This window comes from Sturnira hondurensis, unplaced genomic scaffold (genome assembly GCF_014824575.4).
Source record: "Sturnira hondurensis isolate 20B ecotype Veracruz unplaced genomic scaffold, ASM1482457v3 Scaffold0015659, whole genome shotgun sequence".
NCBI classification, from domain to species: Eukaryota; Metazoa; Chordata; class Mammalia; order Chiroptera; family Phyllostomidae; genus Sturnira; species Sturnira hondurensis.
In genome coordinates, this window is record NW_028088290.1 from 1,565,681 (window position 1) to 2,091,613 (window position 525,933).

At 37.3% G+C, this 525,933-nt stretch overlaps 3 protein-coding genes across 4 annotated transcripts; 1 reads left to right on the forward strand and 2 right to left on the reverse strand.

Moving 5' to 3' along the window:
* Positions 1-14,349: 14,349 nt before the first annotated feature.
* Positions 14,350-360,926, reverse strand: DYNC2H1 (dynein cytoplasmic 2 heavy chain 1). Of its 2 annotated transcripts, XM_037065337.1 has the most exons (90): positions 360,603-360,926; positions 347,771-347,941; positions 347,274-347,409; positions 345,087-345,205; positions 343,923-344,067; positions 342,993-343,225; positions 338,805-338,933; positions 338,594-338,707; positions 338,372-338,483; positions 337,915-338,039; positions 336,782-336,957; positions 334,409-334,604; positions 331,750-331,845; positions 328,792-328,944; positions 322,804-322,902; positions 321,654-321,793; positions 321,342-321,570; positions 320,104-320,231; positions 310,773-310,888; positions 309,750-309,877; positions 306,004-306,153; positions 304,916-305,121; positions 304,029-304,184; positions 303,822-303,936; positions 303,150-303,320; positions 301,744-302,126; positions 300,041-300,173; positions 299,819-299,936; positions 298,116-298,228; positions 296,354-296,473; positions 293,301-293,451; positions 291,429-291,634; positions 289,933-290,115; positions 289,165-289,347; positions 287,335-287,558; positions 286,512-286,627; positions 280,832-281,031; positions 278,119-278,383; positions 276,628-276,835; positions 273,879-274,008; positions 270,615-270,770; positions 267,936-268,195; positions 266,890-267,136; positions 265,881-266,032; positions 264,770-264,914; positions 263,069-263,171; positions 262,309-262,476; positions 256,065-256,195; positions 254,696-254,944; positions 254,085-254,193; positions 250,801-250,914; positions 247,610-247,752; positions 245,367-245,451; positions 241,544-241,698; positions 239,418-239,555; positions 233,127-233,240; positions 232,117-232,277; positions 231,076-231,199; positions 230,201-230,322; positions 221,168-221,254; positions 217,070-217,196; positions 214,893-215,034; positions 214,194-214,303; positions 209,225-209,245; positions 207,037-207,135; positions 205,174-205,297; positions 196,491-196,654; positions 194,408-194,527; positions 193,734-193,868; positions 183,859-184,002; positions 177,726-177,815; positions 171,314-171,379; positions 169,500-169,550; positions 168,032-168,109; positions 162,913-163,044; positions 161,867-161,939; positions 143,725-143,885; positions 140,086-140,211; positions 135,452-135,562; positions 131,346-131,501; positions 126,755-126,830; positions 120,160-120,368; positions 116,836-116,940; positions 98,215-98,331; positions 82,148-82,357; positions 66,802-66,891; positions 49,543-49,652; positions 48,462-48,543; positions 23,440-23,556; positions 14,350-14,563 (listed from the first exon to the last, which is right to left on the reverse strand). In XM_037065337.1, exons 1-90 carry the CDS (start codon positions 360,795-360,797, stop codon positions 14,405-14,407), a joined length of 12,939 nt encoding a protein of 4,312 aa, XP_036921232.1. In that variant the 5' UTR covers positions 360,798-360,926; the 3' UTR covers positions 14,350-14,404. The 2 variants fall into 2 exon arrangements, with proteins under 2 accessions (XP_036921232.1, XP_036921233.1); XM_037065338.1 differs by lacking the exon at positions 209,225-209,245.
* LOC119000405 (poly(rC)-binding protein 2-like) lies at positions 102,314-103,872 on the forward strand. Its single transcript, XM_037065339.1, is given in 2 exon segments — positions 102,314-102,910; positions 102,913-103,872. Coding segments are annotated over 2 exon segments (1,116 nt in total). The 5' UTR covers positions 102,314-102,438; the 3' UTR covers positions 103,557-103,872.
* Positions 360,927-469,186: 108,260 nt separating the features above from the next.
* Positions 469,187-495,294, reverse strand: LOC119000397 (transmembrane 4 L6 family member 1-like). The gene is made up of 7 exons (XM_037065319.1): positions 495,281-495,294; positions 489,770-489,930; positions 486,950-487,143; positions 483,264-483,329; positions 481,592-481,737; positions 469,516-469,702; positions 469,187-469,350 (listed from the first exon to the last, which is right to left on the reverse strand). Exons 1-7 carry the CDS (start codon positions 495,292-495,294, stop codon positions 469,330-469,332), a joined length of 789 nt encoding a protein of 262 aa, XP_036921214.1. The 3' UTR covers positions 469,187-469,329.
* Positions 495,295-525,933: the final 30,639 nt, after the last annotated feature.

Here is a 525,933-nt window from a genome sequence, read left to right on the forward strand (position 1 = left end):
GCAAAAGAAAATAACAAAACAACAGTTCAAGAGTAGATGACAAAGTTATAGAAGATAGGACATAAAGAAGCAACCCAAGATTAATTGAATTTCCTAAAGCAGAATACAGAACAAATGGGAGAAATTTATCACAAGTGTAATTGAAGAAAACTTTCCAGAACTTTAAAATACTCTGAAAACTTGAAATTGATATCTAGGTTCCAGAAGAACAAATAATAAGCAGACTCTAGCATTAGAACACATTTTAATGTCGTTCTTAATCTTTAAATAAAAAATTCTTATCTTTGAAACGAAAATATGGAAAAAATTGCAAAAGTGATTTCTTTAAAAAAGTTACTTTAACATGTCTACATGACCAGAGGAAATAGGTTTCACGTTTCTTGGGGGAGAGGTGACATGATGCTATAGAAATTAAGAGGTGTGAAACTTTTAAAAAGTAACAGAAAAGCATAGATTTTAAGTCTCAAAAAATTTACCATCTATTTTTTTCTTCAAAAATAAAAAAGAGAGTTACAATCTAGAAAGTAATGTAGCATTTACCACCACTGTTGTGCAAAATTTGTTCTCATTAAGGACACCAGAAATCAACTAATTGCAAAATCTAGTGGTCAGTTTTCAATGCATATTTTATTAGATTTTTCTATGAAATTTGGCTTTTGTATAAAACTTGAAATTATTAGCCACTTGTTCCTTGAAAAAGGTTTCTGCCTAGACTCTGTAACACCTCTCTCTATGACAGTGGCTGTCATACCCTGAGGAGCTCATTAAAGATTAGACTCCCAGGTCTCACTCCCAGCATTTCTGATTCTGAAGATCTGACCTGGGCCCAGGAATCCCATCTTTTAAATAAGTACCCAGGTACCTTTGAGCCTGCAGACAACTTTGAAACACATGCTCTTAGTCCTCTTCTCCACCGTTGCTCTTCCCTCTGTCTCTCTAGTTCCCCTGATACCAGCCTTCTGAGAACAGGCTGTACTTAGGGCTCAGTGCTTGCCTGTGGAGGCGCCCCTTCTCTGGTGGCACTTCACACTCCGCCAAGCTGTTAGCTGTCACTGATTTGTCAATAACATCCAAGCTCTTTCCTGAGCCCCAGGTCCGTGATCCCACTTGTGTTTTGGACTTTTACCCACAAATATCCCACTGCCACCTCAAAATCAAAATGTCCAAAGCCAGTTTAATCTCACATCCTCAAACCTGTTCCCACTCCTAAAAGCTCTCGGACAGAAACAGCACGCATCAGCCAAGCTAGAAACCTCAGCTTCCTCCATACCCAGCAAAGCTGTCATCAAATACATTATAACTTACCATTACAAGTACTACAACAAATTATGGATGTAGGAGAATATATAACATAAGGAATCTAAGTAAGATTGAGAAGCTATCAGAAAATATTTCACAAAGAAAGGGACAATGAGTACAACTCTCATGCCTCTAGTTCTGCAGGAGCTGGAATGGCCACACACCAGGACTCCCTTCATCACCTCCCACCCCGCCCAGGACACTGCCTATCCAGGTGGCAGGCTTTCACTAACTCGAATGTCACCTCCTCAGCAATGTGTCTCACACCTGTACACAGATAGCCTGCCACTCCCTACCTTTCAGATTCTTCTTTCTTGCTCTCCTTGGCACATGGCTAACTTTGGTGTCTGTCTACACCCTAAAATGGTTTTTATTCTGATATGGTCTGGACACACTTGTTTGATTTTGGTTTTCTGTGAATCACTCCTCCTTTCTCCCTTAGCATTCCTGCTGTGATCCTCATTGTTTTTCATATGCAAAATCTCATTAACAAACTGAACGAACAAATAAATAGAGACAGACTCATAGATGGAGAATGGAATGACGGCTCTGGGGGAAGGCCGTTAGGGGATGGAGGGATTGAGCAAACAGGAAAAGGACTCAATGGACCACATAGACCACAGTGTGGTAGTTGTGGCAGGGGGCAGTATAAATGGGATAATTGGTAATGGAAAAAATACAAGAAAAAATAAAAAAAAAAAAAACATTTAAACTTTACTGTTATGGCATAAAAATGATTAAGTAGTATAGATAATAAAGATTCTTTGATATTTATTTGCAAAATACAAAACAAAGAGCTAATCTGAATATTGCTTGGTGACATAAACAGAACCAGTGTAAACAGAACCAACCACATTAGATATAAAAGAATCAATCATGTTATTTTGCTTTATATCTCATCAGAGCTTCTCCCTAAAGCTGAACCGAGGAAAGCTGACATTCCAGTTGAGAAAATTACATTAAGTATTATTGTAACATTGATTTTAATTTGACCTTGACTGACATTTTTCCTACCTCAGCTAATGCTGAAATAAATTTCTGTTTTTTAAAATCTTTCTTTCTTCTGAGACAAAAACTTAAAACATTTTATTTTTTTATTGTTTTAACTGTGTAACATTTCCAAACTTTGTATTTACAACCCAAAAGTCTTCTTGAGCTTGGCTGTTCATTGATATTTGAATAAGAAATGCTTCCCCAGCAGTGTTCTCTCTGCTCCCAGAGACAGAGGAAGGCTCTGTGAAGGGCACTGAGATTTCACGGCTCTTCTCTCCTCCAAATTCCTGTTTCTTCAACTGCTGCTCCTGTGATTGGTGTCTGTTTCTTACACCTTGTCATCCTACTGGACTGGCCTTTGATCTTCTCTCCCTTAAAAGTACACCTACTCAAGGATGTGCAGCTAACTTTGCAAATGTTTTGGGTCCACAGATTTAAATTACATAACACTACAACTCATGGGGAAAAAAAAACCCTTACAAATTAATCTCATACATGCCCCTTCCTAAAATGCCCTCAGTCTTTTCAGTTCAGGGATACAGGCCTGTCCTATGTTCTACTCAGTCTTCTTAGCATGATGTAAATATAAATTTCCTTACCACTTACTTTTAAACAAGTTAATTTTTAGCACCTGTTACACTCCTAACTGTGACCCTTACTTATCCAATACTCTAGTGATTCTCAGTCTTGGGTGCAGAGTGGAAGAACTCACTGAGTTTATTTAAATATACCAATGCCTGGGCACCATCCTCCCCAGTCATCCAAAATGGAAACAGGGCACTGGCTTAGGGCTTTTTAGAAGAGCATTGCAAGTAATTCTAATGTGACTCAAAGTTTAGAGCCACTGTCATACTCCTTGATTTCTGAATGTATTTCAAATTCCTGTTTCTAGGTCTTGGTGTTGGTCAGCAGTAGGTGCCAATACTCATGGAATGCATGGGGCCTCAAAAGTCACTTGGGATTAGATAGTAACAAAAAGACACAGTCACTGTAAGTTGCAAAATTAATACAATAGGTCCAAAGTCTAACAGGTCTCTCATCCTTACCCTTCGTGCAGGAGGAGTGAGCTTGATTAAACAAGGACGTCTCGTAGATGAAAGAGAAGAGAATGTACACTCTGGAGAGTGAAGGGTCTTTGTGGAGGGAGGCTGAAGGGACCAGGGAGCAACCAGGATGGAGCAGAGGGTACCACACACTGTGGTCAAACAGAACCAGGAGGCACTCCCCTCTACCTTGTTCAGAACTCATTCCTCAACCTTTATCCCCATCCGGTAGGTGTGAAAAAACCAAAAAGCTATGGAAATGTTAGTAGTGCCTGCCTTCATGGAGAAATCCCTGTGGAGTCCAGAAGCTCAATAGCTCGTGTCAGGAATAGCCAACATGAGTCCTTCAAGACTGCCCAGATTCGGGCACTCATGCAGTGTTGCTATGGTTTGGACTTGGATTTTTAATTCAAATCTTCATTCAGCAATTTAATTTGTTTAGAAATCTTCACAAACAAGCTCTTTGTTTCTTATCTGCTACTTTCTTGGAGCTCCAACTAATTCACACTTGTCATCACTTCCTGATTATGACCTCATTCTCTTTTACCACGAAATCATCACCAGAACATGACTGGATGTTGTTGGTCCTAATGAATGGCTCCTGTACCATATTAGATGCTCAGTGAAACTTCATTGAGTCAAAATACGATGCAAAATTGTATAGGATATTTACTTCCAACCAAGATGGAACAATGATGCATTTACCCTCCTACCTAAAACAACCAAAAAATGAGCAAAACATACAAAGTGAACCCTATGATTGTCCCATCCTACTGCCTTGAGAAAATTTCTAGGTGGAAGCACAGAGAAAGAAAACTCAGGCAGAGCTTGGCCAACTCTGTAATTGCAGAATTGCTGCTGAGAGTTCAGGGTAGTTAGTATTCCTGGGAAAGAGTACTAGAGAGAAAAGGGTTGCACAGACAGAAAACTCCAGAGATATGCAGAGTTGAGTACTCAGGTAAGTAATGAGCAGCTCATATATGTGAGGCAACTACTTGAAGTCATGGAAGAAAGCACTTAAAATTTTTGATTAGAGCTATCAGTGCCCAGAACAGTGCCTGATCCACCAGCAAAACTAGAAAACTGGAAGATTCACAGAGCATTGGGTAGAATACACAGCATGCACTTGGCTTCAGTAGTGAGCAGTGGTTATCCTTAGAGTGAGCAGTACAGTGGCCAAGGGTAGCAAATATTAAAAGCATCAAACTGTTTCCAAGTAATTTAACTGAATCCCAGAACAAAGTCTAAAAATATTTATATGCTTTACCCAGATTCATCTATTATTAATAATTATGTCCTATTTGCTTTCTTCATAACACATTATTCTTTTTCCTGAACATCTGAAAATATGTTGTGCACATCGTGGCTCTTTACTCCTAAGCAATCCAGTGTCTATTTCCTGAGAAAAAAAAATACCCCCTTACACACCAAGAGTACAGTTACCAACTTCAGTAAATTTAACATGAAAATAGGACTTTAATCTATTGTCTGCATTTCAGTTTTGTCAATTTACCTGCCCAGAAAACTCCTTTCCTGCGTGGTTTTCCCTCAGCACAGGGTGCAGAGCATGTACTGCATCTATTCACAGCAGCTCCACAGTCTCCTCAGATCTGGCACAGTCCCCCAGCTTGTTTTTGTCTGGTATGACACTAATATTTTTGAAGACTACAGTCAATGGGCTATTTTTTTATAGGCCCTTTGTTCCACATGAAAAATCTTTGTCAGAGGTTATCTTTGCACAGACTTTGAAACTGTTTTCACATCTGGCCAGTCAGAGCTAGAATCAAGCCATGCATAGCAATGCTAGAGACGCTGTGATGTACAGAGAAATTTTTGGAACAGAAAGATCTGATAGTAAAGGGAGAGTGAAAGGGGATGAGTGACAAATTGAAGAGTAACTGTTGGGAACTGCCCTGCCTGGTTTCAAAAGCTGTAATCCCCCCATGGCTAAGGCTGAGTAAAAGACCGTGAAACCATAAACCACTAAGGAGACAAAGCTTATCTTCCTGGAAGCCTCTGTCCTCTTTTACTTCACCCTGCATGGCCCCGGGGCAGAAGACTGGTTAACCATGAAGGGTAAGATTCCTCAAGGGAGGGATGACCTAAGACAGGCACAGCTGTGAAGGGGCCCTCAAGGAAGGACTTGGGGGGCTACAGAAAAAAGAGGTGATGGACCCTTGCCCCTCAGCTTTGACATAGCCTGAGTTCTCATTCTGTCTCCAAGAAGTCTCCTAATCTCTTGGCTGCCTTACTTCCTCAGCCTGACTTAAGCCTGAAACAATGCCAGAGGGTGGTGCAGCCTTGGGCAGAAATGGGCGGTTCTCTGGGGTAATCTGGCCAAAGAAAGAATGCATAAAATCCCGTGAAAATTGCTTCTCTAATACCCTCAATTTAAATGATAAGGGTCTAAGCACAGAATGAGTTTGTTTCCCCAAAGTTTTATGGCCCTTTAGCTATTTGACCCTGACTCAAAATAGGCCCTCATAGTTCTTTGAATGTTATGAGCTTTCCATATACCCCTGTATTCCTATGCAAATTAAAGCCAATAAAAGTGTGTCCAGGCAAGGGTTGTGGCTCTCTCTCACTCAGAGTGGCCATGCTGCCCCTTTTCTCCACAGGACTTCTGCAGTCTGTGTGAATTTGTTCGTTGCATCCACAACACTGCAGACACCGCTGGCCGGAGTCCACATCAAGTAAGTTCTTTGAAAGTAGTATTTGTGTGTATGTATGTATATATATATATATATATATATATATATATATATACATACATACACACACACACACACACAGAGACAACCTTACATGAATATATGGTATACATGCACACAGGGTAGGCGAAAGTAGGTTTACAGTTGTGAGTACGTGAGACAGTTTATTATTTTATTATTTGTTACTGTATTATTTTCCATACAAACTGTAAACCTACTTTTCTCCCATCCTGTGTGTGTGCATACATACATATTTTCATACATAGATAAAGATATAGGTATAGGTATAGATATGGATATAGGTATATAATCTTTAAGACAAGGCTTAAAAGTAGCAAAGGAATGAGAACTTGCTCTGCCCATCAACGGGAAGCAAAGAAGATGGAACCAGGCAAGAGGTCCTTCCCACTGGCTAACAGTGTGAGATATAAGTATTGTCAGTTGATTTTAAAGATGGAACTTGGTATTTGTCTTCCACTGCCTGGCTTATTTCATTTAGCATAATGCTCTCCACCCACGCAGTCACGAAGCGTAGAGCTCCTACTTTCTCTCTGCTGCATAGTATTCCATTGTGTAAATGTACCGGTCTTTTGATTCACTCATTTACTGATGGGCACTTAGGCTGTTTCCAGCACTTGGCTATTATAAATAATGCTGCTATGAACATTGGGGTGCATGGGTTCTTTTGAATTGGTGATTCAGGATCCTTCGAGTATAATCCAAGCAGTGGGACTGCTGGATCAAAAGGTTGTTCCATCTTTAGGCTTTTGAGGAAATTCCATACTGTTTTCCACAGTGGCTGTATCAGTCTGCATTCCCACCAACAGTGCACTAGGGTTCCCTTTTTTCCGCAGCCTCACCAGCACTTGTTGTTTATTGATTTGTTTGTCATGGCCACTCCAACTGGTGTGAAATGGTTTCTCATTGTGGTTTTCATTGCGTCTCTCCAATAGCTAGTGATGTCAAGCATTTTTTTCACGTGTCTATGGACCCTCTCTATGTCCTCCTTGGAGAAGGATCTGTTCAGCTCCTTTGCCCATGTTTTAATTGGATTGTTTGTCTTCCTGATGTGAAGTCTTGTGAGTTATTTCTTTATTTTGGAGATTAAACCCTTGTCTGAGGTATAATTGGCAAATATGTTTTCCCATATAGTTGGTTCCCCTTCCATTTTGTTGATGTTTTCTTTAGCAGGGCAAGCCAAGGAACATGAATAGAGGACTCGTGGGCAGGGGCAATGTGGGGATTGACTGTGGCGGGGGGGAGGGACAGGGCAATGGAAAGCAATGGAGAAAATGCTGGGACAACTGTAACTGAACAACAATATAAAATAAAATATACACATCTAAGTAATAAAACAGTATAAAACTTAATAGTAAAAGTAAGTAATGTTTTAAGAAAAGAAAAAGATGGAACTTGGGTTCCTGAATTTGAACAAGCTGTTTAACCTCCTAAGTCTCAGATTACTCCTCCCGTCTAATACTACCTGGCCTGTGGCCCTCACAGGGTTATTGTGGTGCATGCAAGACCACTTCATAAGTCATAAAGCACTATATACATGTGGTCCTTACTATTGTTATCATGGACTATTTGACCTTGAAAAAGAATTCCTGAGTCTAATCTTGCACAATCTCTCCTTGAAGAGCCACTCTACCCAGTCTCCTATAACATTCCTCTACTTCTCCACATGTAACTAAGTATACTGTTTTCTCAGCTTGGAGACATTGCCCCAAAGAAGTGACCAGCTTGCTCATAGGAAAAGATGACTGATCTCTTCCTCCTTCTTTCCTAGTGCCCTAGTTTTCCCACGGGCTGTGCAATTCCAGGGGCCCAAGAATAGCCTGAATTCACATGGAAAGAGAAACCCACAGGGAAGAGGATGTGAAGGGAAGTCTTGCAGTGAGGGATAAAAGTAGTAAGGTAGAGACAGCAGGTGTGGGGCATGTGACTATCAGCAAGCCTGCCAGGCCCTCTTTCCCCGTTTTTCTCCTGGCTGTAGCTTGTCCCTCCTGTCCCTACAGCTTCCTGGGCAAGCAGCCCATCTACAGCAGCTTTCCACACAGTTTCACTTTCAGTGAAAGTCTAGACTGTAAGCACCCAGAAAGGTCTTCTCATTGTCCTGGCTATCATGCTAAGTCTTTTTTTCATTGTCACTGAATCATGAGCTACAAAATTTAACTTTTATACAGGAAGCCCTCATTCATGAATGTAAGTTAGGCACATTACCTACTTTACTCTCTACTCACACAATTCTGCAAATCAACTCTCAGACTCAATTAGATTTTTCATTTGTTTGGCGCTGAGATAGTGACGTGTTTTTTCAGTATAACTCTAAAGACATGTGATATCTTAAGACATGTAAATTTTCTATCTGATGATGACTGGTCTAAATTGGTGGACCTATAATGTGCAAGTTTGCTCTATCGATAACAATAAGATCTCAAACTGACAAATCTTGTACTTAACAAAAAGAAAAAGCATATACAGACACCTAAGTGTAGATGAGACTTGGCAAGATAGCCAAAGGTCAGGAAAACAAGTGACTGAAATTAGCAACAAAACAGACTGTTAGTGAATTTATGATTACACAAACCTTGTTATTTTATGTATCTTCTAGACACAACCCATATTTTTCTAAGATAAATTTGAGCCCAAAGCAATTTGGAGTTTCAGCTTTAAAACACTGTACCAGTGACTTCCGGCCAAGGTAGAGGCATAGGTGGAAACACCGTGCCTCCTCGCACAACTAAATTTAAAAACAACAAAGTTTTAGTGACAAAAACACAGCCAAAACACAGAAAATTGAACTGTACAGAAATCCAACAATGAACCATTCAGCCAGACCGGTAAGATGGGTGGAGTTGAGTAGGACCGACCCAGGAGCCTAGGTGGTGGCAGTTGGCAGATCCCAGGTGTGGGGTGGCAATGGGCGGACCCAGTGAGGGTGTAGGGCGGCTGGATGACCTCGGCCACACATTCGCGCCCAGATAAACCAAGCAAAGGAGTGAATGGTGAGACAGGCCGCTCAGGCTAGGGCCCCAGAGATGGGAATTAGAGCATGAAAGCACCAATTGGAAAGACTTTTGAGGTCAAGGTGCCGGGAGAGGCTCCAGGGCTCACGGAGAGTTCGTTGAAGAGACCCACAGGGTCCTGGAGGGTACACAAGCCTACACACCCGGAACCAGCACCAGAAAGGCCCGATTTGCTTGTGGGAAGCCAGAGGGGACAGAAATCTGAGAGAGAGTAGAGTGGAGCTAAGTGCCATTTTTCTCCTCTCTGACCCCACCCCCACATACAGCATGGCAATCCAGCAACTGGGTCACCCCGCCCTGGTGAACACCTAAGGCTCCATCCCTCATACATAACAGGTGCAAACAAACCAAAATATGACTCAAGAACAGCTCAAAGCACCAGAACCTATAATTCTAAGTCACCAAGAAATAGCCAGTCTTTCAGATGCACAGTTCAAAACACTGGTGATCAGGATGCTCACAGAATTGGTTGATTTTAGTCACAAATTAGAGGTACATATGAAGGCTAAACTGATTAAAATGAAGGGAAATGCACAAGAAACCAATAGTGATGGAAAAGAAACTGGGACTCAAATGAAGGGAGTGGACCAGAAAGAAGAAAAAAATGACCAAACAGAAAAGAGTGAAGAAACAAGAATTTTAAAAAAATGATGAGAGGCTTAGGAACCTCCAGGACATCTTTAAATGTTTCAACATCCAAATTATAGAGGTACCAGAAGGGGAAGAGGAACAGCCACGAGTGGAAAATTTATTTGAACAAATAATAAAGGAGAACTTCCCCAATCTGGCAAAGGAAATAGACTTCCAGGAAGTCCAGGAAGCTCACAGAGTCTCAAAGAAGTTGGACCCAAGAAGGAACACACCAAGGTACATCATGATTACATTAGCGAAGACTAAAATGAAGGAGAGAATTCTAGAAGCAGCAAGAGATAAGGGGACAGTCACCTACAAAGGAGCTCCCATCACACTGTCAGTGGGTTTCTCAAAAGAGACCTTACAGGCAAGAAGGGGATGGAAAGAAGTATTCCAAGTCATGAAATCCAAATGCCTACATCCAAGATTACTCTATCCAGCAAAGCTTCTATTTAGAATGGAATGGCAGATAAAGTACTTCTCAGATAAGGTTAAATTCAAGGAGTTCATCATCACCAAGCCCTTATTATATGAAATGTTTAAGGGACGTATCTAAGAAAAAGAAGATAAAAAATATGAACAGTGAAAGAACAGCAAACTCAGTTATTAACAACCACACCTAAAACAAAAGCAAACTAAGAAGACAGCTAGATGGGGAGCAGAACCATAGAAATGAAGATCACATGGAGGGTTAGCAACAGGGGAGTGGGAGGAGAAGGGGGGAGAAGGCACAGAGAATAAGTAGCATAGGCAGTGGGTAGAAAATAGACAGGGGGGAGGGCAAGAATACTATGGGAAATACAGAATCTAAAGAACTTGTGAAACATGGACATAAACTAAAGGGGGAGGGGAATGATGGGGGAGGGGTGTGCAGGGTGGAGGGGAATGAATGGGGGGAATAGGACAACTGTAATGGCATAATCAATAAAATATAATAAAAATTTATAAAACAAACAAACCCTGTACCAGCAATCTTCCCCCAAAGTCTATCTACATAGAGACATTCTCAGTGTGTTTGCATGAAGCTCAGTTAAACTGCTTAGAACTCACTTGTCTCAGAGTTTTCAAATCTCCTCTAACAAAAATGCATAGACTCTTATATTGTTTCCTTTTCTTAGCAGGTAACTGCTACAGAAATGACTTGCAGCTGAATTTCTGATGTGCACATGGCTCCATCCGATTTCTGATTTAAGGTTACTATTTGGAGACATTCTACTAACAAAAACCAAAACTTTAAAATGCAGGAGAAAAAATGTCATTTTAATGACCTTAGGAAAATAAACCAAAGAGAAGTCTGAAAAATTCTACTACATTTGAGTAAAACAAAAGTACTCATCAAAATAAAACATAAAAATGACAATTCAACAGGAAAAATTGGGCAAAAGATAAAAATGGCATTTCACAGAAGTCTCAAATGGACAATAAAAAACAAAGAAATTGCTTTACTTTATTTGTAAGTTGGAAAGTGTAAATTAAAACTACTGCATAATACCATTTTATATCTACCAAGTTTTCAGAAATGGTACATATTGATAAAGACTCAGAATGACAAGAGCTCATATGCACTGTTGGTGGGACTGTAAATTTGTTCAACTACATTAATAATCATAATTACAATGAAACTAACGCTAGGTACTCTTTCAAGAGCTTCACATATGTTAAGGCACTTAATGAGATAATGGCAAATGATTTCCCAAATGATTAAGTCGATAATATTCTCAACAATTCCCCTGCATGGTGTATGTGCTACAGGGAGCCTTGTAAGTCAGGACACTCACCGAGGACGTTTACAGCAGTATCGTCTGTAGTAGTAAAAAGCCAGAAAAATTCAAATGTTCCTCAAGAGAAGACCAGCTAGGTAAATTGTAGTCAATTCATATATTCATACTGTATGAACAAGAAAGGTTACAAAACCTACAAGGTCTGTCCAGAGAGGGTTTCCAGCCATGTAATATGAAAAATGGAGACATTTATTGAAGATACAAAAAACATTGTACATAGGACAATGATACCTCTGTCCCCTTCAAGTAGGCACCTTGGAACCTCACACAGTTCTCCCACTTTCCATTTGCTGCCCTGTCATATTTTCTTGAATCTCACTGAAGGTCTGAAATCTCTTCCTTTTCAAAAGTGATTGTAGTTTTGGGAAAAGCCAGAAGTCACTGGGTGCCCAATCTGGGCTGTAGGGGAGCTGAGTCACCTGGGTGATTTGATGTTTTGCCAAAAAACTCTGCATGGGACAGGATGCATGAGTGGGCATGTTCTCCTGATGAAGCAGCCAATCAGCAGTTCCCCATAGCTGCAGCCTTCTGAATCATCTGAACAGCTTCTGTGGAGAAGTGTTCAAGCTGAATGGTAAATTTGATGCAGATTTGCTGCTGTACTTGCTCAGTCATTTTTAATGTGTTGGCCACACAGTCCATACGCTCACTCGACAGTGTCTACCACCCCCACTGACTAGTTCAGTGAAGTCCTCATTGTTCACACATGTGCCTTCCAGTCCACTCTCCTCTTGATGCCAGGTTACATGGATGTCACCCAAACCATTCTCATTATATTAACAATGGCTGGGATTTTTCCAGACAGACCTTGTTGTATACCATTTATGTAACAATGAAAACTGTATAAAAGTGACAGGGCTAAAAAGAAGGTACAGTGGTCTGAGGAGGGTGGCCCAGAGTGGGAGGGAGCAAAGCAGTGGGGCAACAGTGAAATGCAGCACCCAGGTTTCCTCCACTCGCCCTGTTCACCCGGATGGCACTCTCCTCTTCACTGGCCAAGAGGAAAGACAAAGTGAAGGGTGGCCCCACGCCAGGAGCAAGTGCATGGAGCGGACCTGCATCCCTAGCAGCAGCACTGCTGCAGAGTGGGTTTCAGCAAAGGTTCCTGTGAAGCGCAGCCACAATGCATCCTGTGCAGGGTGCCACATACCTGGAAGAAGGAATTTGAATCCCACCGCAAGTACAGGTTTGGGAGCTGGGGATCATGTGATGGGGGCTTGGGCACCAAAAACCACCAAGGCACCCTGAAGATGCGGTATAATTCCCAGTGCCAGAAGACTATCTGCATAACCATGCCCTGCAACCCCCAAGACCAAGGGCTAGTGGCCAGGCCTGAGTGCCAGAGAGCCCCTGGCCTGTCCTCCCTCCCACAGGCCCAAGATAGAACCCGCTGTGCCTTCTGTTAATCAGTCACGCCCTGCCTCGCCCCTTCTCCCCCACGCCCCAAGGGCCCAAAGTGGGGACAGGGATTCTGGGCCACTTGAGCATCTCCCAAAAGGATCTGATTCCCATGCCCTTTTTGTTGTTACCCACAATGATGCCATCACTGAGAAAGGAATCAACTCACTTTTTCCTAATAAACGTTTTTAAATAAATAACCTGATGAGAAAAGGCTAGAAATAAACTATGTTATTCTCATTTAGAAAAAATATGAAGAAACCCAAGGGAATTATAAAGACAAAAATTAGCGGAATCATTGTCTTGGGTGGAAGGTGAGAAATGAAACAGTGACTGAAAATATATTAAGGAGCTTAGGTGGAGTTAGGGATGTTCTTTTTCTGAAGCTGTGTGTTGGGCACAGGTATTTATTCTGTTCTTATTTATACTGTATGTATATATATGTATACACACATACACATAACATAAACAAGCATATATGCTTGAAATATTACAGTGTTCTTCCTAAGTCAATAAATAAAAGTGGTTTTGATTTTATTTCCTTAATATAGTGATGAAGACAGAAGACCCTCAAGCCCTAGAACAGGACTGTGCACACAGAGGGCACTTGAGGTAAAGGGCTGTTTGAGGTAAAGGAAGCTCGGTTGCTCATTCTGAGAACTAACTTCCCAACTCATAACATTCCTCTGCCCCTCGACATTCTTTTCCTTAGTTTTACAGAGGTAAGTTTTCAGTGAACGTGGACTCTAACAAGTGTTTTGACTGGCACTGCCAGCGCATTTTATCTTCTTGTCAGAAACCCTGCTGCAGCAAACATTTGTCAAGACGAGGAACTGACCAACATGTGGTGCTGAGCCATCTCTGCTCATTTCTGTTCGCACACTCGGTTCCAGGAAGAGACATGCAGGAGTTGAAAGAGTAGTTTTCCCCCTTGTCACTTAACCAGTGTGTCATTTTTCTCATTAGTAAAGTGAACATTAGTAAATGAATATAGTGTCTGTGCATCTATGTATCTATCTATATACTTACCTATGTATTTATTTACCTCCCTACCTATAAATCAATCACTTGGAGCACTGCCTAGCATCATATAGTCAGTGCTACCTAAGCCTCAGTTATTATTATTATGTATTGGTCATATATGGTCCATTAGTTTTGAACAAAATTCTACAAATGAAAGCTATTTGATTAAACTGTGGTTTGTCCTCTGAAAACAACATGGATCTTCAACACTTTAGATATAAGAAATTGTAAGATTATCTTATATTTTATTAAATAATTACCATGCAAACATAGTAGAGACAACATTAGTGGTAGTACATAGAAAATATACTATTTTAAACATCTTACCTAAAACATTAAATTACTATGCTGTTACTGCCCATTAAAATAAAAACCCAGTGAGATCAACAACACAGAGTAAATGTACGCTAATATTTTGAATTAACATTTCCAACGTAGATTCAACATGTATTTTATTTAAAGCTTAAACAAGAAATGTTTCTTTTTGCTGGATTCTACTGATTTTTGAGGAACAGAGCTGCTCCACACTGGACCCACTGGTCTTGGTCGCCTCCACACGGAACGTCGATGTTGGTCACCACACGGTCCCTTTCAGCACTTGTGTAAACAGGCAAAGACACGCACTCTTCGGGGGGATGTGGGCCATATGCACCCTGTTTAAAAATATTATTTCTGCTTTAAAATACACCAATATACTGTTTTGAAGCTGATCATTAGGTAACCAAACAGACAAACACAATATCCTTCCAAATAAGTTTTATTTTAAATTTTAGTATGAAATAGTTAAAAATAAAGATTACCATAACCAACTGCCATCATCCAGCTGTGGTTCAGAAAATTTTACCTATAAATATATAAGTATGTGTAGAAATAAAGCAAATACCACAACAGTACTATAACATCTGAAAATATTAACAAGATCATATATCTATTATCTCAGAATTTAAAAAACATTTTATTAGAACCATAATTCAAATAAAGCCCATACTAGCATTTTCTTGATATATCTCTTATGTCTTTTGAATTTATAGGACTTTCCTTTCTCGCTTTTCAGTTTGCTGAAGAAACTATACCGAAGCACTTCCCACATTCTGAATTTTATTGGCTGCTTCCCACGGTACCCCCTTCACCTATCCCCTGTATTCTCACGAACTGGGTCTGGAGGCAAACTCAGGTTCAGAGTCAATTGTTGGCAAAAACGCTGCACAGGTGGTGTCGTGTATTTCTCTCAAAAGGCATATATGTCTGGTTTCTCGCTCTTTAGATATTAAGAGTCATGGTGATCACGATTACATTCAAGATTATAAAAGGGTAATTTAATTCTGCTTTTCCTTTTTTATCTCCAGGCAGGAGTATATCTACGGAGAGAAATTTTTACTTATCAATTTTTTGATTACCAAGACAATTCACAAAGTCTAGATAAACGTTGTTTGCTTAGTTTGTTTTTATTTTTTATTAGGTTCAGTTGTTGACAGTTGTGAAGTTTGTTGTCATTTTACTCTTCATAGTTTTTGATTTTCTTTTTCTTAGGTAAGTCCCTTTAACATTTCATATAATAAGGGTTTGGTGATGAAGAACTCCTTTAACTTGACCTTATCTGGGAAGCCCTTTATCTGCCCTCCCATTCTAAATGAAAGCTTTGTTGGATAGAGTCATCTTGGATGTAGGTCCTTGCCTTTCATTAGTTTAAACACTTTCACGGATCATTTCTATAGTTCATTTCTACTACCTTTTCCAATCCCTCTCTCCTCCCTATCTCATATACTGACTCTTTGTCCTCGATATGCATATCGGTTAAGTCCTTCAGACTACTCATTTATTCCTGAATCTTATCCTGATTTACATATAACAAAATTCACTCTTTAATGGAGAATCATTGCCCAAATATATAAAAACACCATCTGCCCTGTATCTTTCTAATTTTCCTTGGTTGTAGTAAAGATTCTGTCAGTCATTCATCCCTCACTTAACAATATGTGTCTAGAATTATAAAGGCTAAACATTTCAGTGTATATTTAATGTAAAGAAAATAGTAATCTTCTTTGAAGCTTAAAATTTATTTTAGAAAAAATATGTGCGTGAAATATATATATAATTTTTGAAAAAAATGATTAGTTTAGAAAACAAAATACTACCCTGGGATATGTTAACCTAAGAAGGATTAATGGAGAGAATCCTGGTTGGGCCTGACAAAAATACAGGATATGAAGTAAAGAGAATTTTCAGATGTTATTAGTCACTGCCTAATCTCTTCCCTCTCCTCCAATTCTACTTATATGGTAAAGCTTTAGGATTAGAAATTTCTGTAATTTTCATAATCCCTTAGCCATTCCTAGAGTTAATAACCTAGTACAGGCTCTCTTTTGTTGGTTAGCAAGCAGCAGATAAATATCATATATTTGCTGGACTGAAATGATCTGAATCTACGAATGCCTAGTTACAATCCCAGGAAAGGTCTTCAATTACCTTTCTCTGCCACCTGATATTTGCTTTGCTTCCTGCAGCTTCCAAAATAGAAACATTATATTGAAATGTTTTACAGTGCTATTCCTTCCTATTCAGGAGATTTTATCTATATTTCTTCATTTTAATGTCAAGCAATTTCCCCTTTAAATTAGGAACAGTAATGCAAAGTTGATTCTTTGCATATTCAAAATCAATTTACTAGTTCCATATATATTTCCAAGTACTTCCAAACCTGCTTTGGTTACAGGCTTTTTGTTTGTTTTAAAGTGAGGGTATAAATATTTATATCAAGACCTATAGTGATTTAAAAGTAAAACACTGGTTACTTCTTAAAATTTTGTTTGTCACTTCTCAAAATCTCTTAAATGTTATAGTCTGTAAAAAACAGTTGAACAAACTGGCTCTAAGGTCCCCAATAAATACATTATCAAAGTAGTGAGCTAATTACTTCGACATTCTCATTATTAGCACAAGACCTCACGTGCTAGAACTTCCATGAATGCTGTCCAACTAAATTCAATCCCTGTGACACATGTCCTTCTTTGATACGTTTACTGAAGATACCACAGACCAAGAGCTGGGCTCTGCTGGACTAAAACACTTGGATGAAACTGCGACTTTTAATAACTATTAACACATTAAGTGCTCGATTAATGCAAAATGGGAGATATTCTAGGAAGAATTCAAAGAATTCATATATGACATATAAACAAGTTATTGTGATGTAAATAAAGTATAATAATTACAAACCTATATATTGTGATTACTCTAAATGGTTAATGTGTTCATATCCTACTTCATTAAAATAGAAAGTGGTCCAGTTAGCTCAGTCAATAATGAGGCTAAACTGTGAAGCTTCACACTCATGCCCATAGGAAGTAACTTAAAGGTACACATGTATTACAGGTAGCAGGTGAGAGGCTAACACTTGAAAGAAGACGATGCATCTGACAAAGGTAAATGGTGGTATTAAGTACCATTTAGCCAAAATCCAAAGAAAATAACAAAATAAAACAACAAAAACAAACAAAATCTCCCAAAGAGAAAACAAAATTACCTAGATTATCTTAACTATTTTAGTGAGTTTAACTCAGTTTCATTACAATAAAACATATATGAAGGCAAGCCAAAATATATCTCTCATCACATTCTGCATAAAGTTGAACTAACTTATTTTAACACATGCTTTCTCAATGTTTATGAATCAAGTGGATGAACAGCCCTTTTTTATAAAAGATGTTAAAAAATCAGAGTTTTAATCGACATAAAAATGGCATAATTTATTAATGCAATTCTAAAAAAATAGACATCTCAAAACAGAAAACAAAACAATTTTCCAACAATAAACATTTTGAGAATTGGTTCTGTCAAGAATGTCTAAGTACTCTTTAAAATGTATTTTGGTAGCAAAATATGTCTCATATATTTTTCAACAACATGGTGCTAACAACAATGCTTTCTTAAGTCTTTAAGGAAAAATACTGTCATACAGAAAGGATATTAATTTAATACTTATTTTTAACTACAGTGCATATTAGGCAGAGCTTTTGGTATTTATCTTCTGAAATACATGCTGATAATATATATAATACATGCAAAAGTAATGTAAATGTTACATTTTTGAGTACCTTATGGAATAATTTTACAGTATTATTTTCCCTGGGAATGCAATTGTTTCTGAAATTGAATTGTCAATTGTGGTGCCTCTATGGAGGTCTGGGCCATGGGGATCAGGCTGGCCAATGGACCCCAAAAAGCTTTTACTAAAGAAACAGAACACAGGCAAACTGACATCCTGTGGACTGTCAAACAGGGCATCGTCTCGGACTTCTCTATCACGTAAAGCAGTGTTTCCCAAACGGCATCGTGTCTCCTAATAGATCCAGATGAAGGATGGGATGTAGGTGCAGGAAAAAGTTGTGTTAGGGAATCTTTGGAACTTCTTGGAGTTTTTATTATTCTCAAATACATCATGAATTTCCAAGGCCAGAGAATATTCTGGTTATTAAAACTGTTCACTGAGCAATTCACAAAGAACCATTATGAAATAATGCATAGAATACTTTTTGGGAAATGCTTTGGAGAAAGGCAGTGGTTTTTTGGGCAAAATCCCCTAAGGAAACCTTGGTTTAGACCTATATTAATTTAGCCACCAAAATTGAGCTGAAACTACAACTTTCTGTATAATGAGAAACAAATACATGAATAAATGAGTGTGAGAGTAGGTTATATTATCTTGATGTAAATAGATAAACAGAAACACTAGGAATATATGACTTTTAATTATCCTTGAGAATTCATAATTCTAATTTTGTTAAGTGGCAAAGTACATTACATTTATAATAGAAGCAATGGTACAGCTCCCCTCTCCCCAGAGAAAGTCTTAGAATTTGTTGCTCACTCCTTAATGCACCATCACATATTACAACAATGTCAAAGAAGTTCTTCAGTTTCTGCAATCTGAAATGCTCTTTAAAAAATGGAGGTGCTATCTACCTCAAAGGAATATTGTATAAATGATGGGTTTGTTTGCCATGTTTCTGCTGAAATCAGGACTATTAGGTGTCAGATAATATTGCAGAAATAATTTGTAAAAAACAAACAGACAAGCAAAAAACCCCAAACAAATAAACAAACAAACAAACAAAACACCTTCCTTCTGGCCTACAAGGAATTAGTCACTAAAGTTCTGAACTACATTACTTCATCCAGGCTCATAAAAGGATTCTATCCTTTCTGCAATAAGGCAGGCACAGAGTAATGACAAAACTCACTCTCTTTACTGGCTTACATAATTGGGGGCTGATGCTTCCTTCTGGTTTACGCTGGTTCCTTCCCCTCCACTAAGGATGCATCAGAATGTTGATGTTCACTCATCTTTTCTGTAAAACTCACTAAAAAATAAATATGGCTGCCCTTAAAAAACTCCAGCAGAAGTTGGAGAGTTTAATAGTTTGTACAGAGTTGTAAACTTTTTTGTAAGAGATGTGACAGTATACATATTAGGGTTTGTGGGCTCTCTAGTCCCTGACGTACACTCAACTCTGCTGTTACCATCTGAATGGACTCATAGACAATATCTACATCAATGGAATGATCTTTTCCAAACAAAACTTTATTTGGGGACACTGAAATTTGCATTTCTTATGATTTTCACATGTCATGAAATATTATTTTTCTGAGTTTTTCAACTATTTTAAAATGTAAAAACCATTCATAGCTCACATGGTTATGGGCTCTATGGACGGCACAAAGGCAGCTCGCTGGATTTGGCCTGTGGGCTTTCATTTTCCAAACTCTGGTTTATATCATTAGGTTGGTTCAACATTAGGCCGAAGACATAAGAGCCATTACCTGAATTTGAATCTTATTTGCCTACCTATTAATATGTTATCTTGGTCAAGTTTTAAGCTTTAGTTTTCTTAGTTTAAAAACAGAGATGATAGTTTCTATTCAAAACATTTTCAAAAGCCTAAATATCTTGTATTTTAAATACTCTGCACAGTGCTCAACACATACACAATAGAAATAAATGCTAGTTACTGCACAATGCTAGTGCTGTTATTGTGGGGACCATAATCAATCACTAAACTCACCTAATTCTCAGTTTCTTCAATAAACCTGCTTCACCAAACTCAAAGGATCACTGTGAAAAGTAGGTATAACTGTATTTCACCCTGTGCCAGTCAAGCATCCTCTCACTGTCAGACTGGTTTTCCAAAACTGAAAGTCAGGTCTTACCACACTGTTGTTCTAAATTCTTTATGGCATCCTACTGACCAGACAATGTTGTCAACTCCTTGGCATGGCTATGTGGCCTGTCATACTTGGTTCCTGGCCTCCCTTCCCACCCATAGCCCCTACCACTCTACCATATGAACCATACACTTCCAGATGCACTATACTTGCAGTTGTCAGAATAACTTAAGTTTTTTCATATCCCTATGCATTTAAATATGCTACCTCTCTATCTGGAATGACTTGTTCCTACCTTGTTTGAATTCGTCCTCTCTTTCTGAGGTCATCTGACTTTCCCTCATATGCTCACATGTGATTGAGTTGAGGCCTCCCTCATCTGCCAAAATACTTTATGTAAACCTCCATAAGTGTACATACAACCTTGAACTATAACAGTTTCTTTACCTGTTTGCTTCCCCATTCAACAGAAGACTCGGAATCAATCAATGGTTAATGCAGCCACTTTAAAATGGATCTGGAGCTGTCATGCCAGGGGAACTGCCCCGTACATTGTATGCCTCTTTGGGATATTAGAACAGGGCAAAAATACCTTTGGACTGGGCCTAGGGCAAAACCGTGCCCTCTACAACAGTGTGCAACGATAACAAGAAAGCAGTTATTATTACTTGGCTGATGACCACTGGACTGAGCACTAAAAACACACTGTTTACAAGGAACATAAATGTCTCCCTTCTTTTGATGGGACTGTGCCCCTTCTCATAAACACCCCTTGCCTTTATCTTCTAATCAGAACATGACTTGGGCTTCTGCCTGAATCAGTGCTTCCCGAATAGCTCTTCTCATTGATCTCAAGTATAAACACTTGTTGCCTCTCACTTAAAAGAAAAGGCCTCTTTTCCCTGGAAAAACACATGGAAACAGTTTCTTTATCTTTGTAACCCCAGTATTCAGCAGAATATATGGTATATAGGAACTTAAGAAGTGAGGTAATGAAATTGGATAGAAATGATACATGAAGTAAATACTGTGGAGGGATAAATTACTAGCTTTGCAATGTCATGTTGCTGTTTACCCAACCCACTAACCAGGCTTTGTCCCTAACATTCCTGATTTGCAGTCAGTCTGTAGCCAAGTATGTGGGTATTGCTCCAGAACATTTTCTTCTGCATTTATGCCTACTCAGTTATTCCTCATCACCTATTTTTATTGCTGGGATTTCTCCTTAAGTAAACCAGTTTATATGTGCCCTACTTTTTCTCTCCCTATGTGGCTTTTAATATGGTTTGCCAGAGAATTAACATTTCACATAATTTAGATTCACTTAAGTTCCTCTGTTATCATATATAACCTTCAACCATTGGCAAATTCCAACCTTAACTCTTGTATATAACTTTCAATTTGGTTCACATACATAATGTTTGTAATCTATAATTTACCAGCCTTTTGAAAGAAATTTCTTATGTAAAACAACAGCCAGATTGAAATAAAAATAAAGACTAAAACCACAATGAGATAGCACTTTACACCAGTCAGAATGGCCATCATAAACAAAGAAACAAACAACAAATGTTGGAGAAGTTGTGGGGAAAAGGGGACCCTGATTCACTGTTGGTAGGATTGTAGACTGGCACAACCACTATGGAAAACAGTATGGAATTTTCTAAGAAAACTAAAAATGGACCTGCCTTTTGACCCAGCAATTCTACTGTTAGGAGTATATCCTAAGAACCCTGAAACACCAATCCAAAAGAACCTAATGCACACCAATGTTCATAGCAGCACAATTTACAATAACCAAGAGTTGGAAGCAACCTAGATATCCATCAGTAAATGAATGGATCAAAAAACTATGGTACATTTACACAATGGAATTCTATGCAGCAGAAAGAAGGAGCTACTACCCTTTGCAACAGCATGGATGGAACTGGAAAGCATTATGCTGAGTGAAATAAGCCAGGCGGTGAAGGACAAATACCATATGATCTCACCTTTAACAGGGATCTAAACAACAAAACAAACAAGCAAGCAAAATATGACCAAAGACACTGAAATTCAGAACAGGCTGACAGGGACCAGAGGGGAGAGGGGAGAGAATCACAGGGGAAAAGGGGAAGGATTCACAGAAACTAGTATAAAGGACACATGGAGAACAACTAAGGGGGATGGAAATGGGAGGGAGGTGGGGAACACAGGGGGGGTGGGCTGGGATGGGAGTTGGGCACGGAAAATTGTACTTGAACAATAATTAAATAAAAAACAGAAAGATTACTCCAACTTCTCCCCCCTCTATCTGATACATCACTCTAGTATTAGAGACAGTGAAGCTAATGGGGGGGCGGATAAGGGGCGTCACAGGAATGTGCACTCCTTTGGGTCAGAGTATAGCTCTCTGAGTAATGACTGCTGATTACTGATGGTTTTATTGGTTGTATTTTTGAAATTATTCTGATGCTTTAGATTTTTATTTTAAAAAGAGAATTACAATGAGCAGATGATTCAAGGTAGTATAATTGGAAAACTCAAGGTGTTATTTCCCAGTGAGAAAACTCATTTTCTTGTAGTAAAGGCAGACTATAAAATAGTTTTGTTAGTCCTTAGATACAGAACCAGAACTGTAAAGTTTTTTTCACATATTCATACTTACATTTTAAAATTATATTAAGTAAAAGCTATGTGCTTTGTCTACAATTATGTTCTATTTTAAAAGGTAAATATCTCCCAAGTTCTATTGTTGAAAATTTTAATAACTGAAGATTTTAAAAGGGGAAAAGTTAATTGAACAAGTAGTTCTATTGTTGAAAATTTTAATAACTGAAGATTTTAAAAGGGGAAAAGTTAATTGAACAAGTCTTTGTCAAGACTCTTCATCGGCCTCTCGGCAGCACAGCGACAGGGTGTGACAGAAAGACCAGGTGTGCATTACCACCTTGCACTGTCCATTTCTGCACGTCTAACTACAGAGAAGTCATCTAATATGTGTGACCATGCATTTCCCCATTTGAAAGTGGGAATAATGACACCCATCTTGCAGGGCTGCTCTGAAGAGTATATGAGGTTAAGTTTGTAAAGCATTTAGCACAGTGCTGAAAATAGTAAGAATATAGTCATGGTAGTTCACATAGTCATTAAAGGCTACAGAATAATTAGAAATTAAAAATCATAAAGCTATTCTTTCTATTACAAATTAAAGATTTAAAAATGTCCCATACATCTTAAACATTATAAAGGACACAATATTTTGACTGTCAAATGCAGGTGAGATTAGAAAGTAAAAATGTATAGGATAACTATATCTTATTAAAAAGATAAAAATCTAAGAATGAACTGATTTAATCAAAACTTTTACCAGTTAAAAGTGTATTACCTGTGGAATCCAGCCCATAAAACAAGGGAGAACTGATGATACACTGGGAGAATCGTGCTGATTTTCAGAAAGTCGATTTCCATCAAAACTGCATCCTTCCAGTAATAAGCCACTAACCTGTCATGGAAGCACATAAACCATTAAACTCCATACTAAAGTTTGAAACATCAGGAGTTACTGTATTATACCCTAAAGCTAACACTGTGACTATGTATTCCAAATAATATAAAACAAAGATTATACTATTTTATCCAAGAATAAAGAAGGTGAAGACCTGGACCAGTGGGTAACTGGTCTGAATTCTCACTTGTAGCAAAAATTTTAGGAAAAAAATACAAGTGCCATCATTTATATAGCTGCAGGTGCCTTTGCATTGTATCAATGGAAATATAATGGTAAAGGCCAAAAATGCATTCTTTCTCCAGGAGAGGGAAAGAAAAGCATAATTACAAATCAAGAACACGAGTTCCCTGATTGAAATTTTAACATCATTTTTTAAGGAACAGAAATATGTTCACATAATTTAATGCAAAAAATTCTTGACATGAGATGCAGAGCTGAAAGAAGAATTAAAAAGAAAAAAAGAATTAATCTTTTTCTCTAAATTAATCTGTACTCAAATAATGTTAGTCACAAGTGAACCTCTGATTAAAATATTTGACTATTTACAAGAAAGTTTGGTTTTGTGTACAGTTTTAAAACAACATTTAAAGAGATAGTGCAGATCAGGCTGATCCGCACTTTATATGTATATATAAAATATATATATATTACATGGTACCTAAATTTTAACATGATAAATGAAAGTACTTTGCAACAGCAAGGATGGAACTGGAAAGCATTATGCTAAGCGAAATAAGCCAGACTTATTTCACTTGTCTTTCTTGTTGAAAGACAAATACCATATGATCTCACCTTTAACAGGAACCTAAACAATCAAACAAACAAACAAACAAGCAAAATATAACCAAAGACACTGAAATAGAGAACAGGCTTATAGTGACCACATGGGAGAGGGGAGGGAATTTCAGGGAAAAGGGGAAAGATTCACAGGAACAAGTATAAAGGACACATGGGACAAAAACTAAGAGGGGTGGAAATGGGAGGGAGGTGGGAAGCACTGGAGGGGGTGGGCTGGAATGGGAGTAAAAGAGAAAACTGTACTTGAACAATAATTAAATTAAAAATTTAAAAAACAAGCAAGGAAGAAAGACATAAAAAAGGTGGGGACCTGGATGCAAAACATTATTCCCTACATAGTGTTCCACATTCCTTCTCTACTCAGCTGTCTAGCTGCTCAACAGGATGCAAAAAGAAAAAAAAGAAAGAAAGGACCATACAGTTTAGAGTCAAGGTAATACTTTTTGTTGGAAGAATTAAAATCATTTTTAGCTGTACTATAAGTTTGGGAATGGTTTAGGCACAAGGATGTACTAGGGGAGAGTATGCCTTGACAAATAGTTTTGAATAGCAAATTTTACAGTTGGATTGCTCTACATGGACAAGATAAACAACAGTTTTTAGTGAAAGAGGTGAGATAAAAATATAATTATTTAAACCCTAAATTCAATATTCGTTCTCTATACCACTGACATGATGATATACACACCACTTCAATAGTTGCTCAAGTATTTTGGCCTTCAAAACATGTAAATTAAAATTCAGAGAAAGCCTACTAATTTCAATGCTAGAAACTCTTTAGGTAAGATAGCTCTTCCACGGCCTCTTCTAGAAATGTTATTAAGTTTTAAGCTCAATTACTTTGCATAGTAATTTATAAAAGTAGTTCCTACTGACAGTGCCACAACTCGACAATGTACAATGCACAGATACTGAGATATAAACCTATAATTTTCTTCTTCTAACCAGGAAGTGGGAAGGGTGAGGAATACTATTCTTGGAGCCTTGTTTCAGTCACTGGTGCTACTGGCCATGTAGTTGCTTAATCAGACCACCTGGGAAACATTCTTGCTTCCTTCTCCCAAACTTCCCACATGGCCATCAACTACCATGCCCTGCCACTTCAAATAAACATTTTCTAAATGTCCTTTTCTTTCTATATCCTCTCTACATCCTCTGTCACTACCCTATTTTGAAATGTAATTTGCAGAATTTAAAGACATTCTTGCTGCTGGAAATAAAGTGAAAACATAAGGAGGACAAAAAGCAATACTCTATTGTTTATATACTAAAATGGTAATAAATCAGGAATTGGAGTAGGATCAACAAATAATAAACTGGAGTTCTGCACTAAAAGGAGTAAAAGCAGATAGGCCCTACATATTACCTTTAATACTGAAAAAAAAAATGGTTTGGAGGATACAGCAGGTCTCCAGGCAAATGAGCTTTCTAATACCAAACTCAAGAATTTGGTGGGCTTAACTTTACTAAGTGCAGAGACTCCCCTGAAGGAGCAGAGCAGAACGCGTACACCCAAGACAAAAGCGTAAGGAAGGTGTGGTATTCAGCCCTGGGTCCCTGACTCAGACTCATAATCAGATATAGTGACTTCTCTCCTGGGAAGGGAGGAGTGAGGTAGAAGGCAGAGGAATCTACCAAAATTCACATTAGTAACTATCTCTCCACACAGAAGAAAGCAGGAGTGGGAAATAAGAAATCCTTTCTAAAAATACTTGGAAAATTGCCTGATACAGAGTAAATGCTCATAAGTATTAGCTATTATTGTTCATTAATCTAATCCAACTCCTAACTACTAGACATTTAGAATTATTTTATATAGCATATCCATTTAAGTGAGGCAAAATAAAAGATTGAGTGGAAATTATTTGAATAATTTCAGTCAAAAAAAACTTTTGCCTATAATATTTAACATGCAAAATATTTCCTAAAATTATTTTGGGTCATTGAGTCTACTCTATCACTTCATTTATACATCAAGGAGCTAGGGGATATATAAGAGCACACTTTCTGATTTTATCAGTGGTGTACTTCCACTTTCTTTTTCACTCCCATCAAATAACAAACATTTAAAAATGCTACTTATACTTATGAATATATTTATGGGGCATACTACATACTTTTTACTAAGTTTTTAAAAGTCATGTTAGTCATTAATGCCTTACTGTGTATGACACATATCCCGTGGATGCAAAGAAATAATTATTGAAATGACAGCTTATTTGTTTACATGATATTAAAAGAACCACATTATTCAGGCTACCTTTTGACATCTGTACAAATGTACTATTTGCGTCAAATGCAAATAATTAAGTGAAAGGCATCTAAATGCCCATCTCTTGTCATAATATAATTTCTTCTAGTTACTCTTATTTTGCTTATAAATGCACAGTTTTCAACTTAGCAGAATACAAACAGTAAAATCATTAAACCAAAAAGAAAAAACCTGTACTCCAATAATGTTAGTCACAAGTGAACCTCTGATTAAAATATTCAACTATTTACAAGAAAATTTGGTTTTGTGTACAGTTTTAAAACAACATCTAAAGAGATAGTGCGGATCAGGCTGACCACAATTGCATAACTATATTCCAAATAACTAATTACCATGATTCAATCAACTTTGATAGAAATATTTATAAGACCTTATCCAACTTTTAGTTTCTCACCTCAAAAAGGGTTAGCAATAGCAATTACTGTGTTCACTAAAAACAATTAAAGCTACTCATTTATTTCATATATAATGTTGAATTTTTTTTAAAATTTACTTTTAATTCTTATTTATTCTATTACAGTTGTCCCAATTTTCCCCCCTTTGCCCTCCTCTGTCCAACCCACCCCCCACCGTACCACAGTCCATCCCCACACCATTGTCCATGTCCATGGGTCACTCAGCCATGTTCTTTGACTAATCCCTTCTTCTTCTCTCCACCACTCTCCTTCTACCCTTTCCTCTGGCAGCTGTCAGTCTGTTCCCTGTTTCCATGTCTCTGGTCCTGTTTTGCTCATTAGTTTATTTTGTTCATTACTTTCCACTTACAGAGACCATATGGTATTTGTTTTTCACGGATTGTCTTATTTCACTTAGTATAATAGTCAACAGTTTCATTCATGCTGTTGCAAAGGATAGGGATTCTTTTTTCTGCTGCATAGTATTCTTTGCTGCATAGTATTTCTGCTGCATAGTAGCCTTTGCATAGTATTGCAAAGGATAGGGATTCTTTTTTCTGCTGCACAATGGAATCATTGTGTAAATGTACCGGTCTTTTGATCCATTCATTTACTGATGGGCACTTAGGCTGTTTCCTGCATTCAGCTATTATACATAATGCTATGAACATTGGGGTGCATAGGTTCTTTTGAACTGGTGAGTCAGAATTCTTAGGGTACAGTCCCAGCAGTGGGATCATTGGATCAAAAGGCAGTTCCATCTTTAGTTTTTTGAGGACATTCCATACTGTTTCCCACAATGCCTGCACCACTCTGCATTCTGTCAACAGTGCACTAGGGCTCCCTTTGCTCCACAACCTCACCAGCACGTGTTTGTTGATTTGTTTATGATGGCCATTCTGACCAGTGTGAAGTGGTATGTCAATGTAGTTTTAATTTGCATCTTAGTGGCTAGTGACGTTGAGCATTTTTTCATGTGTCTATGGGCTCTCTGTATGTCTTCCCTGGAAAAGTGTCTATTTAGATCCTTTGCCCATTTTTTAATTGGATTTCTTGTCTTTCTGGTGTAAAGTCACATGAATTCTTTATATATTTTGGAGATCAAACCCCTGTCCAATGGTATCATTGGCAAACATACTTTCCCATATAATTGGTTTCCTTTTCATTTGGTTGATGTTTTCTTTAGCTGGCAGAAGCTTTTTATTTTGATGAGGTCCCATTTGTTTATTCTTTCCTTAATACCCTTTGCCCTAGAGGATATATTGGTGAAAATATTTCTGCATGGGATATCTGAAACTTTCCTGCCTATGTTTTCCTCAGAACTTTTATGGTGTTACAACCTGTTTTTTTTTTATCAATCTTGAGTTTATTTTGATGTATATGGTATAAGTTGGTGGTCTAGTTTCATTTTTTTGCATGTACTTGTCCAGATCTCCCAACACCATTTATCGAAGAGGCTATTTTTATTCCATTTTATATTCCTGGACACTTTGTCAAATAATTTTAAATATATTTTATTGATTATGCCATTACAGTTGGCCTATTCCCCCCACAATTCATTCCCCTGCACCCCGCTTTGTCAAATATTAACTGACTGTATTGACATGGGTTTATTTCTGGGCTCTCTATTCTGTTCCATTGATCCATGTGTCTGTTCTTATGCCAGCACCAGGCTGTTTTGATCACAGTGGCCTTGTAATACAGTTTGATACCAGGTATTGTAATCCTGTCTGCTTTACTCTTCTCTCTCAAAATTTCTGAGTGTACTACAGTTTTTTAACCCATCCCTCCACTGATGGGCACTTAGGCTGTTTCCACCACTTGGCTATTGTAAACAGCACTGCTATGAACATAGGGGTGAATTTCTTACATACTTTGGGTTTTAACTTGAATTTAAAAATCAGTTTTAACTCAGTCTCAAGTTAAACTCAGTTTTATTTTGATAAGTTATTATATAGCTCCATTTGCCAGAACCCTTGTTTTAAATGTAAAAAATATTTCAAACACACGTAAGATCATAAAAATACATTTTAACCTATATGTTCTTACCACTTGTTTTCATTGGACTTTCACATACAGCCATGTTTGTTCCATACTTCTAAGCAAATAAACCATAACAGTATAGTTGAAATCCTCTGGATATACCTTGCTTTTCCTGTTTCTCTTCTGTTCTCACCTTATTCAGTCATTATACTGAATTTAGTTCTACATGATTGTTTATGAGGTCTATCTGGAAAGTATCCAGCCATGCAATATGAAAAACAGAGACATTTATTGAAGAAGATACAAGGAACATTGTACAGAGGACAATGACACTTCAGTCCTCTCCAAAGTAGGCATGTTAGCACCTCACACAGTTCTCCCAATTGCTATCATCTGCCCTGTCGTATTTTCCTGAATCTCATCAAAGGTCTGAAATCCCTTCACTTTCAAAGGTGATTTTAGTTTTGGGAAAAGCCAGAAGTTGTAGGGCACCAAATCTGGGCTGTAGTGGGGCTGAGTCACCTGAGTGATTTAATGATTCACCAAAGAACTCTGCACCACATGTGATGCTCGCACAGGGCCATTGTCACGATGAAGCAGCCAATCACCAGCTGCCCATAGCTGCAGCCTTCTGAATCATCTAAATAGTTTCCATAGAGGAATGTTCTAGCTTAACGCACCATTTGATGCAGCTTTGTTTCTCTACTCACTCAGTCATTTTGAGTGTGATGGCCACACAGTACACATGCTCACTCAATGGCACCTACCGCCCCCCTTGACCAGTACAGTGAAGTCGTCATTGCTCATGAATGAATATTCCAGTCCCCTCTCCTTGGCTGCCCATTGTTATTGTGCAAACTGTTCTTGTTATATTAACAATGGTTGGACTTTTCCCTGGACAGAAACAATAAACAGTATTGTTTTTCTTTTTTCCAAATTGTGTATAAAGGGTAACAATACTTTACTATACTATTTTGTTACCTAGTCTTTTCTTTCTTCATTGGTCTAGGTGCATTAATTTTATTCTTTCATTTTTAACAGATGCAAAATATTTTGCTGTACTATATACAACATATTACTTCCCCTTTCTTCTATCTCGAACACCTAGTTCATGCATTGCTTACTATGAAAACACTAAAATAAATATCAACTGTCTCCTTATACACCTCTTCATGGACTTCTCTGGATAGAGATGGAATTGCTAGATTGAATTATACTCTCATTTTCCATGATACTGGCAAATCATCCCCAAAAGTAACTCTATCAATCTACATGCTCACTTACCATATGTAAGAATTTACATCATGCCACAGCATTGACAGTACTTGGTCTGCTGAGTTTCTTATGTTTTCAGTCCATGCCTTAATCTCAAAAATTTAAGAGTTTTTTGTTTAGTTCTGTTTGTGTGTGTGTGTGTGTGTATGTGTGTATTTTAGAAGTTTTTCCACTGCTGGGCTGACAGCTACAACTGGCAGCTGACACTCATTCACAGAGGATGTTATCTAAATCTCGTAACTCCCACTTCTTACGAGCACATTTTACTCATGAAACTTCAAATGTTTAAGTGTCTAATTTCTTCACTCCTTTAACATCTGTGTCTTAATAAACTCCATAAGAAGGGGAACTGAAATATGAACAGTAATATAATAACTTTGTGCAAGGGCAGTTTTTAGCCTGACATGAAGAAACCGAGGTCACCTGGCAAGCACAGTGGCTCTATGACTCTACCGTGTCCCAAAGAAGTGGCCTCTTTCAGGTACTCTAGGGAATCGTGCCTAGGACACAGGAGGAATACACCTGACTTACCAAGGCAGAAGAGTCGTTTTGTCTTTTGTGTGTGATGTCATCAGTAGGAAAGCCCATAGCTGAGAGCTCCCTAGGCTTGCCAGGGCAATCCTGTCTCAGCTGAGGGCAAGACCTATCATGCAAGCTGAATAGGGGCTTGATTTCTGCATTTTCCAGTACCAAGTTTTAAACCTTCTGTTTAACAAATAATACATCTATCTAGCTATATACATTTTTCCTTAAGTGGATCTACAGGGTTTGATATATTGATTGACTGGGGAACTATAGCCTTGCTCAAACATTTTACTGATTTAATTCAATCTTGCATGGTAGATACTCAAAAATTCAAAACTGATTAAATTGTAGAGTCACAGTAGAATTCAAATATAATTCAAATCCAAAGTTCTCCCATTGAAATAATGATTTGATTAATAAGAACGTAAGTGGATTATTTAACTTACTGGGTTTACCAAGTACAAACATTAAGAAGCTTACAAACACTTCTCATCTGACAAATATTCCTACAAACTATAGGTGAGAAAGTTAGAAAATGTGCTTTTATGGCTGACATAAATAAGGAGCCAAGAGATGAAAATGCCTGTGGGACTACCTTACATCTCATGTGCAGGGGTGGCCTTTCTTACTTCACGTTGTAGATACATTAAACTTACAATGTTCCTAAACATAAACATATTTACATACCAGTGAGTGTTTTAGCTTTTAACAATAAAATATCCTGTGAATGCTAAATGAAAAAAACATAAGAATTCTGGTTTACTAAATAAAAGTATAGAACTTTTTATTAAAACACTCTTGTTTCTAATGAAAAACAAATATTGCCTAATAAAACATAATCCAAATTGCATTAAGAGAAATAATAAAAATTAGACACACACATCTTTTCAGAGATCCTCGTAATAAATGTGTTAAGGAAGTTATTCAAATCCATTGGTAAATGAATAACAGAGGCTCAAACTGCTCCATTAATTGCTTTAAAAAGTCACATGGCTCTTTTTTTAAGCACTAAAATTAGAATCTTGTTTTACTGTCAGCCTTTTTTCACCATCTACAAAACAACATATAAGCTGAAGATTTTCTTGTTGTAGATTATTTTATTCCCAATTTGTAAGCATAGGGGCATCATAGTTCTGGAAGTATTAACAACCTTGACACAGAATAAATCTAGTTTCCCATGCTTTTTATACCACCATATCTGAATAATGACACTACATACCATCTGTGTGCTCCAGAGCTACCGGAGATGACAAATCAGGCAAAATAAGCGGTTCCTAGATTACATGTTGTGTGCGCCCTTCCTTTACTTAACATCTGGGCAACAGTGTATAACCACCAGTAATAGCTAAGGTAGCTTGCTGCATTTCCTAGAAGTTTAAAATAAAATGCAACAAGATGAAAGAGAACCTTTCTAAGCCTTTTAGCTTCCATGGAAAATTTTGTAGCAATCTACACAGCTAAAAAAAGACAGCTCTACCTTATTATTAATGGCCAATTCTGGCATACTATTCCATTGTAGCTGTTGCTAATAAAGCCTTCTATAGTGCCTCATCTATTTACTATATGCCTTCAAGTAACAATTCAATAAGGGTTTAATTGAGTGCTATTGTTTGAGAAATCTGACATACAACAAAATAGGGGAAAAAATCCTACTCCCATGGGACTTATATTCTAGTGAAGTGAGATAGACAACAAAGAACAAATACAATATATTATATAGTATGTTAAATTGTAGTAGTGATATGAAAATAAATTGTTCAACTGGGATTTAGAACTATTTAAGCAGAATTTCTGAAAAGCTTGTTGCCCTAGATTAAATTAAAAAACTACTGTCTTAACATTTAATTTATTTAAAAAAATTTAATTACATATAATACACAGGACTAGATACTGGGGATCTGAAGATAGATCAGGCAGTCTTTGTCTTTAATAACATTAGAGTCTCGTAGGACAGACCAATATAAATGTGCAGAGATAATTGTACCACAACATGCAATGTATGAGCAGTGGGAAAAGATGATATGAGGACACTGCTATGTGTGGGGACAGGAAAGAAGAAGCATAGAGCATGCTACTGATGTGAAAGAAGGTTGGAGTTATCAGGGAATTCCAATTACAGAATCTTTTAATTAGCTTCGTTACTGACATTTGAATGATCATTTGTTATTATCTATTTAAAACTAATGAATTTTTAACAAGAAAGTTAGCTAGGAAAACTTATACTGCAAAAGATGATCTTTTTAAAATATAGATGGCTTGCTTTTAACAGTAAATCAATGTACTCATAAAACTACAAATAGTTCAAGGATGAGATTTGGTCTATTTAAAAAATTTTATTGATGTTATAGAAGTAACCCTGGTTAAAAACTTATATAGATTTCAAGTGTACAATTCTATAATACATCATCTGTACACTGGACGTATGTTCACCACTCAAAGTTGTCTCTTACTGTCACAGTGACCCCTTTACCCTCTTCTGGCTCCCCTCCCCTCACCCCTCTGACAATCACCATGCTGTTGTCTGTGTCTATGAGTTGTTTTGCTTCTACTTAATCCCTTCACCTTTTTCATCCAGGCCCCAAACTTCTTCTTTTCTGACAGCTGGCAGTCTGTTCTCTGTATCTATGAGCCTGTTTCTATTTTGTTTATTTATTTTCTTCACTAAATTCCACACATAAGTGAAATCATGTGGTATTTATCTCTGAGTCACTTATTTCACTTAGCATAATACTCTTCAGATCCATCCATGCTGTCAAAAAAAGTAAGATTCCCTTATTTTTTTAAAGCTGAGTAATAATCCATTGTGTAAATATACCAGAGCTTCTTCATCCACTTAACTACTGATGAGCATCTGGGCTTTTTCTAAATCTTGGCTATTGTAAATAACACTGCAATGAACATAGGGTGCATGTAATGTCTCAAATTAGTGTTTCAGGTTTATTTGAATATGTTTCCAGAGTGGAAGTGCTGGGTCATAAGGCAGTTCTGTTTAGGCAGTTGTTGTTTTTTTAAGGAAACTCCATACTGTTTTCCACAATGGGTGCACCAGTCTGCATTCCCACCAACAGTGCATGAGGGTTCTGTTTTCTCCACATCTTTGCCAATACTTGCTGTTTGTTGGTTTGCTGATGATGGCCATTCTGACAGGCATGAATTGCTATCTCATTATGATTTTAACTTGCATTTTTCTGATGATTAGTGACATTGAGCATCTTTTCATCTATCTATGTGGGCTATTTGTATGTCCTGTTTGGGGATATGTCTATTCAGATCATTCATCCTTTTTACAATTGGATTTTTTGGGGGAGGGTGTTGAGTTATATCAGTTCTTTATACATGTTGGATATTAACCCTATATCAAATGTAACACTGATTAATATGTTCTCCCATTCAGTAGGATGCCTTTTCATTTTGTGGATGGTTTCCTTTGATGTGCAAAAACTTATTAGTTTGATGTAGTCCCATTTATGTTTTTTGCTTCCCTTGCCTGAGATAACATCAGAAAAAATACTGCTATTAGCAATGTCTAACATTTTACTTCCTATGTTATTTTCTAGAATTGTTATGGTTTTGAGCCTTACATTTAAGTCTTCAACACATTTTAAGTTTATTGTGAATTATGTAAGAGGGTGGACTAGTTATCTGTCCAATTTTCCCAGCACCATTTATAGACTGTCTTTGCCCTATTGTATTATGTTCTTGCCCCCTTTGTCAAATATTAATTGACCATAAAGACATGGGTTTATTTTAGGGCTGTCTACTCTGTTCCACTGATTTGTATGTCTGTTTTTATGACAGCACCATAATATTTTGATTACTATGGCCTTGTAGTATAGTCTGATATCAGGTAGCATGACTCATCCAACTTTTTTCTTTCTTTCTCAAGATCGCTGTGTCTATTCAGGGTCTTTATGGTTACATATAAATTTTTGTAATATTTCTTCTTATTCTGTGAAACATACCATTGGTATCTTGATAGAGACTGTACTGAATATACAAATTGCTCAGATTGCTTTGGGTAGTAAGAACATTTAACATTAACATGATGTTAATTCTTCCTATCCATGAGTACAGTATATGCTTCTAGTTATTTGTATCTTCAATTTCTTTCTTCAGTCTTATAATTTTTCTGAGTACATGTCTTTTACATCCTTAGATACACTTATATCTAGGTATTTTTTTTCTGCTGGAAGTGCAAATGGGCCATTTTCTTCATTTCTCCATGTATTAATATGATTATATATGATTTTTATCATTCATGTTGTTTATATAGTATGTCACATTTATTGATCTGCAGATACCATACCTACTTTGCATCCCTGGAATAAATCCCACCTGATCATGGTGTATAATCTTTTTTAGTCTGTTGCTGGATATGGTTTACTAGTATTTGGCTGAAAATGTTAGCATCCATGTTCCAGAGATATTGGCCTATAATTTTCTTTCTTTGTAGTGTCCTGGCCTAAGTGTCCATGTTAAGATAACGCTGGCCGGGTAAAATGTGCTTTTAGTTCTTCCCTCTTCTTGAATTTTGGAATAGTTTGACAGGGATATGTGTCAGTTCTTTAGAGAAAGTTTAATAAAATTCACCTGTTAAACCATCCAGGCCATGACCTTTGTTTGTGGGGAGTTTTTAAATTAATGCTTCAATTTCATTAGTTGTAATCAATCTAATCAGGTTTTTAAATTCTTCCTGACTCAGTTTTGTAAGATTTTATGTTTCCAGACATTTATCCATTTCTTCCAAATTGTCCAACTTTTGTCATGTAGTGATTTGTAATATTTTGTTATAATCATTTGAACTTCTTTGGTGTCAGCTGTTATTTTTCCTCTTCATTTCTGGTTTTATTTATTTGGGTCTCTCTCTTTTTTCATGATGTATTTGGTTAAAGGTTTAATATTATTCATGTTTCCAAAGAACTAGTTCTTGGTTTTATCAATCTTTTCTACTGATTTTTAGACTCCATTCTGTTTTGATCTTTATAATTTCCTTTCTTCTACTTACTTAATTTTTTTATTGTTGTTCTTTTTCAAGTCCTTTTACATGTAAGTTAGATTGTTTGAGATTTTCTTTTATTATTATACTTTTACATTTTATTTATTTATTTATTTTTACATATAATTTTTATTTAATTCTTGTTCAAGTACAGGTTTCTGTCTTATATTCCCAACCCTGCCCGCCCCCCACCCCATGCTCCCCGCCTCCCTCCCCTTTCCAACCCCCACCCTTAGTTATTGTCCATGTGTCCTTTATACTTGTTCATGTGAGTCCATTCCCTTTTCCCCTATGATTCTCTCCCCTCTCCCCTCTGGACCCTGTCAGCCTGTTCCATATTTGAGTGTCATTGGTCGTATTTTGCTTGCTTGTTTGGTTTGTTTAGAATCCTGTTAACGGTGAGATCATATGATATTTGTCTTTCACCGCCCGGCTTATTTCGCTCAGCATAACGCTTTCCAGTTCCATCCATGATGTTGCAAAGGGTAGTAGTTCCTTCTTCCTTTCTGCGGCATAGAATTCCATTGTGTAAATGTACCATAGTTTTGTGATCCAGTCATTGACCGATGGGCATCTAGGTTGCTTCCAACTCTTGGCTATTGTGAATTGTGCTGCTATGAACATTGGTGTGCATAGGTTCTTTTGGATTGGTGTTTCAGGATTCTTAGGATATACTCCTAAGAGTGGNTCAAAAAACTCCCATCACACAAAAGCCCTGGACCAGATGGTTTCACAGGAGAATTCTACAAAGCTTTTAAGGAAGAGCTAACCCCTATTCTTCACAGACTATTCCAAAAAATCCAAAAGGAGGGAAAACTCCCCAACTCTTTTTATGAAGCCAGCATCACCCTAATTCCAAAGCCAGATAGAGACACAACAAAGAAAGAAAATTACAGGCCAATATCACTGATGAACATAGATGCTAAAATCCTCAATAAAATATTGGCAAATCGCATCCAACAATTCATCAAAAAGATCATACACCACGACCAAGTGGGATTCATCCCAGGGATGCAAGGATGGTTCAATATACGCAAATCAATAAATGTAATACACCAAATAAACAAAAGCAAAGACAAAAATCACATGGTCATATCAATAGATGCGGAAAAAGCTTTTGATGAGATTCAACACCCATTTATGATAAAGGTACTCAGAAAAATGGGAATAGAGGGAGCATTCCTCAACATAATAGAGATTTTCTTTTTTTTTTTTGAGGAAGGCCAATAATGCTAAGAATCTCCCTATCAGGAGTGCTTTTGCTATGTCCCACAGATTATGGATTTTTGTGTTCTTTTTTTCATTTGTGTGAAGGTACCTTTCCATTTCTTCCTTGATTTCATTGTTAACACATTGTTTAGTAACATGTTATTTCACCTCCATGTGTTGGTGTGTTTTCTGTTTTTCTTTTACTTGATTTCTCCTTTAACACCATTATTGTCAAAGATGATGCTTGATGTGATTGCAATCTTCTTAAACTTCCTGAGACTTCTTTTGTGTGCTAATATATGATGTACCCTAGAAAATGTTCCATGTCTACTTGAAAGGGATGTTTATTTTGCATTTTTGTGATGTAATTTTCCAAAGATATAAGTAAATCTACTTGCTGCACTGTGTTATTTCACATATTGCTTCTTTGCAGGTTTTCTGTCTGGGCTATCCATTCTTTGATGTCACTGGGGTACTGAAACCTCTACTATGACTGTTTTTGATCTCTCCCCTTCATCCATCAAGATTTGCTTTAAATATTTAGGTGTTCCTATGTTGGGGACATGAATCTTTACAAAGGTTATTATATCCTCTTGTTGGATTGATCCTTTTATCATTATATAGTGTCCTTCTTTGTTTCTTATTATGGCTTTGGTTTTACAGTCCATGTTGTCTGATACAAGTGTTGCTACCTCAGTTTTTTTCATCTCTATTTGCATAAAATATCTTTTACATGCCTTTATATTTAGTCTGTTTGTGTCATTCATTCTGACATGGGTCTTTTGTAGGCAGCATGTATATGGATCATGTTTTTTTCCATTCAGCTACCCTGTGTCTTTTTTTCTTTTTTAAGAAAGGGAGAGGAGAGAGACACCAATGTGTGATTACCTCTCTCATGTCCCCCAGAGGAGACCCAGGCACATGCCCTGACTGGGAATCAAACCAGCAAGCCCCTGGTTCACAGGCCACCACTCAATCCATGGAGGTACACCAGCCAGGGATACCCTATGTCTTTTTACTGAAGACTTTAAGCCATTTACATTTAAAGTGATTATCGGTAGACATGTGGTTATTACTAATATTTTTTATTATGTTCTTCTGTGTTTTTTTTCCTTTAAGGATGACCCTTTAACAGTTCCTTTAATACTGTTTGGTGGTAATGAACTGCCTTAACTTTTTATTGTCTTAAAAGTTCTTTATTCCTCCCTCAATTTTAAGTGGTAGACTTGCTGGGTAAAGTAGTCATGGTGGTAGGTCCCTGCTTTTCAACTTTGGATATTTCATGCCAGTCCCTTCTGGCCTGAAATGTTTCTGTTGAATAATCAGCTGACAATCTTATGGGAGCTCCCTTGTAGGTAACTGTCTTTTTCTTGCTGCTTTTGAAATTCTCTATTTGTCTTTATCCTTTGCCATTTTAAATTTTAAGTATTACATATCTTGGTGTGGGTATCTTCAGGTTCATCTTGTTTGTCACTGTCTGGGTTTCCCATACTTGTGTGACATATTTTCCTTTACAATGTTAAGGAAGTTTTCAGTCATTATTTCTTCAAACATATTCTCAATCCCTCTCCTTCTGTCTTCTCTTTCTGGTAACCCTGTGATGTGGGGGGTGTTACTCTTCATGTTGTCCTAAAGGTCACTTAAACTATTTTTACTTTCTCAAAATTTGTTTTTCTTTTTGCTGCTCTGAATGGGTGTTTTCTGTTACCTTGTCTTCTAAATCACTGATTTGATCCTCTGTTTTATGTAACTTAGTTTATTTCTTCTTGGGTATTCTTCATTTCTGACCAGTTCTTTTTCCTGGTTTCTACATCCCTTTTCATGCTGTTGTAGTTCTAAGCTCCCTGAGCATCATTATAACCATTTTTTAAAATCCACTGTCTGATAAATTGCTTGCCCCATTTAATTTACCTCTATTAATCTGTTATAAGAAATTTCTCCTGTTCTTTCATGTGGGGCATGTTTGTTTGTCTCCCCATTTTGGCTGCTGCTTTGTATTTGTTTCTTTGTATTAGGTAGATGTGCTCCACCACTGATTCTTGGTAGGACGGCCTCATATAGTAGGTGGTGCAGTCTCCCTAGTCACCTGAGCTGGGTGCTCCAGAAAGGTCCCTTGTGTAGGTTATGTGAGCCCTCCTGAAGTAATTGAGTCTTGATTACTATTGGCTCATTCCTGAGTGGGATCAACTCTCAATCAAGTTGGCTGACTCTGAGGACTGACTCTTATCACAGTGTAAAAACTCCTTTGCAGGTGCAAACCATAAGAAGTGAAATGTGGGGGGAGATTAAGGTGGTGACAGAGTAGCATGGAGGGAACCCAGCTCCCATGCACCTGGAAGAAAATCCAGGTGGATCTACCGAAGAACAGCATAATCAACCAACAATTCCCCAGCATTTATGAAAATAAGAGACCACAGAGTGTGACTGAGGAACCAGACAGCTGCAGGTCGGCGAGGACTCTGGGAGGCGAGTGAGAACAAAAGCGGCTGCACCTGTGGCCTCCTCAGTGGTGGGCTTTGCCCACAGCCTGATAGTTGAGTGCAGACAATAGGAGGCGGCAGGCGACCTGGGCCAGTGTGTGAGTACAGACAAGTACACATTCTTTTCAAATGCACATGGAACATTTTCAAAGACAGACCACATGATAGGACACAAAACGAGTATCAACAAATTCAGGAAAATAGAAATCGCCCCCCGTCGGGCCATCTCTGCCGGTGCCTGGCAGCATAGATGCCACAGCCACAGCCGGGAGGCAGAGGCCCCAGTCTGGGTTCAGTGCCGGGGCGTCTGTGGCAGAGGGAACTCTGGAAGCCCGGCACTGGATGGGTCTACAAAAGACTCCATGGGAGCCATGGGCCTGCTACAGGGTCCATGGGAGAGAACTGACTCACTCCCTCCCCCTCTCGGCAAGCTGGGCAATACCAGGCAGAGACCTGTGGGCTTAAGTTTATGTAAAGGGTGGCAGGGGTGGGGGGCCCTGTTCAACTGCAGAGTCTGTGGTTGCCAGCCCACCAGCCCGCCAGCCCAGGGGATTTGAGAAGGAAACTGTCATTGCCGGTCTTTTGGGGATTGGGCGGGGCTGAGAGGCAGGCTTTGTGGAGAAGTCTCTATTGGAAAGTAAAGCGAGATATTCTGCAACAGCAACTTGCCTCATGGCCGAAAGGCCCAGCAGCCATTCAGGGGAGGGGCAGGAACACCTGGGTCCCGCCACGGGACTGGGAAGGACAGTGCCAGATACCAGGGGACACAGACAGCCTGCGGAAGGTGCAGGCGCCCACATCCCAATCCAGTAGCCTGGCGCCCATGCAAGGGTGTGCGCCTGCATACCCGCCCACAGAGAGGTTCTGCTGCAACCAGAAAATCCAGTTTGGACAGTTTGAAACCAACAGAGGAAGGTTTCCGCCCCCCCCGCCCCAATTTTTTTCTAAGTAATCTTGTATTTTATAAACTGTATTATTGCTCTATCTTTCAATACTTTGTCCCTAACTTTTCTTTTTGTCCGGTTTTAGTGCTTCTTCCTTTCTACCCAAACTTTTCCTTTTTCCTCCTTTCTCCTGATGTGTGTGTGTGTGTGTGTGTGTGTGTTGGATACTTTGTTTGTTTGTTGCTTAGTTTTCTTTTAGGTGTATTATTTTTTTGCATTATTCTCACTTCTTTTTTTATTTTAATAATATCTTTGTATTCCTCCTCTTTCTGTTCAGGTTTCTTAGTCCAGGCTGGTTATGTTGTACTATTTGACAGGTTTACACTGCTCTTTCCTCCACAGTGTATTGCTAATTTTCTATTCTTCATGCCACTTGCTTTCCTTTGGCATACTACACAAGCTCTATAACCCCATTCAGACAGACCACATAGAGTCTGTCACGTGAATGTTGCTCTAATATTGTAAATACTGTATAGGACAGCTATTATTGTAAATAATAGCTGTTCTATACAACGGTAAATGCTTCAAAACACATCTCTCAGACCTTAGACCACCTTACAGGTTCCTGAATTCTATTACTGTAGTGATTAGCTCTATTTGCTCACATGCTACACCTAGTAACTAACCTGTACTCTCACCTTACCTCAAAATCTGACCACCCACAAGCACACTGCTTTCTAGATCCAACTCACAAGCCTCTCCTTCCCAACAAGAGACTTACCTTCTGTCCATCCTTTCTTAAAAGTGGCAAGCTGGGTCGAAAAGCATGGTTAATACTATACATAGCCTAAAGATTGTCTATTTCATCTCTACCGACTGTGACTGTAAATAACATAAAATACTCTTCTGCTCTCATAAACCATTTTGCCTCCCTGTCCAACTGATCACACATGCACAAAAAAAGAAAGGAGTAGGTGGAAACGGAGAACACCAAGATACCTGCAGGAGATTGCGCCACTGAATTCCATAGGTATCCTACCACAGAACTTCACACCATAAACCCAGGGAACCAGAGCAGATCAATTTAAGAAGCTGAGGCCAACAAGAAGAGCATCACAAACAATGGGAAGACAAAGAAACAATCCCCAAATGAAAGAAAAGGAGGAAGTCTCAGAAAGAATGTTAGATGAAATAGAGGCAAGTCAACAATCAGATATTGAAGTCAAAGCACTGCTTATCAGGAAATTCAAAGAGCTTACAATGAGCTACCAGAAACTACAGAGGAGCTACAATGAACTCTCCGCAAACGATACCAACGTGAAAAAAGAAATAGAAACCATCAGGAAAGGCCAAGAGGAAATGAAGAATACAATTTCTGAACTGAAGAACACAGTACAAGGAATGAAAAGTAGGATCGATGAGGCGGAAGACTGCATAAATGAGCTAGAGGACAGAGTAGAAAGAATATCCCAGACTAAGCAAGTAAAAGAAAAGAGAATCAGAAAAAATGAGGAGGGTTTAAGAGAAATGCAAGACAATATGAAATGTAATAATATCCGAATAATAGGAATACCAGAAGGAGAAGAAGAACAAGGGATAGAAAACCTATTTGAAAGAGTAATAACGAAAAATTTTCCTAATTTGATGAGAGAAAAACTGACACAAATCCAGGAATCACAGAGAGTCCCAATCAGGTGGAACCCAAAGAGGCCTACTGCAAGACACATCATCATTAAAATGGCAAAACACCAAGACAAAGACAGAATCCTAAAGGCAGAAAGGGACAAAAAGGAAGTAACATACAAGGGAGTACCAATAAGGTTGGCTACTGACTTCTCAATGGAAACATTCCAAGCATGAAGAGAATGGCAAGAAATATTCCAAGTAATGAGAACCAGAGGCCTACAACCAAGGCTACTTTACCCAGCAAGGCTCTCAATTAAGATAGAAGGCCAAATAAAGAGCTTCCAAGACAAAAGAAGTCTAAAAGAATATGCCTCCACCAGACCAGCTCTACAAGAATTACTAAAAGGGCTGCTTTAAGGAAAGGAAGGAAAAGAGAGAGACGGAGGGGAACACAGGTACACAAATGGCAATGAATAAGTATCTTTCAATAATAACCTTAAACATAAATGGATTAAATAAACCAATTAAAATACATAGAATAGCTGAATGGATAAGAAAGCATGACCCACACATATACTGCCTACAAGAGACCCACCTCAGGTCAAAAGACCATCACAGACTAAAAGTGAAAGGCTGGAAACAAATTTTCCAAGCAAATGGACAAGAGAAAAAAGCTGGGGTAGTAATTCTCATATCAGACAAAATAGACTTCAAAAAAAGGGCCATAAAGAGACACCCAGAAGGTCACTTCATAATACTCAAGGGAAGAATCCACCAAGAAGACATTAACATTGTAAATATATATATATATATATGCACCCAACATAGGAGCACCGAAATATATAAAGAAAATCCTAGAGGACCTCAAGAAAGATATTGACAGCAACACAATTATAGTAGGGGATTTTAACAACCCACTGTCAAAAATGGACAGATCTTCCAAACAAAATATCAACAAAGATATTACAGCATTAAGTGACACCCTAGATGAAACGGACCTAACTGATATATATATACAGCCCTTCATCCCAAAGAAGCTAAATACACATTCTTTTCAAATGCACATGGAATATTTTCAAAGATAGACCACATGATAGGACACAAAATGAGTCTCAACAAATTCAGGAAAATAGAAATCATACCAAGCATTTTCTCTGATCACAAGGGACTGAAATTGGAAACCAACCCCACAGGAAAAAACCCAAAACACCCAAAAGCATGGAGACTGAATGGTATGCTATTAAACAACGAATGGGTCAAGATTGAAATTAGGGAAGAAATCAAAAAGTTTCTGGAAACAAATGAAAATGAACTCACAACAACCCAAAACTTATGGGACACGGCCAAGGCAGTCCTGAGAGGGAAGTTCATAGCAATACAGGCTTACCTAAAGAAAATAGAAACATTTCAAACAAACAACCTAACCCGACGCCTGCAAGAACTCGAAGAACAACAACAAAGACAGCCCAGAGCAAGTAGAAGGAAGGAAATAACCAAGATCAGAGCAGAATTAAATGACATAGAGACTAAAAGCACAATTCTAAAGATCAATGAATCCAGGAGTTGGTTTTTTGAAAAGATAAACAAAATAGACAAGCCTTTAAGTAGGCTCATCAAGAAAAGGAGAGAGAGGACCCAAATAAACACAATCAGAAATGCAAGAGGAGAGATTACAACTGATACCACAGAAATAGAAAGGATTGTAAATAATTACTATGCAGAACTGTATGCCAAAAAATATGAAAACCTAGGTGAAATGGACAAATTTCTAGAAAAATATAATCTTCCAAAACTCAATGAAAAAGAAGCAGAAAACCTGAATGGGCCAATAACAGCAGATGAAATTGAAGAAGTAATCAAAAAACTCCCATCACACAAAAGCCCTGGACCAGATGGTTTCACAGGAGAAATCTACAAAGCTTTTGAGGAAGAGCTAACCTCTATTCTTCACAAACTATTCCAGAAAATCCAAAAGGAGGGAACACTCCCCAACTCTTTTTATGAAGCCAGCATCATCCTAATTCCAAAGCCAGACAGAGACACAACAAACAAAGAAAACTTGACGCCAATATTGCTGATGAACATAGACGCCAAAATCCTCAATAAAATATTGGCAAATCGCATCCAACAATACATCAAAAAGATCATACACCATGACCAAGTGGGATTCATCCCAGGGATGCAAGTTCAATATTCGTAAATCAGGAAATGTAATACATCACATAAACAAAAGCAAAGACAAAAACCACATGGTCATATCAATAGATTCAGAAAAAGCTTTTGATAAGGTACGACACCCATTTATGATAAAAGCACTCAGAAAAATGGGAATAGAGGGAGCATTCCTCAATATAATAAAGGCCACATATGAAACCCCTACAGCCAACATCATACTCAATGGGCAAAAACTAAAATCTTTTCCACTAAGATCAGGAACAAGACAAGGTTGTCCACTTTCACCACTTCTATTCAATATAGTACTGGAAGTTCTAGCCACAGTGATCAGACAAGAAAAGGAAATAAAAGGCATTCAAATCGGAAAGGAGGAAACAAAACTGGCATTGTCACAGATGACATGATGGTGTACATGGAAAATCCTATAGCCTCTACCAAAAAACTGCTCGAACTAATAAATGAATTTGGCAAAACACTGGGTTACAGAGTCAATATCCAGAAATCAAAGGCATTTTTGTATATCAACAATGAAATAGCAGAAGCAGAAATCAAGAAAAAAATCCCATTCGATATAGCAAAAATAAAAATAAAATATCTGGGAATAAACCTAACCAAGGAGGTAAAAAACCTGTTGCAGAAAACTACACAACACTGAAGAAAGAAATCAAGGAAGACACAAACAAATGGAAACATATACCGTGTTCATGGATTAGAAGAATTAACATCATCGAAATGTCCATACTACCCAAAGCAATTTACAGATTCAATGCAATACCTATTAAAGTACCAATGGCATATTTCACAGACATAGAAAAAACACTTCAAAAATTTATATGGAACCATAAAAGACCCCGAATAGCAGCTGCAATTTTGAGAAAGAAGAACAAAGTAGGAGGGATCACTGTACCTGATATCAAAGTGTATTACAGGGCCACTGTAATCAAAACAGCCTGGTACCAGCATAAAAACAGGCACATAGACCAATAGAATAGAACAGAGAGCCTAGAAACAAACCCAAATCTGTACAGTCAATTAATATTCGACAAAGGGGGCAGTAACATGAAATGGAATCAAGATAGCATCTTCAACAAATGCTATTTGGAGAACTGGACAGCTATATGCAAAAAAATGAAACTCGAGCACCAACTTACACCAGACACCAAAATAAATTCAAGGTGGATAAAAGACTTAAATATAAGCCAGGAAACCATTAAAGTCCTAGAGGAGAGCATTGGCAGGAAAATCTCAGATATTTCACGCAGCAAGATTTTTAGTGATACGTCCCCTAGAACAAGGGACATAAAGAAAAGAATAAACAAATGGGATCTCATCAAAATTAAAATCTTCTGCATGGCTCAGGAAAACAGTATCAAGATAAAAAGAAGCAACTGTTTGAGAAAACATATTTGCCAATGGTACCTCAGACAAAGGTTTAATCTCCAAAATATACAAAGAACTCACACGACTCTACTCAAAGAAGACAAGCAACCCAATTAAAAAATGGGCAAAGGACTTGAACAGACATTTCTCCAAGGAGGACATACAGAGGATACAGAGACACATGAAAAGATGCTCAATATCGATAGCTGTCAGAGAAATGCAAATTAAAACCACAATGAGATACCACTTTACACCAGTCAGAATGTCCATCATAAACAAAGAAACAAACAACAAGTGCTGGAGAGGTTGTGGGGGAAAAGGGGTCCCTAGCTCACTGTTGGTGGGATTGCAGACTGGTACACCCACTATGGAAAACAGTATGGAATTTTCTAAGAAAACTAAAAATGAACCTGCCTTTTGACCCAGCAATTCCACTGTTAGGAGTATATCCTAAGAATCCTGAAACACCAATCCAAAAGAACCTATGCACACCAATGTTTATAGCAGCACAATTTACAATAGCCAAGAGCTGGAAGCAACCCAGATGCCCATCGGTAAATGACTGGATCAAAAGACTATGGTACATTTACACAATGGAATTCTATCCAGCAGAAAGAAAGAAGGAGCTACTACCCTTTGCCACATCATGGATGGAACTGGAAAGCATTATGCTGAGTGAAATAAGCCAGGTGGTGAAAGACAAATACCTTATGATATCACCTTTAACAGGAATCTAAACAACAAAACAAACAAGCAAGCAAAATATGACCAAAGACACTGGAATACAGATCAGGCTGACAGGGACTAGAGGGGATAGTGGAGAGAATCACAGGGGAAAAGGGGAAGGACTCACATGAACAAGTATAAAGGATACATGGACAAGAACTAAGGCAGGGGGTGGAAATGGGAGGGAAGTTGGGAGCACTGGGGGGTGGGTGGGCAGGGCTGGGAATGTAAGACAGAAAACTGTACTTGAACAAGAATTAAATAAAAAAAAAAGAAGTGAAATTTGGCTCAGCAGGGCTTAGTGCTTGCTGAGATCTTTCTTTGGATATGCCACTTGTGAAAGTATTTGGGTACTGTTCTGATGTTTCCTCAAGCGGCAAATGGGTATGTTTGTTCTCGCACCTCTTGCAAGGGACTCTATTGCAGGTCAACATCAGATGCTGCCTATGACTGGCCCCAGGGAACCTGTTGGGTGATACAAAGTGATCCAAAGTTTGTGGCTTCCTCTGCTGGACGTGTGTGTGTATGAGAAGGTCCAAGCTGTGTACCAAGTACAAAGCCAGTACCAAGCCTGCGGGCAGGTAAGCAATAGGCACAAGGCACTCCAAGATATGCCTCTACCTGACTCGGCCTGCTAACTGCCTGTTGGGCTCAGACACTGATAGAACCTCTGGCAATAGTCAAGTTGCATGAGGTAGGTTCTCAGTGAGTCACCAGGTTGGGGCAAGTTTAATACGGGTTCAAATTTAGTGCCAGTACTGGGTCTGAAGAAACTCAGCGAAAGTCCCACTGAGTGCCCATAGACCTTCGTGGAGGGGCAGGGTCTTAAGGAGTCATTAGGGTGAGGCCTGCAGAGTTTGGTTCAAACAGACCAAGACTGGGCCTTGTGAAGGGAGGGCTCTACACAGTCAGGTTGCAAGGGATAAATCAGTCCCTCTTAGAGCCACTTGAAAGAGTCTGTCTCAGATTCTGCTAGGAACTTCGAGAGAGCCCAAGCTCCACAATGTGAGGCCACCAGGAGTCAGGAGGGTGGGGCTGGTGGATTGCCTATGATGGGGAGGTGAGGTGGCCAGAATGATAAGAAGGTAAGCTAATGGGCTTCACCTCAGAGCCACACAAGTTATCACTGACACCCCCTAATCTGCCTGGACCGCCACACCTTGGCCCAGGTGTGAGCTGTGTGGCGCTACAGGGAGCCCAGAGGGTAAAATTACTGGAGTTCCCCAGGCAAAATACAGTATCTGCAGTGTGTGAAAGAGACTCTGTGAAGAGATCCTGGCAGCTGTCCCTTCAGCAATTCACTGGAGCCACAAATCCATCTCTTCACACAGCTCTAGTCTGCCCCACCTTTCCTCTTTTGGAACCTAGGGTAAGCGGCTGTGAAAGAGATTTTGTGCACTAGATCTTTAACAAGGTACTTTGGTTTCTAGCAGACTTCCATCTCTCCCTGGTAGACAGAATCCCCACTGATTTTCATAGTCAGATGTCATATGGGCACCTCTTCCTGGCTCAGGTGCTCTGGGCTGGGAAGCCTGGCTTGGGGTTGAGGCCCCATGCTCCTCTTGGAGTCCTCTGTAGCTGAAATATCCCTGCAGAATCTCAGCCACCATGTACAAGAGCAGGGCTAGCCCTTTTCATGTCTCCATCCTTCCAACCACTCTTAATGTAGATTCTTCTGTAAATCCTTGGTGATTAAGACTTTTCAGCTAGTCTTTGGTTGGTTATTCACATGATCACTCTATTATTTTAGTTTTAATACCAGTTTAGTCTTGGAAGGAGGTCAGTAACTTCCACATACTTCACCACCATCTCCTGGATCTCCTAGTCTATTTTTATATGTTATATTTCCACATCCTTTATTTATAGTAAATATTTATTGAATTTTAGAAAAGGTAATCTAACATAACTTCGAGGTTTGCATCATCTTTTGTCATTATTTTCAAATATGTTGTATCTCTAAGGTTCTTATTTTTGCCTTAGAAAAAGTATTTTGTACAAGTCCTCATGCTAAATCTTAACTTACGTGATTTCTCACGTAGGTAATACAATCTATCTCGGTGAATCTTACATTATAAAAATAGATGACTTTGAGATTGGAATTACAGAATATTTTCATCATAGTTGGTAAAAATGTAATTTTAAGAATCAGAAAAACATTTAAAATTAGTATAATACCTTAATCTGCAGCTTTGCTTCTTGCAGTCGACCTTTCCAAGAGGCTACAAATTTAAGGCTATCCACAGAACAGCCCACTGCCCTGTAAAAATAAAGCATCAAATGTTAGAAAGAAGTAATTCTCGGGAAGGACAATATAAAGAGTAATAGAGGATAGATATACTTATTTATTTAAAATTAAAGTGTTTACAATGTATGAGCAATAAAAATCTCCTAAGGCAGAATTCTCCCTACATTTTAAGTTAACTGATGTTATGTCAGTCTCCTCTTCAAGAATGTACATGTTCCTTGCACGTAGGGCCTTTATTTCACACCTTCCATTTTGACCATCATCCTCAAATTCAGACATTTGAAGGGTGTGGAATAAATGTTTATTAGCTGAACTGAAATATTAATATTTATAATATGATCCTCAGGCATTATAAATTAAAATGTCCCTGAATCACTGAACAACTAAATTTTATCCACTATATTTTTGGAAGTGTCCCTTTTTTCCCATTCTATCTTTGTTAAAAATTATAGACTATACATGCAATTATGTCAAAATTTGTCAAAAAATTTTGACACTATGCAAATGTGTCAAAAAATAACTTAATCATCACCTACTGTTCCCTATGAAAAAGCCTGGCTACCACCATCCAACAGAATTTTCTACAAAGATAAAAACGTTTTCAAGCAGTCCAATAGCCACTAGCCACATGTAGCTTTTTGAGCAATTCAAATGTGAACAGTATGAAAAATTATATTCAAAATTTTACTTAACTTTATTTCATTTATCTTTAATTAGCTCCATTTGACTTTGCCCTACCATACTGTTTACAAAAGGTCTAGATAAATAAATAACCAAATTTTAAAAGTTCAATTTTACCTTTTCCATTCTAGTAAAAAACACATCATAATTAAAGCAATACCTTTTAAACTAAAAGTCAACTCTATAATTAAAACTCACATATTAGGAAATAACACAACTATCTGGATTCAACAATAATTTATTTCTTGACAATTAAAGGGATGTAATGAGAAGTGAATAAAGTGAAGTATAATTACCCTCACAGGTAAATAAACATTTCCTTTTAATTACCTTGCAGTTTCTTGGCGAAGAGCATTGAGAAATGTGTCTGGGTGAAAGAGTTCTGAGAGGTCAAGTGTATCAGTGAGAAGAGCCTGTTTTTCCGCTTTCTCTACCCAGCTCTAAAGGAGAAAAACACAAACATACATACATTTTAAAACTTTGTATGTTTGAAAGATAAAAATATCTATTAAAGGATTATTATGCTGAAGTCATTTTCATTTAGAAAGTTATGCTGTTTCTAAATGTTTTCAAAGGGTGTCTATAGAAAAAAAAGATATCCACTATACATTGTGAAACCAGTTATAGTTTTTGATATCCATTCATCACAAAAAAAGCTTCCTTTTTATTGGAAAAATCTACTCAAAATGAAAAGTATAAAATATGAAAATTAATCTAATATGTGCTGTTTCAGTTGGGTTGGCACTTTTCGTGGTGACTCGCCTCTCAAAGCATGCTTAGCAGACACTGAGCCTCTGGGTCTGACTCCAGAGGCCCCAGGGCCCCCCAGTCTTGGCAATGCAAACCGAATGAGGGTTCCAGCTTTAGATCTGACAGTGAGTCTGCCAGTTTGCTGAATCAAGTATTACAGTGGAGGTTAATGTCCAGGAAAAAATAGTTTCTTGTTAAGTGATGTTTTTAAATAGTCTTTTCTACTTATCTGCCATTTGGTAGAGCAAATTATACTCCATTTAGAAAAATAATACATAATGATAAAGAATGCTTAATGAGTACAATTAAATTGCCATTTGGAACAAAAACAAAAATAACATGCAATTTTGTGCAACTTTTACTATATATTTTCCATGTATTGACTAAATTATGCTTACCACAACCCTGAAAGTCAGTATTAATATCCCATTTCACAATGATGAAATAGAGATATGGTGAGCTTAAAGTCAGGCCCAAGGTTACAGAGTTAGTAAGTGCTGGAGTCGGGTAATAAACTCAGGCAGCATTATGTGATTTGTTTCTCTGTAATATTTGCTGAGGGTGCTATGTGCCTTAAGAGGAAGATAGCTTACTGATGACTTTTGAATCAGTCTGTTATTTCATCTGGTGTATAGAGATGATACCATAGTAATGTCAGCTATGAAAAACATGCAGAATTCTCATTTACTGAGTAATTTATTATGCATGCTTTATAAACAGTGTAAGAAAAAACTGTGTTAACTTATTACAGTGCAGAAAGGCTGTGTCTCATGTACTGTAACACCCTGTTAACTACCCAAGCATTTACACTTGTCAGCCAGGTCTAGAATGAGAGAAGTTAAAATTGCCACAGCTAGTGTGTTTGTATTTTATATTAATGCACTTGACTACTACTCCTACATTGTAACAAAAGTGTTCCTATGTTCTCTGACCAACTGAAAATATGTTGATTTTATGTGTAAAACTAGAGATCATTTAACAAAGTATAATATTGCTTCTTGGATATATTATCCTTTATGATAATACCACTTCATAAAGTATCTACTTTCAGCCCTGGCTGGTGTAGCTCAGTGGATTGAGCACGGGCCTGCGAACCAGAGGATCACGGTTCGATTCCCAGTCAGGGCACATGCTTGGGTTGCAGACCGGTTCCCTGCAGGCCAACTCCCAGCAGGGGACCCATGAAAGGCAACCATACATTGATGTTTCTTTCCCTCTCCTTCCCCTCTAAAGATAAATAAATAAATAAATAAATCTTTAAAAAAATATATCCTCATTTAAAAGTATCTACTTTCAATCAAATAATTTAAAATTATGCACAGTACATATTATTTACTACCTATCAAATATGTTCATTCTATTATCTGCCTTCTATTTCTATTACCTAAACAGTCAAGAAAGATGCTTACATGATAATATTTATTTCTGTTATTTTTAAAAAAGATTTTTAAATCTTTAAAAAAAAGATTTTATTTATTTTTAGAGGGGAAGGGAAGGAGAGAAGGAGAGAAATATCAATGTATGGTTGCTTCTCGTGCATCCGCTGCTGGGAACTGGCCTGCAACCCAGGCATGTGCCCTGACTGGGAATCAAACCGCGATCCTTTGGTTCGCAGGACTGCACTCAATCCACTGAGCTACACCAGCCAGGGCAATTTCTGTTATTTTAAAACAGTTGTTTTTAAAAATATTTACAGAGATTTCAAATTATACCATTATCTCATTAAAGTCTTTAAAATTAATTTTGAATTTAAAAACCCCAAAAGAGCCCCGCCTGGTGTAGCTCACTGGATTGAGCAACAGACTGCGAACCAAACGGTTGCAGGTTTGATTCCCAGTCAGGGCACATGCCTGGGATGTAGGCCAGGTCCCCAGTATGGAACGTGAAAGAGGTAACCACACATCGATGTTTTTCTCCCTCTCTTTCTCCTTCCCTTCCCCTCTCTCTAGAAGCAAATAAACAAAATCTTAAAAAAAAAACCCTCCAGAAGTTTTTGCCATAAATGGGTGTGCACATGTTCAAACTAATTAAAAATTAGAGTGTGGCTGATGGATTTTTATACTTCATTAATGTTTAATTAATATAGTTATTTTCCACAAATAAGAAAACGAATTAATAATGTTAACACAATGATAGATGATTTACATGTTTATTAAAACATGTAAGATAGATCATCCTTAATAATTATGCAAATTTTAAAACTAAGTTATATTTTTAAGGCTATCAGGATGAGGAATGATAATACTGAAATGTTAGTAAGTATGCAAGATGAATAAAATTTTAGTGGAAATGTATACTGGTACAATATTTCTATAAAACAATTTGGTAAAATGTGCCAATGCTTTAAACATATTCAAGTTATTTTACTCATTTCTTGAAATGTATTTCATTTCAAGAAAATACATTTCTTGAAATGTATTTTAAGGTAATAATCTAGAGATGATCACATACGGTTTGCTCTCTTAAAATTATTTATCATATTAGGAAATTGGAAGCATAATTATAACAAACTAGAATAATTTATAAAAAATAAAAATCAGCTATTAATAAGTATTAGCTAATTAAATTATGGTACATAAATACAATAAAAATTGTGTAACAATAGAAAGTCACCTTTGAAGAATATTTAATGACACTGGTATATGCTCATGTCCTAATGAATTTACCAGAATCTAAAAATGTATGCATAGTGTATTTATGTAACCTACTTATGTAAAAACAGTATTTGAATACATAGAACAAACATTGAAGGAATAATATCATAATACATTATTTCAGCTGGGACTGGCCTACAACCTATCTGTCTGCTTGCCCTGGGCTGGGTAGCTCAGTTGGTTAGAGTATCGCCCCAATACACCAAGGTTAAGGGTTCAATCCCCAGTCAGGGTACATAAAGGAATCAAACCAATAAATGCATAAATAAGTGGAACATAAATAGACACTTCTTGTTTCCTTCTCTCTCTCTTCTCTCTCTCTCTCTCTCTCTCTCAAATCAGTCAATAAAAATAATTTAAAAAGAAAAATCTGCCTGGAGTTCAAGAGAACAAGATTGAGTTGAAACAGCTTCCTGGACTTCTAATCATTTTCATTACGTGATCTTTAAAAAACAATTTCTTGCTTTACATACTTCATTAATAAGGTAACCTTGCCTACCAATTTTAGAGAACTGTTTTAAAACATGTATTGAATAAACTGTAGTTAAGAATATATCCACACAAAAAAAGAATCTACCCATTAATGTTTGGCTATCCATTTACACTGACTTTAATTCTTTACATCTCCCAATTTTGATGTGTTGTGGTTTGACATTTATTTAGCTAAATTAATTTCTAAGTTTCTGTTATATCTTCTTTGACCCATGAGTTATTTAAAAGTAGGTATTTAATTTCCAAATATTTGGAAATTTTCTACAAACCTGTTATTAATTTCTACCTTAATTTTATTTCTGAAAGCAAACTTTATGTGGATTAAATACACTTAGATTATTCCAGACTAGTTTGATCTATGTATATATCTATCTTGGTAAAATTCTGTGTGTACTTGAAAAGAACATATATTCTGTTGTTATTGGTTGGAATGGTCTCTAAGTGTCAGTTAAATTAGTTAATAATGTTGTTCAAGAATTCTATATCCTTACCGATTTTCTGTTTACTTATTCTGTCAATTATTGGAAGAGGTATGTTGAAATCTCCAACTTCGTCGATTTACCTATTCCTCCTCACAGAAGTATCAATTTTTCTGTTTTTGCATGTGAAACTATTATTAGATATGTGAAAGTTTGGTATTATGTTCTCTTGATGACTTAATCACTTTATAATGATAAAATAACCATCAATATCCTTCATTATAGTCTTTACTTTGAAAACTGTTTGGTATTAATACAGTTGCACAAGCTTTGCTTTGATTAGTGCTATCGTAGTATATCTTTATTCACCATTCTACATTTAAAGTACAATGCCTTGATGCCTAATGCCATTAAATTTTATTTTATCCAATCTGACAACTTTTACCTTTCAGTTGGTTGCTTTGAAAATTGTCAATTTCTGAAAATTGATGATTTATTTTAATATTATTCAGTGAAAAATTAGCTTATAAATTGCCATATCTTGCTGAGGACAATTTTAGAGTTTAGGCTGAGAAAAATCAAATTCAATGAGTAAAATTATGGCCTTAATAGTAATTATTATGACATCAGTAACATAACATAACTACATAATAATTATAACATATACTTCCCTAAAAGTAAAAAAAGGTGTCCTTATATCAGCATACAGGGTCCTCATTGCCTGCTCCTGCCCCAATTCCAATCTCCCTCTCCCAACTCATAACATTCTAACCTTTGCCTTCTCTGACTGCCTTTTTGAAAAAAAATAAAAATGAAAATAAAATAAAACAACTCTCTGCCTCAGAGTATTTGCTATTCCCTCAGCTTGAAACATTCTTTAGCAGGTGCAATTTCCTTACTTTCTTCAAGACTCTGTTCAAATACCACCACATCAAAAGATATCGTCTGTAATTCTACCATTTCAACACAACAAATTTTCTATATGTTTTACCTTTATGTATAAAACTGCACACTACTAATAGGAATGAGGAAAGAAAGAGAGAATCTAAGGTCAGGTTGGTCAAGTTAATTCAAAAGCTCTCCCCACCCCACCATGAAACTGGTTAAAGTTTTCATAAAGTAAGCACTTTACTGATGTTGCTTTTTTGTCAGTGTTTTAAAGCAAATCATCTAAAAAAATCTAAAATTTCATTTTCCCATTTTCATATTTTTAGGCAATTTATTTCAATCAACTTTGAAAGGAAGAGGTGTGCTGGCTTTTGAGTCTTCAATATTACATGAATGCATTCTATATTCTTATAAATACATTCTGATGTTCTGGGCCACTCTCATCCCCACCAAATTTAGAGACATGCTGAAAGCTGCCTAAACCACAAGAAATCTCTCTGTGCCCTACCATTCTTCAATGTGGATCTAGATGCCTAGTAGGCTGGGGAAGATTTCTTAATCACTTACATTTCTCCTCCTAATGCAGGGAAATCATGTTTGAAAATAAGACCTTTTTTGTGGCAATTTAACCTTTATTCATTTTTAAACTCCTTATGAAGATGCTAGCCATTCTGTAAAATGTGAATGCCAGGATTAGTGAGTAGATTTGGAGCCATAGTAAAATAGGTGGTATTTTCTTATAAGATATCTGTTTAGAAACAATATTAACTAGACTAGGAAATTCCTCCACCCAATGATTTATAAATAGAACTTGACATTGCTAAATGGTATTGTAGAAAAAAATATACACAACCTGAACACCCACATTTATTTCAGTGCAAAAACCTACAGATAATATAGTAATCTCTTCCCTTTGCTTACTATTTCTTTAAACTTAATATCTTAATTTTTCCACATGATGTTAATGCTTTCTTCCTGGTTTTTTTAATACATTTATTGATTTTAGAGAGAAAAGGAGGGAGAGAAGGAAGGAAATATTGATGTGAGAAACACTGATTGGTTGCCTCCCACATGCACCCCGACCTGGGACTGAGGTGCAATCTAGGTATGTGCCCTGACCAGGAACCGAAACAGCAAGTTTTTGGTGTGTGGGATGATGCTCCAACTGAGTCACATGGGCAAGGGCTATTTTCTTTCTGTTGTAACCCCTGGCATACTGAGTACAATATCTGCCTCCATGGGGTTGAAAAAGGACACTTTTGAAGGATTTTCAAACTATTTGCAATTTATTGTTAGGCATTCTTTATAAGTATTTCTGGTATTTTAAAAAATGACTAAGGTATATTATCAATTATTTATTAGGCAAATTGCAAATAATATAAAAAAAGAAAAACAAAAATTTCCAGTACTTTGGGTCCCACTTTAATAGCTATTAATATCTGGATTGTCAAAAATATCTGGCAAAATATTTGTCAAAAATATTTTTTAAAAACCCTCCCAAACAAACAAAAAACAACCCACATTTTTAACAAAATAAGGAAAGAACCAAAAAATCTCACTCAAATTAGTGAGATATGCAAAATAAATAAAACAGTAGTAATAAACCTAGGTACTTATGAAATTGAAAGCTTATTACATAATTCTCATTGCCTTAAATAAAAAATAGCTAAGATAAACTTTTTAAGAAGAACAAATTATGACCATGTGGCTTAGTAATGAATACAGATTCTGGAACAAATTAACATCTAGGATGAATTTGGTAAGAGCATGATAGATACCTAGAGGCTTACATCTTCTAACTCAATAGTTGACTGGTCTAATTTTTAAAATGTAAACTACTGTCTAGTCGGGTTCTGCTAACTGGATCCCGCCCATGGTACAGATGACTGACCCAGCAGCAGCAGCGGCAACAACAAACCCCAAACCTCAAAGGGTGTGTACAAAGGGCGCGAGGAAAACTTTAGCCTCTACAACTGTCTTGATTAGATGATTTTTGCTAGCTTGTTTACAATATTAACTTAACAGACATGGACTTGACTGATTAGGAACAAACCAGATACCCATTTATCTTACCTTTAGAACAGGAAACCTTTACTATTCTTCTACCCTCAATATATACACCTATTAGAATACCAGAAAGTCTAGCTAAACAGGATATTTTTTAATTTGAAAAAACTAAAAACCATAAATCTGTGTTTCCATGCTCAATATTCGACACAAGGGAGTGTTATTTTACAATAGAATCCCGTGATTTTCTTTCATGACCTTATAGAGAAAACTTTGGAGAACAAATTTTTATTATCTTTGCTGTTTTATTGACTTTTCCAAAGACATGCATGAGTTAAGTTGCATGCGTTAAACCCAAACAGGCTTCATGAAGAACCTGAACACGGAGAATCTTGTGAGAAACTGTAAGATTATCAGTAATGCCTTTTGCATGGTACTTAATTTTTAGTGTGGCAAACCAGAAATTGAGAGGCTACCCTATTTGCAGGCCATTTCCTGTAAATAGGGTAGCCTCTATTTGATAAGTTATAAATTACAACTTATCATTTCCTAATGATAAGTTATAATTTATGATTAGACCAAGTTCCCATTCAAGACCAATCCTTCCCATGTGTACAAGAACCTATTTTTAATTCTTTCCAAGAATTTCACTCCTAAAATTAATTCCTTTTTTCTTGCATTGTTAGTTTTTTATCTTTATTGGATACAGAATGGTGAAATATCTCTCATACTAAAAATCAGGCATACGCAATACTAAAGAAAAACTTCTTCCTGGGTCCTTCACCCCACCAGCTACCATCTTATATGTACCTGTGACAGACACCTCATAACAAAATTCCTTTAAAAACTGTCTATGGTCTCAGTTGATGACTGTGACCCTTCAAAACACTTTCTTCTCTTGGGTTCTTGATCACCATTGTCTCCAAGTCTTTCATCTGTTTTCCTGACTAGTACTACTTGGTCTTCATTATTGGCTCCTCCTCCTTATCTGGATTTCTCAGTACTGCAGTGTGTCAGGGCCCACTATTTGGTCAGCCCAATGCTTTTAAAGACCATCTTTATATGCTGATGACTCTCAATTTTAAATCTCTTACTCCAACCTCTATCATTTACCTACTTCTCTGACATTTTCACCTTGATGTCTAAAAGGTATCTAGGCTTAACATGTTCAAATCAGAACTCTTAATTTGTAAAACCATCTCCCTCTTCCCTGAGAAACCTGCTCTATCACTGTATCCTTCAACTCAGTGAAAAACCCAACCAATTGCTTGGGCCGAAACCCTGAAATCATTCTTCCCATCTCTCTCCCATGCCCCATGGCCAAATCCACAGGTCTAACAACAAAACTTACCATTTCTTCACTGCCACATTTTCCACTCTAATCCATAACACCATCATAACCTCAGTTGCATTAGCTTGCTCCCATTTTTCTTTCCTACAGTCTGTTCTTCACACACCAATAGAATAGCCTTTTAATCCTCTAATCTCAGCCATCCACTGACTTCTCATCACTCAGACTAAATTTAAAGCCTCTTGCCAAAGCCTTCATGAACCTATGTCAGGGACCTTGGTGACCCAGTTAGCCATGTTCCAGCCACCCTGGCTTCCTTCTTATTCCTTAAGCAAGAAAGTACATTCCTTTCTCAAAGATTTTGCATGTGCTTGTCTTTCTGCCTAGATTCCCCCCACCCCCAGCAAGATGTTCATGGTTTGCTTTCTTACTCACTTACTTACTTTCTCACTTTGCTTTCTTACTAAAGTCTCTGTTTAGATATCGCCCATTAAGAGCGGACTTAACCTGACCACTCATTCTAAGGTGTTAACCTCTCCACACTCACTTTCCAGCTACTTTAATCTATATTTTTCTTTATAGTATCTTGATGTTTACTAGAAATAAAACTCAGTTTAACTTCAGTGTTTGACCAAGATCTATTATTTGCCTTCACTTTCTTGTTGGCCCAATAAAAAATAAGTGCCTACCTTAAAATTGTTCTGACAGCCTAGAAATGGGCAATATATGTATTTGTATGAGCACAAATATTACTACCCTATTTAATAAGTGTAACAAAGTTCTTAATGTCAATAAGGCATTCCATTTAGATTTATTTTAAATATTAGATTACTTACTATCATATTTAGATGGCCATTTTATATGCCACTTAGAGTGAAAATAATCCCTTATGTGCTTATAGGTTAAATTATTTTAGTCTAAACTTTGATATGTATTCATTATTGCAAGAGTGAAATTTAAAAAATGATTGTAAAAACTGTTAGTTTTATATAAAAAATTAAAAACTTTAGAGTTCAATAAGTAGAAAAATATGAATAATAATACAAGTATTAAAAGAATATAGATATATTTTAGGAATACTGTTAGAAACATTTTAGCTAAGGAACAGTAATAAGAATTTAACTAATACGAACAATAATATACTTATCTGGCTATGCTGATCCAGATCTTTGTGAAATTGCTTGGCATACTTTGAAAACACTAAATAAAATTACTTTTAAGAGCAAAATTCAGTGGTAGGTGATTTAATTCTATATAATGAGGAATATTTCAATGGTTAGCCCCAGCTGGGCACACTTGCTACCTTGTGAGGATGAAACAACAATGAAATACTTCAAAATGAATTATCTCTGACACCTCAAAATTTCAAGGAGAAAATGCCCCCTAATATCATCTACAAATATATCCAGTATAAACCATCTTCAATCCAGATATAAAAAATTTAAAAAGGAATTAAGTAGATCAAATATTTATTTTCTCACAAAATTTCAAACCAAAAGACATCTAAAAGAATAATTACTTAGGAACAATGTCTAAATTCAGGTTTTTGCATCCATGAAGGTTTAGGAAAAAAAAGCTTGACAACATCATCGATATAGATTACAAATCATTTTCAGGCTATGACATACAAGGAATTTTGAGATTTCTTTAACCTGTGGATCTTAGGTTCAAGATTCTTCCTAGCAAACATATTATTGAAATATAGTTTACTAAACTATTTTACTATATACAAAAAATATTATTGGTGGTATTAAATATCCTACCTCAAAATTATGTGCAATAGACAATTAGATAAGCATATATATTGCAAAATCCTTTTAAAGTAACAACATGTAACTTAATAATAAAACCTATCACCATTTTCCTTGTTTGTGAAGTTTTCCAGTTTGCAAATATATGTCAATAAAGTGAATCTGATAGAAGATATATTATAGAATAGAAAATCAGTATTCAATTATCATTGACAATGGAAGAAATTTTGCAAAACCTACAATTGATTTGGAAATTAAAAGCACACAGTGTTTTCTTTATAGCTTTATCCTATATTTTCAGAAATATTAACAGTATTTGATAGGACAGACTCACTAACTATAACAGAAAAACTGTCAATCACCATTATTGTTGTTCTTTAGCCAAAGATAAAACTGTAAGACATAAAAGAAATTTTGCAATTGTCTTGTTAGATACAAATAGATTATGTTCAAATAATATGTAATAGAAGCTTTTAACTGGTAAAAGTGGCTGCGTGAACCAAGGAAAGCCTACTGAAAACATCTGAAGCACTATTTTAAAAATAAGGGCAACAACACAGCAGGAATTACTAACAGAATCTCTCCTTACTTGCAGGGAAAGTAGTTTGTTGCTAGAATCTGCTCATTCTTTAAGAAACCAAATTTGTCATAAGAGTTTAAGTATGCTCTGCATGTTCTCTGCTGTAAAGATCCTTATTATGCTACTCCAGGGAGATGATGAAATTAGTATGCATGTGATGAAAGCTGAGATGCAGATAAAAATTCAGGGAGAATTTTGCTATGCTGAAAGCCAATTATGTTGCTCTACTGTCATATTTCTAGAACCAAGATTTATCTTCTGCAAGCAGCACCAACAGCATGGCTTATGGGGTTGCTTCTATCACACTGCATATCATCACAGACCATGGCCTACTGTTTAGTATTCTAAATGTGCCAGATAGTTGACCACAGGCAGAATTTATCAGTTGACAGTGTTGAGAAATTACTGTCTCTGTATAAAATTTGACTCCTAAAATTTTATAATACTCCCGCTACATCAATACCTGCATTTTGGATAGAATTTCAGATATATACCATAAGTTTATTTTATGATGATGGTAATCCAATTTACAGTTTGGCTGTATATTAATCTTAAATCTCAGGTTTTGGGCCAAGATACATTTTTCTATGCAATTCCAATACTAATATATTTATTTGTTTATATTTCTATCACCTTCACTAACTACAGAGTTTCTGTTGGCAAGAATTTCTTATTTTCTTCTCTGCTGTGAATTTCCAGCACTTAGGTAGATAGCACATCATAAAAGCTCAATAAATATTCACTGAATGAATGAAAAAATTAATGAATGCATATAAATAAAAATAGCCATAAGGCAACTATTCTACCTGAGTATAGTATATAAGGGATGCTGGAGGTCTTAGACCAGACACAGACCACTTTTACAATTTTGTTTATGTAAGTATTCTTATAAACGATACTGTGGAGTACCTACTATGTGTAAAATACTGTGAGAGTTAACTAGGATAAGTTAGGATATAGACTTCACTTTTTTAGGAATGTAAAGTACTGAAGAATCTTAAAAAATAAAGTAAAACACCTCAGAAAATGGTTAAAAAATAAACATTGTAATTTTAATAAAAAGTACTTTTAAACTTTGGAATCTCAAGACAAAATAAAAACAGTCTTTAAATGTTAGACTGTAGAGGAGGGTAAAAACAAGAATTTTGCCCTGGCTGGTATAGCTCAGTTGATTGAGCACAGGCCTGTGAAGCAAGGGGTCGCCCGTTTGATTCCCACTTAGGTCACGTGCCTGGGCTGCAGGCCAAGGCCCCAGTAGGAAACACATGAGAGGCAACTACACATTGATGTTTCTCTCCCACTCTTTCTCCTTCCCTTCCCCTCTCTCTAACAATAAATAAATAAAAATTAAAAAAATCTTCACTGGACAGATTTAGACAGAAGCTAAAATCTCAAATAAATGATGGGTATTGTAGAATGCAGCTTGGGAGGCTAGATCATGATGACTGGGAAACATGAAAAAGATATATGTCAGTTTGCTAGAGAATAACCCTAAGATTGACTAAATCATTCATGTATTCAACGGAAATTTATTGAAAAGCCTACTTGTGCAAACCACTGTTCTACATTTTTTGGATAGAAGAGTGAATAAGCATAAATTTCTCTCCTCACGAAGCTTCCATTTCAGTGGAGGAATACAGAGAAAATAAATAAATAAGTAACTCTATTTATTGTTTCAATCTCCCCAGACTTCAAGGTCCCTAGTGGCTGCTACAAACAATAAGATTCTTTTATAAGATTGAAAGATGACAGGATGCAGTAGTATGTAAATGTACTAGTCACTGACTGGCTTGAGTTATACCAAGAAAAAAAAATGAGGGGAGTGTAAGAAGTCATTATAAATTTAATTAATTTTTAAAAATCTCATGTTTTCTTGTAACTTTCTGGCTTTTTGTAAAAAAAATTATTTATTTTTAGAGAGAGGGGAAGGGAAGGATAAAGAGAGGGAGAGAAGCATAAACATGTGGTTGCCACTTGCACGCCCCCTACTGGGGACCTGGCCTACAACCCAGGCATGTGCCATGACTGGGATTCGAACCAGTGAACCTTTGGTTCCCAGGCTGGTGCTCAATCCACTGAGCTACACCAGCTAGGGAAGAAGTCATTATAAATTTTAAAATGAAAGATATAGGCCCTAAGCAGAAGCTCAGTTCTAAAAAAATGAGCATGTGAAAGCTTGCCATTGGCACATGGCACTCCAAGTCTGGTAAGCAGAAGTATAATGGGGAAATATTCAAAAGTCCATTTCACATGTCTAGAATAGTGGGTCTGTTTAGCATATTCAGATCTAAGTGGGTATTGGAGATGAAAGTCTGTGAATCCTAACTTACAGTCAGTTCTTGAGTTAGGTTGGAATAAAAGTTGCAGGTGCAGAGTCAAGGGCTCTAACTGTGACAAGCTGAACACATGAAGACAGAGAACAGTGGCAAATGCTGGCAGCATAAGATTTATAAACTGGATAGAGAACATGCTAGAATTTAAAGTGATCAACACAGAAGAATCAGAGTATATGGGGGAGATGGGCTATGGGGACTTATTCTGTAGCCCAACAGAAAAACGAGAGTGTGGAAATCAGGAACCAAAGAAAGTCTCATAAGATGTTATCTCTAAAGAAAAGGCAAAAGAATTTGAAGATAGGAAAATAATTGTAGGTTCCCAAAGAGAATAACCTATCTAGTCCATTTATTTATTCATTCATTAGTCCATTTATTTATTCATTCATTGTTCAGTGGACAATATACTAGGCATAGGAAATACAGTGGAATTAAAAAAAATCCTTGCTCTAATAATCTTAGAGTGGAGAACAGAGAATGAATACCAGGTTGCCTGCAAGACTCCCTTTGGCCGAGATTGCCTGAGTACCTAAGGGTTCCCTGGCTTCTTTAAATTACCAGCATTCAGGAGCGTCCTAAACCTCATACCACCTTTGACTCTATCCATATTGGAAAAGGATCACTCTAAAACTTAATCTGATTCCCCTCATTGATAGCTTGAAATGGTGCCCTTTTTGGCCTTTCGATCAAATATAATTCCTTAATATAGTGACATGACTCGGCCCTTCCTGCCCCTCCAGCTTCATCTCTCAATACCTGCCTTTCTCACACTCTACTTTTAGGCTGCTTTTAGTTACTTGAAAACACAAGGCTTATTCTTAACTCTGGCCCTCCTCTTGTCTGACACATTCTTCTCTCTCCTCTTCACTTGGTCTATTCCTACTAAGTTCTCCACTTGAACATCACTTCCCTGTTCCCATGTAGGTTAGGTACTCAGGCTATTTGCTTTCAAAACACTGCACTCTCATTTCACTCTTACTGTTGTCATTCAGTTGCCTGCCTCTTCTGATAAACTGTAAGAATAGCTTCTTGGGATACAGTGTACGTCTAGTTCACTTATCATCCCACATTCAGCAGCTACAGCATAGTGTTTAGCACCAAGATAGGAACGATATGTACTTATTAACCATTGCATTTCCAGTACTTTATTGAGAGCCTAGCATAAAGTTGCTGTTTATAATATTTTGACTCAATAAATAAATACATAAATAGATAGATAACACCACCCTTGATCCACCCTTATTTGTACAAAACCCTGGTACTGAACAGGCACTATGCATAATACTCAGAGCAGCTTGTTCTGCTTCTCCACATTATGCTCTGAAACAAGAGGATCTGGGATATCAACTAATTTAAACTTCACCTGAGGATACATTTATTGATTTTGGAGACAAAAGAAAGGGGGGGAGAGAGGGCAAGAGAGAAGAGGAGCGAGGGGAAGCGAGGGGAAGAGAGGGGGAGAGAGGGGGAGAGAGGAGAAGAGAGGGAGAGGGAGGGAGGGAGGGAGGGAGGGGGGAGAGAGAGAGAGAGAGAGAGAGAGAGAGAGAGAGAGAGAGAGAGAGAGAGAGAGAGAAAGAAGTATCAATGTGAGAGAAGAACATTGACTAGTTACCTCCCTATGTACCCTGACCAGGGATCAAACCCACAAGTATGGGCCCTGACTAGGAATCAAACCTACAATCTTTTGGTGTATGAAATGGCGCTCCAACTAAATGCACCATCCACCCAGGACTTTTTTAAAAAATTATTTTATTTTATTTATGTTTTTTGGAGGGGTTAAACTATGGCTGGGGCAGGGCTCAAGCAGCTCTGTGCTTCTTTGGGTTCAGTCTGATCATTATACTTTCATAAGAAAGCAAAAGCTGCTGTTTTCCTTTGCAAGTAGGATTTCCAGTTCTCTGTGTCTATCCTTCCCTCCCCTCATCCCTTTCTTCCACACTTGTGTAGCTACATTGCTCTTCTAAACGTCACAGCTGCTCTGGGTATGGATCTGTGACATAGAGCAAGCATATGTGAAAACAAAGCTCCTAACAGACCCTGCAATAGATGGAAACTGATTCCCAAATATTAAAGCCTTGGAGGGGTGTGGATCTCTTTGTGCATCTATAACTGAAAAAAATATTAAGGCAGGAAAACAAAATAAAAAAGTCTCTAAGTTGTGATAGAAATAATGAATATTACATAATCCCTGGTTGGAAGGGATACAAGATAAGCTACTGTTAAGCCTGAAAGTTATTTGAGGGTTAGGGGGTATGTTAGCATTTCAATAAAGGCTAAATGGCTATAAAACTTTTAAGAAAATTACATAGTAGAAAAGTTTTCAGTTTTGATGACCAGTATTTGATACACTCAGTACAAATCATGCCAGAAAAATGTGACGATTTACATAAAATTTTAAAAATATTAATTTCAGTACCAACAATACATCATTACATGCACACAGCATACTACTGTTTATTTATACATATAGTATAATATAGGATACCACTGCAACAAATAAATTTTCTGCCCTTTATAAAAGTAATCAAAAACAAAGAACACTGACAAGTATATGAAGTGGTGAATTATCACAGCCATGCAATTATAATATACCAAGACCTTCAGAGCATTTTGTATTCTTTTAAGAACACTGATAAACTATTTGTCCTTCTCTGCCTTCTCCAATCTTCTCCCCCTTCTCCCTTCCATTCTTTTGGCTTTTACTGATAGTATATGCCTGTGTATATGTCCAGGCATATACACAGCAGTAGATGATTAAATCAGAGTTCCTGGTTCTTCTCTACCTGCTCATTTTAACCTCACTTTTATAGTCAGTAAGTTTTCCTTCAATAATCAATAACCTAAAGCTTGTTAAGTCTAACAAACATTCAGATGAGTCCTGGTCCCTTTAAAGGAGTGCCATTTGTAGGCTGGCAGGATACAGTATGAAGAGAGGAAAAGACATAAATATAGAAGAACAACCCATCTCTTGGAGGAAGCACCTAAAGACATGAGAGCAGAGGGAATGAAGTTCTAAGGACGAACCTTAAACAGCAGGAGTCAATGTCTTTTGTATTAGAGCAAAAATGAGGAGGGTGGGTTCACACAGATGGTAGCTGGGAAAGAAGGGTAGGAATTTTCAAGTGGTCATGTTTCATAGCTTGCATTTTCTCTGTAAAGAAAAGGTGGTCTGCTAAGAAAGAGGGGAACCAGTGACAGAATGGAGGTCTTCACAAAAGTAACAAAGGTTTCAAATAGTCGCTGCAGAACACAGGAGCAGTGCTCAGGGTAGCTCAAATACTGAATGTTCTACATCTGAGATTTCACTGTCAGAGCCTGTGTACGGACAGAGACTGATCCAAGTCGAATGGTTTTGCAGGAAGATAAAACATGAAGGAAAAATCAGTTAGGATACTGAAGACGCTGGACAGAGAATGGTTCAAGTTATGAGCCATGGATTCCATGCTGGACTAGGCAGGATAAGGAAAGAAGGACACAGACTGGGAGAACACTGAGGAAGAGTCTGGAAAGTCTAAGTGAGTGAGAAATTAAGAGGGAAATGCAGTTGCAGTACAAGAGGGATATGTCTATTTTAGGGATTCAAAGGTGTAACAGTTATGAGTGATGACAAGGTTGCAGATGTTGACATGAGTGGGCATTACCAACACAAGCATGGATGAAGACTGCTGCACCTAGAAGGTCACTGATCAAGTCACCGTATGATATTAGAAGTTGATGTGGTAAAGAAGGTTGTTTGTGAGCAGGGGCAACAGCAGAGATCAACGACAGAGCAACATCACAGGAAAAGGGATGCACTGCCTCCACCAACTATCTGCACCATTACACATATGCATATATGCACAGCCCACGGACACAGGCAACACTGTGTGCAGGCTGAGGGGAGGGTGGGAGCTGGGGGGAGGGGAATGCAGATGGTAAAATAGGGGACATCTATAAGAGGGTCAACAATAAAATAAATAAAATAAATAAAGTAAAATAAAACCACTTTTTTCTTCTCTATGTCATTCCTTATTCTATTCAATTTTCCTACATTTACCTAATTTTATCACTCTGAAAAACACTTGATCAATTGGAAAAAAAAATTTTTTAAGCAGCTTTCTATGGGGGGAGTTGGTGAGGGATGGTAGAAGCTCTAACACAAATTAGTCACAGAGCTATGAATCGGTTTCAGTTCATATATAATCCATCTATATTGTAGACTTTTCTCTAAATTCTTAAAAATTATAAAAAGATACACTAAGCAAAAAATACAATCAAAATTTATAGAAAATAACATGACAAAATGGGAAATAGACAAATGGTGCTTTAGGTACAAAATCATGGTATTTTCAGTAGTTGCTAGCAAAAAGGCTATCTTGATATGCATGTGTATAATATAATAACCATACAGTCAGACAATGCAATATTAAATAATTCAGTCATACCTGTATTGCAAGGGCACGAGATACGAGACCCCTGAGGTACTGTAAAGGATCCTCTGGGCCTTCCCACTTGCTCTGCCATATGAGAGGACACTGCAATTGAAAAAGGGTCCATATTAAGCTTATATATACCGTATCACATATCTGCAATACCCAAGATGTGGAAGCAACCCCATACTGACAGATGGATAAGTAATGAAACTGAATATCATTCAGTCATAAAAATAAAATCTTGTCATTTGCCACAACATGGATAGTTGCATTATGCTAAATGAAAAATTTAGACATGGGACAACAAATACGATACATGTGGTGTAAACTTACATGGGGAATCTAGAAAAAAAAACATACATACAAACAAAAAAACAGAAATAGACTTATAGATTCGGAGAATAAAACTGATGGTTTTCAGAGGAGAGGAAGGTGGACAAATGTATGAGAAAAGGTGTAGGAAAATAAGAGGTACAAACTTCCAGTTATAAAATAAGTAAATCATGAAGATATAATGTATGGGACAGGAAATACAGTAAAAAATACAATAAATTTACAGTGACAGATGGTTACTAGATATAAACTGGTGATCACATTGTAAGGTATATAAATGTTAAATCACTATGTTGTACACCCGAAATTAATATAACATTGTATGGCAGTTATATTGTAATAGAAAATAATTTTAAAGGCTGAGATACCATTTTTCACATTAGATTACAAAGTCCTATCTTTGTAATCTAGCTCACTCTCTGCTACTCTCTCCCTTCCTCGCTCTAAGCAAAAAAGTTACCAAGTCAGGAGCTGCCTCAAGAAGAGACCCATGTAGTAAGGAACTGATTGGTTCAGTCAGCAATCAGTGAGGGCCTGAGGCCTGCCAGCAGCCAACTCCTCTGTGCTCCTAGAAGCTGCGACCATTGCAGCCCTGACTGACTCCTGATTGTAGACTTGAGGAAAACTGTGAAACAGAACACCTACCTAAGCCTTGCCCAGCTTCTCAACCCACAGAAGGTGTCACATGATACATTTTTGTTGTTTTGTGCCACTAAGTTTTAGGGCAATTTATTATGCAGCAATAGGTAGGTAACTAAGAGAGTTAATGATATTAGTGGCAGGTGTAATACATTAGTTCAATTAATGGTTAAGTCCTTATTGTTCATCCATTTAGCAGTTATGTACTGAGTGCCTAAAATGTAATGTCACTATAAGATCCTTAATATCAAAGAGCTTGTATTTTACTGGTGGATAAAGGCAAAGATATATCACTCATTATAAGAATATTACATAGTGTTAAATTCTATGTAGAGAATTACAATGTAATATGTGATACAATAAAAGTAGTATGACATTATAGTGATATGATAGAAGACTATGGGGAATAAAAGGATAAATGCAGTCTTTACTCTAAAGAGCAATAGAACAAAGGTAGAAAGGACCGCTAAAGGAGATACACAGCTAAAATCCCTTGCAGTGCTTTAATAATAGGTTATATTGGGGTGGCCAAAAAGTTTGTTTGGTTTTTTCTGTAAAATGGTTCCAGTAGCACTTAGTTGTCTTTATCTTCTTTTTTTTTAAGATTTATATTTATTTATCTTTAGAGGGGAAGGGAAGGAGTAAGGGAGAGAAACATCAATGTATGGTTGCTTCTCATGCGTCCCCCACTGGGAACTGGCCTGCAACCCAGGCATGTGCCCTGACTGGGAATTGAACCACGATCCTCTGGTTTGCAGGCCCGCGCTCAGTCCACTGAGCTACACCAGCCAGGGCTTGTCTTTCACTTCTTTCAAAACAGTTTTATTAGATTGTATTGTGACAGCTGTTACATCAGCATGCATTTAAAAAAGCTTTTCAAAATTGATGAATTTTTGTGTAGTCATTTTAATATTGAAGATGGAAGAAAATATGCAATGATTTCAGCATATGTTTTATTGTTTCAAGAAAGGTAAAAACATAGTTGAAATGCAACAAAACAAAACAAACATCATGCAGTGTATGGAGAAGGTGCTGTAATTGGACTGAATGTGTCAAAAGTGGTTTGAGAAGTTTCCTGCTGGAGTTGTCTTGCTGGATGATGCTCCACAGCTGGGCAGCCAGTTGAAGGTGATAGCAATCAAATCAAGGCAACTAATTGAGAATAATAAATGTTATACCACACAGAAGATGCCCGATATATTAAAAACATCCAAATCAATAAAGTTATTGGCGAAAATGACAAATGTGTCTTTTATGAAAAAAAACACAGGGATTTTTTTTGGCCAACCCAATATACCATATCTAAAGTTTCAATGGAAAAAATTATTTAATTAAGAAAGTCCTTATGGGGGAGATAGCTGTTAAGCTTTGAAAGTTTATTGGATTTTGACAAAAATAGAAAACACTGGGTGCTTACTACGTGTGAGTTACTGTGCTAAGTGCTTGATATACACCATCTCATACGGTGCTCACAATAATCCTCAGAAGCAGGTAGTACTACATCTTCCACTTTACAGAGGAGACAACGGAGATATACAGAGAATAGCCTGCCCCAAAATCACAGAACAGAGAAATGGCAAGTCCAGAATGTGATCCCACACAACCTGGCTCTAGAGTCTATTTGTCAGCATCAATACTGCCTTCAACGTATTTCAAATTTTTATAGTGCTCTACATATACTACACAATTTGAAATTAAATTAGATGATACATATATTCAGAATTAAAGTTATGATGATGGTGAAATTAAGGATTTAGAATATATTTATTTAACTAAGCAAAAATTTTTAAAAAATGTCAAAGGACTTGAACCAGGTCTAACACTAAATGTGATATATTTCTGCTATCCCATTCTTTTTGTGAGAGATATCAAAGGAACAGAACAGGATATGAGCAGTTGTTCATTTGTCCATTTTCTCTTTGAAGTATCGATTAATTGATTATTCAGTAGGCATCTGTTCAATAGCTGCTATTTGGAAATCATTTGTTAGGTTCTGGGGATACAAAGTTATAAAACAATTCCTGTCTATAAAAGCTTGTGCTAGAGGGGGAAACAGAATAAAAGACACAACTACAGACAATACAGTAAGTTCCCTGGTCGTGGCAAGAACTGTTTTTGTAAAACACAAATATGAGCTACACAAAGTCCAAACCAAGTATAAGGGCAAGGCTTATACTTGGAGGAAAGGCTTCTGTTGGAGATCATGGTTGAGGTGAGTTTCAGAAGATAAAGAGCCTACAGTCAAGTAAAGAAAGTCAGCAGGGAAAGGTAGGCACATCAATAAACACAGGAGAACTGGGCTGAAAGTTAAGGACCAGACTAGGACGTGTTTGAATGTTTATCCTAAGGAGTTTAACCTGGAAAGCAATGCTAACACGAAATCAAGCTTTACCCAGTGAGGTGACACAACTAGAAAGATTACTCTAGTGAAATAGGCAGAGCAGGCACTGTGGGGATGAAACTGCAATCAGGGAAGTCTGGAAGCTACTTCAATATAGATGTGAATCATTGAGGACCTGTGAGAAGGAGAACAAGAGCAAACATGTCTGCAGCATGTATGTGTGCAGGCACTGTTCTAAGCACTTATATCAACACAATGACACTTCCCAACAACTCTCTGACATGGATACAACTATTATTCCCATTACAAACATTTAGAAACAGAAGGTGTCAGTTACTTGCAAAAGGTTAAGTTACTTGCAAAAGAAAATATTCAGGTACAATCTTGAAGGTTTAAATTCCATTATACAATCTTATGTTTATTATATAAACTTAAAAAAAAAGGGCTACTTTAGGAACTCTTCCTTTTTCATTTAATAATGTATTTATCTATACTATGGTAATTTTTAGTGTAAATATATATACTAATTATTCTACTGACAGACACCACTATCCCACTAAAAAATATAATGCACTATTCCTCAAGGATGAGTATGATCCCAGTAACCCACTACCAGCAGCCTGCTGAAGGTAAACCAACACCTGAGTTAAGGTCTGTGACGCATGCTTACTGCAGTGCCTGAAACAGGAGACAGCACTGTCACGGCTGCTTATTGCAAACACTAGAGGATGCCCTGGGCTTCAAGTGTATGGGGGGAAAAGGACTCAGTTAATATTTTTTAAAAAAGAAGAAGTAAACACAGTGAGTTAATTTTAATGTCAATTTTACATGAAAAAATTAATGATATAGTTTACAAATTATCACTAACTTCTACACTAGCCATAATTTAAAACTTTATACAAACTAATTAAATTGACCAACTCTATTTCAAAAACATATACATAAAAAGAAAATTATATTTCCAAAGAATAAAGATAGATTCAAGTAAAATGATTTCACAGTAAGAGGCCTTTACTGTTTATACATAAAAGGAAGCACAACTCAAAAGATCAATGATATGTGATAAAAGTTAGAATAGATTCCGATTTAATCTTACTAAGGCCTTTGCTTAGCTCCAAAGCTTTCAATCTTCTTATTAGTATAGAAGAAAGATTTATAAAACAGCACCAGAACAAAATAAAGACTTTTAAATCCAAGATATATATTTAATCAATTTATTCTCTTCTTAGATGTGAATCTAATTATAATTTTTTAAATTTTGTGTCTTCCCTTCTTAAAGAAACTTACTTGTTTTCTCAGAACATTTAACTTTTAGTTTCAGTTAAAAAATTATAAAATACTTAGTAAGAGGTTACACTAAGTTATAAAAAGGGAGAAAGATGAAAGCAAACCAAGTGTTCATCAATAATGAATGGGTAAACAGCATATGGTATATGTCCATAAATGGAATATGACTCAGAATTTAAAAGAAAAGAAATACCAACACATGTTATAACATGGATGAACTTCAAGGATATTATGCTAGTGATACAAGCCAGTCATGAAAATATAAATGATTTCACCTACACAAGGTGCCCAGAGTAGTCAAGTCAAATTCGGAGAGAGAGAACGGTGGTTGCTGAGGGATGGATCGTGAGAGGAATGAGGAACTGCTGTTTTCATGAGTTAAAGTTTCAGTTTTCCAAGATGAAAAAAGTTCTAGAGATTGACTATATGTTACTGTGAATGTACTTAACACTATTTAACACTATACTTAAAAATGTTTAAGCTGGCAAAATTTATGTGTATTTTGCCACAATTAAAAAACAGCATTGGAAAATGTTTTAAAATTTAAATTGTATTTAAAATAAAGTTAAGAAGGACCCCAAACTCATTAATTCTTCATTATATTATGACATTATCATCATCTATGTATTTCTGATTATTTATGCAAATTGTATCTGTAAGGTGAGAATACCATTTTCAGTGTGCTAACAGGCATCTCTTCCCAACTCCATTCAGTGATCTGGCACTGGTAATTTGCAATCGGCCATGGTAGGAATATTTACACCACAGGAATTAGTACATGCTACAGATCAGGGCTTCTTTTTGGGAAAGAGCCAGTTAAATATTTGCCAGCACAATATTGGATTTATCCATATTGTTGCATAAATCAATGCTGATTTTTTTATTGCTAATTAACTTCCCATTTTATAGAGACATCACAATTTGTTCACCATTTCATTTGTTGAAACTTTAGTTGTTTCCAGTTTTGATTATTAAAACTAAAGCTGCTATGAACATTCATAAACATTTGCATATGCTTTTTCTCTTGGGTGAGCACCCATGAATTAGTGAGGTCATATGCCACATGTATGTTTAACATTTTAAGGAAAAGTCAAGCTATCAGCAGTATGAGTTCCTGTTGTTCCAACTGCTGTTCCACGGTACAATTTGTCATTTCAATTTAAGCCATTCTAGTGGAGATACAGTATTGTCTCATTGTGATTTTTAAAAATCAATTGAGATATAGTTCACATGACATAACATTCACCCTTTTAAAGCATACATTTTAGTAGGTTTTAGTTGTTTCATAAGGATGTGCAACCATAACCACTATCTAATTCCTGAAAAGTTTCATCACCCTCTAAAACACTCTGTATCCATGGAGTCACTTTTCTATTTCCTATGAACAAAAGATTGCTTTCATTTATTTGAGTCTTCTTTAAGTTCTTTCTTTATAAAGATTTTATTTATTTACTTTTAGAGAGAGGAAGGGAGGAAGAAAGAAAGGGAGAGAAACATAGATATGTGAAACATTAATCAGTTGCCTCTTGCATGCCCCCATCCTGGGACCTAGCCCTCGACCCAGGTATGTGCCCTAACTGGGAATCAAACCAGAGACCTTTCAGTTTGAGGGACAACACCCAACCCACTGAGCCACACCAATCAGAACTTCTTTATTTTTTTTCAAGGCTGGTTTGCAGCTTTCAATGTAAAAATCTCGATATTTTCTGTTAAATTTATTCACATTGATTTATTCTTTTCTGTAATATCATACTTAGAATTATTTTTCTTAATTTCATTTTGGATACTATAAGTGCTTTATAAACTAGCATTTATTCCTATTTGTATAGAAATACAACTGATTTCTATATACTGATATTCTCATTGTAATTTTAATTTTCATTTCCCTAATAACTGAGTATACTGAGCATTTTTTTCATGTGCTTCTTTGCCATCATATATAATCTTGATTAAATGTCTATTCAAATCTTTTTCCCTCTTTTAAATTGGGATATTTGTCTTCTCATTATTGACTTGTGATTTAATTAAACATTTCTAGATACATGTTCCTCTGTTGGATATATGTATTGCAAATCTTTTCTCCTAAGACTGTGGCTTACACTTCACTTTCATAACTGTGTGATCAACTTGGGGATAATTTTTGTGTATGTTTTGAGATACAGGGGTAGACTAACTTTTGAGGGGGGATGAACTTGGCTATTCAATTGTTCCAGTAGCACTTGTCAGAGAGATTTTCCTTTCTCCGTGCAATTGCCTTAGTATATTTGGTGGAAATCAATTAATCGTATACCTGTAGGTCTGTTTTGAGATTATTTATTGTGTTCCATTAAGCTATGTATGTATCTTTATGCCAGTATCGCACCATTTTGAATATCTTCATAATGAAGAAGAGTAAGACCTCCCATTTTATTATTGTTTTTAAAAATCATTCAGACTAAACTAGGCCCTTTGCAATTTTATAAAAAAAAGAAAAACATTAGAATCAAATAGCCAATCCCTACAAAAAAATCCTGCAGAGGTTTTGATTGGGATTGTGTTAAATTTCTACATTGATTTGGAAAAAGATAACATCTAAACCACATTGGGCCTCCTGAGTCATGAATACAACTTTCAGTGCATCTTTCTACTTACTTAGGTCTTTAATTTCACTTCGTAGTTTTCAGTCTATAGAAAAGTTTTATATATTTTTTCAATTTTATCTCAAGATATGATCTTCCTGATATTTTTAATTTCAATTTTTAATAGTTTGTTTCCAGGATATATATAATTTTTATGTATTTACCTCGTATCCCACAACTTTACTGAATTTAAAATTTCTTACTAGCTCTAGAGCTTTTGTGTAGATTCCTTAGGATTTTGTGAATGATCATACCTTCTGCAATAAAGGTAAGGTTTCTGTCCTCCTTTCCAATCTGTATGCCTTTTCTCTTTCTCAAGTTGCTCCACTAGCTAGACTTCATTACAGGGCTGAATATTAGTGGTGAGAGTGGACCTCAATGCCTTATTCCTGATTTTAGGGAGAAAGCATTTAGTGTGTTACTATTATAATACTGGTAGCTTTTTCATGTGTGCCCTTTATCTGGTTGAGAAGCTTCCCTTCTAATCCTGATCTTATAAAAATTTATATCATAACTGGGCATTGACTTTTGTCTAATGCCTTTTCTGTTTAGTAAAATAATAATATAAATTTTCTTTATTAGTTCATTAAAATGGTAAATAACATTGGTTATTTTTACTAACCCAAATCTGTATTCTTAAGATAAATCCCAGTTGATCACAATGCAATATGCATTTTTATATTTTGTTGAATTCAATTTTCTAATATCTCAAGAAGTTTGGCATCCACATTCATTAAAGAAATTGGTCTGTAGATTTATTGTGATGTCTTTGTTAAGTTTCACTACCCTCACAGAAAAAAACAGAGAAGTACTTCTGCCTCCTCTACTCTCTGGAAGAGTTACATAGTTGGTATTATTGTTTCCATTTTGTTAGAAGCTCTCTTTGTGGGTAAGTTTTTAATAACAAATCCAACTTCTTTAACAGATATAGGGTATATCTTATCTATTTTTAATAAGCTTTGGTATATTTGGTCTTTCAAGGAATTTGTACATTTCATCTAAGTTGTTAAATTTACAACTATAAATTTATTAATATATTATTCCCTTATTATCCTCTTAATGACTGTAAGGGCTGTGTGACATTCTTTCTTTTCTGAACTCTCTGTTTCCTGATTTAACTTTTACATTGATAAAACTTACGTTTCTATTGTATGTCTTATGCAGGCTCATTATGCATACCTCTGTGGTATTTTCATTTTATTTTTATTAGTTCCTTTAGAGTTTATAGTATACACACTTTAATTTATCACACTCTACCTTTAAGAAATATTATTAAAAATTCAAGTAATAGTAATAAAACTTCAAATATTATATCAGTAAAACTTCATGTATAACATGTAAGCCTTACAACTGTGAACTTCCAATTCTATTTACTCTTGAATAAAGGCAGAGAAGTAAAAGAATAAACTCCGGAATTAAAAGTTGCTGCTAAAAAGAGAAAGTATACTCACTTCTTTTGGCACAAAAACAGTATTAAGTTAGAGATACTGAATGGAGATTTCAGATATGTACAGGCCCCTACGTTCTTACTTGCGTAGATAGGAATAGATGATGAGAGTAGTAAATTGGACAAGGGCTACAAAAGTGCCCTATAACTGGTCAAATGTCATACAAAACACAAGCTGTTACTTTATTCTAATGGAAAAACACAAATTAGTTAACGGTAATAATTACCTTTTGGTAAAATGGTTTGGGCATGACTTTCCTAATTAAGAAAGGTTTGCAGGAAGGTTAGATAATTTCTTAAAAGGGGGCCTTTAAAAAAAGGTGTGGCCCTCAACCATTTTAAAAGAACTATTCTCTTTTTTCTCCCAAAGATCTGAAGTTAAATGACAGAGGTCACAGATGTTGATAAAGTGTAGTCAAAGTGGACAGAAAGGTGATGCCATTTTTGATGGGAGTTCTCAGTACAGATCAGTATTTGTCAAACCTACCATACACTGAACCATTTCACAGACTTGATAAAACACAGATTGCAGGATACCACAGAGTTTCTGATTCAATAGTCTAGGGTGAGTCCTAAGAATTTATACTTCTACGAAGTTCTCAGGTGATGCTGATGCTCTTGATTTAGTGACTGTACTTTGAGAACACTGCCATAGAAAAGGCCACGGCAGAGAAAGGAATGAAAAGTAATACCTCTCTAGCAGATATTTAAACCTTAGATGTCCTGAAGTCATACAAGCTCTGTACACATCGTGTAGGTACACATATTTTAAGACAGTTCATCTTTTTCAATTTTCAAAGGTACCAGTGATCCAAAAAAGGTTAAAAACCAGCTGTTTGCAAACTTATTTTTTTAAATAGGCTTTATTAGCAATTTTGCTATATTATTGAGAAACTGATATAAAAACTTAAACAACCATTTAGTGTTAATATTAAAAATGTTAGGATAAATTGAAATGTATAGCCAATACAAACATTGGCTTTACAAGGCATACTATTAAAATAATTTGTAAAGAAGCAATACAGTCTATTAATTTCTACAAAACAATAATTCAGTTAGTGATTATTCAGAAGATGAAATAATTTGACATTGTACCTTCTCAAATTTTGTTGTACATTTTAAATTATTAAAGCTTTAATTTGAATATGTAAAAAATTAATAATATTTTACAATATAAGCTATCTCTAATAACAAATTGTAAGCACTGTGACTTTTTAGAAAAAAAAAAATGTTCAGTAGATCACCAGAAACCATCACTGAAATAAGTCATAATTCTCTCTATGAAAATTTCTACTTTAATCATGTCAAAAACAGTCAAGAAAATAAAAGCTTCTGAGTAGCTAAAAAAACCCCAGCATTAAAATGAAAAGAGAATCAATCATAAGGGAAAACATTATTTGCCAATGATACCTCAGACAAGAGTTTGATCTCCAAAATATATAAAGAATTCAGATGATTCCAGTCCAGGAAGACAAAAAACCCAATTAAAAAATGGGCAGAGGACTTGAACAGGCACTTCTCCAAGGAGGACATACAAAGGGGTCAAGAGACATATGAAAAGATGCTCAGCTTCACTAGCCATCAGAGAGATGCACATTAAAAACAGAATGAGATACCATTTCATACCAGTCAGAACAAACAAGAGTTGGAGAGGATGCAGAGAAAAGGGAATCCTAGTGCACTGTTGGTAGGAATGCAGACTGGTATAGCCACTGTGGAGAACAGTATGGAATTTCCTCAGAAAACTAAAAATGGAACTGCCTCTTGACCCAGCAATTCCACTGTTGGGATTATATCCTAAGAATCCTGAAACTCCAATTCAAAAGAACCTATGTACCCCAAAGTGCATAGAAGCACAATTTACAATAGCCAAGTGCTGGAAGCAACCTAATTGCCCATCAGTAAATGAATGAATAAAAAAACTGTGATACCATTACACAATGGGATACTACTCAGCAGAAAGAAAAAGAGCTCCTACCCTTTGTGAAAGCATGGATGGAACTGGAGAGTATTATGCTAAATGAAATAAGCCAGACAGTGAAAGACAAATACCATATGATCTCACCTATAAGTGGAACCTAATCAACAAAACAAACAAGCAAGCAAAATATAACCAGAGACAGTAACCAGAGGGGAGGTAGGAGAAGATAATGGTGGAAGGAAGTGGGAAGAGTTTTCAGGAACATGTACAAAGGGCACAAGGACAGAACCAAAGAGGGGAAGGATCAAGGGTGGGGATGGGGAATAGGAATGGCTGGGGTAGTGGGTAGTAGGTAGTGGTGGGGGAAAAATGGAGACAACTATGGTTGAACAACAATGAAATTAAAAACAATTGTTGGGGGGAAAAAGTCTTAAATTTGACCATAAAAAACCACCAAACAAAAAAGAAAATATCAGGTACTGATGTATTTCCTAAATATGTTAATAATATCATATAACATTTGCCACATTCAAATGTAATAAAAACATTAAATTTTTATCCTGAAATAAATAGTACAGTACTAGAGTCACACTTTTTGGTAAAACTCTTTAGAAAGTAAATGTCAGAAAGTATTGTAATGATCGTCTCTTAGTGAAAGTCAGCCTAATCTAATTTGAGTTTCACCAAATACCCCAAAATATTTCCCAAAACACTCCATAATATAAATTAAATGTGCACTGAAAAACACATTTTATATCTTTTGAGAGAAATGTAACAAATTCATGAAAATAATAAAAATGTTTTTAAAATAATGATATTTTCATGAAATATAAAATACACACATTTATTAATATTATATAATAAACATTATAGTTATATTAATAAATATTATGTTTATTGATAAAAATATATTGTTTGTGTTTATGTTGATAAAATATATTATTTTATATAAAATAATAACAATGTTTTTAAAATAGTGATATTTCAGAGGCTGCATTTTTATGTATTTTTTAAAATTTATTTAATTATTTTTCAAGTACAGTTTTCTGTCCATTACTCTCATCCCATCCCACCCCCCTTTGCTCCCCCCATCCCTCCCATTTCCACCCTTCTTAGTTGTTGTCCATGTATCCCTTATATTTGTTCCTCTAAATCCCTGCCGTATTTCCCCTGAAATTCCCTCCCCTCTCCCCTCTGGTCGCTGTCCCCCTGTTCTCTATTTTCAGTGTCTTTGGTTATATTTTGCTTGCTTGCTTGTTTGTTGGTTAGCTTCCTGTTAAAGGTGAGATCATATGGCATTTGTCCTTCAACACCTGGCTTATTTCACTCAGCATAAAGCTTTCCAGTTCCATCCATGCTGTTGCAAAAGGTAGAAGTTCCATCTTTCTTTCTGCTGCATAGAATTCCATTGTGTATATGTACCATAGTTTTTTGATCCATTCATTTACTGACAGGCACCTAGGTTGCTTCCAACTCTTGGCTATTGTAAATTGTGCTGCTATGCACATTGGGGTGCATATGTTCTTTGGGATTGGTGTTTTAGGGTTCTTAGGATACAGTCCTAGCAGTGGAATTGCTGGGTCAAAAGGCAGGTCCAATTTTAGTTTTCTTAGAAAATTCCATACTGTTTTCCATAATGGTTGTACCAGTCTGCAATCCCACCAACAGTGAACTAGATTCCCCTTTTCCCCCACACCCTCTCCAACATTTGTTGTTTATTGCTTTGTTTATGATAGCCATTCTCACCGGTGTAAAGTGCATTTTCAATTCAAAGTGTAATATATGGCATTTAATTTAATAAATTAGTAATGAGATTGTCTAAATCTTACATTAACACATTTTAATTAAGAAATAGGTAATCAGGCCCTGTTGCTAAACAAATATGTTAAAGGGTCAAGGTAAGAGAAAGAAAAGTTATAAAGAACTAAATATCTATAACCTGTTTCTAAAACATAATCCTTTGGTTTAATCAAGAAAAGTATTTCTTATGACAAAGCCTATTTAGTTCTTTATTTTTCAATATGATCTAATATAAGCCACATTACATTGCAATCATAGAAAATAATTTAAGTTATTAATTTTTCAAATGTTTATACTACAGGTTACCAGATAGTTAACAGTAAAAGCATTTAAAAAAACAGGTTTATCAATTACCTTTTATATTCTTCATTAATATAATAGAGAACCCTCTTGAATTTCTACTCTATTCCATGCCCTAACCACCTCTTGAGATGAATAGAGAGTAACCTACATGATATCTCTACATCTATAAAATAATTTTGCACAATGCTACCAGACAGATTCTCCAAAAGCTGTCTCATTTTATTTTACATAATAAAATCCCCTAATGTAACAATAACAAAACCAAGTAATATTTATAGGGTATTGGCTACAAGCTAAGCACTTTACCCATGATTTAATTTAATTCTCACAACAATCCCATGACGTAGGTACCTTGACTATTCCAATTTACAAATAAGAAAAGTAAATTTTAGAGAGGTTTAAGTGACCTGGCCAAAGTCACACAGCTGTTAAGTGATAGAACAGGACTCAAACAGGCAGACCTATTTTTGAGGCCACAATAATGTAGTCCTTCTGCTACATTATTTCTACATAAAAACATTCTTATTGCCTATTACTTATTGACAAAAATTAATAAAAACTTTCTTCTTTGGAACAAAGAAGACAAAAAGATTAGTCAAAAACTAATCTAACCTTAATTTTACTACACTTCATTTTATACCAGTTCTACTTGACTTACTGTTCTCTTCTACTCATTATGTTCTTATATTATTGTTAGGTTCCTAAATTATTGTACTCCTATAAAGCATATTGTTCATTTTAAAGAAATAGACTCTCATGAGTAATAACCTTTTATATAAATTTCAAATAATTTACATTTATTATGGCAAACAGACCTGCCCTGGTCCCAATCCCAGCTCTGCAACCATTCTCTACATGAGTCTGGTTACATGACTTAACACCCCTCTGCCTCAGGTTTCACACAATAAAATGGGGACAATACTAATACCATCTACTGGTTTCAATGTGGTGATTAAATTAGTTCAAGTTCTTCAAAGCCCTTGGTCTTCTTTAGTTTTTTCACTGTGTCAAGGAGTTTTCATGACTAATAATATGCCTATTTCAAATTAAAAGTTAGTTATAATTTGTAGTAAAATACAGTACTGTATTATTTTGATAACCACAGTTGATTAACAGCAATAGTAATCTATATCTAAAGCAAAAACTATGGAACAATGTAAAACAGATTTTTTCAAGGTAAAGGAAAAAGGAACACAAGCTTCTTTGAGTGGGTCTTTTGTGTACGTGGAAAAGAACTGGATATCACGATGGACTGAGTTTCTGTACCCCAAAATTCATATATTGAAGCGCTAATGCCTTATATAATGATGTTTGTAGACAAGTATTTCAGACACAATTAGGTCATCAGGGTGGGGCTCTCATGATGAGGTCAGTGCACTCATAAGAAGGTACAGGAGAGAGCTTGGTTCCTTCTCTTTCCTCTCTGCTATGTTGGGACACAGCAAGAAGATGGCCAGCTGCCAGCAAACCAGCAGGTGCTAGATCTACTGGCAACTTGATCTTGGACTTCCTAGTCTCCAGAACTGTGAGAAATAAACTTTTGTTGTTCAAGCCACCCAGTCTATGGTAATTTACTATAGCAATCTAAACTGACCCAAATAGAAAACATTTTTATATTAGTGACTAAGATAGAGAAAGTTCTAGGAAGGCTATGTTTTATATTTAAACAGAGAAGACTTTCAGGTTGACTATCTGAGATTTCTCTATATTAAAGTAAACAGCTTTTTTTCTTTTCTTTTTTTAAATTTTAATTGTTGTTCACATACAGTTTTCTGCCCTTTACCCCCATCCCAGCCCTCCCCCAGCCCTCTCCGCCTCCTTCCCATTTGCTTTTTTCTTCCTAAATTCCTATCAAGTACTAGTGAAATCTTTTCCAGGTACTAAGTTCTGTAAACTTTATATTCTTCAAACAGCTAGTCAATCTACTCTATAGTTTCTACTCAATACATCTGAAACACATGGATTTTACTATCATTTAAAATGGTCTAATTATTCAGCAAGAGACCTGGTGATTTCCCTTTTTTCTGCTAAAAGGATTCTGGTTTTCTCCTGGGTACCCAAACTTCCTTTTCATGCACATATGTGTTACAGATGGAGCTGAGTCTGTCTTCCGCTTCTGGGAGAGGAATCTGGCTGAAGTCCTAGCTAATGAGAGCTGTGCACACACTGTCCACAGAATTAGTATGGGACTAGGCATAAAACACAAGCCAAGCAGACTGGATCAAAGCTAATGCCAAGATTTTTACTTGAGTCATGAGGAGACAGTTATTCTTTCTGTTCACTTGGAATTTAGAGGATGTAAAGCTCAGGCTGCTAGAATACCATCATGTATACAGGACCTGCCCCAAAGTGAAATCAACATGGATTTTACACACACACACACACACACACACACACACACACACAATATGACTAGATGGGTAGATAAATAATACAAGCTGAGATCTTTATGACAACCTTAATTTCCCATATTAACCTGACTTAATGGACTTAATGAGAGATACCTTGGATTTTTCAGTTACATCAGCCAATTAATTCCAATATGGCTTAAGCTAGTTTAACTTTCATTTTCTGTTACTATTAATTATAAGATTTCTGACAAATGTATACACAATGGAAAAATCACTTATAAAATGAAGTAAAAACACATATATTTAGTACAGGCTTACCTTTTGGTTTAACAAAGCACTTGCCAATTTCTGTACTTCTGAACTCAGTAAGGTAGTTCCTCTGATGACTTTGCTCAGAGCAGCAAGAGACTGATGGACACTTTGGACTAAGCGAATGGCATTGAACTGTTCAAGAGTGATGAACGACAATATTGGAGATCCTTGTCGATCACTAGGAGGAGACACCTTCTGATGAATCAGGTTTGAATTCTAAAAGAATAACATACCATATTTATTGAAAAGCAACAGAAATCACAGATATATTAAAATACTTAAAAGGTTATTCACACTTTTTGTTCTTCTAACCTGTTTTGATATACTCTTCTTTAATGGCCAAATTTATGAAATCTGGAAATACACAGAAAGGGAATTCTGAAGTTCGCCAATGTTTAAGTGATAAGGGAGTGAGAACTGAGAACAGAAGGTGGGAATTTAGAAAGGAGAGCTACACTGAGAAGCAGTAGTCAACACAGTAGAAAAGATGAACGAATGGCACCTTGTAATAATCCAATGCAAAGAGAACAAATTAGTTACAATACTAGTCTACCACTATGAAGAGAGAAGAATAGCCTTGACATAAAACATAAATAGACATTTAATTTGAAAATTACCTGCATACAAGAGTGGGCAAAAATGGGTTCACTGTTGTGAGTACACAGAACAGAGCTTATTCTTGTATTATTTATAAACTATTACATTATTTATTTGTATGACAACTGTAAACCTACTTTTCCCCACCTTTGTATATATTGAAAAACCACATTAAATATCTTGTACTTAAGACCTGTACAGATTAGTATTTATTTTTACCTCTATACATTAATAGAAGTTCTGACATATGGAATTTCTATGGCGTCTCAAATTAAAAAAAAAATCAAGGAATCCCAATAGTTTCTAAACAGTGTCTAAAAGGGGGAAATATCACTTTTAATAGTTTTCCAAAATTGTCAAAAAACTCCCAAGAGACAAAATTGGGAAGTCCTGTTATCTTACCTATTATCCATTACCCCAATTTTCTCTATAGCCTGCTTACAATCCAAGTTAAAGTTCCCTTCACTTTGTTCTGATAGCTATCATATTCTTAGGTTCTATGAAGCACTGTCTCTTTTTCATCTATTTAGCATAATAAATAATATGATGATCTATGGCTATGGTCATTAAATAAATCATCATTAAAGAAACTTTATTGGCATAAGATAACTTGTGTAGTCTGATTATTTTAGACTGTAAGATCAAATTTAGGCATTTTTATTTTCATTACTGCTATATTTGAAATATTAATGCTATTGAAATCATTTTTGAGATACACACATAAATATACACACTAAGTAAATAATTGGTGGTAAACTCAAAATTAAATCTGGAATAAAACTATACTATCAAAATTAATTAGATAATCCCTTAGATTGAAACTGAATTATTTGAATATGAGCATGCAATAAATAATACTGAACACACTGCTGACCCAAATCAACTAAGAAATAAAACTGACATAAAATATGGTTTATAGACTTTCCATAATTCCTTACATTAAGACAATATCCCTGGAAGTGAGTATCTAAAAGTAGACTTTGTGGATTTTTATCCATTCTACTAAATTGCTGTGAATAATCTGCACTGTCTGCACTGTTACATTATAGAACAAGACCACCCAAACTTATATTGTGTAAAAGCAAGATTCTATTTATCTGCAGTCTAAGGAAAGTATCCAACTTTTTAAAAAGTTTATTTGGAAGGGTAATGATCAAGAATATTTAATATGCAAATAGAGTTCCAGTAAGCTTAATGGTCTAGAGAATTATAGTAAGTGTAAAATAGAAGCTGAATTCCAAAGACTTAAAACAAAAAAAAGACAGTAAAATATCAAATTAATATTTTATGTGAATTATATGTTGAAGTGATAACATTCAGGATATATCAGGTTAAAGAAAATGTATTAAAATCAGCTTCACGTCTTCCTTTGTACTTATTAAATGTGGCTATTAGAACATGAAAAATATATATAAGGGTCTCATTTGTGTTTCACATTACACTTCTATGAAGAGTGGTCTAGAGACAACCAGGTAAAGGGCTGCAAGTTCTGCAATAACAACAGAACAGAGTAAAAAGGAGAATACAGCTGCGTCTCAACAAGTAAATGACTAATAAAAGATGACAGATTTGTAAAGAAAGAATTAAAAATAGTAAAGAAAACTATAGTATAACCTGTAATAAATTTATAAGTGGGAAAAGTATAACAGCAGAAGACAGTAAAGTACTGTAATATTTTTATAACAAAATCCACTGCCTATAGACTTTCACAGAATTTTAATAAAGTCATGTAAAATGACCCTAAGTATAAAAATAAATAGATATTATACATATTCTAAAAGGATGAAGATTTATAGCAGTAGTTAACATGTCAATGTTACATAATTTTAAGAAAAATATCAAATTGTTATTTATGATTCAAATATAGCTACAATCACAAGCAAATTACAACATCTAAACTGTAGAACTTTAGTGAAACTACCAAGGCTGTACAGTCATATTTTAGTCAATTAATTATTTTAAGAAAGCTCTTTTTTCTTTAATGAGTTATTAATACAATTGACTGAATCATGCACTTTCAAAGGATGGCTGTGACACATCATAGCTCATCTTGTCAATAAAAAACTAAGTCTATTCAGAGACAATCTTATCTGATTATAAAGCTGCTAGAGGAAAAGATTATAGGATATTTTTAAATTTAACTTTTATGCAAGGAATACCTTTCAGACCAGAAGAACTAGTCCGTCCAATAGGGTGCAATTTAGGAGTGAATCCAGAAATTTTGAGTTTTAACTGAAATAGTTTTCAAGTGGGATGCTATTTCAGGCACGTAAAATGGATGACACATGAAAGTATATATATATTTGGATCTTTTAGAAAATGGTCCCCTCTCAGAAAGAATTCTTGCCACCAAAGGAAATTCAAGCAATGGCTAGATCAGAAGTTAGCAAGCTTTTCTGTAAAGGTGCAGACAGCAAATATGTCAGGCTTTGCGGGCCATAAGGTCTCTGTCACAGCTATTCAACTCTGCTGCTGTTGTGCAACCTATTTCCCAGTAATTCTCTGGAGCAGAAATAACCTTTCCTAATTCTTAGTTTGCATGTTGGGGTGGAGTTGACTCAACTCAATTCCAGAAATTAGTATGAAATATAGAGCATAACTAATTAGAGCATTCCATTTTCCTGACCACAGAGATTAGCTCAAGGAAGTCCACATGATGAAACAGAGATAACAAAATGCAATAGAATTTTGTAATCATTTTGTGACAATACAGAGTGTGAAAAATAGTGCGAACAGAAGAGCAGGGCATGTGTGTATGTATACATATGTACACAACTATGTATATACAAGGTCTGTCCAGAGTATGCAGCCACATAATATGAAAAATAGAGACATTTACTGAGGAAGATAAAGATACAAGAAACATTGTACATAGGACAATGACACCTCAGTCCCCTTCAAAGTGGTACCTTGGGACCTCACAGTTCTCCCAGTCACCATCAGCTGCCCTGTTGTATTTTCCTGAGTCTCACTGATAGTCTGAAATCTCTTCCCTTTCGAAGGCGGTATCAGTTTTGGGAAAAGCCAGAAGTTGCAGGGGGCCATATCTGGGCTGTAGTGGGGCTGAGTCCCCTGGGTGATTTGATGTTTCACCAATAAACTGCACAAGACATGACACCTGAGCAGATGTGTTGTTGTGATGAGGCTGCCAATTACCAGTTGCCCACAGCTGCAGCCATTTTCATTGTACTGCATCTCCCAACCAACAAAAAACACTGAGGTGTTACTGATAGGAGAGAGACCCAAAGAGGTTCCCTCCATTCCCCTAGTTCTTGTCCGCAAGAAAATATTTCAACTGAGAGACAAACACGTATAGTGAAAATGAGATAGCAACTTTATTTATGAAATATGCATGAGCACAAAACTGCAAGTAGGCACCCAGCTAGTCTAAATGTCCCCCACACAGAGGGAAGAACGTTGTTATTTAAGTTAGTGAGTTTGTTCTATACAAGTAGGTATTTAACTAATCTAAATGAGGTTTGGGGTTAAATGAAGTCTGTCTGGAAAAAGTCCCACCATTTTTCATTTAACAAGAGTGGTTTTCATGACATCAATGTAACCTGGCAGTCAGGGAGAGGGGCTGGAATGCACATGTGTGAACAATGAAGACTTTACTGTACTAGTCAGTGGGGACGGTGGATGCCATTGATTGAGCATGTGTACTGTGTGGCCAACACATTTAAATAACTGAGCAAGTAGAGCAAGGAATCAGCAAAATATTTTATGTTAAGCTTGAATAGTCCTCCACAAAAACTATTCAGGTGATTGAGAAAACCGCAGCTATAGGCAATTGGTGACTGGCAGCTTCATCGTGATTTGCCCACTCATGCATCGCATCTTGTGAAGTTTTTTGGTGAAACATCAAATCACACAGGATTCAGCCTCCCTACAGCCTAGATTTGGAGCCCTGTTACTTCTGGCTTTTCCCCAAATTAAAATCACCTTCGAAAGCGAAGAGGTTTCAGACCACTAATGAGATTCAGGAAAATACAAAGGGACAGCTGATAGCAATTGGGAGAACTGTGTGAGGTCCCAAGGTACCTACTTTGAAGGTGTCTGGGGTGTTATTGTCCTATGTACAATGTTTCTTGTAGCATATACTGTACCTTCTTCTGTAAATGTCTCTAGTTTTCATATTATATGGCTGGATATCTTCCGGACATACCTCATATGCCTTAGCCGGCTTTTAGGTTCACCTCCTTCTTCCGTTTGGAAATAATGTACAGCTAAAAAGGCTTTCTTTCTCAGTTAGTAAAGGCTCTGTATCTTTGTGAAATTATTACAGAGGCCCTCTTTCCCAGCATAGGACCCCTCTTCCTCCTGTGCAATTCCCACTTGTGACATTCAGAACACCACTAATCTTAGTGAGATTGTTACGGAAGTCCCCTTTTTCTCAGCACAGTCTCTAGGACTCTCCCCTCCCCCTGTGCTATTTTGCTTGTGATGCTCAGGACACCTGGAAGTCTTAACAAACTGAGCTCAGGCTCTGAATTAACTGATGAGACATGTCTTCCTTTTGCTTCTAGCCTCCTGTATAAAGTTCTTTGTTAGACTGTAATGGCAAGAGCCCTGAATTTATTTCTTCTCTGGCTGCTCATTCCTAGCTGCTACCTAACCTCTGTTAGTATTCCTTATTAATTGTTTGGACTGGAGGGGTGTGCACATGATGGACAAAACCTTCCCAATAAAAATATACAGCTAAGGTCCTGATCTTGCTGTGACTTTGCCGTGTCTTCTGGAGTGGAGAACCAGGCGACTTCTATTGGAATAACTGGGCTTTTGTTTTCATATCATAGCCAAAGACCACACTTCATCTCTGGTTATGTATGACCTTCTTGTGGAAATCTGGTTCACTGGTAGCAGTTTGAATCAAGTCATTAGTAACTGTAGCACGATGTCCCTTCTACTGTGGTAGCAGAAGCTGCAAAACAAATTTTGCCTCATTGTCAAAATCTTGGACACAATAGTTTTGGGAATCCCCAGATCAGCTTCTAGTTCTCGCACCATGAGTTGCCAATCTTTGTTGATTGTGGCTCTTACACATTCAGCATTCTCAGGTGTTCTGCTTGTTGCAGGCCTTCCAGAACATGGATCACTCTCAACGGACTCTTGACCATCTTTGAAGCATTTATGCCACACATTTGCATTGCACTCACTGCATCATCTCAGAAAGCCTCCCGAATCATATGAATAGTCTCCACAGATGAGTGTTTCAGCTTAACACAACATTTGACACAGATTCCTTGCTTGATTCAGTCAGTCATTTTGAATGTGACGGCCACACAGTACACATGCTCATTCAACAGCGTCTACCACCTCCACTGACAAGTATAGTGAAGCCACCATTGTTTACACATGCACATTCCAGTCCACTCTCCTTAGCTGCCAGATTACATCAATGTCCTGCAAACTTTTTTTGTTACATTAATAATGGCTGGACTTTTTCCAGACAGGCAGGATACCGCATCGGTTTCAGTAAATCAGATTTTTCAGAATATGTATAATAATTGTATATATAACACATATAATATTACTGGGTCCTGATTACACCCTTTCAAGTTTCTTGAAAGAAGCTGTGACTGAAACCAATTAACCCCCTTTTCAGTTATGTGAGCCAAAAGTTTGTGTTTTGGCCTCAGGCAGTCTGAACTGGGTTTTCAATCACTTGAAATCCAAAGAGTCCTGATTAATTTAAGTTCAACATCTCCTGTCCCAAGCATTCATAATCAGAATGGTCAAAAATCTGACATAGCTGCATTAAATCATGCCTATCCAGAAGTAGATTTCTGACAGGACTGTGGAAAAGAGAGAGCAGGGAAGGGAACAGAAAAAGGAAAGAAAATAGTTCTGCAAGTTGAGTGAATTGAAGGATTTGGAAGAACTGTATAGCATTTCTGGAAGCCATTGTCCAAGATAGCTGTCTGTTTTCTTGCTTTGTTTTACTGTCCCAAAGCCAGTTAGTAGCAAAAAATAAAAAAATAAAACAGAGCTAAGATTCTAAACCTGGTAATAACTATTCATTTTCATACCAAATTGTCATGTGAATCAAAGGCAACCAAAGCTATCACATTTTAACACTCATTTCATTTAGTTTAGTTCCAATTAAAGGTATTTAACTTAAAGAAGAGGTCAACCAGAACAAGTGTATGTTTATTACCCAATAAAGTGGTTAAATGGGAAATGCTGAAGCACTAAAACAGAAAGCAAAATTGCTAGTGACCAGTAGAGCAAGTAAAGGCAAAGCTGTGAAAGAGAGAGGAGGGAATGTTTGAGTTGTACTGAAGCTAATATTGGAAGCTATCACACCTTTCTCAAAGTAAAATCAAGAGAAAGCTAGCACGTAAATAGAAAGAAACTTGTGTTTTAAGTGTCCTTATTTGCTCATATTATATGTCTTGACAATTTCACAGCTTTTTAAAAAAACACTACAATATTAATTAACACCAAACTCAGTAGGGAGAGAGGTACAGGATTCGCAGGCATCATGGTGAAGAGGACTTTCAGCCTGGACTATAACCCTTGTTTCTTGGATAGAAAGCTATTATTCACACATAACTTAGACATGTAAAACAAAGTGGCAAAACAAAGTTTTTAAAACTAGGTGATTAATTTTAAAATGGCATATTAATAAGAGCATACTTATTTTCTAGGGAAGTGAATTTAATAGGCTATCTGCTCCGTAACCTGGCCAGAGGAACGATTCTGCTGTTCTGTGAAGCTATCAAAGCAGGAGATATTCCAGTGGAATGATGGATAGTGAGACAGTCTCACGTTAAAGAGACCTACTGCAGGCAAGGCCATCTAAGCAGAAGAATGACTGACATTCTTAAGTACTGACTGTGTCACAGGAGCACCATGAATTTCCATGTTATTTTGTTACATTTTAACAATTACAGCCATATAAGAGAGAGAAGAGTGGGTTATGAAGAAGGCTAAGGATGTCATAGAATTTCAGCACTTCTATCTGTTTAGAGCAGTGATTTTCAATTTTTTTCATCTCACGGCACATACCAATTAATTACTAATATTACATGGCACACCAAAGAATATATTTTTGCTGACCTGACAAATAATACAGATATAATTCTGATTTGCTCACAGCTATTGTTGTGTTGACTCTAGACATTTTTTTAGTTTACAATCTAAGAGAAAAGAGGTCGGTGTACCTGACTAAATAGGTACTGCATGTTTTAAAAACTCTTGTGGCACGCCAGTGTGCCATGGCACACCAGGTGAAAATTGCTAGTATAGAGCAAACAATAGTAGAACGTTCTATTCAACATAGGCCTACAATGAATAGTTCTATATCTTCTTCCATGCCCTCCTATCAAGCAATGCATTTTTTCATGACTGTGTTATCCTTCTTGGTGTGTGTATGTGTCCAACTGACTCACAGAAGGACAGTAAGACAACATAAAGCATGTGCACTGTCTGAGAAGATTCCAACTCTTCGAATATTAAGAAAACTGGTTCACAACCTTAAGGCTGAAAGGAAGAGTCAGCATTTCAATAGTCAGTGCATAGATTCAGTGAGAAATAATTTTTTNTAGAACGTTCTATTCAACATAGGCCTACAATGAATAGTTTTATATCTTCCATGCTCTCCTATCAAGCAATGCATTTTTTTCATGACTGTGTTATCCTTCTTGGTGTGTGTATGTGTCCAACTGACTCACAGAAGGACAGTAAGACAACATAAAGCATATGCACTGTCTGAGAAGATTCCAACTCTTCGAATATTAAGAAAACTGGTTCACAACCTTAAGGCTGAAAGGAAGAGTCAGCATTTCAATAGTCAGTGCATAGATTCAGTGAGAAATAATTTTTTTCTAAAGTCCAACACTGCATAGTATCATTAATTAACAGAAAAAGAAAGTCTACAAACAAAGCATAATTACTTAAGAGATACACACAGATTATTTTTAAATTGCTCAAAATACAAAACAGAGAATTTCAGCCTCTGTCCTTAGCAGAGGTAGATACTGCTAAAAGCAGCTAATACGTTGACTAAAAAATAAAACCACCTTCTTAACAATACAACTATAATAATTACCTGAGGAGAAAGTAAGGAACAACACACAACCAAGTGTGGGGATTTTCATCGCATCCTGAATGTGAACCCAAGATATTCTGGATTAGAGGGAGACGGTGAATTACCTCAGTAAATAATAAGTATGTTGTCTCTACACCTTTGGGGCGACAGGTGAGAGCCAGACCAATGATCTTATACAAGAAGCCAGACGCACAGCAAGTACAAGGTTGTGAGAAGTGGTTATTCTCTACTTTTAAAGAGGAAGGTGGCAGCTGTCCTCTTCCCATCCAAAGAGAACTGTTCTAGGAAAAACATGGGCTGGAATTCTAATCAACACTGTGGTGTGTAAAGAACATTCTCCAGGAGTCAAATGCTCTAGAGATGTTTTCAAGTTTGGGGTTTATCTCTTTTGACATGTAGATACCCAGGGAGATAAATGCTCTGGTCTCTCTACTCTCTGGGCTTAAGAATTTAGGGTTGTAACCTTGGACCCTGTTGGAGAGAGAATAGATGTTTTATTATCCATTCTGATCAGAGCAATTAACTAGATAAAATGGTTACAAAGCTAATTCTCATGGTATGTGAAGAGTTACCTAACAAGGCAGGAACTTTTTAAGAGAATACGGAAAAACCCAGAAATGTTTTTATATCTCCACAGGAAGGGTGACAGAGTTGGCAAGCAAGCTCCTGAAGTTTATGGATGCCAGTAAACCTGACCTTCAGTATTCAGGGACATGAGCTTGGAGGCCAGAGATAAATTCAGTATTTTTTCAAGTTGAAGATGTTTAAAAAAAGTCCTTCAAAAAAACAAAAACTCCAAATGACTACAGCCTCAGTAGAAGGTCAAATAGAAATAAACTGATTTCTAACCATCACCTCTGTCTCTAGAACTTCAAGAAAAATTTCTCATTACAATTTGTTACTATTTACAGAGGGGAGAGAACGTGTAAGAATTTCTCCTCAAAACCAATCGCCACAATTGGAACTTTAATGCTAGTTTGTATACACTAACTTGGAGGTTACAATAAGCTTCAAGAAGATAATTTAATTTATATGGCCATAGAGTAATGGTATGTCAAAGTATTTGAAAAGAGCATAATCCTGACCCTGACCCAAACCAACCCTAATCTTACACTCTAAATTAGGTATAGAACCTGTTTAAATTCTAAGCCAAAAACAATTCTTATAAGTTACCAATATAATTTAGCAGTTCATATTATTTTTTAATAAAAATACTATACAGGTAAACAAGGCACTACTATGAAGTTATCGGGTACTATGTAAAAAAAATCAAATATACTTAAAACAAAAACAAAAGCCAACTAAGCAAACAACTAGAACAGGAACAGAACCACAAAAATGGAGATCACATGAGGATTATCAACAGGGGAGTGGGAAGCGGAAAAGGTACAGAGAATAAGTAGCATAAACGGTAGGTAGAATAGACAGGGGGAGGCTAAGAACAGTATAGGAAATGTAGAAGCCAAAGAACTTATATGTATGACATACAGACATGAACTAAAAGGAAGGAATGTGGGTGGGAGGGGGTGTGCAGGACGGAGGGGAATAAAGGAGGAAAATGGGATAATTGTAATAGCATAATCAATAAAATATATTAAAAAATAAATTATACTAAGAATTCCTGGAATAATCACACATAAAACATAAAAACATTTATGTTAAACATTTCAAAAATGATAAAAACATTGAAATAAAAAACAAGCAGATTTGGAAAAGAAACAAAGAATTTTAAAAAACAAAACTATTAAAATGCAAAACTTCAATACCTGAGTAAGCTTAGCTGAAGAGAATGAATGAACTGGAAGAAAGATCTGTAGAATTTATTCAGAATGCATCACATAGGAAAAAAGGGAAATATGAGAAATAAGACAAAAGATGAGGAGAGAAAAATCTAACATATACCTAATCAGAGTTCAAGAAGAGGGAAAGAAGCCCTGGCTGGTGTAGCTCAGTGGATTGAGCGCAGGCCTGGGAACCAGAGGATCGCGGTTCGATTCCCAGTCAGGGCACATGCCTGGGTTGCAGGCCAAGTTCCAGGCAGGGGACACACCAGAGGCAACCATACATTGATGTTTCTCTCCTTCTCTCCTTCCCTTCCCCTCTAAAGATAAATAAATAAAATCTTAATAAAAAAAAAAAGAAGAGGGAAAGAGTAAAGCAGAGTCAATATTTAAATAAAAAAGGAATAGACTTGGAATGTGTTCAAATTTATGTTGCTATCAACTTAAACTGCTATTTACATAGCATTTATACGTGAACCTCATGGTGACCACCAGGAAAAAATAGTAAATACAAAAATAAAATAAAATGAGCAAGGAATCTACATATAACACAAAAGAAAGCCATCAAAACACAGAGAAAAGGAAAAAGGAGCAGAGAAGAACTACAATACGGAAAACACTTAAAAATGACATTAAACACATACTTATCATTAATTATTTGAAATGTAAATGGAGTAAACACTGCAATCAAGACAAACCACTGCTAAATGGATAAAAAGGAAGACACATCCATATGGCGACTACAAGCAATTCACTTCAGAGGTAAGGAGGACACACAAACTGAAAACTGAAGACATGGAAAAAGATATTCCATGCAAGTAAATGGAAAAAACAACCTGGAGTAGCTATACTTATATATGACAAAATAGATTTTAAAACAAAAACTGTATTAAAAAAAGAAGGGAATTACATAATGATAAAAGAGTCAATTAATCAAGAATATGTAATACTTATGAAGATACATGTACCCAACAGAGTAATACGAAAATATATAAAGCAAATATTAACAGGTCTAAAGGTGTAAATTGGAAGCAATACATTAATAAAACGAAACTTTAACACCTCACTTAGATTAATGGATAGATTTTCCAGACAGAATATCACTAGGAAACACCACCCTTAAGTGACACATTAAATCACATACAAACAACATTCCATCAAAGAGCAGCAGAACAATTCTTCTCAAGTACACATGGAACATTCTCCAGAGAGACTGCTTTAGGCTGCAAAACAAGTCTCAATAAATTTAAGAATACTGAAACCATATCAAGCACAAATATTTTCCAGCCCCAATGGTATAAAGTAGAAATAAATTACAGATGACAGCAAGTAGAGCTACATGCTACTGAACAATCAATGGGATAGCAAAGAAGCCAAAGGCAAAACTAAAAGATACCTAGAGAAAAATGAACACAGAAATATAACATACTAAAATCTATGGGGTACAGCAAACACAGTGCTAAGAGAAAATTTCATAGCAATATAGGTCACATCGATAAGAAAAGAAAATTTCAAATAAACAATTTACACCTAAAGGACCTGGAAAAGAAAAAAAGCAAAGCCCCAAATTAGTAGAAGGTAAGAAATAGTAAAGATCCAAACAAAAAATAAATAAATGAAACAGAGACTTAAGAACAAAATAACAGTGATCAGACAGGAGGTGGGAAGGGATATTCGGGGGACCAGGGGGAAGGGTCATCAAGGAACATGTACAAAGGGCACATGGACAAAGCCAAACAGGGGTAGGATTGAGGGTGGGAAGTGGGGATGGTTGAGGTGGGGGAAATTGTGGAGGGGAAATGGAAACAAGTGTACTTGAACAACAATAAAAAAATTAAGAATTAAAAAAAAGAAATATAAAAAAATTGAAAAGATCAATGAAATTAAGAGCTGGTTCTTTAAAAGGATATTTAAAAAAATAAACAAAACTTTAGCTAGCATAACCAAGGAAAAAAAAAGAGAGGACTCAAATAAAATCATAAATCAGAGAGAAGTTAGAGCTGACATCACAGAATACCAAGGAACATAATAGATTAATATATACAATTATATGCCAACAAATTGGATAACCAAGAAGAAATTGATACATTCCTAGAAAAACAAGAAATATACTATCTTCCAAGACTAAATCATGAAGAAATTAAAAAATTTGAATTGACTGATTACCAGTAATGAAATTAAATCATTAATAAAAAAATCTTCCAACCAAAGTTCACAAATAGATAGTTCAGTGAATTCTACCAACTATTCAAACATTTTTAAAAAAAATTTGAAAAAGAGGGAATGTTTTCAAACGCATTTTACTAACCCATCATTACCCTGATACCAGAACCACACAATAACACAACACACAAATAATAAAACTAGAGGCCAATATCCATGATGCATGTAGATGCAAAAATTCTCAACAAAACATTAGCAAACCCAATGCAATAATACATTACAAGACTGTACTCATATGCCATCATTAATGGGATTTATTCTAGGAATGCAAGGATGGTTCAATACTCACAAATCGATCAACATAATGTATCACATCAACAAAATAAAGAATAAAGTCATATGATCATCTCAATAGCTGCAGAAAAAGCATCTGACAAAATTCAATATATGTTAAAACCTTTCAACAAAGTGGGTATAAAGGGATGTACCTCAACATAATAAAAGCTGTATAGGACAAACCCACAGCTAGTATCATACTCAAAACTTTAGCATCAAGAAAAGAATGTGTCATATTATTCAACATAGTACTGGAGGTCCTAACCACAGCAATCGGACATCCAAAGAAAGAAGTAAAACTCATTATTCATAGACTGCTCACATTCCTTCTCTTGCTGCTGGAACATCAGATTGAGTTCCAGGTGGCTATTTCAGCAGATTAGTTTAGCCAGGCACCTTCTGCCTCTAGGGCTCTACACCTGTTGTTTACACCTCTAGGGCTTCCTGGACTGCTACTCACTGCTGATCTATAGGAGTAGATATTTCTTTATGAAAATCTATACCCTGCTTCACCTTGTCCCACCTCTTTGCCTACAGCTCATGTACATTTTACTACCGTTTTTCCCCTTTCACCTACTTGATATATAAAAATCCTGGCAAAATTCTGGAACAATGGATATGTTGTCTTTTCTATCTAGCCATGTTACTAGTGGTTTAGACTCTGTGTCCCAATATGGGTCTTCCTTGTGGCTAGCATTTTGGCTCAATAAAATCTTACTTACAAAAAGTCTTTCAGGTGTGGAAGTTAAAGGTTTTTTGTTTGTTTAATATTGTGTTCATACCTATTTTCTATTAGATCCATACAACAGCCATGCAAATACTGATTCTACTTTCAAAATATCTGACTCTTACTCCGTAAACAGACTGGCACAATACTCAATAAAATTCCCACCATCTGGCTCTTAGAACAGTGTAACTCCCTCATAATTGGTTTTCAGACCTCTAGTATCTCAATGTAACCTGGTGTTTCCATCATTATCAATTCTGCCTTTATAAAACATAGATCTTTACCTATTATTTTCATACTCCCTTATTAGATTTGTTTCAACTTCACTGCCTACAGGGGGTTGAACACAGTCCAAGGAAAGTGAGTTAGCAGACGAGCACACACTCAGCAATGGGAAGGTGTCTCTTGCAACTTCACAAGTGCTCATTCAGAAGGATCCTTCCTCATGGACCGAGGAAGGAATTCTTTTCTCTGAAGATAGAGGGATGTGCTGAGAGGAATATAAACAACTGGGCCTTGCTAAACTCTCCCCAGTTTTTCTCCCTTTAGCCTTCATGTTTTTCCACAACTTTGCATGCTTCATCAAACCAGGCATAAAAATGCTCAGGTTTAANGCCTACAGGGGGTTGAACACAGTCCAAGGAAAGTGAGTTAGCAGAGGAGCACACACTCAGCAATGGGAAGGTGTCTCTTGCAACTTCACAAGTGCTCATTGAAAAGGCAAGATTCAGCACAGGACACTTTGGTATACTGAATATTTTAAATGGAAGGAATATGAGAAACTACAGGTGCGGAAAGAAGTCTCTTGACCTTTCTGTGAGGCACATCACAAGACCCTGCTCTGTGAGATGTGCCCACTCTATGGACCGAGGAAGGAATTCTTTTCTCTGAAGATAGAGGGATGTGCTGAGAGGAATATAAACAACTGGGCCTTGCTAAACTCTCCCCAGTTTTTCTCCCTTTAGTCTTCATGTTTTTCCACAACTTTGCATGCTTCATCAAACCAGGCATAAAAATGCTCAGGTTTAACCACTTGTTCGGGTCTTCATTTCCTTATGAAAGCTCTTATGTAACATAAAATTTGTATTAAATAAATCGGTATGCTTTTCTCTTGTTAATCTGTCTTTTGTAACAGAGAACCAGCTGGGAATCTAAATGTGTAGAAGAAAAAGACACTGCTCCTCCTTCACAGTACAAAATAGTATCTCTAGATTTGTTGTCTCTAGAAATACATAGACAGAAGTTTCATCTTAAAGCCTAATGTGATATAAAAACAACCAATGAAAATTCAGAAGTAATGACAGAAAAAACTACAAGAAATTAAAGTGACAAAATCATGCAGTACACTTCAACCTTGTAATTCAGAAGGATCAAGTTATCAACAGATTCCTGGCCTGTGTCTCTAAAACATAAGATGAGATCCATGCGATGATTAGGATTACTTTTATAATGGGCTTGTTATTTAGTAAGGGATAAACGCAGCCAATTATTGAAATCATTCCAGTTCAATCTCTATTCTCCAAATGAAGACTTTGAAAATTTCATATTATTATTCTCAGAATAGCTGTATTTTATAATATGTATACATATATGTAAACACATTTTAAGAATTCCATGGAAAATCATCAGAAAATTAAAAACAGCCAATGTCATATTAAAAAAAATTTGCTGTTATAAGAAGTTGATTCCTGACAAAGAGAATAGTATCCAAATATCAAGATAAAAATAAACTGCTAAAGGAGAAAAATGAACAGTTGTGTAAATTTGGTTATTACTTGAAGATAAGCAAAGGTTGGTTTATAAAAAGAGAGAAGAGAGATTAAAGAATAATAACTTTAATATGAACTGGTGTGAAGAATTGAAATCAGAGCCATGACTTCACGGTCAGAAATCTGACAGAAGCATTTTTATAATATCATTAAACATATAAATTATAAAGTTATATTTTCTAATTCCAGAGAATAACAATAGAAACAGTAACCATAATACCCTAATGGCTTTACCTACTGAGCAAACAACTATTCTTTATCTACAAAATACCTATTGTACAATATAAAAGCAAGTTGAATCCAGTTGATAAATTGTTTTTTTCCTTAGCACTTCACTCCATGGACACATTCCACCTTGAATCAGTCACTGACTTTATAGAAAGAAGGCCAGGCATGAGCAAAATCGACAGCAGGCACCGGAGAAGACACGGCACACGCCAGAACAAGACAAACTGCACGGGTGACACTGCTTCATGGACTGATCTACTTCTGTTACTGTTACTTCCTCTATCTCATTCCAGGACCTTGTGTATATTCTGAACAGATCAATGCAAAGTGCAACCAACATGGACAATTTGTAGATGAAACTGTAAAAAAAGGATAGGGAGCAAAAAGGGAAAAAATAAGAAGGATATTCCACTACTAACCTGGTTTAGTTTCTTCCAGAGATTGAGGACAGGAGAAAGCTCATTAGACCAGATTTCTCTATCAAATTTGCAACCAGCTGTTACTGATCTGCCCAAGATTCTCAACTGTGAAATAACCTGAATGAATAAAGGAAATAAATGAAAATGGCTTCATTCAAATAGAAATAGCACAGGTACAAAAAGAGCTATATTTATTTTCTAAAAATAAAGATGAAATATAAATTTTAACTCCATTATCTCTGCTCAATTGGTTTAATATTTTAATGATTTATTTAAGCAGTTAAAAAACAAAATAACCTAAAAACAGTACAGAGGCTCCTCAAAAAATTAAGAATAAAGTTACCATATGATGACCCAGCAACCCTTTGGATTGCTGGGTTATTACCCCAAAATTTTGAAAACATTTATTTGCAGATATATGCACCCCTCTGTTCACTGCAGCATTACTCAAGGTGGCCAAGACATGGACAAAACCATAGCATCCTTCGACAAATGACTGGATAAGAAAAGATGAAATACTGCCAACTGAGACAACATGAATGGATCTTGAGAATATCAGCTCAGCAAAATAAGTCAGACAGAAAAAGACAAGAACCATATAATCTCATTCATATGCAGGATATAAAACTAAAAGCAACAAACAAACAAAACAAACAAAAACTCACAGACACAGACAACAGCATGGTGGTGATCAGAGGAAAGAGGGACAAGGGCAGTGCAGGGAAAGGGTTCCAATACACGGTGTGGGAAGTTTCTTTGACTTTGTGGGGCAGGCACACAATGCAATAGACAGGTGACGTGTCGCACAATTGTCCTCTTGGAACGTGGACGATTAACTAATGTCACTCCAATAAATTTAATTTATATATATATATATATTATAATGGCTCTTATTTGAAATGCTGTTTCTTTAGCCAGAAGCTCTAATTATCCATTAACAACCTCTTAGTGTCTTCATTTATTTATGAAATCCAATTGTTTTTCAGTTCGGTTTAAATTTCATAATTTCAAAATGTTGGTAAATTAAAGACAGTTTTTGTAAAAGACAAAATGACAGGAAGGATAGTAAATATCATAACAAACTGTATAAAATAGTGAAAATTTCAAATAATAACTGGTTGGATAAAATATCAAAAACTGTAAGTTTTAAAGCTCTATATTAATTTGGTATAGTCATCTTCATATTTCCCCTACATTTAAGACTTAAATGAAAGAAGTATAGATCAATTAGTTAAAAGGAGGCAAGGTAAATAATTATTCCCTAATTAGGGCTTTATTTTCTGTGACTTCCTTGTCATTGGCTATTTTTATCATTATACTCAAAATCAATTCACTCCCACTTTCTTTTCTAAAATAGTGTTTGATTTCCATTTCAATACCATTAATAAACCTTCTTAATCCTTTATTAAGAATGATCCTGAATATTACCAAGTATGCCAAATATTTCATTGTAGATACTGGGGAATGTATATAAAAAGCAGTGAGGTGTCCACTGTTTATCTTCATAACTATGTCAACTAAATATTAAAACCGTGCTCTTGCCAGGCTTATCTGACATAAAATAAACCCCCCAAACTATGGACATATGTTTTTCTAAACTGGTATTTGAAACACCAACGTTTGTAGCACATTGACTAGCTCTTTTCTACTGTACTTTTTCAAAGATGTTGGTTGTTTTTCTTCTTTAACAGATTAAACTATATTTCATATTTTGTTGGGTTCTCGTATTATTAAAGTTTGTAATAAAATAAGGGCCATAAATCTTTCTAAATGAATGCACTACTTAACTGTTAAAAAACCACAATCATGCTGTTAAACTCAGATACTTCTAGTTTTTGATTGATTCTCTAATCTTGAAAAAACTGTGCTGGTGAGACAGTGTTTCATTTTCTTTGTTTTTCTGATGAATTATTTTCATTTGCTCTAGCTGAACCCTAAAACAGCACCTAATTCATCAGTTTTGCTAGACCACAAATATCACTGGTTGGTAGTCAGAAGTAGTGCTGTTTTAACTCTAGCAACATTTTCTATCGCTTGTATTTTAAATTTGTCAAACATGACAGAAGAAATTAAGAATGCAAAAGATGTCTGCAGGAAAAAAGTTTTAAATACTTTTTATATATGATGTTAAAAACTGTTGTAAAAATAAAATGTTTGCCAGCCCAAGAAAGGTCTCATGCTTTCTGATTTAGAAAAATAACATGTGAGGCTGCTTTTCTTAATAACAGTATTATAAATAACAAATATAAGTAAATAATAAAAACATTTTTATAATGAGGATAGGACTATTAACATAACAGTGGATCATCTTTTGTTTTTAAAAACCTTATACGTTTATCTTTTTTACAAAGCACAGACAATAAAATGTTTTTTCCATTATCCACGTACTTAACAACAGGGATATTTTCTGAGAAATGAATTGTAAAGTAATTTGCCCTTGTGTGAACATTATGAAGGGTATTTACATAAATCTAAATGGAACATGACACCTGTCTAGAAAATGTCCAGCCATTGCTAATATAACAAGAATGGTTTGTGCGACATCGATGTAATCTGGCAGCCAAGAGAGTGGACTGGAATGAACATCCATGCACAATGATGACTTCATTGTACTAGTCAGTGGGGGCAGTAGACGCCACTGAGTGAGCATGTGTTCTGTGTGGCCATCACATTCAAAATGAGTGAGTAGAGCAACAAATCTGCATGAAGTTTTGTGTTATGTTCAGACATTTCTCTGCAGAAACTATTTCAATGATTCAGAAGACCACAACTATGGGCAAGAGGTGATTGGCAGCTTCATCATGACAACACACCCACTCATGCATCATGCCTTATGCAGAGTTTTTTAATGAAACAGCAAATCACCCAGGTGACTCAGTCCCTACAGCCCGTATTTGGTACCCTGTGACTTCTGGCTTTTCCCAAAACTAAAAATCACCTTTGAAAGAGAAGAGATTTTAGACTATCAATGAAATTCAGGAAATTAGGATGGGACAGTTGATGGTAATTGGGAGAACTGTGTGAAGTTCCAAACTACCTACTTTGAAGGTGACTGAGGTATCACTGTCCTATGTACAGTGTTTCTTGTATCTTCTTCATTAAATGTCTATAGTGGTCATTGCATGGCTGGATACTTTCTGGACAGACCTTAGTATGTATACATGTATATATGTATGTTTGTATATGTCAAACTTTAACAACTCACATACTCTAAACATGTGCAACTCACTGAATGTCAATTAACTTCAACAAAGCTGTAAAAACTGAGTAAAATTATTAAAACAATGTAGTTTACAGAAGAACCATGAAAACGGAAAAGTGGGCTTTAGGGCTAATAAAAACACTGGTTATTCTGCTGAAAAAAGTAAAGAAAATCTGGTATGGCTACTGAACATACAGGCGATGGTTTTTGTCGCTCTCATCACTGGTGTTGGCGCAGGGTGCCATCCAGAAACCAGAACTTGCCCCAGATGCTTCTGCCTCCAAAACAAGCAAGGAAACCAACTTCTCTGACTCACTAAGTCCCCATTCACAGGCTGGTGCTGGTGTCTGTCATGGCTGTGTTGTAACTGTGACGATGGTCCCAGTGTGTCCGTCATTTTCAACACAATATTTTCACATGCCCCTCCCCCCAGGAATGTTTTTGAGGGAAGTACTAAAAGGGCTCTGTGTTTTGAGTGACAAAGTCAAGAAAATACCTAAGTATCTATCACATTTAATTAAAGTTTGTAAAATTAATTTTACTACATTTTCAAAAATAAACAAAATTTTTATTAGAATACTTTCAAAGATACATGAAGACATTCCAGGTTCCACCATAGTCAAGATTTTCCCATATTTGCTTCTTCCACCCTTAACTTACTTTTATTTCATTACTCCTTAAATCTTTTAAGACAAATCCCAGACCACATGTGATTTCACTCTTACATACTATGTATCTCAAAAAAAGACCTGTACTGAACTGTCTCTTTCCCCCTTTCTCCTCCTCCTTTTCCTCCACACCCCCCTTCCTCCTCCACCCTCCCGAGGGGGCTCCCTCTTCTTCCCACCCGCCCCTATTGTTCCGCCCAGGGCCTCCTGCCCTTCCCCTTCCCGCCCCTTCCCCTTTTCCCCTCAGTTGCCTCCAGCTGCAGTTTTTGACTTTCACCCTCCCCCACCCCCCACCCCCACCAGTGACCAAAGATTTGACCAATCAAAGTCCTGCTCCCTAGAACACTGCTCAACATGGACACCGGTGTGACTGAAGGTGGATTAAACGTCACACTCACTATCCGGCCACTTATGCATGGAAAGGAAGTTCGCAATACCATCGGAAAGAAAGGAGAGTCAGTTAAGAAGATGCTTGAGGACAGTGGTGCACGCATCAACACCTCAGAAGGGAATTGTCCTGAGAGAATTATCACTCTGGCTGGACCCGCCAATGCCGTCTTCAAAGCCTTTGCTATGAGCATGGACAAAGTGGAAGAGGATATCAGCAGCTCTACGACCAATAGCACAGCTGCCAGTAGACTTCCAGTCACACTGAGGCTGGTGGTCCCTGCTAGTCAGTGTGGCTCCCTCACTGGGAAGGGTGGTTGCAAGATCAAGGAAATATGACAGAGTACAGGGGCTCAGGTCCGAGTGGCAGGGGATATGCTCCCCAACTCAACCGTGCGGGCCATCACTATTGCTGGCATTCTGCAATCCATCATTGAGTGTGACAGATCTATGTGGTCATGTTGGAGTCCCCCCAGAAGGGCGTGACCATCCCGTACCGGCCCAAGCCGTCCAGTTCTCCAGTCATCTTTGCAGGTGGTCAGGACAGGTACAGCACAGGCAGCGACAGTGAGAGCTTTCCCCATACCACCCCGTCCATGTGCCTCAACCCTGACCTGGAGAGCCCACCTCTAGAAGCCTATTCCATTCAAGGACAGTATGCCATACCACAGCCAGATTTGACCAAGCTGCACCAGTTGAAAATGCAACAGTCTCATTTTCCCATGACGCATGGCAACACCGGATTCAGTGCAGGTTTGGATGTATCTGCTCAGACTACTTCACATGAACTCACCATTGCAAATGATTTGATTGGCTGCATAATCGGGCATCAAAGCGCCAAAATCAATGAGATCCGTCAGATGTCTGGGGCGCAGACCAAAATTGCGAACACAGTGGAAGGATCTACTGATAGGCAGGTTACCATCACTGGATCTGCTGCCAGCATTAGCCTGGCTCAGTATCTAATCAATGTCAGGCTTTCTTCGGAGACGGGTGGCATGCGGAGCAGCTGGAACAATGCAGATTCCTTCATAATCTCTTTCTGCTGTTCACCACCACCCATGATCCATCTGTGTAGCTTCTGAACAGTCAGCGATTCCAGGATTTAAATAGTTTGTAAATTTTCAGTTTCTACAGGCTTTATCATCCACTCATGATTTTTTAATTAAAGCATTTTAATTCCTCTCTATGTTCAGCTGTTAATGCTGAAATCCATATTTAGTTTTATAAGCTTCTCCCTCTTTTTTGGGGGGGGGGTTGCTCATGAAATTTTTTTCTGTTTGTCATGGAAATGTAAGAGTGGAATATTAATACATTTCAGTTTAGTTCTGTAATGTCAGGAATTTTTCAAAAAAAAATTAAAAGATGGACTGGAACTTTTTCTTTTTGAATAGAAACTGGGTGCCACAGTGATTCACGTGGGTTTTTTAAAAAATCTGAAGAGAATTATTACAACTAATGAAATTGAAGCAGTAATCAAAACACTTCCCACTAACCAAGGTCCTGGACCTGATAGCTTCATAAGTAAATTTTACTAAACTTTCAAAAAAGAACTAATATATATCCTTCTCAAACGATACCCCAAAATTCAAGAGGATGGAAGACTTTCAAGCTCACTTTATGAAGCCAGCTTTATCCTAATTCCCAAACCAGATAAAGACACTAGAAAGAAAATTATAAGCCAATATCCCCAATGAACATACATGCAAAAATCCTCAACACAGTATTAGCAAACAAAATTCAGCAATGAGTGAAAAAGATCATCCACCATGATCAGGTAGGATTTATTCCTGGGATACAATGTGGGTACTATATCCACAAATCAATTAATGTGATAAACAAATTCAAGAATAAAATCATATGATCATATCAATAGTTGTAGGAAAAGCATCTGACAAAATCAATCACCCAATTTTGATAAAAACTCTCAGCAAAATGGAAATAGAGGGAACATACCTCAACATAATAAGGGTCATAATGTGACAAACCCACAGCTAACACCATACTCAAGGAGAAAAATGAAAAGTGTTTCCCCTTACATCAGGAACAAAATAGGGATACCCACTCTCGCCACTCTAATTCAACACAGTGCTAGAAGCCCTAGCCACAGCAATCAGACAGGGGGAAAAAGAAAAAAAGAGACAGTCTATTGAAAAGGAAGAAGTAAAACTGTCATCATTTGTAGATGACATGATAACTCTATATAGAGAACATAAGGATGCTATGAAAAATATAATAAAATAATTCAGTTAAGTAGCAAGATACAAAATAAATATTCAAAAATTGGTTGTATTTTTCACACCAATAATGAACTATCAGAAAGGGAAATTTTTTACAATATCCTATTTACAATCACAACAAAAAAGACATACAACCCCTAGGAATAAATTTAACGAAGGAGGTAAAAGACCTGTACTGAAAAAATGTAAGATACTGAGGAAAGAAACGAAGATACAGATAATTATAATTATATACCATGTTTATGGACAGGAAGAATTAACATCATAAAATGTCCCTACTACCCAAAGCAATCACCATTAAACACAATTCCTATCAAATTACCAATGGAATATTTCACAGAGCAAGAACAAATAATCCAAAAATTTACAGGAACCACAAGTCTCCAAATAGCTACAGCAATCTTACAAAGAAGAAGAAAAGTTGAAGGTATACTGCTACCTGATGTCAAAATATACTACAAAGCCATATTCATCAACACAGCATGGTACTGGCTAAAAACAGACATATACATCAATGGAACAGAATACAGCCCAGAAATAAACCCATTCCTATATGGACAACTAATATTTCACAGAGGATGGAAGAACGTACAACGGGGTAAAAACAATCTATCCAATAAATGGTGTTGTAAAAATTGGACAGATTTGTGCAAAAAATAAGAGTAGACCACCTTCTTATACTATATACAAGAATAAACTCAAAAATGGATTAAAGACTTAAGTGTAAAACTTGAAACCATAAAACTGTTAGAAGAAAGAAAACATAGGCAGTAAAATCTCTGACATTTCTCTTAGCAACATTTTTCTCATCAGGCAAGGGAGACAAAGGAAAAAAAATAAACAAATGGAATTACCTCAGATAAAGATGTTTTCCCACAGCAAAGGAAACCATCAACAAAACAAAAAGACAACTTACTTAATGGAAGAACATATTTGCCATTGATACATCTGATAAGGTGTCAAAATTTATAAAGAACATACACAAGTCAACACCAAAAATACAAACAATGCCATTAAGAAATGTGCAGATGACCTAAACAGACACTTCTCCAAAGAGGACATACAGATGGCCAATAGACATATGAAAAGATGCTCAATGTACTAACCTTCAGAGAAATGGAAATTAAAATCACAATGAGATAGCTCCTCATTCCTGTCAGAATGGCTGTCATCAATAACTCCACAAACAAGTGCTGGTGAGGATGTGGGGAAAGGGGAACCCCCATGCACTGCTGTGGGAATGCAGATTGGTGCAGACACTATGGAAAACAGTATGGAGTTTTGGGGGCTTTTTTTAAATTAAAAGTGGAATTGCCTTATGACCTAGTGATTTCAATTCTAGGTATATATCCAAAAAAATACAAGGCACTCAGTTGAAAGAATATATGCACCCCTATGTTCATTGCAGTGTTATTTACAATAGCCAGATATAGAAGTAACCCAAGGGCTCATAAATAGAAAAATTGATTAAAAGTGGTGGTATACACACACATACACGACTATTACTCAGGCATAAAAAAAAGAAATTTTTACCATTTGCAACAGCACAGATAGACCTAGAGGGTACTATGCCAAGTAAAATAAGTCAGTCAGAAAAAGACAAATACCATATGATTTCACTCATGTGGAATCTAAAGAACAAAATAAATGAACAAACAAAACTGAAACAGACTCATAGATATAGAAGACAAAAAAGATGTCAGAGGAGGAGTGGGTCTGAATGCAAAAGATGAAAGAATTAAGAAGTTCAAATTGTTAGTTACAAAATAGTCACTGGGATATAAAGTACAACACAGGGAATATAGTCAGTAATACCCTAGTAACTATGGATGGTGTCAGTTGGGCACTGGAAATATTAAAGGAAACACTTTACACTTTGTAAAGTGTATGATCATCTAACCACTATGCTGTATACCTGAAACTAATGCAAAATAGTACTGAATATAAACTGCAATTGAAAAAGAAAACTAAAAATAAAGTAACTTTAATCAGCTCTCCTTTCACTACCATGAAATGTAATTTATAACAGTAAAATAGATGCTTCATTCTTTCCCTTTAATTGCCATTTTTCAAACTAGGAAACACTTATTTCTTACTAAATGATAATCCTTAAAATTAAAAACTCAAGTTTATAACATTAGGAAACTTAGTATTTCCTTGTAAAGATTTAAAAGTAATTAAAATCATTGTGCAAGTTACAAAATTAAATAGGCTGATTATGTTTCCCAATTCACTTTTTATTGTGTGAATGGTCACGGAACTCAAAATACGACAACTATTCAAATGTATATTTGCCTACAGTTACAAGTCAGAAATTAATACACTGTGCATAAAAGTACATATATACTACCTCCTTTTGTTAATGGTGCTATCCATAAAGCTACAGTTAATGAATATGTTCCTGAAATATGAGTTCATATATTCAAATAGAAAAATCTAAGAGAAAAGAGTATCTTAACCTGCCAGATAACAAAAAAATGATTTTACCAGGACTTTGTAACTTCTCTAATATCTAATCAAAGCCCATTTGAGTCATGGTAACTGCAGGTGCAGAGCACAAGTAACCACGTCTGCTGAGCTCCTAATTGCATCCATTCAATGCAATGCTACTAAATTATTACACTAAAAATTAATCCTCAAATCTTTGGTAATAAAAACCACCATTACATTTTTAAAGTAAATATACCATTATTTTAAGATTTTTGCTTTTGCCCTAGCTGGTGTGGCTCAGTGGACTGAGCAATGGCCTGCAAACTGAAAGGTCCCTGGTTCAATTCCCAGTCAGGGCACATGCCTGGGTTGTGTGCCAGGTCACCAGTTGGGGGCATGTGAGAGGCAGCCAATTGATGTTTCTCTCCCTCTCCTTCTCCCCTCCCCTTCTCCTCTCTCTGAAAATAAATAAAGATACCAGCAGAGTGATCTAGTCATTACCATGGCTCACCCACAAGGCTCAACATTATAAATTCCCCTTTACCTCCACAACCTCCTCACATCCCCTTACTCTCTCCATTGTGCTTCAGCCACATTGGTTACATTGCTGTCCCCCCAATTAAACAGCAGGGATGGCTCATAAATACAGCAAAAGATATTCTACATTATTAACAACTAAAATGCAAATTAATATCACAATGCAGTATAATTTTAACCCACTACACTGGTAAATATGAATGCATGCCAAAATATCAAGTACTGGTGGGAATAAAAGGGTATAGATATTATATACCTCTTGTGAGAGAGTAAATTAATAAAATCACTAAAAACAATTTGACATAATTCTATTCTTAAAAACATACCCTAGAGAAAATTGTGCACAAACATACCAGGAAACATGTACGGGATGTTCATACTAGCACTGTTTCTAATAGCCCCCAAAACCAAATAAATAAATTGTGTCATATTTATACAGTGAAATATTATACAGTAATAATAATAAATGAAACTACAGCCTAATCAGTGACATAATAAATTTTAGAAAAATAATTATGGAATGACATAAGCAAGTCCTAGAATGACACATGCAGTACATTGTTTATAAACTTTAAAAATAAGCAAAATGAAACAATGTATTTTAGGCACCTGTGTGTGTGTGTGTGTGTGTGTGTGTGTGTGAGGATGCATGCATTCACTGTAACTATTTTTTAAAGTATCAAACTATAAAAATGTTATAAACAAAACAGGGAATGGTGGCTCCCTCAGCAGAAAGCCAGCAGGATGAAATAGTAGAGACTCACAGTTGTTGAAATAAGTTGGCAATATCCTAGGTTCTTGGGTTGTTACTGGTTCATGGGGTTCATTATATCATCATGCTCTTAATGTTGTATTTATGTATTAGCGTTACATACACAGTCTTTTGTATGTATCAAAATGGTGTTTTGAAAAGACAGTAAATTTTAAAATTAAAGAAATATATTCAGGTTCTGTAGAAACAAATCATATGTACATAAATCCTAAGAAAGAATACAAAACAGATTAATGGGAATAATCAATGCTAAGTGTAGAGAGAAGTCGCTATTTTATACAAGTGGTAAAGAAAGGACTTTTGATAAAGTAACATTTAGAGACCTGAAGGAAGTAAAACAATAAGCCACGCAGGCATCTAGGGGATGGATGCTCCAGGCAACAGAGGAAACAGAAAACCCACAGGCTCTCAGGCAGGAACTTAAGGTAAGTGTGGCCAGTGTGGCTACCCCAGACTGAGCACGGAAAAGGGAATTAAATGACAAGAGCAGAGGGAATAGGCCTCAGCACAGGTGCTTATAAACTTTTGTTATGAGTGTTTTTCTGAGTTAGATGTTGAGTGATTGGAAGAAAATGACTGTTGCTCTCACCATCTAGAGAACATGAAAACCTCCATCCTTTAGTTAGAAGACCTTATTTCTTGGAAGTCGAGGGAAAGTTTTATCTGACTCTATTTAAACTCCATGGAAAGATTTAAATGCTTGTTTAATGTGGACTGAAACAACTAAGACCTTTCTTTTTCCAAGCCATGGTGGGTATTGAGTAGATGCACAAAAGTAAGAAGTATTTGCACCAAAATTGTACAGCAATTACCTCAGATTGCTCTCTCTAGAGACTCACTTGTTTCTGAAGAAAGGGACAGAGTAGTTTTGTTGAAGACTATTTTGAGAATCATGCTTTATCATTTGTCCAAACTTATTAATTCCAAAAAGTATAGCTCAAAAGTATTAAAATGTAAATTCTTAAATATGACACTCAATTACAATTACATAACATTTTTTCTTATGCTATGGAACCAAATCACAAACTCAGTACAAAGAAAACACTTCTTTTCATTATTTGTTTGTTTTTGCTTGGTTTTAAGTAGAAAAGCAAAACATGCAGTTACCAAATTCAGGAAATGTCTAGATTTAAAACTGTAACCTGAAAAAGAAAATTCTTAAAAATCTGAATTCTTGGAAAAATTTTTATGGGGGTATTTAATAATTCAAGAAAGTGGGTTTATAGTGCTGGGCCTATGCTTACCAGTTCATGAAAATAGGAACTCAGTTCCCTCTTAATAAAGTTTTAAATAGGTTATTTCTAAAGCCTATTCCAGTAGTTTTTGTTTGTTTGTTTGTTATTAATTCTGTACCTGTAGTCAAGTAAGAAATGTGACTTTGTTTTGACCAGACTGTAAAACAAACAAACAAAAAATCTGATATGCAGATTTCATGTCATTTAAAATCCAAAATGAGAAATTCTCTGCAGTTTTTTTAAAGATTTTATTTATTTATCTTTAGAGGGGAAGGGAAGGAGAGAAATGTTAATGTATGGTTGCCTCTCGTGAGCCCCCTGCTGGGAACTGGCCTGCAACCCAGGCATGTGCACTGACTGGGAATCGAACCTCGATTGTGTGGTTCGCTGGCCCGCTCTCAATCCATTGAGCTACACCAGCCAGGGCTCTCTGCAGTTTTTAATAATTCTAATACAAATGCTTTCAAAAGTTAGAAAGCCTGTAAATCACCCAAAAAGACTGATTCCAAAGCCCCACTTTCAAATAGCCTAATTTTAAAGATCTTGGATGGAATTCAAGAAGCTACCTTTTTAAAAAAAAACAACAAAAACTTGCCAGATAACTCATGTGTATGGCCAACACTACCACCCTGAGAGATCATTTCTAGCATTTAACTTAGAAAGACAATTGTGTCAGTTTGATGATTACATTAAGTAATTGACATCTGTGATCGTGGGTTACATGTTAAATTCAAAAAGGAAAAGAAAAGCACTAAGATTTGAGTCTGTGGCTTTTACAATATCCTGGGATATATCTGGGGAAAACAAACAGAAAATACAGAATTACTTGGTTAGTTTACAGCTTATAGATCTACTGCCAAGATATTGGATGAAATGTTTCCGTAAGAGATGTAGTGTACAGATGGCAGCTGGGTGTTAGTGGAGCAGATGAGCACATATGGTTACTGAATAAAGCAGCTTTCAAAACAATCAAGTAGATAATCTTGTTGCTTCTTTGACTGTTGCACTCCAGCATTAAGATTTCACAAAGAAGATGAAAAATATGAACAGTGAAAGGTTAGCAAACTCATAGTTATTAACAACCACACCTAAAACAAAAGCAAACCAAGAGGACAGCTAGATCAGGAGTGGAACCATAGAAATGGGGATCACATGGAGGGTTAGCAACAGGGGAGTGAGAGGAGGAGAAGGGGGGAGAAGGTACAGAAAATAAGTAGCATAGACGGTAGGTAGAAAATAGACAGGGGGAGGGCGAGAATAGTGGGGGAAATATAGAATCTAAAGAACTTGAGACAGGTAGTCATAAACTAAAGGGGGGAATGGTGGGGGAGGGGGTGTGCAGGGTGGAGGGGAATGAAGGGGGGAATAGAACAGCTGTAATGGTATAATCAATAAAATATATTTAAAAAAAGATTTCACAAATATGGTTAAAGCTTTGAACTCCTTATTAATTTACATACCTAATATCCAAATTCTGGTTGGAATTTAAATCTCCAATCTTTACAAATATTATGAGATATTTTTCATCTTTCATATGATCATATTCACTTGCTTTACAACCATAATTTGTTTTTTAGGATAATTTTGTTCTTTACAAAGTGAATCAACAGTTCAAGCAAATGTTGGAGCATCAGCACTAGCGGAGCTGCTACGTACTTAAAATACTCCAGCTAGGCAGCAGTGACAGTCGCTGCCCTTACGCACAGCCTCACCATCTAAGAGTTTAAGACACAGTTATGAGTTTTAGAGATCCAGGTACCATGGTGCTGAGGTCAGTAATGAATACAAATCCTACTTAGTCCTTTAAAGAATATTTAACATAGAATCATGACGATATGTTTGAATAATACTGAAGAAGTGGTATACCCTTCATGAAACTTAAATTACTTTTGCACAAAATTTTACTTGCCCCCAAAGGCTCTTTCAATCAAGCTGTGAAGCAATTTCACTGCTCTAAAAAATATGAATACACAGGCTAAAAATAATATTTCATGGGAAGTTAGTTGCAAAATATTTATTTTAATGTCAAAATCCTCTAATAAATTTTCTTAATTTTTGAAGTATTTTATTTCTTTATCTGCCAAGTTGCCCTATGTGTATACATATACATTATAATACATATTTGTAATTAAGATTTAACCTTAGTCTCTATGTCAACAGGTACTAAAATGCAAAAAAGGGAAAAATTTACCAATTATTTTTGTATAGCAAAAAAAATTCCTCATAAAAGGAGGCTTGTGAAAATTGCAACTTCTCTGGAGAAAAGCTATCGACTTTCAAAATTAAAAAAGCTCAGATTCAGTGACTTACTCCTGCTCTAGGAGTGTGTCCTAACTGCATGAACTGGTGGTATTCACTGACATGTTTAAGTCCCAGTTTTATTAACTTACTAAAAGTGTGATCTTGGATAAAATAATAACCTCCCTTGGGCTCAATTTCCTCAACTATAAGATGAGTTCAATAATAACACCTATATCATAGAATTATTTTGAGAGTGAAATAAGATAATGCATGTAAAGTGCCTACCACAAGGCCTATTACAGGAGGCCAATGAAATATAAAAATTATCAGTTACTGCCATTGTCATCACCAACATCGATTGACAGGATGACCACTGATGAGCAGTGAAGACTAGAATCACAATTCTAAAATGGATCTAAGTAAGGCTACCTGACTGGCACAGCTTAGTCTGTAACAGGACAGCTAGAATGGTGTGTCACACTTCCAATAACTTAGGCAATAAAAATTACGTAACTGTTTTGAGACAAGAGGCATTCTAAAAACAAATTTTCATTTCATATTTTCCTTCTTGTTGTTAAATGTCTATTGACCAGAGCTGGTTTTTATCCCCTCGAAGCACTGTATTTTTCTCCTTTCCTCCAATATCATAATTTCCATATAACTACCTTTTTTTTTTTTTTTACTTTTGAACCTAACAGAAGCCTCTAATTAAAAATTTTCATATAAACAAGGGCAGGCAGTTCTGTGATTCAAAAACCTAAAGAATCAAAGTTGTATGGCATTTAAATGATCAGGACACATGTTACTAGCCTCCTATAAACTTGTAAGTTGATTATTCCTTCTATTTCCTCATTTCTTCTCTCTATAAAAAATGTCAACACTGGTCTATAGAAATAAATCATACAATGCTGGAAGATGCTCTAATAATGCACTATTGGATATTAAATCAAAGAAATGCCATGACAAAAATAAGCGACATTGAAAAATGCCTCTTTTTAAGTCATTTCCCAAAAAGATATTTTAATCTTTTAAAGTCCTAAAGTATTAGAATATATGAATTCAGTAAGTTTCAGGATACAAAATTAATAGAGGAATCAGTGGTGTTTCTATCCATTAATAATGAGTTATCGGAAAGAGGAATTAAGAGAACAACCTCACTCACAATTGCATTAGAAAAATACCTAAGAATAAACTCCATCAACTAGACAAAATACCTATACTTTGAAAACTAAATTACAATGATGATAAAAACTGAAGACAACAAAAATAAATGGAAGGATATGATAAGCACATGAATTTAAAAACTTAATCATTAAAATGTCCCAAAGCAAGCTACAGATTCTTTGCAATCTTTATCAAAATACCAATATATATTTTATAGAACTAGAACAAATACTCTAAAATGTATATGGAACCACAAAAGACCCAGAATAGCCAAAGCAACTTGGAGAAAGAAGAACAAAGCTGAAAGTATCATATTCCTTGACTTCAAATTATACTACAAAGCCAGAGTAATCAAAATAGTATGGAACTGGCATAAAAAGAGATACATATATCAACAAAACACATTAGAATAGAAGGCTCAGAAATAATTCCACAGCTTTACGGTCAATTAATCTATGACAAAGGAGGCAGGAATATACAGTGGAGAACAATCTTTAGTAAATGGTATTGAAAAAACTAGACAAATACATCCCAAAGAGTAAAATTAGACCACTGTTTTATACCATGTGCATAGATAAACTCAAAATCATTTAAAGAGTTAAATGTAACACATTAATCACAAAACTTCCAGAAGAAAATGTAGGCAGTAAACTCTTTGACATTGGTCTTAGCCATAGGTTCTGGATATCTTTCAGGCAAGGGCAACAAAAGCAAAAATAAACAAATGGAACTACATGAAACGAATAAGCTTTTGGACAGTGAAGGAAACCATCAACAAAATGAAAAAGTCTACTGAATGGGAGACTACATTTGCAAATAATCTAACCAATACATAGTTAATATCTAACACATATAAAAAACTCTTACTATTCAACATTTTAAAAACCCAATTAAAAATGACCAGAAAACACACCCTCCAAAGAAGACACATGGCCGACAGACATATTAGAAAAATGCATCAACAACATGGAAATACAAATCAAAATCACAATGAGATTCATACCTGTCAGAATGCCCATTTTCAAAAAGAACAAATAACTAGCTCTGATTTAGATGTGGGGAAAAAAAGAATCCCTGTGCACTGCACTGTTGGTGGAACTAAAGATCAGTGCATCCTTTAAGGAAAACATATGGAGGTTCCTCAAAATTTAAAAACAGAACTATCATATGATCCAGGTAGTCCACTTCAGGGGGGTGAGGGGGCATGGAAAATGGAGACAACTGTACTGTATTTTTTATTTTATTATTATTTTTTATTTTATTGAACAACAATAAAATAAAAAGAAAAGGGAAACATTAAAAAAGATCTTTGTACCTTTCTGTTCATTGCAACATTGTTTATAATAGCCAAGATATGAAAGCAACTTAGTGTCCATCAATAGATGAATGGGTAGAGATGTGGTACACACTTACACACACAGGAATATTACTCAATCTTTAAAAAGAATGAAATCTTGCCATAATGGCAACATAGGTGCACCTAGAGGGTATTATTCTAAGTGAAACAAGCCATACAGAGAAAAATCTGTATGACTTCACTTATATGTGGACTTGAAAAAAGAAACAGACTCACAGATACAGAGAACAAACTGATGGTTACCAGAGAAGGATGGAGGATGGATGAAAAGAGTGAAGCGGATTAAGAGGTATCAACTTTGAGCTATTAAAAAAAGTCATGGGATGTAATGTACAGCACAGGGAAAATAATAATTCCATAATTACTTTGTATAGGGACAGATGATTCCTAGAATTATTGTGGTGATCATAAGGAATATAAATGTTATATAACTATGCTGTACACCTGAAACTAATATAATGTTTTATGTAATAAAACATAAATTTTATAATAAAATTTAAAAATAGTGTTTTTCATATAAGCAAACTCTCTTAAAGGCAAAAATTCTGTACATTTAAAAATTATCTTCTAATTCACTACATATTGATAACTTTTTAGAAGAGAGAGTATATACATTCATAGAGATATAAACTCACAGTATATACATTTAAATAACTAGGATACATGCTTCTACTTTACCCCTTATATTTCAGAGCTACATTTTCTTACGTTTTTCCTCTACTAGACTGGGTTTCTTCAGAACAAGAACCATTTTTATTCATCTCAACAAAATAAAAAGGGAACCCTCTGAATGGGAGAACATAGTCTCCCATTATCATTGTCAATGATACATCTGATAACAGGTTATTAATTCCCAAAATATGTAAAAAAGTTATTCAGCTCTGGCTGGTGTGGCTCACTTGGTTGGAGCATTGTCTAATAAAGCAAAAGGTTGTGGATTCAATCCCCAATCAGGGCATATATCTAGGTTGAGGGTTCGATCCCTCTGGTCAAGGTGCACATAAGAGAAACAATTGATGTTTCTCTCACATTGGTTTCTTTTTTCTCCCTCCCCCTTGCTCTCTTTCTAAAAGCAATGAAAATAAATGTCCTTGGGTGGATAAAGAGAAATAAAAAAGAGTTTATTCAGCTCAATACCAGAAAGGCAAACAACCCAGTTAAGAAATGGGCAAAGGACATGAACAGACATATTCCAAAGAGAACATACATACGAAAACATGCTGAACTTCACTAATTATCAGAGAAATTCATATTAAAACCACAATGAGATAATCACCTCACACCTGTGAGAATGGCCACCATCAACAAACAACAAGTGTTGGCAGGATATAAAGAAAAGAAAACCCTTGTGCACTGCTGGTGGGAATGCAGACTGGTACAGTCACTGTCAAAAACAGTGTGGAGTTTCCTGAAAATATTTAAATGTAGAACTGTCTTTGACACAGCAATCCCACTTCTGGGAATATATCCTAAGAACCCTGAAACACTAATTTGAAAGAATAAAGGCACTCCTGATGTTGATCGCAGCATTATTTACAATAGCCAAGATCTAGAAAAAGCCCTAGCCCCCATAAGTAGATGAGTGGATGAAAAAGCTGTGGTACGTTTACACAATAAAATACTACTCATGCATAAAACAAACAAAAAAAACAAACAAAAAACTTATTATATGTGACAGTATGGATGGACCTGGAGATTATAATGCTAAGTGAAATAAGCCAGTCAGAGAGAAAAAAATAACCCATGATCTCACTTGTATGTATAATCTAATGAAAAACATAAACTGGTGAAAGAATAGAAACAGAGGTGTGGATACATGGAAGAGACAGACAGCTATCACAAAGGAGGGGGCTGGCGGACTGGATGAAAGACAATAAAGAAATTAACCAGAAAACATATATGCAAAACACAGACAACAGTGTGGTGATAGCCAGAGGGAAGGGGAATGGGGGCTAGGCAGAGCTGGGCAAAGGAGGGGAAAATGGGGACAGAAAAGAGACTTGCTTGGGGTGACAGACACACAACACAGTGTGCAGATGATATTTTACTGGGGTGTACACCTGAAACCTGTATGGTTTTGCAAACCAGCTGTCACCCTTGTAAATTCTATTTAAGAATTTATTAGTAAATTTGATTTGAACTTCTATGGCTATTTGAAATATAAGAATTACTTAGTTTTATATCTGAACAAACACACTTAAATATCCTTTTAACAGTAATTTAAATCCAAAGGAAAAAAAGGTTAACAGTGGAATATACTATGTTAAATAAAATAAAATTTTTAAATAGAAGCCGATGGGGCCCATAGCATTAAATCCAGTTTAATGCTATTTCTGTTAGGCTCAGTAGCAATAATGTTTTCTAAAAGTTCATTTTGCCCTAGGTCACCTGAGAACTGATCATGCGCTGGGAGGAGCGAGCGATGTTGGCGGGCAGACCAAAGAAACTGGGTTTGTCGTCCTCTGGAAGTTTTTCAATGACAGCACGATAGTCCTGTGTATAAAAAAAGTGAAAAATGATTTTTCAAAGGATTAAACTTACAACCTGGAATCACAGCCAAAAAATGTTGTGAAGTATTAAGTTATTAGTTATCGGTACATTACATTTTCTAGACACATCTTACTTTCAGTCTTACAATCAGTTATGTATGAGAAATAATATTCTTTGCCTTACTACTTCCTCACACTTAAATTATTTGATACTATATTTTCCTATCCTAACTTCCCTGAATTGCTTAAAACCAACATATTTGAGTGGCTACACCTAGTATGTGTAAAATATTACATTAGTTGTCTTTGTGAAAGTCCTGTTAATTATTTTTCTTGTGACCTACCAGAGTACAGTTGGGCTTTTATCAAAATAAATATTCCAGCAATGTTTTTTTAATTTATAGAAATTCTTGTATGAAAGTACTGCTTTGTAAACCATTTTGTCATAAAGCAATTCCACTGTCTGTCTTCAGTTAGCTGATGACGTGTGATGAAATGATTGACAATCCAATCCTACCCTTTCACCCCAGGAATCACTATAAGCATTGCAAAGCCATGATTTGCCAAGAATGCATCTGAACAGTTAGTTACTCATGACTCTACATGGATAACTAAGTGACCAACAGGCTGTATCCAGTGTGGCCCAAAGATGTAAAATGTTTTGTTTACTTTCATGAACAGATAAGTTATTGCATATGCATCTAAACTGTTCTTGCTTAAGTAGGGGCGACTACTCTTTGTGAAGACACTCATCATCTGCTCCCTCCATATCACCATCTTTTCTATCCTTGGCAGCTGCCTCTGAAGTATTTTCAAATAAACAATTGGATAGAAGTCCAGGACCTATAGATATGTCAAATTTGGGAGGATGTGCTATGCAGAGTCTTTGAAAGTTTTCCTTTCCCACAGTTCAACATTTGGAAACTTCCATAAGGTGGTCAAACACAATGTGTAATGTGTAAATATATATGCTTGTATATGTGAGTATAAGCTTATAGATGAGATCCGTCTACAAGGTACCTAGCCATGTAATGTGAAAAAGAGACACTTATTGAAGAGGATACAAGGTAGAAGAAACATTGTACATAGGACAATAATGCCTCTGTGCCCTTCAAAGCAGGCAGCCTGGGACCTCACACAGTTCTCCCAATCACCATTAGCTGCCCCCTTGTATTTTCCTGAATCTCACTGAGGTCTGAAACCTCTTTCCCTTCAAAGGTGATTTTAGTTTTGGGTAAAGCCAAAAGTCACGGACACCAAATCTGGACTGTAAGGGGACTGTGCCACATAGGTGATTTGATGTTTCACTGAAAAACTCTGCATAAGGCGTGATGCATGAGTGGGTGTGTTGTTGTGATGAAGCTGCCAATCACCTGTTGCCCATAGCTGATGCCTTATGCATCATCTGAATAGTTTCCACGGAGGAAATATTCAAGCTTAACAAAAATTTGATACAGATTTGTTGCTCTACTTGCTCAGTCATTTTGAATGTGATAACCACACAGTACACATTCTTTTTCAAGTGTCCACTGCCCCCACTGACAAGTACAGTCAAGTTGTCATTGTTCACACATGTGCATTCCAGTCTACTCTCCTTGGCTGCTGGGTTACATCAAAGTCATGCAAACAGTTCTCCTTTTAGTAACAATGGCTGGATTTTTTTCTGGACAGACCTCTTTTATGAATGCATTTGTAAATGTGTATGTGAAGGGGTGTTTGTGATCCCGTCTCCCTGGAAAACTTCTGAATTCTTCTTTCTAGCTCAATCAGATAGAAAGCTATTCTATAAATTTAAGAGTATTACTTTTTAATATACTTTGTTAATTTCAAAATGGTTGTGAAATTTTCTCATCTAGACTGGCTAGAGTATTTTCTCTACTTCGGACTATACACTAACATGTTTTCGAAATAGAAACTTCATATCCAAACTGAATTATCCTCAAATAGACACAAAAGAATATGTAATAAATGAGATCATTTACATAAAACACAAAAACAGAAAAAAATAGCCCGTTGAATGGAAAAAAGGGGAACAAAGAGGACTCTGGGGAGCCGATAACTGTTTCTTGATCCTGGTGCTGGTTACATTAATGTGTTCAATGTATAAAAATTCATTGTTATGCTCATTTATGATATACTTTTCTGTATAAATTTTTATTTTTCAATTTAAATCTCAAATAATAGAGATGAAAAACTTTTCAGGACATGCTTTCTGAAATAAATATGCAATAACTATATGGTACATCTGTTTGCTCATTCACGCTAAGATTCTCCTAATAGAAAGTGAACTCCACACATGCATCACAGGATCCACAATGTCTGGGACAAGGCTAACATTGACCAGATGTTCAAGGCATATTATTGAATAAATAAATAAATGAAAGACTAAAAAAAAACCCAGATGGCATACTTAATAACATAATATGTAAAATGTAAAAATAATATACTATTGATTTTAACCTTTTATTTTTTGACAAAGGAACTTTCTTAAAAAAATACCTAAGAGAAAAATGCACAATACTAAGAAAAAACCTATAACTATGTGTATATATTTGTAATCCATGAAGAAATATAAAATCACAATACTATGTCATAAAAATATTATTTGGGCATTTACACAAATATAAGTTTGTGGTAAAATACTCTTGAATTAATGTATTTGGACTACGTTTTGTGCTATTTTCTGCAAAAGGAGACTACATTCTAGGAGGTTTTCATAGGATGACACAAAGCAGAAAGCTACAGCTGGTTAAAATAAATACACATAAGTAAATATGTTGCTATAAAAGTCAGATAAAGTGATTCCCTGTTATTTTCTTTGAACTATTTTAAATTTATAAGCCTGTAAGTGATGATAAAAATTTGTTAAATATATTTGATTTCCTTTATATTATTGAATATATCAGAACACTCATGCCTGCTAGGAAACACCATATTCTTCCATTCCAGATGTTCACAGTCCTACATTTAAAAACTTTTCCTTGGCTACTCCCTTCAAGATTTACTCACACACACTACATCCTATTATCATCAGCCCACCATTAGTAAGTATCCAAATGCATATAGAAAACATAGCTAAGCTGTATACTGATGTAACAAATAATCCATATATGCAAATAGTAACTACTTGTGCATTTAAAAAGAAACAATACATATTCAACAATGTAAAAAGTGACTCAAGTATCCACCTGGTAATAGAATGAAAATGATTAATTTTACCTACCAAAATACTGCAGGATTTTGGTAGAGATAAGGAATATGGAAAAACGCTTTTCTTGTTCCTTTGGTTTAATACATCAATAATTGAAGAATTAAAAAACTGTTTCAGGTATGATTGAAGAACTCTAAGGTCAAAATAGTTATCTATACGTCCTCCATAAATAGCATTTTCAAGTAAACCATGCACAAATTCCCACTGTACATCTTTGGTACCTATAATTTAAAAATATTTGAATTAGTTTCATTTCTAAGCTATTAAAAATATTCTAAAAATATTCTAAAATTTTATAAAATATCAACTAACTTCCAGCTTCAATTATATTTATAGAATATAATAATAGATATTTAATTTAACTAAATCACTTCTTCAAGTGCTCACTAATATTAATAATTAATGTAAAATAATCACAAACAACTCCACACCAGGAAGACAAACAATCCAATTAAAAAATGGTCAAAAAACCTGAACAGACACTTCCCCAAAGAGGACATACAGAGGGCCCACAGACACATGAAAAAACACTCAGCATCACTAACCATCAGAGAGATTAAAATTAAAAGCACAATGAGATACCACTTCACACCAGTCAGAAATGCCATCATTAGCAAATTAAAAAACAAGTGCTAGTGTGGTTGTGTACAAAAGGATAACCTAGTGCATTGTTGGTGAGAATGCAGGCTGCTGCAGCTACTGTGGAAACAGAATGGGATTTCCTTAAAAAACTACAGATAGAACTTCCTTTTGATCCAGTCATCCCACCACTGGGATTATACCCTAAGAATCCTGAATCACCAATTCAAAAGAACCCATGCACCCCAATGTTTACAGCAGCATTATTTACAACAGCCCACGTGCCCATCAGTAAACCAGTGGGTCAAAAAACTGTGGTACATTTACACAGTGGAATTCTATGCAGCACAAAGAAAGAAGAAGCTTCTACCCTTTGCTACACAGCATGGGCAGAACCGAAGAGTATCATGCTAAGTGAAATAAGCTAGGAGGTGAAAGACAAACATCATATGATTTCACCTATAAATGGAACCTAATCAGTAAAACAAACAAATGAGCAAACTACAACCAAAGACATGGAAATAAAGAACAAACTGACAGTGACCAGTATGGAGGGGGGAGCGGAATAACAGTGGAAAGAAAGGGAAGGGGCAAGTCAAGGAACATGAATAGAGGACCCATGGGGATGGACAAGGGTGGGGGGATTGAATGTGGGGGGTATGGGGCAGGGGGAAGGAGTGAGGAGATGGCCAGGACAACTTTAACTGAGCAACAATAAAAATATATTTTTAAGATTTTATTTATTTATCTTTAGAGAGGAAGGGAAGGAGAGAAGGAGAGAAATATCAATGTATGGTTGCCTCTCATGAGCCCCCTGCTGGGAACTGGCCTGCAACCCAGGCATGTGCCCTGACTGGGAATCGAACTGCGATTGTGTGGTTCACAGGCCCAAGCTCAATCCACTGAGCTACACCAGCCAGGGGTAAAAATATTTAATAAATCACTTAGCTAATATTTACTGAGATTATTTAATCAAGTAAAATTTCCCAAACATTTTATATTTATAAATTCAAGCCTCAAAACATAGAATTATTAATATTGTCCAATTACCCAGATGGAGAAATTGAGGCATAAGGAGGTTAAGTCACCAAAATCAGAAAATCACACACTCCCACCAATCTGGACTGAAATGAGGTACAGTTAACTAGCACCACATTTTTATCTGCCACACAATACTGCCTCCTTAAATTGAAAATTTCTTAGAAGAACATATTCAAAAGGTAATTTTATACAATGCTGAACTCAGTTCATAAAATAATCTAACTAATAGGGAAATTACTAAATACATTCACACAATAGTCTTCTCAACATCACAATTTTTATAGTAAACTGTCCATTTTCTATTCTAATAGAAAAGTAAAATGTAGTGTAAAAAACCAGATGGGACTTTCATATAAACTTGCACTTTGCAATACAGACATCTTAATCACAGTTCATTGGAAATGTTAAAATGTAAGAATTATACCTCAGGTTTGCAGTAAATGAGAGAACCACAATTATATTTAAACGAGCTAGTTAACAACACTACTAGCACCACTAGTTTATTTGTATTTCATTAAAAACTTTAAAATTCGGAGAGTCACAAAGCCTGGTGGCAGTATCACCATTCACCTTTGGGCACAGGCGATTTACTGTCCCTGCAGAACCGGGGTCCCCAAGGGTATGTCCAGGACCAGTGCAAATTGTTTGCCGTTTATAGCTTACTGTCCACAGTTGCTAAGTAGCGATAACAAGGGATTTTACCAGGATCTGCCCATTTTCTAGTTCCGATGTTCAATAAATAATATACCAGAACTGTGTATATCACTCACTCATTCATAAGCCTCTAGGACATACCAAAACATTAACATGCCTTTCAACTTAAAAATACAAATAGCCCGACTGCCAGCCAAGATGGAGGTGGAGGTAGACACACTGTGCCTCCTCACACAATGAAAATAAGGACAAGAACAATTTAGAAACAAAGTAACAAGCAGAACTGACAGAAAATTTAACAATATGGAAGTCCAACACCCAAGGAGTCAGCCACGCTCATCCAGACTGGTAGGAGGGGTGGAGCTGGGCAGCCAGGCAGAGAGGGGTGGCAGCAGAAAAAAAGCAGCAGTATGGGCCCGAGGCAGCAGCTGACAAACCCTGGGCATGGAAGGCGGCAATGGGCGGACCCTGGGCATGCAGGCAGCCACTGGCAGACCCATGGTGCGGGTGGCAACAGGCAGACCCAGCAAGGCCGCGATTGTGAAGTGGGGCACAGCGCACAAGGCACTGGCTGACCAGGCCAGTCCCACATTTGCACCCTGATAAACCAGGTAAAACTGGGGAGCAAGTCAGGCTGCACAACCCAGGGTCCCAGCACGGGGAAATAAAGCCTCAAAACACCAATCAAAAACACCTGTGGGGGTTGAGGTGCCTGGACAGACTCCCAGCCTCACAGGAGAGTTCATTGGAGAGATCCACAGGGTCCTAGAATGTACACAAACCCACCCACCCAAGAACCAGGGCCAGAAGGGCCCAGTTTGCTTGGGGGAAGGGGTGGAAGCGACTGAAACCCAACAGAGAGCAGAGCAAGCACTATTGTTCCCTCTTAGACCCCTGCCCCACATTACAGCATCACAACCCAGACACTGGCCTGGTGAATACCTAAGGCTCCACCCCTCATATATAACAGGCACATCAAGATTAAAAAAATGGCCCAAATGAAAGAACAGATCAAAGCTCCACAGCAAATACAACTAAGCAACAAAGACATAGCCAACCTATCACATGCACAGTTCAAAACACTGGTGAGATCATGATGCTCACAGAATTGGTTGAAGTTGGTCACAAATTAGATGAAAAAATGAAGGCTGTGCCAAGTGAAGTGAAGGAAAATGCACAGGGATCCAATAGTGATGGGAAGGAAACTGGGACTCAAATCAAGGGAGTGGACCAGAAGGAAGAAAGAAACAACCAAACAGAAAAGAATGAAGAAACAAGAATTCAAAAATGAGGAGAGGCTTAGGAACCTCCAGAACATCTTTGAACAGTCCAACATGCAAATTATAAGGATACCAGAAGAAGAAGAAGAGCAACAAGTGAAAAACTTATTTGAACAAATAATAAAGGAGAACTTCCCCAATCAGGCAAAGGAAATAGGCTTCCAGGAAGTCCAGGAAGCTCAGAGAGTCTCAAAGAAGTTGGACCCAAGGAGGAGCATGCCAAGGCACACCATAATTACATCAGTCAAGATTAAAATGAAGGAGAGAATCCTAGAAGCAGCAAGAGATAAGGGGACAGTCACCTACAAAGGAGTGCCCATCAGACTGTCAGGTGATTTCTCAAAAGAGACCTTACAGGCAAGAAGGGGCTGGAAAGAAGTATTCCAAGTCATGAAAGGCAAGGACATACATCTAAGATTGCTCTATCCAGGAAAGCTTTCATTTAGAATGGAAGGGCAGATAAAGGTCAAGTTCAAGGAGTTCATCATCACCAAGCCCGTATTTTATGAAATGTTAAAAGGACTTATCTGAGAAAAAGAAGATAAAAAACATGTAGAGTAAAATGACAGCAAACTCACAGATATTAACAACCAGGAACAGAACCACAGAAATGGAGATCACATGGAAGGTTAGCAGCAGGGGAGTGGGAGGAGGAGAGAGGGGGGAAAAGGTACAGAGAATAAGTAGCATATATGGTAGGTAGAAAATAGACAGGGGGAGGAGGGCAAGAATAGTATGGGAAATGAATGTAGAAGCTAAAGAACTTAATGACACATGGACATGAACTAAAGGGGGGGAATGTGGGGAAGACTGTATGTGGGAGAGGGTGTGCAGGGTAGAGGGGAGTGAAGGGGGAAATGGGACAACTGTAATAGCATAATCAATAAAATATATTTAAAAAATACAAACAGCCATCATAGAAAATGTTTTATGAAATTTTTATAAGAAAATATTATTATTTTTCTTATATCCATTGTTCTCAAGACAAGTTTTATTTTAAGATAAAAAATAAACAAAATAAATTATAACAGCAATATTAATAATAGTCAATAATTACTGACAGCTTATTCAATATATTAAATATTCAAAGTGTTTCAAGGCTTATGTATCTTTTTTCATTTAGCTGTCTCACAAATTTAATCAGTTGAACTAGTGCCTATTAATATTCTTACTCTACAGACCAGGAAACTCAATCTGAAAGGTTAAGAAATCTGTTCCAGGTTCCAAAGCTACACAATCTCTGTAACAACAACCCCTATAATTAGAGCTTTTTCTCTGTTTTTGCATTTAATTCTATGTATGTGCAGGTCTCTTAATACCAGGAAATTTTTAATCATAACATTATACAGTTAAAATTTTTACCATGAGATTTAATTTAATTTTTACCATGGAAATAAAAAGCATCTGCCTCTTATTTCCAACAATTCCATGGTGTTAACAGATGTAAAAAACCATGTGATGCTATTAATTCCATCACAGCCTTGACATACAAAGATAAATCATTTAAACCTCATGTGCTTTGGTTTCCTCATCTTAACAGGGCTATAATAATTTATGACTCACTGTGGCATTATAAAAATCAAATAAATGTTTAAAAACTTTTGGAAACTTACCAAGTTTCCATGTAAGGTAAAGTATTAGTCTATATCCTCCAAAAAAGTCTTTTGCCAAGTTAAATACAACAGCTCATGGAAATTAGGAAACTGGTAACCCTCAGCATAGATTAGGAAAAGGATGAGTCAAGTGCAGAAAGGAATCAGGGTGGTGCTTTGGAATGTTGGTAATACTTTAATTGATTTGAGGCTTAATTTATAAAAATTTATTGAACATTTTTGTGTACTTTTCTGATGTATAATTCAGAAAGGTTTTTAAATAAACAAAAACTCAGAATACTATTTGGCATTAACCAATAGCGGTTACTTGATGAAGTGGAAAGAAGTGAACAGAACAATGATGTGATTTGGACATGAAAGGAACAGAAATTGTCAAAGCACTGGGTGTTTGAGGATGAGAAAAACAAAAGAATCCATGGTGATTTCATAGGCTTTGAACTTCAATAACTACAGGAATGGTGGTGCCATTGACTAAAATGGGGCAGACTCGGGAAACAGCGGTTTCACAGGGTTGCAGGATGTAATGGGGTGGGGGACAGGAATCAAGAGTTCTGTTTAGGACATTTTTCTAAGCTGGAGATTCCTACCAGCATATTTTCTTTTCTAATCCATCATTGTCTCAATTCTAGTGTCCCTTTGCCTTGGTTCTGCATGGTAAACTTCAGGGACTGTTTCTGTGTTCAGGAGGCAGAGAGCTGGTGCCCTCAGGGCATCGGATTATATGGTCTTGTTCGCTGCCTTATTTCAATCTATTCTTTGTACTTTGATTCCTGATTCCTGCTTAATCCCACAGTTATGTTTCTAGAGATCCTTGTTACTGACCTCAGTGTACCATACCCCTGAATTGAAACAGTTCCCTTAAAGGAGAACTGAGTGATTCAGCTGAAGTCCAAAACTTCTGATGCTCACAAAGTACAGTCTTTCTAGCTGTCTGCCTCCTAAGGGCTATAGAACAGTAAGAAATCTTAAGGGTTTTATCAAAAACAATGACCGTGCCCTGGCAGGTATGGCTCAAATGGTTGGTGCATCATCCAATAAACCATAAACTGAAGGGTTGTGGGTCTGATTCCTTGTCAGGGCATGTGGCTAGGTTGCAGGTTCTGTTTCCAGCCAGGACACTTACAAGAGGCAGCCCATCAATGCTTCTCTCTCACATTGATGTTTCTCTCACTCTCTTCCTCCCTTCCCCTCTCTCTACAATCAATGAGCATGTCCTCAGGTGAGAATTGAAAGAAAATAAACAAACAAACAAACAATGAACACAATAGATAAGAGCTCTTAGAGAACACAGCAAGGCAGTCAGGACAGAAATCACAAAATAAAAGGCAAAAAGCAAATTTTATGAAAGAAAGTCATTTTTGAAAAAGCCATGTAGTTAATATGACCTCAATATTTTTTACACTAACACTAGGGATAAAAATTTTCATCAATAAAACTTACCATCAAAGAGCCTGTCAATAATGTTGTACCCAGCCCGAAGATCTGACAAAGAAAACTCATAAAATTTGGTCCAACCCTATCAAAACAAATGTTAAAAAATTAAAGAATTATACATAGTTCAAAGATATATATATGTATACATTACTTCCCTTAGTATCTTTAAAACAATGTTTATCACATGCTAAAAATTATCTTGAGAATGTTTAATAAAAATAATTAATCTATAGTAATAGTAATATTTGAAGAATTTATTTACCTCCACAGGATGCAAAAAAAACATTATAGTACCATAAAAGATTTTATCATTGAAGTATGTAGAAATACAGTCAGAGAGATAATAAAATGGTACAGTAAATTTGGAGTCTACATACTATATATACATTGAGATAGTTTCCAGAATTTTATAATTCAGAACTGTGGATTCTCTCCAAAAACATGAAAACGGAAAGGCGACAAAATTTTTTTAAAGGCTCAAAGGCATATAGCATCACTTCCTGTACATTTGACCCACAAAGCATTTGTATTGGAACTATATAAAATATAAACCTACAGCTAATAATTACAATGCCTGAATAAAAAGAACACTCATAGAAATCTACATTTTGTCAAAAATATACAAAACATTTAAAAATAATTTCTCTGAGGCTCCCATTAACTGAAACTAATTACTTTTATGTAATTAAAATTTTATGAAATGAACATTTTTATTGCATAAAATATTGTCTGTCATGCTTTAGGGTAAAAGAATGAACAAAACATAAATAATCCTGCTCCTCATGAAGCTTCCAGTCCAATGTGGGAGGGGAAGAGTGGGATGGATACAATCAATTACTTGAATACTATATGATTATAAACTGTAACATGTGTGATGGAAAGAAACATAGTTGGTATCTGTAAGAAAGAGATCTGACATAACCTAAGAGGTCGGGGAAGGACACCCTAATGGGGACAAGACTAGAACAGATAGAAAGACAAAAGCTGATAGTAGGACAACAAATTTAATACTTTTTGTACTGGACTGTAGTAGAGGCAAAGATACAAAAATAGTGTTAATAATGACTTCTAAATTTATGTGTTATTTTAATTGATGGTGGTGCCATCGTTGATAAGTGGAACACTGGAAAAACACAAAGTTTGGAAAGGAGTATCATGAGATCATTGAACAAAACTATTCAACCAAAACTTACTGCATGCCTGCTGCATACCAAGTACTGTTTTGGTCAATGCGAAACCAACAATGAACAAGGCAAAATCTGTGCTTTTGAGAAGCTTGTGTCCTAGTGTTTGTATCTAGAACATGTGGGATTTTCAGTACTCTGTAGACCACAGTCACTGACACAGTGTTGGATAATTAATGATTCTTAAAATTATGATACAAAAATTTGAGAGATAATTTCTGTTTTTCATGTCACATCTTCTGATAGGAATAATGTAAATTGTAGAGGGGTTCTCTATACAGCCAATCAACTCCTGTTTAGCCCAGTTGGTTACCCAGGCACTGTGCTAAGTGCTCTTACAAAGATGAATGCGTTGGAGGCTGTTATCAAGGGCTCACAATCCAGTAAGAATAACAAGTGTCGAATACAACCATGAAACAAAGTAATATTACATGAAGTACTACATTAGAAGTACAATATACATGTATAAAATAGAGGACATTATTTCTGTAACCAAATATAGGACTTCAATAAAAAATATAAAAACATAATCTTTTACTAACATGAGAAACAAAAACTGAATGTAATTAATAGATTTTTACTTCTGACAGTTGGTGCTTAAGGAAAAAAGAAGAGGAAAATGGGTAAAATAGAGAGTTAGTAGAAGTACATATTCATATAACATGGTCTCTAGTAATTAATGGTATCCTCAATTTTGTATGCTTTTACCTCCAATTTTATGGTTTTCATAAGAGCAAACTAAGAATGTTAATAAATAACATTTTTAATGTTTTTGTGTGTATGAAAGTGAATTTCTGTATTCTCTATGAAGAGCATTTTGACAATGTTTATGAACTTTTAAAAATACACATTAAAAATACATATATAACAGTGTGGTGATTGCCAGAGGGAGGGAGGTGTAAGTAGACTAAATGATAATAGAAAAAAATACAATAAAGATTAAATAAAAAAGTAAAATGAATAATGTGAACAAAATAAAAGATCTACAAGCATAAAAAAGTAAAAATAAAAATAAATATATTTTTTGACTCAAACATTTCACATTTAGAAAATGGCCACCATAAATAAGTGCCCAAAGAGGCAAGTATATGCAAATGAATATTTTGTAACAGTAAAGACTGAAAAAAATATGCATACCCATGCAGCAATATAAAACTACTTAAAAATAGGTATATTGATATAATGAACACAAATAATATTTTTAAATTAAATATTAAATGGGTATTGATATTCTATATCTAAAATGTACTAGTTATTAAAGCAATTTATGGGACAATGTAATGTGCTGCCATTTGAGTTAAAAAGTATATATGAGTGCATTAAAATACATAAAATATGTTTGCATGTTAATATACTATCTCTGAAGGGCACCCCAGAAATGGTGAAGAGTTGATGCCCTGACAATAGATGGCAGAAGGATAGAAGGGAGGAGACCAAATTATGACTACAAACCTTTTCATAGCTTTTTAAATTATAATTGCAAACCTTTTCATAGCTTTTTAATTTATGTTGTGTGAATATATCATTTAATAAAAAATAAAATCTAATTTCATTAAAAATATTTTTTTTCTTTTCTCAATAAAAGTGTATCATTATTACTATTCTTCAGATATCCATCAAGATTAACTGATCCATTAGGGTGAGGATGAATGTCAGAAAAAAACAGCAGCAAAGGCTTTAGAGAAAAGTGGGGCTGGCCATTTCCAATTTCTCATAGTTTTTTGGGTATAATTCCTTCAGCAAGTTAATTACCATTGAGATCCATTGTCCTAATTTGTAAAATGAGAAAATTAAGAATATTTCCCCATAAAGGTAGTATGCAAATTCTATGAAACACTACTTTGCTATTATTATTAACTATTTTATGACTGACATATATTTATTGACAGACTATGCACCAGGCATTGTGTTAAGCACTTCTGAACATACTCTATTTTCATTTTATCATCATGACAAAGGTATGCATGATTATTTTCCCCATTCTGCAGCTGAGGAAACTGTTGCTTATTGGGGTTAAAGTGATTTACCCAAGGTCACATAGCTAGGAAATTCTAGAGTCAGGGTTCAAACCCAAGTCTGTAACTCCATAATCTATACTCTTATTTAGACATGTAACTGAAATAGAGAGAGGCTAAAAGGGAGGCAGGTAGAGAGAGAAGTTTGAGGAGAGATTATCCCAACAGAACTAGAAGAAGTTGAAAAAAGAGGATGGGAAAAATGTAAAGATGAGAGAATAATGGAATTGTTAGCTAAAACACACATCTGGCAAGAACAGATTACTGGTACCAGGAGGGCTGCCATGGAATGTGGTCTATTATTGCTTGTAACAACAGTGACAGCTAGGGCCTATGGTGAGAAAGAGCTTGATGAATCCAAAGTCTATGTGACTATACTTCTTGATGAATCCAAAAGTCTAGTGTGACTGAGGTGTAGGGAACAAGTGGGAAGAGAGGGCTAAGAGGATGGTGAAGACATAGGCAAATCTTTTCTTCTGGACCATGGTAAGGAATCTGCATATTTTTTATTCAGATACAACAGAAAGCCACTAGATGGCTTTTAAGGAGAACAATAAAATAATTAAATTTATATAATAAAAAATAATTCTGGATACTAAATGCAAGACATGAAAGGCTATCTCAGAAAGTGGTACAGGTGAACCCTGACCCATGTGGCTCAGTAGATTGGGTTCCTACTGAGGGAAAGGGCAACCTTCCCTCAAAGAGAAAGGTTGCCAGTTCAATTCCCACTCAGGACACATGCCTGGGTTGCAGGTTTGGTTCCCAGTTGGGGTGTGTATGAGAGGCAACCAATCCAGGTTTCTCTCTCACATCAATGCTTCTCTCCCTCTCCTTCTCCCTCCCTCCCCGTCTCTCTAAAATTCAATAAATGAAATCTTTAAAACAAAAAAGTAATACAGGTTAGAGGTAATACAGCTTACCAAAAATGGTAAAGAGAAATGACAAATTTGAATTATGTTTTGGAAGTAGAATCAATAGGACTTGATAATGGATTGGGTAGGAAGGCTAAAAAAGAAACTAAGAACTCCTAAGTTTCTAATTTGAAGAAGTAAATGGAAATCAATACCTTTTATTGAAAGGAATACACTAAAGGAAAAACAGGTATGGGGAATTCAGTAGTTGAACACTGAGATGTCAGTTAGATATAAACCTATAAAAATGATGCCTAACAAAAATTGAGGGCGTAAGATGGTTTTACACATTGTTTTGAACACTTTAAAGAGATATGAACTAGACAACTATATACAATTCAGGAGATTATCAGAAAAGGTTGAATTAGAAATATAGTTATGAATTATGAGCCAAATTACAAAGTAATGCCTGCCACTTCTACTAAATCATAAAAATATTCTATTATAAAAAATATGTACAACTTGTATGAAAGACTAATCTTACCTGTGGAATATAATTTCTTCTTTCTTGACATGCAGCATGAAACCAAGCAAAACTGAAGAGAGCATGAGCTCGATGTATGTTACCATTTTTGCTAATTTGCTCAGGAGACCAAGATTCGTAAGTACGCATTAAATTCTTCTTTAAACCTGGAGGTGACTAAAGAAAAAAATTAACAGACATATTATTTAATAATAAAATGAATCAGTCAATAAATGAGCAGCAATAAAATGAGCAACAGCCACACATTGATGTTTCTCTCCCTCTCTTTCTCCCTCCCTTTCCCTTTCTCTAAAAAGAGAATTGTAGAGTAGAATTAAGAATTGTAGAATTCTTAATTGTAGAATTAAGCCACTTGCCACTTCTCTAAAAGTAAATAAATGAAATCTTTTTTTAGAATAAGAAATTAATTCCATTTTATTTTGCTTTTTAAAAACATTTTTTGTTGTTTTTTCCATTTTATTTCTACTGCCCCATCTTATCTTTCTAAGAAAACACATGTTGACAACTTAAAACATCTCACGCTAACCAATATGTGAAACATGTTATAAAATGACAAAAAGAAAATTAGAATCATACATAAAAAAATAAATGAAGTCAGACCAAACCTGTAGCTTATGATAAATATGGCCATTTAACAGATAAAATGAAAAATAAAAGGTTCAACATATAAATAAAGCTAACAGTTAACTGCAAAGTTCCTACTTTTATTTGAAAGTCAATTTAATAATTTAAGAGCCACATCAAATCTTTACAGTCATATCCTAATAGTTCAAATTCTATCCTGGAAACACATACCAGTTACAAGATTTCTCTTGATACCTTTATAAGTGAAATCTTAAAAAAAAAAGAACAAAGCAGCTAATTCAGTGAACAGAGAAGACCAGTATGGCAACAGTTATCTGGAATAAATTTTTAAAATGTTCTTACAACTAAACAAAAAAAAGAAATTGATAATAGAATAGAAATTTAACCATTTTTTTATATCAAAGTTTTTTGTTTTTTTTTTAAATTTATTTATTTATCTTTAGAGGGGAAGGAGAGAGGGAGAGAAACATCAATGTATGGTTGCCTTTCATGCGTCCCCTGCTGGGAGTTGGCCTGCAGGGAACCAGCCTGCAACCCTGGTATGTGCCCTGCCTGACTTGGAATCGAACCACGATCCTCTNTTATTTGAAAGTCAATTTAATAATTTAAGAGCCACATCAAATCTTAACAGTCATATCCTAATAGTTCAAATTCTATCCTGGAAACACATACCAGTTACAAGATTTCTCTTGATACCTTTATAAATGAAATCTTAAAAAAAAAAAAAGAACAAAACAGCTAATTCAGTGAACAGAGAAGACAAGTATGGCAACAGTTATCTGGAATAAATTTTTAAAATGTTCTTACAACTAACTAAAAAAAAAGAAATTGATAATATAATAGAAATTTAACCAAAGATAATAATGTATAATTATGTGTGTACATATATGCATATATAGTCATCATTTTGTATAGACATAGTAATAACAATGCACTATGCTATTTCCTAGCAGAAAATTATCTACATTGATATAAGAAATAGCAAACAAATTCACCAAACATTTAAATAAAACTAAAAATTTATGTGGAAATATCATAAAATGGCCTCCTTAGGAATCCTGGATAAGACTGAGCTTTCAGTTCAACATTCAAGGAATAACTAGTTCCCCTGATATATTAACCCTTCATTAATTGAAGTATTTACTGTGTTCTTGCTATATTCCAAGTATTATATGACAAGAAAAAAAAAGCAAAACAAAACCTCCCAAGCTATGACTTGCTCATGTAATCCAGTTCTAGAACACAGTTTAGTAAAAGAGTATACTGGGAGAGTGGCTAAAGAAGATTTGTAAAGGTTATTTCTTACTAGACACTATAATCACACTCATTCAATTAACATATTTCCAAATATTAAATCATCTTTGTATTCCCTAGATTAATCTCATCCCTCTTTCTCCTTAAACAAGACTAATAACTTCTGATGAAAAAGACATATTGATCTAAAACAAACGATAGGTATAAACACTAATACAATTTTTATTATTATTATTTTTTAAAGATTTCCTTTATTTATCTTTAGAGGGGAAGGGAAGGAGAGAGGGAGAGAAATATCAATGTATGGTTGCTTCTCGTGTGTCCCCTGATGGGAACTGGCCTGCAACCCAGACATGTGCCCTGACTGGGAATCAAACCGAGCCTTTGGTTCGCAGGCCTGTGCTCAATCCACTGAGCTACATCAGCCAGGGCTAATAAAACATTCTTATTAAGAAAAAATATTTTATACAAAGAAGTTTCTACAAAATGAGAGAAAATGAATGCAGAACCCCTGTTTTACGAATTTTAAGAAGTTTTAATTCATTTAATTATTTATGACTTTGACCAGTTATATATCATTATAAACACATATAGTTTTGGATATATTAGGTTTAAGAAAGATCTGCCAAGCATTACTTATTTTAAGGATGTATAAATTGATGGATGAAATCAAGGAAGGAAGGATGAAAACAAACAATGGAAATCTAGCTTAAAAAAAACTACTATGTCAAAAAAACACATGAAGTAAAAACTGGATATCCATGTGCAAAAGAATACAGTTAGACCCTTACCTTATACCATATATAAAAATAAAACAAATCTCTAAGTGAATTAAAAATCTAAACGTTTAATCTAAACCTACTTTTGCCCCACCTTGTAAGGAACTTCTACAACCGTACAACAAAAATACTTATTAAAAATGGGCAGATGACTCAAATTAGACATTTCTCGAAAGCAAATATACAAATGGCCAACAAGCATGTAAAAAGATGTTCAACATCACTAACATCAAGGAAATGTGGATGAAAACCACAGTGAGCTATCACCTCACAGCATTAGAATGGCTGTTATTAAAAACACACACACACAGAAAAAGAATAACTGTTGTCAAGGATGCTGATACAATGTGCATTGTTGGTAGGAATGCAAAATGGTGCACTACAATGGAAAACAATATGGAGGTTCTGAAAACAATTAAAATTAGAATTAGCGCATGATCCCACAATCCCACTTCTGGGTACATATCCATAAATAATCGAAAACAGGATCATGAAGAGTTATCTGCCCATGAACATTCACTGCAGCATGATTCACAATAGCAAAGAGGTAGACGGCCTAAATGTGCATGGACTAAAGAATGGATAAAGAAAGCATGCAATATACATACAGTGGGATATGATTCATCCTTTAAAAAAGTATGGAGGGGAAGAGGGGTGGGTGGAGGTGGAAGAGGATAAAAGAGGGATGAGTGATAAGCATAAAAATACATTAAAAATAAATTTAAAAATTAAAAAGAAAAAAAGGAGGAAATCCTGTCATATGCTACCCATGGACAAACCTTGCAGACATAATGTCACATAAAGTAAGCCACTTGCCAAAAACACGATGAATCAGCTTATATACAATGTCTTAAGCCCTGGCTGGTGTAGCCCAGTGGATTAAGCGCAAACCTGCAAACCAAAGGATTGTGGTTCGATTCCCAGTCAGTGCACATGCCTGGGTTGCAGGCCAGTTCCCAGCAGGGGACCCATGAGAGGCAACCATACATTGATACTTCTCTCCCTCTCTCCTTCTTTTCCCCTCTAAAATAAATAAATAAAATCTTCAAAAAAAAGATATCTTAAGTAGGAAAACTCATAGAAATGGCAAGCAGAATGGTGGTTGCCAGGGGTGAAGACAGAGGGAAATGGCAAGTTGTTTTCAATGGATACAATCTCAGTTTTGCGAGATAAAAACTTTTGTAGATCCATTGGATACCTTTTAATAAGGTACCTATACTTAACACTACTGTACCAAACACTTAAAAACTGTTAAAATGGTAAATTTCATGTTATGTGTCTTCTACTAAGATAAAATCATCAAAAAATATAAAATGTGACAGAAAAATTGAATGTATTTTTATAAATGCCATCTTATACTATTATTTATTTGTATTAACCAGATCAAAATGTAAAGTTTTGCATAATAAACATTTGTTTACAGAGCTTTATAACCCATGTAGAGATCACTGCACATATACAACTAGTGGTTCAAGTTTTAAATCTTACCTCATATGTTATCTTCAAACTTGACTGTAATAAAATAGGAGTAAAGTTGGGATGAACTTCTGCAGTGAGCCAAAGACGAAAGGTATCTTTAGGCTGAAGAGTATTCAACTCCTTGTTTATAAAAACAACAATAAAAATCTACTTAAATGCGCACACAAATTTTCATTTTATAAATATACTATTACTAAGTAATTTTTCTTACTAAAATCTTTCTGTGACTTTTGATGTATTACTTAATGTGCTGATTATATTTACCTTAAATACACATCTTTTCTATTATTAGCTTAGTCTAATAGATAAGAACTTGACCTGGAGTTTGACCATAGGCTTGAACTCCAAATTCTGCCACTTATTTACTATGTGAACTTGAGTTTTATGACTTACACCATTGATGAGCAAGAATAATAATAGTAACTACCTCATAGTATTGTCTAAAACACTTAAAACTGCCTGATACATATTAAGTACAAAATAAGTGATAGCTATAATTGCTATTGCAAGTCACCTTTAGGCCTCCAGGTTCCCACTGCTTCAATTCATGTTTCCACAAAAGTTACATAGTACTGTTTCTTTATTAACAATTTTTAGTGTATCCTATTGCATATGATATAAACTGAAAAGTTTAACATACAAATTCATCTGTCCCTGCTATATGCTTTGTCACTTATTCAAATTCTTATGCCTCTGTCTTTACTCATATTTTTTCTGCTCATTATTCTCTTTATAACCTGAAGAATTCTTTATAAAATGAATAGGTGAAAGAATATTAGGAAGAAATGTTAATAACTAAAAAATCTTGATAGCTCCAAAAGTGAAGTCTAAAAATCATTTAAATAAATATAATCTATATCTAATACTAACATTCATTATCAATGTGAACTGTTAGAGTTAAGATGACCAAAAAATAGCAAAAGAATTGAGCATAAAAATATGCTTGCTTAATGTCCTCAGTTATAAAATGTATTTATACCTAATAATGATTTTAAAATGTAAATTTTCAAAATGTAAAGTTTTACCTTTGGTTAGCAAGTTTTGCTAAAAGTTAACAGAGCCAATATATTGTTGATATCGTTGTATTTAAAATAAATTTGTAAACTTATGTTCAAATAATTCATCTAAACTTTTCAGAAGAAAAGCAAAATTTAAAAAATAATCTTTGCATGATAACATAATTTTGTTTTATTTTAAAATGTATTTATGTGTGCAACATTTTCTTTATAATGTATACCATAAGTCAATCTAAGTTGAAAAACAATGGCATAAAACATGCTAATATTTCTGAAACACCAACTTTGTGCCAATAACTGTATGGGTAGCATTACAAATGTCATCTCATTACAAGCCAGACTTTATCTCCTTGTTCAACATAAGAAAACTGGCGGTCAGAAAAGTGAAGTAAAAAGAGGTGGAAATGAACTGAGGTCTATATGATTTTGTAGTTCAAGTTCCTGCCACCATGTTTTGCCACCTCCCTAAAACATTTAAGTCCCTAGATCTCTTTCATTTAAATATTAAAAATTTTTTAAACTTGTAATTCAATCTATTCTATATGCTTCAAATGTTAAGACTATTAACTGCCATTATACTTTGCATAAATGAATAGCTATCAACATACTATTTAAAACAGAAAGCAAGATTCAAGTATTCATAGGTCTTGTTTATATATTTTAAACATGATTCCTCAGATATAAAATTCATAGTTTTTAAAAATATATTTCATTGATTATGCTATTACAGTTGTTCTATTCCCCACTTCATTCCTCTCCACCCTCCACCCCCTCCCCCACCATTCCTCCCCCTTTAGTTTATGTCCACTTGTCTCAAGTTCTTTAAATTATATATTTCCCACACTATTCTTACCCTCCCTTGTATCTATTTTCTACCTACCATCTATGCTACTTATTCTCTGTACCTTCTCCCCCCTTCTCCTCCCACACCTCTGTTGCTAACCCTCCATGTGATCTCCATTTCTATGGTTCCACTCCTGATCTATCTGTTCTCTTAGTTTGCTTTTGTTTTATGTGCAGTTGTTAATAACTGTGAGTTTGCTGTCCTTTCACTGTTCATATTTTTTATCTTCTTTTTCTTAGATAAGTCCCTCTTGGTGATGATGAACTCTTTGAACTTGACCTTATCTGAGAAGCGCTTTATCTGTCCTTCCATTCTAAATGAAAGCTTTGCTGGATAGAGCAATCTTGGTTGTAAGTCCTTGCCTTTCATGACTTAAAATACTTCTTTCCAGCCCCTTCTTGCCTGTAAGGTCTCTTTTGAGAAATCAGCTGACAGTCTGATAGGAACTCTTTTGTAGGTGACTGTCCCCTTATGTCTTGCTGCTTCTAGAATTCTCTCCTTTATTTTAATCTTGGCTAAATAATTATGATGTGCCTTGGTGTGTTCCTCCTTGCATCCATCTTCTTTGGAACTCTGGGAGCTTCCTGGACTTCCTGGAAGTTTATTTCCCTTGTCAGACTGGGGAAGTTCTTCTTTATTATTTGTTCAAATAAGTTTTCCACTTGTTGCCCTTCCTCTTCCCCTTCTGGTACCCCTATAATTCGGATGTTGGAACGTTTAAAGATGTCCTGCAGGTTCCTAAGCCTCTCCTCATTTCTTTGAATTCTTGTTACTTCATACTTTTCTGTTTGGTCATTTTTTTCTTCCTTCTGGTCCACTCAATTGATTTGAGACCCAGTTTCCTTTCCATCACTATTAGCTTCCTGTGCATTTCCCTTCATTTCAATTAGTTTAGCCTTCATTTGTTCTGTGAGCATCAACCAGTTCTGTGAGCATCCTGATCACCAGTGTTTTGAACTGTGCATCCGATAGGTTGGCTATTTCTTGGTCGCTTAGAGTTACTGGCTCTGGGGCTTTGAGTTCTTCTTGAATGTTTTGGTCTGTTTGTGCCTGTTACGTCTGAGGGGCAGAACCTTAGGTGTTCACCAGGGTAGGGTGACCCAGTCGCTGGGTTGTGACACTGTATGTGGGGGCAGAGTCAAAGAGGGGCAATGGTGGTCCCCTTGCTGCGTCCCGCCACTGGGGCCTGTGCGGTCTGTCTCACTGCTTGCTTCTTTGCCTGGTTTATCTGCACGCGAATGTGTGACCACATAAACCTGCCACCTTATGCCCTCACTGGGTCTGCCTGTTGCAACCCCAAATCTGGGATCTGTCAATGGCTGCCTTCGCACCTGGGTCAGTCCAGCCACTTTTTCCTGCACAACCCCTATCCACCAGCTGCTGGCTCCGCGTCTCTTACCAGTCTGGCTGAACAGTTCATTGTTGTTGGACTTCCATATAGTTCAATTTTCTGTGTTTTGGTTGTGTTTTTGTTACTAAAACTTTGTTATCTTTAAACTTGGTTGTGCAAGGAGGCACAGTGTTTCTTCCACCTATGCCTCCATCTTGGCCAGAAGTCTGTATAAAATTTATACTTTTACATATCAGTTATTTTTACATTATGATGTAGTAATAATGAATATTTAAATATTTATATATACCTCAGTTACAAAATCTATATATTTTGTTGATTAGAAGTTAAGAATCATCATGGGCCATAATTCATTCACTCAGTCATTAAGTCAAAGACTTACTATTTTGTGTAAGGTGCTATGGCTGCAGCTTATTAGGACGGCACAAATTTTTAACACTTCACAACTAGGCTAGGGCTTCCCTCAAACCACTCTATTCTGTTTGAATCTATTCCAAATAATACTTTTGTCAGACGAATTAAATTATTAATTCTCCACCTAAAGACCTCCTTTGACTCTCTATGTCCAAGGACAAAAATTCCAAATTCTTCTGCATGGTTCTCAGCATATTTCATAACCTAATCCCTTCATAGACATCTAACTCCATTTCCCAACACTGCCCTGCCAGGCCCTTCTAGCATATGCAAGGGCACCTTCATTCCTTATACTAGGCATGAACATCTCCACCACTATGACTCTACTTGCATTGTTGAAATTAATCAGGATGTCAATCCCCGCTCTCAACAGTGAGCTCAACCACACAGAGCCTTAAAAAACAATTGTCTTCAGAGCCACCTCTAACTACCCAAGGCCAAGGTCATCTTTGTTAAATCAACACTGGCCTTTAATCCAGGCTTGCATTTATTATCTACCTAGCAATTAGTTCCATTTTAAGATTATTTTCATGCTGGGGCCACTGAGTTAAATGAAATCATTGCTTCAGTTTACATTCTAGTTGTCTTAGCAACTATGATGTTTGTTCTACAGTTCCCTTTGACTTGTCTACATTTTTTCTCACCATAAACAACAAAACAAGAGCATAAAGAGAAAATAATGTTATAAACAGATCTACAATCTTTTAAATAACTTCCCTATTTTTTTCTGAAAAAAAAATTGTCTAAGTGTCCCTTTAATCATGATTAATAATTTTTTGACTTTCATAAAATGACTTTAAAAAACAGAGTTTTATAAACTTTCTACTAAAAGAACCACCTTGGTTTGTAAAAGGTACATATTTATTAAAAACACCTAAATTTTAATGACTTCTCAAATACTAATTTTTAAAAAATATCACTGTAAACAACACATGACATATTTTAATACTGATGTCCCTTTAAGAGTACTGAATTGAGTCAAGTTGGTGTTATTTGTACCACATCTATCTGAATCTACCTTTTCCAGAACTGGGAGCCAAGATACCACAAGATGTAAATTCTTCAAACAGAGCCAATCTCCATTGTGGGCACATTCTTTCAGCATTTGAATTGCTAAATCAGCTTGACCTTGACCCATGGCAACCTGCAAAACAAAAACAAACAAAAAACTAAAAAAGTAAATATGATAACATGTTATAACATGTAATGAAGATTCTCAATTTTTAAAAAAAATTTAATTGTTGTTCAAGTACAGTTCTCTGCCATTTACCCCAATCCCAGCCAACCCTCACAGCCCTCCCCACCTCCCCCCCATTTCCACCCTCCCCCTAGTTGTTATCCATGTGTCCTTTATATTTGTTCCTGCAAACTTCATCTCACCACTTTCCCTTGAAATTCCCTCCCCTCTCCCCTCTGGTCACTGTCAGCCTGTTCTCTATTTCAGTGTCTCTGGTTTATTTTGCTTGTTTGTTTGTTTCATTGATTAGGTTCCATTTTATAGGTGTGATCATATGGTATTTGTCTATCACAGCCTGGCTTATTTCAGTTAGCATAATATTCTCCAGTTCTATCCATGCTGTTGCAAAGGGTAGGAGCTCCTTCTTTCTTTCTGCTGCATAGAATTCCACTGTGTAAATGTACCATAGTTTAAGATCCTCAATTTTTAATAAATATCAGATTCTATATTTTTCTATTCATTAAAATGTATTATCCTTACATATATGCAAGTAATAGAACAGTATAAAATTATTTAATAGTTTTTTGTTCCTCATTCCACAATTTCCTGTAATTCTTCCTCTCTCAAACACAGACCATTAAAAATGTTTTTTTTAATAACTACAGTCTCATTGAATACTTTGAAATTTTCTTCTCTTAATGTCTCCAACATTGCACATATTTTGCTCTTAAGTTACTGGTCTAACTATTTAACTGTATCATTCATTCCCTGGCCCGTCAACATCTAGCAAATCCTAACATGTTGGTGAGCCTAAGACTTTACACCCAGCCTTCTGCTCCTCCATTACTTCTCAGAGAGAGGAAGTAGGCAGGAGAAAGAGGAATGAGGAAGGGAGGAAGTAAAAGGGGAGAGGGGAAAAAATCCTGATGTCACTGGAATTCTGTTCCAATGTTTTCAATTCCTGAAGTGCATCAGTACCAGGACAGGCCACTTTATACCATAGAAAACTTCCAAGCATTAAAAGCATTCAAGCAGAAGTGGGAAGACCCTAGATACTACATGCAGTACATAATACTTCTCTGTTATTTAAATGCTTGGCCTAGGTGACTACTTAAGTCTAAGATTCTTTAAAAGTTTTAGTCAAGAATCTGAAATAGGTACATGCCACTCATTATATCAAGTCTAAACTCCTCCATGTTCTTAAGGACAATTTGTACCATACTTATATATGAATACAACTATATCTGTATATATGTTATACATATATATAATTTGTAAGTATACATATATAAGGAGTCCTAGCTTAAACTTTTACTAGGTACTTAGCTGAAACATTTTTAAAAAGTGCTTTATAGATTACTTAAAACAAGAGTGATTTCGTTTTTATAGTGAATACAAAATATCATCTCATTGAATTTTTAGTTGACTTTTACAAGTATTGGTTTTTTGTTCAATAAAGTCTTCAAGAATGGAAATAATGTCTAATTAATTGCATGCTAAAGCATACACTAAAATGGGTAATAAAACTTATATATTATATTTTTAATTTTCAAGGTCTAACCTGGAACTAAGCAAATAGAGGAATGAAACAAATAATAATTGAACTGTTTTGATGTACAAATTAATTTCCCATTAATTAAAATAAAAAAGTAAAATGAAGGAATGTACAACATAATTAGAATTTTAAAAAAGAATAAATATTTTGCAGAACTGAAATGTAGCTAGACAATCAAAATTTTCTATAAGGCATAAATTGTGTGAAAACAACTTAAAGATTCCTGGAATCTTAGAACATATTGCTATATGAAATTTTATATACACAACAAAAAAAAAATGGTTGGCCCCTCCCCCCCAAAACACTAGTTTCTTAAATTAAAAATTAATTTTTGCATTAACATATTATCCTTAGCATATATATTCAGCATACCAACATTTTAAAATAACAGAACTATAAATAATTATGTCCATATTTAAAGGTTTTACTACATTAAACAATTTTGCAAGTTTAGTACATACAACTCCCAAAGTTTACAGTGAAACCTACCATGAATGCAAAATGTTTTATCTTTCTGCCAGAATCACTGCTAACAGATACAACCTATAGAAAAGGGCTTCCCAGCCCTGGCCTTGTTGCTCAGTCAGCTGGAGTGTCGTCCATACCCCCTGGCCTTGTTGCTCAGTCGGCTGGAGTGTCGTCCATACCCCCAAAGTTGAGGCTTCAATCCCAGCTCAAGACACATACTTGGGTTGCAGGTTGGATCCCCAGTAAGAGTAAGTATGGAGGCAACCAATTGACATTCTCTTTCACATGTTTCTTTCTCTCTCCCCTACCTCCCTCTCCGCCCAGAGTTTCTGTCTCTAAAATCAATAAATATATATCTTCAGAAGACAATAAAAAATAAAAAAGGCTCCCCTTTCTCAAGACACTTTATTGATAATTGAATACTACCCTAATAAATACATTAATATACTATAACTAGGATTAAATGAAATTCCCTAAAGTCAAGCTGTACAAAATCTGCACAATTGACCCCAACTCTGCTTTTTTGTTATCTTCTATTTATGTTCCTCACAACACCTAACTTTTCATTTTTGCTTGTTGTGAAATATTTGCTTTTTAGTCATTATTATTTTCCCAATAGAAAGGTTTATTTATTCACCTGTTAAAAATTGAAAGTAAGTAAATTATCATCAAACTTGCATGCAAAGTGAATTAAATAAAAGAGGTCATCTGAACAAACTAATGCTTCCAAATTTATTTGAAAAAAGATAAATTTTTTTAACTTATGTATTTCTTTCATTTCAGTTTTTGAAGGTAAATGTTGATTTATTGTAAAAGCATCCAAGTAAAACTTTGAAAATTATTCTTAAAATATAAGTAAATATACTCATTTCTTAAAATTGTTATAAAAATTACCATAATTTAAAACCTTAAAACTAGGTGAATTTATTATCTTATGGCTTCTGGAGGTCAGAAGTCCCACTGGTCTAAAACCAAGGTGCTTGGTTTGACAATAAAAGCAGCACTAACAGGGTATGTTATTTCTGGAAGCTTGAGGGGAGAATCCTTCCCTTGCCTTCTCCAGCTCTAAACGCCACCAAAATTTCTTTCCTCGTGGCCCTTTCCTCTGTCTTCCAAACCAGCAGCATAAAATCTTCATCTCTGACATCTGCTGCTATCATCACATCCCCTTCCTTTTACTTGACCTCTTCTGCCTCCCTTTTCTAAAGATCCTTGTGATTGTATTGGGTCCACCTTGATACCCAGGATAACTTCTCCAAATTAACTTCATTAAGTATGCAAAGTTCCTATTACCATGGAGGGCAATAAATTCACAGGTCCTGAGGATCAGGACATGGACACTTTTGGGGAACATTATTTGGTTTACTACAACAACAAATATTTGTTTCACTAATAGGATCAAGTATGGCAGGAAGAAAAATAGCTGTTGTAAAAACAGCGGGGCAGTATGTACTGACCTGGTGATAACACTCTCCACTTCTTTCAGCATTAGCAAGTTCTTGAAGTTCCTGAGAAGGATCAGCACCCGGAGAAATGATTATCAAGATGGGCTCAATTTCTAATGTCTCCTTGTATAAACGTTTGAGATTTAGAGGAGGCGGGGACAACTCTTTCAGTCCTAAAAGATATAGTAAAGAAATTAAAAATATAAAGTAAAACGAATCAGAAATATCTACTAAAACTAATTACATAATACATAATAGACAATAATTATGTGAAGTATAACCCCATGCATATTAAAGTTTCACACTCTAAAATCCTTTACATACTCGTAATAACTAAGATTAACTGAATGCTTAGGATGCTAGGCATTTTTCTGAATGCTTTAGCTCTATACCCTCTAATCATTACACCATTATGAGGTTAAGTCCTGATGACCACATTTAACACAGGAAGAACAATACAATCAGCATTGTGGTCTTAACATACAATTTTCTCCCCACAAGACTGACCCAATGGCCCATCTCTCTCTCTCTCTCTCTCTCTCTCTCTCTCTCTCTCTCTCTCTCTCTATATATATATATATATATATATATATATATATATGGCCTTTCCTTCCTGTAAGTGATAACAGAGAACTTACTCTGCACAATGAATGTGAGGTATCAGATTTCCAAACTGACCTGATTGACAATTTAACTGTTATGGTATAGCATAGAATTATTTATCATGTCCATGCATTAAGAGAAGGAAAAATGATATAGATGAGAAGAATGCTTAGTTTGGAGACAGAAATACATAGCTCTCAGTTTACATCTGTTAGATGCATGATGATGTCACTATATAAAGATAGTACCAAAATTGGGAAGGGAACCCAAAGAACCAAGTATCATTTAAAATGACTACTGACTAAAACGTGTTTTATTTGGAAAACATATGCAAATATAGAAACTACCTTTCAAATTTGAACTTCAGATGACCTTATCACTTCTTTTAAAATTAATTAATTATTTTTTAATTTAATTATTTTTCAAGTACAGTTTTCTCTTACTCCCATCCCAACCCATCCCCCCATGCTCCCCCCCTCCCATTTCCACCCTTCTTAGTTGTTGTCCATGTACCCTTTATATTTGTTCCTCTAAATCTCTCCCCTATTTCCGCTGAAATTTCCTCCCCTCTCCCCTCTGGTCACTGTCCCCGCTTTCTATTTCAGTGTCTTTGGTTATATTTTGCTTGCTTGTTTGTTTTGTTGTTTAGCTTCCTGTTAAAGGTGAGATTATATGGTATTTGTCCTTCAACACCTGGCTTATTTCACTCAGCATAATGCTTTCCAGTTCCATCCATGCTGTTGCAAAAGGTAGGAGCTCCTTCTTTCTTTCTGCTGCATAGCATTCCATTGTGTATATGTACCATAGTTTTTTGAGAAATGACCCTATCCCTTCTTAATTTAACAAATATAAACTGTAAACTCCATGAGGGCAGAAATCATATCTGTTTGGTTCAACATTTTATATCCAGGGTCTACCATAAATTCACTTATTACTCCCTAGTCAAAGTTCCATAGAAGATAAATATATGTTCAGTTCATTTTACACACTATTTGAAATTACTGAAACATTCTGGAATAGCAAAACATCATACAAAATATCATATATCATATCAAAATAGTTTAATATCATTTAAGATAACACAGGGGTCACATAACATGTTATTTGGAATTCTTTGTTAGACATTCTGCTGACAAACCTCCAATAAAAATCTCCATTTCATTATAAGTGAACTGAGTCTGTATATAATTGTTGGTTTTATAAACACAAGTAATTCTGACTCATGATAGATACCATCAGAACTGCAGTGTGAATCATTCAAAACTATTCAACAAGGTTAAAGGTCTCAAAATTGTCATAGTGTAGAACTACTTGTAAATCACTGGGATAGTACAACCTGACCATGAATCTGTCAGATATATCATTTCTTTTAAAATAACAATAAAGAACTAAAAATAAGTTAAATAACTTAAAACTTTTCTATACCTTGCTTTATTAGGATAAAATCCTGAGGTAATAAAAAATAAATAATTTTCAGTTTAAAAAGAAAAGAATATAACTCCTGCACTTTTCTGGTATCTAGGTAACTAAAGAAAGTAGAATATTAATATCAAACTATTACAGGTGGTAAGTGTAATCGATTCATTCTTCCTCATTCAGCTCATCTTCCCCAACAAAGAGAATAATAAGCATAAATATACAAAAAATTACTCTTCCTTTACTGGAGAAAAAAGAAAACTCTAAAGCTGTAACATAAACATCAATAAAAGAAAGGCAATCAGCAATAAATGTCTAACTGACTACACATTAACCAAGTGAGATGATATACTCTTTAAAAATGGAATAAAAGGAGATCCAAGATGGTGGAGGAATAAGTGGAAGCTACACTAACCACCATCCAGGACCAATCTGGAATTACTAAACTGTAGAGAAATCACTCAAAATGATCAATTGAACAGTAGCTGGAGAGACACCTTATAACCACAGATGCAGAATACGCCATTTCACCATAACAAGACTGGTAGGGAGTTCAGAGGAAGGGCAAGAGGGGGTGGCTGGGCTCCCATGGGTGGCAGCTTAAGTTCTGGAGGGATATATTGGTGGATGGCAGGTTCTCCCTGAGAAGTGGGGTCTAAACCCCAAGGTGGGCTCCCTAGCCTACAGCACCAAAACCAGGAAAGGAACACAAATACCATAGGGCTGTAAAAAGCAGCTGGGATCTTGTCTGCCAGTGAGAGAGAGCTGGAGACTCAGAGAGACTCTTAAAGGGCTAATGAACAAGACTTGCAGCCACTTATCCTGGACTTCAGCAGAGTAGACAAGACACTTGAGGAGAATCAAGGGTTGGAGGCTCTGGGGATAGAACTGAAGGGACAGCTACCAGGATACCTGTGCTGAGTCATTCCCCATTGTGCAGAGGCCATCTCTCTTTGGCAGAGCACTGTTTGCTCTCTGAATAGCACCAGCCTGAGGGGAAGTAATAGCCACACCCACAGGACTTACTCTGCCCAACCTTGTGGTGGTACATCAGCCAGGAAGCAGATTACAGCTTGAGGCTATATCATTGATTCTTTAAAAACTAAGGCAGATCTCCCTGAGCTCTTTGAGACTTTAGATGTCCTTACCAGGGTATGGTGTTAATAAAAGCCTGTTTCATCCTGCACACACTGAGGCTTAGCAGAGGGAGTCACAAGCCATGGACAGTGATAGCTTCAAACAGGTTAACCAGGGCCAGTCAAAAGCAGCATCTAACAAAGGCCTACAATGGAGTCTTTGCAGATCTACCTAATACATAGAAACAAATACAATGAAGCAGCCAAAATGGGAAGACAAAGAAACAGACCCCAAATGAGAGAAAAAGAGAATTCTACAGAAGAACTAGATGAAATGGAGGCAAGCAATTTATCAGACAGAGAGTTTAGAGTAATGATTATAAGGATATTTAAGAGAATGAAAAAAGAAACCATAAAAAAGGACCAGTCAGAAATAATGTAATATCTAAAATAAATAATATGCAGAAAGAAATAAACAGTATGTTAGATGAAGCAGAGGATCAAATTGACAGTTTGAATACAAAGCATGAAAAAAAAAACACCCAGGCAGAACAGCAAAAAGAAAAAAATTTAAAAATGAGGGGAGCTTAAGAAATCTTCATGATAACATGAAGTGTAACAAGATCTGCATCATGGGGTTACCAGAAGGAGAAGAGAGCTAGCGAGGAATCAAAAACCTATTTGAAGAAATAATGACTGAAAATTTCCCTATTCTGGCAAAGGAAAAAGACACACAAGTCCAGGAAGCTCAGAGAGCCCCAAAGAAATTAGACCCAAACAGGCCTACATCAAGTTGCATAACAACAGAAATGACAATGATATGATAAAGGGAGAATCTTAAAAGCCACAACAGAAAAGCAGGTACCATATTTTTCAGACCACAAGACGCACCTAGGTTTTAGAGGAGGAAAATAGGGGAAAACATTTTGAAGCAAAAAATGTGATAAAATATTTAATACATAAATAACATAGTATTTCACCAATGTAAATGTAAACAGAAATCAACAGCAGCATTAATAACCATTATTCCTCCCAAATTTGGGGGGGGTATGTCTTCTAGTCCAAAAAATACGGTAGTTACATAAAAGAGAGCACCTATTAGACTGTCATCTGATTTCTCAAAATAAACATTCCAGGCCACAGTGGAGTGGCATGAAATATTCAAGGTGATGAAAAGTGAGGACCTACAACCAAGGCTACTTTGACCACCAAGGCTATCATTTAAAATCAAAGGAGAAATAAGGAGCTTCCCAGACAAGAAAAACCTAAAGGCATTTGTTAACACCAAACCTAACTGCAACAAATGTTAAAGGGCTTGCATTAAGAAGAAAAGAAAGAATAAAATAATAAAAAGGAACATAGTCTAACAATAAAATGTCACTGAATACATGTCTATCAATAATCACCTTAAATGTAAAGAGCTTCAATTCTCTAACCACAAGACATAATTATAGGTGAGTGGATAAGGAAACAAGACCCATATATATGCTGCATCCAAGAGACACATCTCAGGTTGAAAGACACACACAGACTCCAAGTAAAGTATTGGAAAAAAGATATTTCATGCAAATGGAAAAAAAAGTTGGGGCTGCAGTACTTATAGCTCACAAAATAAAGTATAAAATCAAGGCTATAAAAGACACAAAGAAAGACAGTACAAAATGATAAAGAGAACAATCCAACAAGAGGACATATCCTAGGAAACATTTATACAGCTAACATAAAAGCAGCTAAATATGTGAAGCAAATCTTGATGGACATAAGGGAGAGATCGACAGAAATAGAGTCATACTTGGGGATTTTAACAACCCATTGACTTCAGTGGATAGATCTTCCATTCAAACAATCAATGAGATAGTGGCCTTAAACAACACATTAGCTCAAATGGATTTAATTGATATCTACAGAGCATTTCACCACAAAGCAGCAGGATATACATACTTTTCAAGTGCACATAGAATGTTTTCTAGGATAGACCACATGTTAGGACACAAAACAAGACTGAATAAATTTAAGCAGATTGAAATCATATCACACATCTTCTCTGACCACAATGCTATGGAACTAGAAATCAACCACAAACACTAAAGAATACACAAAGACATGGGAGCTAAATAACATGTTATTAAACAATGAAAGGCTAAACAAAGAAACTGAGGAAGGAATCAAAAGATACCTTGAAACAAATAAAAATGAGGATACAACAATCCAAAATCTTCTGGGCACTTGGAAAGCAATCCTAAGAGGGAAATTCATAGCATTACAGGCCTATATCAAAAAACAAGAAAAAGCTAAAAAAAAATTTAACTTTATACTTAAGGGAACTTGAAAAAGAACACAAGGACCAAAATGAGTAAAATGGAGGAAATAATAAAGATCAGAGTACAAATAAACAAAATAGAATCTAAAAAGTAATACAAGATAAATAAATCCAAGAGCTGAGTTTTTGAAAAGATAAAAAATATTGAGAAACCATTAATCAGACTCATCAAAAAACAACGAAAGAGGCCCTGGCTGGTGTGGCTCAGTGGACTGAGAACTGGCCTCCAACCCAAAGGGTCACCAGCTCGATTCCCAGTAAGTGCACATGCCTGGGTTGTGAACCAGGTCCCCAGTAGGGGGCACTTGAGAGGCAACCACACACTAATGTTTCTCTCCTCATTGTCCCTCCCTTCCCCTCTCTAAAAATAAATAAATAAAAATCTTAAAAAAAGATTAAAGAGGACCCAACTGAAAGAGGACTCAAATGAATAATATCAGAAATGAAAGAGGAGCTATAACAATTGACACTAAAGAAATGTAAAGAATTGTAAGAAAATATTAGGAACAACTATATGCCAGTGAACAGGACAACCAGGATGAAATTGACAAACACCTTGAAACATACAATCTTCTAAAACTAAATAAGAAAGAATCAGATAATCTGAATAGACATATTACACCTTCTGAAATTGAAGCAGTAATCAAAAAACACCCAACAAACAAAAGCCCTGGACTGGATGATTTCAAAGGTGAATTTTTATCAAACATTCAGGGAAGAACTAACACCTTTCCTTCTCAAACTATTTCCTAAAATCCAAGAGGATGGAAGGCTTCCAAACATTTGACAAGGCCAGAATTATCCTAACCACAAAACCAGGTAAAGACACTACAAACAAAGAAAATTACAGGACAATACCCCTGATGAAAATGGATGGAGGCATTTTTAAGAAAGTATTAGCAACCAGAAAGAGCAATGCATCAAACAGATCATACATTGAACTTCCAGACAACATGGAGGTGTAGGTAGACACACTGTGCCTCCTCACACAACCAAAAATAAGGACAACAAATTAGAAACAAAATAACAACCAGAACTGACAGAAAATTGAACTGTATGCAAGTTGGAAAACCAAGGACTTAAAATAGACACATTCAGTCAAGACCAGTAGGCGGGGCAGAGTCAGGCAGCCAAGCAAAGAAGGGTCAAGGCACAAAAAGCCGTAGCACCGGGTATGCAAGGCACCCTGGGCGTGCAAGATGGCAGTGGGCAGACCCGTGGTGCAATTGGCAACAGGCAGACTCAGTGCGGCAGCGGTTGTGAAGCAAGGCACTGCGCACAAGGCAGCTGGCTGACTGGGCCAGTCCCACATTCCTGCGCAGATAAACCAGGCAAAACTGGGGAGTGAGACAAACCATGCAACCCAGGGTCCCAGCACAGGGAAACAAAGTCTCGAAACACCGATTGAAAACACCTGCCAGGGGTGAGGCCCAGGGAAAGACTCCCAGACTCATAGGAGAGTTTGTTGGAGAGACCCACAGGGTTCTAGAATATACACAAGCCCACCCACACAAGAATCAGCACCAAAAAGACCAAGTTTGCTTGGGGGAAGCCCAGAAAGGACTGAAATCCAACAGAGAGCAGAGCAAGCACCATGTTGTTCCCTCTCGAACCCTGCCCCCACATACGGCATCGCAACCCAGCAACTGGATTGCCTCGTCCTGGTGAACACCTAGGGCTCTGCCATTCATTATACAACAGGTACAACCAGACTGAAAAAATGGCTCAAAAGGAAGAACAGATCAAAGCCCCAGAGCCAATACTTTTAAGCGATCATAAGATACCCAACCTACCAGGTGCAAAGTTCAAAACACTGGTGATCTGGATGCTCATAAAAGTAATTGATTTGGGTTGCAAATTAGATGAAAAAATGAAGGCTACACTAAGTGAAATGAAAGAAAATGCACAGGGAACCAATAGTGGAAAGAAAACTGGGACTCAAATCAATGGAGTGGACCAGAAGGAAGAAAGAAAAAACTGAACAGAAAAGAATGAAGAAACAAGAATTTAAAAAAATGAAGAGACGCTTAGGAACATCCAGGACATCTTTAAACGTTCCAATATCTGAATTATAGGGGTACCAGAAGGAGAAGAGGAAGAGCAACAAGTGGAAAACTCATTTGAACAAATAATAAAGAAGAACTTTCCCAATCTGGCAAAGAAAATAGGCTTCCAGGAGGTCCGGGAAGCTCAGAGAGTCCCAAAGAAGATGGACACAAGGAGGAACACACCAACGCACATCATAATTACATTAGCCAAAATTAAAATGAAGGAGAGAATTCTAGAAGCAGCAGGAGATAAGGGGACAATCACCTACAAAGGAGTTCCCATCAGACTGTCAGCGGATTTCTCAAAAGAGACCTTACAGGCAAGAAGGGGCTGGAAAGAAGTATTTCAAGTCATTAAAGGCAAGGACATACATCTAAGATTGCTCTATCCAGCAAAGCTTTCATTTAGAAAGGAAGGGCAGATAAAGCGCTTCTCAGCTAAGGTCAAATTCAAGGAATTCATTATCACCAAGCCCTTATTATATAAAATGTTAAGGGGACTTACCTAGAAAAAGAAGATAAAAAATATGAACAGTGAAAAGACAGCAAACTCACAGATATTAACAACCACACCTAACAAAAGCAAACTAAGCGAACAACTAGAACAGAAACAGAACCACAGAAATGGAGATCACATGGAGGGTTAGCAACAGGGGAGTGGGAGGAGGAGAGAGGGGGGAAAAGGTACAGAGAATAAGTAGCACAGATAGTAGGTAGAAAATAGGGGGAGGGTGAGAATAGCATGGTAAATGTAGAAACTAAAGAGCTTAAGACACATGGACATTAACTAAAGGGGGATAATGTGGGTGGGAGAGGGTGTGCAGGGTGGAGGGGAGTGAAGGGGGGAAATGGGACAACTGTAATAGCATAATCAATAAAATATATTTTTTAAAAAATCATATATCAAGTGGTATTAGTCTAGGAATGCAAAGCTGGTTCAACATTTGCAAATCAATACATGTGATTCACCACATTAAAAAATGAAGGTTAAAACCCTATGGTTTTAATATCAATACATGCAGAAAAAGCATTCCATTTAAACCAGCACCCATTTATGATAAAAATGCTCCGCAAAGGAGGAATAGATGGAACATACCTACATATAATAAAGTCCATATATGGACAAACCCACCACCAGCAGCATCATACTCAACAGGCAAAAACTATAAGCATTCCCCTTAAGATTGGGAACAAGACTGGGACATCGTCTTTCACCTCTCTTGTTCAACGTAGTACTGGAAGTCCTAGCCACAGCAATGAGTCAAGAAGAAGAAATAGAAAGCGTCCGAGTTAGACCAGAAGAAGTAAAATTGCCTTTATTTCCAGATGACGTGGTACCATACACAGAGAACCCCAAAATGTACACCAATAAATACTAGAACTGATATATGAATTGAGCAAAGTAGCAGGGCACAAAATTAGTATCAGATATCAATTGCATTTCTATACACCAATAACAATGTAACAGAGAGGGAAATTAAGAAAAGAGTCCCATTCATAATTGCTACTAAATGAATAAATTACCTAGGGGTAAACCTACCCATGGATGTACAAGACCTGTATTCAGAAAATTATAACACACAAAAGAAGGAAACTGAAAAAGATACAAATAAGTGGAAGCACATATCATGTCCATGGATAGGAAGAATTGACATCATTATAATATCCATGCTACCCAAAGTAATCTATAGATTCAATGCAATTTCTATCAATATTCCAATGACATATTTCACAGAACTAGCCTTAATATTTACAAAATTTATATAAAACCACAGAAGGCCCCAAATACTAACATGATCCTGAGAAAGAATAACAAAGTTGGAGGAATCACACTACCTAATATGAAACTGTACTGTAAGACCATAGTAATCAATACAGCAGGGTACTGGCATAAAAACAGACACACAGATCAATGGAACAGAATAGAGGGCCCAGAAATAAACCAACACCTTTACTGTCCATTAATTTTAACAGAGGAAGGAAGCACATACAATGAGCTAAAGAAAGTTTATTCAATAAATGGTGTTGGGGAAATTGAACAGGTATGTGTAGAAAAATGAAACTAAACCACCTTCTTATACCACACATAAGAATAAATTCAAAATGGATCAAAGACTTAAATGTTAGACCCGAAATCATAAAAGTCACAGAAGAATACATAGGTGACAAAATCTCAGACATTGCTTATAGCAGTATTTTATTAGACATATCTCCACAGGCAAGGGAAATGAAGAAAAAATAAATAAACGGGACTACATCAAACTAAAAAGTTCTTGCACAGCAAAGTAAATCATCAACAAAATAAAAAGACAATGCACAAAATTGAAGAGCATATTTGCCAATATATATGATAAGGAGTTAATATCCAAAATTTATAAAGTTCTTACAAAATTCAACCCCCCCAAAAGCAAAACAACCCAATTAACAAATGGACAAAGGACCTGAATAGATACTTCTCCAGAAAGGATATGCAGATGGCAAATAGACATACGAAAGCATGTTCAAAGTTATTAATCATCAGAGAAATACAAATTAAAACTACAATGAGATACCATCTCACACCTGTCCGAATGGCTATCATAAATAAATCAAAAAACAACAAGTGCTGGTAAGGATGTGGAGAAAGGGGAACACTTTTGCCCTGTTGGTGGGAATGCAGGCTGCTGCACCCACTGTGGAGAGAAGTATGGAGATACCTCAAAAAATTAAAAATGAATCTGCATTTTGACCCAGTGATCCCACTTCTGGGAATATATCCAAAGGAACCCAAAACATTAATTTGCAAGAACATACATACCAGTATGTTCATCACTGAGGTATTTATAATCTCCAAGATACGGAGGCAACCTAAGTGCCTATCAGTAGATGAGTGGATAAAACAACTATCGGACATTTACACAATGGAATATTACTCTGCCATGAAGTAGAAGAAAATTTTACCCCTTGTGACAGTATGAATGGACCTGGAGAATGTTATGCTAAGTGAAATAAGCCAGTCAGAGAATGATACATACCATATGATTCCATATGTGGAATCATATGATTTCATATGTGGAATCTAATGAATAAACTGAACTAACATGGAAAATAGAGTCAGACTCATAGATGGAGAGCAGATGAGAGCTATTGGGGGGAAGGTCAGGGAGTGGAGGGATAGAAGAAACAGGAAAAGGACTCATGGACATGGAAACAATGTGGTGATTGCTCAAGTGATTGTAAGAGTATAAAATTGTAAAAGAAAAAAAATACAATAAAGATCAATTTTTTAAATACATAAATAAAAAGTTATATTTTAAAAGAATTTTAAAAATGGGATTATAAATAATACTCAAGCTTGGGAAAAAACATAAAAGTCAAATATTTTGTGGTATGCAGAATTCTAAAGATACTTCTTTCAAGATTCCCATCCCTTGGTTGTGAAGGGACACTGCAGATGTAACTAAGGTTCTAAACTTAAAATAAGGTTGTCCTGGATTATCCAACTGGGCTAATTTAATCACTTGAGCCATTAAATGCAGAAAAGTTTTTCCAGCTAAAGTCAAAGTGATGAACAGAAGCAAGAAGCAAGACATTGAAGCAGAGGAAGAGATAAGAGAGATGTGAAACATGAGAAGAAATCAATCTGCTACTTCTGGCTTTAAAGACGGTGAAGAGGCAGATAGACAAAAGAATTCAACTAGTCTCCAAAAGCTGAGGACTCCAAACAACAGAAATGGAAATAGGGACCTCAATCTGCTTGCTGCTCAATTCTGTAAGGAACCTGATCAAGTTTGGAAATGGTTTCTTCCCTGAGTCTCCCAATAAGAGTCTGGATGGCCAACACCTTGGAGGACTTAGAGCAAAGAAACCAGGGGAGCCCACCAGACTTCTCACATACAGAACTGCAAGATATGGATACTGTTTTAAGCTAATTTGTGACAATTTATTACAGATGCAATAGAAAATGAATACACATTTCTTTATGTCCTTTCTTTCCCCCTATATGCAAACTCTGCAAGGTGGATTGAGCAGCTATGGATTCAAGGTGCACGGGATTGGGATGGGTTGCTAGCATGAATAAGAGAAGTAGAAGGTTGTAAAGATAGGAAACAACAAGGCTCACAAAAACTTTTTGGTGAAGAATTTCTAAGAAGTTCTGATTCCGTAGCTACTGTAGCACCTTCCATGAATATGTCTTGTAATACTCCAGTACACAGCATTTCTTGCTCAGAACAGCCAATATAGAAAGTCAAATATATCAGAATTATAAAAGTCAGAATATTTTCATCTGGTAACTATTTTCAAAAAGTACTCTAGCAGATTTTGCTAGTTCATAAGGGCGGATTTGTATATTAAAGTGGCATGACTGAAAGTTTTGACGATTATTTTACTAACTTCAATCTGCAAATCAAAACTGCTTTCATTAACACATTTCTAAGTAGCTACAATTTACAGATTATAAAAAGGATTGCTAAAACTTAATAAAAATCTTTCTGTATGAATGACATGCAAGAAATTACATTTAAAATCAAATCTCTAAAATTTTATTAAAAAGAAATAGTGCTTGTCATTCTCCAGCAATTTGAAGTTTTAAAACTTCTTCACACAGTAAAAACTCCAATTTTACATAAAACTGTATTAATAAAATTACTTGACCAAATAAATTCATCTAGCCATATACCAGTATCGTATATATCTTTTGCTTAGAAATAGGTAGAATATGGTTTTAGAAATACATTAAACTTTCAAAGCGTTTGAATATGTGATTATCATGAGGTTTTTACTTAATGCTATTAAACCATAAATGTCATTTAACCTGAAAGTTAAATAGTACCATAACAGAATTACTCCAAAGAGATAGCAGACGTTCAAACTACAAAGTCAGTGAAATAGGTCATGTGCAATGTGCAACAAAAGAATACATTTAAAGACTAAGTGGTTGAAAAAATTAACTCTTTAAAAACTCTATGAAAATTGCTTTATTTAACTTAAACGTGCATCTAGTTACATAAGCAGACAAGAAATACACAGATATGCCAGAAGTACACCAGATAGTGTTTTTATGCAGGGAATTAAAACAGGCTGGCACTGTTTTAAACAGTACCAATGTATTAAAACAATACATTGGTACTGACTAGCCATCCATGAAAAAAAGAAGAACTGAGCAAACAGTGCAAAGGTCCTAAGGCTGTTTTGCCCACTAATGCAGCACACAGGGCAAGCAAGAGGGTTACAGAAGGAGGTCAGAGAAGTAAGCAGAGGCCAGATTTATGGGGCTTTTAAAACTTATATAAGAAGTATAATTTTACTCTAAGCATTTTCAGATGATTTTGAAGATTTCATGCAGAAAACAAGGGTGATTTGGTTTAAGATTTTAAAAGACTGCACAGCTTTTTAGAGAGTACAGATGGTGGAAGAAACAAAGTAGGGAGACAAATTAGGAAGGTAGTCATTGATTCAACAAACATTTATGGTGCCTCTATAGTCTTTCCAAAAGCTGTGTAAGGCACTGGGGCATAACTGTGAACAAAACAAAGTCTGTTCCCTCATGTGGCTTATGCTCTAGTTAGGGGACAATTAATAAACAAATTAGTAACAATGTGACAGACAATGATAACTATCACAGAGAAAATAAATAGGGTAAAGTAGGATACAGAGAGCTGAGGAAAGAGTATGTTATTTTTATATAATGTGTTCAGGGAAATCTTCACTAAAAAATGACATTTGAGCAGAGAAGTGATAGAGATAACTGGGTGTAGAATTCTCTTGGAAGAAGGAATAGCAAATGCTAAAATCTTGAGATTGCAGAAATATTACTGAAGCGCTAGAAGAATAGGAAAAAGGTGATTGTGGTTAGAATAAGATTTAGCAAAAGTGAGAGCAGTAGGAGATTAGATCTGAGGGGAAACAAAAAACCAGGAGAGGTAAAACCCTGCAACACTGTAAGGACTCAGAAAGATGAGACCCCATCAGAAGAGTCCGAACAGAGTGATGTGATCTAACACATTACAAAAGGCATCTGGCTACTGTATTGAGAATAGCAAGCGGGGAAGAAAAGAGGCCTGAATGGCAATAATCTTGCTCATTTGATAGTGGCTCAAAGCAAGTGGTAGATGGTAGTGAAGGTGTGAGAAGTAATGGGATTCTGAATTTATTCTGAAGATAAAGCCAAAGCTATGGAGTAACTGAAGTGAGAGACGATAGTCATTTGCATTAGAGTTATGGTAATGACAAAAAGTTAATGAACTCTGAGTAAATTTTAGAGTTGGAATTAAAAGTTGGTAGATTGTATATCTGAAGTAAAGAAAGAGACTCCGAATCAGGTTACTCAGCTGGGTAGTCTGTCTTCCTGAAACAATTCTCAGTGCTTCCTGAGCAATGCGGTGGGTTCAACCCTGGTCAGAGCACATACAAGAAAGAACCAAAGAATGCACAAAAAAGTGGAACAACAAATTAATGTTTCTCTCACTCTCCTTCTCCTTTTCTCTAAAATTAATAAATAATTTTTAAAAATTAAAGTAAGGAAAGGGAGTAGGATTACTTTTAGCTTTTTGGTTTGAGCACCTGTGTCGATACTTGAAGAAAATCACGAGTGCTGTACTGGTCGTGTTAAACTTGTAATGGGACATTCACATGAAAACATCAAATGAGCATTCAAATACCTCAGTCTATAGAATTCTAGAACGATGCCTGGGCTGGAAATAACAGTTAAAAGAATCAGTGATTTTATTAAATAAAAGCCAAGGACTAGCTGAGGTCACCTAGAGAGAAAAAATACAGTAATGCAAGAAGGAAAAACAGCATAAGATTGCAGTGAAAGACTATTCCTGCATTTAGAGGACACACAGAGAAGCAGTCAGTAAAGGAAAGTGAAAAGGAATCCTAAAACTGTTGAGGCATGAAAGAAGAAATATAATACCCAAGACGAAATTAGAGTTGGGTAAATGGGTTACTGTATTCTCTGATTATGGACACGCTTTCAACACATTTTCCTGCAGAAGGAAAAAAAGAACTAGGATGACAGCTACAAAGGGAAATGGAGCCATGGGAGGCATTTTTAAGACAGACGGTACTAAAATGTTTCTATGCTGACAGAAATCATCCAGTAAAGGATGTGAAATTGATAATGCAGAAGAGGATAATGGCAAGAATAGGAAAAAAAAACCACAACAAACAGCAAATGGGTTGGCCTTTAGTTGGAACATGAACATTCATTCACAGTAATAGAAGGGAAAGCAGAATGAGTATTAGTAACAAAGAAGGGCATAGGCAGATTTGCTGGTAAGAAATAATTTCTTTCTTATCATTTTTATTTTCTCAAAAGTGCTAATAAAAGGCTATTTCGATCAGCTAATGTAAGTGGTAAACACTGGAATAGTTGATTTTCATATACATATATATACATATATAATATACCTACTCATATACAGTTATTACTCAACATATGTTTATATTTGGCAAAATATTACATTATTGAGTTACAAGATAAGTATGCTTATAAGCATTTTTAACTTGAACACTAATATCTTTATTTAACTGCTTCATTCTTCATATTCGAATGTTAGATATTTTATAGCTCTTAAAGGAATCAGATTCTCAGAATACATTTTACAAATTACAGGTTTAACTATCAAAATACTTAAATATGAAAATTAGTTAAGACAGATTATATGTAAGCTGATTATAATGGATATCTATTGTTTAGTACCAGCAGTTCTTCTCCCATTTCTGGTAACAACCCCCACCATGACTCCTTCTGGGGAACTTGCTATTCCAAATGTTTCTGCTAGGATTAGTGGCAGAGGTACCTACCCCAGAATTTTTTATGATGAAGTTGGCAGGGAAAGTTCTCTTTAATCACAAGCTTTAAAATGTATCCTAGGCAATCCCCCAGAATATATTTAAACCCTGAGGCTAAAGTCAAAGAAAAGGGAGGAATTCAATAAAAATCTAGAAGAAACAGAGAGATAAAGACACAAAGAAAAGGGGAGAAAAATCCAGCATTACCACTTCCTTTCTCAGTACTGGTTATGCTTTTTCCCTTTGTTCATTTAAGTGAGTTTGAGATGATATCTGTCACCTGCAGCCAAGAGTTAAGTGGAAATATGTTCTGCCCAATATAAATAAAAATTATCTAGTGATAAACATTCTGTCAGAAATGAAAGAAACAGGGACAATCCTTCTCCCTGTTTAAGGGAAGAAAAACAGAGTAGGCAGATGCACTTCCATATATGTATCACCAACCAACTGAGTGACCAGTCTAAAGGGAATCTCAAAATTATGTGTATGTGTGTGTGCATATGCATGTTCTGGTGGAAGGTGTAGCAGAAGACAGCCATCATGCGAAAAGTTAGATTGGTAGGTCTCACAAGTTGAATTATGTTTCCCATAGAAAGAAGTGTTGAAGTCCTAAACCCAATACCTCCGATTGTGGAATGTGACCTTACATGGAAATAGGGTCATTACATATATAATCAGTTAACTTCAGATGAGGCTATGCTGGAGTAGAGTGGGTTCCTTAATCTGACTGGTGACCTTATAAGAAGGAAGCCATGTGAAAATGGAGACATACGGAGAAAATGTCATGTGACTACAAAGGCAGAGATTTGAGTCAAGCATCTGCAGGACAAGGAAGACCAAAGATTGCCAGCAAACTACCAGAATCTAAATAGAAGCAAGGAAGAATTCTACACATTTCAGAAGGTACATGGCTTTGGCAACAGCTAAATTTTGATCACCTTGGCTTCAGAACAATAAAATAATAAATTTCTGTTGCTTGAAGCCACCCAGTTTGGGGAATTTAGGAAATTAATACAGCACATTGGAGTAGGGATGGATTTGTGTATGGAGTAACTAAGGTTTAACAAGACTTTTATATTAATGTGCACCAAAAATATCCCTCTAAACTGATAATAAATTTGACTCCTTCAGTATTTAATAAGAACAAAGGCTTTGGAGCTGTGTTTGAATTCTGTCACTTAGCTGTGCGTGCAGTCTTGAGCCCGATCTTGAAATGGATAGACAAAGAGCCCTTCCCTGGGTTGTGTGTGAGGATTAAAAGTTGATACGTGTAGAGCATTTAGGCTAATACCTGGCATAAAGTAAGAGCTCTTTAAGTTTTAGCTGTGATTATTATCATTATGCACATTCGAGTTTAAAGGAAAGAATGTGTCCACTAGAGTAAAACTAACCATCTAAAGATAAGAGACAATGTCTTAAAGTAATATCCTGATCTAACCAACTAGAACAGCTTTATAAACTAACAAAAAAGGATTATTCAATACTGCAAAGTTTTCCAATGATAAGTCTAGAAGGCCCAGTATATCTTTTCAATTTCATAAAATCCTGTGCTAAACATATTTATATAATAAAATCTAATTTAGAGAAACATACACAAACTGATGTTAAGTTTATGAATTGGAAAATATGTAAGTTACAATTAATAAAAAGTTTCTCTATAAAATTTCATAAACATACATATGGAAAAATTAAATAGAAATGAAGAATTTCTAGAAAAATTATCAGCACACTATTTTAATTATGCCACTTTTCTTTTCCAACATATTTCTAAAACCTCCTGAAGTTCAGAATAATAAAAATCCATTATTCTTTGATGACTCTGTGCTTCAACTAAAATACTTTTCACAATCTTTCCTTAACATAGTTTTTTCAATTGTTCTTGTATAAATGGAAAAATGGTATAGTTTATTATTTCCAAATGATTGTCCATTGTTAATCCTTCAGGTGAGCCTATATGAAAGACTTAAAAATGTATTATTGCACAGTTTGTTTATAATCTTGAAGACACATAAATGTTCACTTTTTATTTTATACACAGCAAAAATTACTCATTTTTTTAAAGTAATGAACCTATGACAGCAATGGTTCTTTTTTTAAAATATTTTATTTATTTATCTTTACAGGGGAAGGGAAGGAGAGAGGAAGGAAAGAAACATCAATGTATGGTTGCTTCTCGTGCATCCCCTGCACAGAACTGGCCCCTGCCAGAAACTGGCCTGCAACCCAAGCATGTGCCCTGACTGGGAATTGAACCGTGATAGTCTGGTTCGCAGGCCGGCGCTCAATCCACTGAGCTACACCAGCCAGGGCAAAAATAACTCATTTTGAAGGCTTCTTTTCCTAAGACTATGGTAGCTGTATAATTTGCTTTAATTTTCTAAACCAAACATTCAATTTCCGGCTTTGAAATCCTCATCGTGGACGAATGTTTAAATGTCTAAAGTACTTTCATAAGAAAATTATTTTTAAAACTTCAAACACCTTAACTAAACATAGGATGTCAATTATGTATTAAGCTAAATACATTAAATAGGGTCATATTCAACCCTGACAAGTGTAGCTCAGTTGGTTGGGCATCATCCCACAGAGCAAAAGATAGCCAGTTTGATTCCTGATCAGAGCACCTGCCAAGGTTACCAGTTCAGAACCCAGTAGGGTTGTGTATGAGAAGTACCCAATCAATTTTCCTCTTCTCTTTTTCCCTCCTTTCCCTTCTCTCTCTAAAAATAAATAATTTTTAAAAAATGAGGTCATATCTAACACAAAAATCATTTTTTAAACCAGGTGGAAATTGTAAAATAAACAGAAGAAAAAAATACCTGTACTCTTCTAAGGTCAGAAGCAAATAACATGTAGATTAGAAACAAATAATTCAGATCAGTGATCTAGTTTTAGAAAAGTATTGCACTTACCCAGAGTTTTACATGCAAAGAGAGCCATGGCACTCTGCAGTCTGTCTGGTCTGAGAGCCTGCACCACAAGGACCTTAAAATAAAAGTTCAGGATGTTTTTAAATAATAAAGTTCCACAACACTTTTTAAACTAAATAATAGTTAATGATAATTAAATAAATGTTTACTAAAATGTGTGAATACTTATCACTGTTACACAATCAATATTTACTATGCCTCAAAGTGTCACAAAAGCATGTACAAAGACACATCTTCACAGGCAAAATTTACTAACGTCCATTTATTTCCTCAAACCTATCATCAAAAGTAAATAATCAGCTCGTGCAGGGATAGCTACTCCTTCAGGATCTAACGATACGGGGCCAGATGCCAGGGGAAACAGGGTATGCAGGTGAGGTATTTCTGATGACCATAGAACAGAGGGCCAGATATCTTTCCTAACATTTTCAAATTGCTGTTTTTATGTTGAGTCATGTATACATTTTCAAATACACTTTTTCTTTTTTTTTCTTTTTGTTTTTTAAACATACTTGGTAAAACAGAATTTACCAAGGAGATATACAGGGAACAGAACTACTTCCAGGGCATGAAAGGGGCACTCCTAGAGTATTATCTCCTACAGAGCTTTGGAACTCTAAGCCTTTTTCCTCCCCAAAAGACTGAGTAGAGCCCATTGGTAGGTTTCGTCATTCTATTTTGATGCAGAGTGAAAAAAATTCCCATTTCTCATCATGAGATATATTCCTTAGACAGAAGCCTGCAAAACAAGTGAAAAACCTAAATGTCTTTCTGTAAGACATTTTCTCTATTGCAAAATCACCCTTGAGTCCGAGTCAGAGGGAGTAAGAAAAGCTACAGTGGGAAACAGCCTACCCAGGAAATTTACCAGTGATTTTACTCTCCGGATAAGATGGCCAAGGTAGAAAGTCCTTCCCTACATATGCCACAGTAAGGTTATATGACACCCAAAGGCAGAGCTTTCATTTAAATGGCTTCTGAATAACAAGAGTAGCATTTAAATACTTTTACGCATTTAGATAACTTACTTGCTGAAATAAGGAAACTTTCTTTGCAAGAATAGATGGAAACTCTTGCTCACACATTGAATGATGATAATAAGTACGCCACAGAGCTACATCTTCAAAGCAGAGGGTCTGATAAAGACTGGGGAGAGCAATCTTAAAAATAAAAGCAACCACATATTGTGAGCTAAAGTCAATATAAGTATATATGTGTAAATATGTATATGTAGTATTAAATATATATGTGTAGTATTATATATGTAGAAAAATGGAAACCAATTATTGATAGCTATTTATTACTTACTTCTATCTTTGCTTATCAAATCATTTATAGGTCAGAAATAATACGGCAGACTTATTTAATCCTTTATTAAATTATAGAAAAAATTTCCCAAATAGTACTAAATCAAAAGTTGTAAGTTAACAAAACCTTTTCTCTAGTAAAAACATTTGTACCTATCTATCCCCACCTTGTGGAGAAAAGAATGTTTTCATTAAAAAACCAGTACAACTTTTGTTAAACTTTTTTTTTAACAAGTGCAAATGTTTTTAACTGTGATGTACTTGACACATACAAGCGCCAATTTTCAACATTGCCATATTGAAGATCACAGATTGTAAAAATATGTCAAATTTTATATCAACATGAAATCTTCAACAGGGCAAGTTTTTCTAAACCATATTCATTTCTGCCACTATTTGTTAACATTTCACTTCCTTTGCCCCTAATGCTCTAATGTTCCACCCATAAATTTCTACTCAGCATTCAATATTCACCATAAACAATTTCATCTCTCTGATGTTTTTCTCAACCTATTCATTTCCTCTACCTCAAACAGCACTCTCTTTTTCAAACTTTTTTCAACAGTGATCTACAAGATTGGAAATGTAAATATGTACAAATGGAGAATTTTTTGAAAACGGTGAATTTGGGAAATCAATAAAGAGTATATAGTATTAAAACTTCACATAATATAAATCAAGTATTTAAGAATGTTTTATCCAAACATCTATATTCATCTCTAAATACTCTATTACATTGCCTAAATACCATGCAGTAACCTAACAAAATTATACTTATACAGCAGGAAATTAACAACATATATTTCAATTGAATTATTTTCAATAAATAATCTAAGCCTAGTATGAAAGCACCTGATGCTTGTCTATTAATTTTAGTTGGCAATTACTGTATAAGGCCCCAATGCCATTTAATTTGCGTGTGCTACATAGATAAGCATCATGTACGTGGCTAGAAATGGGAGACAGGCTACAAGAAGTTAAGGGCTCTCTGGCTGCATGTTAGCCACTGGGTCAGATCACCAGGGGTAGAGCCCTAGTATGGCATCAACCACACCACGAGGTAACTACTTGTTGTTCTCTATTGTAAGTTTATTCAATGCAGAGTCTATTTATATTATTAAATGCCTGTGTTTGTCATTCCACTAGCACTACACTGAATGGCAGTAGGTACCAAATAAATGATTAATGAAGTAAACAATGATATGGTGCAGAATCCACTTATTTTATTCAACAAACATTAATGAAATGAGGCAATAAAAATAGTGGTAAGAAGCTCAGATTTTGCAGCAAAAGGCCTCATTTCAAATCTTGAATCTACTTTCTAAATGGCCATAAGCAAGTGACCATATCATTCTGCACCTTAGTTTCCTCATCTGTTAAATGAGGACAATTACAGTAGCTACCTCATAATCTTACTGAATATATTTAATGAGATAATTCATTTTCAAATTCTGCTTTATGCCTTGAACACAGTCACTAATAAATGCTAGCCATTCTTATTGTTTTTGCTATGCACTACTGTACTATTATAATATGGCAGTTGTGAAGAAAGAGAATCAGGGGAAGGTAAACAAGAATGAAAACATATGTATAGATTTTTTTATTCTCATCTGAGGACATTTCTTCATTTCTTTTTAGAGAGAAAGGAAGGGAGAGAAACATCTATGTGAGAGAGAAACAATGATCAGTTGCCACCAGGGACTGTATGCACCTGAACAAGGATCCAGCCCATAACCTAAGTATTTGCCCTGACTGGGAATCAAACCCATACCCTTTGGGTTACAGGACACACTCCAAGCAACTGAGCCACACTGGCTAGAGCAATCTGTATAGATTTTGAGAGAAGAGTATTTGCCTTTTATTCTCCACAAAATCAACACCTGGGCCTGAGTAAAGAACACAGAACTATTGGAAGTTAGGCTTCTGAACTGCCTTTTCTTCTTCATGCTACCATCCTCACCAGCCAAATAACACTGAGGAGCAGGGAGGGCAAGAAAGAAAGAGATGGAAAGGGAAGGAGAGAGAGGGGTTAAGAAAACACTCTATCTGGAAAACCAAAATATTAAAGGCATGGAGTTGGTGTCAGAATACCTGATTTAAAATCATAGTTCCAACACTTCCCAGCTATTCGATCTTGGGTCAATTATTTAACCTCTACAGCTCAGTTACTGCCTTCCTAAAAGAGGCATAACTATGGCAAACAGGCATAACTATGACCTCATCATTAGGTTATTGTGATGGTAAAATAAGGTCATGCATCTAAGCTACTTAACATGATGCTTAACATATAGTAGGTCCTCAACAATATGTATGAAATTTAAAAAAACTTAGATTCATTCGCTTAACAACTCACTACTGCTGCTGACTCTCCTTTCTCATCTGTAGGCAGAGTTAGTAACATCTCTCTCTTAGACTTTTTGTGATAGTTAAATGAGATAATTCATTTGAAAATGTTTTGTAAACTGAAATGATACAACAGTAATGCAACAACACAACTGAAATGATAATACAACAGTATACCATAAAACTTGTGAATGTAAAGCTGCCTTTCCTAAATGTTTTGCATTTCTTTACTTGTAACGTTTACTTAAACTGTTATCTCTTTATCAAGTGTAACCTCTCAGCATATCAACTGTTCAAACAACAATTATCTGTACCCTGTTAATTATTATTAATTTTGCCATTAGGAGTACACGAGCTGGTTCAAAAATACTGCCCAATAATCCAGAAATCCCTTCAAATTCATTTTTTTCACTTTGTGTATTCTATCATAATTGTTTAAAAATTTTTTCCTACACTAGGTGATATACACCTAAAAGCAGGAACTTTAATATATCTGTACTCTCCATCCTCAAAGAGCATGTTATAAATACTTGATAAATATTTGAACCCTGTGGAATACATGAACAACACAAAATTTACCTTATCCATGTATTATTAGTTTGTCTACTCATACTCTTAATGTATCCAACCGAAAAGTATTTAACAAAATTTAACCATGCTAAATTTAACATACTGAATAAACAAAAGAGTAAATCTTGGGAACCTCTCTGCCTGGTTTCAGAAGTTGTAACTGCCCCACATGGCTAAGGCTAAGTGAGTGACCTCTAGACTGTGAGCCACTAAGGAGACAAGCTTGTCTCTGGTAGCAAATGCTGCCTCTGCTTCACCCTCCTGCCCCCAGTGCATGGTTGGTTGGTCAAAGACGGGTAAGACTCCTCAGAGGTGGGGCAACCTAAGCCAGACACAATCACTTAGGATGCCATCATGGAAGGACTCAGGGGGCTGCAACCCTTGCCCCCTGGCTATTCTGATATAGTTCAAGTCTCCACATCCTCTGGGAGAAGCGCTTCCTGGCTCTAATCCACTTAAGCCTGAAAACCTGATGGGGAGGCAGTGCAGCCCTTTGCCGGCTACAGCAGGATCCAGGGTGATTGGGCATGAGAAAGAGTTCCTAAAAGTCCTGTTAAACCTGCTTTGCTAAGAGTGCTTTCATTCATATATTACAGGTCCGAGCAGGAAATGAGTATGTCTCCCAAAGTTTCTGCAACCCCCTTTCCTAACAGATACTGACTCAGACTAAGCCCTCAGATTTCTTTGAAATGCTATCTACTGTTTGATCCTTACCACCTGTACTCCGGTGTATTACAACCCAATAAAAGCCTGGAGGAAGGGGCTCCTGGCCTTTCTCCTCTGAGAGATTGGCCACCTCTCCTCCCCAAGCAGATCATGTCTTGGTAGTGTTACTTTCATCCATGGCAGACTGGGGGACTTGCGGGCAAAGTGGCCCCCACGAGTAAATGAATTGGGTTTTGCACTAAATGTTAGGCAAATAAAGTTTAAGAAGGCCAAGATTCTAGGAGAAAGGGCAGACATGACAAATCATTTTGTATCAGTGTGGAAGGTGCTATAAGAATGTCCAAGATGGAACAGAATGGAGTAATCAGGCTAAAGCTATACAGGAAGTAATGCTTCAAGTAAATCCTAAAAAAAAAATGACATTTGACAGTAAAAATAGTCAAAGGGCATTCTAGGTAGCGAGAATAATGTAAACAGCAATTACAGAAACATTGAGGAAATGGACTGGAAGCAAAACTGAAGAGGCAGTTAAGGAAAAGGTCATGAATCATATGTTATCCAAAAAAAACAGTGGACTTCATCCTATGAGTGTTAAGAAACCATGAAAAGGTTTTAAATAGGGCACTAACCACACCTCAACTAAACTTTAAAACATAACAGATAGAATAAAACGGAGAGGTTTGAGTTTAGAAGCAGAGCACTTGCTAAATTCAATTGAATAATGACAGCTAAAAGTAAGAGTGACTGCAAGTCTAGACAAAGACTAAGGATGAGAGATATTTAAAAGATGAACAGAAGTACAAGAGTGTGAAATTTGAGAAATTCTTTTCTTTAAATACTTGGAATTTTTATTGTTGTTTGAGTACAGTTTTCTGCCTTTCCCCCCTACCCCTACCCCCTACACTGAGAAATTATTTTCAACATAAGTATTATACTGCATCTTATTTCCAATCCTGAATTACTGTATATTTAAGGCTTCCACCAGCATATTAGAGGATCTTTATTTACTTATCTTTATATTCTCTATGCACAGAACACTGTGTAATATTGAGACTCATGATGATATATTGAATAAAAATATAACTAATTAATAATTAATAAAAGGACTAATCAGAATTATTTGATATCCTTTTAACCAGAGATTTTAAGTCATACTCACAGAAATATCAATACCCGGTATGAATAATATCAAATAAAAATATAAACATAACTTAAACACAGAAAAAAAATTTAAATCTCTCTCATACTGAAAAAGAAGTACCTTTAATGTGGCCACTGCCCAGCTTCTTTCCTGATCTATCCAAGATGGAAGTTGATCACGGATTCTTTGTTGAGAGTCCTTTAATAAGAGCAATTATTTTCCTTAGTATATTAGGTAAAATTCAATAAAAATTTCAACTATTGACTAGCTACTTTTATAAACAAAATGTTTAAAAAGTTCATTCTGTGTATTATTTCTTTACTTTGTATATATTACTAAAGTCAGTATTGAGAAAATGCTTCAATGAATGGCAGTTTTGCGGTTTATTTTATACATTAAAATCACTGGAGGAGGCATGAAAAGGGTTATGAAATCTATTGGTGGTAGATTAGAGAGGCAGGAGAAGCAAAGGAGGGAAATCTCTGGGACTGGATAAAGAGTAAAACGGAGAGGCACATACTCAGTTTACATGGGTGTGCACAGGATGGCTAACAACAAACATTTACAGCACATAAAGAGGGGTTCTGTGGTCTCTTTCCTGCTTTAATGGGAGACGGCACCCTGAGGCGTCTGGAAAAGAGGGGATTACTCCAACATTTCAAAGGTATGTAATCTTAGATGCAAAAAGACAACAGGACAGGATCGATTAATGTAAAGATTGACTTTTGTCAAGGAAGATACCGGCCTAGGACATGACTACCCATCATGACTCTCTTTTAGTTTGGAGGTTTTAATTTCAGACCATCCCATGTGGTTACTTGAGTTGTAAGGCCAGCACACAGGCCTCCCTGAGCTGGTCACGTTCAGGTTATGGCTCCTTTTTGTCCACAGCTGCATTCATTGTCATTGTGCTTAATCTTCTGTGAAACTTTAGTAAAAACTCAAACATAAGAAACTGCCATAAAATTATATTATTTTTTTATATCTTACATTTCAGACATAAGCTAGGTCTTGCTTATGTTTAGGTGTGCTCCTTTGAAGAATAATATTATCCATTACACGTTCAAACAGAAAATTACGAGACAAAAAGCTAAGTTCGAACATAGTTATCAAAAGTTTTAAAAAGTAACTTTTAAAATTATTAAAAAAAATTTTCAGAGAAAGAAATCATGAACATGGACAACAGTATGGTGATTGCGGGTGGAGGGGAGGTAAGTGGAGGTAGAAGAGGATATAAAGCGGATAAATGATTAAAAAAACATTAATAAAATTTTTTTCTAGTAATAATAAAAGATTTAATTTTCTTAAAATTATAAAAATCTTCTTGGAATAAAACATATATACTGAAAAAGGAAACTATAATAATTTCTTAGTATTTAATATTTTTAAAATGTCTTCAAAAACAAAAGCATATATTTAGTCCATTTTACAGAAGTGCAATAGAGACAAGGACTTCTAATAGAGATAGTCTTGTACTTAAAGTATACTTTCAACAATAATTAAATCTTCTCTGAAGCAATTATATTAATGAAGTCTAAGCCAGAACTATTTTCCTTAAGAGTAGAATAATTTTATTATTTTTACTTACAGCTTTCCGCAACATGTCCCCAACAACCACACCAGTAAATGTATCCCATTCCTATTGAATGAAAATATAGGGAAGACAAAAATAAAAATACTAACTAGTTAACAAGATAGCCTTAATAATCCTACAAGATGCCTCACAGTGAAGCTAAGGAGATATAAAAAACCAACAACTACAACAGAAAAACACCTTTCACATCTCATTTCTAGTACAACACTATGAGTTCATTTATCAACCTAAAACTTCATCATGAAATCTACTAGAAATAATTTTATTAAAACAAAAAACTATATTATATATATAGGGGAGTCTCCATATCTAAAAAATGTGCATCTCACATTCAATTAGCATTTGTCACCACCTATTACTTTGTCCTATTTTACACTATTTGTTACTAATAAATAAGCAATAAGGTGCACCAAGAGTTTAAAAATTGCATGTGTTGGAAAAATACTTCTATTATCTTTTCTGAAAGAGAGAGAAGACTGTCATTCCTTTTATTTTTTAATTCTCAGAATCAACGTTGGTCAACTGTTATGAAATCTAGTGCTCTAAGAGAATCTATTTCTTCACCCTGTATTCCCCTAATCAGAGAATAATGGGCACTATATTATTTTTTTTACACATGGATCAGTAAATAAAGCAAAAACATACTAAAACGTGAGAGCAATATAGAAACACTGCCAAAATAACATACTCCCTGTCTCTACCCACCCTGACCACTCACTCTTCTCACTAACATTATGAAATCACTAATAAATATGAATGACTGTTATCCTATGAATCAAAGAAAAGTATTGTCCTTTCTCAATGATAATGTATTCATACTCCAGGAATAAAAAATAGGTAATATTAGATCTTACAAAGTGTGGAACATACTGACTATACTGAAAAATATTAACAGGAGATTAAGACATCAAAGTTACTAATTGACATAAAGGGAGGCAAGTTCATCAGCTCAGGAGAAACTGTACAAGTCAGCCAGAGTATGTGGAGGTAGAGAGAAACAAAGAGAAAACATAGGCATGGTCTGTATTGTTTCAACTATTTAAATGAAAGTACCCAGGACATCATTAAAATCTAGTCATTCATTAAACATTAAAGGTCACTACTAGGTCCAAGCTGCACTGTCCATACACTATTCCCTCCCACCCTAATAATGGCCTCTCACTTTATGATAATGCCATAATGAAAAAATCACTTATAAGTATATATAATTTTTAATATTAGAAACACACCAGAGATGGGTTAGTTGGCTGTGGCCTGAAGGAGGTTCTTTTCAAGTTTGAGAGGGCATTATATGGCACCCAAGAAACGAAGTCATAGACAAAGAAGATAAATTATACATTAAAAGATTTTAACATTAATTTGCAGGAAGGAAGCTTTGGAGAACTGTCCCCCTCTTGCTTCATCTGCTGATTCTGAGCAAGCCAGTGAATATAGTAACCAATGGAAAAAAATAATGTAGAATACCCATATTGTTTTATTCATTTATTTTTATATTTATCACTTTCACTGTTTAGATCAGGACTATAAGAAAGCTGACTCTTCTGGTGACTTGAGTAAGTGGACTAGAGTTCAGAAAAATCTAGGCAGTGTGGGTGTTACTTATCTTACTTTGTCTGCCTTACCTTTACTTCAGAATATTGGGTCCACCCGCAGGGGAGTAGAATTGGATATCAGCTTCTTACACTAAATTTCTAACTTAGTAAGTCGATACATAATTTCCACCTATAGTAATTTCTAACCTAACCATGAATCTGCACATTACCAAACTTCTTTGTAACTCTAACATGTCCTCCTTTACATTCACTTACATTTTCTTGAAAATGTTCAGGATGCATGCCTCGAACAAAGTGCAAAGCGAACATCAACTGATCAGCCTGAAAGGAATAACAGACATTATCTCGCTTTTTCTAAATTTGTGGTTTTGGAAAAGCACAGTCCTTAAATTTTGGTTCACAAAACATGTATTCTGTGTTCAAATTATCTACTTTTATCAATGTACGAAATGACTATTTAAAAATATTTACATAAAACAACATTTGTAAGTTGGGGGCAGGGAGGAGAGAGAAACTATTAGAATTTTTACCGAAAGTGCTAAGTAAGATTAATTATCATTTAGATCTCATTGAAAATAAAGCAGATTGAACTAGCTGAAATCCAATTGTGAGGATTGAATCAGCCTTCATTAACCAGATCATTTTTAACCTTCTTACCCTTGCATTAGTAATCTTCAATTTGTCATTGTGTATGTTTCTATGCTCCTGAATAACCTATATACCCTCAAATCCAGATAATTTATTTCTAGATATTTATATAAAGGGATTACAAATGTCCTCATAGATAAGTAATGTTAATATTCATTGTAAGTGATAAGTAATTCATATTCATTGTTTATAGTAGAGGAAAAATTGAAATAAACAAAAGTCTATCATGAAAATATTGAAATCAAAATAAACAGCATAACCCATATTGTGAAAAGAGGGGGAATATGTTTATCAACACATATGGATGTATGTCTTTTCCAAAAATTTTGGGAAAAGGTAACATTTTTATCAGTCATTTATTTTTTAGATTACCGGCTATTTTTGTTTTCTTCTCTTAGGTGCTTATTTTTAATCTTTCTAAAATAAGCTTACCTTATTTCTCTTTAAAAAAGAAGTAAATGTTCACTAACCAAAAAATAAAAATTAAAAAAACCCTCATCTACTGAAGCACCATTTTTCAAAGTTCTAATCATTTTACAATACAAAATGACTTTGTAAAAATATGCGTGCATATTTCTATATAGATACAGTAACTACTCAGTACATATCTAGCTAAGCAAGTAAATAAAAAACAAACATGCTCACAAGTATAGTGAGTCAGTGAGTACAAAAATATATTCAAAATGTAAAATTATGAAGCAGATGGTCATCAGTCAAGTGTGCAAAAAAAACATAAACCCAACTTCAATCTGTATAAAATAGCTACCATGTGACTTAAAATATAAAAACAAATAAAACAGGGAATGTCATTTTGGAAGATGTACAGTGTTCTTAGGCAATAGAAGGTCATAATTTAGGTCTGGGGCTGAACAGTGATTAGCTGAATGAGTCACTAAGATGCTTATTTTATAAATTAACGAATATGTAGAATGATTATAACAACAGCCTCCACCTAAGATCAAGAAATAATGATTAAGATAAATAAGACAATAAATGTATTACTTGGAAGGTTTTATCACTTAATAATATAATTAATTCCTTATTATAGATATATAGATAGATAGATAGATAGATAGATAGATAAACACAAATTCACAAACAATATAACTACATGGATTTAAATTTGAACTGAGAGAGAATAATGTAGTCTCCAGTGTTAATGGAGAGAAGGCAAGGTCCTCACTCTGTGGTTCTCAGATTACCCACTCAAGTCCACGAGCTAATTGTTAATGATTACTGAGGCCAAAATGTTGGCAAAAATAGGCACAATAACATATAGGTAATACATTGGGTGATGGTGGTTATCCTTCTCTTTGTTTTTTGGTCACAGAAGACACCCTGCCCTCAGGGATAAGTATACCATCATAATTAGGACAATCATACTGACTCGCTCCACACATAATTGAACAAAGGATGCTATATGCCCCGAGCCAGGCCAACCAGTATCATCTACATTCACCAATGAAGAGATGGCAGAACAAAGCTGTTTATGACAGCTGAGTGATTACCCAGCTGTATCAATGAGTCCTTTGAGCCATAAGTATTAACAATAATATAGTAGAGAACAATGATGACTTAAAAAAAAGCTAAGAATATAATTTACTGAGTGCAGAGAGAAACCATTATTTCCAATTACTGAAGCAAAATTAAGAATAAATAAATCAAACTGAATACTTATATCAGAAAAATAAAAACAAACCTGACAATATACAGAGTTGAGAAAATATTTTGGACCTCTAACATCCTTGACTACAGTGCTTGTCAGATCAGAAAATCTGTGTGTTTCATTCAATGTCAATTTATCTCAGTATACTTAGGCTCTACTACAAGATACATTAATATTGAGAGGATATATAATAAGCAGAATCTCAAATGATCATTTATATAATTAGCTGAAATCTTAAAAAATTAGTTAAGAGATGGTCATCAACTCCTAGGTGGTAAAAGTCAGTCACACATTCCATGCCATCACAGTAATGTAGTAAATATTTCAAAACAGTAAAACTGTGAGAATTAATAAGTATGAGGGAATCTTAAAATCAGCTTTTGGGTGAGATCAAGTTCACATTTCCACACATAATGGTTTGTTTCAGCCACACCCTCTTTGCAAGAAGTCTTCAGTATTGAGTCTAATGGGTTTGAATTCCAGTTCTACTATTCACCCAGAGAGAGGTTACTAGCTCTAAATATTGGTTCCCTCCTTTACATAAGAGAATTGTTGTAGAGATTAAATCACAACATACTTAAAGCACTTAAATAGTGCCTGAAATATTTTAAGTCTTAAAAGGTGACAGATAATGTATATGCTTTAAACTGATACACTATATGTATTGAAAAGAAAATTTATTTCAAAAATACTCTATAAACCCCACAATTCTCAGAGACTAAGAAGCAGTGGAAAGTACAATTCATTCATGCCTTCTATTTTTACTCTATAATGTCCACTGCTTTCAAATATGTTCAATAAAAGGTATAAAGTAAACGTCGCCACATAAAGAAAAGCCTTGGTTTAAAGTCAAATAAATTGATATAGCATAGAACTTGAGTATTTTTATTTGTGCTTAAAGTTAAATCATTGTGGTGAACTATTTTAAGCATGTTCAACTACATTTCCAGAAAATCTAAAGGGATGGGTATAATACTGCAAGTTTCAAAGTTATCAAAGCAGAAGAAAATTATCTAAATTACTGATATTCACTCAGTCACAGGTAATAAATTTCTAAACCCCACCAGAAAACTTTTATAAGAAAACACCTTTCATAAGTTAAAAAAAAATCAAAATCCAAATTAAATAATTTGTAAGATACACACACTCATCACAAGCTATTATCATTTTATTTTTAAAACATAATCTTTTTCTTTATTTTATTCAATCAACCAGCAAAAACCTTTAGAGAGAGAGGCAGGGTGAGCTGCAGAGGCAAAACTTACAAGGAGTTTTCATGAGAAAACTTCTATTCATATGTCACCAAACATGCTTCATATTATATTTTCAGATCTGTCTTAGACAGTACGTCCATGAGGAAGGGAAAACAGTAAGAATATGTGCTCTACCAAAACTCCTTCCAACCCTTTTCTGTATTCTTGCCCAATATAGTTAGAAATTACTCAACAGTACAACAGCTTCTATGATTTTGAATCTCTTCCAAACAATAAACTGAAATGAAGAAATGTTATATAAAAATACTAATTTGTACACAGTTTTGTAATCTTAAATTTTATGAAACCAAATATGCTACTTATCCTATAATTGTCTCAAATTACATTACCCAAGATTAAAAATAAGGAGAGAATCCTAGAAGCAGCAAGACAAAAGGAGACAGTTACCTACAAAGGAGTGCCCATCAGACTGTCAGCGGATTTCTCAAAAGAGACCTTACAGGTCAAGAAGGGGCTGGAAAGAAGTATTCTAAGCCATGAAAGGCAACAACCTACATTCAAGATAGCTCTATCCAGCAAAGCTTTCATTTAGAATGGAAGGGCAGATAAAGTGCTTCCCAGATAAGGTCAAGTCAAAGGAGTTCATCATCACCAAGCCTTTATTATATAAAATGTTAAAGGGACTTTTCTAAGAGAAAGATAAAAAATATGAATAGTAAAATGACAACAAACACAACTATCAACAATTGAACCTAAAAAACAAAAGCAAACTAAGCAAACAAGTGGAAAAGGAACAGAATCACAGAAATGGAGATCATATGTAGGGTTATCAGCAGGGAGGAGGAGGGGGGAGAATGAGGAAAGGTACAGGGAATAAGAAGGATAAATGGTAGGTACAAAATAGACAGGGGGAGGTTAAGAATAGTATAGGAAATGGAGAAGCCAAAGAACTTACATGTATGACCCATGGACATGAACTAAGTGGAGAAAGCTGAAGGAAGGGAAGGGTGCAGGGCAAAGGGGAATGAAGGGGAGAAAAAATGGGACAACAGTAATAGCATTACCAATAAAATATAATTTAAAAATGAATATATTAGAAAAAATAAAAACTAGAAAAAGAAAATTAATGTTAAAAATAAAATAAAAGAACAATATTTATATCAAAGGAGACTTGTTCTATAAAGCAAAGCTTATTCATTAAAATACCAAGAAAAAAAGACACATATAACAAATAGACAAAAATGGCAAATAATGCAGGAAGGTAAAAATAAACAACTTTAATAAATATACAGAGAAAAATTTTAAATATATTTATAAACTACACTTGGTAAAAATTAAAGATTATATCCAGGATTGACAAGGACACAAGGAATGTGGGAGCTTGCTTTCTGTATAGATAAGAGAACTGGCAAAGGACTTACAGAAGCCAATTTAATAACATGTCACAAAATTTTAAAAATATATATTCAGCAATTATATTACATTTCATTGAGAAATCTACTGAATAGAAATACCTACTTACACATGTTCATAAATAGCAATATACTGCACAGGATTTCACTGCATTCATAATAGCAAAAAATAAATAAATAGTCTAATAATTATCAATAAAGCGGTAGTTATACAAATTAGTATATAACCACATTATGGAGTACCACACAATCACTAAATATAATGAGGTTAACATATTTATGTTATAGGAAGATCTTCAGGACCTACTGCAACAAGAGATGAAACAGAACAATATATACATTTAAAGAAAATAAAAGCTTTATGTATTTGCATATATGAATATGAAGAAAAAGTAAATAGACTATGAGAAACAAATCAAACTTTGAACTACTTTACTCTAATGAAGGAGTAAAAGTTGAAATAACTCTTCAAGGTTTTTTTTCTATATAATTCCACAAAGTTTGTGACTCTTAAGACAGTGTTTTTAAGTTTTGTTTATATATTAAAATTTTAAAGTATTATACGATGATTATGCATTATACAAATATTAGCAATATGTGAGATCTATAAGTGATGAAATTCTACTGATATGTCATCCTCATATCTAGGATCATAGCCTTTTAGTGACATTTGAAATCATTTGCTTATAATTCCTAATTTTACACAAGTTAAAATAGAGGGCCAAGCAGACAATTTTTAGAATGACCATAAAAGAAAAATATAAATCCACAGTTCTCATTAAAGAAGGAACTGTGTAGAAACACCCAACTATAATTCTTTGAACTTCCAGCAATATCCCTTAAAGAGGTGCTGAAAGGCATTGTGAAGGATGTATTCAGTGTCTCAAGTAAAGAACCTCAACAATATCACTCTAATCAAAAAATTACTATTTCTTTCTAAAGAGTATACTAACTATATCTTTTTCAAGGTTTTCTAAGAAGCCTGTATAATTGGACCATAATAACTCTATTTCTCACTAAGGTGTCTTTACAAAGCTCTTCTTTCAACATAAATTAAGCTATACTGAAGAACTGATTATTTTTTAAATTCTTAAATGAAAAGCCTCTGCATTGTCTGTATTATTAAAAATGTCTAAAATATGTTTCATTGCATATTCCTCTGTGGGCTTTATAATATAAAGACTCCCATGACAAATTTCTCTCAACTCAGAATCAAGCATTAGTTTACTTTAAAACAAGGAATAGGAGACAGTTTTGTCCCCAACTCAAGGAACATCTGGAAATGTCCAGAAATATTTTTGATCGTAAAAACTGAGGTTAAGAAAATACTGCTGGCATCAGGTGGTGGAGGCCAGAGAACAGTAACCTACAACAAGTAATACTGTGGCCCAAAGTGTGAATGTTGCTGAGTCTGAGAAACCCCCGCTAGAAAATGACCTACATAAATAACGTTGTTTCCCCTTCAGTGGCTTTGGGGATGTCTGGAGCTAAATCAGCTCACTCAGTGTTTGCTCTCCCTTCTTCCCTTGGTCACTTTTCCCCTATGATATCCCCAAATGCTGCAAGACATCCTAAACAGTAACAACTATTATTTTGGAAATATATTAGAAATACCAATGTCCATACCTTTCTAGCAGGTAAAAGGTTACATAATTGAACTGTAATACTATATTAAATCAAAAGTCATGTAGTACTTTATAGGTAAAAAAAAAAGTAGCATTTCTTACCTTAAATAGACAACGACATATATATTCATATACCATATGTTTTAATGAGCTGATAAGAGACTGAATTCGCTGTTCTGTATTTTCAGAATCCTATAAATTAAAATTAGAAAATTAAAATATTTAGAAAATTTATAAAGATTTAAAAGGTACTCCAAAGTTTAACCATGCTTATAAATTGTTCCTCTACACTCAAAGCTCATTCTGGAACCATTATTTTTGGTAATTAAATTCAAAGATCTAAACAAATAAGTAAATTAAACTTATACACTAATACAATAAAAAGATAATGGTATCCTTTTCTTTAATGCATAGAGCTTAGAAAATCACAGGCCCAAAATGGCAACACTTGTTCTAAGGCCCATGATACCAAGCCTAGACTTAATACCTGACCTAACTGTGATTTTGACATTCACCAGAAATATAGTCTTCATCAACCAGTCTAGAATTTTCTTCTGGTCAAACACCAGTAAGGTAATCTGTCACTTACGCATAATTCATCCACACTATTATTCCCTTCTCCCCTCCAAAGGAAGAAAAGCCAATCTCCACAATAAAACCCTTGTTATTGCCTTCCTCCAAAAAAGATGAAGTCCAGACTAAAAAATCCTTTCTTCTCTTTTCCTAACAGATCCCTGACCCACCCTTCTTCCTACAAAAACTTCCTATTTTGTGCAGTGCCTCACAGTGCCTTCTATTTGCTAGATGGGATGCTGCCTAATTGATGAATCACTTACTAGAGCCAATTACATCTTCAAATATACTCACTGAATTTTTGACACTTAAAGCTTTTAATACACAAAATTACAATCAATTTTCAATAATACAATATGAATTAAATTTGCTCATACCACTTTGATTCTTAGGGGTAGGGAAGGGTGATGGTGGGAGAGGGTATAAGTGGGGAAAATGGTAATGGAAAAATATATAAAAAAATAAAACTATTAAAAATGTACTACATCGGTCTGTGTTAAAACCATCTCACTACTTCTTTTTATTCTTATTTTTATTTATTTTATTTTATTTTTATTTTTTAAATATATTTTATTGATTATGCCATTACAATTGTCCCATTCCCCCCTTCACTCCCCTCCACCCTGCACACCCCTCCCCAACCATTCCTCCCCTTTCGTTCATGTCCATGTGTCTCAAGTTCTTTAGATTCTGTATTTCCCATAGTATTCCTGCCCTCCCCCTATCTATTTTCTACCTACCATCTATACTACTTATTCTCTGTACCTTCTCTCCCTCTCTCCTCCTCCTACTTCCCTGTTGCTAACCCTCCATGTGATCTCCATTTCTATGGTTCTGCTCCCCATCTAGCTGTCCTCTTAGTTTGCTTGTTTTAGGTGTGGTTGTTAATAACTGTGAGCTTGCTGTCCTTTCACTGTTCATATTTTTCTTAGATAAGTCCCTTTAACATTTCATGTAATAAGGGCTTGGTGATGATGAATTCCTTGAATTTGACCTTATCTGAGAAGCACTTTATCTGCCCTTCCATTCTAAATGAAAGCTTTGCTGGATAGAGCAATCTTGGATGTAGGTCTTTGGATTTCATGACTTGGAATACTTCTTTCCAGCCCCTTCTTGCCTGTAAGGTCTCTTTTGAGAAATCAGCTGACAGTCTAATGGGCACTTCTTTATAGACAACTGTCCCCTTATCTCTTGCTGCTTCTAGGATTCTCTTCCTCATTTTAACCTTGGCTAACGTAATTATGATGTGCCTTGGTGTGTTCCTTCTTGGGTCCAACTTCTTTGGGACTCTCTGGGCTTCCTGGACTTCCTGGAAGTCTATTTCCTTTGCCAGATTGGGGAAGTCCTCCTTTATTATTTGTTCAAATAAGTTTTCCACTCATGGCTGTTCCTCTTGTCCTTCTGGTACCCCTATAATTCGGATGCTGGAACATTTAAAGATGTTCTGAAGGTTCCTAAGCCTCTCCTCATTTTTTTGAATTCTTCTTTCTTCCTTCTTTTCTGTTTGGTTGTTTCCTTCTTCCTTCTGGTCCACTCCCTTGATCTGAGTCCCAGTTTCCTTTCCATCACTATTGGTTTCCTGTGCATTTCCCTTCATTTCAGTCAGTTTAGCCTTCATATGTTCCTCTAATTTGTGACTAAAATCAACCAATTCTGTGAGCATCCTGATCACCAGTATTTTGAAATGTGCATCTGAAAGGCTGGCTATTTCTTGGTGACTTAGAATTATAGGCTCTGGGGCTTTGAGCTGTTCTTGAGTCATAATGGTTGGTCTGTTTGCACCTGTTATGTATGAGGGGCGGAACCTTAGGTGTTCACCAGGGCGGGGCAACCCAGTTGCTGGGTTGCCATGCTGTATGTGGGGGCGGGGTCAGAGAGGGAAAAAAATGGAGCTTTGCTCTGCTCCATTCTCTCTCAGGTTTCTTTCCTCTCTGCGGCTTCCCACAAGCAAATTGGGCCCCTCTGGTGCTGGTTCCTGGGTGTATGGGCCTGTGTACTCTCCAGGACCCTGTGGATCTCTCCAACAAACTCTCTGTGGGCCTGGGAGCCTCTCCTGGCCCCTGGACCCTGAGAAAGTCTTTCCAGTTGGTGCTTTCAGGCTCTAATTCCCGTCGCTGGAGCCCTAGCCTGAGCGGTCTGTCTCACTGTTCGCTCCCCACTTGGTTTATCTGCGCACGAATGTGTAATTGCAGTCAGCCAGCTGCCCTGTGCCCTCACTGGGTCTGCCCGTCACCACCCCACACCTGGGATTCGCCCTCTGCCTCAGCCTCAGCTCTTGGGTCAGTCAGACTGAAGGATCTTTCCAGACCGACCCCGCTCCACCACTGACTCTGCCCCTCTTACTGGTCTGGCTGAGTGGTTTGTTGTTTGTCGGACTTCCGTACAGTTCAATTTTCACTGTTTCAGCTGCATTTTTGTTTCTAAAACTTAGCTATCTTTAAATTTAGTTGTGGGAGGGGGCGCAGTGTTTCCACCTATGCCTCCATCTTGGCCGGAAGTCTCACTACTTTTATTATCATTACCAATCCATCTCCAAAACTGAATGACCAGAACCACCCTATACAGAATTTTCTCACCCTTAATAAAAGAACCTAAACAATCTTGAACCATGCTCTCCAGACAAGGATTGAGCAATAACCCTGATATTGTTGCTATAATTCATGCATACCTTTAGTGTTTTTATTTGCTTCTGTATTTCCATTGTACATGATTGCCATAATTGAAAAAAATTGCTGTAATGGCTATTTCCTTTGATTCATGAAAAAAATGGCTTGGGGCAGAAATAGGGGAGGAGGTTATGAAAACCATGAAAGCTGGTCTTTTCCATAAGTGTGATATGAATTTCACATCTCACTTCCGGGAGTATCGGAAGAACACATGCTTTGCAATGTTCAATTCAGTTATAGTATCTATACTAAATTCATTGGCTTCCTTATAATTATAATTGACAAAAAATAATTCAGTTAGTTTAGAGAAACACAACCAAGATGAACACTCTAACATGTGAATTTGGTACAAACATCATGAACTGGCATTCAGATGCATCAAACCTAGGTTTTTGTCCTAGTTAGCAGCATATTCTGAGAGAGCTCATGGTTAACAGTTTACACAGCAAACACTCTTCTTTTCACTATTTATTACCAAAGATCACACGTAATATTGAGACTTCACTAAAAGATACTCTTATTGTGAGACAGAGTAAAGTACTGACAAGATTCAATGGATTTTCAAAACATTGGGAAGCAAGTTTTTTACTCTGCTTAAAAGTTTAATGCAAAAATATAAGCAAAAGACTCTCCAGATGACTCTCTAGATGAACCAACACTCACAGACATGATACCATTCTGTTATCTTTAATAAAAAGCTTCTTTGAGTACAGTTTATAAATGACTTGGTTAAACTTAACCTATTTTAAAACTCAAAAATATTTTTCAAACTAAGGACCAAACAGCAATTATTCATTCTCCTGCCTTTCCCTTGCTTCTTGAAACCTCGTGCTTGCCTAAAGGAAATAAGAAATACACAAGACAAAATGTTTACCTTGTCTATTATGACTGAGTGGACAGATTTTTGCTAACAAGACATACCCCAAAGCATTAGTTCTTTATTTTATTTCCATACTGAATATAAGAACCACTTCAAATAAGACACATCAGGGGAAAAAAACAGTAAACTTCAATCATTTATAATCAAATAAAGATTTTCTAAAATAACTCATTCCTGAAAATGGTAATTACCCATACCAATGAAGAAAATAATATTTGTCCTATTTTATTCTCTAGTTATATTATATAATACAACACCAAGAAAAATGTCTGGCCTATAGTGAGTCTGCAATAAATATTAATAGAATAATCTTTCCTAAAAAAAACAGATTTAAGTAAATCTACTTGCATATAATATTTTGTTCCCTAATTTAACTAAAAGACAAAATTACTTTCCTCCCACAAATTCATTTTTATAAAATCACGAATGTCAGTATTATACCAAATATAAGAACTATACAGAATAGTTAGATAAATTTTGTCTCATAAAAATATTTTGGAAAAACAAAAGGGTAGATAAAAATTCAAAATATTTGCAACATATGACAAAGATTTAATGTCCTCAATATGTAAGATACCTTAAAACTCAATTTTTAAATATGAATAGCATAGGATGAGAAAATTCACCAAAGAAATATGAATATAAAATAATTCTATATTTATATTACAAGTAATATCGCTTATAAATGTTCAAAGACTTGCAAATACAATAGAATAGTTTTCAATTTTCAAATGGCAATTAGATAATGTGCAAGGCTTACAAATGTGCATTTTTGCCCCAGCTATCCAAATCTAAGAATTTGACTAGGAAAAATAATTGGGGAAATGAACACACACACACACACAAAAACCTCCAAACAAAAAACAAAAACTTTTAAATATCTGTAGCTGTTTTAAAGTATAACCACCCAATCTTTTACACTCCTTCCTTTAAGGGGTAAAGTCCATTTTCCCCATGTCCCTAAATCTGGGTAAGCTTGTGACTACTTCAACCAATAGAATACAGCAGAAGTGACACCACACAAGGCTGGGTTATAAGAGGTGATTCAACTTCTTCCTTGTCCTCCAGAATACGGGTTTGGTGCTCTAAGATTTAGTATGAGAAATCCAACTACTCTGCTCTGAGGAAGCCAAGTTTCATGGCTAATCAACAAGTCCTCCCACCCCAAGCAAGCACCAGACATGCAAGTAAAAGGTTTTTCACCCTCCCACTTACAGTCTATGAGTGTTGGTTTATAATATATGATTGATATTTTATAATTCACATGTCAGCAGATAAAACTAGAGTCATTTTTGCATTAAAATTTTTGATTCTCTAGTCTTCCTGAGATCCCAGGCACTGTTAAACAGATATAAGCCATCCCTACTCTGCCCTAACCAACTTCCCCACAGAATCCGTGAGTATAAAAAAAAAGTGCATGAGCATACGAAAACAGTTTTAATCTGCCAAAGTTGGGGGTCAAATGATTTTCAGCACAAGTAACCAGAACAATGTCCACATAGGAGGTAAAGTATGGTACAATGTCACAATCTCTCAATAATATTGCACAGCTTTGTATTTATTAACATAAAAGTTGTCTACATATACAAATACTTTTTTAAAAGACAGTATAAATCTTTTTGGTTAAAGCAATCTGTATTCCTTAATATAGCCTTCCCTCCATCAGAATATAAAGTTCATAAAACAGCATGCACTCCTGTATCCCTATTATCTAAAACAGTAACTGCCACATCTTAAAGCTTCAAACAAAAGGATATACAACAGAATTTTAATTGTTGTTTTCTCCAAGTAATAGAGTATGTGAGTAATTTCTTATCTTTATACTTTCCTAAATCACTTGGGTTTTGTTTAATAAATAATCATCTATTACTTTTTAATTTATACTAAGAACATAAATCATTTCTGGTTAAGAAGACTGTCACACTGGGACAGTTTGTTAAGAACATAAAAATACAATTAAGGAGCTATTTTCTTTTAAATACAGTTTAAAATTGTTACATGTGGTCTTTTGAAGTACAATTCCAAATAAGTTTGCTCAGGAAATTATTATTATAAATTAATCATCAGTAAAGTGATCTTTCTTATTCCATCTCAGCCACAGAAACCAAGAGCATACCTGTTTGTTTTGCAGAGCTCGCTGGAAAAGTCGAAGAAATGCAGCCAAACTAAAACGGTACATGTTATTAATTTTGGACAAGTCAGAGATAATGAAGTACATCCTACTGGCACTCTCTGCCAGAGGAAGATAGGCATCCCGCTCCTGTGGATCATTAAATGGGGGAGAAAAAAATAAATCTGAGTAACAGTGCTTTACTGCCACCTACAGACTGTTATGCACATATCCAGCCACAGCCTTATTTTTCGTACATAAATCCAAGAAATAAAGATGACAAATCACAGAATTTTAGAACTGTATGAAATAGCATGATCCAGTTTCTATTTTTAGAAAAATGAAGGCAATATATTTTAAATGCTTCTGTACCCCTCATATTACAAAGTTAGAAGTGGTTCATGGGTTGCTCTTAATGAAGAGCAAGAGCCACCTGTATTAAGGGAAGAGAGTAAGATGCAATTTTAAATTTCAAAAGACAATCAATTTTAGTAATGAAAGAAGGCATGTCACTACTAGGCTAGCCCTGCAACAGAAAAAAGTGAGAACTATGAATTTAGTGTGTGGGACCAGTGTCAGCAAGAACACTGATGTAACTAGAATAACAAAGGCTGTAACGGGGGCCACATTAAGACAATAAAATACCTAGTACTGCTTGACATAAGCACAGGGAAAGAGCCAATAACCACAAGGGCTTTGAATCTGACTGAAAGTAAAGGATGATAAAAATGAGAGGATTGTAGATTAAATCATCTCCAGGGTCTGAATATAACTCTAAGAAGGTTCTCTGCATCATTTGATCATAGTGCCAGGATTACAAATATGATACCAGTAACATTATGTCTGTGACATTCTTATGCCTTTAAGAAGAAGAAAGCAAAGAGAGTTCAAATCCCTTTTGGTACAGAATGACAGTCATGACATTTGCCAAGTTTAGAAAAGGTGGGATAACTGGATTAGAATGGACTATAATTTTGCTCTTATTCTAGTATTTAAAATCTCTCTCCCAAATGAAAAAAAGTAATAATATATAATTGTAAAATTTGACCAAGGGCTGAAAAACACTAAAATAAAAATTTGAAGAAGTTATTGAGGTGAATAGGAAAGAACGAAAGATGTCACCAAAGACTGAGGCCAGGTTGGAGCCTGAGAATTCATAACAACATTAACCTGCTTGGTTGTCTGATTTTTGCCAAGCAAAGCTCAGTCACTAAAATGTAGGAGAGGAAAAATATACTGTACTGATAAAGGGTTGGAATTTTACAAAAGGAAATATCAAAAAGAGTTAAAAGGACTTTAAGCACTTGTAAGAAAATACTTCAGATCAGCATAATCACATAGTCAAGGACAAGCAGGTAAAAAATGTGAAAAACATGGGGGAAATGGGGAAAATGTGAAAAAAATGTGAAAAAAATAGCTTATACCTCTTTTAAGTAACATATTCAACTTGCCTTCAGTTCCAAGAATGACAAAGATGCTTTAAGAGTCATGTTCAGTATGCTCATTTTAAATTCTAGCACAAAGCTGTAGCTCTAGAATTTCAGACATTACACCTGAGACCAAAAATGACAGGGGAGTAAGTGGAAGCTACGCCAACCACCTCTAAGAACCAAACTGAAATTACAACTAAAATATAGAAAAGTCATCCTGAATAACCAACTGAACTCTAGCCTTATAACCACAGATACACACACATTATAAGCCACATCACCACAACACTGGTAGAGAATGCAGAGGAGGCGGGAGAAGACTGGCTGGGGCCCCACGGTCAGCAGCTGATGTGCTGGAGATAATTTCATTGGCTGGGGAATTTCCCCTTAGAAGTGTGGCATCTAAATCCCAAGCTGGGCTCCCTAGCCTAATACACCAGAACCAGAAAAGGAACCCAAATAACATATGCATGTAAAAAGCAGCAGGTTTCTGTTCACCAGGGAGAGACAGCTAGAAACCCAGTGAGGGTCTTAAGAGGCAAATGCACAAAATTTCATTTGCAGCCACTTGGGTAAGCCACAAAATTTCATCTGCAGCCACTTGGCCTTCCAGCAGAGGAAGGGCAGAGTGGACCAGAGATGCTTGAGAGGAACCTGAGGTTGGTGGCTCTGGGGAGAGAACTGAAGGGACAGCTGCTAGGATCCCTGTGCTGAGTCACCCCCCACCCTGCAGGAACCACCTTTCTCTGGCAGAGCACTCCTCTCCTAGTGGCATCAGCCTGAGGGGAAGCAATAGCCCCACTCTGTGGTGCTTAAGCCCTGTTGCTGAGGAGTACAGCTGGAAGACATTCACTGATTAACCCTACAGAAAGTCTGCAGGCAGAGTCACATCTATGGGGATTCTGAGTCTGTAGCTAACCCTCCCCAGTGTCCGGTGTTAGTAAAAGCTGGCATTGGTACATAGCCTGGTACTTTCTGCACATACAGTGGCCCAGCATAGGGAGCCACAAGCTGTGGATGGCTAATAGCTCCAAACCAGTTGCCAAGGGCCAATCACAGGCAGGAGTTGACTTAGGCCTGCACCAGAGTTTTGCAGGTCTACTTAATACATATAAAGCAAACACAAAGTGGCAGCCAAAATGACAAAACAAAGAAACAGGCCCCAAGTTAAAGAACAAGGGAATTCTCCAGAAGAACAGCCAAAAGAATTCTCCAGAAGAAATGGAAGCAAGCATTTTATCAGATAGAGAGTTTAGAGTAATGATTATAAGGATACTCAACAGCATGAAAAAAAGACATAGAAACCATAAAAAAGGACCACTCAGAAATGAAGAATGCAGTATCTGAAATAAATACTATACTGGAAGGAATAAACAGTAGATAGATGAAGCAGATGATCAAATCAGTAACTTGGGTAGGAAAAACACCCAAGGAGAGAAGAAAAAAGAATTTAAAAAGGGAAGAGAGCTTAAGAAACCTATGGAACAACATAAAATGTAACAACACTGACATCATGGGAATACTAGAAGGAGAAGAGAGTGAGTAAGGTGCCTAGAACTTATCTGAAGAAATAATGATTGAAAACATACCTAATCTGGTAAAGGAAAGACACACAAGCCCAGAAGGCTAAGAGAATCTAAAAGAAGTTGGACCCCAAGAGGACTGTACCCAGACACGTCATAATTAAAATGAGTTAAAGGTAAAGGCTTAAAGATAGAGAGAGAATCCTAAAGGCTGTAAGAGTAAAGCAGGTAGTTTACCTACCAGGGAAGACCAATTACACCGTCATCTGATTTATCAACAGAAACATTTCAGACCAGAATGAAGTGGTATGAAATATTCAAGGTGATGAAAAGCAAGGATCTACAACCAGGGCTACTTTACCCAGCAAGGTTATCATTTAGAATCAAAAGAGGAAAATAGTCTAACAATAAAATGGCACAAATATGTCTATCATTAATCACCTTAAATGTAAATGGCTTGAATTCTCCAATCAAGAGACAGAGGGTAGCTGAATGGATAAGGAAATAAGACCCATATACACACTGCCTCCAAGAAACCCATCTCAGATCAAAAGATACACACAGACTAAAAGTAAAGTATTAGAAAAATATATTTCATGCAAATAAAAAAGAAAAAAAGCTGGGGTAGCAGTATTTATATCCAACAAAATACACTTTAAAATCAAGGCTATAAAAGAGACAAAGAAGGACACTACATAATGATAAAGGAAGTAATCCAACAAGAGGATATAAACCTTGTGAACACTTATGTACCAAACATAGCAGCCCCTAAATGTGTGAAGCAAACCTTGATGGATATAAGGGAGAGATCAACAGAAATAGAATCATAGCTGAGGATTTTAACAGCCCATGACTTCAATGGATAGCTCTTCCAATATATCAACAAGGAGACAGCAGCCTTACACAACACACTAGCTCAAATGGATTTCATCAATATCTTCAGAGCATTTCACCACAAAGCAGCAGAATATGCACACTTTTCAAGTGCACATTGAATGTTTTCTAGGATAGACCACATGTTAGGACACAAAACAAGACTGAACAAATTTAAGAGTATTGAAATCATATCAAGCATCTTCCCTAACCACAATGCTATGGAACTACAAGTCAACCACAGCAAAAACACTGAAGAATACACAAAGACATGGAAGCCAAATAACATGTCATTAAACAATGAAAGGCTACACAAAGAGACCAAGGAAAAAAATCAAAAGATGCCTTGAAACAAATAAAAATGAGGACACAACAATCCAAAATCTTTTGGACACTGAGAAAGCAATCCTAAGAGGGAAATTCATAGCATTACAGGCCTATATATTTAAAAAAAAAAAAAAAAAAAAAAAAAAGAAAAAGCTCAAATAAATGATGTAACTGCACACTTAAAGGAACTTGAAAAACAACAACAAATAAAGCCCAAAGTGAGTAGGAGGGAGGAAATAATAAAGATCAGAACAGAAATAAATGAAGTCTAAAAAACTAAATGTTACAATAAATAAATGAATCCAAGAGCAAGTTCTTAGCAAAGATAAACAAGATAGACAAACCTTTAACCAGACTCATCAAGAAAGAAAGAAACAGGGACTTCCAGCCAAGATGGAGGAAAAGATAGACACACTATGCCCCCTTGCACAACCAAAATAAAATAACAATTTAAAAACAAAATAACAATCAGAACTGACAAAAAATTGACAAAAAATTGTATGGAAGTTTGACAACCAAGGAGTTAAAATAGACACGCTCATCCAGACTGGTAGGAGGTGTGAAGTCAGGCGGCCAGGCAGAAAGGGGTCTCGGTGGCACTGGGTGCCTAAGGCAGCAGCTGACAAATGCCAGGTGTGCAAGATGACAACGGGCAGACTCTGGGCGTGCAGGCAACCAATGGCAGACCCACTGAGGTGGCAATCGTGAAGCAGGGTGTGGTGCGCAAGATGGCTGACTGACCAGGCCTATCCCACATTCCTGTGCAGATAAACCAGGTGAAAACGGGGTATGAGACAAACCATGCAACCCAGGGTCCCAGCACAGGAAAATAAAGCCTCAAAACACTGACTGAAAACACATGCAGGTGAGGCCCAGGGAGAAACTCCCAGCCTCACAGTAGAGTTCCTTGGAGAGATCCATAGGGTCCTAGAACATACACAAGCCCAGCTACCTGGGAATCAGCACCAGAAAGGCCCAGTTTGCTTAGGGAAAGGGATAGAAGGGACTGAAATCTGACAGAGAGCAGAGCAAGTACCACTGTTCCCTCTCAGACCCCACCCCCACATACAGCATCACAAACCAGCGACTTGGGTTGTCCCACCCTGGTGAATACATAAGGCTCCGCCCCTCATATGCAAGAGGTGCAACAAGACAAAAAAAATGGCTCAAACACAAGAACAGATAAAAGCTCCACAGCAAATACAACTAAGCAACAAAGACATAGCCAACCTATCAGATGCACAGTTCAAAGCACTGGTGATCTAGATGCTCACAGCATTGGATGAATTTGGTCACAAATTAGATGAAAAAATGAAGGCTATGCTAAGTGAAATGAAGAAAAATGCACAGGGAACCAATAGTGATGGGAAGAAAACTGGGACAAAAATCAAGGGAGTGGACCAGAAGGAAGAAAGAAACGACCAAATAGAAGAAATGAAGAAACAAGAACTGTTTCTCAAAAATATGAAGAGAGCCTTAGGAATCTCCGGGACATCTTTAAACATTTCAGCCTCTGAGTTATGCGGGTACCAGAAGGGGAAGAGGAAGAGCAACAAAGGAGAACTTCCCCAGTCTGGCAAAGGAAATAAACTTCCAGGAAGTCCAGGAAGCTCCAAGAGTCCCAAAGAATTTGGACCCAAAGAGGAATACATCAAGGCACAACATAATTACATTACCCAAGATTAAAATGAAGGAGAGAATCCTAGAAGCAGCAAGAGATAAGGGGACAGTCACCTACAAAGGAGTTCCCATCAGACTGTCAGCGGATTTCTCAAAAGAGACCTTACAGGCAAGAAGGGGCTGGAAAGAAGTATTCCAAGTCATAAAATCCAAAGACCTACATCCAAGACTGCTCTATCCAGCAAAGCTTTCATTTAAAATGGAAGGGCAGGTAAAGTGCTTCTCAGATAAGGTCAAATTCAAGGAGTTTATCATCACAAAGCCCTTATTATATGAAATGTTAAAGGGCCTTATCTAAGAAAAAGAAGATAAAAAAACATGTATAGTAAAATGACAGCAAACTCACAATTATTCACAACCACACCTAAAACAAAAGCAAAAACAAATTAAGCAAACAAGTAGAACAGTAACAGAATCACAGAAATGGAGATCACATGGATGGTTGGCAACAGGGGAGTAGGAGGAGGAAAGAGGGAGAAAAGGTACAGAGAATAAGTAGATGGTAGGTAAAAAATAGACAGGGGGAAGGCAAGAATAGTATGGGAAATGCAGAAGCTAAAGAACTTACGACACATGGTCATGAACTAAAGTGGGGGAATGTGGGTGGGAGAGGGTGTGCAGGGTGGAGGTGAATGAAGGGGGGAAAATGGGAGAACTGTGAAAGCATAATCAATAAAACATACTTTAAAAGAAAGACAGAAGAAAGAAAAAGGAAGAAACAGGACACAAATGAATAAAATCAGAAATGAATAAGGAGAAATAAGAACTGACACCAAAGAAATACAAAGCATAGTAAGAAAATATTATGAATGACTAAATGCCAACAAACTGGACAACCTGGAGGAAATAGATAAATTTCTAGAAACATACAATCTTACAAAACTAAATCAGGAAGATTCAGAGAATCTGAATAGACAGATTACACCTAGTGAAACTTAAGTAGTAATCAACAAATTCCCAAGGTACGAAAGCCCCTGAATTGGATGGCATCACAGGTGAATTTTACCAAACATTCCAAGATCTAACACCTCTCCTTCTCAAACTATTCCAAAAAATTCAAGAGGAAGGCTCCCAATCGCATTTTATGAGGCAGCATTATCAAATTTCAAAACCAGTTAAAAACACTACAAAAAAAGAAAATTAAAGGTCAATATCCCTGATAAGTATAAATGGTAAATTCCCCAAGACAATATTAGCAAACTAAATATAGCAACACACCAAAAAGAACATACACCATAATCAAGCGGGATTTGGAATGCAAGGTTGATACAACATTCACAAATCAATAAATGTGATTCACCACATTAAAAAAATAAAGGATAAAAGCCACATGACCATATAGATAGATGCAGAAAAAGCATTTGATAAAACCCAGCATCCATTTATGAAAGAAACTCTCAACAAAGTGGGAATAGAGGGAACATACCTCAGCATAATTCAGGCCATATGTGAATGCCAGCACCACACTCAACGGGCAGAAACTATAAGCGTCCCCTTAAGATAGGGAACAAGACAGGAATGTCTGTTTTCACTTCTCTTATTCAACATAGTACTGGAAGTCCTGGCCATAGCAACTGGACAAGAAGACAATATAAAAGGCATCCTAATTGGAAAGGAAGTAGTAAAATTGTCATTACTGGTAGATGTAATGACCCTGTACAAAGAGAACCCCAAATATTCCACTAAGAAACTACTAGAACTGATAAATGAATTCATCAAAGTAGCAAATCACAAAATTAATATCTAGAAATCATTTGCACTTTTATATACCAATAACAAACTAACAGATACAGACATTAAGAAAACAATTCCATTCACAATTGCTTCAAAATGAGTAAAATACCTAGGAATAAACCTAACCATGGATGTAAAAGATCTATACTTGGGGAATTAGAAGACATAGAAGGAAAGAAACAGAAGAACATATAAATAAGTGGAAGCATATACTTCCACTAGTTCATGGATAAGAAGAATTAACAGCAGTAAAATACCCCCACTATCTAAAGCAATCTATAGATTTAATGCAATTCCTATCAAGATTCCAATGACATATTTCACAGAACTAGGTCAAATATTTAAAAATTTATATAGAACCACAAAGGGGCCCACACAGCAACAGTGATCCTGAAAAGGAAGAACCAAGTTGGAGGAATCACACTATCTAATATGAAACTGTACCATAACACTATAGTTATTAAAACAGCATAGTACTGGCATAAAAACAGACATAGATCAATGGAGCAGAATAGAGAGCCCAGAAATAACCCACACCTTTATAGTCAGTTAGTATTTAACAGAAGAAGCAAACACATACAATGAGCTAAAGAAAGTTTATTCAATAAATGCTGTTAGGGAAATTGGACAGATATGTGCAGAAAAATGAAACTAGATCACCTTTTTATGCCATACACTAGAATAAATTCAAATGGATCAAAGACTTAACTGTTACATTTGAAACCATAAAAATCACAGAAGAAAACATAGGTGGCAAAATCTCAGATATTGCTTGTAGCAATATTTTATCAGATATATCTCCACAGCAAGGGAAACAGAAAAAAATAAATGAGACTATATCAAACTATAAAAAGTTCTTGCACAGTAAAGGAAATAATCAACAGAATAAAAAGATAACCCACAGAATAGAAGAACATATTTACCAATATATCTAAAAAGGGTGTTAATATCCAAAATTTACAAAGAACTTACAAAATGCACCAACCCCCCTAACAATTTAGTTAAAAAATGGGCCAAAGACCTAAATGGATACTTTTCCAAAGAGGACATACAGATGCTCAATAAACAGACATATGAAACGATGCTCAACGTCAGTAATCATCAGACAAATGCAAATTAAAACCACAATTAGATATCATCTCCCACCCGTCAGAATGGCCATCATCAATAAATCAACAAACAAGTCCTGGCGAGGATATAGACAAAGGGGAACACTTTTGCACTGCTGGTGGGAATGCAGACTGGTGCAACCACGGTGGGAATCAGTATGGAGATATCTCAAAAAATTAAAAAGGCATCTGCCTTTTGATCTAGTGATCCCATTTCTGGGAATATATCTGAAGGAATCCAAAACACTAATTTGAAAGAACACAAACACCCCTGTGTTCACTGCAGCATTTTTTACAATTGCCAAGATAGGGAAATCAGTCCAAGTGTCAATCAGTACATGAGTGGATAAAACAACTATGGGACATCTACAGATTGGAATTCTGCTCAGCTATAAAAAAAAAGAAGAAGAAGAAAATGTTACCCTTTGCAACAGTATGAATGAACCTGGAGAATATTATGCTAAGTGAAATAAATCAGTTAGAGAAAGAGAAATACTGTAAGATTTCACTCATATGTGGAATCTAATGAACAAACTGAACTAACAAGCAAAACATAAGACTCATAGATGGAGAGCGGATGATAGCTAGTGGGAGTGGCCGTTAGAGGGTGGAGTGATTGAGCAAAGAGGAAAAGATTCATGGACATGGGCAACAGTGTTGTCATTGCCTGGGGTGGGGAGATGTATAAGGGGACTAAATTGTAATGGAAAAAATACAACAAAAACGTTATACCTGAGCCTTGGATGGTGTGGCTCAGTGGACTGAGTGCCAGCCTGAGAAGCAAAGGGTCAGTGGTTCTATTCCCAGTCAGGGCACATGGCTGGGTTGCAGGCTAGGTCCTCAGTAGGGGGCACATGAGAGGCAACCACTGATGTTGAGAGGCAAACCACATTGATGTTTCTCTCCCTCTCTTTCTCCCTCCCTTCCCCTCTCTCTAAAAATAAGTAAATAAAATCTTTAAAAAATTATACCTGAAATAGTACAACCCAGTAGGGTATACTGGTCCTCAGTCCTTATACTCCAGGCCCCCAAATCTCATCACCCTCCCTATAATAACATCAACCAGACCCAAGGCTATGGTTTTTGTGAACAGCTTTCTTTTTTGGCAATCATTGTTCCTCTGAATCCTTATTGCACATTTTAAATACTATTAACATGAAAATTTAAGACAACATGTATAAGATCACAATGAGGAAAAAAATTACTTGATCAAGAAAAATCTGGAGTTTGTAAGACTCTTTAAGTGATTCCTGAATAAGTGCACTGCTTGCTTTTGTCTGATTCAACGATTCAATCAAATCTTTATTTTCCAAAATATTGCCTTGAGATGTGGCGAGTGTCTGTAGAAAAATTAACAAAATAATTTTAACATTACTATATACCTGAGTCAATTAAGAAAATTCATATTAACGATCATTAACTTAATGATATGTATAACTTATGTTATTGTCAAGAATCTCAATATTTTATGTCCATAAGAATGACATAGGAAATCTTTATACTATATTGTCAAAACAGTGCACATATATTAATTTTATCAATCTAATGAAAAAATAAATGTAAATCATAATTTCCTACTACTTTTTAATGCTTCTTTGAAATTCTGACCATAAACAGGTAATTAATTAGTGAAATAATCCAATATAAAGACAATATTTGTTTAAAAACTGCTTGTCTTAAACATTATTTCCTAAAATCTCATACTCCAATACATCTATTTTTTTCTGTTTGAATTTTGATTTTAAGATATATATATCAATAAGTCTTTGACACAACAAAAACCTGCTGGGGATACTATTAATTTTTAAGGAAACAATAGTTTCTCATATTCATTAAAAAAGAAATATAATACAAAACATCCTGAATAACTGAATTTTACCTCTAAAAGTGATTCTTCAAGCTTGGCTAACTGTATTTTCTTATCTTCTTCCTGTTGTAAGAGTTTTGTTTTCTGTTCCTCTAAATCAGGTTTTTCATGCTGAATAGTTAAAGCCAAAAGCTTAAATAAAAAATTATGAGCATGGTTATTCCAACAATAAAGTTCAAAGAACATAAAACAAAACAAAAACTTCCCACACACTGGCCTTATGTTTGGCCAAATTCTACAGGTAATATCATACTACGTGTTCCGTTGTATCTTTCTCATTGAATATACAAGACACCTTCACAATTATTTCTGTGAAGAAATAAACTGATTAATAAACTGTTAAATATTACAGGACAGATATAAGAAACTGCATTACTTAACATATCAACATGAAATATTTAGTTCCAGAATTAGATTACATATACAAAAATTCTGGAAGCTAGTATTTTTTCACTGTTAAGTATTTGCATAATGAAATAAGAGTTATCTTAAACTACATTATCATCAAAACAACAGTGAGATACCACTTCACATCCCCTAGTAGGGCTACAATTAATAAAACAAATAATAAGTGTTAGCAAGAGTGTGGAGAGAGTGGAACACTCATACATTGTTAGTGAGAAAGCAAAACAGCTCAGCCACTTTGCAAAACTTTGTTCTTCAAAATGTTAAGTTACCGTAAGACCCAACATTAAACTAAAAAAGTAAGTGAATTGTACACTTTGTATGGGTGAATTGTATGGTATGTGAATTAAATCTTAATAAAGCTGTTTCTAAAAACTGCTCTGTCAAATTCTTCATTTTGAAACTTCTAATTAGGAAATGACACTGGCATATCATAAAATGTATAATTCAAAACCTGCTATATAAGCATCTTCTCTAATTTTTGTTAAAGATCTAAATAGCCACTTTCAATAATTACTATGGAGAGCTTTTAGAAAAAAGAAGAAATTTTGGCGCTGGCCGGGTGAATCACTTGGTTGGTACATAAAACCACACACCAAAATGTTACTAGTTAAATGATCTGGGCACATACAGAAGGCAACTGATTGATGTCTCTTGCACCAATGTTTCCCTCTCTCTCTTCTTTCTCTTTTTCTCCTTCTCCTTTTCTTTCCCCTCCCCCTTCTCCTTCTTCGTCCTTGCTCTCTTTCTCTCTCCCACTCTGTCTAACCCCCTCCCCGGACATGTACAGGAGGCAACTGATCAATGTCTCTGCCACCCATGTTTCTCTCCCTTTCTCTCTACCCTCCCCCCTTACTATCTCTGTAAAATCAATAAACATATCTTCATGTGAGGATTTAAAAAACGGAAGCAATTTTGTCAATCAATTCTGCCACATTTTGAATAATTTGTCCATTGTTTTATTAATAAGAAAAATCACGTCAAAAGATAATGTTCATAAAAATATACGTCGTGAGCTACATGATATAAAAATATTTTAAAAGGAAGTTTTTAAAAATTACAATAAGGTAAAACTTATAACAAATACACATGCTATCATACAAATCAAAAGAGGAAATATCTATTGTTAGATGAATAAAACTACAAGATGATATTCAAAAAGTCAACAAGTATACCTTTAAAGAAAAAATGAGAAAGTATGTAAGTAAATGTCTAGACATTAAAATTTATTTTGAAATTCATACTAATAAACTATAAACTGATAAAGGGAATTCAAAGATGCATATGATCTGAGGAAAAAATGAATTTGAATAGGAACAAAGATCCTCAACTAGTTTAATATGTCAACTAAATGCAATTTTCACACTTAAATTTATTTTTAAAATTAAAAACAAATAAAGTACCTGTTCTTAACCTCTGTGTTCCTTCCATTTCTCATATTCTACCATATATGACCAAAAAAAGACTTAAAGTTATACTGAAAGAATCAGCAATTTATCATTAGCAACAAACATACAAGTCTACCACAAATGATAGATGAAATAAACCTATATGATTTATGCTAATTTTAAAGTATATTTTCAAAAGATTAAATGCTAATCAGTTTAACAAAATAGCTTCCCACTCAAAATATCTAAAGGATATACAAAACTAAAAAATAGTTCTAAGGTAAATAATAATAAATGTATACCTGTCCACGTAACCCACTTCTTGTTGTAGTAAAGTTCACCTCGGTAACAATGGAAGCTGCATCCGGTGGAATAAAGGGATTTGGGTTTCTCGTTGACAGAAAAAGGCGAAATTCTTCATTGTAGTCAATCATTTTTTCACCTATTTGTACCACATAGCGTGGTCCTATTTTTTAAAAATGACACAATTAGTTGGCCCGAATATTCTCTATTTTGCTACATGACATTAAAAATATAATCTTCTGGTATTTATAAATATAGTTTATATTATAGGCTTTTCAATAGAGCCCAAACAATAGCAACAGTTAAGCTATTCAAGGTATTAACCAGCATGCTTTATGGACTGGCACTTAGGCAAGCAGTTGTGAGCGATGCTCATGGAGATGACCCTGGGACACTGAAGCATCAAGAGTACCTACACTTACATTCAATATGGTTTTAATGTTGACTCTATGTTTTACATTCCAAATCTTTCCAAAATAATACAATAAATTACAGATTACAAAAAAACACAAACCAAATTATATATTATAATGTATTTCTAAATCCATCAGTTAAAAAGTGTTTCTTACAACTAGCAGCAAAGACGGAACTCTAGGAGACAGATTTAACTGATCAAAACCTAGGATTATTGACATATGAGAAATTACAGAGTTACTACTAATCAATCAAAAAGGGATTTATTCAGACCACCATACAGGTTCATTAATGACAAGAAGTTAAACTAAGAAAAATAAAGTTCTGCCTTATAAAGGAATACATTCTACAATAAAAAACAATTATATTCACTGTAAAACATATTGAGAGAAATTATCAATTATATCCATAACCTATGATATTTTAAAATGACAGCAAATAATTGATTTTCAAGTATAAAATTTGTACCATCAAAGATTATTTTCAAAGGTTAAGAAAAATATTGTAAGGAATTTTTCAGAACAGCAGATAAATTTTAAAATTTTACTGAAAAACTTTATGTTAATGTGAAAACAGTTTAAAAAACACTTTCTGATAAAAGAAACACTAATGCCCCAGAAAACAAAATCTAAATAATAGTGAACTTCTATCATTATCAGAGAAATACAAAATTTTTAAAAGATTTTATTTATTTATCTTTAGAGGGGAAGGGAAGGAGAGAGGGAGAGAAATATCAATGTACAGTGGCGTCTCGTGTGTCCCCTGGTAAGAACTGGCCTGCAACCCAGGCATGTGCCCTGACTGGGAATTAACCGTGATCCTTCGGTTCACAGGCCTGTGCTCAATCCGATGAGCTATGCCAGCCAGGGCTGAGAAATACAAATTTTAAAGCCTAATGTAATACTTCTACAATTACTGGTATGATTCAAGAAACCTTATGCAACATAAAGGCAAAGAAAACCACCCCTCATAACATCTGAGTCAAAACATTAAAACGACAAAGAAACATTTTACAGCATCAGAGAAAACTGACACACCACCCTCAAAGAGGCAACAACAAAACAAGGTTTGTTCTCAACAGTAATGACATAAGTAATGACATAATGAAGAGGATGGAATAAAAACTCTAAAGTGCTACAGAAAATAATTGTTAACCCAGAATTCATGACAAAGAAAAATCCTTCGAAAATGAAAGAAAAAGAAGTTTGTGTCCACTGGCCCATCTCTAAATGATATATTAAAGTAAATCATTCTGACAAAAAAGGGATAATTCAGGTGAAAATGAGAAGATAAATAGAAGAAATGCTGAGAGAATTTAAGGATACAAGAAAGGGCAAATATGTGTAAATATAGATTTTAAACACAATTGTTTATGAGGAACATGATAATACATCACAACAAAATGCAAAGGCAGGCAGAGGGTATACGTAGTTAAAGTGCAGTCCTTGGAGAAGCGGCAAAGTATATATTTGTATTAAAATAATAAGTCAAAGTTGTGTATTGTTATATGTAAACATTAAGAAATCATAACAACTGATCCAAAAATCAGGTTTATTAGAAAACTATATCTGTTATTGCATGAATTCATTAACTATATTAAATTATATATATGTATATGCATGTGTGTATATATATATTTCATATATATAATAATAAACACTGCATGGTAAATGAAAATGCAAAACCAAATGATATATCACCATTAGGAGGCTTTATAAGACCAACAAAAATTTGAAAGTAAAGGCATGCAAAAGAATTACCATGAACTCACTAGCTCCCAAAACTGCTTGAAATAATTCTAACATCACACTAAAAAACTTCAGAAATTTCTAGAAATAAATAAGGACACTTAATAGTGCTAATAGAAAATAAGAGAACAGGAAGATACCACATTTCAGGATATGTATGCATCGAAAAACAGCTCCAAAATATTTAAATCAAAAATTGACAACACTAAAAGCAAAATTAACAAATTAAAAATCATACAGACTTTAAGATATTCTCTCAATACACACACAAAAAAAACAAAACAAAACAGTAAAGACATGGAAGATAACAATACAATTTATAAATGATGTAACTGACTTTAGAGAAAATTGAAATAACCCTTAGTGAGACTCCCAGCCAAGATGGAGGCATAGGTAGACACACTGGGCCTCCTCCCAAAACCAAAAGAAGGAAAACAACAATTTAAAAACAAAAACAACCAGAACTGAAAGAAAACTGAAGTATATGGAAGTCTGACAACCAAAGAGTTAAAGGAACATTCATCCAGACCAGTAGGAGGGGCTGAGACAGGCAGCCAGGTGGAGAGGACTCAGGCAAGGTGTCATTGTGGAGTGGGCCTTCCCACATTCATGTGCAGGGAAACAATTCATTCATAAACGGGGAAACAATTGAGGAGCAAAACTGGGCTTAAGGGCAGGGAAATTAAGGCTCAAACCTCTGATTGAAAACTCCCGTGGGGGTTGAAGAGCCAGCAGGAGAAACTCCCAGCCTCACAGGAGAGTTTGTTGGAAAGACTAACAGGGTCCTAGATAATACAAAACCACCCACCAGGAATCAGCACCAGAAGGGCCCAATTTGCTTGTGGGTAGCAGGAGGAAGTGAATGAAATCTGGCAGAGAGCTGAGCAAGCACCATTGTTCCCTCTCAGACCCCTTCCCCCATATATAGCATCACAACTGAACAACTGCGTTACCACTCCCGGGTGAATACCTATGTAGCCCCTCACTACATAACAGGTGTGCCAAGACCAAAAAAAAAAGAAAGAAAGAAAACCCAGCCCAAATGAAATAAAAGATCAAAGCTCCAGAAAAAATACAACTAAGCAATGAATAGACAGCCAACTTATCAGATGCACAGTTCAAAACACTGGTAATCATGATGCTCACAGAATTGGTTGAATTTGGTCACAAATTAAATGAAAAAATGAAGGCTATGCTAAGTGAAATGAAGGAAAATGCACAGGGAACCAATAGTGATGGGAAGGAAACTGGGACTCAAATCAATGGAGTGGACCAGAAGGAAGAAACATCCAACCAGAAAATAATGAAGAAACAAGAATTCAAAAAAAATGAGGAGAGGCTTAGGAACCTCCAGGACATCTTTAAAAGTTCCAACACCTGAATTGTAGGGGTATGAGAAGGAGAAGAGGATGCACAACAAACTGAAAACTTATTTGAACAAATAATGAAGAAGAACTTCCCTAATCTAGCAAAGGAAATAGACTTCCATGAAGTCCAGGAAGCTTAGAGAGTCCCAAAGTTGGTCCAAGGAGGAACACACCAAGGCACATCATCATTACATTACCCAAGATGAAAGATAAGGAGAGAATCTTAAAAGCAGCAAGACAAAAAGAGAGAGTTACCTACAAAGGAGTGCCCATCAGACTGTGAGCTGATTTCTCAAAAGAGACCTTGCAGGCAAGAAGGGGCTGGAAAGAGGTATTCCAAGTCATGAAAGGCAAGGACCTACATCCAAGATTGCTCTATCCAGCAAAGCTTTCATTTAGAATGGAAGGGCAGATAAAGTGCTTCTCAGATAAGGTCAAGTTAAAGGAGTTCATCATCACCAAGCCCTTATTTTATAACATTTTATATAAAATGTTAAAGAGATTTATCTAAGGAAAAGAAGAAGAAAGGAAGCCCTGGCTGGTACAGCTCAGTGGATTGAGCTTGGGCTAGGAACCAAAGTCAGCAGTTCAATTCCTAGTTAGGGCACATGCCCGGGTTGCAGGCCAAGTCCCCAGTGGGGGCCATGTGAGAGGCAACCACACATTGATGTTTCTCTCCCTCTCTTTCTCCCTCCCTTCTTCTCTCTCTAAATAAATAAATAAATCTTTAATAAAAAGAAAAAGAAGATAAAAAATATGAACAGTAAAGTGACAGCAAATTCACAGTTATTAACAACTACACCTAAACCAAAAACAAAAGCAAACTAGGCAAACAACTAGAACAAGAACAGAACCACAGAAACAGAGAACATATGGTGGATTAACAACAGGGGAGTGGGAGGGGGAAAGAGGGATAAAAATACAGAGAATAAGTAGCATAGATGGTAGGTAGAAAATTAGACAGGGGGAGGGTAAGAATACTGCAAGAAATATAGAAGCCAAAGAACATATGTATGACCCACAGAAATGAACTACACAGGGTAATGTGGGTGGGAGTGTGTGTGCAGGGCAGAGGGGAGCAAAGGAGGGAAAATGGGACAACTGTAATAGCATAATCAATAAAATATATTTTAAAATCTAAAAAAACAAAGTAACTACTAACAATATTCACATAATTTTCAACTGTATATGGAAAGTATATAAAAAACAACCAGTATCAGATCATAAACACAGCTTCAGCAGAATTAAAAAAATCTGACACATAATAGTAAGCTCTCTGACCACAGAGAGCTTAATGGAATTAAACTAAAAGTCAATTTACAAAAAAGGTAATTAGAAAACGTCCAATTCCTTGGGAATTAACACGAAAAAAATACTAAGTAATACATAAATCAAAGCAGAAATCAAAACTTGTGCCATAAAGCTAAAGAAAAACTTAGAGGGAAATTTATAAACATAAATACATATATTAAGAAAAAAAATGAAATAGCACTATTTTTTGAATACCAAGATTTCTAATTTCCATTTCAAGAGTATAAAAAAAAATGACCAAAGATAATCTAAGTAAAATAATAGTAATGAAATAGTAAAGAGTAAAAATCAGTTTAAAAATACAGTAGAGTCAGAGGAATTTAATGTAGAGCATAGGCAACAGAAGTCAATGATATAGTTGTATCTTTGTACAATGATGAAAAATTAATAAACTTATCATGATCACTTTATAAAGTATACAGATGTCAAATGACTATTGTCCACCTGAAACTATTACAACATGTATGTTGTCTACAATTTTAAAAAATCATATGAATATACTGTTTCAAATATAATAAACAATTATATCTTTTTCATGATTGTTAATAAAATGTTCTATCAAATTAAAATGAGATATATATATATGAAAAATAATATAACTAAGAAAAATCAACAAAGTTAAAAGTTAGTATTAAAAAGATTAATAAAATTGATAAATCCTTAGCCCTGGCTGGTGTAGCTCAGTGGAATGAGCATGAGCGCGGGCCTGCAAACCACACGATTGCAGTTTGATTCCCAGTCAGGGCACATGCCTGGGTTGCAGGCCAGTTCCCAGCAGGGGACACATGAGAGGCAACCATATACTGATATTTCTCTCCTTCTCTCCTTCCCTTCCCCTCTAACGATAAATAAATAAAATCTAAAAAATATTGATAAACCCTTATCAAGACTGCTGAGTGAAGAATGACTAGATTAACAACTGAAGGAGTCAGCCACAGATGGTACATCCCTGGTAATCTCGAAAAGGCTGCCTAAGGCAAGACTGGGACAGCCCCTGATATCACCAGAGGTGGATCCAGAAAGATAAAACAGTGGTAATACATAGATGCTACCAAGACAGAATCTACCATGGTCTTCTCCAGGATTTGTAATATTTTCTTCCCTGTGTAGTTCTTTAACATTAATTTCTTGTCCTTCAAGCTTGTGCGTATTAGGCACTAGATTTTATTATAGTTTATTACAATTCTCATATTTTGCTCTTCCCTTCTCTACTCCACTTTACCTTGCTGTTTCTTCTTATTATTTTCATTTTAAATTTTGTTTTCTCTCTTGCTACAACTTGTTTCCATTGTGTACCTTACTATTTCTCCCCAATATAGTTTCTCCCCAAAATTGTTTCTCAAAAACAATCTTCCTGTCAATGGTCATCTTACATTCTTTTTCTTGCTCTTAAAATACCTGTGTTCTCTCTCCACCTTTAGCAATCTTCACTCATTGGTTGTGGATAAGGCTGTCTGTCATTCTTGCAGTTTTTAAATTTTGTTGAAGATTTCTAGATCTTCACTATTATTGTATTTCAAATCTCAAATTTTACTGTTCCCCTCTCCTACCTCATTATGCCTTCATCCAGCCTGTTCTTTTTTTCATCTAAAATTTAACTTTTACCTGTCTTAGCCTATATTTTTTCTCTTCTATATATTTTGCCTTTCATCCTGCCTTTTCTTTTTTTCATCTCAAATTTTAATTTTTTCCCTTTCTTAGCCTGGTTTTTGTTCCTCACTCTTAGTATACCCTCTTCATCTATAATCTCAAAATCACTTCCCTTTCCTCTACACATTTCTCAAGCTTTTCTTTATTCCCTCTTATTGCCATCCCATGTGTACTAAATTTGGCTCACTTGTTGTTGATAGTGCTCTGGTAGATCTTTTCTCGAATTTGTTTCCTACTTTTCTATTATTTATTTACTTTCTTTTTCATTTTTCCCTCCTCAAGTTATTTTTTCTGTTTTGAACTTAACACTACATGTTTATCGTTCTCTTACTGCATTCCACATTTTTCATTCCCCTTTTCATTTTCAATGTAAATTTTACTTTCTCTCTTTACATTGCACCAATTCCCTACTCTTATTAGTGAGTGTCTCTTTACCCTCTCAAAATCATTTTTCTTTCAGTTACTCATCTCCCATTTTTTTCTCTTTTTGTAAAATAGTCTTAATCTCTTTATGTCCTTATTAATACTGGTTCATTTGCTGTTGACATGGGATTGTGTGTGGGAGTGATTTTCCTGGGTGTGTATGTTTCCTGGGCTGTGTGGTTTTGTTCTGACAGCACCTGCACACTAGCACACAAGACGTGGTGGGTGAAGAGACCCTCAGTCGGCCAGCTGGAGAGAAAGACCCACCAAAGAGAGACCCTACGGCAATTAAAACCCAATTATATCCAGAGAGCCAACACAGAGCCAACACAAACAGCATGAAGGGCATCCCAAGAGCATCAAGAAGAGCAGCAGATCAAGGAGACTGCACCACTGAATCCCACAGGTTTCCTACCATAGGAATTGAAAAAATAAGGAGAGGGAGTCAAAGCAGATCAATTTAAGAAGTAGAAGCAAACAAGCAGAGTTTCCCCAAAAATAGGCAGAAAAGAAAGAACCTGTGATTAAAAGAAAAGGAGGAATCCCTAGAAAGAATGCTAAATGAAACAAAGGCAAGTAAACTATTACACATTGAGTTCAAAACAATGGTTATAACGAAGCTCAAGGAACTCAGTGAGAATTACAAAGAACTACAGGGAGGTTACCAGGAACTCACTGCCTTCTCCATATGTATGTGTATACACTTTGCAGACACTTCACATGACATACATATGCAGTTATCTGTATGCACCTTTCCTAATTCACTTTTCATTACTTTCTAATCAACAATGTCTGGGTTAGGTACCTGTGCAGAAAAGAGGGTAACAAAGCAGCTGCAGTCATGAGACTGCTAATGTTAGTAAGGCCTGCTTGCAAAATAGACCCATAACCAGGATCTGAGAACTTGGATCTTGGGAGGGTTCTCAAGAATCCTGAGTGACTCACTGTGCTTAAACTGTTTGTGTAAGAAATGTGGTTTATGATGAACACCTGCTTCCCTTTGGGAAGTCTGGAATTTTGCTATATGCCAGGAAGAATGCTTCCAGTGAAAACTTTGGGCACTAAGTCTCTCACAAATTTCCTTGGAAGACAATATCTCACAACTCAAGTCGGTCCACTGGAGTCACATAGGATGTGCTGGGGAAATTAAGCACATCCTAGTTTCTCAGTTTGTTCTTTATTTCCATGTCTCTGGTTCTATTTTGCTCACTTGCTTGTTTCATTGATTAGGTTCCATTTATAGGTGTGATTGTATGGTATTTGTCTATCATGGCCTGGCTTTTTTCACTTAGCAGAATATTCTCCAGTTCCATCCACAATGCCATGAGGGGTAGGAGTTCCCTGCGGGGGAAATTAAGCACATCTTATGGGACTCCAATGGACAGACTCGTGGAAACCTGCACATGGTTTCTTGACGCCTCACTTCATACAATGTGTCTTTTCTCTTTTCTGACTTTGCTTTGTATCCCTTCCCTGCAATAAATATGAGCTATTAATACAACTACATGGGGTCCTGTGAGTCTTCCTAATAAAACACTGGACCTAGGAACTCTTGGAGATCCCCAATGCAGTGACTCTTCAATAAAGGCATTTTTAGAATTTGTTTACTTGCTGTTACTATTAGATTATGATGACATTACCATTACCTTTCAAAAAAGTTTCTAATATTTCCTCAGAGTCAGTGGCAAGACAAAATAAAGTCAGTTATTTAGTCAATTATTTTGAACATTTAAAAAATAGTTACTGTACGGAAACCATCATATATTTACCTTGAGCAACCAGATCTCGTCTCAGTAATGGATAAAGAACAGGTTCTACACCATCCATCTCTTGTATAACAAGGGTTTTCCCAAAACGTACTGCCAACTCAAGAGCTGTGATAAAGTTACCATCCTAAGAGAATAACAGGAGTGTATATTAATTCCTTTATTTCCTTAAGATTTATTAAAATCCTTACAAATAATGAATAAAAATATTAACAGGAATGCTATGAATATTTTAAAATTTAATATTCATGTCAGCAATTCAAATTATTTATGATTGCTTTTCTCACTTTATGTACTTGGCAATGAGTTGTTTTTGTTGAATAAATTATCAAATAAGTAATTTCATAAATAATTCAAATAGAGATATAAGGAAAACAAGAATTTTTACATTAACAATAAAAAAAGCTTTTTTTGATCTTTCATTATAGTTTCAAAATGATGTAGAAACAATTTTTCAAATTCTATACGCAATAAGTTACTAATCCAACTCCTAGTAACAACTACTTTGACCCTGGCTGGGTTGCTCAGTTGGTTTGAGTGTCATGCTATACACCAAAAGGTTGTGGGTTTGGTCCTGGATTGGGGCACAGGTGGGAGGCAACGATTGACGTTTTTCTCTTATATCAGTGTTCTTCTCTCCTTTTCTCTCTCTCTAAAAATTGGTGAGCACAGCCTCAGGAGATGATTGAAAAATAAAAAGAACTACTTTGGTTATGTTCAAAATCAAACATATGATAGAAGAAAAAAAGAAGAAAAAAGGCAAGATGATAAATTCCAGTAAACTTTTCTTTGTGTAGTAGGCCTAAGCATAGTGAAAAGAACCTCTAGACAAAATCCTATAACCATGCAAGAATTCTGAGGCTTTCTGGCTAAAAAAAAGAATAGTTCTGAGTATCACTTCAGGCCTCCAACAGTGGTTAAAATAAATTAAATATCTGAAGTAGTAATTATTAAGATCTCCTACTGGAAGTCATAAGTAAGATTAAAGTGTTATGTACATTATCTAATTCACAGTTATTCTTAACACAAATGAGGTAAATATCCCTATATGATAAATGAAGTATACTTTAAAGAGGTGATTTTTCAATCACCTGAAGAATATCTATGAAAATTAATCATATACTAAGCCTTCCTCAAAAGGAAAAAAACTGGCCAAAATTAACTTCTTTTGCAAAATAAATATGATCATGAGAAGTCACAACCCAAAAGAATATGATTAAATTTCAGTGACAATATGTCAAATCTTAGGACACATCAAAGACATCCTTGGTGAGATACAGGGACAGGAAATTATTAAGAGACATTGAAACTACAAGTATGTTACAGGTCCAGCTCTCCAAGATAACTTAGTAACTCTTCTTTCTGCAAGATCGTATACTTGTGACCTTAATCATTCAGTGTAAATGCTTAACTTGACTGTCATTTCCATGAGGGCAGAACTGTGACTACTTTACTCACCATTAAATTCTAAGGGCTTAGATCAATGCCCTGCACTTAGAAGGAATCAAACATTCTTTTTTAAATTGACTTGGAAGGAGAAACATAGATTATTTTTCCATGTATTTATGTAGTCATTGGTTGATTCTGGTATGTGCCCTGACCGGGGATGGAATCCACAACCTTCGCACGATCGGAACAATGCTCTAACCAACTGAGCTACCCAGTCAGGGCTCAAACAAATACTCTTATTCTTTTTTACAAGTTAGAAGACTGAAGCTAAGAGAGTTACATTTCTTTCTCCAGATCCCAGACCAGGTAAGTTATAGGACTAAGCTCTGAATCTATGTTTTCCGACTGTAGGCCCAGACTTCTTTTCACCATATGATGCCCTTACTAGTTGGTAACTAAATTAGAAGTAATACATACCTGCTGGTTAATAACTTCCAAACGCGAGTCTTTCAAATGTGTTTTTAACCATTCTGTAGCTTGAGAAGAAGGGTCTATAAGAAATGGGCATACTCGACTCTAGGTCAAAGAAAATTATAAGTTTTTAATAAATGGAAATAGTTCCATAAAAATTACAAATCAATTATTGAGTTAGTTTTTCTCTTAAGCTTGGGGAATATAAATATGCAACCATGAAGAAAAATTAAAGGTACAGATTTTTAGCTTCACCAGAGGATACATTAGTAAATTTTAGAGTGATAAGTAATTAATATTAGATAATTAAATCTACCACAATGAAATAAGTATACTCCCATGTACTGCACAGTAACAGACAATGGGAATTAAGAATATAGTAAGCAAGAGCTCTAGAAACAATCAAGTTATTGCCTAACTTTATATACCCTTTGGTTGAATAAAACATAAAGACTTTAAAGAGGGAAGTATGAACTGAATGAAACATAAAGGCCTTAAAAGAGAAGTATGAACTAATTACAAAAGTATTACTAAAATACTTATCAATATAATTCTTGTATTTAAAACATTAATTCTTATAAAGCAGTACATTGTTAATATTGCAAAAAAGTATCCTAGAAAAAATTACATAGGTAATAATTTAAGATCTAATGAACTAGGATAAATACATTACAGAATACCCTTCACTAATGAAACTCTGAAATAAATATATATATGGTCTGTCCAGAAGGTATCCAGCCATGTAATATGAAAAAGAGACATTTATTGAAGAAGATACAAGATACAAGAAACACAGTACATAGGACAATGACGCCTCAGTCCCCTTCAAAGTAGGCACCTTGGGACCTCACACAGTTCTCCCAATCACCATCAGCTGCCCCATTATATTTTCCTATATCTCATCGATGGTCTGATATCTTTTTCCCTTTCACCTAAAAATCACCTAAAAGACTAAAAAGGTGATTTTAGTTTTGAAAAAAGCCAGTAGTTGCAGGGTGCCAAATATGGGCTGTAAGGGGGCTGAGTCACCTGGGTGATTTGATGTTTTACCAAAAAACTCTGCTTGAGACATGATGCATGGGCAGGCACACTGTCATGATGAAGTTGCAAATCACCAGTTGCCCATAGCTGTTGCTTTCTGAATCATCCAATTGCTTTCTGTAGAGGAATGCTCAAGCTGAACACAAAATCTGATGCAGATTCACTGCTCTACTAACTGAGTCATTTTAAATGCAATGGCCACACAGTGCACATGCTCACTGAACAGCATCTACTGCCCCCACTGACTAGTACAGTGAAGTCATCATTGTTCACATATGTGCGTCCCAGTCCACTCACTTTGGCTGCCAGGTTACATCAATGTCATGCAAACCATTCTTATTATATTAACAATGGCTGCACTTTTATTCTTATTATATTAACAATGGCCAAACAGAACGAAATATTTTTAAAATATATTTTATATACACACTCATAAATGAAAAATGTAAATATATGTAAATCTATGTAAATTTTTAAAGCCATCTAATAATCATTGCTACCTAGTAAATCAGAGTTAAATAACAATGACTGGCCTAATTTATTTTTTAATTTTCACATTTGATAACTATAATACAGATGTGGACTATAGGGATGAGATAACATGTGAAGTCTAAGTGAAACAAATTCACTTAGACTTCAGTGAAGGTATGTTAGACCTGAGGTATGTCTAATAAGAACAAGATGTTTTTTCAGTGACACACCAAAAATGAAGTGGGTAATGCAGACCACCTGTCCCAGGAACAAAGAGCATTTTACCAGTAACATTGTTTAAAATTGCCAGCATATGGTGATAATAAAGAGCTGACTGAGTTTAAAACAGCTTTATTACTGCTTTAAAATTCTCTCCAGACAATGCATCTCCTTTTTTCTTGCACCCAGAGTGGATGCCCACTGCAGTCCCTCCATGTCACTATTTATGACCTTTACCCAGCATCTATGTCTGGAAGTTCCACTTACTGCTCCATCATACAGATCTCCTATTCCCAGCAAAATGAGATGGTTAGTAAAGATCCTCTCACATATTACTAACAACACTACACCTGGGACTTTAGATCTTATTTATATTAGCATTCAACAGCAAACATTCCTTTTACAAGTCTACTAGATTTTGCCTAACTGTGAAAATACTTTACAATTTTAAAAAAGTTCTTACCCATGATTTCAAACCAACAATCTGATGCAGTTAAAAAAAAAGACAAAGTTTCAGAAAATCATGTTTTAGCATAGAAAATATTGTTAGGAATTTCAGAGTATAATTTGTATTCATTTATTTATTCTTCTCCAGAAAGATTTAAAAATCTGTAAGTATATTTTAGGTCTCTGTTTTATGATTAAAAGTAGTTGAAATCTACATTTAACAAATCATAACAGGTCCAAAACTGTCGAGCTTTTATTTATTCATGTATTCATTCATCTACTATATGTTGCATAACTACCACAGTAAGACAATGTGAGCGATACAGAAAAAGATATATCTCCTTACCCTTAATGACTTCATATCCAATAAAGAAGTGAAATGTAAAAATTCTATAATGAAAGAGCACACACTATTCTATAGGATCACAGGTGGAGTTAGTAGACGAAATGCTAGGAAGCAACTGAAGTCAAACTAAGAAAGGTAAGTTTGATTTAGTTTGCAGAGGTGAAAAAGCATTTCAGGTAAAGGCAACAGCATGATGGAGAGGAATAAAAGCCCTGGGTACATCTCGAAAACTGCCAGTAGTCTGACACTGTTTGACTAAAACAGTGTAGGCAAAGATGCTATATACAAAACAGCAGGAGTAATCACAGTCTTTCTGACCAAGAACTTTTCATGCCATGTTTAGGGATAATGAAATTTGTATACTTCAGGAAATTGAAAGTCACTTAACTATATTAATCTAGGGACTGTCATGATCAGATTAACATTTTAGAAAGATCACTACAACAACAGTAAAAGAAGTGATATTGGGGGCAAGAGACAAACTGGTATAATCATGCATTTATCCCTGTATAAAATGGTGAAGGCCTGAATGAAGCCAGTGGTCATGGGTGTAGTTAGAATAGAATAAAATCATTACACATTTGAGAAAAAGATTTCAGAAGACTTGCTGAATAAGGAACTAAATGTAAAATTAAAGTGGGAATGACTTTCAGATTGGCAGCTTTTATTACTGGACCAAGATTTGTGACATCTCTATTCGTAGGAAATAAGTGACAAGCGATTTATAAAGAGTGAGGAAGAGAAAAAGTACAAGGGTGGACAGCCACCTTTGCCTACTCCTTCTGCCCCAAAGTATGTCTAATGGGATTATCAATCACCTAGCACTGCACACAAGGGGTGAGCAAGTAACCCAAGCTACCAATCAGAAACCTTTTGGGGTGCTGACATCAATGCACTGGTGGGGGCAGAAAGGTGAAGACATATAGTCGGGGAACATATACTCTGATAATGCTAAGTCTGAAGACACCAACTGCAATCCTTAACTCTGGGCTGAGAGAATTTATCTAACAATGTATCTGTCCCCTAAGATGGAGACAGAGAGAGGGAGCAATGCCCTGGTAAAATCAGAAAACTGTACTTGAAAAATAATTAAATAAAAAAATAGACAAAAAAATAGACAGGGGGAGGGTGAGAATAGTATAGGAAATGTAGATGCCAAAGAACTTATATGTATGACACATGGACATGAACTAAAGGGGGGGAATGTGGGTGGGGGGAGTGCAAGGCGGAGGGGAGTGAAGGGGGGAAAAATGGGACAACTGTAATAGCACAATCAATAAAATATATTTGAAAAAAAAAATCATTTGAATCCTAAAGGCAGTCCCAATCTTTTGAACATCTCAGTTATTTAACAGTGTAAGTTGCTTTTTTCCTTGTCTAAATATGTTGCGCTTGCCCACTGAAAGAATCTCCACTAAAGCAGGTCAATGACAATGATGATGATGACAATTAATAAAAAGACAGAGCTTGAGCTGGCTAGGAAGGGAGCCTCAGATAATGTCTAACCAGGAGTTGGAATTATAGGTCAGGAGTTCAGAACAGAAGTCAACAGCTAGAAATACATAATAATTATGTTAATTCTTTCCTTGGGGGTGGGGGCAATTGGGCAGAGGATATTATCAAAAGAGATTACTTTTAAATATCTGGGACACTCTAAAACTTTATTTTTAATAACTGTAGGTGAGATAAGAATAAAAACACATTTTATATATAAAACTAAGGTTAGCTAATTACATTAACAGGAATAATACAAAATTAATAAAATAAACATGTACAGAAACACACAAATGCACAGGTACAAGGGGCGGTTTTATAGCATAGACTGGCCAGATGCCAGTGTCTGAATCTTGGCTCTGCCATTGGACAGCAAGTTGTACAAGCCACTTAACCCTTCTCTGCACTTCGATTTCATACCTACAATATGGGCTAGATTTGAAAATTCAATGACTTGTGTTTAAGTGCTTTACCTGTATAAATTCTTAAATAGTAATATATGCACAAGACAGTAAGTGCTATGTAAATGTTCATTATTATTATTTTTATTTGGGATTTAACCCATAAAAACAATTCCCTATGTGATTTACCTTTATAATTTCATATTCTTTAGATTAATATTAAATTAGTTTGTATTTCCTCATCATACATTGAATGGCAGGAAGAAAAATAATCTTAGAAATTCTAAATGGTTTAAAAAATTAATATTAAACTGAACTATTTACAGAAAAAAACAAATATTCAATACATCTCTTTCCAAGAAAAATGTAAAATAATGTAAGATTTAAATCAAAAAATTAAAATACTGTGAATATTTAAATTATTAATCATCCTTTCCATCTTCTTTTTGGATGCTTTTCACTCACACTTTTCTATAGTTTCTAATAGCCTTATGGTCTCCATTATCCAATGAGTCCCACAATACTAAAAATATCGTATAATTTATTAGTCAAACCAGGACACTTTTGAGAGTAAAAGAAAAACTATTAATAATTCCATTGGGACAAGAGGCATAAATCATAACAATCCAGGACATATGGGCATCATAACCAAGTTCTCCCCCTGTCCCTCAAGGACAAAGGTCATATAGGCTTTTAACTATTCTATGAAAACTAAGGGGGGGTGGGAGAAGGGGTATGCAGGGTGGAGGGGAATGAAGGGGGAGAATGGGACACCTGTAATAACAAAATCAATAAAATATATTAAAAAGGAAACTAATTCTCGTTACAAGGCCAATGATGGACAATTATTTGACTATTTCCTTTCCCAGGCAATATATGTACTTCAATATTTAGCTCAACATAAATATGATCATTTCAAGCATCTTTGTAAGACAAAGGAATAATTTTGACACAAAAGGCTTTTCTTAGCACCAATAAATTAATTTTCCCACATTTAATAAATTAAATGTGGGAAAGCCTCCCTCAGAGGGAGAATCTCAGAAAAGCTCTCCTATAATTAATGAGGAGAGGCGATATTTCTGTTATTTAAAAATATATTTTTATTCATTATGCTTAGCCATTTTTTCTCAGGGAAGACTTCCAAAAATCCAGTCTGTATGTTTTTAGAGATCTAATTTCACACACATCCCAGAGTAATGTCAAAGACATGTGCTCTCCCAGTCACAACCTTAACTGGAACAGCTTATTGTAAAGCCAGTATACTTCAAAGTTGAGATATAGTGTTGACCATAATAGCAAATGCATCTCAACAAAATTACCCTAAAAAATTTCCAAATGATATTTGTTTTGTCATACAAATACATATAAACTTCTATAACAAACTTGGCAATATTAAATAAAAATATATCTAAACATATTATTAAAATTATTTCAAAAACAATTTTTCCTGTACTTACCATGAAAGACATCAGAACACAATAGTATTTTCATTAGTAAAATTAAATTATCATCAGTAAAAAATAAAAAATATATAATACATTTATCTGAAGGCTCATCCCCACCCCAATTTCTTAGAATAAAAAAGAGAAGAATATTTAAGCTGTGTCTTTTAATCTGAAAATGACTGATTTCTTAGATTGTAGAAAAGCAGGAAAAGGTAGTTACAAACCCTTGGAGAAGGAATAACAAATATAATAAAAATCACATAGTTTACAATAATATAATGACTCTAAATACATACACATTTAGATTTCCAGATCTGTATTTCTAGTGTAAAAAATAAGAATCAAATGTTCAAAAATAAAGAACAAGCCAAATCAAATTACAAGAAGACAAAACTGTTTAATTTTTGGTCAGCAACTTCTCCTCTGGTAAGATGGCAATGTAATGAGCCCAAGTACATCAGCCGATTAATGGAACTAATCAAACTAGATTGTCAAGGAATGAACAGAGCCCACAATACAAATCTAATAATTCTATGAATATAAAGTGTTAACATTTTCTTTGAGACTCTGGAGTTGTGAAATAAAGAAATTGTGTGTGGGCAGAAGGCGTTAGAGAAGAGAAAACTGGTATTATGGAGTACACACTATTTAAGATACAAAGAACAGGGGAAAACTCACATTATCAAGGGGGAAAATTATCTTCCAAGTTCCATGATAGAAAGGCAAACCAAGGTAATTGTAAAAATAAAACTTCATTCAAAAAATATTCTGTTTGCATACATGATTTGAAATCTGTTTTTCATATTCACTGCTAATAATATTATAATAGTTTCAACTTTAATGAAATTTTGGAAACACATACTATGTGAAAGAACAGTTTTCCAAGATATTCCTATGGTCCTCTCCAATTTAAACACCCAAATTAGCTCATCTTAACTTTGTATGACTTTTTTCTACAAAACAATTAAAATATAAAATTACATATGCTAGATGAAGGAACTATACAAGTACATGAATCAGGTGTTCCTAATATATTTCTATTACTATTGGAGAGATCAATTTAGCACAATTTGTCACCAAAATACTGCCACTTTAGTTTATACTTTTATATTCAGGTAAAAAATAAATTATACTGAATATTATAAATTCACCAACTGAATCATAAATGGATTTTCATTAGCAAAATATTTTCACACTGTAAAAGAACACTGTGAAAGCCTAAGAATTTGAAGAAAGTACTTCCTGAAGCAATATTCAAAAGAACTACTTCTAATGAGAAAATTAAAACTGATTAATTACCTGTAAAATAACAATAGCATTTTCTATGGAAAGGTCATCTGATGGTAGGCCTTCACTTTTCCAAATTAACTGCTCACTTTCAGTACAAAGAAATCGCCTTAGATCAAATTCTGAAAAGTTAGAGATATCAATAATATTGTATTTCACTATAATAATCTTGTCTTTGATAAGAGGAAACAACTCTTTCAAATATACTCAAACAAAAATCTCATAACCATCTTTAATATTAAATCCATTCTTCCTCATTTAACACCAGACGCTAAAGGGAAAATAAGCTTACCCAAAAAAAGTGCAAAGAAATGAAACTCAGTTCATCTATATTTCTACCTATTAGATGAATATTTCACAAGTATAATAATTTGTGGAAAGCACAAAATTCACAAGGAATTTTGTAGTTCCCGCATCTCATTGTAAGATATGGAATTACAGTAAATATTAAAGTTATAAAATGTTTAACTGTACTCATGCAATATCAAAAACAATTCAGTGGTTTCAGTCTCATATAGTGACTTTAGAAATAAAAGATTAATATAACAAAATAATTCTCAGAGCATTTGCAGAATTCAGCAAATCTAAAATAGCTATACTATGTTTTAACTTAGATATTTTTTCCCGTTTAAAAAAAGTAAAATGACAAAAACCAAAATATGTATTTTTAGTGTATTGAAATGTCAAACTCATGAACAACTAAATACAAACTTTCAAGATTAGCTGACTTGGTCCATTCTTCCAAACAGGTTTTTCTCAGACCCTCGGGAGCAGCAGAAAGATATGTAATAAAGGCAGCAGCTAGCTGGGCTCTTTTAGGAAGAGTGGCTAATTCTTCTGTTATCTCTGCAACCTGGAAAAAGAGAAAGAAAGAGTAATGTATGGATATGTTTTAACATGGAAAAAGAATGACAGCTTCATAATTAGAGGTTTTTTTAAAGTTTAGTTTTATTTATTTTTTAAAAAATATTTTTATTAATTTATCTTTAGAGGGGAAGGGAAGGAGAGAAGGAGAGAAATATCAATGTATGGTTGCCTCTCGTGCGTCCCCTGCCAGGAACTGGGAACTGGCCTGCAACCCAGGCATGTGCCCTGACTGGGAATAGAACTGCGATCCTGTGGTTCACAGGTCTGCGCTCAATCCATCGAGCTACACCAGCCAGGACAATAATTAGAGTCTTGACTATAGAAAAACAATCATTTATGGGTTGAAAGTAATAACTTATCTTGAACACAATTGTCAAAATATAAAAATATCAACAAGACTTTCGATCCTGCTGATATTAAACAAATGTGTAAAATCCCAATATATTTGTAAAGATGAATATATTTTGTCATTGAAAGTTCCTAATGATTTTAATAAAAGCAGAAACATTATCACAATCATAGTTAAATACATACTATGAATTAACATCACTATAGGATATAATAAAGAAACAGAATATGAACAAAGGGCCCTGGCTGGTGTAGCTCAGTGGATTGAGCATGGGCCTGTGAAGCAAAGGGTAACTGGTTCGATTCCCAGTCAGGGCACATGCCTGAGTTGCAGGCCAGGTCTCCAGTGGGGGACATGTGAGAAGCAACCACATATTGATGTTTCTTTCCCACTCTTTCTCTTTCCCTACCCCTCTCTCTAAAAATAAGTAAATCAAATATTTTTTAAAAAACAATATGAACAAAGGCACAAAACAAAGATAACTCACTGAGTCTCATCAGTTAAAAGCATAGTGTGGCTAAAGCATAAGCTTAAGGAGAAAAAGCAGCAGTTCAGAAGTAATGAAAGGAGAGAGGTAGAAGGACTGGAGGGAGAAACACTGTGAAAGATGTCACATGCTGTGTGGAGGAGCTTCTATTTTACCCTTTGGTAGCAATGAGACATCGAAAGTGTTTCAACAGGGCAGTCCATGACTGATGATATGGACTGGGACTTAGAAATATAATTAAACAGACAAATGAAGACTAATCCAATTAAATGGTCAGACAGAAGTAAGACAAGTTAGGAGAATTCAGGAGCAAAAAAACCAACTGGCATTAAAAAATTAAGGATAGAGGACATATATGAGAGACATTCGTAAATGGATGGTGACAAGCAAACAGGAAGAGTTTAAGACGACCACATGTTTTTAGATTTGATGCCTAGAAGAAAGATGCCTATGAGAGCTAGGAAATAAAAGAGACTTGGGATGAGAAAAAAAGAAAATATGTTAATTTAGACATTATGTTTGAGTTCCCAAGACAGTTAAGTGCAAATATCTAAAGTATAGTTGGAAATATGAATTTAAAACTCAGCAGTCTAGATATATAGCTCTAGTCAGCATCATAGTAAAGGTGATATTCTTTAGATGAAATAACTCCAGAATAATTGCAAAGAAAGGAGCTGAGAGAGGGTACACTGAGGCCAAACATTGGATGAGCAGATGAAGAGAATGTGGTAAGGAAAGAAATCTAACTGGTTAAAGAGAAGCAAGCAAACAAACAAAAACATGAGACAACATTTTAACAGAGTATTTCAAGAAGAAATAAATGGCTAACAGTGTCAAATCCTGAAATTACTATCCTAGTAAAGGGAAGTTCAAAAAAATCTCTAAAGAATCATCCATTTTCCATCAACTCTTTTTCATCCCTGCCCTTCCCCCTCAATAGCATAGACAAAAAAGAGAAATAGGCTGCTATGTCTAAAACCCATTCATATAAAGATACTCTGCTTAAAGACTAATATAACAGCCATTAATACCTAGATCATTTATCCTAAGCCTGCTGAAAGTTAATGGATAGTTCTGTCCTTTTTATTTTTTAACGTATTTTGATGTATTTTAACGTATTTTAATAATACATTATAAATTTCCAATATTTTAAGGAAGACTTTTTATGATGTTTCTTAAACAAACCTGAGCATTCCATCTCTTGTGTTCTCGGTCAAGCTGGTTAATTAAGACTTCTGCAGCTTTAATTGTTTCTTGTGCTTTGCTTAATTCAGCTTCAAGCTTGGCTGCCTCTGAAGTCCTGCTCTGAAATCTATGAAAACATTAAAGGCAAAGAAATTTACAAGAGATTGGATTACATTATCCTTGGGTAATAAAGAAAACTTATTTCTATGAGAATTTAATTAATGATAATACTAATAATGTTTGTGTTCATAATCTCATTCACTGAACAGGCACATATACCAAATATATATATATATATATATATGATATATAATATAATGTAATTATATTATATATATATATATATATATTAGAGTGTGTGTGTGTGTCTATGCGTGTAAAAGAATTCTCAAAGGGCATTAATCCACTGTAAAAACACCTCCACATGACATTCAAGACCTTGTGGTAAGATTAATCCAATTTATCTTTTCAGGTATATTTCATTTTATTCCAGTCCAACAAAACTACATATAAACATCTGAATAATAATTTTCAGAAAATGCTCCACCATTCACATGCTGTGCCCTTCTTCAGGATGCTACATTTGCCTGAAATACCTTCTATCCCTTCCTATCCCTACCTCACTCTTCACTTTAATTCTTTTAAATGTCTAGCTATCAAAAACATAAATTTTAAATTCACTTCAAATACCCAGCTACATATATTCTAACCCTATACACCCATTCACCAAAATGGTGAATGGGTTCTTTTAAAATTAGTTTCCTCAAAAAACATCTGTATGAATTTATTGTTTTACTAAACATAATAGTAATATTCCACATGGTTACTTACTTCTTCAACAAATACCTAAGTAGGTAATTACAAAATCCCCAGGATATAGAGACATAGATCCAAACAGCTTATTACAGAGGTCTCACCAATAGTTAGCAGAGGATCTAAAAATTCACATGTAGGTGTGCCTGATATTAAGTTGCATGAACTTTACAGTATACTTTATTGCCTCTTGAAGTGCTCCTTTCCTCCTTCCCTTAGACATAAAACTCCAGAACTCATATATCCAATATGGTAGCCACTAGCAGAAGGCTGCTACTTAAATTTAAATTAATGAAAATTAAATAAAATTCAAGATTCAATTCCTCAGTCATATCATCCATATTCTAAGTTCTCATTAGTCACACTCTATCATTAATGGCTGGATTCTACCACAGTGGACAGGGGATTATAGAACACTGACATCAACTCATAGAGTCCTTTGGACACATTGCTCTAGACCTGGAAACAGAAACTACACCTCTGTTCAACTTAATAATTATTACTATACCTTGTACATATTGCACTTTGTTTTGTGATAAATATTTGCTGAATTAAATTGACTTGCATGTTTCTGTAGGAGTTGTATAAACAAAGACAAATGTATCCTTAATGTGGTCAAATTATGACTTAAAAATTGATATATCATGATTAGTTTTTCAACTCTCTCATCTTTTTTGAAAATTTTTTAATTCAATTGTTGTTCAAATTGTTGTTATGAGTACAATTGTCTCTATTTTATCCCCCCACTCCCCACCATATCAGCCACCCCCGCTTCCCTCCCTTCATCCTAACCCCCTTTGGTTTTGTCCATGTGTCCTTTATAGATATTCCTGAAAACTCTCTCATCTTTGTAACTACACAGGAAAATAAGATTGTTACTCACAACCAAGAGTCAATTAAATCTTAATTAAGAATCATAACTAACTGCATATTAACCAGAATTCATTCATTCTTGATAACGGCCCTAAAATGGAAAATGCCATTCTGCTTTACTTAAAATTCAAAGTTAATCCTGAAGGTTTTCATAATAATCTTTACAAAATATCAGTAGCATTTTGTAGTGATTAAAAACAGAAACTTTACAGAGTTAGACAATTCTAGAATTTAATGCTAGCTTAGTAATTTACTAGCTGCTCAACTTAGGCAAAAATAGCCTTTGTAATCTTCAGCTTCCTAACACGTAAAATGGAGGAATATCCTGCTTTCAGTATTGTTTTAAGTACTAAAAAAATAAATACACTAAATGCCTAGTACAATACCTGACACAGGTACAAATCAAAACTTTGCAATCATATGCTAACTGCTCAATAAATACTGGACAATAGGCTGAATATTAAGTACTGATTCTGAGCATATGATACTTTAAAAAGAATATACTATTTCTTAGTAATTATCTCATTATACCTCAAAGAAAATGATGTGATTTTTCTCTAGATTTCCAACATAAAAAATATTCAAGAATATTAAAAACACTAAATTTATGGGTTTGAGATTTTCTTTTTGGTTTATTTCTTGACAAGTAAATATATAAATATAGATAATTATTTCCCAAGTAAATACAGAAATTCAGTTTTTCGTCTGATAAAGTTCCTTCTTGGTACAATAATTTCTGTTTCTTCCTTCATAAAAAATGGATATATAACACACAACTTAAAAAACACTTGGAAAAAAAGTGTTTACAGAAAAATTTTAGTTTCATAAAACAGAATGCAAACAATAACAAACACTGTATTTAACTGCATACAGTAGTCACCCCTGTGGTTTTGCTTTTTACAGTTTCAGTTACTTGTTGTCAACCAGTCCAAAAGTACTAATAGAAAATCCCCAAAAAACAAATAATTCATAAACTCTTAATGTGAGCCATTCTGAGTTGTATGATGATATCTCATACCATCCAGCTCTGCATGCCCAGAAGTCTGCAAGGGTATTCCAGGGTCTGCAAGCTGGGACAACTACCTGCCGCAAGGCACTCAGTGCCCATCTGAGTTATCAGTGAGAGACCGTCGTAGTATCACAGTGCTCTGTTCAAGCAACAATATTCTCCTTAATGGTGGCCCCAAAGCTCAAGAGTAGTGACACTGGTAGTTAGGATATGCCAAAGAAAAGCTGAAAAGTGCTAATTTAAGTGAAAATGTGAAATTTCTCTACTTAGAAAAGAAAAAAGTCATATGCTGCGGTTTCTAAGATTTATGGTAAAAATGAATCTTCTATCCATGAAATTGTGAAAAAGAAAAAAGAAATTCATGTTAGTTTCGCTGTTGCATCTCAGACTACAAAATTTATGACCACATTGCATGATAAGTGCTTAGTTCAGATGGAAAAGGCATTAAATTTGTGGGTAGAAGACACAGATAGAAAACACGTTCTGATTGAAATGTGTGGAATATGAAGACTTCAACAAAAGGTCGCCTGAAACTAGTGACCACATTCATATAACTTTTATTATAGTACATTATGATTGAGTTATTTTATTATTTGCTATTTTTATACTTACTGTAATTAATTCATAAATTAAATTTTATCATAGCCATGAATGTATAAGAAACAAATATAGTATAAATAGGCTTCAGCACTATCCACAGTTTCAGGCATCAATGGGGGTCTTGGAACATATTGCCCATAGGTAACAGGGGACTACAGTATGCTCCATTTTCCCATCTTTACATTTTTTAAAGAAACATCTTCCACATTTACAATAATTCCCATCCTGATACTTTCTATCCTACACTAAATAGCAATCACAAGAACCCAGAGGTACGTGAATGGTTTTAAGATTAATAAGATTCATAAATGGTCCTTAAGTTTGAGTATAATAGTTATACAGGGAATATTTTTCAACACCAAAAAGGACAAAGTTAAATGAATAGATTTAATGTGATTATTCACCCTCATGGATCATTATATAATAGCATCATCTGAAATAAAGGAGTAAAAAATATTAAAGTCAAAACAATAAAGAAACAAGAATACCAAACATAAACATTCTCAGCATTAACTCATTACATTTTATCTTGCTCCATTTTCCAATGCTTGGGAATAAATAAATATATACACTTGTATTTATGTAGTGATAACTATTTCAATACAGACTTAAAATACTTTTATTCTTATCATGAAAACTTCTTTTACAAAAGAAGTACCTCTTATATTATTTCATACCCTTCCCAATGTTAGTGATAAATAACAAAAATAAGTAAAAATAGTAATTTAACAGATTTTCAAAATTACAATGTAGTTGAGGTATGTTTTCAAAATATCCAAAATACATTATAAAACTTAACTTACTTCTCTTTGAGTTCTGATACTCTTTGACCAACAGAATTAAGAAGCTCTTCTAGTTTCCTTTTTCTGTCTTCAGTTTTCTTCAAATTTCTGAAATATAATTCAATATTTAAAAGTCATTCCATTTTAGATTATCAACAAAATGCAGCATTAGCACCTTAAAATATAATCTTGCAATACATTAATGACAATGAAAACTCAGTAATTCACAAGTCATAACAACTTATAATCTAAATTAAAAAGCAATGCTAAAATTAAAAGTATATTCTGACTTAACCATACCATTTCCAAGAGTCTATATTTAAAAATACTCTATGTGTGTAGATTTCTAGATAAAAATGGTAAACATAGGTAGATTTATCTACTATCCCTTCTAAAAACTCTACCAAATGAAACCAAGGGAATAAAAAAGAAAAAAGATAAAAAAGGAGAAAAGTATTACAAAAGAGTAATTTAATAAAATTTTCAAAGGTGATAACTAACACACCAGAATGCAAAAGCCACAAGGTGAATGGCTGCAGGACGGGAAGCTGAAAGAAGAATCCTACAAAGCTCAGGAAATGCAGACAACAGGCACATCTGAGGATAATAAGAGCTAAATACAGAGGATTGTTTAAGAGCTAACACTACAAAGAGTCTGACCTCAGATTGCCTCCCCCACTGAGAGTGGCTTGTCTATCTTCTTAGCACAACCCTGGAAATGAAGCTTATCCCCTTCACCCACTCCCATCTGTCGTTGCCCACTGAGCAAGCAGATGAAGATTCTTCTACAGAAATGACTGACCTCTTCCTGTCAAACTATGCACCAACATTGAGAGGTTGCTATCAAATGGCCAAGGCAAACTGCTGCATACTACTAGGTGTTTGTGCACCGCAATCTCTTGGCAGGATTCTCAAAACAGACAAGGCCTCACTCCCCTGCCCAGCCACCCCCAGTGCAACTGATTCAGTAAGTGTGACTGCAGCTCAAAAACGTGTATTTTTACCAAGTTCCCAGATGACATTGAGGCTGCTGGTTCAGGAACCACACTTTGAGAACCACTGTAATGGGGCACTGTAATAGAAAAGCCCTCAAAGCCACACTTTAAGAACGACTGTTCAGAGGGCACTGTAATAGAAAAAGCCTTCAAAATTGTGAGATCAAACAATTTCTAGCCTAGTGTTCTAAACCCAGCCCAAACGGTATAATATAGATAATTTTAGACATTGAAAGATCTCAAAATATTTTTCATCCTGTTTATACTTTTGTAGGAAGCTAAGTGGAGGAGGCAATCTTGAAAATGAAGGACTAAACTAAGAAAGAGAAAGGCAGGTGCCCCTAATAAAAGAATACAATGAGAAAACAGATAATTTCACAAAAAACTGTGAGAATTCACAAGAACTAATCTACAATGAAACAGAAGGACAGAAGGCTCTAGGATGGGTGATGCTAAGAAAAATCAAATAGAACACACAGACACTGATCTGACAGGAAGACCAGAGATAAATATGTGATATGTAGACAGAATAAAAATCATTTGAAAAAAAATGAGGTAATTATTAATATTACAAAAAACAAGCAGGTGTACAGGAAATATACTCATAAAACATATCTCAGCTGTGAAAAATTTTTATGTAGGAAAAAAATGTATGACTTTAACATGATTTAACACATAAAAATCACTAAATTACATTATGAAGTTAGGGGCTAAAAATCTTTTCTACAGTAAAAATAGATATTATCAAACACTGAACAATTGAGAACATAACATACCTCTTAGTCTTCAGAGAGCAAATGAAATAAAACTCTATGCTGACCTAGTAACTACAGAAAATTGAGATTTTTAGGACCCAAAAATAAATGGTTTAATTTTATCCCTAGTTGCCCAATGTTTTAGAAAACACATACTAAACATCTGCTAGAACATAGAAGGCAAAAGCACATATTGTTAGAGTGGGCGGGGATAGGAGGAAGCTCAGGCTGGACTTTGCCAAGACGGAGATCCTCACAGTAACTTGAGTCCGAGGAAGAGACCACCAATGCTGTATTGCTACTTTGTTCAGAGGGCACCAATCCCCAGCTCCCATGGGGAGCCAACGAAAATAAAACCGGACGACATTCCCTGCTTGGGTGCGACTTCCCTGGCCTCACTCTGCAGACTGGGGAACCTCACCTGGGCACACAAACCGCAATAAAGTTCTTTATTGCCTGACTTTGTGGCTGATTGGCATTTCTTTCTCGGCAGAGCCTAAGATAACCTTTCATTTGATGCTGAAACCCAGGAGGAGTTGTTGTCTGCTGAAGACCGCTCCTCTCCCTGCTCCCCAAGTAAGCCTCATGGCCACCTCACCAGTCCAGACTAAGAAACAGGGTAAGTGTCATTGCCCTTAAGTTTCTGGTCCCTAAACACTGATTCCAGGCCCCTGTCTGCTAGGAGAGACTGCTCTCCATCAAATAGCAGTGCTGTGTCACGGTGACCCTTCCGGGAGGGACTGCTCTCCCTCCGCTGAGAGGTTCTGGGCACCGGAGAGATGTCCCTGGGCCTAGATCCTCATTTTTACTGACCGGATCAGCAGATTGGGTTGAGGGATGCCGATTCCCATCTACTGCTCCTCGTGGGACCAGGAATGGGGGGTCAGGAGTCCAAGCCAGATCCTAAATCACCTCTAGGGTGCTTTCTGAAAAATTTGAAAGTAATTGATCTTGGCCTCAATCGAAAATGGCTGGTTTTTCTATCCACTATGGCCTGGTCATTATATCAGCTCAATAATAGTGAAACCTGGCCTCCTGAAGGCACTTTCAATTTTGTTACCCTTACTGACCTAGATAATTTTTTGCAGACGGACTGGCAAATGGTCTCAGGTCCCCTACATTCAGACCTTTTGGGCCTTGTGCTCCCACCCGGCTCCCTCGAAAATTCTCCTTGCCTGAGGGAACCCTAAACCTGTCCAGTCTCCTAAGCCTACTGCCCCAGAACCTCCCTCCTCCTTTTCTGATTCCCCTGCAGATCTTGCTTCCCCTCCTTCTCCCTCTTCTCCTCCTCCTCCTCCTTCTCCTTATCAGCTCCTGCCAACGGCTACTGATAAGGAGAAGCCCCAGCCCTCCCCTCTCAACCGGATTCTCCCCCTCCCGCTGAAGACCTTTCTTCCCTGGTCAGCTCACATACTCCAATCTGAATCTAGAGCCCCTAGACTCCCGCATTTGCCTCCTCCAGGAAGTTGCAGGAGCAGAAGGTGTAGTTCGGGTCCATGTTCCTTTTTCACTAGCTGACCTCTCTTCAATTGAAAAACACCTAGGCTCATTCTCCATTAACCCTACCAATTTTATCAAGAAATTCCAGTACCTAGCCCAGGCTTATGACCTCACATGGCATGACCTGCACATCATTTTAACTTCCACTATGACCCGGGATGAGCATGACCTGAGCATGACCGCGTCCAGACTGCAGCTAGGGATCATGCTGACCAAACCCATGCCACCAATCCTCTCATGCCAGTAGGGGCTGAAGCCGTGCCAGAGGTGGAGCCAGGCTGGGGCTACCAGGTAGCACAGGCAGGTTGGAGGGGCCCCGACCAAAAGGTCGAGTGCCTGATAGCAGGTATGCACCAATCTGCCCAGAAGGCAGTCAATTACGATAAGCTCAGAGAGGTCACCCAAGGCCCCGGAGAAAATCCAGCGCTGTTTCTCAACAGACTAACTGAGACAATGGTGCTCCATACCCGCCTTGACCTGGCTTCTAACTCTGGGGCCACTGTCCTAACTACTCACTTTACCTCTCAGTCAGCCCCAGACATTAGATGAAAACTAAAAAAGGCCGAGGATGGCCCCGAAACCCCCATCCAAGATCTGGTAAATATGGCATTTAAGGTTTTCAATAACCGGGAAGCGGAGGCTGAGGCTGCTCGCCAGGCTCGCCTATAGCAAAAGGTAGGCTCCCCCTGCAAATTCAAGCCATGATAGCAGCCTTGCGGCTGGCGGCAAACACCGGCACGGGGGCTAAACTTAAGTCCGGGCCAAAAAACACCCCACTGGGGGCCTGTTTCAAGTGTGGCAAAGAAGGGCACTGGACCCGCCAGTGTCCTCAACCTCGGCCACCAACGAAGCCTTTCCCTGAGTGCTGACAACTTGGCCACTAGAGGGATGCCTGTCCCCTGAGAGGCTCATCCCCAACACCTCCATGCTGGGGAGCAGCTGATCAAGGTGCAGACTCTTCCCTGGTTGCTCCGGAAATTCTCAGACTCCTAGGCAATTGAACCAGCCCGGACTCAAAGACCCCCATCACGCTCGCACGCTGAGTCAAGGGTAATGCTGCAGGTAGCGGGTAAGTCCATCTCTTTCCTAGTGGACACGGTGGCTACCTACTCTGTTTTACCATCTTTTTCAGGCCCAGATCTCGGTCATGGGGATTGACGGACCCCATCTTGCCCGTGGCGAACCCCCCTGCTTAGCTGCAGTCTGGACGGCTTTCCCTTTTCCCATTCATTCCTTGTCATACCCTCCTGCACTATTCCACTCCTAAAATGGGATGTTCTCAAGTTACAGGGCGCCACTCCTCAGATCACACAAAACTCCACGCCTTCCTCCTCCCTTATCTTCCCGCTGTTGGAAAACCCACTCCTCCTCCAGCTCCACCCATTTCCCCCTCCCTGAGTTTCCCAATCCCTCCCATCCTTTCCATCTGTTTACAGACAAGAGACAGAATTGTGGTTGGAGTTTGAGCTCAACAGGTAGGCCCAACATACCGCTCAGTTGCCTAATTATCAAAACAGCTTGAGCCTACCCTACGTGGATGGCAGCCATGCCTCCAGGCTTTAGGGAGCGCGGCTGAACTCAGGAAGGAAGACCTCAAACTCACCCTATGCCAACCTGTTACTGTATTTTCCTCTCATTGCCTTACAGACCTGCTATCCCACCAAGCTCTCTCTCTTTTGAGCCCTTCCCATCTACAGAAATTCCACCTCCTATTCATCAAGGGGACGGCCCTGCCTCTCCAGCTCTCACCGCACCTCAACCCAGCTGCCCTCCTTCCAACCCCCACTACAGACATAGAGCAGAAGTACTAGACTTCTTGCCCAGAAGTACTAGACTTCCTGGGTCAGCCTCTAGACCGTGTATCTGACAAGCCTCTCCCCGAGGCAGATCTCACTCTGTTTGTAGATGGAAGTTCAGTGCTCAGAGCTGATGGCCGAAGACGAGCGGCCTATGCGGTAGTAACTTTGACTGAAACCCTTGAAGCCAATGAGCTCCCTGAAGGCACCTCCTCTCAGAAAGCTGAACTCATAGCTCTCACCGGGGCACTTACCCTAGCCTGGGGTAAGAAGGTTACTATCTACACAGACTCCAAATATGCTTTCTTGATTGTCCATAGCCACTAGGCTTTGTGGAAGGAAAGGGGCTTTCTCACTACTAAAGGTTCACCTGTTATTAATGCCTCCCTCATTGCCAAACTTCTCCAGACCACAGATCTGCCCACTGCCATAGCAGTGGTCCACTGTAAGGGTCATCAGACCTCACAGGACACTGTTTCCCGTGGCAATGCTCGGGCAGATGCTGTGGCTTGAGAACTCACCACACAAGCCCCGCCACACCCCATCCTCTTTCTGACCACTGATATTCGCCCTGCCTATTTCCACCCCCTCCCTGAGAGTACTCCACTCTCCTCCAGCAGGGTGGGCACCCAGGAAATGAGGGATGTGTCTTCCTCAATGGAAAAATAGCCCTACCCCAAGAACAGGCCACTGCACTTCTCTCTGAAATTCACCAATCTTTACACATTGGTCCGAAAGCTCTGATGAGGTTTCTAGACCCCTTGTTTATTCACCCCACTCTTTTCCAAGCCATCAAGGAAGTCCACTCTAATTGTACCATTTGCTCCAAGACATCTGCCCAGGGAGGAATGAAGCCTCAGGTCCCGGGCCATCAACTACGTGGACATCTCCCCAGACAGGATTGGCAGGTCGACTTTACACACATGCCTCCCCACAAGAAATTCCGCTACCTTTTAACCTTTGTTGACACGTTTTTCAGGTTGGATTGAGGCCCATCTCATGACAAGAGAAACAGCAGATATGGTAGCCGACTCCCTCCTCAACCACATGATCCCACGGTTTGGGCTGCTCTCCTCTATCCAGTCGGACAATGGCCCAGGCTTCATCTCCCAAATTGTCCAGCAGGTCTCCTCCTCCCTTGGCATCACCTGGAAGCTGCACATCCCTTATCATCCCCAGTCTTCCGGTAAAGTAGAACAGGCTAATGGTATCCTGAAAACCCACCTAATCAAACTTACCATAGAAACCAGAAATTCCTGGCTCTCTCTGCTCCCCCTGGCCCTCACTCGAATACAGGCAGCCCCATGGGAACCAACATGACTTAGCCCTTTCAAACTACTTTCAGGCTGCCCTTTCCTTATTAGTCATAACCTGCCAGTATATACTCCTCCTCTGGCCTCCCATCTGCCCTATCTCTCTCTCCTCCGGCATCTTCTCTGTGAACACACAGACCGAGTTCTTCCTCCTGTGGGGGGGTGTCCGGAGACAGGCCCAGTCACTCTCCTACAGCCTGGAGACCAGGTATTACTCAAAGAGCTCTGACCTGGACCTCTCCAGTCCAAGTGGAGAGGGCCTCATACTGTTATTCTAATCACCCCTACAGCAGCAAAACTGGTGGGTCAGCCAGTGTGGGTCCACCTCTCCTGCCTTAAGCCAGACCCTGCCTCAGGAAAGTGGTCAGCGCAGCCAATAGGAGACACCCGAATCCGCTTTACTAAAACACCAGGTTCTCCCAATGAAGTCTCTACAAATCCTCCTTCTCCTCCTTCTTGCTTACCCATCCCTGCCAAAAACCCCTCCTAACCTACAAACCAAATACATCTGGAGATTCTTCGTATGTGAAATATATCGCAGAAATGGACAGGTAAATTCTCACTCCGTCACTTTTGTGGACTACCCTCCCACTCATTGCTCTACATTCATCCGTCTCTCTGCTCCCAAAAGTAGCTTTAGAGGGCTAGACAGCTGGACTGCCTGGCATGGACTGCACATTCTCTGCTTCCTCTATGACCAGACAAAAAGTAAGTGCAAACTCTGGCCAGACACATATGGAGGCTGCCCCTTCTACTACTGCAAATACCACACATGGAATACTTTCCAGTTGTGGCACTTTACCATTTATGATCCATGGGACTCTAGATGGGAACAGGGAGTAAAGGGAAAACTATACCAAAGCCTCTTATATTTGCATCCCCAGAGTTCCACTGAAATATACCCAACTCTTGTTCCAGGACAATGGAATACAACCCTATTGACTAATACCATATTAACTCATGAACAATCCTTGCAAACACTGATCCAACAAGGAAAACAGAAGAGTGCCCCTTTCTCTTGGCTAAGCCTCATATGCCAAGGAATTCAACTCTTCAACATCACTGATATAGGAAAAGTCACTGTTTCCTATGTGCTTTTCTTGACCGCTCCCCTATTACAGCAGTCCCCATACCCACTCCTCTCAAGGTCACAAACTCCCCAACACCTCTTTTCCTAAAAGATGTACCTCTCTTTCAAAACAGTCCCAAAGTATGTCACACTACTGCAGGCACTTCCTCATGCGACCAGACCGTGCAAATATCTGGAACCACTACCAGCTCCCCAGGTACATTTTTCTGGTGCAATGGAACGCTGCTGTGGACCATGAACTCCTCCTCAGCCTTCCCCTGCTTCCCGACTATGCTGACCCCACAGCTTAGGCCAAGACCCCACCACTCTCGAAATAACTCCATGGTGGCATTCCCTATTTTTTACCATCCTGGCCCTGGTCCTAGGGCCAGTCATAATAACCTGCATACTATTAATGCTTGGCCGTTGTTTCCTGAGATTCCTCCAGGAAAGAACTCGTGAAGCTTCCAGGGTTACTTTTAACCAGATGTTACTTCAGACACAAATCTACTCACCCCTCCCTGACAAACCAGAAATGACCAACTTCTAGCCCCTCCCCTCTACGCCCCTCTGACAGCAGGAAGCAGCCAGATCAAACACAGTGCCCCTTATCCTATCAAAGAGGTTGGAATGTTAGGGTGGGCAGGGATAGGGGGAAGTTCCGGCTGGACTACAGTCAAGATGGCCCCCAGCCAGACTAAAGTCAAGATGGCCAACTATCAAAATGTCGCCAGGAACAGCCAGCTAACGCCCAATCAGAGAGCCGGAAGGGTGGGCTTTGCCAAGAAGGACATCCTCACAGTAATCTGAGTCCGAGGAAGAGACCACCAATGCTGTATTGCTGCTTTGTTCAGAGGGCACCAATCCCCAGCTCCCATGGGGAGCCAACGAAAATAAAACCCCACAACATTCCCTGCTTGGGTGTGACTTCCCTGGCTTCACTCTGCAGACTGGGGAACCTCGCCTGGGCATACAAACCCCAATAAAGCTCTTTATTGCCTGACTTTGTGGCTGATTGGCATTTCTTTCTTGGTGGAGCCTAAGAAAATCTTTCACATATAAAAGCCCTAAATTTCCAAAACCTATTATTTCAAACTTTAATAGTATCCCTTTATAAAATTTAAGTTCTCTTTTTAAAAATATTTTATTTATTTATCTTTAGATGGGAAGAGAAGCAGAGAGGGAAAGAAATATCAATGTATGGTTGCCACTCATGTGTCCCCTGCTTGGAACTGGCCTGCAACATAGGCATGTGCCCTGACTGGGAATCGGACCACAATCCTTCGGTTTTCAGGCCCGTGCTCAATCCACTGAGCTACACCAGCCAGGGCAAAACTTCAGTTCTTTCTAAAAAAATTTATACTGACTTATCTTTCCAACAACATAAAAATGGTAGGAAAAAGAAAGTGATTGGTTCTGCTTCCCATCTCCTTCTAATTAGTTTTTCTTGGTCTGTTTAACACCTAATTTACAATGAACTGACTCAGTTTATACCTTTTAGTGTTGTCAGCTTCCTCTGTAGATGTAGACAAGAAATTCTAAATAAATCCTAATAATATAACGAAGTCATCAAATTGTTGGTAATAAGTCAAGGTTAGAATTGTGTGTATTTTACATGTTACTTACGATTCTAATCCAGCCTGTTCAGTTTCCAGAGGCTGAATTCGTTCCAAGACGTGGGAATACTGCACATTTGCTTTCACCCAGGCAGCCAAAGGAGCAGCAGCAGTGCTGGCACGCTTCGCATTCTGAAAGACATGTCAGAAGTTATCCAGCGTCTTAATTTAAAGTAAAAGCCGAGCTAATTCTAGTATATTTTACGTAAGCATTTATTTCAAAAATTATCCCCCCAAATGAAGGTTTGGGCTTATAGTTCAATTAAAACAAAGTGAATTATTATTTTGATTAAGGTGCTCCTTACTTTTGGCTCAAAATTTTTGAACCCCATACAATCTTTAATATAATGATGTTTTATCGGCATATTAATTCCTCTATGCGTCTGCCCACAACAATGTCCAAGCATTAATTCTTTCTTTTCTCTACATGGGATACATCTTTATTAAACAAAAGCAATGTTCAAACCATGGCTATTAGTGTCAAAGAAGATGTATATAACATTTTGAATAAGGGATCTAAAAAGAAAAAAATACCAGAATCATGGAATTTAAACTATTCATTGAAAGTAGATACAAGCGCCCTGACCCAGTTACTTGTGTTCATATAACAAGCACATCGGAAGGAAGAAAAGTACACCAAGCGCACTGCCAGCTGAGCCATGACAGAACGACAGCAGAGCACGAGCCATGCACCGCCTCCCACCTCCAGCCTGGACTCTAGTTCACCTAATTCTGCCGGTTAATGCTTCCTAGATGTAATGTAGATAGCTCATTTTTATCTTTAGTTATTAGAAAATCTAAGCAATCGACAATAACATCATTTTAATAAGAATAATATTATATACTATGAAAGAATTTGTGGCAGAGCTCTTATTTAAAAATTACCTTTGGATCAAAAGACCCTTTATTTTTAAAAAGAAGTTCTTCAACACTCTCTCTTATTTCCTTTGGAATGTTTCGTGCATCAAAGGTTGCTATGTCTTCTCTCACACCTCTTTTTGCAAGAAAACTAAAATTAAAGCACATTACTTCAAATGAGTTAAATAAAATTTGCTATTTCTTAAAAAATATCAATTTAACAAAATGGTGTTTGCAATAGTTTTAATTTATTAGCTAACAAAAAATAGGGGACTGAAGTATGTAAGTTTCAAACGGACTATCCTTGTTTTTTTAATAAACAACAAGGAAGAACAGCAAAAAGAGGCACAATAGTATTTCCACTATTCTGTGAATAACCTGGGGCACTGAAATACAGGAATTACAACTCTGCTATTCTACCCACATCCCTTCATGTGAATTACTGGGTACTCATATGTTCTAGGATGCGCGAGAAATTTTTCTTGCTTTCTAAGATCCGTATTTAAAGTATTCTCTGAACCTAAATCTCCTCTCCCATCTCCAGATAGAAAAGGATTTTACTATCAACCTACTACTTAAAACGGAATCGAATACCAAAATAACACTGCTGTAATATAAAGCCTAAAGCTGCACTGTTTCATATTTAGTGACCACTCAGTCTTTTGTAGTGTACAGTTCTCTTGAATTCTTTATGGGGCTCTCACCTCTCGCCTTTGCCAAGAGTGCAAGACTCTGGGACTTGTAGTAAATTACAGTAAACACAATGCTCAACTGTGTGAGGACCAAATATTCCAAAAAAATTATCATATTTATTGAGAAATTCTTAAAGATTTTAAAGATTTCCTTTTCTCTTCTTTTAACACTTTTAAAAATAACTTACGGAGGAAGGAAAATATAGATCTCAATGTGTGTTACATAGAAAATCCTGAAATATCAGGACAAAGTGTACAACCAGGCAATTAGATGAAGTTCAGTTTGAGAACCAACCTAACAAATATTTCTAAATATTAATATAAAAGAATATGCAATTCAGTAAAAATAACATTTTCCACAAATACAAAACCTTACCTTTTCATGCTCACCCAAGATGTATCAAAGATACCCATCAACCTTAAAACTCCTTCAAGGATGTCTCTGATTACATCAGGTGGCATACGCAGTGAGCGAATTTCCGAAAGAGATTCTGGCTTAATGTTTCCAACTGCTAGTTTCGCTTCATTCACCAGAGGCTAAACGACAAAAGAGAACCAGAGACATGGGAACACAGGACAGACGGACAGCTGCCATAGGTAACAGGAGAGGGAGAAATTGTAGAAAGAAGGGGAGGGACTACTCAAAGAACACATATGAATGACCCACGGACGGACCGCGGTTTGGGGGCTGACTGTGGGAGAGAGGGTTGGGCTGGGTGGAGGGAGAGCAAAGGGGGGAAAATTGGGACAGCTGTAATAGAATAAACAAGAAAGAAAATAAACAAAGAAACAAACTGGCCACAAATGGTGTTTTTACTTTCAAAAGATATACATAAAATTGTTAACTCATTACAAATTATTGAATATTTGTAATTTTAATAAAGATAACTCTAGGTACTAATATGCTCTCTCTTCCAATATCAAAATGCTTTAAAAGACATAAAGTACAAAATGTTCAAGTTGAAAATGTAACAGTCTTTGCCACAAATAACTGCAACATCTAATCTGGAAAATCTACTGTGTTTTGAGACAAATTGCCACATTCAAGGCTCTTTATATTCTGGAACTAGTTAGTTAATTTTGTCAAGTCTCAGGACAAAGAGCTTAAGAGTTTGTCTTAATTTACCCATATCACATTTTTTTCCCTCTATATTCAAAACATGATTCACAGAAAACAAGGATTATTTTAACGCTGATCAGTTAATTTGCTTATTTCCCCCAGGAGACTTTCCTTCATGCTCCTCTTTCACAAGTAATATTCTAGTTAGAGCCACATTTGCTAATACTATTAGAAAATAAGTTGAACAAGTAATGTTTAAAATCTTTTACACAACTAGTAGTCAAAAATGTAAATGGCTCTTATAATGTTTCTGTTTTTTAACTTACCTGTACTTCTTTTAATTCATCATCAATTTTGTTTTTTCTTTCTTCAATTTTAACAACTTCATCTGCTATCTTGAGCTTTAGTCTTTCAAGTTCTGTCTTTTGCTCACTAGCATCCTATAAAAATATTTAAATGACATTTCAATAAATTTTAATGCACTCAATAATTAGTTAAAAACATGCCAAAAATATGAGTTATTTTGAAATGAGATTTTCTATTAAATGCTTTTTAAACTAATGCTGACATGGCAATTTCTAAAGTGTCTGGGAAAGCAATGATATAATTTACTCTATATTTACTGTCAGGAAGTCTTATGCTTTATTTGTTTTAATTTCTTTAAACAGCAAAGCACTAAACTCTTATTATATGTATAAAAACCAAATGTGTAAACTAAAAAATGATCATAATATACATTTAACATTTGCTAGAAATAACCTAGAAAGGTTAGTACTATTATGCTCATTTCATAAATGAAGAAACTAAAAAATGAAGTCTTCTGTAATTCTAATAGTAGAGACTCTTAATTCTTAGAGGCTACAGTATATTAGAAGTCTGTATTTCTTTAGAGAACAATTAATTGAAATCATGACAATAATATGGTGGCAAATATATGAACAAAATTGGTAAAAATTCAAAGAACACTAAATCTCATACTAATAACACATGAACTCTTTGCTCATCAATGTAAAGTCAGGGTCCTACATATATAAAAATGCTTGAATATTGTGAATGTTTGTATTTGGTTTATTTATACTAACAGAAAAACCAAAGAGGTAGTTCATCAAGAAACCTGTCAAAATCCACAAAATATGACCAAAGAAAATCAAATATGGAACAGGCTGACAGGGACCAGAGGGGAGAGAGGAGAGAATCACAGGGGAAAAGGGGATGGACTCACATGAACAAGTATAAAGGACATATGGACAATAACTAAGGTGGGGGGCGGAAATGGGAGGGAGTTGGGGAGCACTGGGGGGGCAGGGCTGGGAATATAAGACAGAAAACCGTACTTGAACAAGAATTAAATTTTTAAAAAAAGAAACCTGTCAAAATCCTTACAACAGCAGTTCTCAAACATATTACAATCATTCAGGGAGCTTAAAAATTAACACCTAGTGCCAAATATGCTGATATACTTAGAACTAGATGCAGCTAGGGCACCGATATTTTTAAAGACTTCCCAAGTGGTTCCAATTTATAGCCAAAATTCACACACACTGAGACAACCAAATTTTCCTTATATATCCCACTCTGCAGGCACCTTACACATCATTAGCTCAATCACATTTTTACGTTCCACAAGCACCTCTGCCTTCGTATCTCTGCTACCATTCCTAAACAGGGAAAGCATTTTCTCCATCTGCACAAGCCAAATTCCTCCTTAAAGTCCTAGCTGATGTGTTTCTTCTTCTATTAACTTTCTCTTCCAATGGAAGTTATCCTTATTGTGAGTTCTTACTGCATTTCATTTATACTTTCCTTATGTCACAGGCTTTAGAAATTACACAGTTTGGCATTCAAGCTGTCTCTCCAGACTGTACTTTTTTTTTTACAAAATAACAAACAAATATCGGCTATTTACAATTAAGCAACATTAATTAACTTAGGAGATTCATAGTTATTCTTCTGTCAGGCAATACAACTAGCTACAATGTTATAAAAATGTCTTCGTAGAATATGCCAGAGAAAAGAGTATTAAAATAATGTATATTACTAATGTTCACTAATCTGAGGGAACACAGGTGCACATAGTATTGAAGATCTCCCTTTATAAATATACAGTTATTAACTGTATTATCTTTTATTTAGCCTTCACCTTTTTTGATATCTCAAATTACTCTTTAAATACAAGAAGTACTTGACATGTATTTTAACACTGCTTGCTATTTTAAATAAATATTTGTATTAATTTGGTTCCAAACTGCCTTAAGAAATAAAATATGCTTAAGTTCTACAGTATGAAAATTGCGTTTGATTTTCTGATATATTACCGGGTCAGAAATTCAATAATAATATCTTGTAAACACTGAATGTGTTTCATAACCATCAATCATGTGGTAAAATTGCCTTTGAAAATTTCCCAAATGCCAATGAATTTATTTTGACATATCAGGTGAAATCTTCTTTCCATTAAGTAATTCAAATCAGTCCAGAGAGCCCTTTTGTGACGCTCACAATACATGCGTCCCCTTCTCATATTCAGATTTCCAATGAAGATGACCAGACAAGAAGAAAGCCTCTTGTGTAAATGGTGAGAAAAAAGCAAAAAATAAAATGATATATTTGAGAAAAGGGAAATTCCATAAAATACCCTCCACAAGTTAAGTGGAGATACTGCAACACTGAAACAAACAAACAAACAAAATAAGAAGAACCCTGCAAAAAGAAAACATTTAGAGGTTTAAATAACCCTCATGAGAAATAATATAACAGAAATGAAAAACTCAGTAGGAGGTCCTGGCCAGGTGGCTGGGTTGGTAGGAGCATCATCCTGTGCAACTAAGGGGGCTAGTTCCATTCCAGGCCAGGGGATCTGCCTAGTTTGTGAGTTCTGTCTCTTGCTGGGGCACATAAAGAAGGCAACCAATAGATGTTTGTCTTTCTCTTTCTCTTTCTTGCTCTCTCTCCCTCTCTAAAATCAATAAGCATGTCCTTTGGTGAGTATTAAAAAAAAAGTAGAAGAATTACAAAACAGAGTTGAGAAAATTTTAAAGAAAGTAGACCAAAAATATAAAAAAGAAAACAGGTTAGAAAACAAGAAAATTAGAGAATGAGATGAGTAAGCTCAAAGACAAAATAATAAATATTCTAAACAGCAAGAAAAAAGAAATACAGGAAAAGAAATTATCCAGCAAATAATTTAAGGAAATTACTCAAACTGAAAAAAAAAAAAAGTGTTCAGGTGGAAAGAACCCACACAGTGTTTGGCACATAAATGAGAATAACCCTAAGCCAATGCAATATCATAACTTTCAGAACAAGGAAAACAAAGATCTAAAAAATTTCAAAAGAGGAAAAAACTGTTCACTTCAAAAAGATTAGGAATTAAGTAACTATAAGTGTTTCAATAAGAGCAATGGGAGATAGAAAAAATGTGACAATAGTGATAGCGTCAGGGTCTGGAAAAAATATATCCTAACTAGAATACTATTCCCAGCATCCACCCACCCAACCAACCAAGGACAGAACAGAATGTTCAGATAGGTGAAATCTCCAAACCCTTTCTCATGTATCCTTTCTCAAGAAGCTCTTAGGAAACAGACTTCACAGAAACAAAGGAAGAAACCAAGTGGTGACGAACAAAGATCCTAGAATGGCAGCTGTGCCCAGGCAGAGAGGCATCCGTTCATGAAACAAGCCGGGAGACTATGAGAGAATGCTGTAGGTGACGAAAATAACAGAATACCTGACTCTTTTCAAGTCTCACCAAATATTTTTTTTAATTTTTGAAAATATGCAGTTCCTGGAGTCATATCACTCCCCTTCCTGACTAGCAGAAGACTGGATAAAAGGTTATTTTTCATAAAAATTAAGTCAAAGGATTTCTGGATTTGAGATTTACCAGGCACACTTAAAGACTAGGATGAGGCCTAATGCTGAAAACAAGGGGATTATATTTTTGGTGAGTAATAATGCTGAGCATCTTTTCATGTGTTTACTGATCTTCATATGTTTTCCTTCATAAATAACATGTTCAAATTGTCTGCCCACTTTTTAAGTTGGATTGTTTGCTTTATCAAGTTAACATACTTTCTGTATTGTTGGATACATGTCATTTATCAGATACATATTTTGTAAATAATTTTTCCTAGTCTGCAATTTTCCTTTCAATTTTCTTTGGAATTTATTTAAATGAGCATGAAGTTTTTTATTTTGATATGATCCAATCTATTTTTTTTCTTCTATTTTGGTATTATATTTGAGAAATATTTGCCTCATCCAGCATGATGAAGATTTTCTCCTATATTTTCTTCCAAAATTTTATAATTTTATGCTGTACATGTAGACATATGATCCATATCAAGTTAATTTTCCTATAAGTTTTAAGGTAAAAATCTGGGTATTTTTCTTTCCACATGGATTATAAATATTCCAGCACCATTTTTTTAAAGGCTGTCCTTTCCCCATTTAACTGATACCTTTGTATGAAATCATTGATCATGCATGACTATGTCTGTTGCTGGGCCCCACAGTGTTCCAATAACCTATATGCCTATTACTATACCAGTAATGACTTGATTACTGCAGCTTTATAAGTCTGTAAATCATACGTCTTCTAACTTTCCCATTTTTAAGAACGTTTGTACCACTTTTATTCAGATAGATGTTTTTTGAAGTCTTGTAAATACATGCTTTACATTAGTCATGTAAATATCTTAGTTAATTTAAATGAAAGAGACATTAGGCTGGAAGTAAGTTTAATGGTCGCCAATATTAAGGGACACAAATATATTTAAGACATAATCAAGGAAGTAAAATAAACAAAATTTAATGATTCATTAGCTGTAAGAACTGAGGGAAAAGAAGCTATGTTTTATAAATTCCGTCTTGAATAATTAGGTATATTGTGGTTCCATAACCCAAGGAAAGTAATATAGGAGAGGAAATTATGAGTTCAGTTTTGAATCTTTTTCAAAATCGTAATGTTCATGGACTTCCAAGAAAACATAACTAACAGCTTACTGGATATCTCAGTCTGAAGCTCAGAGGAAGGATTAAGACTAAAAAACAGAAAAGATGGATTTGGTAAGGGTCAGTACGTAGTTGGTAGTAAAAAGTAAAACAATGTGTAAGAGTACCCTAAGAGGGTGTGAAGATGTGAAAGAATAACCAGGCAAAAAAAGACCTCAGAGAAATTCTTAAAAGGACTTAACAAAAGAAAGGCAAAGAAAAAAGGGGATACAATCAAAACATTAAAGATCATGAAAATATAAATAGAATAAATAAAGTTATTTTGTACAAATTGAGAAANTTCCAAGAAAACATAACTAACAGATTATTGGATATCTCAGTCTGAAGCTCAGAGGAAGGATTAAGACTAAAAAACAGAAGATGGATTTGGTAAGGGTCAGTACGTAGTTGGTAGTAAACACTAAAACAATGTGCAAGAGTACCCTAAGAGGGTGTGAAGATGTGAAAGAATAACCAGGCAAAAAAAGACCTCAGAGAAATTCTTAAAAGGACTTAACAAAAGAAAGGCAAAGAAAAAAGGGGATACAATCAAAACATTAAAGATCATGAAAATATAAATAGAATAAATAAAGTTATTTTGTACATATTGAGAAAATAAAGGGAGGGAAAGCCCTTGTAGTCTAAAGGAGATAATTTTAAGAAAAGTAAAAGCCCTGGCTGGCACAGCTCAGTGGATTGAGCACAGGCTGCGAACCAAAGGGTCGCAGGTTCAATTCCCAGTCAGGTACATGCCTGGTTTGCGGGCCAGGTCCCCAGTGGAGGCCATGTGAGAGACAACCACACATTGATATTTTTCTCTCTCTCTTTCGCCCTCCCTTCCCCTCTCTAAGAATAAATAAATAAAATCTTTATTTAAAAAAGTAAAAGAAAAAAATCAGTCCTGGCTAGTGCAGCTCAGTGGATTGAGTGCCAGCCTGTGAACCAAAGGGTCGAAGGTTCAATTCCCAGTCCGGGCACATGCCTGGGTTGTAGGCCAGGTCCCCAGATGGGGACGTGTAAGAGGCAACCGCACATTAATATATCACTCTCTCTCATTCTCCCTCCCTTCTCCTCTCTCTAAAAATAAATAAATGAAATCTTTTTTAAAAAAGGAAAAAATCAACTTAACTAGCAGAAGATAACATCATTTATAAACAACTGTATATATAGGATTTAGATAAACAATTATATGGTGAACTGAGCATACAGTTAAGATTTAAAGACAAAAACAAACACCTTATAGACAACAGTATTACCGTTACCAGAGGGAAATGGGGATGGGGAGGCAGGCGAATGTAAAGGGAGGATAATCAGTGATAGAGACATGACTCAGGGTGGTGAACTCACAATATAATAAACAGATGATATGTTACAGAATTGTACACCTTAACCCTATATAATTTTACTAACTAATGTAACCCCAGTACATTCAATTTAAAAATTATGGAAAAATACCAGTTTTTCCACAAAAGCTCAAGTATACAATACTATCAGTCCAACTTATAGGAGTAAGCAGTATTTTTTTAATCACATAACTAAAAAGTTATTTCTCACACTGATTAACAATGAGGTATAAATGCTCTCCCTCTCGTTTGCATTTTTGTGTTCACCCTAGACGTTACCTGCATCGATACTGTGATCTCCTGAAGAGCAGCATCTGCTTCATCTTGCTTAGTTTTAAGTAACACACTTTGTTCCCCAGCTCTTCTGTTCAGTTCATCCACAAGCGCTTTAGCTTCATTTAGTTTAGACACACCAGCCTACATAAATAAAATATCGGCAACATTTTTACACAGAAATTTTATACTCATGCAGTAAATAAATAAATAAAGCGCCCTGGCTGGTGTAGCTCAGTGGATTGAGCGCGGGCCTGTGAACCACACAATCGCAGTTCGATTCCTAGTCAGGGCACATGCCTGGGTTGCAGGCCAGTTCCCAGCAGGGGACTCACGAGAGGCAAACCATACATTGATGTTTCTCTCCCCCTCTTCTTCCCTTCCCCTCTAAAGATAAATAAATAAAACATAAAAAGTATAAATCTCTTTAAAAAACAAATAAATAAATAAAGCCTACAAGAATCGAGCAAAAGTGTAAACATGCATGCACATATAAAACACTGACATAAAAACTTAGGTTTTTTTCTTATTGCTAATTATACTGATTTATTCAATTATACACCCCTAGGATATAGTAAACACTCTAGAGGCTTAAAAGAAAAATATATATTAAAACATGACAAAAAAGCTGAGCCTGACCAGCATGGGTCAGTTGGTTGAACATCATCGCACAAAGCAAAACAGTCACTGTTTGAGCCCCGTGAAGGATGCATGCCTGGGTTGCGGGCCAGGTCCCCAGCTGCAGCTTGTGCGAGAGGCAACTGATCAATGCTTATCTTACACATCAACATTTCTCTCCCTCTCTTTCTCCCTCCCTTCCCCTGTCTCCAAAAATAAATGAAGACCAAAGAAAAGAAAATACCAAAGCTGAACAGATCAAAACATATTTGATGGGTTAAACAGTGGCTTTTTATCTACTGCATTAAATGGGACAGAAATGGAAAGCAAAAAAATGTATAAAAAACTCAGTAAATCTTTTCCATTTTTAAGTCTCACAGACAGGGTAAAAGAACTCAAAGGTCACTCTTTTTATACTGGGTAATATCTGGATTTGTCTGTCCAGTACCTATATTTTTTATAAGACACTGCCTCCCATATGGTTCTGGTTGGCTCTCATTCTAAACAGCTTACCAATTCTTACAGTGATTATTTGACCCTGGCCTGGCACTTATGGTATCCACCCTATTGCCCATGAAGAACCCAAGGAACGGAAATGAAAATACTCCCTCTTTTGTACATGGAGGTGGCTGTTTGTCAGAAACTATCCCACTTCTGGTAATATATACTAAGAATCTCAAAACACCAATTCAAAAGAATATATGCGCTCCTATGTTACAGAACTGTTATTTACAATAGTCAAGATCTAAAAAGAGAGATAAAAACAGAAAAATGAAGAAATGTAACCAGTATTTCCTGAGGCCCCAACACAAAGGACAGGCATCACGCAGGTTCAGGAAATGTGTAATTTACCTACTACACACACAACAGCCTCTGACCCAATCAAGCTGCAGCTCGGCAAGTCTAAGTGATTTATCCACAGCATCACAGAGCTAAATCAGGAAACTAACCCTCCCAAAGCGTGTTCTCAGTGGCTTAATATAAATAAAAGTGAATCACTAGAAAGAAGGATAAAGATAACTGTCAATTAAGATAAATCCTCGTTCTGTGACATTAACAAACAGAAGCTAAAACTTTGGAAAGGAGGTGCTCTCTGGCAAATTCTGAGGCTGGCATTTTAATGCCACATTTAAGTTTAAGCTTCCATTAGAGAAATACAGAAAGAAAAATGTTCAGATTGTACTGACATACATAGACTATTTTTATAAAATATTATTTTAGTTTTAATGTTTATTATAAAGCATAATCTTGAATACTATGTTTTAATTAGTAACAGGTATTTCTGAATTTCTAATCTATAAAAGCACAAAAACACATGCAGCTAAGAAGAGGAATAATTACTGAATAAAAATAAAACCATTACTACAATTTAGTGAGCAATACAGATACATAAGCGAGTTTGTTCTGAGATATTTAATACAGTACAATATTTATTATATTAAATATATACCATGGAAAACCTGGATTGTTGTTCTGTACATACATAAAATATTTCAAGATTATCAATACTATACCTGCAAATGACTCTGTCTTTTTAATAATTCCTTTTTCTTGCTGCTACTAATGGCAGAGTACACATGCAAAAAGGTCATGTATCGGCTTGGGGTAGCACCATATGCTTTACAAGATTCATGGATTAATAAAAATGATTTTAGAAAATCAGGATCAACTAGAAAGAGACAGAAAACAAAAATGACTTAATATATGCATAATGGATAGAGTTAAATTATCTTAACTATATTTAATTCATACTAGGTTCTTCTACCTATATAACTGTAAATATGAGACATCATTTTTACTTAAAGGTACACGGACATACCTAGACATTTATTCATAGCTCCCATTTCCTTATGAATTTTGAATTACTTAATTTCAGTAGTTACTCAATTATTTAATCTTTCCATTATTATATATTTCCCCTGAACGGTTTTATTTCTGCCAAAAAGATAAATCCACAGGTTGTCATACCATGTAACATGGAACAACGTAACACATGTAATCCAGAAGTAAGCTTAATAACCTTAATAACCAAAACTGCTTAAATGGAAAAACAATAGCAAACCAAATAACACCTATCCACTCTCATTTAACATAGGAAGAAACTGGATTTAAAATGAAACAAATTTTAACACTATATTCATATTAGATTCAAAATATCCATGACCAAATACATCATCTTTCTCTGATCGCTGTAATCTCTTTCCCTCTGTAGTCCCTATACCAGTAAATAAAATCAACTTCTAATGAATATTCTAAGCCAGAAACCTGAGAAAAATTATTGACTCCTTCCTTGTATGACACAGCCATTATATAATGATGTCCCCTTTAGATTAACTCTTGTTATCTGCCCAAATCCATTCCTTCCTCTTAGATTATAGAAGGCAATAGCCTTCTATAGTGGTGCAATTGCCTTTGATTTCTTCCTTCATTAATCTATTTTACAATAACTGAACAAAGAGAAGGGCCCAGAGATTTCTCATTCTAAAACACTACTCTGATTATATCGATACAACAGAATAAATAGCCCAGAAATCAACCCATGCCTTTATGGTCAATTAATATTTGACAAAGAAGGCAAGATTTTTACAATGGAGTAAAAACAATCTCTTCAATAAGTAGTGTTGGGAAAATTTGACAAGTACATGCAAAAAACGAAACTAGACCACCAACTTACACCTTACACCAGAACAAACACAAAATGGAAAAAAGACTTAAACGTAAGTCATGAAACCATTTAAATTCTAGAAGAAAATAAGCTTAAATCTCAGGCATCCCATACAGCAATATTTTTTGCAGCTATATCGCCTAGTGCAAAGGAAACAAAAGACACAACAAACAAATGGGGCTACATCAAACTAAAAAGCTTCTGTACAACTAAAGAGACCATCATCAAAATGAAAATGGAACCCACTATATAGGAGAAACATTTTTGCCAATGATACATCCGACAAAGGTTTAATTTCCAAAACATATAAGGAATTTACACAATGCAATACCAGGAAGACTAACAACCCAATTAAAAAATGCACAAAGGACCTGAATAGACACTTCTCCAGGAAGGACATACAGATGGCCCATAGGCATATGAAAAAATGCTCAACATTTCTAATCACCAGAGAGATGAAAATGAAAACCACAATGAGATACAAACTCATACCTGCCAGAACTACTATCATCAAGAAATCAACAGACAAGTACTGGCAAGGATGTGGAGAAAGGAAGACACTAGTACAATGTTGGTTGAAAATGCAGACTGACACAGCCACTGTATGGAGTTTCCTCAAAAAATTAAAAATGGAATTGCCTTTTGACCAAGCTATCCCACTTCTGGTAATATATACTAAGAATCACAAAACACCAATTCAAAAGAATATATGCGCTCCTATGTTACAGAACTGTTATTTACAATAGCCAAGATCTAAAAACAGCCTAACTGCCCATCAAAAAATGAGTGGATAAAAAAGCCATGGTACATTTACACAATGGAATACTATGCAGCAGTAAAAAAGAAGGAAATCTTACCTTTTGTGACAGCATGGATGGAACTACAGACTACTATGCTAAGTGAAATAAGCCAGTCAGAGAAAGACTGACATGTGATCTCATATATATGTGAAATCTAATGAGCAAAATAAACTAACAAGTAAAATACAATCAGAGGCATCGAAACATGAAACAGACTGACAACAGTAAGAGGGGAGGAGGTAGGGGAAGACTGGTTGAAAGAAAGTGAGGAGATTAGCCAAAGAATATATACATGTATAATCCACAGAATGGACAGCAGGATGCTGATGGACTGAGAGAGAGTGGGGGAGCTGGGTGGAGGAAGGCAAAAAGGGCGAAATTGGGGCAACTGTAAAAGCATAAACAATAAAATATAATTTAAAAATCAGATAAAATCTCTTGATTACCCCATATCATGCACAAGTCAGAATTCAAATCCCTTAGTATGGCATGGAAGGCTCTTTACTACCTGACTCTGCTACTTTCCCTCTTCATCTAGTACTCTACTGTTTATACATCCTATGTTTCAACTGTCTGGGCTATTTATAGTTCAATAAAAGTTCCTGTTTTATTTCTCCAAGCCTTTTCCATGCTAGTCACTCTAAACAGAAAGCTCTTTCTCAAACTGCCTATCTGGGTAATATTCCACTTCTACAACATGTGCCAATTAGAGGTTTTACTTTCCACAGGACTTCATAAAATCTTCTATCATCACTTATCTTGGTATATCAGTTGTATGTTTATATATAACACAATTTTTGCTATCACTAGAGTATAAGCTCCAAAGTCACCTCCAGTATCTAGCTTGGTACCTAAAATAAAACAAATTCGATAAGTACTTGATGACTAGATGGCTAAATAAATAAGTGAATGACTATATGGTAAAAAGAAATATAAGTATCACATTGAAAATTTATTTGGAACTGGAGAACGACATGAGAATATTATACTTAAGAAAATATTATATCACTTCTCAGCATTTTGGCTAATATCAAGCATAGGAAATATTATGCCCATATTCAAAGGATATCATAAAACTTTTGCAGGTATAAATTGAGTGCCATGACATATATAGGCAATAAAAATAATATAAAAATTGTAGGCTATTAGCCAAAAACCCCTAAAGATACAAGAAGGCCCTTCAGATCACTAGGGTCAAATATACAAGATCTAGCACACGAAACACCTGCTCAAGTGGTTGGTAGGATAATGATATGGATGTAATAATTTATAGTGTTCATTTGAACATTTCACCTAAAATGTCATATGGTATGATTGGGTGTGGTATTGTTATATCACAGAACTATACGGTTATGATTTTGTAACAAAAGATTTTGTAATAAAAAGGGGCATTATTTGTGTCAAAACCTGTATAATTATTAATTTCTTTTTTGTTTTTTTAAAATTTATTTATTTTTAAAGTACAGTTTTCTGTCTATTACTCCCATCCCATCTCATCCTCCCATGCTCCCCCCCTCCCTTCCATTTCCACCCTTCTCAGCTGTTGTCCATGTATCCTTTATATTTGTTCCTCTAAATCCCTCCCATATTTCCCCTGAAATTCCCTCCCCTCTCCCCTCTGGTCACTGTCCCCTAATTATTTAAAATTCAAACAATACATATTCTGTTAGGTCTTACATGAAATGACATAAATATTTATTTAAAATAAAGAGAGCTTTAAAGTTTAGTTTTCATCAAAAGATATAACATTGTTAGTTTTGTATTACTCAAATTAATAATCATTGTGAATCTTTAATGGCTCTGATATCACAGAGCCATTAGATGGCCATTTCACAGAGAAAAATCAGTTTAAATCAATTTAATCAAAATTACCTGAATATTTTTTCTCTTCTCCTTTTCTTTTTTTGTCACCATATTTTTCTCCACTACCTGTTTCACTGAATAACATTTCAGGTATCTAAGAAATGAAGAGTGATTCTTTAAACCTCAATTAGTATAAAAAACTTTAAGTAAATGCAATATCAAAGATTAAAAACCTTTACCACACACACCACACAAAGCATTAATTGCATTTTTCTTCTAGGATTATTTCCAGACTAAAAGAAAAAAAATCAATATATCTATCTTTAAAAGACATTATTTCCTAGACAAGATTTTGACAAATATAAACATTTAATTGATTGTACATTAATTACATTTAGGGGAAAGCTCCAATACCTTGCTTAAAAGACAATTAGACTTTGAAATGAAGGAAATTACAATTTGGATTAAGTTAGAAAATAATTACAAATGCCATTTAAAATCACACAATAATTAAAATATTTGCATAAAATTAACAAAATACCTCATGGCATAAAGAGATAGTGAAGATTCTTAGCTTTCTCAAATAAGAAATAACTAAAAGTAAAAGAAAATAGTTTCATAACTGATAATTATAAAAACTACCATCTAGCTATAACTAGGTTTTTGCCACTATTACAAATAAGAAACTCAAGTCTCAAACAGATTACGATACAAAATATGATAGTCTCATAGGATTACTATTTTAAAATATACAAAAACTCTTATTTAGTTTCCCAGAAATAAAATAAAGTAATAGAACTATGAATTTTTTAAATAAAGCTAAGCCCTGGCTGATGTGGCTCAGTGGACTGAGCGCCAACAGTTCAGTACCCAGTCAAGGCACATGGCTGGGTTGCAAGCCAAGTCCCCATTTGGGGGCATGCGAGAGGCGGTGGTCAATGTACCTCTCACACATAGAGGTTTTTCCCTCTGTTTCTCCCTTCCTTCTCATCTGTCTAGAAATAGATAAATAAAATCTATAAAAATAAAAAAAAGCCAAAAATCTTCAATTTCTGTCACCTAATACAGTTATCATTAATAGTAAGAGAAAGCACAAGTAATCCAGGTAATTAGGTGAAAAAAAATCATTTTCTGAAATTTCTCAGATTGAATAAAAGGTAAGCCAAAAGATTCCTGAACTAATGGAGGGTTTGAAAGTGCCATGATTCTCAAGCCAGAGGCTTTTTTTCCTCAAACACTTTTACTAATTTCTAACAAAACTCCTAAGCTTCTGTGAGAATATTTTAAATTTATACTTTAGGCTTCCAATATCTTCCCTTCACTCCTAAGCTTTTCTTGTCTTCACGTTCCCCTGGTTTTCCTCCTATTCTCTAATAGCTCCTTCTCAGTGTTTTTGTGGGTTCCTCATTTTCATTTCACCTTGTGCTCAGGGTTCAGTCTTTGAGTCCTTTCCCTCTTTCGTAAACATTCAGTCCTTTGGTTACATCATTCAGTCTCATTGCTTTAAATATTACCTATAGTCTGATAATTCCAAACTTTTTATCTATATTATGCCTGACCTTCCCCCTGAACTCCAGATTCACACATCCATTCTTCTCAACCTTTCATTTTGCCTAGCCTTTCATATTTAAAACACATAGCATAGTAATGACAGATTTTTCTGAAAGATAAATATTTTAACTTAAAATATGCTAAAATTATTACTGTGATGTTTTTATTATAAGCTAACTTAACAAGTCAGTAAACTGTATATATTTTAAAAATAAAATAAATATCTCTATGGTCATTAAGAATATAATCTTCAACCTAAAATTCTAGATGCAACGAAACTATAATATCATACAAGAATATAAAATAAATACAGTTATCTTCAAACATATAAAAAATGTCCAGTGCCACAATTAAGGCCATTATATCAAATACCAAAGGGAAGTTGTGCACATCAGTAACTTCATATGTGGAATCTAATGAACAAAGTAAACTGATGGACAAAACAGGACCAGAGGCATAGACAAATGGAACAAACTAACAGATACTAGAGAGGGGGGTACCAGAAGAGATTAGGCAAAAAAACATGCACATATATGCAAAGTCCATGGACACAGACAACAATGTGGTGAAGGTGGGGGAATGGGTATCAGGGACATAATGGGGGAATGGGGGGACGTGTGTAATAGTGTCAACAAAAAAATAAATAAAATAAAATAGTACATAAAAAAGAATGAAAGAAATTGGAAAAAAAACAAAATCAGTAACTTCAAAAAGAAAATGTGTTTATTTTTTTTATTTCCATATTCAAATGTTACACTTACTTTCTTCATACTGTTATCTGACCAACTCTCCATCCATAACACCTGGCATTTCTTATGCAGTGCTGGATTACTCTCACAGTTTATTATGAAGTTTAAATTTGCAGAATCCATTATTAAGACAATATGCAAGTTTTGTTGAATTCCTAAAAATTATATAAGAAAATTATAATTATGTAATGTTACAGCAGTAATAATTGGGGAAATCTACATATTATCTCATTTTATAAGATTAAAATTTTCTGGAATGGAAGTATAAGAGTTATTAAAAAAACAAGCTATGAAACAGCATTATATTATTTTTATTTTGGTTAAAATATTAGTTGTGTTTTTACTTTGGTTAAAATATTACTTGTGTATCACACGAAGAAGATAACTATGTACAATATATTGATGTTTTGTGTGTTATTTTTCAAGTGTGATACTGGATTCTATTTCATTTTTCTTTCTAGGACTTTTGTTTCAATATTCACAAGCAAAATTGGTATCTGGTTTTCTTTTAAGAAAAATATTATTTTTCCTGTTTCGATATCAATGTTATTTTCCCTTCAAAAAAAGAATTTGGAAACATTCCTACATTATCTATGCTCTGAAACAGTTGAAAATATTGTAGCACCAAAGTTCCAGCCAAGATGGAGGCATAGGTAGAAACCCTTCTGTTCCTCCCACAACCAAAAGGAGGATAACAACCAATCTGAAATCAATAAATAAACAGAAGTGCTAGAAAATCAAAATGCATGGAACTCTAATAACTGAGGAATTAAAGAAACAATCAACTGGGCCAACCACACTAGTAAGACAGGCAGACGGAGCAAACCCACAGCAAGGTGGTGGACCTGCGGGCAGGACTGGCTGAACGAGAAACTGAGACTTAGAGCTGACTGTGGACTATGGCGGGGTTGCCACGGTAGGAGAAACTTCCAGTAGCACACAAGAATACCAGAATTCGTTGGAAAGTGGGGCTAGAGCCAAGCAGGCAAGCTACATTTTTCCCTCTCTGGTGCCTCCCCCACAGGTAGTGCCACAACACAGTACAGCGAGGAGGGTTGCCCTGCCCTGGTAAATATCTAAGCCTCCTACACACAACTTAACAGGTGTGCTGGGACAAAGAAATATGGCCCAAATAAAAGAACAGAGCAAAATTCCAGAAAAAGAGCTAAGTAATGAGGATATAGCCAACCTACCTGATGGAGAATTCAAAGCCCTGGTAATCAAGATACTCACAGAACTGATTGAGCTTGGTCACAAAATGAAAGAACAAATGAAGTATACCCAAAGTGAAGTGAAGCAAAATATTCAGGGAACCAACAGAAACAGGAAGAAAACCAGGACTCAAAGCAATGACTTAGAAAAAAAGGAAAAAATAAATATCCAACCAGAACAAAATGAAGAAACAAGAATTCAAAAAAATGAAGAGAAGCTTAGGAACCTCTGGGACAACTTTAAACATTCTAATATTGAAATTATAGGGGTGCCAGAAGGAGAAGAACAACAGCAAGAAACTGAAAACTTATTTGAAAAAAAAATGAAGGAAATCTTCCCCAATCTGGCAAAGGAAATAGACTTCCAAGAAGTCCAGGAAGCCCAGAGAGTCCCAAAGAAGTTGGACCCAAAGAGGAACACACCAAGGCACACCATCATTAAGTTACCCAAGATTAAACATAAAGAGAGAATCTTAAAAGCAGCAAGAGGAAAGGAGAGAATTACCTACAAAGGAGTGCTGATTTCTTAAAAGAAATCTTGCAGGCAAGAAGGGGCTGGAAAAAAGTATTCAAAGTCATGAAAGGCAAGGACCTTCATCCAAGATTACTCTATCCAGCAAAGCTATCACTTAGAATGGAAGGGAAGATAAGGTGCTTCCCAGATAAGGTCAAGTTAAAGGAGTTCATCATCACCAAGCCCACATTATATGAAATGTTAAAGGGACTTATATAAGAAGTTGAAGAAGATCAAAAACTATGAACAGTAAAATGACAACAAACTCACAACTATCAACAAACAAACCTAAAAAAAAAGAATTACAAAAACTAAGCAAACAACTAGAACAGGATCAGAATCAGAGAAATGGACATCAAATGGAGGGTTTTCAGTGGGCAGTAGGAAGGAAGGAATAGTGGGAAAAGTACAGGGAAGAAGAAGCATAAATGGTAGATATAAAATAGATGGGGACAGGTCAAAAATGGCATAGGAAACAGAATTCAAAGAACTTCTATGTACAACCCATGGACATGAACTAAGGGGAGGAATGCTGGAGGGTTGGGGGTTGCAGGGTGGAGGGGAGTTAAAGGTGGGAAATTGGGAAATTTGTAATAGCATAACAATAAAATATACTTTAAAAAATTGTAGCATCAGGATGATGTTTCTTAGAGATGTGTTAGAATTTCCTTGTAAACATGCAAGAGAGGGAAGGAAGGGTAGCTCTTTAATAATTTTCTCTATTTCACCAATAATAAATATTCCTTTCAAAAAATAAAGAAGATAAATTTAACACTAAAGTCTGGGTGATATTATTGCCTTATTTTGTACTTATTCAATTTTAGATATCTAGAGTACACATAAAACTGTTCCTGTACCCTGGCCTGTGTGACTCAGTTGGTTGGAGTGCCATCCCATAATTGAAAGGTTGTGGGTTCAATTCTTGGTCAAAGAACACACGTAGGTGGTGGGTTTGATCCCAAGTTCGGGTGCTCTGGTTTGTACATGTATGGGAGGCAACTGATCAATGCTCTCATCAATGCTTTTCTCTATCCTTTCCTATCTCTCTAAAAGCAATTTAATAAACTGTTCTCAGGTGAGGATAAAAAATATATTTCAAAAAACCATGTCTGTAATAATAACAGTTTTTTTTTAGTTTTTAAATAAATACAGTCTGGCAAAAACTAAATAGTTCATTAATTTTCTTAGGCATAAACAGTTATTTTACCACATGAAAACAAAGGCAGTAAATATTTCAAAGAACATTACCACTTTCATCCTTTCCCTTTGTAAAATTTGCTAACATGTTTTTATTATAGGTTAGCCTTTAGGCTACATAATGTTATTTTCTAAAAGCTCAGCCAAAAAAAAGTATAAATTACCACCTGGACCCAAAATTTAAGATACCTTTGCAATCTATAGAAAATAAGGTAAATTAAATAATATTTATTTCACATGAACCAGAGTTTGAATGGATTAATAAATTATACGTCACTTACTATATGTGAAGTAATTGAAAATTGGTCCCAAAAATCCATCCTGTGAAGCCTGATCTTTAAGAGGCAACAGCAAGGGCTCCAATTCTTCCAGAGTGTAGAGTCCAGGAACTTCGCCTACCGAAGAACGTTACATCTCTTGTGAATGTTAGTTGCATTACACTAACTCAAAACACATTTTACACACACAAAGCTTTTTCTGTTTTTGTATTATATAATCTGCCCTTATTTAATCTTTGTTTCCCAAAATATACAAACCTTATCACCTCAATATTATCTACAAATCTGCATCTGTTCCCTTCACTTAACAATATTCAAACTCCTAGGTACGCCATTCAAGACAATTCATGATCTATCCTTTTATCTGCCTTCCAAGGTTTTTCTTCAACCCTCCCTGACAAGACCTTGAGTTCTTGCCTCAATGAACATTTTTGTGTTCCATATATATAATGAAATACTCCCTTTCTGCAGTATGAACCCACAGTCTTCCCCTGGTCCTTATGTTCCCCCCAAATTAACATTTATCTTTCAAGATACTACTTTGCCAACTGCTATTCCCATGAGCCTTCCTAACTACCCATATGCCAGGTAATGGACTCTTTTCTATTTCATATAATATCCAAACATATTACTGTTTAGCATTTATCACATCATTGAATCATGAATGAATTACTTTTCTTGCCTTCCAATTAGATTCTGAATTCCTAGGAGACAAATATTTGATCATGTTCAATATTAACCCTAGGGAAATCTTAGCAAAGTAGCAGGCAAACAAGCATTTGTTAGATAAATAAATAAATTAGTGAATAGACAGATGTGTAAACTTATACTAGATGTCAGAAGAACTAATCCATGAACTGCTACTAGGCAACAGAATGATGAAAGGCAAATCAAAGTTAAGACTATAAGCATTTGATAGAGGCCTGAACCATGTGTTATTCACCTCTGTAAGTCCAGAATTTAGCACTGGGTCTGGCACATAACAGATGTTGAATAAATATTTGTTAAACCAATATATCTATACTTCATAAGAAACTATAAGACTAAGTGAAAATTCTTTTGCTATACACCCAAAGCACTGCATCCATCTAGGGCTCACCATAGTTTGATTTCCACTTTTCTTTAGGCTCAACTCAGAGCCTCAGACCACTCACCTTTCCCCAAACTTGTACACCATAATCAAACACATACACACACATAGCTACTCTATATCTTTCTCTAACTTGCAGCCATACAAAGATACTTTTTGATTCCTCAAATTTAGCAAAGAAAGCTGGCTCTCCTAACATATTATACATGATAGGGAATAAGAATTCGAAATAAAAAGGGAGACAAAGGTCTACTAAGTACTTTCTCTGGAAGGATTTTTCAAAAATACTTTTTGTTGCCCTGACTGGAGTAGGTCAGTGGGTTGGACGTTGTTCTGCAAACCAAAAGGTCACTAGTCTGATTCCCAGTCAGGGTACATGCCTGGGTTCAGCACCAGGTTCCTGGTTGGGGGGTGTGAGAGGCAACTGATTGTTTCTCTCCCTTTCTCCCTCCCCTTCACTCCCTCTAAAAAATAAATAAATTTGTGTGTGTGTGTGTGTGTGTGTGTGTGTGTGTTCTCCAAAAATGTTGACATAATTTAAATTTACCAAAATTAAACTTTACTCATGATTTTTGCAGTTATATCTCCATAAAGACCAATTTATCCTGATATACAATAATTACTGGGTTAATGCTTATCTGGGTATTTGCTTTCACAAAGAAAAAGACTGTAAAGCTGGTCTACTATTTCACCTCACCCAAAATGAACAAGGTCTCCATCTAGTGACAACTTCAGCAATATGCAACGTGAAGAATATGCACCTTAAAAATAAAGTTTATTCTCTAAAAAGACCACCACCACTTCATGCTTTCTCAAGACCTACCACTTTCACTTGCCATTACCCCTGAACTCTTTTAACAAAAACTGGCCTACCATGTGTCTAACTAGAGCCCTGGTCTACACATCTCATTAGGACACTAAAGTATAGATCATTCATATTAGAAATTAAATGTTTTTTCAACCAGAGATTTTAAAATTCTAAAGACAATTTTATCTACAGCCTACCTAGAATGATACAAAACAAGTATTTATTAATAAGTGACTCAGCCCTAACTGATGTAACTCAGTTAGTTGGGAGTTGTTCTGCAAAGTGAAAGGCTACCAGTTCGATTCCTTATCAGGGCACATACCTAGATTGTGGGTTCTATCCCCAGTCAGGGCATATACAGGAATCCACCAATGAATGCAAGATTAGGTGGGAAAACAAACCAAACTGATGTCTGTCTCTCTATCTTTCTCTCTCTCTTCCCCCACCAAAAATAAAAAAAATAGAAATATTTAAAAATTGAGATATGAAAAAAAAAACTGAATCAAACATGTTTGTCCTGGGAGCCCCATAATAGAAGAACCCGGAAAGTTGAAACTAACATTTAAAAAGGTTTATTTTGTATTTAAATAACAAAATATTCTTGGTCCAAGTTTAAAACTAAGCTACCACATACCAATTCTACTAACAGTGATTACTCATTACAAAGAGATTCTAATAAATTTCATAAATTCTTCAGAAAAGGAAAAGTACAAGAAACTGCCGGTATGCTGCCCAGGAAACCACCGAAAAGGTCAGGTGGTTCCAGAGACAGCAAGAGCATACCACGATTTGACAAAAACAAGATCCCACATTGTCTGGATGATATCTGCATTCATACGTCCATATTAAGATCATACCATAATTATTCAACCATTCCACTAGTGATGGATAGTGAGGTTCTACAAATGTTTTATTGTACATTATTTGTACTTACAATAAACACAAATAATTTACAATTATTTTATTTGCAGTTTTATTTACAATAAAATTATTTCCTTACATACTACTCCTTTCATTTCTGTAAGTTAAATTTCTACAGATAATATAACTGCTATATCAAAAGGTGTGGCACATTTTTTTAAGTACATAGGAACTGGTTGATCACTTTCCCAAAGGGTTATACCAGATCACAGTCCCATCAAAAACTAGTGAGAGGGCTATACTCACCAGTATTCACTATTAGTAATTATCTCACATAATTCTTTAATCCTTTGGTTTTATAGAAACAAATTTCTCAATTCTCTTGTTCTGAGAATGTTTAACCCCATGTCACTTTAATAAGAGCTATGCCAAAAGTTCTCTGAAACATAATTTTACACAAAAATTTTTTTACTTGCATAATGTTCACACTATAACTTTGTTGTCGATAATTAGAAACCATTCACTTGCCTGAAGACAAAAGACTATTGATCATCTCCAAAAACGCAGGATGTACAAACTGGTGATCCTCAAGGAGCAAAACAATCTGTTGGGCTTCAACGCCGGCGAGATGCAGCACCTGCACAACCAGAAAACACACACGGGAACAGCGCGCCTTCACTTGGTGCGTAAACGGAGTCACACTATTTCTTTCTTCACTTGTTATCAGTAACCAAAATAAAAAGTTCAACATTAGCATTACAGTTTGTAAAGTAAATCCAGTTCATGATCACCGGATATTATTGGGGGAAATTTTCATTATTTTATAGCCAGGACACAGTAAAACAAAACTAGACAATCATTTTTATACTTATCTACATACATCCCAAATAAACTTCCCCTTGCTTCTTTCATGTTCACCTAACATTCCATTCTGGGGTAACTGAGGGTTTAAAATCCTAGTGGGGATCTTCTTCCTGTCTGTGCATTACAACATGATTTTCTGATAATCATGGGAAAATAATCATCAAAATTAAAATGAAGACTATGTTGTATACCAGATACCTAAAGATCTTTAAAGGATTTTAGAACAGTAACTAATTATGACTTAAGACCAAGTGAAGAAAAAGACTGTGACTCACATGTCTGAGATCATTTCTGAACTGCTTGAGCTCATACCCTCTGGAGATCTTCGGGGAGAAGAGCACGGCCCCGTGCATGTGGCTGACCAACGAGGTGACGGTGCGACGGCCCACCCCACTGCGTCCCGCCAACAGGAGGGAGCCTCCAGGACAACTCAGCACTCTGTCTACCCTGGACATGTACTCCAGCACTTCTTGAAAAAGTAAAATATCTAAATTCTGGTTATCTCGTCCATAATGAATAAGACCCTTTTAAAAAATCACAAAGAATATCTTATAATCAATATAAGACACAATCACATAATAAAAATGTTAATATCTAGGTTAAGATATTCACTTTAGATGCACTCTGGAAATGGGGTTAAGTGACTACCTGTAAAAGCACACCCTACATTTTATCTATCCAATATTCAAGCTTTATGGCACTTTCTACAGAAAAACATGTATGATATCAAACAAATCCAAGGGTTCACAATAATCAGTTGCTTTTGAACATAATTACTACAACTAGTAAAAAGCAGTGTGAGATACCATATTAATTTTAAAAACCTCAAAAGCCCTCAAATTATACCAGTTGTTACAAATCAAATCAGCATGCACAGACTATACATAACAATCCTAAAACTCTACAATCCCAGTGCCTAGAAAACACTTTGTGAATTCTTGCTCTTCTGCACTGCTTGGACAGGAATCAAAAGCCCCCACACAGGTAGGATGCCCTGCCAGGAACTAAGTGATAGAGAAAAGGAAGAGAGAGAACAACCAGACTTCATATACTTACCTTTGCACATTCCCAAATTTTGCAATATCCATTCCAGACAAATTAATCAATTTAACAGACTATAAAAAATTTGTCTTGATATATAATCCACACTAAATTCCAATATAAATATTCAATTTTTAAAGCAATCACATATAATACTGTTTCTTATTCTTTACTATAATTAAACTTAAAAAATTGTCTAAGGCAGTGCCATTCAAAGTTTCAGTGATGCAGCAGCATCAACATCATCTGCAAAACCCATCATCTCTGGGCCCATTTACTGAATTCGCCTTCCTCAGGAGGGGACCCAGGAATCAGTACATTTTCTGGCTCTTATACTCACTGAGGTTTGACATCACTACCCTAAGATGATTTCCCAATTAATATTAAGCCTTATTAATATTTCCAATATCAAGTATCTTATACATCTGTGTAAATACATGTACATCTAATTAGATCTGCCAGAATGAACTAAATTCCAAAATAACCAGCTTTGTCTATTCTACAATCTTGTATTCCATGCCCTCAAAAGGCTTGTATTAAATATTTTCAAAATTGATGATAATAATAATCAAATCCCAACCCAAATTCTTGATCACATTGTACCTTTTTAATAACATCCTTAAAATCCACAGAATTTAGTTTTCCGAGTGGTTTTCCGTGTGGAGGCAGCGGCTGCCCCGGAGCTGCCCTCACTCCTGAGCCGTGTCGGGCTCCCCATGTAACATAGAAACTGTCTGCGGAAATAAAAGATACTGTTTTATACGTGTTATCTGTAATGGAAGGATCAATAAAACACATTTCTCATGAAATTATTGTTAAATTCATTAGTTCAAATAAGATCATCTACACAAAGGCAAAGATAAGTTATGTTCAAGTTTGCCTCGGAAGACCAATAAGATTAGTCAAATCAGAAAGACAGACTGCTGAATCAAACTCTACCTAAAAACAAACTGATAGGATCCCTATTTTATCTTTGCATCCTATTTCTCTTACCCCTCAAAAATGACTTCCTTCAAACTTTCTCCTATTTGTCCCCTTCTAATCGGTCCTATTTTCTTTCTCTTTCTCCAGAATCTCTATATAAAATTTATAGATTAATAATAACATGTAAATCCAGGCCTGTGTGGTTGAAGCATCATCCTGTCCACCAAAAGGTGATTGCAGGTTTGATTCCAAGTCATGGCATGTGCCTGGGTTATGGGTTCATACTCCGTATGGGCCGTGTGTGGGAAGCAACCAATCTTTCTCTCTCACATCAATTTTTTTCTCTCTTTCTCTTGCACTCTCTCTCACCCTTCCTCTCTAAAATCAATAGAAAAATACCTTCAAGTAAGGATTAAAAATTTATAACATATAAAATTTCCAACAAAATAGACTTCTGGCCAAGATGGAGGCACAGGTGGAAACACTGTGCCCCCTCCCACACTAAATTTAGAGACAGCAAAGTTTTAGAAACAAAAATACAGCCAAGACAGTGAAAATCAAACTGTACAGAAGTCCGACAACAATGAACCATTCAGCCAGACTGGTAAGAGGGGCGGAGTCAGCGGCGGAGTGGGGTCAGGCTGGAAAGACCTTTGGGTCCAACTGACCCAAGAGCAAAAGTGGTTGGTGGATCCCAGCCATTGGGTGGCGAGGGGCAGACCCAGTGAGGGCAAAGGGTGGCTGACTTTGGTTACACATTGACGCACAGATAAACCAAGTGAAGGAGTGAACAGTGAGATAGACCGCTCAGGTTAGGGCCCCAGCGGGAACTGCAGCCTGAAAGCACCAACTGGAAAGACTTTCTCGGGATCAAGGGGCCAAGAGAGGTTTCCAGGCCCACAGAGAGTTCATTAGAGAGACCCACAGGGTCCTGGAGAGTACACAGGCCCGCACACCCAGGAACCAGCACCAGAAGGGGCCAATTTGCTTGTGGGAAGCCGCAGAGGGGACAGAAATCTGAGAGAGAGCTGAGTGGAGCAAAGTGCCATTTTTTTTCCTCTCTGACCTCTCCCCCACATACAGCGTCACAACCCAGCTACTGGGTCACCCAGCCCTGGTGAACATCTAAGGGTCCACCCCTCCTACATAACAGGTGCAAAGAGACCAAAACATTATGGCTCAAGAACAGCTCAAAGCCCCAGAGCCTATATAATTCTAAGTGACCAAGAAATAGTCATCCTTTCAGATGCACAGTTCAAAACACTGGTGATCAGGATGCTCACGGAATTGGTTGATTTTAGCAACAAATTAGAGGAACATATGAAGGCTAAACTGATTGAAATGGAGGGAAATGTACAGGAAACCAATAGTGATGGAAAGAAAACTGGGACTCAAATCAAGGGAGTGGACTAGAAGGAAGAAAAAAATGACCAACCAGAAAAGAATGAAGAAACGAGAATTTTAAAAAATGAGGAGAGGCTTAGGAACCTCCAGGACATTTTAAACATTCCAATATCCAAATTATAGGGGTACCAGAAGGGGAAGAGGAAGAGCAAGGGGAAACCTTATTTGAACAAATAATAAAGGAGAAATTCCCCAATCTGGCAAAGGAAATAGACTTCCAGAAAATCCAGGAAGCTCAGAGTTCCAAAGAAGTTGAACCCAAGAAGGAACGCACCAAGGCACATCATAATTACATTAGCCAAGATTAAAATGAAGGAGAGAATTCTAGAAGCAACAAGAGATAAGGAGACAGTCACCTACAAAGGAGTTCCCATGGGACTCTCAGCTGATTTCTCAAAAGAGACCTTACAGGCAAGAAGGGGCTGGAAAGAAGTATTCCAAGTCATGAAAGGCAAGAGCCTACATCTAATATTGCTCTATTCAGCAAAGCTTTCATTTAGAATGGAAGAGCAGATAAAGTGCTTCTCAGCTAAGGTCAAATTCAAGGAATTCATCATCACCAAGCCCTTATTATATGAAATGTTAAAGAGACTTATCTAAGAAAAAGAAGATAAAAAGCATGTACAGTAAAATTATAGCAAACTCACAATTATTAACAACCACACCTAAAACAAAAGCAAACCAAGAGGACAGCTAGATCAGGAGTGGAACCATAGAAATGGAGATCACATGGAGGGTTAGCAACAGGGAAGTGGGAGGAGGAGAAGGGGGGAGAAGGTACAGAGAATAAGTAGCATAGATGGTAGGTAGAAAATAGGGGGGAGGGCAGGAATACTATGGGAAATACAGAATCTAAAGAGCTTGTGACACATGGACATGAATGAAAGAGGGGCAATGGTGGGAGAGGGGTGTGCAGGGTGGACGGGAGTGAATGGGGGGAATGGGACAACTCTAATGGCATAATCAATAAAATATATTTTTTAAAAAATTTTTCCAAGAAAATAATCCAAGAAAAACTACACAAACTGATAAAAGAAAACAAAGATTAATAAATAAATGCATCATGTTCATGGACTAGAAGATGTCAACTCTCTCCAAACCAGTATACAGAGTTAAAGCAGTTCCTAACAAAACTTCAGCAATATTGCTTATATATATAAATAAGATTATTCTGAAATTTATGTGGAAAAGTAAAGAAACTTAAATCACTAAAACAATTAAAGAATAATAAAGCAGGAAGAGCCAGTCTACTCAATTTCAAGCCATTATATAGCTACAGTAATCAAGACAGCATGGCACTGGCAGAAGGACTGACAGGTACATTAGCAGAACAGAGTAGAGAACCCAGAAACAGGCTAACACAACTAATTCTTGACAAAGGCACAAAAGAAATTCAAGGCAGAAAGTTAGCCTTTTCAAAAAATGGTGCACAAACGAGTCAACATCCATAGACAAAGAAAAAAACCTTGACCTAAATCTCGCTCTTTATACAAATAATTAACTCAAAGCAGACAACTGAGTTAAAATATAAAACTATAAAACATTGAGGGGGAAAGAAATCTTCAGGATCTAGGACTGAACAGCTATTACATTTGACACGAAAAGGTCCTTAAAAATAAAAACTAATTAATTGGACATCATAAGATGAAAACCTTTTTATGAGTGAAAGACCCAATTAAGATGATAAAAAGACAAGCTACAGAGTGAGAGAAATATCTGCAAAACATATATTTGACAAAGGATTAGTATCTAGAATATATGACTCTCACAACTCAACAGTAAAAAAAATAAACAATACAATTACAAAATGGGCAAAAGATCAAGAGGCATTTCACTGAAGAGGATATACAGATGGCAAATGAGCCCATGAAAAATATAAAAGGTGTTCAACATCATTAGCTGTCAACAAAATGCATATCAAAACCACAACATCATCATGCCCTGGCTGGTGTAGCTCAGTGGATTGAGCATGGGCTTGTGAAGCAAAGGATTGCGGTTCGATTCCCAGTCAGGGCACATGCCTGGGTTGCAGGCTAGTTCCCAGCAGGGGACATATGTTAGGCAACCACACATTAATATTTCTCTCTCTCTCTCTCTCCTTCCCTTCCCCTCTCTCTGAAAATAAATAAATAAATAATATATTTTTTTAAAAAACCACAACATCATCAATACACACGTATCAGACTGGCTAAAATAAAAAACAGTGACAACACCAAATGCTGACAAGGACGCAGAGCAATTCTGCCATTGAAATATCACTGATGAGAATGTAAAATGATATAGCCACTAGAAAACAGAGTGACAGTTTTAAAAATAGCCATATAAGAACCATACAACCCTGTAATTGCACTCCTTAGGATTCATCCCAGAAAAATGAACATGTTCACACACAAAACCTGTACATGTGTTTTTATCACAGCTTTCTTCCTAAAAGCAAAAAACTTAAAACAGCCCAAATGTCCTTCAACAAAGCAGTTGAAGAATTGGCTGATCTGAATAGCTACTCTCAGCAATAAAAAGAAACAAACTCCGTAAATATACAACAACCTGCATATGTATATCTCTGGAGAGTTTTATTGAGTGAAGATGAGGTTCTTGAAACAACAAAACTAAATACAGAACAAGCTGGTAGTTTCCACAGGGTAGACAGACTACAAAAGGATAACGTGATAGATTTTGTGGTGTGTTCTAGATCTTAAGTTTATCAATATCAATATCCAGGTTGTTACCTTGTACCATAATTTTGCCAGATGTTACCACTGGGTAGAACCAAGTAAGAGATACATGTGCTCTCTATGTATTAATTCTCACAACTGTATATGAGTCTACAATCATTTTAAAATGAAAAATTTACTTTTAAAAGTTTCAAAGTAGAGTCCTCAAAAAATGAATCTCTAACTCTTCTATACCCTTAACATCAAACATTTATTCCAAATATACTCAGAGAAGTTATGGTAATTATAAAATATTTCATGCTGTATTCTAATGACCAGTTTAACCACCTACTTGCACAAATCTTTGTGGCATCTAAACAGACCAGCAACAGTTCTAATTGCAAGCAAGGGCTTTTCATAACTAGCTGCCACTGGATTACAGGTTTCTTGAGCACAATAATGTGTCTAATTTATTTTTAAGTCCCAACATTAATTTTTCCTTGATAAATATCTCCCTATACAAAAATCCTATTTTCCTAGATCTAACATGTATCAAGCCTGTATTTAAAAAAAAATTACAACTTTTCATTGAAAAGTAAAGTACTGAGAAAAAAGCATCTATTATTTATTGAGTACTACATAGGAGACTATGAGAAAGATGGCATGATTTAAGAAACAAACCTCTCCATACTAAGCTGTGAAAATATAGGCCACATGGACAAAAACCATCACTAAAAATCAAGCCAACTGTGTACTATTATCAGGTTTTTCTCAGCACTTCCTCCTACCTTAGGTTCGCTTGACCTTACTTCCTGATTGCAAAACTCAAACAGCACCTAGAAAAGTACTTCCATCAATCTCAACATCCTTATCACCTTTACAGTTCATTTTGGCTTATGTAACATGACCCTGGAACCAATATTGAATCCGGAAATGTACAAAATGCAGAGTTGGGCAAAAGTAGGTTCATAGTTGTGAGTTCATGAAACACAGCTTATTCTTACATCATTGATTATTAATTATTGTATTATTTTCCATACAAACAACTGTAAATCTACTTTTCCCCCACCCTGTATAGAAGGTATTCTATGAAATATTTTTGAAGCCTCACTTTAGAGTCTGATAGAATAGAAACTCATTTTATAGCTTGAAAGCTAGCTCATTAGAAAATATTTCCATAACATGGTCCTTTTTTTACCAAAGATCCTTTCACCAAGATGATTTTCATCACATGCATTAATCCCGCAGCAGTTTTCAAAATGCAAATTTGTTATTAAGCAGTAATAATTTCAAATGCAACATAGCTGCTTTCACTATATGATGAAAGTTTATCATAACAATAATGAATGTTTATCATAACAATAGGTGAAGCTAGTAACAAGAATATGTAAAAAGTTCTCTGCTGATATTATGAACAGTGACAAGAAGGAGAACATGCATTAGTTTCAAGCCAAAGTTTATTACAACCAAATGTGGATTTTCACAATTATCTTTAATTTTCATACATATGTAACATATATATTTATAAATTTGTTAGCGAAAATCCTTCAGAAAATACAATCCTGAATCGCAAATGTAAAATGCTATAGCCTGAACCCATTTCTGTCCCCTCAAAACAATTATCATCATCATACTTTGTTTGGAATATAATTATTGAAATCTAGCAAAAATGACAGTGTATGATAAAAAACATTAAAATTACCCAACATTTGTATTTGTTTAGACATATTAAATCATGCTATTAATAAATTAAAGTTCCCATAACATACAAGTATATATGTATATATTTACATATATACATAAATTATTATATATATATATATATATATATATATATATATACATAAACTCGGTAGCTATATTACCTGCCATATTGTCTAATATATCTGACCCCCAATCTCCTTGAAACACCGATGTTAAAATGCTGTCAAATAAATGAAGTTCCTTTGCACCAACAATTTTGTCACGAAATAAGCGCCGTGCTTCATATGCTACAATTTCTAATACATAATCTGGTGGATGGTTTGAAGGTCCTAAAAAAGGCAAAATTTTCTTTAATTGTAATAAAATTCAACTAACTTTAAATTGGCCAGTTTCAACATATTAGTAGAAAGAAATAGAGAATAAGAGTCTACATACCATAATTTTGGCATCAGATAAATAGAAAAAAGAGAAAAAAACGTTTAGATTCTTTGGGCTAATAAGTTGGTACATTTTTTTTATTATTTAAAGTATACATTAAGTACTATTCTCTCTAGTTGTTCAATAAAAATGCCAATCCCCAAAAGCACATAAATATGCTTTGGCTACAAAGAATAATTATTTCATTTTTCCCAAAATCATCTTTTCATCATGATGATCATAAATACTTTAAATGAGAAGATATAATATTTATTATAATTTTAACATCAATGTTTAAATTTAATGTTTATTTAAATTTCACATTAATGTTATTTTACTTACAGTTTTTTAAATACCACAAATAGTTACAATACTCATGTCTTGTATCTACCACAAACACAATATATAGTGTAAAGACACAAACATGTACATACACGCACACACACATATACTCTGTGGCATAAGGGGAAAAAAGCGATTTAAAATCATGAAAGCAAAACTTACCTCCTTCTAAATCATATCTGAATAAACCAAGGACCCACTGGGTAAGGATGCAAGGAGTGAAAACATAGTGACTATAATCATCAACTGTAAATTTGGCCCGCACCTGAATAAGAAAATGCAATAAGTCATCTGCCTGTTTTCTTAATGATATGATTGCCCTAAATTTTCCAGTGTCCTCAGACTCACATAAATGCCAATTTCTACCAATGGTTAGAAGTGTATTTCAATTTAATTGATTTCCTTAGTTCTCTTGTATATTATATTTCATGCAGTTTAAAACATTTTCTAAGAAGGGCTGTTCATGGGCTTCAACAAACTGCTAAATGTTGTCCATGTTAAAAAAATAAATGAAATGAAATGAAATGTTAAAAGTGCTGCTACAGAAATTCAAACCTAAGTTTTATAAAACGGTGCTTGCAATTCCAAGGCACTCACAGATCTAGGTTAAGGCCCATTTTCTAATACTGGGAACCAAAGAGTCAACTTATGTTCAAGGAGCCACTGAGCTTTTAACTTATCAAAGTGTCACTTTCCAATATATAACCAGTAAAAAGTCTGCCCCTTTCTGTCTATGGACAGAGATACTGCTCTTACTGGCCTTGACCACTGAACATTTGAAAAAAAAGTGTTTTAAAACAGGGAATTTCTTTTTTTAAGATTTTATTTTTTAGAAAGGGTAAAGGAAGGAGAGCGAGTGGGAGAGAAACATAGATGTGATGTTCCCATCTTGTACACAGCCCCACTGGAGACTGAACCTTCAACCCAGGTACGTGCCCTGACCCAGAATCAAACTGGGGACCTTTGACTTGGCGGGATGATGTCCACCCAGCTGAGCTACACTAGTCAGGGCTAAAAAACATGGAATTTCTTTCTTTCTAACTTATTTTTCCCCACTTCAACTGCAATACTATAAAAAGCAACTACCACAAGCACTTTCATAACTTTCACATACTATTCACTTTACCTAGGAAGATCTTTTTATCTTCAGTCACTTTGTAAATTACTATTCATTTTTTAAAAATTCAGATCACATTTCACCTCCCTTTATCAACTACCACACACAATGGAGTTATTTAGTCCCCCTTCGATGCTTTTTTTGTAACTTGTGCCACTGTTGTTATACTCACGGCACTGTATTATATATGACTAGGTCCCTCATTAGACTGTGAACTTCAAAAGAATAGAGACTCAGCCACCATTGCATTCCTAGGACTGGCACTGGAAAGATAATGTCTTTTGCCATCGTTAGTGGCTATTTGCAAGTATCACCCTACTTTTCCAAGGAAGGATACTTTAGACATTTCCTCACAGTTAAGAGGTAAGAAATAAACATCAAACACTACTCTTGAGTTTGAAGCCTGCAAGACAGGAACTAATAAAAGTCAAGAGAAAGATCTAGTTTTGGAAAAAAGATGAACTCCATCCTAAATATTCTAAATTTGAGCTAACAGCAGAATAATCATCCACCCACTGATTCTTTCAGTCAATATTTACTGTCTACTTGCAACTGTGCCAGGGATACAATAGGGAATAAAGAACAAAGAGCATCTGTACTCACAGAGCTTACTCTCTAGTTAAAAGGCCTAATACACAACAGGAAAAGAAAGCCTGAATATCAACACAGATGAGAATTAAAGGCAGTCCCTTGGAAGTAATACAAATAGACATGAAAACCAAAGCATACTCTAAATAAATATATACCTGCTCATACACTTGTACCATAGATCCTGCTAATAGATAAATTTTTGATGAAGAACCCCAAATAGAATGACTCTTCAAATTTTTATGTAAAACTGGTTCCAAATATGCTCCATAAATTGTCTGTAATTGCTCTCTTTCTGGGTAACTAAAAAAGAAAATTGAAATAAATATAAGAAAGAAGTTGAAATAAATCATTGTTCTAACGTTTAGTTATAGCAGTGGTTTTCAAACTGTGCTGTTTGAGACCACCAAGATTTACTCAGGGGCTGAGGCCAAACTCAACATTCCTATTCTCACTGCAACCAAATTAGATTTCAAATTATGTTTTCAAATACTGAGGGTCCTAATAAGGACTCCAAAGAAATCACTTAAAAATATAACTGCTTGAAAAACCACTGATCTTTAGAAAGGGCTAAAAGGAAAGCTTTGCTTAAGAAGAAGAATTTTGAGTTATATGGTGCCTGTATATAGTGCGGTAATAATACGTCTCAGAACTGTAAGAGTAGAATACAAATAAAATCAAATTCTTTCTCCCAAACTAAAGTCAATCTCAATACAGCTTCATGGGTGGCTATAACATTTCTGAAAGAAGAATGTTAATAGATGGTTATAATTAGCATGAAAACATAAAAATTCGATTTTATAAGGCAATATATAACAGAGGGGATAGATCCATAACCATGAAATTCAAGTCCTGTAACAATTATGGACCATGGAGATGGGTGGATGTATTAGGAATAACGCTGTCAGCCATTAACATTCTTCAGATTTAAATTCTCTGTTTAGTTATCTTCCAAAATTTCTATAGTGTTGTTTTTCAAAATCATAGAAAATTTAAATTTAAAATTTAACATTCTGATTCCTCGCATTGATGTTTTATAGCACAGACAAAAAAAACAGTTCTATTTTATTCCTAATATATAACAAGTGTTAATTAAATCCTTTATTATCCTAAATTATTGCCTATCATTTGAGAAGGGCAGGCAAAAATTAGTATCAGAGTTTGACTATTTGGACATTCTACATTTTGGAGAAATACGATTTATGGATACCTTTAATACAATGTGAATGTGTCCCCCCCCACCCCAAATTAAAACACTGAGATACATACTCTATAGCACAAAGACGAACAATAGAGGTAAATCTGGTAGTAAGCTTATGTCTTCCCAGTCTTCCTCCCGCTGACATAGAAGCCACAATATGAATATTTTCTAAACCAACCCATTCCAAATTTTCATCATAAAATCCTTGATATGTCAATACCTATTTAAAAATAAATTAAAAAAATAAAAGTTTAATGCTATTTTCTAATCATGATATACTTTTGCATACAATTCATTTCCAAATGAGGGCAATCATCATCCTCTACCTATTTCAAGAATTTAAAATTGAAATGTACTTTAAATTCTTACCTCATTGAAAAAAATACTCTTCAAGACTGTGTTCAATAAATGTTAGTTAAATTATTGTTTTTTAAATGCTTTCTCTCTAATAAAACATTAAAATTCAGGTGATAGTATAAATTCACAAGCAATTATCACAAATAATGAAAAAAACAAAAATATTTTAAAATTTTGGTTTTTCTCTACAAATATTTTATTACATTTTGCAGTTATGTGGTATAGGTACAGTCGAAGACATATAAGCACAGTAAGTGCTAACTTAGAATTTAGCCTTTCTAATGTGATGTGGAACAGATAAATAAAAATCTTCCATGCTGACTGAAAATGTATGGTCTCCAATACCTACAAAGACAAAGAGGGAGACTAATGAACTAACACAGCCAGAAAGGAACATGACTGAGGAAGTCTAACTCCAGCACCATCCTCAGCTTCCATTTTCTTCCTTTTAAAGGACATGTAATGGGTAGAGATAAAGGCTGATTTTACTCTTCCTGTCATGCATGAACTCAATGTAATGCTAACTTCTAAAGGGAGGAAGATCTGAGAAAGCTGACCTAGAACAAGACTGAGATGCTTCTTCAAGAGTTTGATTTCCAGGACATACGCTAGATAAAACTGGCTCTAAGGAGGAAAGCAGATTTTTCTATCTATAAGAAAAGTTAACGAAACTAAGTTGGTTCCCAATTATATCAAAACACTTCAAGTGATAAGACTCACCTGTTGTAGGAAAGCTACCAAAGTACTGGTTCCCCATTTATCAAGTTTGGGTAAGTTGATATCTTTTAAGTACAAAACAAGTCTTTCACAGTCTTTTGGTCTGTATACTCGGCCAGTATTAGTACTGATTACCATGCAAGTCTGGCTCAATTTCTGTAGGAGGTGTCGAGATGTAGTCTGTGCACTGCAGTGAACTGTAGCAATCTGCGTGGACCGCAGCTGGGAAAAGGCATACCTGAGCAGCATCCTATGAAAGACATGTAACACTGACTTTGAAAATGCAACCAGTAAAACACCTTTTATTTTCAATATAAAATTTCTATTTCATAAATATTCCACTTTCTAAATTATATATGATGTTTAAGGGGAAAATGGTAAACATGGATATGGTAACTATTTTAGACTGAAAAAATATATCCATATTTTAAGGCAATTTTGGGATTATTTTAGCAGAAAGAAAAAAAACAAAGTTTACAGAAATAATTTAGTTTGATCAACTATATATGAAAGACACCGTTTCCCCACAGTTTAAAAAAAAACATTTTACACGTTAAGTTCTTCAAGTTAAGGAAAATTACTATGGCTTTATAGAATTTTTAAAATTACTACTAGAAATGTGAAACTAATAATCCATGTCTCCTTTATTTCCAGAAACTATACTCAGTAGGCACTAAAAATAGGCTGAATTACACTTAATTAAAAGCTATTCTCAAAATGAGAGTTAACATCAAGATTCACTTTTTATAAGTAAATGCTAATTTGTGAATATCTAAGGTATTCATTTTTTTTGTTTTGATTTTATGAGCAAATTATTTTCTAACCATGTTTCAGACTGTTCTCTTCCCAATTAGAAAACATAACCTGACGGAAAAAAAACATATTCTTCTCTAAGTTCATATTATTGTTACAAGTATGATAATGAAAGAGTCCATGAAAATGTAAGTGCTAATTTAACCAAAAAAAGGTAACAAAACCCGTTAAATCATTTTAAAAGGAGAAACATAAATTCACAATATGCACCTCCATCAACATTCTTATGCTCTTACCCTTTGCCACATCCTTCTGGTCCTACAAGAATAAATGGCTGTTTAGTATCGGAACTTAACCAAGGTCTGAAATAATCCAGACCTCGTTGCATGTCAGGAGTCTGAATGACTGGAAGTGTTTGGCCATTACTGAAATCATCAGCAGTCAAGTTTTCTGGCTTCTTCAGCACATAAGATGCTAATTGTCCTTTACTTGAGTCATAGTAGGTGTCCATTGGTTTGTGAGGGTCTGGTGGAGATTCTCGTGCCCAATTAAAAACCTGAAGAGGAAAAAGTTGGACAAGTTTTCGTATACTCCAGAACATGTGAAATCTTGATTCTTTAAAGTAAATGTCCCAAACTGAAATAGCTTAGTTCAAAAAAGTTCACATTCTACAAACATACTAAATATCCCTTCGAATTAAAGTAGAATTTTATCTCAAATATCATTTTCTAAATGATCACTTAAGCAAATGAATGTCATCTAGTTTCCATAAACACTAAGGTAGAAATATATTCATATTTTAATTGAGTTTTTGTGAACTCTAAATTATAAATTACACAATGTAGGAATCCTAAACTTTTATTTCCACCATATTCTGGTACTGTCGATTCACTGCTCTCTACCTGTGAACACTATTATTTTCCCAGATATATGGCAGAGAGTTAGGCCCTAATGCTACTTACTCTTTGACACCTCTGTTCCAAACTTTGGCAAGAGAATGTCCTAAATGAAATATATAACATGGCACTGAGTGGTAACAATGAGAAGTATTCAATATCTGACAATAGAATGACTCTGGAAAAGGAAGCAATAGAAAAAGCAAAGAAGAAACAGAATAATAAAAATGAAGAACCATAACAATGGAGTCAACTCACAGAAACGTATGTTCAATTATTTCAAAAAACGTCAACCAAAAGAAATCCCTTAATATGTACAATTCAGTGTTATAAACAACTTAGTTTTAAACTATACTTTTGTAATGGGGTTCAGAGGATATCCCCCACAAACTTGGCTTCAGGGATGGGGCAAGGGGAGGATAATTAACAGGTACTTTACATATCTATGGTCACTTGGCTAGCTCAATAGTTATGTTAAAAAGCTGTGCTGCCCAGGGCCAGGGAGATGGGCATGACTCAGGCTGGTGACAAAGGGAGATGGTTCCCCTGTTACAGCAGCCCCGAGTCACAGGGCCATGCCTGCCTGGACTACAAATGGCAGCTGGAAGAATGTGAATTGTATACCAACAACCAGCAGATGGAACCCACTGTGGGAGGATTTGGAAATGGGGTCACAGCGGAAGCTCCAAGCCAGGATTTAAACTAGGTGCAGCAGCCATGAGGCACTCTCTCTCTGCCATGCAGTTTGAAAAGAGTGCAGAAGGGCCATATGGGACCACCATGGGGTCTAGTGTGAAAGGAGGTACCATGCAGTTTTGGATTAAGGGCTGGAGAAAACAGCCACATGACTGATGGTGCTGGGAATTGCAGAACCTGCCCAGGGGAGCAGTGAGTACTGGGAGAAGCTGGAGATGATGAACTGTGACAGGGAGTGCTGAGCTGAGGACTCCTGTGTTTCTGAGAAACAGTACACTTCTGACTGACATACCCTGCAGCTGGCCTGATTTGGCGAAGGCCAGCGTGTTTGTGGGTGTTTTAGAGAAAGTAGGATTTAATGGCAGGATTCCACCATCATTCTAAATCTGTATAACTTCTAAATAAGCAATTCCTTTCCTTTGCACCAAATTCTGGCACTAAGAGTCATGCTTCTTGGTGGCGGGCAAGGGAACCCCTCACAACTGTTTCAGAACTGCATAGTTTGGAGTTCTATAACACCTCTACATTTACCTAAGCAAATATGCATAATGATTAATTTATCCTAACAATCCTAACTGCTAAAACTATTCTTGTTAAACAATTTAAAAAATATATTATTCTGCCCTGGCTGGTGTGGCTCAGTGGATTGATCATGGGTAGGCCTGCAAACCAAAAAATCGAGGTTCAATTCCCAGTCAGGGCACATGACTGGGTTGCAGGCCAGTTCCCAGCAGGGGACCCATGAGAGGCAACCATACATTGATGTTCTTTCCCTCTCTCCTTCCCTTCCCCTCTAAAGATAAATAAATAAAATCTTTAAAAATTTTCTAAGATTAAAAATAAATATTTATATTCATATAGCTAAGTAGGTTCAAAACATCTAACAAAAATGATTTGCTCCAAATTTTAGCATATTAAAATACAATATAAAATTTTAATAATATCAAATACAAATTAGTTTGAAAGTTAAATATAAGTATACATGCATATGCATGTATATGTGTGTATATGCAATATTATTATATTGAATGCGTAATTTCAAAATTAAAACATTCTGTACCCCATAGTTACAGGTAGTTATAGTTGGCAATTAAGAGTCAATGATCCCTGGCTGTTGTGGTTCAGTGGATTGAGCATCTGCCTGAAAACCAAAAGGTTGCCAGTTCAATTCCCAATCAGGGTATATGCCTGAATTGAGGGTCAGGTCTCCAAGAGGGGGCATATGAGAGGCAACTGATCAATGTATCCCTCACACATCAGTGTTTCTCTCCCTCTCCTTCCCCCTCTGTTCCCCTGTCTCTAAGATAAATAAATAAAATCTCTTAAAAAAGAGTCAATAGTTTTTTTTAATGTGGACTGAATATAGACTTTAAAATGTGTTACCTCTTTGGTAAATTCCAGGCGTGATTTCATGTTCAGATTTCCGCCAAGCCCTCTTATGAGATTAATAATAAATTGGTCATGATTTCTGCACTCATGTAGATGTGACAAACCATTCATCACAGTTCCAACTAAACTTGTTTCGACCACATAGTCATTCTGTTAATTAAAATACATGATACACACAAAAGGCAATTAATTAGTTAACTTAGAACCACAGACTGATATCCACCTATCTTTTCTAATGATCTTCTTTACAGTTATCCCTCTTTTCAACTTGTAGAAAGTTCAGATTTCATTCAATTTATATACACTCTACAAACTTTGAAAATAAAAAAAATCATAAAACAGCTGTATATTTCTAGCTGTTGGTACTAGAGTCCTCAAACAGATACGTAGTTTTTTTACTTCCTAAACAGAACACAAAAGAAGAATATACAAGAAGGTAAATCAATGAGCATTGGTCTTAAAAAGAATGGTTCCTCATCTCCTCTTACTGTTAGAAAAAAAGAAGCTAGAAGCAAGGACTAGACTGATGTCACTGAACAGGAAAGTCTAGCAAAAGCAGGCTTAAGTGAAAAACCATTTGGAGCTCTGTCTCTATGCAGAATTTTACAACAAAACTCTTGGGCTGAGTCTCTATTGATGGCTTTGATCTGTAGTTCTCTGGGGCCCCTGTGTGACTGCTGGGGAGTTAGGAGAAGAAAGGGTTCTCATTGATCTGTAAGAATTTACTGAGAACCAATTATGCACAGAATCTGTATGTAGTACTAGGTATTTTTTTAAGGATCTAAACAGAGTATATTCATCACAGAACTCAAGTCCAGTAGAGGAGATGGTTAACAAGTTATAGTAAGAGCTACAGAGCAGCAGAACTGTATTTTGAGAAAGGGTGAGTCTTACTGAGGGTTCAGGCCTCTTTGAAAAAGGTGACGCTGGTGCTAACCTCTGAAAAGTAAGATATGGCCACGCGACAACTGCAAGGTAAGCCATCGGTATAATTCAGGAACTAAAACAAGTGTGTGCCTGAGAGAGCAAAGGAAGAGAGGTTTGTGTCAGTGGGTAGGCAAGGGCCAGTGTGTGCAGAATTACACAGGATATGGTAAGGAGTGCAAATTTTATTTTCACTGCCTTTAAAATGTTTTTAAGTAAGCATGTAAAAGGATCCAATCTGCACTTTTTTAGAAAACCACTTTTCCTGCAAAATAAATATTTTTATAAAATGGAGAAATGGGAGAAAGCAGGAAAAAGGAGATGGGTAGGAATCTAACTGCTTAGGCCATGCCAAGAGTTCCAGGCTTTAAAGGTGGGATGGAGGAAACCCACACATTTTCCTCCAGATTGTCTAATTTGCTAAATTCATATAAGAAAGCAAAACTCTAGTTATAAACAAAATCAATATTTGACTAGAATATCCATTATGGTATATCTCTCAGAATCTAAACATGGTGAACAAAGTACAGAATAAGAAAAAAGGAATCCTCAACACAAAAAAATTTTTTAAACAATAACAGGGACTTAACATCAAAACAGATAAGTTTATTTTCTAACTGCATCTTTAATATCCATGCTATGGCTCAATAATCTTATCTGTCATCATTTCTATAGTCACAAACCCCTATATATCTACATATTCCATTCAGTATCATTATATTTCTTATTCTTACATTAACAGCATCCAAGTAGGTAACTTTAAGGTATTTACACTGGAGAGCCTTGTATGTTTTATATTAATGAAAACAACACATCTACTGAAAATGTGCTACAGCATAGGCATCAGGTATTTGATGGAGCACATACACTCCCATTCATTCACTATTCTGTTATTAGCACAATCGGTTCTGGGGATACAATAAGGTTTATGAAAGGCTTGGTGCTCCCCCTCAATGTGCTTGTAATTGAATGTAAGCAATTACATTCAATTAGGCATCAGGTATTTGATGGAGCACATACACTCCCATTCATTCACTATTCTGTTATTAGCACAATCGGTTCTGGGGATACAATAAGGTTTATGACAGGCTTGGTGCTCCCCCTCAATGTGCTTGTAATTGAATGTAAGCAATTACAATATAGAGTTGAAAGACACTACACTGCTGCAAAAGAACAGAGCAGACAGCTCAGCCAAACTGAGGCCTGATGGGAGTGGTTCTTTCCCTGAGGCATTCAAGAAAACCTATCTCATTTGCATCACTTCCCAAAAATCCCTATTCCTCCATCTTTTATCCTTACAAAGTCAGAAAAAAAGGTTCAAAAACTAAAGTAAGATCTCCAGTTCTCTGTATGTCTGTTCAATCCCAAAGTATTGAACACTAAATCAAATCCAGATTAACGGAGACTATTCAAAAAACACACTGCTACTTATTTTCTCTATTTTTTCCTTTTTATTGAATTTATTGGGGTGATACTGGTTAACAAAAGTATAGAGGTTTTAGGTGCACAATTCCACAACACATCATCTGTCCACTGTATTATTATATGTTCACCACCCAAAATCAAGTCTCTTTCCATCACTGTATTCCCTCTATTTTTGTTTTTATTTTTCATAAAAGCGATGATATGAAAGAAAAAAAATAGAAAAGCTGAAAAATCATGTTGAATATCTGAAAGCCCTCCACTGTCTTCTTTGCATGCTAAACTTCTATTCACACTTCAAATTCAAAATTAACCGCGATTTCCTTTTTAAAACTTTCCTAGAAGACAGCAATACTCTCTTCATCCCATTATATTGTGATTAAATTTTCACATTCATTTTTCTTCATTAGAAAAACCTTCTGAAGAAGACAAATTTTCCCGTGAATGTTCAACTCCCAAAGTCTTGTCTAGTGGTACATTTGACATATTTTAGATTCTTAATAAATTTCTGTTGAATAAACAAATGCTTTAAAAATACTATAAATAACTCACCATTCTTCTACTTCAGTAGTCACTTGACACTGTCTTTAGTATGATACATGCATGAGCAGTTACTGATATAGTAAAATGTGACAAGATGGTTTTGCTCATAAAATTTGAAAGACATTCCAATATTCAAGATTTTGGGGTAAGCAGCTCAAGATATTATGGATGGGAGAATTTAAGTGTTTTAAGACTAATATGATAAAACATTATACCAAGAGATACAGAAGGACAGCAATGAAGACACCTCCCTGCCACTCCACCCCATATTCCAGCAGAGCTCTACTAAAAGGCAACTATATGTAAGCAACTCTTGATCATGATAGGCCTCACTTAAGTGATGAAGTATGAAATATAATGGCAACTTACCTGCTTCAGAACCCATTGTAAAGCTTTTACAAAATAATCTCCAATCCAGTTTTCAAGGTTACTCCTATATTTAGGAGGCTGATTCCTCAACCAAGATTTTATCAGAGAATTGATATCTGTCTCTTCATCACTAGAACAGATTAACAAACATGTAAGAAATTATTTAAGGAGACACTGTCTGTTTACTTTCAAAAACGTTCTGCTCCAATAAACATTATTCTATATATGTATTTGCTAGTATACAAAGCTGATTTGAGTGACTTCTGCACGTGTATGCATACATATATTAGTTACTTCAACATATATATATACACATAGATAAAGGTATCATTTTCTATAAAATAAAGCAAATTATTTATTACTTAATAATTACATATCTGTAGCTTAGCCAAAAAGTAGACAAATCCTTCCTACTCAAAGTGTGGTCTGCTTGTTGGAAATACAGAACCCCAAATCCCATTCCAGACCTACTGAAGCAAAAAATTCATTTTAACAAAGTCCCTAGGTGATTCAAATGCATACTAGAGTGTAAGATGCACTCCATCATAACACAGACTATTAAAAATGTTTTGTCGTGCCCTGGGCGGGCTGCTCAGTTGGTTGAAGCATCTGTCATACACTAAAAGGTTGCAGGTTCAATGCCCAGTCAGGGTGCATAGAGGAGGCAACCAATTGATGATTTCTCTCTCTCTCAAATTAATAAACATATCTTCATTGAGGCTTTAAAAAAAGGAAATTCATATATTTTTTCTTTTTTCCCATTTCAAAAAAGCCAACTACCTAAATTCACACGGCATTATCAAAAAATCTATCTGAGGTAAAATATAAGTATGTTAGCAAGGTACTTAATTTTATGACTAGCATCTAATGACTGACACTAAATACAATAATGACACATTACTCAAAATTATATCTTACATAATTACAAAATAAATATAGTAAAAACAACTCCTGATTAATTTTAGAATTGACAGGGGCTCACAAGTTCATCATTTTTCCTATCTCCTAATACTGCTTCATAGCAACATTTAAATACTGAGCCCTTTAATTTCTCCTCTCACATTTCTATCCAGTCTAATAAGAAAAATAAAAATCGAAAGGCCAAGAGTAAATATTTAAATTACATTAGACAGCTCACACAGACAAACAAAAGACTCTAAGATCTTTCAGAATAAAGACCTAGTAATCAATGGCTTATCTTCTCACCACCTAAGGAACTACCCATCCAGGTTTGTCCCAGACGACCCTGGGCTACACTAGTTACCCCAGAATAATTAATAGCAGTCTCTTGCACTATTTTTTTATTTTATTTTTCAGTTACAGTTTACATTCAGTATTATTTTGTATTACTTTCAGGTGTGTTCTCTTTCACTATTAAAAGGTACTTATATGGCCTATTGCACAGCAAGTGCTCAATAAACTGATGCTGAAGAAATAATGAAACCTAGAAGCAAAATACAGCTAACCAAATGGCAACAAAAAATGCTAATATGTATTTATACTTTACGTGAAATCACACATACTCATCATGCCTATCACAAATAATAACTGGTTGAGCAACAATTTCAAACCTCTACAGCAATATGTGGTACTTTTCCAGCTAAATATCCATATCATTCTACTTATCATATTTTATTATATTGTACTTCATATTTTAATTCTTGTTATATTTATCTCCTCTACTTGAAGGTATTCCCCATAAAAACAAGTTCTACATAGTGTTAGTTTTACTCTTTTCTTGCTTTGTCTCTCCTAAAATGCCTAACTCAATGTCACAAACATAATAAACATTTTAAATATAATTATAATATTTCCTTTTATCCTATTTTCCTCATAAGGTTTTAAGATAAAATAAAAGAGATAACTGTGAGATATTGCTATCAAAGCTATAAACCTAATGTTATATATTAGTAAAATCTCAGTATGTTAATTAGTTCATGACAAATTTAATATAAATGTTTTATACAATACTGTCAAAGAATGAAGCAACAAAATAATTTTCAAAAAAATAAATTTGAACCAACTTAATAACACGATCATGTGTCATAAGCTAAAATGCTTTAAATGGCCCAAAAAGAAGGGAGCACTTTATATAACTGATAAACATCAAATGTAAACATAAATTCAAAAAGTAAAAGAAACTTTCTAATTACTCATTTCAGGAAATAAAACTGGCTCTAATGTCCATGTTCTGAAATATGACTACTGTCATATTAGTTAGTTCAGTAATTTATTTTTGCTCTGTAAATCTCTTCCAGATATGATGAAGAAGAAAGAAAATATTAAGAGCCTTCTAATTTGTAAAATTAAAGGCTGGACCTTAAAGTCATTTAAACTTAGGTTAGTCCTCAAATTCTATAAATCTGACATACTCCAATTAAAATATTAACACTAAGCTTTAAATTATTAGCCTCTAGCTGATAATTAGTATGCTCATTTCTCTAAGCTCAACCATAATATTTAAATAAAAGTAACAAAAAAAGAAGGAAACAAATTAAATGCTTGCTGTTTCACTTAAGCAAACAAAAATAATCATTTAGTAATTGTGATACAACTACACTGCAGAAATCATTCAATCGCAGTAATCCAGGAATTCTCTGAATGAACTGAAACCTAACAAAATGTTAATAAAAACAAGGAAAACAAATTATACATTATTCATATAGCACATATTTTACTTAGCTATGAAAGCAAAACAATAATTGAAAAATATTCTAATATGACATATGCAAGTGCTTTTATGTTTTACCTAAGGAAGATCATTCCCATTCTAGATATTGTAGCTGGTGAGGCACAACTTAAATCATGAGTCTCAAATACAAAGTTAACATTTGGGCCAAACTGAATCCTTTCTCCACTGGGCATAGTAAGTAGGCGATTATCATCCAGAACCGAATTCAGAGATTCTATCCATTCGGGATCAATATCACCATCACAGATTATCCATGAGCTGACATCTATTTTCAAACCATATAAGTAAAGACAGAATAAACATATAAGTAGTGATGATAATTAAAAATAATGAATCAACTAATTTTCTTATTCTTTAGAAGTGATTTCCATAAACATTATTTTATATGACTGAAGCTAAATATAAAGAACAAAAAGGGTAAACAAGTTGAAATTTTTCATGTAAATCTGTACTACAAATGGGCAGGAGAATCCATTGACTATCCTGACTTAGCTAGCCAAAGATTCAGTTACACACCAATGCTCTATTTATCTATGAACATATAGAATTGAAATCTCACTAAAGAAAACATAGTGTGCAAGTCTTAAGTATTTGTATTCCCATAACCTTGTGAGATATCCTTCAGACCTCTGTCTTGTACCATGTCATAAGAATGTATGAATGCTTGGTATGTAATGTCACTTTTAGAAAATATTGATAACCCACTCTTTAGTGCCCTACATGAGAAGTTCGAAAAATTTGCCACTGCCTAATGTATCTGATATATAAAAAAGAAGTAGGGAACAAGTTGTATATACACCTTTTTCCACAAGACAAATCCTTTTTACCCATGCCTCTTAAAATGAGAGTGGTTTCAAGCTGTACTTGAATCTTAGAAACAATTCAAAAAGAAATATATCCCCAACAAAAATGTAAGAAATGAGTATGAGTAGTTATGGTTTCTACTTACTATAATATTGTTGATGACATTGAAAATGAAAAGAGGACACTGAAAATCTTTTTCAGTGTGTTAGAGTGCTTTCACTCACTGGCTTAGAAAAACAACAATAATTAAATTATAACCTAACAAAAAGTAGGGAAACTTCTCTGATTCTGACCAAAAACTCCCTTAAACACTAAGCCAAAAGAAATTAGACCTTGAAGTCTACTGTTTTATTATTTAGATTGTCTAAGTTATTTAAAACACTGTATTCAAACTGATGAGTGAAAAAGTGCACAAATACCCGTTTTAATGCTAAATAAAAATTTATCATGTTGCTTATTTATAAGGCATTATGTATCAACTCAGCAATCAAAATTATATATGTCTTCAGTAAATCAGTCTAGTTGTGAATTTCAATATACCCAGATGACTGAGTTATTATTACAATAAAATAATATAGGTCAAAATGATAGCATCTCTCCAAACCCTCCAATGTAAAATATCATCATACATCATTAAAACGCAGTTCCTGGTCATGTGTAAGACTTGGTAAAAATAACATCAGCGACAAGATCTATCCTCCTCTACAATTAAGTAAAGCAACGAATCACACAGCAAGGACCAACCTTGAGGTTCTCGTACTACTTGGCGAGCACTATTTGTTAAAACACCATCAGACCATTCCCTTGTATCCATGTCAATATGGCCTAATAATTGATGTCTCGGCATAGCTTTGGGATTCATGGTATACTGTTTGACTACTTTGCCAACTTTTAAAAGTGCTGCCCTTAACATTCTCCAAAGAGTTGATTTCCCAGCACCACTTGGACCAACAATAACAACTCCCATCCGCTGGCATAATTGTTCATATAATTCTAAAGCCTTCTTGATCTAGTAGAAAAGGAACAGGTTCACATATGATTATAGTATACAATCACACACAGTCTGCTCTCATTCTATAACAGTTACTCTATTCCAAACACATAAATTACCCTTTGATTGCCTCAGTGGAGAAGAAAGCCTTAAATAAAAAATATATATATACCTAAGTGAATCTAAACATATTTACAATGTAATCTTTAAATCCAACATTTCCTTAAAAGAAAACAGGATGTTTTCTGTCATTTGACATATAACATTTTTATTATGCTCTTCATACTAAAATGTTCTTCACTCGTTTATCATATATATTATTTTATTCACTTGTTCACACAATGTGATCTTTAAATCCAACATTCCCTTTAAAGAAAACAGTATTTCTGTTATCTGACATATAACATGTTTATTATGTTCTTCATAATATATGTTCTTCACTCATTCATCAAATATATTATTTTATTCACTTGTTCATTAATTTATATCTTATCTCCCTCAAAAAAAAAACAAGAAAGTGTTCACTTTGAATGCGCACTTGTGCTATGTAAAAAGACCTACTAAAAAGAACTAAGAATTGTCAAAGTTTCACTAGTAGTTTCACTAGTAGTGTCACTTTGACAGTTATATATAAAATTTATATTCTATGCCAGACTCTGTAAAAGGCACTATGAATAAAATGGTGAGCAAAAAGTAGACATGGATTCTGCCTTTCATGAAGACTATTAACTGGTGAGAAAAACTCAATATTAATCAAATATACAATGAAATATTAAATAATTAGAGAAAACAAGAGTAATGAAAGCACATAACAAGGTGACCTAATCTGAAATTAAAATCAGGGAAGGCTCCCTTGAGCACTGAAATTTAAGTTGAAAGATGACAGGTAAGTTGAAAGATAAAGACTAAAGATTGGTAATAAGGGACTTCCGGCCAAGATGAAGGCGTAGGTGGAAACATTGTGCCTCCTCCCACAACTAAGTTTAAAGACAATGAAGTTTTAGTAACAAAAATACAGCCAACACACAGAAAATTGAACTGTACAGAAGTCCAACAACAACGGACCACTCAGCCACACCAGATCACAACCCAGAGACTGGGTCACCCCACCCTGGTGAACACCTAAGGCTCCACCCCTCCTACATAACAGGTGCAAAGAGACCAAACATTATGACTCAAGAACAGCTCAAAGCACCAGAACCTATAATTCTAAGTGACCAAGAAATAGCCAACCTCTCAGATGCACAGTTCAAAATATTGGTGATCAGGATGCTCACAGAACTGGTTGATTTTAGTCACAAATTAGAGGAACAAATGAAGGCTAAACTAATTGAAATGAAGGGAAATGCACAGGAAACCAATAGTGATGGAAAGGAAGCTGGGACTCAAATCAAGGGAGTGGACCAAAAGGAAGAAAAAAATGACCAACCAGAAAAGAATGAAGAAACAAGAATTCAAAAAAATGAGGAGAGGCTTAGGAACTTCCAGCACATCTTTAAACATTCCAGCATCCGAATTATAGGGGTACCAGAAGGGGAAGAGGAACAGCCACAATTGGAAAACTTATTTGAACAAATAATAAAGGAGAACTTCCCCAATCTGGCAAAGGAAATAGAATTCCAGGAAATCCAGGAAGCTCAGAGAGTCCCAAAGACGTTGGACCCAAGGAGGAACATGCCAAGGCACATCATAATTACATTAGCCAAGATAAAAATGAAGGAGAGAATCCTAGAAGCAGCAAGAGATAAGGCAGCAGTCACCTACAAAAGAGTTCCCAACAGACTGTCAACAAATTTCTCAAAAGAGACCTTACAGGCAAGAAGGGGCTGGAAAGAAGGATTCCAAGTCATGAAATCCAAAGACCTACAACCAAGATTGCTCTATGCAGCAAAGCTTTCATTTAGAATGGAAAGGCAGATAAAGTGCTTCTCAGATAAGGTCAAATTCAAGGAGTCCATCATCACCAAGACCTTATTATATGAAATGTTAAAGGGACTTATTTAAGAAAGAGAAGATAAAAATATGAACAGTGAAAGGACAGCAAACTCACAGTTATTAACAACCACATCTAAAACAAAAGCAAACTAAGAGGACAGCTAGATCAGGAGTGGAACCATAAAAATGGAGATCACATGGAGGGTTAGCAACAGGGGAGTAGGAGGAGGAGAGGGGGAGAGAAGGTACAGAGAATAAGCAGTATAGATGGTAGGTAGAAAATAGACAGGGGTAAGGGCAAGAATACTATGGGAAATACAGAATCTAAAGAACTTGTGACACATGGACATGAACGATGGGGGGGAGTGGTGGGGGAGGGGTGTGCAGGGTGGAGGGGAGTGAAGGAAGGGAATGGGATAACTGTAATGGCATAATCAATAAAATATATTTTAAAAAATTTTAAAAAGATACGTAATAAGGACTTTACTAGGAGAAAGGATTATTATATTATAAAACATTCTTGAGAGTTACCTGGTTGGGTATGATTTCATAATTGGCCTCCTCAAAGACTTGCTTTAATGCAGCACTCAGTTCATCATATTCTACTTCTTTAAAGTCAATTCCAGGAAACACATCTTTGACCAGTGCATCAAACCGAGTGCAATCAGCAAATGTAAACTTTGACATTGTATTAAGCCTCAATGCTTGTACCACAATATGACTTTCATTGACTAAAGAAAAAGTTTCATTTAAAAATTGTTAGTTATGAATTTAATGACAATAAAGATAGCATTTAAGTGCCTTGATGTGTACATTGTTAGTAATTAAATAATGCACTACAATTTAGTAACGTTTAAAGACCTATGCTATTACATGAATTAACAAGTTTACTTTATCTTTTGACTGCTGAAAAATAAGTATCCCTAAGTAGAGTCATGAACTTTTTTTCATAAAATTTGAATTGCAGGTATGCTCAGACTTTAATAATAAAAATTATTATTATTTATATTTGCATAGTACTTTATTATTTTGATATGAACTTTATAACAACTGTAAAGTAAGAAATTATTACTATTATTAGTCTAATTTTACATATGAGAACATTAAATCTCTAAGGGTTTTAATGACTTACCTGAAAGAGCACGACAGTATTATTTTATATAGATGAAATTTAAACCAAAACAAATTCCAAATTCAAGTATGTCTCCAAATATACCAGTATTGCTTCCAGACTATAACTAAAAACTAACAAATGGAGCAAAAATCTGTTATCAGCCTTGCTCAAAACAGGCTCGTAAACCCATTTTTACACCAAATGTACATACTTGTATGATTTCCATATTTTTAGTTTTTAAGGATATTAACTGCTGATTGGTAAGTCATATACATAAAGGAAAGAAACTGCTTTTAGTCTGGTATTGTGCTCTGTTTTAATATATGTATGTTCAAGTACATACAATGAGACTTGGCTACACTAGAGTTTATTTTAAGCACTGAACTCACAAATTAGCCACCTTTATTTACCATAGGTATAGTTTCAATATTTCTTAGAAATCACTGGAGAGAAACAACTAGAAAATAGTAATTTAGTTACTTAAGCAAATAACTATATTGCCCTGGCATATGCCAACCTAACAATAGAGCTAAAGTAGCTTCTTTTTAAAGATGTATACTTTGATCACTTACAAGTCCAAGTAAGTAATTTCATGTAATCCTTTTTTCCATGTTGTCTTATTTTCAGTGTTTTAACTTACTTTTTATTTTTTTTCTAATATTTTTATTTTTCAATTACATTTGACATAAGATATTATAGTAGTTTCAGGTATAACCAAGTAAATAGACATTTAAATAACTGATGAAGTGATCGCTGATAAATCTAGTACCCATATGACACCATACACAGTTGTTACAATATTATTAACTATATTCCCTATACTGTACTTTACATGCCCATGACTATTCTGTAACTACTAATTTGCATTCCTTAATCCCTTCACCTTTTCACCCATTCTTCTAAACCCCCTCCCATTTGGAAACCATCAAAATATCCCTGTCTCTGAGCCTGTTTCTAATCTGTTTATTTTGTTTTTTAGGCTCTACCTATAAATGAAATCATATGGCATATGGCTTTCTCTGTCTGACTCATTAATTCAGCACAATACCCTCTAGCTCTACCCATGTTGTGGTAATTTCAGGTAGTCCTTTTTTTCTATGCTGTCCTATTTTCATAGTGTTTTAGCTTAGTTTTTAATAGTAACATGAAAAACCGGAATACTCAGCCTTTCATGAAGGCATAGATCCATGGGAAAAAAGAAATGGTAAAGGAAAATGAAATATATCTGAATCCATACTGATCTAAATAAGTGATTTTTTAAAGATTTTATGTATTTATTTTTAGAGAGGGAAAGGGAGAAAGAATGAGAGGGAGAGAATTATCAATGTGTGGTTGCTTCTTACATACCCACTTCTGGGGACCTGGCCCACACTGAGGTATAAGCCCTGACTGGGAATTGAACTGGAGACTTTTTAGTTTGCAGGCCTACACTCAATCCACTAAGCCACACCAGCCAGGGCTAAATAAATTATTTAATATATACATATATGGGAGAGAAGAGACAAATCTTCAGTACAGAACAGTTTCATATAATACTCCCCCACCAGGAAAGGGAGCAAATCCTTGCCACCTCACTTTGAAGATAAACTAGATTTAGTAACTACTTTCCAACACACAGAATAAGAAAAGGTGGAAATAATAACTTTATAGTGGAAAACCCTGACAAACGCTAAGATAAGTGATGAAGGTAAACGTCACCAGTGATAGCATGTGGCTATTATGTACCCACTGATACGATGTGATGAGAAGGGCACTCCACCTCTGTGGCATTCTTTCCAGGTATTCATAACTCAGACTAATCATGAGAGAAACTACACAGATTGAGGAAAAGTCTACATGATATCTGACTAGTACTCTTGAAGACTGTGTTATAAGTATCTTAAAAACAAAAACGGACTGAGAAACTGTCACTAAGGAGAGGAGACTAAAGAGATATAACAACTAAATAAAATGGGGCAACCTTGATTCAATCCTGAAACAGAAAGGATCATCATAATAAAACATCAGAGACTTCCAGCCAAGATGGGGGCGTGGATAGATACATTTTGCCTCCTTGCACAACCAAAAGAAGGACAACAACAAATTTATAACAGAAAATAACCAGAATTGCCAGGAAAATTGAGCTGTATGGAAGTCCAACAACTAAGGAGTTAAAGAAGAAATATTCATTGAGACCAGTAGGACTGGTGGATATGGGCCGCCAGGGCAGAGAGGACTCATGGCAAGATGGCAGCTGCACAAGGCAGCAGCTGGCAGAGGAGGCTGTCCCTCCTCTGCTTGCAAATCACTTGCATACAGATAAAACGGGAGGAACAACCAGGGAGCAAGACAGACCACACAACCCAGGGTTCTAGCACAGGGAAACAAAGCTTCAAAACTCCTAACAGAAAAACACTGTGAGAGTTGAGGGGGCAGGAGAAACTCCCAGCCTCACTGGAGTTCATTAGAGAGACCCACAGGGTTCTAGAAAATACACAAAGCCGCTGACCCAGGAATCAGCACCAGAAGGGGCCAATTGGCATGAGGGTGTCAGAGGAAGTGACTGAAAGCCAGCCAAGAGCCGAGCAAGGGGCACTGTTCCCTCTCGGACCCCTTCCCTACATACAGCACCACAATACAGTGAAGTGGGTTGCCCCGCCCTTGTGAGTACCTACCACATAAGATGGGAGCTGAGACATAAGAATATGGCCCAAATGAAAGAACAGATCAAAGCTCCAGAAAAAGTACAACTAAGTAATGAAGGGATAGCCAACCTACCAGATGCAGAGTTCGAAATACTGCTAATCAGGATGCTCACAGAAATGGTTGAGTATGGTCACAAAATAGATGAAGAGTGGAGGCTATGCAAAGTGAAATAGAGAAAAATGTACAGGGAACCAACAGTGACGGGAAGGAAACCAGGACTCACACCAATGGCTTGAATCAGAAGGAAGAAATAAGCATTCAACCAGAACAGAATGAAGAAACAGAATTTTTAAAAATGAGCAAGCTTAGGAACCTCCAGGACAACTTTAAATGTTCTAACATCTGACTCATAGAGGAGCCTGAAGGAGAAGAGGAAGAGCAGGAAATGGAAAACTTATTTGAAAACACAATGAAGGAGAACTTTCCTAATCTGACAAAGGAAATAGACTTCCAGGAAGTCCAGGAAGCTCAGAGAGTCCCAAAGAAGTTGGACCCAAGGAAAGACACACTATAATTGCATTACTCAAAATGAAAGGCACATCATAACTATATCACCCAAGATGAAAGAGAAGGAGAAAATCTTAAAAGAAGCAAGAGAAAAAGAGATTTATCTACAAAGGAGTTCCCATAAGGCTATCAGCTGATTTCTCAAAAGAAACCTTACAGGCAAAGAAGGGGCTGGAAAGACATATTCAAAGGCATGAAAGGCAAGGACCTACATCTGAGATTGCTCTATTCAACAAAGCTATCATCTAGAATGGAAGGACAGATACAGTGTTTCCCAGATAAAGTCAAATTCAAGGAGTTCATAATCACCAAGCCCATATTGTATGAAATGTTAAAGGGACTTATCTAAGGAAAAGAAGATCAAAAATGCAAACAGTAAAATGAGCAACAAACTCACAACTATCAACAACTGATCCTAAAACAACAAAAAACAAAAAACAAACTAAGCAAACACCGAGAACAGGAACAGATTCACAGAAATAGAGATCACATAGAGGGTTATCAGTGAGGAGGAGGAGGGAGGAGAATGGGGGAAACAGTACAGGAAATAAGCATGAATGGTAGTTACAGAATAGACAGGGGGAGCTTAAGAATAGTATGGGAAGTAGAGAAGCCAAAAAACTTGTAACTATAGCTGATGGACATGAACTGAGGTGGGGGAATGATGGTGGGAGAGGGGATATAGGGTGGAGGGGAATAAAGGGAAGAAAAAAATGGGACAACTGTAATACCATAATCAATAAAATATTTTTTCAAAAAATTTTTAAAAATCAATATGAAGTCTAATAGTTAAGTTAATAGTAATGTAACAGTGTCAGTTTCTTCATTTTGACAAATGTACACTAATAAATAAGATAAAACAATGCAAATGTTATCTTTGCAACTTTACTGTACCTCTAAAGTGATTATTTGTTAAAAAGTATTTTTCACACTAGCTGGTGTGGCTCAGTGGATTGAGCGCTGGCCTGTGAACCAAAGGGTCGCCAGTTCAATTCCCAGTCAGGGCACAATCCTGGGTTGCAGGCCAAGTCCCCAGTAGGGGGTATGACAGGCAACCACACATTGATGTTTCATTCCCTCTCTTTCTCCTTCCCTTCCCCTCTCTCTAAAAATAAATAAATAAAATCTTTTTAAAAAGAAGGTATTTTTCCCTGGCTGGGTAGCTGAGTTAGTTAAAGCACTGTTCCCATAAGACAAGGTTGTAAGTCCAATACCCAGTCAGGGCACATACGAGAATCAACCAATGAATGCATAAAATAAGTGAGACAACAAATCTTTCTCTTTCTCTCTCTCATCCTCTCTCTCTTCCCCTCCCTTCCTCTCGGTCTTAAAATCAATAAAAATATTTTTAACAATGTATTTTTTATATTCTTAAGTTTTTCTAAAGGGTTCTTTTGTTTGGCATACTATCTCTCTGCAAGAGAAAACTCACGTTTCTAGGGTTTCTGTTGTTGATTTAAAACTAAGAAAATTCCTAGGCTCTACTCCAAAACTACTAAATCAGGAACTTTGATGTTGGAGTCCAGCAATTTCGGTTTTAGCAGCCCTCCAGGTGATCCTAGTGCACTAAAAACGAAGAACAAGCAGACTAGACTAGTCCTCTATATATCACAACTTTTTAGTATTTAATGCATATTTTAAAATCAGGTTAAAACAGTAGGCAAAAAACTAGAAAAGAACTAATAAAGTTAAGAACTTCAGTTAAAAAAATAATGTATCAACATTGCTTTATTAGTTGTGATAAATGTACCATGCTCGTGTAAGATGTTAACAACGGGAAAAACTGGGAATAGGATATTCAAAAACGCTATATAGTATATTTATAATTTTTCTATAAATCTACAACTATTCTATATTAAAGTTTACCTTAACAAATAAGATGATATTTGGAATAAGGAACCATACCTTCGTGTTTAATGCCAGTTTTCTTCAGTTGTCTAAGAAGATTTCCACTTCCTCTCAGAACCGTCTTCAAAGCTCTCAAACCCCAATCATAATGCTGCTGTGGTGTCAAAAGCTCCCTTAAGTAAAAACATAAAAACCAGATCAAAGCATAAAAATGTCAAATAGTTATCAAAAATTCTTTTATCGTTATATCCAAAGAAATACAGAATATAACTACTGACAAATAGAAATGAGCACTGATATTCCAGTACTGAAATTCTAGTTCCATCTCTTAAATGATACAGATGAATTGTCCGTATCATTTCCTCAAATAAACTACAAGCCAACCTCTACTACCAAAAATAAGACATAAGAAAAACTGTAAAGAATTCTCTCCAAAGAACAGTCTCCAAAGAACAGTTAGTTTTAGTGGTCAGCTTGTAAATTAGATCAGTAAGTGTTTAGATGGAGCACATCAAAAAAATTTTTTGCAAAAACAAAGTGAGATCAGATTTATCATATTTATAAAAAACAGGTAGTTCTGGCCCAGATTATTTTATTATTCAAACTAAAATCTTTCCTATAAACACCTTATGTAAAGGCAACACCAATATGAAAATCACTGCATAGGTAAACTGGACAAATGTGGAAAAAGTCACTAATAACCATAATCAATCATTAAAACCACAAAATATAAAAATATTTAAAACAGCCCTGGCTGGTGTGGCTCAGTGGATTGAGCACGGGCCTGCGAACTGGAAGACTGAGGTTCGATTCCCAGTCAGGGCACATACCTGGGTTGCAGGCAAAAAAAAAAAAAAAAAATTTAAATAAGAAAACTTACCTAGATAGATTAAAGATAGCTACCAATTTTCTGCCCAATACTTTAGCATCTTTAAAGCCTTCTGAATACAGAATAACTTCCGCAATAAGCTCATTGTCTGGACGAGACATGGCTACTGGCCTGAAAAGCTGTTTAAGATTATCAGGCAGTTTTTGTCTTCCTCCATAACCTTTTCCAGCAGGGTTCATAGTGATAAAAATTCCAGAATTAGAATTTATTTCTACCTGAAATGTTAATTAAAATACAGAGATCAAATATTTAAAACTTCAAACCAGTAGAAATTTTATTGTGCCATATATCTACACATAAACCTTATACCCCAGTAAAAAAGTAACAACTAATGTGCTTACAATTTCCTTATTCAATATATAATAAACTCCTTAGGAACAACACTGCTTTGTACAGGTTTTTTATAATTAGTTTTTTGAGGCTGAAAGTGTAACAGATGGTAACTACTTTGAATGCCTACTCACACAACATATGTTTAATGAAACCCTTCCTTGTCTTATGCAGTTTGCTAAGTACACAGAGACAACACAACTTTGGACGGAAGTCAGCAATAGTTTATGCCTCTTTAAACTTATAGTCTATTGAGTAAGACAAAGAGGAAATTTTAGTGTGATAAATCCTATGACAGGGAAGAGGAGACTACTGTAAGAGTACCTAGTAGGAGCATTTCAAAAAAGCAAAGAATAGAAGCTAAATTACAAGGTGTAAACTATTAATGGGCAATTAGGCAAAAGAAATATCTAGAGTATGAACACCTGGCTAGAGTGTCAAGGGAAGGAAAGAGAAAGAGCAATGGTTGGAAGAATAGATGAATTAAGGGAAAGTTTCCTTACGTTTTAATTATATTATACAGGGTCCAGCACAAATAGTGCCCCTTTTCCATTATAAAATCTTTTATTCCAAAATCATAAGCATGTAATTCTGTAACATAACAATATCACCCTCAAGCACACCATATGACATTTTAGGTGAAATGTCCCAATTAAAACTATAAATTATTATACCCATATTATTACCCTACTAACCACTCAAGTAGGCATTACTGCTGCCAGATCCTGCATAATAGTATTATGTACAATATATTATTAAGAAAGAAAGGATTTGGTTTTGTTTAAAAGTTAAGGAGGAATGGGTAAAGGAAGGCAGGCTGAAACTGTGGCTGAGGGGGAACCAAGAGAGGGCTCCTGGGAAGCAGATTCTGAAGCCCAGGCGGGAAGGTTAGCCCTGGCTGGGAGAAAGAATCCCTCTTTTTAGTGAAAGGAAAGAAAAAATGAATGTGGAAGAAAATAAATTTTATGACAGAGAAGTAAAAACTTAATAGTTTCTCAAGACCTTATGCATGAGGTAAATAACATGTTAATAATCTACCACTGGTCTTACATTTTGGTCTACCCAGAAAAACTTGTATTGTGAAGATGTTACTATGGACAAGAGGATAATTTTACAGTTCTTTTAACTTTCAGTGTGTTCAACATTACTGCAACAGAACCTACCTCAAAGGACTGGGGGGAGTACTAAATGAGACAAGACAACGCATCAAAGCACTAAGCGCAGCACCATCACAGAGTAATGCTCAATACATGTTAGCACATATTGTAACTTAATTATTCAATAGAATTTGAAGATAAGAGGTAGAATGAGACCAAAAAGCAGGGAGAAACCTCAGAGACAATACACAGGTAAAAAGACGTAATACACTGGTCACAGGTTAGAAACAGGGCTGCTGGGAGAAATAAAGATAGAATATTATATCGCCTGAATACGAGCAATGCAGTCTTATAAAATACTTTAATTCTTTAAATTTCAAACATATTTCTATACCTCCTTGCCAAGCAGTTCACATACAGTTCTATGATTCTTCAAAGCATCTTGAATTGTCTGGATTTGCATAGAAACAGCTGACAGTACAGATTCTTCCAGTCTATTGAATTCATCAAAACAACCCCAGGCCCCGCACTTGACCAAACCAACAAATATTCGTCCCATTGACTTCACATCAATGCCCTTAAAAATAACAATATAAATTATTTTCACTAAACAATAACTGAAATCTATAATAATTTAATACTTTACCTCACTTAGTGATAATGTAATCATCTCACCCACCTATACCTCTTTTGCTCCATTTAAAGTAGAGATTAGCTACTCTTTTCAAACTCAGGGTGGTTTCAAGAAATGAAATAATTCATGTGAAAGTATTTTGAAAAGTACACAGAAATAAACAAATACAATTTTGCTTTAGTTATTCAAGTCAATATACAAATCCTACTCAAAATGTTTTAAAAATAAATTTAAAAAATTTCCTTTTGAATTTACTATTCTCCTTACTAAAAACATTTCTCTAAACACTAACATAAATCTTCATTCTGCATTTAAAATTATTTCTTTGCAATAATTCTCTTTAGAACAGCTTTGGGACTATATGGCAACCTTTCTTCACTTTACTTTTCAAACAAAACAAATTCTATTTTCAAGTAATTTCAAAGCACAGTGATTTTAAAATAGAGTATTTCATACATAAATACATAAAAACTAATCCAAACATATAACTAGCACACTATTACATAGTTGGATAATTCATTGTTCTACCTCATCACAATTAAAAACTAAAACTTGTCTTCCAAGAAGTCCCCCTAAAGCCTTGACTGATTCAGTTTTTCCAGTTCCAGCTGGTCCATAAGGATTTCCTCCAAGTCCCATCTTCATAGCTTGAGTGAGAGTTAGGTAGCACTTGTCTGTCAGTGGAGTATAAACCAACTTGGGAGCATTACCCTACACAAAGGAAATATAAAGTTTGAATATGCATGTTCTATTTGAGATTCTAGTTAAAAAGGTAAAAAGGCAAAAGAAATTAAAGTTTTCAAAATAAAAAATGTCTAAAATATTTTTCATGAAAGAAACTTTCTAAAGCACAAACTGAAATTAAACTTAGTTATTTTTTAATGTGGATTTGAGAAAGTAAAGAAGTGGGGAGGGAGAGACAGAGGGAGAGAGAAAGAGAGAAAAACATCAATTTGTTGTTTTACTTATTCATGTATTCATCAGTTGATTTGTATGTGCTCTACCTAGAATCAAACCCGCAACTATGGCGCATCAGCATGATGCAGGGCTAAACATAGTTATTTTTCAAGCATGCATCTATTCTTTCCCAATTAATACATTATTAGGTTTTCCAAAGAACCGCTTGAGATTCTGACAATGGCACAAAGATATACTTTTAAGGCAAACAAATCCAAAAATATAGTATATAATAATCAAACACAAAAAGACAATTTGTTTTGTATTTTAAATTCATGTAAATTATTTTCTTAAATTGTATGATCTTCACAAATCAAAATTATACTGGAGATCTCAAAGTTGAATTAATTTGAAAAGTTTCTTATGAAATTAATCATTTTAAATTATTATATAATTTTCAAATTTTCTACTAAATTTTAGGGAAAACAGATCCCAATTCCAGCTGCAGTTTATAGAGTTTTTCCTTAATTTAGGTAGACAGATTGGGTGTCAAAATACACTTCCTTTTTGAAAAAGCCATCTGGCAACTCTTCTGACATATGCTTATTAACATAATTACCAGAATTTTCTGATGGTTGTTGATTAAAAAGTGGCAGAAAGGATACAGATTGGTTTTTTTGGAAATAGGTTACATGAGTTCTGTTACTTGTTCAAAGACTGTTTTACCTTACAAAACATGAAAACACTCAGCAAACATATTGCAGCCTATTTACAATTGTACTAATGTTGGCCTTGTATAAGGAGGCACAAACCAAATCGCTTCCACTGAGGTTGCCTATGAGGTTGCCTATATTCAATTTTATTTAAATTAAAGATATATTTCAAATTCTATATAAATGCTACTCTAAGTAAAGGTGCATTTAGAGAATTCAGTACCACATTGCCACTATTGTCCTTTCTGATAAAACATCTTTTTTTAATTATGATGAAACAGAAAGAAGACAGTAACAAAAAAATTCTTGAAAGTTACAACTATAATAAAAATAAGTCTTTCACATAACAACAAATTTCTTTTAAAGTAAATAATTTCTAACAGGAAAATCAAACATTTATGCAACAAGTCATACCTGATACTCATAAGTATACTGAAGTTCAGTATCCACCATTTGAACATAACATGTGTGATCACTTTTCATATAGAATCTGACTTGTTTTTTCCAAGCCCAGTCTTCAGTAGTATAAACTTGGACTTGGTTCAACTGTTTCACCACATCAATATTATGAATAATGTCAAGGATTAGTGCTTTAAGTTTAAGCTCCAGTATCCCAGATTCTACACACAAATAAGTACAATTGGAATATGTGTTAGATTGTGACTTAAACACTTTATTGTATCTGTATACAGGTGATTTCTTAAGTAATTTAAATGGTAATTTCATTGTATATAACGAATGGTATAGTAATATAAATCACTCAAGCCAAACCTTATCAAATCCACCAGTAATAAATACCAGTTCTGTAATGTGAAAACGAAAGCATCGCCATTCAACAGGAGAGAGGTGCTGGTTCCTTACGCAAGGGAGTGAGCACACGCTGGCCTCCTTTCCTTCTGAAGGCAGGTGTGAAAAACATAGACGACATGCACTGAACTACTATTTAGGACTCTGAAAAGTAAAAAGAACTAGAAAAATTGGGGAAGATGACAAAAGTGCCACCAAAAAAGCAAAGAATTTATCTTTTTACTTATTTTTTCGTTTTGTCTGGCATCCCTAGTCTTGGATGCAATGCAGCCGAAGACCCATATCACTACAGACAGGGAGAGCTTCAGGAGAAGGAGTCTCCAGGTACCCACAGTGCTAGCAGTTGAGACCCACAAGTGCCTTAAATTCTGAAGGAAGGGAACACTCCTCTAGAGTCAGAGGAGCTACGATCTGAAGCAAGTGGGACAAAACCCCATTGTTCTTTTTCTGCCCATATTCTCCCATCAATTTGCTGAGGACATGTTTACAGTCACAAAAAGTGTGCAGGAGAGGATACAGTATATGAAACCTCAGCTTTCTCGCCAGAGGACCAGAATGGAAGCAGAGAAGAGATTGGAAAAACGATCCCATAAACTTGCTTATGAGCTCAGGCTCACCCCCAAGCTACGCAGATCTCATTCTCCACAACAAACCAGAGTTTGAGAACTGGCCACTAGACAGTACACATGTGACACAGATCTGAATAACATTGTAGACTTTGAAAACAGAACCCACAGTGGAACCACAAGCCACAGGAGGCTCGCTGGTAATTGGTGACCTGAGCCCAACATGATCAATTGCTAAATGAAAAATATCAACATTATCCAGAGGATTCAAACAGGACCCAGACTCTCATCATACAATGTTCAAAATGTCTAGGATTCAATCCAAAATCATTCAATATGCAAAGAACAAAAAAAATTAAAATAAAAAAAAACATCTCAAGTCACATAAGAATAGTGAAAGGAATGAAGACATTTTCAGATGAAGGAAATCAATGAAAATTCATAGACAGCAAACAATACTACTCTAAAAGAAATGCTAAAGGAAGTTTTTCAAAGAAAAGCAAAAATGATACCAGAAGGAAACTTGGAGCATCAGGATAAAGGAAAGGCAACAGAAATAGTAAGCGTCTAGGTAAATACAACAGACTATTTTTGCTTTGAGTCCTTTCAAATGTTTGAGGGTTAAAAGCAAAAAATGCAATATAACCTCATGGAATTTTCAATGTATAGAGATATAATATATAACACAACTACAAGATAAAAAGGGGAAGATAAAGGAACCCATATGCTAGTAAGGTTTCTACATTTCATTTAAGTACAATATAAAAGTTAAGTGTGTATATTTTAATTCCTAAAGTAACATCAAAAATTGTTAGCTGGCCAAAAAAATAAGTGAATGAATGAATTAACATAGAATCCAAAACAATGTTCAAATAACCGAAAAGTAGGCAGAAAACAGAACACTGTTTCTTACCAGTGTCGCCCAAATCCTCAGCACTTGTATCAATGTCAGTGTAGTACTCTAACTTTTTCACCAATTGTGTTTCGATCTGATGAAGACTATGATCTTGTATAGCATTTTCTACATCTTCAGTAAATTTAATCTGCTCTGCCAAGCACAGTATCTATTGAATTAAGAGAAAAAATATTTTTAAAGCTGAGTTTACTTACAAATATTTCATAAACACAAGAAATGACACCTTTTCCCCAAATATTCAATTGTATATTGCATCTTTGTACCTGAATGTCTTTTTGGCACCTCAAATATGAACAGAGAAATACAGTCACAGAAGAAGCATTGTGTGATGCAGCCCAACCTAACTTCTCAGAACTCATCTCATATTACTCTCCTACAGGCCTATTTGGTGGGTCTAGAATCCACCAAGCTTACTGTAACATAAGGCACTTTGTACTTTCTTCCCAACTCTCCTCATAAATGGCTTCTTTTCAAACAGTAGGATGAAAAGATACGAGAGTATGATACATTCTGTTTAATAAGAAAGCAATCTGGTCTTCTGGCCAAGATGGAGACATAGGTGGAAACACTGTACCCCCTCCCACAACTAAATTTAAAGACAGCAAAGTTTTAGAAACAAAAATGCAGCCAAAACAGTGAAAATTGAACTGTACGGAAGTCTGACAACAACGAACCATTCAGCCAGACTGGTAAGAGGGGTGCAGTCAGTGGCAAAGTGGGGTCAGGTAGGAAAGATCCTTCAGTCCGACCAACCCAGGGTTGGTGGATCCCAGGTGTGGGAGGCAATGGGCGGACCCAGTGAGGGCACAGGGTGGGTGGCTGACTGCGCCCACACATTCGCGTGCAGATAAGCAAAGGAGCGAACAGTGAGACAGACGGCTCAGGCTAGGGCCCAGCAACAGGAATTAGTGCCTGAAAGCACCAACTGGAAAGACTTTCTAGGGATCGAGAGGCCAGGAGAGGCTCCCAGGCTCACAGAGAATTCGTTGGAGAGACCCACAGGGTCCTGTAGAGTACATGGGCCCACACACCGGGGAACCAGCACCAGAGGGGCCCAATTTGCCTGTGGGAAGCCACAGAGGGGACAGAAATCTGAGAGAGAGTGGAGTGGAGCAAAGTGCCATTTTTTTCCCTCTCTGACTCCACCCCCACATACAGCATCACAACCCAGTGACCTGGGTCACCCAGCCCTGGTGAACACCCAAGGCTCCACCCCTCATACATAACAGGTGCAAACAGACCAAATATTATGACTCAAGAACAGCTCAAAGCCCCAGAGCCTACAATTCTAAGTGACCAAGAAATAGCCAACATTTCAGACGCACAGTTCAAAATACCAGTGGATCAGGATGCTCACGGAATTGGTTTTAGCCACAAATTAGAGGAACAAATGAAGGCTAAACTAATTGAAATGAAGGGAAATGCACAGGAAACCAATAGTGATGGAAAGAAAACTGGGACTCAAATCAAGGGAGTGGACCAGAAGGAAGAGAAAAATGACCAAACAGAAAAGAAGAAACAAGAATTCAAAAAAATGAGGAGAGCCTTAGGAACCTCCAGGACATCTTTAAACATTCCAACATCCAAATTATAGGGGTACCAGAAGGGGAAGAGGAACAGCCACAAGTGGAAAACTTATTTGAACAAATAATAAAGGAGAACTTCCCCAATCTGGCAAAGGAAATGGACTTCCAGGAAATCCAGGAAGCCCAGAGAGTCCCAAAGAAGTTGGACCCAAGAAGGAACACACCAAGGCACATCATAATTACATTACCCAAGATCAAAATGAAGAAAAGAATTTAGAAGCACCAAGAGATAAAGGGACAGTCACCTACAAAGGAGTGCCTATCAGACTGTCAGCGGATTTCTCAAAAGAGACCTTACAGGCAAGAGGGGACTGGAAAGAAGTATTCCAAGTCATGAAATCCAAAGACCNCTGTAATGGCATAATCAATAACATATATATATATATATATATATATATATATATTAGCTGTATAGTTTTTTTTATTTTATTTATTTATCTTTAGAGGGGAAGGGAAGGAGAGAAATATCAGTGTATGGTTGTCTCTCGTGAGTCCCCCGCTGGGAACTGGCCTGCAACCCAGGCATGTGCCCTGACTGGGAATCGAACTGCAATTGTGTGGTTTGCAGGCCTGACCTCAATCCACTGAGCTACACCAGCCAGGGCAATAAAATATATATTTTTTTAAATCAATAAAATAGAGATGAGTCAGATTACCAAAAATAAAAAATAAAAAAAAACCCTGTTTCAATAGCTACTAAATGTTTCAATCTGAATCATAGAACATCTTAATACCTACCTTTCACAATCCCTAGGAATTAAAGTTCCTGATGTCCTAAACCTATAGTGCTAGTCTCAGCCATCAATAAAACAAATCCTGAACAAGGCAGAATACTTAACATAACTCTTAGTATGACATTTATGTTAAGCCCTGGAACAAATTTTGTAAGATTCATATCTAGTATCCAGTGTTTCAGGAATGAGTTCCTATTAACAGAGATACAGCAATACTTACCACATAACCTAGCTCTCAGCTTTGCTGCCAACATGTTAGTTCAGTGGTATGACCATACTTTCCATCTACACTAACACCCTGCTAAATTCCTGTCTGTACCACCCTCTTAGATAATCCCATATGAGGGGTGGGAAACAGGATTATATACATTCAGTGCCTTTCCAACAGTGATAAACTACTACCTGGACAGAAGACGCTGCTGCCTGACTAATTCTCCCTCCCATTCCATTTTCCACAGCTTGAATTGCTTAGATCTCAGCATGCCTTCTGCTTGAAAGCATCTGAATTACACCAAACTAATGGAGACAGAAGAGAACTTCACTACAATGCAGTTCTTCTTCCCTCACATTTTACATTTGAGGGGACTGAGACTCAGAATTAAGCAATTTGTCAATGTTAACTCTTAGATACAGGAAACAGAGATGCCAGCTGTCTGAGCCCCATGACCTCCAGGCCAGGAGTCATGGCATGATACCATGCCTAGCTACATTCCAGACATAAGCTCCTTACCTGTGAAGGGAACAAGGATGGGTCAATTGCACCTTGAAAACTTTGTCCAGTAGTAACACATTCTGCCAACAATTGTTTCAAAGTTTGTTTCATTTCCAAGGCCAAATCATTTAACCAAGTCTGAATATAAAATTAGAAAATGTAATAAAACATATATATAATCTATTGACTAACCCTATTCTTTTATTTCAGGAGGGTGGATTATATAACTTCTTATTAACTCTTACAAATATAATATGAACATTTAAAAAGTAACCCAGTCATTACATCATTATGACTAATTAAACTAGAGAGCTGGACCAAAAAATCAGAGTCAAAATGACTAGCTGACTCATATTATCCTGACGCTCTCATATTCAAAAACTTGCAGCCATAGGAGGAGACTGCTCAGTCAAGATGAACTATCTTGCTTGGGAGTTAAGCTGCCTCTTAAATAAAACTAAGTTTGTTTCAAGGTCAAACAACACATGTTTTCACTCGTGTGAAAATAAGTTAAAGTTAAAATAGATAAAATAAGTTAAAGTTAAAATGATTGATAAAAATTACAGTAAATATTTATGAATCACTACTTTAAAAGACTATCATTTGCAATAAAATCTAAGGGCAAGAACTACAATCTTAAATAGCTTTTCATCATCCCTTACTTTAACACTAAGTTTTAGCTTTTCTTTTTAATTTTAGAGCACTTTCCAGTATTACAAGGAGCATGACCCTTTACTCAGCTCATAGCCACTGAAGCAAAAGAATGAGTGTGAATCTGTGCAAAACAACAGAGGAACCTACTCTGCTAATCATCACAAGAGCATCCAGACTTCTACTTTTCTTTGCTGGAAAAATTGCTCTAGCCCAGCTGTTAATTAAAACTTAAGCTCTTCCTCTCTCAGTTCATGTGGTCCCAAAAAACTAAAGAAAGGAAAACAATAGCAAAAAGAAACAAAACTCTCCACCAAAAGTGCCAGTTTCTTAACAGAACTGTACTTTCAATTGCCTGATAAAATGTTCAGGCCTAATCAGAAAGAGACCTCTGGCGAAGCTGCATAAATACATCCATGGTAAGACATGGCCCTTGACTTCAGTTGGAGGATGATTTTGGAGCCTGAAAATTATCATTTAATGTGATACAACCTATTGCTATTTGGTTTTATCCAAATACCTGCAATAGGCCTTTGATGGTTCAATTCCAGTCCTACATAACCAATTAATGGTTATGCAGTAAATGCATAATTAATAGCTATGCAGTAAATGCACTGGGATCAAGCTTACTAGTTTACCTAAAAAATAAATCTCACACATCTCATATTTTAAAAAGAGGACTAAGATTTATGGAGTACTTATGTTCCAAACACTACATAAAGACACTTAAAGACAATTATCTCATTTAATTTTTTTCTTTTTTTATTTATTGTTAATAGAAAGCCTGTGAAACAGAAGTAAGATCCCCACTTTACAGATAAGGAAACAGATCCTATGGCACACAGCCAATAAGTTTTGGAGCTAAGATTAATATCAAAGTCTTTTTGACTCTAAAGCAAAGGCTCTTTTCATGGTTACAGACATACTGCCTATCTTCTTCCAAAGGCTAAAAATCCATGTTCTCGTTAATATCAAATCATTCTGAACCACACACACAAAATCATTTTTTAAAGACATGAATTTCCTAAAAGGCCTAAATTATCAACTTTACCCTGCAAATTAACTAAGTAACTTTTGATACAAAATTCATAAATTCTTTTATTTTCACACTTGCGAGAGAATTATTTACCTCTACATTATCTGATAGAAGAACTTTATTTTTAAAAGGTACAATTTCTCCCTCTAAAGATTTCATTGCTGTTATATGTTTTGAATCCTCATCAAAACACACACTGTTAATACCTATAATATAAAAGCAACAATGTAAATACAAATGATTAAAGATAATTACTAAACATCATATATAATTACCACGTGGTATATACCTCACAATATGTATTACAATGCAATAGAATTCTGTTAATTATATTATATAATGCAATAGAACAGCTTTTTATAATCAAAAATGGGAAACCCACTCCCATCAACAGTTAAATGAATAAACTGTGACATATTCAAACAATGAAACGCTGTTTAGCAATTAATATATAGTTGTAGTATCTCAAAAGCATTATAATGAGCAAAAACGAGCCAGAAACAAATGAGTGCACAAGAATATATACATGATTTCGCTGATACTGAGACAGAAAGATGAGGGGAAGGGAGGAGGGCAAATAGGGCTTTCCTTACCCAAAATCTGAAATTTGCTTTATATTTGACAACAACAAAGAAAACATGAACACGTTACCTAATTTTGACCTTCAGAAAAACCAAGTAAGTTATTACTTTCAAAATGTTTAATAGTTAAGGTAATAGTTAAGTAATAACGGACTAATAAGTAGTAGAGCCTGGATGCAAGCCTTCTGATCTCAGGAGCTCTTCCCACTACCTCCCACAGCCCACGGTTACAGATAAAAACGCCTGAAAGTTCCAGATCTGCAGTGCTTATGAAAACTTCTGTAAAGCACCGGAGAGTAAATACTTTAGGTTGTTACAGGCCATAGGTCTCTGTGTTCATAGGAACGCATGACTATGTTCCAACAAAACTTTATTTAAAGGAAAAAAAACTGGCACTGGACCACATTTTGCCTGTGGGTCTGTAGTTTGCTGACCCCTAATTATAAGTGAAGATAATGAAAATTTTCTTCTTCTTAAAGTTAACTTAAAAATATGACTCTTATCCAACAAATTAAATATTTTAAGAAAAAAATAATCGGCATTATTTTTGTAGCAAACCAATTCCATTTGCAATTACCCAATAAAAGTGATTCACCTAAGTGAAAGAATATGCACTTTTACTCTACACTTTTTTCAGATAATCTTACTTATTTCCATAAAAGAATTATTATCACCAGGTAATCTTATCTATTTCCTTCCATATGGTAACTATTAACTATATACAAATCACTTCCAATGATACATTTTCACCCCAGATCTCTCTGCTGACAAAACTGCCCACTGGATATCTCCATTTGGATGATGGAGATATCATTCAGGATTGTCTCATTCAGGAGACCTTAAACTTAATAATGAAGGGACATGTTCTCCTTCACTTCCAAGCCTCTACAGAGCCTATTCACTGCGAATCCCCATCTTTGTTCTAGCTAAGACATATACATCCTTCAGATTTCATATTATAAATCCCCATCTTTGTGATGTCCCCAAACTGACCTAAATGCCTTCATAGATGCAGGTATAACGCCACGTACTTATATAAACTATAGGAATTGTCATATTATACTTGTCAAATTACGAGCTTATCTCCCACACTAAACTAAGTTCTTTGAGTGTACGACCTATATTTTACTTAATAGTCTACCTAGGAGTTTAACATTATGTCTGGCAGATAGCTGAAACTCAATAAATATCTTTTGAATAAATGTTGAATCTTACCAGCAAACAGCTTCTTAAGGTGAGATTGAATCACTGAAGGGTTAGTAGACTGGCCCAGTATTTCTAACAAATCATCGTCACCAATAAAATAAAATCTTGGAAATGCTGAGCGTTTTTCCTAATAAAAATAAAATAAAAAGAAAAACCTTATCTTTTCAAATAATTATTATAGTAAGAAGCTCATAATTTATTATATAAAGATTGAAAAAAGGAAAAACATGCCTCCAAAAATTCATTCAGTGATTTCTGACATCTCTGAAGCTGATCAAGTATTGTCAGCAGAGAATGTCTGATTCCTGCATGAGTAGTCAACGTTGTGACCCTGCTGTCCTGCTTGATGTCAGTCATTATTGATCTACAAAAGAAGAGCAGCATTTTCACATCTATTTTACAGCTTGATATCAATGTATTTATTTTCTAACCTGCTTAAACTAGGAGTAAAACTATCTAACGGCAACTCATAATTATGCTTCTAATAAATAATGCTAAAAATTAATAACACCCCCTTACCATTCTAACTTCCCATATTGCAAATTCTATCATTTCATTTATTCACTAAACAAATAGTAAGCCCCACATAACAGAGCTAGTACTCTAGTGATGGAGAAAAACATTAAACAATTTCTCAAAACATTTAAGTGAAATTATGATAACTGCTAAAAAGGAAAATTACAAAGTATTACTAAAGTGCCTAACAGGGCAACCCTAATGTATGGCTTCTTTGAGGAAGTAATTTAAGCTGAGACAATAAATAAAAAGAAAAAAGTTGGTGATCACAAGGGAAATAGTCTCGGACGAAGACCCTGGAAGGAAGCTGGGTGTGCCTGAGAAACTGGAGTCTAGAGCCACTAAAGCAACGAAAGAGAGCTGTGTAAGAAAAGGTAGAGAAGGAGACGAGGATCATTCTTTAACCTTAGAGAAAAAGAAAAGCATTTTAAAGCTTTTCATAAAGCAACAGAGGAAAGAAGTGATGAAGCTTCGTTTAGAAAAAAATTATTCTGGCTGTTACACGAAAAACTTACTAGACAAAACAAGAATAAGTCAGAGGCTAGGCAGTAGTCAAAGCTAGTGACAACAAAAGTATTTTAGAATAAAATCAAACAAATAGAAATATAAAGGATATATTAAAATAAATGGTTTAGAATCAACAAAATTTGCTAATTTAATGGATTTGAAAATGGCAGATGTCAAAGATTCTATTCTTGCTTTTCAGCATTTATTGAGACAGAAATCTTAAAGAGAAAAGATTTGTGGGAAAGGCATAAACTTAAGATTTTATTTCTGACTTGATGATTAAAAATGTTTAGTATAATCTGAGCTCAAAAAAGAAATATGGGTTTGACATAGAGGTTAAGGAGACATCAGCAAATAGAAGAGAACTGACACTTCAAGTGCCTAAGATCATCTAAGAAGAAAATACAGAGTGAGAAAAGAATCTAACACTGAAACTTTGAAAATACCTACATCTAAATGTTTTGAGAGGTCTCAGCACGAGGAACTAGGAATAGAAGCAGGGAGACAGGCAAAAAGCCACTCGAGGACAGTATTACAGAACCAAGGGAAGAGACTTTAAAGAAAAAAGAATTGCTTAACATTATTAAATACTAATCAGAGATAAATCTAAATAAGGAATGAAAAATGTCCATCAAATTTAAAATAGCAAAGGTGTAAATTGGTAACTTTCAGAAATATTAGGTATGTACAGACAATGGCAAAACAAAAGTGGTGAACAATTCAAAATGGTTCGAAAAGTACATGGCTGAATTGGAGAAAACAACTCCTCAGAAACAGCTACGTATCCAGTAAAGAAAGAATTGGAGTACACAGACAACCACAGCAATGCAAAGGTAATCAGCTTCTACTAAACACCTTAGAATATGCATAAAACTGCCATTTGTGTCTCTGGCTCGTGTAGTCGTACTGACCTAAAGTCTTCGTCGACTCTGTTGAAGCGAGTCTGTTCTTTAGGCAGTGCTCCACGGCCAAAAATGGGTTCCAAATACACCCACTTTCTCTGAATATGGTTCAAGTTCTGCAGGTACTCATCTAACTGTGCGAGTTTTCTTTCCCAAATTGACACTTTATCTTCAAATCCTTTATAATAAGGAGAATCCTTTAAGGATTGAAGGAGGCATCTATTATCTCCAACTTGATTTACTATGTCTTTCCAGTCTTTAATCAGCTTGATGGTTCGACTTTGGCTGTCTTCATAATCAGTCAGTGTAAATACTGCTCCAACACCCCAAAGATCAAGTTCACGTAAAGCTTCTCTGATTGTAACTTCACCTTGTGCCCGACTATTTAAATCCTATTTAACAGGAAATATCCATATTTATTATTTCAACATTAATTATCATATAAATAAATTGTAAGAAATCTATTTTACAAGAAGATATATATTTGATCTGGCTTTATATCATATGACAAAAAATGTAAGTGGATATAATTTACATGAAATAAAAGAGAATTACTGCCTAATGTATCCATGGATATCAGATACCAAGTACCCAGGTTCATGCAGTCAAAGCACATACAAAGTTCTGCCTTATGCTTTTTACTTCTAAACAAAACAAAACAAAATTCTAACAGCCATAGCAAAACACAAAACAATCTGGTTCATATGAAGTTTTCCATACCTTAGGCATTTTATTATAACTTAATTATAAGTCCTAGTACATCTAAAGTGATAAGCAATCATCCAGATTTATCTTCTATAGTAGTGATGCTTTATACCCTCACGATTACCTACATATGCTCCAGGGTTATCAACAAGCATACCTTTTAGGTAGGAAATAGAACAGTTTTAGATAGGAAATAGAACAGGAGTCCTTTTATTATTGTATTGGTTGGACAGAGACAACATAGAAAGTCTGCCATTTATGATGGAATTGTGACAAATTTTACTTTACTTGAAACCTTTTTTAGCTGAAACCTTTTCTAAATCTGATTCTTGGTTTAGCTCTCTGTGTTTTTTGTATCCCTTAGCTTCTATTTATAATATATCCCATGATTTTAAATATATTATATGTAAGATGATTCATATTCCTTTGGTTTTTTATCAAAGCTGACTACATTCTTAAAGTATGACATTTTTTATTTCATATTTTTTCTCTCTCAAAGAAGGGGTTTATATTATTGTTTCTGTAGTCCTCTACACAGTGCTAGATATATTCAGAAGTATTACTAATGAAAGAATGATGGAATAATGGAACACTGTCACTACTTGAGAGAAAAAATTTAACTTGCTGTTTTACTATATAACCAAATACAAAGCAAAATCACATGTGAACAAAGGTCAGATACATGAAATATTTATAAAAATGACTCTTACTTTAAGGTCTGAAGCTTTGGCAACAATTGTATCAGCTAATCTGAGAAGATCACCAAACAATAGTTTCTCTAGACTAGTTCCCCTCGGAAGTCCAAGAAGACGAAAAAGGTCAAGCCAGTGATCTGGAGAAAGATGTTCCCCTCTCACATATTTCAAGATAGGAATTACAATCTGTTAAAAAAAAAAAGGACATATGTACATGCACAGTACACATGTATGAGCAAAATGCAAATTTCCATTCACTGTTTTCAGTATGAGGTATAAAAATTTTAATCATATTTAACAATCTTCAAATCACACCCTTAAACAGAAATTATATAAAACTTTTTATTATGGATACACACTAATCACACTTTGAAGCTAATATTTCTATTTTTATTTTAGGATGTGACCTATATTCTAAACACACTAAATGACCCATATCCTAAATTTCTTAGAAGTATAAATACTCTGATTTATAACTTTAACCAGAAATTTCTTTCATAGCCTCTTTCATATTGGTAGCTGAAAGATCAATTATTTCTATGGTTTACTCTATACTTCCTATTTTTTTCATGTAATGGAATTATTTAAAAATATAGAAACTAAAGTTACAGTTCAGCCAATACATAATCAAATGATACATAAGAGTTCCAGGACCATTTTAAAATAGAATAAGTAAAACTATCTTACTTTATATCTATCAACTTCTGATTGTAATTTCACTGTCATTACTGAATGTTCTTCAACTTTCCTCAATCTGTCATGCCAATTCATCAAAAATTCCTCAAACAGATACGTCTTGGTCCTATAAAATACCAGAAACAAATCTTAAATCTAACTTATATCCCTCCAAAAATCAAAAATTGTAAAAGTCTCAATATTGTTTATGAATCAAACCGAAAAGTAATCCAATCTTCTTTGGCCATGTCCTGTAATCCTTGCTGAAACTCTTCATAGAGTGCCCAAACCTGTGCACAGCCCTCAATGTCTTTAGAGATGCTATTTGCCAAAGAGAAGTTGGGTTCTTCCAGTCCAAAATGTTCACAATCATCACTATTAAAAAATAGTGAAATATCATTACATTTTTAAAAAAGCAAAACTGTTAAATACCAGCATTATTTAACTGTGTTCCCTGTGTGTGTGCGTGCCATATTTGATAGCAGAGGTGAACAGTGGGAGTCAATGCCAACTTTACGTGAAAATTTTACTTAGTCATGAGCTTTTCTAAATTCATTAATATAAATTTTTTATAAAAGAGTCAAAGTGAAATTGATAATATATGTAAATATATTTTATGGACATTATATGTAATAAGTATTCAAATTGTATACATTTATACATTAATCTGAGAATATTCTCAGTTGAAAGGGATAGCTTTTAGAATCAAAGATATCCTTCATCTAATTGGTATAGTGCCATTTGATAAATGTGATACTAAAAGTTCTATTCACTTACAAAAGCACTTAGTTTATGGCTACACTTGCCTAAAAAGACCAAACCTAAAACAATGCTCAAATTTAATACCCTGCAGCATTATAACATAAAACAACAAAAATTTTTTAGCTCTCTTTTTATTATTTTGCTAGTTTTTTCATAAATCTTCTGACAGTAATTTTCCATTAATTTTATGTATTCCATAAGCAGTAGCATGAGCACTTGTTATTTTTGTTGAAGTTTATAAAGAAAGACATAAAGATAACAGATATGAGAAATTCCTAACTTAATATATAAATATGAAACATTTTTTCAAAAGAGCACTATCAGTTTTAAAGAGAAAAACATACACCAGCTTTTTTCTTATGACTTCAAGATCATCAAACTCAATTTTTTTCTCTTTTATTAACTTTGCACTTTCATCAAGGGTATTTTGCTGGCCAGTTTCAATAACATCATCACCAGGCTTCAGTTGGTCCCAACGAGCTTGAAATTTTTCCAATTCTTGATAATAGATCTGAAGACGTGATTTCACATTTCCTTTCATCACTTCAATCTATAAGCCAATACAGTTAATACCATTTACTTCAGAGTAAAATCTCACTTTATTTTCACGTCTACTTCTATTTTCTATTTTAAAAAAATACGCCCTGGCGGGTGTAGCTCAGTGGATTGAGCTCGGGCCTGTGAACCACAAATCGCGGTTCGATTCCCAGTCAGGGCACATGCCTGGGCTGCAGGCCAGTTCCCAACAGGAGACTCACGAGAGGCAACCATACATTGATACGTCTCTCCTTCTCTCCTTTCTTTCCCCTCTAAAGATAAATAAATAAAATCTAGAAAAAAATTTTAAAAAAACAATAGTACTTTTCAAAAGATTGTTTTTAATTATTGAATTCAAGTGCAATAAAGTGATTCAAATGCATAAAATTAGATCACAAATTTACAAGAGATAATCCACAACAAACATCCTTAGGTAATAATTCATGTGATTAACAGCACCCACAAGCAAAAAGGTAATGCGATTTAAAAAAAAAAGTTATTTAATGTCTGTCAGTTGTTCTATCTAAGGGTATTGCCCAGTCTCCAATACAGCTAAAGGGCTGAGCAATGGGACATGAGTGCAATAGATAGATACATGCAACTTTCAGGCTGTACCCATTACAAGACATGATATACAGGCAGTAAAGAACATTTTTATAAGAAAGACTGAAAATAATGTTGCATGTATTCTTGAATGGCAGTAGGTGAAGATAACCTATGTGAAATGGTCATTATTATGTAAAGTGTCTCAGTATATAGAAGTACTGAGGGAGGTCAAATTCATCAGCAATATAAAAATTCTTATAAACCTGAGCTATAACAGAATGCAGATAAGCAAAAAATCTTAAGTGAGAAGAAACTGTTTCCATTTAATAAAATGACTAAAGGTTCTTACCTGATCTTTAATCATAAGTTGGTGACTTTCCATCATCAACTCAAATTTATCCCATTTAGCTTTCAAATTGCTAATGGTGTCTAAACCTCCACCTGCCACTGTTCGTAAAAGTCTGTTTTTATCTTCAGCTTCTTGAAATAAGGGCAAAATCTAAAGGTAAAATAAAATAATAACAATAAAATAAAATAAGCTATTTTATCAAATTTCTTAAAATTCTATTTTAATTTTTGTTTCATAATTTGCTTGATTAAAACTCAAGATATTTCCTTTTAAATAATTTGTCAAATTCCTGGATATAAAGTTTCTAATGCTTACTTAACTATTATTATATACAAACTCAACCAAGGCACTCTGTCATCAGAAGTCAAAAAAGGAAAACAGAAGTGGAAATTTGAGACTGAATAAAACCGTAAACCCATAAAGAAAATACTATAGCTTTTCAAAGTAAAGTTCTTACAAATGTTCCACACATTAGAAAATACTAAAAAAAAATGAAATGACTGTTTACTTAAAAGTGTAAGTTAACTAAATTATCCTACTTAATGAAGAAAAAAAAGCCCTGGAAGAGACAAATAAAGAAGTAAACTCAAGCTGCTGCATTCAGTTTCTACTTGAAATGTCGTGAGTTGTGTAGTTAGTTTATTCAACGGTTTGGGTATAGGAATGGGTGCTAAACTGCTTGAATTGCTTCTAAGTCTTTTAAAGCACTGTAAAACAACAGTGTCCTTTAAATTAATACCTGTACTTTCACTAATCAACAAAGCAATAATTTCTGCAGAAAGATTTTTTCAAATCACTGTGCATATATAATAAACAACAAAAATTTCAAATATATCTCAACAACCATTTTACAACCTCTGAGCAGCATCAGTTCTATCTGAGATACAGAAAAAAACAACAGACCAAGGAGCCATGCTGTACTATAAAAATCAGTAAGAAAAGAGAAAAAATAGTCAGGTTCTAGTTTTCTATCTGAGAACAAAACTGAGGTTAACCTGTAAAGACTTTACAACAACTTCCTAGTCTATCTGTCTCCATTCCTACTCCTTCAAAAACACATACCAAAGGAGAGACATATCAAAATAGCATTTTATACATCTCCTAAAAACCTAGCTTGACTCCCCAGTGTCCACAGAATCAAGCTTAATATCTTAAATGTAGCTCACATGACCTGATTCTACCTAACTCTTTATACTGACCCATGTCACTTCTTCCTGCCTCACATGTTCCCAGCATACAACATTCATTTCTCTCAGTTCTGTGATGATATACTCCATGCTTTTCCTCCCACTTCTTTCTGTCTCGTTTGCTGCCTCCACATGGGTTTGAACTCTGAATTTTGGAATGATCACAATGGACTACACCCTCTACTGTTGGCTTATCAACCAAGTGCTCTTAGTTTAAATCTATAACTTTAAATATTATGGATGTAAAAAATGACTCCCAAATTCATATCTCTAGTCTTTACTCTAAATTCCATATTCCTCATTTAACTTCTACCTGACATCTCAGTGCAGACCACTTCCAATCTCCAAATACCTTCCTAGTCATCCTCATCTCAGTAAATGGTACCATTAGCTCACCAGCTGCTCAAGCCAAAAACCTAAGACACATATTCATTTCTCTTTCTCTAACCTCCCTCTGTCTATGCATGAGAAGATCTTCTTCATTTTAATTCTAAAATATATCAATTTGGCCAGTTCTTTCCATCTGCTCTGCTGCATGGTACAAGTTTCTACAATCTCTCATATACCAACTGCAACATCCTACTAACTAGACTCAGCCACTCTAATCCATTCCCTACAGAGCATCCAGAGTAATTGCTTCCAAAAGTAAAGCATGCCATGTCACTCCCCTGCTTAAACACCCCTAAGGACTTTCGATTACACTTACAAAAAATCCATATGCCTCATGATTGTCTAAAGGTACCTTCATAAGCTGGTCCATGCATACCTCTCCAATTTTACCTCATACCATTTTCTTCCTTGAATACTATGGCTTTCTCAATAACTAAATCTATTGACAATATTTAGATCTACCTCTTCCTTGAGCATATCAAGTCTACTTCTATCCAAATATGTAGTTTTTGTTCATTTTACTAGAATGATATGCCTCCAAATCTCAGAATGTCTGGCTCCTTGTCATCCAAGTCTCGTTTCAGATGCCATCTCTCTGAGAAGGTCTCCTATGAGCACCTACCATAGAAGTAACTTTCCTGAGCTGAGCTCGCTCTCTCGCTTCTGTCACTCCTTCTTTCTCTCTCTCTCTCTCTCCCTCTTTCCCTTCCTCTTTCTCCCTCTCCCACTGTCCACTCACAGGAGCGTGTATATGTGCATTCCATAGGAATGGAGCATGTTCACAGCTACAACTCCTAGCACAATGCCTGAAATGAACCTGGTATCAATAAGCATGTGTCAAATAAATAAATGAACAAATGCCTCTGTGCTTTAGCTAACTGCCACAGCCCATATTTTCATTGCTTCTTTGGTTAATTCCTTCTACTAGACAAGTATGTTATTTTGTCTTTAAACCTTCATTTATATGTTTAAGCCTATTATACATTTAATTAAGTCTACCACATCATAAGAAATGTTTGTAATTCCTCCCACTATGAAGGTATATTACTTCACTCATGTTTAAATTGTCAATAATTTTAAGTCTATCACATAGCAGGGACACATAAAAGTTTATATTCTCATTGGAATTACTTCTCCTCCTTCCTATAAACATAACATATAGGGAACCAGTCCACACAGTAATGGCGAATGTAGCTCAGCCCTGGCTCAGAAAACCGACAGGTGTGAGGTGGCACACAGGAGCCAAGTGCACCACGGGGGTTATATATATCTATGCTGCTTTGAGGCTTGCTTTTGCTAAAACTCCCTCACCTTGAGTTAACACAACAGATGTTTAATGTATATCTTTGAAGTAACTCCCTAAAGTCTGTGCTAAACCTCCCGAGGACAGAGTGTAACCAGTTTAACTACTTTTTCCCTTGCATTTACAACATCCTTTTCTTTGTTATCCATAAAGAGTAATCAACAACATCCTTTTCTTTGTTATCTGTAAAAGGTTATCACGTAAAGCAAACTTGAGCATAATGAATGAGAACCTTCTTTGATATACTGCTCCCAGAAAGCAATAAAAGCCTGTCCAGGCAAGGGTCGGGGTGCTCTCTCACTCAGAGTGGCCATGCTGTCCATTTTCGCCGCAGGACTCCTGCAGTCTATGTGAATTTGTTCATCACATCCACAACACCTTGCACACCACTAATCAGAGTCCACATCAATAACTAAAAGCATTCATAATATGTTTTGTAAAACTTTAGCTTGCCTCTTCTGGACTCTATCCTTCTGAATGTTGTAGCTATGAACCTTTTTTCACCTTTGTCTTTAATTATGAGCTCCTCCACTATAAGCATGTATGTATGTGTTGCTAATCAATTATAACTTACACTTTACCATGCTAAGATCACAACCCTAGAAGTAACAGCATGAATTATTTAAGTTTAGTATTATTCTAATATGCCATATCATAAAATATACTGCAAAAATAGGCATTATTGTTACTGTTTAATTATACCAACAAAACATTAAGAATCCAATCATGAACTGACTGGACCAGATTATATGGACTTCCTTATAATACTGAAATTATATGATATTTCTAAACTGTCAAAGAATATCAAATTTTAACATCTCCAGTACAGTTAAAATAAATTTAAAAATTTACTGTGTGACTCTTACCTCTGGCCTCTGCTCTTGTAGCTTCTTGTACTGCATATTTGCATCACCTATCTCTTCCACAGACTGGGGCATAACTGATAAGACTTCCATAGCCTCAGAGACAAATGTATCAATTTCATGTAAATGAGCTGAATAGGTAACATTGAAATAAAAAAAATACCATTACCACCAAAAATATTCAATTACACAATTCTAAATCAAGGAGTATTACAAGTACTGTATTTTTGGACTATAAGACACACTTTCCCCCCCAAATTTGGGAGGAAAGGGGGTTACATCTTATAGTCCGAATGTAGCTTGCCTGGGTCGCTGTTGCGGGGGGCAGGGGAAGGGCAGTAGCCTATATCATTTACGTTATTAAAAATTTTAGCATATTTTTTGCTTCAAAATTTTTTCCTATTTTCTTCCTCTAAAACCTAAGTGCATTTATATATGGTCCAGTGCATCTTACAATTCAAAAAATTTAGTAATCTAATACATTAAACCCTAAATTACCATTTGCTTTCATTTTGTAATTTCATAAATTACAAAATGAGGAATAATCAAAGAAATTTCTTCTCGTGAAAGTTCAGTTATTTTATATTGCACTTAAAACTTTTGAGTAGGAAGTTAAAACATACTTATTCTTAATAAAATTTACTCAAAATTGGGAATTTTTCAGTCTTAACTAATATGCTAAAAATCTCAGTTTAAAGGAAAGAAGAAACCATATAGTATCTTGCAAAATACTAGTCATTTGAAGAGATAAGGAGAAACACATTGTACCAAAATTAGCTCCCTGTCTCACTAACATAGGCAACAAACTGATGCAAGCAAGCTAAGACTGCAAATAATAAAAATGCCTTAAATTTTTAGACCTCTTAAGAAACGAACATGAATTTTCACACTTTTTAAAAGTTATCATTTTAATCATTTTATTTCATAATACCTTCTATATCAGTATCAATTTTAATCATCACTGGGATTCATATTCCATAACTATCAAAGTGCATGCCTCTATAATAAAAATATAAGTGTCCTTACCCTGGATAGACTTCTTCAAAGAAAGAACAAGCACATCAAATAACTTCTGGATGAGATCATCAATCACAGTCTTCACAGGGCTACAATTAATATTTAAACAATCCACCTTGACAGCACTGAAAAATGCCAATAGACATATTTTAACATGAAAAAGAATAACTAGAAGGAAAGACTATCATTATAATATTACCATTTTGAATTGCAAATGTAACTCAAAAGTACAAGCATAAACCATATTTAGAGTTCATTTAGCAAATATGCCATCCACATACAATTATGATTTTCATTGATTTTTATATTACACTTTTTATTGTCCATCATACCAGCTTATTAAAATGGCAGGAGTATGAATTACTAATATATCAACATAAATATATTTAAATATTCACGAATTTTATTTGTCACAGCACATAACATACTTTTAAATACTTATAAAATACATTCACTAACCCACGAAGTACAAACAATAGTAATAGGGGAAAGAAAATAAGGATAGAAAGTGAATATATAGATTACTAAAGCACTTACAAAATAAAACAAAAAACACATAAACGTATCAAATTGACAAACATATAATGAGTTGTTTTTTATGTTTTGTTATTTTTTAAATCACTCAAATGTCATTGTCTCCATTTTTCCCACATTTCTCACTCCTACCCCACCCATCCCTGCCTCCCACCCCCAATCCTACCTGCTTTGGCTTTCTCCATGTGTCCTTTATATTGTTCCTTGGCGACCCTTCCCCTATTTTCCCTCAGTATCCCTCTCCCCCCACTCCTCTGATTACTGTCAGTTTGTTCTTTATTTCAGTGTCTCTGGTTATATTTTGCTCCTTTGTTTGTTTTGTTGATTAGGTTCCACTTAAAGGTGAGATCATATGGTATTTGTCTCTTACCACCTGGCTTACTTCACTTAACATAATGCTTTCCAGTTCCATCCATGCTGTTGCAAAGGGTAGGAGCTCCTTCCTTATTTCTGCTACATAGAATTCCATTGTGTAAATTTACCACAGTTTTTTGTGCCATTCATTTACTGAAGGACATTTAGGTTGCTTCTAGCACTTGGCTATATTATAACTTGTGCTGCTATAAACTTTGGGGTGCATACATAGGTCCTTTTGAATTGGTGTTTCCGGATTCTCAGAGTAGAGTCCCAGCAGCAGAATTGCCAGGTTGAAAGGCAGTTCTGTTCTTAGTTTTCTGAGAAAATTCCAAACTGTTTTCCACAGTGGCTGCACACAGTCTGCATTCCCACCAACTGTGGACTGGGGTTCCCTTTTCTTCATAATCTCACCAGCACTTGTTGTTCATTGGCTTGATTCATATCTTCAATTGTGTGGGCAAACAGAGTGCTCTCAGACTATTGGCAGGAGTATAAAACAATACAACTTTTGTGAAGAGCAATTTAGCAATGTGTATCACCTAATTTTAAAATAGGTATACGCTTTGTCTTAATAACTTCATCTTCATAATTTCTTCTAAGGAAATTTTCAAGGCAGACTCCAAGTTAATACACATTTATAATAGTAAAGACTTAGAAATGAGCCAAAAGAAGGAATGACTAAATAATTTTTTTTACTTTCATTATGTTTTTTAAGTATATTTTATTGATTATGCTATTTCAGTTGTCCCATTTTTTTCTCTCCTTTATACCCTTCTGCCTTGAATCTGCCCTCCCTCCAACATTCCCCTCACCTCAGTTCATGTTCATGGGTTGTACACATAAATTCTTTGGCTTCTACATTTCCTATACTATTATCACCATCCTGTCTATTTTGTGCCTACCAATTATGCTTCTTGTTCCCTAAACCTTTTTCCCCCATACTCCCTCACCCCCTCCCCACTGATAACCCTCCATGTGATCTCCATTTCTGTAGTTCTGTTCCTGTTCTAGTTGTTTGCTTAGTTTTTCTTTTTGCTTTTTAGGTTCAGTTCTTGGTAGTTGTGAATTTGTTGTTATTTTACTGTTCATATTTTTTATTTTCTTCTTTTTCTTAAATAAGTCTCTTTAACATTTCATAAAATAAGGGCTTGGTGATGATGAACTCCTTCAACTTGACCTTATCTTAGAAGCACTTTATCTGCCCTTCTATTCTAAATGAAAACTTTGCTGGATAGAGCAATATTAGATGTAGGTCCTTGCGTTTCATACCTTTGAAAACTTCTTTCCAGCCCCTTCTTTCCTGTAAGGTTTCTTTTGAGAAATCAGATGAAAGTCTTATGGGCAATTCTTTGTAGGTAAGTGTCTCCTGTTCTCTTGCTACTTTTAAGATTCTCTCTTTATCTTTAATCTTGGGTGATTTAATTATGATGTGCCTTGGTGTGTTTCTTCTTGGATTCAAATTCTTTGGGACTCTCTGAGCTTCCTGGACTTGCATGTCTATTTCCTTTGCCAGACTGGGGAAGTTTTCATTCATTATAAGTTTTAAGTTCAAATAAGTTCATTATAAGTTCAAATAAGTTTTCAATTTCTTGTTCTTCCTCTTCCCTTTCTTGTACCCCTATGATTCAGATGTGGAAACATTTGAAGTTATCCCAGAGGTTCCTCAGCCTCTCCTAATTTTTTAAATCCTTATTTCTTCATTCTGTTCCAATTGGATGTTTATTTCTCCATTTTGTTCCAATTTGTTGATTTGAGTCCTGGTTTCCCTCCCTTTGCTGCTGGTTCCCTGGATACTTTCCTTTATTTCACTTTGTATAGTCTTCATTTCTTCCTTTATTTTGTGACCACACTCAATCATTTCTGTGAGCATCCTGATTACCAGCGTTTTAAACTCTGCATCTTATAGGTTGTCTATCTCCTTGTTGTTTGTTACTTTTTCTGGAGTTTTGATCTGTTCCTTCATTTGGGCTATATTTCTTTGTTTCAGCACACCTGTTATGTTGCCTTAGGTATTTGCCAGAGCCAAAGGGGGGCCACCCACTTCGCTGTATTGTGGTACAGTCTGGATATTTCTTCTTTAAGTCCTTGGTTGTTGGACTTCCAATCAATTTGATTTTCTAACAGTTGTGGTTGTTTTATGTTTTTAAATTGGTTGTCATCCTTCTTTTAGTTGTACAAAGAAGCAAAGCACATCTACCTACACCTCCATCTTGGCCAGAATTCTCTGGCTAAATAAGTTACTGTACTATATTCATATCATTAAAAATCACAGTTTTGAAAATTAGGTAAGAGTGTGGCAAAATACCATTGAAAGAGTGTTAACTAAAAATAGCAGGATACAGTATGATCCAAATTTTGTAAGTATATGTACTAATATGCCCAAAGTATCAAATACCAACAGCAATTGCCATTGTACTCTTTTGTATTTTAGATAATTAAACAAACAGGTTTCTGGTCAAGATGGCAGAGTATGTCAGTGCTATGTTTGATTCCTCCCATGACCACATCAAAATTACAACTAAAGTACAAAACAGCCATCATTGACAACCACCTGAAGTCCAGCTGAACTGTAGTCCGATAACTAAGATATACAGAAGAAGCGACACAGAAACTGGTAGGAGAGGTATAGATGCAGAAGAGACTAGTCTCAAGCCAATATGTGGTGTTTAAAAACCAGGAGGGTATCTCGACTACTGCGGTGAAGAAGTAGTCCCTGAGAAGAAGGGGTCCCAGTCTCACACCACGTCCGCCAGCCCAGGGTTCCAGTTCCAGGAAGAGAAGTCCTCATAGCTTCCAGCTGTGAAAACCAGTGGGGACTGTGGCTGAGTGAGACAAAGGGCTCTCCGAGTCACAGTTCTTCCAATTAAAGGGCCCATGCACAGGCCTACTTACTGATGGACTCACTCACTCTTAGCCACAATGCAGGGACAGCAGATCAAAAAGCACCAGAGAAATATGGAGAGCAATTGACTTGTCCAGCTATGGGGACAGGGCTAGAGAAACAGCTTTCTCCAAGACAATAGTCCTAACAAAGACCATTGTTACTTTGCAGAGCCCTTCTCCCATACAGCCAGCTGGTGGGCACCTCTGAATCTCCATTAACCCGGGAATAACTGTGAACCCCACCCATTCTGCTGACCCACCCAAGTTGCTTCCAATGGCTTTTCCATATAAATGGCCTGTCTTGGCCCATGCTGCAGACTTTCCTAAAATCTCTCAGAGATTCACAAACCCTAAACAAGCAGCACCTGGCCTCTGTGTACCATATACCTATTGCTAAGTAGTCCCAAACCCAGTATTTGCAGCAGTTATCCTTGGTTCAGAGTGGCCTCTCCGCAATGTCTCTAAACTCAACACAAGTAGTAGTCATCTGCAGATAGCTTTGTAGCTAATGCTAAATGGTTTTCGGCAGGGCAGAGGTGGTGGCTAACCTTGATCTGCACCTCCTGGAAGGCTCCAAACACAACGCATCTAGTGGCCATCTTCTGACACCACAGAACAACCCAACCACCTCCACAAGCAACATACTCAAAGGGCAAACTCTGCGGGCAAAAAAGTTCCACGAAGCAAGTTCTGCTCCATGGAGTTGGTCCCTGCAGAGCAGCTCCTCCATAGTCACAGCTGGTCCTCGTAGCCAATCGGCCTTGGGGGTCAATCCTTCCCACTAAAGTGCCAATGGCAATAAAAGTTCAACTACAACAGAAGAATGCATGCAGCCCACATGGGGGCACACCTGGAGCACCTGGCTTAGATCACAAGGAGACTGTACCACAGGGCCCAACAAGACAACTACTACATATGGCCATCCAACCAAGACTCAAAGACATAGCAGATCTACCTAATACATAGAAACAAACACAGAGAGGTAGCCAAAATGGGGAAACAAAGAAATGTGTCCCAAATGAAAGAACAGAAGAAATCCCCAGGGAAAAAAACTACTAAAATGGAAGCAGGCAAACTAACAGATACAGAATTCAAAACATTTATAAGGGTGCTCAAGGATCTTAATGAGAGCTTTGGCTGGTGTGGCTCAGTGGATTAAGCACCAGCCTGTGAAACAAAGGGTCACCAGTTCCATTCCTAGGCAGATCTGGGTTGCAGGCCAGGGCCCAGTAGGGGGCACTCAAGAGGAAACAACACATTGATGTTTCTCTCCCTCTCTTTCTCCTTCCCCTCCCCTCTATCTAAAAATATAGAAGTAAAATCTTTTTTATAAAAGAAAGTTAGTGAGAGCTTCAAGAGCACACACAAAAAAAAGATGTGGAAAACATAAGAACAACTACTCAGAAATGAAGAATACAGTAACTGAAATGAAGAATAGACTAGAGTCCTGACTGGTATGGCTCAGTGGGTTGGGCATCATCCCACAAACTGAAAGTTCCCTGGTTCAATTCCCAGTCAGGGCAATGCCTTGATTGCAGACCGGGTCCCAGGTAGGGGTCATACAAAAAGCAACTGATCGATGTTTCTCTCACACATTAATGTTTCTATGCCTCTCTTTCTCCCTTCCTTGCCCTCTCTCTAAAAATAAATAAAGTCTTAAAACCAAAAAAGAGACACTAGAAAAAAATCAATATCATATTAGATGAATCAGAGGGTCCTATCAGCAATCTGGAAGACAAGGTAGCAGAAAACATGCAATTAGTGCAGCAAAACAAAAAAAGAATAAAAAAATTGAAGGTAGTCTAAGGGGCCTCTGGAACAACATCAAGCATAACAACACCTGCAAGATAATGGTATCAGGAAGAAGAGAGAGATCAAGCAACTGAGAACCTTTTTTTATAAATAATGACTGAAAACTTCCCTAAACTGGTGAAGAAAATAGATATGCAAGTTCAAGAAGCAAAGAGTCACAAATAAGATAAAATCCAGAGGCCCACACCAAGACACATCATAATTAAAATGGCAAAGGTTCAACACAAAGAGAGACTCTTTTTAAAAAGCAACAGAAAATCAATTATTTACCTACTAAGGAGTTTCCACAAGCCTGTCAGTTGATTTGTTAAGAGAAACTTTGCTGGCCAGAATAGATCGGCACAAAATATTCAAAGTGATGAAAAGAAAAGACCTATAACCAAGATTACTCTACCCAGAAAAGCTATCATTTAGAATCAAAGGAAAAGCAAAGAGCTTCCCAGACAAGAAAAAGCTAAAAAAGTTCATCACCATCAAACCAGTATTACAAAAAAAAAGTTAAAGGGTCTTCTTTAAGAAGAAAAAGAAAAAATATGAATAAAAAGTGATGATTAATATACTTATATGAATATTTTAAATGCAAATGAATTAAATGTTCCAATTGAAAGACATCGGCTGACTGCATGGATAAGAAAACAAGACCCTCATATATACTGCCTATAAGAGACTCTTCAGATCAAAATACACACAGACTGGAACTTAAGGGATAGAAAAAGATGTTTAATAAAATGGAAATTTAAAAAATGTGGGATAGGAACATTTATACCAGACAACACAGACTTTAAAACAAAGGCTATAACAAGAGACAAAGGACAATCCAGCAATTCCACTTTTTGGTATTTACCTGAAGAAACCTATAACACTAAATCAAAAACACAAGACATACATCCCTACGTTCATTCCAGCATCATTTACAATAGCCAAGATATGGAAGCAAGTTTAATATCCACCAATCAATGAATGGATAAAGAAGTGGTGCATATACAAAATTACAATTCAGCCATAAAAAAATCTTGCCATTTGCAAAAACACGGATGGGACTAGAGGGTATGTGATGAGTCAAATAAGTCAGGAAAAAAAAAGACAAATTGCACATGATTTTATTTACAAGGGGAATCTAAAAAGCAAAATAAATTATCAAGCAGAATAAAACAGACTCATATATACAGAGAACATTTTTGACCATTGCCAGATGGGTGGGGGTTTCATGGGGATATATGAAAAAGGTGAAAGGATTTAGAAATACAAATTGGTAGTTATAGAACAGTGATGGGAATGTAAACTACAGCATAGGAAATATAGTCAAAAATATTATAATTACTATGTATGGTGTCAGATGGGCACTAGTTGTATTCAGGTGATCACTTCATAAATTATAAAATGTTTAATCAGTGGGTTGTACATATGAAACTAATATAATCTTGTATGTGAACTATAATTTAAATTTTTTAATTATTGTTCAAAAATTATAAAACAAGTAAAAAGTTTTAATGGTCATGGAAAAAATGGCATACATTTTTAAGAACACTAATTCTTTTTACTGTACTCTTAACACAAATTGTATTGTTCTAAGCAAACAGAGGTTGAACCAGACTTGTTTACCTGATGAAAATTTTATATTTGGCTTATGTTACACGAAGTTGTTTTGTTTTTTTTTAAATTAAAGTCTGCTAATTTTGGTCACAAAGATTTTTTTTAAAGTTACTTGTTCTTTTTAATACGTAAAAAGCATTACGTATTAAAAAGGATAGCATTATTAGAAAACAAGTTACAAGTTACTGTTAAATTCTCACAGTTTTTATTTTTAAAACATAATCTTCTTTTAAAGTCTCATTTATTTATTCTCATTCACCCACTAACTGGAGAGATTTAAATTCCAGTTCTCAACCATCAACACATATAATAGGTAAGTTTTAGCTGATACATAGAGTTTACGTGATTTTTGAGATCCTCACACAAAAAGTGTCCAGATTTCTAGTATCTGATACATGAATAGAGATGATTTTGGTACACCAAAAATATATTATGGTGTATATGAATTAACATAAAGTGATAGGATTAAAGCAGAGTTGTACTCACTGACTACAGAATCCTGTAGAGAAGACTAACATTCACTTCTCATTTGAAAATATTGGTAACATGCAACAGAGACTCTCTACTCAGTCATAGATAGAATGAAATAGCCACAGATAGTATACCCCAAATTTTACTCTTACTACAGTATCAGAACTACATCATAAGAATATGGCTTTTCTAAGCATACAGCCCATATCCAGAAAGTATCCATAAAATAAATATCCATGTGTATGTATGTTTATACTAACTAGATGTATATATGTTAATTCATTAGCAAGAAACAAAAAATGAAAAATGAAATGTGAGACAGAAATTCTTTTTGCTCTTTTTAGGGTTGGCAGGAAAGCAAAATTAGAAAAGCTATCTACAGTAAGGGATAAACAAATAGTAGCATTAGCAACAGAGGTCTTTGTGCAGTCAGGAGACAGCATAAAGTCAAGTACAACAGACAAGATTGGGGTCAAAGACAGTATCCCACAGAGATTAGAAACCCCACATATTAGCCTAACAAGAGCTCTGTCTTTTCCTTACTTCAAACTAATATTAAAGGCACTGTCATTGTCCCAATCATCTAAGCTCACACCCTTAAGTCATTTGTCTCTTCGCTATTCTTCATCCCTCAACATCCCCCGCAAATAAGGACTCTTAATACCTCATATTTCCTCCTCCCCATTTTGTATCCAACAACTTAATTCAATTAATTATTACTGATCTTCTGGATGATGAGAGACTCCCTTCCTTCCTCTAGGATCTCTCTATTCAACCATACATTATTATTTCCAAATTAACTTCCCTAGCATATAGCTTTTGTACTGACACCCTTCTGTTTAGAAATCTTCAGTAGCGAACCATTCTAACATGAACAAAATCCAAATTCCCTAATGCAGAATGTAAGGCTCTCCAAAATCTGTACCTACCTACCCTTTTCCAGGAGTATCTCTCTAGGCCCTAATAAAACATTAACTCTACTCAAATTTCTAATTAACCACCTTATTTTCAGCATGTGAATCCCTCTCCTGAGAGGCTCTGCGTTAATCACCAATTCTTATAACAACCTGTCCAAATCCTAGTTCAAATATTTCTACCTGAATATGTTCTCGGATTTTGCCCCAAATAGATGAGGTATTATCATCCCGTAAATCTCCACAGCCTAGTTCAATCTCAAATATGGAATATAAAGAATTCTATCTGGTATTTTAACAGTAACAACTAACATTTATTGAGAACTCACCTTGTGACAGTAATTTATATGCAAATTACTCATTTAATCCCTGAAACACAGTGAGATAAATACTATAGGTGTAGCTATTTTAAAGGTTAAAAAATTAATGTCCAGAGTCTAAATAATCATCAAAGTAATGCAGCTGGTAAGAGCCACCCAACTCCAGAGCCCACTCTATTAACCCCTGCGTGCGCTTGACTTAATCATCAAATACACCTGACTTACTGTACTACCAGAGAAAAAGCAACTTGATCTCGCATATTCTGCCCTCTTTTGTCTTTGTATTCACATAGAACAAGAGTTTACATATTATAAGTGCTTGCCAAATACTTATTGAAATAATAAACAAATGAATTTATAAGGGATATTATCTTTTATGGATAACATATGCACAATTAAACAAGGCCTGTCAGAAGGCTTATTACAAATAAGTACTATTACATTAACTTCTAATACCTTGGAAGTCGTTCTACTTCTTTTCCTTTTATTTTCAGTGCTTTAAAATTTTTTTCCCAATCATGAACAGTAGAAAGATGCTTTTCCACTAGTGCTTCCACATCAACTTGCCCGATTACAATCCACTCCTAAGAATGAAAAATATTCTTAAAGAAATACAACTAATAAATTAACATTTCAAAATTTATGGTCCAATTATTAATAGAGATTAGGGTCTAACCAATAAAAAGAAACAAGTGTAACTGTAAGTAAATTTCAACTTAAGTAAGTAATCATTATTAAATATATGCATTATTGTGTCATCTAAAAAATAAACAGGAAAAATGACAATAAAAAATACAGTGATCATAAGACTTTTCTGGAGACTGAAAAAAGCCTTTTCACTAGTTTCTCCTATCAAATATGATGTGCACTAAGATAGAATCATCTCTCTTAAGCTACAAATAGACACCACAAGCTACAAATTTAAAAGTATCCATAGTCAACTGATTCTAAAAACTTTAAATGCAGAAGCAGTGTAGTGGCAGTTAGAAAGCTTGTTGCGCTCTGGCCAGTGTGGCTCAGTTGGCTGCAGCATCGTCCCATAACCAAAAGGTTGTGGGTTCAATCCCCAGTCCAGGAGTGTATGATCCCTGGTCCAGTTGCACATGGAGGGCAACCAGTCAGTGCTTCTCTCTAGCATCAATGTTTTTCTCTCTCCTCCTTCCTCTCTCTCTAAAAAAGGCAAGGAAAAACTGTCCTCAGGTAAGGAAAGAAAAAAACTGGTGTAATTCTCAATCATCTCTCAGAGTCAATATAAATGACCAATGAAGGCAATTAGGGTTTAACTTCAGAGTTAGCGGTAATGATGCATTCAAACACAAGTAAGGTATTTAATCATCTCAATTTCACTAACTTCAAAGACATTCTTTCATGTATTGCTCTTGTTCCAATGAATGAAAAAAATATATACATACATATTTCATTAGAAGGAATTAAAATTGACACAATAGAGTCATGTCACATTCCAGGTTGACAGAAACAATGTTTTAAAAACCTAGTTTCTCAAACTTCAAATAGTCAAAGACATAAACCTACCTTGTATAGATTGTATAAGAATCCATAACTCTGGCTCTCTGGTTTGCAGTATTTTTATTTCATGCCACTGATGATAAACTATTGGTTTGTACATTTAATACTAATTCAACCAATCTGATGAAACAGTATAACAAAAGGATGGAAAATTCCATGTTCTATACCTTATGTTGGTGTAAAACAGCTGACAATCTCCTAAATAGATCTTCTGCTTTCCTGAAAACAGTCAGAAATCCACTTGCATTTCTATCAATCATAACAGAAAAAATAGATTCATCTCCTGCCTCACCCACTCCTTTAAACTGATTAGGAATGCCGATAAATCTCTTCATTTCTCTGTAATATTTAGCACGGATTTCTTCAAAAGGAGGCCTGAATTGCAACCGTCCTTGCCTGAAAGTAAATAAGTAACTTTAAAATATAAAGTTTTAGAAAATTTTAGATGGAAAAATAAAGTGGGTTTCAAAAAATCTTACTTGTATGTCAAGTCTATATTTATTTCTGGCAAATGCTCATTAAGCGCTTCTAAGCCCATCTGATACTGATGTTCCAGAGCTTTGTACAGTTGGTGATTCCAGTGTAGTTTCCACGCATGCATGTCACTTGCTTGGAATCCCTAATATGTTATATTTACATATTTTATTTTAAAATATAGGTAGTACAGTAAAGTTTTCATTTAACGCTTTCACATCACATAAGGTAAAATATAAACAATAAATTTATTTTAAAACATGCAACTCCTTAATTTCTATTTGTAGCATGAGAGCTTATATAGAGCTAAAAAAGAAAGTCTCTAATATTTATGTCCATAGATAGAACATAAAAAATTAAGTTAACACTAAGTAGATTTACATTTTGGCTTTATTTTATGAAAACATTAACTGGAACAACAGGTTTTTTGGTGAACTTTTTAGTCTTTTTTCAAAATCATAACAAGTATAGATCTTTTCTTCTCTTCTCACACCCTAAACAATCCTTCTACATTTTAAAACATGTTAAATTTAAAATATTAGACTGCTCAGGATAGTTTACATGTTCTTTGCTTCTATATAATCACAAACATAGCAATTCTAATATTTTAATTTTTGTTTTTTCTTAAAGTTATAAGAACTGAAAAATATGTGTAAATGTATAAGGAACCTAACTTCTATTCAACAAAGATCATACAGAATATGTAGCAGGCTTTCTGCTAGCCATTTTTGTGTACATCACCTCTTATATCAAAATGTGTATAACACTAAACTTTTGCCCAAAAAAGAAAAAAGTTCTGATAGAGTTATTTTAATCATAAACCTTCTGCCTAAACTTAACTTGGAGTTCTACAAATGTCACACTCACCTGAAACTAAAAAAATGACAGATATGTAAGCACCGAGTCAAAAAATTATTAACTCTGAATTGAGAGATTTGGTGTTCCATAAGACAAATAGAAACTTTTTATACTTTTAAATGTGAATTCAATGTTATTTTATGGTCTTTATATATAATTCAGTCAAATTCCAGCTTTCTCAGGAATTGATTAGTAAAGATTTATAAGTAGCCTTCATAAACTTTGCAACAACTCATATATTCGAATTCTGACACAGTCATGTTTGGAAGCACAGACACAATGTAAAACATGCTTTACCTGTGCTTCTACACTTGCTAGGCCAGTTCTCAGTTCCTGTAATCCATCTTTCCAACGCTGTTGCTGCCGAAGCAGATCAATATTCATAAGAACTACCACCTATTAAAAGTAAGAGCATATTAGTCTCAAAGTGTCGCCTGAATAAGTAAATTCTCAGTGGAAAAACTGGACTTCTGCCCAAGATGGAGTCATAGGTAGACACACTCTGCCTCCTCACACAACCAAAAGAAGGACAATAAATCAAAAAAAGAAACGAACCAGAACTGACAGGAAATAAAACTGTAAGGAAGTCTGATCACCAAAGAGTTGAAGAAGAGATTTCGCCAAGATTGAGGCGTAGGTTGAAACACTGTGCCTCCTCTCACAACCAAGTTTAAAGTCAACAAAGTTTCAGTAACAAACACACAGCCAAAACACAGAAAATTGAACTATACGGAAGTCCGACAACAACAAACCGTTCAACCAGACTGGTAAGAGGGGTGGAGCCAGCACTGGAGCAGAGTCCAGCAGAAAAGATCTCCCGACTCTGGCACACAGGCAGCCATGGGCGGATCCCAGGTGTGCGGTAGCAACAGGCGGACCCAGTGAGGGCGCAAGGCAGCAGGCTGACTGCAGTCACACATTCGCGCTCAGATAAACCAGCAAAGGAGCGAGCAGTGACACAGACCGGGTAGGCCCCAGAGGTGGGAAGCAGCAGAGGGGACCACCACTGCCCCTCTCTGATCCTATCCCCACATACAGCCTCACAACCCAGTGACCTGGGTCACCCAGCCCTGGTGAACACCTAAGGCTCCACCCCTCATACATAACAGGTGCGAACAGACCAAATATTATGACTCAAGAACAGCTCAAATCCCCAGAGCCTATAATTCTAAGTGACCAAGAAATAGCCGACCTTTCAGATGCACAGTTCAAAATACTGGTGGATCAGGATGCTCACGGAATTGGTTTTAGCCACAAATTAGAGGAACAAATGAAGGCTAAACTAATTGAAATGAAGGGAAATGCACAGGAAACCAATAGTGATGAAAAGGAAACTGGGACTCAAATCAAGGGAGTGGGCCAGAAGGAAGGAAAAAATGACCAAACAGAAAAGAAGGAAGAAACAAGAATTCAAAAAAAATGAGGAGAGGCTTAGGAACCTCCAGGACATCTTTAAACACTCCAACATCTGAATTATAGGGGTACCAGAAGGGGAAGAGGAACACCCACAATTGGAAAACTTATTTGAACAAATAATAAAGGAGAACTTCCCCAGTCTGGCAAAGGAAATAGACTTCCAGGAAATCCAGGAAGCTCAGAGAGTCCCAAACAAGTTGGACCCAAGAAGGAACACACCAAGGCACATCATAATTACATTAGCCAAGATTCGAATGAAGGAGAGAATCCTAAAAGCAGCAAGAGATAAGGGGACAGTCACCTACAAAGGAGTGCCCATCAGACTGTCAGCGAATTTCTCAAAAGAGAGCTTACAGGCAAGAAGGGGCTGGAAAGAAGTATTCCAAGTCATGAAATCCAAAGACCTACATTCAAGACTGCTCTATCCAGCAAAGCTTTCATTTAGAATGGAAGGGCAGATAAAGGGCTTCCCAGATAAGGTCAAATTCAAGGAGTTCATCATCACCAAGCCCTTATTATGTGAAATGTTAAAGGGACTTATCTAAGAAAAAGAAGCTAAAAAATAGGAACAGTGAAAGGACAGCAAACTCAGAGTTATTAACAACCACACCTATAACAAAAGCAAACTAAGAGGACAGCTAGATCAGGAGTAGAACCATAGAAATGGAGATCACATAGAGGGTTAGCAACAGGGGAGTAGGAGGAGGAGAAGGAGGGAGAAGGTACAGAGAATAAGTAGCATAGATGGTAGGTAGAAAATAGATGGGGGGAGGGCAAGAGTAGTGTGGGAAATACAGAATCTAAAGAACTTATGACACATGGACATGAACGAACGGGGGGAATGGTGGGGGAGGGGGTGTGCAAGGTGGAGGGGAATGAAGGGGGGAATTAGAACAACTGTGATGGCATAATCAATAAAATATATTTTTTGAAAAGAGTTAAAGAAGACATATTCATCCAGACCAGTAGGAGGAGCAAGACAGGCAGAGAGGACTCACAGCCAGGTGGCAGCCAGAGGACCCAACGAGCAAGGTGGTGGCTGGTGGACCCAGTGAGGTGGCGGGTTGTGGAGCGGGACTCACAAAACTGCAGCTGGTCGGCAAGGCAGCAGCTGGCAGACCCAGTGAGGTGGCAACTGCTAGAGCAGGTGGTTCCACATTCATGCTCAGATAAACCAAGAGAAACAACTGGGGAGAGGGATGGTCTGCACAACCCAGGGCTTTAGCACCAGGAAATAAAACTTCAAACCTCAGATTGAAAACACCTATGGGGGTTAAAATACCAGTGGAAAAAACTCCCAGCCTCACAGGAGAGTTTGTTGAAAAGACCCACAGGGTCCTAAAATGTACACAAGCCCACCCACCTGGGAATCAGCACCAGAAGGGCCCATTTTGCTGCTGAGAAGTGGGGGAAATGACTGAAAGCTGCAGAGAGAGGAGCAAGTGCCATTATTCCCTCTCAGACTCTGCCCCCACATACAGTGTAACAACGAAGCCACACAGGTTGCCCTGCGCTGGTGAACACCTAAGGCTCTGCCCCTTGCTACATAACAGGTGCATCAAAACAAAACAAAAAAAAAATGGCCCAAACAGAAGAACAGATCAAAGCTCCAGGAAAAATACAAGTAAGTGAAAAAGAGATAGCCAACCTATCAGATGCATAGTTCAAAGCACTGATAATCAAGATGCTCACAGAACTGGTTGAATTTGGTCATAAATTAGATGGTAAAATGAAGGATATGCTAAGTGAAATAAAGAAAAATGTACAGGGAATCAATAGTGATGAAAAGGAGATTGGGACTCAAATCAATGTTGTGGAGCAGAGAGAAGAAAGAAACATCTAATCAGAAAAGAATGAAGAAACAAGAATTCCAAAAAATGAGGAGAGGCTTAGGAACGTCCAGGACATCTTCAAACATTCCAACATCCGAATTATAGGGGTACCAAAAGGAGAAGAGGAAGAGCAACAAGTGGAAAAGTTATCTGAACAAATAATAAAGGAGAATTTCCCCAATGTGGCAAAGGAAATAAACTTCCAGGAAGCCCAGGAAACTCAGAGAAGCCTAAAGAAGTTGGACCCAAGGAGGAACATACCAAGGCACATCATAATTACATTAGCCAAGATTAAAATGAAGGAGAGAATCCTAGAAGCAGCAAGAGATAAGGAGACAATTACTTACAAAGGAGTTCCCATCAGACTGTCAGTGGATTTCTCAAAAGAGACCTTGCAGGCAAGAAGGGGCTGGAAAGAAGTATTCCAAGTCATGAAAGGCAAGAGCCTACAACCAAGATTGCTCTATCCAGCAAAGCTTTCATTTAGAATGGAAGGGCAGATAAAGTGCTTCTCAGATAAGGTCAAGTTAAAGAAGTTCATTCATCATCACCAAGCCCTTATTATATGAAATGTTAAAGGGACTTATCTAAGAAAAAGAAGATAAAAATATGAACAGCAAAAAGACAGCAAACTTACAGTTATTAACAACCAAACCTAAAACAAAAACGAAAGTAAATTAAGCCAACGAGAGTAAGATAACCCATCACATGGAGGGTTATCAACAGGAGAGTGGGACGGAGAGAGATGGGGAAAAAATACAGAGAATAAGTAGAATAGATGGAAGGTAGAAAATAGACAGGGGGGAGGGTAAGAATAGTATAGGGAATGTAGAAGCCAAAAAACTTCGCCAAAACCAACAGACATGAAATAAAGTTGGGATGTGGGTGGGAGGGGGTGAGCAGGGTGGAGGGGAGTGAAGGGGGGAAAATGGGACAACTATAATAGCATAATCAATAAAATATATTTAAAAAAAGAAAAACTGGACAAACACCACCTTAATTAGCTAAGTGATCGATGTTAGCTGAACCAAAAGTATGACAAATCAATACCTGATTAATGCATTGAGAAAGGCAAAACATCACTTCTGTGGTATTCCTACCAAAACTGCTAACCATAATGTAATCATGAAGAAACCCATATAACCCAAATCTGAAGATATCCTACAAAATAATTAGCAAGTACTCATCCAAAGTTTCAAGATCATGAAAAACAAGGAATGAACAAGGAAAAGGAGACTATAGAGACTCAACAACAAAATGCAAGGTAGGAACCTGAATTGGATCCTTGAAGGAAAAAAAAAAGAGAGACATTGTGGAGAAGTTGTGAAATTCAGAAACAGTTTATTTCCTGGTTTTGTTGACTATAGTATGGTTATATAAGTTGTTAACAACAGGGGAAGTTGTGTGAAGGGTACCGTATTTTTCGGAGTATAAAACCAAATTTTCCCCCAAATTTGGAAGGAAAGGGGTGTGTCTTATAGTCCGAGTGTAGCTTACCTATCTGGAGGGGGCGGGGCAGCGGCGGTGGAGGAGGGTCACAGGTTATTAAATATTTTACCACATTTTTTGCTTCAAAAATTTTTCCCTATTTTCCTCCTCTAAAACCTAGGTGAGTGTTATGGTCCAGTGCATCTTACAGTACTAAAAATACGGTAAGTATGAACACTGTTCCATTTTTGTAACTTTAAAAGTCTCAAATTGTTTCCAAATAAGAAGTTATTTTGAATTATATCCTAAATACTTTTTTCAAAATCCTATTCATAGCTCTTTAATTTTATTTCTGAACAAAAGAAATAAATCCCTAGACACATACAATCTTCCAAAAATGAAGCAGGAAGAATCAGAAAATCTGAATAGACAGATTACAACTAGTGAAATACATTAAAAAGATCATACACCATGATCAACTGGGATTTATTCCAGGGATGCCGGGTTGGTACAATAACCACAAATCAATCAGTGTGATACATCACACAAACAAAATGAAGGATAAAAACCATATGATCATATCAATAAATACAGAAAAAGCATTTGATTAAATCCAGTATCCATTTATGATAAAAATGCTTGGCAAAGTGGGACTAGAGGGAACATACCTCATTATAATAAAGGCCATATATGATAAACCCACAGCCAACATCATACTCAAAGGGCAAAGACTGTTAACTGTTTTCCATAAGACCAAGAGCAGGACAAGAATGTCTGCTTTTATACTTATTCACCACTCTTATTTCATAGTACTAAGAGTTCCAACCATAGCAAACAAGACAAGAAGAAATAAAAGGCATCTAGATTGGAAAGGAGTACGTAAAACTGCCATTATTTGCAAATGTCATGATACTGCATGAGGATACAGAGAACTACAAAATTCCACAAAAAAACTACTAGAACTGATAAATAAATTCAATGAAGTAGCTGGATACAAGTCAATATCCAGAAATCAGTTGCATTTTTATATGCCAAAAATGAACGTTCAGATAAAAAAACTAAGAAAACAACCCCATTCAAAACTGCTTCAAAAAAAATCTAGGAATAAATTTAACCAAGGATATAATAGACTAATACCCAGAAAATTGTAACATAATGAAAAAAAAAAACAAAAAACACACAAATAAGTGGAAGCATATATCATGTCCATGGATAGAAAGACATAACATTAAATTGCCCATACTAACTAAAGCAATCCATAGATTCACGGCAATTCCTCCTTAGATACCAACAGTGTGTTTCATAGAAATATATTGTCATGGGGGTGGGAGTGCTAGGGGTTCAGCATTAACAGTGGAAGGATTTAGCAAAAAAGAAAAAGAGAGAAAAAATTCATGGACAGAGACAACAGCATGGTGACTGCCAGGGGAATGGGAGATGGGGGCAGATATGGGGCAGAGAGAAATGGCGATAGAAGGAGACTGGTTGGGGTCATGGACACACCACGCAGTGCACAGAAGATGTGTGGTGAAACTGCATACCTAAAACCTGTATAATTTTGTTAGCCAGTCACCCCAATAAGTTCAATTTTAAAAAGTATAAAGCATACCTTTTCACAAAATGTAGTGTGCCATTTTCTCAGTTTTCTATTTTCAGTGGCAAGTCGCTCAGCAGCATTTTGGAGTTTTTGAATGTAGCCTTCTAATTCTTTAGGATTATCCCAAGTAATCTGTGACTTTTCCCCACTTCCTCCTTTTGAATTCTAAGACACAACAAAATAACATTAAGTACTTAAATGACTTTTTTCCAAAAAATTCAACATTAAAATTCAACATGTAAAATTAAAATACAGCACAAGTCCAATTATTCCTAACAACAACCTACAATAAAAAAAACATACAATAATTTTCCATTTTATAGACGAGAAGGCAGTCGGGCCAACACTGAGCAGTCCCATTACTCCCAGGTTCTCCCTCTTACAAGTAAAAAACCCCAAACATAACACAATAAACAAGCACAAGAACAGTGAAAGGTAGAAATTAGAAGACAGTCAACAAACCTTGGAAGTGGAGGAACAAGATACCTAGATTTCTTTATTGCCTCCCAAATCTCCTGAAAAGGACACTGGAGAAGCCTGCAACCTGGAACTACCCATAGGGGCAGACAAATAAAATTCCAGAAAATACCTATGTCCTCTAGCCCAAGGACCAGGAAAACGATGGCCTCACAGAAAATCTTCTTAGCAATACCCGACCTACTCCAGCCAACACGAATGGAAACGCCACCCTCTCCCCAATTTCAGTGGGACCAAGTGAACAGCTGAACTTCCGTCCCCTGTTCGGCAAAAGCAGGCAGTACTCTTAACCTGCCTGCCAAGGTAATGTCCACTGGGCTAAACAATCCTACTTCTTGTCAGGTTCTCAAATCACATTTGAAACAAAAATTTCATAACACCATCTGATCTGGTGTTCTACATATGTAAGGGAAATATTTAAGACAAATACGTTAAGAGTGGAGAGGATAAAGAGACATAAAAGAAGTAAGGTTTCTATGCTTGAAGTAAGGATAGGCAGGGCAAGCTTCTGGAATACAGTAGACCCTCAATAAAGAGCCGATGAATAAATGTAACCAAACAATTATATAATAAATTCAGTAAAATACACTGTGAATCAGTTCAAAAGCATTTATTGATCATTATTACACACAAATTAATGTTAGACTGCTTGAGGACATGAAAATAGAGTCCCTCCAATTTTCTACAATATAGTGAGCGGCCAGAGAATTATAATGAACCTGAGTGTTCTCTCTCCTCCTATCTCAGTTTTTTATCCACTACTAAGTTTCATTTAACATATGTTACATATAATTACTTAGTTTTCACTACCCAGTTCCTTAAAATAAGTTTTCCCTTCAGAAATATCAAGACATCATTTTGAATACATTTATTAGAAAAGAAAAAGCTCTAAAGGCTTAGAAATATAATTTACATATTAGGTGAAAAGTTCAAAATAATAAATATGTTCACATTTTCAAAAAGTACACTTGTAAATATACTTAGAAAACAAAGTTTAAAAGGAGATATACCAGACTGTTAAAAATGGCCATCTCTTGGTGGTATGATAATAAGATGATTTATTTCTTTTTTTGTTTACCTGCATTTTTTAAGTTTTTCCATTATAAACTTGTATTGAACTTTGGCAATGGGAAAAAATGTTTTTATAATATCTATCTTTTATAGGTTTTATATAACTTTATATGTAGATTTATGTAACTTCTAGTTAATTTTAAGCCTGTGTACTAGTGTGCAGAAAAGAGCTAGTATAGCAAGTCTGACTGTTATCCCTTAACCTGCTTAAAAGATCGGCCCTTAGCAGGCATCTGAGAAGTAGGACTTTTGGAGGGTTCCCACCACACTAACTTTTAAGAATGGCTCGCTGTAGCTAAACAATATGGCTTATGCTAAACACCGATTTTCTTCTGGGAATGTGGAATTTTGGTACATACTAGGCTGAAGATTTCTGCATGACCAGCCTCCAATCAAACCAGGGCACTAAGTTGCTAATCACCTGCCCCAGTAAGACAATGGCTCACTGTGTTACAACCTGTTGCTGGGGAACTGATCATCCCCTGTGTGACTCCACTGGGAGAGGACTCTTAAAAGCTCCACCTGGTTTTCCCAGGTCTTCCCCCCTATACCTTTCCTCTTGCTCATTTGTTTTGCATCCTCTCACTGAAATAAGTTACTGTTGTGAGTACAGCTTAACTCTGGTCCGTCCTCTGAGTTCCCCTAACAAATCACAGGACCTGGGGGTAGTAGGTCTTAAGGATCATAACATAACTTGTTCTCTCCTTTCAAATAAGAGAAGAATAAAAGGGTATATTCCTCTTCTATATAATTTTTCAAATATTTCATGTTTATGAAGACTAAAAATGTAGATTTCAAAAAGTTACCAGTCACACAGTAACATGTACATTTAAAACTGTTGTGGGTTTTCCTAATTTCCTATGTGTTGATATTTCTATAGGCACAAATAAAGAGCAATAAACCTTAAATTACTGTATTTGTTACTGGTTCACAAAAGTTCATTTATGATTAAAGATGTTAAGCATTTGTTATGTACTGCAAATTCAATACCGTGCTTCTTGTTATCATTTTACTGTGGTATTTTATTTGTTGGTTGTACAGAGGTTGTATATTGAAATATAATCATCTTGTCCTTTTAAATAAATATATAAAATCAGGAGAGGATGGGAAAGCAATAGTCCTATGTATAAGGATTAGGTTATACTTCAATGAATAAGTAAGTACAATGGCACATAAATTGTATCCTATATATACTATTTCAATTGATCAAAATCAGCACTAAAATATGTGAAACACTGTAACTGTGTAAACCCACAATTGGAGAAAAATGTTACTTGTTAAAAGTGAAAGTCATCATTTGGGGAGCAAAATAAAGCCTTAGGTCAATGGCGATATTGAGCTAAAGTGTATACTAAAAAAATAAGAAATAAAAAACACTTCACATGTAAAAACCAAGTATAATAACATGAAAAGTCCATTTACCTTAATTATTTGTTCAAATGCTAAGGCAGATTGTAACATCATTGGTCTCTGACTTTGAATCATCTGTTGATCAATAGAATTGTAAAAATGTGCCACCTACAAAGTAAAAGTCCAATTAGCAAAAACAAATAACAAATAGCACACTTAATTCTTTATTTTTCTTCATTTTTAATTGTCTGGATGGAAATAATAACTTGTTAATTCTAAGATTTAGCAAAAATAGTTTTTCATCTCTATTACAGTATTTATGTATGTATTATTATGTACAATCAACAAATATGTTTTGAGTTCCTATAATTTGCCATGTCCTGGGGGACAATTAAACAAAGATTATAAAAACCTAGTCCCTGAACTCAAGAAGTATAGTCTCATGGAGAACACAGAGGAAACTAGTAAAGTATGTGAAGTGCTAAAATAACAGAACTCTTATCCTTGCAGCTCTCCAAACTTGCCCTCTTCCCTTTTCAATATATAACACAATGATTTACCCATTTCTCAGCCCCCCAAAAAATCTTAACATTGTCCTTACTCCTCTCTCACATCCAATATTAGTGAAGTCTATTGACTAGACAGATATAGTCAGTATCAAAATATATATTGAATCCAACCACTTCGCCCACCTCCGTGAACCCCATCCCAATCCAAGCACCCTCATCTCTTGGCAAGACCAGTGCAGCAGTCTCCTAACTGGTCCCTGTGTTTTGGATCAGGGCCTCCTATATCCACGCAAAGCCTTCAAAGCAACCAGAGTGGTCCTTTCTTAAACATAAATCATATATCTTTTGCTTATGCAAAACCTCCCAATGAATTCCCAATACATTTGTGAATAAAGTCCAAAATCTGGAAAACTAGAAGCAACAGAACATACACTATTACAACAATCTGGCAATACTATTATCTACCCAACATCCCACTTCACACCACCTACTCTAGCTAAATATCTGATCATAAGTGAAGGTACATATAAATAGTTTTTCCCAGTTGTTCCTCCACGGATAAATACAAACACTATATAATCATTCGTCCATTTTCTAAGCTCCTATTGTGTTGAGCTAAATACTCAGGATACAAACATGAGCAAGACTCTCTCTTTGGAATAGTTAGTCCCTCTCTCTGAAACGACCACCTACAGCAACCCCCATGCTCTTAATAAAGCATATGTATACTCTTCCTGACTCACAGCAAACATCGTTCCTCTGTAAAGATTTATCTGATACTCCCTCTACTCCTACCCAGAAAAATAACCGAAAGTTACCACCTCTATGCTCTCACAGGACATTCTGAACATCTATAATATAGTACTCAATACATTAAATATTGTACCTATATAGTCACATTTCTGCTGTCTCTGTGAACTCTAATGGAATAAATATGGGCTTTGGAGTCAGAGAGACTAGGCATCAAATCTCAGCTTCACAACTTGCTAGCTGTGAGGCACTAGGAAAAGTGTGTGACAAATCTGATCCCTAATGAGACCGGTAAGGAATTTTAACATAAATAAGGTTTATCTACCCGAAGGTTTCATATTTAATGAGAATTCAATGTTTAGTTTGCTCTTTCCCACTAGACCAGTGGTTCTCAACCATGGCTAAGTTGCCCCCAAGTTGACACTTGGCAATGTTTAGATGCTTTTGGTTGTTAGAACTAGGCATGTGCTACTGGCCAGAGATGCTGCTAAAAACATCCTGCAATGCACAAGACATCCCCACAAAAAAGAACTGGTGCAAAATGTCAAAAGTTGAGAAATCCTGCACCACAGTATGATAGCAATATATTCATTTTTATATTCTCACTACACTGTGCCTGCTAGTTCAGGTGCTCAGTGACTCTGTTGAATGAAAGAATAAGCGAAAGATCATAGTGTCATTCTATTAGCTTAAAACAAGACCCTGTTTCTGCCCTCTAAGTTCAAATAATCAAGTGAGAGAAAAAAATTTTTTTAAAAGATAGAGTGATTTGCACATTACATACAGAACAAGCAACAAACAACTAAAAGAAGTCACAACAAAGAAAGTGAATTTTGAGTTGGGAATTAAAGAAAGACTGTATATCTTCTAGTCAGAAGGAACACATATCAGTGCACGGAGACACATTCAAATAGCCACAAGGTGCAATATGGGGGAAAGAGTATAGGTGGTTAAGGTAACAACCAGTAAGGACAGTCAGTGCAAAATTAAGAAGTGCCTTGTATACTGTACCAAGGAGATACAATGGGGTGATAATAGTTGGTTTTAAACAGGTAATGATATGATGGCAATGTACTGAACAAGTAGACTGAGGAAGTGGCCAAGAACAGAAACCAGTCCACCAACCTGGTAATTCTCTAAGAATATGCCCCCCTTGAACGCAGGCAGAGGACTCCTTCTAATTAGAAGGTCCTGTAACACCCATGCAAGTAATGTAAAAGATGAAAAACAGAGAATGTTCTATTTTTCTAAAAGCTTTTAAAATGAAAAGCAATAATAATAGTTTAAATTATTAAACACCTATATAGTTTACAAAGCAAATTTTGTCATGTGATCATTTAGCAAATCAATTTTGTAAGAGTTAATAGTGTCATTCTATTAGCCTAAAACACCAACAGTAGAAAACAAAGCCCTTAAAATATGCCATGCAATGAACTCAGAATAGCCATGTTGTCAAATATATAATTTCGTACTTGTTTAAGAATAATTGCTTGCTTGCAGAATTTCTGTGCAATGTTTGCAACTTGCTGTATTTTTGCAGGAATAACAAAGCCAAGTGCAGAAAGCTGACGAACTTCTCTCAGAAGAATCACCAACCGATCTGAATAATGCACTTTGAATGATCCATCATTAGGATCCAATTCCATAATTCTACTATTAGCCTCAATGCTACAAAACAAATTGAATAACTTTAAGTTTTATGTTCTCACTCTTCTGATGAAAAGATAATAGTTTTTACAACTGTTCAGTAAATATTCAGTTAATTCAAAAAATTTTAATTATAGTTTTCAACTGGACCTTTTTCATATAGTGTATCACAATTCAGATCTTGACATTATACCTGCAATATCTAAAATATAACATTAATATTTCAACCAGGCAGTTGTGAAGCCAGAAAAATCAATCTCTCAACCATCAGCTGAAACTCAAAAAAGGCATCATATTTACCATAAATAGGTTTTGACTCATTTTCTAAAAGGGATTAGTTTTACTTCTCTTAATTGCTTCTTTAATACTTTTATTAAAAGGACCATGATAAGAACATCAAAATGGTAGGAACAGAAATAGTCAAAAGTTTAATTTCTCTAATCTTTGTTTCATTATCTAAGGCCTATCCTTTTTTTGTATGTCTTGTAAAGGCTACAATTTCAAGTTTTACATTGGGGCACTCAAGTCCACATGAATTGTAAAAATTAAGCTGAGGTAATGAAGCATAAAGTACTGTTTTCATCATCTTCTCTTTCAGGATCAGGATTATATAATGTTCATTCTTTTAAATCATTTCCACAATTAAGAGAATTTGCAGGTCTTAGAAAGCAGGCTACTGAAAATCAAAGAACAAATATATTCAGCTTATTTAATAACAGATAAAACAAGGCATACTTTAAAATGAATTAAAATAATGATTTAGCTGAAATTGTCTTCTTATGAACATAAAAAGCCTGTCAGAAAATTATTACAGGGATCCTTTCTGCTTTTATTTGAACCTTATCTTCAAAATTAGCTTCTACATACCATCATAACCTAAAATATGTTCCAGAACACACTGACTCTATAGGATAATAATGTTTTGCAAAAAAAAGAAAAAGAAAACAGAAAGTGAGAGACAGGGTATTTCATTGTCAGCTGCGAAACAAACACTGGGCTGAACAAAGCTCAACAGGCTCTTTACCGCCGCAGCTCTCAGCCCCTTGGTGCTCAGCAGATCTCCACGAGAGCTAGAGTGATGACAGGGTGTCTATATTCCAAAATTAGCTGACTAAAAAAATCTTAGTTTTTTTTGAATTTTGGCCTGGAGCATCTCTCCTATTTTAGGTTCAGGATAGAAAGGGGGAGAGTTAAATGACATGATGTTATAATCATTATGCTCTACACTCTCTGGTTCTTATATTCTTCCTGCACAACCAACATGCAAGATAAAGGGAAAACAATTATTACTCAGTTTAAGAAGCTACTACTTTTGGCCTCTGCATCAATATGAGGAAAATACACAGAATTTCATATTATAGAAAAGTTACTTCTAAAAAGGAACAAGTTCCTAAAAAGTAAAACATGACAAGTGTTTAAAAATACAGATAATATGTTGGGAAAGTATACCAGAACAAAAAAACAATGGTTTTTCTAGAACATCCCTTTTAAATACCCATTAAAATAACTAGGCCCTGACTGGTGTAGCTCAGTGGATTTAGTGCAGGCCTGCGAATCAAAGGATGGCAGTTCGATTCCCAGTCAGGGCACATGCCTGAGTTGCAGGCCAGTTCCCAGCAGGGGACACACAAGAGGCAACCATATATTGATATTTGTCTCCCTCTCTCCTTCCCTTCCCCTCTAAAGATAAATAAATAAAATCTTTAAAAAAAGAATAATTAGGTTGACCAATTAAATTACATTCAATACTTTCCAAACCCTAGGAACTATGTTGGCATCATAAGGAAATACTCTCCATCCCAAAGAGCTTAAAATTAATGAAATGTTACAATTTACATTATGTGTATGTGTGTATATCCATGTGCATATACAATATTAATGTAAAAAGGCAGAGAAACGTATATATATGAATACCAATAACAAAAAAATCACAGAGCAGGGAAAGTCTACTTCCAAAATGGGAATCTGCCCTTCCGAGGAACAAGCCTGAGAAACACGGGGAAGGCAGTTGACCAACTATATCATCAAGTTGCCAACCTTGAAGACTTAAAAGCTGATAAAAACTAACAACATAATTAAAGGAGGAGCAGCAAGTTTGAAGAAGGAGAACAGAGATAATTAATCCCATTTTGCCATGTGGATTAATAACACAAACAAGATTCTTGTGTAGATTTCTCTGCTTATATGTTTAAACTTACCACAAACCAGATCTAGAATCAGATAAACCAGACTGAATATCCCTGGACCAATCATCAAATTGTTCCTGTTCATACAGTTTAAACTGGTCTAAGAGATCTCCAGCACTTCGATGGAAAGAGCGAAATCCTGACAAGTCAGGCAAAAGGGCCTCTGCTATCTTGATGGTATCATCCACCTTAATAAGCCAAATAACAAAAAATATTATTTAAAATCCAACAAAATTAGCATAAAATAAGCTACTTCTCTGATCTGTGATTCAGGAATTATTTTCCCACTTATCTATAAACAGTACAATGGAATATTTTCCAGTGAATACAATAATACCAACCCTAGTTTGTTTCTAATTATACAACTTCAGGATAGCAAAACATAGTGGGCAATGCATACAAGGCATAATCTGAAAGGTAAGATAAGGGAAATTCAGGTATACCTCCAAGAACTCAGCAATACTCCTAAACATGCTAAACGGCAACTTGGGCTCTTTGCTACACGCTCTGGTTAATATCTCAAACAACAGGTAGGCCAATTTGAAGGGCAATTTAAAGGAAAGAAATTCCTTTCCTTCATAACTTTACAAAGAACACTGTAGGCACCCTGGAAACCTTTTTTTTTCCTGAAGCTTTCTCATTTTTTATTTCATTTACACTCCTCACACTCCTCACTGACAAGTGAGGTCACCTCTTTAATTTTTTTTTCCTTCTCTCTCTCTACACCCTGGAAATCTGATGGACAAAATTAAGCAGCAGATGATTCCAGAAAATAAAACATCCAAAATACAAACTCGAATATGTAGAAATTAAACATGCTGGCCTTTATAACACTCTGTATCTATCTGTGCAGTGTAAAAGATGCTTTTCTCTTCAATATTTTTTAAGAAGACAATCACCTGGAACAACTGCAAATGGAATGACAAATTATTTGGTAATTATCTCTATACAAGGAAGGAGAAGAACCATTACACCTACTCTGCACACTTTCTCAGAATTCTACATTTCATATAACATTAGATGGAGATGCCAAAGAAAACAGAAAATTCTTTTTTTAATATTTTCACGACAGTTCTAGAGTGACTTCTACATTAATATAGCACATTTTACAATTACTATTCTTCAACTTTTATTAAAATGAATACCTTCAGTTCCAACTGGCGAACCCAAACTATATTATTGACAACTTCTGAAAGGTTTCTGCCAGAAAGTGGTCCAGATGCATCACCAGGGATTCCTCGACATCGATTCTCAAAGTCTAATCGGAAATCTGTAAGATTTAATTTAAATCAGTGATAACACATTCATCAAAGATTTCTTAATGCCCTCCATGTTCCAAGAACTATGTCAAACGTTGCAAACAGAAAAATACTAAGAGTTGTTCTCTTACTCTCAGGGACCTTGCCATATCACATGAGACAGAAAAAAATATACAGGGTAATTTTTCAAAAATGTGTCATTTGTAACAGAAATAATAAATTAACCTTCAGCAAATACAAACCATAAATATATTCTTAATCCTAAAGGGTACACAAAAAAGAAAAAAGTAACCTACAACCATATTTTCTCAAGCAAATACTATAATCTCTAATAAACTTTTACCTTTAATTGAGTCCACAAGCCTTGCCAGTAAAGTTTCTCTTTCTAACATCAATTCTTTGCTTATAATTGGACGCTTCACCAACTCTTTATATTTCAGAAATGCCTGAAGAAGCTAATATAAAATAAAAAAGTATATATTTATCCCAAGTGGATTGACTTGGCAAATATATATCTCCTAAAGTAGCTTAGAAATATTAACAGTAAAATACTTCAAGATTTTACCTGCTGAGGACTATCTTGAATTTCTGAAATATAATTTTTCAATTTTCCTGCTATTTTTTGTTCCGCAGGAGCAATAATTTTTTCATATTGTGACTCTGCAGCTTTCCATAAAGGCTAAAAAATTGATATTGTTAGACTTTAATATTTTTTAAATCTTCCTTTAGATATAACAACACAAACAGAAAATAATATTTAGAAACACATATTCAACCTCAGTATATGGATTGTACTGCACCGGATTCAGGCCAGTGAAAGGTTCAAACACTCGAGCCAGGATTTTCTCCTCACTAGCAGGTAAAAAATACAGAATCTTCTCATGAATTGTTCTAACAGCCAAGACCTAAAACATAAAATATTAAAACAACAAATTCATTTACATCAATAAATCTACACAAATAAGTCTAAAACCTAAATACACAGGGCAAGAATTTCTTTACCTAGGTTCTCTGATGAACAATGAAACTGAAACTGCAATTTTGAGAATTACTACTCATCAACAGTCAGTTAAACATACTACAGCAACACATCAATCAGTGTCCTCAAATCTAGTGAAAATATATAAAATCTAAACATTTTTCATCCTTATCCAAGGATATGTTTTTACTGATTTTAGAGAGGAAGAGAGATAGAGAGAATCATCAGTTGGTTGCCTCCCATATGCACCCTGACCAGGGATCAAAACCTGTAACTCAGGTATATGCCCTGACCAGGGATCGAACCTGCAAACTTTTGGTGCACAGGACAATACTGCAACCAACTGAGCAACCCTGCCAGAGCTGAAATCTAAGTATTTTAAAAACTACACTTAAAGTTCATTTAAGTTTTAGCTTCTCTTCTCCTTAACATAGTACCTCTAATATTCACTATTACACATTAGATTGCAATTCTGATAATGAAACATTAACAACTCTATTACATACAATTTACAAACAGCAAAAAAATAAATTACTGTATTTTGTGTTTAAAATTTCCACAAACATCAAAAGTTGATCAAAAGGTTAAGTAAAAACCCTATAATCTTCAATTCAAGTCAAATATATCAGTACAACCTCATGATTTATTCTTTATATTGTTAAAAACAAAACACTACTCCATAAATCCTAACTACTAAAAAGGCCTTAAAACACTGATAACTAAGTAAAATTTAACACTTCCCCAATCAAATTTTTATTGCTAAATACCATTTTCCACTAAAAAGAATCAGGTTCTTTGGAGAAACGACTAATTCCAAGTAAGAGACAGAAAATTCAAATGATGAGGTGGTACATTCCAGGGGGCTTGAAAGTAAGGAAATTATCAAAGAAATACTGGATTCACTTCAAAATGATGTAAGACCCAACTTATAGGAGGCACTCGCTGCCCAAACTTGGAACAATTTAAATAAAACAATAATAACTATAATGGATGAAAAATACATAAAATACAACTCATGGGTTCATAATACTACTGAAAAACATTTCATTGGCTGCCTATGTAACTTACTATGACACTAACTTATTAATTCATTGTTCTAAAAAGTGATAAATAAAAGGAAAGAAGTAATTGTGTACACTGCTAATCCTATACAGTCTTTATTTAAAGGTAAGTAATAAATTGATGAGGAAAAGTTCTTCCATCATTAGTAACAAATGTAGGAAGAACAACAGAGTTATAATATCCTCATTTTACATCTTTTCATGGTCATGAATGACTGCTAATATCATTAAGAAAAAATTGATAGCATAATAACATTTGGATCAGGCTAAAGGCACCTAAACCCACATATCAAAGTAAAATTGGAAAAGAACCTATGAAGCAGCTGAGACAATCAGAAAAAAATGAACATCAGTTAGATATAAAATAATATTAAGAAATTATTATAATTGTACTGGATGTTATGGTGATTTTATGGTTATGTTTTAAAGGTAAAAGTATATGATTTCTTGAATTGGCTTTGAAAATACTCTAGCGAAAGAAAAAAAGGAAGGAAAAGGAAAAAAGATGGAATAAGAACGAAATAATGTCAAAAACTGTTGAAAATAAGGACTTCCAGCCAAGATGGAGGGATAAGTGGAAACACGTTACCTCCTCACACAACCAAGTTTAAAGAAAACAAAGTTTTAGTAACAAAAATGCAACCAAAACACAGAAAATTGAACTGTATGGAAGTCCAACAACAACATTTAGCCAGACCAGTAAAAGGAGGGGAGCCAGAGGCTGGCGGAGCCAGGTTGCGCAGGCAAACTCGGCCAGACTGACCCAGGTGCTCAGGCAGCAGTTGGCAGATCCCAGGCGTGGGGTGGCAAAGGGCAGACTCAGTGAAGGTGCAAGGTGGCAGGTTGACTGTGGTCACACATTTGCACGCAGATAAACCAGGTGAAGGAGTGTGCAGTGAGACAGACCTCAAAAGCCCAGCAGCTTGCAGGAAGCAGCAGAGGGGACCGCCATTGCCCCTCTCTGACCCTGCCCCCACATACAGCATCACAACCCAGCAACTGAGTTGCCCTGCCCTGGTGAACACCTAGGGCTCCTCTCCTCATACATAACAGGTGCTAACAGACCAAAACATTATGTCTCAAGAAGAAATCAAAGCCCCAGAGCCAATACCTCTAAGTGACCAACAAATAGCCAATCTATCAGATGCACAGTTCAAAACACTGGTGATCAGGATGCTCACAGAACTGGCTGAATTTAGTCACAAATTAGAGGAACAAATGAAGGCTAAACTAATTGAAATGAAGGGAAATGCACAGGAAACCAATAGTGATGGAAAGGAAACTGGGACTCAAATCAAGGGAGTGGGCCAGAAGGAAGAAAAAAATGACCAAACAGAAAAGGATGAAGGAACAAGAATTCAAAAAAATGAGTAGAGGCTTAGGAACCTCCAGGGCATCTTTAAACATTCCAACATCCAAATTATAGGGGTACCAGAAGGGGAAGAGTGACAAGTGGAAAACTTATCTGAACACATAATAAAGGAGACCTTCCCCAATCTGGCAAAGGAAATAGACTTCCAGGAAATCCAGGAAGCTGAGAGAATCCCAAAGAAGTTGGACCCAAGGAGGAACACACCAAGGCACATCATAATTACATTAGCCAAGATTAAAATGAAGGAGAGAATCCTAGAAGCAGCAAGAGATAAGGGGACAGTCACCTACCAAGGACTTCCCATCAGACTGTCAGCAGATTTCTCCAAAGAGACCTTATAGGCAAGAAGGGGCTGGGAAGAAGTATTCCAAGTCATGAAATCCAAAGACCTACAGCCAAAATTGCTCTATCCAGCAAAGCTTTCATTTAGAATGGAAGGGCAGATAAAGTGCTTCTCGGATAAGGTCAAATTCAAAGAGTCCATCATCACCAAGACCTTATTATATAAAATGTTAAAGGGACTTATCTAAGAAAAATAAGATAAAAAATATGAACAGTGAAAGGATAATAAACTCATAATTATTAACAACCACACCTATAACAAAAGCAAACTAAGAGGACAGCTAGATCGGGAGTGGAACCATAGAAATGAAGATCACATGGAGGGTTAGCAACAGGGGAGTAGGAGGAGGAGAAGGGAGGAGAAGGTACAGAGAATAAGTAGCATAGATGGTAGGTAGAAAATAGACAGGGGGGAGGGCAAAAATAGTATGGGAAATACAAAATCTAAAGAACTTATGACACATGGACATAAACTAAAGGGGGGGAAATGGTGGGGGAGGGAATGTGCAAGGTGGAGGGGAATGAAGGGGGGAAATAGGACAACTGTAATGGCATAATCAATAAAATATATTTTTTAAAAACTGTTGAAAATAAGTAACAGATACATTGGCATTCATTACACTACTTTACTGTTAAGTATATTTAAAATTTTTCATAGTAAAAAGGCGTTAAAAATCCCCAAATAACTTGTTCCCATAAGCAGAAAAGGAAAAAGTCAGCTTTGCAATCTTTGCATGTTCTATTTCTCCCTCCCTTCAAGCTAAATATATAAGTCCTATATGGAAACTTGTAACTTATGAAAATTAAGCAGCTGTTTCAAATATTTCCATTAAATATCCCCTAAAAAGCTGTCCAGCTTAAAAACAATTTCAGTCATCAAGAGAATGTTTGGTAGGTCCCATATATGAACAAGTGGATTACCTTTTCTAGAACAAAGAACACAATGGAAGTCCATAACTAACAAGCTGACCTGTCACACACCGAAGACAAAGGCAGCGGAAGCCAGCACTCAGTGAACAGCATTCTGCACCTGGCTGCGCCAGATGACTGTCAAACACTACTTCACACGAACTTTAACTGTTATTCTCTCCCCCAAATATGAATAGTTCCTATCATATGTGCAGTGCTTTTTAATTAAAAAAATACATTCATTAACAAATGAGGATGTACTTCACACTTGAAGACAAACAGCCAAATAATCAAATAATACCTCTTCGAGGCGTTTGCCAAGTTTTTCAATTGTTTCAGGGATGTATTTTTCATCTTTCCATGGATGAGGAACATAGCGCGGCCACACCTGACCTGTTAGATGATTGCAGGCCATCACCCACTGTTCACAAATTGAAATACCGGCTTTCAGATTTTCCTTCACAACATAATAAGGATCTTCCCAAAGGTTCAAAGTTCCCAACTTTTTCTGAACAAATCTTCCAAATGAACCACCTAATAAAACATAAAGCAAAAATTTTAATGGAAGTTTCTTTTTACAAAAACTACAGAATACATGCTTATGACAAAATTAATGTACAAATTATCAAACTAACATTCTGTGAAACACCACATGCATACCCTTAGACTATCACTGTTAATAAAAAATATTTTTCAAAAAGCAGAAGTATTTTTGCATCTTACAATAGATTACATACACCTCTAAAGTACAGAAATATATATACATTTTTTGAAGGCTAGGAGCCTACAGTATGGATGTATCATTAAATAACCAATTCTCAGCTGCTATCTGTTACAAATAATGCTGTGATCAATATCCTTACTCATACACCTTATGTACTTATCTAATATTTCCTTAGAATAATAATGAGAAGGGCATTTTCTGAGTCAAAAGTATTTGCACTTTTAATATTGACTTACAAGCCAATATATTAAAGAACTTTTCAGTTCATTACAAAATAAATTCAAAATTAATACATGTACAGGGGTTACAATCTACATAAATTTAGCTGTATTAGTGGTCCAAAAATTTGATACATGATTTAAAGTAACGAACTATATACACATATCTATTTAAATAATTCTATAAGACCTGCTTTAAGAGTTACTGAAACCAACAATTACTATATTAAGGATCATTTAAAGAAAAAAAACACAAAACAAGATTCCAGAATTTTTTCTTTACTAGTACCTATAATATCTAAGAGATGTAGCATGCGTGACTCGGGATAAGGGTCATGCTCTGTTTGTCTCCACACGTCATCAACAACGTCACGAGTCGTCTCCACCAAGTCAACGACTTCCAGTAAAGACAGACTGTCCAAGTTATAAAACTCCTAAAACCAAAATTCATTCATTTTTTAAGATGATCATACATTTACCTCGGGCAATATAATCAAAATGTTCTCAGTTTTCAACTGCTACAACTCTAGTATTTGCCTTGTTATTTTCTCCTTTTTTATCCAGATGACATATTACTTTCTTACATAAACACCCTATATGTTTTTTCAGAAATATATTTTGTGAAAGCCAGAAAAATCAATAAGAATTGCAAAAAAAATCTATTCATTTATTTTTATACTTGGCCTAATTCTTTAAATGTGGATTCATTTCCTTAATTTACCCAAGTGAAGGTAGTCTTAACAACATTTTATTACTTTATTGTTCAATTACACTTGTCCATTTTTATACTGCCCATTGTAGTTGGTATATCTTTATTCATTCCTTTGCTGTATTGAATATTACCAATAATATAATCTTCGTACAAGATTTATCATTCTACATTTATCAATGCTACAAAAAAAGTCTAAAAAAATTTCAAACACTTAATTCAAACGGTATTGAAATATTGGAAACAAGTAGAAAATAACTATACTTATTTTGAAAAGAACAGATTTTTAATAACCATAATTAAAATGGTCACTTATTTAACCTCTGTAGATACATCAGGGAATAATTACCAAATAAGTATAAAACTAAGACTTTTTAAATTATAGCCTACTTCAAAATGCTAATTTGAATAAAGTGAACATTCTTTCAAAAGAACAAACATATACTAACTGCACATACATAAGCCTCTGTTAGTATATTAAGTTTTTGTTTTCCCCTATCCAATGTGAAATTATGTTTGAGAAAAATATTTACTGGAGATTAGAATTTAACTTCTTTAAAAGTTTACATTTTTACATTATACTCATATTAAACACACACCTTAAGTAAACCTTGCTACATATGAAGGATATGTTTTGTTCACAACCATCAAGTAACGATTTTAGAACAGAGATAAATTTATTAAAAATAGAATCCCAAAGTACTTTTATCAAAAGCCTAATATGTAAGTGTATGAATCACATACTCTTGCAATTGTTTCAAATAATTCTTTAAAATAACTGGCTCTTTCTTTACTGATCTGTTTACTCCCACGATGAGCCTGTTCTATCCAAAACTGGAATTCATCATTTGGCGTAAGGATACCTGTAAAAGTGAGGAGGGAAAAAAATATATCAATTAAAATGAAGAGCCAAAAAGTAATCAGATTTATTTGCTGATTTCGTATATTTCCTGCATTCTTAAGGATGTAAGGAAAAAACGTTTTATAATTTCTATCAACAGAAAGTTCCTACTTGAAGTTACTAGAAACAGTAACACCACCAGATGTATACTTCACATCAAGGTTCTTGCTCAGTGTGATTCCTACATGCTTTTGTAAGTCAATCATGCCTATACCGTGATTCTGCTTCTTTCGTCTCTCAGTTCACTTCTCCAACACAAGGTTTTCCTAAATCTGATTTCAAAACCATTCATGCTATTGAATATTACCCAAATCTGAAGTGATTATGATTTAATCAAAAATGTTTGTAATTTAATTTCAAAATATAANCTGTTCTATCCAAAACTGGAACTCATCATTTGGCGTAAGGATACCTGAAAAAGTGAGGAGGGAAAAAAATATATCAATTAAAATGAAGAGCCAAAAAGTAATCAGATTTATTTGCTGATTTCATATATTTCCTGCATTCTTAAGGATGTAAGGAAAAAACGTTTTATAATTTCTATCAACAGAAAGTTCCTACTTGAAGTTACTAGAAACATTAACACCACCAGATGTATACTTCACATCAAGGTTCTTGCTCAGTGTGATTCCTACATGCTTTTGTAAGTCAATCATGCCTATACCATGATTCTGCTTCTTTCGTCTCTCAGTTCACTTCTCCAACACAAGGTTTTCCTAAATCTGATTTCAAAACCATTCATGCTATTGAATATTACCCAAATCTGAAGTGATTATGATTTAATCAAAAATGTTTGTAATTTAATTTCAAAATATAAGCAAATTAAAGTAGATTTGCTTTTAAATTTACTTTAAATTTTCCAATGAACTGGACTACTTTCTATCTCTACTTTCCTAATCTCATGCTAGAAACAAATGCACTTTCTTTCTGAGTCCTGTAGAATTCAAAAAGTATTTAATTTACTAATAAAGCAATGAATGACACTATAGCCAATATTTTAAAATAATTGTATGTGTCTTGCATTTCAATTAATGATTCATGTGAGTAATAATTTTTCTATTGCCATAATAAAATTTGAATTAGCTTCAGATAAAATAGGTTTTAAAATGAAAGTCAGTGGCCCATTATATTTATAAGGTATACAATTAAGGTCAGTCCTCATTATTCCAGGTTTCTGGATTGAGAAATTTACCTACTTGCTAACATTAATTTACCTGCTCGCTAATATTTACTCATAACTTAAAATCAATACTCATAGTGCTGTAGTGCCACTTGCAGACATATATAGACCAGGGAAAAATCTGAGTTGCCCTGACACATAGTTTTCCAGCCGAGCATGAATAAAGATGCATAGCCTTCTCATTTTCTATCTCCTAGTAAACAAAACCCTTTATGCAGTCTTTTATAATCTATTTAGTGCCACATTTTCACATTTTTGTGCTCTTTGTTGGTGATTTCCCTGGTTAATATAGTTCCCAAGCACGGAGCTGACGGGCTCTCTGGTGTTCCTAAGCAGAAGCACACTGTCCTGTGCCTCACAGAGAAAACACTTGTGTATGATAAGCCTGATTTGAGCATGAGTTATACTATTGGCAACTGGATCAATGTTAATGAATCAACAATACATATTAAATAAAATAGTTTTAAACAGAAACACATATATAACAGAGTTATGTGTTTAGCAGTTGGCAAAAATGTTATGACCAGAGGCTCACAGGAAACTAACCCTGTAATTCTGCCTAAGAGCCATGGTTCCGTGTTCACTAATTCAGTGTTCACAATGACTTTCAGGACACAATGGCTGCAAAACACAAGAACCAACTACATTTTCTATTTCCACAAATTGTACACTGTTAAAGATTACATTTTCATGTTCTCCACAGTTATACGGACCTGTTTATATAAAAGTAGCTCAGGCTTAGAGCAGATCTAAAAGTGTGAAAATAAATCTGTGAAGAAATGTACTCATTTACTAATATGCTCATAAAACAATCATTTTAATTTCCTTTGATTAACCTATGGTTACATACCTCGTGTGTCATCTTCCTTAAATTTTAATTTTGATAAATTAGTGTCTGATCTGCGTAGCACTACACCCAATCCAGCTTCTAGTTCACTCAAAAGATTCTGAAGTTTGGGATCGAAGTTTCTGCTCCATTCCTGATCCTAAAAAAATAAAAAAATTAAAAAAAGCACATGATTATCAGAAGCTTGCCAACCAAATTGGTGTTCTTCTATAACACTATTGAAGAACTAAGCCCTAATATGCCTGCTTCACTCAGAGCTTAACAATACTTCATCTCACAAGGGAGAAAGAGTCCACATGGCAATGTAAGAAATTATGTGGATTCTATTTTATGTCTTTCTCCAATTTCCCTATTTGTCATCAAAGCTTAATTTTTGAATATGTGTTTTAATTGAAAAACTAAAATACTGATATTAATAGCATATAAAGTAATATATTTGTTTTGAAAGTGCTTATCCAAATAACCTAATTTTCTAATGACTATACAGTTACTCTACTCACCTTTAATAACATGGGTGCAAATACTTGCCGTACTGCTTGATAAAGGGAATTTATAGGTGATTCTAACATAGATGAAACAAGAATGTTATTATGTAGATTCTGATCGGTAATTACTTCAGGTCGAAGCTTGAAAAACACCAGCACTTTATCCTTTGTGTCAGCAAAATCGATCTAAAATGATAAATAAATGACTTTTAATGTTATCTTCAGAAAAGTTAATTATTTGAAAGAAATGTTCCCTAAAATGTATCACAGTAATGTTATCCCTTGGAATAATAGTTATTTTAAAAATATCTGCTCCTTAAGAATACCTAGGTTTTAAGGCCTGGCTGGTGTGGCTCAATGGATTGAGTGCCCGCCTGCAAACAAAGGGGTTGTGGGGTCAATTCCCAGTCAGGGCACATGCCTGGGTTGCAGGCCAGGTCCCCAGTAGCGGGTGCATGAGCGGGTGCAACCACACATTGATGTTTCTCTCCCTCTCTCCCTCCTTTCTCTTCTAAAAATAAATAAATAAAATCTTAAAAAAAGAAAAGAACATCTGGGTTTTAAAAGGTTTCTCCACTTACAGGTGATCATATCATAAAACTATTCTGATAAGTGATTTACAAACAGAAATCACTACATAAATATTGATGACACATACTACTAACCATTCCAGCCAGATTTAGATCAAAGCTGTGTGTCCCAGTTATACACTGGTGAGTAGTACGCTTCTCCACTTGTTCAGAAAGTCTGACAAGGATTTTAATTACCCTCTTACCTGAAACCAGCATTGTAATAGGTTCCTTTTAACTTGTACATAAACTCAAAACTACCACAAAGAACTTAGTAGTCTGTCTCTTAAAATAATCTTTACTTGATCCAAAAATTTGTTCTTACATGTAGTTGATTATCAAACTTTTTTATTAAGTTACCACATGACTAGATTATTTAAAATTGGAACTGAGTGAACTAAATTAGAGTTTACTAAAGCAAACATGTTTAAAATAGGTCAGTTAATAGTAATAAATCCATTAGCTGAGGAGAGAGGTAAGATGGCAACAGAGTAGAACGGAGCAGATTTTAGCTCCCATACACATGAGAGAAAATCCTGGCAGATCTACTGAGGAACAGCGCAATTAACCAACAGTTCCCCAGCATTTATGAAATTGGGAGACCAGACCTTGTGACCGATGCTGAGGTACCAGACAGTGGCAGGTCAGTGGGGTCTTGGGAACTTGAGTGGAGACAGAAGCGGAGGTGGCAGGGGCAGGCGCCCATGGCCAGGCAGCCCCAGTGACGCAGCCGTGGTCAGGGTCCAGAGGCGCTCGTCTCAAACCAGCGCCAGAGGCGTCTGCCAAGGGAGCCGGGGCACCCAGCGGCCTCAGTGGGTGACCAGCGCCAGTCATTAGCTCTCTCCCTCCCGGTCTAGGCAAGGCTGGGCAACAAGGGGCAGAGAGCTGTCTGCTTGAGTTTACAGAGAGTAAGGAGGACAAGGGGTGGTGTTCAACTGCCAACTCTGTGGTCGTCAGCCCAGGAGAACTGAGAGGCACATTGTCCTTACCGGTCTGGCTGGGGATTGAGCTGGGCTGAGAGGCAGGCTTTCTGGAGAAGTTTTTATTGGAAAGTGAACTGAGGTGTTCTCCTGTGACAGCAGCTTGCCTTGCTTCCCACCCAGCCTGGCAAGGATTTAGAGGAGAAGCGGAAGCATTTGAGTCCCGCCACAGGACTTGGAAGGACGGGCAGATCCCACGGGACCCAGGCAGCCTGGCGGGTGTGTGGGGGTCCAACACACCAGTCTGGTAGCCTGGCTGGCCCACGCGCATGCGTGCACCTGTACCCCAGCCCACAGAGAGGTCCTGCTGCAACCAGAAAAACCGGTTTGGACAGTTTGAAACCAATAAGGGAAGGTGTGGGTTTTTTGGGGGGGAGGGTTGTTTGTTGGGGTTTTTGTTTTTTGGTTTGTTTGGTTTTTTTAGTAATCTTATATATTTTTTTAATTTTATTATTGCTTTAGCTTTCAATACTTTGTTCCTCTCCTTTCTTTTTTCTTGTTTTAGTCCTTCCTTTCTTACCAAACATTGCTTTTTCGTCCCTTCTCCTGTCTTTTTTTTCTTGTTTGTTTGTTTGTTGCTTTGCTTTCTTTTACCTACAAGAGACACAAACAACTGGGAACTGTGAAAAGACCAGAGTGGGATCTAAAGAGGGGGCATCTCAACAATAGAGACAGAGAGACAAATTTTACTTTGCTATAACAGAGAAGCCACAAGTTGCTGCATATTTGTATTATTATTTTTTCATTATTCTCATTTCTTTTATATTTTAATTGTATCTTTGTATTCTCCCTCTTTCTGTATAGGTTTCTTAGTCTTGGCTGGTTATATTGTATCATTTGACAGGTTTTCCCTGTTCTTTCCTCCACAGTGTATTGCTCATTTTCTATACTTCATGCCACTTGTTTTCCTTTAGCACACTACCCAAAGCTCTATACCACCTGCTCAGACAGATCACATAGATTCTGTCATATGATTGTTGACAGACAATCATTGTTGCTTTAATATTATTATAAATAATAGCTGGTCTATACAACTGTAAATACTTAACAACACATCTCCCAGATCTGAGCCCACTTTACAGGTTCCTAAATTCTATTAGTGTTATGATTAACTCTACTTCCTCGGACACTACACCTGTTTACTATTCTTTACTCTCACCTTACCTCAAAATCTGACCACCTGCAACCTCACTGCTTTCTAGATACAACTCACAGCCTTCCCTCCCCAACAAGAAACTTATCTTTGATCTATACTTTCTTAAAAGTGGCAAATTGGGTTGAAGATTACAGTTAACACTGTATAGAGCCTAAAGATCTTGTATCTCTTCTCTACCATCTGTGACTGTAAATATCATAAAATACTCTTCTGTTCTCATACACTATTTTGCCTCTCCCTCCAACTGATCACACACACACAAAAAAAGGAGTAGGTGGAAGTGGAGAACATCAAGATACCTGTAGGTAACACCACTGAATTTCACAGGTAATCTACCACAGAAGTTCACAAAATAAACCTGGGGAACCAGAACAGATTAATTTAAGAAGCTGAGGCAAACAAGAAGAGTCTCACTAACAATGGGAAAACAAAGAAACAATCCCCAAATGAAAGAAAAGATGGAAGCCTCAGAAAGAATGTTAGATGAAATAGAGGCAAGTCAACTATCAGATATTGAATTGAAAGAACTGGTTATCAGGAAATCCAAAGAGCTCACGCTGAGGTACCAGAAACTACAAGGGAGCTACAATAAACTCACCACAAACTATAGCAAAATGAAAAAGGAAATAGAAACTAACAGAAAGGACCAAGAGGAAATGAAGAATACAATTTCTGAACTGAAGAACACAGTAGAAGGAATGAAAAGCAGGATCGATGAGGCAGAAGATCGGATCAGCAAGTTGGAGGACAGAGTAGAAAGAAACTCCCAGAAAGAGCAAGAAAAAGAAGAGGCTCAAGAAGAATGAAAAGAGATTAATAGAAATGCAAGACAATATGAAACGTAATAATATCTGAATAATAGGAATACCAGAGGAGAAGAAGAACAAGGGATAGAAAACCTATTTGAAAGAGTAATGGTGAAAAATTTGGCTAATTTGATGAAAGAAAAGGTCACCCGAATCCAGGAATCACAGAGTTCCAATCAGGTGGAAACCAAAGAGGCCTACTGCAAGACACATCATCATTAAAATGGCAAAACTCCAAGACAAAGAGAGAATCTTAAAGGCAACAAGGGAGAAAAAGAAAGTAATATACAAGGGAGCCCAAATAAGGTTGGCTACTGACTTCTCAATGGAAACATTTCAAGCATGAAGAGAATGGCAAAAAATATTCCCAGTAATGAGAACCAGAGGCCTACAACCAAAACTACTTTACCCAGCAAGGCTCTCAATCAAGATAGAAGGCCAAATAAAGAGCTTCCAAGACAAAAGAAGTCTAAAAGACCATGCCTCCACCAAACCAGCTCTCCAAGAAATACTAAAAGGACTGCTTTAAGGAAAGGAAGGAGAAGAGAAAGACAGAGAGGAACACAGGTACAAAAATGGCAATGAGTAAGTACCTATCAATAATAACCTTAAATGTAAATGGCTTAAATGCTCCAATCAAAAGACATAGAACAGCTGAATGGATAAGAAAGCATGACCCAAACATATGCTGCCTACAAGAGACCCACCTCAGGACAAAAGACCATCACAGACTAAAAGTGAAAGGCTGGAAACAAATTTTCCAAGCAAACGGACAAGAAAAAAAAAGTCAGGGTAGCAATGCTCATATCAGACAAAACAGACTTCAAAAAAGGGACCATAAAGAGACACGCAGAAGGTCACTTCATAATACTCAAGGGAAGAACTGACCAAGAAGACATTAACATTGTAAATATATATGCACCCAACACAGGAGCACCCAAACATATAAGGAAAATCTTAGAGGAGTTCAAGAAAGATATTGACAGCACCGCAATTATAATAGGGGATTTTAACACCCCACTGTCAAAATTGGACAGATCTTCCAAACAAAATATCAACAAAGATATTGTGGTATTAAACAATGCCCTAGATGAAATGGACTTAACTTATACAGAGAGAGCCCTTCATCCCAAAGAAGCTAAATACACATTCTTTTCAAATGCACACAGAACATTTTCAAAAATAGACCACATGATAGGACACAAAACCAGCCTCAACAAATTCAGTAAAATTGAAATCATACCAAGCATTTTCTCTGACCACAAGGGACTGAAATTGGAAACCAACTGCAAAGGAAAAGACCCAAACATCCCAAATCATGGAGACTGAATGGTATGCTATTAAACAAGGAATGGGTCAAGAATGAAATTACGGAAGAAATCAAAAAGTTTCTGGAAACAAATGAAAATGAACTCACAACAACCCAAAACTTATGGGACACAGCGAAGGCAGTCCTGAGAAGGAAGTTCATAACAATACAGCCTTACCTAAAGAAGATAGAAACATTTCAAACAAACAACCTAACCCGAAGCCTGCAAGAACTGGAGGAACAACAACAAAGACAGCCAACAGCAAGTACAAGGAAGGAAATGACCAAGACCAGAGCAGAATTAAATGACATAGAGACGAAAAGCACAATTCTAAGGATCAATGAATCCAAGAGTTGGTTTTTTTAAAAGATAAACAGAATAGACAAGCCTTTAGGTAGGCTCATCAAGAAAAGAAGAGAGAAGACCCAAATAAACACAATCAGAAATGAAAGAGGAGAGATTACACTGATACCACAGAAATAGAAGGGATTGTAAGAAATTACTATGAAGAACTGTATGCCAAGAAATTTGAAAACCTGGGTGAAATAGACAAATTTCTAGAAAAATATAATCTTCCAAAACTCAATGAAAAAGAAGCAGAAAACCCCAACAGATCAATAACAGCAAATGAAATTGAAGCAGTAATCAAAAAACTCCCGTCACACAAAATCCCTGGACCAGATGGTTTCACAGGAGAATTCTACAAAGCATTTAAGGAATAGCTAACCCCTATTCTTCACAGACTATTCCAAAAAATCCAAAATGATGGATTTTTTGGAATACTCCCAAACTCTTTTTATGAAGCCAGCGTCATCCTAATTCCAAAACCAGATAAAGACACAACAAAGAAAGAAAACTTCAGGCCAATATCGCTGATGAACATAGACGCTAAAATCCTCAACAAACCCTGGCTGGTGTAGCTCAGTGGATTCAGCCCGGGCCTGCGAACCAGATGATCACGGTTAGATTCCCAGACAGGGCACATGCCTGGGTTGCAGCCAGTTCCCAGCAGGGGACACATGAGAGACAACCACACATTGATATTTCTCTCCCTCTCTCCTTCCCTTTCCCTCTACAGATAAATAAATAAAATCTTTAAAAAGAAATCCAAGTGAAATGAACTCTAATGATACTGTATTTAACTCAAAATGTTTAAAAAAAATCCTCAACAAAATATTGGCAAATCACATCCAACAATACATCAAAAAAAGTCATACACCATGACCAGGTGGGATTCATCCCAGGGATGCAAGGATGGTTCAATATTCACAAATCAGTAAATGTAATACATCATATAAATAAAAGGAAAGACAAAAACCACATGATCATATCAAAAGATGCAAAAAAAGCTTCTGATAAGGTACAACACCCATTTATGATAAAGGCATTCAGTAAAGTGGGAATAGGGGGAGCATTCCTCAATATAATAAAGGCCATATATTAGAGACCTACAGCCAACATCATACTCAATGGGCAAAAACTAAAATATTTTCCACTAAGATCAGGAACAAGACATGGCTGTCCACTTTCACCACTTCTATTCAATCTAGTATTGGAAGTTTTAGCCACAGTGATCCAACAAGAAAAGGAAATAAAAGGCATCCAAATCGGAAAGGAGGAAACAAAACTGTCATTGTTAGCAGATGACATGATAGTGTACATGGAAAATCCTATAGACTCTACCAAAAAACTGCTCGAACTAATAAATGAATTTGGCAAAAGAGCAGGTTACAGAGTCAATATCCAGAAATCAAAGGCATTTTTGTATACTAACAGTGAATCAGCAGAAGCAGAAATCAAGAAAAAAATCCCATTCGATATAGCAAAAACAAAAATAAAATATCTGGGAATAAACCTAACCAAGGAGGTAAAAGACTTGTATGCAGAAAACTACACAACACTAAAGAAAGAAATCAAGGAAGACACAAATGGTAACACATACCGTGTTCATGGATTGGAAGAATTAACATTATCAAAATGTCCATACTACCCAAAGCAATTTACAGATTCAATGCAATACCTATTAAAGTACCAATGGCATATTTCAGAGACATAGAACAAACACTTCAAAAATTTATATGGAACCATAAACAACCCCAAATAGCAGCTGCAATTTTGAGAAAGAAGAACAAAGTAGGAGGGGTCACAGTACCTGATACCAAAGTGTATTATAAGGCCATTGTAATCAAAACAGCCTGGTACTGGCATAAAAACAGACACGTGGACCAATGGAATAGAACAGAGAGCCCAGAAATAAACCCAAATCTCTATAGCCAATTCGTATTCAACAAAGGGGGCAGCAACATAAAGTGGAGTAAAAATAGCCTCTTCAACAAACAGTGTTTGGAGAACTGAACAGCTACATGCAAAACAATGAAACTTAAGCCCCGACTTACACCATACACCAAAATTAAATCAAGGTGGATAAAAGACTTAAATATAAGCCGTGACACCATTAAAGTCCTAGAGGAGAGCATTGGCAGGAAAATCTCAGATATTTCATGCAGCGACATTTTTACTGGTATTCCCAGGGCAAGGAATAGAAAGGAAAGAATAAACAAATGGGATCTCATCAAAATTAAAAGCTTCTGTGTGGCTAAAGAAAACCGTATTAAAATAAAAAGGCAATCAACTGTATGGGAAAACATATTTGCCAATGATACCTCAGACAAAGGTTTAATTTCCAAAATATACAAAGAACTCACACGACTTCACTCTAAGAAGAGAACTAACCCAATTAAAAACCGAGAAAAGGACTTGAACAGACACTTCTCCAAGGAGGACATACAGAGGATCCAGAGACACATGAAGAGATGCTCAATATCTCTTGCTATCAGAGAGATGTAAATTAAAACCACAATGAGATACTACTTTACATCGGTCAGAATGGCCATCATAAACAAAGCGACAAACAACAAATGTTGGAGAGGTTGTGGGGAAAAGGGAACCCTAGTTCACTGTTGGTGGGATTGCAGACTGGTACAACCACTATGGAAAACAGTATGGAATTTTCTAAGAAAACTAAAAATGAACATGCCTTTTGACCCAGCAATTCCACTGTTATGAGTATATCCTAAGAACCCTGAAACACCAATCTAAAAGAACCTATGCACACCAATGTTCATAGCAGCACAATTTACAATAGCCAAGAGTTGGAAGCAACCTAGTAAATAGGTTGCTTAGTAAATGAATGGATCAAACCGTCAGTAAATGAACGGATCCAACCCGTCAGTAAATGAATGGATCAAAAAACTATGGTACGTTTACACAATGGAATTCTATGCAGCAGAAAGAAAGGAGCTACTACCCTTTGCAACATCATGGATGGAACTGGAAAGCATAATGCTGAGTGAAATAAGCCAGGTGGTAAAAGACAAATATGATATGATCTCACCTTTAACAGGAACTTAAACAACAAAACAAACAAGCAAGCAAAATATGACCAAAGACACTGAAATTCAGAACAGGCTGACAGGGATCAGAGGGGAGAGGGGAGTGAATTTCAGGGGAAAAGGAGAAGGATTCACAGAAACTCGTATAAAGGACACATGGAAAACAACTAAGAGGGGTGGAAACAGGAGGGAGATGGGGAGCATGGCTGGGTGGGCTGAGATGGGAGTGGGGGACAGAAAACTGTACTTGAACAAAAATTAAATATTTTTTTTAATTTAAAAAAAGAAACAGAGGATCAAAGAACTTATATCTACAACCCATGAACATGAACTAAAGGGCAGGGAATGCTGGGGGGTTAGGGGAGCAAGGCTGAGGGGGGATAAAGGGAGAAAAAGTTTGAAAAGCTGTAATAGCATAATCAATAAAAATTCTTAAAAAATTAAAAATAAAAAATCCATTAGCTGCAAAGTATACTGTCTGAAAGAAGTTTTCACATTACATATATTTCCAGTTGTTATTTCTTTTCCCAGAAAGAGAAGCCCATGCATTAAAAAGCTTGCAAACAAGTTCACTGCTCTGTATGAAAAACATCTTCTAGATGAGTGAGTTTTCATGCTACTTTTCTTCTACCGCAATCATTCTATTTTTTTAAGCTGCTAGAAGAACTGGCATTTATTACTGTAGCTGCATTGCTCCAACTCTTGTTTTCACACATTAGAGTTCTGTTGCTAGTATGATCGATCATTTTATTCTAATTACAAACAAATGGGATAACCAAATGCAGATCTGCAGATTTGAAAAGTTCGCTCTTTAGTAATGAAGTAGTACATATCCTTCTTCTGTCCTATGTGAAAAAATACACATTTCATGATCATAGTTTAAAAATAGCAACTACCATCACTGGCCAAGTCACCCTGGGGTGCCAGTCAGCTCAGTAACTTCGTCCTAGCCAAAGCCAGAGTTAAAGCAAAGGTTCAGGTGGCTACAGCTGCTCATTGTTCCCTGAGAAAAGGAAAAGTGAGAGTCACCACTCACAGCTGCCTCTCCTCCCAGTTTCCCTATCATTGGCAACTACCACTTCCTCTGAATTGATGGTACATTATTTGGTAACTGTTCATTCAAGGTGCCAAGTTGTTCTTTTGGAGGATGCAAAATACCAGTCCCCTACTGGGATAGATCACAGATCAACACACTATAACTGGCTGCTGTTTGTGTATCACCCACAAGCTAAAAATGGTTGCTTCATTTCTTTAAAAAATAGTATTTCATGGCACATGATCATTATATGAAATTCAAATATCAGTTTAAAAATAAAGCTTTATTAGAATGCAGCCACACTCACATATTTTCTATGGCAGCTTTCACACTACAATGGCAGAGCTGAATTTGTCACAGAGACAGTATGGTCTGCAAAGTCTAAAATACTTATTGTCTGGCCTACTACAAAAAGATTTGTCAACCTCTATCCTGAAACATATAGCAGATCAGATCTTTCTCTTGCTCAGTATTACCAGTGACATGCTTAAAATTACCAGTGACTTCCTAGTTCACCAGAAAGGTGTACAAGGTCCTCAGTGATCAGCCTGTAACAATCTTCCATACTCTCCAGTTAATCATTCAACTTCAGCAATCACTCTGTAATTTTTTTTCCTGCCCCTTGAAACCAAGGTGAGACCAAGCTCAGGGCCTTTGTACTCACAATATCTTTTGCTTAGAACACTCTTCCCTTAAATCTTATATATGACTACAAATCATCATTCAAATCTCCCTTCAAAGGTCACTAATCCAAACAGGTATCCCTTCCTACTCTATTTTCATACAGTTCTCTATGCCATCCCCATCACTACTTTATTTTTATTTCAAAAGCACTTTTCAATACTCAAAACTATGCTACATTATGTATCTGTGTGTATGTGTTTAGCCTAGCTTTGTCCACTCAAATGGTACTCCTTGAAGACAAACTCTGGCATGCTCATGGCTTTATTACCAGCTCCTAGAACAGTGCCAGACCTACAGGAGGTACTCAGTAAGTATTTGGTCACTTACTATAAATTATTAAATCATGCTGACTCTCAGACATCTAAAGTACAACTTAAGACATAAGAAAACATTTCAGATATGAAAAATCTGCACTGTGGTATAGAACTAAAAATAAAATGCATTGTCGGGCTCTATTAGTAATGGCATCAAGTTTTCAAAGGTATTGCTTCAATTTTCAATATCCAACCCAAGACACACGTTGATGAATTCAAACCTCTCCTTGTATTGTTTTCCTATTACACTCTAAACTTTCAATGGTGTTTCCACAGTATGCCCCAATTTTATCATTTGTTAAGTATTCACTGTAGGCCATTGGAGTGATGTTCTGGAAGGTAGAAGCAGGGGGTCTTATTCTGACTCAAGTATTACCTATTAGAGAAGTGGAATAGTTAACACATAGGATGTAACCTTTATGCCTTACTTTCTTCAGGAAGAAAACAGTTTCTACTGCCTAAAACTGAATTAAATCCAAAACTAAAGATCCATAGTGAATGGGTGAATGATCCAGTCATCCTACAAAGATGTACTCAATGGTTGCTGTGTATCAAATACTGTCAGACCCAGAGATATGGGTGAACACCAGAGGGAGAGGTTTAAAAATATGTCAGTGATTTGCTATATTTCATTTATCTATGAGCTCCTTTAACATGTGAGGCAATTTCTTCTGTGTATTACTCTTAGGTGTGTAAATATATGTGTACTTGTTAGCTTATCAACATATATAACCTGATTACAAATGCAAGTTATTTCTTCAGCAACCCTGCCAGGGAAGGCAACAGTGCAATAAATAAATCAATACATCACATATTGATAAACAAAAAAAAGCCCTAACTGGCTGGGCCAAGTTGTTAAACAACAGGATGTGAAAAAATCTGAAATAAAGTGCTGGGGAAGGAGGCGGAATTGGCAGCGGCTTGTACTTAGATAAACCTTCCAAGATTTAACTTTCTGGGAAATCAGCAGCAGAACGGGTGGAGGAGGCTGGGATGTGGCCAGTATACAAGTTTCCTCGGGGAGGAAAATCAGTGAAGGTAGGAGAGTCTGGGGATTGAGGGGGCAGTACCGCAAATCGACCCCCAGTGTGTGGCATTACTTGGGACACAAGGACCTTGCACCTCAGCGCAGTGCTCCAGACCCAGTGATTCCTCGATGCACCACCTCTTCCCTCCACCTCTTCCCTCCCGCAGGCTTAGGCCGCCTCCTAGTGAATCGCAACCTCCTGCTCTGCCCAGTAGGCTCAGGAAAACCAACTCACTCTGTCCGCTGTGGCCTGGGAGAGGAATGCCCAACTCACCAGACAAAAAACCGAAATGGGAGGAAGTCTGAGAGGTCCCAAACATTTACAGAATGAAACTGATTTCATTCTTTGTGGACAGTGGTATTTCGATTCCCTCCCTTTGTCTCACCTATGACCCCCTTTTTCCTTGGCCTTGATACCACCACCACCACCCCCCCCCAAATCGGTAAGCTTACTTATAGGCAGCAAGACACATGTTAACTTTCATTTTTATTAGATAACTTCATGGATATGGCTAGCTCATTGACTCCTGACTTCACAGGATGTTCCAGACTGGGGCTGAGGAGAGTGGGGTCAGTTGGTCCATCATGAGACACCCACAAAACTCCAAGGTATTCCTGTACCTAAACGATCCCCCGATTACACCTATCCTAGAATGAATTTCTTGAGTTCATTTCCGCAGCTGCAAACTTTTGGGAGCCGTCACAAACGGCTCCCAACCGTTTACAATGCCGTCTAGACAGCCTCCAGAGAAACCGACCAGAGAGGCCAGCTGGTTGTCCAGGTATAAAAGCTGCCGAGGTCGTAGCTGCAACTCTTCCCGAAACCCAATCATCACAAAGAGGCTGTCGGAAAGACAAGAAAAGGAAACCGAAGTTCACAAATTCATAAATTCCCTTTGCTAGGCTTCGTTTCCAGCCCCAGAGGCTGGCGGGTCTGCGCAGCACAAGCCACAGTCCGCCTCGAAAGCAGAGCGGGGATGAAAGAGTGCACGGGGATCTAGGCGCTCACGGAAGGGGGCGGCTCAGGGGGCGGCTCAGGGCGGCCCTCCACAATCTTCTCCAAGTAGCCTCTAAATGAGCCACTCCCAGCCGCCAGTTTCATTTGTTGCGCTTTTTTTCCTTAGACAATAAAAGTCAAATTAATTGAAAAAAACGCATCACATATTGTACTTCGAAAAAGAATTTAAACTTGTATCACTATTGCGTAAAAGATCTGAATCCCTAACTAATCTTTCCCGCTAGTAAGTTTAACCCCCAAAAAGATACAGTAGAATTGGCCTCAAAGAACCTCAGAAGAGAGGAAAAAAAGGTGTTTTCAAAACTAAATAATGTAAATTTTTATTTGTTTCTTTGCTTGTTTGTTTCTTTTGGTTATAACCAATCTGCAGTCCTTGGGGGGGGGCGGGGACTAGAAAAGAATATAATTGTTCTGTTCAAGTGTGTACACAGGCAATCTATCTCCTTCGGTCAGCTGAGGATCAGATAGGGAAGGGGTAGAAGAGGGAACCAGCATCCCTCTGGGGGAAACTAGGAGCAGAAAGGGAGCTCAGGTCAGGGGTGCAGAGAACCATACCGTGTTAGAAAACAATATTCCGGCGTCGGATCGTTGCACCCTAAGGAGCATCTGGTTCCCGTCATCCAAGAAGTTGTTGATTTCAGGACTGCCGTACAGCAGAGGCTGGTTGCAGGGTTCCGACAGCAGTCCAAAGTAATTCTGGGTAGTAGCGAAGATGAAAAGCTTCCGAACGTCCCCAGTTCCACCCTCCATGATTTTGGAAGTAGAGGAAGGGAAAACAGGAAAGAAAAGAAAGAAGAAAACCAGTGGCGAGGGAAGTGAGGAGCAGAGCTCTACTCAAATCCAGAGCCTGCCAAAGGCCTACGGAGCTTCACGGTTGCCAAGGACAGTCGCTATGGCGACGCAGCGCTAAGGTGGCGCCACGGCCGCTGGCGCGCACCGTACGTCACCTTCTCGGGCACGCGCACGCAAAACTCTTAGAGATGATCAGTATCTCGGAGTTCCTTAGCTGCTCACCGCTGTCATCGATTTCAAGGGATTGACGTGCTAAATTGGTGCCAAGTAGCAAAACTTGTCTTTTCAAGAAAAGTCCCAAAGCGCACAGAGTTTGGAGAATACGAGGTATTGAAGAAAGCAGGGCAGCTAAAAGGCAGGATAAAAGTCCACCTTCATTTTGGAAGCGCAATGGCTAGCCATTGAATGACTGCCTCAGCTTAAATGGAGGTTGAAAGTAATTTTTTTTTTCAGGACACGAATTAACTTGCATCAGATGCATTTCTACCGAATGGTGCAAAATAATCCATATTGTTATGGAAAGACTTCTCTTAAATCTTGAATTTTGAATAAATATGATCTAGCAATTAGAAAAAAACTGATTTTTATTCATTTGACTGATGTTTTTTAAAGCGTTGTTAAATAAGATACATCTTGTCTTCAAGTGCTGCAGCAAGATCTGTCTTGAGGAGGTCTGGGTTCTAGTGCTTCCTCTCCAACCGTTCCTGTGACTAAACCACACTCAATGCCAGGTTCCATGACTGTGAAGTAGAAAATACTATCTAGGTTGTAATGAGAATTTAAAAGATTACCATTTAAAAGAGACTTGTTTCAAAAAAAATAGGAGTTTAATACAATGTTATTTTACTTTCTCAATCTTATTCACTCTTTTCCGTGTTGGTTAATTTACCAAGATTATTTTCGTTACCCTGCTATTAATTTCAGAAAACTTTAACCACTAATTTTTCATTGTAATTATACCAGAACACGAGCCATATTATAGAATATAGAATAACCAAAATATACAATGATTATGAGTTGTTAACTTCAGACATTCATTAAAATTCATAAACATAGCCTGTCAATGGTGTTAAAAACCTTTCAGTTTGTTATGAAAGAAAGGGTTTATTGAGACAAATGGTAGCCAGAAAAGGACTAGGTCGTGGGCACAGAGTAAACCACCAGCCACAGGGCTAGATGAAGAAGACAAACGTGCCTTCCTGGAGCTGATGGTGGTTCTTTTCCACAATGGGTTTGGGAAGAAAAATGTAAGTAGTTCTGAACATTAACTTTAAAGGCGCGGGGTGGCAAGGTGACATTGAAAGCTCTGGGATAGTTAAGAGTCCTAGGGGGAAATACGTGTTTTCTTGCTGCAAAGTTTGTGCACAGCAGGATATGGTGGTGTCGGTGGTCAGTTATGCTTTGTAGATAATTGCCGCAACAGCTGCCTGGAAGTGGATCCAAAGTTTTTACACACTTTCAGAAATGTAGGCAATCTTTTGTGGGTTTCAGCCTCTGTCAGCTACCTGATTGATTTCCCTTGTCTCTTCCTCCCATCCTCCATCTTGCTGTAATTTAGGACACCTCAGAATTTTTTCTCTTGTCAATAATTTGCACTTACTCAAATCTTTTATCCTGGAGTTTTGCAGGTCCTAGTGCTGGAGATGGTTTCCAGCTGCCTCTCCTGGACTCTGATAGTTTTGTTTAACTAAAACCACCTGATCTAATATGCTAACCTGTATATTCTTAATTGTTAAACAGAGATGCAGAAACTTTGACCTTTTTGGTTCTAACATCACATTCTATGTAATTTATTTCTTCTTCCTGGTATATCTGTGGACGAAATTAAAAGTAGAATCAACACAAAATGTTGCTCAAATAAAGGGAGGTAGACTGATAAATTTAAATTATACTGTATTTGAGAACTGGACCTATAGATCTCTTTTCTATGTTCAACTAATGAGGTTTATTCATTTACTTATTCAAGATAGTGTAAGTACAATAATAATGAGAAGAAATTCTGGAGTTTGACTGCTTGGAATTTGAATCCCTCCTCTGCCACTCACCAGCAGAGTAAGTCAGTTAACCTCTATGTGCCTCAGTTTCCCTGTCTACAGAAATGAGAACGATAATGTTAGCTTCCTCAATGAACTGATGAGAATAAATCAGTTAATGTATATGAACACTTTTAAAGCACTGCTTGGCACGTGGCAAATCCTACATATATTAGCTATTTATTATGAATAACTATTGTTCTACTACATGTCTAATGTAAGTAATACTGTACATATTCTTGAAGTCAAAGAATCATCAAAGAATAATTCAAAATGATATTATTTGACATCCCATATATAGCAGAGGATATGTGGGATTTGATACTTATCCACGGGATTTCTTCCTCCGCTCATCATCCTCAGAATCAGCATGACGAAATTTTTTGAGTGTTTGTGCCTGGCACTCTTGAATGTCTTTCATGATTTTTCTTATTTAGCTTCAAATTTACAGAAAAGTAAATTATTTGCCAAAGGTCATATAACCTGAAAATGGTAAAGCCAGGATCAAAGTCAGACCATATGATTCCATTATTCTACAATAGCATTGGATGTCTACAAACTATATTGAGATGTGGCTTACACTAGCTTCACTCAATTTACACATGCTTTCTGAGAACATGCTAAATACTCAGTGGGCCAAATCAAATCGGACTCCTGCCATCACACACCTCCTGCTATTATGGAGATCAGTTTCATAGTACAGATATAAAAGTGAAAATGATGAACTGTAGAGTGTGCTATAATGGTGATATTACCAGAGCAAGCTCGAGGACCAGCATCTCAGTTGAGGGAAGGTCCAGGAGATGTGTGAAAGACAGACACTTCAGCAGTGTCAAGGATGAAGAGGTAGCGGGTAAGTAGGTGTGTAGTAGGCATTTCAGGTAGAAATGGCTTGCGAGAAAATATTCGATGCGTGCGGGAAGCTATGGGACTCTGTGGCTGGAGAAGATTATATGAGTGTCCAGAAGATGTGGACCAGAGAAGAAAACGGCATGGCCAGTAAACCTCTGTCTGCTAACGTGAGGAGTTTGACATTTAATAAGAAAGTTTGGGGATTCTTTCAAAACATTTAACCAGGAAGAAAATGAGATCAATTTTGCTTGGCAAAGACTATTGTATTATACAAAAAGTATTAAGGAGTGTTTTTGTCATATCTTTAATGGTATGCTTTATTGAAATGTGTGTCAATCTCCTCTTGTTTTTGTAGATTTACACTAATGATTTTCAGTAGGTTGTATATTATTAAGTTGGCCAAGAAGTCCATATGGTTTTTTCTGTAAAATAAAACACACATTTTTCATTTTCATCAGTAATCTTATTAAATTCAGTATTTTGAGTATGTCAGCTATCTCCTCTGTGGTATAATATGGATTGTTCTCAATTAACATCTCTGTTTGATAGCTGTCAACTTCAAATTGTCTACCTAACCATGGAGCATCGTCCAGTGAGAAACCTCCAACATGAAACTTCACAGACCACTTTTGACACATTATAACACCTTCTCCAGGCACAGCACAAATCTTTTGCGTGTTTCAGTTGTCTTTTCACCTGTCTTGAGATAATAAAGGATAATATGCTGAAATGTATATTTTCTTCCATTTTCTGTATTAAAATAACTACACAAAAATTCATCAATTTTGATACTTTTTTAAATGTACACTGATATTGCAGCTGTCAGAATACAATGTAACAAAATTGTTTTGGATGAAGTTAAAGACAACTAAGTGTTACTAGAGCCCTCTTATGGAAAAAACCTAACAAACTTTTTGGCCAACCCATTATTGATACTACGTACTACTAATACCTAGTACTCCCTTAAAGCCAATTTTAAATGACATTATATTCCATAACTTTTAACTGTCTTATATTTATTACTATTATCAATTTGCAGATGAGGAAACAACAGACTGAGCAATGTTATCTGTCACATACTTAACCTCAGAATCACAACCCTGAAAAAAATAACCCTGAACATGGAAACTTGAAATGGATAGCACATGAACATCTTTTTCTACCCCATGGTGTACTGTTATGCCTGAGACCCCTCCTGTAAATCCCCAGTGCTCTTGGGTATCTCCATTTTTTTCCTCACAGGTCTGGAGTTTGAGAATTCCTAAATCAAGGTGCTGGCAGATGCAGTATCTGGTGAGATCCTGCTCCTTTGTTCATAAACAACCACCTTCTCCATGGGTCCTCATATGGCAGAAGAGGTGTAGAAGTTTTCTGGGCTCTCTTTTGTCAAGGCACCAATTCCACTCATGAGGGCTCCACACTTACCACCTGATCACCTCCCAGTGGCCCTGCCTTCAGATATTATCACACTGGGGATTAGGTTTCAATGTATATTTTGGGAGACACAAACATTTAGTCCATAATACTACTCAACAGGCAGCCCTCAGACTTCAGTTTCTTTGAAGATTGTCTCAGCTATACAGAGTTGCCTCGCCTAAGGCCACATCCTTTCCCTAGGGAAGCCAATATCCCCTGACTGATAGGGGATATTGGATATCCCCAGAGCGTACAAAATCCCTGCATTTTCACTACAATACAGGACAGCTATGAAGAGTTATCCAATCATCAAAATTCCTCATGGGCATCAGCTAAGGTTGTCCTTTGGCCTTCATAACATCTTGACTTTTCCTTCTGCCTAATGCTGCCCGTCGCCTTTCCTTCCACTCTCTAATTAATAATCCCAAAAGCACTCTCTCATAAACTCTTGCAAGCTAAAATCAATCTCAGAGTCTGTTTCTTAGGGAACCCCACCTGCAACTGTCCCTGATGACTATTATTTCAGGCTGATGAACTAACAAAAGATCACCTGTATTATGTTAAGCTAGCAATAAACATGTGGTTTAAGTTATGATTACGATCACAACGTTCTGTGCCAATCTGTTGACCCATCAGTCTTTCTGATCAGACAGTGATGTCTGCCAAAGTGTTTGCATGACTCCTTCCAGGTTTATAGCCATAAATGGAACTTGGGCACTCAACAAATATGTTAAATGAACAAATAAAGCCTATACCAATTTTAATGTCTGATATTCACAGCCATGTTCTTATACAATGAACTATTCCTGCAGACCTACATTTTGTACATGGTCACTTACCTAAATCCTATCTTTTTCAGGAAATACACTCAGCAAACTGAAAAGGATCACATACTAGATCAATTTTTTTCTAACAGTGGAATCAGCCCCAGAATGAAAGTTAGCATTTAGATCTTTAAAAAGGAATTCTGCTGCTAGTGTAGGATGCCATCTTGCATTACACTGAGGATCTTAATGAAAGATAAGTCTAAACTGAGCCTCATTCTCTAAAATTTAGTTCCCTAGAAAAGATGCTCATAAACTTTGATTTTTCTATGAATAATCTCAAAGGCTAGCCAAAAGAAAGTACACAAAAAAAGCAATAAGCAAAATTCATGATCCAAAAATCACATCTCTGCAACTTATTAGAGTATAATCTTGACATACACTTAAACTCTTGAGACTCAGTTATTTAATATAAAATGGGCAAAATTAAGTGCTATAAGGATGGTTCTAATTTCTTAAAAAGCTGTAATATGGGCATTTATTTCTAAGATTTGTTTTGTGTTCTCTAAGGATCCACATGCTAACTGCGGTCTAGTTTCCATCAGCAGGACATCGTTTTCTGTCTTCGTGCCAGCATTTTTCTCTCAGTTCATGATTCTGTGCTTAATGCGCTGTCCACCTGGGAGCTGAGAATTGCCTTTAACTCTTAGTTCTTAGAATATTTTCTTGCCCTTCATATATATTATATTCAATTTCTTTCGTGTTAGCAGTACTATATATAACTGTGTTACACTGAAAATGAGGTATCCTGGGAAATTGGGTAACCTCACCACTGCCACACCATGTCTTCTCCACCCCAGTTCCCCATCTCTGCCCCTCCTACCCATCTAGATGAATATTTCTTCTTTAAATCTTTGGTCATTGGACTTCTATGCAGTGTGATATTCTGCCAGTTTATGTTGTATTTGATTTTGAGGTTAGTTATCAGTCTTATGGTTGTGTGAGGAGGCTAATCATGTCTACCTATACCTCCATCTTGGCTGGAAGTCCCCATTCTTCATTCATTAATTAGTTGCTATTCATTTCTCAGAGCTCAATTCAAATTCACTTCTATAAGGTAATATTCTTTAATGCCCTTACAATTACCTACAGGGTAGGTTCATTTATCCTGTTATATGTTCTCAGAGACCCTGCATTTCTTTGTAGCCCTTATTAAAAAAGAAATTATAGCCATGGCTGGTATGGTTCAGTGGATTGAGTGCCAGCCTGCAAACCCAGGGGTTGACAGCTTAATTCCCAGTCAGGGAACATCCCTAGGTTGCTGGTCACATCCCCAGTAGGGGTATGCAAGAGGCAACCACACACTGATGTTTCTCTCCCTCTCTCCTTCCCTTCCCCTTTCTCAAAAAATAAAATTTAAAAATCCTAAAAAAAACCCCTGAAATGCCATATGTGTTATATGTTAATTTATCTGAAGGCTATAATCCCTGATAGAAATCAATCTTCACAAATTGAAAATTCTCATTCCCTATTGTTCCCATAGGGAGCTAAGATTTAACAAAACAGAGGGGAGCTAGACTGGTTGAGTTTGATTAAGCCTGAAAGTTACAACTTTAGATATGCAGGGAAAAGCCACATCTTACACCAAAGGGGACTTAATCCCCAGAAGATCAGTTTTCCAATCTTCCCCGTGGACAACCAGCCATTAGTCAGCATTACCAGGAAAGAATAGAAGAAATTCCTTTGTTAGGGACATATGCAGTAGAAGTCAAGATGGCAGGATAGGGGGTGGTAAGAGCATGCTCGGTAGAACCAGATGATGCAGCAGAACTTTGGGGCAAGTCCAGTAGGAGCCAAGATGGCAACATAAAGAGGTGAGTCTACTCTGGGAAAAGAACCAGATTTTATAAGAGCATGGAAGCCCTGAAAGTCCGGGGAAAAGACTGGTTGTGGGGGAGGACCCAACACAACCTTAGGAAAACTCAGGAAGTAGGTTGGATAGTTGGAAAGCAAGCTTGCTAGTTCAGGAACAAAAAGTGACTTCCGGCCAAGATGGAGGCATAGGTGGAAACACTGTGCCTCTTCACACAACTAAGTTTAAAGACAATGAAGTTTTAGTAACAAAAACACAGCCAAAACACAGAAAATTGATCTGTACAGGAGTCCAACAACAATGAACCATTCGGCCAGACCGGTAAAAGGGGTGCAGTCAGCAGGAGAGTTGGGTCGGGCAGGAAAGATCTTTTGGTACCAACCCAGGAGCATAGGTGGTGGCAGTTGGCGGATCCCAGGTTGTGGTGGCAAAGGGTGGACCAGTGAGGGTGCAGGGTGGCTGACTGACTGCAATCACACATTCGTGTGCAGCTAAACCAAGCTAAGGAGCGAACAGTGAGACAGACTGCTCAGGCCAGGTCCCCAGCAATGAGGAATAGAGCCTGAAAGCACCAATTGGAAAGACTTTGGGGATCGAGGTGCTGGGAGAGGCTCCCAGGCTCACAGAGAGTTCGTTGGAGACACCCACAGGGTCCTGGAGGGTACACAAACCCACATACCCAGGAACCAGCACCAGAGGGGCCCAATTTGCCCATGGGAAGCCACAGAGGGGACAGAAATCTGAGAGAGAGCAGAGCAAAGTGCCATCTTTTTTCTCTCTCTGACCCTGCCCCCACATACAGTGTCACAACCCAGCGACCTGGGTTGCCCTGCCCTGGTGAACATCTAACGCTCTGCTCCTCATACATAACAGGTGCAAACAGACCAAAACATTATGGCTCAAGAACAGCTCAAAGCCCCAGAGCCTATAATTCTAAGCAACCAAGAAACAGCCAACCTTTCAGATGCACAGTTTAAAACACTGGTGATCAGGATGCTCACAGAACTGGTTGATTTTAGTCACAAATTAGAGGAACAAATGAAAGCTAAACTAATTGAAATGAAGGGAAATGCACAGGAAACCAATAGTGATGGAAAGGAAACTGGGACTCAAATCAAGGGAGTGGACCAGAAGGAAGAAAAAAATGACCAAAAAGAAAAGGATGAAGGAACAAGAATTCAAAAAAATGAGGAGAGGCTTAGGAACCTCCAGAATATCTTTAAACATTCCAACACCTGAATTATAGGGATACCAGTAGGGGAAGAGCAAGAGTGACAAGTGGAAAATTTATTTGAACAAATAATAAAGGAGAACTTCCCCAGTTTGGCAAAGGAAATAGACTTCCAGGAAATCCAGGAATTTCAGAGAGTCCCAAAAAAGTTGGACCCAGGAAGGAACATACCAAGGCACATCATGATTACATTACCCAAGATTAAAATGAAGGAGAGAATCCTAGAAGCGGCAAGAGAGAAGGAGACAGTTACCTACAAAAAAGTTCTCATCAGACTGTCAACTGATTTCTCAAAAGAGACCTTACAGGCAAGAAGGGGCTGGAAAGAAGTATTCCTACTCATGAAATCCAAAGACCTACAACCAAGATTGCTCTATCCAGCAAAGCTTTCATTTAGAATGGAAGGGCAGATAAAGTGCTTCTCAGATAAGATCAAATTCAAGGAGTTCATCATCACCAAGCCCTTATTATATGAAATGTTAAAGGGACTTATCTAAGAAAAAGAAGATAAAAAATATGACCAGTGAAAGGACAGCAAACTCAGTTATTAACAACCACACCTAAAACAAAAGCAAACTAAGAGGACAGCTAGATCAGGAGCAGAACCATAGAAATGGAGATCACACGGGGGGTTAGCAACAGGGGAGTGGGAGGGGGAGAAAGGGGGAGAAGGCACAGAAAATAGCATAGATGGTAGGTAGAAAATAGATAGGGGGGAGGGCGAGAATAGGGGGGGATATATAGAATCCAAAGAACTTGAGACATGTGGTTATAAACGAAGGCGGGGAGAATGGTGGGGGAGGGAGGGTGCGGGTGGAGGCGATTGAAGGGGGGGAATAGAACAACTGTAATGGTATAATCAATAAAATATATTAAAAAAAAGAAAAAAAAAGAAAACAAAACAATGATAGAGATATGCAGAGAGAAGCCAAAACAGAATTAGACAAAAATCCCTGGTTTCCTCATGACTTTCCCTTTTTCTGATTCTCCTTCCTTTATGTGTCCTGGCTGACTGCCTGCCCTTGAGCTGGTTCCACAGAATAGCTCTGTATCCTTTATAGTAAGTTCTCCACTTCCCTGCATAAGCCAGTCCTTCTGTGTCTATTGTTTGCAAGTAAATGATCCTAAGGAAAACATGTTTTTAATACTTATAGAACATAGTAGGTACTCTATAAATAACAATATAACCATGATTACTGCAAATGCCACTTATATGGGTTAACATTTAATCCATACGTAACATTTAACTCCTACATGACTGGTGCAAGAGCTTTCTAGTATAATAGCTCAAATTTTTGTAAAATCCCTCTAAAATAGATATATGCATTTCCTATTGAACTAGAATTTGTTCTATATGTACCTATGTTCTTTACCACAGGTAAACATGGCAATGAGAGAGCTTCTGTCATTATTTTTTTTCATTGGCACACTGAACCGCTCCTACTATATTAATATGTATGAAGCACATACTTGTTATGTAAATAACTGAGTGGCCTTGTGTAAGATTTTAAACATCTTTGAGCCATCATTTTCTTACTTTTAAATAGAGATTCATAACTGTTTCTCAAAATTGGGATAAAAATCAAGTATATAAAAGTCATCTGAAAACATTGAAATAAAGTATCAATTGTTATTCAGCTCTCTTAGTACTTTGGCAGGGTGGGTTCCATCAGTCTTTTTATAAATGAGAACCCCAAGGTCAGAGGGGTCAAATGGCATGTCCAAAGTTCACAAGTGTTAAATATTAAACAGACCATAACCTCTCTATCCTCCATATTTAAATATATCAAAATATCAAGTATCATCATAATAGACCTGAAGGGGAATTTTTTTTTTAAATGACAGCATGTCACCTAGTAAAATTTCAATGTTTTGAATCTGTGACATTGGAATAAGCAGACAAAGCAAAATGGAAGGGGATCAAACAAAAGGAGGTAAGGAAGAAGAATTCAACCAGTAAGATTGAGCTGCATCATGACCACTCCCAGATGGCTCATTATGGGATGCCACCTCATTAAAATATTATCACAAGGAAAACTACTGAGCACCATGTGCTCTTGATAGGTATGCCATGAGAAAATTATGGAGGGAAAGGGTTGATTTTACACACAGGACAAATGATAATATGATGAAGAGGGGGTTGACATGAATTATTGAGCCTCTGTTATAGGAAACATTCTGGCTCTGAAGACCTATTCAGTGTCCCACTACTGTAATTGTAATCAGTTTAAATAGAATAGGTTATTTGATACTTTTAGCATAGGTAGCTAATATTGATACAGGGAGTGAAAGGAATCAAACACTAAGAAGCCTAATAAACTGGAGGCTTCACTAGGAAGCTACAGCTTTACATACTCCTCCTTTCGTGCCAGAAGTAAGGGTCCAAAGGACGGGCCCTCCCTTGCTTCATAAAAATAACTGCTCCCCTGCTGCTCAAGTCCCAGAATTTGGAGACTGACTCCTCTGGGTCCATGCGTGTAAAATAAACTTCCACTCCATACACCCGAAAGCGGCTGAGTTGTTTTCTGTAACAATTTGAGTCAAATTTTATAACCTGGTCTTGGGATGAGACAAAAAACGCCAATAGAGCAAGATTTCCGACAATGTTCAATAGACACTTTGGCAGTGTTGTTACACATACCTCAAAAAACAGATCGCTTTCTACTTTATCTGATTATTATGAGAAAGCAATCATCTAGTGAAATGTTAAATGCAATACAAGGTACAACAGTGGATGAGTTAATGATGAGACTCAGGGCTGCAATGGAGATCTTTACCACACAACAAAAAGACAATATAAAGAATGAGGATGAACGTGAGGCCAGAGAAAATGTGAGGAGAGACCAAGATGAGGCCTACCATCTTTCACTGGAAGCTCACAGAGCAAAGAGGGAAGCTCAAGAGAGAGTGATGGTAGAACAGTTTTGTTTGGAACAGAACCACGAAGAACAAGAAGAGGAATGGGAGGCCATTAGGCTCTCCTTAGAGCAGGCCCTGCTCCCAGAGCCAAAGAGCCTTTAGCTAATTGTGGATCCTCGGGCCTCCCCCATCCACTCCCCCTCCCTGCCCCCACCCCGCCCTGCCCCAGCCATGAGAGTTCCTCCAGTAGCCTGAGGCATTTCCCAGCCAGCAATAAGCTCCAGATTGACTTTGATATTGTAGTATTGTAGCTTCCAAAGGATTTCCAATCTAGTTACTGGGCACCTTTTCTAGGAGAAATATAACCCAGCTGGACCCAAATACATCATTATGGGAGGTAAAGTTGTACCCTCAAAAAACCCTTTCCCTCTAAGCAAAAAAGTAAACACAGCCCAGCAGGGGACCCATCCATTCCTTGGTTCCTTGATCAGCCAGACCTGCATCAAAAGGAGTTTGTACCTACACACCTGGCTCACTGAATTCAATGTCACACTTCTGCCTCTTGCAATATTGCCAGAAAAAAAGTAATAATAAACATAGCTATTTTTTAAAAAGAAAGAAAGAAAAGAACATACATGTAAGGCCATTAGGTGGAAACAGCCTGGCTTGACGAAAACTCAGAGAAGGCCTAGGTGCTGAAACAGAGCAGGCAAAGGGAAGACCAGCACATGGTGGTTTACAGGGCAGGCGGGAGCAGCTCACAGACTGACATGTCTTAAAATATGAAAGCATATCTCTAAAGTTATAAAAATCTAATAGTTTGAAATTTGAAAGACACACTGATTAATGGAAAACTTTTTTTCTATGAAGGCAGTTAATCATACAGTTAATATAATTTAATTTTTTGGTGTTCACTTGATCAAAAGACTTTTTAACAAAAATACAAAGTCTTTTATTAATTAGGTATTTAGCTTTTCAGTTAGAAAATGTAGTGATCTTACATATAAGCTATACATATTATCTTCCTGTGTGAGTAATTTAGCAACATTTTTTAATAAGAAATTATTTCATACATAAAAATAAACAGCATTTCATGTACCATTCAGCCAATAAAAGTGCTCTCTGACTACTAAAATGTTTGCAGAAGGGAGTGGGAATAGAAATGCCTATATTTCAGTATGTCAGAGAATATTTTCTTTGTGTTTATAAATATAAGTGAGGAGATTCTAAGGAGAAAATGTTTTATATTTCTGTTTTCAAATATACTTGGGGGTCGGAGTAGAATTTTCATAATGAAAGACAGTAAAATTAAAGCCTAAGAACATTAACTACATGCTGCTATCTTATTAAAGCATTTAGGCATGTTTATAGCCTGTAGGATCTCAAAAATATAAAAATAAAAATGCTGTTACATTTACAGAGCAACATTTTAAGTGTTTCGTTTAAAGCAAGAGAAATTACAATAAAATGCCAGAGTTCTTCTTACTTAACAGAAGCGTAGTGGTCCCTTTGCTTATTCCCCCATGCTGCCTGGTAATGAAGTTCATGTTCATCACAGCGCTCTGCATTCCCATGAGCTAATCTTCCTAAACAGACAGAAAGAAGATGGCAGAGTCCCAGGTTCTACAGGGCCTGAGTGGGAGTCTAAAAAAAAAAGTAGTAAAATGTAGAAAATTAGAAAAAATAACAATGAAACATGAAAAGTAACTTTTAAAAAATTTTAGTGGGGCATAATATAACTAAAAATTTCTGAATATTGCTTACTATGTTGCCACAAAACACTAAGATAGAGCTCAAAGGAATCTAACATTTGATGGAAAAACAGTTAAGGAATATTAGCCAGCAACAGAAGTGAAATCTTCTGGGCCCAACTCTGATGCAAACTATAACAAACAGTTTACATGAGATTATCCAGGTGAAGGATTTACTCACTGCATGGCATGCTGTACCTAGACAAGAAATGTTTCTTATAGTTAGCTAGCACTTTTATGATTGACAAGTCTCCACTATCTTTTAGGTCAGTACACTGTCCAATTTACTTGTGCATCCCTCTGACTTTTTAGCCCAATGTCTGGAAACACAGATACTTTTCTGTTTTACACCTAGAATTTACCTAACTATATAAATATTCTCTGATGTACTGAAATAATCTCAGCACTGCGATTGTAGTGCTTTTCCAAAGCAGAAAAATAAAAGCATCTGCATTATTCCTGCCTGGTGGGGTGATGAGGAGATCACAGACTCAAGGGCATGAGTTACTAGGTCTTTCTCCCACATTGCTTCATGTTCCTAGGCTCGCAATTAAAGATTGTAATTAAAGATTACAATTTAACTGTAATTAAAGATTTCAGAATACCTTTGTAATTAATGATTTCAAAATATCTTTGAGTTCTACATGCATGTAACTCCTTTACAAACAGGATTCCAATATCATTAACTAGAAAAATGCAACTCACCTGGTCAGGGGTTGTAGCATTTTCCCTCCACCACAGCCATACAAACTATCTGGCTCTCCCTCCTATGCTTACATAGATTCCTGAAAGCAGATTTTAAAAATATGGAAACAACAAAAATTGAAGAGAAAAACTATCATTTTATGAAGTTAGCAAACTGGAAATTACCAACATGTAAATCCCATCTCTAAGTGCTATGTTAGAAAGTAAAATATGAGAATCAAATACATGCTCAAGGTTTGGATTAGCAACACAAAAGGATTCCAGACAGCAGAACAACGATGTAATTAACACCTGAGAAGAGTTGCACAGAATTTCATGAACTAGGTAAGAAACAAACCTCAACTGACCAGGATTTTCATACATGCAAAAATAATCATTAAAAAAACAAATAATCCTGTCAACAGCTAAAATTGTAGATGGAAAAATAACATTCTGAAGCAAGGTCTGAGTCTTGAAAACAGAATTTGGTAAACTCAAAGGTCATGAATTTTTCTTGGGAAGAAAACTCAAAATTGCATTATGTCATAATTGGTAAAATGTGATATAGATAAGAAGAGGTTTGATGACTCAAATTTTGCTGTGGAATTTACACACAAAAATTTTAATTCTGTTTAAATCATCTCAGTAAAATTAAAATTAAAAAATTTGGAACCTCTATTGCACAGAAATTTGAGCAAGAAATTTCACTGTCTAAAGGTACTTTCTCCAGAGACTATTTTCTAAATGAAAACTCACTGGTATTGGTGTCCTTCTATAATTGTAATTAAACCGTTTCTATTCATAATCATGAACTCAAGCCCTCAGTGCTGGAACACTCAGTACTTAAGCTTAGCTCAGTCCCTGGAACACAGAAAATATTTTAAAAACTCAGTAAAAGAGAGTAAGACTAGTAAGAAGCAAAAAAGGGGTGCAGGAGGGGCTGACTTAATGGAAAACTGAGACTCAGAGCTGACTGTGGGCTACAGTGAGGGTTGCTGAGGTGGGAGAAACTCCCAGTCTCACATGAGAGTTCGTTGAAAAGTGAGCTACAGACTAGCAGGCAAGCTGCACTGTTCCCTCTCTGGCCCCTACCCCACAGGCAGCATCACAGGCAGCAAGGAGGGTTGCCCTGCCTGGGTGAATACCTAAGGCAGGGCCCCCTTACAATATATCATCTGTGCCAAGACAAAGAAATAGGACCCAAAGGAAAGAACAAAGCAAAGCCTCAGAAAGAGAACTAAGCGAGGAGGAGATCGACAACCCATCTGATGGAGAATTTGAAGCCTTGGTAATCAAAATGCTCACAGAACTGACTGATCTTGGTTGAAAAATGAAAGAACAAATGAAAGATACCTAAAGTGAAATAAAACGAAATATTCAGGGAACCAACAGTGACAGGAAGGAAACCAGGACTCAAAGCAATGATTTGGAACAAAAGGAAAAAATAAATATCCAACCAGAACAAATGAAGAAACAAGAATTCAAGAAAGTGAAGAGAAGCTTAGGAAACTCTGGGACAACTTTAAACATTCCAATATCTGAATCATAGGTGTGCCAGAAGGAGAAAAACAACAGCAAGAAATTGAAAACTTATTTGAACAAATAATAAAGGAAAACAACTCCAATCTGGTGAAGGAAATGGAATTCCAGGAAGCCCAGGAAGTCCCAAAGAAGTTGGACCCAAAGAGAAACACACCAAGGCACATCATCATTGTTATCTAAGGTTAAACATAAAGACAAAATCCTAGAAGAAGCAAGGGGAAATGAGACAGTTACCTACAAAGGAGTGACTATCATATCAGCTGATGTCTCAAAAGAAACCTTGCAGGCAAGAAGGGGCTGGAAAGAAGTATTTAAAGTCATGAAAGGCAAGAACCTACAGCCAAGATTACTCTATCCAGCAAAGCTATCATTTAGAATAGAAGGGCAGATAAAATGCTTCCCAGGTAAGGTCAAGTTAAAGGAGTTCATCATCACCAAGCCATTATTATATGAAACATTAAAGAGACTTATCTAAGAAAAAGAAGATAAAAAATATGAACAGTAAAATGATAAAAAACTCACAACTATCAACAAATGAACCTAAAATAAAAGAAAAACAATGAAAATAAAAACTAAGCAAACAACCAGAACAGGAACAGAATCAGGGAAATGAACATCACATGGAGGGATTTCAGTGGGGAGGGGGAAGGGTGAAATGGCAGGGAAGGTACAGGGAAGAAGAAGCATAATTAGTAAGCATTAAATAGATGGGGAGAGATAAAAATGGCATAGGAAACAGGATTCAAAGAACTTATATATACAACCCATGGACATAAATTAAGGGGGCGGAGAATGTTGGAGGGTTCGGGGGCAGGGTGGAGAGGGTATAAAAGGAGAAAATTAAATTTAAAGGAAAATTCTTAAGCAAAAAAAGGAAAAAGAAAAATTGGTAGAGTAAAATACAAAAGAGTAGGTACAACATATTTCAAGCATGACACGGTTGATGGTGTTAAGTATTAATGAAACATTAATAAACATGTTGAATGACAGGTCACCACCAGACTTAATGACATGAAGTATATAGGTGACATTATCAAGTGCTATGTTAGTGAAAAGAGGCAGAGAGGCAGTGGAGATACCAAATATAGATAACACTTTCAGAGTTTTGCTGTGAAAGAATGAGAGAAAAAAAGACACTTAAAAATAGAGAGAACATGGGGACAAGAAAAATAATTTTGTGTTAGTTTGAAGAAAAAGGTTTTTCATAAAAAATGTTCAAATATATTTAGATATGTTGACAGAAGAGGGCACAGTACAATAAAAAATAAGTTTTCTGAGAAAGAGTTGATGAAAAGCAATGCACAGGAAGGAGGATTAGTCTTGGAAAGAAGGAGAAACTATTTCTCTACATTAAGAAGAGGAAAGGTTACAATGGGAGCAGGTGCAGGGAGATTCCTGTGTCTGAGAGTAGGTTGTGGTAGAATTTCCTATCTATGTCCCCTGTTTTTTCCAGGAGCAGGAGGTGAGCTGAAAACAAAAGCAAAGAGAAGATCAGAGGGTTTAAGCTAAGCAGAGAAGTTGAAACTGTCATTTCAGAGGAATGAGCTGACCCAGGAAATCCAGTAAGAATATGCCAATTTAAGAGGAGATCTTAAGAAATTTACTGAAGAAGTAGTTTGTCCTGTAATGTGACATACCATATGCAAGTAAACAAACAAATATTTAATTATAAATGTTAAGTGCTATAACAAAAATAAAGAGAATACTGTAGCAGAATATACATGGTATAAATTACCCTATGGTATAAGGTAGCTGTATAATTTTTATCATTCTTAAGTAATAAACAATTCTATTCATTCCAGAACAGGATTATTTCTTTTAAAAATATATTGTCATTTCTTGTCCTGGCTGGTGTAGCTCAGAGGATTGAGTGCAGACCTGCAAACCAAAGTGTTGCTGGTTTGATTCCCAGTCAGGGCACATACCTGGGTTGCAGGCCAAGTTCCCAGTAGGGGGCACATGCAAGGCAACCACACATTGATGTTTCTCTCCCTCTCTCTTTCCCTCCCTTCCCTTCTCTCTATAAATAAATAAAATCTTTTAAAAATAAGTAAAATATCCCTGGCTGGTGTAGCTCAGTGGTTTGAGCACGGGCCTGCGAACCAGAGGATCGTGGTTCAATTCCCAGTCAGGGCACATACCTAGGTTGCAGGCCAGTTCCCGGCAGGGGATACACGATACATTGTGTCTCCTCAGCAGAGGCAACCATACATTGATATTTCTCTCCCTTTCTCCTTCCCTTCCCCTCTAAAGATAAATAAATAAAAGTATTTAAAAAAATAAGTAAAATAAAATATATTGCCATTTCTCTTTAAAAGAAAACTTTCATCTAAAATATCTTTTAAATGGGGAAGTGAGAACAAAACAAATCTTTAATATATAGCTTTATTGGAACAATGTCAACATTAATTTTAAAAACCAAAAATTGTCAACTCCATTGCCTACTCTCTTAATCACCCATGTTTTTCTTATCTGTATAGATTTCTGGGTAGAGTAAAAGTATGCAGCATAAGACTGAGCTACCTTGGTAGCCTCCAGATAACCCAACTCTAGCCAGAAAGCAACACCAAAAACTGTTCCTGAAGAAGATCTAAAGAAAAATTATAAATTAAGTCATGCCCATTTTTAAAATTTCAATATTAAAAGAAAAGTGCATTGATATAAAATACAATGGTAGCAAGTACTAATTAAAAATAAAAATTACTTTCAAGTAATCAAAAAACATTTTCCCCAATACACATAGTCATCTTTTGGTATCTGTGTGGGCTGGTTCCAGGACCCCATGTAGATACCAAAATTCACAGATGCTTGAGTACCTAATTTAACATGGTGTAGTATTTGCATACAAGTTATGCAAATCCTCCCGTATCCTTTAAATCATTTCTAGATTAGTTAAAATACCAAATACAATGTAAATGCTAAATAAATAGCTCTTTTACTGTATTGTTTATGGGAAAATGACAAGAAAAGAAGTTGGTACATATTCAGTACAGATGGAACCATCATACATGTAACTATTACATATTATATGTCAGTAACAAGGAAAAAATTCTTTTTTTAATAATTCTTAAATTTAATTCTTGTTCAAGTACAGCTTTCTGTCTTATATTCCCAACCGAAAAATTTCTTTTTTGAGTATGTTTGATCTGTACTTTGTTGAATATGCAAATGTGGAACCTCCTGATATGGAATCTGTGGATACAAAGGGTCAAAGGGCCGACTATAACAATAAACAACTGAGAAAACAGGGCTGAAGAGCCCTGTCACTCTTTTTGGATCACATATACCTTAGAAAATCTGATGAAAGGTATGCACTATCGTCCATACAAACTCAAGGTCCATACTTCCCTTCCACCAAGAGATTCATGAATCATAAGCTAGAAATAGGCTGCATCGAGAAAGTAGTAACACATACAGGAATCTTTTGCTTTAAATGGCCTATTTCATGAAAATATTGTTTCTTCTAAAGACACAGTTGCATGTCCTTCCTATTTACAGTTCTAATTTTCTCCTTTTCTTTTTTTGTCTAGGTTGAGTTATTTAATAAAAACCTTCCATTGTGGTAACAAAAGGCCAGAAGGGAAAGAATCATAAATATTATCTTTGTCAAAACTAACATTAGAGAGATGTGATGTGGTAATGATAAAGAGTACTGGTTTTGAATAGGATTCAGTTCAAATTCAGCTGGATCAAAAGAAAAAAATCCAGCAGGATCACCTACTACAAACTGTATGACCTTCAGCAACTTAATGGCTTAAGTCTCACTTTCCTCATTTGTAAAACCTAGGAACAATATACACCTCAGAGAATAGTTGCATTGAGTACATAATGCTCAGAGAATAGTTGCATTGAGTACATAATGCGTTATTCACCTCCATTGATGAATAAATGGCCTACCACATAGTCAGCATTTTATAGTAGCTATTCTGAGGAACTTGAAGTTCAGAGATCACCAACTTCTAAGTATTAGACTTGGTTAAAACTTTATTAAACTTTATTAGACTTGGTTAAGACTTTATTAAACTCAGGTTCTTACCCTTTATTCTGTCTCATGCATATGCTCTTGAGAATCTTCTTTAGTCGTATTTAGAATTTTTATCTTCTCCAAGGCTTACCAATTACAATGCCATTCTACCTCAAAGATAAATCTGAAATAAATGATTCAAAGATAAACCTGCCTCCCAACACCAAGAAAAGAGATGCTTCCAGCTATTCAGAATAGAATCTATTATAAAACAATAAGGTGATTGGAGAGGAAAATGGTGATGGAGTAAGATGGAGCAACTCCAGTTCTCGTACCCCTGGGAGAAAATCCTGGCAGATTTACTGAAGAACAGCGCAATCAATTCCCCAACCAACAATTCCCCAGCATTTATGAAAATAAGAGACCAGAGATAGTGACGAACCAGACAGCTACAGGTCGTTAGGGTCTCAGGGACGCGAGTAAGGACGGAGGCGGCTAGGCCCTTGGCCGCCATTGGCCGGCGTGTAAAGACCTCGGAGCCAGAGCCACAGCTGCTGCAGCGATCAGAGCCCACAGGCTTCCTTCCGTCTGTGCCCAGCGACAGGGTCGTCTGCCACGGAGAATTCATTGGGAGCCCAGCAACCCTGAGTAAAGTCAAGGGCAGCGGCGGCGGTGGCGGTGGCGGCAGTGTGACGGCAGCGTGACAGCAGTCATTGGCCAGCATGTAAAGACCTTGGAGCCGCAGCTGCCATAGCAGTCGGGGCACAGAGGCTTCCGCCTGTGCCCAGCAACAGGGGCGTCTGCCACAGAGGTTTCCGCCTGTGCCCAGCAACAGGGGCGTCTGCCACAGAGGTTTCCACCTGTGCCCAGCAACAGGGGCGTCTGCCACAGAGGACTCATGGGGACCCCAGCACCTGTGAGTAAAAACAAAAGCGGCAGCAGCAAGGCCTTCTGCCCTCGGGGGCCAGGCACCCCAGAGTAAAGTCAAAAGCAGCAGCTGCAGGGCCGGCTGCCCTCGGCCAGCCCATAACACCTCGGAGCTGCCGCTGCCACTGCGTTAGGGGTGTAGAGGCTTCCGTCTGTGGCCAGTGCCACAGAGGACTCATAGGGAGCCCAGCACCCAAAGGAGCATTGGGCCGGCTGCGGGGTCCTTGGAAGAGCTGGTTCACTCCCTCACCATCTAGGTGGGACTGGGTGGCAGAGACCTGTCTGCCTAGGTGTGCAGGGAGGGTGGCAAGGACAGAGGGCCATGTTCAGTTGCGATCTCTGTGGTCGCCTGCCCACCAGCCTGCCAGCCCAGGAAATTTGAGAGGAACATTGTCCTAAACAGTCAGGTTGGAGATTGGGCTGGACTGAGAGGCACGCTTTCTGGAGAAGTTTTTGCTGGAAAGTGGGCTGAGGTGTTCTCCTGTGAAGGCAGCTTGACTTGTGTCTCACCCAGCCACAGGACTGGGAAGCACCAGTACCAGATCCTGTGGGGCCCAGGCAGCCTGTCGGGTGGGCAGGTGCCTGCACCCCAGTCTGCTAGCCTGGCTGGCGGGTGGGTGTGCATCTGGGCCTACAACCCAGCCCACAGAGGAGTCCTGCCAAAACCAGAAAAACCAGATTAGACACTTTGAAACCAACAAGGAAGGAGGTTGTTTTTTTTTAACTTTTTTAAAAACTTTTTTCAGTAATCGTATACTTCTTTAATTTTATTGTTGCTGTATCTTTCAGAACTCTGTTCCTCTCCTTTCTTTTTTCCTGTTTTAGTCCTTCTGCCTTTCACCCCCAACTTATTGCTTTTTCCTCACTAATCTTGCCCTTTTTTGTGTGTGTTTGTTTGTTTGTTTGTTGCTTTCTACACCATTGTAAATACTTCACAACACATCTCTCGGGTCTTAGCCCACTTTACAGGTTCCTGAATTCTATTACTGTAGTGATTAACTCTACTTGCTCACACGCTACACCTATTTACTATTCTTTACTCTCACTTTACCTCAAAATCTGACCACCCGCAACCTCATTGCTTTCTAGATACAACTCACAAGCCTTCCCTCCCCAACAAGAAACTTATCTTTGGTCTGTACTTTCTTAAAAGTGGCAAATTGGGTTGAAGATTACAGTTAACACTGTACAGAGCCTAAAGATCTTGTATCTCTTCTCTACCGGCTGTGACTGTAAATGTCATAAAGTACTCTCCTGCTGTCATAAACCATTTTGCTTCCCCCTCCAGCTGATCACACACACAAAAAGAAAAGAGTAGGTGGAAGCAGAGAACATCAAGATACCTGCAGGAGACTGCACCACTGAATTTCACAGGTATTCTACCACAGAAGTTCACACCATGAACCTAGGGAGTCAGAAAAGATCAATTTAAGAAGCTGAAGCTAACAAGAAGAGTCTCATAAGCTATGGGAAGACAAAGAAACAATGCCCAAATGAAAGAAAAGGGGGAAGTTTCAGAAATAATGTCAGATGAAAGAGAGGCAAGTCAGCTATCAGATATTGAATTCAAAGCACTAGTTATCAGGAAATCCAAAGAGCTCACACTGAGGTACAAGAAACTACAAGGGAGCTATAATGAACTCACCACAAACTATAGCAACATGAAAAAGGAAATAGAAACTAACAGAAAGGACCAAGAGGAAATGAAGAATACAATTTCTGAACTGAAGAACACAGTAGAAGGAATGAAAAGCAGGATTGGCGAAGCAGAAGATTGGATCAGCAAATTGGAGGACAGAGTAGAAAGAAACTCCCAGAAAGAGCAAGAAAAAGAAAAGAGGCTCAAGAAGAATGAAGAGAGATTATGAGAAATGGAAGACAATATGAAATGTAATAATATCCGAATAATAGGAATACCAGAGGAGAAGAAGAACAAGGGATAGAAAACCTATTTGAAAGAGTAATGGTGAAAAATTTAGCTAATGTGATGAGAGAAAAAGTCACACGAATCCAGAGAGTTCCAATCAGATGGAACCCAAAGAGGCCTACTGCAAAACACATCATCATTAAAATGGCAAAACTCCAAGACAAAGAGAGAATCTTAAAGGCAACAAGGGAGAAAAAGGAAGTAACATACAAGGGAGCCCCAATAAGATTGGCTACTGACTTCTCAATGGAAACATTTCAAGCATGAAGAGAATGGCAAAAAATATTCCAAGTGATGAGAACCAGAGGCCTACAACCAAGGCTACTTTACCCAGCAAGGCTCTCAATCAAGATAGAAGGCCAAATGAAGAGCTTCCAAGACAAAAGAAGTCTAAAAGACCATGCCTCCACCAGACCAGCTCTACAAGAAATACTAAAAGGACTGCTTTAAGGAAAGGAAGGAGAAGAGAGAGACAGAGAGGAACACAGGTACAAAAATGGCAATGAGTAAGTACCTATCAATAATAACCTTAAATGTAAATAGCTTAAATGTTCCAATCAAAAGACACAGAAGAGCTGAATGGATAAGAAAGCATGACCCAAACATATGCTGCCTAAAAGAGACCCACCTCAGGACAAAGACCATCACAGACTAAAAGTGAAAGGCTAGAAACAAATTTTCCAAGCAAAGGGACAAGAAAAAAAAAGTCAGGGTAGCAATGCTCATATCAGACAAAACAGACTTCAAAAAGGGGCCATAAAGAGACACCCAGGAGGTCACTTCATAATACTCAAGGGAAGAACCAACCAAGAGACATTAACATCATAAATATATATGCACCCAACACAGAAGCACCCAAACATATAAGGAAAATCTTAGAGGAGTTCAAGAAAGATATTGACAGCACCACAATTATAATAGGGGATTTTAACACCCCACTGTCAAAAAAGGACAGATCTTCCAAACAAAATGTCAACAAAGATATTGTGGTATTAAACAATGCCCTAGATGAAATGGACTTAACTTATATAGAGAGAGCCCTTCATCCCAAAGAAGCTAAATACACATTCTTTTCAAATGCACATGGAACATTTTGAAAGATAGACCACATGATAGGACACAAAACAAGCCCCAGCAAATTCAAGACAATTGAAATCATACCAAGCATTTTGTCTGACCACAAGGGACTGTAATTAGAAAACAATCCCACAGGAAAAACCCCAAAATCATGGAGACTAAATGGTATGCTATTAAACAACGAATGGGTCAGGATTGAAATTATGGAAGAAATCAAAAAGTTTCTGGAAACAAATGAAAATGAACTCACAACAACCCAAAACTTATGGGACATGGCCAAGGCAGTCCTGAGAGGGAAGTCCATAGCAATACAGGCTTACCTAAAGAAAATAGAAACATTTCAAACAAACAATCTAACCCGATGCCTGCAAGAACTCAAAGAACAACAACAAAGACAGCCCAGAGCAAGTACAAGGAAGGAAATGACCAAGACCAGAGCAGAATTAAATGACATAGAAACTAAAAGCACAATTCTAAGAATCAATGAATCCAAGGGTTGGTTTTTTGAAAAGATAAACAAAATCGACAAGCCTTCAAGCTGGCTCATTAAGAAAAGAAGAGAGAGGACCCAAATAAACACAATCAGAAATGAAAGAGGAGAGATTACAACTGATACCACAGAAATAGAAAGGATTGTAAGAAATTACTATGCAGAACTGTATGCCAAGAAATTTGAAAACCTGGGTGAAATGGACAAATTTCTAGAAAAATATAATCTTCCAAAACTCAATGAAGAAGAAGTAGAAAGCCTGAACTGACCAATAACAGCAGATGAAATTGAAGCAGTAATCAAGAAATTCCCATCACACAAAAGCCCTGGACAAGATGGTTTCACAGGAGAATTCTACAAAGTATTTAAGGAAGAGTCAACCACTATTCTTCACAGACTATTCCAAAAAATCCAAAATTATGGGAAACTCCCAAACTCTTTTTATGAAGTCAGCATCATCCTAATTCCAAAACCAGGTAGAGACACAACAAAGAAAGAAAACTTTAGGCCAATATCGCTGATGAACATAGATGCTAAAGTCCTCAACAAAATATTGGTAAATCGCATCCAACAATACATCAAGAATATCTTACACCATGACCAAGTGGGATTCATCCCAGGGATGCAAGGATGGTTCAATATCCGCAAATCAGTAAATGTAATACACCACATAAACAAAAGCAAAGACAAAACCACATGGTCATATCAATAGATGCGGAAAAAGCTTCTGATAAGGTACAACACCCATTTATGATAAAGGTAGTCAGCCAAGTGGGAATAGAGGGAGCATTCTCAATATAATAAAGGCCATATCCAAAAGACCTACAGCCAACATCATACTCAATGGGCAAAAAATAAAAGCATTTCCACTAAGATCAGGAACAAGACAAGGCTGTCCATTTTCACCACTTCTATTCAATCTAGTATTGGAAGTTTTAGCCTCAGCGTTTAGGCAAGAAAAGGAAATAAAAGGCATTCAAATTGGAAAGGAGGACACAAAACTGTCATTGTTTGCAGATGACATGATAGTGTACATAGAAAATCCTATAGACTCTACCAAAAAACTGCTCGAACTAATAAATGAATTTGGCAAAACAGCAGGTTACAGAGTCAATATCCAGAAATCAAAGGCATTTTTGTATACGAACAATGAAACAGCAGAGGCAGAAATCAAGATAAAAATCCCATTTGATATAGCAAAAACAAAAATAAAATATCTGGGAATAAACCTAACCAAGGAGGTAAAAAACCTGTATGCAGAAAACTACACAACACTAAAGAAAGAAATCAAGGAAGACACAAATGGTAACACATACCATGTTTATGGACTGGAAGAATTAACATTATCAAAATGTCCATACTTCCCAAAGCAATTTACAGATTCAATGCAATACCTATTACAGTACCAATGGCATATTTCAGAGACATAGAACAAACACTTCAAAAATTTATATGGAACCATAAACAACCCCGAATAGCAGCCGCAATTCTGAGAAAGAAGAACAAAGTAGGAGGGGTCACAGTACCTGATACCAAAGTGTATTATAAGGCCACTGTAATCAAAACAGCCTGGTACTGGCATAAAAACAGACACGTGGACCAATGGAATAGAACAGAGAGCCCAGAAATAAACCCAAATCTCTATAGCCAATTCGTATTCAACAAAGGAGGCAGCAACATAAAGTGGAGTAAAAATAGCCTCTTCAACAAACAGTGTTTGGAGAACTGAACAGCTACATGCAAAACAATGAAACTTAAGCTCCGACTTACACCATACACCAAAATTAAATCAAGGTGGATAAAAGACTTAAATATAAGCCGTGACACCATTAAAGTCCTAGAGGAGAACATTGGCAGGAAAATCTCAGGTATTTCATGCAGCGACATTTTTACTGGTATTCCTAGGGCAAGGAATATAAAGGAAAGAATAAACAAATGGGATCTCATCAAAATTAAAAGCTTCTGTGTGGCTAAAGAAAACCGTATTAAAATAAAAAGGCAATCAACTGTATGGGAAAACATATTTGCCAATGATACCTCAGACAAAGGTTTAATTTCCAAAATATACAAAGAACTCACACGACTTCACTCTAAGAAGAGAACTAACCCAATTAAAAACCGAGAAAAGGACTTGAACAGACACTTCTCCAAGGAGGACATACAGAGGATCCAGAGACACATGAAGAGATGCTCAATATCTCTTGCTATCAGAGAGATGTAAATTAAAACCACAATGAGATACTACTTTACATCGGTCAGAATGGCCATCATAAACANAAGAGTTGGAAGCAACCGAGGTGCCCATCAGTAAATGAATGGATTAAAAAACTATGGTACATATACACAATGGAATTCTATGCAGCAGAAAGAAAGAAGGAGCTACTACCTTTTGCAACATCATGGGTGGAGCTGGAAAGCATTAGGCTGAGTGAAATAAGCCAGGTGTTGAAGGACAGATGCCATATGATCTCACCTTTAACAGGAAGCTAAACAACAAAACAAACAAGCAAGCAAAATATAACCAATGACACTGAAATAGAGAACAGGCTGACAGTGACCAGGGGGGAGAGGGGAGGGAATTTCAGGGGAAATAGGGGAGGGATTTAGAGGAACATATATAAAGGATACATGGACTACAACTGAGAAGGGTGGAAATGGGAGTGAGGGGGGAGCATGGGGGTGGGATGGGATGGGAGTAATAGACAGAAAACTGTACTTGAAAAATAAGTAAATTAAAAAATTGGGGAAAAATAACTAAATAAATCTGACTATTGGCCACCAAGGGGAAAAAAAAATAAGGTGAACCAGTAATTCTCCAATCAGAAGCAGACACTGAAAGGCCTAACATTTATTTTTCTAAGAATGGAGTAGAATGGTATGAGGATGGTAGTAAGAAACTGAATTTTAAGATGTACTGTATTTTACCACGTATAATGTGCATCCTTATTTTTCCTTCAAAATTTGGGCAAAAAGTGTACATTACATACAGCAAAATATAGTAAATTAGGTTAAACAATTTTTCACTCTTCTTCTACCTGTTCTTCCCACTCTTTGTTAACTACTGCCACCACAACAATGCACACTTCTGAGACATCAATTTTCACCTACTCAAGTTAGAGGACTACCACGTTATTTTTTCTAAGTTCTGGTCAATGCTGGATCAGTACAGATTAGCCAGATGACTGACTCACTTTGGCAATTCCTCCATTCCAAATTTAATTCCTGTTAAAATTTTCCTGAGATAATAGGAATGAAGATATTATATTGTAAAATAATTTATCAGAACCAAAAAATACATACTATAGCACAATACTACTCTATGGCACTATAGATTTTGAGGGACATGATACATAGTAAAGTGATGAAAGATGATGACAGAGACTTTACACAAACATGATTGGTCAGGAGGCCTGTGGGAGGAGTTCTTGCTCTATATGTCAGAGCAAGAACCCTACAGGAAGAACTTTATGCTCACAGTAAAGCTCTATGGTGCTAATTACCCCTCCCCTTAACTCCCTCTTTTTCCTTCTATAAACCGCTCTCCACGCTGTGCAGTGTGTGCGAGTGGGTTGCATGTCTGCATGCACTGAGTTGCAATCCTTTGTTTTTCCTGAACAAATTTCTTTTGGTGACAAAATACCTAGTCAATACTATTTTTCAGTGGACAAAAGAAACTTGTATCTTACAATAAAGGTACAAAAAAGAGACTTTTCCATGACTGTAGTTACTTTATGAGCTAAACGTAAAGAAAAAGTTGAAAGAGAAGTAATGCAACTAAAATGAACCTGGAAAATAACTTATTTTCTATTATTTAGTAGATAAAATAAACTAATACCTCAAAAAGATGCATGATTTAGCAAAGATAACCTTGTTGCCTGTACAGTTAGGACTAGAATTCAGAGTTTCTGACACTAATTTAACCAAAGTACTACCCTAAACATGAATTATTACAGGGAGATATAAGCACCACACTAATTAAATACAGCACCTTGCAGCCACATCAATTCAAATAATCATGTTAAAATTCAGCCAACGGTAACAAGCTACACTTCCAAAACCCCAAACTCAAAAAAGGACATTCATTAATCACCTCTTTTGTCTCCTCATGTAGTCCATAACAGCAAGCATTGTTCTTTGTGACTTTTTACCCAAGCAACATCGGGAGAAGTGCTCTGGCTCTGACAAACAAACAAAGATGCCGCCTCTCAGTCCCAGGTGCACTTGCTTAAGCCCATTCTTCCTCCGGTGTGTGTGCCTGTCTCCCTCTGCACTATGGAGGTTCTGGCGGGCAGTACTGAGAAGAGAATTGGTTCTTAATAAATATGAATTGACAAATGCAATTTAATGGCATGCTTTTTCTTTTAAAGAAAGAATTGTGCTAATAAAACTGAGAAATTAATTATGACTTATATTTTATTGCTGAAGAAGACTAATTCATTGATTCAATTAATATTTATCTAAGATCTTTTTTTCTAGGTACCCTACATAACAATGAATAAGACAGACTATTTCTGACCACCTAGAATTCACTAACTAGCCTGAGAGACTCTTAATTCAATGTGGTAAATGCTACAAGAAGAAAAATTTAAAATACCTTAGAGGAGTATAGAGAGGAATGTGATCTCAAAACACAAGTGTCATAGAAGTGAGATCTGAAAGAAGAGAAGTGGTCCAGCAGGAGTGGAGGAAAGGACAGTGTTCTAGGCAACAGTGACATTACCTGAGATGTTGGAACAAGAAAGAACTTAGAGAATCTACTAAAAGAAGTTCACTATGGCTGAACTACAGAGATGTAGAGCAGTGAGGATGCTGGGGACAAAGTTATTTAACACAGAATTGGTAGGATTTGGTAATGAGATGAGACATGTGAGAAAGATGTCTGGCTTGTGCAACCAGATGCCATTCATGAAGAGTACACAACAGAGAAGCAGGCTGGGGGAAGGGAATGAAGACGGAAGTTTCCCTTTGGCCAGTTGAGTGTGAGATGCATGTGGGATGTGCGAGGGAAGGCAGTGAGACTTACAGACATCAGAAAAGATAAACCACTTAATTTGATAGAAAGCTACATTTACTTTCCTTTTCAATAATAGAATTTTGCATATAAAATTCAAATTTCCAATAAAGGCAATGAAAATATTGGCACTCTACACAGACATAAAGTTGGCTGATCTGCCTTTGAAAGCTTGCATCCTAAATGTGGAGGCACAAATAATAAATATGAAAAACAATTCTTGGACATGGTCAGGATAATAAATTGTAAAGATACCATAGACAGTGATTATATTTACTTTGGTACATAATAAAATTGTTTTTAATACTCCTTTAAATTATATAATATTTAATATTTAAATACTTGTTGATAACTGTGTATTACTTATACCTGTGGTTCCCAAATTAACAAAAGGAGTTACAGTCTAGGTAGTTTTCAGAGTCTCTATAGAACCTTTATTTTAGGACTTTCATTGTAACAGCCTAAAGAGGATTCATATAAGCATATTGTGAATTATTTACATGGCCAATTTATAATCTCATTGGACTGCAGAATGGGCATCCCTATCCATGTTATAATTATATCATTTCAAAAGGATTTGTGATTGTTGTTACCCAACAGAAAAGAAACACATATAAAACATGAACAGAGCAAAGTGAAGTTTAAATGCCATCACAGTTGTGTCAAATTAATGTTGCACTAGTGAAAGTCAAAGAAACTGATAAATCATGACCTATGCCAAAGTCACTCATCAAGGCTGGGCAGACAACTTAGGTGAAGCACATATCATATTAAATTAATTCTTTTCTTGTAATCGTATTGGTCTTAAAATACAATAAGGAAATTTGTACCTAGTTTTATGTTTCAACATAAAATACATTAACACAATATATTAAAGATGATAAGTTAACATTACAAATATATGATGTTTTTTCTTCTTTTGAAATTTAAATTCAAAAACCTGATCCATAACAAACCCTCAACTCTGCACACACATGTAATGTGCACCCAGTTCCTGGTGGCATTTCTCCTGCTCTGAGCTCTTTACATGGGAAACACTATATTCACATAGCATGGAAGGAAAGCTAGGTTATAAGAGTAAATAAAGTGTAATCCAATTTTTGTTTTAAAAAACTAGAAGGATACATAGCAAATGTTAACATTCATTATCTTAGATCATAGACCTATGGGTAATTTTTTAACTTACATTAATTTTTCTAGTTTCCATAGTAAATATGATTTTGTAACACAAAAGCTGCTTTTAAAAAATGAGTCGGTCAGAGCTTTGATATGAAAATTCCATCATATCTCCAACACAGCGCCTGTAATGATAGGTGGCTGCACATGTGTTGTCGCCTTTCCCTTTGCTAGACTGCAGGGTGTGCCTTGTTCACACCTGTGGTGCCCCTGTCAAGCACAGTGCTTGACGCACATTTAATGCTCAGTGAATTGCTTCATCAACAATAGCTAAAATTTACTGAGGGAACACCACCCATTAAGTATCATCCTAGGTGCTTCACATGCATTATCTCATTGAAAACTTCCTACAGTTGTTACCTTCATTCTACAGATGAAGAAATAGATGTTTAGAAGTTATGGGGGACTTCCACCAAGATGGAAGCATAGGTGGAAACACTGTGCCTTCTCCCACAACCAAGTTTGAATAACAATAAAGGTTTAGTAAACAAAGACGCAGCCAAAGAACAGAAAATTGAACTATATGGAAGTCTGACAACAATGAACCGTTCAACCGGACCGGTAAGAGGGGCAGAGCCAGCAGTGGAGCAGGGTTGAGCAGGAAGGATACCCCGACCCCAGGTGCCCAGGCAGCCGGGGTAGCATCGGGAGGACCCAGTGAGGATGCAGGGCAGACCCAGTGAGGGCACAAGGCAGCAGGCTGACCACGAGCACACATTCGCACGCAGGGAGACAGACCACGCAGGCCCCAGTGGCAGGAAGTAGCAGAGGAGACCGCCATTGCTCCTCTTGGACCCTGTCCCCATGAACAGTGTCACAACCCAGAGACTGAGTTTCCCCACCCTGGTGAACACTAGGACTCCACTCCTCATATGTAACAGGTATGAACAGTCCAAAATATGGCTCAAGAAGAACTCAAAGCCCCAGAGCCCATAACTCTAAGCAACCAGGAAATAGTCAACCTCTCAGATGCACAGTTCAAAATACTGGTGATCAGGATGCTCACAGAATTGGTTGATTTTAGTAACAAATTAGAGGAACATATGAAGGCTAAACTAATTGAAATGAAGTGAAATGCACGAAACCAATAGTGATGGAAAGGAAACTGGGACTCAAATCAAGGGAGTGGATGAGAAGGAAGGAAGAAATGACCAAACAGAAAAATGTGAAATAACAAGAATTCAAAAAAAATGAGGAGAGGCTGAGGAACCTTCAGGACATCTTTAAATGCTCCAATATCCGAATTATAGGGGTACCAGAAGGGGAAAAGAAACAGCAACAAGTAGAAAACTTATTTGAACAAATAATAAGGGAGAACTTCCCCAATCTGGCAAAGGAAATAGACTTCCAGGAAATCCAGGAAGCTCAGAGAGTCCCAAAGAAGTTGGACCCAAGAAGGAACACACCAAGGCACATCATAATTACATTAGCCAAGATTAAAATGAAGGAGAGAATCCTAGAAGCAGCAAGGGATAAGGGGACAGTCACCTACCAAGGACTTCCCATCAGACTGTCAGCGGATTTCTCAAAAGAGACCTTACAGGCAAGAAGGGGCTGGAAAGAAGTATTCCTACTCATGAAATCCAAAGACCTACATCCAAGATTGCTGTATCCAGCAAAGCTTTCATTTAGAATGGGAGGACAGATAAAGTGCTTCTCAGATAAGATCAAATTTAAGGAGTTAGTTCATCATCACCAAGCCCTTATTATATGAAATGTTAAAGGGCCTCATCTAAGAAAAAGAAGGTAAAAAATATGAACTGTGAAAGGACAGCAACCTCACGGTTATTAACAACCACACTTAAAACAAAAGCAAACTAAGAGGACAGCTAGATCAGGAGCAGAACCACAGAAATGAAGATTACATGGAGGGTTAGCAACAGGGGAGTGGGAGGAGGAAAAGTGGGGAGAAGGTACATAAACTAAGTAGCATAGATGGTAGGTAGAAAATAGATAGGGGGGAATAGTAGGGGAAATACAGAATCGAAAGAACTTGGGACACATGGATATAAACTAAAGGGGGGGAATGGTGGAGGAGGGGTGTGCAAGGTGGAGGGGAATGAAGGGGGGAATGGGACAACTGTAATGGTATAATCAATAAAATATATTTTTTTAAAAAGAACTTATGGAATTAAGTTTACAAAGTATCTTGGTGGGATTAAAACCTATCAATCTCTAGAACTGAGATGTTAACAATAAAAATGTGAGAAATTTAACAGAAGTACCTGAATCCAAACTTGCAGGAGTTATAAATTGCTTCTTTTACGAGGAGTGTTCCAGACAGTTAATGAAAAATCCCTGAATGTGTGAGGAAAGATTTCTCCATGATTCATTTGCATCTTGCACTAAAATATCATGAATCATGTATGGAAGCACAGTCTGACAAAACCAGCTTTCACTACAGTACACAAATATGTTCAGTCAATAGTGTAATTAAAAACAATACATTAAAAATTTCATACCATGTTACTGGCATATAAGCTTTTCACAAATTGATAAATGAATATGCCATAAGTTCAATGTACTGTTAAAAACGTACAGAAACCATGTGTACCAGACGGTGTTTTTGAAGGAAAAATTCAAACTAACCTAAAATATCTGTATATAACATATGTGGCTAGATACAATGTTAATTTTTCATTTTTAGCCTAGGGCTTTTGCATACAATGAAACAGAATAGAACTTAAAGTGAAATTATGTTACTACTGTAAATAAAATTGATTAATTCATGTAATTTTAAAATATATTTAAAATTATATCTGGCACAGTTTTGAAGAGATTTTCCACAGAAAGTCTGTACTCTGTAAGTGTTTCATTTGGTACACAGTAATTTGCTACTGTTTTCTTTTTTTAAGGTACACACAGATAAGAGTTTCACTTAAACTTGAGAGGCCTAGGTAACAGATTTAATTTCTCGTTCCTGTTTTTAAAAAGGAAAATATCATTATAGGTTTACAGTCCCTCAATCTAAGGAGGGCTGTTGACCAAGGAATTCCCACAACTGCTAGTCATGAAAGGCTGTGCTGAGGAAATGGCATGATTCTGGTCTGAATTATCAAAATCAGCTGGAAGATGATTAGGGATAAAACATTCCATTAAATCCACAATGAAAATGTGGCAGGTAGACATTACTGCCAGTCATTTATTCTCCAAGAAAAATGAGGGAGTGTTGTTGGTAACTGCCCTGCCTGTTTTCAGAAGCTGTAACCCTCCCATGGCTAAGACTGAGTGACCTTGGGATCATAAGCCACAAAGGAGACAAAGCTTGAGATAAGGGAGATCCTGGCAGGGGTACTGCCTTTGCCCCCTTTACTTCACCCTGCCTGGCCCCCAGTGTGTGACCTGTTAGCCAATGGTGGGTAAGATTTCTCAAGGGAGGAATGACCTAAGACAGGCATGGTAATGGGGGGCCCTCAGGGAAGGACTTGGGGGGCTATAGCAAAAAGGGGTGATGGACCCTCACCCCTCAGCTTTGACAAAGCCTGAGTCCTCATTCTGTCTGTGAGGTCTCCTAATCTCTTGGCTGCCTTACTTCCTCTGACTGACTTAAGCCTGAAACAATGACAGAGGGTGGTGCAGCCCTGTGCTAAAAAGGTCAAGTTCCCCCAGGTGATCAGGCCTAAAGAATACTTAACAGAACACTTGAAATCCTGTGAAACTTGCTTTGCTAAGAATGCTCTCAATTTTGTGATAACATCCTAGCAGGATACGAGTTTGTTTCCCAAAGTTTTGTAGCCCTTTAGCTAACTGACCCCGACTCAGAATAAGCCCCTGTAGTTCTTTGTATGCTATCTATTGTTTGATCCTTACTGCCTGACATTGATTGATGAGCTTTACCTGTTTTCCTGTGCAAAATGAAACTCATAAAAGCCCACTGAGGAAAAGGCTCTTGGTCCTTCTCCTTTGTGAGAATGGCCACCTTTCTTCCCCAAGCAGATCATGTCTTGGTAGACTTATTCTCATCATGGTGGACGGGGGGCTCTGCAGGCAAAGCACCCCCACAGAGTGTTTGGAGGGAAACAGATGCAAACACCTATTGACCTTAGACAGGTGCTCAGTCGAGGGCAAAAATTCTTTGAATCCACACCCCCCAAAATGGTGATGAGGTGCTCAAATATACCAAAAATCAATAAATAAACAGATAGATAACTTGGAAGGGGGGCAAAGAAAGACAGAAAACGTAATCTTATAACCAGCAAAATGATATTATTCTAATATCTAAAGCAGAGAATGAATGGATAAACTAAAACTGTCTGACCAGCTTAAGAAATTTTGAGTTCTGAAAATTCTGCTGTAGACTAATTCTAAAAGGATCAAAGACTCTAGCAGAAACAGTTGGCACACTTGATTCTGACAAAGGTCCCAAATACCTCAGTTTGCATCCTCCATCTTAATGGTCTATGTGGAAGCACCTGGCAATTTTCTTATTAGTTATGGTCTAGTCTACTCTCACCAGAATTTCACATGCACCTTGTCTAGTATATTCATCACTACATCAAATGCCTGCTACATAATAGAGTTTCAGTAATTTCATGCACTGATAAAAATACAATTTTCTTTGAAGTACTTGAGACTGAAAGAAAATTATGGCAACTTAAAAAAGAAAGTTTTAAAGTTATTGGAAAAGTTAATTTATGTGAGATATCATTCTCTTTGAATGTCATAATAAGTAAATGCTCTCAGAAATAAAGCATCATTAAATACTCACCAATCTTCTACCAGTGTATTACTCAGGTAGGTCAGCATTAGGAGAGTCCACTGAAGTTTTTATCTTCACTTACCTCAAAAGCCTTGGGATAAGATATAATGTCATTCTGTCTCAAGAGTTGCAATTGTCAAAGATATTGCATAAATTAAAGGATCTACAGAATATTGTATCATTTCCTTTACATACCATGTATGTGGGCAATATTTTTCCCCCAAATTAAATTTTTTATCCAAGGGATGGATCATCTAGTAATGGAATGTAGATATTAATGGTAAAAGTTTAAACATAGCTACTGTATAAGGGTGTCAACAGACTTTAAAATGTACAATTTTTGATGTGCAGTGTACATAAGGACCACAAACCTTAAACACTCAATTCAGTAAAACCTCACACATACGAAAATGCATGTGTGTGCACACACATACTATCTTTTCCATGTGTTATTACTCCCCAGATGAAAACAAGATGTTTCCTGCGTACCACACATCTCCCTCATGCTCTTTCCCAGTCATGGTGGAAGTGATTGAAAAATGTCCACAAATTCCCTCATAGACAGTCCTCCTTTCAAAAGGTGAAGCCCAATTACCCGCCTCTTAAGTGTGGGCTGTCCTTACTGACACCCTTCTAACAAAGAGAATGGGTACAAATCTTTAACCTCCAGATTAAATTTCTGCAAGTCTTCAATTCTTAGATGCTATTAGATATTAAATTGCAACTGACATACAATTTTTTCTTTGGATTGTTCACTGCTGGTGTACAGAATGTGATTCTGTACACCAGTTCAGTTGTGAACTGAATTTTGCGTCTTGATCTTCTGTCTTGCAATGTTACTACATTCATTTATTTGCTCTATTCGGGTAGCTTTCTTAAAGATTCTCAGGGATTTTTGATGTATATAATAATGTCACCAGTGAATAGAGATGATTTTGCATTTCCATTTGCAATTTGAATAATTCTTATCTCATTTTCTTGTTCAATTGCTCTGGCTAAAACTTCTGGTATAGTGTTGAATAGCAGTGGTAAAAGTGGGCAAACATTTCACGTTTCTGGTTTAGGGGAGAAAACTTTCAATCTCTTACCACTAGTACGATGTTAGTCATGGGTACAAAGATTTCATCCACACAGGAAAGCCACTTAGGGTTCTTGTAGCAAATGTGGTTTCTCCCCAGAACCAGTCGTACTAGGCACAAAGGGGCCCATTTTTTGGTTAAAGAAAACTTCTAGGTATCATAGGTTCTGCTTCTTGAGCTCGGCCTAAATGCACAGGTGTGTTCTACTTGTGAAAATTCTTGAAGTTCTATACACATAATCTGTATGCTTTCCTTATATAAAATCTATTGAATTAAAAATTTATAAAGAGAAAGTGTCCTAAAATTCAACTCCCAATGAGAAGAAAGAAGGGTAGTAAGGTCTGCAAAGGGTAATAAGGTCCGCAAAGCAGCTCCTATTCTTTCATTTTTCTTAGCTGAAACATGCTGTCGTGACATCTTCAAGCTGAGTTCAATGTGACTTTTTTCTTCTGTCATCAGCAAACCTAAACACCTACACTAGTCAGGATATTGGTTCTTTAGTTTACATTAGGGTGCCCCATATGGTGAGAGTAAAGGACTTGAATGCAATTTTAATATTTGACTTTAAATCCATCACTTCAAATTCTCAATTCTTATTTCTGTTATGTGGAAGGATATAAAGTACCTGCCATTTATAATGTATACCAAAATTCAACTTATTTACAACTTTGCTACAAATAGGTATATCCGATTTTACTAAATGTTTACTAGGCATCATTTTCAAATGGACAGTTGTACACATGTGTAAGAGAGTAACATTTTTCTTCATATATACATTTCTGTATGTATATATTTATAATGTATATGTATATATATTTATATATACATATAAATATATAATATATTTATATAAATATTTATTTATATAAATATATGCACATATAAACACATATAAAATATATTTCTAATACATGTATATGCATACATATGTATATACACACATATATGTTTATAATACATATAATAAATATATTTATATATAAATATACACATGTACGTATGTGAATATCTAGGAATGGAAAAATGAAAAAGGGATACTTGAACTAAATAGAAATATTCCTTAGCTAGCATCTCACATTTGCCCAATATCCCAAAGGAGAAACGTTTACTGATTTTGAAAATATTATGAAATGACCACTCACACAAAACACTCAGAGCTCACAGTCACTCAGCCAAGGGGTTTATCTACAACTTCTCTTTTCTCAGTGAGAGTGGATGTCGTCTTGGATAATGGCCACCAGCTGACCATAAGTGTCACCGTTGTGCCATCTTCTGGGTTGTCCAGGAGCAGGTTTGAAAACATTAAACTGTAATGGAAATGACACTTTTCTTTACCATACACATACATGTTAAATTATCTGAACAGAAAACTGATATAAAATCTTTTGAAAAGGTATTAAATAATGAGCATTTCAAAAATATTAAGGGATACCAAGCATATCCTCTAACGGGAATTCTTTGAAATTAGAAACAGTTGATTTCTATTTCTGTGGTTGCAGAAGGAAGTGAAAAAAATACATATATGTGGAGAGTAAACAATACACTACTAAAAACCAGCTGGGTCAAAGAAGACGTAAGAAGTGAGGTCAAAATATGTTTAAAAGCAAAAGAGAATGCCAATATATTATATTGAAGCTTTGATTTAAAAACAGTTTTTTAAAAAAATGGCCAGAGTGGGCCTGTTTATTTTTTCTCCTCATTCCTTCAGCCCACTTTGTCACCCCACAGCCCATCCCCACACCCTTGTCACTGTCCCTGGGTCACTCAAACATGTTCTTTGACTAATCCCTTCCCCTTCTCTTCACCACTCTCTTTCCCCCACCTTCCTCTGGAACCTGTCAGTCTATTCCCTGTTTCTACATCTCTGGTCCTGTTTTGCTTGTTACTTTATTTTGTTCATTAGATTCCTCTTACAACTGAGATCATATCAAACCTTGGAGGTGCACAGAAAATGGCAGTAAGAGAGAAGTTTATATCATTATTGGCTTGTATCAAGAAATGAGAAGCCTAAGAAAATAACCCAATATAGTGTCTTTAAAAAGTACAAAAAGAAAAACCAAAAGGAGCCCAAAGTCAGCAAAATAAGAGAAATATGATAAAAAGGAGAGCACCCTGGCTGAGTGGGTGGGTAGGGAGGAGTGTTGTCCTGTACAGCAAAGGGTCATGGGTTTGATTCCCAGTTAGCATACGTACCTAGGTTGTGGGTACAATCCTCAGATAGGGCACATAAGGGAGGCAACAAATCCATGTCTCTCTCACATTGGTCTTTCTCCCTCTGCCTGGGTCTCCCTCTCTCTCTCTCAAATCAGTAGGCATACCCTCAGGTGAAGACTGGGAGAAAAAAATAAAGAATAAAAATTAGAGCAGAATTAAATAATATAGAGAACAAAAAGGCTATACAAAAAATTTATGCAGTGAAGAGCTGGCTCTTTGAAGAGACTAATGAAACCGACAAAACACTCACTAAAGAAAAGAGAGTAAGGACTCAAGCAAAATCAGGAAAAAAAAAAGATATTAGCACACACTCCACAAGAAATACAACGGATCAACAAAGATACTACGAAAGACTCTATGACACTAATTCAATAATGTAGAAATAATGGGTCAGTTCTTAGAAACATATAATGTCCCTGGGCTGAATCACAAAGAACTGGAAAACCCAAAGAGATCCATCAACAGTAAGGAAACAGACAACTGTCAAAAAGTTCCCCAAAGTTAAAAGTACAGAACCAGATGGCTTCACTAGTGAAATACACCAAGCACTCAAAGAAGACTGGATACCTATTCTTCTCAAACTCTTCCAAAAGTGTGAAGAAAAGGCGATACTTCCGCACACATTTTTTGAGTCCAACATAACCCTACTATTAAAACCTGGAAATAGTAAGGCCCAAAAAAGACAACTATAGACCTGTATCTCTGATGAATAATGATGCAAAATACCAGCAAATGAAATACAAAGATACATTAAAAAGATAACATTTATAACCACACTGACCAAGTGGGGTTTATTCCAGAGGTACAAGGATGATTTCAACATATCCAAATAACTGCATGATATTCCACATTGATTAACAAAATAAAGGATAAAAATTATATGATCATATCAATAGGTGCAGAAAAAGCACCTGAAGGACACAAAATCCATTTATTATGAAAACATTTGATAAAATGTGCATACAAGAAAAATCACCACAACCTAATAAAAACTATATATGACAAACCCTCTCCTAATATCATACTCAACAATGAAAAGGTAAAAAAGCTTTTCCTCTAAGCGAGAAGACAGGGATGTCCACTCTCACCACTACTACTCAATACAGTACTACTAGAAGTCCTGGCCAGAGCGATCAGGCAAGAGACAGAAACAAAAGGCAATGAAACTGGGAATGAAAAAGTATGTTTGTCACTTTTTGCAGATGATATGATTCTTCATGTAGAAACTGAAGAGACCCCATCAAAAAGTATTAGAAAAAATAAGCTAGTACAGTAAAGTATCAAGATAAGTGTATAAAAATCCACAGTATTTCTCATCTTGAGTGAGTGGGAACCTGGGCAGGCTTCCCAATTAGGAGGAGCAACAAGAAGAAGCGAGATGGCGACCACCTTGGATGGTGCTCAGCTCCCAGGAGGAAAAGCTGTGCCATGCATATCTGATGGGCTTCCACAGCTGGAGGAGGAGCGGAAGATGTCAGCCATGGAGGACATCAAGCAGTGACTCAAGCAACACAGAAGAAGCTCCTGGAGGAGGGACACCAGGAGTACTTGCAGAGGCCTACAGAGAGAGAGAGAGAAGTTGTTTGAGGAGGGGAGGACCTGGACCAGCCAGTGACAGTAGAGTCAGAGTCAGTGCAGTGTGACCACCCCTACCACACAGTCACAGTGATCACAATCAGTGACCAGACTTCCCTGTCTGAGCAATGGCTTGGGCCGGGTCTAAGGAGGAGGTGGCTTCCAGAGGTTTCCAAATGGTACTAGTGCCTATCTTTTCTAACATGAATTAGTAAGATGATGGAACAATTATTACCTCCAAAAGTGAATAAGGTCCTCTAGTATAATTGATTTTCTGCTGAGTAATATGTAAATTATTAAAGACAGCACAACGAGGAAAAGAATCTAAAAGTTTAACCATGAATTAGAGGTCACCATTATCCTTGTTACCTATCACTGAATATTTCAATAAGTTCAAAACCTAAACACAATTGAAAAAAAAAGAGCAAAAGGAAGAAATGCCTTATCTATACTTTAAAGTAAAATAACCAAGCACATTGTAATAAATGACAACAACTCTGCTAACCAAATTCAGATAAAATATTCCAATTTCTTCTAGGTTACCAAACTATTACTGTTTCTGTGCTTTTAAATGATTCTAAAAAGCTGTTAAAGTGATTCTACAGGATGGGCATTGAGGTGTGAAGATGCCAGTACTACTGACACATTTAATTTAAGTAGTACTTCACACACCATCATAGTATCATAGTGGTGCCAACTGCTATCCCTCGTTTTGACTACCTCTGCTCTTCACCAAAAGGACAGAAGCTATCAGGTTATATATCAGATTAAAATTATGAGATATTCACTAATTAGATGTTTGCAATGACTAAGTTATTGAGAAAGTTTTTGCAACATTTTTCAAAAAATATTTTCACAATTTTGAATTAAACCAATGACACATAGAACTCAGCTCTTCCAAGAACACTGTACACAAGTACTTCAAATATTCTTTTAAAGATTACTTACAGACTTCTGCCAAGATGGAGGCATAGGTGGAAACACTGTGCCTCCTCTCACAACCAAGTTTAAAGTCAACAAAGTTTCAGTAACAAAAACACAGCCCAAACACAGAAAATTGAATTATACAGAAGTCCAACAACAACCAACCATTCAGCCAGACTGGTAAGAGGGGCGGAGCTACCAGCAGACCGGGGGTCGGCAGCAAAGATCTCCCCACCCAGGCACACAGGCAGCCGTGGGCAGATCCCAGCTGTGAGGTAGCAACAGGCAGACCCAGTGAGGGTGCAAGGCAGCAGGCTGACCCTGGTCACACATTCATGCTCAGATAAACCAGCGAAGGAGTGAGCAGTAACACAGACCATGCAGGCCCCAGTGGCGGGAAGCAGCAGAGGGGACCGCCATTGCCCCTTTTGGACCCCCGCCCCCACATGCAACGTCACAACCCAGCGACTGAGTTGCCCTGCCCTGGTGAACACCTAGGACTCCGCTCCTCATACGTAACAGGTGCTAACAGACCAAAACATGGCTCAACTCAAAGTCCCAGAGCCAATAACTCTAAGTGACTGAGAAATAGCCAACCTATCAGATGCACAGTTCAAAATACTGGTGATCAGGATGCTCACAGAACTGGTCAATTTTAGTCACAAATTAGAGGAACAAATGAAGGCTAAACTAATTGAAATAAAGGAAAATGTACGGGAAACCAGTAGTGATGGAAAGAAAACTGGGACTCAAATCAATGAAGTGGACCAGAAGGAAGAAAAAAATGACCAAACAGAAAAGGATGAAGGAACAAGAATTCAAAAAAATGAGGAGAGGCTTAGGAACTTCCAGGACATCTTTAAACGTTCCAACATCTGAATTATAAAGGTGCCAGAAGGAGAAGAGGAACAGCCACAAGTGGAAAACTTATTTGAACAAATAGTAAAGGAGAACTTCCCCAGTCTGTCAAAGGAAATAGACTTCCAGGAAGTCCAGGAAGCTCAGAGAGTCCCAAAGAAGTTGGACCCAAGAAGGAACACACCAAGGCACATCATAATTACATTAGCCAAGATTAAAATGAAGGAGAGAATCCTAGAAGCAACAAGAGATATGGGGACAGTCACCTACAAGGGACTTCCCATCAGACTGTCAGCTGATTTCTCAAAAGAGACCTTACAGGCAAGAAGGGGCTGGAAACAAGTATTCCAAGTCATGAAATCTAAAGACCTACATCCAAGATTGCTCTATCCAGCAAAGCTTTCATTTAGAATGGAAGGGCAGACAAAGTGCTTCTCAGATAAGATTAAATTCAAGGAGTTCATCATCACCAAGCCCTTATTATATGAAATGTTAAAGAGACTCATCTAAGAAAAAGAAGATAAAAAATATGAACAGTGAAAGGACAGCAAACTCACAGTTATTAACAACCACATCTAAAACAAAAGCAAACTAAGAGGACAGCTAGATCAGGAGTGGAACCGTAGAAATGAAGATCACATGGAGGGTTAGCAATAGGGGAGTGGGAGGAGGAGAGGGAGAGAAGGTACAGAAACTAAGTAGCATAGATGGTAGAAAATAGACAGGGGGGAGGGCAAGAATAATAAGGGAAGTATAGAATCTAATGAACTTGAGACACATGAACATAAACTAAAGGGGGGAGAATGGTGGGGGAGGGGTGTGCAGGGTGGAGGGGAATGAAGGGTGGATTTAGAACAACTATAATGGCATAATCAATAAAATATATATATATTTTTTTAAAAGATGACTTACAATATCACCTGTTCCTGAAGCTCCATCTGATCATCCACAAGAGGTGTAAGTGTGCCAACAATAACAGGAAGGCAATTTTCTAAAGTTAGTTACTTTAGAAAATGTTATTTCAGTACCATCCTTACAGTCAGTTACTGCTGTGCTGCACACCCGGCTTACTATATGTAACGACACGTCAGTACAATGGGAAAGCCTGATGCAGAAAAAACAATTCAGTTCCAGGAAACTCCTTTGACATAAACTCATTCAAATGTCGTTTTAATTCAGCGGCCCTAATTCTGACATGGTTGGACATAAAAGTCACTTTTCTGTCCAGTTCCTTAAACCTGAAGAAGACACGTGGCTTCAGGAAAGTGGCGGGACTGACAGAAGCACTGAAAACCAAGCAGAACTGTGACCTTGTTTCCCTTTCAATTGTTCATTTTTTTCTGTATTCCTCATGTAAGTAAAATCATGTATTTGTCTTTCTCTGTCTGCCTTTAACATGCTATCCTATAGGTTTACCCGTGTCACGAATGGCAAAGTTTCATTCTTTTATGGCTGAGCAACATTCCTGTGTGTGTGTGTGTGTGTGTGTGTGTTTCCCATGACTCCTTAATCCTGTCATGTGTCCCTGGATACTTAGGTTTCTCCCATTTCTTGGTTATGATAAATAATGCTGCAAAGAACATAGGGGTGCATAAATCTGTTTTGGATCTTTTCAGATCGATATCCATAAGTGGAATCGTTTTGTCATATGGTAGTTCTATTTTCATTTTTTTGAGACACCGCCATACTGTTTTCCATAGTAGCTGCACCAATTTACACTCCCACCAAGAGAAACAAAATCAGACCAAGTTGATGATCACCAGATAGAAGTGAGAATAGAATAATGGGTGTGAAAGTGAAAGGGATGAGGAAGTACAGGTAACCAGTTATGAAAATAGACATGAGGATGTAGGGTTCAGCATAGGGAATACAGTCAATCATATTGTAATAACTGTATATGGTGTCAGATAGGTACTAGATGGATCAGGGTGATCATTTCATGTGATACATAAAAGTCTGATGACTATATGGTACTCTGAGAAACCAATATAGTGTAGTATGTGAACTGTAATTGAAAAACAAATTTAAAAATTTTGATAAGGAATGCAGCAGCTCTACAGCCTGCCACGAAAAGATCTCTAAGATCAGCATAAAATGAAAATCATGTGTATTAAACAGTAATTTTTGTAAAAAAGCAATGCCAGTAGTACTTTGTTAGAACTCTGTAAATGGTCAGTTTAAAGCAATCATTTAACTTACAAAAAGACAACTTAAAAACTGTGGAAAATGTTTGTGGTGATTTTGGCCACCTCTCCCCAGCCTGGCCATAGTCTTCAAATCTGCGTCCCTCCATTTCCAAAGTGGGGTTCTTGTCATCATGTCTGGAAAGAACATGGCAGACCTCATTTCCTAATTCTTGTGTATGTCTGTTCTAAGTCTGTCTGAGAGCTACCTGAAGTGTGGAAAAGCTACAGGCCTTGCTTGAAACAATTATGCTGGCTGACAACCCAAAGCAGCCTGGAACAAAAGATTGTTGTTGAGTCTTACAACAGATTGCCCAAGGCCTAGGAGGAAAAGTAGGGGAGAAAGTATGGTTTTCTCAGGAAATGCAGAGGGAAAAGTATGGTATTTTCAGGAAATCAGAGCACTAAAAACCACCCATATATTTGGGGAATTTGGAAAGCCATATAGATGTCTAGGATAAGAGTTTGCTCAAAAACTACCTTTGAAGACACAAGCTTTCACTTTGGGCTAGTCCCAAGGAACAGGGCAAGCCTGGCTAAGTGTAGTGGGAGAGTCCTAACACAGCCAATCTGCAAAGAATACAAAAGGTTTACTCTCTATTTTTCTGCCTTTGGTTTCATGATTTTCTTTGCGACACCTCGCAGACCAAAGACCCTGCATTGGGGCTCAAAGTTCTTAGTTCTTCAGTAAAAATTTTGTCAATGACCCAATGGTTTTCTGGGAAAGCAATGATGGCGACCCAACCGCTAAGCTTTTTCTGCTAGAACCAGAGAGAAGCCCCCCAGAGGAAGCTAATTAGGTGGGGTGGTGACCATGGAGGTGAAGTCTGTGTGGGAGGCAGGATTGGGAGACAAGCCTGCGAACGTGCTCAATGACTGGCCTGCACTGACTACCTAAGTGATTGGTAGGTTGGTGGTCCTATCAGCTCTCAAGGTGCCCATAGCAGTGGCAGGGTAGCTGGGTGGGTGGAGGCTGGGATGGACACCCCACTGGATGCCTCATTGCTGGTGGTGCCGAGCCCTCTGCTGGAAGGGGGGCACTGTGCTTGGGTGTATCTCCAAGGACGGGAGTTAATGTGGGGACAGTGGTACCTCCAAGCCCAGGGTTGTTCTGAGAGTTGGGGCCTGTGGTCCTTATGAGGGTGCCTTGGTGAGAGTGCTTACAGGAGTTCGGGCCCGTGCTTCCCCCAAAGTGCTGAGTGGTTGTGCCAGAGGGACCGAGGCCAGCAATGGCTGGCCAGGTGCTGGCCTGTGTGCTGGCCTTTGTGCTGGCCTGTGTGCCCAAGGTGGCCTGTGTGGTGCTGCCCAGGACTGCTGGCCTGGAGTAGAGTTTGAGGCCTGAGCTGGGGCTGCAGCTACCTGTTTTCCACCTCTGGAGTCAGGGGGAACCCCTGAGAAGAGTATAGACAGGGGTCCTGTCCATAGGGGTGCATTCTGGGTATGCATTGGGGTCATGTCCATTGGGGTGACCTCCACATCAGAAGCAGTCTTGGGAGCCATGCCTGTGGATGAGGCCAACACTCCATGCAGAGATGACTGGCAGGCTGGTGGGCAAAGGGGTGCTAGGAATATCAAAAGGAGCGGTTCTTGCTGCAGGCTGCCAGGGGTGGGGGTGGAGGGGAGGACCCCAGAGGCTCTGGAGCATCACAGCCCGAGATGGCCTCTGGGTCACCCTGCAGAGCGCTGCTGAAGCGCTGCCAAAGTGCCCTCTTCTCCACATCCAAGTCTTGAGACATGACTCTGTAACCCAGCTCAGGTGCTGGTGGCAGCCCCAGGGGGTCCCCTCACCTGTGTGGCAGCAGAGAAAACTTCCGCTTTAGGGGCCTGTCACAGGAAGGTGAGCGGCTCCTTGAGGATGGTCTCTTACCGCGGGTGTCACCTGGGCCATGGTCAACCTGGCTCTTCCTCTGAGATAACTCGCAACTGGAGGAGGGAGCCTGAGGGCCCTGCTGGCTCACTGTCTTTGTGAGCCTCTGGGACAGCCTGGTGTGGCAAGTGGCGGGCTGCCTCCTCCTCTCCACTGGTGGGAAGCCTTGAGTGGAGCTGTAGGAGCTGGTGATAGCCTTCCGTTTGTACTAGGGGCTCCTCACAGAGGCCTAGGGTTACCCGTGGCTTCCATGTTCTGGACCCCTTTCCTGATGGGCCTCCATCTCTGTGACTCTGGGGTCCTCCTCCTGTTCAGGCATCACTCTCTTTTGTCCAGAGGCTCTCTGATGGCAACACCTGCAGAAGGAGGTAAGGATCCCCAGGATAAGGCACAGGGTCTGGTGAATCCTCAAACACAGTCTCAGGAACACTACAACAGGCCATGGTCACCAAATCCATGCTGGCTTTCTGGTACCCAGGGTTGGGGATGGTAGCAGAGTCTGCCCAGGTAAGTGCCCATTGGGCACTTTGGGAAGGTCTGTGCTCCAACAAATAGCCAGATCTCAGCAAGCTCCTTCAGTAGCCAACAATACTGTAGAAAGCCAAGAGCTGACTGTTGGGCCTGTTGCTAGGATAAACTCTGAACTCCGAGTTGGGGGAGCACGGGATGAGGACGAGGATGGAGCAAGCTTGCCAAAGTTCTGGGGAGAGGAATGTATCCAGAGGACCTGAGAGGAAACTTAGGTGCTTCCTGATCTCCAGCTGAGGCAGGGACAGGAAAAAGCCACCAAACCTCCACTCCCCAGGGCTGTAGTTATCCTGGAGCCTCAGAGACCTGATGGTGATCATGTTCTCCAGACTCCCACCAAGGCCACTTCTGCTCACTGCCTGCCCCTGCAGCACCTCTTCTACCTGGTGATGCTTGATATTCTGCAAGGTCAGGGCATAGGACCACTGGGACTCCAGCCTGTCCTGCAGGGACCCCCCAACACACCTGAGAGATGACTGTGCCTTCATAGTCACCATTTAAATGGATGGAACCTTTGCAGTCAGCCATGCTGATGCCCACCCTTCCCCCCGCCCCCATCCTATCTGCTACTCCATGGTAAGTATTAGCTCTTCTTCCTCAGTGTAAGAACGATCAGTTGGTTATTGGCCTTGCCAGAGGGCACAGAAGCCAGGGCCTCTTCCTCCTCCTCCTCCTCCTCCTCCTCCTCCTCCTCCTCCTCCTCCTCGTCCTCCTCCTCCTCCTCCTCAGACGCTGTCTCCTCTTCCTGGGCTCAGGAGCTCAGGGTGAGTGTGAGTGTTGTGCCAGACCCCAAGCCCTGCGGGACCCTTGCTCTCTGGCTTTGTTCCCTGCAGCAGGGCCACCACAGCCTCAAGCTGGTCCACTTGAAGAACTCATAGTGCCTCTACTTAGGGGGGCTTGTGCTTGTGTCTGACCTCTGCAGGTGTCAGAAAACCTCCAGTGGCCCCTTTTTACTCAGGCCATCTTCTCTTGGAGGCTGCAGCAGCGTGTCCTCAGCAAATGTCATTGCGGGGTCCTCATTGTTCTCCTCTTTAGCCTCTTCCTGGACAGCTGGTCCTGCTTCCTGCTTCCTGGGCACTTGTGTGCCAGGAAGAAACAGAGACTAGAATGGTGGAGTTAAGTAGGTTGTCCTTCAGATCATCCTGGGAGGCTGGGCTAGTCCTAGCTCACTCTAGACTCAGCTGCTCAGCCTCTTCTCCTAGGGCAAGGGAGGCCAGGGTCGTGTCTGCAGGAGGCTTCACTCCACTGCTTTTCCACACCTCTCTCCATCCCTTAAGTTTGCTGGGAGAGTTGTGGGGCCTGACACTGCAGGCCCCACTTCTTGGTTCTTGGCAGCAACCACCTGGGCATCTTCACAATCTTGATGATGCTAATAGGGCAGAGTAGGGCCTGGATCTCCAAGGACTGCTGGACTGCCCCATCCTATAGGCTCGGAAGGGTCTGTTGGGGCAGCAGGTAGCAGGTGAGCACCTTCTCACTGCTCTGGGCATCTTCCTGGTTCTGGAATCACCAGAGATGTGTTCCAGTAATGTATTTTATATTTTGATTTTTGCCTTTTTTTTAACCTAGAATAAATGTAAACAGTTTGTGAAAATTCATTGAGCTCTTTGATCATGATATCAAAGCTTTTCCTTACACACATAACACTTCCATTAAAAGTTAAAAGAGGAGAGGAAAGGAAAGGGGAGGGANAAGGGAAGGGAAGGGAAGGGAAGGGAAGGGAAGGGAAGGGAAGGGAAGGGAAGGGAAGGGAAGGGAAGACTGTTTTAAATATGTTATGAAATTTGATCTCTTTTCAAAGTTTTTATTGCAATGTTGTCATTACCACTGAGCTATCTTATACACACTGCCCCATAATTACCACACTGTGGTCCATGTCCATGAGTCCTTTTCCTGTTTGCTCAATACCTCCTCCCTCTGACATTCCCTCCAACAGCTCTCATCCTGCTCTCTATCTGAGGCTGCCTCTATTTTGCTTGTTAGGTCAGTTTGTTCTTTGGACTCCACACCTGAGTGAAATTGTATAGCATTTGTCTTTCTCTGACTGGCTTATTTCAGCATAAATTTCTCCAGGCCCATCTATACTGTCACAAAAAGTAAAATTTTCTTCCTTTTTATGGTGGAGTAATATTCCATTGTGTAAGTTCTCCAAAGTTGTTTTATCCACTCATCTACTTATGGACACTTGGGCTAATTCCATATCTCAGCTATCATAAATAATGCTGCAATGAATGTAGGGCTGCTTATGTCCTTTCAAATTAGTGTTTTGAGTTTCTTTGGAGATTTTCCCAGAAATGGGACATGTACTCAGAAAATTATGGCACACAAAAGAAATTGAAGCAGATATAAATAAGTGGAAGGAAGCACAAACCATGTTCATGGATAGGCAGAATTAGCATCACTAAAATGTCCATGCTGCCCAAAGCAATTTCAGAATTTATATCTAGATTTCAATGATGTATTTCACAGAACTAGAACAGATATTTCAAAAATTTAAATGGAACTACAAAAGGCCCCACATAGCAACAGTGATTCTGAGAAAGAAGAACACACTTGGAGGAAGCATGCTACCTAGTATAAGCTATACTATAAAGCCATTGTAATCCAAACAGAATGGTACTGGTATAAAAACAGGAACATAGATCAATGGAACAGAAGAAAGAGACAAGAAATAAACCTATACCTTCACAGTCAATTGATGACTTCTGAGAACACTGGCTTTCACAGGAAGCGAACCATTCTGGCTAAATCACTGCTTGGCAAAATGCTTGGCTCAGGATCCCATCCTTCATCTTATGCAAATGACCTTACAGAGTTATTATAAAAAGACACTGAGTAGGTCCTATTGTTTATTTTTCTGTCAATGCCCTTTCTTTAAGTGTCATTTCCCAAAAAGTCATTGTCACAACCCATATCAAGGAGCTTATCTTTTCCATGCTCTTCTTGTTTTATTGTTTCAGGTCTCACAGCATGTCTTGAATCCATCTTGAGTTATTTTGCTCTGTACTCCCATGATCATTACCAAATTATTCACAACAGCTAGGATATGAAAACAACCTAATTTTCTGTTAGTGAATGAATGGATAAAGATGCAGTCCATATTAACAATGTAATATAATTCAGCCAAGAGGGAGAATGTAATCTTGGCATTTGCAAAAACATGGGTCAACCTAGAAGGTATGTGCTCAATGAAATAAATCAGACAGAGAAAGACAAATACTGTATGATGTCAACTATATGTGGAATCTAAAGAGCCAAAGTCATAGAAACAGAGACTCGAATGGTGATTGCCAGAGACCTGGGAATGGGGGAATGGGATGTGGGAGAGATACCCCCCACACACTTGCAGTCATCCAATGAATAACTTCTGGAAATGTAATATACAGTGTGGTGATTATTGTAATTATCCTGTATATATGTTTGAAACTTCCTAAGAAAGTAGATCTTAAATGTAACCATCACAGAAAAGAAGTGGCAACAATGTGACGTGAGAAGGTGTTTGCTACCACTATGGTGGTGATCATTTTGCAATAATAAGTGTAGCATATCAACAGGTGGCACCCCTTAAATTTATATAATGTCATTTGTCAATGAAATTCCAATAAACCTGGAGGAATAAGACCCCAATCACTTTTAAGATTGTGCCATAAATGCATTGCCTGGAAGTGCTCACATTTTAGAAGAAAGAGGCTGAGCATCTAACCTGCAATATTCCTTGAAAAATTCCATGACATCTCTTTGCTTTAGTTTTCCTCACACTGAAATATAGGAGAATGGACAAAGACTTGCTTGAGTTAGTTCAGGGTATACATTTCTAGAGTTTTATCTTGCTTCTTTCTTTTCAGAATCTAAAATCTCAAGATCTTCCTTACTAATGTTAAAAACTCTAGGTTTTTTTTTAAACCTTCCTTTTGTGGCTACAGTAAAGATTCCATAAGGACAGGAATTGATTTACTTTGACTGTAAATTTCTGGCTGTGTCTTCAGCACCTAGAATATTTCCTGGCTCATAGTGGAAACTCAACAAATATTTGTTGAAAGGTGAATGATCTTAAGTCTCTCATAATCTAGGGGTTGAGACAGAAAAAAAACTAGGGGAAAGAGGAAGAAAGAGAAGGAGGAGGTAATAAGTGTTTGAGAATGCAGACTTGGCAGAGTAGAATAAGAAAAGCTTCAAGACAGGTTACTTGAGCTGAGCTTGTAGTAGGAGTAGGAGTTGGCATGGGCAGAAGTGAGGGAGAAGACTACAGAGTATGTGGTATGCTAAGGCTCAAGAAGAAAAAAAAGCAAAGTTTTTATTCAAACACTGCAGATTGCCATAGTTCACCTCTGACTGGGCATAAGATACTGCAGGGCAGACATGAGAAGATAATCTGAGAGGAGGGCCAGAATTCAGGGAGCCCCGTGTGCCAGGTGGCTCTCATCTTTAAGAAATGCAGAGCAATCAAAGAGCAGTCACATGACCAGACTGGGATGTGACAAAGCTTTTACTAGAGTGATGGGGAAATGTGGGGCCAAGTAAGAGGCAGGGAGTGGGGTTAGACACAAGGCCTGCCTGTGGCTGAGAGGGAGATGGTAGATCTCTAATCCATCAGATCTTCTTTTTTAAAATATTTTTAGAGGGGAAGGAAAGGAAAGAGGAAGAGAAACATCAATGTATGGTTGCTTCTTGTGCATCCCCTGCTGGGAACTGGCCTGCAACCCAGGAATGTGCCCTGACTGGGAATCGAACCGAGATTGTTTGGTTCACAGGCCCGCGCTCAATCCACTGAGCTACACCAGCCAGGGCTTCCATCAGATCTTCTGAGTTATATTAGGTGTGTTACACTGACTGTTATGAGGGGCATCTCTGACCTTCAATATAGTCTACCAAGATCTGAAAAAAAACTTCAAAACTGAAAATACCCTATATCAGATTAATTATTGGGTACATTTTGGTAAACTCAAGTGAGATGTTACTTGTTATTTCCATCACTAAGAGTTCTCTACTTCTTTTTAAATATATTTTATGAATTATGCCATTACGGTTCTCCCATTTCCCCCCTTTATTTCCCTCCACCCTGCACACCCCCTCCCCCACCATTCCCTGCCTTTAGTTTATGTCCATGTGTCACAAGTTCTTTAGATTCTATATTTCCCATACTATTCTTGCCCTCCCCCTGTCTATTTTCTACCTACCAATCTATGCTACGTATTCTCTGTACCTTCTCCTCCCTTCTCCTCATCCCACTCCCCTGGTGCTAACCCTCCATGTGATCTCCATTTCTATGGTTCTGCTCCTGATCTAGCTGTCCTCTTAGTTTGCTTTTGTTTTAGGTGTAGTTGTTAATAACTGTGAGTTTGCTGTCCTTTCACTGTTCATATTTTTTATCTTCTTTTTCTTAGATAAGTCTCTTTAACATTTCATATAATAAGGGCTTGGTGATGATGAACTCCTTAAATTTGACCTTATCTGAGAAGCACTTTATCTGTCCTTCCATTCTAAATGAAAGCTTTGCTGGATAGAACAATCTTGGCTGTAGGTCTTTGGATTTCATGACTTGGAATACTGCTTTCCAGCCCCTTCTTGCCTGTAAGGTCTCTTTTGAGAAATCTGCTGACAGTCTGATGGGAACTCTTATGTAGGTGACTGTCCCCTTATCTCTTGCTGTTTCTAGAATTCTCTCCTTCATTTTAATCTTGGCTAATGTAATGATGTGCCTTGGTGTGTTCCTTCTTGGGTCCAACTTCTTTGGCACTCTCTGAGCTTCCTGGATTTTTTTGAAATCTATTTCCTTTGCCAGATTCGGGAATTTCTCCTTTATTATTTGTTCAAATAAGGTTTCTACTTGTTGCTCTTCCTCTTCCCCCTCTGGTACCCCTATAATTCAGATGTTGGGACATTTAAAGATGTCCTGGAGGCTCCTAAGCCTCTCCTCGTATTTTTTGAATTCTTGTTTCTTCACCCTGATTGGTCATTTTTCTCTTCCTTCTGGTCCACTGTATTGATTTGAGTCCCAGTTTTCTTTCCATCACTATTGGTTCCCTGTGCATTTCCCTTCATTTCAATTAGTTTAGCCTTCATTTGTTCCTCAAATTTGTGACTAAAATTGGCCAGTTCTGTGAGCGTCCTGATCACCAGTATTTTGAACTGTGCATCTGATAGGTTGGCTATCTCTTGGTCACTTAGAGGTATAGGCTCTGGGGCTTTGAGCCTTTCTTCTTGAGCCATAATGTTTTGGTCTGTTTGCACCTGTTATGTATGAGGAGTGGAGCCCTAGGTGTTCACCAGGGCGGAGCAACCCAGGTCGCTGGGTTGTGATGCTGTATGTGGGGGCGGGGTCAGAGAGGGGCAATGGTGTTGGTTCTGCTTTCTCTCAGATTTCATTCCCCTCTGCTGCTTCCCACAAGCAAATTGGGCCCTTCTGGTGCTGGTTTCCAGGTGAATAGAGTTGTGCACCCTTCAGGACCCTGTGGGTCTCTCCAACAAGCTGTGAACTTGGGAGCTTCTCCCAGCACCTCAACCCCCAATTTTTTTCCAGTTGGTGCTTTTAGGCTTTATTACCAGGCGCTGCGGCCCTGGGTTGTGAGGTCTGTCTCACTGCTCGTTTTTTTAACTTGGTTTATCTGCACGCGATTGTGTGACCGCAGTTAGCCAGCCGCTTTGCTCCCTCACTGGGTCTGCCCATTGCCACCCGAGGCCTGGGATCTGCCAACCACCGCCCACCCGCTTGGGTCAGCCTGGCAGCTTTTTTCCGCATGACCCCACTCTGCCAGCCTCTGACTCTGCTCCTCTTACTGGTCTGGCTGAATGGTTGGTTGTTGTCAGACTTCCGTACAGTTCAATTTTCTGTTTTGGTTGCATTTTTGTTACTAAAACTTTGTTGTTCTTAAACTTGGTTGTGTGAGGAGGCACAGCATTTCCACCTACGCCTACATCTTGGCCGGAAGTTCACAGTTCTCTACTTCTAATGTGATGACTGGGTTTGAATGAGTTTTACAACAGTCAGGTTTCTGTATTTAGTTCATATTGTAAACATTTCCTTGGCAATTTCAGTAAAATATTCTGTCATCATCATTGTCAAATTGCCTGGCAGGCTTTGGATCAGTGTGCATGCAAATATTTGTCTTGAACTTTGAATTTTCCCTATCATACAATGAGAATTTTTCCTCATTCATGGAAAAATAATATTTACATTATAATTATTTCTTACCAGGCAATACCAATATCACCAAATGGGGTTATGTAGAAATAATGAAGGAAGGTTTCTCAGTTTCTCATTACTTTGAGATTGAACATGTCCTTCTGGACAAAGGGGTTATATTGCTTTTGGAAGCCTTGTGTTTTTCTTTCTCTTTTTTTACACATTCACTCATGTCATTTTAAGGTCTCCTTGTTCTCCTTTTTCTTTTTTATGTTTTCATTTATAACTGTCTCACTATCAGGAAGGGAAGATGGGCCATTAGGGTCCAGATACCACTCGCATTGTTGGATTTACTATTCAACAAGCAAGTTTATTGTCCTCTTTCAAGATTTTATTTTTATGTACATAATTTTGATGTTTTTTTCTATTAAAGTGGCCAGACCCCTTTGTATCTAGTAGAGCACACACTCTTCCCCCAATAGGTGAGCCACAAAGAGCAGCATTGAATTGGTATCAGTGAGTGTAGTATCACTAGGGCTTATCTACCTCATCACTCTGCTCTAATTACCTTTCTAATTACTTCTACCTGCCAATAATGAGCTTTAGATGTGGAAGGAAACACACATTTATATAAGCATAATGAAAACTACATTTGCTCAGCTTTCCAGGTCACTTGAGAGGATATATTCACAGGCTTATTAGCAATAAAAGTCATGGTGACTTTTGTCTTGTGGATACAGCTAATCATGTTGCACTTACATCAAACTGATCATGTTCACTCCACAATCAGACTCGTGTTGTTTTTCTCTGTTCATGGAAGAGAAACCCTTCATTCAGTCTCTTTTTAATTTCATTCAACTTGGAAAAATCCAGAGAAGTTTCACCTGAAATGCTAATTTTTCTCCCCATGAGCATCTTCAGCACACTTGTTCAGAATGATTGTGAAGATATTTTAAACGTGGAAAATCACATAAAGAGCTTTGACTAAGAGTGTGTGCTCTACTGAAATTCCTCCTTTCTGTCCCATCCTTCAGATATTCACTGAGCAATTGCTATGTGCTTTCCTCACATCGCAGGGCTGTTGGAAAATTTTCATGGTGCTCCATTACTTACAGAATTAAATTCAAGTAAATTTAAATAAATTAAATTTAATTTAATAAATTAAATTCAAATCCACTTATCCTTGTATCCTAGGCCTGACAGCAATTATTCTATTCCTCATCTTCTTCCCCCAGCTACAACCAACACACACACACACACACACACACACATACACACACACATGCTTCAGACATGAGTCTCCAAATCACGACTCCAAATGTAGGTACCATTCCTCCTTTTGATCCTATTCTTATGCTCTGGGCACTGCCTAGAGTCCCCCTCTTCTCCCTATGTACATGATTCCTCATCATTCTTCCAAAAAACTATGGTGTAGTAATAAATATTTTACAACCACTTCTCCCAAAACACAAACAAATACACAGATTTGCAGCATTTATGGAATTCCATGGGGTAAATACTCCCATTATGGCCATTTCAACCTACCAATGTGGTGTCACTGAATGCAGAGCTGGGAAGAGATGAGCAGTGGCCCACCATGATGAAATATTTCTATCATCAGATGCAATAAAATAAAAAAATCTCAAGAATGTGATAGTAAAAGAGTGTGAAGTAATTAAAAAATGATGAGTGGATTATCATTACCTTTATATTTCACATAGTTTAACTGTAACATATTTAATGTACTTTTTGATAATGGCTATATTTAACAACTGAACACTTGACCATCGTCTCTTGTGGATTGGTTTAAGCCAGCTCCAGCACACCAGTGCATGGACCCTACCATTACTTCCCTAACCCACAGAAATCTCCCTCACTATGCATTTATTGTGTTCATAACTATTCTGACAATTCATTCAAGCAAATGATTGTTGAGATCCTACTATGCACCAGAAATTCCAGCTCAGGGATTCAGGCACAAAACACACAGCAAAATAAAAATACAGTTTCAGGTATAATCACTTCCACCAAGAGAATAGTGACTTGTGGGGTGGTGAGTGGTACCATTTATAATGGATGAACATAAATGGGGAGGTGAGGCAGAGGACAGGGGCTTGATTTTAGATAGGCTTTTGATGCCTGTTAGATATCTAAGGGGGAGAAGCACTCAGACAACCTTTACATGGATTCCGGAGCTGAGAGAGGAGCCAAGGCTGAGGGTATAGGTATGGGTGTCATCAGCATAAATGGCATTCAAAGTCACAGAAAAGGAAGAAATCATTCCCAGAAAGATGAAAGATGGAGAAGGAAAGCATGCAGGAACCTGATAAATTTCAATATTTAGAAACCAGGTGTTACAGACTAAATTGTGGACCCATCAGAATTCATATGTTGGAGTCATAACTCCCAGTACCTCAGAATGGGCCTATATTTGGAGGCAGGGTCTTCAAAGTGGTACCTAAATTAAAATTTCTTCACATGGGAGGGCTCCAATCCAATGGACATGTGTTCTTAAATGAAGAGGAAGTTAGGACACAGATGAGTACAGAGGAAAGGCCAATGAGTATAGATGAGTGAAGATACAGGGAAAAGAGAACCGTCTACAAACCAAGGAGAGAGGCCTCAGAAGTCACCAACCTTCCTGACACCTTGATCTCAGACTTCTATGCTCCATAATTATGAGAGAGTAACTTCCTGTTGCTGAAGCCCCCTAGTCTGTGGTGCTTTGTTACAGCATCCTGAGCAAACTAATGCACCAGCAAAGATAATAACTGTATTCTGCTTTCTGCAAACTGTTCACATGTTTATCTTCTTGCCTCAGCTACACTACGCACTCTTTGAAGACAGGAACTATGTATCCCCCCAGTGTCTGCCACACAGGTGGGCTTCCCATGCTCACCCTTGCAGGACTTTAATTGGGCCCAATGGCAGCAGCAATGGGGGCTGGACCCTTTCATACAAAGCAGAAAAGGAGCTGAGAACACCAGTATCTTTGTTCCACGTAAAACCTTTCCCAGGCGTTAATCACCCATGGGCCAGTGTGCAGTGCTATAGGAACATTGAAATGCCTTATATTTGTCTTGCATCTCATACTTCACATCAACAACTTGCGAGCTAGGCTGAGTTAGCATTATCACAGTGAGGCCAGAGAGGGGCAAAGAGAGAGCCAGGTCGGGGGCAGAACCTGGAATGGAATCCAGATTTTTTTGTCTCACTGTCTGTTTGGGTTCCTGGGGAGTTTTTGTTAGAAAACTCAAGGGAACCTCAGGATTCAAGAAGGTATCAAATTAAAAGTGGCATTAGGACTTGTGGCTGAGATGGGGGCATAGGTAGACACACTGTGCATCCTTGCACTACCAAAAGATAAACAACAATTTAAAAAACAAAAAACAACCAGAACTGAAAGAAGATTGAACTATATGAAAGTTCACAAACGAGTTAAAGAAGACACAATCATCCAGACCGGTAGAAGGGGTCCAGCAGAGTCCAGCAGCAGGGAAGAAGAGGAATCGGGGCTAAGCAGCAACTGGTGGATCCAGTGAGGTGGCGGATTGTGGAAGGGGGTGTGGCATGCAAGGCGGCTAGAGGACCAGGCAGTCCCACATTCCAGTGCAGATAAACCAGGTGAAACTGGGCAGCTGCATAGACCAAACAACCCAGGGTCCCAGCTCGGGGAAATAAAGCCTCAAACCTCTGATTGAAAATACCTGTGCAGGTTGAGGTGCTGGGAGAAACTCCCAGCCTCACAGAACAGTTTGTTGGAGAGACCCATAGGGTCCTAGAATGTACAAAAGCCCACCTACCCAGAAATCAGCACCAGAAGGGCCCAATTTGCTTGTGGGAAGGCGGCGGGGGGGAGTGACTAAAACCCAGCAGAGAGCTTAGCAAGTTCCATTGTTCCCTCAGACCCCTCCCCCACATATAGCATCACAACACAGCAACATGGGTTACCCCACCCTGGTGAACACATAAGGCTCTGCCCTTCACTATGTAACAGGTGCATCAAGACAAAGAAGTGGCCCAAAAGAAAGAACAGATAAAAGCTCCAGAAAAAATACAACTAAGTGATGAAGAGGTAGCCAACCTATCAGATGCACAGTTCAAAACACTGGTAATCAGGATGCTCACAGAATTGGCTGAATTTGGTCACAAATTAGGTGAACACATGAAGGCTATACTAAGTGAAATAAAGAAAAATGTACAGGGAACCAATAATGATGGGAAGGAAACTGGGACTCAAATCAGCGGTGTGGACTGGAAGGAAAAAAGAAACATCCAATCAGAAAAGAATGAAGAAACAAGAATTCAAAAATAAGGAGAGGCTTAGGAGCTTCCAGGACATCTTTAAACATTCCAACATCCAAATTATAGGGGTATCAGAAGGGGAAAAGAAACATCCATGAGTGGAAAACTTATTTGAACACATAATAAAGGAGAACTTCCCCAGTCTGGCAAAGGAAATAGACTTCCAGGAAATCCAGGAAGCTCAGAGAGTCACAAAGAAGGTGAACCCAAAAAGGAACACATCAAGGCACAGCATAATTACATTAGCCAAGATGAAAGATAAGGAGAGAATCTTAAAAGCAGCAAGACAAAAGGAGAGAATTACCTACAAAGGAGTACCCATAAAACTGTCAGCTGATTTCTCAAAAGAGACCTTGCAGGCAAGAAGGGGCTGGAAAAAAGTATTCCAAGTCATGAAAGGCAAGGACCTACATCCAAGATTGCTCTATCCAGCAAAGCTTTCATTTAGAATGGAAGGGCAGACAAAGTGCTTCTCAGATAAGGTCAAGTTAAAGGAGTTCATCATCACCAAGCTCTTATTATATGAAATGTTAAAGGGACCTATCTAAGAAAAAGAAGATTTAAAAAACATGTATAGTAAAATGACAGCAAACTCAGAATTATTAACAACCACACCTAAAACAAAAACAAAAACAAATTAAGCAAACAACTACAACAGGAACAGAACCACAGAAATGGAGATCACATGGAGAGTTATCAATAGGGAAGTGGGTAGGGGAGAGAGGGAGAAAAGGTACAGAGAATAAGTAGCATAAATGGTAGGTAGAAAACAGACAGGGGGAGGTTAAGAATAGTGTAAGAAATGTAGAAACCAAACAACTTATATGTATGACCCATGGAAATGAACTAAAGTGGGGGAATGTGGGTGGGAGGGGGTGTGCGGGGTGGAGGGGAGTGAAGGGGGGGAGTGGGACAACTGTAATAGCATAATTAATAAAAAATATTTTTTAAAAACTGGCATCAGGCCTGGCTGGTGTGACTCAGTGGATTGAGCACTGGTTGCCATTTCCATTCCCATTCAGGGCACATGCCTGGGTTGTGTGCCAAGTTCCCAGTGAGGGGGTGGGGGTTGAGGGGAAACCATACATTGATGTTTCTCTCCCTTTATTTCTTATTCTAAAAATAAATAAATAAAATATTTAAAAAAATAAAAAATAAAATTACCATCAGGAGTGTAAGACAAAGACTTCCCAGAAGCCAAAATAGCTCTTAGGAAGAAAAACAGTCTCCACACTGAAGTCAGAGGTTAACAAGTTTGTGTTATGCATTATTCAGAAAAGACATTTCTTAACATGATCCAGGGTGTCATTTCACTTTACTCAGCTCAGAATTTATTATTTTAATAATAGACTCTGAAGTTCCAGAGGCAAGAACACCTCCTACTTTTGTAAACACAACCAGATTTTTTTTGCTTTAAAAATGTGAAATGCAGGCTTTGGGTACCAACAAGGAAATTAATATAATCTGCCCATATAGTGTTTTTCTCCAAGGACAAACTTTAGAATACATGTTTTGATGCTCTTCCTAGTGCACTCTCTCCAGACACTTCAAAGACTGAAATGTAGTTATCTAGCCTAAGTTGGGTTTTTTTTTTCATCTTTGTTTTTGCACAGAAGATACTTCCTGCAGAGCTGGTGAACTTGCAAGTGCTGGCTTGTTCTTTGAATCAAGTCCTCCACATCTCAGCATCCCATTTCCCAGGCTGTAGTCATTCACAGGAAAGAGTACTTAGCTACCTGCAATCCACAGCTTAACATTTCCATGCATAAAACTGGCTAGACCACTTTAAGAAAGAATGACTAGTGCATTTATTTTTGTTTAGTTTGGTTTTATTTATATTTATACTTTTAAAACCACATTAGGTTTGGTTTTATCTACTTGTATCTAGAAGCATCCTAAGAAGAAACATAATTTGTAAATGCTTTCTCTCTTCTAGTTTATTATTTAGTTCCGTTACATGCTTTTTTCCTCAATTTTTAACAATGTGGTAAAACACATATAGCATAACAATTTACTATCTAATCTTTTTAAGTGTATAGTTCAGTGATATTAAATACATTTATACTGTTGTGCCACCATCACATATGTTTATCTATAAACATATATATATATACATATATATATATATATGTATGTTTGTCAGCAAATCACTCTCTCAATCGATAAGTCACATCTGCCATCCACATAATAATCCACACACGTCACAGGCATGAGAAGTTGGGAAGGCGGACAAGGGGGTTTTTTCTCCTTGAAGATGCGGGTTTTTCTAGTGTTTTGTAGTGTCTGGTCAGATTAAAATTTGGAGAGCTACAGAAGATGAGAGTAGGCTAGAAGAAAAACAGTTTCCATGGACTGGATTTTCTATTTTTTATTTAACATATTTTCTTCTATCATATGAGGAACCATAATTCAGTCAACAGATTTTAGTTCTCATTTAATTTGCTTTTTATATGGGCTTTCAATTCAGAAATTAGCATAGTTCTAAACCATTAAATTTTTTCTTATTAGATTTGAAGAAACTTGATGGCATATATTTTTTGTGCTTTTTACAATGTTCTGGGCCATAAATATTGCTTAATGAATGAATTTTTCTCTTAATCTCGAACCCTTTCTTCTGGAAGTTAAATATTTAATGCCTCAAAGACCCACCAGGTGGCGTTCCCAGACTGCCTAGTTTGGGTTGCACTTGCTGAAAAAGAATTCTGGGCACAGGAACAAGGAGCTGAAGTATGACTTCTGGTTTAAAAGAAGGAAAAGGGAGACAGAAAAGAGCAAACACCTCTGGTGTTGGCATTCCTGGCATCCACGGTTAAGCCATAGCACGAGACCTCTAGTGGCTTTACTTTAACATTTATGCATCCCTTGCATGTGATACATTTTCTAGCTCCCCAAATTCAGGGGCTCTCCTCTTTTCCTTTGTGCTCAATACGTGGTCCAGTGCATCATAGCAATCTGACAAACTCTTGTTGGTCTGAGATGGCTAGCTCTGTCTGCATGTTGACCTCTATAACATTTCTGTGAAATAGGCTTCCTATTCCTGCTGCTCTGTTCACTTCCTGGTTGGTGACATCAGCTGCCCTGGCATTATGGTTGAAGCCTCAGAGCCACCCTGCTGCCCAATAATCCCTCCATGAATCTGGATCCTCCATGGTGGGGATCCAGTCCCATTTTCTATAGTGACTGTGTCAAAACTGCAGTTCTCCCCTCAAGTCTCCCTCCTCTCCCTTGCCACCTGTCCCTTTCGGGAGATGATTCCTTACCACCAAGCCCCCATCCCCTCAACTCACAGATAAAGTGAAAGACATCTTGTGGAGGCCCCCTCAGCTTCCTAGGGCTGCACCTTTGAATTTCTTCCTATTCCCATCTATCCCCCTCTGCCTTCCTCCTGCGATGCTGGAAGAGGTTCCTTTTATTATGGTCAACGTGAATTCTATCTACTGACACTGTTTCATTCCTCTATTTGTTCGTTTATTTACCTGTTCCTCAACCATTTATTAATTTTTGCTGTATCCTAGGTTCTGGGAATACAATGGTGAGTAAAACTGACAAGGTGTCATAGGAGAGACAGCTGATTTTTAATTGAATAATTAACCCTGTAGATGAAGTGAGGTACACATTTTGATGCTATATTCATGAGACATGCTAAGAAAATATGGCTTTTTCATTCTTATAACTGATATGTCTTTCTCACAAGCCAGTTATGGTTTAGACTAAGTAATCAAAATAAGCATACTTGGGCAGGTCATTCTCTCCAATATAGTCATCCGCATCTCCTGGGGAAGGAGTCTGCTTGAAGCCCAAAGGAAGGTTTTGTTGGGCATCGTGGTAGGAAGGACCACCAACACGCTAGTGACTCTGATTTCTCATGTTATGCTGCCCCCATGTCTGCGGTTCAGCTTTTCAGTGGGTTGTGGGGGTGGGAGCAGAGGGAAGACCTGGGTGGGGGCAGCATAGATGTGTGGTAACTATGGCTAGACTTTAAGAGAAGGATTCTGGGAAAAAGTGGAGGCAGGTTCGGTGGGTTTTCAGGCCAGGCCCATGCCCAGGCTTATAAGTCCCAGGTGTTATGACATGAGAATGTAAGTTAAGATGGAAGCCAATCAAGTCAGTGATTGAGGGAACTCAAGCGTGAGGAGGTTTTGAGAAGAGAATGGGAAGGCAAGGTCTGCTTGGAGAGCTTGCACTGAAAAGTTGGGATCTGCCTCATAGCTCCCTAGTAATCTGTCATTCATATTTGCAACTCCATTATTCACTACTTCTTTTGCTTCAACATTCCCTATATCAAAAGGGAAATAGTGTCTGGGGGAACAACCGCTCTGACCTCTTAATATTCTTACCAACAGATATAAATAACATTTGCTGAGCACTTTTGCTATGTCAGAGATTATGCCTACTTTCACATTTTGCTGTACACTGAAATTGGGTCCCCTCTAAATTCATATGTTAAAGCCAAACCCCCAATGTGACAGTGTTAGGAGATGGGACCTTTGGGAGGTCAGTAGGTCATGAGGGTAGAGACCTCAAGATTGGGATTAGTGCCCTTATAAATGAGACTCCAGAGAGCTCCTTTGACCCTTCCACCATGGGAGGACATGGTGAGGAGGCAGTATCTATGAACCAGGAAGTGGGCTTTCACCAGGCACTGAATCTGCTGATGCCTTGATCTTGGACTTAACCTTGCCTCTAGAACTATGAGAAATAAATATTTGTTGTTTAAGCTAATCAATGGTAATTTTGTTACAGCAGTCTAATTGAGACTTTTTAAAAATTTACTCCCACAACAACACTGTGAAGTAGACACCATTATCTTTATTTTGGAGATAGGGGTTCAGTGAGGTTGTCCCCAGTCACATGACTGGTAAGTGGTGTCCAGTCTATCACTCCCGATTCAGTGTTCTTTCTCCCACATCACATTGCCTTCACTGCAAGACTGTGCCAAGTTGTCATACATAGATAGGAAGTCCCAAAAGCCAGGGCCAATGTACCAAACATACCCCAAAGAGAGACAAGGTACTACAACCTGACACATGGCAGATAAGTGAGGCACCTCCACCTCTTTCCTTGAACACCTTTCAACATGCAGCAGCAGTCACAAGAGACAGGCACTTGTCAAGTCTGGACAGTGTGGCCAACAAGGGAGGTATTTAGAGCTAGGTGTGACCCCAGAAGGGATGCATGGGAGTGAAGGTGGAAATGAAATGGGTGGATGTGGGAAGGCATCAAAACCACACCGTGCTGACTCCCAACATTTTATCCATGGCTGAACCCATTCACGCCTCCTCCATGACTCAGAATTCTCTCTGCTGGGAACTTTCATTGTGCCCATAACTTCCAGGCTTATGCATTTCATACAACTATAAAATTTAAAAGAAAATTAGGTAACATGAGGTTGACAATATTTTCTTTTCTTGAGAAAGGACAAACAACAGCAAAGCAACAAACCCTAACTGAAATCCACTCTTTTCAGCATTAAAGATTTTTAACACCTATTGGTGGAAGGACTAATAACAAAATAGCCATATACATTCATTATATTTAGCTGAATGGACATTAATTCGGGGTCCTTATTTTTCTCACTTTGTTACCGATTGGTGGACACTCCTATGGAGGGGTGTTTGGGAGTCTGCATTAGAAAAATTTCCATAGAACAACCACTGAACCTCACTCTTAACTGCTCATCCTATCCATTCATTTGATTGATAAAATGATGTGATTACACATGGATAGGAGAGATACTTAGGCTAAAAATCTTTGCAGAATGTGCAGTCAAAGGCAAGTCCTTTTGGGGGGTAACAACTTGGCTGTTAAAGTAACTAAAATCTTCATGGAAAGTGGTGGAGACAAGTATCATTTATTCCCCTTCCCAGAGGATGAGCACCATTCACTCTGCTCCCAGATGCACATCTACAATATGAAAGATTCCAGGACAAGTTTAATAAAGAATATGCTCAAGCAAATGTGACTGAAGCTTATTTAATAGGGACCAAAATCCAAGACCTGGGCTTCCCATTAAAGGAGCCAGATTGGACACATCTATTCATATCTGCTCTCCATATTATAAATGATAAAAAGACTTAAAGGAAGGCAAAAACTCTTAGGGGTTAATGGGAGAGAAAAAAAAGAGATCAAAGAAACAAGATGTTGGAAGATAGAAAGGAACCAGGCTAATTCTGGGCTAGAAGAAGAGGACTTCTGGGGAAAAGCCTACAACAATTTAGGCCTACAAAAGCCACCACAGGATACTCCTCAAACTCAGAAGTTGGTAGTGCCAGGTCCTTTTGGAATGAGCAAGAAAAGGTAGGGCTAAACATCAGAGGATTGGCTGGAATTCTGATTAAGTAAGTGTTAGGCCCCACATCCCTTCCTCCACTCACAAAGTTAGGTAAAAAATTAGAGATTTTTTTTTTCTTTCAAGAGGCCAAAGAAGAGAGTCCAACAGATACAATTGAAGCAGGGCTACCATGTGGAAAATGGGGGAGAAAAGTGGTATGAAAACAACGAGAACACAATGCTTAGTGAAAGTATGTATACCTACTTGACTATGGGAAAGATTATTTGAAATTGGGAAGGATTAAGAAAATTCAGGTTTTATACCCTTTTCTCTATAAATGGGCCACACTAAGACTATTTAACAGTAAAAGGACTCTTCAGTTCTCTATTTTAAATTATTGACTTTTTCCAGTTTCCCAGTATTTTCTACCACATTCTATGTTTCATTCATGGATCTCTTGACATTAGGCCTCTAAAGGATTGTATTTGGAGTATTACAAAGCCTCAGATACCTGGAGTTTTTGTGGAATGAGCCTGTTGAAGTTTCTCATTATCGTCTACCTCTTCAGACACACTTGGGTTCTCAGTGTAGTAGTAAGGATCTTCCTATTAATAATTCCCAGAATTCCTTGCAGTCAGGCTTCTACAAGTGACCTAGGCAGACCTTCTGAGACTTGGATGACAGAAGTGAGGAATGTAGGGTGGCAGACTATAAGGTGGTGGCTATGCAGAGATATTGGGTCTTGTTGGTTGCTCTGCTGGAGCATCTATCCTGGCTCCAGAGATGCCAAGTGACAGACAACAGCAAGAGTGGGTTTCTTCTAGAATCATCTCATGTTGTGATTGTGTGTATCCCTTGGCTGCCTTGCCCTAAATTTGTAGCAGCCAAATTTAATCCTACATCTCCCTTAAATTCTGTAAGTAATATTGTAACAAATCCTTTTCCACTTTAACTAGCTGGAGTGGAAGAGATATGAATCTGTCTCTCTCTCCATCTCTAGCCCAGACTCTGTTTCTAGACCCCTGTACCCAGTGCCCATTGGACATCTGCACTTGGGTGCTGTGCATGCACCTCAAAGTTAACATATCCCAACTGAACTCAATATCTCTCCATCCACACCTGGACCTCCTCCTAGGCTTCCAAAATACAAACTATTCCAAAAATACAGACTTGATTGTGCTTTTCCACAATTTGCCACTCTTTAGTGATGCCCTTTGGTCAAGTTTCTTATTTTGTTTCTTATCACTCACTTATTCTTCACACATACACTAGGGCACCATCCATAGAGAACTTCTATATTCCTCACACTCATTCTGCCTCTCACATCTGGACCTCATGTCTCTGTTACCTCTGACTAAATGCTTCCTTTCCCCTCCCTCTTCTGGAGGTCTCATGCTCTTTTCTTGGGCTGTCCCTGAGTTCCCAAGACTAGGGATGATAGTCCTTCTATGTGCCCCTGTGGTGTGGGCAGGGGGAATGGAAGGCAAGAGGTCAAGGGGGACACATTTTGAGAAGATGGAACCCTGGTCATACAAAAGAGCTGATGTGTAGACATTTATTGTTCAGATATACTTTAAAACCCAATTCTGTGACTCTATTGAAAGGATGATCTTGTTCAGGGCCCAGAGCAGCAGAATTATAGCATAGGTCTATCTTGAACATCCCTTCAATTACTGGCCTTATCATCCATCCTAAGGGATGATGCCCAAAGCACGAGACTTCAGTGTTTATGCCTTTCAAAAGTAGCCCACTTTTCTCTTTATGAGAGCCTGAGCTAAGAGTAATCAATTCCATTTTCCCTTAGAGAGGTCATCACAATGACCTCTTTGACCCACTCCCAAAGCCCAGTCCTTCAGGAAGAAGAGCTGACCAAGCACAGGGAAGGCCTAGCCCTGACTTGGACACTGGGATTGCTTGTTCTGCCACTGGCTTACTTGTGGCCCCAGATAATTTACTCATCCCCTCTTGGTAGTCCTTTATTCACCTATAAAATGGCTATAATAGGTTTTTTTTACCTACCTCAGAGGTGCGTTGAGAGGTATAATTAATGGTGGTTAAAATACTTTGAGAAGCACAGATGAAAGGCTCTATATAAGTTTACATCGTTATTAAGCTTAATGATATTTTTCTTCTTAGAACACACTGGGAGACAGCCCTCTTAATTTAAGTCACTTCACTGAATCTCAACTCTCCATTCAGACTAGAGACAGTACATCCTCCAGGCTGGCCACACAACCTTTAATGCTTTGGAAATCTACAGACATCCTAAATGTGGTTTCAATTTCTTTTATTAACCCTCTTTTGATATTTCTCCCCAATTATCTGACTTGAAAAATAACAGTATTATATACCATGAACAATCTCTTGAATTCAAAGCATTTTACCAACTGTGAAGTGAGAAAAAGATGCTCTCATTATTGAGGACTTCTGTTCAAGATGGCAGCTTACGCAGGTATGGCTTGCCTCTTTCAACAACCATATCAAAATTACAACTAAAATATAGAACAACCATCACTCAGAACCATCATAAATCAAGTTAAGTGGAAGTCTGACAACTGTGGAATTAAAGAAACCACATCCATCCAGACTGGTAGGAGGGGAACATATATAAAACAGGCTGGTCACACACCCACATATGGTGGATAAAAATTTGGAAGAGATATCTTGGGAGAGAGGAGCCCCAGCCTCACACCAAGCTTCTCAGTCCAGGGTTCCAATGCCATGAAGATAAGTTCCTACAACTTCTGGATGCAAAAACCAGTGGGGATTAGGTTGGCAGAATAAACTGCTGGACTCCCAAGCAGTTCCTCTTAAAGAACCCACACATGGACTTACTCAGACTCATTCCTGCAGAGTTCCAGCACTTGGAGCAGCTTTAAAGGCACCAGTCACAGAAAGGGAGGAACTGAAGGATCTGGCATCCAAGTGAGCAGAAGCCATTATCCCTTTTCTGAACCCTTCCTGCACAGAGCCACGGTGCCATATATGAGACTCCATCAACCTGGCTAACACTGTTTGACCTGCTTAGAAATACCCAGAGACTCCATCCCACCCAACTTATGGGCCCACCCAAGCTGCTTTCCCATATGAATGGTCTTGCCTAATGCTTCACAACTTCCCAAATCTTTTCAAACAAGCAACATCCAGCCTCAGTGAGTCCCAGGCCCATCACCACGAGCAGCCACCTCAGATTGCTTTATATAGCTCAGGCAGGGTGATTCTAGGAAGAACACAGGTTGGGACTGACCTTGCCATGCACCACCCAGGAAACCCAGGACAAGTGTACCCAGTGGACTGCTACAGGTCACATTGGAATATCACCATCCTGCTTCTACAGAGCTGATCCTCCACAGAGGGCAGAAGTTGATGGTCAGTGGTCACAGCCAGTCCTTGCAACTGATTGGTATGGGTAAATTCCTCCCATTGGCCTGCCTGCAGCAACCAAGGCTCAGCTGCAATAGGAGGGTGTATGAAGCCCACATGAAGGGCACATCTCAAGTATCCAGCTTGAGAAATAGGAGAGACTGTCCTACTGGACCCTACAGGACACCTACTACATTAGGCCACATTACCAGGAGACAGAGTCAAAGAGGCTCCACCTAATTCATGGAAACCAACAGAGGGAGGCTGCCAAAATGAAGAGACAAAGAAACATGAACCAAATAAAAGAACAGATCAAAACTCCAGAAAAGGAACTTAAAGAAATGGAGCTAAGCAATCTATCAGATGCAGAGGTCGAAACACTGCTTGTAGGGATGCTCAAGGAAATTAATGAAGACTTCAACAGCATAAAAAAGATCCAGTCAGAAACAAAAGATACACTAATTGAAATAAAGAAAAATTTACAGGGAAACAACAGTAGAGTGGATGAAGCCAATAATTAGACCAATGATTTGGAACATAAGGAAGCAAAAAACAACCAACCAAAAAACAAGAAGAAAAAAAGAATTTTAAAAAATGAGTATACTATAAACAGCCTCTGGGACAACTTTAAGAAGTCCAACATTTGTGTCATAAGAGTGCCAGAAGGAAAAAAAAGAGCTGAATTAGAAATCTATTTGGAAAAATAATGAAAGAAAACTTCCCTAATTTGGTGAAAGAAATAGACATGCAAGTCCAGGAAACACAGAGAGTCCCAAACAAGATGGGTGCAAACAGGACCACTCCAAAACACATAATAATTAAAATGCCAGAGGTTAAAAGCAAAGAGAGAATTTTTAAAGTAGCAAGAGAAAAGCAGATAGTTACCTACAAACATTTTCTCATTAGACTGCCACCTGGTTTCTCAAAAAAAAAATTTTTTTCAGGCTAAGAGGGACTGGCAAAAAATATTCAAAGTCATGAAAGGTACAGACCTCCAGCCAAGATTGCCCCAACAAAGCTATCACTAAGAATTGAAGGGTGGATAAGCACCTTCCCAGGCAAGAAAAACTAAAGGAATTAATTATTACCAAACCATTACTATAAGAAATGTTAAAGGGACTTATTTAAGAAAGAGAAGATCAAAACTATGAAGATTAAAATGGGAAAAAAAAACTATCAACATGTGAATCTAAAAAACAAATTAAGCAAATAAGAAGAGAGACAGAACCATGGATACAGAGAGCATTTTGATGGTTGCCAGATGGGAGGGGGGCAGGAATGGGTGAGGGTGTGAGAGGATTAAGAACTACAAATAGGCAGTTACAGAATAGCCATGGGGATGTAAAGAACAGTATAGGAAGTGGAGTAGCCCCAAAACTTATATGCATGGCCTATGGACATGAACAATGGTGTGGGGACTGCCTGAAAGGAGTGGGGACACTAGGTGGAGGGGGGATGGGGAAATATCAGAACAACTGCAATAGCATAAACAATAAAATATAATTTTAAAATGCTCATTCTTGTTAATTAATATGCACTGATTAACTTGGCACCAGTCCAAGCTATTCCCAGATTACAGAGAAAACCCATGTATTTATGAGCCACTGAGGAACCAATTTCCCAAAGTAGACACCTAAGTGACCTATTAGGGGGCAATGCTAACACCCTGTCTGGTCCTTGGCTCCCAGGGAGTTATGAACGCTGCTTCTGAGAAGAGAATTCCTTTGTGATTCCCACCAGGACCCCATTAGCCCCATTGTGCAGAGCATAGTGTTAAGTGTAGGTTGTAACTTCTGCACAAGATGGAGGCATAGGTAAATACACTGTGCCTCTTCACACAACCAAAACAAGGACAACAATGAATTTAAAAATGAAAGACAACCAGAACTGACAGAAAATCAAACTCTATGGAAGTCTGACAACCAAGGAGTTAAAGAAGAAACATTCATCTAGACCAGTAGGAGGGGCACGGAGAGGCAGCAAGGCAGAGAGGACTAATGGCAAGGCAGCAGCTGGAAGACTAGGTGGTCCCAAATTTGCATGTGAATAAATCAGGACTAACAAATGGGAAGTGGGACAGACCAACCCAGGGTTCCAGTGGAGGGAGATAAAGCCTCAAAATCTCTGACTGAAAAAAACCTATGCAGGTTGAGGCAGCCAGGGAAACTCCCTGCCTCACAGGAGAGTTTGTTGGAGAGACCCACAAGGTCCTAGAACACATACAAAACCACCCACCTGGGAATCAGCATCAGAAGGGCCCAATTTGTTTGTGGGTAGTTGAGGAAGTGGTTAAAAGCTGGCAGAGAGCTGAACAAGCAGCATTGTTCCCTCTCAAACCTCTCCCCACATACATCACCACAATTGAACCACATGGTTTGCCATGCCCTGGTGAATACCTAAGACTCCACCCCTTACTATGCAACAGGCATTCTGAGACCAAAAAAAAAAAAAATGGCCCAAATGAAAGAACAGGTCAAAACTCCAGAAAAAAAAATACAACTAAGCAATGAAGAGATAGTCAACCTACCAGATGCACTGTTCAAAACACTGGTAATCAGGATGTTCACAGAAATGGTTGAGTATGGTTGCAAAATAAAGGAAAAAGTGAAGGCTATGAAAAGTGAAATCAAGGAAAATGTACAGGGAACCAACAGTGATGGGAAGGAAACTGGGACTCAAATCAATGGTTTGAACCAAAAGGAAGAAATAAACATTCAACCAGAACAGAATAAAGAAACAAGAATTCAAAAAAAATTAGGAGAGGCTTAGGAACCTCCAGAACAACTTTGAATGTTTTAATGTCTGAATCATAGGGTGCCAGACAGAGAAGAGGAAGAGCAAGAAATTGAAAACTTATTTCTTTTAACAAATAATGAAGGAGCACTGCCCAATCTGGCAAAGGAAATAGACCTCCAGAAGTCCAGGAAGCTCAGAGAGTCCCAAAGAAGTTGGACCCAAGGAAGCACACACCAAGACACATCATAATTATATTACCCAAGATGAAAGATGAGAGAATCTTAAAAGCAGCAAGAGAAAAGGAGACAGTTCCCATAAGACTATCAGCTGATTTCTCAAAAGAAATCTTACAGGTAAGAAGACCTGGAAAGAAGTACTCAAAGTCCTGAAAGGCAATGACCTGTGTCCAAGATAACTCTCTCCAGCAAAGCTTTCATTTAGAATGGAAGGGCAGATAAAGTGCTTCCAAGATAAGGCCAAGTTAAAGGCGTTCATCATCATCAAGCCTCTGTTATGTGAAATGTTAAAGGGGCTTATTTAAGAAAAAGAAGGTCAAAGCTATGAACAGTAAAATGACAACAAACTCACAATTATCAACAATGGAACCTAAAGACAACAAAACAAAAACAAACAAAGCAAACGACTAGAACAGGAATAGATTCACAGAAATGGAGATCACATGAAGAGTTATCAGTGGGGAGGAGGAGGGCAGAATGGGGAAAAGGTACAGGGAAAAAGAAGTATAGATGGTAGGTACAAAATAGACAGTGGGAGGTTAAGAATAGTATGGGAAATGGAGAAGTCAAAGAACTTATAGGTATGAGCCATGGACATGAACTAAGGGGGAGGAGGGGGATGTAGGTAAGAGGGGGTATGCAAGGAAGAGGGGAATAAGGGGGGGAATATATATTAAAAATAAATTAGCCCTGGCTGGTGTAGCTCAGTGGATTGAGCGCAGGCCTGCAAACAACACGATCGTGGTTCGATTCCCAGTCAGGGCACATGCCTGGGTTGCGGGCCGGTTCCCAGCAGGGGACTCACGAAACGCAACCATACATTGATGTTTCTCTCCTTCTCTCCTTCCCTTCTCCTCTAAAGATAAATAAATAAAATCTTTAAAAAATAAATTAGGAGATAAGACAGAACACAGAGAAGATAGCAAAAATACTTATGCCATCACTAAAATCTTAGCAAATTCAAGCCCTGGCTGGTGTGGCTCAGTGGTTCAGTGCCGCCCTGTGAACCATAGGGTCACAGGTTTGATTCCCAGTCAGGGCATGTGCCTGGATTGTAGGCCAGGTCCCCAGCGGGGGTCATGTGAGAGGCATCTACATGTTGATGTTTCTCTCCTTCTCTTTCTCCCTCCCTTTCCCTCTCCAAAAAATATGTAAATAAAATCTTTTAAAATCTTAGCATATTTAACATTAAAGTGCTTATCTTTTTTGTGTATGTGTACACAATTTTTAATAAAATGATGTGTTACTATTTCAAAAAGTGTAGCTTGGGATAGAAAGTGATGGCATCTTTGGCCAGAGGGATACCCTATCCTGGGCAGCTCATTCTTACCTGCTTTTAATTTGCTGGGTGGCCTTAGGCAGGTTTCCCAAATACTCTGTGCTCCCTGACGACAACACATGTTCCTCATATGGTGACAAAGGGATAAAGAGAGAGAATTATGTGAAACACCCTAGTTTCTGGCACATAATTGGTGCTCAATACATTGTCCCTTTCCTTTTCCTCAGTGGGCCTGAAGAAGGCTGACTCTGCTTCTGTAAAGCCTCTGGGCAAATGCCCAGAGTGTCTGATAACAAGGAAGCCTTCTGAGAAAGACTGAGTCCTGTTGCTGCCTCGTCTATGTGACATCATGACTATATATCCAAAGTGAGGCTGGTCCTTCCTCCCAACCCATAACCAGTATACAAAAACAGCCTTATGCTCAGATAGGAGGTTCTGGTACAGCTCCTGAAGAGGCTATTAGTTCCCCCGATTCCTGATCTCTTAACTGCTATAATATTTGTGACAATAACTGAAATGGAAGACACAGTGAAGAGCGGATTAGCCATGTGCTTTGAAATTGTTTAATTTTTTGAGTATTTAAAAATGCTTTTTATTATTTAGCAGGCTTGCAAACATCTTACATGTATTTATATATGGTATTCGGACATGGACTTGGATGTGTGCTAATAAGAACACATCAAGGTGGCATTAGCTATAGTTGTATCCTAACCAATTAACTATTCACTTTGTTCCTCTTTTCCTTGATCAAACATGCCATGGAATACAGGGCTCAGTTCTGAATACCACATTTCAAGAGGGACATAGACAAAATTAGAGTGAGTTTGGAGGTGAAGCTCAACTGGTGAAAGGGATCACAGAGCTGAGAGCTGGAGGGAAGGAAGGCTCAGGGAAGACTGATCAGTGCCTTCAAGTATCTGGAGGTGAAGTGGAAGACAGAAGAAACCCAGGGTCAAACTACAAAGCTGCAGAGAGATAGCCCTTGGCCCGTTTGAAGGAAGATCTTTCTAATGTGGCTGTCCAACATGGAATGGACGGACTTGGGGATGGATTCCCATCAGTTAATGTCTCAACCAATAATTGACAGACCATGATCAGAGGATCCAGGCACTGGGGAGGCATGCCGACTTAAATCAGATCTCTTTCAAATGCCCAAAATGTATGATTTATGATTCTAGAATTTGTCTAAATTACCAATCCACATATAGGACATATAGCAGCTTTCTGTTAACCAGAATATTCATTTGGTGGGAGTGCCAGTCCCCAGAAGTGCTTTTTAATACAAAGTTTTCTACAATTTTCTAAATTCTGAGAAAACAGTTTTTGCTTTATACTAAATATTGCTAAGTATGTCAGCAGAAGGTTTAGTATTAAGCTGCTTTTCCAGGCCCCACAAAGTCAGGAAGTGGAGCCACAACATAATCTCTTTTTAGCAATCCATAGTCCCCTTGACCACTTTGTAGGTGGGAGATGATGAAATAGTGTGACCAATTCCTTGTCTCTGATTCTGACAACACCTTTCGGAGGTGGGCGTTCATAGGCCCTTGGGGAAATGCCCTGGAACAAGTACACTCAGAAAGATGTAAGCTGGTGGAGGCTCAGACTTCGATATAGACACTGGAGGATACTTTGGTCTACTGTAGGGTCCAATCATGTTTCCAGCCAGGTGCAGCCCTGGCTGAGTAGCTCAGTTATTGAGAGTGTCATCCCCACACACCAAGGTTGTGGGTTCCATTCCTGGTCAGAGCACGTCCAAGGAGCAACCAATAAATGATTAAATAAGTGAAAAACAAATCAGTGTTTCTCTCTCTCCTCTTTCCTCCCTTTTTCTCTAAAATAGATAAAAATAAAAGGCTGAGGTGCAAACAGCTTGTGAGTTAAGAGACGAGTTCTGCACAGGGAGTAGGCTAACTGGAGATGTGACTCTGGAGCCAGTTTCTCTGGCAAATGACTTTACTTTTTTTTTAAGTCCTTACTTGAGGATATGTTTATTTATTTGAGAGAGAGAGATAAAGTGAGAAATAGAGAGAGAAACATCAATGTGAGAGAGAACCATCTACCAGTTGCCTCCTGTGCACTCCCCAGAGGATCAAACCCCCATATTTTGATACATGGGATGATGCTCCAACCCACTGACCCACCTGGCCAGGGCATGACTTCACTTCTTTGTGTCTGTTTGCTGATCTATGAAAAGGAGACAATAATAATAGCACTTGGTTTATGAGACTGTTGTAGAATGAAAGGATGTTGCAAATGTTTTAGTTTAGTTTGTCTTATTGTCTTCAGAAGGATGAATGATACAAACTCAGAAAAAAATTAATTTAAATGATTCAAATGAATGTCATTAAAACACTTTTGACGAGTGCCTGGCATATAATAAGTGGAATTCACATTTTGGAAAACTCTGCTTTGTTTGGAAACCAACCCTGAGATCTCACAGATGGAAGGCATTTACTAGATGGTTTCAGGGTATATTAGGAAGAAGAAAAGAAACCTGGGACCCAGGAGCCAATTGTCCCCAAACTGAAGGGCTTATTAAAACCAAATTGCTGGACCACACCCCATTGTGTCTGATTCAGTAGGGCTAGGGTAGGGGCCCCCAAATGTGTGATGTGGTACTGCTGGCCTGAGGAGCACACTTTGAGAACCACTGTTTCAGAGGAATGGGAGGAGGAAGCTGATCGGGTTTTCACCTCATCTTCCCTGAAGACAGAAAAGTTCAGGAGGGCAGGTCAGGACAGGCTCTGTTCCACACACAGCCGCCTGTGAGTGGGTAGGTTATGAGAGAAGGGAGACTTCCAAAGGCATGAAACAAACAGTGGCTGAGGTTGGAGCAAACACCCCAGAATCTCAGGAATGGATGTTAAGAGGGAAAGTGTTGACCATGTAGGGCAAGTCCTGGTAACAAGTCTGATAAACACACTTTCGAAAGGTACTTTCATGTGTCAAGCTGGCTAGGCCATAGTAACCAGATATTTGGTAGAATATTATTCTAGATGTTTCTGTGAAGGTTATTTATTTATTTAACATCTATTTTATTGATTATGCTATTTACAGTTGTCCCAATTTTTCCCCTTGTATCCCCCTCTACCCAGTATTCCCCATTCCCTCTGGCAATTCCCCCTCCTTAGTTCATGTCCATGGGTCATGCATATAAATTCTGTTTCTACTTTATTTCCTATACTGTTCTTAACATACCCCTGTTTATTCTGTACCTACCAATTTATACTTCTTACTCCCTGTATACAACTTTCCCCCATTCTCTCCCTTCCCCCTCTGTGGGAGCCCGCCAGGCTGCAGGGGACCAAGGACAGAGCCCCCACTGTGAAAATGGTGGCGGGACTTGGTTTCTGGTCCCTGGAGCCGGCGGGTATCTTGACATCTTCCGGACCTTCTCCTTCTCAGCCTTGAAGGAAAGAACAAGATCTTGGCATATGCGTCATGTTCCAAGGAAGTGATAGTAATGAGGACACTGCTATCTTTGGGCTCATGTTCTCAGGATATGAGAACATCTTGCCCTCTTGATAGCCTTCGGGAATGTACAAACTTTTGTAAAACAGCATTGTTCTCAGGCCACTGCAGTTCTGCATATAAGCCAGCAGTTCCTTGAATAAAGTTGCCACTTGCCAGCAGAGCTCATGGTCCTCTCCATTCTTTAAGTCCCTCGCCTCACCTCTCGACCACCTTGCTGCCGCGGATGGCGGCAGGGTGGCGCCCGAAGAACAGGGACCCGGAAACAGGGGCTCAGGAGGGACCAGCAGAGTCCTAATTGCGAGGATAGAGGAGCCCGAGAGGACCGCTGCTACGGGACCCGGTAAGTTAAAAGTAAAAGTAGCAGGGAGCGGTGTTGGAGAGTTGTTAATCATGGGAATTTCCCACTCATCAGATCAGGGACTTTTTGAAAAAGTCCTCTGCTCCTTATTGAAGGGGCGAGGCATTACTACCTCTAAGAGTCAAATACATTGTTTTGTAGATTTTATTCAACAAGTTTGCCCTTGGTTCCCGGAAGAAGGTACTATTAATATGGAAACTTGGAAAAAGGTAGGAGAACGTATTCGTGAACACTACCGTGCTCACGGTCCAGAGAAAACTCCTGTTGATGCGTTTTCTTTGTGGACACTAGTAAGAGATTGTCTTAGGGGAGATTCTGAGCTTGAAAAATGGGAACGAGGGACTCGTGGCAGTTTGCCAGCCATTCATTCGGCAGAGGATCTTTCTCGCCCTCTGCCTCCAGTGCCAACTGCTCTGCCTCCTCCGACTTGGGAGGCGCGGTATGAAGAACCTAATCTTAAGGTGGCGACTGATCTTAAGGTGGCGACTGATTTTAAGGTGGCGACTGTTCAATCGGGGCCGCCAAACCCTGATGAAGCAGATTGGGGAGATCTAGCAGGTCAAGCGGAGCCCGGATAGCTCAGTTGGTAGAGCATCAGACTTTTAATCTGAGGGTTCAGGGTTCAAGTCCCTATGTCAAAAGTTTGTGCAACAAGCTATTCAACAAACTCGAGATCAGTTTCCTCTTGCATTAATCATCCATTACATGGATGACATTCTATTAGCTCATGAAAGCGAGTCTTATTTGTATTCAACTTTCCAGCATATACAACAAGCCTTATCCCAATCAGGATTGCAGATCGCTACTGATAAGGTACAAAATACCTATCCATTTTCTTACCTAGGGTATTCATTAAAACCCTCTTCCTTCTCTCCGCAGAAACTAACCATTGATACTTCTCAATTAAAAACTTTACATGATTTTCAAACCTTTCTAGGGGAACTCAATTGGATCCGCCCTTCACTTAAATTATCTACTGGTGACTTAAAACCCTTGTTTAATCTTCTTTTAGGAGACCCTAATCCCTCGTCTCCTAGATCCATGACTCCAGAAGCAAAGAAGGCTTTACAGTCTGTAGAAAATGCTTTATTAACAGCTCAACTCACATATTGTGATATTTCACGACCGTGGTCCTTGATTATTCTTCCTACTACCTTAACCCCAACAGGAGTTTTATATCAAGAAGGTGTATTGCAATGGATCCATGGATCGTCTACTCCAAAGAAAGTTTTGAGTCCCTATCCCTCTCTGGTAGCAGAACGCATCCAGCAAGGGCGCAAAATCTCTCTCCAAGTTTTAGGACATGATCCCACTGTTATTGTTATACCTTATACCGCTGAACAACTTAACTGGCTTCTTAACTTTAACGACATTTTTGCTCTTGCCTTTGAAGGTTTTGCTGGAACCATCTCTCATCATCTGCCCGCTGATAAAATTTTACAATTTGCCCATACTGCACGATTTATTTTTCCTAACATTGTCACTTCTGAACCTTTATCAACTTCCTTTACCCTATTCACAGATGGATCTTCTAATGGACGTGCTGTTCTACTTACTCCTACCAAGCCTCTCATCTGGACCACCCCTTATGTTTCAGCTCAAGAAGTGGAACTGTTTGCTGTCAGCCAAGCTCTTGCCCTATATAATCAACCATTTAATCTTTACACAGATAGCCAATATGTTGTTCGAGCTATGGCTGTTTTAGAAACTGTTCCTTTAATTCATACCTCTAATCATACGATTTCTCAGCTTTTCTCAGATATTCAACAACTTTTACAGAAACGACAGTTTCCCTGTTTCATTGGTCACATTCGAGGACATTCCTCCCTTCCTGGACCCCTTGCCCATGGTAATCAAACTGCAGATACTTTTACGCAAATTTTCCTTTCACAGGAGCAAAAGGCTACATCTTCTCATGCCCTGCATCATCAATCTGCTCGCTCTCTTCGTTATCAATTCCGTCTCACCCGAGAAGCTGCCCGTCAAATTGTTAAATCATGTTCTACGTGCGCTCAGCTTCTCCCCGTGCCTCATTATGGTATCAACCCTCGTGGTCTTAAACCCAATGATCTTTGGCAGATGGACGTTACCCATTGCCCAGCGTTTGGACGATTACGTTACTTACATGTCACCGTTGATACCTGTTCTCATTTTATCTGCGCTTCTCCTCTCACAGGTGAAAATGTACGCAATGTTATTACTCACCTTCTCTTTTGTTTTTCAATCCTTGGAGTTCCTAAGGTCTTGAAGACAGATAATGCCCCAGCGTATACTAGTAAAAGTTTCGCTTCTTTTTGTGCTTCATTTCAGATTTTACATAAAACAGGTATACCTCACAACCCACAAGGACAAGGTATCATTGAACGTACTCATCTTTCCCTCAAACATCAGTTCTCTAAATTAAAAGGGGGGAGATGGTATGATCCTCATTCTCCTAAACTGTTAGTGTCACATTCCTTATTTGTTCTTAACTTTTTAACTTTGGATGCAGAGGGACGCTCCTCGGCTGATCGGCATTGGGGGCCACGTATGCGGCATTACCCGTTGGTTTATTGGAGAGACCCCATAGATGGCTCTCGTCATGGACCTGACCCAGTTTTAGTATGGGGCAGGGGGCATGTTTGTGTTTTTCCAACAGACGCAGAAGCCCCTCGTTGGCTTCCTGAACGTTGTGTCCGACACGCCCAGAAGCAAAACGAACCGGCTGCGGGGACGGCTAGCATGCTTGGCGATGCAGCCTCGCCTCAGCCACCCGGAGTGAGCCCGGAGAAGACGCCAACATCTGGCGATTTTGCTGAGCCTTTTGTGGATGCTGAGGATTCAAGTGAAGACTGAAGAATATTGGACTTTTGTCCCTAATCCTCCCATGATGCATCCTGTGACCTGGAACGATAATGACTTTGTCCCTGTTTATATTAACAATACTAAGAGTTAAAATCACTTGAGGTTCGATCTTCTTTAAAATGTCATTTCATGTTTCCCTATATATGTGTTACCCCTTTTCCCTATAATTCAACTAAGTTTCCATGGGAAAAGATTCATAACCATTTGTTAGGAATTTGGCATAATTGCAATTCATCCTTAGACCTTATTACGTTACATAAAGAGATTCAAGATTTGATAAATGCTCCTCCTTTAAACATAGATATTGCTCAAGATGCTCAGAATTTCTTGTCTGCTTTATCTAAGCAGTTTCCCTCTTTTGGACATGTTTTTTATAGTTGGATAGGTTTTGCTATCTTCGTTATTCTGCTTTTGTTATGTATACCTTGCATTATTCGGTTTTTTATCAAACAAATCGGTGGCTTGTACGTAGACCTCAAAAAACATAAGCTGGACATGACGAGGAATGTGGAGCTGGTTTGATATATAAAATAAAAAAGGGGGAGATGTGGGAGCCCGCCAGGCCGCAGGGGACCAAGGACAGAGTCCCCCACTGTGAAAATGGTGGTGGGACTTGGTTTCTGGTCCCTGGAGCCGGCGGGTATCTTGACATCTTCCGGACCTTCTCCTTCTCAGCCTTGAAGGAAAGAACAAGATCTTGGCATATGCGTCATGTTCCAAGGAAGTGATAGTAATGAGGACACTGCTATCTTTGGGCTCATGTTCTCAGGATATGAGAACATCTTGCCCTCTTGATAGCCTTCGGGAATGTACAAACTTTTGTAAAACAGCATTGTTCTCAGGCCACTGCAGTTCTGCATATAAGCCAGCAGTTCCTTGAATAAAGTTGCCATTTGCCAGCAGAGCTCATGGTCCTCTCCATTCTTTAAGTCCCTCGCCTCACCTCTCGACCACCTTGCTGCCGCGGGCGGCGGCACCCCTCCAAACTGGTAACCAGCCTAATGAGCTCCATATCTATGATTCTCTTTCTGTTCTGCTTGTTTGCTTAGTTTGTTTTTTTAGATTCAGTTGTTGATAGTTGTGAATTTGTTGCTATTTTAGTGTTCACAGCTTCAATCTTGTTCTTTTTCTTAAATAAGTCCCTTTAACATTTCATATAAGAATGGCTTGATGATGAGCTCTTTCACTTATACATTGTCTGGGAAGTGCTTTATCTGCCCTTGACAACTTTGTTGGATAGAGTAATCTAGGTGGTAGGCCCTTGCTTTTCATCACTTTGATACCTCTTGCACCCCTTTCTAGCCTGCAAACTTTCTTGAGAAATCAAGAGACTTCTTGAAAAATCAGTTGACAGTCTTATGAGAACTCCTTTGTAGGTAACTGTCTCCCTTTCTCTTGCTGCTTTTAAGACTCTCTCTCTCTCTTTTACCTTTGGCATTTTGAGTATTATGTGTTTTGAAATGGGCCTCTGCATCCATGTTTTTGGGGACTCTCTGTGGGTCCTGGACTTACACGCCTGTTTCCTTCACCAAATTAGGGAAGTTTTGTTTTATTATTTTTTTAAATAAGCTTCCAATTTTTTGCTCTTTCTCTTCTTCTTCTGGCACCCCTATGATTGAAATGTTAGTAAGCTTGAAGTTGTCCCAAAGGCTACTTATACTATCCTCATGTTTTTGAAATCTTTTTTCTTCTTGCTGTTCTGATTGAATTTTTCTTCTTCCTTGTGTTCCAAATCATGTATTTGATTCACAGCTTCATCCATTCCACTGTTGGTTCCCTGTATTTTTTTCTTCATTTCAGTCAGTGTAATCTTTACTTATGCCTGGGTGTTTTTCATGCTGTTGGAGTAGTCAATGAGTTCCTTGAGTATCCTAATAACCAGTGTTTTAAACTCTGCATCTGACAGATTGCTTATCTCCATTTTGTTTCATTCTTTTGCTGGAGTTTTGTTTTATTCTTTCCTTTGGACTGTATTTCTTTGTCTCCTCATTTTGGCAGCCTCCCTGTGTTTGTTTCTATGTATTAAGTAGAGCTGCTTTGACTCCCTGTCTTAGTAGCTTGGTCTAATGTAGAGTAGAAAAACCATAAGTTGTATAGGGCAGAACCTTAGGTAATGACCAAGGCAGGGCAACCTGTGTGGACCAGGTTTATGGAACCTCCAATATGGTGTTGCTGCTCTGTGTAGGGGAGGACTCAGAAGGAGTACAATGCCACTGTCTGGCCTCTAGAGTTTTGCCTGGAAGGAAGCTGTACCCCAGCACTTGCCCTGATGTCAGACACTTCAGTTTCTTTCCATATGCCACTGGTGCCTTTCACCAGTGCTGGATCCCAGAGGGAGTGAGTCTGTGTAAGTCCTAAGTCCAGTGTCAGCCTGTTAGGAAGAGATTCCTGGGAATCCTGCAGTTTCTTTCACTTCCCCAATCCCAACTGGTGTGTACAGCCAGAAGTCTCTTGGCACTGGAACCCTGGGCTGGGAGGACTACTATGGGACTGGGAACCCTGGCTCCCAAAATATCACTCCTAGTTTTTATCCACTGCACCTGGGTATAGGACACCAATTCCACGTCACCACATCTCCATCCCTGCTACCTGTCTGATTGAATGTGACTTCTTTAATTTCCTCATTGTTGAACTTCCTTACAGCTCTATTTTCTGATGATTCTGGGTGATATTTTGTAGTTTAGTTGTACTTTTTGGTGTGGTTGTGCAGAGGTGAGCTGTGTTTACCTATGCTTCTACCTTGACTGGAAGCTCTCTGTGTGTAAGGTCTTTTAAAGATGATATAACATTTAAATAAGTAGATTTTGAGGTTAATGTGGGTAGTCCTCATCCAATCAGGTGAAGGCTTTAGTAGAAAAAGACTGATCACTTTGAGAAAAGGAGGAATTCTGTCAGAAGTTGGCCTTTGGGCTTGAACTGTAAGTCTTCCCTGGGTTTCCACCCTGCCAGCACCCTCTGCAGATTTTGGATTTAACCAAGCCTCCATAATCATGTGAGCCAGTTCTCTCTCCATATATATTTATCCTGTTGCTTCTGTTTCTCTGAGAATCCTGACTTAATATAGCACTCATGGGGATGTGCCCACTGGCATGTTAGGAATACACATATAATCTCTTATTATTGTCAAAAATTTGAACTCTGGCTGGGTGTCTCAGTTGGTTGGAGCATTGTCTCATACACCAAAGAGTTGCGGGTTTGATCCCTGGCCAGGGAGCATATATGAGGTAACCAACTAATGAATCAATGTTTCTCTTTCACATCAATCGTTCTCTCTCTCTCTTAAATCAAAAATCATATACACTGGCAAAGATTTAAAAAATTGGAAAGCACATTTTGTCAACATACATGTTTGAAATATTTATTCACGCCCTGGGCTGGAGGTGGGTGGTGGGTGGCAATGTGTTACCTATTGTGGTGTTCTTTGAACTGATCTCACTCAGTGTGAGTCAAAGAAAGAAAGTCAGTCCTGTGGGTTGAGGGGGAAGACCTTACTCTAGCACATCCCTGATGACAAAAGGGCAGGTGCTAGTTTGGTGTTTTTCTTCTAACAAATGATGGAGTTTTTATTTTCTTTTTTGAGAGACTCAGCACTTTCAGCTTCAAAGGTCCTGCAGAAAGTAATTAATATATTCTTACAACATCCCCAGGAGGCAGTAAGTGTTATTTCCATTTTATGTCTGTTAGTATGAGGTAATAAGGTTGTGACATACCTGAAGATGTGAATAGAGACCTAACTTGGGACTCTCTGGCACCTAGTTTCATGTTTTCTACAGGCCTTGCTTCCTTCTAAAGACATTCATAATTGGAGAACCAAAAATATTTTCATTAATAAGAATAGCTACCATGCCTTGACAGATATCATGTGGCAAATGCTATATAAAATATTATTCATACACCACCTCATTCAGTTCTCCCAGTAACTCCATGTAGCTGATGAGATTACTATCCATACTTCACAGAGGAGAAATTAAGACTTAGGAAGGTTCAGATATTTGTTCAAGTAGCTCAGCTAGGAAATGGAAATGCTAGGGTTTGAACTCAGTCCTCATTTTCTCCAAATTCCATGCTCACACCACCGCATCTCAAGACTTTGTAAGAATCCTGAGAATCTACTGGAGAACAAGAGCATAGCAGCCAGTTAAGTCTGAGCATTAGAGATTCAGAGCCCCATTGGATTTTAAACTACACCAGGGCAGCAACCTGGGTCAGCTTGTTCACTTCTGCAACCCCATTGCTTAGCATAGACCTGACACCCAGGAGGTACTCAGTAAATACTTGTGAAATAAAAGAATGAATGGTAGAATGCTTTGGGAACTCTAAAGCACTTATTCTAGCTCTGTAAGATATTGCAGATAGTATTTTGATGCCCCAAGAAAGAGAGCAACCCCAGAGAGATCCATAAAGATGTAAAATTGGAAATTGTGTGGCACACAAGTGCTTATGGGTATGGTTTATGGTGTTAATGGCTTCTTTTGGATGGTGTTTCGTTTGGAGGAATTACCATATTTTATCTCCCAGCAAAGCTGGAGAAATAGTATTGGGATTCATGACATCATGCTGACAGGATGGGACTATGTCCACTCCAGCAGCAATCTGTAACAGGGCTTGAACTTTTGTTACAGTGCTTTCCCCCAATTTCTGTCCATTAGAGCAGAACTGGCCTATGCTAGTATCCTCCCTCACCTTAGAATCCAGAAGCTTCTCTCTGATGGTGTTATTTCTTTGAAAAGCCCAGGTGGTGAAGAATAGTTCTGCCTATTATTATTGGCTTAGTCATATTATCTTCCTAGGTAGGGCTGCATTGAATGTGATTATTTTTAATTAATGATGTACTGTAATTAATTAATGTTCTTTTATTGTGGTAAAATACACATAATAGAAAATTTACCATTTTAATCCTTTTCAGTGTACGATTCAGTGACATCAAATACATTCACATTGTTGTGCAACTGTCATCACTATCAATCTTCAGGATCCTTCATCTGCCTCCAAACTGGAGTTCCACAGTCATTAACAGAAACTCCCATCACCTCCTCTCTGCATCCCCTGGCAACTACTATTCCTCTTTCTGTCTCTATGAATTTGTCTTGTAGTTCACTTTATTTCTTTTTTTAAATATATTTTATTAATTATGCCATTACAGTTGTTCTATCTCCCCCCTTCATTCCCATCCACCCTGCACACCCCTCTTCCACCATTCCCTCCCCTTTAGTTTATGACCATGTGTCTCAAGTTCTTTAGATTCTATATTTCCCTTACTATTCCTGCCCCCCTGTCTATTTTCTACCTATTGTCTATGCTACTTATTCTTTGTACCTTCTCCCTCCTTCTCCTCCTCCCACTCCCCTGTTGTTAACTCTCCATGTGATCTTCATTTCTATGGTTCTGCTCCTGATCTAGCTGTCCTCTTAGTTTGCTTTTGTTTTAGCTGTGGTTGTTAATAACTGTGAGTTTGCTGTCCTTTCACTGTTCATATTTTTTATCTTCTTTTTCTTAGATAAGTCTCTTTAACATTTCACATAATAAGGGCTTGGTGATGATGAACTCCTGGAATATAATCTTATCTGAGAAGCACTTTATCTGTCCTTCCATTCTAAATGAAAGCTTTGCTGGATAAAGCAATCTTGGATGTAGGTCTTTGGATTTCATGACCTACATGACCTTTTCATGACCTTTCATGACCTACATGACCTTTTTCATGACCTTTCATGACCTTTGGATTTCTGGAATACTTGTTTCCAGCCCCTTCTTACCTGTAAGGTCTCCTTTGAGAAATCAGCTGGCAGTCTGATGGGAAGTCCTTTGTAGGTGACCGTCCCCTTATCTCTTGCTGCTTCTAGAATTCTCTCCTTCATTTTAATCTTGGCTAATGTAATTATGTTGTGTTTTGGTGTGTTCCTCCTTGGGTCCAACTTCTTTGGGACTCTCTGAGCTTCCTTGATTTCCTCGAAGTCTATTGCCTTTGCCAGATTGGGGAATTTCTCCTTTATTATTTGTTCAAATAAGGTTTCTACTTGTTGCTCTTCCTCTTCCCTTTCTGGTACCCCTATAATTCAGATGTTGGGACATTTAAAGATGTCCTGGAGGTTCCTAAGCCTCTCCTCGTATTTTTTGAATTCTTGTTTCTTCATTCTTCTCTGTTTGGTCATTTTTCTCTTCCTTCTGGTCCACTGTATTGATTTGAGTCCCAGTTTTCTTTCCATCACTATTGGTTCCCTGTGCATTTCCCTTCATTTCAATTAGTTTAGCCTTCATTTGTTCCTCAAATTTGTGACTAAAATTGGCCAGTTCTGTGAGCATCCTGATCACCAGTATTTTGAACTGTGCATCTGATAGGTTGGCTATCTCTTGGTCACTTAGAGGTATTGGCTCTGGGGCTTTGAGCTGTTCTTCTTGAGCCATAATGTTTTGGTCTGTTTGCACCTGTTATGTATGAAGAGCAGAGCCTTTGGTGTTCACCAGGGCGGAGCAACCCAGGTCGCTGGGTTGTGATGCTGTATGTGGGGGAGGGGCCAAAGAGGAGCAATGGCGGTCCCCTCTGCTGCTTCCCACTGCTGGAGCCTGTGTGGTCTGTCTCACTGCTTGCTCCTTCACTGGTTTATCTGCACGAGAATGTGTGACCGTGGTCAGCCTACTGCCTTGTGCCCTCACTGGGTCTGCCCATTGCTACCCCACAAGTGGGATCTGCCCATGGCTGCCTGCGTGCCTAGGTCGGGGCATCAGTCCTGCCTGACCCTGCTCCACTGCTGGCTCCACCCCTCTTACTGGTCTGGCTGAATGGTTGGTTGTTGTGGGACTTCTGTATAGTTCAATTTTCTGTGTTTGGGCTGTGTTTTTGTTTACTAAAACTTTGTTGTCTTTAAACTTGGTTGTGGGAGAAGGCACAGTGCTTCCACCTATGCCTTCATCTTGGCAAAAGTCTTCTATTTCTCTTTTACCTTTTAGATCTGAATGGAGGCTGGGAAGTTCCATTCCCAGGTGTATGGTTATAGAGATCATCCACACTCCAGAAAGATAAGATGCTCTTTTTTTCTCCTGTTATCTGGGAAGAAAGAGTGAGGAGAAAGGGAGAAAATAAGATACATAGAGCAACCTCCCTGAGTCAAGCCTTGGTTACACAAACCCCTGCAAAGAAGCTAATGTTATCCTAATTTTATAGTGGGCAACTGAGACTCAGGAATGATGGTATGACTTCACCAAGGCTGTAAGTGCAGACCTAGAGTTTCAACTCAGGTCTAGCCCCTAGTCCTATACTTTTTCCTTCAATATTGCTTTTCTTCAATAATAGCTTTACAATATAGCATAAAATGTATCCTTTAAAGTAGACAATAAAACTATTGTGTATCGTATTTTCACAATGTTATACAACCATCACTACTAACTAATTTTAGAATTTTTGTGTCTTGCTAGAAAAAAACCTGGTGTCCATCAGTAGCCCATGCCATTCCTCTCTCCCCACTAAGCTCTGCCAACCACTAGCCTACTTTCTGTCTCTTTTGATTTGCCTATTTTTTACATTCTAGTTAAATGAAATCATGCAGTATGTGTCTTTTGTGACTGGCTTCTTTCAGTTAACATCTTGTTTCCAAGGTTTATCTATGTTGTTGTATATATCAGTACTTCATTCCTTCTTATGCTAACTAATATTTAATTGTATGCACATATCACATAAAAATTTATTCATCAAATGATGAGTGTATGCATTGTTTCTACTTTTTGACTGTTAAAAATAATGCTGCTATGGATCTTTGTTTACAAGCTTCTGTTTGGAAATGTCTTCATTTCTCTTGGATGTGTACCTAGAAGTGAAATTTCTATGTTTAACATTTTGAGGAGCTGCCAAACTGTTTTCCAAAGTTTTTGGCCAGCAGTGTATGAAGGTTCCAATTTCTCCACATTCTTGCTAAAACATGCTATTATCCATCATTTTGATTTTAGCCACCCTAGAGGATGTGAAGTGGTAACTTGTAGTTTAGTTTTGCATTGCCCTAACAGCTAATGATGTTGAGCATCTTTTAATGTGCTTATTAGGTATTTGTATATCTTTTTTGGAGGAATGGCTATTAAATGAATGGCCATTAAATGTGCAAGTCTCTTTGCACATTTTAGAGTTAGATTATTTGTCTTTTATTGTTATAAGAATTCTTTACATATTCTGGATACAAGTTTCTTACTAGATATATGATTTACAAATGTTTTCTCTCATTCTGTGGGATGTCTTTTAACTTTCTTTTTCAAAAATGTATTTTATTGATTTGTTATTATAGCTGTCCCATTTCCCCTTTCATTCCCCTCCACCCTGCATTCCCCTCCCACCCACATACCCCGCCCCTTTAGTTCATGTCCATGTGTCATACTTATAAGTTCTTTTTTTATACTTATAAGTTCTTTAGCTTCTACATTTCCCATACTATTCTTACCCTCCTCTTGTCTATTTTCGACCTACCATCTATGCTACTTATTCTCTGTACCTTTTCTCCCCTCTCCTCCTTTCATTCTTCTGTTGCTAGCCCTCCATGTGATCTCCATTTCTGTGGTTCTGTTCCTGTTCTAGTTGTTTGCTTAGTTTGTTTTTGTTTTTGTTTTAGGTGTGGTTGTTAATAACTGTGAGCTTGCTGTCATTTTACTGTACATGCTTTTTGTCTTATTTTTCTTAGATAAGTCTCTTTAACATTTCATGTAATAAGGGCTTGGTGATGATGAAATCGTTTAACTTGATCTTCTCTGAGAAGCACTTTATCTGCCCTCCCATTCTAAATGAAGGCTTTGCTGGATAGAGCAATCTTGGATGTAGGTCCTTGCCTTTCATGACCTGGAATACTTCTTTCCAGCCCCTTCTTGCCTGTAAGGTCTCTTTTGAGAAATCAGCTGACAGTTTGATGGAAGCTCCTGTGTACTGTCTCCTTATCTCTTGCTGCTTCTAGGATTCTCTCCTTATCTTTAATCTTGGGTAATGTATTGATGATGTGCCTTGGTGTGTTCCTCTTTGGGTCCAAATTCTTTGGGATTCTTTGAGCTTCCTGGACTTCCTGGAAGTTTTATTTCCTTTGCCAGATTGGGAAAGTTCTCCTTTGTTATTTGTTCAAATAAGTTTTCCACTTGTTGCTCTTCCTCTTCTTCTTCTGGTACCCCTATAATTCGGATGTTGGAACATTTAAAGATGTCCTGAAGGTCCTTAAGCCTCTCCTAATTTTTTTGAATTCTTGTTACTTCTTTCTTTTCTGTTTGGTTGTTTGTTTCTTCCTTCTGGTCCACTCCATTGATTTGAGTCCCAGTTTTCTCCCCATCACTATTGATTCCCTGTACATTTTCTTCTATTTCACTTAGGGAAGCCTTCATTTTTTTCATCTAATTTGTGACCAAATTCAACCAATTCTGTGAGCATCCTGATCACCAGTATTTTGAACTATGCATCTGATAGATTGGTTATCTCTTCATCTCTTAGTTGTATTTTTTTCTGGAGTTTTGATCTGTTCTTTTGTTTGGGCCATTTTTTTTGTCTTGTTGCACCTTTTATGTAGTGACGGTGGAGCCTTGGCTGTTCACCAGGGCGGAGCAACCCAGTTGCTGTGTTGTGACACTATATGTGGGCAGGTGGAGGGGTCTGAGAGGAAACAATGGCACTTGCTCCACTCTCTGCCAGATATGAGTTACTTCCCCCACTCCCCCCAAGCAAACTGGGCCCTTCTAGTGCTGATTCCAATGTGGATGGGTTTGTGTACATTCTAGAACACTGTGGGTCTCTTCAAGAAACTCTCTTGTGAGGCTGGGAGTTTCTATCTGCAGCTCAGCCCCCACAGGTGTTTTCAATCTTTATTGAAAGGTGTTTTGAGGCTTTATTTCCCTGTGCTGGCACTGTGGGTTGTGTAGTCTGTCTTGCTCTCCAGTTTCCCCTGGTTTATCTGCTCCAGAATGTGGGACCACCTGCTCTGCCAGCCACTTTGTGCACTACGTCCCTCCACAATCCGCCACCTTGCTGGGTTCACCAGCTGCTGCCTGTGGGCCAGAGGCCCCATCAGCCACCACTTTGTCATGACCCCTCTCCGCCTGGCTGCCTGACTCCTCCCCTCCTACTGGTCTCCAACTTCTTGGTTGTTGGACTTCCATACGGCTCAATTTTCTGTTGGTACTGGTTATTTTTTGTTTCTAAATTGTTGCTGCCCTTATTTTCATTGTGCAAGGAAGCACAGTGTGTCTACCTATGCCTCCATCTTGGCCAGAAGTCGTGTATTTATCTTTTTTTTTTTTACTTTTTTGACACTTTTTTGAAGCACAAAACTTTCAAATTTCATTTAATTTCAATTTTCATATTTTTTTCTTTTTTTGCTTAATTTTGTTATCATATCTAGGAAACCATTGCCTAACTCAAGGTTACAAAAACTTGCTTCTATATTTTTTTTGAAAAATTTTTTAGTTTTAGCTCTTACATTCAGGTCTATAAGCCATTTTAGATGAATTTTTGTATATTTTGTGATGTAGGGGTTAGCTCCATTCTTTTGTATGTGACTATCCAGTTGTCCCAGCACCATTTATTCAAAAGAACATTTTTCCCCATTGAATTGTTTTGGCACCCTTGTGGAAAATCAATTGACTGTATATATAAAAGTTTACTTTTGAATTCTTAATTCTATTTCATTGATCTATATGTCTATCCTTATAGCAGTACCACAATGTAATTGTAGTTTTGTAGAAAGTTTTGAAATTGGAAGTGTGAGTTCTCCAACTTAGTTCTTTTTTTGAGATTGTCTTGGCTATTCTGTGTTCCTTGAATTTGCACATGAATTTTTGCCTATTTTTGTAAAAAAATGTAGCTGAGATTTTGATAGGTATTGTGTTGGGTCTGTAAATCAGTTATGGTAGTACTGATATTTTAATAACATTAAGTCTTTTATTCATGAACATGAAATGTTTTCCCATTTATTTAGGCCCTTAATTTCTTTTAAAAGTGTTTTGTAGATTTTACTTTATTCGCTAAATTTATTTGTAAGTATTTTATTTTTTGTGATGTCATTGCAAATAAAATTGCTTTCTTAACTTTATTTTTGATTGTTCATTGCTCATGTAAAGGAATACAGTTGTTTTTTACTTATTTATCTTGTACACTTCAATCTTACTGAATTTACTTATAAGCTCTAATAGTTCATTTGTTGATTGTTTAAGATTCCTTACATACAAAACCATGTCATTTGCTGATAGAGATAGTTTTACATTTTGCTTTCTAATCTGGGAATGTTTTATATCTTTTTCTTGTCTAATTGCTCTGGGAGAACCTGTAGTACAATGTTGAATAGACGAGTAGAGAGTGGATACCCTTGTCCTGCTCCTGACTTTGGGCAGAAGCTTTGTCTTTCACACAGTGTGATAACTGCATGTTTTTTTTGTAGATGCTCTTTATCTGGTTAAAGAAGTTCTCTTCTACTTCTAGTTTGTGGAGTGTTTTTGTAATGAAGGGTGTTGGATTTTGTGAAATGATAACAAAATCTATCTATTGAGATTATTGTGCGGCTTTTTTGCTTTATTTTATTATAGTATACTACATCAATGGATTTTTAGAAGTGAACCTAACCATGCATTCCTGGGATAAATCCCTCTTGCTGATGGTAGATGATCCTGTTTTCATGTTTCTGGAGTCTGGCTGACATTCTTTCATCTGCTACTTCTGCATCTCACAGGCCCTTCCTCTTCCTCAAAGCAAATGTCTAGATCCCATCTCTGACCTTAAACACTGCCAAACAACAGATGCTAAACAGCATTCATCCGGTTCCTTGGGGAACCCTGGAAGCTCACAGGAAGCTCTGGGATGCTGCTGCTATTCTTCTTTCTATGTGTGGGAGAGCTTAGTGAGCTGATGTGCCAGCTCTTCCACCATCATCCTATTTTCAAGTATTTTTGGTGTCTGCCACCAGACCACACATCAGGACTTTCAGCCTAGAAAACATGGCTTCTGCTTGTCATTATAGCCAAGCCATCCAGATCTCAAGCCCAAACAACAGCACCACTCTATAATGTGGACCATCATCTACAGCTACAACTTGGGAAAGAATTTGGCTCAAAGCAGATGTTCTTCTGCCTCCAACTATCAACTTTCTGATTTGGTCCTGCCTTTTTTAGTTTTTTGGGGTTTTTTTTGTTTGTTTTTGCTTTTTAAACACTACAAACAATGCAAGACAAATGTAAATTTATTATAGCCAGTAGCTGGTGGCATGTTAAGCATCCTAATTATAGCACACAGCCCAAAATGTACCCACAGTAAAGGAAAAATAGTCAGTAAATCACCTCAAAGCAAACTTATAGATGTAATCATAGAAGAAAAATAGCTTTAGGTTTGGAATTAAATCAAAGTGAGCCCTCTGAGTTTATGGTTTTCTGTACTAAGTACAATTATTATGTATTACTGTTATTTGCAAGAACCAACTCAGGAGGATACAAATCCTGAGTACTCCATGGAATGTATGGGCCTTAAGGGTGTCCTGCCACCCCTGGTGTCTCTTCACTCCTCTTGGAGTGTCCAAGAGGCTCATTTTCAGTGGCAGGTTTTTTCTGTCTCCCTGATGAGTTTTCACATTCAGGCATAAGATGGTGTTTTGAGTACATTTCTCACCTCAATAGTCTCAGTTGATCCTGCTCCAGTTCTTGAAGAAAAAATCCAAATGGCTACAAGGTGTGTAGGGCTTGCCATGCCATGCTCTCCACAAACTTTCTCCAGAGGCAGTGTGACATGAGAAGTAGGGTGGGCAAAGCTGGAGTTTCAGGTTTCCTGCCTCTTGCCAGGTAGTAATCTTGAGGGATTTACCTTAATTGGAGGCAGAACTTCTGTTTCTTTCTCTATGAAACTTAACTTTTCTGCCTGGCTTGTCATGATGAATAAATGAATGTGTGCAAGGGTTTTAGCAAGAAGCTGGGCACCCAGAAGGTTCTCAGTAAACGTTGATTCACTCCCTTTCCCCCTACATTCAGGCAAGAACATGTTCTGCAGTTACAAAACCACAAGAGTTAACAGTTCATGGTGACTATGGGATTGTAGCCATAAAACCAGGTACAACCATGTCAAGAAAAAGCTAACAGCCAGAAAGTCTGGGGTTAGACCTGGCTCTGCTACTTACTAGTCATGTGGCTTAATGCAGGTCACCTAACCCCTCTGAAATGCAATAGCTTCATTTTAATAAAAGAGATGATGATAGTATGCCAGATTGAGCCATTTCTTTGCTTGCTGCTGTTTCAATACCTATGTATGGGAGTTTGAGCTTGGTGCCTAGAACACCAAAGTCTTACAATCTTTCGCCTTTCCCACCTCTTCTCTCCCCAGAGTGCTTCTTGCACCTCTCTGCCCAGATGACTAGGGTATGGCCAGACTGTAATGGCAACCATGAGTCTCTTGGTTGTGGCACAGTGACCCATAGTGTATGCTGTGGTGGTTACCAGCATGGGATCTGGGCCAGTCACACAGTACAAGCTCTGACATGTACAACTGGTGAACTTGATAAATGACTTTATCTGTGACTCTCTTTCTTCATATATAAAAAGGGACTAATGATATCTAATATTTGCTTTAGAGGGCTATGGTGATGGTGAACTTTATTGGTTAGTATTTATTAGCATCTGATTTCAGTAAGTTAATGCTGGGCATTGTATTAAATGTTTTGCACAAGTTTCCTCATTTAATTCTCACAGCTTTATGAAATTGATAATATTATTCCAAGTAACAGTTGAGGACACTGAGGCTCCAAGAGCTTAATCAATTAATCTTGTTCAAGGTCACATGACAAAGACAGATCAGTGTCCACATTTTTCTGACTTCAGGGGTAACTTCTTAAGCAGGTAATGAGATGACATGTCTAAAGCACTGAGAACATGATAGGCAGTCAAAATAAGCTACTTACTACAATAAGTAGAATAAATGAAGTATGGCAAGACTGATACTTCTTCAGCTTTTGCAAATGACTAAATGAAAATAGATGTCAGAAACCCACTTCAAATCCCTGCTGTTCTCTCTTGCTGCACCTGCCGCTCTCCTAGTGACCCTCCCACACTCCTTGGAAAGGTAGAAGTCTACTCTGCAGCAACATAGCTGCTTCCTCATAAAGATTTCTGGCTCCCTCCTGGAGGGCTGAGTGAAAGAAGTGAATGAGTAAAGCATAATGGTTAGTGAATCAGGCCCTACTGGAGAGAAGTGATTGTGTGAGGTTTGACTAGAAGACACAGAAGTAGAGTTTATGGCTAATGTTGAGTTTTCCACCCACTGCCTATGGAATGGGGTTGAGTCTAATAAATATTTGCAAAGAGTCTTTGAAATTTCTGAGATGAAGGACCATGCCCCATTTTTCAAAGAACTTTTCTAGTTCTCATTGATCTGTTTGTCTGCTCTTGTATTGGAGGGCAATTAAATAATTTGTGGACATCAAAGATACCTTATACCAGTTTGCATCTTCACAGCTTAACTGAGAGTCCCCTCTGTATAATGGGACCTCTATAAACATCTGTCTTCCCTAGCAAAGATGTGGACCACCTGCTTTTTTTTATTGGCTATGTTTTTGTAATACAGCTGATCCCATCTTCTGTTAATAGTGTACGTAGTTATGAAATGTCATGCATCTTTATGGGGAGAGTGGTAGAAGGATAGAGATGGTAAAAAGGAGGGGAATGAAGCGTTCTTCTTTTTCCCCTTTTGTATGCCAATCAAAGTATTCAATGGTCAACACATGGGAGTTCCTAGCACCAGGAAGGCCCTCCTGAAGGGCCTATGAAGCTTAACTAAGCATTTGGACCCAATTTGTATTCTCAGGAAACCAGGCCTGGGAACACCTCTCAGGCAATGCCTGGGAAGCGTCCACTCACATTTCAGAAGCTATGGTGTCAAATTAGATTAATTATAATTTTTATTTATTTTTAATATTTATTTATTTATTTATTTTACTGTTTCCACTGGCTGAGAAATGTCATTGTTGATAGAAAGAATCCTGGGTGTTCCAGGTCTTTATTTCTGGAAGTTCTCAGATTTTCTTTATCACAAACATTGGTGAAGCTCTTCATTCTCCTTAGTTTGCCTTTTGGGTTGATCAAGCTGCCTAACATTTCCTCCTTGTAGGACTTCAGATGAGATGTTATCTGTGTTTAGGCAAGTAAGATGACTAGGCTGGTTGGGGAGAGTATAGAAAAGTTTCTGAATTTCCCCCAAAAGGTCTATACCACCGCCAATTACATAAACTAATTTATTTAAGGACATCCTGGTGTGGTGGGCAGAGCCCTGTATTTTAAATCAGAAGACTGGGGTAAGAATAATGGCCTGACTACTTACAAAGTTTGAGTGTGTAAACTGACCAGCTCTCTGAGCCAAGACTTTCTTCACTCAATGACATGAGTATATTTACATCTCTCTCTGTTTCCACAAGCTGTTTTGGGGATCAATAGGATGATGAATGTGAATGGTAAGGGGCCAAATGGAGAAAGAGATTTGTGGATAGTTTTAGAGAGGGTTAGAGGACTAACCAACATGCTAGGCCACGTATACAATTTAATTATGTTTTCTTGAAAAAATACTCTTTCCTTCATTTTCAAACTCAAAGGAACTCTATTTCAAGTGACTCTTAAACCACATAGCTAAGAATCCAGTGCCTAGGATAACAGGTGACATATGGGCACTGAAACCTTACTGACTGGGGGACAGAATAAGTAGGTGTGTAATGGAATGTGATAGACACCATCTGAGTATTGTGGGGGACATTTATTTACTGGGTTTAAAAGCATACCTTTAAGTATAGAAACTCAGATACCCACAAAAATAAAGGAAGCTCTAGAGTTCTCAGAAAAGAATTTTTTAAATACCACATTATGTATTAAAGTTTACAAATTCAGTACTGTTTTTTGCCATTCAAAATAACTGAGTGTGTCTTCAATCTTCACAACTACTCTTCCACACTGGGTGTTGGGGCAAGGACTCTGCAAAACACTTTCCTCCTTTGCCAGCTGCTCCTCAGTAGTGCCAATGGGGGGTGCTAGAGAAAGGCTTGGGGAGGAAAAGGGACTTGAACTTGACCTTTACTGTTTGATTATGGTACCTCTCAGCATCACCCCAGCAACACTATCTCTTCACCTTGGCATGCCACTTTGTTCCAGTAGCAGCAAGTGAACTCAATTCACTATTTTCCTGATGTTTGCAAAATCAGCCTTGTGAGGACAACATTACTCCCTGCCTGGCCTGGGACATCAGTGTCAGTTGGCCAGTGCCTCCTCCTCAGCAGCCTGGATCCCAGCTCTAAGCTTCTAAGTTTTAATCATTTTGCCTCTTCCTTTGATTTCCCCAACCCTGGTGACGGAATCTGTGTCCTGCCCCTATTCCCTCTGTGAGAACTTAGAGCTCTTTTTTTACCCTTTCATCTCTTCCAGACCTAGCCAACCACTCTTTATGTTAAATAATCTCTGTTCAAGTAACTGGTGTGGCAGTTGGTGTGGTGTGGAATGTGCTCTGACAGATACCCTGAGTCTTAGAAACCCAGAGAGCTCTAATGAGAAGTTTGGAGGGGTCTCATTATTGGGATTTAAGGAGCAGATCTTTCACTGGATATCTTACTACTATCTTTCTTATAGTTTAGAACTTTTTCTCTAGGCTTTTTAAAATAAAAGGCTAGAAAAGACTTCAATGACCACTCAGTTCAATCTCTTCATTTTACAGGTAAAGAAACTCAGGTCCAGAGTGGTCAGTAAGTGTACGGATTCACTTAGTTAAAACTGTCATCAGGACTGGACCACACGTCTCTCGATGCTTATTCCTGTGCATTTGTCACTACATCATACTGTCTTGGTTACAAACTCACCTGGGCCTTGCATGGGCTGATTCTAGATCAGATGGCCCTTGGCTCCATGTGGGCCATGTGAGGGTGCTTGCACTTTCTGGGGTTATTAGATATAGGATACAGCTCTTCAGGGCTGTGCTGTGACATGTGTTGTATTTGTTCTGGAAACTTCACATCTTACATGCTATCAAAAAATGACATTATGACTATGTCAGGGTATATAAGTTTACTTTGCTGGCTCCTTGCCTTCTAAATGTCCAAGTCCCCAAAGCCTTACTCTTTAAACTTTTTCTTTAGCTACACTCACTCTTTAGGTGATCTTATCTAGTCCTGATCTTAAGTTCATTCTGTTTTGCAGATTTACAGCTTCTGTCTTGCCCTACTTTGCAGATACATATAACCAACTGCCTATGTGTCCTCTCCCTAGGGATGCCAGTAGGAAACTCAGACTTAACAAGCCCAAAACCAAACTGTCTGTTTTGCCCCAGTCCTTAAGCCTGCTTCTCCTCCAGCGTTCTCCATCTCTGTAACTGGTACTGCAATTCACCTAGCTGCTTAGGTCCAGAAGAATCATCCTTGATTTTTCTTTCCCTCACTTCCACCTATAATTAATCTGCAAACCCTGTGGGTGCTACCTGCAAAATATATTGAATCTAATTTCCTCTCATTTCTTCCATTGCTCTAAACCAGACTACTTTAGTCATCTCCTACTTGGTCTCCTGTTTCCACTCTTGCCATCTTTCATTCTTTTCTCCACATTATGACATTATGGCCAGTCTGGACTTTTAACTGCAGATCATACAACTGGACACAAGCATAGTGAGCCCCACGATGACTCCAGCTTGCTGCCTGGAAGTACTTTCCAGACCTTAGTGCAAGGAGGAAGAAACCAAGCAGAACATACTGGCCTTGCTGAGATGAAGAGAGACTGGAGTTTGGGGATGCTGAGCTAAAATTTACAAAGCAGAGTAATGAAGAGGAGGAGGGGGGCTACACAGAGAGAGAGAGAGATCTTAGGGCTCCCCTGGTCTCGCCTAACTCATCTCTTGTCTCTGGTCTTGCCCCTTACCATTAGTTTTTGACACTCCAGCTAGTATGTGAAGAACTGACCACTTTGCTCTTCTTTCTGACAACAATTCTCTCTTCAGAATAAAGCCTAAAGTCCTTAGCATCACAATGCAGAAGGTACAATTGTGTTGGGTGTACTCTCTGTATTGCTACCTGGCTGAAGTGAGGAAAAACCAGAATAAGAGAACCCCTACAAAGTGTGACTTACCGTTCTCTGCAGTCCCTGAACATAACCCCATGCCTGTGGCCTGGCTAAACTAAACTGTCTAGGAGCAAAGGACATGAGGCAAGCAATCCCAATACAACGCAGCAAGTGCCATCATAAAAGCCAATACTGATCGTTCTGTAGGAAGCAAAGAAAAAGGTGCTTGACTAGGCTTGAAGTGGCAGGAGGAGGTTGGAGGAAATGATGTTTAAATTGACTCTTAAGGGATGAGTAGGAGTTTTGCAGGTGGTGCAGGTGAGAAAGGGCATTCTAGGCTGAGCAGACACCGTGGCACAGGTGCAGAAGTGTTAGATGGGAAAGGGTTTGATAATGTCATGCACGTAAGTCTGGCTATATCCTGGTCGATGAATCACTGGCAGGCTTTAGAGTCAGATTTTATGTGTTGACAGAGTACTTTGGCAACAATGTATGGGATGGAGTTAGGGGGGAGCTGGAGGCCAGAAACCAGTTAAGAGACAACTACAATTGCCCAGGCAAGAGATAAGGTGGAGCGGAAATACCACCACTGGCTAACATTGATTCGGAGCTTACTTTGTTCCAGGCTCACAGTAGGTTCCCATTTTATCTCATTTTATCCTAACAACATTCCTATGAGGTGGGAAGACTAGGCAGTTTGCCCAGGGCCATGCAGTCAGTGGCAAAGCTGAGATAGAAACCCTGGAAGTAGGTTCAGAGCTCAAGTTCCATACAGATGGGATGGAGTCTAGAGTCTTTTAGATTAGAATATTAAGTAATTAAGGGATAAGCTCCCGCTTTTGTCCCAGAGCAGTTTAACTCAGAGTGCTTGATTTGGCTTATGGGAGGGTGACCAGAAGCCACCAATTTCCCCTGGGCATGGAGGACATGAGTCAGGCAATCCAGGATGCTGGCTGGGCCGGTTTGTGTTTCCTTTGAGCTTTGGTTGCTTTGTTTCTGCCTCGTCATATGATGTCACTGGGTTAGAATTATGAGATTTACTGTGACAGGCTGGTGCCAGTATGATGCATGATAAAACATGCTCTCTAAATTGGAAGGAATGTGCCCTGTGGGCTAAATTTAGGGCTCATCAGGAGGTCCAGAAAATGCCAGGATGTGGAGATTTATCAGCAGTCTCAGAAAGGCAAAGCAGGTGGCTTTGTCTTTTGTGAAGGACTGATGAGAAGGAAATTGAACTCCCAACATTTACCACTCATCACAAGGTAGACTTTGAAGACTAAAGTGACAAAAAGTATTTGCTTGTATTTCCCAAGTTACTTCTACCTAACAATAATGTGAGTTCATTTTAAGCTTTAAAAAAGCTGTGGTGCATTTCTACTATTGAGCTGTAAAAAAAAAAGGGAAATCTTATTTTTTTGTGACACCATGGACGTTCCTGGAGATTATTATGCTAAGTGGAATACGCCAGTCAGAGAAATACAAATACCATATGATTTTGCTATATGTCTAATTTATTGAACAAAATAAAATTAACAGGCAAAATAGAAACAGAGGCACGGATATAAGGAACAGATTGATAGTTGTCAGAGGGGAGGGGACTTGAGGTAGCTAGATGAAAGAAGGTGAAGGAATTAAGTGTGTTTGTGTATGTGATATATATATCACAGACACGGACAAAAGTGTGGCAATAGCAAGAGAGAAAGGGGGTCAGGGGGCTGGGGATGAAAGGATGGAAAGAGACTTTGCTTGGGATAATGGGTGTGCTACACAGTGTGCAAATGATGTTTTGTTGAGAGGTACACTTGACACTTGTATGATTTTTTAATATAGGTTATTGATTATGCTATTACAGTTGTCCCATTTCCCCCACTTCACTCCCCTCCACCCTGCACACCCCCTCCCACCCAAATTTCCCCACTTTAGTTCATGACCATGTGTCATACTTATACATTCTTTAGCTTCTACATTTCCCATACTATTCTTACCCTCCCCCTGTCTATTTTCTACCTACCATCTATGCTACTTATTCTCTGTACCTTCTCCCCTTCTCTCCCCCTCCCACTCTCCTGTTGCTACCTCTCCATGTGATCTTCATTTCTGTGCTTCTGTTCCTGTTCTAGTTGTTTGCTTAGTTTGTTTTTGTTTTAGGTGGGGTTGTTAATAATTGTGAGTTTGCTGTCATTTTACTATACATGTTTTTTTATTTTCTTTTTCTTAGATAAGTCCCTTTAACACTTCATATAATAAGGGCTTGGTGTTGATGAACTTCTTTAACTTGACCTTATCTGAGAAGCATTCATTCTAAATTAAAGCTTTGCTGGATAGAGCAATCTTGCATGTAGGTCCTTGCATTTCAAGACTTGGAATACTTCTTTCCAGTCCCTTCTTGCCTGTAAGGTCTCTTTTGAGAAATCAGTTGACAGTCTGATGGGAATTCTTTTGTAGGTGGCTGTCCCCTTATCTCTTGCTGCTTCTAGAATTCTCTCCTTCATTTTAATCTCGGCTAATGTAATTATGATGTTCCTTCGTGTGTTCCTCCTTGGGTTCAACTTCCTAAGGACTCTCTGTGCTTCCTGGACCTACCGGAAGCCTATTTTCTTTGCCAGATTGGGAACGTTCTTCTTTATTAATTGTTCAAATAACTTTTCCACTTGTTGCTCTGCCTCTTCTACTTCTGGTATCCTTATAATTTGGATGTGGAACATTTAAAGATGTCCTGGAGGTTCCTAAGCCTCTCCTCATTTTTTGAATTCTTATTTCTCATTCTTTCTGTTGTTTGGTTGTTCCTTTCTTCTTTCTGGTCCACTCCATTTATTTGAATCCCGGTTTCTTCCCCATCACTATTATCTAGTGATGGGGAGAAAACTCCACACCTGTTATCTAGTGAGGGGCAGAACCTTAGGTGTTCACCTGTGTGGGGCAACCCAGTCCCTGGGTTGTGACGCAATTTGTGGGGGGCAGTCCGAGAGGGAACAATGGCAGTTGCTCCACTCTCTGCCAGATTTCAGTTCCTCCCCCTACTTCCCACAATCAAATTGTCCCCTTCTGGTGCTGATTCCCTTGTCGGTGGCTTGTGTACATTCTAGGACCCTGTGGGTCTCTCCAATGAACTCTCCTGTGAGTCTGGGAGTCTCTCCCGGAACCTCAACCCCCACAGATATTTTTTTAAATTATTGTTCAAGTACAGTTTTCTGTCTTTTACTCCATTCCCAACCCACCCCCACAGTGCTCCCCACATCCCTCCCATCCCCCCCACCTTAGTTTCTGTCCATGTGTCCTTTATACTCATTCCTGTGAATCCTTCCCCTCTTCCCCTGAAATTCCCTCCCCTCTCTCCTCTGTACCCTGTCAGCCTGTTCTGTATTTCAGTGTCTTTGGTTATATTTTGCTTGCTTGCTTGTTTTGTTGTTTAGGTTCCTGTTAAAGGTGAGATCATATGGTATTTGTCTTCCACCACCTGGCTTATTTCACTCATTATAATGCTTTCCAGTTCCATCCATGCTGTTGCAAAGGGTAGTAGCTCCTTCTTTCTTTCTGCTGCATAGAATTCCATTGTGTAAATGTACCATAGATTTTTGATCCATTTATTTACTGATGGGCACCTGGGTTGCTTCCAACTCTTGGCTATTGTAAATTGTGCCGCTATGACCCACAGGTGTTTTCAATCAGTGTTTTGAGGTTCCCTGTGCTGGTGCCCTGGGTGATGTGGTCTGTCTCGCTCCCCAGTTCGCCTGGTTTATCTGCACGTGGATGTGGGACCCCCTGGTCTGCCAGCCGCTTTGTGCTCCCAGCCCCTCCACAATCCGCTGCTTTGCTGGGTCCTCCCACTGCCACCTGCACAGCACCCGGGTTCTGCTATCCTCCGCTTTGCCATGACTCCTCTCCACCCGACCACCCAACTCCGCCTCTCCTACCGGTCTGGATGAATGTTTCTTCTTAAACTCCTTGGTTGCTGGACTTCCATACAGTTCAATTTTCTGTCAGTTCTGGTTGTTTTTTCACTTCTAAATTGTTGTCCTTCTTTTGGTTGTGCAAGGAGGCACAGTGTGTCTACCTATGCCTCCATCTTGTGTGGAGTCACAACACTTGTATGATTTCGTGAACCAAGTCAGACCAATAAATTCAATTAAAAAAATCAAACACACTATTTTTGAGTTGTTAGTGATGGTTGTATTATTATGCTCCTTTAGCCAAAGGAGACTTGTTTCTGCTCCATTGGCAGGTGGATGAAGCAGAAGCAAAGCAGGCAGGACACCCTGCTTCCTCAGAACCTTTGTAGGTTCCTGAGAAAACTTCAGCAGCCCTGGTATCCAGGCAACATTCACAGTGGCCTTGAGCCTACTGGACTACAGTGTCTTGTCATGTAAATCTACAACACCCACTTAAATAAACAGAAGTCTTTAACATTTTAAAGAAAAAATAAATATAAAATATAAACATTTTATTGGCAGCATTTTCATTGTGTTTAAACCCATGGATCTCAGGAGTCACTCCACTTTATTGAGCTCTCCAATCAGACCCATCCTATGTGAGAAGTCTTCCTGACCATGGAATATAAATACCAACATTCTTTTGCCCTGCTCACCACTACTCCCTAGCCCTGTTGTCATGATTTATTTTCCTCCATAACACTTATTAGCACCTAATAAAAATATTGTTTGTCATCCATTTCTATTCACTAATAAAAACTCCATGAGGGCAGGGATTGTCTTTTGTTCACTGCTCTATCCCCAGTATCTAGAAGAGTTCTTGGCACATAATAAATCGAACACTGAATAAAAAAACTCTTAGCCTACTTCCAATTACATTAGTCTAATGTGTATCTGAAGTCCACACTCATCTTCAAGCTGCATAGTTTTCCTCACTCATTTCTTGCTGGCAGCTGTCCATTTGCAGTTACAGCACTCCTCACACGTGGCAGAGTTTTCTTTGAGTTTGAGACTCATTCCTATTGTCAAAGGCCTCAGCCATTAGGATGTGCAATATTATCTGCTTCTCATCATTTTAACCTCTTTTAAATCTCTACTTTTGTTTCCACTGTAAGATGCTCCTCTTAATAAACTCAGTAAATTCCTAGAACTATTTGAGCATAGCCATGTGCCCCAACAATACAACAGAGGGCAAATGACTGCTAATACCAAGTGCAGGTCAAGGACATTTTGGCTCCAGAGTTCAGCTTTGTTTTTGTATGAAAGGTCATACATCACAAGTTCACAAATAAAAGAGCTTCCCTATTCCCAGGTGTGTGTAGTTTGATGCCACTGTCCCTGTCATCTGAGCTCTGTAATGTGTTCCTCAGAGGCCCTGAGAAGTCCTCCTCCCTCCCTTTGCTCCTGCTCTTCCCTCTGTCTGTAATGGCCTCTCCTTTCCACTTGTCCAGCTCAAGCTCTTCTCCTCCTGAGGCCTCCCTTACTGCTGCAGCCCACAGCATGGTGACATCTAGTTCTTTACTCTGAAGTGTTACTGGTCTGATCTTGTCAACCAGGCTATGAGCAGTGAGATTTCATGGAAGGAACCCTTGGACTTGGCATCGAAAGTCCAGCTTGAGCCTTCTATTTACTTCATCCTGGGCAGCCACCTCTGAGACTCAGTTTCCTCCTTGGTTAAATGGTGATAGTCATTTGCCTCTGAACAAACAAATGCAACTGTTTGAGGACCAGATACACTCATGCAGGAAAAGAGCTTTGGAAATGATTCAGCCTATGCAAAGATCCCAGACATTACCATTATAGAATTTGTGTGTGTTATGCTTATAAAGGAAAAAACACTTACCGGTTTTCTTTACACTCCATATATACAACACTCTGCTTGCTTCTGTACTCTGATCAGCAAATTCGTGGGGTATTCCCCACACCAGGAAATTTCATGACCCAGCCAGGTATCCTATGATTCAACTCAATTCTGACATTATCTGGAGACAGTGCCAGATCCCACAGGTTAAGGGCTCAGTCCCACCAGACTGCACTCCCCTTGGTACCTGTGCTTCTGACTACTGACTATAACTCAGAGGTTCTCAGGACCCCCTTCTCAGTTTCGATTAATTTAATAGATTGGGTCACAGAACTTAGAAAACCAATTCACTTACTAGATGACCAGTTTATTATAAACAGTATAACACAGGAAGAGCACCCTCCATGTGTTCTCCAGCCTAGAAGCTCTCTGCACCCTGGCTTTTGGGTGAGGGTAGGGGTGGGGGCAATGAGAATTCTGACCTTCCAGTCCTGGTTGGTTTGCCTGACAATCAGCCCCTATCCTGAGGAACTTTCTCAAAGTCACCTTATCAGCACAAATTCAAGTTTGAAAGGGGCTTGTGAGGAATGACATATGATACCTTCATCACTCTTTCCACTAGGGAAATTCCAAGATATAAGGACCTCTGAGACAGAAATGAAGAAAGTCCAAATATGTGTGTGTGTGTATACACACACACACACACACACACACACACACATATATATATATATATATATATATATAATCTTATTTTCAATTGCAATATCATGATGCTGCATCTAGAACAACATGACCCATACTAAGAACTTTATGTAAACCCCAGCTGATGGGTGGTGGCCCACGACAGAGTACATTTTAACTACAGCTGCAGAATAAAATGACTCTGAATTGGCTTTGTTTCCTCTTAGGGACTTTCACATCTGGGCCTGGGAGGAAGGAATAAAGAAGGAAGGGATAAAGAGAGGAAGGGATAAAGAGAAGAAGGGATAAAGAAGGAAGCTAAGTTTTAAGGAGATTGGAGTTCAGTCTATACAAACTACTTTGCATAATTACATTTCCTGAACCCCTTTGCAAGTTTGGAACATTCATTCATTCATTCATTCATCCTTTTGTGTATTCATCCACTAAACATTTATGTATGCCTTGTATGCCTTGAGAGCTTAGTATGCCTTGATACCACAGTGACAGAGATGAATAAGATGTGTCATCACAGCCAAGTTGAGGGATCCTGCACTCTTGAACAAGATTGGAGCAGGGAATGAAGAAGATACTAATTCAAACCACAGGGTTACAGATTATTCTCAGAATATTGTTTGCGTGAGGGGTAAGAGGATACACTGGGCATGGAACAGCAGTTGTCTGGGCAAGAAAACATCCAATACAAAGGAATGAGTCAGACTCTGCTGCATTTCTGAACCCATGCTTTTGGTCACTGTTGAGCTGTACTTCTGGTTTATCAGAGGTGAGGTGGCATGGTGCTTGTCTCCATGACATAATGCATTTTCTTTAGACCCATTCACAGCAGACTGCCCTGGAGGAAGAAGCCAACTCAGGGCTTAAAGAGCCCTGTGCTCCTCAACAGTGCTTTACTTACTTTAGCTATCTGTGGATAAGGCCACATTGCTCAGGCAATGACGCTCAGGCACAGGAAGAACTAGTGAGTCTGTTTCCAATTTTGAATGATCTGGGGTTTTCTAGACAGCTGCTTGGGTAGGTCGGAAAGCTCAAAGCCATTTAGTGGATGAAGCTACGGCTCAGGGAAAGCCATTTCTCTCTTTTTCTCTTCTTTTTTAAATAACAATAAATTTCATAAAAATTTAAATTTAAAATGATACTTTTTAAAATGAATGATAAAAATGAGCATTGGATGTACTTATTGCTACTAGGTTGTCATTGCTTCTAGCTCTCTCAGCAGAAAGGGATAGGAACTATGAGTATATGTATGTATAACAACCCATGCATACACACATATCTGTGTTTCTGTATTGTAACTACCTGTATATGTATTAAGACAAACATGATTTATACTGATGTCTTTGACTCTGATTCAATACCATCAGGATCATTCTAGCCTTCTCTGTTTGCTTATCTGTAACTTCTTCCTTCAACAGAGAGAAACCTGGGTCCCACCATCTATACAGTCTTAGCAGACTCACAGGTCCAAACTCATACCCCTCTAAGAAACAACTTTAGAGTACAATATTTATGTCAAATTCTCTTTGTCTTTAGCCTTACAGTTTCTAATGAAAACAACTTTTTCCAATTTATTCAGAGTTCTTTGGTAAGCTTCATTTTGTTCTCCCAATTTCTTTAAAATCTTTTTAAAATATTTTTTTCTTTAAAAATTTTCTTATTTAAAATTATTTTCTCTCCATTAAGCTTAGAAAAGATGCTGATTCGGCAGTGAACCTTTGAACCATGAAGTTTCTCTCAAGCTAGTATAAATCTGAAGGAGCATTTCACCAGATGTTGTAAACAAATGAGTCTTCTACATGGTTTTTGTAAAATTATAAAATAAAAAATGTTCATATGTATTTATAATTACACAAGTCATTCTTTCTTATTCTGGAAAAGATGGAAATTGCTATATGATAGCAAAGTGTAAGGAGTAAAATGGAAAGACTTTCTAAACTTACTAAGGAGAGCTATTATATCTACATTTTTAATAACATGTATATCATATTATATAAGCACTTGTATCCTGCAGTTAAAAACAATTTTTAATATCCAGAATATGAGTTTTGAGAAAAAAATCTCAGTCAACTCTGGTCTAGAAAACATGTAGTTTTCCTTGAGAGATTCATGGATTTAGAAATATGAGATATGCTTAAAGACACAGAGATTGAAGTGAAAATTATCACCTCCCTCATTTCTGCCTTACATTTGGGTGGTTGTACACTGAGTTTTTCCCCTTTACTTAAACCCTACTCCCAGGACATTTCAACCCTCCTTTCTCTAGACACTTCTGCTTTGCACTTTTCAAGAACTCAACAAATTCTTTTCATGTAGCCAAAGAGTAGACCTAAGCCAGCCTTCAAAATCAACAGTTTATCCTTAATTTCAGAAAGGTTTCCTCTACTTGACAATAAAAACTCCTTTTTAATTATATTTTATTGATTATACTATTATAGCTATCCCAATTTTTCCCCTTTTGTCCCCCTCCACCCAGTACCCCTCACTTCCTCAAGCAATCCCCGCATGTATATGGGTCATGGTTCATGTATATGGTCATGGTATAAGTTCTTTGGTTACTCTATTTCCCATACTGAATTTTACATCCCCATAGCTATTCTGTAACTACCTATTTGTACTTAATATTCACCTCACCTCTGACCCATTCTCCTAAAATTGCCACCCATCTGGCAACCATCAAAATGCTTGCTGTATCCATGATTCTGTCTCTGTTCTTGTTTGCTTAGTTTGTTTTTTTGATTCAGTTGTTGATTTATTGCCATTTTATTGTTCGTAGTTTTGATCTTTCTGTTTTTCTTAAATAAGTCCCTTTAACGTTTCATATAATAATGGTTTGGTGATGATTAACTCCTTTAGTTTTTCTTTTCTGGAAAATTCTTTATCTGCCCTTCAATTATAAACAACAGCTTTGCTGAGTAGAGCAATCTTGGCTGTAGATAACTGCTTGTCATCACTTTGAATATTCTTGCTAATTCCTTTTAGCCTGCAAACTTTCTTTTGAGAAATCAGCTGACAGTGTTATGGGAACTCCCCTATATGTAACTAACTGATTTTCTCTTGCTTTTAAAATTCTCTCTTTATCTTTAAACTTTGGCATTTCTTCTTTTTTGTATTTCATATACATTTTTAATTTTTTAACATTTTTATTGTTCAAATACAGTTTTCTGCCTTTTCCCCCTACCCCTAAACTTTGGTGTTTCAATTGATTTGTTTTGGAGTGGGCCTCTTTGCATCCATCTTGTTTGGGACTTTCTGTGCTTCCTGGACTTGCATGTCTATTTCCTTCACCAAATTAGAAAATATTTTATTTCATTATTTTTTAAATATGTTTCCAGTTTCTTGCTCTTTGTCTTATTCTTCTGGCACCTGTATGATGCAAATGTTGGTATACTTCAGATTTTCCCAGAGGCTGCTTACACTGTCCTCATTTTTTTTTGGGGGGGGATTCTTTGTTCTTCTGGTTCTGATCAATTGTTTTTGCTTCCTTATGTTTCAAATCATTGATTTGATTCTCAGCTTCATCCATTCTATTGTTGCTTCCCTATAAATTGTTCTGAATTTCAATTAGTGTATCTTTTGTTTCTGACTGGATCTTTTTTGGTCCTTACTAAGTTCCATGAGCATCCTTACAACCAGTGTTTTGAGTTCTGCACCTGATAGATTGCTTATCCCCATTTTGTTTAGTTCTTTTTCTGGAGTTTTTGGGTCATGTTTCTTTCATTTGTGTCATGTTTCTTTGTCTCCTCATTTTGGCAGCATCCCTGTGTTTGTTTCTGTGTATTGGGTAGAACTGCTATGACACCCTATCTTGGTAGCGTGACCTACTACAGTACATGTCCTATAGGGTACCTGATTTCTGGTGTTTTTGAGTGATGGTTGTTCTATATTTTAGTTGTAATTTTGATGTGATTGTGCAATGGGGTGAGGCCTATGACCCCATCTTGACCAGAAGTCTACAATAAACACCCTTTTAGTGGATTAATCATTAATCATTTTATGGTTTGCTCTACATTTCAAATGTTAATGGTGCTCTTCCAGCCTCCAAAACCCTTGATTGCGCATTAGCTAAGCCCTAAGTGTCTTGCCTGCCTCAGGAGTGGGGTTCCTGCTGAAGGGCAGCTCAGTGCCTTCTCCACCTACTTTGTTGCCCACAGAATATTTATACTTTGGTGTCTTTAACAGTGAGTTCCATTTACTCACCACAGGAAGCACCACAAGAGGGACTTTTTTTCCAGAGGTTGAAATCCTCTATCTTCTCTTGCTTCAAATCCATCACTTTACATCGAGAGTGTTTTAATGGAAAATAGCTAATAAAATATTTTGCTTCAGATTTTTTTTTATTCCAAAGGAAACAGTATTTGGGCCATATACAGCCATTCTGTCTGGTGGACTGACTGTCCTAAATACTTCCCCTCCCTTTGCCTAGTTCACTCAGAGGGGTGACACTCTCACTGCATTGTCAGGGCTGAGTTAATGCAGTGCTGGGCTTAATGTCAGGCAATTAGTCCATCTCTCATCTTGCCTGGAGTGCGTGTGTCTGTCTGGCTTCATACCAGTGGGAGAGCTAAAAAGAAGCTGAACAAATAGCCTGGGTTAGCGGGGCACTTGAGCATTTGTGGTACAAGCAGGGACACACTGTTAATTTGAGTAGGTTTTATCTGCACAAGGCAGCATGTCCAGAAGAATATGTGGTGGGGGAACAGGGTGGCAGGGTCTGCTCCTTTATATCCTGTTGTGGGACTGTATATGAATCTGCTAAAGCTGCTTAACAAACTACTACCCATTGGGTGGCTTAAAACAACAAAAATTTATTCTCCCATGGTTCTGGAACCTCAAAATCTGAAATCAAGATATGGGCTGGGTTCTGGGGATCAGGGAGAGAATCTGTTCCATGACTGATTCTCTAATATCTCCTGGTGGTTGCCAGCCAGTCTTTGGCATTCCTTAGTTTGTGGTAACTTCAGTCTCTGCCTCAATCCTCACATGTTCTCTCTGTGTCTTTCTTCTCTTCCTAGAAGACCACTGATCATATTGGATTTAGGGTCCACTCAAATCCAGTATGACCTCATTTTAACTAACTACATCTCTAAAAAGACTATTTTTAAATTAGGTCACATTCTGCAGTTCTTATTAAATATAAATTTTGGAGAGACATTACTCAACCCAGTATAGTCTGCATTAATCTTGAGGATAAGGCACCTTTTACAAATTTGCCATTGGTTCCATCTGCTTGCCAAGCTGTATCCTCTGCTTTTCTCCAATTTGTTCAAAGGCACAATACAGGCTAACACAAATATCATCTATGCAAGCTATCAGCTATGCAGGATCCATCAGTTTGCAAGCTTCCCGAACCAGAGATTCTGTCTAATGCCTTTTGGGGAACAGCCATAGCTTGTATGATAGATACTGAGTTCTCAAAAATGTTTCTTGTAGTGACAGTAAAGAAACCTGAGAAGAAACTTCTGCTTCCTGCCACTACACGAAACTGAAAAAAGGAAAAAAACTAACCACAGGTGAGTAGTCCTTAACAAGTTTCACCCCATATTTTTCTGCTTCTCTGGTAGTTTGTAAAAATCTCTTGGGTTCTCATGGGTTAAGTAAAGTAGATTTTATTTCATCATGCAGTATTTCTCAAAGTGTACTTCATGGAATATTGGCCCCATAAAAACTGTTTCAGAAGCAAAGGCTTTGTGGTCAAATAAGGAAATTTGGCAACTGCTATTCTCTTCCTGGAGATTAGTAATGCACACTGACTTTGTAAAGGTTCTAAAAACTCCTGTGTAGAGAAACCTATTAAACTTTATTTAATTCAGTGTACCTCAAATTAATTTCACCACAGAGTCACCACTCCTCCTTTTTTTTTTTTGGTAAATGAGTAGCACCTATTATAATCCGGGGAACTAGTTAGTATCTAAGCAGTAAACTCTGAGCTCCACTGGAATATGGTCTAGAATACAAATATTAGAATCAGGCTCAAATTCAAAACTTAAACTCATTGACTTCAGACAAGCAATGAACTTCTCTCTGCNCACAGAGTCACCACTCCTCCTTTTTTTTTTTTTTTTGGTAAATGAGTAGCACCTATTATAATCCGGGGAACTAGTTAGTATCTAAGCAGTAAACTCTGAGCTCCACTGGAATATGGTCTAGAATACAAATGTTAGAATCAGGCTCAAATTCAAAACTTAAACTCATTGACTTCAGACAAGCAATGAACTTCTCTCTGCAATATGGTATTATAATGCCACTTGCTTAATAAGATTACCTGAAATAATGTAGATAAAGTGTATAGCACAGTGCCTGGAATATAACAACCAATGAATACATTTAAGCATTTATTATTATATTATCTTTTTATTTCTATTGTACATCCCTATGAATTTACTCTAACAAAGTTGATGAAGTTTTAAAAACTGTTGTCCTTTTATAAAAAACCTACTCTGGTAAGAAAGTTGAGGGCATTTTTCTCAGCTTCTCATAACTCTGGAGATTGACATTCATCAAATCCAGTCCTTCTGAAACCTGGGGAGCTCTCATTCATCTGCCAATCAGTTGTAATTTCTTAGGTCAGTCATAAGCCAGTTATGTTCACCTGAAAGAAAATTAAACCCAAAGTGGCAAATGAAGTTCTACAGTTCAGAAGGCATTTCCTAGTTGCTGGCTTACCTTTGGGAACATGGGGTTAGGGAAGGAGAGAGAGTGTGGAACAGGTCAGGGAGAAGTGGCATGGAAATGCATGGGTTCTGGAAGCACTGACCTGTCCTTTCCGGATGCAGGTACCACAGTAGACGTCTGAGAGCCCACTGACAACTTGGCTAAGGCAAAGCACAGCTTCTATTATACCGATCCCTAGGAGGATGGAGAACAAGACCACATTCCACAGGACGATGTGCTCAGGCTCTTGGCAAGTGGCCCAGGTAGGCTGGTTGAACAAGTAGTTGTCCCTGCCAGGAAAGAGGAGAAAATAAGTCTGGATTTAAGTGACAGTAAATGGAGGGGGCTGTCATTTACAAGTGTATGAGAGGCACTAATCTAACACAGGAGATTACAAAGCTTTAGGGTCTTCTTTGCCCTCATCTTCCTAAAGACAGCAGCTTTACTATTGTTCATTGGTGGGAAGATTGAACATACCGTCTTGCCCTCCGATAGCACAATATCTCAACATGGCATTGTGGAAGCAGACATAGTCACACAAGAGAGAATATGAAGAAGTGGGGAATTCTGGGCTACAAGATTTTAACTGCTGCTATATGGGTCTCAGAAGCAGTAAGAGTGGTTAAAAACTTGGGCATGAAAGTCCCACAGACCCAGGACCTAACTCCAGTTTTCTCACTAAAAAGTTCTTCATAACTTCTCTGAATGTTTCTGTACATCAGTTTCTGTATGTGCAAGATGGGTTAAAAATGATGTTGGGGCCCTGGGTGGGTATCTCAATTGGTTATAGCATTGTCCTTATGCACCAAGGTTGGGGGTTCAATCTCCAGTCAGAGCACATACAAGAAGCAACCAATAAATGCATAAAGTGGAACAACAGAAATTCCTAAGATGGCAGTGAGATAGGTGGGAATAGAGTCCATGTCCCCCTTTGCACAAGTGGAACACCTAGCCGATCTTCTGAGAAACACAGTGAACAGCAAACAATAACCCAGCATACATGAAGGTTAAAGGCCAAAATTGTGGAGGACATTGAAAAATCAGACAGTAAGGAGATTGCTTTGAAACGATAAGCTCCCTGGGACCAGCACAGGGATGAGGATGGCTGCAGCCCCAGGTCCAGTGCCCGCCAGGTCTGCCACATTCTTGGGAGAGAGCTGGGTCAACAGCTCCCTCCTCTGCCAAATAAGGTCTGAGCAGCTCCAGGAGGGACCTGGATGCTTGAAGTCTCTGAGGGGAATAAAGACAAAGTGGCAAATGCACAGAGGTGGTGTGCACCCACTGAGACTGTGGGTGCCGGTTGGGTCATTACCAGAGAAATTGGGGAGCCAGGGGATGCCTGGAGAAGGGAGAAGAGTTGGGTCATGACAGACTCTGACTCGGATAGTCTCCTGTCTGTTTGAAAAGTTGGGCCGTGGGAGAGGCTGGGCACTTATTAGTGCCTCCACCCCCACAGCAGAAGTGGAGGCCGCATGCCCACACCTGCCACTGCAGCCAAGGCAGTGCCCCTGCCCTGATGAGGAGGACTGGCTCACTAAGAGGAAGGAGGAAGCACCCCCCTACAGAGGAGAGCTGCAGGACTCAGGGAGGCAGCAGTCCCCAGAAAGACTTAACTCAGTGGGGAAGCCAACTACCCTGAAGAGACTTTGAGAGTGCCAAGCACCTAGGACAGCAAAGACTGAGAAGGTGGTATGTAAGTTGCCCCTAGTTGGTGCACCTCAAGTACAGCACCCCTGGTGGATTGAAGGTGTAGGACTGGTGCAGAAGGGAATTGGGGGCCCAGCAGTGAACTGAGGAACTGGGCAGGAGGCTGGGCAACTGTGAAGAGTGCGGCCCAGACCTGGCCCTCATCTCTGCAAAACTATAGGAAGGGAGAAAAGCAAAACTCAAACCCCTCAGCCTCTTGCACCCAGGAAGACCAGCAGAACTCACTTGGCCAGTTTAAAGCCAGCAGGAGGCTTTTTCTTTTTTTCTTCCCCGAACAACCCCCAATGCCATCCCCACCTCCCACCCACAAGTGAGACAATAAGACCTGGAGCTGTGACAGGACTAGAATCAGACCCAATGAGGGATCATTCCAACAACTGAGAAACTGAGACAAATTTCACTTCACTATTCCAGAGAATTTGCAAGTTATTGTTTATTTGTATTATTATTATTTCATTATTTTTATTTCTTTTATTTTATTAGTTTCTTTAATTTCTCTTCTTTCAGTTTAGTAGTCTTCATTTTACTTGTTTGTTTAATTGCATTGTCTGACTGGTTTTCCTTGTTCTCTCTTTCATAGTGTATTTTTAATTTTCCTTCTCTCACTTCACTTGTGTTCCCATAGCACACTACTCTAGGCCATGTACATCCTATTCTTGTTATTCAGATCACATAGATTCTGTCATATGATTGTTGTTCCAGTATTATCGTAAATAATTATTGTTCCATCAATTGCAAATACTACACAGCACCCCACCTAGATCTTAGCCCATTTCACTGTCTTCCCGAACTTTATTACTATTGTGGTTAACTCTCTCCTCTCATACACTACGCCTGTTTTCTATCCTTTACTCTCACTGTATCTCACCTCCCACAAGCACTCTGTTTTCTGGATTCAACTCACAATCCTCCCCCCCCCTAACAAGAGTCCTATCTCTTTTCTACCCTTTCTAAAAAGTGGCTAGTTGGGTGAAATATCATGTTTAGCACTATACTTATCCAAAAGATCTCCTATCTCTTCTCTATGTGTTGGTACTTTAAAACCCATAGAATACAACCCCACTGTCTTAATCCATTTTGTCTACCCTTTCCAACTGGTCACATAAAAGAGTAGGTGGGAACTGTGAACACCAATATACCTGCTAGAAGAGAGAACCCACCAACAAAGGGACCACCAACAGATAATAAAGGAAGATGGTGGAGGAGTGAGTGGAAGCCACACTAACCTCCATCCAAGACCAATCTGGAATTACAACTAAACGGTGGAGAAAGAACCCAGAACAAACAACTAAATAATAGCAAGAGAGAAGCTTCATAACTTTGGACCAACAGAAGAACCAGCTTCGAAACAACCTGTCTGCACCTGCACAACAGAATACCAGACATGGTATGCAGAGTGACCCTCAGTAAATCAGCTGAAGGGAAGAACCCACCAAAGAAAGCTCCAACAACAATCAAAACCCTAATACACCCAGAGAGCCAACATAAATGACATCCCAAGAGCAGAAAGTTCAGGAGATCAAGGAGACTATGCCACTGAATATCACAAGTCTCCCACCATAGAACTTCACATTACAAACCCAAGGAGTCAGGAAAGATCAATTTAAGAAATACCGGCTAACAAGAAGAGTCTCACAAACAATGGGAAGGCCAAAAAACACACAGCAAATGAAAGGAAAGGAAGAATCTTTAGAAAGAATGCTAAATGAAATAGAGGCAAGTCAACTATCAGATATTGAGTTCAAAGCAATGGTTATCAGGAAGCTCAATGTGCTCTCTGGAAATTACCAAAAACTATAGGAAAACTATAATAAAATCACTGCAAACTGTATCGACATGAAAAAGGAAATAGAAACTATCAACAAGGGCCAAGAGGTAATGAATAATACAATTTCTGAACTGAAGAACACAGTAGAAGGAATCAAAAGCAGGCTGGATGAAACAGAGGATCAAATCAGCAAGCTGGAGGACAAGGTAGGTAAAAATTCCCAGAAAGAGTAAGAGAAGGAAAAGAGACTCAGAAAGAACAAAGAGGTGTTAAGAGAACTGCAGGACAACATGAAACATAATAATACCCATATAATAGGGATACCAGAACGAGAAGAAGAAGAGCAAGGGATGGGAAAACAGTGTGAAAAAGTAATGATGGAAAACTTCCCTAATTTGATGAGAGAAAAAGTGACACAAATCCAGAAAACACAGAGAGTCCCAATCAGGAGGCACCCAAAGAGGATCACTTCAAAACACATTATAATTAAAATGGCAAAACTCCAAGATAAAGAGAGAATCTTAAAGGTAGCAAGGGAGAAACAGAAAGTAACATACAAGGGAGCCCTGGTAAGACCAGCAGCTGACTTCTCAATGGGAATGCTCCAAGCCAGGAGAGATTGGCAAGAAATATTCCAAGTAATGCGAGAGCAAGTAATGAAAAATGAAGGCCGTCAACAAAGACTACTCTATCCAGAAAGGCTCTCAATTAAAATGGAAGACCAAATAAGGAGTTTCCTGGACAAAAGAAGGAAAGGAACACACCTCATTCAAACCAGCTCTGTAAGAGATGCTAAAGGGACTACTTTAAGAAAAGGGAAGAGAGAGAGAGAGAGAGAGAGAGAGAAGTTGCAGGCATGAAGGAAGTAAAATGGCAATGAATAACTACCTATCAGTAATAACCTTAGATGTAAATGGATTAAATGCTCCAATCAACAGACATAGAATAGCTGAATTGATAAGAAATAATAACCTATACATATGCTGCCTACAAGAGACCCACCTCAGAAGAAAAGACCTACACAGTCTTTTCTTTTTAGAAAAGACCTAAGACAGTGAAGAGCTGAAAACAAATATTCCAAGAAAATGGACAGGAAAAAAAAAAAGCTGGGGTAGTCATATCAGGCAAAATATACTTCAAAAAAAGGCTCAGAAGGTCACTGCATAATAATCAAGGGAAGAATCCATCAAGAAGACATAAACATTGTGAATATATATTGCACCCAACATGGGAGCACCCAAATACATAAAAAAAAATTTTGGAGAACTTGAAGAAAGATATTGACAGCAACAGAATTATAGTAGCGGATTTCAACACCCCACTGTCAAAAATGGATAGATCTTCCAAAGAAAACAGTAACAAACATATTGTGGCATTGTACAATGTCCTAGATGAAATGAAATTCTTCCCTTGATTATCATATGTATATATATATATATATATATATATATATATATATATATGATATATATAGAGAGCCCTTCATCCCAAAGAAGCAAAATACACATCTTTTTCAAATGTACATGGAATATTTTCAAAGATAGACCACATGATAGGACACAAAACAAGCCTCAAAAAAATCAAGAAAATTAAAATCATATCAAGCATTTTCATCAACCACAAGGGACTGAAACTAGAAACCAACCCCAAGGAAAAAAATTAAAAAACACTCAAACTCATGGAGATTGAATAGCATGCTATTAAACAATGAATGGGTCAAGAATGAGATCAAGGAAGAAATAAAAAAGATTCTGGAAAAAAATGAAAATGAACTCATGACAACCCAAAACTTATGGGACACGGCCAAGGCAGTCCTGAGAGGGAAGTTCATAATGATACAGACTTACCTAAAAAAGATAGAAACATTTCAAATAAACAACCTAATTCTACACCTACAAGAACTTGAGGAACAACAACAAAGACGCCCGGAGCAAGTAGAAGGAAGTAAATAACAAAGATCACAGCAGAATTACGTGACATAGAGACTAAAAGTACAGTTCTAAGGATCTATGAATCCAGAAACTGGTTCTTTGAAAAGATAAACAAAATTGACAAGCCTTTAAGCACACTTATCAAGAAAAACTGAGAAAGGATCAAAATAAACACAATCAGAAATGAAAAATGGGAGATTATCACTGATACCACAGAAACACAAAGAATTATAAGAAATTACTATGAAGAACTATATATCAAGAAATTTGAAAACCTAAGTGAAATGGACAAATTTCTAGAAAATATAATCTTCTAAAACTCAATGAAGAAGAAGCAGAAAACCTGAACATATCGATAATAACTGACAAAATTGAAGCAGTAATAAAAAAACTCCCAACACAGAGAAGTTCTAGACTGGACAGTTTCACAGGAGAATTTTACAAAGTATTTAAGAAAGAGCTAATTCCTATCCTTCACAGACTATTCCAAAAAATCCAAGAAGAAGGAAGACTTCCAAACTCTTTTTATAAAACCAGCATCACCCTAATCCCCAAACCAGAAAAAGACATAAGAGAGAAAGAAAACTTCAGGCCAATATCACTGATGAACATAAATGCTAAAATCCTCAACAAAATATTGGCAAACCACATTAAGCAATACATTACAAAAATCATACACCATGACCAAGTGGAATTCATCCCAGAGATGCAAGGATGGTACAATATCCACAAACCTATAAATGTAATACATCACATAAACAAAAGGAAAGACAAAAAATTACATGATCATATGAATACATGTGGAAAAAGCATTTGATAAGGAACAGCAGCCATTTGTATAAAAACACTCAGCAAAGTGGGAATAGAGGGACCATTCCTCAACATAATAAAGGCCATATATGAGATACCTATAGCCAACATCATACTCAATAGGCAAAAACTAAAAGCTTTCCTACTAAGATCAGGAACAAGACAAGGTTGTCCACTTTCACCACTCCTATTCGACATAATATTGGGAGTTGTAACTACAGAGATCAGACAAGAAAAAGAAATAAATTGCATTCAAATTGGAAAAGAGGAAGCAAAACTGTCATTTTTTGCAGATGACATGATAATGTGCACAGAAAACCCTATAGACTCCACCAAAAACCTACTCAACCTAATAAGATAATTTGGAAAAACAGTGGGATACAAAGTCAATATTCAGAAATCAAAGGCATTTCTGTACATAAACAATGAAATATTAGAAACAGAAATCAGGAAAAAATCTCATTTGCTATAGCAACGAGAAAAATAAAGTATCTAGGAATAAACTTAACCAAGGAGGTAAAAGACCGATACACAGAACACTATACAACACTGAAGAAAGAAATTAAGGAAGACATAAACAAATGAAAGCATGTACCATGCTCATGGATTGGAAGAATTAACACCATTGAAATGTCCATACTACCCAAAGCAATTGCTATATTTCACAGCTATAAAACAAACATTTTAAAGATTTATATGGAACCATTAACAACCCCAAATAGCTTCAACAATTTTGAGATAGAAGAACAAAATAGCAGGGACCACAATACCTGATAACTGTATTACAAGGCCACAGTATTCAAAACAGCCTGGTACTGTCATAAGAACAGATACATAGACCAATGGAACAGAATAGAGAGCCCCAAAATAAAACCATGCTCTGTGATCAATTAATATTTGACAAAGGGGGCAGAAACTTAAAATGGAGTAAAAAATAGCTTCTTCAACAAATGGTGTTGAGAGATCTAGAGTTACATACAAAAAAAAGAAACTCAATCATGAACTTATACCAGACACAAAAATAAATTCAAGGTGGACAAAAGACTTAAATAAAGTCACGACACCACAAAAGTCCTAGAGGAAAACATAGGCAGAAAAATCTCAGACATTCCATGCAGCAATATTTTCACTAATATGTCCCTTAGAGCAAGGGACATATTAGAAAAAATAAAGAAATGAACTTCATCAAATTAAAAAGCTTCTGCGTGGCTAAAGAAAACAGTACTAAAATGAAAAGAGAATCAACTATATGGAAAAACATATTTGCCAATAATACCTCAAACAAGGGTTTGATCTCCACAATATATAAAGAACTCACACGACTCCATTCTAGGAAGACAAAAAAAAAAACAAAAAACAATTAAACAATAGGCAAAAGACTTGAACAAACACTTCTCCAAAGAGGACATACGGAGGACCCAGAAAAATATGAAAACATGCTCAGCATCATTAGCCATCAGAGAGATGCAAATTAAAACCACAAGATGCCACTTCATACCAGTTAGAGTGCCCATCATAAACAAATCAACAAACAACATGTGTTGGTGAGGATGTGGAGAAAAGGGAACCCTGGTGCAGTGTTGGTGGAATTGCAGACTGGTACAGCCAATTTGGAAAACAGTAGGGAATTTCCTCAGAAAATGAAAAATGGAACTGCCTTTTTACCCAGCAATTACACTCTTAGGATTATACCTTAAGAACACTGAAACACCAATCTAAAAGAACCTGTGCACCTCAATGTTCATAGCAGCACAATTTACAATAGCCAAGTGCTGGAAGCAACCTTATGGTCTTATGCTCTGGTGTGTCTTACAGTCTAAAAAATTTGTTAGATACACTGTGACTTCTCACACAACCAAAACAAGGACAACAAATTAGGAAAAAAACCACCCAGAAATGGCAGAAAATCCAACTGTGTGGAAATCCAACAACAAAGAAGTTAAAAAAGAAAATTCATCCAGAGCGGTGGGAGAGGTGGTGACAGGCAACCTGGGCAGCGAGGTCTCATGGCAAGGCAGTGGCTGGAGGACTTGGGTGGGTAAGGTGGTGGCTAGCCGACCGGGTGGTCCCAAAATTCCGTGCAGATAAACTGGGAGGAATAACTGGGGAGTGAGACTGCACAGTCCAGGGTTCCAGCAAAGGGTAATAATAGCCTCAAAACCTCTGACTGAAAAAACCTGTAGGGATTGCAGCAGTGGGAGAAACTCCCAGCCTCAAAGGAGAGCCCATTAGAGAGACCCACAGGGACCTAAAATGTACACCCAGGAATTAGCACCAGAAGGGCCCAATTTGCTTGTGGGTAGCAGAGAAAGTGACTGAAAGTCAGCAAGAGCCAAGCAAGTGGCATTGTTCTCTCTCAGACCCCTCCTCCTCACACAGCACCGCAACACAGGGAGGTGGGTTGCCCCGCCCTATTGAATACCTAAGACTCCACCCCTTACTACATAACAGGTGTGCCAAGACCCCCCCCCAAAAAATGGCCCAAATGAAAGAACATAACAAAACTCCAGAAAAAATAACCCTAAGCAATGAAGAGATACCCACCCTATGAAAGGCACAGTTCAAAACACTGGTAATGTGGATTTTCACAGAAATGGTTGAGAATGGTCACAAAATGGAGGAAGAAGTTAAAACTATGCAAAGTGAAATAAAGAAAACTATATAGGGAACTAATAATGAAGAGGAGGAAACCAGGACTCAAATCAATGATTTGGACCAGAAGGAAGAAATAAACATTGAACCAAAATAGAATGAAGAAACAAGAATTCAAAAAAAAAAATGAGGAAAGGCTTAGGAACTTCTGGGACAACTTTAAATGTTCCAACATCCAAATCATAGGGGTTCCAGAAGGAGAAGAGGAAGAGCAAGAAATCAAAAACTTATTTGAAAAAATAATTAAGGAAACACTTCCCAATCTGGTAAAGGAAATAAGTCCAGGAAGCTCAGAGAGTCCCAAAGAGGTTGGACCAAAGGAAGCACATACCAAGGCACATCCTAATTTCATTACCCAAGATTAAAAATAAGGAGATAATTTTAAAAGCAGCAACAGAAAATGAGACAGCTACCTACAGAGGAGTTCTCATAAGACTATCAGCTGATTTCTCAAAAGAAACCTTGCAGGCAAGAAGGGGCTGGAAAGAAGTGTCTGAAGTCATGAAAGGCAAGGACCTACACTCAAGATTGCTCTGTCCAGCAAAGCTCTCATTTAGAATGGAAGGGCAGATAAAGTGCTTCTGAGATAAGGTCAAGTTAAAGGAGTTCATCATCACCAAGCCCTTATTATATGAAATGTTAAAGGAACTTATCTAAGAAAAAGAATATCAAAACTGTGAACAGTAAAATGATAACAAACTACAACTATCAACAAATGTACCTAAAAAAAAAAACCTAAGCAAACAACTAGAACAAGAACATAATCACAGAAATGGAGATCACATGGAAGCTTATCAGTGGGGAGAGGCATGGGAGAGAATGGGGGAAAAATACAGGGAATAAGAAGCATAGATGGTAGGTATAAAATAGACAGGGTTGGGGGTGGGGTGGTTAAGAATAGTATAGGAAATGGAGAAGCCAAAGTATTTACATGTACAACCCATGGGCATGAACTAAGGATGGGAGGGAATACTGGTGCACAGGGGTGTGCAGGGCAGAGAGTAATAAAGGGGGGAAAATAAGACAACTGTAGTAGGATAATCAATAAAATATATTTTTAAAAAGACAGATTTAGAGCCTGCTCTAATTTAGCATGACCTCATCTTAACTTGGTTACATCTGCAAAGACTCCACTTCCAAATAAAGGCATATATACCACCAAAAAAGTAATAAAAACATAAAAAGTGGCACCAATACTATAGAGTAATTGGGAGGATTAGGTAAGGTATTAGCTCATTGCCTGCCATGTAGCAGGCAATATATTTTAGTTATATCATAAGTATTATCATAGAAAGAGGAAGTCTAGAGGTCTAGAGTAGCTGGAGAAGTCTTCACAGGGGAAGCTGGAGTTGCCTGGCCTTGGAGGAGACAGCAGCTGAGAGGAGTGCAATGAATCATAAAAAGAAATAGCATATGCTCAAAAACCATAAAGAATTTTGGAATTAGAATGTATTTCTTGAGTGAAAAGCAAATGGAATCTGTTATCAGGTCATATTTCACAGAACTGCAGGGCCTGACACAAATCACACCCCTTTTTTATTACAAACTCTTTCATTGAAAAGTCATAAGAATGAAATTCTGTACATCACAACATCACACTCAAGCACACCATATAACATTTTAGGTGAAATGTTCCAATTAAAACTATAACATATTACACCCATATTATTACCCTACAAAGCACACTCAAGCAGGCATTACTTATGCCAGATCCTGTATTGGACATTTCTGTCTAATTCTACCTTTGCCCATATTCATGTCCACATTTATTGAGTTACCAATGAGATAGCAAGTTCCTTAAGTGTAAAAGTTTCTTGGCCTTATCAGCATATTTACATTTTATGAAACCCTTTTGGCTAATATATGGCAAAAAGATTGAAGGACTAAATACAGCCAGGATACTGTTGCTTCCTAAACCTGTCCAGGAGCTTCCCAAGTGAAACCTGAAACCAGCCCTCATAGAGGACGTATAGGGAGAGTCTAAAGAAAAGGGCTGACCACCCCAGATTAGTAGGTGGCAGGTTTAATAAGCAAAGGAATTTAGTTATGATACTTGTATTGGATGACCACAAGATGAGTAGTTCTCCACACCCACTCTTTAGAATCTTCAAAGTTTTTATAGAGGGGCCCTAACTGGATTGTCACATATACTGTCCAGACAGTCTCCACATCACATTGCTCTTTTCAGGCTGTATCCTTGAAATAGTTTGTGGGACTGGGGAACACAAGTATGTACACATTTCAAGAACAAGGGAGGGGCTGAGGAGCTTCCAATTGCCAGGGTTCAGCTTAGTGTCATCTGGTGGTCACATCTTCTTGATGACCTCCCCCAACAGATACTTGTTGGAGGATGGTTACAGGAGAGGAAGTAGATGGTATGGGAGATTGGGAACAGGGTGATAACAGACCAGGTGAAGAGCAATGTATATTCAAGGTTATTGTCAAGGTAGAATTGTCAAATTTTGGTAATGGATTTAACGTGAGAAGTGAGAAGGCAGAATAATCAAAGATGATTCAGCTTTCAGGTGACATTTAATAGGATTAGGATAACTGACAAAAGATTTATGGACATAAGGATTTTGGACATATTAATATTGAAATACCGTGAGATGTCCAAGAGGAAATTTCAAGGAGGTAATTAGATATTTGGGTTAAGAATTCAAGAGCTGTAGGCTTGAGATAAACATTTGGGAATTATTTACATGGATAGTTAGATGACTCCAAATGCTGTGTGGATGGATGCAATCTGCATACATCCATCCAGGGAGAGAATATGAGATGAGAGGAGAAGCAGGGTTTTCTTCAATCAGTTGGTGTTGGGTCTCTTTCTGTATCCTGCTAGGAAGCTAAATGTGCATTACCATAGGTCCAGCCATTTCAGGATATTTGTTCAACTCCAGATTTGGTAATTAAGTCTTTATAGTTCAATTGTGAGCTACTTGCAGATAGGCAAGTCGTCTTATCCTTCCTTTATACCTTCTTCTCTTATGACAGTGCCTAGCAAGTACTAGTCAGGCCCTCAGCACATACTCAGTTTAGTTTAATACTTGGGGTTAATGAAGTCAGGTATTATAATGAGTAACTTGGGTGGCAAGAAGTGCCTTAATTCACAGGCACTAATCACCTCCTAGAGATTATTGACTGGGGAGCGGGTGAGCAAGTATGAAGAGAGGAACAAGACCCTAGGCGTGAATGAAAGTACTTTGCCCCATTACTGGATGGTGAATACTAAGAGCTCCTACTCTTTGTGGTCATCAACTATATCATCATTAGGTGTTAGACACTGATCCAAGACCATGAATGGTACTCACTCCAGGCTGTCATTCCTGAAAGGGTAGGTGTAGTTTCCACTGCCTGTGTCACAGAAGGGGCCACTGAGCAAACCCAGTGAAGAAATGATCACACAGTACACAGCTCCTAGAGTGCCCTGTATGGTCAGAAGTACAGGGGACAGCATCTGCAATGGAACAGAGTCAAAAATTCAGTGCAGCAATGGGGAGGAAAGTGGTGGGAAGTCAGCTTGTCAAAGATACATCCCCTGAGTTTCCTGGCAGATTAAAGATAACCTAAATCTTTTCTTGCAGATGCCAGACCAAGTAGATGTCCTTGTTTTGCTTGCCAAATGTACCAAAAAATGGGTGCTGGAGCTGGGATACCCTGTGTCCATTCATCTACCCCAGTTACAATTCTAAGGAATGAAGTAATCCACTACTAAACTGTGAGTGGAAAATGTGATTTATTCACATTGACCCCCTCACCCCCATGCCTACACACTGCCTGGTGCATAAAGTATGTGTGTTGTCAATCCCCTCATCTACACTCTTGGTACACATCAGTAATTGACCTCAGCATTAATTTCCTCCAGTCCTAGATGAAAGCTCACAGTCCTTTCCAAACAGAGTGACTGATCAATTGATGATGGCACTCTAAATGACACTTGCCACTCTGGTGTTTGGTGTTCAGTAAATACTGGTTGTATGGTTGGGTGAGCAAATGAATTATTGTTGTTTTTTTTAATGCCTGAGTTAGTGACCAACTGAAGGTTGCACTGTATACAAACTCCATAAATATGTTGATTGGATTATGGGTGGGTGAGTGTCACAGAGATGTAAGTGTCAAGGAATGGTTACCTGGCATATTAGTGTAGCACTGAATTGGGGCAAAGCTGAAGGACTTTTTTGTTTCAAAGCATAAGCTTTTATTCCTGGCATGTCCATGTTGTATCTTTCTTACCATAGGGAGGGAGGGAGGGGGGCCGATGGAGCTGATAGCATGACTCAGGGGGCTCCTTGGAGATGGTCCTCAGGCAACATGGGTCTAAGTCCTCTGTGGAGGGTCTGATTGGAAGCTGCAAGGGTTGGAACAGGGAATTTTTCAAGCATAAAAGAGAAGTGAGATGGTGTGTGAACTAGAAATGTAAAAGCAATGGGTGGCTTGTGCCTGGGGACCAGATCAGGAACAAGAAATAAATACGTAATGGATGAACTTATAAGGGTGGCAGCTTTTTGTTCTTCACAGGACATTTTAAGAGAACCCCTGTGAAAATATTTTTGAAGGTACAATCTTCAGTGTCCTTTCTTGCTTGAATCTCAGTCCTATGATGTGTTATCCCATTAACTAACAGGAAAATAAGAAACTGAGAAGTTATGAGGGTCCTAGACCTCCCCACTGACAGACAGACAGACAGATAGAAACACAAACAACCAAACCCAGCAGGCTGGTCTACAGGAGCTCGCCAGCTTTGTGTCTACTGCAAATTACTCTCCCCAGATCTTCTCCAGGGTTGTTTCTTCTAGGGCCTCTATTGGCTAGAACCCTGTATAATATCACTGTGCATGGGTATTGGGATATCCATGCACTAAAGGGAGCTTTGGTGCATAGTCTATTCTTCAAAGGAGCCAAAGCACACGGCCTAGGAAAGAAGCCCTTTGTGGGTGAGGGTGGGTAGGAGGTTAAGCATTTTGTAGAGTCCACAGAACTTACCCCACATCTGTGAGTACAGCAGCGCTCCCCACCTCCTCTCAACAGCATTAGTGCTGGCACCATAACCTGTGGCAAAACAAACAAACAAAAAGGAAAAACAACCGCTTGTAATGAAGGGAATGATATATTTTTGGTAACAGGGTTTGACTGTGTGTCTAGCTATTTGATTCCTCGTAGCCTGTAGAGTACAATGTAGGCCTTGGGCTTTTCGTACATGAGCACTTCATGGTGCCACCTCCTTTCCACCATTCAGAACTCCTGACACACCAACTGATGGCCTTCCAGGATGGACCCAGGCCTTTCATGCCTCTGGACCTTGAATATGCTTGACACCCTTTGTCCACAGGTATACCCTCAGAGGATCAGTTTCCACGTTATCCCCTGTAGTAGGCCGATCAAATGCCCCCTCCCAAACCAAAATATACATTCATTTCCAATTTCTGGGACCTGTGAATATTACCTTATATGACTAATTATGTAGTTAAATTGGGATCTTTTTTAAAATCCTCACCCGAGGACATGTCTATTAATTTTATAGAGAAAGTGAGAGAGAAAGAAAGAAAGAAACATTGATACGAGAGCGAAACAACGATCAGTTGCCCCCAACCCTGCATGCGCCCCAGCAGAGTTTCAAACTGCAACCCAGGTATGTGCTCCAACCCAGGACTGAGCCCACAGTGCTTTGATGTGTGGGACAGGACCATGTGCCAGGACAGGAAATAAATACACAATAGATGTACTTAACTTTACGAAAGAAAATCACCTCATCCTGAGAAAGGATTGATAATGTGTTTCCTGGTGCCAGCATCTGAGAGATCACCAGTCCTCAGTTCCCATCAAGGTGACTAAGACATATGTTGAGGAAATTTTGATAAGTATGTGGTTAATGTTAAAGAAGATAGTCTGAGGCTAGGTGTAGGGGGATGAGAATATAAACCCACATGACTTTAGAGGCTCTGCAGGCGATTTTAGGTAAATATATATCTTGGTATAACATATTAAGGAGTGGTGCAGACTGTGGAGAAATGGAGGGCACATACCCCTCCCCAGAGTATCCAAGTCACTGTGAAGCAGGACTGTCCCATCTGTGGTCCACAGGCTTCATGCAGCCCAGGGTGGTTATGAATGTGGCCCGACATAAAATTGTAAATTTACTTAAAACATAAAGAGATTTTTTTGTGTGATTATGTGTTGCAGTGTATTTAATGTGTGGCTCAAGACAACTCTTCTTCTTCCAATGTGGCCCAGAGATACCAAAAGCATACCTGGAGTATGCTTTTGGACACCCCTGTAAGCATAATGCACAGACGCCACACCAAACTTCCAGCTGGTGTGCAAATTTTGTGAAGCCTTGATAAGAGCTGGGGTATACATGGCATCTAGTAAAAGGAGAACCACAGGTTTAAGATTTGGCACTGTGTATCCACTTTGCTGGATAAGAGTGTGCTGAGTTTGCCTGGTTATCAGCTCTCTCTTTATAATGGAAGTGGGTGTATCTGACTCTGTAACACAAGGTACAAAGATGGTGTGATCCCCCCTTACTCCAATTCTCTTACGGCTGCCATTGAATGAACGAACACTAGCCACAAGGCAGACTTGGGACCGGGTGCTCCCTACATGAGCTCATAGAATGCCCACCATAACCATAGGTGATAGCTATTATTGATACACTCATCTTACAGAAACTTTAGAATAGTACAGTGTTGTGCCTACCATCTCCCAGTTCAAATACACCATCTTCTCTCCAACCCCAAGGCCACTGCTTTAGTTTGCCCTAGAGCCAGACTCATGGGAACACAAAGTAGACACTAAAGACTGAAAAGAAAAAAAAAGGAAGGAAGGAAGGAAGGAAGGAAGGAAGGAAGGAAGGAAGGAAGGAAGGAAGGAAGGAAGGAAGAGAAGGGGAGTGGGGAGGGAAAGACTGGCTCTCCCTTTCTACTTTATGCAGCTTCCGGGACTGGTTCTGTCCTGTTTATGTATATTCCCACTTCACTGGGAATATACAAGTGTAACCATTCTTTTTTTCCAGGAGATTCTGGGAGGTTTTGTTGGAAAGCTGGAGCGAGGTTTGGACAAGCCAGTTGGTGTTAAGGGGTGCTGTGGAGACAGGGTGTCAGGTCCCTGATTGAGTCAGGTTCCCCTCTGTTTTCCTCCTGGTCAGAGAATGTTTTCCCTCTGAGGTACTTTGTTTCAATAAATGTTCTGAGATTTTGCTATTAGCAAACCCAGATCTCAAGCTACTCGATTCTTTTCAATAGTAACTACCTTTGCTCATTTATATTTTGAGAGAAGTTGGGTGCTGATGTTCCTATATATACTAGAGTTGATCAGAGTGAGTTTAGGGATTTTCTTGGTGGTGGAGCTGAGAAATGCAAACCTGTCCTGCAGACATAGGCAGTGAAAGTAAGAGGCAGTTGACAGGTACTGGGCTGGATCCACAGAGAAAGTGGAGGAGCTGGCGATCTGAACCAGGAAAGAGGATTGATTGCATTTTACTGGTTGTCAGTGATGTGGGGGCACTCTGCATACATGATCTCATTTAGTGTCTCCACCATCTTGTGAGATAGTGTAATTTTCCTTACCCTGCAGCTCAGGGAGGTCATATAGCAGGGTCAAGGCAGACTCAAAATCTGAATGGGGTCTGTTAGACTTCTAGATCTGTGCTGCCCCATAGGAAGTGCTCTGAGCTGAGAAACAGACAACCTTGACCCAGGTATCGCTGCTTTAGATGTTCTCTTAGTCAGGAAGGCCTACCCTCTGCCATGGATGGGAAGGGTGGGTGGTAAGTGGATGCACCTTGAGACATCACTGTGTCTAATACTGTGTGGGGACAAGAATCAGGAAGGGAACTGGCCACCTTTTCTGACACTTCTTTATGTCCCATGCATTCATCCATTTATTAAGCACCTATTAACATAACCAAATGATCTTTTCAAAGGGGACTACTGGGAAAAGAGGAGCCAAATGAAAACAAAGGCAGAAAGGAAGGAAAACACTCAATACCTAATTTAGATGGTAACAAACTAAAACATGTGGGCTGAATTCAGCAAGTTGCCAGTTTTATAAATAAAGTTTTGCTGGAATACAGCCATACCCACTTGCTTACATATTGTTTGTGGCTGCTTTTGCCTCAGACTACTGAGCTGGGTAGTTAGAACAAGAGACTACATTGCTTAGAAATAATTTACCATCTGGCCTTTTACAGAAAAAGTTTGCTAACCCCATAATTTTGCCTAGGAAAGCCTTGATGGAAGTAACATAATTTATTTTTCAAATGGTCATCTTTAAACCTGATGACCTTGACAAATACTCAGTTATTGTGAATTTTATAAAGTGTATCTTTCATGCAGTTAACAGCCATGTATTAAAGTCCAGTCTTAGCTGGCACTTGGCTGGGTAGGAACTTAGAGGACAAAGGCTAATGAGACTTGGACTTTGTACTGGAGGAACATGTAGCCTAATGGGGGAAGGAAGGAAACAGAAAGATGCCTGCAGTATGGTGTGTCAGTACAGTGTGGAAGCTGTTTATGTATTCCATGTTGTGGGTACAGAGGAGGAGCGGCCAGCCATGCCCTTGGGGCCCAGGGAAGGTGCTGTCAAGATGAGATGATTGTTCTACGACTTGCAGGGTGTTTAGGGACCACCCTTCATCTCAAGGAGGTGAGCTAGCTAAACCTCACTCTTACCAAGAGTCCAGCTCCAAGAAAGCCATGGAAAAACCAGACCAAGTCTGTGATCTTGGCAGGCTCCAGCACCTGCCCATTGGGAAAGTACAGCAGGAGGTTGGCAATGATGGCTGTGGTGGCCAAGGGCAAGAGCATCATGCCCGTGTACCTGGAGCCCGTCTCAGAGCACATGGTGAATCCTCCCTGGAAGAGAGAGAGAAGACAACCAGAAGCTGCCACTCAGGTCACTGCAGAATCAGGAGAGAGGGCACTGGCCACAGAGCCCCAAGAACAAGGTGTCATGCCCACCTTCGCCACTGGGAGGCAGTGTGACCTGGGAAGCCACGTCATCTCTCTGAGCCTCAGTTTTCTCTATAAAGCAGAGAAAATACCCACCTCCTAGTTGGTGGTGTATGGGCAAAAGGAAGTAAAATCAATGTGATTTTACTAGAATAGAGTAGCTGGCTCGTAGTAGATGTTCCATAGACTTTCTTTAAAGTACTGAGGGACTGAGGTAATGTTTAGAAAGCTGCTGGTTCTTAAACTTCTGGTTCTTTCATCCACTCCCAGAAATATTCCCATAGTGATTATAAACTAGGTCCTGGGTCTAAACCCTGGCTTCATCACTTAGCAGCTGTGTGAACTTGGGCAAGTTAGTTAACCTCTCTCACCTCAATTTCCTCATCTGTAAAATGGGATTAACAATAGCATTTCCCTTGTGAGATCAGTGAGAAGATGAAAATACCATAATGTATTCAAAATGCTCTCATACAAGGGGATTGGAATCATCCTGGCCTCTCATTTTATTTATATGGAAAACTTCTTTTCTCACTTTCTTTGTCAATTAAGTTTACTGAACCTGGGGGTTTTGGAGAAGCCAGGAAGGAGGAACCCAGAGAGAAGAAAAGGTTTTTGCATCTTATTTTCCCCTGTACTCACTGGCCCCAAGCATACATGAGATTAAAGCCAGTAATACATTTGCTAGGTGAAGGCTGCCAGAGAAGTCTGTGGAACATGACTCTGTGACCTGGGGAAGTGTTCCAGTTTCGTGTTAGGTGGAGCTCTCCTAGCACCTCTTTGTGCCATTCTCCACTCAGATTTATGCCAAGATTGTTGACTGGTTCTTGAATAGAAGCTCATTCATTACCCTGGTCACCAGACATGGAGGCCTGGTGCCCTTATTGGCCCTTCCCACAGTGGGAAACCTGTAGTAATTTGCATGGCCAGGGACTGCTCTTTGGGGGCAATTTTGAGAAATGTCTGGACTTAGCTTTCTGCTCCTACAGATGCTTCAGATAGTTATTAATGAACAAAAGCAGGATGGCCATGCTTAGGGTCTTATTTCTATTTGCTGTCTAAATTCAGGGCTGCAGAAAGCTACCATATTTTTCAGACTATAAGATGCACTTTTTGCACCCTCCCCTCGCCCCACCAAATTTGGGAGAAATAATGGTTGTTAATGCTGCTGTTGACTTCTGTTTATACTTACATTGGTGAAATATTATGTTATTTATGTTAATAAATATTTTACCACATTTTTGCCTCAAAATTTTTTTTCCTATTTTCCTCCTCTAAAACTTAGGTGCATCTTATGGTCTGAAAGATACAGTAATGCCTGAATGGGCTGCTGCCTCTAGCTCCTTTGTTTGAAAGAGGGAGATTGAAACTGTTGACCTCACTCCCAATTATGATCACTAACAGCTGCGATAATGAAAATTTAACTCTCAGAGGGAAAGAACACTGGACAATGTGCAACAACACATACAACTACTTGCTACTTGCCCGAGGCACATTATAGAAATTTTATCTGACCCTCAGAATATCCCCATGAGGTAATAGCTCCACAGCTCCATGAGGAAACAGTATTATAGAAGTCAAATAAAATTCAAGGTCCCCTCAGTAGTGAATAGCAGACCTGATATTCCAATATCTGTCTGCCCATATGCACTTCCAGTTATTCTCAGTTAGGGCAGATGAGTGGGAACTGGGAGCACTGAGAAGCTAGAGCTGTCAAAACTTTTTACATGCTGTAAATGGGTACAAAGCCAATAGCCCCCATTTCTACTTAACATCTGTTGTCACAGCTCTTGCTGCAATGCATACAGTTGTGCTCACCCTCCAAGAAAATTCCATATATTCTTAAGAGGAGGGGAGGGTGGGTGGAGACTGGGGACACATTTGGAAAGGGGGAGTGTTCAGCACCTAAGATTGGCACTTAATTAAACTATAGGAAGCCGATCATCCTCTTGGGTCTTGGCAGAGAATGTTAGAGCTGCTAAAACCCTTTACAAATCCGACCTATTCATTTCCTAGGAAGCATAGTCCCAAGGAGTTAAAATTTTTTATTTAAGGTTGCACAGCTAGGGAGGTGGAAATAATAACAAAAAATAGTCACAGTTATGTTCACAGGCATTATTTCATTTGATTCTTCAATAGCCCCATTCCAGAAACATAATTATTATACCTATTTAATGCATTTGCTGCTGAACATATTCTGCAGCTCAGAGAAGCCAAGGAACTTGTGAGATCACACAACTTGCAATGAGGCAGTTCGTTTTGAGTCTATTCAGTTCCCATGGCTTTGGCCTCAACAGGTGGAACAAGCACAGACCTTTGAGTTCCTTAGTCAGAGACTTCATTTCAAACCATCAACCTCATGCCCCCCAAAGAGCCATATTCCTACTTGTTGGAAAATTGTACCCTAAGTTTGGGTTTGGACAGCCTGATTGCCACACTGAGGCTGTTAGGCCAAGCTGTGGCACTTGCTTTCAATACCAGTCTGGCCCATCCTTAAGCAGAAACACACAGACACACCCGTCAGCCCAGTACCTGGTCAGTGGTGGGGCTGGGGCACAGGCACACTGGGGAGCCTCTTCTGGGCAAGCCACCCTGGCCCCACCAGGCCAGCAGTGGGGAAAAGCCCCTGCAAGCCGTGTTGCAGTTCCGGAGAATCTTCTATCTCAGCCGCTGAAAGTTTCTGGGCAGGCTCTGGATCCTTCCACCTTTCAGGAGACACAAAGGAAATACTTCATAGACGTCAGACAGCAACAGATCCCAGGCACCCACCTTACAGGACACTTTAAGTATCTAACCACAGCCATGTACTCTTTCCCAAAGCCCCCTCAATGTGAAAGTCCTTTGCCACTTTGGAGGTTGAGGCAAAGGACTTTCTAGGCCCCTCTGAGGTCACTCAGCACAATGGCATGCTGTATTCTGAGTCACAGGGGCTCCCCTCTTCCTGTCTGGCCCCACCTCTCTCCTGCTTCCCCCAGGCTGGGCAAAGTGGCTCAAATTCCCCCAGTAAGAGCTGGCACTGCCTCCCCTGCCAGGCAACCCCAGGGGAGGAGCCCAGCCACCCCGCCGCAAAGGTGTTCATTTACTGTGCTCTGCTCCCCACTCTGGGTCACTCCTGATAACCTCTGAAGAGTTTTCCTGGTGGATGTGTTTCCATTGAGCTGAGATGGAGGAGGGTGTAGGGATGTGATTGCTCCGGATGTAGCAGGCAGGGCGAGCCCATCAGCCCTGCATAAACACATGTGGAAAAGACCCAGGCTATTGACCAGGGGATTAGAGCATCACTTTGTCATCCTGCCATAACCCTGCTCAAGGACCCAGGCTGTTGACCAATCACACCCCACATTTCTGGGCAGTGGGGTGTCCTGGCAGGGTTTGGTTTTCTGGCCGGACTTGGTGTCTCAGGTAGTCAAGGATGGAAAATGGCCAGTCAGTGAGGTCCTCTCTTTCTTTTTACCCATTCCTCTGGCCCCCACGGCTATGATATTAACACAGCAAGAGATGGATGAAGTGTAGCCACTTGGGGCACAATGCCAGGAATCTGGTTACCTGATCACCCAGTGAGATGAGCCCCAAATGGCTCTGCTCTGCATCTATCTCGACTTTCGCAGTCAGTGACCAATAGTGGCTGCAGGAGAAAGGCCTCTTTGTCTTTGGCCTGGCTGTCACCCCTTCCTGCCCATGAGAACACATTTCCCTTTAGTAAGGCACCAAGTTTTATTTTTCCTCCAGCGTGACCACCAATGTGTTACTAAACCTCTGAGAAAGTAGAAACAAGTGATTCTATAATCAGATACCTGGCTCCCAAGCTCTAACCGTACTGTAATTTATAACCTATTGTAAGTTTTAGCAAAATGCTTTCCAATGCCATGCCTAGACTGTCCTTTTAGCAACCCTGAGGGGCTACCAGGACAGATGTTGTTTTCTTCATTACTCAGGTAGGGAGACAGGATCAGAGAAGATCTGAGCTGCAAGATCAGTGGAATGAAAAAAAAGTTCAAGGTTCTCATTTTTTAGCTCTTCCTATGGCACTGAGCTGACTTTCTGATCTTGGGCCATCCAACCAGAGACTATTCTGGGCCCTCAGGCCTCCTCCACACTGCCTGTCATCTGCAGAAAGTCCCTGGACATGCTACCCATAATAATTCCTCATGTGCGATTCTCCATTCTCTTTTTCTTTTCTTGTCTGCTGGCTGTATGCAGAGATCCTAGGGGATGGATGCTCACGCCACAAGATCTTGTCAGCTCTATCCTCCATCCCTACCTCCCAAACAGAAAACTGTGATTCCTGAGCCTTCCAGGTTGAAGAGATGAAGGTCACTGCATCCACATCAGTATCCTCTGCAGCCATTCAGAGGTCAGCTTTCTCTCTGCTAAGTCAGATATACCACACTTGTTGGTATATTGACATTTCCTATTCTGCAACCTCATCTCCTATTCTTTTGGCTTTTCAATTATTTTATGTGTCTTTGGAGGACATTTCCAGGAGGGGGCAGAGACAAACAGTGGTCTGTTTTGACCACCAGCGGTCTGTTTGCCTACAACCCTTCCTGACTAAACAGCGGTCCTGTTTGACCACCTTCAGAATTGACACTGAAGACACAAACTTTAAAATAACTTCAGAAATAGTAATTTTGCATTAATTAGTTGTTGTTTGGGATTCCAAAGCACAAACTACATTTGTATAATTAATTTACCTTTAATAAACTTGATAATTAATTAAACAGGAAATTGACATTATATATAATGGTTTTTTTTTTAAATAAAAAGAGATGATGGGAGCTTCCTGTTCGGTTTTGCATCAGGAGCTTGCTTACCACCAGCACTGACATGGCACCATGACTGAGGCAGGCTGAGGGAGGCTGGCAGGGTCCCTTGGCAGGGTGTGGTCAAGAGAACTGAACCAATGGGCAGCTCCCCTAGGTGGATGTGAGGTTCTCTCACACCTCTGAGGTCCCACAACTCTGTCTAATGTCTAATGTCCATTTGTAATTTCATTACTCTTCTGGTTCAAGCATGAAAGTCTCAACACTTCAGCCTCACTACTGAACTTACTGAATAGTTTTTATGTATGTTTTAGAAATGGATTTTAACTCCTTTTCTAATGATTTGTTGAAAGAAATTTGAAATGAACTTTACCTTTTTGGGGGCTTTACTTCTCATGAATATCAGAAGGCAACACAAGGTCCAAAAAGTCCACATCCTATTCATCAATTTTAAATGCCCCTCAAAGGGAAACATCAGACCAGATTTCTGGGTGAATTTGAGGAACTCCTTTGCAACCAAATACAACCATTAGAGGGAGTCTGGACCTTGTGAGAAGACAAAACTCTGGGGAGGTAAGAACTGTATGCAAAGAGCAGCAGAGCATAGATTCTTTTATTCAGTTTTATTAATCAAGAAAATATTCAATTTACACATTGGAATTCTATGCAGCAGAAAGAAGGAGCTCCTACCCTTTGCAACAGCATGGATGGAACTGGAAAGCATTATGCTGAGTAAAATAAGCCAGGTGGTGAAAGACAAATACCATATGATCTCACCTTTAACAGGAACCTAAACAACAAAACAAACAAGCAAGCAAAATATAACCAAACACACTGGAAATAGAGAACAGGCTGATAGGGACCAGAGGGAAGAGGGGAGGAAATTTCAGGGGAAAAGGGGAAGAAGGGTTTACAGGAACAAGTATAAAGGACACATGGACAAAAACTGAGGGAGGTGGAAATGGGAGGGAGGTGGGGAGCATGGAGGGGTGAGCTGGGATGGGAGAAAAAGACAAAAAACTGTACTTGAACAACAATTAAAATAAATACATTATATTAAAAAAATAAAATATGCTTGGGAAACAACATGCATATTTCCTGAAGGTTCATGGATTACTCCATTAACTTCACAGGGGTTCTTGTGAAACAAATAGTTAAATTTACTATGATTAATAATAACTATAAGTTAAGTATTTGTACTGACTCTGATAACATTAGTTACAACTAACAAAATATTTACTACTAATAATTGTTAGTAGTAATAATATCAATCATCTGTTTCTAGGAGAACAGAGACACATGTGTATGTAACAGGCTGTCTGAGGACACCAGGAGAACTATGATGTTCTTTGTTTTTAATTGTCACCCAAGGATATGTTCATTGATTTCAGAGAGAGACAGAGAGAAACATCATTGTAAGAGAGAAACATCAATTCATTGATTGGTTGCCTCCCATATGCATGCCCAGACCCGGGGTTGAACCTGTGAGCTAGGTATGTGCCCTGACTGGGAATCGAACCCCCCACCTTTTGGTGTACAGGATGTCATCCCACCCAACTGAGACAGTGGATCAGGGAAGATGTGCTTTTTGGTGGAGACAAGAAGTGAACCTGGAGAGTTAAGCAGCCACCACCCCAGGATCTGTGGGTCTAAAGGATGGTGTTGGTTGGGCTGTAGCACTCAGCAAAGGCTCTCTATGGCCTGGGGACCTGCTTCTTTTGGCTTAGTCATCACTGTCTTGTGTGATGATCAGGGAGTGTTCCCAGATTTAGGTCTTTACACTGAATGAACAAGGAATGGACAGACAGGGCTGCAGGGGAAACGCACTGAAGAGCTGGGAAGACAACAGCAGCTAGGACTTGCCCAGCATACAGAAACCACTGAGTTATGCTCTGTAGTCTGCCACCTACTGTTCTTATTCCAGAGAAGAGAGGCTAGGGACCCATTTCCTTTGGCACGTGGAGAAGATGGGGTGTAGCTGATGATGTACTGTAATCCAAGTGATTTCCCTCAGCCTGGCCTAGAGTCCTAATCATAGAAAAGTCAGGGAGTATTATTCCTTGGTTATCAAACTGGTAAACTTAGTAGTGGCTGTCCCCACTCTCCAACTCCTGGCTTCCTTCAGGGGCCCGAAGTGAGGCTGAGAAGGCAGTACACTCTGTCCTTGGTGAAACCCAATGCTGCATGGACTTTTTGCTCCCTTTGAGTCACCTACCATGATTTGACAGCTCCACTGACTGCCTTGGCTGGAATTCCATCTGGTGCCCATGTGTCAATTTACACCTAGATCCTTGACAAGACATCAGTGTCCTTTGTCACTTCTAGATGCCACTTTGTGATGACATAACAGTTCTTGGGCAATTAACTCATACAAATATGAAAATGTTCTTAATAAGGAACACTTTTTAAAAAAAACAAATTCTTACTGAAAAATTAAAATTGGCAGGAAATTTGTAGATTTTTTGTTTTTGCAATAGACATGATCTCCATGCCATTAAAATTAGGTTAGGTAAGAGAGAGATTTGGAAGTGGAGTGGGCATACTTCTCTTAAATTCAATTAGGCAAAAATAGTATTCATTGAAAAGATCCTGGCGTAGGAGAAGAAAGATGGAGGACCTCAGAAAAGCATTGTCAGATCCAAGCCCAAGCCCTTTTTCCTCCTTGAAGCCCTTTTCTCCCACTGCCCTGCTCCATCTGGAAGGTCCCCTCCCTCTGCCCAGAATCTCTCTCTCCACTTTGCTGGTACAATGTCCATTTTTTATTTAGATCTCAGTTTGTAGATTTTACTTCATCTAGGAGACTTTCCTGACCCTCTCACCCCATATTCCCTGCCAACTATTTTCTCCCCAAATAATCTAGCCTGTAAGCCCATAAAGGCAGGGATGGAGTATTACATATTAAGCTTCTAACACAGTGGCTGGTCTGTGGTGGTGCTCACTAAAGATCTACAGGTTGAAAAAAAATGGCTGTTCAATCGCTCACTCACCTTCCTTTTCCATACAGTCTTATTTCACTTACTGTTCTGTTTCTACCTGCCAGGACAGTATTGTTTCCATATTATTCAGTGTGTGTATTTCTTATGAATTCAAGTACATTATAAGCTACTAATAAATGGGCACCAATTTTATTCTTCCTTGAATTCTCCTGGCCAGCAAGCAAGACTAAAAACCTAATGTGTGGAGGGGAGACATTATAAATACTTTCTGATCTATTTAATGAAATAAGACTCTACTCAAAATTAACTAGGTGTTTCTCATTTCTCTCTGTCCTCCTCCACCGTCTGTGACTTACCGCCTTCTCCCCATGGCCCCACCCTTCCTTGGACCCAGATCACTCAGCCAAAAGAGAGAAGAGATGGAGCCTATAATTAAGCCTACTCACAAGAGTCTTCAGAAAAAATCCTCTTCAGGACTTTAGAAAGCCAGATTAAATCTCCCAGAGTCCCTTACAAGGGTCCTGAGGCTCAACAGTTACCCTCTTCATTCTGAGTGACAGAACCAACCTAGCAGGCTGGTTATGAGTTCCCTTTGCCTCAGTCTTCTCATATGTATAATGGGGTTAATAATACCTGCCTCCCACCTTCTACATAGGAACATGGTGAGATAATGTCATAACATGCACTGTATTGCTTAGATGAAAAGTACCACATAAATACCAAAAGCTATTAAAAGCTCTTGACCTATGGAAGATCGTGGAGGCTTTATGCTTATGGTGTTCACAGTAAAATGGATGGAAAGCACTTTTTGGTGCTGGGACTTGGCAGCTTCCCATGAGAATTAGGGTCTCTACATGAAGCAAGGGCCTAAAGCTATTTGGCAGTGATCTCAGAATGCTTTAGAATTTTTAAAATAAATTTAAAAATAACTGACTAGGGTTAATAAGTCAAAGTATGAAAACCTCTGGTAATAAAAGTTCCTGGTTTCATCCTTTTCTAATTCCTGTTCTTTTCCCTAGGGCAGCCACTGGTAATTTTCTCACTGTTTCTTTTGGTGTTACCTCCTATATCTAAATAAAATGTTTATACTCCTGTTTTCTTTTTGGCCAATTTTAGAAGTCAGTTATTAAATTTCTGCTACTGATCTGTTATGATTTTATCATTCCCTACCTTCTTTTCCTCACTTTTTTAATTTAGCTATATCACTATTCTATTCCTTTTATCACTTTCCTTTGAAACTTTGTCCTAAACATACCACTCTATTTCTTTTTTTTTAAGATTTTATTTATTTATTTATTTTTAGAGGGGAAGGAGAGAGGGAGAGAAACATCAATGTATGGTTGCCTTTTGTGCATCCCCTGCTGGTAGTTAGCCTGCAAGGAACCGGTTTGCAACCCAGGCATGTGCCCTGACTGGGAATCGAACCGCGATCGTCTGGTTCGCAGGCCCGCGCTCAATCCACTGAGCTACGCCAGCCAGGGCACCACTCTATTTCTTGATCACCTATAGACATTTTTTACTTTCTATATTGAAAATGGGAACATTTGCATCTTTACCCTTTCTTTACCCTTTTTCACAATTCTCCTTTCATCCTTCTATGTCCCAATTTCTATCATTTGAATTTCAACACTGTCAAGATCAATAATATTTACATTCTGTCCACAAACCATAACTGTACTCTGTTGTCTATGGGTTTAGTTTCAGAACTAAAGTTCATTTTAACTGTTGAGTGCAGAATCCTATTTTTTACTATGATTATATTTCCACTCTGGTAGAGCTTTGTTTTCTTCTTCTTCTTTTTTAAGTCTCTAACTCCTTTCTTTTTCTGCCACTGTTTGTATTTTACTTAGTTCCAAATACTTGATCCAAACAGGTATTCTATTAAATAACCTTCAACCATTTCCCTGAGATGCCCCTGTTGGGTCTCTCCATCCTCAGACTGACTGTCCTTCAGATGTTGCAGTCCCCACTCTGGGATTTCCTCACTTTTTCAGTTTTTAGAACCCACATTTTCCTTGTTTGCAGTTTACTCTTTTGTTTTGCTGGGGCATATCCTCAATAGCTTCCACAACAAAGCATATTAAAAATAAACGCTTACTTTCAGTCATGATGGAGGTACACAACCACATCAAAATTACAACTAAACTGTAGAGCAACCATCACAAATTGAGTTCAATGGAAGTCCAACCACTGTGGAATCAAAGAAACCATATCTACACAGACTGGTAGGAGGGGTGGAGATGTGGAACAGGCTGGTCTCTCACCCACATGTAGTAGGTAAAAATTTGGGAGGGATATCTTAGGAACAAGGAGTCCCAGCTTAACACCAGGCCCCCAACCCATTGTTCCAGTGCCAGGAAGATGAGTCCCTAACTTCTGGATGCAAAAATCAGTAGGGATTGAGTTGGTGGAAGAAAATTCTAAAGTCCCAAGCAGTTCCTCTTAAAGAACCCATACATGGATTTACTCAGATTCACTCCCTCTGAGCTCCACAGTGGAGTAGCAGCTTGAAAAGCACCAGTGACCTACAGAGAGTAAGTGAAATGTCTGGCATCAGGGTGAGAGCTGGAGGACCGCTTTCTCTGAGACAGAAAGATAGGCAGAGGCCATTGTCTCCCTTCTGAACCCTCCCCTCACAGGGCCACAGAGCCAGTAGGCAGGTGCTATATCTGAGACTCCATTAACCTGGCTAACACTGTTCACTCTGCTCTGGAGACCCTCTGCGACTCTATCCCACCCAACTTGCAGGTCCACTCAAGCTATTAACAGTGGTTTTTCCATATGAATGGCTGGTCATGATTCATGCTTCACAACTTCCTAGATCCTCTCAAACAAGCAGCAGCCATAATCAGTGAGCCTGCAGCCCCTGAACTTCTTGCTAAGCATCGCCAGGTCTGGAGCTAATAAAAGCCAGCCTAAGTTTGCAGCTTGGCTTCATCTGGGAATCTCCAAACCCAGCATAAGTACTAGTCATCTCAGATTGCTTTATAGCCCAGTCAGGGTGGCCCTAGGGAGATCACAGGTGGTGGCTTACCTTGGCCTGTACCACATAGGGGCCCCAGAGATTATTCCCAGTGGACTGCTGCAGACCATATTGGAGTACCACCACCCACCCTTGCACAGCTAATTCTCCATGGGGGCCAGAGGTTGGTGGTCAGTGGTCACAACCAGTCCTTCCAGCTGACTGGCCATGGTAAATCTCTCCCATTGACCTGCCAGCAGCAACCAAGACTGAACTACAAAAGGAGAGTATACTCAGCCCAATCGAAGAGTGCACCTTGAGTACCCAGCTTGGGTGACAGGGAAGCTGTGTCACTGGACCCTATGGAACACCTACTATATTAGGTCACACTGCTAAGACACAGAGTCAAAGCAGCTCTACCTAATACATAAAAACTAACACAGGGAAGCTGCCAAAATGAGGAAATAAAGAAACATGGCCCAAATGAAAGAACAGATCAAAACTCTAGAAAAGGAGCTAAACAAAATGGAGATAAGCAATCTATCAGCTGCAGAGTTCAAAACACTGATTATAGGAATTTTCCAGGAACTTGGTGAGGACTTCAACAGCATAAAAAATATCCATTCCAAAACAATGAATACAGCAATTGAAATAAAGAACAATTTACAGGGAAACAACAATAGAGAGGATGAAGCTGAAAATCAAATTAATTATTTAAAACATAAAGAAACAATCAGAACAACAAGAATAAAAAAATGAGGATGGTGTAAGCAGCTCCTCAAACAACTTCAAGCATTTCAACATTTGTAGCATATAGGGGTACCAGGAGAAGAGAAAAAACAAAAAATTGGAAATTGATTTGAAAAAATAATGAAAGAAAACTTTCCTAATTTGGTGAAGGAATTAGATTTACAAATCCAGGAAGCATAAAGAGTTCCAAACAAGATGAATGCAAAAAAAAAAAAAGCTTGCTCCAAGATACATAATAATTGAAATGCCAAAATTTGAAGATAAAGAGAGAATCTTAAAAGCAGCAAGAGAAAGGCAGTTCGTTACCTACAAGGACATTCCCATAAGGCTGTCAGCTGATTTCTCAAATGAAACTTTACAAGGTAGAAGGGATTAGCAAGAAATATTCAAAATCATGAAAAGCAGGGACCTACATTCAAGATGGCTCTACCCAGCAAACCTATAATTTTGAATCAAAAGGAAAGATAAAGAGCTTCGGACAAGAAAAATCTTTTAAAGGAGTTCATCATCATCAAATTGCTATTATGTGAAATGTTAAAGAGACTTATTTAACAAAAAGGTTTCCAGATAGGAGGAGGATGTAGGGAAAGAGGTGAAGAGGTGAGGGGATTAAAAGAAGAACAAATGGGTAGTTACAGAAGAGCCACTGGGATGTATAGAAAATGGAGAAACCAAATAACTTATACACATGACCCATGGACATGAACAGTGGTGCAAAGATTGCCTGAGGGGTTGCTGGTTGGATGAGGCAGAGAGAGAAAATAGGGACAACTGTAATAGTATAATCAATAGCATTTAATTAAAAAATAAATGCCTAGTTTTGAATGCCTAGAAATGTTTTTATTCTATCCTTAGTGTAAGCGATAGTTTGTCTGGGTAGAGAATTCAAGGTTGGAAATGGTATTTCCCTAGAATTTCGAAGGCCTATTCCACTCTCTTCTAGTTCCCAACACTACTGAGCAGAAGTCTGGTGACAGCCTGATTCTTGTACCTTTGTGAATGACCTATTTCCTCATCTTAAAATCTCTTAGGGTCTTTCTTTCCTTATCATTTTGAAGTCTCAAAATGATGTATCTGGATGAGGGTCTATGCTGCAGACTTGATGAGTCCTTTCAACTTAGAAATGCTGATCTTTAATCTTCAATAAGTTCTTTCATACAGTTTCTTTGATAACTTTTTTCTTTGTTGTTCTCAACTCTTATTTTTGGTTTTACTGGTATTATGAGCTGAATACATATTGAATACTGGTATTATGAGCAAAATACATATTGAAGCCATAATCACTAGTACCTCCAAATATCAGAGATACAGCCTTTAAAAAGTGATTAAGTTAAAATGAGGCCACTAGGATGGACCCAAATATAATATAACTGATGTCCTTTTAAGAAAAGGAAATTTGCGTATACAGACAGAGCCCAGGTGTGCGTACATAAATAGAAGACCATGAGAGAACACAATGAGAAGGTAGCCATCTGCAAGCCAAGGAGAGATGCTTCAGAAGAAACCATATTTACAAACACTTTGACCTTTGACTTCTGGCCTCTGAGGGGCAATAAATTTCTGTTGTTTAAGCAACCTAGTCTGTATTACTTAGTTATGGCAGCATTTGCAAATTAATATACTGATCAAGTTCAAGTGACAAGTATCAAAATATACAAACTTTACTTGACTTCCTCTTTTGACATTTCAAGAATTTTTTATTGAGATACATTTTTTATTTTATATAAAATTTTTTTAATTTAATTATCATTTAAGTACAGTTTTCTGTTCCCCACTCCCTTCCCAGCCCACCCCCCATGCTCCCCACCTCCCTCCCATTTCCACCCCCCTTAGTTGTTCTCCATGTGTTCTTTATACTAGTTTCTGTGAATCCTTCACCTTTTCCCCTGAAGTTCTCTCCCCTCTCCCCTCTGGACTCTATCAGCCTGTTCTGAATTTCAGTATCTTTGGTCGTATTCTGCTTGCTTGTTTGTTTTGTTGTTTAAGTTTCTGTTAAAGGTGAAATCGTATGGTATTTGTCTTTCACCGCCTGGCTTATTTCACTCAGCATTATGCTTTCCAGTTCCAACCATGCTGTTGCAAAGGGTTGTAGCTCCTTCTTTCTTTCTGCTGTATAGAATTTCATTGTGTATATGTACCATAGTTTTTTGATCCATTAATTTACTGATGAGCATCTAGGTTGCTTCCATCTCTTGGCTATGGTAAATTGTGCTGCTATGAGCATTGGTGTGCATAGGTTCTTTTGGATTGGTGTTTTAGGGTTCTTAGGATATAATCCCAGCAGTGGAATTACTGGGTCAAAAGGCAGGTCCATTTTTAGTTTTCTTAGAAAATTCCATACTGTTTTCCATAGTGGTTGTGCCAGACTGCAATCCTACCAAAAGTGAACTAGGGTCCCCTTTTCCCCACAACCCATCCAACATTTGTTGTTTGTTGCTTTGTTTATGATGGCCATTCTGACTGGTATAAGGTGATATCTCATTGTGGTTTTAATTTGCATCTCTCTGATAGCTAGCGATATTGAGCATCTTTTCACATCTCTGGATCCTCTGTATGTCCTCCTTGAAGAAGTGTCTGTTCAAGTCCTTTGCCCATTTTTTTAATTGGGTTACTTGTCTTCTTAGAGTGGAGTCAAGTAAGTTCTTTGTGTATTTTCGAGATTACTTGACTTCTTTTAATAAAAATATTTACTAGCCTGCATAACTAAATAGTTGAGGGTGATGGGTTGGCCTTGACCACTGCTGAATTCATGAGGCCAAGCAACCTGGCCAGAATGTGACTTCTTTCACCTCTCAACTCTATACTCTTATATTCTGCTTTGATTCATAGACAGTGGGTGAAAAAATGTCACATGCTCCAAGGTTTAAGTACAATGGGAAAGAATCTCTTTGATTCTCTGCAGTTCTGGAAAATATTTTCTTTTTCTTCATTGGTCCTTTTTGAGTCATATATTCTGAGCCAAATATTGAGACCAGGAAAACATAGTGCTCTAATTATCTAGAACTCCCCTTTGAGCAGGGGATGTGGAGTCACTCCCACCTAAAGTGAATGAATGTGAATGGAAGAGGGGTGATTGTCTTATCAGAAGGAATAAATGTTGGGGTACTAAAGAACAGCAAAGATTTATATGTGCTAGGTTAAATTTAGAATTGGGGTTTAAATGTGTCTGGTAAAAGGAGCATAGCTTCATTCATTAACATAAATTTAAGGAATTTAGTAGTAAAACAATGGTGAGTGAGAAGAAGGAAGGACTTGATCTAATTAGTATTTAGCAAGTATCCATTCTATATATTGAAGTTAAGAGATAAGAACAAAGAACATTTTTAGTTTCAGTGAGTGTGTGTGGTCAATGATTGTTGTGGAGTTTCCATCTGTGACCAGGTACATCATCCTTCAGCACCCTTCCTTGACATCTGTCTTTATAGTGGGATGGGGAGTTGCAGTTCGACTTACTAATAAGCACCTCGAGGCTGCATGAGAGAGTTCTGGAAGAGAAACTTATTTCAGAAGGATTATCATCACTAGTCCTATATCCTTAAAACTATGTTTATTGCAATACCCTTTGTCATTGGTGGATGAGTCCGTGTGCTTGATAGATGGCCTTTGAGCTGATTTTAATGTAGAGAAAGTGGGCATTTTTTAAAGAAAATCCTCTAAGATTTAATGTGATTTGAACATGCTTTGTAACTGTCCTCCGGAAACCCATTTCTGGGATTGGTTCCAGGTTCCATTACTTACTCATTAGATGACCTTTGGTCTGCAATTCATAGCTCTTTGTCTCAGTTTCCCCATTCAGAACAAGCCTCAACCAGACCAATTTTCTTCCTAAGATGTTACAATATGTAATTAGAGTTTTACTTTTCTTTTTTAATTTTTATTGAATTTATTGGGGTGACATTGCTTAATAAAATTATATAGGTTTCAAGTGTACAATTTTATAATACATCATCTGTATATTGTATTGTGTGTTTGCCACCCCAAGTCAAGTCTCCTTCCATCCCCATTTATCCCCCTTTACCCTCTTTTATCTCCTCCCACCCCTGCTTTCACTCTGGTAATCAACATATTGTTGTCTGTTCATGATGTGTCTATGAGTTGTTTTTGTTAGTTTTTTTTTTGTTTAATTTCTTCACCTTTTTCACCCAGCTCCCCAAACCCCCTCTCCTCTACCAACTATCAGTCTGTTCTATGTATCTATGAGTCTGTTTCTATCTTGTTTATTATTTTATTTTGTTCATTAGATCCCACATATAAGTGAAATCATACAATATTTGTCTTTCTCTGACTAGCTTACTTCACTTAGCACAGTACTCTCCAGGTCCATCCATGCTGTCACACAAGATAAGATTTCCTTCTCTTTTTTATGGGTAAGTAGTATTTCATTGTGTAAATGTACCGCATATTTCAAAAGCTCATCTATTGATGGGCAGTAGCAATGCTTCCAGATCTTGGCTATTGCGAATAATTCTGCAGTGTACATAGGTGTACATGTATTCTTTCAAATCAGTGCTTTGGGTCTCTTCAGCTATATTCTCAGAGGTGGAATCAGTGGGTCATAAGGCAGATCCATTTTTCATTTTTTGAGGTGACTCCATACTGCTTTACACAGTGGCTGCATCAGTCTGCATTCCCACCAACAGTTCATGAAGGTTCCCTTCTCTTCATGTCCTCACCAACATATCATGTTTGTTGATTTATGATGATTGCCAGTCTGGCAAGTACAAGGTGTATCTCATTGTGGTTTTAATATGCATTTCTCTGATGCTCAATGACGTTGAGCATTTTTTCATATGTCCATTGGCTATCCATGTGTCCTCTTTGGAGAAGTTCTATTCAGGTACTTTGTCCATTTTTTAATGAGGTGGTAGTTGCTGTTGTTGTTAGGTGTTGATTTGTATGAGTTCTTCAAAATTTTGGATACTAAGCCCTTATCAGAAGTATCATTGGTGAGTATGTTCTCTCATCCAGTGGTTGTCTTTCCATTTTGTTGATAGTTTCCTTTGCTGTGCAGACACATTTTAGCTTAATGTAGTCTGATTTGTTTAGTTTTTTATTTTATTTCCCTTGCCCAAGAAGAGATTAAGACAAAATATTGCTGCAAGAAGTGTCCAAGATTTTACTGCCTATATTTTTTTCTAGGATTTTAATGTTTTCAAATCTTACATTTAAGTCTTTAAGCCATTAAAGATTTTTGTGCATGGTGTAAGAAGGTGGTCTAATTTCATTTTTTGCATATATCTGTCCAATTTTTCCAAAACCATTTATTAAATAGACTATCTTTACCCCATTGTATGTTCCTGCCTTCTTTGAGTTTTACTTTTATCACTCTCCTAAATTTATTTTCTCCCACAAGCTGTCCTGGGTGCCAACTGCTCTCAATTAGAAGGGAAGTAATATTCATTATCATTATCATTATAATCATCATCTAATACCTACTACAGCAATGATAGCTTGCATTTATTAAGTGCTTCCCACATATCAAGAACTCTACTAAGTGATTATTTTTAACAACACTTTGTAGCAAGTGGTCCCATTAACATATTAGAAAACTGAGGAATAGAGGGGCTTATATGTATTTGCCTCACTCTGGAGCCATTGTTTTAAACTATTATGTATTGCTATCTTTCTGAGCAGCAGAAAGTCAATGTGCTTATGGAATAACACTAGCTTCTAGCCTATGACTGCCCAACTTCGGTGGCCACAGAACTGCAAATACTTGTGCGATTTAGGGAGAACTTTAATGGTCATGGTCATGGATCCTAACACTCAGTTCATATGTGAAGATGTTGAAGTAAAGAGATTGAATGACTTACTCAAGTTCACATGTAGCAGGGCCTCTTTATCAACAATGATTTCCAAATACCTTTTGAAGCAATATCAGAGCTCACATGCTGTATTTTTAGGAGTGTAAGATACACCTAGGTTTTTGAGGAGGAAAATAGAAAAAAATTTTTGAAGCAAAAATGTGGTAAAATATTTAATAACCTGTAACCCCACTCCACCATCCCTGCCCCCCCCAGTGAGCCACTTAAGCTAGATTCAGACTATAAGATGCACCCCCCTTTTCCTCCCAAATTTGGGAGAAAAAAGTCTTATAGTCTGAAAAACACGATATTTATTGTCAATTAACAAATTGTTCTACTCCTCTAACATTATTTTTTGTTCTACTCCTCTAACATTATTCTGATATAGGTACTTTCCATTTCAAAAATTAAATTAGACTCTTCATATTGGTATGTTTCATCCAACTCTTGAGCAAAATCCAGCTAGTATGTGCCTTGGCTTCTCCTTACTGTTCCACAGTGTATGTAAGAGGTTGATGTCATCTGCTACCAAAAGCATCATCTGATATAGGAATTTTGTCATTAGATCCCCTACTAATTGAATGCTGGTCAGAAAAGTCCAGGCCAGTCCTTGTAGGCATGAACAATCTTTAAATATATAACTTACTAGAAATGACATGATATTTATGACAGTTATAATCTCTTACTTCCAAATCTGCAAAATGATATAAATTAAAATTCCATTTCTTTCCCTTGGAAATTACCAAACCATGTGTAGCCAAGTTGATAGATTGTCGGCCAACCCCTACATGTGATGGGACCCACTAGGAGAAACATTGCTCTAAGGTAAGTTCTATTCTGGGAGGATCTGTCTGTCTTTTGGAAATTCAACAATAAAAGTTGGGTTCACACACCCCAAACATACTTGTAATCTTTGACCATGACATTTGAATTGGTCTTGGAGAACACTTGTTTTGGACTTAAATCTGTGTCTAATACAGAGGCACCACTGGGAGGTTAAAGCAGAAACTAAAATAACCCCTTTCTCAGCAATATCACCTTTGGTTCCAATGCAGACAAAAACTACACAGAAGGAAGATAAAACACTGTTCTTGCCTCTGCCTGGCTTGGACTCCTTGAGGATTCCAACAGGACATGGGTTTACTTTTTCCCTTTACTATAGGCCGAATTGGGTTACCCCACAATTCATGTATTCATATCCTAATCTCTCAGTACCTCAGAATGCATGTGGAGATAGAGGCTCTAAAGAGGTCATTAAGTTGAAATGAGGCCATTAGGGTAGGTTCTAATTCAACATCACTGGTGTCCTTATAAGAAAAGGAGATTAGGACACAGATCACACAGGGAAGACCATGTGAAGACACAGTAAGAAGACAGCTATCTACAAGTAGAGAAGCATCAGGAAAAAACCAACTCTCTCAACACCTTGAATTCAGAATGAAGTTTCCATCTGATGATTCCCTTATCCTGAGGATCATCTTTTAGCATTCTTTGTAGTGTGGGTACACTAGTGGCAAATTCTCTTGTCTAACTTTTACTGAAAAACGACTTCATTTCATCCTCATTTTTGAAGGCTATTTTCACTGTGAGTGCATTAGAGATTAGGATGAATGCTTTTGAATTGATGTTTACAGGTAACTTTTCTTCTAAGATGGTATTAGCTCAATACCTCTATTAAAATGCAAATTACATAAAGTCCCAGAGTGAGAATCAAAGACTTTGAGACAGTGCTAAAACAACCAAGGATATCTGGTAAAGGGTTGCTTTTGACATGGAGAAATGCTAAGTAATCTCTCTGATAAATTGCTAACAGCTCTGCCTCTACAGACATCTGCTTTATAACCAAGGGGCATTTATTGTAAAATGCTTCAGGCAAGTGAAGCCTTTGATGAAGCTGACATACCTGATGTGGTCTCATACCACATAAAACACACCTGTAGGAAGAAGTATTAATACATGAAAACCCTACTCTCTGTCTATGTGCCTCTTCATTATGATTTAACATAGTATCCATTGTTCATTCATGAGCATTTTAAGTTAAACACTGCTGAAAGTAGTGTTGGGGGATATGACACTGAGCAGGCATGGCATCTGTTTTGTGGTTAACTTTGTTGCATAGCTGGGACAGAAGTCGTGGGCACTGCAGTCAGACACATCGACAAGGACATCATGCTGCAGGGGAATTTAAAGGCCCAGGCAATTTGGGATGTGAGAAAAAAGGGGCAGGTTTGATATTACTATGGCAAATATTTCTGGAAGAGCTAAATTTTGAGACATACCTTGAAGGAGGTGGAAACTGTAGATTAGAAAAGAGAAATTAGGGATTTGAAGGGAGGAGTGTTGGATAAAGAAATAAAAGTATAATAACACTAAAATTGACTTGAGAAAACATTTGTTGAGCTAGAGCACAAGCAGCACAGTAGGAAGAAAATGAGATTGCAGAGGTGTAGGCCTGGGAAGCTGTGGCCTCCATGGGGCCAAGACACGTGGGAAGGTCTTGACTACACACTGAGGGGTTCTAATTTGAAATGAAAGGTAACTGGGAGTCACTAAATGAAAAACTGCCACGTGAAATACAGAGTTTGAGAAGGGACTTTCTGGCACAGAGAGATGATGGAGGTTGGAGACAACTAGGACACTGAAGTCATCCAATAGAAATATAATATAAGCCACATATGGAATTATAAATTTCCTTCTAGTCACACTGAAAAAATAAAACAGAAAAGTAAAATTAATTTAAATAATATAACTTATTTATCCTGTGAAATAAAAAACATGACATCAACATGTAACAGATATTCAAGTTATTAATAAACTATTTAACAGTTTTTTCATGCTGAGAATTTGAATTCCCCACGTGCATTTATACTTATCACACATCTCATCGTGGGTGTTAAAGTTTCACTGAAAATATTTGTATTTAGGTTTTTTAACATTTATAGTTTTAAAAAAGTTGATTCACATACTCAAGTTGTTCCCAACACAATGACAAGTTTCCTGATAATCGAATTGAGTATTAGCAATTAAATTATAACTAATTAAAATTAAAGTAAAAAACTCAGTTTCTCCACTGTACCAGCTATATTTTAAGTGCTCGATGGCCTCCTGTGGTCAGTGTCAACAGCTCACGTGTAGAGGCTTGTCCTGGGGGTACAGGTAAGAAAAGGAGCTTGAGTGGAGGGAGTTTCCATCAGAACTACACTGATCTTGACGCACTAAAGAGAAGAGGGAGCAAATTAATTTTGTTCTGAAAGAGAATAAAGATGGTCTACTTTTATGTAAAACTGTTACATCATAAATTCCCTAGTGACAGGGACACACAATTATACTCACTTTTCTTTTTGTCCTTACTCAATGTAATGTCTGATATGTGTTAAGTGCTTATTAACAGGCTTCTTATGACAGCATAGTTTGTTCATACTTGTCTGAAATACAAATCCATGTTCACCTTCTAGTCCTTATCAGCATCTGATTGCAGAGAAAGGACATGGAAGTGTGTTCCCGCCGCCTCTCAGGGGTCCTGAATTAGAAAGCATTGAGTGGAGAGTCAGAACAGAAAGCCAAACAGAGCTGGATCTGGATGTCCTCTCTTTTGTTATTATTCTCTTGCCCTTCTTCTCTTACTACCCCTAGGATCAATCTCTGAAACACACACAGAAAATTTTTCCACTGCAGTATAAAGATCTGGGAACTTCTCATCTTGACCTGGGATTTCTGTAGTGAGCTGGGGTTGTTGGTCTGTTGCAGGGCAAGGATCAGACTGGCCATGAGGAAGGGGCCCCTGACTCTCATCTCAGCCAAGACAGGGGGGAATGGCAGCCCTACCAGGCCATTCCATTCACTGTGAGGATTTGTTAAACCATCATGCTGCTTGGGGACTCACAAAGCAGCCTTCATGTGTGAGATATATTTTTAACACTCTTTAAGATCATTTTAGTACAATTTTGAATTTGCAGAATAACTGAACAGATAGTACACAGAGTTCCATGTATCCCCCTCCTCCACCCCATCATCCTAACAGTTTTCCCTGTAAATATTTTGCATGAGTGTGGTACAGTTTCTATTATTAATAAGCCAATACACATGCACTATTATTAACTAAATCCCATAGTTTACATTAGGGTTCACTCTTTGTACATTTTACAGGTTTTGACAAATGCATAACGACCTATAGCCAACATATCAGCATCACAGAGAATAGATTCACTGCTCTAAAACTCCCATGTGCTTCACATAGTTAAGAATAATACTATACTGTTTTAATAATACATTAATTTAATGACATGAGAATGTTATGTGGATTCCGATTGCAATTTCCATAAATAAAGTTCTATTGAGATACCATCACATTTGTTTGCTTACATATTGTCTATGGCTGATTTCGCTCCACAACAAAGTTGGGTCATTGCACCAAAGACATCTGGCCTGCAAGGCTGAACACATTGCTGCCTGGCCCTTTGCAGGAAGAAGTTGCAGACCCCTGGTCTAGATAATAAGTTCTGGAAAGTTGGAAGTGTCATCCCTCAGCACTCAGCCAGTGAATGTGAACCCAACGGGTCTCTATTCTAATCTGACTGATTTCAGATACAAAATGTCCTCTCTAGAATTTTAGCTATTGTTTCAATACTCATATTTCTCCTGGGGCCCTAGAATCCCTTCTGCCATTTTGCTGAAGGATCTTTTGCCTTAAAATGTACAGTTGGATGCTCATAAATCATGAAACTGGATCAAAAGTGCATTGCTTTGTTCACACACTGTCCCTCCCTCCCTCCAACAAATGTTCACTTAGTATTTGATTTTTGTTGTGCACAGTCCTGGTTAGCAGAGATTTTGAAAAGCACCTCCTTTCTTTAGAGAGGTCAGAAATGAGTGTGGATGACAGACAAGTAAAATAACATCTTCAACACAGTGTGATAAGTGCTATAATAAGCCTCATGCACCACTAATAGAATTATAGGCCCAAGAATCAGAGAACTAACCATCATTTATTTAACAAATATTTAGTACATATGCCAGATATGCCTTAAATGCCAGAGACTGTGCTAGGTATTGAGAATATTATGGTGGCCAAAACAGATCTGAAAAAGCTTTAATTCTTGCTTATAATTATCATAAATGCAAGAGGAATTTTTGAGGGCACCTGAGGCAGACCTCTTATCTGATAGAAAACCTTTGCTACTGCTGTCTTAGCAGGTGCCATTTACGTTAATGTGACCAATCTCCAGTGATAGAAAACTCATGGATTAATTTATGTCTAATGTTGGACAAGTATAAGTGTTGGTTGTTATGGTTTACTTGACTTTATTTTATTTACACTGTGCCTTTCAGTAGAGATATTTCAGAGCTGAAAAGTGCTTGCTAGGAAATATAAACCCATTTTTATATGACAATAAAAGGTATTAGCATTCACTAAAATATAAGCTCCAGAAGGACAGAGATCTTGTCTTTTGTTCACCACTTTATTCATATCATTTGCCCCGGAAAAAAATTCAGCACATGATAGGCACTGTGTGCATGTGAATGAATAAATAGTAGTTATTATATGCTGAACATACACTACTCATCAAGCTCTTTACATAAGTTACCTCATATCATTTTCACAATAAGATGAGTATTCCTTCATCCTCATCCTACTGATGGGTCAACTGATTCTTAAATAACTTGCTGCAACTAACAGACTTAGTTAGTAAAGCTTAGGCTACAGCTTATCTACAACTTCTGTGGCTGGTCAGTTATCATTCATGCCTGTACTCTGGAGACTTAGGGTGTGTGGACATTCCACAAGCTTATCTTTCCTGGCACAGGAGGGTAACTGAAAAAGGGCAGGTAAAGGTACATTGTAGAAGTTGTCAAGCAAATGTTGAATAATCTTTGTAGCACCACTAAGCCCAGAGGCACTGCATAGGGACCCTTTGTAAGGATGTCATATGTCTTAGGATGGTAACAATTAGCCAATTCCCTACTTGCTCTCAGATCCATCTTCTGCCTACCATTGCCCTCTTATGTATCATAGGTAACTACATTTCACAAACTCCCTTGTCAACTGGTTTCTAGGTGGTGAAGCAAATAGAATGGATGCATTACAAGAAGAGAGTAGAAACCAAGATAATTCTGCCTCTCTCGATCTGCACTGCAGGGCACTTCTGGTAGTGGCTGTCTCCTCTGAACTTGCAAGATTGCCCCTCACTGTATGGTCTCACCTCTGATTGGCAGCTCTGTCAGGTTCTACTCTAGCCTGCCAATCCCAGTATCGAATTTTGACAAAGCTCCCTTCTCCTGTTGTCAGTCAAGCCCAAGGGTGGAGCAGCAGCATCCTACTGTTGCTAACTTGGATTTTCTAAGAGGCACTTTTCAGCTCTGAAGTACATGATTTCTACTGAGAGGCACAAGGTAGTAAATAAAATAAAATAATGCATGACAACTATCACTTATAATTGTCCACCATTAGACATAAATTAATCCATGAGTTCTCTATCACTGGAGATAGACCACATTAGTGTAAATGGCACCTGCCTTGACAGCAGTAGCAAGTGCCTTCCATCTCATGTCTGACTTCTAAGCTCTTTCATCTTTTGTGTAGCCAATTTTTGATATTATATCCCCTCTGTTGAATGATTTAGAATTGTTCCTATTCCCTAATTGGATGGACCGATCTGATACACAGCAAATGCATTACAGTGCACTGCACAGAGAGAGATTAATCAAACAGCCCCTCTCTTCTAAGAGCTTGCAGTCTAAGTGCTTGTACCTCACCCATTTATGAATTAGTCCAACCCTTCCCCTTCCTGCCTGCACCCCACTCCCACCCTGAGAAAACTCTGCAGCCCTCTCCATCCCCTAGTCCCCTGGCTTTTAGAAAAATAGTAGACTTTATTTTTTGAGCACTTTTATGTTTACAGTGACACTGAGCAGAAAGTGTAGAGAATTCCCATATGCCCCTCACTCCCCACCCTGTTTCTCTTATTACTAACATCTTTCATTAGTGTGATGTATTTGTCACAAGTGATGAGCCAATACTGATACATTATTTTTAAAATAGCCCGCAGATTATATTAGGGTCCATTCTGGTGTATAAGACATGAGCCCACAATACACACATATACCCCCCATTACGATATCATTCAGAAAAATTTTACTGTCCTAAAAATCCCCTATCTGCAGCCTTTTCTGCTCATCCATCTTGCTGTGCTCAGATTCTGCCTCCATGCCTCCCCTGCCCAGACCATAATAAGGTACGGTCACACTCACTTGGATTGACATCAAGGTGCAGCATATATTCAGGTTACCTGCCCCACCCAAAGATGTTGGCTGGCTTACCACCCAGACACTCCTAAATCTCCACCAAACCTGACCGTAAATTCACCCTCGTGAACTTGGAAAGATCCACAAGAAAATGAGAAGCAATAGTGTCTCTAGGCTCAGAAAGTTACCAAGAATCCAGCAGGCTAACAGGGCTGTTTTATTTCCTGCTGAGCAGCCTGAGGGGTTTTCCAAAGAAATGCTAAGATTTTAGAAATGGCTTTTCTTTAATCTTGATGACTCATTCCTCTTGAGCTAGTTCCAGTTCCTTAAAGGAGCATTTTGCAGATATAATTTTAGTGGTGCTACCATGTACCTAATGAAGTAATAATTTATGGTTGCACAGGGTATATGAGGCAGGAGGGGGCCAGCCAGCTTAGTGAGCTTGGAAGCGAAGCCAAGGCATCAACCCAATTTAGAAGCTGCCCATTTCCCCAGCTTCACTGACTGCCTCATGTTGGGCCCTGGAAAATGTGTGGTTGCAAAGAACCCTAGCAACATATTTTATACTTTATATTTTATCTTCAAATCATTGTTTCAGGAAAGCAGTAGGGCAGACGGAAGTCATTCCCATTTGCAAGATTATATCTGAGTCTGCTGGCAGCAGGTTCTGCTGAGTTTGGTACCTGCCAAGTTCCTCTTAGAGGGACACTGAGCTTTGGGAGGCAGAAACAAACTAAAATTCCTCATGGCCTGTGGACCATGGACCTGAACCCCAGGTGACATTTGAGGGGGCCAGGACCGTCCCCTGTTCTCTTCCAAGCTCTCCTGATGGTGCCTCTTCCCCATTCCAGATTCCAGGAAGCTGCCTTCTGATCCTGGTCTGGGTGTCTCTGACACATACTCCCCTGGCAGCAGGTGCACCATTGGCATGGAACTCGTCATAACCTAGTGTCACTGTCTCCTTACATGTCCACAGCCCCCGCTGGACTTCTCACTGGGGCCTAGACAGCACTTACACAATGCGGGCAAAGTTCACAGGTCAGTTGAATAACTGAGTGAGGTGAATGGTCATGGTGGCTCCCTTAACAGCATCTGTGTTACAAAACAGAAGCTTCAATGCTGTTCACTTTTCCCTCTCAGCACATTCTCATTCCATTTGATCACCAACTCTATCTGTTCTTCATCCTAAAACATCTTTGAAAATCTCTTCACTTTACCTGCATTCAGACAGTATAAGAAAGTCCCAAATGTTGTTTAGGTCATACTCGTGCTAAAATTATTCAGTTTATATGAATTTCAAATATAATTGGGTGGTCCTCTATTTAAATTTTTAAATTTTAATTAAATTTATCAGGGTGATATTGATTAATAAAATTATATAGGTTTCAAGTGTAATGCAATACACAGATGATGTATTAAAAGTTTTTATTGTGATAAAATACACATAAAATTTACCTTTCCAGCCATCCTCAATTATGCAATTCAGTGGCATTGAGTCAATTCGCACGTTGTGCAGCTGCCACCACTATGTATTTCTAGAACTCTTTCATCCTCCCCAGTAGAAACTGTACCCATCATAAAACAACTCCTTACTCCCACCTCCCCACCTCCTCATAACCTCTGTTATACATTCTGGCTCTACAAATTTGCTTATTTTAGGTGCCTTATATAATTGGAGTAATAAAATATTTGTCCTTTTTGTCTCACTTATTTCACTCAGCATAATGTTTTCAAGGTTCATACATATTGTAGCATGTATCAAACCTTTATTTCTTTTTAAGGCTGAAAAAATGTCCTTTTTTGGTAAAAGCACATTTATCTGTTCATCTATCGATGAATATTTGGATTGTTTCACCTTTTGGTTATTGTGAATAATGCTGCTGTGAACACTTGTGTTTAAGGAGCTGCTAAGTCCCTGGTTTTAATCCTTTTGTGTGTATACCTAGAAAAAGAATTGCTGGATCATAAGGTAATTCTACATTTCACTCTTTAAGGAACTGTCAACTGTTTCCATGACAGCCACGTCATTTTATGTCCCCTTCCAACCAGCAATTCGCAAGGGTTTCAGTTTCTCCACATCTTTACCAACACTTGTTATTTCCTGTTCTTAAAAATTTATTTCAGGGGAAAAGGGGCAGGGTTTACAGAAACAAGCATAAAGGACACATGGACAAAAACTAAAGGGGGTGGAAATTGGTGGGAGGTGAGGAGCACTGGGGGTGGTGGGCAGGGATGGGAGTAAAAGGCAGAAAACTACTTGAACAACAATTAAATAAATAAACTTAGACAAAATAAATTTAGAAAAAACAACAAATAAATTTAGAAAAATAATTAAAATTATAATAGTCTTCCTAATGAGCATGAAACAATATCTTGTGTTTTTCTATTTTATTTTATTATCAATTAAATTGTGGTAAGAGCATTTAACATAAGAGCTACTCTCTTAACATTTCAAGTGAGCAATACCGTATTGTTGACTAAAGGCACAATGTTGTACAGCAGACCTATAAGAGTTTGCCCATCTTGTGTAATTGAAACTTCCTATCCGTTGAGCAGCAGCTCCCCATTTCCCCTCCTCCTAGTCCCTGAAAACGACCATTCTACCTTTTGTTTCTATGAGTTTTACTATTTTAGGTAGTTAATATAAGTGGTATCATGCATTATTTGTCCTTCTGTGATTGATTTGTTTCACTTTACACCATGTCCTCAATTACTGCAAAATATCCTTTTTAAAAAGACTGAATAACATTCCATTGTGTGTGTATATATATATTTTCTTTTTCCAGTCATCCACATTTTCACTACTGTGAACAGGGCTATAATGACCATGGGTGTGCTAATATCTCTTTGAGATCCTGATTTCAATTTTGGGGGATAAATACCCAGAAGTAGAATTGCTGGATCAAATGTTAGTTCTAATTTTTTTTTGAGGATTCTCCATATTGTTTTTTATAGCAGCTGTACCATTTTACTTTTCCACCGACAATATACAAGGATTCTGATTTCTTCACATCTTTGACAACTCTTGCCTTTTTAAAAAAATAATATTTACCCTTTCTAAATGATATCTTTCCTTGACAGAATATACTAGGTTGTAGGTTCTTGCTTTTCATGACTTTGAATACTTCTTTTCAGCCCCTTCTTGCCTGTAAGATTTCTTTTGAGAAATCAGCTGATGATCTTATGAGAACTCTTTTGTGGGTAGCTGTCTCTTTTTCTCTTGCTAATTTTAAATTTCCCTACTTACTTTTAATCTTGGGTAATGTAATTATGATGTGCCTTGGTGTGTGATTCCTTGGGTCCAACTTCTTTGGGACTTTCTGAGCTTCCTGGATTTCCTGGAAGTTTATTTCCTTTGCTAGGTTGAGGAAGTTTTTCTTCATTATTTGTTCAAATAAGCTTTCAATTTCTTGCTCTTCCTTTTCTCCTTCTGGCACCCTTATGATTCAGATGTTGGAACATTTAAAGTTGTCCCAGAGGGTTCCTAAGCCTCTCCTCATTCTTTCTGAATCTTTGTTTCTTCATTCTGTTCTGGTTGAATGTTTATTTCTTCCTCCTAGTCCAAATCGTTGATTAGAGTCCTAGTTTCCTTCTCTTCACTGTTGTTCCCTGTGTATTTTTCTTTATTTCACTTTCATACCCTTCATTTTCCCCTCTGTTTTGTGACCATACTCAGCCATTTCTGTGAGCATCTTGATTACCAGTGTTTTGAACTCTGCATCTGATAGGTTGGCTATCTTCTCTTCACTTATTTCTTTTTCTGGAGTTTTGATCTGTTCTTTCATTCGAGCCATATTTCTTTGTCTTGGCACACCTGTTATCTCTTGGCACACCAAGGTGGAGCCTTAGGTATTTGCCAGGATGGGGCAACTGACATTGCTGCTTGGTGGTGCGGTATGTGGGGGAGGGGTCAGAGAAGGAACAATACTACTTGCTTGACTCTTGGCTTTCAGTCACTTTTCCAGCTACCCACAAGCAAATTGAGCCCTTCTGGTGCTGATACCAAAGTCAATGGATTTGTGTGCATTCTAGGATCCTGTGGGTCTCTCCTACAAACTCTTTTGTGAGGTTGGGAGTTTCTCCCACTGCTGCAACCCCCACAGCTTTTTACAGCCAGAGGTTTTGAAGCTTTCTTTTCCTGTGCTGCGACCCTGGATTGGGTGGTCTGTCTCATTTTCCAGTTGTTCCTCCCAGTTTTTCTGCAAACAAATGTGGGACCACCAGCCACCACCTTACCTGCCCCAGTCCTCCAGCTGCAGCCTTGCCATGCGTTCTCTTGCCCCAGCTTTCTGTCTCTGCTCCTGCTACCTGTCTGGATGCATGTTTCTTCTTTAACATCTTGGTTGGTGGACTTCCATACAGTGCAACTTTCTGGTAGTTCTGCTTGCATTTTTTAAAATATTTTATTTATTTATCTTTACAGGGGAAGGGAAGGAGTGAGGGAGAGAAATATCAATGTATGGTTGCCTCTCGTGTGTCCCCTGCTTGGAACTGGCCTGCAACCCAGGCATGTGCCCTGACTGGGCATTGAACTGCGATCATGTGGTTCACAGGCTTGGGCTCAATCCACTGAACTATGCCAGCCAGGGCATACATTTTGTTTTTATATTTATTGTTGTCCTTCTTTTGGTTGTAAAAGGAGGCAAAGTGTATCTACCTATGGCTCCATCTTGGCTGGAAGTCCTCTCAAGCTTTCTTTATTTCATTTTCCCCCTTTATTTCTCCTAATATTTTTATTCTTTTAGTGGTTACCCTTAAAATGTTAATACGTATACTAAATAAATTCTACAGTTATCCAATGTCTTTTTTTTTCTTGAACAATATAAGGTCACTAAGTAACTTTAACTGTTCCCTTCCTCCCATTTTATGTTGTTTAACTGTGTTTTAGTGCCATATTTTAAAATATATATCCCCCAATTTTTATTATTGTTTCATTTGATCAAAACATTTATCCTTTTCTTCCTTAATTTTGCTTCTTGCATCTCATTCCTTTCATCTGGATTCAATTTATTTATTGCTGAAGGACATGCTTTAGTAGTTCTTATTGGTCTGAAAATGTCTTAACTTTATCCTTGTATGATCATTTAGCTGGGGTTAGTATTCTAGGTTGACTGTTACTTTTCTCTCAGTAATTTGAAGCTATTGTCTTCCTAGCCTCTGTTGTTGCATTGGAAAGTATGTTGTCAGTCTTCCATTTGTTTGTAGTGATCTATATGCTTTTAGAACTTTATGTCTTTGATGTTTTGTGGTTTGAATAAAATATGTCAAAAGATAGACTTTTAAAAATTCTTTGTCATGCCTTTTGTCTGTGCCTTTGTATTTTTCATAAGTTCTGAAAATGTTCTTATTTTTCCCTTCTGAATCTTATGCTAGATATATATGAGACCTTATCTATCTTTTCCAACTGATCTTTCATGCTGTTCATGTCATTATCTCTTTTGCGCTGCATTGTGTTAAATATTTTTATTTCTAACTTTTTTATTTCTTTAATATCTTAACAAAAAGATTCCCTGACATTTAAAAACTTTTGAAAAGTATATAATGTCAAACTATTTATTTATCACATAAGTGTGAGTTCCAACATACTATAAACACCATTATATAAGAAATATAGTATTTGGGCATGATATAAATCACTACCTCTCAAATAGCAAAAATTAATGGGCATGTTCTCATCTTCTACCTGTGACATCTGTTATTCTGATACAGTAAGAGATAAGAGATGAAAGACTTTACTGAACATAAACTTCATCAACACCTCCTATTTTATGTTTGATCTTATTTATTACTTTAAAATATTTTGCTCTTTCTACAACTTAACTTTGTCCATAAGTAAACTACCTTTATTTTGTTACTGTTCTAAGCAATAAAATATTAACTACAGGAATGATAATGCCTAAAAATCTAAAAATTGAACATAAAATTTTTCAGCTAAGTTGTATAGGATGTATATTTAAACCACAAAATTCTCTAGTGTTTTGTGAGTAACCTATATTCTATTTAAACAATTTAAATAGAATTGTTTAAAACATGTTTAGAAGGGAGCTTGAAGTAAAATCTGAATAACTGAATACTATTAAAAGCAGTCATGACACAGCTTGAATGTCAGTGTGACCATGTTGCCCAGCTCTGGGGGCACCATTCATGTACTAACGTCTGTGGTAGCATAAAATGCTGTAAAATAGTTGCAAAAATGAATAGTTTGGGAAAATTTTATATCTGAAGAAGTATAAAGGCAGTAGAAATACATAATGCTACTATTTGAATTCCCCCTTGAGTGTATTAAAAAATGAATAGGTGTTTTTATACAGTATCTTACATGATAAAATGTCTATCCTCGTTAGTAATTAAAAACAGGCAAATAAGAACAACTTGCAGGCACTATTATATTCCCATTAAAGTAATAAAAACAGTGATAAAATTCAATGATGACAAATCTGGGGGAGAAATAGGTTTATGAGGAATTGTGTAGGAGCCTGTTGTCTTTGGAGATCAGTGTAGTGATCTCTTTCAAGGACTGTAAAAAGGTTTACAAGTTTTGACCAAACAATTCCTTGCTGCCACAAGGAAACATTTCTTTTTTAATGTCAAAGATATCTATAGCAAAATCAATTATAAAAATATAAATGGAAATAAACATGTGTATAGCCATTAAAATGGTTTAAGTATAAATGATACAAAGGAAACATCAGAATGTGGAATACTGTTCTGTGCTGACCACTACAATGTAAAGCTATGTATGTACAGGGTCTTTCCAGAAGGTATCCAGTGATGTAATATGAAATATTTATTGAATAAGATACAAGATACAAGAAACACTGTTGATAGGACAATGATACCTCAGTCTCCTTCAAAGTAGGCAACTTGGGTCCTCACACAGTTCTCCCAATCACCATCAGCAGCTCCATTGTATTTTTCTGAATCTCATTGGTGGTCTAAAATCTTTTCCTTTTCAAAGGTGGTTTTTGTTTTGAGAAAAGCCAGAAGCTGCAGGGCACCAAACATGGGCTGTAGAAGGGTGCTGAGTCACCTGAGTCATTTGATGTTTCCCCCAAACTCTAGAGTCATGATGCATGAGCTGGCACTTTGTCTTGATGAAGCTGCCAATCACTAGCTGCCCATAGCTGTCAGCCTTCTGGATCACCTCAATACTTTCCATGGAGCAATATTCAAGCCTAATGGAAAATTCGATGCAGCTGTCGCTCTGCCCACTCGGTCATTTTGAATGTGACAGCCACACAGCATACATGCTAAGTGGGGGCGTCTACTGCCCCCACTGACTATAGTGAAGTTGTCGTTGTTCTTTCATGTTCATTCCAGTCCACTCTCCTTGGCAGTCAGGTTAAATCTATGTCATGTAAACTGTCCTCATTATATTAATAAGGGTTGGACTTTTTTCCAGACATACCTTGTACATTAGTAGATAATACAATTTTGAGGTACAGCAATAGTTAGCTCAATTTATAGAACACTTGCTAGCAACCAAGAGTTCTGCTAGGTTCTTGGAGACACAGAAAAAAGACAAAGTCATTGATACCCAGATAAGTGCACAGATATTTTCTATGTTGTAAGTATTATCAAAATTAATATAGTGTAGCATATAGGGGATGACTCACATGTTCAAGCCACTATTCTAAGCACTAAATAAATTTCAAGTAATTATCCTGGTAACCCTGTAAGGTTGAAGGTATAATTATATTTTTACATATTAGGAAACTGAGAGAAGAGAGATCGGGTCCTTGCCCAAGGTCATATGGCTCTGATAGAAGTTAACCTGAGGTTCTATAGGACCTTCTAGGTAGAGCAGCTAACTGAATCTGGGAAGGACCAGAAGTGTTGCCAGAGAGGGTGTTAACTGCTCTGAATCCATCAGGACAGGAGTTAGGATGGTGCCGAGACATTCCCAGAAGAGGAATGGAATGAGTAAAGCAGAGGTGAGAGGCAGCATGGCATGGTGTACCAAGGGAGCACTGAGAGAGTATCCTGCTGGAGCAGAGTTTCCTGCAAAAGCAGCAGGTTTCAGGTGTGGGCAGGGTTCAGATCAGCAGGGCTTCACGTGCTATGTTGAAAACTCTGGACTTAGTTTTGGCTTTGTTGAATTTGACTAATGGTAGACGGGAAAAGAATTAGCATTTATTTTTCACTACCATGTAACAAACCCTCTTTTAGATGTTTGACAAGGGTTATTTCAACATACTATCTTCTTTTATAAAGTTTCCTCTATTAATACGGAATAGGGGTCACAAGTTCTTTTAATCAGGCAAAAGTCTCCATGACTGCCTACCCCATTTTGTGTTGACACTGTAAGAAAGAAAGATGCTACCAGAATTAATACTATTAAAAAGTACTGTTTTTAATGAGAAAGTGATAGCTAAGAGAAAATACCCATGCTTTATTTATACTAGACACAGATTTGTAAGTTTATTATTAACCTTGAAGTGACAGAGCCATTAACCAGAAACCAATTTATTAAAACTACATTATCTAGATCTCACCCTGTGATTCTATTTTGAGGAGGAGAAATAAGAAAAAGTCAAGGTAACAGTTGATATTTAAGATATAGTAAGCCCTGGCTAGGTAGCTAAGTTGGTTAAAGTATCATCTGATATGCCAAGGTTGCCAGTTTGATTGCTAGTTAGGGCACATACAAAAACCAACCAATGAATGCATAAACAAGTGGAACAAAAAATCAGTCTCTCTCTCTCTCTCTCTCACTCTCTCTCTCTCTCTCTATCTCTAGTTCTGAGGTTCAGTGAATACTCATTCCAGCCCACTGTCTGTTCCCTAAAGAGTGTAAAATGAATTAAATGAATTATCAGTTCTGCTCATTATAATATACTTGATAAATCAGGAGAATTTAACAGACACCATAAAATGATTTTTTTCAAATCAAAAATAATTCATTCATTTATTTCAACAAACACATTGTGTCTAACTCTGTACCTTTCCTTTCCAGGAGCTGGGTTTCCTCTAGCAGAATAGAGTTCTTGAGCAGACACTTGAGATTTGGAGTTTGTCAGGGAGAAAAGCAGGAAGGAAAGACATTCCAGGGAGGGGAACTCCAAACCCTGCAATGAAAGGCCCTGGGGCCCCACTGGGCATGGTGGGTTTGGAGACATAAAGAAATTTCCACAGAGGAGGACAAAGTTCATAAGCTGTGTGGGAGGGAGGAGGCTAGTCAGGGGCTAATTACTAAGGGCCTTTTATGTCACAAAGAAGGTTGAGCAAAGTGGCTTATAATCAGATTCACATGGTACAGAGTAGAGCTACCATACTGGAGACAAGAGGAGTCCGGAAAGCAGTGAAGACATGAGGGCCAACTCCAAGCACAAGATAATGACTGTCTCAACTATGGCATATGCAGTAAAGAGGCCTCTGGTGATGATGTGACCCATCACTGCAATGGAAGTAGGAGAAACAAGTTCAGGGGTTGAGATGTTGATCCAGATGTCATCAGCCCTAAAATTGTATATGTAAAACCACAAGGCAAGAGTTACTCCTCCCAGACTTGGGTGGGAGAATAGCTGGAGTCAGATTGAGCCTTGGCATACTTGAAGGAGTCACAGGGCCTGACACATTGCAGGGTCCTCCTTCCATTCCTAAGAAACAAAAATATATGCCCATTGGCCCTGGCTGGTGTAGCTCAGTGGATTGAGTGAAGGCCTGCGAACCAGAGGATTGAGGTTCGATTCCCAGTCAGGGCACATGCCTGGGTTGCAGGCTGGTTCCCTGCAGGCCAACTCCCAGCAGGGGATGCATGAAAGGCAACCATACATTGATGTTTCTCTCCCTCTCTCCTTCCCCTCTAAAGATAAATAAATAAATAAAATCTTAAAAAATATATATGCCCATTCATGTTTTCCTTGTTTAAAAAATTGTACAACTTACATAAGACAATATGCTTATTGAAAAAAATTAACTGGCTTAATTTACCCTTTCTAAAAGGTTTATCAGAATATATCAGAAGTTCTTAAACATCTAAACTCAGGACCTCTTTATACTTGTAAAAATTATTGCTGGCCCTAAAAAGCTATACTTTATTGACTATATCTACTGATATTTACCACATTAAAATTAAAAATGAGAAATTTAGAAACTATAAATTCATTTAAAAAGAATAAATGTTAACATAAAACCCATCATATGTTAATGTGTATAACATTGTTTAAATAAAAATATATTTAGTAAGAATAGTGCAGTAGTTACATAGTTATGGCAATGATTCAATGACAGTTTTAACATTCTCAAGTCTGCTTCTGCCTTTAATCTGTTGCGATGTCATACATCATTACCTCCAGAAAATTTCAATATACATGTACAAGAGAATAAGAATGAAAGCAAACAGTAGTTTTGTATCATTAGGAAAATGGTTTGACCTCACAGATCACCTGAAAGTATCTTGGGGACCCAGAGGGCCCTGGACTTTGAGAATCACTGAACTGGGCATACCGAAGAGCACTATGATCATAGTATAATTGGATTTCAATGAGGTACTTGATAGTCTCAAGGGAGATAACCACACCTGGCCATCCAGCTTCTCACTAAGTGCAGCTGTGCCTCAGAGCAGCTCAGTGCTGGTACTCAAATCACACAGCTCCTGGGCCTCAGTTGGATCACCTGTGAATTAAAGTGGTAAGACTAGAACATCTCCAAAGATTCTTACCCCTCTAAAATTCCATGTGCTTATAAGCCTGTGTGTAGTAGATGTTCAGTGAATATTTTTAATGAATATATGAACAAATGAATGAACAAAGAATGCCTGGTGTTGTTGAAGGGACTTTAGCATCTAGAGGAAAATTGGACTAGAATTCACTGGTCACAAATGTACATATCTTTGGACCAAGTCTTGAACAAATGAAACAGACAGATTTGAGAGAGTGAGGAGTGGTGAGGTCTGTAGTAAAATGGAGGGCTCATATCCTACTTAAAGGAAACAAAATTGTGATTTTTGTCTTAGACACTATTTCAGACTAAAAAATACATGCACGTGAGTTGAGGTTTCTGAACCAAGTGGTCACTTGGGTTCTTTCTAACTTGTAGTAGAGCTTTACTGGACCTCTTCCTGGAAAACCAGGTACCCATGTTCCCCTCCTCCTCCTCCCCTCAACCTAAACCTATTCATGGGAAAGGACCTAATAAACTCATTCGTTAAAGACAACCTCAACTAGTGAGACAAATAATATGAGATATCTGCATTTTTATAAGGTTAGTCGTAAGCCCAAATCAGGAAGCTCTGAGTGTGGCATTCAGGCATCAGCAATCAGGCCAGAACAGGGAGCCTTGGCATGTTCCAGAATCCACACCACATGTGCCGACGTGCCCAACCAAACCTGGGAGTTGAAGCGCTACCTATAAAGACCTTCTCTGCAGAATCACCAGGTGCTTTGATCGTCACAAGCATCTCTCCTGGGAATCTATGTCCCAGGCAGGTCTCAGCTAAGGCAGGCCCCATCTGGAGCCAGGACCCCTTTTCCTGAATTCATTTCCTACAGCCACCCACACCCAGAAATTTGTTACAGTTAAGCAGAGTTTTTGATGCTATAAAACAGGGCTTCCTGAAGAGCTTCGGTCCTCAGTTGGGATTTTTAATAAAAATCCCTGAGTAGCCTAGTGCCTTCTCAGAGAAGAGGTTGGGGAGTAGGTAACCCCTTTCCAGAGTGCCCTGCCCTGCTCCTCTGCATTCCATAGGTCCAGGTCACTGGGGTGTATTAATGGCTTCCAGTAAATGGCTCAGCCCTACTGAGCCATTACTGGAAGAACCACAGAAGGGTGGGAGAAGGGAGAGGGGCTCTTCCATCTCCCAAGAAGTGGGGTATCTAGAGTCTGGACTGGCCGTCAACTAACCAATCTTATGTAGCATTCTGATTTGCCAACTGACTTCACACAGACATCACTTTGAAACCCTGTGGCCTCAGACAAAAGAACTCTCTCTCAGTCTTTGGTCATGGTAGTAGACAGTAATAGAGCTTTCTCCACCAGTAAAAAAAAATCAATGCTATCACAGTCAAGATCATTACAAAACCAGTTTCAAGGCTCAAGGAGAACCCACCCTGGGCTGTCTTGATCTGTGTGGAAGGAAGGGAAGATGGAGGAGTTTGAGGAGAGCGAAGGGATTTTGCAGCTGTTATTGGAGGTGGGCTCTCTTAGGCCTCTGATACCAGGGCTTGCCTCAGGACTGTGGGAAGTAAGTCCTCATGAAGCCCTTCCCCAACAGAGGAACAAGTGAAGGCCTGAAAGTGGAAGTCCCCACTGGACAGGGATGGGGCCCATTAACTTTCCTCACAGAACTCAACAGCTAACTTTGCTTTGTTTCTTTGTTTTTTCTTTGATGATGACAGTAGGTGGGGCTTCTATGGATGGGACTTCACTATTTCTATTCCTCTCTATAAAATATGAGCATGCTTCAGCACAAGCTGTGGGGCCATCTCCCCAAACTCCTTAGACACCTCCTGGTGTCATCCTGACATTCTCCCCATTAGCAATGAATTTCACCTGAATTCTGCCAAACTCATCATGGTATTTAGTTAATATCATTAGTTAATATTTTAGAACTTGTTTATTGTTGACAATCTGTTTTCCTCACTAGAATATAAACACTCTGAGAACAGGGACCATGTGTGTCTTATTTCTAGCTGACTGGAACAGTTAACAAGATACACGCTCAGCAAGTATTTTCAAATGCTTGAATGAATGATTTCATCACTGGACTTTTGCTTGGTGAAGTGTTTGTCCATATGCATTCTATATTCTGTTCCTTTTAAATGCTTCTGTCATGTTTATTCTCAAAGAAAATTATTGTATATTGTCAATGTTCCCTTCCTTGAATGGGTCTTCTGACCTGGCTTTGGCATTCAGTTTAATCCAGTTCCAGTAATATCTATTGAGTACGGGAGTCTGGAGTGTAGGCTTCCAAATCAGACAGACCTGGGTTTGAATTCTGGCTCTGCTATTTTCTGTGTGTCCTTAGGCATATTATTAACCTTTCCAAACTTTGTTTCATATCTACCAAACAAGGACAAAAATATTTACCTCATAGAGCATTATAGTTGCAAAGAGTAAGGGAGAGAGTATGTAAAATAGTTAGTATACTGGCTGATGTACTGTAAATGCTATAGTTATTAGTATTGTTTTTTCCTCAGTGCCCGCTGAGGAATTACTGGTCCTGTGCCAACCACTGAGGAGAGAGAGATGAACAAAATGCCTTTTAAATTTCCCAATCCAGACAAGAAGTGGCCCAATCACCAGACCTGCATATGAGGGGGAGGCAGGACTGGCTTGCAGATCTCAGAGTTTGGTGCCGAGGTAGGCATGAGAGAAAGAAGGGGAGGGAGAGGTGAGGCCCAAACCCCACCCCAGGCAAGTCAATGGTCCAAAATGATTGGTCTGGTGAGACTCCTGGTAAGGTGAAAGTCCAGAGACTGTGGCAGGGGTGGCAAGCAGAAGTGGAGCAGTCCCTGAGTTGCAGGTCCTTTTAATAAAGCCCTGGGACCTCAGGCAAAGCAGGAGTGAGGTGTTGAGGGTTGGTCAGGTAGACACTGTTCTCAAGGACTTTAGAGTCTAGTACGGGAGGTCAACAGGTAAGCAAACACTAATAAAAAAGGAAGTAAACATGCATGCCAAGTCCAGAGGAAGCACAAGGGAAAGGTGTGGTAGGTGTGGCAGGAACCAAGGATGGCTTCAGAGAGGAAGAGCCTAAGAGGATTTGGGAGGATGAGAAGGAATTTAGTGCAGGTGAAAGATGGAGTGGGTGGAGGGTTGGGATGGGAAATGGAGAAATGAGGCAGGATAATGGCATGTTGTGTGCTTTCAAGGTTCTGTAATGATTAGGGCTTTACCTGGGCTGTTGGGGCTGCAGAAGGGGCATATTGGGATCCCCTCCAATGGCCCCTAATAATCTGCTTCTCTAGGGTATAAACAAGAAGTAATTGGTCCAAGACATTTCCAAATTCCAGGAACTCCTAAAGCTCTACTTCTTTGGAGTCCATGCCCAGGTTTGCCTTGGGAATCCTTCCTCTACAATGGCTGTTAAAGTGACAAACTCCTGCAAAATGTCCCAACTCAGACTGAAGAGTAGTTTTGAGTTAAGGAGAAATGTGCTATGGAATTACTCTACAAGTGTCCTGACATAAAAATAAATCAATAAATCAGAGATGTTAAGAGCCTGGCTATGAAACAGGATGCACAGCATATAGTTTATGAGCTAAGATGAGCATTAACTCTACACTCATGATACAACAGATCTACAGAGTAT

Bases quoted from the DNA above. Each gene is read 5' to 3' on its own strand.
- DYNC2H1 (XM_037065337.1), bottom strand. From the start codon at position 360,797: ATGGAGGGTGGAACTGGGGACGTTCGGAAGCTTTTCATCTTCGCTACT. The intron at 336,958-337,914 runs GTATTCATTTTA...TGGCTTATTAAG, and splicing joins TTCGCCAGTTGGAACTGAAG to GTGGATGATACCATCAAGAT. The intron at 303,321-303,821 runs GTAAGATAGTTT...TTTTTTTAACAG, and splicing joins CAGAAGTTGATAGATATAAA to ATTGTAATTCCTATCTTGAA.
- LOC119000397 (XM_037065319.1), bottom strand. The intron at 487,144-489,769 runs ACCACTGACCAG...GTTGTCTTCTCT, and splicing joins TGTGCCTGTGCCCCAGCCCC to CTCTCTTCCAGGGAGGATTC. The intron at 481,738-483,263 runs GTAAGTTCTGTG...GTTCCATTGCAG, and splicing joins GCTGTACTCACAGATGTGGG to ATGCTGTCCCCTGTACTTCT.